Here is a 576,716-nt window from a genome sequence, read left to right on the forward strand (position 1 = left end):
TCCCAAGTGCTGGGATTAAAGGTGTGAGCCGCTAGTCCTCGCTCAAGATTATTTTTATTCCCCAGAACTATAGCCTCTCTACTACCCTCCCCTCTGGATTAGACCCATCACTGATACTACTCCTCTGTTCTAAGAGTCACCCCCACCCCCTAAACTGTCCTCTCCTCTGGATTTCTAGCATCAAGTCTGCTTCTACTTTAGTACTTAGCCCGTCTGTGGTTGCTTGTGAAGAATCAACTTTGTGTCTTACCCAACAGCACACCCAGTGATCTGTGAATCTCAACAGTAGCTTCATTGCAATGGGACCACTGTCCTTTATAGTCTGGTCCAGGCGGCTACCACACTGTTTTTCCCCTGATGTGTTTGTTGCTTTGAAAAGATTGGTCAAGGTGAGTGTTTGGCCTTCTACACTAAGTTATCAGCTCCCTAAGAACAGGGGCCCTGTCTCCTCCTTGTTTATCCCCCTTGACGACCTATGTTCCGCTCTGCTCTGTGTAAATGTTCCCTGTCCATCTTGTTGACTAAGTGTTGGGCAAGTAACTCTCCAAATGTTAAATCCTTTCAGGAATATTTGCGCTCAGCAAAATCCCTATTTTGCCATTTTCCCTCTTGTTCTGGGATGAAAGACTCCCCCAAGAGTTTCTTCTTCTATGCTGTTCACTTGCCATCGGCCCCAAATGACCTCCTCAGAGGCCCAACTTCTGTAGGTAAAAGGTATTTGTTCATCTTTATGAATGTCAGTCTCTTGACATTCATGGTAAATAGACAAGATCTCAGTCTCTTGACATTCATAGCAAACAGACAAATCCTTCAGCAAATGACAGTGGTCCCCAGCATCGCATTAAAGCTCTAGGGGATAAACACTCGAGGGAAGTTGTGGCTCAGGCTCAACTTTCAAAGGCTTTGTAATATGCTTACCTGAACACACAGAAAGCACACTGTCACCTGCTGCAGCCCGGCAGCTGCAATTTCACAGCACTCATCTATATTTAAACGTGGTCTTGCTTAGTCAGGAGCAGGGACTCTGCCGGGGAGTATTTCCAAACGGCTTCCAGACAGCTATGGAGCACAGCTCTTGGGGCTGCTCTAGTTTCCACAAGCACATTGCTCTATAGGATGGTACCACTCTTACTGTTGGAATTGCTGTTTCAATGGCTTCTTCTTCAATCCGGAACAAATTCTTAGCCCTTCCAGTGAGTTATTTTGGTAGCCTCCTGATTATTTATTCATTGAGGAATTAACAACTCCTCATTGGATGTTTACTATGACTTAAATACCCATTACTACCAGAGAAATGATTAGCTGCAGTGGTTCACATCATGGACTTGAAAACCAAATTTCCAAATATTTCATTTATTAGCCGTGGAGCTTTGAGGCAGCTTGTTTAACCTCTGCCTTTCCATATTAGCACAGCAAAAATAATGCTGCCCATCTTCTTTGTGGTAACACTTAGGAGTTCACTGCTGAACTGCTTGGAACTGGTTATCAGCAGCTCTTGTCAAAAACACTCTGTGTCTTTGGACCAGGGAAGACATAGCTATGAGTGATTTTAAAACTTACTAAGGATTTTGCTTATGGTTTAGTGAAAGATTAATAAAATAATTACACCAGATATTATATACAGCAATTACAAAGCAAAATAAGCACTATAAACTATGTAGAAAATGAGTCTGGCAAACTATTGTAAGAGAAAAAGGGAAACTCCCGACAGAATCTGTCCTATGTCTGTGTTGTGCACCATCTCTAAGTGACTAAGCAGCAGGAGAGAGGGATATCCCCAACAGAGAAACAAAGCTATGAAGAAGCTGAGTGGGCTGGGGAAAAGAGAAGTACTAGAATGTTCTTTCAAGTCTCATTAAAGAGTTTAGTCTTTGTTTATTTAGCTATGGAAATTCATTGAGTGATTTTGAAGAGGCGGGGACTGTTGTTTGGTTTGTGTCTGGAAGAAGTCCTTTGCCTACACCTGGGAAAGAACATTAGAATGATCCCAGGAAATAGATATGGTGGGTAGTAGGTGGCCACTGTAGTGATCAAAGCAATAGAGAACGTAGCTTTGCTAGCAATGGCGTCAGGAGAGGTGGAGTCACTCTAGACTCTTGTATATTACCCTGGAGCCCCCACCTTAGAATACTAGCTTTAACCTTTCTCATGGCAATGAAGTGATCTATTTTCATAAACCACATGTTCAAGCCCAGATATTACCACTCTTATTGGGAATGATAGTCTTGGATTAATATCTTAATATCAGAAATTATTTGCTAGAAACATGAAATTTTCTATTAATTAAAACATATGTCAGAAGGATTAGCAAGATGGTTCAGTAAGTAAAGGTGCTTGTCACCAATTCTAAAGACCTGTGCCATTCCCAGGGTTCATGTAGTGAAAGCTGAGACCCAACGCCTGCAGGTTGTCCTGTATGTGCTCATGTGCTCACAAGCATGCACGCATGCAACTGTGCAGGAGTATACATGCACACACACATACCTACAAAAACCACAGGAAAAATAATAAATATAACTTAAAACTTTAAAAAAAATTTTAAAAACTGATAGAGACTTGTATTCAGGACTCAAAGAAGGAAGGGAATTATTGAAAGAAATGCTAAATTCTGTTCTAACAACGTGAGAATATAAGTGATATAAGTGTGTAGACTGTGTCTTATCTAGGGATGGATGGCTGGGTTTTTATGGGCGATGCAGAGCCCTTTGGCATCCTCCGTGGAAAAGGTCATCTCTCTGAATCTGACCTAGACTTTGTTCTCGCACGAAGGCAGGTCTTGGCTAATGTTGCACAGGCCTGTGCTGACAGTTTACAGATAGGGAACTTTCAAAGACAAGCTTGGAAAATAGGTCTTGGCAAGAATGTGCAATGCAGGAAGAAAACATTTGGAATGAGATTAGAGTCTTCCTGTTTATTGCCAGGAAATGGAGATAGGATGCAAGACACTGAAATGGCAGAAAGAAGAAAAATCACCCGCATTGTGTAAGGCACTGTTTTCCTACCTCGCCAGACTCTTTACCTACCTAGAAAGTGCTTAAGTCTTCCTGGAACATTCGGTGTTTGGATGAGATGCTTATGTTTACGGAAGGAAGATTTAAAAAAAAAAAAACTAAATGACTCCTTCAAGGTAATATAGTCTGAACATTTAGAGATAAGAGTTGGGCTTGAACAGATTATAGTCTGGGCCCCAGACTTGCCCTCTTTCTATCACATGAGATCTTAATAGTTGTTGAGCTACGTTGTATCCTTGGTCTTAGCATTGGCTAAACTGGGTTCCTTTCAAGGGTCCCTCGTCACCCTCACTCCTCTCTTGTGTAGATAATCTCTTTGGGGAGTACTGAGAAAAGAAGGGCCATGGGCTGAGAAAATCAACAGCTGTCCTATTTTCCCTCTCTTCGGTGTGGGAGCTTACCCCTTCATGACAAAAGACTGGAAGGAGGCAGAAAAGACTTTTCTATGTGGAGGAACAATGAGATGAGTTTCAAACCCCAGCATCCGCAGATAATATTTCGTGTCAATGAAGCTAGAACCAGGGCCTACTTTTCAAGGGTCTAAAGGATTCATCAATGGGAACATTGTGATTGCAATGGGAGTACCATCCACTCATTTTTGATTCAGATAGTCTCTAGCTGTGTCTTCAGTATGCTCACTAGGGCCAGATCACCCTAACATTCTTCTGGATTATCAGCAGTCGTTTTCCCACTGGGGGTGTTACTTGAGGTATGTAGAGGATCGACATTCTCTGGAGGGCACTAATTGCTTGAGTTCTAGAAATACCGTAGTCAGGTATGTTGGTAGTAAATGGTTCAGACTCTGGAATGAATCATACACACACATGTGCACATGTATGTACGTGCATACACATTTGTGCACGTGCATATATGCATGCACACTTCTGTCTCTTTGATAAATCATAGCACCTTGATAGTTTTTATTTAGCTTCATCTGTATACATTAACCATGAGACTGGTAGTAGCTGTGTGTCTGCTGATACATAAATGCATCTCTGTATGCATATTACTATCAATATACAGCTGTGGTTCCTGTGTGCCTTCCAATTCAGACTTCCTTAGACCAGCGAGTTGCATATGGTGTTGGAGAAATGTTATTCGTTGGTAAGATTCTGCAGCTTGTGGGTCAAGTGACTGCAGGCTCATTCTTTCCTCCTCCTGCTGTCAGCCTTCCTATCTAAAAAATGGAAAAGAATCACAGGAGTCAGTGACAGAACCAGGAGCAGGGACAATTTGTTTAACTCCTACTGTGTGCCAGGCACCCATCCATTCCCTTGCCTGCTCTGTTTCCCTACTTAATCCCGTTGATTGACCTATGAGGAGATCAATGTATTCCTGGGTATTTTAACAATGACGCTTCTAAGGCAGAATTAGAATTTGACTTTTTCTTCTTTACTCGTAAACCCAGGCTTCTCATCTTCCTGTGTGTCAGCCCTATACCCAGCAACATGCTAACACTAACCCAGGTCAGTTGTCACAGAAATCACACATCCCACACTCTCCACTGAGGAATTTTCTAGCTGTATTCTGCTGTATACCTTCTTCAGGTGAATCAGAAAGCCCCAGATTATATTTTCATAGTGAAGTGGAGAAAGATTACATTTGTATAAACAGTGGCTGGAAGATTAAAGCCAATATTGAGCTGAGGAAAGGGCATGCTAGACAGGAGCCTTGATGCCTTCCTAATTCCATGTAGACCTCTTCCATATTCTGGTTATCTTTACTCTCTTTGACATAAATGGATATTAACCTTTTATGTTTAATGACTAACTTCGAAGATATGATGGAAGCTATTGGTCCTTTGTTTAGCAAAGTGAATTTGTGTACACACACACACACACACACACACATCTGCAAACAATTGCAAGGACTAAACAGAGCCACCTAACAGTCTATAACTATCTTCTCATTTCCTATCATAGATGGATAGCTTTCAGGGTTCTGCAGATTGGGTCAGACCTCATCTCCAGGCAACGATAGGAACTCTTTGGGGATGTCTTATGTGAGACATAAAACTACTGTTTGTTTCTTAAGAATAATAGGTTTTACAGAGCAGTCCGTGACTAAGGATGGAACTCAGAGAACATACGCCATACTCTGAGTTCCAAAATTCAGCACTACATAATATAGGTGGGGAAGAGCACACTTGGGAGGTGGCCACAGGAGTATCAGAAGTTCAAGGTCATGAGACCTCATCTTAAAAATAAAAACTAAATAGCAGTCCAAATCAAATCTTCAAATACTGATACTATTTTTGCTTCAAACAAAGTACTAATTTCCCGTCATGGTATTTAAACAAAAAATAAAGGAAAGGTAAAGTAGAGGCATATGGTATATTCATTTTTGCAATTTAACACAAAAACCTGACCATGTCAAAATAATTCTCATCTTCATATTAACTGTGATATAGAAATAATAACTATGACGAAATGTACTAAGGTTCTGTAGCTCTTACTACGTGTGGGCATTGTTCTGCATGTCTGAATGGGAATGGTTTTGTTATCCATTCTTCCATGAACACTCTCAGAAAGAGAGGGTGCTCTTCTTAGATGGATGGGCACTGCAGTACAATGGAAGTGCGAGTCGTGGCAGTGAATGAGGCATTGGAATTACTCCATGGCTCTGACAATTACTTTGGGAAACCTTCACTTTTCCAAGAGTATAAGGATCCTGTCAACTAACTGCCCACTCAGTCTGGGGATCCAATGGTCCCTAGCCCTCTAAAGTTCATCTGGTAGAAGCCAGTGGGTTAATTGCACAATGCCCAGGGTCCCCCAGAGGAGCCCAGAGAAGCTTAGTATGCCTTGTGTACCCCATTGTTCTATAGAAAAGCTCATGTTTTCCACCTCAATTGGTATGTTGCAAACACTTTATCCCAGAGACAGTGGGGGCCATGGAGGATGGAATGTTGCCCACAGCCAGATGTTTGTAAACCTTAGCTCTGAAATGTGGCACAATACCATAAACTGTCAAGTCGTGTAAAAACTACAGCGAAGACAAAAACAGAATGTAATATTTACCAGATGAGATTTCTTTATGTGTGTAATCTTGTTGGAATTTTGGGAGTATCCAGCTCTCATCCATTTCAAAATGGGGTTTGAGTCCCACCCCGTTTTACCCCCTACTCCGTACCCTAGTCTCTCCCTCCCTGCCAAATAAAGAAAACTTATTGGAAGTGAAAGGTTCTGTCCTAATAAAAAGAGAAGCTGAAATAGCCCTGGGCACTCAGCTATACATTTAAAGATTCACAGGACATTTGAGCCACCAACATAGGGGAAGAGTCCTGAAAATGGTATTTCTGGGACCTTTTCCGAATTTGCGCTAGACAATAGGATGGTGTGTGTTTTGACAATTGTAACTCTGTATGAACAGTTAAACAGTAGCAGAAGCCCTTGATCAGTCTGTGGCAAAATGAAACTTGATTCAAATGGCAATCATCAGTCACTTAAGGGAAATTATTTACTCTGTATGAGTACACATGTGATTTCATTCTGACAGAAGAAGCCAGGAGACCATACCTGCTTAAAAGACGGTGGTGGTGCACGCCTTTAATCCCAGCACTCAGGAGGCAGAGGCAGGTGGATCTCTGTGAGTTCGAGACCAGCCTGGTCTACTAGAGCTAGTTCCAGGACAGGCTCCAAAACCACAGAGAAACCCTGTCTTCAAAAACCAAAAAAAAAAAAAAAAAAAAAAAAAAAAAAAAAAAAAAAAAAAAAAAAGACTTGGTGATGAGTCAACATGAGAACAGAAGATAATATTTTAAACCTGTTTCAGATGCAATTCATATAAACAAAAAACATGTTATTCCAGTGTTTTTAATTTTTTAAAATTGTGTTTATTTTATGTATATGTGTATGTGATATGTGTATGTGTCTATGTACCACAGGCTGCAGTACCTGTAGAAGCCAGAAGAGGGTGCTGTATACTTTGGGACCAGAATTACAGATGGTTGTAAGCTACCATATGGGTGATGGAAATTGAACCTGGGTCTTCTAGACTAGCAATCAGTGCTCTTAACTGCTGAGTCATCTCTCTACTCCTGTTATTCCAGTTTTAATTTTAAAAAGCAAATAGAATGTTCATTTAGACGTGTATCACAAGGTATTAGACGTGTTTTCTAAAAAGACAAGAAATGAAACTTTTGATCCAGTGGCTTCAGTGGGATGTCTTGTGAAGCCTTGATGCAGTGGGGAGGAGCTTGGCCCTGCCTCAGCTTGATGTGCCATGCTTTCTTGATTCCTATGGAAGGCCTTACCCCATCTAAGTGGAGATGGAAGAGGAGTGGGGGGATAGAGGGAGGAGGGAGAGGGATTAGAGGAGGGAGGGGAATCTGTGGTTGGTATGTAAAATAAATAAAAAATTTAAAAACTGATTAATACAAAAAACAAATGCATCTGCGAGAGGTAAGCCTGGGTTTAGTTAACTATTTTGTTGCTGTGATAAAATACTTTCTTTTCCTGGAGCTACCTCATGTAAGACAAAAAAACACTTTGATGATAAGTGGGTCCCAGAAACTTAAAATCCAATACAAAAAATTGTGATCTTCTGCACTTGAGTTTTATAAGCGTCATATTTAAATCTTGATTTAAAGATATAGGAATATTGAAAATTATTTTTTTCCAGTTACTTTTGTACTGGGGAAGTAGCTTAGTTGGTAGACTACTTGGCTAGCATATATAAAGCTAGGAGCACAGTTCCAAGCCCTTCAGAAACCTTGCATGGTGCTGCATGCCTGTCATCTCAGCACCAGGGAAATGAAGGTAGGAGAATCAGAAGCCTAAGGTTGTCCAGAGCTACACTAAAACGTTTGAGGTAGCCTGGGCTACAAAAGACCCTATCTCAGCCCCTTCTCCCTCTAAAAATATAGAAAATAAAAATTATTGTTTTATTGTTTAGCTGTTGTTGTTTTTTTTTAACAAGACTGTTTTATGCACAACTGTAATACAGGAAATCAGAATAAGAGGTGGGTTTCCTGGGAAAACACAGCAACTGTGTGTATCATAAGGCTGTATTTAATAATTGTGTGCTGGATGGAATTTACAGCATGACACGGGGTAGGTGAGCGTAGGGTGGATTTGCAAATAAAACTGCTAATAGCCACATTCCAATTCCACCATAGATGGTTGATTTCAATTCTTTTTATCCAGCTGTGTTGAAGTAAGTGAAACTGGAAGTGTTAATAGCGAATTAAATGAAATAGATACTGTACATGTGCATTATGGGAACCATAAACTCTGTAACCTTAGCAGAAGATTCCAGAGGAGGAGAAAAGATCCCCCTGGTGTGCTGGGAGATAATTGGAAAGAAATTTCCTTTCTTTCCCGGCCCACTTGTGACTAATGGAGGCTCTGATGACAGAAGACCCAGCCTGCGCTTTGAGAGGTCAAGATGGTAGTTTCAAATTGCAATTCAAATGGATTTCTGTATCCCTCACCTTCCCCTTGAACCCCTTGCCCAGCAACTCCCCTCCCTAGCCAGGTCCCTGGGCTTCTTTCTGATGAGATCTTTCTAAACACAGAGCTGGAAAGTCATTCGTTTCTGCCAAACAGTATACATATTATCCACCAATAGCCAATGTTGATTGGCAAAGCCATTCTGGGTACTTTGATAAACACACAGACACCACACACACACACACACACACACACACACACACACACAATCGCTTCAAGAAAAGGCCTGACAGCTCTAAATGATTAACATAATTTTTAATTGTACGGTGTTTGTGTGTGTGAGGGGGGGAGGGAGGAAGGGGAAGGGAGAGAGAGCAGAGAGACAGACAGACAGAGAGAGACAGAGAGACAGAGAGAATGTGTGTGATACTCCATGAGAAGACAGATTAAATCGGTTCTCTCTTTCCACTGTATGAGTCCTAAGGATTGAGCTCAGGTGCCAGGTACCTTGACCCACCGAGCCATCTCACTACCCCTTTGGCTTTTATCTTATTGGCTGAGAACTGGATGATCCTTAAAGTCAAGTCCCTTACCCAAAGCGACCCAGCTTTCAAAGACAGAACTGGGGTTTCTCTCCCATACTGGACTCTGGGCTGTGTTATATACAACCAAGCTCTTTTAAATATTCACAGTGTGAATGTGTCTTGAACAAACCCAAGTTGAGGTTTATTTTAGACATTACATACTTTTTCAATTTAGGGGACTTTGTCCAAAAGCCCTCAGTTCCTTAATTGAGAAACCACTGAATCAGTTGCCCAGTGACTCGTGTAAGTTCTTACACTGGAAGATCTTCCATAGCCACCTTGTAAAAGTAGTATCTACAGCCCCACAGTGAGTTACCATGTAACATACATATATAACATAAATATGACTATTAAGATTATTATTCTTCACAGAAATGAATATATATATATATATATATATATTCATGTTTAAGTTTCTCTGACCCTTATGGAGACAGTGCTGTGAATTAAATTCAAGCTCACACTTATGCTAAATAGATTCTTTACCCCAAGCTAATCTTAGTTCCAACATTTTTCGTACATGGGTGCTTGGGTGCTGATACAGATGCAGGCGTGTATGTGTGTTTGCATGTGTAGGGGTGCAAGGGTGTGTATACGTGTGTGAGCATTCACGTGGAAGCCTGAAATCATAACTGCCTATCTGCCTTGATCCTTCTCCATTTTATTCCTTGAGGCAGGCTCTCTCTGTTGAACTCCGAGCCCCCTGATTCAGCGAGTCTAGCTAAGCAGTTTGCCATTGTGATCCTGCTCTTCCTCCTAAGTGCTAGATTACACATCTGCCTGACTTTTATGTGGTGGTGGCCATCACAACTCTAGTTTCCATGCCTGTATGGCAAGTGCCTCATCCACGGAACAGTGCTGCAGGCATCCCCTCCCAACATTTTTAATCTCAATATATAATACTGGGATAAAATTTAAGCTTGGAAGTGATCATGATGGGAGCAGTGGAATGGCAGAGAAAATTCTTGACTTGCTCCTGGACATTGGCCTTGGAGAAGAAGGTCAGTTGCTAGGGACACTGGCCCCTCTTCTTTTCTCTATTTCCCACCAAGATGTGTGGGCTTGCCTAACGTGTCTGAGATGACGACTATTGGTTTTGCTCCTATGCTAATAAAGAAAGGAGAGTCAGAATTATGCAAATAAGTATTTGCTTAATATAACAAATTGTTCAATTTGGGCTCCTTTAGCTGAGTTGCGTGAGTATTTTTTTTTCCTCCAGAATAAGCTGACACTGGAAATAAAGGAAGTGTGATAATCACCACAGGAAATATCGCTTGAGGGTGGTAAAGAAGCCAAAACAGCAGTTGTGGGGAACAGAATCAAAGTCGGTTGATGTTACCAAACTCTTCTACTAATGGGGCTCCACGGAGAGGAAGGACTGAGTTCCCAGAGCTATTAAGCTTCCCTGACCCTCCTCCCACTTCCACAGCCCTCCTGTGTACCTTTGATAGCCAGCACGGCTTCAAAGCAGAGAGAGCCCTTTACTTGGTAATGCTCTGGCTCAACAAAAAGAAGGATAGGGAATAGATGAACACGATGCCTCGAGATGGGAGCCACAACATGCCTCCAAGCAAGTATCCATAGCTAATTCATTTAGAATGCTCCCCAAGCACACTTAACCCCGCTGATCTCTCCTCTGTCTGCCTTTTATTTTTCCATCCACAGCTTCTTATTTTCTAAAGAGAACCCCTCATCTGATCTGGCAGAGAATGGCAAGCCTGCAGAGCAGGTATTTTGTATGCTAATGACAAATGCCATCCTAGGTCAGCCAGGGGAGTCTGGATGCACACTCTGAGAGTTATCAACTTCAGGCCGTGACAAAGCTGGTAAGGGGAGAGCTTGGGAAAGGTCAATGGGCTGGGTGCATTTCTCTCTTCTGGACTGAGCTTGAGTCTGCAGAGGGGTTCCTCTTGGTGCCCACTACAAAGGCTTAGGGCGATTGCTTAAGACTCCAGACCTCTCCCTTATCAGGGTGGCCACAGCCTAGGTAACATTAGCCTCTTCTTTGTCTTGCCACATACAAAACCCTGTCCCCAAGAAGGTGACAGGAAACCTTTGTGATTTCCTGGCTTAGATTGAGTTCAAAATGCCTCTCTGAGATTTAAAGTCCATTCCCAATTGGAACTGAGTTATTCTCTAGGCTGCCTTGTGGCCAGGTAGAATTTAGGACAGATGGAAGGAAAAGGGAGATAGGGATTTGTTGTTACTAGTCTAGCCTAGACTGCTGGGAAGGGAGACTGGGGGTTTTATTCATTTTCGGTTTTCATTTTACTTATTCAGCCATATCTAGAATGGCCTTGCAGATAGAGCACAAAGTGTGGTAAGGTCTGCAAGTTTAACGTGAAGAAAGTGAAACCTTGTAGTAGACTGACCATCAACATGTGTGCTTAGAATCATGCATAACTAGGGAAACATGCATAATACCTTGTAAGGTAGATAAAAGTGGGTGACAAATATATGTTAATGATCTCCCTTTTTTTTAAAGACCAACTGTGTGTGTATAAATGCATGGTTGGTTCTTTGAAATACAAAATGTGTTGTATTAGAATGAAGATGGTTAAACCCATATTTCTTCCTATTTATCTGAATTTGCATCTTGTGTTTTCAAGGGCATTCATATTTTATATGTCTCTACACTTTTAAAATTAAAAGCCTAAAAGACAAGGTACCAAATACATGAGTGAAAATCCAGCTTGGGGTCTGCGGTCCTGGCTTAATCTAGCTAAGGAATCTGAACAAGGTCATCACTCCTACAGCTCTCGGGTTCCCACCAAAGACTGGACAGACAGTAGCCCTACCACATAGGAAATGTATAGGCTGTATGTGGCTATGGAGCCTTCTTCACTTTACCTTTTCTAATGGAGCTGAATTCTTCCAGCAGTATTTCCTGCGACTGCGGTTGCCAGGATGGGGTGTATTTCCTCCTCAGAAATACCCACCATTGTCCATGTCCCTGGCAGAGCCCCTTGGGTTCCTTCTGAATGTCTTGTCAGAACAAATAAGACATTAAAAAAAAAAAGCTTCAAGTTAGGATTGTGTCTTCCAAATGGGTCAAACATTTTGGAATTCAAGCACCACCCAACACCGTGTTACCTAGGAGGCAAGCCATGTATCCAGCCCAAATCTCAACTTCCTCTTCAGGGAAGCAGGAGTAGTCACAGTAGCCTACTTCCTGGAGCATCAAAAGGCTTGACAGTCATTAGCACTTAGCAGAAGCCTGGCATGGAACAAGTGCCCAATGTGTGGGAGCTGCTTCTGTTGTTGATCCCTTGACAGTCCCTGCTGGTGACATTCAATGCTGCTCCATAGGCACCACCGTTACGACAAACTGTTCAGTGGGGATGGCTGTAATGTAGATCCATTGATAACAGTGTTTGGCACAGAGAAGAGATGTGTCACCCCCAACATGCTTCGGCCTTTTGATGCCTTCTCATCTTCTTGGTGTTTGAAACACAACAGTTTTGGTCCACCAGGTTGTTTCCAGGTTTTATTATACTCTCCCCAAGAGTATCATCTTTGTCTCTCCAAGAGATGAGAAAAGATCAGAGAGAGAGAGCAAAAAAGAGAGACAGCAATGAGCAAGTGAAGGCAAAGTCTGAACCCCATTCCCCTAGTGCTCAGTCCTTAGCTTTGGCTCTGATGACTCATGTCAGGGTCCCTTTCTTTTAATGGAAACTTACTAAGCACAGCAAGGTGGCACAGAAGCTGACTGGGCCCCTTCCAGAGCCAGCAGAATGAAGTGGATCATGTTTTCTCTACCAGGGAGATATGGTTTGTTGTACAACAGCCTGTATCATCTCAATCAGCAGTGCCTAAAACAAGAGAAGATACGTTGAAAGGGTTGTGCACAATTCCCAAACATAATAGGAGCTTAATATGGTTTTTATTGCTATTACTATTGCTCCTATTACCAAATAATAAACATGATGATCATTCTACAGTTTGTGCTACACAAGCTACCTCTAGTTAGACTGTGTTCTGAGCCATAGCACGAAGTATCTGCTACACTAGAAAAGACCCAGCAGATGAGGGCAGCCAGGGCTGAGTGACATTATGGATGTCTGAAACAAGAAACTGTCAGACATTTCATGAACATAAGTATTTTATAAGGAATCATCTAAATTTTGAAAAATAGCAATTAATGGGCTTGCCATAAGCTACAAGTATTGGCAAAGCTCTTGTCACACAAGCAAGAAGGCCTAAATTTGATTTCCAGAAACTGCCAGGCATGGTGGCCTTTGCTTGCCCTGGTGACATAGACACAGGTAACTTCCTAGAAGCTGCTGGCCAGGCAGCGTAGCCTAATCAGTGAGTCAGAGTCAAGAAAAAGACTATGATTTTCAAAGAGACAAGGTGGTCAACTTCTAGGGAACTAAAGCTGGGGCTAACCTCTGGTCCCCACACTCGTGCGCAATACACAGCAGAGTGAGCCCTGGTTATTATATGATATTATATGATACCGTCAATAGAAATAGTATTTCATCTAGGCCCTCTAAATGTGGGTGACAGTTGTGGGGCTTAGGTAGCCTGTGGAGCCACTGATATGGGACCAGGATTTATTCCTAGTTCTTGAACTGGCTTTTTGGAGCCCATTCTCCTTGGATGGATACTTTCCTCATCCTAGATATAGTGGGGGAGGCCATTAGATCTGCCTCAAAGTGATGTGTCAGACTATTGACTCCTTATGGGAATCCTTACCCTCTCTGAGGAATGGATGGAGGATACTGTGAGGGGTAAGGTAGGGGACAGTGGGAGAGGGGGAGGGAATGGCGACTGGAATTGGTATGTAAGATGAGAAAAGATTGTTTTAGAAAAGAAAGAAAAGAAAAAGAAAGAGAGAAAGAGGGAGGGAGGGAAGGAGCAAGGAGGGAGGAAGGATGGAGGGAAGGAAGAAAGATAGAAAGAGAGAGAAGGAAGGAAGGAAAGAGAAAGGAAGGAAGGAAGGAAGGAAGAAAGAAAGAAAGAAGGAAGGAAAGAAAGAAAGAAAGAAAGAAAGATGGTTTCATTTCAGGTGACTATTCTAGGAGCTTCCAAGATGTCCTGGGTCAGAGATATATCCTGAATCATTGACTTACCAAATGTTGATGATCTTACATCAAATATTCCACAATGTGCCAAGTGCTACACAAAGAGAATGATAATGTTCATGGCCTCAAAGAGGTAATTGCCCCACGAGGAAGTAGATGATCCTTTGATGTGGAAGGTGTGAGCAGTAACTTGGGAGCCTGACCTATTTAGCCTGGAGTGGGAGCGGGGCAACAAGGGAGCATTCAGAGAACTCTAAGCCAACGAGACTACAAATGCACAGGCCCAGAGAAAGGTACCCACACCAGGGTCTTTAATGAATCCTGTATTTGCTGACTACAGCTGGATTAGAAATTACAGTCAATAGCAGTTTTTCAAATGTGGACCTCAAGAAAACAACTGCAGCATCACTGGTAACTGATGAGAAGTGTAAAACTCTCAGGCTTTACCTTAGAATCCATGCGGCAGCCCTGAGGATGGAGACCCAGTCTTTGCTGCCTTCCATCCTCCGGATGATCAGTGACTCTGACAGGAGCCTAAGATTCTGTCCTCTCTAAAACCTGCACCCAGAGACAATGAAGCCAAAGAGCTAAATTAAACAGGCATGTCACCCTGTCACCCAAACTCTTCTCTCTCTCTCTCTTTCTCTCTCTCTCTCTCTCTCTCTCTCTCTCTCTCTCTCTCTCTCTCGTTTATTCGAATGCTCCATGGTGTGATAGAGTATCATTTCTCGGGAAAGCTGAAGCTCTTCTTCCACATCATTCCTGGCATTCTCTGGGTATACAGAAAGGTTGATGCCTGGGGAGTTTCTATCTAGTGCCATAGGCACCTTCTGAGACTGATAGCCTTCTTAAATGCACTCTGTGCGGACAGAAACCCATCAGCCCACCCCTTCCCACCTCTTATTCTCAGAGGCCAATGGCTGTCTGTGACTCCATGCTTCATTTCTCTTTGACAGTCAAAAGCAAGATCTAGGTCTGCCTAATGGGCCCCCAAGGGGACCCCAAAGATTCCAGCTGTGAGTCTCTGGACAAATAGAAGAAATAGGAAGTGAAAACAAACACGGACACTTATTTCCCTGACTTGCCAATTGCAAACAGAATTTTGTTTTATAAACCATGAAATGATTCACAGAGGTCTGTGTATTATTGCAAAGCACAGCTGGTTAATGTAAAAGAATCTTCTCCCCTGGTCCGCTGGGCCATACACAATTCCCAAGCATGCCAATTTGTATTTGTTTATTGATGAGGCCTCTCCTTGCTTTGCCAGTGGGTGGATGGGGAATCCAACTGTTGCGAGGACAGTGTGAAAAGGAAACACTGCGCAGAAACAGGTGGGCTGCTCACCCTCTCAGACCCTTCCCCTGGTCGCCACAGCCTGGCTCAGCCATCAGCTAGACCAATGGCTAGCTGCAATCGATTCTAAAGCAGCGCTCCATTGTCCATGAATCTTCTAAGTGTCTTTAGCTTCCTAGGTTTTCTCAAGATCCTCCCCTCACCTCCAGGTGCGTGTCACAATTTGGAGGAGAACATTCCTCCTCATCAGTAACATTTAAAAGTATTAACTATTGGAATATTATGCTTTCTAGAAACTTCTCCCCATACACAACCCTAATTGCAGAGGCTTTAAAGCAAGTTCTGGATGGGCTGGTGTGGGGGAACAGCACTCAGGACAAGCTATAAAGTATTTTTTTTATTAATGCTTTCTCTGTGTTTTTTTAGGAAAGTCTGGTCTCATTGTAATAATTACTTTTCTTGTTTGTTTGACATAATCCTGCCGAAAGCAACCTGAGACAAGAAAGATTCCTAGTTTGAGGGTAGAATATATCCGGAGAGGGAAAGCTTGGTGGCAGGAGTACTGGGCAGCTGGTTACATGGCATGTGCAGTCACAAAGGGGAGAGAGACGAATGCTGCTACTCATCTTGCTTTTTCCTTTTTATTTCATTGAAGACTCATGACCCAACACCATTAATGGTGCTGCCTGCATTCAGAATGGGACTGTATGCCTTCCTGAAAGCAGCTGTCACAGATGCATCCAGAAATGGGTTTCCTTTGTGACTCTAGATTCCATCACATTGACAATGGAAATCAGCCATCATGCATAGCAAGTGTGGTAAACTCCTTCTGGCAAGGAAGGAATGTGTATGTCATCTGCTTAGAAAGTCCTATGGTTGTCTTCGACTTAAACCAAAGTGTCACAACCTCTACTTCTCTCAATTGCGTAAGTATGAGTACACCACACACACACACACACACACACACACACACACACGCGCGCGCGTGCGCGCACACACACACGGGAGGGGAATGGGGAAAGGCAGACAGGCAGACAGAGAGACAGTCCATCCATAGGACCTTCTGTTTGCCCCAGAAAGTTATAAATATATACCAGACACACCCCCACAAGGAATCACTTGAAATATGTTCACCTTTAGTTCTCATTCTAGATCACTTCAATGGCAGCCAAACACCCACTGAAATGAGTGGTCTCTCTATAGGGTAAGGCATTGCTAAGTACTCTCTGTTATCGGAAAGAGAAAACATTTGTTACTGCATCCAATCAAGTATAGAATAGTCTGCCTGAATTCATAGATGAGAACCTAGGAGACAAGGGTCCACAAATAAATGGTAGGTTTTATTTTGACAAGAGTGAGCCAGGACTATGGTTCCAACTTTGGCTGCCCATTGGTGTAACAAGGATGTCTTTCTAAAAAGAAACAGATGCCCAACCCCCCTCCCCAGGATTTAGTTTGAGCTGTTCTAGAGTGGCACCCGGGAATTATCATTTCTTTTTCAGTCTTATCCCAGCTGCCCTCGCTAGGCATGATATTCAAAAACCTGTCAACCTGACAGCAAGCCCTGGCCTCGTTGTTGACTTTGAAGAGCACTCTTTCCTCAGGGTTGGTTCAAGCCCTCCCAGAGAAAGCAGAGAAAAGCTAGCTCACAACCAGGATCTGAGATACAAGTAGACCTACTCGCTGCCTTAATGTGTGTCTATCCTTGACTTTTCTCCTGGTTGTGGCTTTCCTATTTTTAATGCAATGAGAGCAAAAATGTATAAATCGTGTAAATTCTAAAGAGATCTTTTGCCAAGATGGATGGCAAAAATAACCTTCAGTATTTTCAACTGCATGCAATAAATGCAGTGACATCTACAAAGGGGGAAATCTCTTCTGTTAACTTTTTATTCACCTTCATTTAATTTTTAAATATGTAGTAAACATGATTGCGGGGCTTCTCATTAGCTAGGGTATCTTACAGTCATAATTTTTGATACAGAACATTACTTACCAATTAGCCTGTCTTGTTCTTTTAAATTTCTTTGCTCATATTTTAATGGGAGCTAATGATGCCTTTGTTGACTTATTTAATGTTATGTAAATGTGGCTATAAACTGTGAAGGGTTTAAGCAGAAGCCCCGTTTTTGCTTACTCCTCAGATTTTGGAGTGTGTAGAATCCCCAGGAAACACACACATCACCACAATGGATGGGACCTACGGAGGAGGCCAAATAATAACAATAATTCCAAAAGCAAGCAATAAGAGGTGCTTAGAGGACGAGGCATTTTCTTCTGCTCTGGGTTAATTATTTTTGTGGTATCGAAGGACTTTCAAAGTTAACTTTCTCCTATTTGCTTATCCGTTTTTGGTTTTGTTTGTCTGTTGTTATTTTAGTGGCAGCATCGTGTAGCCTAGCGCAATGCCATATTCAAAGCTCAGGCCAGCACAGTGGGGCTTCGCAGTTGCTCTCTTGCTGGCTTTTATTAGCCTTGTATTCAACAGAGCTCCATTCTCCCTTATGAGGAGCACATCAATATTTCAATAAGTGAGCGAATAAATGTGTGGCTACGGCCCGTATTATTTCAGCATGCACTTTGGAATGCTTTTCGGCCCTTGCATTTGCTCTTCTCTGATCTTCTCCACTTCCCAGCCACTCACACCCTCTCCCTGGATTTCAAAACTGGCCATAGCCAAACACTGTTTGCTTTCAGTATCAGTCAGTTCGCTGCTTTCCACACTCTCTTGTTTTTGCCTGATTTACCAGATTTCTTCCTCTAGTACCACCCTCAACTCTCTTTCTGCCACACCTTGACCCCGATCTGTTGGTCTGAAAAGTCGTATCATTTATTGCCTGCAGGTTCTCTCTTCCTTTCTTTTTTTTAATTTATTTATTTATTAAGGATTTCTGCCTCCTCCCCGCAACCGCTTCCCATTTCCCTCCCCCTCCCCCGATCAAGTCCCCCTCCCTCATCTGCTCTAAGAGCAATCAGGGTTCCCTGACCTGTGGGAAGCCCAAGGACCGCCCACCTCTATCCAGGTCTGGTAAGGTGAGCATCCAAACTGCCTAGGATCCCCCAAAGCCAGTACGTGCCGTAGGATCAAAAACCCACTGCGATTGACCGTAAAAGGCTAATCAACCCAATTAAAAAATGGGGCATTGAGCTAAACAGAGAATTCTCAACAGAAGAACTTCAAATGGCCAAAAGACACTTAAGGTCATGCTCAACTTCCTTAGCGATCAGGGAAATGCAAATCAAGACAACTTTAAGATACCATCTTACACCTGTCAGAATGGCTAAAATAAAAAACACCAATGATAGTCTCTCTTCCTTTCTACCCAATCCTAATCAGCACTCACTCCCAGGCATCCCTGCATCCTTGAATTTGGTTGAACTACAACCTCAGTTAAACAAACACCTCTTTTATCCTATACTCACATCATTGCACTGAATGCTTTCGGGTTGAATAGATATGTTTTAGAATTAGAACAGGTGTCATGTTAATCCTTTTGTTTCCAGACAAATCCCGTTCTCCTTTGACCATTTACTGTAAGTAGACGTGTCCCTTCCTCCCAAATTTGTTATTTTGAAGTCCCAACAACTGGTAACCCAGAATGTTTCTTTTTATAGGTGCAGGATCAATGATAAATGTGAATAATGATGGTAAGGTCACCACACTGACTCCTAATCCAATAAGATCAGTGTCCTTATAACAAAGGAAACCTTGCACAGCCGTGCATTCTCAGAGAATATCGTGCAAGGTTAAAGTCAGATGTGCAGGAAATGTTCCTTAAGCTAAGGAATGCAGAGGCTGTCCAGACAACCAGCAGACACTGCGAGAAAGGCCTAGAACAGATTCTTCTCACAGCCCGTAGAAGAAACCAACTGTGCCAACACCTTGAACTCTTGACTTCTGCATTCCAGAGCTGGGAGACAATCAAATTTGGTTGCTTAAGCCACCCAGATTGGGGGATGTCTTACTATACAAAAAAAAAGGCATGATTCTACTCTACATTGTTGACTTTTCTATTGGTCCTCAGCATCTCTTTTTCATGCTCTCTGTAGGGTGCTAACCAATTCCATCCATCATTGGAAAAGATGGAAAAAAAACCCAGAATTTCCCAGTTTCATACAATCAGCTGCATAGGAGCCAGAAGGACCTGTACTGCCTTCTCCAGATAACTAGCCCAGGACACAAGAAGACCCACACTGTCCTCCTCAAGGACACCAGCCCAGCTGTTCCCTCCTCATCTCTCTTTTATAATCTATTTATCCTGGCCCAGATTGGTCAAATGGGAATACAGACATTCTGTTATTTCTGGCATTTTCTGTTTAGGAAATTGGATGGGGATGGGGCAAGGGGATAGTTCAGTTGATAAAGTGTTTTCCCTGGAAATGGTGAGAACCTGAGTTCAGTTCTCATAACCCACATCAAAGAGCTGGACACAGCAGCACATTCTTGTGATCCCCATGTTCAGGCTGTGGATGCAGGTAGTCATGGGAGCTTGCTGGAGGCAGCCTAGACTACCTGCCTTGAGGTAATCTGCCAATGAGACAGAGACTTTATCTCAAAGATCAAGAAAGTTATCGCTTGGAGCATGACATCTGAGGTTGTCTTCAGGCCTCCATGTGCATATTCCATACACATGATTCTGCATGCACATGGAGACATATACACAAACAGAAAATGTTCAAGAAAATATTGAACTATCCCCTAATACCTATCTTCCCCCACCAATACTCTCTCCTTCTGTTGTTCCCCCTTTTCCACAAAGTTCCTTGAAGAAATTAGTTCTACACATTATCCTTAATGCCTTCCTCTCCTGGGTCCATTCCAGATTACCTCCAAATCAGCTCCCAAAACTTTGTGGGGTTTGTTAGTTTGATTATTTCAAATAACCAGAGATTTCCATGCTCAATCACCAGGTCCAGTATTTGAGTCCATCTTACTGGACTTAGTAATGGCCACGAGTTTCTAGGTGTTGCTGATTGATTGTTGCCTTAGATTTTCTAAAGCTGGGGTTCCCCTCCCCAAGACTGAAGTCTTTGTTTGCTTCTTGTCTCTCAACGACAGTCTCTTAAATTCCCAGCACAGGGCGGAGTGCTTTATTCCAGCGTCAAACTCCAACACTAGATTGATTCCTTGACATCTCCATTTGAATATTTGATATTTGACTCTCAATGCATGCATGCAAAATTCAATTCTTCTTTTTCCTCTTCACACCCCCTCTAGCTGTAGGATTTCCCCGTCACAGGAGACAGCAGCGCCACCCTTCCACTGCTCATCATCCTAGGAGTGATCCTTGACTCTCCTTTTTCAAATCCACATCCAATTGCTGGGGAAATCTATTGGCTTTATTTGCCCCAATCCAGAGGATTCTGGCCATTTTCTTTGCTGTTTCTCCCTTGAACTATTGTGAGAGCTTACAGCTGTGTGCCAACAGGAACGAGAGTGATTGGTTTTTAACCGAGTGGGTCATTTTTTTCAGAACCCAGTGACCATTCTTTCCTTTCTAGAAGAAATCGTGTCTCTCGGGTACCCTCTGTGTGATTCCAACTGCTCTCTCTTGTTTCCCCTGTGGTCTCCCCAAGTGTACCCCCTTGCTAATTCTTCTTTAGCCCTATTTCTCAGGAACTGCTGCTCAGTGTGCCTGCCCTACACAGGTGAATTTTGGAATGATCCTTTTAATGAGGTCCATTTTCCAAAAGTCTTCATAGCTAATCCCCATATTTTCTTCAAGTCTTTCTCCAGATTTTTCTCTTCCTAGTGAGAGTCAGCACGTGTCCCAGTGCTCCTGATAACTCTTGATAGTCTCTTCTACTTTACCCAACAGTGTTTAGGAACTGCTCACATCAGATGCACTGGGCTCCTACAACTGCCGCAACAAAATGCTTCCACAGTGCATTTATCATCTTGAAGTTATAGAGGCCGGAAGCCTGAGAGAGCTACTTAGCCACCTACTTAGCTTGTTCTGAGACTTCTCTTCTTGGTGTGTTGGTTGTCATCTTCTCACTGTCCTCACGTGTTCTTTCCCCCACACTAGCAAGCCTGCTCATTTGTGTCTGAGTTTTCAACAAGACACAATATCCATTGGGTTGGACTGAAGCCCATCTTAATGAACCCACTTGACTTAATCATCTCCTTAAAGCCTCTCTCTCCAGACAGAGGTACAAGAAACTAGGGACAGGGGCTTTAACATATGAATGCAAAAGAGGTCACAATTAACCCTGTAACACTGGTTCACTTCCTTAATTAATTTCCTCAATTCCCTAGCTCCAAATGCCCACAGGAGAGTTTATCTTTCTTGTTTATTTTATGTATCCTAAGCTTAATACTAGTGCATAATATAAGACACACCCTTAATAAATATGAATAAATCAATGACCAGATTTTTAAGCATTAAGCACAATAAAAAATAGTCTATGTGGGTCACTGGGATTTAGAAGACTGTGTTTCCTGTCTGGGATCTTAAACAAGTAGCTTATACTTGCTGAATTAACTTCCCCTGCTGCAAAAAACGAAGGTTGTCTGCCTGTCTCAGCAGATGGGTTGATGGTTCAAACATGCTGATGTATATGGATCCTGTGTTCTTGAAATGCAGGAAGGATGCAGGATTGCCCTCATGGCTAATAAAGATAATAGAAGCTACTGAGGTCTCCTAAGTCCTTGATATGTGGCAAGCTGACAGTGTATGAAGTATTTTTACATTCGTTCCCTTTATTCTTAAAATAAACATTCTGACTAGCTTCTACGTTCTCCATTTTTTTTCTACCAGAAAAAAAGCAAGATATGCTTTGTTGTCTATACATTAATATCCACACATTCATCCTAAAATATGTGGCTGATATAAATTTTACCTTCAATACTGAAAGAAACATCTGTCTGCGAGTGTGTGTGCTCGTGTATTTGACCTTAGTGTCAGATGTCTGTCCCTCAGATGATCAGCTAGGGAGAAGGGAAGATCAGTTCTCTGGGACTCTGTCTTGGGACATTGTTCTCGAAGAGGTACAGAGAATAGAGACCATTGCAAAACATGGGAAGAATTTCTTTGTAACGTAAAACTTTGGGAAGGTAGCCACCGAGCCCAACAAATAGGGCAATGTTCAGCTCTGCCCCCGGCTTAGTATAAACTCTTGTCTTTCCCCACTGTTTGTTTCTTATTTCAAAATGCTTCATCCCTCCCCCAGCCCCCACTTTGTGGAAATTGTTAAGGATCTACCAAGAGGGATTATTGCTAAGTCTTGTCACATAAAGAGCCAGAGTAATTTGTGTACAGTACAGTTAAAATTACACCATTACACTCAAAGCTAATATTACCCTAATGAGTTGAAATGGAAGGAAGGAGGTTGCTTGGAAAAGACTGTAAGTGACTTAGCATGGGTTTCTCACTTCCAATGATAATGTTCCTTGAAACTGTGTTTTGAACACATTATTATAGATTTAAATATTTTAATATTCATTTATTCTAATTTCCTTTTTGATAGGTACTATCTCCGTGCCTGCATTTCATCAACTCTGACTAGTGACACCACTCTATTTAATATCTTCCTTGGCCAAATTTCCTGTGAATTGGGAACAAGGTTTTAGCTGCTTACAGAGGCTTCAACAATTCCTTTGTGTGGTTCAACATTTAAAACTCAGATAGGGATCTCAAATCCTTTATCAAGAAATGAACTACTCAGCCTAGAGCCACTCTAAGAGTGCAGGGATACAATCTGCCGGAGATGTTGGCACTACTGGTCCTTAATCACACCCGAGCTCCATTCCTCAGCTGCATTTAGAATGGAAATAGAAATCTTTGTTCTTAAATATGTCAGTTTGGAGCATATTCCGGGCAGGCAGTTGGTGATTCCCGTATGCTGGAGCAAGCAACTCAGCAACGGGATGCCTAGCTAGCTCAATTGCTCCAAGTATTCCTGAAGCACCCCCTGCCACAATGCCCAAACCACAGTATCTCCACCACACTGCTGGAAGGAAAGGGCTTCTAGTGGGTTCCTGGGAAACACAGACGTTCCCTGAATGTAGGAATTACTGTTCTGTAGGTATATGGGTAGATATCCATTGAGGGGCAAATATGACATGTCAGACAAGTTTTGTTGGAGAAAGGGAGTCAGAGAAGCCTCAAACCCAGATGGCTTTCTGAGAAGGATGCTACAGAAAGTGGTGGTTAAATAAATCAGGTCCTTAGACTTGATGCTGTGCTTTTAGGCATGAGCGGAATATTCTTTGAGAAGAACTGATGTCCAATTTAGACTGTGCCATCATTTGAAGTGTCCATGATCAAAATTATTTTCAAACACTTATACATAAGGGTGTGAGATAAAGACCTGACTTACTGTGTGAAGTACTTTTCCATACACCCTACTTCCTCAAACACCACCTCTTTTATCCCAGATCTAATGCAGCAAGCTTTCCCCAACCTTCAGATCTTAACTGAGTAACAGCTTTCTGAGTTTACTTTAGGAAACTATATGTTGAGATTGTGTGGGTACAACTTCTCTGTCATATATAGAAGACGCCCTGGTCCACTGTTTCCTGCAGTCTTTCCTCCTCTCTTACCTGAAGTTTCCTAAGCCGCAGGTGCAGCGGCTGTGTCGTAGATGCTAACAGTTGGGGCTGAGCACCTCACAGCTGGCTGTTCTCTGCCTTTTTGAAGAGAGTGAGGAAAGGACTCAAAATAAGGAAGATCTCCAATGCTCATGGATTATGAAAATTAATACTGTGAAAAAGACAATAATGTATTTCCAAGGGATGTGGAAGTAAATACTGGCAAAGAGATTTCCTGTCATTTGTGAATCTTACATTCAGTCACTAGCATCACTATTAATTTTTAAATAATACTTTCTTAAGGCACAGATGGGGAATCCATCATTGAAAAGAAAGGTTAAACTTCATTAACAATAATCTCAAAAGAAAGTTTATTTTTTCCTCTTTGTCTTCTTTTCTTCATTTTGAAATCACAAGTTATTATACTAATTGGTAAAGCTAATTGTTATTTAAACAAAATTTCAATGAGAACGCTTCAATAAGAAATTCTATTTCAATAAGAATAGGAAATAGCACACCTCACTTTTAGTTCTCTTCCTTTGTGTTTTGAATGGTTGTTTGGATGAAATAGCACGGTTTTATAGTTAGAAAATGAGCCTACCAGTGATTAGAGCTAATTCCTAGAAGTAGTTTATTACCATTTTGTATCCATCATGTCTTCTTTAACTAAGCACCACCCCCCTAAACTTTAGACCTGAATTGATACATTGAAGTGATATAAATATTAGATATGCAAATTCTCTGGGAAGTTTATTCTCTATAATGGGACAAGAGCTCCAGGATGTCTGATAACTGTCCCCCTTTGGAGGATGAGGCTGTCATTGTGCATCTGTGAGTACCAGGGTGAAATGGGTTGGGATGAAAAGCAGAGGCAGGAGAACAGCGATGATGCAGAAGAGGAAGGCGGCTGCTTTGTAGAGTTCCACAATGGAGGATACATTGGTGATTGGGAGCCACCCTTATTTCTTTTTGCTATTTTAAAATCAGGTAGTCTTCCCAGGGTCTTCTAGAGGAGATGATACCTGGTCTGTGAACCAGAAGCTTCAGGTCAACACCTGCCTCACGCTATAGGCATTTCCTTTATTCATTGTGGAAGGTTAGGACCAAGTTCTATGACCCCAGGAGATGGTAAATGAAATGATTGTATGTGTGGTGGTGGACATTTCTTGGAAAAGCAAGTCTGTCTTTTACGTCCTCCATATTTCTACTGGAAAATCTCATGCTCAGGGTTCTTACCTGTCAACCTTAGCTTCACTCTCAAAATTTTAAAGTGTCATTCAAACTCAGTGTGTCACTTCCTCTTCATAATAGATTTCTTCTCTCAAGGACCCCACATGACGTTCCATACCTGTCTGTGTGGTTGACCAGATGGTTCAGAGGAAAGGTGAAGCAAGTACACACAGAACTGGAGAAAGCTGAATGCCAAGGTGGTACTTATACTTGTAAGTAAACCAGTTTTCATATTTGGCAGAATGGAAGAGAGAAAAGTGATGCCCTAGGTAGCCTAGCTTTGTTTTATTCTCTGGTACTTAAAAGGAGCTGTAAGTTACTTGTCTTTTGATACCTAAGTTAATATTCTATATGCATGCTTATATGAGAAGAAGAGATCCCTACTTCAAAAGAAAACTCTTAAAATAACAATTACACAGATAACTAAGATCTAGTGCCCTCCCACTGTCAGTGCCTGAGTTTCATCCCTGTCACTGTCACTCTGCAAGGATCTGCTGGCACGATTGGCAGCAGTCGTTCTTAAGTGATGATCCACCTCTTCCAAGTTCTAAGGGCAAAACCAGCATTTGAAAAGGGCTGCTGAGAAGTTCAGAGCTGTTCTGTGGAATATTTCCCGAATCACACATGGCCTGAACACGAGCAGGACCAGGACAAAGACCCACCAGAGAAAGGGGCTTCCCACTGACAGCTAAGTGTTTGTAGTGTTCATAAACCCCAAAGTACAAAGCTACTTCTGCTGTTAGGGCCATCTCATGGGAGAGGGTTTTCATAGACTTCATTGTATGTTCCAAGGTATCTTTGACACTCGAAGTTCATTAGTATGATATCTTGCTCTGAGCATCAGTCTTGGATGGTGCTAGTATGGTGGTGAGTGGGTTGGGAGTCTTGTAATCTGAAGCAAGGTGTTCATCATTGAATACCTTATGGCTCCTAAGTGAATAATTAACATAATCTAAATACTCAAAAATAAAATATTTGGGGGGCCCAACAAAATGTTTATTGGGTAAAAACCCATCAGTAGGAGGGACTAGTGTTTGTTAGTGTTTGAGAAATGAGACCAGATTCTTTGCACATTAGCATCCTAATTGGTGCCAACATAAACCTGCAAACTTCCAAGTTACTGGGGGTGTTATTTTTTTTTCATGTGTATGAATCTGGGAAGGCTGATTAGGCCTAGCCCCATTGCTCACTTAAAAAATGGGGCGCCATCTTTTTCCAGATTGATGACAGAAGTCACAGAATAGTCCTCGTTCTTCCACTTGGTACTGTCTTAGCTGTTTTCATTTTACTGAGGAGTTTGAAGGCAACAAATGGCATGAAGGATTTGCCAGTCTTGAAAGCTAAGAACGCATGGAATGCTGCTAAGAAAAATTTGAAAGAATTCTTCCCCATACAGGAAGCACAGAGCAGTACCATCAGTATATGATCTCTTAAATGACACCAGTTTAGAAGGTCTAAGATTTTGTTATTTCTTTAAACAGAGTCTGTATGGAGAGAAGTGGTAAGCTGGTATTTTACATGACCTGACACAGTAGGTCCCAGGAAAAGAGGCCTAAAGTTTCAGACATTGGTCTACCATATAGGATTTAGTGAGGTTAATAAAAACCAAAGTTTGAAGCCCATTGTTTCCACTTAACTTTACTTCAGAGCTTGTTGTGATATATTGTTTGTGTTCTGACAAATAAAGCTTGCCTGGTGATTAGAGGGCAGAGCTAACCACTAGTTAACCATAGAGGTCTGGAGGTGCTATGGGAGAATGCTCTTGTATCCTGAAAGGATTTGTCACTCATATTGGTTTAATAGAACACTGATTGGCCTATTAGCTCAGGATTATTATAACTATCTCTTATAAGTTAAATTAACCCATAATTCTTGTCTATGTTTAGCCATGTGGCTTGGTACCTTTTCTCAATGCAGCATTTTCATCTTGCTTCCTCTGTGTCTGGTGGTGACTACAGACTGAGTCTTTCCTCTTCCCAGAATTCTTCTAACTGGTTGCCCTGCCTATAGTTTCTGCCTGGTTACTGGCCAATCAGTGTTTTATTAAACTAATATGAGTGACAAATCTTTACAGTTTACAAAAGCATTATCCTATAGCATTGAGGTCTGTTACAGACAGGAGGCAGGAAGTGATAAGGCAGGGTGTAGACAGGATCTCAACTCTTTCAGCCAGAAGAGTTAGAGAGGTAAGATGTGACTGTGGCTGCCCCTTTGATTCTCTGCTCTTTCAGCTTTTATCTCAATATTTGACTCTGAGGTTTTATTATTAAGACTAATTAGGATCATGTTTCAAGAGCTGATCACCTCATTTTTTTCAAGATATTAAAAACCTCATTGATCCACCAAAGATATAATTACTCTTCAGCAAATTACTCTCTGACATAAATTGAACATCTATATCATAGCTCCTCCTGCATAGAGATCAGATGGTTGTGAGCCACCATGTGGTTGCTGGGAATTGAACTTGGGACCTTTGGAAGAGCAGGCAATGCTCTTAACCACTGAGCCATCTCTCCAGCCCCAAGTGAAATTTTAAATAAGAGCTTTGAGATGGTCTGGCATGTCCTGGAGCTGAGAAAGGTGAGTGGATCTTGGTCTGGGTTCAAGAAAGATCAATTAAAGACCAGCATTCTTTGCCATTTATGTTTTTTACTATTTTTTTGTGTTTTGTAAAGTTCCATCAATATTTTTTTCTGTGACCATTTTTTAAAATACCTGGTGTGTGTGTGTGTGTGTGTGTGTGTGTGTGTGTGTGTGTGTGTGTGTTCCTGGCTGTATGGATATGAATGATGTGCAGGTGCCTGCAGATTTCAGTCACTTTCAGATTCCCTAAAGCCAAAGTTACAGATGGTTGTAGGCAGCTATGTGGGTGCTGGGAACCAAACTTGGGTTATCAAAACAGCAACAAGTGCTTTTGAACACTAAGCCATCTCCCCAGTCCTGAAACATATCTTAATGCATCTTTGTGGGTCATATTATACGTGTGTATATCACATGATAATAAAGCCAGGTTAATGAGCATTCTCAGCCCTTCAAACATCAATTAGTTTTAGCTCTTACTGATTTCATACTCTTCTGGTCTTCTTGAAATACAGCAAATGCCTTCAGCCAAAAGTTACTGTACCGTGCTTTAAAAAGCTAAAGTAAGTCCTCCACTCTGCATTTTGGTGACCCGTATAAACTTTGCATTCCCAGCCCCTGCCCTCTTCAGTCCCTGGTGAAGAGAATGCTTTGCCAAGACTTGCTTTCTTGTTTTTACCAATGAGGTAAAAGTGGAAGAAGTGGAATTTGTCTTTCTGCTTCTGGTTTATATTGATGCAAATGACAAGATTTTCTCGTTGGAGCAGAATTGTATTCTACTGGGTAAATGTGGCACATTTTTCTTCCTGTGTTCATACATTGAAGGGCATCTGGGATGATGCCATATTTTGGCTTTTATGACTACATTTTGCTTGGAAGTCTAACTGACTTATTAGTACACTGACTTAATCTCCTTTGTATATATACAGAATCAGTAGTAAAACTGGGAATCATATAGTGTTTATTTGTTTGTTTGTTGTTTGTCTTTTCAGGTTGCTTTAGGAATCTCAGTACTGGTTTTCCATAACAGCTGTACTAATTTATAGCCTCATCAACTGTGAATAAAAATTTCCTTGGGCAAGAGAGATGACTCAGTAGTTAGGAGTTCTTATTGCTGTGTCAGAGGACCAGAATTCAGATTCCAGTACTCACATCAGTGTCGATGGTTTAACTCCAGCTTCAAAGGCTCTGATGCCATGGACACACACACACACACACACTCATACTGCAATAAAAAGAAATTTTAAAGAATTTTCTGAACTCTGCATCCTCACCAATTTAGAGTTTTTGAGGATAACATTCTAACTGGGATAAAATGGTATCTCATTGTTGGTTTTCATTCGGGTTTCCCAATGATAGAGACATGGAGCATTTTTCAGTTGCTTGTTGATCATTTCCAAACCATTTTTCAAGAACTGTCTATTTAGTTCTTTGATCCACCTTTAATTTAATTGTCTGATACGGGGTGTTCAGCTTTTTAAGTTCTAGATTCTAGATACCAATCCCTTGTTAACTTAGTATTTTTCCTAATATTTCACTGTTGCGGTGACTTGAAAAAAATGGCACCTGAAGGGATTGGCACCATTAGAAGATGTGACATTTTTCTGTAGGTGTGGCTCTGTGGAGGAAGTGTTTCACTGTGGGAGTGGGCTTTGAGGTCTCCTATGCTCAAGCATCCCTCAGTGTGACTGTCAATTTCCTGTTGCCTGAAAGATGTAGCACTCTCAGCTACTAATGCCATGTCTGCCCACATGCTGTTATGTTCCCTGTCCTGATGATAATGGACTGAACCCCTAAAACTATAAACAAGCCACCCCAATTAAATGTGTTCTTTATAAGAGATTCAGTGGTCATAGTGTCTCTTCACAGAAATAAAAACCCTAAGACAACAGTCTCTCAATTCTCTTGTCTCTTTGCAGTTCAGAAGCTTCTGTGCTTGATATAATCCCATTTTTCTATGCCCACTTTTGTTCTCTGTGGTTTGGGATCCTGTGTGAGAATTCAATGCCCTAGAGTGTTACCTTTGGGCTTCCTTGAAATGATTTCAGAGTTTCTGGTTTGACAATTATGTCTTAGATTCATTTTAAGTTGGTTTTGTATATAGTCAGAGGTAGAGATCAAATTTCTCTCTTATATGTATGATGCATATAGGTATAAATTTGCCACAACCATTTATTACAGATCATGTTTTCTCCAGTATGGTTTTCATACTTTTATAAAAATTTTTACTGTTTAAGAATTTCATGCATGTATATAATGTATTTTAATCAAATACATCCCTCATTTCACTTCTTCTAAATCCTTCTCTATGTCCCTCACTACATTTTTCTCCCTATGTCATATGTTCTTTTTTTAACCTACTGAATCCAATTAGTGCTACCTATATGTGCACAGGTATAGGGTCAGGAGCATATGGGTCTACATCTCTTTAAAAAAAACTATCTCTTCCTCCTACACAGTCACTAACTACCAAGAGCTGATCAGGTGTCAGAAGTTTTTTCCCCCATCCATATTGGGTACTGTGCTGGCTTGCCCTTGTACAAGTCTTATGCATACTTGGTGTGGGAAGTCCTTCTGTCTATGTTTTGCTTTTATCAGTTAATGAATAAAGCTGTTTAGGCCAGTGGCTTAGCAGAATAGGACAAGGTGGGAGTTCTAAGCAGACTGAGCTGGAGAGAGTAGGCAGAGTCAAGGAGAAGCCACGTAGCCGTGCCAGAGACTGAGGCCTCTGCTGGAGCCAGCCAAAACTTTGCTGGTAGGCCATGACCTTGTGGTGCACAGATTAATGGAGATGAGTTAGTTTAGGTTATAAGGACTAGCTGGAAATATGCTTAAGCTATTGATCAAACAGTATTGCAAATGACAAGGTTTCTGTGTGATTATTTCTGGTCAAGGTGGTCAGGAAATGAATGAGCAGCCTCCCCTAACACATACTGTCAAAGTTTTTATGAGTTCCTATGTGCAGTGACCCTGATGTGTCTGGCAAATATTATTTCACTGAAAATATCCATTGTTCTTCACCCCTTTGTGAGAAATCAATTGCCAGCAGAAATATGGATTGATGTTTTTTGTCTTCAGCACTGTCTAATTGTGTTATGTGTCTTTTTTTTTCTGCCAGTAGCATGCTGTGTTTGTAATTGTACCTTTATGCTGTTTTAAAGTCAGGTATTATGTTGCTTGCTGAACTGCTTTGTTCTGTTTGGATGGTTAACTGTTTGGCTACTCTGAGTCTACTCTGTTTGCAAATGTATTTTTAGATTCCCTTCTCTATGTCTGTGAAGAAAATCACACACACACACACACACACACACATAATGGAGGAAGTTCATTGGTTAATTAATAAAGAAACTGCTTGGTCTAATAGGTTAGAACATAGGTGGGTGGAGTTAACAGAACAGGATGCTGGGTAGAAGGAAGTGAGGTCAGACGCCATGCCTCTTCTCTCCAGGGCAGACTTGATGAAGCTCCGACTCAGGATGGACGTAGGCTAGAATCTTCCTTGTAAGTGAACCTCGTGGTGCTACACACATTAATAGAAATGGGCCAAGCAGTGTTTATATGAATACAGTTTATGTATTGTTATTTCGGGGCATAAGCTAGCCAGGTAGTCAGGAGCCGGGCGGCAGGAACACAGCACGCAGCTGCCACTACACATATATGTTGCTTGGGGTAATATGGTCATCTTAACAGTTTATTTCTGATTCTTGAGTATATCTTCCCGTGTTTATTTAGTTCCATCTAATCTTATAGTCACCTCAGGTTTCTGTGTAAGCAAAAAGTTAAAATTGAAACAGCCTTTTCAATAGCTGACTTAATGTTGAAGACATACTGAATATGTGTGTGTGTATGTGTGTGTGTGTGTGTGTGTGTATAAAACATGCCTCCATTCTGTTTAAGAAGAAATATATTCAATTTGCAGCTGCTTTCTAGGGTGCCTGAGCAGTGACTTCTCAGTCATGTATAGCAAAGAAGAATATTCTCATTAAACTAGCAAGGACCATCAACAATGAGTATGAGGAAGATTATGATGCCCAGAGCTGTCACAAAGCATTGTTTTAAATTTACAGCTTTCAACAAAAAAAAATTGGTCATACAAAAGAGGTAAGAAAATATGGCCCACTTTGTTGTACCATTTCTATGGCCTGTGTTACGGTTTCTTTTTTTTTTTTAATTTATTTATTTATTAAGGATTTCTGCCTCGTCCCCACAACCGCTTCCCATTTCCCTCCCCCTCCCCCGATCAAGTCCCCCCCCCCCTCATCTGCTCGAAGAGCAATCAGGGTTCCCTGACCTGTGGGAAGCCCAAGGACTGCCCACCTCTATCCAGGTCTCGTAAGGTGAGCATTCAAACTGCCTAGGCTCCCACAAAGCCAGTACGTGCAGTAGGATCAAAAACCCACTGCAATTGTTCTTGAATTCTCAGTATTCCTCATTGTCCGCTATGTTCAGCTAGTCCGGATTTATCCCATGCTTTTTCAGACCTAGGCCAGCTGGCCTTGGTGAGATCCCAATAGAACATCCCCATTGTCTTAGTGTGTGGGTGCACCCCTCGTGGTCCTGAGTTCCTTGCTCGTGCTCCGTCTCCTTCTGCTCCTGATTTGGACCTTGAGATTTCTGTCCGGTGCTCCCGTGTGGGTCTCTGTCTCTGTCTCCTTTCATCGCCTGATGAAGGTTAATATTCCTGAGGATGCCTATGTGTTTGTCTTTGGATTCACCTTATTTAGCTTCTCTATGAACATGAATTATAGGCTCAATGTCCTTTATTTATGGCTAGAAACCAAATATGAGTGAGTACATCCCATGTTCCTCTTTTTGGGTCTGGCTTACCTCACTCAGGATAGTGTTTTCTATTTCCATCCATTTGTATGCAAAATTCAAGAAGTCCTTGTTTTTTACTGCTGAGTAATACTCTAATATGTATATATTCCATACTTTCTTCATCCATTCTTCCGTTGAAGGGCATCTAGGTTGTTTCCAGGTTCTGGCTATTACAAACAATGCTGCCATGAACATAGTTGAGCATATACTTTTGTTGTATGATAGGGCCTCTCTTGGGTATATTCCCAAGAGTGGTATTGCTGGATCCAGGGGTAGGTTGATCCCGAATTTCCTGAGAAACCGAAACACTGCTTTCCAGAGTGGTTGCACAAGTTTGCATTCCCACCAGCAATGGGTGAGTGTACCCCTTTCTCCACAACCTCTCCAGCAAAGGCTATCATTGGTGTTTTTTATTTTAGCCATTCTGACAGGTGTAAGGTGGTATCTTAAAGTTGTCTTGATTTGCATTTCCCTGATCGCTAAGGAAGTTGAGCATGACCTTAAGTGTCTTTTGGCCATTTGAAGTTCTTCTGTTGAGAATTCTCTGTTCAGATCAGTGCCCCATTTTATAATTGGGTTGATTAGCCTTTTACGGTCTAGTTTCTTGAGTTCTTTATATATTTTGGAGATCAAACCTTTGTCAGTTGCAGGGTTGGTGAAGATCTTCTCCCAGTCAGTGGGTTGTCTTTTTGTCTTAGTGACAGTGTCCTTTGCTTTACAGAAGCTTCTCAGCCTCAGGAAGTCCCATTTATTCAATGATGCCCTTAGTGTCTGTGCTGCTGGGGTTATACATAGGAAGTGGTCTCCTGTGCCCATGTGCTGTAGAGTACTTCCCACTTTTTCTTCTATCAGGTTCAGTGTGTTCGGACTGATATTGAGGTCTTTAATCCATTTGGATTTGAGTTTTGTGCATGGTGATAGATATGGATCTATTTTCATTCTTCTACAGATTGACAACCAGTTTTGCCAGCACCATTTGTTGAAGATGCTCTCTTTTTTCCATTGTATACTTTTAGCTCCTTTATCGAAGATCAGGTGTTCATAGGTTTGTGGGTTAATGTCAGGGTCTTCTATTCGATTCCATTGGTCGACTTCTCTGTTTTTATGCCAATACCAAGCTGTTTTCAATATTGTAGCTCTGTAATAGAGTTTGAAGTCAGGGATGGTAATGCCTCCAGACAAACCTTTATTGTATAAGATTGTTTTGGCTATCCTGGGTTTTTTGTTTTTCCATATAAAGTTGATTATTGTCTTCTCCAGATCTGTGAAGAATTTTGATGGGATTTTGATGGGGATTGCATTGAATCTATAGATTGCTTTTGGTAGAATTGCCATTTTTACTATGTTGGTCCTCCCAATCCAAGAGCAAGGGAGGTCTTTCCATTTTCTGGTGTCTTCTTCAATTTCTTTCTTCAAAGACTTATAGTTCTTGTCAAGTAGATCTTTCTGTGAACCCAGCCTTCAGCTGGTCAGCAGAAAGACTGAGTTCAAAGCTGCCTTAGATACTTCATAAAACCCTGTATCAACTCCCTATCCTCCCTCCAAAAAAAAAAAAAAAGACCCATTCATGGGTAGAAAGAGGAGGGGGACAGAAACTGTGTCTGAAAGTGTTCATTTGTGGAATTTATTAAACTAACATTCTAACTCAACTAGTTTAAACATATTGTGAAGAAGAAATGGCCCTAAAGTGGTAATGGAAGGAATGAAAGCAGCGCTTCACCGAAGCAAGAGCTCCATCCCTGGAACTGAATTCTGTAAAAATTCTAGGATTGAAAAGTACAATAAATGAGATGAAAATTTCTCTAGTAAATTAAACAGCTGATATGATATTAAACAAAGAGTTAATTAGACCATAGGTTGGTTGAGATGACACAGTCTAAAGAACAAAAGGAAAGAATAATGAAGAGCAATAAGCAAAGTCTCAGAAGGCCATGTATGGACCAGCATCATATGAACCAACAGATAGATGATTGGAAAGTAGCTGTGATGGTTTCAATGTGCTTTGTCCCTATTGGAGAAAATACAAGCTTAATATGTCCATAGTATTTGGAGGCAGTACTCTTGTGATTGAATTCTGGGGGCAATATAGGAAGAGGGGACTCAGAGGATACACACATTGAATCTCTGGATACCCTGTACCAATCCAGAATTCTATCTAAAAAATCACCATATATATCACCTTGACTTAGTTAGGATTTCTATTGCTGTGAAGGGACGGCATGATCATCGCAACTCTTATAAAAGAAAACATTTAATTGGAGTGGCTCGCTTATGGTTTCAGGGGTTCAATCCATTATCATCATTATAGGACATGGTAGTGTGCAGGTAGACATGGTACTGAGAGTCCTACATCTTGCAGGTAATATGAAATGGTCTCTGACACTGGGTGGTACCTTGAGCTTAGGAAACCACAAAGCCCGCCCTCACAGTGACACAGTTCCTCCAACAAGGCCATACCTACTCCAACAAAGCAACTCCTCCTATTAGTGCCACTCATGTGACATTATGGTGTCAATTACGTTCAAACTACCACATATCTCAATCTTAGAACAGAGTTACAAGCCAAAGTTAATATCTAAAACAAAGAAACAATGAAACAAAAACACAGAAAAATCTTGGACTGTGGTCTTGTTATCAATAACAAAAACAGACCAACACAGTGGCAAGAATTATTTTGAAGAACTGTCTAACTTGTTCCAAATTAAATAAAAGTGATCAGTCTATGCATCCAAATAGCTCAAGAAACTCCAACAGGATGAGTCCTGAGAGCCATATACTTTCTGAACCCCATCATGATTAATCTTCAGAAAGATACAAGCAAAGAGAATCTTAGACCCAGGATGGGATGGTTCAGGGAGGTGACTCATCAGGTAAAAGCACTTCTCAAAGCCTGGCAATCTTAGTTCCTTCCCTGAAACTCATGTAAAGATGGAAGAGGTGAATCAACTCCACAGAGTTGTCTCCCCAGGAAGGCTGTGACATGCGTATGTACTACCCCACACACCACACACACACACACACACACACACACACACACACACACACGTTCATATGCTTTCTCCATATTTACAATAAATATTGGACCTCTGTTAGCTTTGCTTTGAATACTCTTTCCCAGGTTTTTCCAATGTATTTTCTCTTTTTAAACATTCATTTCATTTTTTATTATGTTTATATATATATATATATATATATATATATATATATATGTAGAGACTTTAGGGTCTTTGCACACGAATGTAAGTGTCCAGGGGGACCAGAAGAGGGGACCTGGTCTCCTAGAACCTGAGTCTCAGAAGGTTGCAAGAGCTCAGTGGATCTGCTGAGAACCAAACTCTGGTCGTTTACAAAAGCAATACTGACCCTTAGGGTCAGAGCCCATGGATGTGGGTTCATTCTACCTTGACCAAAGGTCAGAGAGTTCAGGACTAATATTGTTCCTTCAAGGTTATGACAGGAGATTTGACCTAGGGTCTGATGTCTACAGATTGATCTCTGCATGTCCTGTCTAAACAACAGAATATTTAACTCAGAATGTAGTTACTTAATGTTTCGGGTATTGAAAGGGTAATTACTTTGTTTGTTGCTTGTTTGTATCATGGTGAAACAGTCTTGATTTCTGCCCCCACCCCCTCTGGATTGGGGTATATAAAGCATATGGAAAATAAACCAGGTGAATTCAGTATTCACTGGGTTGCTCTCCTGACTCTAATCTGTGTCTCTGTTGTGCTCTTTTGTATCTTTGTTTTTTCTGCCGAACACTTCTAATTCACATGCACCAACCCTGGAATGTATGAACCCCTCAAGGCTGGACCCTGACAGATGCTTTCCTGGTGTGGGGCCCCAACACTTTAGCTACTGAAAGATTTCTCCCTCCCCTGCTTTTGGTTTTTGTTTCCTGTCTATATTTTCTCGTAACATTTTCAGAGTATAGGCCAAATTGATCATAGTGTTCCTATGACTTAAACTACTATACTTTCTGAATTAGTTTAAGTTTTTAATTGAATTCATCAACCTGTTTAAAATTCACGTTGATATAGGGCATAAGCATCTAACTTTTATTTGTTATAATTAATAACTATTTCTCTTCATTTATTGAATAATCCTTTCTATAAGAAGATGTAGGGGTTTTTTTAAGCATCAAGGAAGAGGAATTTTAAGAACACATCTCAGCAAACTCTAAAATTCAAAGAAGTAGGTCTCTCTAAAGATTTAATATTTTATTTAATATACTAGAAATAGAATTTTGCTTATCAGCATTCCAGGTTGCTTACAAAACTGTAGCCCCTCTAGTCTTTATCTGTTTAGGATGTTAACTCTTTGTTTTCTTGTGTATCCTTCAAACTACATTGCTGGCAGTATCCCTTGCCTTTCGACGCAAGCAGCAGAAATTCTGTTGTTATCTCCCTCATAAGCAGAATGCTAGTCACATGCTTCAAGTTGTGTGGGAACTGAGGACCCATGGGTAAAGAGGGCACATTTCGATCTGCCCTCCTTAGATGTGCAAACCGATGGAGAGACAGAGGGTATTCTTTTCTTAATGTCAGATCAGGCATATGAGCGGCAGATGTGCGCATGAATGTGTATGAACTACTTAGAACAAAATACACATATTTCACGGAGTGCATAACTAATAAACATGTAGCATGATGAATGTTGTTGCCCTCAAGTCTTCATCAGACCTGGGACTGTTTATTTGAGCACAACCCTAACAGTGATTATTATGTGTCCAGATTTTTTATGTTTTGCTTATAAACCTCGGTCACCAGTTCTCTGTGCTTCTCAATCATTATAACAGCTGATAGAGTTTAAAGATTCTTTATTTTTGGAGTGATTGCTGGGAAGAGGAACAGGAAGAGGAAAGGATGTAAGTGAAATCAAGAATCCCTCGTACTCAACAGACATAAACAATATACATATATTAACTAATGGCGAAGGCAAGCTCATCATAGTCCTGATTAGACAATACCAGGAGGCTACTTTGTAATTTTCAGTCCTGTTTTCCTGGCCTGTGACTGTCTTTCTGAAAACTCTCATTCTGTGGTAGTAGCTGTGTAACTACTAAAACAACGAGAGTCTTACCTCACTGTTGAGTGCCTCCACTGGAGAGATACCATTACCTCTTGTCAATATATCTAGGACATGTCCCTTGAAAGATTCTCACTGATCTAATAGCCCCAGAGACATTCCAAAACCAATCACCCTGGCTTGGAACAAAAGATGTTGCCAGTGGGAGCGTGTGTCCTGTGCTGTGGACACAGGCTGAGTGAGGAGGAAGAGGATGGACACTGTCTCTGCTGCCAATTTTATTTTTAGAAAGTGGAAAATGTTTCAGCCATAACAGATATTTGAGGAGACTAAGCTGGGACAAAGCATCTCGCTTCCCTACCCATCAGATATAGAGTACCATCTCAGCTTTAAATGAACAGAACTCTCCCAGAGAAGAGTTTTAGGAAGGGTCTTTGTCTACATGCTTTCTTGTCATTGAGAGAAGTGCCTTCCCTTCCTCAGTTACTACCAACATGGGAAAACTTGAAATATTATTTCCTTGCATTTGTTTTGCCATCTGCCATTGACTGTCACATTTCACAAGTTAAAAAACATGTTATTTCTTTGTTTATTTTGTCAGTCTTTGGTATTCTCTGGAGAGGAATTACAACTCTGTTTCAGTGGGGTAGATTTAATATGTTTGTGTCATCTCTAGACTTACCTAACTCCTTGTGGTTCACAGTCAAAGGTTTTTCACTTTACCTCAACTGGTGAATAAAGTCGATTCATTTCAGATTTTAGATAATACATATTTCTGGGTGCATTGGGTTGAGAGCCGGAAATCACAGATGCCTGAATTTAGCATGTAGAAGACTTCTCAATGTAGAATACCATTGTTCTGAAAAATGTATGTTACTCTAGTAATTTTAGATTAGTTTGTTAATATAAGTATTCATGGAACCCATGACATCATACGTTTGAGCTTTCCATGATTCTCATCACTGTCTGTAGACTGCATGTTAATTCCTTCAGACATCAAGCAACCATAGTCTTATAACAGAAGCTATATTGTACATGTGTGCATTGCACAATGTTGAGCTTGAGGCAAATCCTTAGACTATTAGCCTGATTCTTGGGCTGTTGTCTGGTCAAGAGCACAGCGTTATGGTTATGTTTTAAGAGAAGAAGCTGTGAACCAGTTTGATGCTTTGCCAGATGAGTTTGAGGCAAATTCATTACCAAGATCATTTTCTTCCTATCACATAAAGTTTAGGGAACTGTGGGTGCTGCTCACTAAGCTTGTCTAAGCTATTCATCTGGAAGCTGTCTAATTATTTTTAAGCACTGCACTCTCTTTTGTGAATTATGTTCAAGCAACTACACACCTGAACATACTGGGTACATATGCCTTAGCACAGACATTTCTCATCACTAGCAATGAATGCATTGCTAAACCCATTCGATGCCTTTACAACACTGGGGATACAAGAGTTGAGTCCTTCAGTTCATAAAATCAGAAATTATTACCAGAAATTTGTCTCTTTTTGGACCCAGTGAAATCTTTTACTCATTGTGTCATTCCCAAGGCAGAGGCAGAGGCCGCAGTATCAATTACGAAGTCTGCCACAAATATCTTAGTATTAGTCTTTCATTCACATTACTGGGTATCTGACAGCTGAGTGTTTGCACTATGTTAGGAGATGTTTACTGTTGCAAATTTGTAACTTAATACATTATGATTGAGACTACGTTCTCATACGCTCTGGGTTGAGATGGGGTTAGCAAAAGGGCAAAATATGTAAGATGTGATTCCTGGCCCTGAGAGGAAGGTAAGACTAACACAAATTAATGCTTGATATTTAAAATAGCATATTGTTAACAACCAAACTGAATGTAGAATAAGCTCTTGACATTCAATAGGGGTAGCTCTGGAGAGCAATTCAATCCCCCGGTATGTACAATTTGATCATAAAATGCAGAAGATGAGAGGGAAAACACTGACTGAAATTTGATTAGAAAGTTCAGCTCACTCAGATGTACCAGGATGGCTCACAGGGACTTGCCGAAACACGGGTCATATCCACAGCCTTGGCTAAGTAGTTCCGAATTGGACATTCTGGAAGAATATTAAATCTGTGAATGCCATTGTTAGTTCATATCACACACACAAGAGATACTAAAGGCCTGTGAGATGGCTTGGTAAGTAAAGGCACTGCGCAAGCAAGCCTGGCCACCTGATTTGCATTTCAAGAGCCCATGTAAAGGTGAAATGAAAGATCTGATTCTACAAAATTGTCCTCTGACTTCCACAGAGCTCCAAGCCATGTATGCTCACACACAATAATAATAATTTTTCAGAAATAAATATTTTAATGAGTTTAGAAAGATGCTGGTCATTCTAGGGTAGAAATAAATCTCTTAAATCATGAATACAGAAGTCAGAATGGTTACTAAAATATTAGCAGAATTAGGGAATTGGAAGAAGGATATTTCAGAAAGGTACTGAAAAGATCTGAGGTAAAACTGCTAGAGGCAGTCAGTGGGGATAATATGACAATTAACCTATATCCTCTTCCTTTGACTGCAGGCCAGTTGTACACAGTCTTCTCTTCCATGACAGCTAATGTCTGATATTTGTGTTTCATCTTCTCATTCATATTTCACCCTTGAATCCAAAGCTACCACCTATGGTTGTCTGTATTGTGTGTGTTGCCTAACAAAGTGGATGGTGTAAGTTGGTAAAATGACTATTATACCCTTTATACAAATGACATAGATTTATGCCCTGATTTCAAAATCAGTATATTATAGTACTTTATTTATCTGCGGAAATAAGACATCTTGAAATTCATAGTATCTGGGATGCTTTGAAAGAAATTGGACCCACAAACAAGTGGCACTATTAGGAGGTATGGCCTTGTTGAAGTAGGTGCATGCTGTTTTGCTCCCTGCCATGATGATAATGAACTAAAACTCTAAAAATGTAAGCCACCCCAATATAATATTTTTCCTTTATAAAAGTTGTTGTGGTCATAGTGTCTCTTCATAGCAATTGAAACACTAAGACACAAGTTGGTACCAGGGACCTGGATATTTCTGTGGTAGGACTGAACTCACTTTTGTAGGAAGGAATATGGCCCTTGGCACTGTGGATTAAGAAAGTACTGCTTTATGGGCCATACCAGTAGGAGCATGGAAGACAGTAGTGTTAAGAGTGATTTTAACTGTGGGGGCTTACTCAAGAGGTTTCAGAGGGAAAGAATTGTAGTATGTTGCCTAGAGATCATCCTTCTGATATTTTGGTATACCTGGTTTTGCCCTTGTCCAAAGAATCCACCTGAGGCTAAAGGGAAGAGTTTTGGATTAATTTTACTAGCAGAGGAAATCTCAAAACAACCCACTATAGACTCTATTGTGTAGTGACTAGTGTTCACGCTTGTAGGATTTATAATAAAGAGGAGCAAGAACAAGAAATAAAAAATGTACAATATAAAGAGAAAAGGAGAATCAAAATGTGGGATGGAGCTAGGTCCTGTGTTCAAGGGGATAACTGCATTAATTAGATTAATTACTAGAATAAATGGAATGGTGACCTCAGGACAAGATCCCACCCAGCTAAGTTTCCAATGTGTAAAAAGGAATTAAAGAAAAGCTTAGAGCTGGGTGTGTTGGTGCATGCCGTTAATCCCAGCACTTGGAAAGCAGAAGTTGGCAGATTTCTGCATTTGAAACCAGCCTCGTCTAACCATCAAAAACAGAAAATTGGTGAAGATGTAGTTGAACAAGTGGGCCATGTTCCAGTCAAAGTAAGCAGCAGAGCTTGGTATCATTGGCTACTTAGTTCTGGAGTTAAGCATAGAAGAAAGGGGTTATGGAATTTGCCTTTGCAACTAAGGAAAGACACTGAAACTAGTCATGTGTCAGGGGTTTCCCTGAATGGTGGCCTAGAGAGACCATTGCATGAAGCTGTGAGGTTGAAACCTGGATTGCCCTAGAGACCCCAAGATGTTAGAAATACAAGGGTCATGAGATACCTGCGAAAGAGAGCTGCTAAAAGTGAGTGGAGCCAGCTCCAGAGAAAGAAGTGTGTTGTGGTCAACAAAGCTGAAAGGAGTCAAAGTGAAGAGCACTTTGACTTCAGATATGGAGATGAATAGTTTGGAGTTTGCCCAACTGGCTTTTGGTCTTGATTTAGTCCAGTGTTTCTGCACTATGCTCCCTTTCCTATGTTTTGGAATGGTGATGTATGTCCTGTGCCATTATATGTTGGAAATATGTGATCTGTTTTTATTTTGATTTTATAGAGGATTAGTTATGAGATTGCATGAATCTTAGCTCCAGCACCATGTCTGCCTGCCTGATACTATGTTGCACCACGATGAAAATGGACTAAACCTCTGAAAATATAAGCCACCCCACTAAATATTTTTCCTTTATAAAAAAGTTGCCATGGCTATGATGTCCCTTCAAAGCAATGGAAACCCTAAGATAGTTACCATTTTCTGATGAAAAGTCTCCCTTCTTTCTTTACCAAGTGATCAGAAACATGGTCATGTTTAAAAGACTCATCAGACTGTTAGCTTCTACACATGGGTTGAGATCATTTTCCCAAATTTTGTTTTGTTTGCAAAAGACTTTCTAAGACTATGGTGCACCTTGAGCTTAAACTGCTTTTTTTTTTTTACTTCATGGGTGAGCAAATACATATTATCTAACTTACTAACTTTTGGTATTTTGTACAATTTATCCAAATGTGAATTTCTTCTTTGAAATAATGTGGAGGTTTTGAGACCCTTCTATTCCTTGGTATAAACTTTTATGGTGGAACTTGTTCTAAAGCTTAAAGGCTTTCTGTGATGGATATGCACCTCCCTCTCACTTCCCCCAGCTCTTTAGCTCTCTTTTATTTGTATTTAACACATAAAAGCATTCAATATGTGAATGTAAGTGTAGATTCTGTGTAATTTTCAATTCATGTACATATGTGTGTTTTAGGATGTCTATTGCTATGAAGAGACACCATGACTACAGCAACATAGAAACATTGCATAGAAAACATTTAATTGGAGCTGGCTTACAATTCAGAGGTTTAGTCCATTATCAACAGGGTGGGAAGCATGGCAGCATGCAGGCAGACTTGGTACTGGAAACGTAGCTCAGAGTTCTTCATCTTAATCAGCAGGCAGCAGTAAGAGAGAGTGACATTGGGCCTGACTTGAGCACCTGAAACCTCAAAGCCATCCCCCAGTGACACAATTCTTCTAACAATACCACACCTATTCCAGCAAGGCCACACCTCCCAATGGTACCACTTCCTATGAGCCTATGGGGGCCATTTTTATCCAAACCACCATTCTGTGTGTGTGTTTAAATCATGTTAGATATATCTAGCCCTCCTAATACCTATCAGTTTGTTATCATGAAAATGGTCAGAATCCTTCTAGCTTTCTAAAATGTACACGCTTCATAGTTGCTATCTGTAGTTACTATAGTACCACAGAACTTTTTGCTCCTATCTAACTAATTGCTCATTGATCACCTGTTCCATAGCCTCTGTCTTCAGCCTGTGGGAATAATCATTCTACCTTCAATTTCTATGAGATGAACTATTTTTCATGTGTATATGGAGGCATTCCTGTTTTGTGCTTGCATGTGGCATGAATAACTCCTACTTTTTGAGGCAGGTTATCTCACTGAACAGCCTCAAGCTCACTTTGTACCCCAGGGATTCTCTTATCTCTGTTTCTTCTCTCATTGCTAGGGTCTCTTATGTATGTGTGTGTGCTACAAAGTCTGGAATGTTTTCTCATGGGTCCCAGAGGATAAAACTCAATTCCTCATGCTTTTATGGTAAGTATTTTTACCAACTTATTCCTCTATCTTCAGGGCCCTTGAGAAACATGCTTCTAGCATCTTCCTACAGATGAGATCATATTGCAATTGCATTTCTGTGCCTCGATTATTTCATTTAACAAGGGGCCATTGGTTTCATCGATGTTGGTGCACTCTTCTATTTAGCTGATCATTATGCAGTTCTATGAAGGTATCACATTTCCTTTACATGTTCATCAGTTGTTTGGACACTTAACCTTGTTTCCATTTCTTATCTATAGTGCATGGTGCTGCAGTATACCTGGGAATGCAGACTATCTTTTACACACTGGTTTTATTTGCTTTAAATGTGTGCTCAGTAGTGAGAATTCAATATCACTTGATAATTCTATGTTTAATTTTTTGAAGAACCTCCTTATTGTTTTCCTCATTGGCTGTATTTACATTCCCATCAGTAGTGTGCAAAACCTTCCCTTTCTCCACTCCCTTGCAAGCATTTACTTCTGCTTTTTGGTTTTGTTTGATTTTTATAAAAACCATTCTTATTGAGGTGAGATGATACTCTGAGGTTTGGGGCTAGCTTTTCTTGATAATTAAAAGTATTGAGGATTTTCTCATGTGTCTGTTGGGTATTTGTATATTATTTTTTGGGACATGGCTATCTATATCTGTTTTTAGGAGCTGGAAAAGTGGATCTTTGATATCTGACTTCTTATTAGTGCTGACTGCAGGGGACCTGGGTTCAGTTCATAACACCCACAACAAGAGGCTCTCAACAACCTATAACTTTAGTTCCAGAGGATCTGATGCCTTCTTCAGACCTCCACCAGTGCCCACAAACATGTGGTGCCCATTAACTCATGTAGACATAAATACACACAAATAAAAATTATATATACTATTTGTATCAGTTTACTTATTGCTAATACACTTTTGGAATATCTGTAAACATTGTGATATTTGTCTTATGGCAGATATATTTATTATAAATGCTTACTTCATTCTACAGGAATTTACTGTTTCCTTTGCAGTATGGAAGCCTTCTTTGTTTGATGTGATCCCATTCCTATATTTCATTTTCTGAGCTTTTGGCATCTTGTCCAAAATATTCTTGTACATTATTTTGTTGGACAGCATTACCTCCATATTTTCTGGTAGGTCCAATAGCAGCAAAGTCTTCAATCCAGAGTGAAATATGTTTTGAGCTGATTTTTTGTAGTTGGTAAGACTTTGAGCTCTAGCTTCATTCTTCTGGATGTGTGTTCAGTTTGTGCCAAGCTCATTTATTGAAAACACTATCCTTTCTAATTCATTGGTACCCATCAAATTCATTTGGTTGTAAATGGGTGGATTAACTTCTATACTCTCTGTACTTTACCAATGATTGATGTGCCAACATCATTCTACATTGATTAGTACAGTGCTCTATTAGGTTTTAAAGACAAGCTGCCTAATGCTCCCTGCTTAGCTCTTTTTTACTCAAATGCTTTAGCTATTTGTAGTTGTTGGTGTTACATATTTAAAATTTAAAAATTATTATCTTTTGCTCTTTGAAGTCATGAGCCTTATAATGTGGGTTGCATTGAATCTGTTAACTGCTTTAAGTAGAATGGACATTTTAATGGTGTCAGTTATTACAGTCTGTGAACAAGGGATGATTTCCCACCTTTTTGTGTTCTCATTGGTTCATTTTGTTAATCTTTTATAGTTCTTGTTTTAGAGATATTTTGCCTCATTGGTTAAATTTATCCTAGATGTGTTAGGTCTTTTGTTCTTCATTCCTTTCCTTCTCTGTCCTTCTTTCTTATTTTAAACATTAGATTGTTTCTTGGTTTCTATTTTAGATCCTTTGCTGTTGGTTCGTGGGTATGCTTGCTAGTCTTGCTTGTTGGTTTTATATCCTGCCAGGTTGTTAAACCCACATAGTAATTGGTAGACATTTTAGGAGCTCTTATATGAGAGCATGCCATCTATAAATGGTAACCATTTTATTTTCTCTTCTTCCTATTTTAGATGCCCTTTTTTTTCTTTTGCCTGATTGATCTGGTGAAGACTTTCTTGCCATGTGTTGAAGAAACATGTTGAAAAGTGGGCAGTCCACATCATGCTCCAAATCTCAGGGAAAAAACTTTTAGCTTTTCCTCATTTGGTATAATGTCAGCTGCTGGCTTTCTATAAATGGTCTTTATTATGCTGATGTATGTTCTTTGTATGTTTAATTTGCTCCATGTTTTTTTTATCATGATGGGATATTAAATTTTGTCAAAAGCCTTTTGTGTCAATGTAGATAACCGTATGGTTTTGTTTTCTTAATCTTCATTCTAGTGATATGGTGTCCACATCCATCAATTTAGATATACTGAACTATTTTCACATTCCTGGGATAAATCCTACTTGACTATGGTGAATAACTTTTATGATGGTAGTCAGTTTAGTTTACTACTATTTTGTTGATAGCTTTTACATCTATGTTCATTAGAAATGTTGACTTTCAGCATACAAGAGATGACCCTGTTGTCAGGGATGCAGGTGAGCCTGCCCTGAGGGTGTGAGAACAGGAGAGCTGAGACCACCTCATATACCCTCTATAAGCAATTGAGAAAGGAGCCCTATATCTTACCTGGGCAAAATGTTGGAACTGGCTCTGGTTGCATGAGTGAGCTGTACCCAAGGATCTGAGAGCAGGAGAACAGGTTGTGTTTGATGTGCTGGATGAGGTAGTGTGGGGGACAGGGCATGATGGGTGGAGGCAAATATATATGTGTCTGTGTCCAGGCACTTGTCCATGTTTTCCTACATATCAAATTGGTTAGCAACTAGCTTTTCATAGTCATCTTTACTGATGTTTAAAAAGGACTTCTGTGGTGCCATTTATGATACATCCTTCACACCTTTCACTGTGAATCTTTTCTCCTTAATCTAACTAAAGACATAGCTGTTTTGGTTATACTTTTGAAAAAAATCAACTCTTTGCCTCATTAATCTTTTGTGTATCTAATCTGTATTTCACTTGTTTCTGTTTTGATCTTTAGTAACATTTTGCTTTTAATAACTTTGGGTTTAGATGTTTTTCTGGTTCATGGAGATGCCATAACAGATTGTTAATCTAGATCTTTCACTCTTTGGATGTGGACATTGACTGCTAGAAACTTTCTTTTTACTGGTGCTTTGCGTAGATCCCATAGGGTTGGTATGCTCTGTCTGCATTCCCCTTCACCCCAAGAAATTACTCTTCTTACTATTTGAAGTTCTGGATGCTCAAGATAAAATTCTTAATCTCTGGTTATTTATAGTATTCTGAGATTTTCTGCTAATCAATTTCAAGCTTTATCTTGCTATGTTCAGAAAAAGTACTTGATATAATTTCAGCTTTAAAAAATTGAGTTTTGTGTTCTGTCTTATGATCTGTCCTATAGAATGTCTCATATCCTGATGAGAACATTGTATTTGGCAGCTGTTTCATAGGATACTCTGTAGAGATCTGTTAGGTCATTTAGTCTAGGGTGCAGATTAATACTGTTGTTTTTCATGTTGGGTTTCTAGCTAAAGAATCTGTCTGCTGCTGGAAGTAGGATGCTAAAGGCTCCAACTCTTGCTAAATTGGAGGTATATATGATTTGTTCTTCATTCTATTGATATGGTGCAGCATCTCCATCATTTTGCATTATTGTCTATTCTTGCATTCTTGGAATGAAACCCACTGGAACCATGGTGAATAACTTTGATTATGCTCTTCAGTTGAGTTTGTTTCTACTCTGTTGAGGACTTTTTTCTCTTTGTTCATCAAGGATGATGCCCTGTAGGGTTTGTGTGTGTGTGTGTGTGTGTGTGTGTGTGTGTGTGTATTTAATGTCCCCTAAGAAAGCTCTAGATTAATTTTCCAACATCAATTCACTAAGTGACCAATATAGCAAGTTACCCCAATGACTAAATGTCTTAAACCAGGTCTAGAAGTATCATCTAGACCAGTTCACTATGGACAAAGCAGCCAAAGTTCCAAGTAATATATGTTCTATTCTTTGCAGCCTCTGGATTTTCAGGATGACTCCTCTTAAGTTCTTTTCAAAAACTATTTCTTTTATTTTTAGTGTATGTCGGGAGGTAAATATGACTGGAGGCTAGAGGCATTAGATCCCTCTGGAGCTAGAGTTAATAGAGAGTAGTGAGCTATCTGATATGGGTTCTGAGAACTGAAATTGAGACCTATAGAGAACAGCGAGAGCTTTTAGCCCCTGATCCATCTCTCCTGCCCCTTATATTTTTAATTACAGGTATAATGCATGCTGTAATTCCAGGTACTTATAAAGACAGCATGAGTTCTATTTTAAACCCTCTGTTTGAGTTCAGCCTACTGTGATTTGTTATGCTAACTTAATTTTTTGTCATTTAATGTATGATATTTACATTTAAAAATAATCATATATATGCATATGAATGTATCTTATAAATGGAGTTTATGCTACTTTAGATAAGCATAAAGTTTATGCTTTCATCCTTGTTTTTGCCTTCCAAATAGTGGATTGATCTGCAAGTTTGCATGTTAATTCAAACATCTCTGACAACTGAACCTAATTACTGAAACTAAAGTCTTGTGAAACCAGATACTCAAAGGCTCATACGGATACTCAATCATCTCATACAACATAAACTCGTACAGTTATAAAACTTGAAAAGTTAGTTTTTCACAACTATTTATTTGATGCCTTGACATCTTTTTATAAAACAATAGCCCAGGCCACTTTCCATCTCTCTGTCCAGAGCACATGTGATCTATTGTCCTTATGTGAAATGTAGGACCATCCTGATAAGAGCACTGCAGTATAAGACTAGAAGAAAGACATGGGTCATCCTCTCTGTGCCCCTCTACAGATGCATCCTCCATCCTTGGCACAGTCCACTTGCTTTCCTGTGCTTCCTTTCTCTACCTTACAGCATCAGCTGCAGGACTGGGTATTTCTCCTTTGTAAACCTTGATGGTCCCTGCAGCTGCTTGGGGCACCGTTATCTTAATTCCCACTGAGCCGTCTTGCCATAATGCTCTAGGATTGATCCCCTCTGAACCCTTTATTGCTGGATGGCCAAGGCTGGGTTTGCCTTTGGTCATTATTGTATTGTTGTTATCTGTATGGGGGGATTGTGGCTATCACAATGGAGGAGGCCTAGTCAGCTTGTCTGGGCAGCAACTAAAAAATTAATATGCAGTAAAGATCCTGCTGCCTGGTGGTAGTAGAGTCATGCTCACTAATCAAGAATTCTGGCCATTATAGAGTGACCATAACTATTACATATGGATTATTGCTTTTCCAAGGCGTAAAGAGATAACATATAATTTCCTGTAAAATGAGATCAAATAATTGTGGCTTTGATAGTCCAGGGTGTGCTTTAAGAATTCATGAGGCTTCAAAGTCCATTTTGCTTTCATCAATTTTGATCTTACCATAGAAGCATAGAAATTATTGGGGGGGGGGGGGGTGTACGGTAAGGAATATGACATTGGGTGTTAGAGATTTGCCAGGGGCTGATTTTCCTAAGGGAATCTGATTCTTTACAGTTGTTCGTTGATTCTGTTCACATGGTAGGGAACGACTGGGGTGGAAAGAATGACTTTCCTGATTCCTCATTACAAAAATAAACGTGCCTCCACTCCGGAGCCTTACCTCCACCTGGATCGGCTCACACTCATGAGAAGCACTTATGTCAGCGATGTGGACTTCCTCCAGATTTATTTTCAAAGGGGAAACATGGTCTTCTAAAACAGCCAGAGATGGGAATCCTAAGGTGTTCTAGAAGAGCTTAAAAGAGGGTTCTTGGCTAATTCAACCAGAAGTCAACTTTCCTTTCTTTGTTACTGAATTTCCTCAGCCATTCCCGGAAACCATGAGCGCCCCAGCCTTTGTGCGCATGTCTCCACAGAGGCCAGGGTGCCTACGCCTCCCATGTGGAAATCCAGGCTGTGTGGCTGTGAGATCCCACTGGGGGGAGGCGGGGAGAGAATGCGGGTGTGATTAGCTCTAAATGAAGTTCTAAACCACTGGTACATGAAATGAAACTATTCTTCCCCCTCTTTCTCCTTCCCTTTCCCTTAACCTGAGTTGCTCGTGCAAGTGGCTTCTCATTTGCTTTCTCTAAGAAAACAAAGCAAAATAAAACAAAGAATAGCAAACAAAACAAAACAAAATCCCTATGTGAAGACAAGTTCTGCTCTGGATAAAAGGGAGTCATTTGCTGCTTTCGCCGTGTCCATATTAATTTCCAGGCAGTCAAAGCCACCGCTAATTTATTTACAGAGCAGTCTCCCTGCCCAGGAGCCAGGCTGGGAAGGCAGTGGTTTCCAGCTTCCAGCTTTGTTTGTTGACAGCCTGATTTCCCACAAGGCCGTTTCCACCTGTGTTTCTGTTGTTTTTTCAGTGCATGCGCGCATCCCTTTCTTCTCCCTCGCCACTGCCTCCCCAATGGCTGCTGAAGGCCCTTCTCATCTCCGGCTCTCTCATCCACTTCCTCCCTCCAGGCCCGAGGACTCCTGGCAGGTCTTTCAGTCACACTGCACTTAGAGGCTCCGCAGGGAAAGTCTCAGGGGATGTCCTATGTCTTTCTTTCTTTCTTTTTTTTTTTAACCTCTCTTCTTTTTTTGTTTCAAGGACAAGATTCAAAAGAGCCTGCAACAGACAGGTTGTAGGGTGCAACGTCTGATGTGTCTTCAAATAGGGCCCGAGCAATTTGAATACTTGTACTGCTGGGAATCGGACTGTAACACTGTTCCCCAAAGCCTATTAAATCCTGCAAAATTGCTCAGCTTTGAGGGCTTCCTGATGGAGTCCAATTTGGGGCCCAGGCTGCCAGGGCATGCATCCCCCAAAGACTTCCACAATGGAAAGTGTGGAACTGCTGATTTGGCCCTGGCTGGTGGCATATCAAAAGGTAGGAGGAGCGTGGGAGGACCACAAGACCCACAGGGCAGGCTAGATGCTCCCCACACCTGCTGGAGCCAGGCAGGTAAGACGAGAGATGACGATAGCATGGTTCCCATGCATGCACATGGGCATGCCTGCCCCCTTCAAGCTCACCTGCTAGTCAGCAGGGTTAAGGCTGAGGCATGTGTTCAAACCAGTGACAAATGCCACCTCTGCATGGGAGTGAGACTGGATCTGGACCACCCATTTTCCACATTATATAATTGCTAAAACCGTAAGACAAGGAAAGACATCACTGGAGACATGTAGCCTGCACCAAATATTCAGACTGCATCTCAGATGTACTTGCTCCTGAAGAAAGGCCAGAAGTGGAACTTTTGCCAACAAAAATGTGCCTCGGGCCATTTAACTATTCAGCCTTTGCTTAATATGTACACGTTAGCCACTTAACTATTCAACCTTCGCTTAACATGTGCATGTTATTTCATCCACTTTCTCTTGCAATTTCTGTCTCGATGCCTCTGGGATAGTTATTAGTTTGTGTTTAAAGGATCTGTGTCTAAAATACTAGAGATGGCTCAGTGGGCGAACTGCTTTCTGTATAGACGTGAGGACCTGAGTTTGGCTCTACTCCTCACCACTCATATAAAAAGCTAAATACACCATCATGAACCTGTAGCTCCCGCGCTGGGGCATGGCAGTCATATGGACAGGAAGATCCCTGGGACTCACTGGCTAGGAGACCTAACTAACGATGAGGCTCCAGGCTCAGGGAGAAACAAGATGAAGAGTGGCTGAACATGTGTCAACATCTGGCCTCCATACATGTACCAGAGTATTTGTGTGCATCACCCCCCCAAAAAAGTAAATAAAACAGAAATAAATAAACACACAGACTCTGTCCATTTAGACGCCTGATTTAGTGTTGCTTGCTTACATTATGGCATAATCTGCAATTATTAGACAACACAAGGTGTGGCAAGGGGAGAATCTTTTTCTCGTTGGTGATTTGACAGAGCAGAAGTCCAAGCCACATCCTCTGGGCTCCATCTCCTGATAACTGTGTAATTAAACACACAGAGCCCCACTTCGCTAACTGATTCTGCTTTGCTTCCCTTCCCGCCCGCTCGCTCCCTGAATCTCCTTTTTCCAGTTGTTTCTGTCCCAATTTCTGAGATTCATGAGTTTAGCGAGGCTGCGAGACTCCGAGAGATTTAAGGTTCACTCACTTCTTGGTTTAGTTTCCTGAGCCCTCTGTGACCGACAGACACCTCTTCTATGTCTTTGGAAAGTGGAAGGAGTGTCATTTTCTCATCTGTGTGTATAGCTCCAAAATTCCTAAACCAATTTCTCTCAAACTTCCTCAGCAACTCACCTTTGGGCTGAGAGTAAACAGGGAAAGTTTGGGCCCCAAAGGACAGTTTTCGAGAGAAGTTTCGAGCAAGTAGAAACACAGCCGCATGATGAAACTCATCTGACAATTGTCATCCGGCCTCCTTGTATCTCCGGCCTCATTCCTCCAGCTCTCCGGGGAGTTCTGACTTTTCTTTTCTCTCTGTAATGTTAGCAGTTCCCTCCCCCCCCCCCCCCACTTGTTCGTCCTCTGGGATGAAGGAAATGCTTTAAACCTGTAAACTGCATAAATTTTCTCCCAAATCAACTTGAAGCTCGGTTTAAATTGGATGGAGGAGATTCGTTTACAGCAGCCACAGCTGTGTACCCACAGATAGAGTGGCCTGGATGGTCAGGCTGCATACTTAGGACACAGCATAGCCAGCACGAACTTCTAAAGACTGGAGTTTGTGGTATATATTTATACAAAGACAGCTTTCCTATAAAACACTGACAATGTGGGCTGGGGATTTCTTTTTTCACTCTCTTCCCAGTGTCTCCTGTAGTCTAGAGTCCTAGTTAGTAACCCGGCCTGCACACCCTGCAGGATGAGAGGTCCCAGCTAAATGCACAGCACACAGTGTAGCCTGCAGCCCACATGCTCAGAGATGCCAGAAATAACTGAAGCTCAGTTTGCTTTCCGTAGTGACTCCCTGAATGCAGGAGAAACTGGATCTATATCAGTGTGGGGTTTCCCAGCTCCTTTTCCCAAAGGGTAACTTGGAATTCCAGAAGACCAGTGGAATCTTCTTAGATGCTCAAAAGGAATATTCTTGGATGTTCTGGTGATTTCTTTGAGCTGTTTTGGTTGCAATGGCTACTGACTGCTGCTGAGAGAGTCACCCTTCATTTCTCTTCCTTTGGGTGCTCACAGTTTATCTTCGGGAATCTCTTCTGAGGGCAGGTGTGTATGGTGACGACACCTCTCACTGGGGTCTAGTTATCTAGGAGAACATCTCTGAACATGGTCTCCTTTATTCCTCACTGGTCGTGTTCTCTCTAGGGACGCCAGGGTGGCTGAGTCACAGGTCTGTGAAGCAGGGGACAGAGCCCTTCGCTGTCCTCTTCCACCTTCCAGCTATACCACCTCCTCTCTCCCATCCCTTCCTGAGCACAGAAGATCATTTGCTCTGTAGGCAAGCCCAGTTCTCCCCAAGTCTCTTTGCTCACTCCTTCCCCCAAAGATGTTGTCATTGCCTAGTTGTGTTGCTTGCCTGAAGGGTGTTGGAACACAAAAACCTACATATAGCACTTCTTATTTTCACTTTGAATCCATATATAGTGATTTTAAAAATGTGTATTAGACCACTATGGAAAAGTGGCCTGCACAAAGATAAAATCCAAAAAAAAAAAAAAAGAAGGGTACACAGCTGTAACTAAACTCAGGATGCTCTACTTGGGTGTTAGTTGCAAGACTCCAGCTTACTTAACCTTTTTTTCTGCTTAGGGGCTCTTTAAATAACTCTTCTACCAAGAGCCAATGAGAAGAGTCGGCACACTAACACAGCTAACACTAACATGGTGATTAGCCTCTTCGTACTCAGCAGTTCCCTTTAACAAACAGTCTGTAGAACTACTTCATGGCCAGTTACAACTTGAGAATTAGCAGAGCAATGAAAAATGTGAGCCTTGAAATCAGACCCCGTTCTGGGCTCAGCTAACAGCTCCATGGCCTTATGCAAATTAAAGAACTTCTCTGAGTCTCATGTGTGAACTGTTTAAGTCTTGTTAAAAGGTGTAGATGAATGCATGTGTGCAAAACACCTCACGCGTGGTAAATATTAATGCTTCCTTTACTTGTTTTATTATTCATCTTCTGTTTCCACCAGAGCTCATTTCCTCTTAGGAAAAAGGTGTGTAGAATAACTGCTCAGAAAATGAAGCAGGATGGACTGAGGTGGTAGGTCACTGAGAGGGGGTTCTGATGGCCTCACTGGAGGAGCAGAGCAATGGAAAGGAGGGACAGGAAGCTTTGAAGTTAATGCTTTTTATAATTTATGCCTGCTATATTTTTTAAACTTTAAGCCTGCTCAGAAAACTTGCATAGATAGCTAGCTAGATAGATAGATGATAGAGAGATAGATAGAGATAATAGATAGATAGATGATAAAGAGATTGATAGATAAAGATAATAGATGATAGATAGATAGATAGATAGATAGATAGATAGATAGATAGATAGGGAAGTCTTTCTGTATATGTGTTGTTTTGTTGGTTAATGAATAAAGAAGCTGGCTTGGCTTGTAATAGGGCAGAGTAGAGCTAGGCAGAGAAAACTAAACTGAATGCTGGGAGAAAGAAGGCAGAGTTGCAAGAAGCTATGGAGCCACTGCCAGGGACAGATGCGTCAGAACCTTGCAGGTAAACTATGAGTCTCATGATAAAGTATAACACAATAGAAATGGGTTAATTTAAAAGATAAGAGTAAGTTAGAAATATATATATATGCTAATAGTCCAAGCAGTATTGTAATTAATACAGTTTCTGTGTAATTGTTTCAGTTCTGGGTAGCCGGGAACAAAAACAGCTTCCTTACAACAGATAGATAGATAGATAGATAGATAGATAGATAGATAGATAGGAAGATAAGTAGGTGGGTGAAATATAGATAGATTGATAGATAGATGATATAGATAGATAGATAGATAGATAGATAGATAGACAATATGTCAGTAGGTAGATGGATGAGAGATGAAAGATATATAATAGATAAATAATAAATTAATTGATAGAGAATAGATGATATAGATGGATAGATGATTGGTGAATAATTGATTTAGGTAGACAGATGATAGATAGTTGATATATGATAGATACAGCAATAGAAGTAGATATAGATAAACATAGATAATAGATGGATAGAGAGATTGACATGATAGAGAGTTGGTAGAGGATAAACCAGTGATAGCTATAGTGATAGATACAAATCATAGACACATGAGTGCTGGAAAGAATCCTGGGTTTTTACTGCTTATTGAGGCTTTCTCATGATGCATCCAGGGAGGTCTATGCATACAACATTGGCATAATCACTATGGTTTTAGAGGTCTTTATTTCTTTATCTCTTCTCCTTATTTTTTATTGTTCTTTCTGCTGGCTGTCTCTTGGATAGTGTGACCAATGACTGAAATCCTCTTACTCTCTATATTCCCCATGCCTTCCAAATGAGAACTTACATAGACCTTCTGATACCAAAGGGCCATTTCTTTGGTATTGTTGGAGAAGAAGCCCTCAGAAACACCTGGACATTGCCTTTTTACTCACATCCCTCACTTTGAAAGTCTCTTGAACGAATCCTTCACTCAGCCAGAAGCTCTGCGAGCCCAGAGAGGGATCTGGAGGCAGCAGAGCTTGTGCTAGACTGGAAGTGACCCATTCCAACGCTGCTCTTGACAAAAGGAGGCAGGACGCTCCCGCTCCCTGTGTCTGCTGTCTCTTCCCACTATAGCATCAGAAGAATCATCTCGAATCATCTCCATCGTCCTCTCTACTCATAAGGGACTACGAGCTGTTGGTCTTGGGACAGAGCAAAGATCAAAAGCTTGACTCACTTGAAGCTGATAGGAAAGTGAATCGAGTTTGTCTTCACACTTTGGTTCCTCTACCAGAAACAATTTGAGGGCTTAGCATGTTGAAAACTTCCTTCAACCCCATACTCTTGAGCAAGTCATGGGGTTAGAGAGTGACGATGAAAGTAGGGTTATAGTCACAGCTCGGATCAAGAGACAAACTTGAGTTCAGACGCAGAGCTTGTCATGGTACTGGCTCTCAGAGACGCCCTTTCTCTATGTTTCTGGGGCTCCATTTATAGGTGTCTCCCTTCGGCCGGATGACTCTTGGATAGTGTGCTCAATGGCCAAAAGTTCTTTAACAGTCCCTACCAGCCACAAATCAAGCTCTTAATAGCCCAATAAAACCATGAGATTTGGGATTTTAAAAAGTGATTGCTTTTCCAGATGCTAATGAGACACATATATCTGAAACAACTGATAAAAAAAATCCCTGTGGAAGACAGGACCCAGCACAACACAGAGAGCGGTTAATTTACCAAGTTGTGAAGCAGTCCACAGAACAGAATGTCAGGCTCATATATTTTCCCATGAAGCACTGGGACGCGAATAATAGAGCAAGCAAAACAGGGTACTGGAGTGAATCTCCCATTAGGGTCCCTCTGTCTGCCAGGCGATCACCGACAAATGCACCAACCTGGCAGGTCAAATGCCTTCACTTTATTTCTAGAATATGCTTTGCAGTCAATAATAAATAAATCCTAAGGTGCGCAATTACATAATGATAGCCACACTCATTCACACGTCTATCAAAGAAGCCATATTTGAATTTCAGCCTCCATCCCCTGGGCCCGTGAGGTGAAGCTAGAGCGTTTGCTTGTTGTGTTTAAAATTCCTGGCAACCCTGGGCTAAGTGTGCTGGAGTGGAACTAGTCCCCATTGCTTAGTGATCCATTAGCTAATGGGCATGATCCCGTCAGTTTGCTATTTATCCCTTAAGCCATTAAGGTTCACCTGCTGTGTCTGAGGCTACACTTGACAAAAAAAGAGTGATCGTTGAAATAAAATAAATATCAGACCATGCATAATCTGATGGGTGTCATTTAAAGAATAACTGGCTTCATGGAAAGATGAAGGCAAGGCACCTGTTACGAACTGACACGTGGGATCCTGGACATCATATGCAAACCGTGCTCTGAGATGCGCCAGCAGGTAGAGGGTAACTGCTTTGAGACCCACCTTCCAAGTACCCTCAGTGTCTGCCAGTAGTGTCTGCCTGGGATGCTTGGAGGCTGATCATAACATTTCTTAATCTACTTTTCAATGGATTCTTTATTATGTTGAAATAAATTTCCCCAGTTACTGGAAGAAAGGAGAGAGGGCGGAGTGGGTAGTGGGAGGAGTAAATAGGAGCAGGGTGTGTGTATGTAAGTGCCATAATGGAACTCATTAGTGTGCGTGCTAACAACAACGAAAGGAAATGCCAGCAAGCAAACACCGGCCCACCCAGCCTACAGAAGGCTGTGCGAAGGTTTGAGTTGTGACCTCATCTTTTACCTCTGGCTCAGATATTTCAGTCACACAGGTCTTTTTCAGGTGCCTTGTATGTGATACTCATCTTCTGGCATGTTCTCTTTTCACTCAATCCATTTTTCTTGTTTAAGCTTCAATTCCATTCTTCAGATGATACCCTGCTGCTCTTCCATGCCAGGTCAGGTCTCTAGCTCAGTAGCCTTTTGACTTCCTTTCCTTAGGAATTTTGTGCATTGTCAAAGCTGCATCTGCCTCTCTGGCTAGATGGATGCTTCCTTAAAGGAAAACACCAAGTCCTGGTTAGCCCACCATTCCTCTCTCGTCAAAGTTCTTGCCGAATGGATGAAGAAAATCATTCAGTCTTGAAAGACTCTAAGACCCCAAATGTAGAAGAACAATCAAGGTGCAAAGTGTCCTGAGAAATAATGAGATATTTCTTGAATGTTATTCCTTGTAGTTGAAGAAGAGCATCAATTTCTCCATTAATTCCCATCATCTCCAAAAATCAAGATCTTCACCTATATGGGTAGCCTTAGCAACAATATAAATATTTAAGATGGCTATGTTGGCTAGGTGCTCAATAAGGAACTGTTTTCTGCAAGTGGGTCCTTAGATATAGATATTCTACAACTCCTGGCTCTTTCCTCTTGAGATCTACCTCTTTCTGTCATTCAAGGACAGAGAAAGGGTTTGACTACTTGACAGCTGAGCAACTGTTGCATCCTCTTTCTCAGCTGTGGAAACTGGGATAATTCTGACCTCATTTCTGCATCTCCAATAGCCACGGTCTCTTCTAGGCCAGGCTGGTCATATATTTGTCAACACAACTCTCTCAAAGCATACAGGGTGTGTGCATGGATCTATGGATATCATGATGCATTATATATATATATATATGTGTGTGTGTGTGTGTGTGTGTGTGTGTGTGTGTGTGTCATTAGGAAATGGTTTAACACTATGTCCATTTTATAAAGTAATAAGAGTAGCTTCTCCCTAGGGCTCATGCCATATTTCTTGACTGGTTCTTAACCCTGACCACTGTGCCAGGTATGGTTTTCAACTTATGAGCCTTCTGTGTGTTGATAAACATACTATAATTCCTTTTTAAAAACTCTTCTCTTTAGACACAATTATGATTTAAAATTTTATGACTGTGTTTGTAGGAACATATATGTACTACTGAGCATGGGCATAGGATGCCCACCTCATGGCATTCCATACTTGCTATTGCTTATTTTTTGCATAAAACAATGTCTCATTGGCTTGAAACTCACCAGGTAGGCTGGGTTAGGTGCCCAGTAATCTACCTCTCTCTGCCTTCCCATCACTGGAGTATAAGTAAGCATCATCACACCTTGCTTTTCTCTTGTGGGTTCTGGAGATCAAACTCAGTTTGCTGTGCTTGTGAGGCAAGCATCGTACTAACTGGGACTACCGTACTATCTTGCAAACCCTACCAACCGCCTTCTAACATGCCATTTCCAAACGGCCTCCACTTCCGCAGTTCCATGTTTGCTTTTCTAGATACCACAGGCAATGTGTGATAAAAGATGTCTCCTGTGCGCAATACATACCACAAATTCTTAACAATCTATTGCGACTTCTCCATCCACCACCAATCAATTTTTTTAAAAAAATCACATCAGGCCTGGGAAGATGACTCATTGGTTAAGAGTGCTTGCTTTTTCTACAGATGACCTACACTCTGTTCTCAGCCTCTGGGCCATGGTAGCTGACAGCCACCTGTAATTCTAGTCCCAGGAAGATCTGACACCCTCCGATGGCCTTGGGCAATAAAACCTTTATGTAGTGCACATTATATGCAGGCAACATTCACGCTCCTAAAACAAAACTAAGTGAATCTTTAAAATACTTTGTCACATTTTTTCCAACAACTGAGCCCACTTGTAGTTTTTTTTTTTCTCATCTCAATGGCTGTTGCTTTACAAAAATTGTTCCATAACTCAATGGCTTACTACAATATTGAGTGTTAATTCATTTACAGGGCATGAGGTCTAAGGAATCACAGATCAACAAGGGCAGTTGGGTGCCCAGTCTGAGACGTGAAGAGTTCGGCTCCTCAATGGCAATTGGTTTGGATCTGCTTCAGGGTGAGTGTTTCACGTTGAGAGAGAACTTGCAGACGCCATCTGGGAGTTGTTTTTCAAAGAGACAATTCCTCGAACGTAAGAGCCAAGACAAACTTCAAGGGTATGTCTCGGGCCTCTGCTTTCCTTGTGTCGCCTAAGCTCCGTGGATGATCTCAAGCATCGTGACCAACCCTAGCACAGCCGTCTGCCACTGCAACAAAAATCTCTGAGGCAATCAACTTACAAGGAGAAAATAAAATTTCTTCTTTTGGCTCACGATTTTGAAGGCTTCAGATAATGACTGTTTGGCCTGATGACTATTGGCATGAGATTGAAGCAGAGCATCACAGAGGGAGTGTGTGATAGAGAAAGGCTGTCCCCCCTCATGGCAACCAAGAAACGTAGAGAAGAGGGGGACGGTTCAGGGACAAAATGCATCCTTGGAAGGCATACATTTAGTGACCCGTGACCTCCAGCTAGGCCTGAGAGCTTCCTCAAACATTTGACTGCAAATGTAGAAACAGGTCGGTCTGTCCATGAGGATAGAGTAATCACAATCCAGTCACCTCCTGCTACCCATCACGGTGCGGGAATCATGCCTCCCACCCATGAGCCTTTGGGGGACATTTCCTGTCAAGCAAGAAAACATGGTGTATATTTAAATACACAGTCTCTCCAGGTTCTACCCAACCTGAAGTTCACGCATGCTTATTCATTTCTTTTGGTTTTTATATTACTTCTCCATCCATGACTGCCAACTCCTAAGATAACTGGCGTATACCAGTCATTAAAATATTTGGGTGAGTGAGCTGATAAATAACTGATAAATGATTCATTTCAAAAAATTTCTCGTCTGGAATGCAAACTACACGTCCTACCTGCCCATCTTATAAATTTATTAATCATATTCAAATTTCTTCTGAAACCATTTCACTGAATCTTGCTATATTAATATTTTTTTCAACTAGGATGGTGCTTAATAACATTATACTTCAAGAACCATTTGTCAAAGAAGTTTGTTTCTTCTTCTTCCTTGTGCTCCTGAGTTGTTTGACTCTCACCCAATTCCCCTTTCTACCCTTGACAGCAGTGACAATTCCTCACTCTATAAATGGACAGCCTGAAGTCAGCACCCCTCGGCATGTGCCAGTTCCAAAATGGTTTCCTTCACTGCCTGAATTTGATTGTCTGGTGTCTCCTCTGACACGGAGCAATGGGGCAATATCATAAGACAGGCGAGTGGTCTGGAGACTTAGCGTGGAAGAACTCTTTCCTTTTGCTTCTGATGAGCAGCAGCCACAGTTCATCTTGGGAAATCTTCCTAGACACGGTTGTGAAGATTCCTCCTGTTTTGTAAGCACTGAGCCCTGGGGATGGCCCTCTGGCCTCCAAGGGGGCTGTACTTTGGGCTTTATGCAGCAGGAAGGACATGCAAGTTTGGTGTTTTGAACTCAGGATGTGTATCATCCTGGTAGATTATAATAGCAAGCAAATAGGAAACAATCTCGTGACTGTCAGCCTGAGATCTATTATTTATGTGATGGGTTGTACACATACAAAATGGAACAAGAATGTCTAAATATGGTCAGAATGGATAATGGGTGCTAGGCTTATTGCAAACTGCTTACTATCTTGCATGTTTTTGAACATAAATGCCATTAGTTTCTTTCATGTAGCCAAGGTTTAAGAGTTTGGGTGATTTCCTGTTGAAGACACTTTTAGTATATATTTGTATATGTATGTTTAATATGATATATATATATACATATATAGGTGTGTTTGTATTTAAGGCTTCAAGTAAGAATAACAACTTGCTGTACTTATATGGGATAAGTAAACACTTCCTTTTCATCTGAAGTCACTATTGCAGCCATATAATATGGCTGCAGTGAGCAATGAACATGTATGCTTGCATAGTGAATATGTATTAGCTCATCTATAAATAGAAGATGGACAACCTGACTCTAGTGTCCCTTGACTGCCAGCTTTGCCTTTCTATCTTGCCATGCTTTCTTCATGTTTTCTCTCACATGTGACCAGAGGAGGTCATGCTCATGACTCCCTCTTCTTGTCCTTAAAGAGCAGGTCAACCTCCCAGCTCATCCAGCTCCAGCACATCCTTCTCAAGGGTCTAGCCCAGGGAGTCGGACTGACCCTCCCTTCCACGTATCCTCAGCCTTCCAGTTCTAGCCCTGGTTCTACATCTAGTGCTCTGATCTAGTCTGTGTCTCAAACAATCTCTAGACTTCTTTCAGGACCCACCCTGCCTGATCCCTTAACCCAGGCTTCTCCCATGACACACTGAACCTATCGACCCCACAAGATCTGCCCCCACACTCCAGTCTTAGACTAGGATGCTCCTTCTAAACACAACTCATTCCCCTCTGGCCACATGGCTTAATTGCACTGGAGACATCTTCAACCTCTAATCCCAGTTTGCAAACACATCCTCACTCCTGTCCCAGCCTTCTCTGTCTATATTGGACGTGAAACTATGAACTTTTCATTCCAAGATCTCATTTAAAAATGCAAATAAGGAAAATGAAGCCAGTACCTGGCTTGTCCCCTAAACCTGCAGAAATGTTTGCCAGTGAGAATTACCCAGGGGAACCTTAGGACATAGGATTTAAAGAACAATCATAAATTTCAACAATGTTGTCAAGAGCTTAAAGAAAACACAAAGAAACAGCTCAGCTGTCTTTAAGGAGAAAGAACTTAAGGAGAATAAGTGCCTGAGTGTTGGCCAGAGGCTAGAGAAACGGCTCAGTGGTTAAGAGCACTGGCTGCTCTTCCAGAGGTCCTAGGTTCAATTCCCAGCAACCACATGGTGGCTCACAACCACCCCTAATGAGATCTGGTGCCGTCTTCTGGCCCGCAGCCAGAACACTGTATACGTAACAAATAAAGATATATTTTAAAAAATTAAAAAAGAGAAATGGATGAATTTCTAGATTCAGCCAAACCACCAAAATTAAACAAAGAAAAAATTGGCAACCTAAAAAGACCCATAACACATAAGGATATTGAAATAGTAATAAAAAGCCTTCCAATTAAAAGATGGTCAGAAACAAGTCAGGGCTGTCCACTCCCCAGCTTCTTTTCAATAACGTGCTGGAAGCACTAGCTGGAGCAACAAGGCAGAAAAAGGAAATTAAAGGGTTACAAACAGGAAAAGGAGAAACCAGACTCTCCTTATTTGTAGACAACACTTTAGTGATCCCCCAAATCCTACCAGAAACATCTAGAAGTGATAAACTCAGCAATGTGCAGAATGTATAACCAACACACACAAATGAATGGCTTGTCTATTCATCAACAGCAAACACACAGAGAAAGAGATCATGGGCACACTCACATTCTTTATAACCCCAAAGAAAATCAGCCACCTAGGTGTCAGACTAATCAAGGGGGTGAAGGACCTGTGAAATAAAAATTCAAACCTCTGAAGAAAGAAATAAAGACACTAGAAAATGAGGAGTGTGGGGGGAACCCAGTCTTATGTATTGGTAGAAATAATATTATGAAAATGATCATTTGGTCAGGCAGGGGTGGTACACGCCTGTAATCCCAGCACTCAGGAGGCAGAGGCAGGCAGATCTTTGTGAAAAAAAAGATCATTTTACCAAAAGCTATTTTCAGATTCAATGCAGTCTCAATCAAAAATCCATCTTCACTCTTCACAGAAATAGAAGAAAACTATTCTAAAATTCATATGGAACCCCCAAAGACCCCAGATAATCAGAACAACAATGAGAAAAGAGGACAATGGTAGAAGGGTCACTGATTCAGATCTTGATATAGACTTCAGAGCCATAGTAATAAAAACTATATCATACTGGCACGAACATGGATGTGTAGACCAACAGAATGAAATCAAAGATCCAAATATCCATACAGACAATTTCGACCACTTAATGTTTACCAAAGATATCAATGATATGCTGGAGGAAAGATAGCAGGGTGCTGGAGAAACTGGGCATCCACATGCAAAATGATGAAATTAAACCTGTACCTGTCATCTTGCACAGAAACTAACTTCAAACGGGTGAAAAGCCTACATGTGAAGTCTGAAACACTGGAACTGCTAGAAGAAAACATAGACAGTGCCCTGGATGACAGGGTATAAGGAAGGACTTCCTGCACAGGGCTCCATTTGCCCAGAAATTAAGGCCAACAATTGACTAGCTGGACTTCATAAAGCTAAAATGCTTCTACCCAGCCAGAGGCAATAAATCAGGGAAAGCGGAAGCCCACAGAATGGGAGAGAATCTTTGCTAGCTACATAGCTGATGGGGGATTAATACCCAGAATATATAAATAACTACAAAAGCAAAAAGCAAGAAAGATGATGCATGCAAAAAAAAAAATGGGCCTGGGATCTAAACACAAAGTTCTCAAAAAGAAGAAAAAATATGGCTAAGAAATATCTCAAAAAATGCTCATCATCCCAAGCAATTAGGGACCTCTAAATCATAACAACTTTTAGATTTCATCTTACCCCAGTCCAAATGTCAAAGTTCAAGAAAACAACTGGCAACAATGCCAGAGGGAACGTAGGGAAAAGAGAATCCCCCGTTGCAAACGGGTGCAGTCTCTGTGGTGTTAGTCTCTCTGGTGATTTCTGAACAACTTAAAAATAACTCCACATGACCCCTCATGCCACGCCTTGTCATATACCCAAAGGACTCTGCATCATGTTCCCCAGAAACTTGCTCAGCCGTGTTCCCTGCTTCTCTCTCCACAGTAGCTAGGGAAAGGAAACCACCTAAATGCCCTATGGCTGATGGATGGGTAATGAGAATGAGGTGCGTGTACACTCTGAAATGTTCAGCTGTAAATAAAAATGAAACTTGCAGGTAAATGGACAGAAAGAGAGAATATCATGCTGGGTGAGGTAACTCAGACCCAGAAAAACAAACAGCACATGTCCTCGCCCATCTGAGGCTCCTAGCCCCAAGTTATCAGATGTGAATTCCAGCAACTGCAGAAAGGAGAAAACCGAAAAGGGAGAGGCAATGGAAAGGGGACTATTGGGGTGATCTGATAGGAGAAATTAGAAAAATCCAGGGAACTCTAATCAGGGAGACAGGAAGAGATAAGCACAGAAGAAGGGAGAAAGAGAAAGTAATAGCACGGAAATCTGAAAAAAATTGAAGTACAAATATTGTAATAAAAATAGTTGTAATACACTAAGTCTGTGTATAAATGAACATATATAGATTAAATAAAATTTGCCTATCTGGGCTGATAATTCTCTCTCCAAGAGCCAATGATAACCTAACAAAAATCCCAACACCAGGCTTGAGAAGCCCTCTTTTGAGTTGTTGGTCAAGAGATTCTCAGAACATTATAGGTAATTGCCATTGTCCTTGCTTTCCTTCCCAAAGGTGGATGGTAATTCCACATATCTGAAGGAACCATGCACTTCAAGGCCAGAGGTTCAAGAGCTGGAAATGACTTGAAAGCCTCCTTTCTGGGGAATAGCTTTCTTGGTCCCAGAAAGCACCATGCACGCTTCCAAAGGAGGGAGGAAACAACAGTCCTACCCAGCTATGATACCTGTGAACCACAACAACCAGCATGGCATGCTAATTCTAAGTGTGCAGTAGTGGCGCACACACCCTGGTGGTAACCAACAGCTCTCTAATTGGACTTAAGGTTCACTGAACACGAAGGAAGCTATGCCTGGAACCAGAAATTTGTCAGCTCCCTTAGGCTGGTAAAATCATGGATCTTGGAGGAGACCCTACAACCACCACTTTACTAAGCCAACACAGTCCCTAACTGTATTCTAAATATTTGTCTTCATGCACACAAGTAAATGATTCTGCACCTCTCATCGAGGAAATTTCTCATTGCAGCAGATGGAGACCATTACAGAAAACCACAACCAATGATGCTGCAGGATTGTGGAGCCCAGTCCGTAATACCATTCCTACAATGAAGGCTCAGTGATCGTTTTGGAAGAGATGACAGAAAGCTTATAAGAGCCAGAGGCTCATGGAGTTTGCTGTGAGATTATGTCTCTAGGAAAGTCAGAAGCTACACCCAGGAAGTCTCACCAGAAATGGCTGCCTAAACAGGAGCTGAGCAAATACAGCAACATGCTAACAACATAAGTCAGGGAAAGTTCCACTGCTTTACAAAGAATGATAGGCAACTAAGGAATGATGAAAATTAGAGAAATAGTTAGCCCCAGGGAAGAACACACCAGTTGGTTATCCAGTACCCAATGGTCAGCCCCTGAAAACATATTCATGCAAATAACATTATACAGACTAAGCAATTTGTTCTTATGTGTTTAGGAATGCATATGTGGAACAGCAATTAATGAAAGGAAGGGCCGTGAATTTGAACAAGAATAGGAATGTTTTTCATTCAGTATATACTAACCATCGTTTCCTCTCCCTCATCTCCTCCCAGATCCTCCTCTCTACTTCCCTGCCCATTCGTTCCCACACCTACTTTCTCTCACTTTAGGAAACAAACAGGAAAAAAAAAACAGAATAAGAAAGAAATTAATTCTCTTGTCCTTGCATACACCCACAATATTTTGCTAATAAAAAGAATCATTTGAAAAGTGATTTTACCAGCCTTGGGTACTTGATAGTTCAATATAGTTGAGTTTGGTTAGTAACTATGAGGCATGTGTGCTAAACTATGCTTCAATAACAAGATCACTGGATCAAAAAGAAAAAAAAATAGCCATCAAGTTCTGGAAAGAAAAATTTAAAGGATAAAAACCCTAAAATTAATTAATTAAAATTAAATTAATTAAAAACAGACAAAAGTGATTATTTATAGACTCTCCCCTCTGATGTGCTGCCAAAGAATATGACGTTTGATTACTGCAGTATCTCCCCTTTTCTCTGCTAAAGTGACAAGTTTTTCTTCTGGAAGAGAAGTCACAGAACTGGAGAGGGAGGAGGAGAAAAGTGGGGGAGGGGAGAGGGGTGGGAGGAGGAGGAGGAAAATGGGAGGCTGGGAGGAGGCGGAAATTTTTTTTTCTTTTCAATAAAAAATAAAAATAAATAAATAAATAAATAAATTTTAAAAAAAGAGAAGTCACAGAAAATCAAGCAATGAAAGAGACTGAAAAAGGAAGAAGTTCGCAATAAAAACCCTGAAGAACAGATGGGGGCTACGTGGAAGAAGGAAAGTAAGATGGGGAGTGAGGGGAACAATAGCAAAGAATTAATGATTAGCATTAATCAGAATTGCAATGAACTCTGGTTCTTATAATGGTCGTTGGAGGATATAAACATTAGATGGTGACTTGATTAATTTTGTCTGTTAAGCTATCGGAATCTGGGCTGCCTCAGTGTCACAGATTCCCTGACATGTTGGGTTTCACTTGTTACAAAGTGTATTGTGACTGCTTGATTCATGAGAGAAGGAAATGAGGCATTAGGACACTATCATATCCCTAGCTTCCATCATGAAGATGTGTCCAACCTGTGGCCTAGGAGCCACATGTACCCAGAATAGCAAAAATATGAACCCTTGCAAAATCATAACCTCCCTTAAAGTGTGAGTATTTTTATGATGTGTGTGTGTGTGTGCAATTCAGAGTGTGAACTGTGTAAATAACAATGTCATGTTACAACATCAAAGCACATGTCTGTAAACATGACATAAGAAGGTGAATCCAAAGACAAACACATAGGCATCCTCATGAATATTAAACTTCATCAGGCGATGAAAGGAGACAGAGACAGAGACCCACATGGGAGCACCGGACAGAAATCTCAAGGTCCAAATCAGGAGCAGAAGGAGACGGAGCACGAGCAAGGAACTCAGGACAGCGAGGGGTGCACCCACACACTAAGACAATGGGGATGTTCTATTGGGAACTCACCAAGGCCAGCTGGCCTAGGTCTGAAAAAGCATGGGATAAATCCGGACTAGCTGAACATAGCGGACAATGAGGAATACTGAGAATTCAAGAACAATTGCAGTGGGTTTTTGATCCTACTGCACGTACTGGCTTTGTGGGAGCCTAGGCAGATTGGATGCTCACCTTACGAGACCTGGATAGAGGTTGGCAGTCCTTGGGCTTCCCACAGGTCACGGAACCCTGATTGCTCTTCGAGCAGATGAGGGAGGGGGACTTGATCGGGGGAGGGGGAGGGAAATGGGAAGCGGTTGTGGGGAAGAGGCAGAAATCCTTAATAAATAAATAAATTTAAAAAAAAAAAAAAAGAAAGAAACTTCCAGTAAAGATATAGCAATCACATAAGTAAATGCTTTCAATGAGGGCTTGGATTTTGCGTAGTTTCCATTTATTCCTTCTTGCTTTTCTGTAGCAATCCATGTTACGCATCATCTTTGGTAGGACAACCTCTTCTTTATTGACAGTTCACCAACATCTTTGTGAAGTATGAAGTTTTCTTTATAGCATCATTTCTGGCACTAGATGGTTGCTCCAGAAAGCCCACTGTGATCAGGTTTGGGGTTAATTTTCAGGTCTTTTGTTCTTAATGTAGATTGTAAAAATTCTACCATCGGTGGTGAAAATGTATGCTAAATAAATGCCAGTTAGTCCTACTATATCTTAATTCTCCAGAGAAATGAGATAAATGCTTAATGCTTCATTTGAAAAAAAAATAAAAGAAACAAATATTTCTAGTTCAGGAAAGTGAACTTCATTTTTGGTGCAATGGAGAAGCCCCTGGAGGACAGTGTCATGTTTAGAGCCAGGAGAAAAGCAAAAGAAGTAAGAAGATCTAATCAGCAGTTCCTCTGTAAGGTCATAGTCTAGACAAGCCAACCTCTTCTTAAACAAAAGTTGACTTTGTCAAACACCTGAGCATCAGGTTGGGTGGGCATTGAAGCTCAATAGTAAATCCCATGCCTAGCACGTGTGAGGTTCTGGGTTCTGTTCCCAGCCCTGGAAAATACATACAGTTGATAATAACTTTAATTCGTTCTCCCTGAACTCCCATATTATATTAATCATCCAAACATGATGGTTCTCTCATGTCTCCTTAGTTCTATTTTCTCCCTTTTGTCTCCATAGTCCAAGCTGTTCATGTCTTGCCTAGACCACTACAATGGCCTCCTGATGCTCAGTTCACTCTTGGGGATACCTAGATGGCACCTCCAAGATTATAAATGAGATCTGTGCATACAATATGGAACTCTTACCATTGTTTATCAGGATAATAAATGCATGTTTTGACTTGGACAAAACAAGAAAATGTAAATAAAGGAGAGACAACATCACATACATGATGAGAGAGATAAAGAGATTTTCCTGAGAGGAGTAGAAGGTTATGGGCGGGTCAAAGGTTTAAAGCAAAATTAATTCAAATAGGTTTGAGGATTTCCCCTGCAATGGGATGGGCCGTGGGAGCTGATCAGAATGTACTGTAGTGTGGAAAAAGCAATTGATGGCATGGGAAAGGGTGGAGGTGAGCATTCAGAGTTGAGAATGTGAGCTGTCCAGAACATGGCATGTTGGAAAAAGTTTACTTCTTTGAAACTTTATGTAAAAATGAATTTATCTGTGATGGGTCTTCTGTGAGGCGAGAGGAGGCCATGGCTGGCTTTTTATTGTTTAGTGGGCTTGTGTGTTGACCAGCGACTGACTCCTATAGTCAGATTTTCACAAACACATGATTCCACTTTCCCAAGTGCCCACAGCTGCTACTTTCAATACTTGGTTTTTCACACAGTCCAGTCTCAAGGTATTGATCAGGGCGGTCTGTTACACACTTTCTCCCAACACTAAAAGAATCCCTCTTTGTCTTACAAAGCAGCACATAAACACCCCCTTTGTGCACCATTCTCTGCGCTCCAGGGATTATCCCACCATGAGGAATGTTTAAATGCCACCTTCTGCAACTTGGACTTTTGTCCAGAAGCCCCAAACTGGCACTTTAAAGGAACAAGAATGGAGATCTTTATTTGCCTAATGTTATGGGTTTTAAAAAATATTTATTCTTTTTGTTTTGTGTATATGAATGTCATATGCACATATGGTTGGGCAACCCTTGTGTGCAGTGCCAGTGGAGGCCAGAAGAGGGGATTGGATCCTGTGTTACCTACGGTTTTGATCCATCATGTGGGTGCTGGGAACAGAACCTCGGTCCTCTACAAGAGTAGTCCATGCTCCTATGTGCTGAGCCATCTCAACAGTGACTAATGCTGTGGTTTTGAATCACTGATTTTAGATTGGATCCCAACATTTATAAAATGAGAAGCCATCTCCCCCACCCCTGCCAAAAAAAAAATCTAGCAACACAGCTCAAATTCATAAATTAAACAGTGGATGTCAAGACCCCACACTCTTGCTGTGGGCATAATTTTCTGGAGTGAAGTGGGTTGGGTGTTCACTTCAGATGAAGGATGTGCTTATTGGCATCCCTAACCAACCACTTTTTGCCTGTCTGCTTAACCCCGAGGAGACGCCTCATCTTTTATCCAGCATTGCCCTTGTGAACACTCAGGGACTGTGAGTCTGTGAGCTCGTCATAGGCTGTGCATGCAGGAATTTCAGCTGACTGGATCATTAGTATCGAGCACACCAAACCCAGGCTAGATGCCCAGAATATGCAGTGAATTTGACTCGCTATGCCCCACGAGGTCACTGTGAGCATCTGTGTATTCCTGTCACACAGACTTTCGGCTCTTCGGTGCACCTTGTCCTACTGATATTTAGCCCTTACACTCCCCCTCATCCCTTCTTCCTGAGATGTTCTCTCTTTCTCCCCCAGCTCAACTGCTACTTTCTCTGGAAGCCTTTGTGAGAAAGTCCTTCGATTATGTCAACTCTCACTATGATATGCCTTCAAAACATTCTTGACTTGCTCTTCATTACCATTGTTAGGGGTTGTGTGTATGTGTGTGGGTGGGGGGGGGTGCTTTCTGCCAGTTTTTCCTATTGCGCCGTAAGCACCAAGAGCAGAAACAATGCCAGGGTCCTGACTAATGGAAACACCGCTCCTCATCTGATGTCATAGGCATGGCAAAGGCTTGAGGCTTAAAGGAACAAATGAATGAATGAGTGGATGAACGAATGCATGAATAAATGGATGGAAGCTGCCAAGAGGTAGGCCTTAACAAATGCTAAGCCAGGAATTCAGAGCGTTGTTATCCTTTTTTTTTTTAAACTCTGTGGAGTGTGCCTGCCTCTTGTTGTGTAAGCCTTGTAGACCAAGGTGACTTGGAAGCAATTTCTCCTGTCTGACATTGTGTGCAGCCAGAAGACATCCTGAACCTTTTGTTCGGTTTTTATCTTCTGCACCGGATACAGAATGTCAAAAACAGATGGTGAGTGGTCACGCTGATCAGGCAGTATTCCTGGCTGAAGACAGGCTGGTAGTTTCTCTACGTACTGCCTCACACTGGATAGCCTTTCAGGGCCTCTTTACCTTGGGCTGCATCTCAGAGCAGGGCAGCAGCAGTGTCTGCCACCAATGAATGTGCTGGTGCTTAAGGGATAGACACCCTATTAGCTCTGGCCTTGGAGTTTCTGTTGGCCGAGGCATTTTGTAAGCATCATTAACCTTATCGTGTCCTGTCACTGCAAAATTAGTAAAGATGTATAAAGTACAATGAATGACTACGATCCAGACAGGACTTAAAGTGGCACAGTCCCATACGTGGGTCCCATGCATGTGTGTACCCACTGGGTGCCCGTGAAGTCTGCACACCGACTGCATGCCTGTAAAGTTTGATTCCAGACAGATGTGGTTTTGTCCACCAGGGGGAAAAAACCTTATTATCCACACAAAGTTTAAATATATATATATATAGGTTCTCTAGTCACACATGCCTCATCAGCAAGCCGGGGCACAGAATTAATTGGCCAGAAGGCTCACTGGGATTAATTAGCAGTTGCATAGGAAGAGATCAGCTCAGACTTCCAGTGCGGAGGATGGTGTTCTAGAATGACCAGTTCCTGGAAGTCCAGTTCAGCTCCTGTCATGGGGAATCGCTCACCATTCACCGATAACAGGGCTGGGGGCCCTTGGCTCCTCAGTGGGTCAGCACGTGCACCTGCACACCTGACTCAGGCCAGCAGAGGGCAGCAATACGCTGTGTGTGCTCAATTTGCATTCCAAATTAGCAAATCCCTGAAGACCTCCAAGGAAAGAAAGTGGGTGTCCCCCAGTCTAGGCTAATTCTCTCTGGGTGTCAACACTGGCCTGAAGAACAGCAAACCCAGGCCTTCTGCAGCTCACCGAGCTTTGGTTCCTCTACCACAGAAATGAATAGACAACTAGGAACTGCCATCACAGACAGGAAGTAACTTTAATTAAATATCGTGAAAGTCGAAAAGTTTTTTACAGCTTGAGTTTTTTTTTTTTTGCAAAAAGAAAAATAAAAGGAAAGAAAAAGAAAATTATAACAATCTCTACAGTAGTTAAGTGCTCTAACAATTGAACTGTACAGTGTGTGTCTACTGAAAAAGTTTTGATAAGAAGGTGAAAGGTTAGTAGATTGACAGATGAGTTCATGAAGCTGCATCCTACATTGTGAGGCCGGGCATGGCATATGCACATCCAGTCATCCAGAGGCAGGGCTCTTCCCCCAAAACTGAAATCTGAATTGAATTCTCTACTCCATCGTCTTTTTTAAAGCCATATTCTGTATTTAGGGGGGAGGGGGGGCTGTGTCTTAAAGGAACTTGAAAACAACATTTTGAATAGAAGAAAATGGTTCCTGGAACCAGAACGCTTCTCCATCATCTAATCAAACATAAACAACAGAACACAAATGATACACATTTTCTCTTTAAAGGCTCTTTGGGCTTTCCAGTGAAGTTCTCACCATGGCACATGGCTAACAGATTGGTGGCGTCTTTTGTCAGGGTCTGAGCCGGACATCTCACCAGCTCGCCGCTTGTTCCTTTGCAGACTGGCATCTGGCTCACCAGACAAAATATGGCTTTAGACCTTAGACATCCTCAGGCCAGCGCTTACCACACGAATTCAGACAACCTTTCTGAGTACGGAGAAGCAATGCTAAACCTTGCTTATATTTTTTTTCCAGTTTCTTTTTATTATTATTATTATCAGTCATCATTATTATTATTTCTCACCATGAAAAATCAGCTTTCCTCCCTCCCCTCCCTTACCAACCTCCCCAACTCCCCTCCCCTACCCTCCCCAACCCATAAAAATCTGCACTCTTGACAGTCTAGTGAAAACCATTGAAATCCACACGGGGCATGCACAGGTTGCAGCATCCTTGTTAATGGTCGCTTGCTCTACTAGAAAAAGTAACATTGTCATTGTCTGAAAGTAACAAAACAGTTCTTTTGTGCTTTTCAATTTCTTTGTTTTTTTTTCTTCTTTTTCTTTTTTTTTTCTTAAATGTTAGTGATGACTGACAGGGTGCACAGTACAATGTACAGGTGAGATGAATATGATCTGCATTGTTAAGGCATCCAATCTGCTGGTTTATATTTATGTGAAAGACAGAGAATATACAAGCAGACTTAAGAAAGAAAGTATGTTCATTGATCTCTATGAAGTTTCTCCCCCAAATTTAATGCACAAAATGCGTCGCTCCAAAGGGAGAGATTCCATGCATATTAATAGAGTAAAACAGCATTTTTGTATGCTTCCAAAGCAAAGGATACATCATTTTTTAAATCTACAGAACTAAATGCTACAAGAATAATATGCTACTATTTTTTTGCCATATATTGGAAAAAACTTCTTAACTTACAAATAATACAAAAATAGACAATGGCTTTTGGGTGGAAATAAAAAAAATGAAGCATGGTTTGAAACAATACTAAAAATACCTATAAATGAATTGTTTAAAAATCACATTGAAACAGCCAATACAATCATAGGTGACCAAACTATACGCACTGTTCACAAAGCAAATACACACACACAAAAATAATAAACTGGGGCTTGGGGGTGAGAGGAGAGAAAAAGCAATGTACAAATTCCAAAGATAAATACATTATTTATATGGATATTTTACAAAATCCCCATTAAAACAGACAAACAAAAAGCGTTTGAGTTAACTTTGCAAGTACGTGCTAGCTAAAGGTAGTGCGCTTTTTATTTCTTTGCAAAATATGCAGGAAAATCGTTTCTTTTTCGTGAGCTTGAAAACCATCTTCAGACATTAAAATGTATAAATAAAACAACTTTGGCAAAAAAAAATCACAAAAAAATCTACAGTATTTATAACTACATACAGAAACCGAAGGGCAAAGAAAAGTCAGCCAGGCCCGTGCCCCACCTCCCCCACCCCCCCACCCCGCCCCCATCCCCCCAGAGCCTTCCTGGCTGCCTCTTTGCTAAGGATTCTTTCTTTTAAGAACACTTCCCAGTTGAAAGCAAAAATTCCCACAGAAAGCTGAGTTCAAGGCCTCCCCTTTCTCTTCCTCTTTCCCAGTTTCCTTTCATTCTGAACCCCAAAGCACTTTACCTGTTGATTGAATTTGTAACTTTACAACAACCACGCCAGGGTCCAGGCCCCTGTGTGATTCAAGAACCCGAACAGCCTGCCTACTCGCCTGCCTTTGTCAGTTTGCTTTGTCTGAGTTTTCTTTTTATCTTTTCCTTCTTTTTTTTTTATTTTTCTTTTTTTCCCCCTATTTTTTGAGCCTGGATATAGAATTAGCATTAAGGATTCTAGCAGGAGTAAGCTCGAATCTCTTGATGGCGGCGTGTGAGTGAGATTTCAGCTTGGTAACCTGGAGGGCTTATGTGGAATTCTGTGCCTGGACCCTGTTCCATGAAGTCTTAAAGGAGTCTCTCACTCGGTGTATGGGCCACTCCGCTCTGAGGCCACTGGCTTCGGAAGAAGTTGACATAAGAATGAGATCGGGTTAAAAGATGCAGGGAGGTTTTTTTTTTGTTTTGCTTTGTTTTGCGTTGCTTTTTTTTTTTCCTTTTTTTTCTTTTTTAGCAATCTGTCTAGAGGCACTGAATTTTCTGAGTACAAGGGAAAAATGTGATCATGTATGTCGCTTGGTAACTTTCCAGGCTGCGTTTATTTACACAGTTACTTAAGACAACCATACAAAAGAGAAAGAAGCTTGCAGAACTGCTAAGGGATGGCGTGTTAAGTTAGATATCGAGAATGCACTGTCCGAGCTAACTACCATTGATATGCTTTAAGGCGCAAAAGCCGACCCTTAGTTTTCTAAAAAATCTAACTGGCATTCCTATTCTGTCCCATACAAGCTTTTTTTAATTTTTTTTTTACCTTTTTTCTTTTTTTTTTCCCTTCTAGCTTTTTTTTTTTTTTTGTAAATATCTCACCACTTCATTCTCCCCTTACACAGCTTTAAAAACATCATAAATTAGAACATGGAGTCTTAGTCATCGTGGCCCTTGGGTGTAGCTTTATGGTTTATAAAAGACAAATGATTGCAGAGTTAAAGCTTAAAAAAAAAAGAAAAAGAAAAAAGAAACCGTGGTTTTGCTTTTATCAATACAGAATAAATATATCCCCCCAGATACTTGGGGGGTACAAGTTTAACCAACACCCTGCTGTAGCAGATCCCCTTTCCAATTTCAGCATTTTGCAAGGTCGGTGATTTTGTTTAAAAATCTGCAGTTATTGTGTGATTCCTCTTAAAAAGGCCTGAGTTAAAAGTTCCACTCTGGGACTCATATCAGATTACTTTCGTAGCAGAATCCAACCTCTTCATTAACAAACTTCTTCAAGGCAATTCTTTCACATGGGAGGGACAATCATGCCAGATATCGCTATGAAAAGAAAAGACAGAAGTCAGTGGCTTTGCACTCCAACAGTTTGCCAAGGACGGGGGCAACAGTAAAAACAACCCACACATGACAGTGTTGATTGACTATTAACCGGATGTCCTTGCCTCTTCCCAGGAGTGAATTTTTGTCATAAAAGACACATAAGCCTTATTGAAAATTATATCCGCCTGCATATGTCACTCTAACAGAAGAGAGTATCCTAAACATTCCCCCCCAAATCTGACTTCAATTTTAAGACAGAACTGGAAAGTTGCATAGCTTGAATACCATTGGGAAAGTTGCAGCTTCAGACTTTGCAAAATAGTGAGAATTTTCTGTTTGTCACTCTGCCTTCCCTCCCGTCACGTCCCAAATATGAAATACAGAAATGGCCTGCTGGAACAGCCAACGGTTTCTCCAGGCTCTCCGTATGTTCTGTATTAGCATGAAAATTAAGCAACAGAGTCACCATCTGAGGGCCTTCTCTTCAGCCCGCGCTGGAAAAGGGGATGCCAGCCCCGGCAGGCATTGTTCACTGGGAGAATGGAGCCTTCAGGGAACATGGAGTCGGAGGAGAGAACATATTTGCCTGAAACTGTAGAATGCCTTTTCTACTCTGGCTTCTCTCGGGATTTCTGGAATGACCATAATGACCATAAGTTCCAGAGAAAGTGGAACCTGCTAAAGGAAGACCTGTTTCAGGTCAACCCGGATTCTTTCAGAGGGTTTGGAGTGAGAAGCAGCAAGTGGTGTTTAGAAAACACTGCCTCTCACCTACTGACCTCTGAGTATGCTCCCCTGGGATGGTTAATTGTCTTCCTGACCCTCAGCCTCCTTGGCCAGGACCTGCAGTCAACTGCAGCAGTCAGGAGTTACTGGAGATTTGAACATAATTGGATGTAGAAGAAGTGTGGAGCCTGGCTCTAACTTCAGGCCCGGTCTAACCTGAGGGCAGGTTGGATCTGACCATGAACCTACCAGAGCTTTTCCCATGGTTCAGGTTCACAGACAATTCTCTGGTCTGTGTTTTCCCATATATCCAATAGACACCATTGCACAGGGCGCACTTAACATAGAGGATGTGATAAACGGGGGACCACTGTAGGAAAGTTAAGACAGGGTGACAACTTGGAAATGTCCCAAGACAAGAAAGATGCTTCCCTTGAAACCAAAGACATAGCCTCTTTGGTTCCCAATGACATCAGAGTAAAAGCCTTCCCTTCTTATTGACAAGTCTAAACTGAAGCGAATGTTCTTGTTAGCAATGATCAGTGCAGGACAAAGTGGCCTTCTTTCTCTTCCTTTATCTCAACCATCATGTCTGAGAAAAAAACGTGCCTTAAAAATAAAGGAATCCCGCTAGCACAGATGGACAGAGGGAGGCCAGGCCATGTGCCCCCCACATTATTTTTGCTTCCCTACCCCAACCCCTGACATTTTAGATTCAATTAAAAGAAAAAACCCAAAAGTATTTTGCCAAACACTTTTTCCGTTAATTTTTAAACCCATCTGTATTCGCAAGGAAATTCAATCCACATGTTTCTGATTCATTTACACGTAAATCATCCAAGTGTTGTTTTGCAAGAGCCTTTTGCAGTCCAGAAGCTCCTGGAGTCCTTTCCTGAGCCCCCATAAGCCTTTCTTTCTTAGAAACAGGAAGTCATTTTCTGCCAAATGCAGCCTGACTTAAGCCCCCCACCCCACCCCGAAGATTTGGGATCAGTTGGAAAAGCAGCCTCCTTAAGAGCTGGGTGAGCCCTAGATTTCCCTGAACTTTGGAGCTTAGCATTTAAACCCCAGCCTTGAGAGTTTCAGATGCTGCAGCCCCAGGAGCAAGGAGAGCCAGGAGCGGGGAGGGGGAGGGGGTGTCCTTCAGTCTCCTTGTGATATTGCCCCAAGTGTCTTTGCATCCAGGCTCCAGGTGGGTCCTCTACCCTTCTTTTAGGTAGCAGGAACATAAAGCCTGTGGCCAGTGAAGTTAGTCTTTCTTCTATTTTACAGAAATCCTTACTGTGTGCGAGTGTGGAAGAGCAGGCAGGCTCTGTCCTGGGACAACCCAAGCAGTGTCAGTGTGGTCTAAAGTCAGTCAGATGGTTGACAAAACTCCTGCTCTTTTATCTCAAGAACTCGGTAGACACTTATCATCTGGGTCCTGAAAATATCCTTTGGGATTTTGTAGTTGTTGATTAAAATTAATTCAGGCTATACTGAATTTAAAAAAAGAAAGAAAAAGAGAAAGAAAGAAAAAAGAAAGAAAAAATCCAAACAGTGTTTTGTTACTTAGATAATTTGTAGATTGATTAGATTAAGCTTCTTCATGGGGCCTCATTGAAAGTTCCCCTCCAAGATCACTGGTGTGCTGGCACACTTCTCTAAGTTGGTGCTTCTAAACCCCATAATTTTAAGAGCCCAGCTGTCACATCAGTGAGCAGAGTCCTCCTGAGCAGGAATGGAGAGGATATGGCAGAGGGAATGCCTTCTGCAGAGGGGCTGTGCTGTCCTGGGATGCTGGCCCAAGCAGACTTCTGAATTCTTTGAAGAGAGCTGAGAATTATAGACTTTTTCAAACATGGTCTTCTGGATATATATATATATATATATATATATATATATATATATATATATTTGGAAATAGCTGATATTAAGATCAGATACACTCGAGGGGCCCTATGGGATAGGCATGGCTTGCCACCTCTTCTAGGCCAACTCACAGAATATAAGTCTAACGCAAGCTCTCTCACCCCTCATACAAGGCCCACAAGTACTTACAATTTTTATAAAGGGGTATAGCACCCTTCATTTTCCCAGGACCTTTTATACACCAAAATGCTAGCTGTCTATGACTTGAGTCTGGGCACCACAAAAGAGGCCCTCCCTTTAAGAAACCCATTGTGTGACTACATGATAATCCTGGGTCGAAGAGTTGTCCTGCAGTCTAGAAATTAACGATGTGGGTGAGAAGGACGGGATCGGAGGCTTGGAATGTACCAGAAATGCTGATGGTATGCTTGACTTGCTCAAGTAGAGCCTGGGCAGATTCCCATGAGACTCCACATTCCCAGCATTGTGTGCCAAGACATCATCACCAGACCGCAGTGGCTCGGCCACAGTCCCCAGTGCTGGGTGGTCACGTTTTCTGGGGGGAACCCCCAAGGCCATTGCGTTGAAAGGCGATATATTTCACCTTGAAGTTTTCCCACTTTGATAAGAACTAAGAAAAAGATGGAAATCACCGCGGCACTGGGAAAGGTTAAGTGAGGAGGGAGAAGAAATCTTTCCCTGAACTATCCCAAGTATAAGAATCGTGAGCTCATCATGTGTGGGGTGGGGCAAGATCTTCCACACACTAAATATGTCTATAGAGAAAAAAAAAAACAGTTTTGTAAGGGTTGGTACTGAGGTGCATGGTACTTAGGGCCAAAAGGAGACTGACTGTCAACAAGGTATAGGGAGTGGTTTGCTCTGACTACTACTTCTACAACATGCCCTTGATCTTGTTTTAGTCAGTACACATTCTGATGGCATGTGACAGCTCTTTCCTGACTCTGAAGTCCCTGCATAGGACTTGGGCTCTGAAGGGCAACAGTTTTAGAAGAGAAAGGACATGAGTTTCTATAGAACGGGGCTGAGCAGAGCTGGTGATTTGAGCCCTTGGTCTATAGAGACAGACTTGCTTGGAAGTCTAGGGTCAAGAGTTATCAATGACTTCATCTCGGTAGTAGTGGGTGGAGCCTTTTCTACATTTTATTTGTCGATCCAGATGGAAGCAGCAGTTTCCATAGCTTTTCACATGGTACTCATTGGTCTGAGTTACACGGGAAATAACTCTGCAGGCAGATGCCTGGAACAGGCCACACCGATGGTTGGCTCTGCCTATATTCATGGACTCGGCGGCTGCACAACAGCAACGTGAGGAGGGACATATCCATGAGTAAAATGAATCGGGCACAGAAAGACAGGACACAGAGAAGCTACAGAGTTGATCTCATAGAAGCAGAGACTAGGATGCGTTTGCCAGAGCTGGAAAGTGGGCCAGAGGGCAAAAGGATAAGTAAGGGGTCCAGAGGACAGGTGAATAGGACAGGTAACTTCTCATGGCACAGGAGCCTAATGGACAGCAATCAACCAAATATTTCAAATTAGCTAGTAGAGAGAGTTCCTTTGCCTTACAAATATCCCATGTAAAAGATACACTAACATATTGCACATGGACACACGCACATACACATGACGGCCACATGTAGCTCATAAGTATGTAAAACTATTTTGCCAATTAAAGTGTGTGTGTGTGTGTGTGTGTGTGTGTGCACCAAAGGTCAATACCAAATGTATTCCTTTATTGTTTTTTTGCCACATTTTTGAGACAGGATCTCTTTCACCTGACTTGCTGTTTTAACTAGATTGGTTAGGTCAGCAAGCTGCAGGGACCCACACATCTCCTCCATTCCTCCCATGCTATACTAGAGTCACAGCTACATCCAACTACAACCAGATTATGCATGGGTTCTGGGACCTGAACTCAGGTCTTTCTGTTTGCACAGCAAGCCACTTTAGACACTGAGACATATCATCAGCCCAATTTAAAAATCCAAACAATTGCAACTATACAGAGCATATAGAAATCTTTTTATGGTTACTATTTCCTGAATTATAGCATAAGAGCTATTTGTGTGGTGTTACACTGTATTAAGTATGATAAGTAGCACAGATGATTTGAAGTTCATATACAGACACTACACCATTTATATAAGAGGCCTGAGTATCCAGGCATTTGCGTATCTATAGGAGCCTTGAAACTATGTCCCGCTGGAAACTGAGGGCTGTCTACAGTCATTTCTGTTTCTCTGCAGGATGTCTTGGAGCCTGTGATACCTTATAAAGGGCACAGCTCTCTACAATAGCAACCCAGTAAGAACTACTTTCTAAATTCGACCACAATAGTTTGACTTCTTCACCAAACCATCTCCTGAGGATCAAGGAGTATTGAAGTAAGCATTGCTTTGTCCTACAAATGTTTCTTCTCAAGTTTTCAAAAGTCTCCCTTATAGGAGAGACACAACCGACTTTGTAAACCATGAAATAGATACAAAGAGGCATACTAGGATACTAGGAGCCAAGGCCTCGAGTTTTTGCTTTCTTCCTCCTTCACACATCATCCTGGAACTTGACTGCTTACATGGGTGCTTCTCAGCTTAGAACAATGCTCTTTCTCCCTAGGCTAGAATCTGGTCACTATTCATCATGAGAAACAGTTCAAAGGCAACTTGACCATGAAATGGTCTGATTTAGCTTCATGGTCCTTGCCTCTGCAGCCCATGGCTGGGAGCCAGCCTCTCTTGGGTAGATCTGCCTCTCTAACCTGGGTATTGCATCTCCCCAAACACAGGGTCAGTTTTTGAAGTTGATAGACCTTGGTCCTTCACATAGACCTAGCCTGGCGGCTCAACCATAGCTCTGGAGACACAGCACCGTAGAGTGAATGCTTGAGGTTCAAGCCTGAGGTTTCCTTAGCTGCTAAATGAGTGACTGCAGACAAATCATCTCAGCTCCATGTCTCTGTGTCCACATCTACAAAGTGGATGGAATAAGCAGCCACCAAAAAGAGCCATAGGGAGGAAGTCTTCTGTCATTGCATAAGCCAGGCTGGAGGCAAGCCCTCCCTCACTCCTCACCACCACACTCAGCGGTGCCGCCTGTCTCCTGCTGGCAAAGGGGTAGTTGGTTAAGGAGCAGGCTTTTACAAACCAGGAGGGTGTTCAATTAATAGTGGTAGTTGGAGGTGAATAGGCCTTTAAATATGCCAACAGTCTAAATGTGTCCCAGTTAGACATTCAGATTTCCACTGGTGTCTAGTCTTCAAAGTGTGGGGTATTTGGTATATGACAGTATTGGGAGATGAAATACAGTCTGGGTTCTAGGAGAGTCTAAAAACAATGCCCCGTGAGGGGCACATCCAACTAGAAGGGAAGGTAGGGTACAGCAAGTCCAGGAAGATGAATGTGAGTGGGCCTTCTAAGTTCAACACCCCTTTACTGTTAATCGCAAGCCTCCTTGTACTTTGCTCCTGATCGCAACTCTGGGTTTGCTAGTTTTATGTCGACTTTGCACAAGTTGGAGTAATCTGACAGGAGGGAACCCCAATTGAAAAAAACATCTCCATAAGATATAGCTGCAGGCAAGCCTATAGGGCAATTTTTAAATTAATGATTGATGAGTGTGAGAGGGCCCAGCTTATTGTGATTGGTGCCACCTCAGGGCTGGTGGTCCTGGGTTCTATAAGAAAGCAGGCTGAACAAGCCATGAGGAGCAAGCCAGTAAACAACACTCTTCCATGGCCTCTGCATCAGCTCCTGCCTCCAGGTTCCTGCCCTGTTTGAGCTCCTGTCCTGACTTCCTTCAGTGATGAACAGTGCTGGGGGAGTGTGAGCCAAATGACCCCTTTCCCCCAACTTGCTTTGGTCATGGTGTTTTATCAGAGCAATATTAACCCCAACTAAGACACTAGCCAAAGTTGAGGCCGTCAGTTTAAGAATGGTAACTTTAGGGCTGGAGAGACGGCTGGGTTGTTAAAAGCCAGACTCACAACCAAAAATACAAGATTGGCGACTTTACTCTCTCCCGTATGTATCATCGTTACTTCAAACTACATGAAATTATAGTTGTTCTAGCCGGGGGTATAATGAGGGAAGGTATTTATTTTTAGCTGATAGAAAGTAAAGCTGGCATGAATATTAGGGTCAGGATATTTCTAGCTTGTCTACCTGGCCTGAGATGTAGCTCCAGAGTAAAACACTTCCCTCTTTTGTTTAAGATGATGAACAGTAAGTAGACGCATGTCCCATTAATGGCAAGTTACTCTGGGCACTAACTAACTTCCGTTATGCCTAGCAGTTTACCTCCAGGTTCTGAGGAATATTCTACAAAGTTCTGCCAGAGGGGGAGCGCCACAATGCTGTATGGTTGCTTGGGCTCTGGAGGTGTAGCATTTAGGTTCAATCTGGACTCCACCACGTCATCACTATATGTGAACTAAGCTTGAATGGACCTGTTCATGGGTGGGGGGGGGGGAGTGGTACTGAATTCTGAAGGTCTTGGGAGAACCACTGTGTGCTTACCTCAACAAAAAGTAGTCAGAACATAGCATGCGTCTATATGTTAAGTGGGCATCCACATCCACATGAGAAATGGAGCTGGGCAATCCCAGGTATGCCACTGCCCTTCTGATCATTCTCTGACCTCCACAATTACCCTCTGAGTGACATGGTGGCCACTGAACGAGGCTCTGTGGTGAGCTGTGCAGGGCAGGTATTAAGGACGGAATCCAGGTGGCTTTGATTGACCTCCACCTCCACTGTCCGCCTGCTGTCTGTGGCCAGTATCCGCCCTCCCTAAACTCCATCACCTGGTATTGTAGTGACCTCATGGCCTCTATGCTTCATCGGGACATTGTGGGGATTAAACAGATAAAGCCTGTTCCCCCCGCTTAAGAGGGCACCTGCCATACTGTTTGGTGCTTGGTAATTGATGGTTGATTATTTTATTGATCTGATTTCCCTGCAAGCTGTCTTAGGAATCTGAGACGCATTCTTGGCAAGTGTTGGACTTTGAAAAGGAGATGAAGATTGTAGCCTGAGTTTGAAGCCAGTGACGGCCATACACCAGCTGGGAGGAGTCAACGTCCCACCTTGAGGTTTCTCATCTGTAAGGTAAGGGCCATGAGCACTTGAGCCGTCATCCTGCTGTGGGGGACACATGAGGTCGCAGAGGCTAACATCACTTACAGAGCCAAGCACAGAGGAAGACGTGAGAAAAAGAGACACGTTTTAAGGCTGGATCCCTGCCTTCTCATCATGCCGTGAACAGAAAAGTCAGCTCAAGGCCTGATGGTTCCCCCACTTCCCATATTGTGTAGGGGAAGGAGAGTGACTGATTTTAATGAGAAACAGAATATCCCAGTGGTTCTTAAGAGGCCCGTGACGTTTGCTATACGAGTGCATGGTGCCTTCACCTTGGATTCTGAAGTGGCTGCAGCTGTCCCCTCCTGTCATCTCCCTACACAGCTTCACCCTGACATAAGCACCAAGAAGAGAAGGCTGAGTGACCTACTTGAGGGGAAAGCCCATCCCAGGAAAGACTGCCATGTTAAACAGGATAGTATCTCCACAGCTCTGGTCCGCTGATGGCAACACCAGAGAGTGAGCGGGGAGAAAGGAGAAGTGGTGGCATTAGCAAATGGTTATAGTGTTCCCAGGCAAGTCCTAAACCTGAGCAGAGTTCCTGGAACAGAAAGAGGATGTCTCAGACATTGCCACAGAGGAGACCTGAGCAGGGGTAGTGGCTGGGATCAAAAAGTCTGAACACAAAGGAACGGAGGAGTCAAGGTAGGCAGAGAGATGCCGGTGGGTCCAGGGCTAACAGCCAGACACCTGCTTCAGACCTCTGGAGACCAAAGTCTCCTGGCTGTGGGCCTGAAACTTACCTTGCAGGCTGTTCCCATTGGTGCTGGTGCAGGTGGGAGGCGGGGAGGTCTGGGGTCTAACCACGGGTGCAAATGCACTCTTCTGTTTCACGGCAGAGACCATGTTGGCTGGTGAGAAGGAGAAGATGCCCGAGGAGCTGCTGCAGTTGGAGGGGAGGCTTGTCGATGAGGCCATGGTGGGGCTGGATGGCACGACTGAGGGAGCAAAGAGAAGAGAGGATCACACCTAGAGATGAGGAGGCTTCGTAGATCTGACCCGGTCACTCTGCTCTGACCATTCTTAGGGAGGGCTTTCCCTAAACGCTTGGAACCCTGACCGGTTTCATTCGTCACTCGGTACTTAACATGTGCTCCCTTCAAGTGAGTGACTTCTGCGATTGTATGCCCGACAGTATGGAGTCACTAGTGTCACAGACAGCTTCTAGGGGTGTGGGGTTGATCCCTTTCATTCAGCCCAGTCGATCCCAACACATGAAGCATGCTATGGAGGAGGACACAGAGTCTCCATCCTCTGAGTTTCCCAGGCAAGAAAACAAAAGCCCAACCCCTTCTTAGGAGGGGTTGCACGGCACAAGCGGGATCAAGGTGGGTGCAGTCATCTCTCGGAAGGCAGAAGACATTAGAGAGGGCTTCACAGAGAGGTTTTAGGGGAAGCCTTCCATCCCTGGCTGAACACGGAATCTGGGGACAGATGGGACAGGGGGAGGCTAGTTTGAGAGGATGTGGTCACTGATGAAGGAATGAGGAGTCTGAGGAGGAAGGGGGACTCAAAGGTAAAACCAGCCCTGTGACTAGGTTACAGGATCTATAAGGATGGACTTGGGTCTGGATACCACATAGACTCCAGTAGGGAGAAAGCTAGGTAACGAAAACACCACCGCATGCATGCAACATTGGTGAGAAACACATAACTATAAATTCCGGTTCCAAGTTCTCCCTTCTCACGGGCATTTCCACAAATGTTTGTGAGATAAGCGGGGGGGGGGGGGGGGGGGGGGGGGGGGAGAGATCAGAGACAAATGCAAATCCTGTCGGCAATAGTGGGGGCTCAGAATATGCACTGAGAACACTTTGGCATGGTTACCTTAGGAGACAGAGACTTTCCACACAGTGCCAAGGTTAATGCTTTCACACACACCCTTTCCTTTGCCTCTATGTCCCAGATACTCTTGTATCTTAATAAACATCACATATGACTTTGTGATGCGCAAAATTCTTCACATCTTTCCATCTTGTCATTGACAGAATAATAGAAGGTCAGGGGGCTTATGACTTAAAAAAAAACACATATAAGTGATTTGGAACTCAGAAAGTAGCTGAAGTAATTGCTAGAATATACTGCTTGGCCTCATGACGTTGGAAAGTTGGAAATAGAGGGGTCGCATCATTCACAGGCAAGGGTTGCCATCAGAAGGAAATGATCCTTTGTCACCAGCCCAAGCTGGCCTGGCTCCAAATGGGCCAGATGCCTCCTGGAGGAGAATGCAGAGGCCCTGTCCACACCTCAGAGCTCTCCCCCACGTTTACTAGACTGTACTTTTTCTTTTAATGAAACCAGCATTTTTATCCATCTCTTAGGATTTGTAAATGTGGGAATGCTCTCAATAATAACACCCATTTAAATTGCAAAATTCCTGCATCGGAGGTTGGATTTTTAAATATTCTTAGACTTGAAATCCTGCTGGCTCACCACCGAAGGAAATTAATCTCGTTGGCAAATGCGATCATTATGTGTATTTAGAGGTGGGAAGTTTGGGGGGGCAGTTAACAAGAAAGGGGTGAAATATAGTGGAGTATTGCCATTTGTTACAACATTATTGGTTACTAGCTGCCATACCACAGAGTGTTCACCAGCCGAATGTCTTATTTTATTTTTTTTATTCTGTCAGAATTTTTCAACATGAGTGGTTTATGAATAATTAAATATTACAGAGACAAAAATTCAAATCAGTTGGGCTCTGTGTTTATTGTTTTATTTGCATTTATGCAGATAATATCATCCCATCTGAGGGCCTATTTGAGAATTTAACACTGTATTTGTGAGCTCTGAGGAAATCAATTAATGGAAATGAAATGTTCAAGTTTCTCAGGCTAACAGATGTGATCTTAGGCAGAAGTCACTGGACGTCCCGCTCAGGCTTGGGAGGGTGAGCAACCGGAGCCCTAAATTAAATCGCTACCATATAGCAATTAGCTTATTGATTTAATTAAGAATGCCACCTTTTAATTTTCAGGTCATGATTGAAACATTTTCTGATGGAGTAGCTGGGAGAATACAGAGGGATAGATCTTTCAATAAATCAAAACCTAATGTGAAACCAACCTCAGTGTCGGCTGGTAAACAGAACTGGAGCTCGCAGGCTAGCCGGCGGATTTTAAACATCCCACAAATGGCCGACTCTAAAGGAATAAGGCAGAAAGGAAAAGGGAGCACACTCTGAGCAGAGAATTCCCTCAGAAGTAACCCCAGGCCAGGATGACCTGTTCACCTGTGAGCTGTTAGCCACACTTGAGCGTGGAGACAGCATTGTTTTCTGTATTTTTAGATAAGATTCATGAATATTCCTTCATTTGACAACACTTCCCTATTCTTCTGCAAATGTCTCTGTAACCAGCCACATTTTCTACATCTGAAGAACTCTCCACAATGTTCCAGATGAACCTGGCTATCTACGGAAAGGTCCTCAGAGAGAGATCAAGAGGTTGTGGAGACAGAGCCTGTGACATTTTAGAGCAAGAAATGCCAGTTTGCTGAGGCTCTTTAGATGTATGTGTTTATATAGAAAGATGCCAATTTGCTGAGTTCTTTCTATACAATTGGAGGGTTGTGCTCCTCCCCCAAATTCCTTTAAGCTCAATTTCTAAATTTCTTTAGGGTAGGAACAGGGCACCTTGGAATATTCATAGTCTGTATTGGGGGTGGGGGGGTGGGGAGGGTTTATCTTGCCAGACTTTTGTGAAAAAACTTATGTTTTGATGTGTTGTTTTTCTTTCACTTTTTTTTTTTTTTTTTTTTTTTTTTTTTTTTTTTTTTTTGGTTTTTCAAGACAGGGTTTCTCTGTGGCTTTGGAGCCTGTCCTGGAACTAGCTCTTGTAGACCAGGCTGGTCTCGAACTCACAGAGATCCACCTGCCTCTGCCTCCCGAGTGCTGGGATTAAAGGCGTGCGCCAACACCGCCCGGCTTCTTTCACTTTTTAAGAGCATATTACACACAAAAAGGAAAATAGAAACACCAGAAAAGAAAATATATTATTTAATGAGGGGATCTGTTGTCACAGCATCGGGAAATGACTTAGATTTACAAATGCTCTTTCCTGTGCTAGACCTGAGGACCAGATTCTGACAAACAGAATCTCACCCATGTTCCCCAACACTGGTAGAGGTGTGGCCTAGAAGCTTCTCCTCTTAAAGATGAGAATGCTGAGGCACGAAGAGGACATGAATGTACTCAGGGGCCTTGCTTAGCAGCTACTAGAGGTGGGTGGCAACCCCATGGCCATCTGACCACAAGCGTGGGTTCTAGGAATGGCATCACGTGGCTGCATTTGTAAAAGGTGAACATACAGAGATGGCTGCTGGAGAGGACAGTGCTCAAGTTTGAGGGTTGCAGGCTGGGGAGGGGGCGTGGCTCAGACCAAGCAGCCCTGCCCAACTGGCCTTCTGCTTGATGCTGAGCTCTGCGAGGGAAACATACAGTACTCGGGACACACATCTACTTACTGGCATAGGGTGAGTTGGCAGCTGAGCCATTGAGGAAGGTTGGGGAGCCACCCAAATTGGACATGGCGGCAGAGCCGTAGCCATTCATGCTCGTGGTGACAGAGTTATAGTTGGTCTGCTGGGGGGTGGTGCTCGGCACATACCCATGCGGTGACACGCTGCTTGAGTTGCGGGTGAAACCTGAGAAATGAAGGCAAAACCCAGGGTCAGGGTAGCATTCAGGCAGTGACTTTTGTGGGAGACCTGGGGTATCAGGGAGGAACATCTCCATTACACCCGCCTCACAGCAACCAAAAGGGAAAAGACCCGGTGATTCATGTGCAGGGGTTGGTAGTGCTATCTCTGTGATTAAAATGGGAAGCTAGCAAAGACACATTTCTTAGGAGATCATAAATACTTAGCAGGGCCGTGAGAAGTGGCAATGGGCCTATAAATTATCATTTTGGAGCAGGAATAAATCCCAATCTAAGAGATGTTCTCCCGAGTTAACAGGTTCCTCTTCCCTGGACAAGAATGATGTGTTGTGGCCTATGAGAACTTTAATTCCATCCCTCTTTGTGATCTGTCATTCATGATTTATGGGGGAAAGTTGGATGTAGAAATGGCTGCATGCATGCATGCATGCATGCATTCCTTCAAGCCCCCCTACTAAGTCCCCAGATGTGAAACTAGAAACAAAATTCTACAATAATATTTGATACACACAAGTGAAGAATCTCTCTTGGAAGAAAAAAATATTATATATAATATATATAAATTTGATCTCAAGTAAATGGCAGAGGCCGGAAGGTGGGAGAATGAGTTTATCAAGGGGCAGGGGAAATGGAAGAGAGGGAAAAAGCAGCCTCCTGACCTTGATTGGTGGCTTGTGATGCCTCAGAGACATTCACAGCCAGTTGTCCACTGAAGGAGTTCACGCCCATCATCCCTGCATGAACCGAAGTGTTAGCAAGGGCTGGGAGCTGGTTGTGGTTGCGAGGGACACTGTAGAGAGCCTCTGCAATGTCGGCAGCTCTCTTCAGGATAATCTCCTGGAAAGTCAAAGGCACAGCATTGTTAGCTGCCCTGACTCATACTCCCAACAGCCCCATCCTTTTGTGCTTCCTCTCTGGCAGATTCTGTGCTCGGGGACAGCAGTGGCCAATATTTCTGTATCACCGCTGATGTACCTGTAAGGTCAGGTTTTATCATCCTGGCCACATCACAGTTGGGGAAACTGAGGCCATGAAAGGCAGAGAGCTCACTCAAGAATACTCATTTCTTTAAAGATAGAGCTGAGATCCAGAATGCCATTTGTTTCGGTCTGAAACCTATTGTTGTCAGTATATGACAGTACTGTGGGATTTCCCTTCTCCTTCATGCATGGGAACTCAAGGCCTGAGAATCATGTCCTCTGGCTGCCATTCAGGGAAGCCAAATTCTGAGGATTTTAGTACAACTGTTTTCTGGACAGTGAACTCAGGAGAGGAGGGGAAGGAGTGAAATTGGTCAGAGTCAGTTTCCCAAGAAGCTTCAGTTTTTTGCATACAATTGTTCTCTGAAGCATGAATAGTACTTCATTCTATATTTTAGGAGAAGAAATTAAACCCTTCCTCCTCCTAAATTTGCTAAACTTGAGAGAAATAAAACAAAATACAGTAGCTCTTTTTTTTTCAGTTATGAAGCACATTCCCAGTGAAGATTAATTTTTAAATGGAGCATCTTTTCCAGAAAGGGATAGGACACAATTTTAAAAAAAGATAGTGGAAAATTTGAAAAACAGGGAGGTCTGAACAGTCCTATGGCATGTCACATCTTAGACAATTAATACTTAGCTTTCATAGCATTTTTTTACTATAAGGACTCAGACATTTTTTTCAATGAATGAGGAAGCACTTCATTAATTTAGAGACCTGGACCACTTACCTGGTTGTTGTGGGGCATCCCATACAGGGCTTCAACAAGATCAGCAGCCCTTTTAAGGATCACTTCCTGTCAAGAAAAAAAAAAGATAGATGTGCGCTTCTGAATGACAGCAGGTGTCCTTATTTTTTCCCATGACAGCATCCCCATCCTTCTAGCCATCCTTTGCCAAGACACAATTGTAAAAGCAGTAGCTTGGGGGCCCCAGAATGGTGTTAAGTTACCAATTTATCCTTGTTCACATACACACTTAATTGAGTCAAAAGGTGAGCATCATTGGTACTGTAAGATAAAATACATCACTCAGTCCTCTGGCATAGGCACGATAAAGCACTCATATGTTTATTGCTGAATACAATTGCGTGGTCATTTGCTGAATTACTATAATCGATGTCATTCAGGGCATGGTATGAATCCCTAAGATGTGTTTATATTGTACTTAATTGCTTATTCCAGAAACCATGACCTTATCAGACGGGTCATTTCCAATCAATCTCCAGCCACTAAAGAAGCATGTAGCCTTAAGCTTCTTTTGTTTGTCTCTCTTGTATGGCGGAGCTATAAGGACAGGATACAGAAATCTCACACACGGAAGGAATACAGTGCTGATCAAAGGCCTTTGCACAAGGATTCTCCTCTCCTTAGAAGCCCCCACTGGGCCAATATTCATGACAAGTAGCCTTGATTTCTTATACTGCAATTCTTTGCTGTTTCTGTGGTGTTGGTGTTTCTTCTCTCTTGCTCACTTATCCTCCTCATAGATCTATGTTTATTACTCATCCGGCTTGAAGAAAAAGTAGCTCCCTCCTTTTACTAAGGTAGGCTTTCACCTTTGACTTGCATGGGTCTAATCAATGGAGGTACTCTATATAACACATTAGGACAAACATAAGCCATTCTTTCTCCATTGCACCTGATCTGTCTATAGATTCCATCTATAGAATAGATGGAATAGAACAGATAGTAGCAACATTAGGCTTGGAACTGGTAAAAATGAGGCCTAGCAAAGAGCCACATCCAATAGCGTGAGGTAGAGAGGGCACTTATAAAAGCTTTGTTTACTGTAATTCAGTGTTGATAAAGTTGTAATGGAAGTATAACTTTAAAATCGGATGCCTTGGAGTTCAGAACGGGAAAACAGTGCTGTTCCATTTTCAGATGCTGCAGACACTGATCAGAAAATAGGGCTATAATTGCGTTCATTTCGCTGTCACCATAGCCTCTTCAAAAATCCTTCAGCAAATCTTTCAATGACAAGCTTTTAGATATATATTAGCATTTTTTTCAATTCAAAATTCTCCACAATATAAGATAAAACAGTTGTCATACTGCAGTAACTACTTATCACATATATAATGTCCTAAACTCAAAGAGGAGAGAGAGGACTTTCCAGTTCTTGATAAACTGCCAGACCGCTCCCCCTTTCTAAAACAATGCAGTCATTTTTCATGTAAAGGGTAGAGAGAACACTATAATCAATGGAATCTGAACCAATATATCTACAATTATCCCTTCACTTTTAAATGCAAGCTACACAATAATTTACCACTTTTTGTTTGTATCTGACCATAATTGACCACAGCAAGGGACCACTAAACCCTATGCCCAGCTCAAATCCAGCTAGTGCCGCTTTCTTCAAAACCTTGTGGCTTTATCTGGCTCCAAGGAAAGACTAAAACAAAACAGTAGCAACTTAGTTCTTTATTAAGAGATTTGCCATCTCTGCATCTATGGTCATGTATTTCTCCAAATAAATACTTATGCCGATGTCTGGGCTCTACTGGGAAGATGTTTCTCTTCTTTTGGATTTTTGAAGAAAAAATAGCAATATACAAATCTCTTGTTTGTCAAACTTATGACGCAGTATATAGTAAAGTAGTGGATTTCAGCCTTGCAACACTGTAATTAGAGATTGTAACACCCTTCTTGTTTTCATTAATTTCACAAAATCGGGGAGTAAATAAGTTCAGAAGGAATGCCAAAGTCTTAGAAGAATTTATAAGTCTGAATGAAATATTGCATTTTTGGTGATCAAGTTTTCAGTGATATGACCAACCTGGTGGTTTATTTAGGGCCAGAAGCGGGTTGCCATTTTACCACTTGAAAATAAAGGACATGGATTCTCCCTGCCTCTCCCCACCCTTCCCCCAACACTGGATCTTTTTGATCCTCTGTATTACTGTCTTCGATTCATGATGGTGGAGCTCGTTTTTCTAACCTAGCACATGGGCACAGGCACGGCTCCGGCAGAATGTCACTCCAAACCATCATTCGAATTTCAAGGAAGATGAATCCGGATGTCTTGTCCTAGAAGCTACGGCCTTAAATGATACCTCACCCATCTGAAAATGTCCTTCACTGTAGTATCAAATGTGGGCTTTTAGGGAGAGCCATATGTAGCCCAGCCCTGCCAGTGTGAACGGGTTTCCGCTAGTTATGTGTGCAAATGGGGAGGTAGAAAGGCATGCCTGGGCCCTCGGTGAGTTAGTGCCACAGCCCTGCAAGGTGCTTGGATTTCGGTGACCAGAAAATTGCTCTCACCTCCGTGTCATTACGCTCTCGGTGAACTAGCCCCCAAGCGTGTTTGTGTTGGGGATCTAATATATTGCCTTTCAATCAGAGCTGAGAGCCACTGAACACAGAGACAGAACATGACGAGCAGGTCAGGAAAGCAATAAAGATTTTACAGAGCTGTCCAAGGTGCTAAATTTACTCAATAATGGGTTTGGCACCATAGTGTTAACCTCTCATTTACTACCAGTTTGAGGGACTAAATTGAAGTAGCTGACTTCATTTACCTTGAAATGTATATTTTATGACATTATGTAAGTAGATTGAAAGGGCACTGCAGTTTTAACAATTTAAAGGCTAAAGCATGTTTAAGACGAAACTTGAATATTTATTGTATATTGCACTTAAAGTATATAGAATGTTAAAATGTATTGATTAAATTTGTAAAAGGCATTATAAAAATGACAGGTAATATAAGAGATGTATGTCTTTTAAAATCAGATTGATAGTATATGCTATCTCTTCTGGGGCCACAAGTGTAATTTTTTTGCAGTTTTATGTGATAATTTGAAAAATCTGTAATTTCACATTAGGAAATGATTGAGCCTAAGATTTTTTTCTTAAAATAAAAGGAAAGAAATTTCCCACCTGGGGGAAAACTGGATATTTCATATAGTATTTTGTCTTGGCAATTACTCCTTAAGTCCTATTTTCGTGGCACTAGGTGGGAGTATAGTCGAAGGAACCTTCAATTCTAATATTCAGTTTCAATACTGCTGAAAAGAAAACTTACTTGACTGCTATTAAAATATAATTTTTCAAGGCATTCACTTATTAGAGAGATTTTTCTTTTCATAATGATGCACCCCTCCCCCGGTCAAATTTTTAAACACTGGGCTTGAGAGATTAGAGTCTTCCAAAACAATTAATGCTAGACTTGGATTTCAAAAGCGATTCCCATTGGAGAATAAAGAAGATATCCACAAGTATAATAAATATTGAACGTCTTAAGAGCCCCCTTTAAAGATTTAATGCTTGTCCTCTCACAAAATTCTGAGTCAGATGGTTTTGTTTTTGGTTTTGGTTTTTTTTTTGGGGGGGGTTTGGTTTTCTCTGCATGGCCCTGAAGTCTTAAAGAAACAGAAAGTATTTGCTCTTAAAAACAACCTCCATGTTGATCTCTTTCCTCACAATCACACTCTGCCTTCTCCTGTCTTTAGACAGTGTTCATGGAATAAAGATTATACGGATGGGGGCGGGGCCTGTGGGCAGGGGCTATGCTACAAAATTGGGAAACTTTGTAGAGGCTTGAGGTGAGGTTCCAGGGAAGGGTTCAAGTGTGATTGCTATTGCCTTTTCTTATGATAGGGGATCACCATAGCTGAATGGGCTACAAAGGGAAGTCCCATTTTTCCCATGTGGTCAACCAACCTAATGGTGAGTGATTTCTGAGCTGCTTGTGGCCTCGGTCGTCACCTCTGAATATCATCAGCTAGCTGCTGTAAGGACCCCTCACCCTCTCAGAACTGAGCCGCAGGGCTCCACAAGGGTTACCCCCGACCTTCATCTTCCAGTCACTCTACCCTGGCCGATCTTCTTGCCCTGTGATGCTGGAGAGCTGTTCTCAGTTCAGGTCTAGTCAATACTCCGGAAACTTGAGTCAGACTGGTGGGTTCCTTCTCTGCTGTCTCCTTACTCTATCCTTGTTGCCTTTCCTTCTTTGGAGAAACCACTTGCAATGCCTCCCACTCTCCCTGAGACTGGAGGTAGCAGCAGTCGGGTGGGAAAGGCAGAGGAAGTGAAATACAAGCTTCAGCTGGTCTTCACAGAGAACATTCGGCCAATGAAGAAATGGAGACTCAGGCAGGTCAGACAATTTTCTCTGAGTGAGCACAGCTGCAGCGTGGCTGAGCGGGGATTCAACCCCAGACCTGCCACATTTAAGAACCCTAGATCTTGATAGATCTTCTAATCCTTTAGAAATGATTTCAGCTTTTCTGCAACCCTAATCATTTATCTCTCTCTTTCCTCTCAAAAAAAACAGCATTGACCAGACCACCCAGAAATTCATAGAATACAAGCCATAAAATATTTTGCTCTGTCTGAAAGATGTAAGCCCACACTGGCCACTGCTAGATGATAGACTCGTTAAGGCCCTGGATGCATCTTATTCTCCTTCATTAAGGTCCTGGAACAATGCTCAGTGAAATCCAGCCCCTGAGAAAGTTCCTCAGGAAGAGTCCCTTCTGGGATTCCATCGCTGATCTTCTAAAAGTACATGTCTAATTCATATTACTACACCAGTGACATATTTACTGCAATTCATAAAAGCACAAGAGTGAAATTTGGTGTTCTATTTGGTTCCTTGCCTTTTAATCCAATGTGTAAATTCCCAAAGGTTAAGTTATGATCACTGAACTTTTTAACATCACTTTTTCTCCTAGGAATTTGCTCTTTCATGGCTGCCAGCTTGAACTTACATTTTTAATGTTGTGGTTAATAGAATAACTGTGTTAGGGCATTATCTCAGGTTATAGGTGTCTAGCAGCATGAGCCTGGACTTGGTAGATGTCAGCTTGTGATTAGCTACACTCTCAAGCCCTAAAAAAAAAAAAAATACACAGTTCTTTGCACATTCACAGATAGTCACCTCAGTGACCTGGAATGTCATGTCAAATATGCAGAGACAGCCAGCTCATCTTTCATTTCACGATGATAAAATCTCTAGAGATTATTCCCCCATTCATGGGAGTTTCCTCTTTATCATTTGGCTTCAGATGTACAGCTAATCACCCAAAGGGGAAGGTTGTGCAATTGCCTACACATGCACTTACTCCAGCTCAACATTTTGAGCAACACAGACACTGATGAGTGGGGAGAGGGCCAGAACCTGCTTTCTGTCACAGCTCATACAAGCCAACTCCTGCAGCTCAGGGGTAACCACTCATCAACTCAGATACTTTCAAATGTCAGATTTGGATTTGGAGACTCTGGGAACTCCTAAAGGATTCCCTGACATTGCAGAGGACAACGCATGCCACCAGGCATACCACCCCAACCAGGAGATTAATATTTTGGAGGATGCAGAAGGCAACAGAAGAGAAACATGACAGACTTGAGTGATCAAAAACAAAATGATTCACGTGATTCCCAAAGAAAAGGGCGAAAATGTCCAATAATAATGTCAATTCCTCTGACACCCATTTATCCCCCAATACCCTTTCTCTTATCAGGGAACTCAGCATGCAGTGGACCAGATCAGTAATATAAAATAAAACAGAACGGCAGAGTTATTACTGCCTTGGAAATAACCAGCCTCTATTAAGAAAATCAGCATAGGTTTCACTGGGTGCCCGCTGCAGAGTTTATTGAAGGACCCAGATTTTGCCCAGCTTGCTAGCCTTGTGGGTTCTGACTCCTTCGATTCTTGCTCCAAAAACCCTTGGTGACATTACTGATTGGAAAGCCCCAAAGCTGAAACATCTGACTAGAAGTGTTCAGGAGCCTTTCCCTGACCATGCTGGATGCATCAAGCGATACACACCAGTTGTATTGAGATGTGTTTCTTTGGACGATAGGCTTATATCCTGACTTCCTGTATGGTTATTCAGCCAAATGGAAAATTCCACAATGGGAGACTCTAAAAAGTCAGAATAATGAGGGCAGCGAGGAGCTGGGTGAGACAAATCAAAACAATGCTCGGGCACCGTTCAGTTCCCTGTCCTCTGAGACATTCTTCACATTTTTTCATTTTTCTTGTAATATGAAACTTCGTGAAAGAGAGCTTCCCACACGTCATTAGAGGCCCTTGGTGTCACACTTTAGCACCCTTTACTCAGAAGCCCTGTGACTGAGAAGAGTCGCTTACATTTAGCATGGATATAATTAAGCATGGTTCTGTTGAAAGGGGCACTCTCATTACGGCTAAGGACCACTTTAGAGTAAATTGAAATGGAAAGGAATAGCGCAGAGGAGGTGGAGGTAGCAAGTGGATATTTCCAGGGACGCATAAAATGCCAAATGTGTAACAATTAGATTTTACAGCTCTGCACTCTAAAGACTTCAAAGTGGTTTTTATTATATAAGAAGACTCAGCTGGTGCTGGGGTGCTGGCTCAGTCAGGAAAGGGCTTACTTCCCCACCTTGAGGACTTCAGTTCGATCCCCAGCTTCTTTGTAAAGGCATAGCTGTGTGTGCCTGAAACCCTAGAGTTTAGAAAGCAGAGAAGAACTGATCTCCTTGGGGCTCTCTGGCTATTTGTGGAGTCTGGAGTTCAGCGAGGGACCATCTCCAAACCCAGGGAAAGTAAACAAGATACAGCATCAACCTCTGGCCTTCACATGTGACATGTGTACGTGTAACTCTACACATTTATCAACACACACATAAAAATTTTCTTCCAGATTAGTAAATAATAATGACTCACCTGAACCTATGACTACCCTACAGAACACTCTGGTGAATAATTTGTTTATCTTTTTTTTTTTAAATCAAATTCCAAAAATCTGTGTTCATTTCAATAATAAAACCATTAAGTATTTTTATTATCATTTGTGTGTGAGTGATTGTGCATGTATGTGTGTGTTTAAGTGTATAAGTGAGAAGGAGACGGAGGGGAGAGAGAGAAGAGAGAAAGGGAAGGGAGAGGGAGAAAGAGAGAGAGAGAGACACAGAGAGAGAGAGAAACAGAGAGAGAGAGAATAAGTATATCATCTGTATGGGTGCCTGTAGAGGCCAGAAGAAGGCATCGGATCTTCTGGAGTGGGAGTTACAGGTAGATATGAGCTACCAAAGTGCTGACTTTGGGCCTCTGGAGAAGCAGTAAACATTCTTAACCATTGAACCATCTTGCCAGATCCCAAAGTTGCAAGTATTTTTTTTTAAAAAAAAAAGAGTCTTCTATAACTACTACCAGGGTCCAAGACACCCAAAGCTTCCTAGTGTAAAGAAAACTCAGGAGAGATTTGTGATTCTATCCTGACTTTCTGATTGTTTTGTGTTCAGATTAGAGGACAGCCCTTCTACTTCCCAAGTGTCTTAATATGTGTCGGAATGCAAGTTGTGCTGGGGATGTACCAGAAAGCATGCTTCTGTCATAATCGTGGTGTAGGAGCCTTCTGAACCCTGGGAGATTAAAATCTGCTGTAAGCTAACATGGCTGGATCCACGTAAGACATCCTAACTTACATGATCGACTTTTTCAGTGGGAAGAAAAAGGCTGTTTTCACGCAGCCGTTATTGCCTCAATGGAAAAAAAAAAAATCAATGAACGTGAAATGAACAAGAGATTTTGTCTGAGCTGCAGTTAATACCACTGAAGAGCTATGGATATTAAAAGGTCAACAAATAAATTAGCCAGAGTGTTATGAAATGAATGATTTGGCTTATAATTTTATTGAGTGAAAATTGTTCCCTGCCTATTAAACCAGGTAATTTTTATCTGGTGCCTCAATGACTGTTCCATAAGCAATAATACAGTTGTAAGAGCTGCTGGTTCGATCGTGTGACCTCTGAGAAGCTAGCCAGGACAGCCGCTTCCCGATGATGGATAACATAGCATAGCTTGGTCTCCAGGAGGTGCCAGGCCTCCCTTCTTGCAAGGAATCTCATAAAAGAAACATTACAAGTTGATTCATTTTACCAAAATGTTCGACTTTTCAGGTGCCAGCAGTTCTGTGTAAATTGTGAAAACGGCATTGCTGGGAAGAGTTACAATGGCTTTCCCTCCTCTCTTTTGGTCGCTGGGCTTTCTCTTCTAAATGGTGTCATGGTAATTGGTGAATGGGAGCCTGGGGTGCTTCCTGCCACACATACAGTGAAGAATGGTATCTGTGCCCTTGTGGATGTGACCTGCTCTGAGGTACAAAGATGAACCCGCCAACCCCTGGCTGCCTCTTCTCATTGCAATTCATTGTGCTGGTTTAAGACCAGCGCTCTGGGTTAGGTCCTGCCGAGTGGCCTTGGAAATCGACTTTCTGATCAGGATAAAAGGCTCTCCTGAAAGAGAAAACTCTGGACAGAGATGCCTTTTTCAGGGGTAGGTTGTAAAGTGAGCACACGAAACAAAGCTGCCTAGAGTCAAAATTACCCTTGAAAGTCTTTTAAGTCACCTTTAAGTTGCCAAGGCCGAGGCTTTTAGAGAAACACACACACAAAAAAAGCCAAATATTATTTCTGTCTCTCTTTGTCTTTGGGTCCTGGCTTCCCTTCCCTTAGGGCAAAATGAAATTAATATCTAGCTTGAGAATAAAAGGTCTTGGAATGAGCAAATGAGATGCTTGTCATATGTGCATGTGAAGTGTATGCACGTAAATGTACATATATGTATGTGTATGTGTGCAAAATGCATGTGTGTTTACATTTATGTTAAACTTAAGTGGTGGACTTAAGTTGACTTTGGCTTTGTAAAGTTACTGAACAAAATTGGCTATTGTATGTATATCTGGGTGAACCATATCTGTGAATTGTGTTTCTCAAGGTTTAAGGGATGGTCTTGGGTACATCTGCAATTAAAATCCAGTGCCTTGGGCTGGGGAATTGGATCAGTTTGTAGAGTTCTTGTCTAGCATGCAGAAAGTCCTAGGTTTGAGCCCCGACACTGCATAAAGCTGGGTGTGATAGTATACCTCTGCAATTCCAGAATTCAGAGGTAGAGACGGGAGGATCAGAAGTTAAAGACCATTCATGGTTACATAGCAAATTGGAAGCCATCCTGGGATATGTGACACCTTGTCTCCCAAGAATTACAAAAAAAAAAAAAAAAAAAAAAAAACTAAGTAAGTAAGCAAATAAATAAATAAATAGAGGAAAAAATCCAGGGCCTTGAAAAGTGGAGAAATGGCACCAAGGTTAAGCATGGGTACTGCTCTTATAAAAGACTGGATTTCAATTTTCATGTTGGGTAGCTTACAATTGCCTCAGTAACTCCAGTTCCACGGGATCCAACACCTCTAGCCTTCATGGGCATCTGCATTTACATGGACAGGGAGAGGTGTTCCCGTGCACGCACATGAGTGCACACACACATACACACACACACACACACACACACACACACAAATGCACCATTTATCAAACTCCAGGGCCTCTTGATTGCTGGGGACTCAGTAGTAGCTCCAATGCTTGACTGCTGTATTACCCAGGGCTGAAGAGAGTGAGCAGGAATTCTGCCCTTGACCCCTTGACTGTGCACCTATGAGTTTCCGTCTTGAAGACATTCTCCTGGTGGCTGGAAGATGGAATTGGCTTTGCCCCTTCCTCCTGCCATTCTTCTACAGGACGGGTATATGAAGTAGGTTAAACTGAATCTGTCTCCAGGAGCTCAGCCCTCAAAGAACATTTGGGAGAGTTCCAGAGCTCAGCTGGTGGGTAACTGTTTCTATGAGCCCTCACCACACAGGCTGAGCAGCCAAATAGAAGGCATTCTCCCCCTGGATTGCCTGTGTGGGCCTCTAATTCTTGCTACTACTTTCGCCTAGCTCAGCCATTTGTGAGCTAACTTTAGTCAATGCCACCACATCTCTCCTCCACCCAACTGAGCCTGAGGGATTTGGAGACTGGTATGCAAAACCTCCTGTCTTTAGAATTCCAATTTCCTCATTCTCAGAAGCAGTAAGTAAGTACATGGGGACTCAGGCGCTAGATCTGAAGCTCAGTGGGCTGAGCTCAAACCCACACTATGCTACTTAGTGTGAACACATGCTTTTGTTTCCTTATCTATAAAAGAGGGGTGATGCCAGTGCCTGCTCGAAGAGGTCCCCCACAGTGAGTGCTTCCCAAGCAACGGTCAACAATATCGGCGATCCCCACTTCTTTTACTGAGCTTCTTGGCAAGCTGTACTCATGCTGTACTGGATGGTGTTAGGATGGAGAAGGAATCCAGTCTGTAACACCCTGAGAGTGATTGTGAATGGAGCGCTGCTGGGACAGTATGCGAAGGTGGGAAGCCGCCACTCCTGGGCTTCATACGCTGCTCTAGAAGCCTCAGCTCTCTACTGCATAAGGACCAGCACATCGCTTTCTTCTCTGCCTCTGTCTGCTCGTCCCAAACAAGCGGAAAATTGAGTGAAAAATAAGCCATCAACAGATAAAAATCCTCTAAACGAGTGAACACTATTATTTTGTGAGGCTCATGTGACTTTTTGGTGAAAGGTGTGTTTCTTACTGCATGTATTTGTATATGCGTATATATGTATTCATATGTGTTTGGGTGTGTATGCAAGCTTTCCTATGGAGGCTAAGGGTAATGTCTGGTATCTTCCTGATTGCTCCCCACTTTACATCCTGAAGGATGCCTTGCTGAACGTGGAGCTTGCCAATTGCCTGTTCTAGCTAGCCCACTAGTCCCAGGGATCCCTTGTCTTTGTCCCCTGAGGCTGAGATTACAGGCAGGCCATCGGCCTGGCTTAAGTTTACTAACTCAGAACTCACGCTTGGACAGCAAGCCCTTTATCTACTGCGTCATCTCTGCAGCCCACTGCCACCTCTTTCTCTAGATAAAGCTGAGCGCAGGCATGTAAGTGTGTGCACATGCTCACATCTATATACTGCTTCTGCAGGGCCCAGATCTAGGCTCGACTCCCAGGATAAAAGAAGTTTAAGTGCTAAAGGAGAGCCAAGTTCCTGAGCTAGGCACATTATCAAAATGGGGAGATGGAATCTGCCTCTCTGTTTTCTGGCAGATGAAGATGAGGGAGGGGAAGTGGATGTCATTCCATAGTTTGTGTTTTCACAAGAGAATGCAGAGACAAGATGTTGGCTGAAACCAAACTCAAGGGTGCTCCCCCCACCAAGAATGAATTGGATAGACCATAAGACTGGCATTTGTTTCTGGGCTTTTGTTTGAGCAAGGTCACTCATGTTTGCCAATGTAATGTTAATAAAGTTTCCTTAAATTAGAGAAGTAAAGAGATAGAGGGGATGGGAGAGGGAATGGTGACAGAGGCAGTAGAACATGGAGACACTGGGTCTTTCTTTTACTGAATTCCTTAGTCATCCCCCTTTCCTGCTGGAAGGCAATGTGGTTATGCAAAGATTTCTTATGTGTATTTTTACTGATGCAACTGTGGGTTTTGAATTACTGATAGTCTGTGCATAAAGACTAAAACAATCAGAGCACGATTAAAATACATTGTACACAGTCAACTCGAGCTTTGTTTTGCCCCAGCTCTGTATGTATGATAAATCACTAAACATGAATACTCTTTAGGGAGGGTGATCTGGGGTCTCATCTCGCCACTAAGCAAAAACCATGCTTGCGAGTGGAATCTGAATTTCAATTTTGCAAGTGTACAGCTGAACTGAATAATCCTTGGCACAATGCAGTGCACAACTGAGCCACTAAATGGCTGATTTACTAAATTATTATTAGATGAGCCCTTGCTGTTCCAAATGAAAGTGCAGCCACCGACTTCCTCCATGGTGAGTTCAAATTGTTCTGTGTTTAAATATTCAGCATGAGGCTAATGTGAACTGATGAAATGAGACGATAAACATTCACTTTCGATACAAAGAGAGCGGCAGAGAGGCAACACATCATGAGGGCCCTTGGAAGTGAAAATGATTTACGCTTTAGAATGGAGCTGACGACTTCCATTACTTTAAGGTACTCTTAATTAGCCCAGCATTTGAAATGACTGATTCCTGTGTTCAAGTAGAGCAGCTTCACAGGGTCCGAGATTTTCAGATGGCAATGAAGGAGAGGCTCCCAGGAGGATCTGCTCCCTCCTCGATGAGTCCAAACCTAGAGTGGCATCCATGGTTGGCCGGCTCACCAGCACCAGCAGAGACAGGTATCTGAGCGACTACAGCGATTGACATTCAGGGTATGTTTTAGATTCATCCAAAGGGTCTATGACCCACGTGCCCTTTGGTCCACGCTTCTGCATGCTAACCCCGTGACAAGCCACATTTTAGTCCATGGCCCCATGGGCACAGAGCCACAGTCTCAGCAGCTTCCTTACTGACACCTGCTGGAATCAACTACCACTGCCGTGCCTTTGGACAAACCAAAGCCCTCCTGTCTCATGTCACTTTTGAGGCCAGTTATAGGCAAGCACTTAAAATATTGTGATCACTTAGAGTAGATTAGAATTTTTTATTGGCGCCATGTTGCCATAACAACGCGAAGACAGCAGATGACTTAAGCTAGGCTTGCAAAGCACAAGGCTGCTCATCTGGCAGTTAAAATGAATACAGTTCATTTCACAAGTTTCCCATATGGACTCTTAGTGTATGGTAATGAGGAGACCATATGGTGAGAGAAAATGCTCAGAGAACAATTGGGATCCAATGGCTGAGTGAGGAGAAGTTGGGAGAGACAGCCGAGTGAGAGATTCTGGTGTGCTCTTGGGAGTTCGAGGTTTGGCTGGGTTTTGAGGGGGATGACTGTTTCCCATAGGGGTTTTGAGTTTCTTAATCCATTCCTTAATATGTCGGCTGTGTGAAATGACAAACATCTTGCAAATTTTGCAATATCATCCATCACAGACTGTCAGCAGTGTTTGCAGATCTGACTCGCAAGAGCCTTTAAGTGTGCTGTGCTTAAAAGGCAACAGTACCAAGTTTTTAGACAAAGTGCAGGAGAATTTAAGCACTTCTGACAAGCTGAGACATTAGCAGTAATGATTTTAAAAACACTCACATCTTTTGCCTGCATGTTTAGCTGTAAATAATGCTAGGATGTATAAAAGCTTTAAAGGAAAAATGTAATAAATACTTTTTATTATGTTTCATAAGGGATGACAAATGCTCGCCGCCATGTCTATGGCTGTCTATCCATGCAAACATATGGAGATGGATGGCTTCTTCTCACCTCACTACCAACCAGATCCAGAACCTGGGCAGACAGCTAGAGAAGACTGTAGAGTCAATCCTGCACTATCCATGCTTCATAAAAGATGAATATAAATGCATTAGTTAGACACGGTGAGCTAAATTAGAAGGTCAGGCAGGGCTGGGAGGGCTGAAAAATCACACAACCAATGAGTGTAATTACTCTTTCTTAAGTCTATTAAGTGGTGTTGTTCTATCAAGGCTCTGGGGTATAGGACACGAAGAACAAGATAAAGTAATGTGTATTTATGACTCCCACTGGATCAATTTACCAGATATTTTCAGCTCCATAAAGCAAAATACACAAATGTGGCCTTTGTTGCTTTCCCCAAATTGCTCGATTTTCTCTAGAAGGGAGACTGGATCTCATAATCAAACAGTGGTAGCCTGGTAGAGATTTCCAAACCCGTCCTTATCCATAGAGAAAGGAGGAAAAGCTCCTGAGCATCTGCGGGGCATGGGCAGAAGATATTGCTGAGGAAGAGAAGGTAGAAAGTAATTGCCTTCAGGCAGAAGTATTTGAGTGACCAGATACGAAAAACGGTGGAAGTTTAACATAGACACGGGGAGGGTTTTGAACTCATGAACCTGAGTTCAAGTTTGAGCTTTCTCACTTCCTGGTTCTGATGTCATAGAAAGTCAGCAGACAGACCTCCTTGTGGAGGGGGGGATATGGCTCAGCCTAAATGCCTCTTCTGTGGATTATGGGATGTGTGTCATGTAGAGATTAGTGTCCCCACTTAATGGACTCTCCCCAGTTGCCTGGAACTTCTCTCTGTATGCTTCCCCTCCTTAGTTCCTAGGAGCACTGGGAAACAGCTGCTCCACAGAGGAGGAACCTGAGGCTGCAGACATGAAGTCCGTGCAAGCACCAAGTCTTCGGTGTGCTTTCCAAACTCCTCGTGTATCTGGCTTGCGCACTGGCTCGCTTGGCCGCTCTGCTCTGCAGCAGACGCCATCAAGCAGCGCTAGACATGCAATAGGCGTGAAGCAAACACAATCCTGGCTTCCCAAAATTTGCAGCCAGTGTGTATGGAATGCCGGCTAGACTCGAGCATTGAACGAAATGCTTGAACTGCCTGTGGGCTGAAGTTTAAAGGCTGTTTAGGAAGACAAGGAGCAAACTACAAAGGAAAGGAGATGATGCCTTTGGCATTCAATGCTGAGAGAATCCTTGCTCAAAGTTTCTGTGTGGCATCACCAAGGCAATTAGCATCTCAGCTTCTGATTGGCCACAGTCCTCATCCCTCTCACTTCCCATTACAAGAAGTCAACCTAGACCCCAAAGTCACATTTCTCCTGCAGGACCCAGAAAACAAAGTTCGTTTATCAGTAAAACAGGCCAGAATACTTTAAAGACCTTGGCCTGCTCAGCTCCGTGTGCTTATGGAAGAAATGAAACTCCTAAATATGGAGGGTTAGCCTAACTCTAGTGTCTCTCAGAGATGAAATAACTTACAGAGAGTCGTCTGCTCGCTCCTCCTTTCCTGTTTGGTAAATGGGGAAGATAAAGAGAAAAATGTCTATTTTCCCAACTGCTTTCAGAAGAGGGGATCCAGTAAAACAAAGCAAGTCCAGGTGCTTTGAAAAAGTGCAAGGCTGTATACAAAGGCATATTATTACGGAGAGTCGTCTGCGTGGTCTTTGGAGCAAGTTTCATTTGACAGAATATGTGGGTGGTTGTATGAATCTAGCTTTGTCTATTCCCAAACACATGGATTTAATAAAGCGGCGTTTGTTTTTTAAGGTGTGTGGTCCGCAGTTCACTGAAACACCCCTGTTTGACAAATACTGACCATGAGTCTGAGAAAGGCGGGGCCCCATGCTAAGGCCCTAACAATGGACAGTAGGGGTATAAATCTCGCTCAAGTCCACAGGAATACCTCGTGCTGGCTCCATCCGCCACTTCCTGACCCTGCCCTTGAACTCTCTTGCTCCACCTTAACGTGCAGAGCCAAGAGGACAGCCGTTCTGCTCTGAGTCCAGGGACAGCTTCCTGGGGTGGGCTCCTCTGGCCACAGTCCTTACACAGTTGAAGTGCTTGGAAGCAAGCTGCAGTGTTTCCTTAACACACACATGTCCATTGTGTCCTTGATTGCTCCTCCCGAATCCAGGAAGAAAGGGCTGAGTGGTTTACCTAAGGGCCTCCAGGGACAAAGCGACATGTGCCTGGGCTAACTATAAAACATTTTTAAATCTAACGCACAACTATAAAAATGTTTTTAGGTGTAAGTTAACAAAAACTCACTTTTATATTCTGATACCTCTGTTTTTTTTAAGAGAGAGAGAGAGAGAGAGAGAGAGAGAGAGAGAGAGAAAAGCAAAAATACTTCCTAGCTTCTTTAGACCTCAACATTTAACCAGACTTTCATCCTTATATGATTCTATTATCCCACTATTGTAGATGAAGAAACTGAGGCACAGAGGATAAAGCATAGATTCACTTTTTCAGGGAATGGGGCTTTTCTGCTCCTGCTTTTATTCAACTGACACATAACCAGGGTTACCTTCTGTCAGGAGCTAAGTAAGTAGCCAGAGTAACAACCTAGCAAAGCAGAAAGAATCACCACTCCCATTTGACAGATGGGGAAACTGAGCCAAGGAAAGGGAAGGAAGGCTTTTGACACAGGTCACTGACTAACAAGTGATGGAGGACTTAATCCTACATGGCCCAATCTGAACTTCCAGGCTGTGCTCTGAACCCCGAAGACCCCAGAGATAAAATGCTGACCTAAAATCTCAATGAAAATAAAGTCACTGCCTACATGGATTCAGCAGAAAAAGTTGTCATTGTGCCTGTGTCTCAGTTCCATCACACTAAGGCAACAACACAGCTCTCTGTGTGGGCACAGGTCAAGTCTATCATTATTTATAACTTATTGATGGGCACACATCATGTCTACCATTGTTTATAACTTATCAGTGGGCACACATCATGTCTACCATTGTTCATAACTTATCAGTGGCACACATCATGTCTACCATTGTTTATAACTTACCACTGGGCACACTTTGTGTCCACCATTGTTTAAAACTAATCGGTGGGCACACATCATGTCTACCATTGTTTATAACTTATCAGTGGGCACACTTTGTGTCCAACATTGTTTAAAACTTATCAATGGGCACACAACATGTCTGTCATTGTTCATAACTTATCAGTGGGCACACATCATGTCTACCATTGTTTATAACTTACCACTGGGCACACTTTGTGTCCACCACTGTTTAAAACTAATCGGTGGGCACACATCATGTCTACCATTGTTTATAACTTATCGGTGGGTACCCATTGTGTTTACCACTGTTTGTAACTTACCAATGGGCACACATCATGTCCACCATTGTCTATAACTTATCAGAGTATTTCACAGGAAATTCACAGACGCTACATTCCTGCTGAACAGAGGGACCTAAATTTCAACTTTTCCACAGAACACCTATGTCCTGAAAGACACAGCTGCCCATTGTTCCAATTGACTGTTTCATAGTTCACCAAGAATAAAAGAGGATAGAGGAAACAATGCAGGACCCCCTTTCAAGAGAGAAATGCAAACACAATGACACATCATATTATTCCTTCCCCAGATGAAGTGCTTTTCAGGATGGTCTATCAGTATGAACAACACTTCAGTAGAAGTAGGGCTGTTCTAAGGAACTGGAAGCTCTGTTCTTCCCTGGAGGTCAAAGTAGAAGACAGGCATGCCTGTCACAATCTATCCTCTCTTCGGCATTGGTGGGTATCACACCCACTCACCCTGTTCCTCATATCCATGCACAGGCCCAGGAGACAACAGTATGACAGATGGAACCTCCTCTGACAGGAGGATCTGCCTACAAGTACAGCCCTATACAGGAAGAATTTGACCATGTACCTGCCCCTTGAAGAGGTCCTGGGCCAAGAAGGATGCAATAGTTGTTTTTAAAATTCTTTCTTGGGGATATACAGATCTAGACACTACACATTTGGCTGTAGGGAGGAGAGGACCTCTCATCCATTCATTTAAGGTGATGCTATCAAACCATGCCATAAATTAAACAAGGTTTTCCTGTCAATTAACCATGACAGCTAACCTGACTCTGTCCTCTGAACCTATTTAATTGTTGTCTCTGCTGAGACCACACAGAACTTTGCTGAAACTTATGCTTAGTGCTCCTTCTATTTTCAGCCATGATTAGCCGTGTCTGACTCTGCATCCCATACAAACCGTGGTCTCTCACAGGAGGCATACAGCAGTCACATCAAGGCCCAATCTCCAATTTCTGCATTGACAGCAACATAATATTGTTGCCTTTATTTTTTCATTTTATTTCTCACAGCTTTGGGTTTAATTTTTCAAATAAGAAAAATGCCTTATGCAAAAAGATGTCCTATTTGACCAATCGTAGTGTCTACGTCTGTTTTCTTTCCAGCCCCTTCTACCAGATCTACCAATCCATTTCCTTTTGAGCTCCTTCTACCCTCACCAGAGGTAAGCACAGTTTTGAGCAGATAATATCTGTCATTCCTTTTCTTCTCGAGAATCAATATGACATACTGAGTGATTAGCCCAACCAAACTCCAGAGACAGGCTGAGTAGATTGAAATTTTAGCAGTGTACATGCTGTGCAGCCTTGGGCAAATTGTCTTACCTCTCTCTGCTTCATTCTTTTCTTTCCTAAACTATGAGTGGAAATAGGGACAGCATAAAGGATTACTAAAATTGCCAAGTGACATGATATAAATAGGCACAGCATCACGGACCAATCCAACGTATTTGCTACTTCTATCATGACACACAATGCACCCACGAGTTGGTTATCTATAAACTACTTTTTGTCTTAACCAAGAAGGTATTTTACATTCTCAAATCCGATTTTCTAGAAACCAAAGAGGGGGAATTCTGACCTTCGGCAAGCGTTCCGGATCACCAGGATGCCGGGGGATGACCTTCTGTAACCTCTGGAAACCATAGTCGATGGTGGGTTCATTGAGGGCTGTAAGGAAGAAGTCAGAGGATTTGAACATTTTGGGAAATACAGCGTTGTTTGCAGCACAGATGGCAGAGACATAACCCTTAGCATTTAGTTGATACTCTTGAGTCCCTCATAGAGATTTCCTCTATGTCGGGCACTTCCACCATCTATTATATTTACTGTGGAGGGGGCTGACTCTTGACAAAACATCAGTAGCGAGTGAGTCTAAGAACACAACTCCTCGGGCAGAATCTTTTACACCCTTTACATGATCCTAACTGAAAAGTAGAATGGACTTTGCTTCAAGGTTTTAGGATTCACCTCCTCATTGCAGATAAGCTGGGTAAAAAGTCAAGAGCTTGTCTAAAGGTACCTATATATTCTAAATAGCAGGGAACCACCCAGAGATCTGTTATGCCTCCTATAGAGACTCAGTAGATCCAATAGCTGAGCATTTTCTATGCAGTGAACATGCCCATGGGCAGAGCAGTGTGAGGGGCATGTCTCTGAAACCTTTGAAAGAATCTACAGAGACAAGTATTTAACGTGCTCTTGATTCAAAATCTTCCCATCTTGAATGACAGACCCACTCACAGCATTGATATTATGTGAAAGAGAGGAAAAAGAAAAAAAAAAAAAACCTCTGTGGAAAACTAGCTTAGCCCAGCTGGGTCTCTAAGAACGTTTTACTAAAAGACTCAGAGAACCAACTGCAATAATAACGTTTGGAGACAATGGACCGCATTGTGTCCTGTTGGACACATTCTCTTAAGCTCGACCAAATAGAAACTAGAATCTATGCTATCGTTTTCAGAATTCCTTCCTAGGATACAAACCATCTTGAGCCTATCTAGTCTGAGAAAGTAGGAGAGACGGCAAGACTCTCCTCCACACATACTCCTAGTATTCGGAGCAATAAGTAGGCAGTAGGATTTTATTATTTTTTGTACAATTCCTTTTCTTTTCTTTCTTTGTTTAACTAAGGTATTTCACTGCATATAAAAGACAGCCTCTCTAGCCTCTCTAGCCCTAACATTTTATCTATACATTAAAAAACAAGTTGTCTCATGCTGTACTTAAAATGCATTTCCATTAACCTAAATTTCAAAAGTAAGATTCGTACTAACTTTAAAAAACTGTATTACATTCAAATAGGTCCCAAGGCTAATGGAAGCAATTTGTATACCAACCCAAACTGACTGGCCCACTTTTCAAAATACAGGTATGATAATCTCTCGGTTTTAAAAGGACATTTAAATTGAAAGACTGTGAATTTAGAACATAATTATACCAATAGAACCCTTTAACTTGTCAACTTGTAAATCTAAAAGGCTATCAATCATTGCTAAAGAGGAAATAAACCTTAAAATTCCTTGATTGACAGTGCTTACTTTTTATGTAAGAAAAAAAAAGGGGGGAGCTGAATAAAGTGGCCAGAAATCCATTTACAAAAGTACATTGTTTTACATAGGTTAGTAAAAAGCCAGTCACTATTTCTCCCGAAGACACATAAATCAGAGGAAGTACTTTTACTTCACTTGGATGTTTTAAGTCAGAATGAACTTCAAGTAACTTTATTTAGAGTTTTTTCCCCTTCCCAAACTATAGTGCCTATCCCAGTCATTAATAGAGCTGCATTTTCATGTTGGATAATGAAATCTTTTTTTTTTCAAATATGAGATTTAGGCAGCTCTCCCCTCCCCCACTCCTTTGCCCAGGAAACCTTCCATCTGTCTCTTGTGGAAATTAGCAAAAATTACACCCAGGTATAGTGAATCTCTCTGTTCTAGTTTATGAGTTAAGGCACGATATTTATTATTTATTTTATTTTATAAATTCTTTCTAGGTCCTTGAGAAGAATTCTTCAGATTGACTTGCAGAGAAAAAAATCCATGGAGCTCTTTATGCCCATAGAATCTGTGGTATTTGATCGAGAAATGCATCAGAGAGACAGTTGGACACTGGGAGTTAAGCTATATATTGTATCTAGCACTCCACCCATAGGGCTAACTGCCAGCAAAATATTTAACCATAAACGGTAGCTTTAGACAATTAAGAGTATCACACCCAGTTCCTGAAAACATAATTCAGCATCCTAGAGTTTTACCTTTCCAGTCTAAAGCACCAATAACACGAGAGGTGCGGATCTGCCCATTTCATCATTCGTATAATGAATTCCCAGTGTGTCTAGAAACCCAGGCTGCTCATTGCAAAGCTTTTATGCTGGGGTCGGGAGAACGTGATTTTCTGGCTATCAGGTCACGGAATGACTGACACTTAATATCAGCAATTAAAAGAATCGATTCAAACATCATATGGAAGTAATAGCAAAAGAGCTGAGAAGAAGTCATTCTGTTGCCGTGAAGAGTAATTGGATTAGACATATTAAACTCATTACTCAAACAAAAATAAGCATCTACGCTATGGACATAAACTATGACAGAGGGGATATTTTAAATAGTGAGCCACGGCGAAGGCTTCTTATTTATTTCTGGTGCTTTTAGGATTTGCCTCCTACTAGCATTTTCAAGTGTGTGGACTTGCACTCCGAATCTCAGGAGCGAGCAGGACAGTGGAATGTTGCAGCACTACAGACATTATTACCATTAAGGCCCTGTAAGATGAACATGCTACCCCTTGAAACTCAAAGGAGCCTGCAAGACTTTTCTGAGCAGGGAAAAATAGTCATGAGTGAGAGGGACCATCTAATTAGGATTGGCAGTTTGGGTAGTTCTTAAAACAGACACAGCTCTCCCCATGGAAAGGAGATTAAATATCCGGGAAGAGGACATGGAACTGAGTTCACTGTAGAGAGAAGCAGAAGAGGGGCAAAGTAGTAAATAGAACTGAATAGGATCCCGGTTTCAGAATCAGTGTCATGTGACCAACCACTTACTGACTTTTCTAGTGTTAGGTTTAAAAGACTACAGGGGCGGGCGTGTATATTATGATGACTTTTCAAGATTCACGTTTGTTTATGTGTGAGTGCCTCTATATAGGTATGTGTGTTTGGTGTCCAAGGAACCCAGAAGGGGGCACTGGCTCCCCTGGTACTTGAGTTATAGGTGGCTGTGGTAAGAGCATCAAGTGCTCTTAGCCACTGAGCAGTGTCTCTGGTGACATTTTAATGAATGAATGCATCGTCAACCTACCTGCCTTCTTACCTATGTGTGTAACAAACAGCATCTAGACACAGTCGGATGAATATTAGTTGTTTCTAAAACCCATGCCTCCTAAAATGCTTCTCCCCTCTGTGCCTGGCTCATTCTCTGTTTTTAAACCTCCCACCTTCCCCTCCCCCACAAAAAGCATATATTACTTTTATAATCAGAGAAAAAGGTTAAAAGCAAGAGATTGTTGCCGAGATGGAATCTGAGCTGCTTGTATAAAGTAATGACATAAGGAACTATGCCTTAAAAGGGGGTCTGTGTACCTTTAATAACCTTGCATAGGTTATTACAAACCAGAAGAAAAATAAGTAGTATACTTTTGCCCAGTTGTATAAATATGTGACTATACATAAACTCCGAGAAAATCAACAGAGGGTAATGGGGGGAGAATCATAAAGAAGGTATATTTATTTCATCAGCAGGGGTAGTGGTACCTTAGGGACATGCATCTACCCTGCAAGAATGTAATATAAAGTTAATTCTTCAACAAAGTGACCTCATTGTACTCGAGTGCAGGGCTCAGGGGCGGCTGCAGAAAAGGACTAATCAATTCCCCCCCACACACACAAACTTGGGACAATTCCGAGAATCTGGTAGAGAAAGAAAATCCAGAGCAGGTTAACTGAGCATAATTAGCAGCATAAAGAGGCAAGAGTGACTTAAGTTCAAAGAAGAGAAACAGAGGAGGCTGTGAACCTCAGAAGGCGTGGGGTGGCAAGAGTGACCCTTTGGGCTCTGCTTCCAAGCATCTCACCTTCACCCTGAGAAGGATTTCAGATACTTTCACCCCTGAATCAGGTAAGGATGAAGAAGACTCACGGGTTTAGGGGGGAATGTTTTTTGTCCCAAAAAAGAAATAACTCAGTGCTTAAACTCTCGGGATATAATAGGACCAATTGTATGCTTTTTTTTTTTTTTTTTGAGACAAGGTTTCAGTGTGGCCTTGGTTGTCCTAGAACTCTCTCTGTAGACCAGGTTGGCCTCGAACTCAGAGATGTGCCTGCCTCTGCCTCCTGAGTGCTAGTACAAAAACGTGCGCTACAACTGCCTGGCTTAGCCTATGCGCTTTCTAAAATGCTGAAAGATAGATAGAGGTCCCGTCATCATGTGTTTGTAGCGGTGACCACATCTCTAGGTAGGAATTAGCCATTTTGTGTCACAACTTCTTAAGCTTTTAAAAATAAATTTTGTGCAAAAAGTGCTTAACCCAAAGGACAGATGAAAACACTTGAATTGTAGAGTCAGAGCCACGCTTGGTCTCTCTTGGTTAAGCTTCCCTTCTTATTCCAAAGTCCACTGCCGTGTCTGCCAGATGGAAACCGCTTTGAACAGCGTCTTGTGAAAGGTGGCAGAGAGGGAACCAGGCTCCTGAGAGCGGCTATTGAATTGAGATGTCTTCCACTGACCCTTCCAACTTATTTTCTAGTAGCCCTGCATTCCGTGGCTATAGGCGTCACAAAGCTCTGTTCAGCATGCCAAGGGCAGTCTGAAACTTTCTTGCAAACACATAAAAGGCAAGGTCAAGCGCTCTACTCAGGCGCTCCAGGTTGCAGGGCAAATGCAAGGCCTGAGGGGTCAGGGGACCCTTGCATCCCCAGCTGTGATGCGCGTGGCACTGGGAATGGACATGGGAAGGAGCACACACTCTACCACTACGGTTCTTACGTCATCTTCAGCAAAGCTATTTCTTTTGAAAGAGGAAAAAAAAAAAACCCACCCAGTTAATTAAACAGTTAAAAATACCAAGCCATTTCATCTGGCTGCATTGGGCTACTTACAAATGCCTTTAGGTTCCTCCCCCGACTCATCAGCTCAAACTCCTGCAAAGGGAACTAACTAATAACTTTCCATTCAAACTTCTTTATGAGGCCTTTCCCCTAGTGGGCATCACCACAGGTCCTGCCCTAAACAGCAAAGCTCCCATCATACAAATCTACTGCTCCAATATCCAGAGGCTTCTGCAGCATGAAACACTGTAGGTGAAGAAAATGTAGGTATGGCAACTAGATTTTATACAATAATTCTAATTATAAAATTAAAACATTTAGTAATGAGTCAACAGTATTTTCAGATTTTTTCTTTTTCCTCTCTCTCTCTCTCTCTCTCTCTCTCTCTCTCTCTCTTTAAGAAATCCACTTCACAAACAAATCAAGTAAAGACTTCTTTTCCAGAATGTTTACAGGGTACATCTATTGTAGTGAGAACTGATTTTTCCCTTCCCTTTTTTAGTTCCTTTTTAAAGAACTTATTCCTTCTCTGTCATCTTTTAGCTTCTGCAGCATCAGTCTCTGGAAACAATGGGGATGGGGATGGAGAACCTTGTCCCCTAACACACAGGGAAGGCGCTGGGTACCACTCAGACCAAAGCTTACAGAGTGAGAGGCTTTCATAGCTCAGCAACTCGCAGAGCTGCTTTCACGTATTTCTGGGGTTTTAATTTCCTTTTTTTAATGGCTGTGTGACATGATGTCATTTTGACCGAAAATAAAAAGAAATTCAGATATTAGAAAGGTAATATTTATATTCTATTGCCGTTTAATGTCCAAACAAATATGTAGACTCCATGCCAAGTAATAAATAAAAGCTCATAGCAGAGGCAGTGATCAAACTAGCACCTGGTTTCCCCAGCTTCCCTAGTGACTACTCTATATTTGAACTAAAGGAGTAACAGCCGAGCATTTCCCTTCCAGGCAGATCCATTCTGGCAGGAGACTTATTACCTATGTGCTAGGCAGAGCCTTTTTGTTCCTTAATAGCCCCATTTTTCCCTCAGTCACTAAATTAACAACCAGAGGTAAACAGTAAAACAGCAAGTTATCTTCGGGAAGCTATCTTCAAGAGTGACTCTAAAATATACTAATGGAAGAAGAAGAAAAAAAAAATCAACCCGAAACCCAAAACAAGAACCACAAAGAGTGTAATCGAAGAGACTGCTCGCACTTCCAGCCACGTGGGTGTTTCATTACCTGCCTAGATGCTGAGGGAATAAGTGCCATGCCAGGTCAGCTCATCTGTGGACCAGATACACCCTCTGAGATGCCTGAAAGCAAACCTCTTGCAAGTCAGTGCCTCTTTTGAGTAAAATAAGGTTTCCACAACCTGGTGGCCCTGCCCTGGCATCCAGGAAGGCTCAGAGGAGCTCCCAAAGCTGGCTCACTGGACCATGGAAAGCTGCGATTTCAAGCACAAAGGTGTCAAGAGAGACAGAATCGATATTGGAAGAAATGATCAATGAGAGGGCAGGCGGGGGCAGAGGAGATCCCCCAAACTACCTTGGAACATACTCTGATTTATTTGTCCTGTGTGAACCTCCTTTGTGGTAACGACTTGGAGATACAAAAACCAAGCAAAAGAATTGAGTAGTTGGCGGTGGGGGGGGGGGGGGGCAGTCATTTTTATATGGAATGGCACCAAAAGGACACGTGATGGAAACCCTGGAGAAACAGAGCCAGAAACCCAGGAAAGTGGGAGAGCTGGAGGTGACTGACCCCTCAGGAGGTTACTGAAATGCAAAGGGCTTGTGTGTGTTTGGGAATTAATAACTTATCAGGAGGAGGGAAAGGGGAGGGACGGTGACGCGCTTTTGTTTTTCCAGACGAAATAGCTTTGCTGCCTTTTTACATCTATAAGCAACACATTCCCACTCTGGGAAACTTCTTAAACCACAACAGGAGGGAGAGCTCCATGACAACCCCACCCAAAAGAAGCAATGCCCTTATCTTAGGGTTATATATGCTTTCAGATACCATCTCAAGACTGTTTTTTTGTAAATATAGATTAAATGTACCACTCTCATTCTTTTTAATGGTTGTAGCATATAATTATACATGAATGGCCATGATTTGTGTATCAAATGCCCTATGAATGACGATGTAGTGGGTTTTGTTTCCCCCCAAATGTTCATTGACTTAAGGAGAGTTGTAATGAACAACACTCGGAATAAATTCCTAGGTAAAAGGATGTGGGCCTCTCATGTCCTTGTGTGCACGTATTTCTTGATGAGCCTGTGATATATTTATACCAATTTATACTTCAGCAGGTAACTTCCAAAGGCATCTGCCAAAGAAGACTAACTTTTTAAGGTTTCCCATCCTAAACTCAATGTTTCTCTCAGCTCCAAGGGCCCCTGGAGACTTTGCAGAGATGTTAATGATTACAAACGTCCTGTACTGAGGTTCCATCTTGAATACAGCCTCAAGGGGAGGCTCTTTTCCCAGGAAGAGCAGAGCACTTTCCATCAAAGAGGATCCCATGAACTACTACAATCTCCCCTTGGCATAAAAGTTAAAAATCAGCAACCCCTTTCAAATGTGGGAAACTGAGGCATTCAGTTATATGAGATAGTCCAGCACACTTGTCAGGTGTTGTTGTTGTGCAGAGCTTGGCTTGGTGTGCTGAGATATCTAATGCTGATAATCTACCTTCAGCCTATGGAAAAGAAGTCTTATTCTCCAAACAGCCTCCTTGCCCTTCATCCCTACCTTTGATCCCAGGAGGTTTTACACCCAGAATCCCGACTTCATCCAGATGAACCAGACCTTCCTTAGTCTGATTTCTTTAAGTTTATCCCATTAGCAAACACCCTCATATCCTAAACTCGCCTCCATGTTCATCGGGAAACCTTATTCTCGGCCTCACCCAATCCCCAGCTTCCTTTCTGTTACTATAGTAACAAGCCCTGCAGAGAAAGTAGCATATGGTAGAAAAGGGTTAATTCAGTCCACAGTTCCAGGTCACAGTCCGTCACTGTGGGGGAAATCAAGGCAGGAATTTAAACTGTCACATTCACAGTCAGGAGTAGAGAGAGAAAGAGAGAGGGAGAAGATGGAGGGAGAGAGAGAGAGAGAGAGAGAGAGAGAGAGAGAGAGAGATGCCCTGATTACTTGTTCACTTGCTCTCAGCTAGCTTCCCTCACAGTTCTGGACCCAACCCAGGCCAACAATTCAGGGTAGTTCTTCCACCCCACCTCAGTTAAGCAATCAAGACAATCTGCCACATGTTAACCTGATCTAGACAATTCCTCCACTGAGAGAGACTGCCTTTCTAGGTGACTGCATGTTATATCAAGTCGACAATTTAACTAAGCAACACACCAGGTTTTCCTTATAGACCCAACTTGTAAAGACCTTCAAAGGCAAGGCGTTTGCTTAAGAAAAAGAGGTACAGAATTACGATATGTGATCTGTTATGGTATATCAGGCTGATCTATTTCATACCACAACCCCTTGGAAGTTTCTAGAAGGTCCTTGGTGAGAAGCACATCCTCACAGGCAGACCTCCATGTCTCCCTGGAGGGTCACACTCCATCTAGACCTGGAAGTGGGTAGAACCGGGGACAATGAAGAGAGACTGCTATTCTCTAATTGTCACCCTGCCATCCTCTATGGTGGGCTGCGATCTGCCTGGCTTTCCAGGGGCCTTAATTTTGATTTCCAAATTTGATTCAAGTATAAAATTAAAATTAATTCCCTCCAGAAAACTGAAGCTAAATTGTCATAGTTTTATGGATTTGTATCTCTCTCTATTTTTTTACCTTTCAATCTAATCTTTTTATTTTGGATTAGAAAAAAATCTGGATCATTTATGATTAAGTTTCAAAGACAGATTTGCTCCTTTAAGGGAAAAGAGAAGGCTGGTTTTCACTGTGTAATGGATGGCGGTGTTTAAGGATTGAAGGCCAGCATACTCCGTCTTTCTTTCTTAAGGATAAATCCATAATTCTCTCCTGGCGGATCTTCTGATATATCAAGAGTAATATTACCTCTATAATTGTTCTTCAGATTTCTTCCCAGAGAGTTTTGACAATAACTGTTATCAAGAGTGTAAAATCACCCAGCCTGTCTGATAAACATGTTTTCTTCTGTCCCCACCCCAGCGAGAGCTGTGACACCGGACTTTTATCATCCTGCGTGTGTTCGGAATGCGCTTAGGACAGCAATTGCCGGGAATAGGCAGGCGATAAACCACATTGATTTAACACATCTTGTTTTCAATCATGCTTGGATTTTCTGAGCACGCGTTTTTCCTGTACTTGGGCTTGTAGCTTTTATCTGACGAGCTGATCCCTTTTCAAAGGAAAATGAAAAGGTCGCACAATAAGACACGGTTTACTGGAACTTGAACACGCACCAGGGAAAGTATTTTAGATAAATACTGTCAGACATAGTGGAGCTGAATTCCAACAGCACAATTGCTAAACAACAATACTTATTACTCTCCTAGAACAAGCCACCAGCAATGTGTGGCTCTCAGCAGGGGACAGCTCCAAGTCAGAGGCCAGACTTTCCTCCTTTCCAAGTAACCAAGATCAACGTTTGGGACTGAGTGCTTCTGCAAGAATGTTGATATCACAATTTTCTAGACAACTCACAAACCTGCTCCACTGTTTGTAGAGCCATTTCCTCAAAACCAGTAGTCAGATGGAGACGTCCCAGTGGAGGCTGGCAAACTCATTAGGGTGGGGACAAAAGCAATCCTAGGAAAAGTGAGGGAGAGGGGACTCTAAATAGCATGACCGACCCCCTGAAGAAGCAAGGAAGGGCTCATAACTTGGAGAAGGGAGATGATAAGCGGTTGCTTGGGAACACTGAAGTGAAATTAAAGAGAATTTGTAACGTGGATGTCAGACAAAAGGCTACAAGGGCTGTGCAGAGGAGCCTAGATGTTTCTAGCCACCTCGTTTCCAACTCAGATGTCACAAAGGGAGGAAGGACGTGAAGCCAGGCTGCTTCAGCATCCACTCAGCCTGGGTGATTGCTGTCGCCAAGTGTCACCGTCCTGAAAGAGTCACAGAGCTTCCTCTGCCTGAACGTTACCTTGGACGCCTTTCTTTCAACCTTGATATCCTTACAGTGCCTGCAGGCAGTGCTGTAACCCACAGCTCCTCGGAGCCTGACTGTTCCCAACACCATGGGCAGCTTAGCAATCCTTCCAAAGCTCCCCTTAGCCAAAAGAAACGGCCATCCTGATCACTAAGCCCTGACATCTGACCGTTAATGGTTATGATCTAAACTTAGCATTCATTTGAAACACACCATTGAAAATCCACAAAGACATCGAAAAAAACCATAATAATACAGTTTCTAATAATTTGTATCTGATGCAGGTTTTCTGAAGCCAAATCTAAGTAGCCCAGACTAGCTTCAAACCTGGCCTCCTCCAGTCTCAGTTGAAACTGTGTATATTCATCACCACCTCCAGCTTGGTACATGGACTTGGCCACAGGAACCAGTGAAAACCCAAGGCTTGCAAAGCTAGAACAACCTCTCGAGGCATGCAGTGCCGTCTGGCATTGAACTCTGAGTGCCCTTGTACTGGTGACTTGTGTGATGCCTGACAAAGATCCGTCACACCAAAAGTCCACTATAACATCCCTGTGAGGGCACAGGCACACTGTAGGATGTACGATTATGAAAAAAAATAGGTCTGTACAGAATCACACAACTGTAAATGCTGACACGCTGCTAGGATCCAGGGCACTCACTGATGTGGGACCCATATTCTTTTTCTTCTTTTCTTCTTCTCCTATGATTATTATGTATTAGTAGCAACTGACATGAATTCTAAGTATGTATAGGATGGTAAGCATTTTTATGATTAATCTGTCTAACTTCCCCAACAACCTTGTAAAAGAGGCACCGCTATGCAGAAAAAAAAGATAAGGATTCGAGGATTCAGGTATCCTCAAGCCACAGAAATATGAATGAAAGGACAGAGACTGAAGCCCAGGCAGCCTTCCCTAAGCATGTTTGGTAGAGTAGCCAAGTTAGGACAAATGAGGGCTTTCCAGAACATTCTTTAATAATTCTGGCCTCTGATATCTTCCGAATAGTTTCTCCCTCTTCATTTACTCTCCCACTTGCCATCTTTTCTGCTCTTTTTCTTTGCACACATGTCCCATGATGCCCATGTCACCAGACCTCATTTGAGTAGTAACTGACACATAGCACAGTCTTCTCTTTGCCCAAAGCTTTCTGGAGCAAGACACAACTAGATTGGAGCCCAGATGTCATCCCTGACCTTCTCTGTGTTCTTTGGGCCCTTCCTGTCTATAGTGTGAAAATGGGAGGTGGACGTTGTCAGGTGTTTGATACACAATTCTCAACAGATGCTTCTTATTGCCATGAATAAAATGTTTGTGATGGCCTAGGAAGAAAGGATGGAGTGGGCAATACAGGGTTAATTGTATGTATTTACTTGCTCTTCCATTGCAATCTATCCAGAGATAAGAGAAACAAAAAGACTCAAACAAGGCTTTAAAGCAATGTAGTTAATGTAACAACCTGAGGGTGCCAGATTCTAAGAGAGCCCTGGGTATGATTTGCTTGTCCCAAAGGCTCAACCTTTCCGCCTCTGTTATACTCTCTACCACCACTGGTTCTCAGACACTTCCCTAAAGCACACTTCCATCTGGACTAAGACACAACTGTTTCAAATCTCAGAGGCTAGAGAGATGGCTCAGACGCCAAAAGCACTTACTGCTCTTGCAGAGGATATGGGTTAGTTCTTGGCACCCATATCTTAACTCACACCTATCCTTAACTCCAGTTACGTGTGTGTGTGTGTGTGTGTGTGTGTGTGTGTGTGTGTGTGTATGTGTGCACACACTACATTTGTGCTTGGTGCCTGTGAAGCCAGAAAAGATGGTGGATCCCTTGTAACTCTAGTTAAGGATAGGTGTGAGCCAACCACTTCCAATGCAAAGATCTAAACATCTCCTGTTCAACCAAAGCTTAACTAATGGGAGAAAAATGGGGGGCAGGCAGGAAGGAGAGGGACTTTATCTAAGATCAGTAATCCCAGTCCTAAGGACAAGCAAGCACAGGACTACACACTGTAAGATATAAGCTCTGGTGTCCACCCCAAAACAGCAGCGGTGCTAAGTTTAAATTCACCTTTTACATCCTGTAAATTCTCGCAGCATTGTTGTATATGGGGTAAAGACAGGGTATTCTTACCATTCTTCATTTTTTTTCTCTTCATGCTTGATTTACGTCTTTTAAGAAATTGACAGAGCCACGATGTCTACTTGGGAAATCCTGGTAAGTTCTACTCACCCTACATTGGGACTTGTGATCCATGACGGCATGGAGCATTCTTGCTATAGCATATTGACGTAAACAATGTATATGTAACCAGAATTTAATTGCCACATTGGATCTTAATATTGGTCCCTGGTGTCTGCTAATAAATAGGTGTTTAGTTAAGCAATTCACTTGTTTTGGAGTAACGGTTACTGTGTGGGCAATGGGTATGTGGCCACTTCCGCAATAACCCCTCATGAGATTCTGGAAACCAATTTTGAAAAGCAAGCAATAAAGCACCACATAAAAAATAATGGTGTAATTACTTGTTGGTCAGGTTAAAACTACTGTGGCGAGAAAAGACCAAAGGCAATGCCAAGCATCGTAAGCGGATTTGCTGTAAATTTGACATCGATCTTGACCTTCAGCAAACATGAAAGATTTGAACTCTCACACCTGAGCCAAGTAGGGAGTGCAGAAGACCATTGGTGTCCTGCCTCTATTTAAAACCAAATGAATGAACTTATCCCATTAATGCCTGTATTAAGACTCAAATGCCAGAGAATCTGGGACTATCACTAAATTCCTGTTATGAAGACTCTCATATTCTCATTAGAATTTAGACCCCAAAGAATGATTGTCCAGAAACTGCTTTGGATATATCACAGTGTGGTTATAATTTGTTCTCTAAGATGCAAGAAAAAAAAGTTGATGGAACATGCTAATTGAGCATGAACTACACTATTTAGAAAGAGGTGAAGGACGTTTGTGCTCCACTTGGTGGTCTGAGAGCAAGTGTCTTGTAATTCACGGTTAAAACCACCTAGCCCACTCCTGAGCCTCAATCCTTTTTCGGATCATCCCAGGTGCCGAAAAGACTTTTCTGTGGATGGGAGGTGTGGAGGGTGGACTGAGCTAGCAAAATCTTTTAAGCAAAAACATTTGGGCAAAAGCTTCTAAAGATGGCATGGAACAGTTCATACTCAGGGGTATCACAATTGTTTATTTAAGTTGCATGTCTTTCCTCAGCCCATGGAAGAGTTGGCAACGCACTGTGTAGCAGGGTGCCAATAGAGAGATGGCAGACCAGTTCTTACTAACAAAAGTAAATTTTCGATGATGCCAACTTGAATCTCCCTCAAATAAGAAATCTTGTACATTGAGGGCTAATTATACTGGGTATGAACTTTCCAGGAGGCAAATTACCATCTATGAATAGACAGGACGAAATGTTAAGTTTAAAGACAGAACTTCATTCAGGTCACAGGTAGGATCAGGAGTCTCCATGGCCACACAAATCATTTCTACCCATAACAATCACATCAATGTTTTCAGCCTTATTACATGCTGTCTAGACAGGAACGGTGGTGCACACCTGTATTCCCAGCATTCTGGAAGAGGAGGCGGCAGGAAGCTCACCACAAGTTTGAGGCTAGCCTAGGCTACATAGACACTTCCAGACCAGCTGGAGCTACATAAATAGATCCTGCCTAGAATACTGAAAAAGAAAGGAAAGGAAGGAGGGGGAAGGGGGTAAAGGAAAGGAAGGGTGGAAGAAGGAGAGAGGGGAGAAAGGGGGAAGAAGCAGTGTTGTTAAAAGATCTAGTTCCTCCTAAGGGTCCTCCCACTCCTTGGGTCTCATTAGTATTAGAGATGGGAAATCCCCAGCGGAGGCTCTGCCTCTCTCCATTGATGGCTGTAATGGACCTGCTTAAACTAAGTAACAACTGGAAGCAAGGGGGAGTGAGTGACCTTCCTTTCTCGTTACTGTCTGTCTACCCCTATTGGAAGGTAGGCAGCGTATAGGAAATGAAAAGTACATATTTAGCTGTATCCGTGGGACTAACTTTGCCTGAGGCCAATGTGCCAGATAGCCTTAAAGGTTTTTTTCAGAGGGCTGGGACATATCTGCCAGGACAGAGATCAGCCTGATAAACTGCTGACCTATTCCTAAGTGGATTTTTTTTTTATGATTATTTTGGGACAATGGGTACTGTGACCCTTTAAGGACAAAATCAAACATACTGGATTGCTTCCTCCCCCCACTCCCGAAAAAACTACCCAAACAACTTTTAGATACAGATGCATTCTTTTAAATCTCCCTCCAGAGTTAACCGCTTGATCTTGCTATAGTCACACAGAGCCATTCACTCAGGACTGACACGCGACAGAAAGCCTTCTGCTTAGACCAAACACAGCCACACTCGGAGAGCCCAAGTGCGAGATTGGACACCACCAGTTAACCTTCTGACCATGACCAAACTCTAAAAATGCTGGAGTCCAATCAAACCTAGCTCTCCTAAGTCAGTTCTTCACACAAACCAAGTTATAAATGAAAAAGATCATTTTTATTATATGCTGCTTGATTGTGATAATTTTTCCTTTAGTATCTTAAGAGGTAAGTGGATTGGTGGTTGTTTTCAGTTTGGCCTAAGCTAGCATAATCTGGGAAGAGGGACCTCATTTTAGAAAATTACTACCAGATTGGCCTGTAGGCAAGTCTGTGGAGCATCTTCTTGAGTATTGATTGATATGAAAGGGCTTGGGCCACTGTAGGTGGTCCTACCTATCTACAGGAAGTCCTGACTGGTATAAGAAACCAAACCAAGCCAATAAGTAGTGTCCCTCCATGGCTTCTGCTTCAGTTCATCCCTTGATCTCCTTGCCTCTTCTTCCCTGGTTTCCCCCAGAGTTGAACCCTACTTGGGAAACAAAAGCCAAATAAGACTTTCCCTCTCCAGGTCTTTTGGTCATGGTCTCTATTACAGCAATAGAGGTCATGCTAACACAGAAGCCTGTTTTACAGATGCAAAGACTGAGCACAAGCATGCTTGAGCTGTTCCCCTGCCAAAACTGAGTCTCAGTCCTGCCCTTCAGACACAGGCTCTCTCCTACAGATGTTCACACTTTCCAAATCAGATGGCCCCACCACTCTGTGGGATGAATGCACCTGCAAGGATGAACAGCAAAGGCTCCAGAGCCTAGTCAGTACCCTGGTACAGTCTCCGAAGTATTCAAGTGGTTGGGTTTTTTGTTTTGTTTTTTATAGCCTTAGCAATTGAACCCATGGCTCTGTACAAGCCAGCCTTGGAACTGATTCTGTAGCCCAGGCTAGCTCTGTGGCTCTTCTGCCTTGCCATCCTTGAGTCTCTATAATCACAGGCCTACATGACCAGGCCAGACTTTTACATTGTTCTTATCCATTGCCAACACGTCCTTTAAAGTTTATTCTTTCCCACACTGCTGATATAAGAAACATCCCTGGCTTTACCTAAATCCTTACAGGGGAAAGGGGCTAGGACTAGCAATCTCCTGCTACATACTATAGTTACTCTGAGGCCGAGACTGCATGCGCTGGAGTTAAAACTGTGGGTCCCAGGCTAGCTATGGCCAGTCTCGACTGCTGTTATCACCATTGTTCTAGGTTTAGACTCAAGAATGGCACAATGCAAATGGATCCTGGCCTTGTTTCACGACGGTAAGACCCAAATCACGATTCAAATGCGGGTAGCCTGTCTCTAGTGCTCGCCTGCTAACCCCATTCCGTTGGGCTGCCCCTGCAGAAGAATGTAGTAATACTCTGGGGTAGATAATCTTGTCTTTCCATTTAGGACAACACAGAAGAAAGCAAACAATAAAAGATGCCTCAGACAAACATAGCTGAATTCAATGAAAAAGAAAGAAATCAGTATCTCCCTGTGCTAAATAAAGATTAGCATTTAGTAAGACACTTTGAAAAGGTGCCCAAATAGGTCTGACTGAAGCACAGAAATTTTTTTCTCTGAGGTGCCTGGTGATGTCACCCATTAGAAAGACAAGGAATGTCACACACTCCTCCGTTATCACCTTCCAGCTTGCTTAATCTCACCTGGCAAGTTCTCCTTCATCAGAGTTACTTGACAATTATATGGGATCAGGGAGCCCCAGGAAACAGGGGTGGAATTCTGATATGCTTTCTTCATTAACTGCTCGTGGCCCAGAATTGAGGATAAAGCTGCCCTTCCTGGGGAGTCTTTAAGTGAAAAACTCATCTTAATTGAATGCACATATCAGTTAGCTATCTTCCGGATTCACCAACCATTAATGTCCCATTTGCACAGGAGTGCCTTCTCTTCTCAGTGGCTGGTGTAAGGGCAATGCTCTCTGGGCTGTGCTTAGAAAGGAAGATTCAGCAGGAAGGCAGACCGGATAGGAGAGGTTAGTGGGCATATTAAGCCCAAGTCTTTCCCAACCAAACTAGTACTGTGGGGCTAAGCAACAGCAAATGCAGCAAATACTGCTGTCCTTGCAAAATTGGCATCCTCCCCCCACGGCTGGGAGGCACCTGGCAGGGGAATCACAAATAACACGATCCTGCCAGTTAATCCAGCTTCCAGAGGTGCCCTCTGAGGAAAAGACCAGGCTTGCAAAAAGAGCCTTGTGGATGTGAAAGGGGAATAGAATGGGGGATGGGGTGGAGTAGGGGTGGGGGTGGGGACAAAGTGCAGAGTTCTCTCCTGAAATATCTCCCTGTTCTGAGGTTTCACTTTCCATTCTCCCCCCAGGACAGAAGGACCTGAGAGGGAATCTGAGGTGTCCACCCAGAGGAATGCTGTCAATTCCTGCCCATTGCATGGCCAGTGTCGGTGGAAGACGGCCTAGTTTAGCTGCCGGCAGGAGCAAGCGTCTGGGAGCAGAAATAAGCTAGCTGAAGCTCTCCCTGATCACACGGCCTCTGAAAGTCAGGAGGGTGTGTGGTTCGGCATCTCAGATGATGCAGACATCATGTATGATTAGACCGTGTAAAGGATAAGCGCTTATATGTGAAGCTAAGTGGCTCCCGTTGAAACATTTTAAACGTTGTCACAGAGTATTAGCAAACCCCGGGGAGGATGCACGTTTAAGTCTATGCAAGATAGCCTGACTTGTTGGAAATAAACTCAGAATTTTACTGTGTTTCCCCTTAGCCAAAACTTTAAATCCAAAACTGTCTCTAACTTCAGAAACGCAAGAGGAGAGTCCTGATTCACTATGAGCCTGACCTTGAGACATCAAGGATGAATGATCCAGACCAGGTCACTGAAACACCAGACTGACCACTCACCTTGGAAGCGGTGGTGAAATGGGACTCCAGTGAACCTACGTGCAAGGCCTTAGTGGTGACCTGAACCAATAAGCGGTCACGGATTGGGGGAAACAAATAATAATCACAGGAGGAACTTAGCTGAAGACCAAGGCTGATGAGCTCCCTTTATGTGGCAGAAATATGTTCTTGGCTGTGGGAGTTTGGGAATGCCAATTCTCTGCATTTCACTAGCCCGCTGGAATACTCTGAGCTGGGCCAGGAAACGAAGTCCCCCATGTTTGTGCTAAAGGAGCAGCCCTAGCTGTGTTCCAATTTGAGAATTAAATTATCTTTCCTCGTGATGGCACCAACTATGACACTTTATAGAGAGCTTCCTTTATTGTCAGCAATATGGGACAGTGGATTTTATTTCCCTTTGGACAATGAGATTGTGGTTAGCATAACATCAGTGAATCTAACATCAATCCGCTGTCAAAAATTCGTTTTATGAAGGCCAGAGAGAGGTTGAGTGGAAAGCAGCCACACAGAGGGGTAGATATATAAACACTGGACGAGAAACTGAAATCAATTCTGCACACAGCAGAAGCCAACGTGTCGTTGGCATCCATAAGCACCTGCCATTTTAATATTCAAACAATAGGATATTTACTGAAACAGCAGATCAATTCTTAAAGGAGAGCTATTCCCCGTGGAGTTTATTTGTGGTCCTCTGTCCAACATCCATTAGACAGGGTCCCTGTCTTTAGAAGAGTGGGTCCAAATAAATGGTAAGAGAGGAAATAGATTCTATTCTCTCTGTTTACTTTATTACTATTGATTTCTGAATTCCCTCCAATCTATTTCCTAACTGGGCAGATAATATACATTTAGTACGAAAAGTAATTATCTAAAATGAACCCAGTTTGCAGTTGTGTGATAAAAAAAGAGGGGACACTGATAGATTAAACACTTATACATTAACAAGTATGGCCAATTGTATTAATATAAATACCAGAGACTTAGCGTGCTCACTTTATGGCTAGATATAATTTTGTAGGCTAATTGTGAGTCCTTGTATATACTTGGGCATATTTTATTTCCACTATTCTATACTTTATGGCACTATTTTATAGTGCAAATACTACGATAGTAGAAAATAACATCATTTCAAATATGTTTTTTCAAAGAAATCTACCTCCCTCGAAAGAAAAAGCATCATTTAGGAAAAAAAATTAAAATGTCCAAATGCTTTAGAACAATTTTGTTGTGAGAAATTCCATTGGTTTCTAAAGCATTAAGTTAGAAAAGCGAGCACAGAGCACATCTTTATAGAGTTATATGTGAAACAAGGGCTTGAGCAGTCAGCAGTACCAAGGGGGTGAACGCAGTAAGTCCGCACTGTGGCAGATTGTCCACCCTTTCAATGCCATGCTTATGGGGAAGTCTCATTGTGAAAGGAACGGTGTATTAGGGTATGTGAAATAAATCAGGGTGTGAAACTGTGTGTGTAAACAGACTCACAGTACAGCCACAGGCAGAAGGAAATGTTTGCCTGTGTTTGTTAGACACAGAAAAATAACCACGAAGTCTAGGGAGATGTAACCAGTTGTCATTGCTGAGTGAGAGGTACTGGATGATCTTAACTTTTTATCCTCTCAGGTCTTTTTCTACATTTTCTAAAAACAGCACATGCTGTTTTGTGAATGACTGGTGCTTTAAAATATCAATGATTGTTATTTCCTTGAACAAGTTATGCAGAAATGGGTGGATGGATTATTTAGATCCACAGATCTACTAAACAGCCTTTCTTTTCTTTTTCTTTTTTCTTTCTTTTTTTTGTGGGGGGGGGTGAGACAAGGTTTCTCTCTAGCCTTAGAGTCTGTCCTGGAACTGACTCTTGTAAACCAGGCTGGCCTTGAACTCATGGAGATCCACCTCTGCCCCCCAACTCTGCTTGCCCTGGACTTCTGATAACCTAGGGGCGTTATCCACCAAGGACTCCTGGACCAGAGGTATTGTGAGAACTGCCTGTTAGTAGCCAAGGAGAATTTCTTGCACAACCCTGCCACAGACCCAATGTCAGATACGCAGGGTGACCTCCCTTTCAAAGGTGCTACGTGGTTATGTAAATCTTGAAGAAGTTGGAAATAATACAGTTCTTTAGTTTTGAGGGTAGATTCTAGAGTCACAGGGGCAGACAGTGGCTCCCACGCTCACTATTTGAATACTTGGTAAATGACTCAATCCTTTTTGCCTCAGTTTCCCTATCTGTGACGTCAGATACTTACCTCAGAGCGGTGGGTGCTGGGTTCAGCATTTGTAAACAGAACAGCACAGCACACTAAGTACGGAAACTGCTAAGCAAATGATATAAATCTGACTGTACTGGTCAGAAGAAGTTACAATGGAGAAGTGAATACGGCCAGAATCTATGTTAAACCGTTGATCTTGTCTAAGTGCTTAGATAAACTTTTCTGCAGCCCAGCTGCAACTTGCTGTTGAGCCTAAGTGGATACTTGGGACTGCAGGCACCTGCTAAGGCTCTGCCCATCCATCCCATTGCTTCAGAATGATGACAGTCACATTGAGACTCAGAGATCGTAGCATTGAAGCATAGCCGCTAGGTGTAAGTATTATTCACGGCTTTATATTTAGTACTCTATGTTTAGATTCTCACTGAGACAGAAAACCAAATAGATACTCAATAAATCGTTTCTCAGTGGGAAAAGAAGACCAATGAATGACTTTATCACAGCTGCATCAAGCATCCTACTTCTGGTCCCACTACCACAAAGGGGCCATGTTGGAGAATTTTTCCTTGTTATTAAGCACTAAGGTTGAGTCAAGTGTAGTGTTATATTTCTTTAATCCCAACACTCCAGAGTCAGAGGCAGGAGGATCTCTGTGAATTAGAGGACAGCCTGGTTTACATAACAAGTTCCAGGCCAGTCAGGGAGACTCTGTCTCAAAACAAGCAAACAACAACAACCACAACAAAAACTAGAGGTGAAACATTAACTTTTTCAGACTCAAATGTTGTACTTTGGTGAGGTGGAAACCGTGAGGTGCCCATATCAAAAGGCCAGTCAAATGTAAACATTTTTCCCTCCAAGAAGAATACAAACCCCCTCTTAAACACTGGGTGTCTTCTAAAGCTTTTCCTAGGAACAGCTGGGAGGAAGAGAGCCCTGAACTCAGGATCCAAAACAGCAGGGGCAGCAACAGCAACCAGAAACAGGCAGTTCACATAGCTGGTTCTGTGGTTTCCACGGCCAGGTAGAGCGTGACAGGAACGTTACAGTAACTGACAGCAAGTGCAGAACTTGCCGTGGAAACCGTCTATAATGGTAAATGTCACTGTAACAAAAGTCGTTACTGGATGACAAGGAAAACAATTGTTTGGACCCTGCCCATCCTTGTGTTGTGAGTATTTTGGACTACCCCTTCACATACCGTGTCTTTGAATGTATAGTGTAACTTGTAGCATTGTGTGAAGGGCTTGGCTCCAAAGCCTGGGAGTTTGGGGAGGGGGTGAAGAAAGAGAAGCCAGTGTCCCACGGTTGTAAAACCATGATAGGTTCTCCATGTCACTTTCCTCAAATGTGCCCAGCCCACGCAGATAATTATAGATGACCAGATTGCAAGGGCTTTATTGCTTCTCTTTTTCCCCATAAATTTTAATTTTGGAAAGTTAAAAGTGAAAAAAAAATGTGGTTTCAATTTCCTACAAATTGAACACAATTTGGTTTTAACAAGAAAATAGAAAGAAAGGGTATGTTCTTTAAAGTGAATTAGGAACAAGGGCTTGTTTGCACTCGCTCATTGCCGTGAGAAAAAATAAAGTACAAAACTGAGGAACGATGCCTCCCCAAAATGGGCATCATGAATCATCGCAGAGAGGCATAAAGTCTTCTTATTCCTTAAACATCCAAACAGGGTCTAACACAATCTAACAGCATAATAACACTGTTGAGCTATTCCTTGTGCCTATAGTGAAAGAAGCAAACTTTAGAAAAACCAGAAAGAAACAGGAAGGGCGAAAGAAGCAGGAGTAGACGTTGACAGCCCTCAAACATACAGAGCAGGAAGTGACTTAATAAGAAAAAGGCTGTGTGATCACATGAGTTCTCCATCGTACTCTTTCCAAGTTGCAAGCAGAGAATGCCTCTGACAATCAGAACACTGATTAAAAACAATTAAAAACAAAAGATTAAAAACAATTAACACTGAAATTATTTAAACATGCAGTTAGAAACAGAAAGAAGTAAAAGAATTGCCATATTATATGTATTTGTATATATCCAAATATATATGTACGTGCGTGCGTGCGTGCATGTGTGTGTGTGTGTGTGTGTGTGTGTGTGTGTGTGTGTATTTTAGTCTAAAGACATTGTATCCTTCTGCTGAGACCTAGCTGTCATCTTGGTGTTAGAAACTTTTTTCAAGGTAGTCATCTGCATTAACTAGCCTGTCAAAGACAGGTCTCCACCACACCAAACTCACTGGCTGGAAAGCAAACAATGAAATTGATCACCCAGGTGTTTTCTCTTGTGCGCCAAACCTTGGATTGGCTATTGTCTGTTTTTAATTTGACCTCTGCCTTGGTAGCAGTCCACTCCATATTTGGCAAATGAGATTATGCAGGTAATAAACTATGTCATCAAAATTCTTTTTCTTTAGTGATCAAATTTGGTTACTTAATTGTATGTCCAAGCTTTCTCCTGTTTCTACTTCTACAAATGTTTGCTCCTTGGCCTGCTCTAAGAATTCTTTCAAAAGTTAACATTTGTAGTTGGGGGGAAAGGAATCTCGTTACTGTAGGCTTTCATTTCTGATTGAAAATAGTAATTCCCCAGTATTTTTTTTTTCTAATCAGGGTTAAAGTTGCAAGCAGAGAATGCCTCTGACAATCAGAACACTGAGTTCTGGCTTTCAAAGTTCCAGCTATAAACTCAGACTTGGCAACCCTAACCTATTACTCATTGGCTAATAATCCCATTAGTCAAAACTGCTAACTCCTGTTCAAGTGCATATTTTGCATATTACTACATGAAACCCTAGCAGGAATTCCATGTCCCAAATGTCTTTTGAAGGCACAGGAATTAACAAGAGGCAATTTCCCTTTGTTGAAACTGAACAGCATAGCTGAATCTCCCCATGCAAATGTCAGAGAATCCGTGGTGTTGCTCAGAGACTGTGCCCTCCCTCCCTTTCATAGCCTCGTTAGCCACCCTTTCAGGTGACGACTTTCACGGAGCCCTGAACTGGCTGACTACAGCAGTCACCTGTATTTTGAAAGGGCTGCAGGCTGGTAGCCATAATGATGCAACAGAAGAGGAAGGCTTCCTCGCAAAACCCTCCGAAACGTTAAACATCTGAGCGTGTCTACTCAGCAAACTGGGAAGGAAGCAGGTGGGCAGGCTGAGTACTCTTTCTCTTTTCGTTCAATATCTTCTTTCAAAACGTGTTCCCCAGAAGCCCTCTAATATGCCACCCACTTCTACTAGGCTTATTTCCGAACCCAAATTTCAGATCAGAAATGTCAGCCCTACCTGCCAAGGAGCCTGAAATATTTGACTTGCTGCTCTAAGCACCATATTTCTCTCTACTGAAACAAACTTTGTGGATGGCACTGGATGGAGGAAGACACCGCCATTGATTTCAGGGCATGGGATCTCAACTGCAAATATTCTTTCTTATTCAAAATCGAAGCCAATGTTCCAGGGTTCCCATCTAAAGGAACAGAATGGAAAATACCCCAAACGTCCTCAAACCTCACATGGGGATTAGAAGGCAAGGGATAGAGGACTAGTAAAACATTAAGTTTGGGATTATAGCCTGTGGCTTCTGGAATCCTCAAGAACAGATTATGACAAAGAGGAAATGATAGGAGTAAATGGGTGAATGGCATCGAGAAATTTTCCCCATCATGTCTTATAGTATGAAATTTCTGTATGAACGAATGTCGTATTGGTTTGGTGGAGGTAGAAAGCCTGACTAGGGCCCATTTAAAGAAGACAGAGCTCAATAATTAGAGAGAAATTTAAAAAAATATGGGAATCGACCCAATCCTGTCTACCCTCAACTTTCAACCTGTAGGGTAAGCAGCCTTCTGTTTGTCTGGTTCCCCATTCTCTTAGGATGTGCCATCTAACTCCAGGCATCTACACAGCTTTGTACCCCAGCGTGCCGTGTCTCTGTGTTACCTTTACTGTCCCTCACACTGGGTGCCATGCTTGGCACATAGTTGGCATTCAATAAAACACGAAGAATGAAACTCAAGACAGCAACAGACTTGCTTATATTTTGCAAAGTTCAGTTCATTGGCAACACCTGTTGGGATCAGTCAACTGAATATCTAAAAGCAAAGAGCAAGGTAGGGCTCACAGAGCATTTGGAAATGCCCGATGGACTTTTCTTCTTAAGTACTGACACCTGTATAAGGGACCCATCTTGGGAAGAAACAGGTCAGATAGCTGTGCAGGCCAGATGATGGGGTGGGGCTTTGTGGAGGATGGTGGGGTAGGACCAATGAGTGAGTTTGGCACTCAGTCCATCCGCAGAAGTGAACCCTAGGACCCAGGTACTTAAATCAGGGCTTAGTGACAGATCACCTAAAGCTTTACATGTAGCTAAGTATTGACAGAAGCAAAGTGTGAAAATCAGATAGTCTTGTAAGTTTCAGCTTGGGATGAACATCTGTTGCGCTTCAGTTTATAGAGCTCAAAAACCTGCTTCAAGAGGCGTTGGAGTGAGCCCTATGTCCTCAAATACCTCTGGGATGCTGGGTTCTCAAGTGTGCACACTATCCACGCTCCCTTAAGCCTCCCAGATTCAGTCCCTCATTCTGACTGCTCCTTTCCCTGCAGCCAAATCTCAACCACAGCTCAGCTTTCCCAGCCTCTGCAGGGGGAGGACTTGGCCTGCTTTCTGACCAAGTGTGATATGTTTTGTTCTGTTTATGAGATAGGCTCCAGAGCCCTTCCCAGGATAATCAGTCATCTGGACTATGACCCCAAGCAAAACCAGATGAAACTGGGAGATCTTAGGTCAATGGATTAGTTTTGGAAACTCACTGAATCCAGATGAGACAAATTAGTTTTGATTCGGTTTTAATTTTTTCCCCTTTATTGAATGACTTATTCATTCTTCAGGAATAACTTGGAATATTATACTTGAATTTGTTTCCAATTAAAAATAATCTCTTGGAGTAAAAGTGAAATGATTTTCTACTTTTTTTATTCACATATCGATCAATCTGCCCCTTCAACATCCATTACGAGGCTTTTTTACTCTTTTCCAGAAATGTACCCATCTTGCAAATTTTGTTCTTCCAGCTGTGTCTTCTCGATCCCTCAATAAACGTTTCATAAATAAAGACACAGATGAATAAATGAATGAATGAATTAAATGATGATAAGACCGGCCCAACCAGGAGAATCAAAGTATTGCCAACTATATACTTGTGTAACTTAGGAAATCCTGCCACATACCTTAAATATGGGCACGAATTCCCAGGGACTTGAAGTGGAAACATCAGATATAAAACACAGTTAGTGCCGCTTCCCTCGAAAGCACATGACTTCTAGCCAAGATGCCGAGAAGGGAAAGTAGACCCTTTCCTGATACCCTGCTCCCCTTTGTGGCCTCGTTTCCCCCTATGTAAGTTGGTCTAAAGTTTGGAATGGAACAGAGTTTAGCTTGCCTGGACCCAGATGTCAGTGATAAAGTACAGATGGCAAGACCACACATCATCTGTTCACCAATTTTGGAAGCAGGAAGGGGCTTTGGTGGCTTCCAGGGCTACTGGAAGCATGTGGTATACACATGCACCCCATATTGACAACAGAAAAGTGAGATGGATCCTGGGTACCTTATCATAAGCAATACAACATCACCTTGTCAGTCTTTGGGCCTTTCTTAATTTCTCCTTTCAGTTAGTGCACGGAATCTCTATCTACTGAGTCAAACCAGCTTACAACTCTCTCATTGTACGAGTCATGGAAAATGTCTGGGATGAGATGACCAACAAAGCTGAGACTGTGTCTGTGCTGGCAGGGACTGTGCCCACCACGTACCACCATCATCACCAGTCAATTCACATGTGGAGGGTGATTAAGCTACATTGAATGAATGAATGAATGAATGGCTAAGGCATAGACAACATTTCTGTTACCATTGTGCGTGGTTAATGATGACCATACTATGTGCTCGAAAGCCACAATGCTAAGGCCAGCTGGCCTGTGCACAGATCCTGGTCCTGTCTGCTCCTAATTCTATGAGAATTCTGTAGTTCTTTAAAGAAAAAAAAACTCAGATTCTTAAACCTTCTCATTGATTCTGTTCCCTCATTTTTAAGGTGGATGTAGCAGCCCTTGTCCCTCAGTGTCTTGAGAGCAGATGTTTGAGGATATGCATCTGGCAGTATGTGGCACAAAGGAAATGCCTGGAAAGCCTTAGCAGTAATAATTGTCTCATTCATTAGTGAGTATTCGTACATTGCTGACTTTACGGTTCTGTGCATACACTAAGTCAGGCATTGTAAAATCCCTAGAAGAAATACGTTGATGAATCAAACAGAAAGAACACTGCTAGGGACCCACTCGGAGTGAGAATGATCCAAACCCCATTACTAATAAAACTGCCATTTCTTGAGCCCGGAAAAGTGCATTGCCTATATTATGTTAAATTCTTTTGTTAGCAAATATTCTCACTAATTCTTGGAGAATTTTTTATGAGCACACAATATCTTTCCCCTTACTTACCCTGTCCCTCCCAACTTCATGTCCTCTTTTTTTTTAAATAACATACTCAGTCCAATTAGTGCTGCATAAATGAATTAGCATGGATAGTGGGCCATCCATTGGAGAATGTCAAAGTATGAGGTACCATACAAACAAACAAACAAACGAACAAAAGTAATTCCTGCCTCCCTTTCCTCTAGCAGCCATTAATCTGTACTGCTATCTACTCCTAGTACCTATTCAATAGTTGTAGTGAATGAATGGAGAGAATACTTCTGCTTCTTCCATTGTCTAGACAAGAAAGTAGATCTTGAAAAGGTCAACTCGCCTATCCAGGAGCAGAGAGCATACACTGACTCTCACCTACTTGTTTATTCAGTGCCTATCTAGTGCAAGGCTCTGGGCTGAATATACCCCAGCAAATTACAGCAACAGCCCCCAAGTTTGCTTTTCAATAACCAGCCTGTCTCGAATTAAAAGCATCCCACCACAGACAAGGCTTCTGATATATTAACTATGATATGACAATTGTCTTCATGAATTTGAGGCAACAAAGGGAGACAACCAACAGGATGGTCAAAAGTTCATGTTGACAGTCTGTTTGCCAGAAAGGGAGAAAAACCGTATTGTAAAACAATTCACATGTATTTGCCATGCACAAAGCACCAATAGTTTAAAAAATGAGCTATTAGAAAAGCAATCTTAATGTTCTTTTTAATTCAGGCACTACAGGAGCTAAGCAACCATTGTTGCAATTAATTGCTTTCTTGTTGCTTGCCACTTTGCTTTCATTATAGGAAATGAAAAAGATAGAAACAAATTATACAATATATATTTACTCAAGCTGAGATGCCTTGACACCGGTTATTGTATTTGAACTTGCCAAACATTACGCCTGGTTATTCCTTTAGAACCCAAATTCCTCTACTTCCCAGCGGACTCAGCAGCTTCCCCGCAGTGCCACAGTCGAGAGCCATGACTCAAACAAGATTGTGGAGCTGGAAGAGGCTGAGATAATATGTTGTCACTCCCATATTTATCGCCACATTTCCTGAATCATCCGACTTGGTAATGATGATTTCTCTCCGTTCTCCACACAGTTTGGCAACGACATGTTTTGTGAATACCTAAGGATGCTTATAAATATTCTCTTGCCTTGCGGCCAATAAATCTTTAAAATTAAAAGACAAAGTTAAAATGACTCTGCACTTCACCAACGCCTCTGCTAAATGTACCATACATCACACGATTTCAGTATCCACAGTTTAGGACTCAGTGAGGACTCTCAATCTTACTATGTGGATAAGGAAGCAGGGAGTGTTTTGTACTTCATTGAGCGCTATTTGGCGAGTTAGCCCTGATGGTAAGATGTCTTATTCTCTCTGCTCTTCCATCCCTCCCTTTCCACCTACCCTTATTGACACCAGGCACCACCCTCTACTTCTCTGAACTTTAGGTCTTTTTCTCCCCCTTTCGGAGTTAGACATAGAGAAACAAATATTGTAGAAACAGTTTCGAGGATCTGGCACAAAGACATGGATCGATGCTTATTGAAATTTTAGGAAGCTTGCTCTGCAGAGAACACAGTCAGCTGGTGGGGCTCATGTTTCTAAATAATGATCGTAGAGCAGCTGGGGGATGGGACAAGGGGAATGAGGCTGCTGGGTAAATGGCATCATCGCCTCAGACTAGGGAAGAGTCCCTGCGGGCTTCGAAATAAGAGCTTGTTTACCTGGGCCATGTGATATCGGCTCAAAGTTCCAATCATATGTCTACTGCACTAGTTCTAATGTGCATCAGACTGTTAGAGGAGCCTGCCTCCCAGTGTGCCCGGAACCAGATCCACACCTCTGGACTCCAGATGACCTTCCCAAGGGGACTGTGTCCTTCTCTGCTCTTACCCCAGGCCTTCCCTTCCTTTCCTTTCTAGAACGTGGATGGCTCCAAAGCAGGAGTCTCCCCTTGCAGGGTACCTAGACAACTGTAAGACATGATAAGCACTCTGAAACTTTCTATTCAGTTGGAAATTGAATGTTATTGCACACTCTCCCTGCACAAGAACAATCAGGAATGGGAGACCCAAACACTGCTGTTTCCTTAACACTCCATGCAAGGTGATCTTAGGATCTAGAAAGAACTTGAAATTATTAAATTAGAGAATGCAGTTTGCCTCTTGGAGGGGTTACTGTCAAGACAGTACATCACCAAGCTGATTTGCCTCTCAAGGCCTTAAAAAAAAAAAGACAAATAAATTTAGAGGTGTATGGTTTCTGCAGACCACAAACTCACAATGGATGAACACGAACACATACATAAAGACTTTCTCAGAAGTATTCTCCCAGCTAGTTCAAAAAGATGTGTCTCTAAACCTATAACAATAACCCATTGAATCAAATGGCGACACTTTTCATGGCCCAGGGCAATATACATGCATTGTTTCCAGTTTAGCATCTTAACAAGAAAGACATTAGATGCGGGTTTCCTTCCTAGAGACAAGTATTCCTTCCAAACACGGGACCCCATTATAATCAGGTGCAGTTCTCCTTGGGCCCTGAATGAACTCTGCGGCCTAGAAGCTGTCATTAGCTGCTCGAGGCAAGTAAGAGTTTATACGCCCGGATCCCATGTGTTAAGACCAGGCACGGTGGCTTTAAGGCCGTATAGATTTCTTCGCTATTTATTTATTTATTTATTATTACTGCGGGCCCCACTCTCCCAGCCACAACAATTCTAGCTCTGCAGGACCCGTGTAACAAGGCGATGGTATCTGAGAAATAATGAGCGAAGGAATGCTGTTCTTTCTTTCCGTGCAATCTCAGGTGCGATCTGAGCCCGTAAAGGACTGGATCAATACTGCCAGCAGCAAGTCGCTCGATACCCCCTGAATTATTGCTTCATTTTTCTTCTTATTATAGATGAGTTGTGTTATTATTTTCCCCAAATCAATATTTTACAACCTTTTTTATCCGTTTCTCCATAAATTTTGCGATTACTTTAAACTGGGAATTCCGGTACACTAAATAAGATGCAATATCTGAGAGGAACAGAATGTCCTGACATCGGTTTTTTGTTTTGTTTTGTTTTGTTTGTTTTTGTTTTACTCTTTTAGGCACAAGACCTTGTGTAAAGGCACGTCACAATCGATAGCCAAAGCAGGGAAGAGGGTAGGTTTCACAGAGAAAAGTTTAACATAACCCTGGGCTTGCAAAACAGAAGTGCACATCCGTCCTATAAAACAGCAGCCGACCAGACAACACACAGCTGAAAACAACACAAAGAGAGGTGGGGTGACCAGCACTTTGCATCTGAGATTTCAGTCCTAACGCTTTTTTCTCCCCTCCAGTTACTGGGCCAATGCAACCCCTTTAAATCATTTCTCACAAAAGAGATCCCTCTGCGCACCTTGGAGAGATTTAATTGGCTCCTATAGCTAAGTGTTTAAACATCAGCAAATCAAGTCAGATAAGCTTGTACCCTAGTTTGCTGTTGGGTTGCTCCGAAGTTGATTATTAAGACGTGAACATCCACAGTGTCTAAGAGACGGAAATCTGCTCCCCTCCATGAGTTCCCAAATGATGATGGGACGCTATGCTTTCTATGCAATAATGTATGGTATTTGGCAGAGGAAGCTCAGTGGTAACTAAATAATCATGGTGCAGCCAGGGGCCATTACATGGTAATTCACATTAACTTCATAATAAGCACTGTACTTTTCGCTATATCCATTTGAAGATGAGGCAGAATCATAGGCTTTCATTTCTTTTTAATGCCACCCAAAATAAGAATAAAGTCAGATCATTGTAAATGCAGAAGGCTCGGGAACATAGTTCTGGTGAGTTAAGCAGCAGATTCCATTAAAGAGATGCTTAAATCCATTCTTTATAATTAGCCATGACATCCAGGAATCCACAAACAGTCGTTCTAATAAACTCATTAGGAAATTTTTGGTGGGTTCTTTAGAAAATGGGAGACTCTTATATTATAGGCTGTTATATTTAAAGCCTTATAATTTTATATGGGCTCTTCTCTTTTTACGTAAAAGCCTATGGAACTTTATAAGAACAGTTCTGCTTAAATCAATGAGTCTTAAACAACAATGTGCTTCTTGTAACATGTATTTAATAATGCAATAAACTATTCTGAGTGGTATAGAAGAAAATGACAAGGGCTTCGTTCTGATTGGCTGAGAAATCTTGGGCTATAGGGCCTCATTTTCTTATAGCATCACGGGGTGCACATTTACACTCAAATCTCCATTTCCATGCATATTATTTAATTTAGGCAATTATGAAGTCCCGAAAGCACGTTCATTACCACTTGAACCCTAGAAGGCTTCCTACTATGAATGCATCATATGTAAGTGTAGGAAGGAGGCATTCTGAGAAGAAAGCAGCAACAGCAACTTTAATTGAATACTTATATTAGTAGATTAAATTAGGTCTGTTTTAAAATGAGCTACCCTTAATTAGCTGCAGTTGGGAAATTGGAATGAATATATTTTACTTTTTAGTCATTACACTGAGCATCAGTGGACAACTGGCCATTATTTTTACTTTTACCCACAACTGAAGGCCCTTTTTAGGAATTCCCTCAAATAATATTTTCTTTAATTTGAATTCTAGTAGCAAGCCTCTAATAAAGCTTAAAGCAGAAATCTCTTGGATAACCTTGGTTATTGGTTTGTTTGTTTTAATGCATTGGGGTATGCCCCTGAGAGAGTAATGACACCCCCACTTCTAACAGCAGCAAACCCAGCTGAAACACCATGCCCCCCATTCGTGATCAGCCTGTCAGCTGGCTGCCTGGACATCCAGACATAATAAGAACAAGCCACTGAGCTCATACACATGGGAATCCCTTCTCTGGATGTTTATGGCTTGGGTCTGAACATTGCCATACTCAAATATTTTTCTTATCGCCCCTCATGACTTGGTCTCCAGGTCCATGAAGATCACTAAATACAGCAAAGGCTATGTGACTTCTTATCTAGTTGGTTCCAATGAAGAGATACAGAGTTCACAGCAAGATGGAGGGTCCCCGGAGATCCTGGTTCAATAGGAATATCCCTAGTCTGTGCGGGCATTTGATTAGGAGAGCAGAGCGGGATGGAAAGCTCAGGTAGAGCCCCCAGGACCCTGTCTGATTAGGATTTGAGAAAATGGCCCTTTAGTCCCAGTGAGATTTCCTAACAGTGTGTATGGGGCCAGACATGTATGAAGTCAGGGTAAAGGAAACAAACACCCTTGGCCCCATAAGATCAGGTTTCCCCTCACAGTGAAAATGGCACGTGGCCCTTCCACAGAATTTCGATTTACCAAAGGGTGAAGAAAAGTTCCCCTTTTTTTAGTCAGCAGAAAAAGAAGGATGGAAACGGATCGGAACAGGACAGTCTATGACCTTCTGGAAAATCCTGAAAATGTCACATGTTGCAAGGCCCAAAGAAGCCAGTATGCGTAGGACTCCAGGCTTTCCCTGAGCGTTTGCTCAAAGACTGGCATGCTTAAAATATTAAAGAGCAGCTGGTCAACAGCCACGGTGATGCTGGGTACATGAGTCTTATATGCATTCAGAAAATTGATGACTTGGACGATTCAGATATTTAGGACTCCATTGACAAAACAGCAAATCCAGTTGTATATGATTTGCTTTGCACCTGTGTGCAGATCAATTCTGTCTCAGTTTGGGAGGGGCTTTTCCCCGCCCTGAATTTCAGGTGCTTCCTTTGCTAAATACCAGGACTGGTCCAGGCAGTCTCTGGGGACCCTTCCCTCTCTAGAACTCAGATGTACTGAAGTGTGTTCTTGCATATTCTTTCTTTCTTTCTTTCTTTCTTTCTTTCTTTCTTTCTTTTTTAATGCATTGTTTTCTTTTTGGACCGTGTCATATGTTTATGTTATGAGCTCTCATCATTTTCACCCTGCAGTCCACTCCGTCATCCCTGCCTGCTCCCTTGGCACACTATACAGCAAGTTATCCTCCAATGCTCATGTTCCTCTTGGATGCGGTCACTCAGTACAGGGTAGGAGATTATTCAACAGAGCAAGGGCCACATATCAGTGATTACATCACTAAAAAAAAGAAAAAGAATAAAACACCTCCTTCCCCAACAAATGTTAATTGTCTGGAAGGGGTGGAGCTTCATGGAGCCCTCCCCCATTCTTGATGAAATGTAAATGGGCCTAATCTTAAAGAAATCTAGTGAAAATAACCACAAGTTACAGTCAGTTCATGAGTGCAATGGCTATGTTATGGCCAGAAGAAATCTTTTTGCTGCACGTCCCCCATCCTCTGGCTCTTAGATTCCTTCCACTCCCTCCCTGGTTCCCTATGGATTCATTCTTGTTAAGATTCCCCATTAAGTGAGCATTTATTATACACTGTACACCAGGCTATGCTTTCCTCCTGTCAGGCCTTATTACATCTTCACAGTCATCCCACAACAACCATCGCGTTCAAGACGTTTCCTAGGAGGAAACGGGAGTCTCGGATTGATTAGAAAAGTTTCAAGAAATTGGGCCAGTTTTTAATGAACCCAACAAGTCTAAAGGACATGCATAGTGCAGAGACAAGTTTACAAGTGACAGGCAGAAGAAAAGGGCGTGAGACAGGAAAGCCAGCTCACTTCGTGACTTCACCTAAGTCTTTCAAAAAGTCCGCGAGCCTGGTTTGTGCCATCTATCAAGTCGTCAGGCGCTCGGCTAACTGGGTCATCTGGCAGCCTTACGTCGCGTGCGTTTATGAATACAACTTGGCCTTCGCTGCCTGTCTCCATCCATTCACTGATTTGCCCAATACTTGCCGTGCCCTGTTCTGTGCTCTGTGCTAGGCACTGAGATCATGGCAGTGAGGAAGAGAGACAAGAGCCTTCCCTTCCTAGAGCTTATAATCCACTGAGAGATAGGAGCTGCCCACACGCCAAGGTCATGTTAGCTGCCGTAAGTGCGGTGGTGAATAAGTTCAAAGCACAACTTGGAGCCAAAGGGCCACTGTTCCAGGAATCTGCCTGAGAATCTAGAAGTGTCTTTCTAATTAGCGTATTGTATCCAAAGTAAAGGGTGGAACAAAAGCAGCTAAGTCCCTTGTGTGGGTGTGAATCTGAGCTGGGGAGAAGTGGGGTGGGCTTGGGAGGATAGAGATCTGATATCAGATCCCTCACTGGGTGACCTAAAACCCTGTAAAAACAAACAAACAAACAAACACTTCATTTCTTCCTAAGACTCATTTTTTAAAATATGAGGAGTGAGAAACGCTTAATTGTGACACTGTATTTAAATCTGTTTATATCTCTTTACCAACGTAAGAGGAAGAGAACTATGACATCCAGGGCTTTGGGTGGCCAGGCTTGTTTATTGGCAACTGACATTAATTCCTGACAAGTCCCAAGGCATTTTTTTTCCTCTGTTGTTGGTGATTTTTATTAAGTGAAAATTGTAAGCCTTTTGACTATCATCACCTTAGATCCTCTGAGCAGAGCAGAGTGAGACACGGTGCATGTCTGTCATCTTCAAGAATTCCGAGAGGTCCAAGACCGACCAGCATCCCTAATGCAGCTGACAACAACCCACACAAACTTCCCAGACCCTGAAGAATTCAGCCTGGCCTCCACGGCTCTTCTAAAAGTCAGTTGGAACTGAAGGAAGTAAGGTGTGTGTGTGTGTGTGTGTGTGTGTGTGTGTGTGTGTGCACGCACGCGCATGTGCACATGCTGAACAACTGCAGAGGTCATTCTCTGTACTGATATTTAAATCTGAAAGTCTTTTTGACATTAACCAAAGATCTAAATTAGCTCCATATTGCCTGGGAGTCGGTGCTTCCTGATGCTAACCGCTGGAGCTCATCCCAGGTGGCTGAGTCCAGCAGGCCAGGCCTCCCCCCGCGATGGAAAGTTAACCACAGTTGATGTACTCAGGAAGAAGATGCATGATTACATGTGCGAGGTCGAGGAGCAGGAGGTAGAAAGGGAAGTGTACGCTTCTGGTTTTGGTTCTGCCCATGATTTAGGGATTCCCAGCCCCTGTCTGCTCTCACCACCGAGAGATGTTATAGGAAATCTCGAGCTTTGTATTAGTGTGTGGTAACCATCTGCACTTTCAGTGCCCTGAATAATGAGGCCCATAGCAGAAGGAGGACAGAGCTTATTCAGGTTGAAAACACTGAAAAGATGATGTGGGTTAGAACATTCAATTCATGACCAGAATCGCATATGGCCGATGACTCAGTGAAGGGAAACAATACAAATGAGCTGCTGTTAACAAGAAGAGATGGCTCCCCATCCAAAAATAATATATTTTCTTCAATATATATTTGATGCATGCTACTCAGTTATGATGTCTTTAGCAAGGGCATGGTATGCCACACGGGTAAGACAGTAAGACATGACTTTCTAGTAAAATAGGAAATCAACATAAATGTAATAACTATTCCTATGGAACTGGCCTCTCGCTATATAAACGCCCTACAAATATTTTTTTAATTTCAGTTTGTTGGCTGGTTGGTTGATTGATTAATCGATCTGTCTTATGGTGCTGGTAATTGAACCCAGGACCTTCTGCATGCTAGGCCAGCACTCTACCACAGAGTTACTGTCACAGCCTAACAAAGCCTTTTAAAAGCTTTTGAAAACACTGCTGACAGTGTTTATGTTTAGAAATAAAAGAAAAAGTAAGAAATGGCTACATGTTGTATGATAAAGCTTCTAGAGACAATATGGTACGCAGACCCTAAAGGAGCCTTATCTCCCAGGACAGTGATGGAAGGCAAGAGAAAGAGTTACAAAGTCCAGTGGATTTACACAGCTCACTGAAGGTTTTCTTTCAACTGTGGGAAAGTTTTTAAAGATAGAAAAGTTGAAGGGGAACCATCGGGGATGAGGACCAGTATGAAGGGGGATAAATCCAGAGAGTGGTGAGATAAATATAATAGAAATAAATAATATGTGTGTATGTAGGAAGATGTCATAAGGAAACCACCCCCCTTTCTTTTACTTTCCTTTTTCTTTTCTTTTTTTTCTTTTGACAGGCTCGTGCTATGTAGCCCAGGCTGGTCTTGCAATTTGAATCTCATTGCTATAGTCTTCTGAGTCCAGAAATGACAGACATATGCTAATGTATTGGACTCTGAAAGTTGTTATTTTGGACAATGAATGGTTTTGGCTTTTATATTAAAAATACTGACGGCAAAGATCACACGGATAGATAATATGAATAAAAGCAGAAATTTTAAAATCAGAAAAAGTTATGTTCATAAACACTATACAGCATTTGATTTCTAAAGTGTACCGTAGCTAAATATGTGAGGTAGTTTAAGTAGACATTCCATCATTTCACTAGATCGTTGGAACTGGTAAATATCTTAAAATTAAATTTAAGTAGAAAACACTGTAGTCAGTACTATGCTATCATCCAGCAGATAGTATGTAAAAAGTTCTATAAAAGAAGCAAGTGTGCTGTCCAATGGTAGGGGAATGATTAAATAAATAATGCCACAGCCATACTGCTAGCTACACAGCAGCTTAAATAATTTCAAGCAAAGCTTGAACTTTGAGAAGAACTGTTTTGTCATTGAAACTACAAAGCGCCGTGCAAAACTACAAAATAAAATATTCTGATTCACTCTGATCAAACACTTATGAGTACACATAGAAAAATAATACTATTCAAAAAATACTAACAGTGGTCCTCTCCAAGGGATGGGATGAGGGGTGATGGTATTTTTGTCTGTATTTTTAAAAATATCTATGTGAGTTTATAATATAATATGTTCACAATGCTATAATTTGATTGCGGTATTTAGGGCTCATATTTCCTAGAAATGGCAATGTTCTTCCCTCATCAGCAACCTAATTTCGGGGAACTGGGAGTCTGCACATGTTAACAAGGTCTAGTAACTTCCTCGGGGGTTTCCTCAGTGCCCAGCCTGGTGTCCCTCAACAGGGTCTGAATCCTTCCTCCACCTACTAGACTGAAAGAAAAAAAAAAAAAAAACCAAGTACGACCTTGCTTTTGTCAGTTTCCTTGTCTTGTAGTGTTAAAAATGGATCCCGACTAATACTTGTTTTAGGGGGTGCAATAGGCAGGTGGGTTTTGCATCTGAGCATCATAGAGAGAAAGAAGATGTAGCTAATAAGGAACAGAGAGAGTTAGTGGGGATATATGGAACGATGATGGAACCCCAGGAGTGTGGAAGAGCCATGGAGAAGAGAAAAGAGGAATTCAAATTCCACATTCTGCCTGGGGATGGTGGGAGGGATCTCTCCCAGACTGTCCAGGGTTATAGTTCTGGACTGAAGTTGCAAGCAGATTGAGGGGCTCGGATGACTCCCATTTATTCTTAGGAAAGTATAGTCCTACTTGACAGAGCCTAGGACAGTGCCCAGGATTAACTGACCCTGGAGGTCATCCAGGTTTTACACAGAAAGCTTCCGGTTGCAACTACACGTCTTGGGGTGGTCCCAACCTCTAGGAACAGCGGATTCTTGGAGCACATAGACGCCTTGATGAATCCCAGCCATTGTGTCAGTCAGTCTCTGCATCTTGACATCCTCCCAGCCCCCCCCTCCCCCTCCCCCTACTGCCAAAGAATCCAAGGTATAGGATTATTGATCCTGTGCTGTGGCTTTTCCAAAAACAAAGAGACTAGGACACAAATGCAAGCTGTTTTCCTTAAAAGGAAGATCAGGAGGTGTCTAATAGAGATTAGGATGTGTCTTATAAAGTCCCGATGACACACGAAGTGACTACCAAAGATTAGAACTCGTTTTAAATTTCGTTCTGGTCTTCCTGATGTGTCATTAAATGACAAAATAAACAAAACAAACCTCAGTTTAATATTATATAAGGTATTTTTGGAATGAGGTAGACATACCCATAGGGGATAAAAAAAACCTATAAGATATATGTCATTAAAATAAAATTATGGGCTCACTTTTATAGAGTGTTTATGCTTAAAAGGCTGGTAGGAATGTGGTCAATTTTAATATTAGTTTACCTAATTTTAATTGGTGCTTCCTAAATTATCTGACAGGAGCATGTAGTGTTTTGCAAGAAAGAAAGAAAAACAAGTTTTAATGCCCAATGGGCGCCCTCTTGTCGTTACCTTGAACAATGGACAGAGGTTTAGCATCTGCAGCATTGCAAACATGGAAAAACAGAACAGAAAATAGCCCTCTGTAAGCAGTGGGAATAAATCTTATGAAAAGACAAAAAGTAGAGCTGCCTTTTCCTCACCCACCCCAAGATGTTAGGAGAAATTTCCAGATACATAGTTCAAAGGCAGAAGGGTAAATTTATTACGATTTGGAGTTTGGGAGAAAAAAAGAAAAGAAAAGAAAAACAAAAGTAAAAATAAATAAAGTATCTTTGAAAACTTCCAAATACTTTATTGGCTTTGAAACCAAATCATGTTATATCACACTGAAGAGATTAGCCACCCAAGACGGTCTCATATTGTAGTACCGCACCGAGAATCCATAGGAAGCTCAGGTCCTGCGTTCACTGCTAATAGCTCTCTAATCCTTCACCAGCAATTTATAGTTTAGAAATGGCAACACGTCCTAAAGATTAAAGTCATGTGACAAATAGTTCATGTCCGTTAATAACCAAATCGCATGCCTCAGATCCAGGCAGGCCTGCCTGCCTTTTCCTTCTATACGGTTTGTGGGTAGGAAATACTTCATGTCCCTATTACATGAATGATGAATGGGACCGCTGGTTATGGTCTGTTATTTGCTTGGCTATAGTCAATATGTTTTCTTTGGACAGGGATTTCTGTGATTTATCTCTCTCCTGGCCTTATCACTTATTAACTCTGAGGAGACAGGAAAAAGCCAAGGTTGTATATGAGGCCTTGTGGTCATTTAGACCTCTAATGTCAGGGAAAATATTCCTTTTAATGATCCCGTTACACTAGCTACTCATGTCCTGATTACACTCCACTCCAAATAGGAAATAAGGGTCATATTTCATGGAAAGTATATACATAAAATATGCAAAATAATATGCTTCCTTCAGACTGGCTTTATTCTTTGAAGAAACGGCTTTCATTTCGTAGATGTCACTGAGGTACAATGGTTACTTTTACAGATTGTGGTTGTTGCGCCCATTATGGTACCCACAGGGTTTAACTGTACATATGCCAGTAGATTCCAAATTACCCCTCCCATCAACACATATAAAATCAGAGAGAGGAAAATCACGTTTTGTAAAAATAAATCTTCCCCTTGGTGGAGAAGAGGGTTGGGACTTATTCTTTGCATCAAAACAAAAGAAAGGAGCATTCTTTCTGCCCTGAATTCTTTCCTTTTATGTGAACAGCTCTCTCAGGCTCATTTTTAAGGCATGTGGACAGGAGCGGTCTCTGAATTTTTCTTTTTTTATTGAGTCTTTTCCAATCAGGACAGCGCTGATACAGAACCGCAAGGCAAGGGTTCATCACATACTCTCTCCCGTAGCTGCATCTTAAAGGAAAACAATCTGACTGAGAGAGGAGGGAGGAGGAAGAGGAAGAGAAGCAGGAAGAGGAGGAAGAAGAGAAGAGGAGGAGGAGAAGCAAAGTAGGCAAGAAAACAGGCTCTTTCCTTCTGTCCTCCATACTTCATGAATGGACGCTGGGTCTGTCTATTGAACAATGAATGTGAGCAGAGAATATCGCCATTGTGTATTTTCAGACTCCGCTTGAACATTACAGGACCCTCAGGAAGCCCAGCAAACAAAGTCACAGCTCCACCATCATCAAGCTTAAGAAAGCAAAACATCTGCTCGCTTGAAATCCTCTGTCTGCCCCACTGGCCACCCGACCTATCTTTCCACTCTTTGCTCTTGAACCCTCTCTCACTGCATCCCATCCCCACTGAGTACCACCTACACCCAAGCTGCCACATAGCTTTCCTTGGTGACTTCAAAGACCTTTCAGGAAGACTTCCAACTCCCGGCTTGGTCTGCCGTCTGTCCTTCTACATGTTTGAAAAATTATAAACGTCATGGCCAACTGCCTGCCATTTCAGAGACTCTGAGATCTGCCCTCAGCTCTAAAGATAAGCATCAACTGTGTCCCATTCAGTGTTTTCTTACACACACCATCTCTGGAACTTTCTGTCTGCCCAGCAAACCTACCACCCTGCACTGATTCCTGCATAGGTTCCTAGTCATCCTTCAAATCTCAGCTCCCATCTCCTTTCCAGGTGGGAATGACCTCTGACCTGTGTGCATATCTGACACCTTGTTGTTGGATAGTTCCCAGGGTTGATGTAGCTGACTTAGGGACATCCATGTTACCTCCAAGGCCACGAGATTATTGAAAACGGGCACCATGTTTGCTTTGACTCAAGTTTCAGACATTGCCTAGAACTGGTTTAGAACATCACCTAGAACAGAACAGGGAATTTGCAAGCATTTTTCTAACAGAGAAAGAAACAATAGGAAGGGGGAAATCGGAACTGAATCCACATATTTTGAGACCAACTCCACAGCCAAGAAAGAAATAACGTTTTCTATGACAGGGAAAACTGAAATGCATGGACTGTTAATCAAAGTAGGCTCAAATGACCAGTTCTTTAGCTATATATTTTTTTTAATAGAAACAACCTTCCCACTGTTTGTTCATCACATTCTGAATTTATTTTTAGGCAGCACTCTTACCAGGCTAGGTACCATCAGAACTACATTATCTACCTGACCTATTTACTCTTTCAATACAAACACTATTAAAACGTCTCCATTTTATAGGTGAGGAAATGAAAAATATTTATACCAACAGACCTCAACCCATTTCTTCTTTATCAGAATCCCCAACTATTGTAGCCCGTGCATGCAAATGTCAAGTGCAGAGGGATAGATTCTTAATTAACAGTTTCTATTTACAGCCCATGTCATCCAGATTACAGCAATCAATGAGGAACCATTGATCCTGGGCAATATGTTAATCAATTATCAGGGCACACCTATCACAGCCTCGGGAGATGCTAAGTCAAGTTACTTCAACACAGCTTACGACGTCATGTAGGACTGAGAAAGGCTCTCTCTCTCTCTCTCTCTATCACATTAGTGGCCTATTTTGGATTCCCTCTCTGTTTTATCCACAGACAATGCAGGAAGAGAGCTCTGAACATAAAGAAGCTAATGATGAGGGGGTGGTCTAATTGTACAGGAGCAGAGAGATCCAGTGACAGAAACTCCCCTGCCGATTACAACAAATTACGGGGAATAGCAAAGCTACCTATTCGAACTAGTCCATCTTACAGAGAAAACAACGGGGGTCCGAGGCAAGTAAGAATCTATACTACATCTCTCGTCCAGGTAAGTGCAGCAGGCAGAGAACAGTCAGAGGAGCAGAGCTAGAACAGTCCCGCCTGTGCTTATGCAAAAGGCAATTGCTGTGCCCCAGGTAGTCAAATACAGAATGCATCAGAGGCATGGTGAGGAGCTGTGAAGACAGCATGGCAAAGCTGGGGGAGCTACAAATGCCAAGGCAAAGGCGCTGCCCGGCAACCTTACGTCTTGTGAGCAAACAGGGATGTTTCTCCTCAGAGCAATGATGAGATAGTGGCTTTTCAGAAAATTCAGGCAGCAAGGAGTTCACGTAAGGATAAAACTACAGAACAGGAGAGTGATTGGGTTCTAGCTCTCTGCCTCCTACTTAAAGAGAATGATTTTGTTCGCCCCAAGGTGATAGCGTTTATTCTGTGGGGGGATCCCTTCGCTGCCCTGTTTTACTGGCAGAGGGTTAAAACAACTGTGATCAGGATGGGGGGAAATGAAAACTTAGAGTCATCAAGAGCCACAGAACACATTTGCCTGTATGGCCCATCCTGTGGACAGAGGGTGTTGTTCTGCATCACCCAGGGATGAGAAACACTAACAGGAAGGATTTCAGGAAGAAGTTTCATTCCAAAATGAATACACTATTTGCACTGGCTCTTCCTCAGTAGCCACAAGTTGGGTGAATTTGGTTAAAATGGGAAAGTAGAAGGCAGAAAGATTATGAGAGGAAGCCTAACCTGAAAACAGGCAGAACTGTCGGGATGCTCACCAGTGTCCCTCACCAGCTTGGAGTGCAGCCCTGAGTTGGTCAAACATTATCCTGTGGTCCTTTTGTTATTTTTTCCCCTCATTTTCCCTGGACACAGAGGCCTTTCCCATGAAGAAGTTACTAGAATGAAAGCAAAGTGCTAACTTTAGATGTGGCCACTTGTTACTAGAAAACCCAGTTCTAAGAATTTTGAAGAAACTGCTAACAGCTACTAAGAAACTTTCAGTAGCATCCAAGTTCACTGAAGGATTAGGAGGAACTATCATACTCCTAAAGGAAATGGGTCATTTAAAGACCAAATGGCTATAAGAAAATAAGGGGTGTGAATCATGAACAAGTTGGGCAGACCTGACCTGACCAGTGAGATCTGGTCAGGAGTCCTGTGGTCTTTACCTGGTCTACCTAGACAGACTGACCAGAAACAGGATCACAGGACTCTGAAAATAATCCTGTGGCTAGATGGGGTTTTAATTTCTTCCATTTAGAAACTTTTAACATGTAAGATCAGCCTGGCCCCCACATTTGCAAATGAGTTAATGAGACACAATAAAGTTTGACCGGGCCAGTGCTATTGGGCTTCTATGTTCTATTTAAGTCAGGACCCAACTCTCTTCCATGATTCCGATTGGGAAAATTCAAGAACATCATATATCTAGAGCACAAGAATGCTCAAGTCTGAGGTCCAGCAATGGAGGGTTGTGCCCAGCAACCTTAAAAATGAGGCCGCTTTTCAGCCGATCTGTGTTTAGTCAGACCACTTCCTCCAAAACGCTGTCTTTATTTGCATCGACTAGACCAGGGTGTTCCTGTCTGATTTTACTTTCTGCCTTTGCTGAAAGTAGAATTTTAGAGCCTTCCACATTCCTATATCCAAACTCTCTTGAGTACTCAGAGAACAGCGAAAGTACCTTCATCGGAGCATTAGTTTTCAGTTCTGCGATATTTCCTTTATTCTTTTAAAGGGGAACAATACCAGTGATGTTCCATTAAGAATCAAGATTAGTTTCCCAATCAAGAAAGGTGAGCCTCACATCTTGAAGTAGTACAGATTAGAGAGCAAAGTGGGCAGTGAACTCCTGGGAGTGGGCAACAGAGGGGCTTGCACACACACACAATGACCTGTTGTGTGCACATGAAGAACAGACAGGCGTTGAGACCCCTTATCTCCACCTTCACTAGTAAGCAGTGACAAACACAGAGGTAAACGGAATAAAACACAAGAGCTGGGAGCCCAGCCAGCACTAAGGACCCTTCAAAAGGACAAGCACATGCCTGTGATTACGAGGATCAGAAGTTCCCTGGTGAAAAACATGTGATGTCACCATAACTATTAATAGCCAAGGAGTCTTTGTCCTGATTTCTTTCTACTTTTATTTTTCTAGCACATGAAGAGGTTAGATTCCTTCCTAGAGTACATTTCAAAAGGTGTCTTCTTGTCAGTTGCCCCCAGTTGAAGGCATGAATGCTTTTGTCTCTTTAAACCCACACGTGAGCATATCGACACACTTTCCTACGTAGTTACTTCCCCCAGCTTACAGAGCTGCTGTTTTTATCTCTCATTTTAATTCCAGTGTGACACAGATTTCCCAAGATGTGATTTCTTAAATTGATGGCAGGCAATTTTTGAATTTTTTTTTCAAAAAAAAAAAACTTAAATAATAGTGGGGTTGGTCAGTCCCTAAGGTTTTTTGTTTGCTTTGGATTTTGTTGTTGTTCGTGGTGGTGGTGTGTTGTTTTGTTTTGTTTTGTTTTTGTAAAGGGGGAGGTGTTTTGTTTTGTTTGAGAATTTAAGTAATGTAATGGTAGTGATTCTAAAAGACATGTATGACCAGGTAGCTCTAGGGCATATTTTGTTGAGCACTGATTAAAAATAATTTCTTCTAAATGAGACCTGACCACAAAATGGAACCATTAATGAGCAAGGACATTGTCACCAAAGAGGAAACCATGGCTGACTGCTTCTGGTGCCTCCTACCCCACAAGCATTTTCTTCTTCTTCTTTCTTTCTTTCTTTCTTTCTTTCTTGTTCTTAATGGCAGAGTAAATAAGCAACCAGCAAGGCCTAAATGTTTTTGGCCAAAAACACAGTCCAAAGTCCTCAGAGAAAACATTTGGCCTCTGTGGTTTTGTAATATGTTCCAGAACAGCAAGTTCAGCGAGGAACACTTTGAAAAACTCCCATCCCTTGGAATGACAGTGGGGAGTGTTACAGTATCAGAAATTTCAATTGGTCTTTTTTTCCTGCAAGCCCGTAATGAGGCTTATTTAAGAAAAAAGAGGAAGAAGAAAGAATGAATGAAAGAAAAAGAAAAAATACAGTGTTATGTGAAAGTTCTCATGGGAAAAATGAATGGCAAGAAATCCTAAATTTAAAAGAAACAGCTAATCTGCTATTTTGATTTTCTTCAAAACTTCTGCTGAACCAATGAGCCTAATTAAAAACACTTGGCCCACTTCTCTAAAGCATCCTAGCTTTTCTATGCTTCGCTTGTATACACCGCAAAACTCTAGATCGACTTCTTTTTTTTTTTTTCAAGCACTCACTAACGAAGTGCTGACTTTGTTGGGATGGCTGAGCTAATTTCGTGAACTCAGTGTGAAACCTGAGCTAAACAAAATTGTGGTAATTTTCCTTAATTTGTAAAAGTGATTGGAGTGCAAACAAAATTTTCCTCTTGGGTCAATCCTATAATTTTCAATTAACTAAAACTAATCGGCAGGCAGGCACCAACCCTGTATTTTGTTTAAAGGGCTGGGAGGCATTTCTGAGGGTCAAGATATATTAGCTGAGATTTTTGCTTGGTGTGTGTGTGTGTGTGTGTGTGTGTGTGTGTGTGTGTGTTGTCATTGTGAGAGAGATAGAGACTGGGTGACTATGGAGCATGCTTGGTTTAATTCACAGTATAAAATTAGAGGAGAAGACACTTTGAAGTAGAAGATTGCAACAAAGAAGAAATCTGCCCATTGAATTACAGGATTTAATTGGGCTGTACTAACCGAACCAGCTTTGCGCTCCAGACCCTTTGTGTGAAAACAACTTCCCTTCTACCTAGAAAAACCTGGCAGACCTTCAATAATAAACGGAGGGAAAAAATCATGGATGGAGCTAGTCAGGTGATGGGAAGCAAAGGGCCCTGGAATTTACCACGCCATGTGTGGTCCTTAACATCAGGCCAGGCCTCACCTTTGAGCATCGTCTCCCTTCCCCCTTCCATAGCAGATTCTGAATGGTCAAAAAGAGCCTGGGGTGTTTGCTTTGCCCATTCCATGTATTTCCAGATCCTGCCAGTCCAGATCCTGCCTGATTGGCTGTGCCTGGTGGGAGGGATTTCAGATGCACCCTGTAACCCTAGCTGCTCACCACAAGGCAGGGCCATGTGCCAGAGCTGTTGGGGAGAGTGGGGGAGTACAGTTTACTGGGGAGTGAAGAAAGCTCCAACCCAGAATAAACTATGAAAACTACCAAATGTGTTTAATTCAAATGTTGGCTTGAAGAAAGGAGCACTGTTCATTAAAGCTCAACTCAGTGCTAGAGAGCAAACTCCAACAAGCTGGCCAAGCTGGAAGGGAGACCTTGGTCCAGTCTAGTGTTTGCCTGTTCTCTTCTAGTTCTCATATTATTTTTAGTAGTTAACCAATTATTTCATCATTCAAAACCACTCCACCTACATCAGCTTTTAGGAATAATAATCATTGCAATATCTTTGGTCCTATATTTGTTGAAATGGGAAAATCTGTCTTAACAGAAACAAGTTTTTAAAAAAATACATGCATATTTATACACACACATATACATACATATATATATATATATATATACACATTCAAGTAAAACACACATCTCATGAGGCCATGCCAGCTCCAGAATGACTATCTGTAGTCCTGCTTACCTGTATAGATGAATCTGCCTGGAGTCCCTTTGCAGAACTGCTTGGACTTGTAGGACAATGTGACTTCCACAACGCCAGGGATGTGCCGAGGAGGTGTCTGCACACGGATGGCATGGGGAGTAATCAACTGCAGGAGACATGGAAGGGGGAACGGTCACTGCAACACCTAAAGCACTCGGGTCCCAGTTGCCCTACTGGCTCTCCATAAACAGCGCTCTAAAACACATCATTAACCTGTCAGTGGACACAATCTGGATGGAACCTGTAGGAAAGATGCTGACAACAACGTTTACAAGTGTTCTGTGTGCAGCCACAACAGCGTTATCTGAGTTTTCCTCCACAGAGGCCCTGAGTTTCCTGATTTGGAAAGGGAACCTGGCCGAATGAAATGGTTTATCTCCTACAGGATATCCTTTGGAAAACCTGCTTGCAACAGATGCCCAAAGCAGAACAGAGCTTTGCCATGCTTCTCCGTGTGCCTGGTGTTTGAACTGAGCTCTTCAGCACATGGAGGGCACGGAGGTAGGAAAACAGGAGGCCCGGGGACGCTAATTAGCTGCAGAACACATGTAGGAAACGCCCTGAAGACCATTTGCCACATTGACTACCAGAGGCGCAATCAAAGCACTTTAAAGGGGAGAGCAAAGATCTGCCTTCCTGGGATAGCATATGGCTCGGGCTAAACTACAGGTTCTCTATAAAAGAGAAATGGAAGGTTGGGGAGAGGGCGGTCGGATGGCCACCCTTCCACCATGCAATATCCCATGCGCACTAAGAAAGTTCATTTCTGAACTCTGTTGGCAATCCAATTATATTATGAAGCAGAATGCATTTTTTATTACTCTTATCTCAGTTTATATAAAGAAAATGTTATTAATGGTCATAAATGGGCATTATCTGGATCTTAAGGAAAAAAAATCCAGCCCTGGCATTTGACTGTTTGACCCATGATAGAGCTGCATTCTAAAAGTTCTCCCTCTGTGAGGTAGTAATGGCCCACTCGGCTCAATGCTGTGGGATAATCTGAACACACAGAGAATAGTATATCCTCTAGGGCAGTCTAGAGTGAGTCAGCTCCAGCTTTTGTTTATGTTACTGGATGGCAATGACAAAGAACGAGGTTTTATTTAAGCGTGCAAACCACCGAGTTCAAATGTTTTTGAGAATCATGGGCGAGGTGCTGAGAAATCACATTCAGGCCCTGGTTGCCACCGAGGGAAGCTGTCTTGTGTTGGGCAGAAGGACGAGAAAGTTGTCCATGCCAAAATCCACAAGTAATGTCATTAAATGTTCCAGGAACCACAGAGAAGACACCAGGGTAAAGTCATCTCAGGAATCAGAAATGCTTTAGTCTCTTCTCTAGAATACACAGCAGGTCTGAGCTGATTGGCTAGAGATTCACAAAGCGATGTTTCAAGATGACCGTGCCACAGTGGAACTCTGGAAACCAAGGGAAAAGCTAAGATTCACTCACAAAAAAAAAAAAGCAGCGACAATTTTGCCTTGAAATTTTGCCCTAGACTGGGAAGCTCATGGAAGGAAAAAAAAAAACAAACCTATTATTATTTTGCTAAATAGGCAGAGTCTCAAGCTCCCTTCTAAATACACACCTCTCTACACCCACAGGTGAGTGTGGCCCTCAGCCTTCCTTGGCAATGCACATTTGTGAAGGGGACAACAATTGATACAGAGACTCACAACTGGTCAGCAGGCAGAGAATAAATATCTATAGAGCGACTGGCCACAAATGAACCATCTGGGTCATGCCACCTCCCTCCAAAGCTCAGGAAGCGTTACATCTTCCTGTAGCTGAGGGTCTATTGGTAGCTGATGGCTGCCAGGAGAGAGGAAGACAACTTTCTTTACAGATGTGGCCCCTGATAGGCGGATCAGGCTCCAGTGGGTGGTCCTGCCTGTGGACACAGGGGCAGCACTAATTAGACTCAGGTTAAGTTTTTAAAAAGACAAAAATGAGGAAGACATGAATATGAGAGAAGGTTCTCTAAGTGTAGCTTGGTGTATGTGTGTGTGTGTTATGTGTTGTGTGGGTATGTGTGTTATGTGTTGTGTGTGTTTGTGTGTGTTATGTATTGTGTGTGTTATGTGTGTATTGTGTGACTATGAATGAATAGATGAAAAGGAAAAAGTATTCTATTCTTATTGAATTCCTTCCAAAGTGCTTTGAATGCTGCCTCGAATATGTACAGCATATGTAATGCAACTTAACCTTGATACATCAAGATCATGTTTGCATTCCCCTGTCTGATAGCTTGCTGCAATACAGAAAAACACTAAATGCCTGCTGAAGTAGAAAATGCTGTTTCCATGCCTTAAAAAGCTTCCAAACAGTCAAGCACTTGACATTATTTCTGTTTTCTTCTGTGTCTTTGTCCTCTGCACCTGCTAATCTGCACTTAGAGTTTGTAGGCATAGAAACAATGAAACTTAATTTAATACTGCGTAAGAAACAAGAGAGAAACTAGGTCCAGTTTCAGAGAGTATCCAGTGCTCAGCTAGTCTCTGAAGCCCCACCGTGTGTTCTCTCTGAGGTCAGAGAGATTTTCAAGCAAGAGTTGTAGTCTGCCTCTTCATAGGAATCCAGACAGTTGTGACCTTTATGCTACGTACAATTCTTAGAAACCTATTTACTGTTTGCCATTGAGAATTTCCTGATTGTCTTTCTCCCATTAAACAGTTTTTGAGATTAGAAGATGTTGAATTCCTATTCTGTTCGTAAAAGATATTTAATGAGGGGCTGGAGAGATGGCTCAGTGGCTAAGAATATACTATTTATTCTTGCGGAAGACCTGGATTCAGTCCCTAGTCACCAACATCCACATGGTAGCCCATGATCATATGCAATTCCAGTTCCAATACCTTTATTCCTGACCTATATAGGCACTAGGGATCCAATACCTTTATTTCTGACCTATATAGGCAGTAGGTGCACACATGATACATATGCATACATGCAGGCAAAACATTCATTCATAGAAAATAAAAATAAAAAATTTAAAATATTTTATGAAATAAATGCCTTCATACATAATTTTCCAAGGATGCATGGAATAAATTCATGTGTAAATGTTCTCATAAATCTATTAGGTATTTGACTCCAATAGGTATAAGAATCATTACATCATTTGATCCTACTGCACGTACTGGCTTTGTGGGAGCCTAGGCAGTTTGGATGCTCACCTTACGAGACCTGGATAGAGGTGGGCAGTCCTTGGGCTTCCCACAGGTCAGGGAACCCTGATTGCTCTTCGAGCAGATGAGGGAGGGGGACTTGATGGGGGAGGGGGAGGGAAATGGGAAGCGGTTGAGGGGACGAGGCAGAAATCCTTAATAAATAAATAAATTTAAATAAAAATAAAAAAAAGAATTAAAAAAAATCATTACATCACTCTATTCTTCTTAACCCAGTAATAGTTAACACATTCCTCAATTAAGTTACCTTAAAATAATGACCCGGCTAATTTTGCACTCATATCCGCACATGGATTGCTGCCTATCATGTTTCAATATGTTAAGAAAGAGGAGTAATTCTCAAAGTCTGACTCAATAAGAAATGATGAAGTAAAAATTTCAAGGTATTGAAAAGCTGGAGGGACGGCTCAGTGGTTAAACTGCTTACTGGTCTTCCAGAGAAAAAAGTCCTTGGGTAGCATACAAGTGCTTTAAATCAACCCAGCTCCAGAGGATCCAACACCCTCTTCTAATATCTTGGGGTACTGCATGCATGCACGAGCTCACACGCACACACACACACACTCATTAGTCAAAATAAAATAAATCTAAAATTAAAAGAAGTTAAGACAGTAATAATAAAAGATCTACACTAAAAGAGCATTTTATTCTTACATTAGATGTGATTTATCTTCCTTGTTATATGTGTACTCATCCCTTATACTTACACAGGAAGTAACACTGTAAATAAATTACTGTGGGAAAATATTATCAAAAACACAAAGTAGAATACTACCAGTTTGGAGTACTATGCATGTCATGTGATTACCCAAGAACTAGATGTGTAACTACACAGAGGACACCTCAAAAGGGAGGCAGTGACGTGTTCACAGAAAAGGCCTCTGGTAAAGTTGTAGGTAGCTTTCGTTTCCTCTGATTGACTCTCTAATGTCTCCACCTCTTCAACAGTAAAAATGCATGCATATTACACTCGGGGGAAACCATGAGGTGCTGTGGAAAGACGGAACACTCGTGGCCTCTTCACAGCCTGGAGAGGCTACCAGGCCACCAGTAAGCAAGAATGTGGTCTCCTCAGGCTGCCTATGTGAGTGTTTGTCTTCTCCAGACTCAGATAACAGGACCAGAAAAGCCCTATGGAGTGGAACGACAGAGGAAAACAGACTATGGAATGCAGGGGAGAGGCATGCCTCGGGGGAGCTGTCTTCTCTGAGGGGCCATTGCATGTGCTTTCTATAGCTCTCTAGTTCTCAATATGTAATGATGACAATGACCTAAGCAACAGTGACCCTTTGTGATCTTCTCACAGGGCACTCAGCCCTAGCTTGAGCTCTCTCAGTGACATATGCCCTACAGACTTCAGGAGGCAGATATGGCTATTAGCTGGCTCATAGGTAAGGACGGTGACTTTCAGGAAAGTTTAGAAACATAACCAAGGGACCTATTAGAAGCAGCAAGCTCCCCAGACTAATGGCCATCATCATAATGCCACACTGTCTCTTGACCGCTTATCATTTTTCCATAATTTCTGGTCCATGGACTTCACACCCTCTCTGCCTTTGAAAACATCAATAGCACCCCTAGTACATCCTTCACCCTCCATGTCCGGGAGCATAGGAAGCACAGAGAACAACCATTACTATCCTTGTGAAGCTAAGCTGAGAACAATTCCCCAGCAGAGCTCAGAAGTAACTCCACCATCAGCCCACACACATGTCTTCCAGCCCCTGGCATGATATGAAAGAAAAGCGACAGGAAGCTCTGAGCCGTGTGCAAACAGATTACTAGAAAACACACAAATGATTTCAAATTTTCCCTACTAACCTTACGACCCTGAACTACCTGCAACGTTAGAAAGTTGAACGATAAAAAAAGAAAAGTCTAAAACAAAGAAAAACTCAAAGGGGTAGAGAAAAGGAAAGGGCAGTTTGTTGTTCTCTGGAAAACTATCACTAATCGTCAGAAAAAAATCGGAGTGGGGTCCAGGTCTTTGACTTATGGTGCCTGCGCTCTGCTATGGTCACTATCTATGCCTCAGTTTACCAACTGAATCATAGGCTGTATGAGCTCAGATCATCTCTGTGGGAGCTGAGAATAATATTAAATATGTTTTGTGTTTGGTTAGTGCTTCTCTAGGGACCCTAAAGTGCCTTCTAGATTAATTTTTTAATTTATGTATTAATAATTCTCACAGCATCCTCCCTCCTTCTCAATTAGAATGATAATACCCATCTCTTCTGAGATAGGCAGGGGGTGCTGAGTGATGGACATGGAACAGACACTTAAATAAGGAAGTTGTAACATAACGCATAATTAAAGCTTTGAGACCGAATCTATCTTAGGAGCTCTGAAGAGAAACAGTGGCCAAAGGAACAAACTTGCTGTTCTTTCATTCTGGAGCATTCTGCTTTTTGTTAAGTAGAAACGGCATTTCAAAAATATTATTTCGGGGCAGGAGAGATGGTTCAAAGGGGTAAAGGTGCTTGTGGCTAAGCCTGGTGATCCAAGTTCAATTCTCTGGGACCCAACCAGTGGAAAGAGAAGAACCAATTCCCACAAGCTATCCTCTGACCTACACACACACACACACCCCACCACCACCACCTCTACCACCACCACCAACAACAACAACAATACTAACACCATAAACAAACAAACAAACAGAGGCCTTCATAGCAAGCTAAACTAGGAAACCTGTGCTCCCGAGAACAGCACAGCTCAGCCTCCATGTGTGCCTCCTGGGTTCACCTGTGTATTTTGACTCCTACCTAATCAGACTCCTCTGGCATTTGAAACACAGATTCCTTCATTCCAAAAGAGTGTGTGTCTGGGCATCAGCATGTGAATTCTCATGGAAAGAGAGAGTGAGCGAGCGAGCAAGCAAGCGAGCAGAGGCGTTGAATATTGCACAAACATTCTGGTTTCCTTTCATCCTTCCAAGAAATAGCTAAAAACCAATATTTAGCACAAAGGTCAGTCTAGTGAATCCCAAAAGATAAACTTGTAAGGAAGACTTTTGAAACTCAATCTCAGGAATTGAATTCCATAGGGGAGTTAAACCTAGCTTTGGAGTAGCCAGTGATGCTTTTGAATGCTGCTTGACACGTCTCTTACCAGAGAGATAGACATAGATATATATAGAGAGAAATAGATATAGACAGATATATAGAGGTGTGTGTGTGTGTGTGTGTGTGTGTGTGTGTGTGTGTGTGTACTAGAGGACTTTCCTAGGTTCTGTCTATGTTCCGTGCATAGAATCTCAGCTCCTTGAAGATATGATATGTGCTTGTTTTTTTTTTATTTTTCCTGAGACCATGGAATAAGTCAGTTCCCATAAATTACTTTTCAAAGACTGAATGAATAAATAGCAAGATGCCTTAAATACCCCCTCATAATTAAGGTAAAGACTGAATAAATTCCTCTATGAGTGTTGAGAAAATAAATAATCGGGGCTAGGGGTATAGCTTAGGGTAGAGCAATTGCCCAGCATTCTTGAGGGCCTGAGTTCAATCCCAGAACCACCAAAGGAAAACAGATGAAAGAAATGACCAATACCGTTCCGTTCGGAATTCTTTCTTTTTCTTAAAATAAATAAATAAAAATAAAAGCAAAAAGGTTTTGACTTGGCTACCACAAACCTCCTGCTATCCTCGTTAAGCGTTCCAAAAAATCCACTGCCTAGTTCTTTGGAACAGGAAGTTAACCGTGACCCTCAATCAATGCAGTTAATTGTATCAAAACAGAACAGCAACGGGACCTATTTCCAAAATAACAGATTGGGGAGAAAGAGACTAAAATAAACATGGTGGACTTCAACTGCCTCTGGTTTTGTGGGTTTATTTGTTTATTTGTTTTGTAAGTCGTTGTTTAAATAAACCTTCCCCAGCTCCCTTCCCAGGATGTAGCTCTGGGCTTCACCAAAGCCTAGATGGCATCCTGACAGTCTGGGAGTTAGCGAGGAGCTGCTGCCTGAAGCCCAGCAGAGACTCGCAGGGTAGCTCAGCCCTGGGTCTAAGCAACAAGGAGAGCACCTTCTCAGAGGGTGCCCGCCATATTCAGGCCAGACGACTACGGCTCCTGACTAGCCTGTCTCTGGTTCCATGCTCCTGCCTGTTCGTTTAGAAATTAAAGTATATGAAAAGGAAGCCTGGTGCATTTATAGAAAGGGCTGATTACTTTCTCTGAAGTTTACAGTTTACAAGTAAACTTGTGAAATGAGGAGAAGAGAGAGAGAAAAAAATAACATAGTTAAAAGCCAAAATACTGACGGAATAATCTGCCCTTCATCAAGAGGGCTTTTGGGTCCTTCAACGGTATAAAGGCTATCAAAGCAGAAAGATATAGCCCCATCTAATACCCATGTGATAGAGTCCATATTTGCATTTTGATGCACTAGTATTTACACGTGTATTCAGCGGTGTATCATTCTGCACACCCTTTTCGTAGACTCGCCTCTTCACGGCAGCCCTACACCTGCCCTGGCATGATGTCTTTCGGGGATGCATTATGCACATCCTGCTGTTTTAAGCAGAATGTATTTAAGTCTAGCTGCCAGCTCTTTCTTAGTGACTCAGAGCCAGAGCCACCATGCTTACACTTATGAACAGTCATCCATATGCAGCCCAGTAGTACAGTTCTCTGTCTGCTTTTTAGGCTTTCGAGTTCAACCCTAGATGCAAGGCTGTCTCCCTTCTGCTGTTACTGGGCCTGATCGGAACCGCCTGGCTCTGGTCTGCTACTTCTTAACTGCACCTGGGAAAGCAGACAACATGCTTTGGCTTGGTCAACCTCTATCCTGAAATTTTGTGGGGGTAACACTATTTTGACATATTTTACTAAATCATCGGTTTTGCTATATAGAAGGTTAGGAGATGGCGCAGGACTCAGGTGGACTTAAGTTCCAACCAAAGCTTGGCAAATAACCAGCTGGGAGGCCTTGGGATGCCATCTAACCTGCTGAGTTTCAGTTTCATGTAAGGGACTGGGGTAGGGAGGAGATAACTTCGAAAAACTAAATACCTGTATCAATGTCTCAAAAAGAGCTAGTTTTTCTACCTTGTAATCTTTGCTATTTCCATTCAATTTCTGCTAAGGTATTTGTGTACATATTTATCATACTATAATTATATCTAAACATCACATATATCAATGAAAATTATTATATCTATTTAGTAGTGATTGGAGAATTATCAAATTAAAAAATTGCTAGGGAATATATGAATGAATGAATGAATGAGTAACAAAGTAGGCAGAGTCATTCAACAAACATAATAGCATTGATTTTCTGGACTTTGTGTCAGGCACTAGAAGGGGTTAAGCTGAATTTTACAGGGACATCACCTTCAAGGGAGAGAGAAGATCCTTCATGTAAACCCTGAGACTATTTCTATATTTTTTAAAAAAGATGCTAGCTCTTTTAGAAATGATTCTCCATAAAATTACTAGGGCTTGAAAACTGTTCTTCAAACTCACAGCCCAAGTTTAATGTAACTGATTCAGACAGATAAAATGCATAATTCTGTGTCATGTATCTTCCAAATAATAGGTAGTTAATACATCAAATCCACGTAGACTTGGAAGCACAAATTTAGGAAAAATTAGACAGCCATCAATTAGGTTAAAATGCATACCTTATCAACTTTGAATTAAAGCTAGAAGGGCACAGGGAACATAACACGGCAGGGATAAACGCATGAAGTTAGCCATAAGAGAAAATATCCGAGGAGATGCTAACCTTTGCTTTCAGAATACTGATGGGACGAGCAGCTCATTGTCACTGCAGACTAGAAGTTCAGGTAGATTGTGGGTGCAAATGTTGAAAAGAAAGTGCCCCCAAGGTGATCTGCATGATCCCCAGAATAGAAGCTAAGGAGGAGGAACCTGGTGTAGGTAAAAAGAGGAGGAAGTCTCCACTCAGAGCATTGGAGGACGGTCCAGAAACCCTAGCACTAAAGGTCCAGGAAAGGAGCACAGTGCCACACAGATATTCCTTTCCCTTCATGAATGCTGCATGACTGTAGCCAGCGTGGATCCTCTTTGTTTAAGCACATCACATTCCCATGCTTTCTGGTTTGAAGTTATGGGGGTATACACAACACTCCTGCCGAACACACCATGAACTCGCTGAAAACGTCAGCTTGAATCTTTTTGCCAACATCACATAATTATCAATAGAGAAGGGGAAATTGCAAGCGATTTGGTCATTAAAGGTGAAAATATAGACTGGAGCACTTTTAAGGAATGGAACCACGTGACTATATTAGAACAGTCATTAGACCGTCCTAGCCTTTCTTTAAATATGCTAGCTCATTTAGAAATGATTCCCCATAAAATTACTTGAGCTTGAAAGTTGTTCTTCAAAGTCCTGAGGAGCTGTTGGCCATGCATGGGTAGTTGCTGGGAGAGGGAGAATCTGTCTTTGTTGACGGTTTGGCCACTCACAGAGTTCCCATGTTCCAGCAGATGCCCCACAATCATATACATATAGGCAGAGCGAACTAGTCTTAGTGGGTTATAAGAAGAACAGGTGGAGCTAAGAGAGGACACGTGAGGAGAGATACAGAGAGACTGGGAGTGGGGAGATGGAGGTGGGCATTCTCAAGTCTCACTTTATGCATGCATAACAGTCTCTCGAAGATAAAGAAAAATTGCGGGTCATATACAAAGTCACAGATTCTGAAAGAGCTTAAAATTTTTGTCCAGCAACTTCTGCATGTTCAATGGGTATGCATTAAAGAAATACAGATTTTTAAGCAAAAATAGAGAAGAAATTAGATGGCTACCAGTTATTTAAGACCTACAGATTAAATTAGCCTTAAATGTACCTCAGGTCTTTATACATATGACAAATGAATGTGACTATTTACATTTAACCATATGTTCATCTGCATATCCTATATTATGAAATTTAAAAGCGGTGGTAACTGAGTGATTGTTTTCTCAATATGTCTTCACTTCTTATTTTTAATTTAGTTAAATTTATTTCATGTGCCATGCGATATGGGTAGGCCTTAGAGTGTTGAGATGAAGTGCATCCAGTTTGGAAAGATCGGTGTTTATGAAAGTACACCCAAAGCCTATAGTGACATTATGAGAGGGCGATATTATGTGAAGCTGAATGGGGGTGAAGCTGGATGCCAGCGGATGTAACCCCAGCATCGAGATGCTAACATGCTCCCGAGACAGGTCATATTTCCACTCGGGAGCCTTCTGCTTCCTTTAAAAGTAAAAAGGCCACACTTTGTGTCTGAGACACATTCCTGACGGCTCCGTGACTCTACATGAAGTCCAGTAAAATCCAAGGGTGGACAAAGTGTCCTGGGAAACTTGCTGTGGCTTACTCTCATGACTCATCATCACCCATTCCTGAATATCAGTCACGGAGACGCAAACGCTGTTTACGCTCGCTCTTATGACAGCCATCCTTCTCTGCTTTGCATACAAAGGAGACCAGTCAGTACCGACAGATATAAAGTGCCAGCGTGTGTTAAATCCTCCATTTCCAGTTCGGGGTTTCAAGTTGCAGAACTACTTCCCAGGCCCTGCAAGCTGCTATGGACCCAACTCCAACCAACTAAGGTTTTCCCCCAGCAGTCTCTTCTGACTTCCTCTCCAGGAACTAGGTGCACACAATACCCTTGCTCTGGCTGAAGAGGAGAGCATGTTCCCCCGTGTAAGGCTCATTTGTTTGTATGGCTATGTTGTGCTGGCTTCTCCAGTCTGAGCTGGGGGTACTGCCAATCTTTAAATAGAGCTGTCCTACAAAATCTTATGGCATCCAATGCCAAGCGCACACTGAATAAAACCAGATGCAGTGTGTATGGAAGTCTGTTCAAGGCCTTGCCGCCCTAAGGAGTGATGGCTCTAAGCATTCCTGGTCTAATCTGGATAATATTATGCAAATATTTCAGGCGATTTTTCTCACATCTTTCCAGGCCCCATCACTTTCACCATTGAATTTCATAACTTGGCTTCATTAACATAAAATCAAAATGCATGCCATCCCTTGCAATCTCTTTCCTGTACAGTGATCAGGGATTCTGCAGCTACAGAGGTTTGCAACATGTTGAACACCAAATCCTAGGGACTCAGGGCATGATGGCGCCTCAAAAGTTACACAAGCGGAAGCTCAATGTGTTTCTCTCAAAATTTACCAAAGTCAATGGGGTTAAAAGAATTTCATTCTCTCATCTGGCGTGGGACATCTATTAATATCCCTAGAAACTAACACTGCATGGAACTATCTGGAGGATGGTGTTGTGTATACTTCCTGTTTGTAGCAAATACTAGAGCCCGAGGACCCGAGAACGAGAAAGTACTCACTGGGGACAGCAGTAGGGAGAGCCAACTTCGTGACTAATTACATTGTTTTGGTGATGGCCTAAGAATGCTTTTGTAAACCGGCTGGGTATCTGGTGGCTGCCAAGTGTGGTCCAAAGTAAAGAACAGAGGTGTGAACTTGGAGCTGCCTCCCACCGCATTCTGTCCACCTCTGCCTCTGTTGGCTGTGAGGATTCTGAGGAGAACATTCTAGAGGAAAGGAACTGTATGGTTGATTTTAAAGAAAATGCAGTGTAGATGCTTCATCTCCAAGTGGGAAAACCAAGGCCCAATCCCCGCCACTGAATAGTAGCTCTCTATTTTCTGAGTAGTTCGACTTGAGCAACTGCCCATTCTTGACTTTTTCCCACCACTAGCCCCTGTAATCTACACCATCACTTAGAATATATTCTGCTGTTACCCCCATCTCAGTGTTGTACTTTAAAAAAAAAAGGTCAATTAAATACCTTAGTATGCATCCTGTTTGCTATTTCTGTGATTAAATAAAAAGATCGTGAGAGCCTAAAATATCTACCACAGGGCCATCCAAAAATAATTGGAACTTGATTGGTTTTCTGAGCCGTCTCCCTCTGACTCCCCGTCTTCTAGAACCTTGCCATGAACTGCAAGCCACAAATTTAATACTAGATTATATAAATGTTATGCAACTCTCTAATTTGTTTCATCGGAGCAAGTTGTCTTTCCAAGTAAAACACCAGATCCCGCAAAGGCCGACTTTCATTGCCGCCGGTACCTATCCCAGTGTTAGCCAACCGGTAGGCAAGGCAGCTCCTACTCATTGTTTAGAAATGGAAGGAATTCAGAAGAGATATTGAAATGATGATGCGCTGCACAGACCAGTCGCACAGGCCCCTCCCTGCTCCACGTGCCCTGTGGGAGGTAAAGCACAGCACCCAACCACACTGCTGCTCAAGGAAAGAAAGGAAAAACCACTCACCCACACTCAAGCTTAGCTCTCATCAACCCCGGTGGCTTTCCTCCGTGGATGTATAAAACACTACAGTGCATTTTCTCCTAAGTAACTGGGGGTAAGGCAGGAAGACGGAGTTAAAAATATTATCAGTTAAAAATTGACTAACAGGGAGGATAGGAAAGAAGGCAAGAAACATCACAAAAAAAAGAACAAAAGGATGGTGAATACAATCACAGGAATCCTGTGACAGGAGCGCACACAGAGGGCGGGCGGGACCCATGGAGCATCACCTTTCCCTCTTCCAGCCCTCGGGGGACAGCAAGGGGCTAAGCAGAACTACTCATTTGCAAAAGACGACTCAGTGGGAGAGGAGCACACGGTTGAGGGTAAATTAAGCTGCTCCTATTTTCTCTGCCTTTTCTTTCTTTAAATTCTCCAGCTTAAAAAAAGGCTGCACGTAATAGCGTCAACTGCTCATCTACACCACTATCTGCTTGTCCTGGTGCACCAGCCTCGGTGCTCTGGGCTATGGAGTGACGGAGATGGAGAAAATATTAAAAAAAAAAAAAAGCCTACTTCAGATTACAGGTACTGGATCTTAGAGGTGTCATGTCCACAAATCACGTGGTTAGGAATAAAGGCATTGGATAAACAGGGACCTAATTCCAGAGAAGCGGCCCAGGCAGGTTAATTGTCTTGCTCCTTGACCACAGCATCTGTCCTTTTTCTTTACTTTGTGAGGATAACTTCTCCCTAGAACTTGGTGACTCCAACCAAAACATACACAACTGAAAAATGCAGGGTCTCCCTCGTAGATCTGTGAGACTACATGCCACTTCCACAGGCTGGTGAAGATGCCAGCACTGGTAGGAGCCCTGCCCCCAGCATGGGGGCAGTGCTAGCAAGGACGGGAACAACACCCTAACCTCAGGGGTTAAGATCTCCAGATGGGGGGCCATGGTCCAGGTTAAAGCAGGAGCTGTTGTGAGGTTGAGCTTCACAAGCAGACCTGTGAGTTCAAGTCCCACCTCTAACCTGAAAAAAACTTAGTAGCTGACCAACTACGGAGTCTCCTGCTCCTGAACAGAACAGCACTGTGTGCAATGGTTCCACGGCTTGCATGACAGCCATCATAAACACTTGGCATGCTGCCTGGCTGGAAGTAAGGTCTCCAGGAATGCCAGCTACTTAGTCAAACTGTATTTTCCTAGAGCTTTATCACAGATACCAGATCTTAAATACAATATTGAGCTATGATCCTAGCCAATCCAAGCCTTGACAAATGGCTTTGAACTTGATCGATAATTTATTTTGCCCCATAAAAAGCAAAAGACTTCTGTTTGATTTAGAATTAACCACCATTGTTACCTCACCTGTTGCTATCACTATGATGCTCTGCTTCTGTATTGCTCAGATTACTCTATGAATTCCCACTTCCTATGATTGTTCCTTTGCTCAAGATTACATTTGTTCTTATTAGTACAGTGCCTACTTCTCTGAGATTACACTGTATGGATCAGACTACTGTCTGATAGGATCTGGCTATGTGACCTTGTTAATTCTACAAGGATAACTGCTAAATTCTCTTAGAAACCACAACATGAGTTTCCACTGAGACAGAACTCCTAATTTAGGACATAGTTCCTTAGGACACTTGAAAAGAGGAGAAGAGCAAAAAGCCAGCAGGTACCCTGACCTGGAGGCCACCTCGACTCTGGGCAATGCATGGCAGTGGTATTAGGGGGCCAGGAATGGGAGAAAAGAAGATACACAGTTACTGTGAGAAATTCTCCTTTCCGTGCCTTCTCTGTTACTCACTATGTGGAAACAAATCTTTCAAAGCAGTTTGGTTGTCAGCCTTGGCAAACCTAAGGTAGACAGTGTCAACCGTGGCTACCTTTTCACCAACAAGAATTGGGAGAATAGAGATGAGTCAGGCCACCTTGCCAAACTAGCGTCAAGGTGGGGCACAGATGTGTGAGGTCTTAGTACGCCCTTTCCCACCTCCAGTAGAGCCTACTAGCCTGTAGCAGGCACACTTTCCTTCCAACTGCCCTGGATTAATCTTCTCTTGTCAATTAACTTTCTGCCCATTCTGATTTCTACCCCAGTCCACATCTGATCGCTCTGACACAGGGACCACCTTGGAGTTATTCTTTCCCCTGCCCTGCTCCCCAATAAACAGCAGAAAAAGTGACAGAAAGATTGAAGATGTGGCTCCCAAGACCTGGGAAAGACTATTCTCATATAGAACACTGTTTACCTCAGGCTGAAGACACCAGCTGGCAACAACATGAGCCATGGAGCTGATCCCTTTCATGTGTACCCTGGTGCTTCCAGCAAAAAACGCGAGACAGTTGGCAGGAGGACATTTAGTACACTTTTCTTGCCCAGAATGTTCTAGCTTAGATAACAGTTAGCTGGATGGACTGAGAAGCCTGGTTCTGATTCAACTTTCTAAGAGCTTTACTGCTTTGGGCAGAGTGCGAAGCGATCAAGGCTGTAGCAGCATGCTGGCTAGGATGACCAACAGGTCGAGTGGGTGGCTGCTGGTGCAAAGAGTATGTGGATAACTCTAAAATGGACAAGGTCCTCTTTGGTGTGTTAGTCAGGAAAACATGCCCGACTATCACAGCCAACCCTCCGCACATTCTTGCAACCCCGAAAAGAAGAAAACAAAGCTTCTAGAAGAGCTAAGTGGTGGCACCCTGCTACGACAAGCAGGATCAGGGGTCACAAAGCTTGGCTGACTCTCACTTCTTTGTATGACTACATATACATCGGTCCCCTTTCTACCCCCGAGGGCTCCGGGTCATCACTCTTAGTCAATGGCTGTTTATCTCTAAGCCTCAAGGCACAAGCTGCATCTGAGAGTGTGTGTTGGTGTGTGTCACAGAGAGAAGGATGTGACAGTATCTCAAATGCTGAACACTTGGCCTAGATCCCAAGACTCTGCAAGGCCAAGTAGGACTACTTAGAAAACAAGTGGGGTCGAGCCACCTCCGTGCTCCTGTAGTCTAGGTTCTGTATTTAATTTGTACTTTGGGGTCCATAAGGGCTTTGAATGTGTGGGCTAAGATACCTGGGCTCCAAATTCAGATAATGAAGGTGTCTATTGTGACCTCCCTGAAATGACGATGCTCGTGTTCTCAGATCTTAAATAAATGCCAGTTATTTGCTGGATACGTCAGCCAGGTCAGATGCCCAATGCTGAAAGCACTGCACACATAGAACACTCACGGTCACATGGTGGGAGTCACACTATCAAGGACCAGGGGAAGCTGAATGCTCTTTCTGTGGAAAACCCTGGGTTCTTCAGGGCCCCCCAGTGACTCATTCTGTTTGAGAGTCACTGTGTAAGTCGAGGACTCCCTGCATTATGACTGTCATCTTAATAGGAGACTCTGAATCTCAAAGTCATAGTTGACTCTGTCTATGGACTGTCCACACATAATTGACTTGCTTCCGTTTGTACATATTTTCCTATACATTTTATAACCTTGCATCTTCTTTTCACTCCCCATTATACAAAAGGACCTTCCTCCTACCAAGTCCAAAAGGACAAACCGCCAAACAGCAAGCTCTGTTGGTGTTCATGGCTTAGATGGAAATGATTCCAATAGCAAGCAGGGTCTCCTGGAAAACTGAGTTCATCTTTCCTAGTTTCCAAAGTTCTATAGACTGGAGGTGGGCCACCCAGAGTGGTACCACTATGTCCTACACATTCTATTAGAAATTCAAGTATAGACCGTGTCTTCAACTAGACCAAGCTATTAGATATTAATGTTCAGACAACACCTACCTCACTCCAGACCAGCATGGTACCGAATATGACCTGTAACCCATCAAAGAAATTGTCCCCTATGATGATCACAGTCGCGCCTCCCGTCGTCCATCCTTCACTCGGGCTGATGGCTTTGATACAGGGAGTAGCTGCTTTTCCACACACATGAAAAAGAGAAGGAGTCTGCTGTTAGAACCAAGCTTTAATGATGGGAGACTTGAGAAAAAGAAATAAAAATCTTTTATCTTTTCACTAACAGAAAGTCTCTCAAGACTTCAACATTTCCTCGCCACATCAGGACCAGAAACCCAGGGAGCCACGTTTAGTTCTTAAAGGCATCTTTTTCATTGCTCCTATTGAGATGCATCCATTTCTTTCACTAATCTCTTTATTAATCTTGAAAGCTTGTGAAATGTAACCCCAGAAGACAAACTGAGTTTATCAAATGCTAGAGATTCTAACACAGTGAAAGCGTTACAGAATCGCTTCAAAGTTGAATATAGTTGGTGAAGGGAAAATGTCTACATTCTTAAGTGAACATTCCTGCCCAATGGGAAGCTAACAAGGCAAGCGGGAGGCTGGAGCAGGAAGGATTTTTGCTCGTTGCTTTTCTCTCTGTAATAACAACACAGCAACATTCCGCAGTAAAAAATCATTCCATTTTTTTTTTCAAATACATGTCATGGCTCCCATTTTATAGATTCAAAGTTCCAGGTTACTTGGGGTGTCTTATGCAAACAAAGAGCAGTGGTCTTGCTGAAGCCCAGACCTTCTTCACGACCTGGGCTCTGTTGTATTTCCAGGGCATAAAAATGTACAGACTGGTTTCTCTTTCCATTGCAAATGACCTTCATTTGCAAAGGCTGTGACTGCAAGCACAAGTTAGGTGGTTTTCCTAATGAGCAGCTCTTCCTCTGGACAGTACTAAAAATACACGGGGTGCTAAGATTATGACTTGGAAACCTCTCTGAAGGCAGCTTGAGGCCACAGAAGGCCTTTAACCCATCAGTGCCATGCAGTTTGTCTTCTGATAGTCATCCCTTTACCAAACAGCACCCCAGAAAACCAGACAGCAAGTGAGACAGTGTGCAAGAAGAGAGAGCGAGACCATCCTCTTCCACAAGTATTCAAGACCGACTTCCCAAACACCGGTGCCAAGGAGAACACCAGCTAATTACAAATGTGAGTGGGAAGTACTGGAAAAATAATAATAATTAGGATTGGACTTGGTCAAATTTGGCAAAGTCTCCTGTTTTAACTTTTGCAAGAAGCAAAGAAAACATTTCGTTAATCCCCGTGGGACCAGTGTTCACGTGCCACCACACAAACAAGTAGGATGGTGTTGGTCCGGATTCAAATTAATCCTCCAAACCTTGCACAGAGAAGTTTGAAAACATCCAAACCAAACATTTGGTGTTGGCTGAACTCACAGGAACACATCTGCAGCTGAAACAGGGCAGCTTGGGTACTTACTTTCCTGCATTTTATCCCCAAACAAAGCAATTAATTAAGAACATATAAAGGATCCATGACTGAACTTCATTCTTGTCCAGTTTTGACCTACACAGGGCGGGGAGGGAAAAGTGTCTCAAGGGCACAGGACTTTTTATTCTACAAGAGCTTTCTTGAAAACTAAACTGTTGACCCACATGGCTACAGGCTTCTGAAGCAATGGCCTAATACAATGTAGGATTTCAAGCTGTTTATAAAATAGATAAGTAACACCCAACTACAAAAATTTCATAAAACTTAACCATTTTGGAAACATTTTGTTAGTATCACCAGATATGTTTTTTATTGATTTATAACTCCATATATTTAGGTAGCAGGATAACATACAAAAGATGTTGCTGTCTCTCTAGATGCCTTGGGAAAATATTCAATATTGGTTTAGGTGACCTGGGCATGAAAACGCCATCTAGCTGCGAAGCATGAACTGCAGTAGTGTCATTAAATGCCGAGACTGTTTATCCATGCAGATTTCAAAATGGTCTTTATGTTAACATCTATTAGCTTTGCGGTTTCTGTTTCAGTTTTTTTTATGATGCAGACACAATTGTTTTTAGATGAGCAAAGTCTCTTCTAACTTCTTAAAAAGGACACAAAAGGGCACAGCTGAGCATCTAAAAGAAATCTATGGAGAGAACTTACATGGTTAGACCTGTTGAGTTTACACTCGATTCTTTTCCTTGTTTATCTTGTTACTTACAAAGTACACATGTGTGAATGTGTGTGTGTGTGTGTGTGTGTAGGGGCTAGGTGTATGTGACTGTGTAGGTGTTTGGGGGTTTGGAGATGGGTGGGAGTGTAGAGATATATTGTTGCGTTGTATGCGCATGTGCACACGCACACAAACACACAAACCACACACACACTTGGAAATACTTGAACTAAAGGAAAGTGATACTGTTGTCAATTACTAGGAGCAACTGTTCAGAAGCCAACCTATCGGTCAACTAGCCAGGGGAAAAGAAGAGAACACTGAGCCCTAAAGGAGGAAATATCCAATGCAATACCATCTTGAGGGACGGATAAAATATGCAGACAACAATCCGAACAACGTGTTCCAGCTAATTTAAAAAATTTTATGTAAAGAGCCTTTATGTGCGTGAGTATTTGTGTGTATGTGGGATTCCAGGTGACATGTGACCAAAGTCTGGAAGACAGGATGCACAGCACTTCTCCACAGCGGGTCCTTCTGAAAAGCGAACGGGACTGGACTGGGTTTGACAGGAAAAGATGGCTATAATGTTCATTCTATTAACATTTATATGGCTTGATGTGTTTCCGCTGAGCAGATACTAAGGTAACACATGAGTAAAAACTTCAGTGGAGCAGGACATGTGGTGACATTTGTACTTTTTAGAGCAAATCAATACTAAAAAGTAGCCAGGCCAGGACCTGACATCAGCTGGGATTCTTAGCGTCCTTGGATCTCCTCTCCCCTCCTCCCTGCTGGTAAGTTGTCTAGGGATGCTGCAGAACCTTCAAAGCAGCCAGAGTCTCACTTCCACTGATGCCATCCCCTCAGAGGAGCAGGCACAGACCATTGTTTTCACAGCCCCGCTGGCCGGCTCCAGCAGAATTGGAGAGCAAAGAGATTTGCAGGAGCTGGATAATGAGCCGAGATCATCCATAGCATTCTTTCCCAAAACAAAACAAACAAATAGAAAAATCATTATGGCTTGGGAAGTGAAGGGGCAGATCTGAAAGTAGGACTGTTCTTTTTTTTTTTCCAAGCAGGAAATTCATGGTTTAATTAATGAAAGACTCCTTCCCATCAGCGTATTTTCACACTCTGTCCACAAGGGCAACAGACCCATTTCTGGCTCTAAATTGCATTAAAAATAAAAAGTTTTCCCTCTTCTTTTCTTGAATGCTTCCCCCACCCTTTACCAGCCACCAGAGTCGAGCTTTTCCTTCCTTCAAACTGTGACAATAACATGATTACCCCGCCAGTTTAGCATAATGGTTCTGAAGCGCTCCTGGCACGCTGCAGAATTAAAGTGGGAATTATTAGGTAGTGCCTCTTTGTTATAATGATCACTCCCCAAATAAAAGCTCTTCTCCCAGAGGTACTGCACGGCACAGAATGCTAATTCTGAAGATTATGTGTGCGCTTTTATTAAATATTACTATGCCCTCCCTGTTTGAGGGCTTCTCTGCTCTGATTGTTTTATGAGGCCCGTGTTAATGTCATTCCGTCTTGCTAGCAGCGGGCACACATTTTAGCGTTTGTATGAGAGTTGATCAAAGGCCACGTGCTGGGGGAATTGCTGAGAAAACACGGACAAGCGATAAAAATCTAACAGATTAATTGGTTTAAATTTCATTTCAGGGTGTTGAACTTTGGCTTGGGACTTTAATACGACACTGTGAGTCAGGGCCTAATTACCCGATTTCCAATTTGCTTTTGAACAATGGCTGCTGCGAGAAGAAAAAAAAAAAGCGAAGAATTTTAAAAAAAAAAATAGGAGAGAGCAAAATCATTCAGCCCCCAGTACATATTTAACAAGCAATGTGTGTGTGCAGACAATTGCATTGGGGACATTTCTGGATCACCTCTTCCACCACCATCACATATATATTTTCTTCAAATCACCTCAGAAGGCAAAAGAAATCACAAATGCCCTCAGTGGTTTAAAACTGTCCGGCTTACAGAACCAATGCTACCTGATTCTAGCTAGCGCTTGCACCAGAAGCACCAGGCTCTTGATTAGCAAGGTGAATTTACAAGCTCGGCCTCTGATAGAAATGACCTATTTCATTGATAGAAAGCCAGGGTCTGGAGAGCCGTGTTTACCTCAGGGTTTACTGGTGGCCTTGGGAATAAGGGTTAATTGAGCTCAGAGGTGCCTTCCCATTGAGGTGAATTAGTGGTGTGTGTGTCGATCAGCAGGGTCCTGGGGCTGCTCTTGTTTTTGCCGCTGAGATCTCTCTGGGCTCTGATCTTATTTAGGGTAGCCATAAAGATGACCCAGTTCAAGGTTTATCATAGCTCATTTCCAAAATGAGAGTCAGGTGGCCATTGTTACCTCACAACAGAAACCTCACTAAAGGTGTGTTATTTGGCTCCTTCCCTCCTTCTCTGTCTTTAAATATCCTAGGCATACAACACTCTTATCAGTTGGCCAAATGTGCAAATTGAGGAAGTATGAATCGCAGTCTGTATTTCAAGGTGGCATCCATTATGAACCGTGAAGCAGGTACAAGCTTGTTCTCCTCTCTGAATAAGCGATTCTACAAAGCAGGTACCTGAGGCTCCCAAATGAGGTGGCGTGGATGGGCACCAGCTTTTAACGCTCTCTGAGTGAACACTGTTGACATCGTTTGACATCAATTCCGACATTCCACATCTACCATTTGGTGCAGCCTCCGGTCACTTGCTCCATGAAGACTGCCAATAGCTTCCAGAGGTTGAGACTCCATAGATTTGATACAGAATACACAGAAAAATGCCTATGTGTGTCCGGTATACAGTACACTCACTTCTGCCATACCATATATTATTACTGTCATTGGCTTCCTGCTAATGAGCATTTATTTATTTCCTGAGGTGCCCTATGCACTCATCACTTAACCTTCTGAAGAGTTTTTAGTTTAGCTGTTTGGTAATACGTTCAGCTAAATGGACGGAATAGTTAGACTGAACACCAGAACATCCCAAAGTAAAGTGAGTTTTTGTTCTTGTTTTGTTTTCATTTTTAAGACTTTTTTTTTCCTGGAATTAATATTCATTGGGAAACATACCAGAACTGTTTCAGAGAAAATGGCTTCACTGTTCATTCTCCAATGTCTGAAACTTGTTAGAAAAATGCTAAACCCACCAGCTGGACTCCTTTATTTTTAATTTAATTTTAACATTTATTTGTTTGTTTGTTTGTTTGTTTATTTAGGGGGTATGCACATGCCAGGGTGTGCACACAGAGGTCAAAGCACAACTTGTGGGTGTCTGTTCTTTCCCTCTACCATGTGGGTTGCAGGGAATCAAACTCGGATTGTAAGTTTGGCAGTAAGCACCTTTACCTGATGAATCGTCTTCCCGGCCTGAGCTGGGCTCCTTCCAATGGCACCTTTGTGTGCTCATAAAACCTCACTCCTCTTTATCTGCTGGGTTTTCATAACGCTGTGTTTGGGAGTAACCCCATTCCAGAAGCTGTTGGGACATGGAGGAGCCCTAACTGAACATAGCCTCAACAATTTGCGACTTTCTTAAGTGAAATGATCATCTTTCCCAACTGCTCTATTGACTGGCTCCCAAACCAAGCAGTTAAAGAGAAGAGGACCAGCAGGGTTTGATGTTAGTTGGAAGGTTAGCCCTCTGCACCTTCACCATGCGCAAGATCTATTCTTGGTCAACTGCCCTTCAACAGTGTTGCCTGAGAAACCAGTAGCTGCTGTAACACTGGATCAGACATCTACCATCCATCGGGCTGATCCCATGTGCAGGATGCAAACACTCCCACAGATGCCCCCCCCCAATTCATAACAAACAAATTCCGTTAGTAAGTAACCAGATGTGACAGCCTTGTGGCTGAAACTGTAGCAGTGTGTAACACATGCTGTTTGAAGGAGGTACCTAAGTTCTGCTTTCTCTCACAGTCCTCTCTAACTGCACGGTGTAGCTAAGTATTTTGTCAGTTATTAGAGAAGGTTTTATTTTGCTATTGATCTGCATTTATTGCTTTGTCTAGCAAAATATCTAGGTGGTACCTTGCAAAGAATTACAGTATTTTATATACAAGAGTCTCTCGCTGTCCATCTTCTCCCCTCTCCCTTTCTCTCTCTCTCTCTCTCTCTCCCTCTCTCCCTCTCTTCTTCTCTCTCTCTGTGGTGTTTGTCACATTAATGAGAAATGTAAGCCATGATATAGAGATTTCTCAATACCAGATGCAATTAAACCTATTAAATATTAGATGAGGAAATTGAGACTTTCAAGCGCTTTGCATCCTTTATCCCAAAGTGACTTCATCTGGCAGAAAAGCCCTTTGCTCTGACAGCATTAATGGTTCTCAATGAAAAGGAGGAAAGAAGAAAAAAAAAAAAAAACCTCCCAGTCACTAGATGGAAACATTGCTCCAAAGACTGTCCCTACAGAGACAGGAGGACGGTTATCTTCCGCATCAAGAAATGACAGCTATGTTCCAAATGATGCCACCTGTCAATTACAGACCAGCCCATGGCCTATCTACTTCCTGTTTGTTTTGGTTTCCTAATTTCCTCTGAAATTTTTAAGTACCTTAGCCATTGGTGGACATGGCACCTGAGCAAGAGAAGGGAATAAATGTGGTCACAATTATATGCTGGAACATTCCAGGGCAGGTGTTTCTGGATTTCTGAGTCTGCCTCTCTGAGAACCACAACTATTCGTGTTCACTCTTCAGGGCTGTTTAACAATTTAGCTGTGGGAAAAAAAAATCTTGACATTTTGATGTGTGCCTATAACTTCTAAATTGCACTTGAAAGATTGTCGAAGGCTTTTGGATTTAATGACAGGCAACATAGCATTGTTTCATAATATACAAAAATTGTTTGTTAAATACACACAGAAGCTCCGAGTTTTGTGACTCGGGGAGGGAGGAATACACTGCATTCCAACTTGCATTTCACACGTAAGACCTGAAATTAAAATGCACAAATTCTAATTCTGAACCAGAGAAAGGCAAACGTGGCCACGAGCTTTCTCTTTCCTTCCCTTGTTCTGTGATTGTCAGCCACTCCATCACTAAGTAATAGGGGGGAATAGTCATGGAGGGGAGGCAAACCCTCCGAATGAATTATTCATGGAGCCAATTGTGGTATTTGTTGCAGAAATAGTGAAACCGCTTGCCTCTGATGACACAGTGAGTAAATAATTCTTTTTTCCCAACAAGGGGAATTATTCTGCACAAAATTAATTTCCCCCTCTTCTCCTAATTACCCTGCTGTAAGGAAAGTTGGAGAAAGCAAAGGAAGGGAAGCAAAGAAGTGGAAACCACCTCCCTCAAACCGACGCCCGACATTAAGAGAAGGGGAGACCATTTTCTGATTTAACAACAACAACAATAAAATCATGTAACTACTTCTTCAAGGGATACAGTAGTCTTTATTCCCAAGCAATCTTCCTGAGCCTGGAAAATCATAAAGTCAAATATGAACATGTCCATTGGAAAATCTGTGACATTAATCTTGGCTGGAGTCGTATTTTTAACAGGACTTGAATGTGTGTGTGGGATTATCCAGATGGCCATACAGGAATCGGCCTGATAGGATTAAACCTTTATGCTGAACTCCACTCCATCTGTTCACCAAGGCCTGCCTTTTCTTGTCTGAATATGAATTTTTAGCTTCCTGGTGTCTGGGAGCAGGACTCGGAGGGCAGGGAAAAGAGAGTTTGCATGCAGGTGATTTAACATTGGATTAGTCTGGCTCCGTTCACACTAAAAATTGTACTAAAATGTTCAAAAGTGTGTTGAATCTACTCTTTGTTTTTGTCCCAGGGTTTCTTCTTCTTACTGAATTTGAGGGTTTATTCAACGCACTGTCATCCTAGGTATGTTTGGCGACATTCGCATGAGAGCAGAAACGGGGGATAAGATGTGGCAGCCTTGCCGCAAAAATGTGACTCCGAGCGCAGAAGATATATAACATTGAATGGATGACTCAGGCAGACGACAGTCACCGGGGCTTTGTTCTCCCTCCTCCCTCATTACAAGACGGTTAGTAGTAGTCTCTCTCTCTCTCTCTCTCTCTCTCTCTCTCTCTCTCTCTCAACAAATTAGCTGCTACAATTCTTACTGTCATTTCTGTTAGGTTTTGTATGTTTCTCAGGCAACATTCTTATTGGAGTGAGGCCTGGGGGAGGCTGCAGTTTACAATTTAATCTTGAATAAAACAAGCTGGGCTCCGTTGGTGCTCCCTGCATAGAACCTCTGAAGCAGTGGCCAACGATGCTCTCAACTGGACGAGCCAGATTATGGAGGCTGCAGGGATGGAGGCCAGGGCACCGCCAAGAGGCAACACCTGGAGAGTGGCTCTGGAATTACTAGCAGTGACAAAAGACCTAGTGGAGAAGAGCTGTGACAAGCTTCCCAAGCAAAGCCTGCTGGATTCGTGGCTAAGTTGCATGAATGGGAGACCTTTCATAACCTTTCTTATCAGATGTTTATAGACACATGAGCAGTAGACGTGTGTAATGTGTTTATGATGAAAACTATGACAGACAACAACCTGTGATGGGCGTGGCCCTAAAGAGGAGGAGACTGAGTATTCTAGCACCCATCTGTGGACATCCCATTTATCCTTTTCCACAGGGACGCAACACCATCACAAATGGTGCAACTCGGCACAATATCAAATAATGTTAGCCACTCCATATATGGGCATTGCTATTGTATCTAAGTAGTTCCCTGGACTGAACAGCTGGGCAGCAGAGAGCAGTGAAACCTCCCACCCAGACTTCAGTGTGCTGGTGGGAATGTGTGGGTAAACACCTCATAAAAGACTCTTCGATTTCTTCAGTTGATAGAAGTTCTAGACTTAGAACATGGACGTGTGCACATACATAGTCCCAGAGTCTACCCTGCACGTTTTTAACTTGCTTTGCCCAAGGCAGGAGCCACTGTCCACAAACAACTTATTCAATGTTTAACAAATTAATATGGAAAATTCCTAACTTAGTTCTATTGCCAGAGGTAAGGAGCTACCAGATGGCACACTGGTAGACCCCCTTCATCTTCACAAGGCTCTACTGGACAGCATGGGTCTTGGGACCAACTTTAGATGCTTGAGCCTGTAATTGGTAATCAGAGCTGCATGATATTCCAGGAGATCTTCTGGTAGTGATGCTTTCAAATCCTACTGAGAAAGACTACAAAGCAAGCCCTCATGGGACCGGGCAGGGAGTAAATATAACATGGAAGAGACGCTGTTAGATTTGGCAAAACTGCTGTCCTTTGAGCATATGGGTCCCACACTGGCAGCTCTTTAATTTGGATCCATATTTTTATATACAATCTTATTTTTGTCAGCAACGAAATTCTACCTGAATTCTAACACAAGTTAGTAAATAAAGTAATGAGATTCCCTGGGGCATTTTCACACGCATGTGTCATTTCCCTTTGTTCTTCTCTGTGCCCCTCATCGACCACCCCTCCCACCTACTCTGCCTCCCTCTTGCTAGTTTCCAACATTATGTCAAACATAGGGCTAAAGACTAGATCCCACTCGTGATCCCCCAGTGCACAGAGCATAGAGACCCTCCCCAAGTCGGGGACCAATCCTTGGGTGTTCGTTTCTGCAGTGACTAATGCTGCCACTGACTCATCAAACAATAAATGCAAACGCTAGCCATCGCTGCTTCTGGTTCTGCTTTACATCCCCACCCACCCTCCCCAGGCACCGCGGGAGTTCCCTAGCTTGCCTTCTTTTGTAGACATACAGTTTCTGTAGAAACACTTGGGCAAAAGAATGCTGAAGGATTTCCACTGTCATCATGCAAGATAGCACAGACAGTGACTTTTTAAGGAGCCCATGTTTTGTAGGTGAGCTGCGTTTCAAAATCAACCCTGCCCAACTTTTAATAAGGCACAGGCCATGCTTTTTGCTTTTGCAAATAACTCCGTTTGTATTTCTCTCCGCAAGTACAGCTGCCGTGGCAAGCGAGTTGGAGGGAACATTCACGATGGAGAGCCTTATCATGCTGAGCCAGTTTCCTCTCCTCCCTAACATGGCCAGTGGTGCTGCGCGCCAGCATTTGTTATAACACAGATGTTTCCGTGGTGATGATCCATGACGTCACAAGCACAGAAATGTGGATCATGAAATTTATCTGTACGGGATGAGCAAAGGGGAGTGGGAATTCCACTTCTATGGAAGCTTTATGAGGTATTGACTCAATTTCCTCCATGCCTACTCATGATCTAGACTGTCCTGTTAGAACTGTGAAGAAAGCCAAGCTATTTGCCTTTTCCAATTTGTGTCTAGTGCCTGATGATTGTGTTCAAGATCCAGGTGCGTTCTAAAGCTACATGGTCCTCAGTCAGATGTCAGCTCTCACCGATTGAATCTCGCTGACTCCCCCATCCCACCCTAGAGGTAGCACAGGGCTCAGATGCAACACTGGTGTAGATCCAGAGGTCTCAGGTCCTGGGTCAGTTTTACTTTTTACCACCGGGTGGGTGCAAATCTCTTTTCCTAACTCTCAGCTTCTGCCGTTTTAATTGGGGATGATAGTTATTAAAAATCCCATTTCATGAGGCTGCGGTGAATTTAAATGAACTAATTTAGGTATAGAGTAAGGAGGGAATAGTTGTGAGATGGGATAAGAAGGATGAGGGAAAAGATTCATCTCATGAAGATGGAGGGCACGAATAAATGCAAATGCAGAGAGTGCTGACAACCCTACAAGTCCCTAGTCTTCAAATGTTCCTGGCATTTCTTCCTCAGGAAAGTGAAGCCACTTGCTTTCCCACGGTCCAACAGTTCTTCACTGAAAAGACCCACCATCTGCAAGAAGCTGATGGCTTCTAGAAGAGTCTAGAAATTTTAAGTTGTTCTCAAGTCCTTCTATTGTTTTTATTCATGTGTCACTTCTCACTCTTCTTGAATTTAAACTTGATGTCTGTGTGTACACAGCCCTGTGCACACACACGCATGTATGTATGCATGTATGCAGAGAGGAGGGAGCATATACCTAAATGTGTTAAACAGCCTGACCAGCTAACACATCTTACACAGGCAGGAACCTCGCCCATTAGCACACTGACGGACGATGACAGTAGCTGGCGCTGACTGCCTGGTGATTTGAACCCTGTTAGTGCTCCAAGGTCTCTGCCATTAATATTAACCTTGAGCAGTGGGCAAGCAGAGATTATTCTACTGTATAGATGAGGAAGCTGCAGCTCAGAGATATTCCTACTTGAGAGTTTCAAAGTCTGCTTTGGCTGATGACACCAAACATCCCTTCCAGTTTTAGTGCTTATCTGAAATATCTGTCCTGTTTGGCTAAAATAATCACTTTGATCCTATAAATACAGCCGAAGTTCCATAAAACCTTAGTTGTGTAATTCCTTGTCCCCATTACAGAGGGTGGATATTTATTAACTTTACAGAGTGTTACTACTCTCTTTCCAAGTAAAGTTATTTCCCCCTGAAGACACAGACCCACATATGAACTATAGTAAAATCTCTCTATTTCCTTTTTCTAGTTCCAAGTTCAGAAAACGACATCCTTGCATAATATCACAGGCGCCAATTTAAACACAGTAACATTGAAAATCCTGCCAAGATTCCAGGCTTAGAAACATCTCTATTGTTACAAGTTGGGCCACTAACCATTCCCTGAATTTCTACACCTAATGCAAGGGATACCAGCCCTGTGAAGAATTTACAAAGTACAGAGCAGTGTCCCTCCACCTTCATTTGAAATCTGGACAGCATGTGTTTTGATTATCTTTGTTAGAGAATTTTTCATGAAGAAAATTCTAAAACATTATTAACATAGAGATTAACCTGACACACTACCTCAAAGATAGTTCTATTTCCACCAACTTTTTTTTTTCCAACAAGGATTGAGTTCCATAGACTAACCAAATCAGAAAGGCCCACCAGGAGCTTGCCAGTGCTAAAAGGCAGAAGAACTTGAGGACCTGACTGTACAGCTTCACTACACATGACAGTTCCTGGAAGAATGCTGTGGGTTGCATGGCCCGGCCAGCATCAGGGTTTACCAAGGATGCACTTTCCTTCTCTCTCGAGAACTGAGAAAGCACAGTAAGGCTGGCTTTGTCCACCCTCCCACAAGCCATGAGCCACATGCTGCTGGTAGAGCCCAAGCAGGCTCAGTGGGCTTCGGCTTCCCCCCGCCATGCTCCAACAGAAGAAAGAATCAAAACCAAAGAGTTGGGGGTCAGGCTCAGTGGTGGGCTCAAGGCCCTGGGTTTGATCTCCAATACTGTCAAGAGAAGAGGAGGAAAAGAAGGAGAAAAAAGGGGAAAGGGGAAGAGAAAGGAATATGAGGAAGAGAAAGGGAAGAAAATTCTCAATTTATAAGACACATGTGCATCTTAATGACCTTCTAAACAATGGCCAAACTGTGTTGCTGCCCACTCATGTTTTACCAAGGCAGCTATCATGGTATCTTATTACTTTGTCCTAAGGTCAGCAGGAGAGACTGGTGCCCTGGCCTCTCAAACAGGAACCCTCCCTGTCCCCGTTCCCATGTCATTCTAGACAAGAACTGCATGCAGATAAAGAATGCGGCTTCCAACACCTGGGGTCTTGCCATTTACAACACTCAAATGAGCCAGATGCATAAGAACATGCGCTCATGTATAAAATATCGATCAATTGCACAGATTGGGATAAAGTTCTGCTTTCATGTTTAGTGATCAGAAATGTGTTCAGTGGATGCAGGTCTATTTGTGTCCTCATGGTCTAGAGAGTGTGACTTTTGTGTTTCTCTTTTTCTTCCTGCCCTGATGCCTGTCTGGTCTGGTTCCCACATCAGAGCTTCTGCTATGACTGGCCCGCACATATGTTGCAGAAGGATTTTAATGGCTGGATCATCTTCCTGCCAACCTGCATGTTGGCAGTGAAGTCACCCAGTCCTACAATCCTCCGACTGCCCCCCCTTGCCCCCCGTGCAGGGTTGCTAAAATCCTGCTGATGGCGTCATTTTTATCTGATAATGGTGATGATCACCCAAATTCTACAAAGTTTCATTTCTGTCCACTGAGTATTTCAGGTTGCGATACTGGCCCAGGGAGCAGGAGATGGGGTGCCCGATAGTGAGACGTGATACCAGGAGTTTTTATCTTAACCCAGAAAAGCGCCTTCCCAGGTATCACTCCTTGAGCCAAGTACTCACCCTTGGGATTGAGCATAGGCCTGGCTTTTCAGTTTGCCTTTGAGTAATGTCGTCAATCTGCTTCAACTGGAGCAAGTTTTATGTTACGGGCTCAAATAGCAAGAGACTCTGTCCACCTCTGAAGTAAGGTGCGTAGAGAGAGTAGCATTGACTGAACAGTGGGAAAGAACAGTAGCCATGACCCCAGTGTCAGCATCTTGGAAGTCTAACGGTTGCAGAAACAAACTCAACTCTTTGTTCAAAATCCTTTAACATTTGGCCTCAGTTTCCCTTGTTTTTAAGTGGACATAGGAACTGCACTGCCCTCCCCTGGCTGTCAGAAGTATTAATTTTTTTTTTTTTTCAAAACACTCATCACTGGACCTGATGTATCATGAGTGCTCTCTCAACAGCGAAGCCAGCATCCCTGGAGGCACAGGTCTGAATCTGTCATGTGCAATCTACCAGACTACCGGTAGCATTAATCACAAGATCAATAGGAGACAACGGACTTCTATGTTTAACCAAAAAGAGAAACTGACCCGTGTAAAAATTCCAAATTTACTCCTTAGAAACAATTCTTAGACCTAGGCTACCTTTCCATTTAACCCTACCCCCTTAAATTTCTGGGGGTCTGTCCTCAAGTGAGTGGAACACCGTATCTCTGCCTGATGTTTTTCTCTTTACTTCAATAAGGCCTGAGACTAATTTAAAATTAAAATGACTGCTCAGACTTGACTGGGTGTCCCTTGCATTAAGCCTTCTTAGGGGTCTGTATTTCTCTTTCACAGCCCCTTTCACCAATGCCATTTAAACCATTCTAGTTCCCATTATTTCCTGTCTATGAATTAGCATATGCATGGCTCTGCGTGCCTCCCAGTGTTAATGCCTGCCCCTGCTTTGTCACCGCACCGCGGCACCCCTCCAGTCTAATATAGTAGGCAGAGAACCAATAAATATTTGTTGGCCAGATAAAGGACTGGCTGAGAAGCAAAAGAGCAGTCGCCTAAGGTACTACCCTGGGGAAGAATGAAGTGGGTGGGTTAAAAGTTGAGCATTCTCCCAGCCGACATTAATAACGGCCTCTACAAAGTCAGGCAGCTCATGCCCAGGATCGCATCTAGGAGGTAAAGGCAAGAGGAACGAGGAGTTCAAGGCCAGCTTTGGCTAGGGAGTGAGTTTGAGGGCAGCCTGAACTGAGTGAGGCCTTGTCTCCAAAGGACAAAAACCAAACAAACAATTGCCACTATACCCGCAATGTGCTTCCTCCATGGATAAGAGACCGCGCGGAGTCTTGTTTCCTGGGCTGAGCCGGCCTCTATTCCGGCAGCTGGTACCCCATTCTCTTGGGAGTTAAAATTAGTATCACTAACCCCCACACAGCCTTACCCCGCCCCATGAAGAAGGCTCTAATCATGCAAGGACCCAGGTGGGTCTCGCTGACAGATGTTAAAGTTAGAAGGGAAGGTAGCAGCCAGATGAGAAAAACAGAGCCATCAGCTTCCGGAGGTCCCAGGACTTCCTGCCTTTTAGGCCTTGCTGGTTCCTGCCTTGCCTTCCCCACCCTTCCCCCAAACATCAACTTCAACAGAATTGCTGCTCTTTCTGTCATTTGAACTCAAATCCCATCTCAGAAATTGATGGGTGATGCTGCCCTTGAGGACACCATGTCAGCTCCGCGCAGTGTTCAGCTGGTTCTGGGAGCATTATCATAATGGGCTGCCTGGGCGGACCCGGCCTCTGCAGGCTCCTGACTCAGGTCCCTCTCTGCTTTCTGGCATGCAGACATTGCTTGTTTAAAAATAAAATAGACTTAACAGCTTGGGAGAAGTTTGGGATTTTTTAAAAGCTTTTTGGGACAGTAAGTCTACCGCGATGGTAAAGTCAATCTAAAGGGCTTTCTTTAAACAAACAAACAAAACCAACATCAACAAACCAGTATCTATTTAGGAAAAGGGAAAATAAATATTTCCCAGAGTCTTACATGTTTCCTGGTAAGCTGAACGAATTATTTTTTTCAATCTTTAAAGCCCTTTCTAACAGCATGATTTGAACTTAAGTCATGATTTTGTTCTGTTCTAATATCACCTAAGCAATTATTTACTTGATTTTATTTAACTGTGGTTTTTATTTGGATCATCTAACAGTTTCTGTAAGTTTGGTCTTGCCCTGCAGTAATGTCTATGAAATCATGATCTTGAAGTAATAGTTGTAATTTTTGTTTCCTTACAAATGAAGATAAGAATGTAACTCTTTTAGAATATCTTAAGACATGCATGTTGATATATACCTGTGACTCCAGAACTCAGAGGAAGGTGCCAGTGGATTATAAGTTTCAGGCTGGCCTGTGCTGTATAATGAGACCTTGGTTTCTGTTTGTGTGTGTGTGTGTGTGTGTGTGTGTGTGTGTGTGTGTACACGCATGCGTGTGCACGTTTAGATGAGCACTATGCACTCAGATATACATGCCTGTATGTATGTACATGAATGCCCAAGGAAGACATTGGTTTTTTTTTTTTCCTCTATCACTCTGCCTTATTCCCTTGAGATAGGATCTCTCACTGAGCCTAAAGCTTGTCATATCAGCCATGCCAGCTAGCCTGTAAGTCTAGCTGCAAAAGAACTGTCACCTCAGCATTTGGGTAGCCAACCCCCAAAACGGTGTGTAGTTCCTCAAGAAGTAAGAAACGTTCTCACAGGCTCATCAGAGCATGAAGGGCTCTACCAAACCTCCAGTTAAAGGTGAAGGGGACAAAGGCCCAGAGAAACCTAAGTGCATCCTTAAAGCCGTGCGTGACAGCAGCAGAGCACTTCACCTCACATATTTCTGTAAGTGTAACTGAAAAAATAAAGACAAAAAGCAGAGGCTGGAGAGACAGTTCACTTGCTCAGAGCATACACGGCTCTTGCAGAGGACCCGGGTTCAGTTCTCAGCTCTCAGCACCCACATCAGGCAGCTCACAGCTGCACAGAACTTTAGCTCCAGAGTAGCCTGGAGTCTTTGGCCTTCTCAGGCACCCAAACTCATGTGCACATACCCACATACAGAAACACATGCATTAAGAAAGCAACATAATTAAAATAAAATGAATCTAAAAAAATAACTTCAAACCCAACTACTGGTCATCTCTCCTATGTATCACGTTCTAAATAGGGGCTTAGGAAGAGAATATGATAACATAAATTTGCATATTGCCACTGACTGAATCCTTTTGAATTCTTGTGTAAGAGGAGGCTCCTGTCAAATGCAGCAGAGAGGGTCCCAGTTTTGAGCCATGACCTATACAAATGAACACAACTGGAACTGGGATACATGATTGGGCAAAGACATAGCAACAAGACAAAACAAACAAATTTTCTTCATTTCTGGCCAAAACAAAACAGAACCCTCCCCCACCCTACCCCCAATAAAAATATCACAATGAGCTTATTAAAATAAGTATGGCTTATTTATTATTAGATCCAACAACATAATAAATACTGGAAATCTCCCACAGTTGACCAGTTGGCCCAGAGACTCTGTTAAGAAAGCTTTGAGCCTATCAGTTTCCAATATTGAACCTAGCATGAAGTTTCCTAATCATACAGTTTCCTGACCATCTCATGGTTTTCTCATGGTCTCCTTTCTCCCACTTCATATGGACCACAGATGACTTAGAGACAGAGAAGTCAGAACATCTCTGTGAATAAGGTCGTGTGAACCTTCTTGTCAGCTTGCAAACAAAATGCATCAAGGGATGGAGAGGGGACTCTAGAGGACTCCAGTTCCAGTGCCAGCACTCAGTCAGGAGTTAGGTCACTACCACCTGTAAGCCCAGTTCCAAGGATTCTGATGGCCTCTTCTGGCCAGCCAAGTGACTTTGCACACATGTCCTCTGCATGGGCACATGTGCACACACATTTATACATACTAGCTTATACTACACCAGAAATCAAAACGAGTCAGTGTTTTTAAAGTTTGACTAACAGACTGTTTTCTTGCCACTGGAAAATGGAGCTATGAAGGAAAACCAACTGTAAGGCAAACTCTCTCTCTATCTGTGTGTGTGTGTGTGTGTCCTTCTCTTAAGAAATGCATGCTCTAGGCTAATTTTAGTAAAATTTAAGATACCAGCACAAAGGCCTTAAATTGAAGAAAATAAAATCGTTACAATCGAATAGGAGATTAAAAATAATTTATCATCATTACGTAGATACCAACTGAGAGCACAGACTCCAGAGTCATGGTACAGAAGATTTAAACCCTAGATCTACAACTTAGATGCTATATGACTCTGGGAAAATGTCTTATTCTTCTTCACCCTGGTTTCCTCATCTTTACAGTGGATACCTGGAGCCCTCTGCTTTTGAATAAAGGGGCTCAGCAAACAAATTCATACAGTTAGGAAAACGTAGGATCAAATCCCAGGGCCACTTCTACTTAGTCTTGTGATTTTGTATAAGTTACTGACTTGAGAGGGTATATTTTTCTCAATCATTTTACTTCATTTTTACTGATTCAAAGATTTAAGTTAGATTTAAGTTTCTTTTTCGGGGGGGGGCAGGTGGTAAGCAATATATATATCTTGTTGGTCAAAAATGCTGCAGTCCTTCCTTTGAAAGGCAAAGATCTCTAACTTCACAACGAAGTCAAGAGGAAAATTCTTTCTATGCAACTTAGGAGAAAGTAAATTCAAAAAACAAAACCATCTGGAAAAAGAACAGTCAAAATGCTGGGCTGTCTGTATCAAACACTCACACTCCTGATGGATTAAGAAGTAATCAGGGAGACAGCTCCAAGGCGCAGCCAACTCCCTGGTGAGCTCCAAAGCCAGCAGAGAAGAGAGAAGTTATAAGCAACTCTGTCCATCTTGCCTGAGGCTTTCAGGAGACAGAAAGAAGCCACATAATTGACACTGACTTCATCAAAGCCCTGTTGAACCTCCATACTGCCTCAAAATTGCCCAGGGCCAAGGCTTGACCAGCCAGTTTAGGGCTGTGTGGGTCCCTTGCAGCCCCTGGCAGCCTTCTTTCCAAGTCACCTAAGCTGAACACCTTTGCACCTACTAGTCCTTTTCTTTGTATAAGTTTCTCAAGTTTGCACATAAATGAGAAATTCCTAAAAGTGACCCCTAACAATTTTTTTGTCTAGTCTCCTATGCTCTGCTGTAATTACATAGTTGTTGATTTTGTTTCTTGTCTCTCTCATTTATATAATGACTCCATCAAGACCAGGACCATGTCTGCATATGCTGCTGTACATGGTGAAGTGGTATCCGGTAGACGTTAACAAGTAAACCATTTGAAATCCACGTCACTAGTGCCTTATATACCTTACTCATGGACATGTTAGTGGTTTTAGTTTGGAGCATCGTAGAAGTTTAAGAAATGACCCAACTAAGCTCCCTTTGGGCAAATAAGCAGCTGAAGTCCACATAAGCAAAGAGACCTACCCAAAGTCACAAGACTAGTTAAAGCTGGAGTCAGGACTAGACTCCAGTTCCCCAGCCAGATAACTGGATCTACCTAACTACTTTTCAAGGCCTGTGAATTCTCCTATACTCCCCAAGGCTCAATCACACTTTTGTTTCATTTTTTGTTTTGTTTTCTCCAATTGGGGTAACTCTCTACCCTCAAATCATCTTTTTGCACAGGGCCACAACAAATTTAAATGCAGCTGGGCAGAGGGAACTCAATGAAGCTGAACACCCTGGGGCAAGCAACATAAATAAAAACTGCCCGGCCTGAAACAAGAGACTTTAAGAAGGTCATACCCCAAGGAGCCGGAGTAATACCATATTGTCCGGAGATGGGACCAAAAGGTCAGAACTGGCTGGTGGTGGCCCACACGTACTTCCAGTCCTTCTGAAGCAAGAATTACAAATGGGGACAAAACTCAGTGAGCCTCTCTTCATTATTTGTTCTCCAAAATATTTGCAGTTTAGCTAAAGCCCACTTTTGTTTTGATTTCTTTTATTTTGGGATTCTGCCATGTTCATGTTTCATATCTTTGCAACTACTTTGAAGGGAAATTTACTTCATTCGTATCAGATGCCCACAGAAGCTAAATATTCATCACTTTCCATTCTTAAAAAGTAAGTTTTATTTTTGGTTTTGTTTTTGTTTTTAATCTCTGTTTGAGCCACAGAAGAACATAGGACCTCAGGTCATTACTCATGATCATTAAAATGTCTTTTAGGAAAAACTCAATATCTCCATATTTTTCCTCAAAAATACATATAGTGACTGCACAAAATTGTAAGAGCTGGGTTTTTATTGTTGTTGCTCTTGTAGTCTTTAAGCCCTATATGTAAAAATACCACCAGAACAGAGGCTTGACCCTACCCCTCGAAAAGACCCCACAGATAGGAGTTCTCTAATCTGTTCTGCTTTTCTCGGTTGTCACACAGGATGTAAGATCTCCAAGAGCCTCCAAAAGGAAAGGAACACAAAAAGGGAGGAAAAACATATATGCATGTCCAAATTTTATATATATATATATATATATATATATATATATATATCCTAAAAATGAGCATTTAAACTGCTTGTCAGACAGCTCCCTGACAAAGCCACTAGAGTGTATTCACAGACATTTGCATAAATGCTGCCGGTGAGTTCACCATAGCTGCTAGCGCTAATGGTACATAAAGTAATTTAGTCACTTCTCCCGGCATTCTGTGTCAGGATGATGAGCACAGGCACTCTGCCTTGTTGCATATTAGATCATTAGATAATAAAGTGTTAGCGCATGCAAGCTGACAGGGTCTCTGCACTCTAGCGTTGTGAGGACACAGCATTCTGCCACGGGGGAAAGAAATAGAGAAACTGATGCCACAATTGGCCTTAAATTCAAGTAAATAGAACCTGAAACTCGAGATGAGCCACAGTGACAATAACAGCATTCCCGAAGCCCTTTCAAGCACTCTTGTGCACGGTCCCCACAAATTTGCTTGAGTGGCTTGACTGTAAGATGAGGCACACACATATATACCAATGGTTCACATGACCACGGGTGGGCACGATTCAGGTCCCTTGGTCCCAACCCCGTGGTTCTGTAGAAATGAGAACCCCGAGAGCCATTACATGTGACGCTGCCTCCCTCCGCAACTGCACGTCTTCCATAAAGCCACTGCTTCAGGAAGCATCATCGATAAATGTGCCCATAAATATCTAGCCAACGAAAATCTTAGTATTTATGAATGGAGAGAAAAATGGGAGGGAGGGGGGCGATTACCATGAGCTACAGTGTTCCAAGTTCCAGCCCCTTTGGATCACGCAAGATTCTTGGAAATAAATCTGCCTTTGTCATCCCTCAGATTTGAAATCCAGAGACATTAATTCTGAGCCTAGGAGCTCCGAGTGCTTGGGCTGTGTGAGGAAGACGGGGCATGAATGTAAACCATGATTTCTTTTCTAGAAATGTAGAAAGACAAGCCACAAAAGGGACTTTCCTCCCAGTGTCTGACAAACAGGATATAAGTAGAGATGGGCCGAGTTACTCAAAATAATCTGGGCTACCTGTAAATGAGGAGGGAAAGGGCCTTGAATGCCGATGACTCTACAGGTCTCAAGGGGTGAAGGCATGCTGTGGGAGGTAAGGGTGGCCGTGGATAAATGGAAGCACGGGCTGACGGGGGCGGGAGCCTTAAGCAAGGCATTTTAAATAGGATTCTTCAATGAAAGAAGTATCATCTCCCAAACCAACATGAATTAGCATGTAGGTCCACACATCACCAAGAAGAGAGTTCAGTAGTCCCCCTTGGCCCAGGAGATACATAAGCATGCGTTTGAAGTGTCTAAGTGAGTGGGAGGTTATCTATGGCTACTTTGTAGAAAGTCAGATTTCTACACTGCTGCTGTGCCATTACTCAAGATCTGGACATGTCTACCCTTTCCTTCCCCTGGAAGGAAGTAAAGTAAGGGTTTGTTGAGAGTGAAGGACATAGGGCATGGTGGGCTCTGCAGTAATAGCTAACCATTGATATGCAGTGCAATGTGGACTGGTAAACAAAGCAGAAGAAAGTATTTTCCTTCTTCCTGGGGATAAGATGATGTTCCAGCTGCTACATTAATTATATTAATACGTATCCGTACTGAAGGAGCATTTGAGCTAAGAGAAGAGACCACAGTGGTTAGCATGGGCAGTACTCTTCCTCAGTGTCTTTTCCCCTTGCTCTCCTCCCTGCTCTGCTTAAATACTAATTATTAGTCATTGAATGATAAAAATTAGTTATCAGTAGGAGAGGTTTTTTGGTTTTGGGTTTTTTTTTTTTTTTTGAAACAGGGTTTCTTTATGTAACAGCATTGGCTGTCATGGAACTCACTCTGTAAACCAGGCTGGTCTTGAACTCACAGAGATCTGCCAGATTCTGCCTCTGAATGCTGGGATTAAAGGTGTACAACACCACTACCTTGCCAAAAAGTAGTAGAGTTTTAATTCTTGCCAAATTGGACCATCTGGCCCCATGCTCCCTCTAGAGATGCTGGTTAGTGCTGGGGCAGTAGGGCATACACTAAGCAGTCTTCACTACCTTCACCCAGCCCACTTCCTCCCAAAACAGAGATCTATTGTTTTATTCCTAACAGATAACCAACTTCATTTTATCACGAAGAAAACCAAGGGTCAGAGAGAGGCCAGAGTAAGATGAAGAAGTGAATTTGGGATTGCTAGTGCCTACTTCAAGACTTTGTTCTCTGCATCACCTGGCAAAACAATGTCACTGACATCCAACCTTTGGAAGCATCCTTCCTAACTGGTAACTGTTTGCTTGCTTGCTTTGGGATATTTTGTGCAGGGATAAGTAATGTGCCTGAGTTTGTTCCACTTCCATTGAAAATTTCCCTTCACTTGTACTAATTTGTGTGCACGTGTTCCTACCTGTGCTGGTGTGTGTGTAAGCGTGTATGTGAGTGCATGTGTGTGTGTCTTTACATGTGTATTTGCAGCCATAGGACAACCTGGGGTATAGTTTCACAGATGCCACCACCTTGGTTTTTGAGACAATGTCTTTTTGTTGGCCTGAAACCCACCAAGTAGGGCTAGGCTGCATGTCCAGTTGGTCCCTGAGACTTGCTCATCTCTGCTTCCCCAGAAAATGAATCATAAGTGTGTTACCAGACTAGACTTGACTTTTTCATGTGGGTGCCAAGGGCTGAAAGCAGGTTCTTTGGAGTGAATACTTTATTGACTGAGCTTTCCTGCCAGCCTCCTCCTCACTGCCTATGGGCAAAAAAAAAAAAAAAAAAAAAAAAAAAAAAAAAAAAAAGAAATAAAAGAAAAGAAGAAGCTAGACATGGGGGAGCTAGGTATGGGAAGAAGATAGGAAGTATGTATGGGAGCTGTGCTTAGAGCTTTCCCTGAAACCATCAGCTGCCGACCTCCAACTCACTGTTAAATCTGTCTGCAGATCAGATAGCTCCCATTGCAACCAACCAGTCGAGAGTCAAAGCAACAATTGTGGTCCCCACTCCAGGCTCTCCATACTGTGCCTGCTGATTATGTACCAAGTGTTCCTTCTTCCTCCCACCTAAGCACCTCTAGTCACATGGCATCTTCAGTGACTTCAAGGGTATGAAGGAGGCACCATTACGGTAAAGTGAGGATCAGAATAATTTTAAGTACAGAAATGGGGCTAGGGATGGGATCATGAGCATGTGTTTCAAATGGCCTCCTGAAAAAAGTAATATCCATCCATCTTGGCACTAATGAAACATAAAGCCTCAGCTTTTGAACGATGATGGTTTACTTTTGAAAGACTATAAAACTGGGTGTGGGGGGAAATGCCTTCTAAGAGTATAACATCGGGCTAATTAATGAAATGTACTGTTTGTGCATTCCTCAAGCACAGGTGGAAAAAAATAGGCAAAAATGATGACAAGGGTGTGTGTTTATTAAATTGGGATGCTGGCAGGGAAGGGAGGTTTTTACCTTATGAATTATGTCATGTGGCTTGTGTGCCACCGTAAAAGTCAGGCTATCACATGATAATTTGTACGGTCGTGTTCTCAAAAGAATCCTGCTGACGTGGCAAAGGAGGGGTGCTGGAGCGAGAGGAGCAGGTTGACTTTCATTTGAGATCAGAGAAAGTTCTATTGGCGGTTGGTATGTAGTAGACTCTTGGGCTGATAGAAAGGGGAATTCATTGCCTAGACACTCAAGCGAGTTATTCAGACACACACCCAAACTAATTCAGATTCCCTTTGAGTAACACACCCTTTCCTTGAACTGTTTTTGTCTGCTTGCTCTAGTTGCCTCACAGGTAACCACTGATTTCCCACAGTCTTTAGTGGTAGTGATTTCTCCCTGGCTAAACTGACCCCTGCAGAAAGCAGGCTACGTCGCATGATGATGAAGAGGGAGTTGTTAGTCTAGAGAACTAAAGGCCTGGGAGGGGCATTTGCCCTGAGTCCCACAGCAGAAGGAATAGCTTAGCTGCCCTTGACTCTGACGCAGCTCTCCAGATGAATCAACAGGTGCACTGTAAGGTTTGGATGTCTTCCCCATTCACCTACGGATTGGCCCTTTTTAATCCTGCCCTCAATTGGGAGCTCCTTGATCCAGATCTCTCTCTCTCTTGCCAAGCTGAAAGTAAGAGGTACCAGCATTCCAAGAGATAGTCAGTCACACAACCAAAAAGAATGTGCTTAAATGATAGACCCCGCCTTTAAATCCTTAGCTTCTTATTTTGCAGGGTCAAAGTGCCAAAGCGCAGCATAGGTGTTCGGAAACTCTAAGACTTAGAACAATAGGAAATGCGGTTGGAGTGGAAGGAAGAAAGCACACAAAGTCACAGTTCAAAGTAGCAATGCCAACTAATGAAAATGAGTCGCCTACCATGTTCCAGATAAGAGGGCGTACCTTCCGAGGGGTCAAGCCTCCTAGCCCTCCGCCCGTGCTTGGAATTATTGTGAACGAACATGTTATCGGAGACTGCCAGGACATGGCCGTCCACATTGACGGTGGTAGACACCACGACCTGGAGACGGGAGAGGAAAATGAATGAGCATTTTCATATAAAAGCATGGTGGGAAATAAACTCAAGTTAAATAAATAACAGCTGGGAGCTGAAGAAAATTGCATAGCTATTTCACATAATAACCGGTGCTTATGTTGTACATGTCTAACAAGAGGCGCTATTGATGAGTGGGTCTTCGGCGTGGAACGCTTTTGATGCCGTTTTAAGTAAAATTGCACAGTTTATAGTTATGCAGCAAAAGGTACCCTGTTAACCATAATTTTTACAAGGCGTTCTTTATTAGCACAGTTATATATATATATATATATATATATATATATATATATTTACACAAGGGTGGCTGTGTTTCACCTAAATTACCCTTCAGTTTAGACACTGAAGTAGATATCATAGTAGATCATGCAAATAGAAGTCTTTTAAATCTTTAAAATATCTCTTCCCTACTGAGTCAGGGTTAAGAAGATAGCGAATGAAAATGAGAGGGGTTGGAGTGGAAGCTGGGATCTGCTTGTGTCTTCCTCCCCCAAGGGTCTTATTGAAGTTTTTTTACACATTTTACTCTTTTGTCCCATGTCAGTCTGGTGAATCACATTCAAACCACCCTTAGAGCCATTATCATCATGCCACCCTCATCCCCCTCCAAAAAAAAACAAAAAACAAAACTTTGCTAATTAAGGGTCTTAGATCTGTTTCCAAAGAGTAAAAAGTAAAACATAGAACTGATTCAAAGTCAATTCGGATACCCAGGTCACATCTAAGGATGGCTCAGGCCAGCTTAGGGTCCAGGAAAACGTGTGCCTCTGAGAACTTTGACTAAAACAATGAGCAGGATTGACCTACATCTCTCCTTATATTAAAAAGGGGAGGAGGATTAAAACTGAACCCCACAGAGATATGTTTATTCATGTGACCTCTTACAACCAAATATAATAATTGCCTGTAATCGCAGCTTTGGCTCCCAACTCATGCTTTGACACGAGAAACGGCCATCAGCCAGCCCCTGTTTAATCCAGCTATTATGTTGACTAATTAACTTTGCCCGCCAGCTTATTTCTTCCTCCATTATCAGCCCCTGTCAGCTACAAGCACCCAGCAGCATAGGGGAAACCTTGGGCTCTTTGATTGATCACCAATAGATTGACATGCAGATTAATTTAATTAGAATCACCTCACTTGAGAAATGAAAGACAACGGCAAGAAGGCTAATAGATCTGCTCTTATAATGAGGCCAGCCTCCTGAGCAAAATCACAAGAGTTCTGATTTATTTTGCTCAATTCCCCAGTTGCGTGGAAAGACTCTCGGATTTAATTGTTCTCCAGTTTGAGAAGCATTAGCCTCTGAAGAAGTAAATGACTTACAAAACTTGGGATATACTGTATGCCCTTAGCTTTGAAGGCAGTTTTTTTTCTCTGAGTTAGCAAAGGGAACATTGGGGCAGTGCTGTGGTTTCTTTCACTCGTGGGCATAGGGGAAAGCACCCCACCTAGGTCCAGACCTGTCAATTCTCAACCCCCAGTGTCAAAGCACTCACCACCTTGAAGGATTAACAACGTCCCACTCCCCCTCCTTTTCACTTAAAAGCTTTCTGGCAAAATAAGTCAAATTTCCTTTTCCTGGGAGGTGGCCATAAACTACAGACTAAGAACATGGGGCTCACCGGGCTGATTTTAATATCTTATTAAAACACGCGCTTAACAATTCAGAACTTATCCCCGGACCCAGTGTGTTCTCTTCAGTCTGTCAAAATTCCATCTAGCGCAAGTCATTCACAGAGGGACCCCAGAGATTGATGCAGTGGTTGGCTGCAGGCTCTCTAGATATTCATCATTAGCTGACCAGGTGTGACAGGGACTGAAGCCAGTGTTTGTCCCTCATCAATTGTGAGTTAATTTAAAAGAAGAAAATGGGGTGCGGGGGGGGGGGGAGGATGGAGAAGTAAAGAAAAAAGTCTATTCCTTTATTTTCAAAAACTGTCACATACAGTGACAGTATCTTTAGGACAACAGAGGGGAACTTTTTAGTTAGGGAGATGGCTTCGTCAGACACCGAAAATTACATAACAGCCGGGTCTTTCAAAGAAATGTTGATTTACTACAAGACCACAATTGAGTGGTCACTGGAGTCGTTAGCTGAACAAGCTATAAAAGGAAATCCCGAACAGTATCTGTTTCCAGTGTCAGGAAATGGAAAGTGGTTACCCCAGACGTCTGTCTTCAGCGAAGAGGGCAAGGGCATCCTATGAAACACCTGGAAGACACCAGCGCTACAAACAGTAGGACTTAAAATTATCCGGTGTCTTTTTAAAAACATTGTCAACTAATTGCTGACATTAAGTAAAAGTGACCAAAAAAGAATCAACCTGTTAAGACAGAAAACTATGCAATATGCATTTCCTTTTCATTGCAAGGGAAGACCACAGAGCCACTTGTGCAAGGGCCATTGTACCGCAAGCACAGCCAGAACTAGATGCTGGTGAGTAAAGGATCCCTGTGCTGTTTATTCTAGAAACTAACTCGTAAGCATGTCCCTCAGATACTCATGGCACAACTTTTCAAGCCCAAAATAACCTCCCCCATTCCAATTTGGAAATGATTGGAATAGATTTAAATAAAGTATTACCTGAAATTAACCCACAGAGTCACTAGCAAATTAAAAGTAATTTGTAAGATGGGAAGGGTGGGGGTGGAACGTAATACTAAGCTAACCTTGAAAATTGACCCGTGGTAGACAGGCAATGAGCCTCCATGAGCCAATCAGTAGGCTGCTGGCAAGTAGAAGCAGGTAAGGGGACAGAGAGGCATGACAAGTCTTCAACATGCCCAAATTTTGTCAACAAAACATGTCTTGAATTTAGGACAAAAAAAAAAATAGAAAAGTCTTTTCCCTTTGAAATCAACCATCCTTTACCCTTTTATTTCTCCTTTCACCCCATTGCCCAGAGAAAAAGAGGACAACAACGTGAAACGGTCTACAATGTTGCTGTGTCTGTGCAACCTCTAGTTTCGATAATCTCACTGTCCAAACGTTTGACTATTGGAATTTACACTACGAAAAATATGACGTCCGATTCCTGAGTCGAAGTAGCCACATTTCAAGTAATGGTGGCCATTGGATTAGTCTGGGCAAATATAGAATTTTAAACTTTCTAGAATGTTCCACTGGATGACATTCCCCTGAAATATCTCTGTAATCATTTATGACAATTTATTCATAAAGACAAACTATAGGCTGAGTTCAATCTACAGAAATAAATAAAGGTTTAGGGCTAGATGCCTGTAGGTTCTTAATTGGTAGACTTTCCAATAAAACAGGCACAGGGGTGAGCTTTTCAGAACAGCATCTTCAGGCATGCAGATTCTATGCTGCATGGTTCTGTGGTTCTGGTCCCAACCCTCCAAGTTAGGGCATTTGATGTGAGGCTGAAGAGGGAGAGGTCTGCAGCTACCTGTTGCTCTTCTGAGAATTTACACTACGGGTTTAGTTTCTTGGTTTGTTGTCAGCGGCTTAGAAACTCCTCCAGTGCCTTCTTCCCTGGTTCTAGAAACCCCAGAGGTGATTGTTATTAGCACCCCTGTCTAGAATTTGGAAGGGTGGCACACAAACCAGCTATCTCCCTTCACTGATGTAATTTGAGCATCAGCTGAAGGTGAGCTTACCCTTTCTGCACCCCAGAGTCCCTGATGCTCTGATGACATTTGAAACTTAATTGTTAGCGCTAATTCTGTGAGGCTAAGTGGCGAGCCTGGTCCTCAATGAGCACTTGATGAGCTCAGCAGCAGGAGGAGGGGTAGTCTTCTTTTGTGGGTAACACCAAATGATGAGTTCAAAACGAGTGTTGGGCTGACAAACCTGACCCAGTGACTCCCGGTTCTCATGGAAAAAAAAAAAAAAGAAACTGGCATTTTATGTCAGAGGACAGAGGGAAGAAGCCTCCTGCCCTACAGATCTCCGAGTTTGAAAAGTCTGCCCTCACAACGTAAATTGACACAATTGAGAACTCTAAGAGAACCGTCCTTCTCACAAGATTGAGTAATTTCACTTTCAAGAAGACATCTCCATCTTAGTTGGCTACATTCTAAACTGGACACTAAATGAAACCTCACTGCTTAGAAAACAGTTTGCAAACCAGACATCTTAGTAGTCTACTTTCCCCACTGTCTTTCCTCGGGAAGGATTTCTAGAAAGTTCTGTCATTGATTAGTTCTCCCTCTCCATCATTTCTCAGGCTGTCCTTCGCTCCCTGTCACACAGGAGACCTTGTGTGTCCTTACAATATCATCTAAGATTCATGAGGCATAACCTCTGTCTCATGATCAGATTTTCAAAAAAGACACAAGCACCTAAATTCAATGGCCGGTGGCAGATCACAATAACAAAAGCGGCAGCTTGCATGGAAGAAGGGATTATGACCGATACAAGGACTGAAAATTCCTATCTCTGTGCATTTCTCAAACTGGTATAAAACTAGAGGAAACATGTGGTATCAAAACACTGTCAATGTTTATATTAATAATCTTTGGAAAATAAGTATTTTATTCTTAATAAGTTAGTCATTTTGGTGAATTAATTTTGAGAAATTACAAACCTTGGTTTTCAAAACTTCCATAAAGGGAAATGTTGAACACAGTTGGTTTAGACCATGGCATCTTTCTCTATGGTTTCAACTCACTGTATTATTGCATTAATCCATGGATCCTAACAACCAGGTATTTCTTTTTTTTTTTCATTTTTCACAGGTGTGTATGGTGTGCATGTGTGTGCAGGCACGCTTCTGTTGTAGTAGGTACTCGGCTGCATCTGGAAGACCAAGGCTGCCATTGGGACTCATCATTCGTTCTTCAACTGACTGAGAGGTAGGGTCTCTTACTCAAACCCAGAGCTTACAGAAATAGTGAGTCCTCCCAACCAGCTTACTCTGGGGATCCACCCTGTCTCTGATTTTTGTGCCTGGCATTTCAGGTAGGCCACCATGCCCACCCTACATTAACATGGGTTTCTGAAGATCCAAACTCCTAGCCTCAGGCTTGCTGGGCAAATGTTTTACCATGGAACAATCTCCCCCAGTACAATAACAAGGTATTGAAAAAAAAACTGTGACTTGAAGCACATGAATAAAAGTGACTGAGCAATATTTCATGGAATACTTCATAGGAAGAAAAAGCTTAAAACTACTGACACAGCTGGTTTAATCTCCAAAGAATTATGTACAGCAGAAAAAAAAGGCATTTCTAAGAGGAGTTAAAATTTTCATTATCATCACTACCAAATTTATGTGTTGAATCCCTAATATCCAGTGCTTTGAAATGATGGACGTTCCACATTGGGCTCTGAGACCATTAAATAAGACCATTGAGGTGGATCCTAAATCAATGAGACCACTACCCTCCAAAAACAACAACAACTAAAAAGGTAATTTAGACACCCAGAAAGAATGTGAAAATTAAGAGGAGTCATTATTTGCATTATTTGGTGATGGAGATACCTGATGTATTGGTTGTGGTGGCAGACAGGTAAACCTATATGCGTGCAATTAAATTTTATAGAACTAAAAACTATCCTGACACAAATGAGTATAGCATATTCAGCGATATTGGAGGAATATGGACAGATGCTGTCAAGATCCTTGTCTTGGCTGTAATCTTGCTCTATAACATTGCAAAAATTGAAAGGGGCTGGTCAAAGAATACATGAGAATCTTTCAGTGTTACTTATACCAATTGTGTGTGCCTCTGCAATTACATGAAAAAAAATTCAACTAAATATAAGACATCAGCAACCAAGATGTCCTTCAAAGGGTGAATGGATAAACAAACTAGTAATCCATACAATGGCATATCATTTAGTGATAAAAAGAAATGAGCTGTCAAACCACAAAAAGGCATGGAGGAATCTTAAATGCATATTACTAAATGGGGGAGAAAAGCCAATCTGAAGAGGCTATACACTGTATGATTTCAACTAAATGACATTCTGCAAAAAGCAGAGCTATGGAGACAGAAAAAAAAAGAAAGAAAAGAAAAAGAAGATCAGTGTTTGCCAGGACTGGGGGAAGGGAGGGATGAATCGGTATAGGACACAATTTAGGGCAGTGAAACTCTTTTATATAATAGTGTAATGCTGGATACCAACTTGACTATAATTGTTCTAATCTCTGAAATGTACAGTATGAAGAGAAGCCTGCTATATATAACTTTAGTTAATGGTGATGTCTTGGCATTGGCACTCCACAATAAATGTATCATACTAAATAGGCAAACTGAGGGAAAGACATGGCTGCACATAAAAACTTCCATGGAGTCAATTATCTGTATTTTCTTGCTATACAAAATAATCTCTATATTCTTCAAAACCCTGATCAAACCTCTTCCCATAGGGCCTATACTCTTATACCAATGGTTCTCAACCTGGGGATCCTGACCCTTTTGGGGGTCACATATCAGATGTCCTGCATATCAGGTATTTACATTACAATTCATAATAGTAACAACAGTATAACAATAAAGAGAGAGTTGAGGTATGCGGGTCATGTGCTGACCTTGCAGAGGACCCAAGATGGGTTCACAGCATCTGCAACTGCTTACAACTGCAGCTCCAAGGGACTCTGTTGCCTCCAGCTTCCAGAGGCACCCACACCCATGTACACAAACTGACCCCCCATCATAAATAAAATAATAATCAAAATAAGGTTGCACACGACTATGCAGTAACTTTACTTTTTCTGAGGCCATGCCAACATCCCATGGAAATGCTGCTTATGTCACGCATGTGGGCATCTCTGAAGTGGCAGTGTTATATTCGAATCCTTTGAAAATGGAGAGTATGATTCTTCCTCCAGAAATACCATTAGACTAAAAAGTAATGTCCATGTAGACGTTTCTATTTAAAAAAAAAAAATGGCAACAAATCCCCAGTAGTTACACCATTGCAAATTTAGGTAACTCTTCATTTGACAGCTTGGAAAACTGAAGCCTGGGATATTTTTAAATGTCCTCAAAGTCACAGGACGAATTAAGAGCACAGGTGAGCCAGAAACAAAGCCTCTGACTTTTCCATGCGTCTTTCACACACAGCAGAGAACAGTCCTGACGTGAGCCTACCCTGTCATTCCTGCTGGTTTCTTCCAGTACAAATGGAGGGTTTTGAGGTGTCTGATGGCAGCCTTAAATATTATTTACATAAAAATGGTCTGCATCAGTTAGGTCGTCATTAACTTTGTCCTTTAAAATATCCTTGACTGATAAGGAATGAGAAAGTCTCAGAAATGTGCCTGATTGCTGGTTCCTATCTGGTTGAAAGATCCCAAATAAGTCATTAAAAATTATGGAGGACGTGTGACCCTCCAGGGTGTAACAGAGCGGAACTGCTGGAGGCAGGGAACGCCTAACTGAGTTAAATCCACACTGGAGGCTCAGAGCAGAGTATACCCTCGCTGAAGAGGAGGACAAGAACAGATATCTCCCATGCTATACAGAAAGAGAGGGAGACCTTCAGAAACCAGATCAACTTCAGTCTTTCCTACCTCCCGAGCTATGGATGTGCTAAAGCCGGTCCCTCCCACAGAGGATGAGGAAGATGCCCCTGATGGCTTCTGGGGCTTCTATGCCACTCTGTGCTCACTAAGAGAGGAAAACATAGAGAAAGGTCCCGTGGTCTCTGGGGACTTGAACATAGCATGTCCATGGAGAAATGAGGCACAAGCAAAGGTAACTGTGGTCAACAGCTTGGCTGCCAAGTTCAGATAGATTTCTAAGCCCATCATTTACAAGTTTGTAAGAACAGACACATGCTCATAGGCATGAACTCTGAATCTACCCTATCCATGCTTCTGTCAGGCGTTATTGAATATGTGGGAGAAGTAGTGACAAACAAAATGTACAGTAAGTTCTTAACAGAATCTCAGTTCCTATTGGTTGTCTTCATGGAGTTTAGTCCCTAACATAAGTAGAGAGAGGTTAAAGGATGAATCAGGTGAGCAATAAAAGCAAATTTCAGAATGTAATAATACATGTGAGAAAAAATAAAAAGGGAGTCATATCTAATAGGAACTGGTTTTGATTGTGGTTAATGAAGTTCTCATGGGGGAAGTGACACCATTGTCTGAGTCTGAGTAGTAAGTGTCTAGCTATCCAGTGAAGCTGCAGCAGAATTTCCCAGGGAGTTCAAAGAGTGAGCGGCAAGATCCTGAGGCTGGAATGACTTTTGTGTACTTGGGGAAGACAAATGAAAGAAGGGAAGGAAGGACAACGTGCTGGAATAGTGTGAAGTGAGCAAGAGCAAGAGTGATGGCCAAGAATCTGAAGTATGGCAAGAGCCTGCTAAATTCCAAGTCAAAAAGTAGAAGAGTTTGGGCTCTAAGTGCCCACAGCTATAAGCATTCCCCCCTAACAACACGGGTCAGCAGACACAGGTCAGTCCAAACACATCACAACTATCTTTGTTTGCATGTTACAGTTTCTTCTAAGGTAGCTATACTTAATGTGGAGCTACTTCTGCTAAGTGCACATCCACCTCTCATCAAATGGCATCCCCAAGGATCGCTCCTCAGTGATGCATACTGTCTGCCGAGGCTCACAACAAGGCAAATGTCAAGATCCATATTGGCCCAGTAATGGTTTTGTAGACCAGGTTCAGGAGTCCCACATTTGACCATGTTTCATGAATTAATCCTGTTCTCTGAAGCTATCATTAGAGCTGCTTTCAGTATAAATAATCAGCAGGGCACACCTTAAAGTTTTATTCTGCATAAGAGGGTGAAGGTACCTCGGGCTCCCAGCATTCTGTTGGGAAAGAATTTAATTGAGAGATGTGTTGTTTGTCAGAGTCATGTAAGTACATCTGAGGGAGAGAGAGAGGAGGGTGGGGAGTAAAAGAGAGGAGGGGACTCTCTCTTCCCTGTGTGTCTTTAAAGAAATCTCTTTTGCCGAGGAGTTTGGGTGTATATTTTAAGAATGTTATGATCACAGAAAATAATATATTGATTTAGAGAGACCATGAATGGCTGTTTAAAGTAAATAACAAAATTCTCCAAATTTTCTTATGATTCACTTTTAAATACTTGCCCTTTCATGTCATAACCTATGTCATCAGTTTGGAAAAGAAAAACACTTCATTGTTAGAAATTTGGGATAAATAACCAAATGACTTCATTTATCTCCCATCCAAATGACGAAGCGAAAGAAGAATGTGTAGACGTGATAAATTGAGTTTGTTCTTGCAGTTCCCTCTGCGCAGGGCCCTTGTCTGGCGTTTCCAAGAGTGATGTAACACAGTCACCCCTTGGTATCTTGCTAGGGAACTGGCTCTAGCACCCTCCCCATCACACAAAAATGTTGAAATCTTTAAAATGGTATTGTTTTGCATTAGCATATACACACACCTATATATGTCCCATATAGTCTAAACAATCTCTACCTAAATGCTGAATATTATAAACAATATGTCATAAGCATATCTGAAGAACAAGGACCAAAAGTATTATATATGTATTTGGCACAGATGCAGAGTTGGTCAAATATTTTCCAGCTGCAGGTAGTTGAAGCTGCAGAAGCAGATTCCATAAATGTCAAGGGCTGGTGGTATTCCTGAGGTTCTGAGCTTAAGCAACACCATCTCCAATTACATGCTTCAAGGTAGGATGGCATCTCCAACTCCACTGGTTTTCTCGGCATTTTTCTGTCTCATTTTCCTGATTCATTTTATTTATGGAAATAAATAATAAATAAATAACCACAATTTCCAATTATTTTCAATGGTTAATCTTTGCATATCTTCATCGTGACAGCTGATGGAGACTCATTCCTTATACATGTACTTTCTCTCCTTCCTGGACCATCTCATTCCTCATTTTTGGCACACTTCCCTGTGGCTATAGTAGCTATGTGATTGGCCACTAGCCAATAGGAAGTGAGCAAGTTTAACAAGGACTATTTCTAAGCCAAGAATTTGAAGACATGTATCCTTCACTTTTCACCTCGCTCCATGAATACAGTAGGGCTCTTTGTAATTGAAAGGACATAAAATCAAGAGTTGCCAGGTTTCCAGATCATTTCAAGGGGGAAAAAAAAGTCTATTCTTCAAGGCAGGAATACTAACTTGTATGTATTGTATGTGCACCATTAGATTTTCTTTGCTCTATATGTGAGCCATTAGGTACTATTTGGTCTATGTGTTACAGCAGCTACCCTTGCCCTAAAATAACCCCCAACTGAAATATCAGTTTCACTACAGCAGAGATTCTGTCGTTTGCATTCGACATTATTGACTTACCACCGAGCCCTCTGATAAATACTGCTGAGCTCTTGCACACATGAATGAGAGAATATATCTCGCATCTATATTCATATGTACTGTTGTCACAGACCTGGCATTTATATACAGATGCAGAGTTATAGCTTATCAGAAAACTTTGCCTAGGGAAGAAGATGAATTTGTAAATTTATATGTTCCTTCAGTCTCCGGGTCTTACGGTTTCTACTAAGATGACAACTTTTGCCCAGTTCTTGCTCCTCCTTCGCTACTCTCATCTGCCAGTCCCAACAAGGAAAAGGGTGGCTAACAATTTAAATCTTAACCTTAAATTGCCTGGCTCCTGTCAGTTAAAAACCAGCCTGTGACATGGCTTTAACGTGGTCCCTTAACATTAGCATCTTTTTAGTGTCAAGAGAGAGAAATGGGCTCATTTAGTCAGACTGAATTGCTCCCTGTGTCATAGGCTGCTTCTAGCCCCAATTTGCCCCCCTCTCCTTCCCCCTTCCCCAATACCCACCACCACTAAATGAAGCCTGTATCCACTCTTGTATTGAAGCAAATATGCTACCTTAACCACAGCCGAGGGGTTCCAGAAAGAAAACATCCATTATTCAAAAAAGAAAAAAAAAGAGAGAGAATTGTACCAGATTCTCTCAAGGCTTATGCCACACTGCCTAAGCTTTTCAGAAAGTGATTAATTTTTTGAGAACACTCAGGTCACACTAATTGACATGACCTGTGTAATTAAGAAGTCTCTGTTTACACACCAGAAGCCCAGCCGCTCAGAGGCTGAGTCTGCTTGACAGAATGTCTTTACGCATCAAGAGATCAACAACCTTTCGTGTATGTCCTCCTCAGCCACCTACACAGGTCCCTGATTGCTCTTCTGAGGAGACATACGCTGGCTTGGCTGTATGAAGAGGGGGCTGACCAGGGAAATATACAAAAGAGCAAAAGAGAAGCCTCGGCAGGGGCAGCTGATGAGACTCATCTCATACACCGTGAAGGGTGAATCCATCAGCACTTTCTGGAACTTAACCTTTCAATATTACTGATATACAATGAGTGGATCACATTTTGTCTTCACCAAAAAAAGATACTTTCTCAGTCCTTCTCCTGGACAATAGGGACATGAAAAGTACATGAAACCAGAGTCTCAATTTCTGTGCTATGAATACAAAAGATGGAACTGTCCCTTGTTTCTAAGGAGGTGTCAATGTCAGGAGTGAGTGCACACACACTCCCCCGGCCTTCTCTCTTGTGTCCTAAGACTTGGCACCTTCAGTGTGATTTCTTAAGAGAGTCCAAGTTACCACTGGTAGAGAGAGTTACACTCACTGCGGCATTTCCAAATTTTCCCACAAGTAGAAACTACTCAGGGGTGTAGCTCACCTTCTAAAACACTGTTCTTTCCTTCCAGGGAAGTCCCCCAATCTGACGAACTTGGGGTTGGGGGTTTCAACTTCATGCATGAAGTCTCTTTGGGAAGTCTTTCAAACTATCCTGTGATTCAAGCATTTACTCCTGGAATACCACTGTGCATTTTGAATGATAACAGAATTTGTTGTTGCCTCACTAAGTGCCTCCCAACAGACCCTAGAGGAGTTCTTTGTTGTCCCAAAGCATCAGATAGTAATAGTATACAAGTCACAGGGTTGGACTTGAACCTTCACTAGATAGATGTGTAATTTTGAGTGAATTTCTTTACTACTCTAAGCTTACTTCCTCATTGGTAAAACTGAAATAAATCATATTTGCATGTTTTTAATAGGGATACTATGACAATCACTATCATTCATGTAAAACGCTTCATAGAATACCTCTCATGAGAAAAGCACACAGTAAATGTCAGCTTCACCACCAGCATCAGCATCTGCAACACCAATGCCCACGGATGTATATAAAGGCAGATACACAGACATAGCAACTATACATAGGAACATGGAATTCACCGAACATAGACATTATAATAAATAGTCATCTACTTGGGACTGGATGAAGTTTGCTAGAAATAAACAACTGCAGGAAAGAAAAAGGAGAAGCCACTTTGACAAGGAGAGAATAAAACAGATGAGGGGGTAAGGAATGCAGTGTGTGGTTTGGGGGCTTAGGGTTCAGTCAAGCACCTGGACAGTTAAACTGAACCTGGGTACCAGGTTTCAGGGACCTTCACTCCACAGCTCTCACTGCTGCTCAAAGTGTAGCTGATGGGAACACAGTAAGCTGACTGACAAAGACACAGCTTCTTTTAACTCAGGGTTTGACTCTTGGTGGCCACGCTAGCTATTCCTTTTGTGAAAGTTCTATTTTAGAATCTCTTTGGGTGACAACAGGTAAAAGGGCTAAATCACATCAACTTGAAGTGTTTTGGAAAGTCCATATGGACCCTTGGGTAAGAAGGCAACCATGAATAACCAAAGGATGCTGTTTCCATTGCACTAATATTGTCCCTGCAAACCTAGTCAAAAGTTATCAAGTGTAGGTCAGAATTAGTGGCTTTCTATCAGGGGCCATCTATCTCTCTCCTCCCTACCCTGGAGACTCTTCAGTGTCCATGCTAAGGGAAACTGACTCTTCTATTGCTATTTCATGTGTACAGAGACCTGTGATACAACCTGAGCATCCTACAATGCGTGTGTGTATGCACACACACACACACACACACACACACACACACAGTTATCCACCAGTCTAAAAGATTCATTGTGCCCAAGTTGAGAAGACCTAGACTAAACTAAGGGCTTAATTAAACTCATCACAAGAAGTTTCCCTGAAAGTTTAAATTTATTATGTCTATACTACTGCATAAGTAAATTGTGGCCTTTTTTCCTATGCTTAAAAGGAATGTACTGAAATGACTTCCTGTCTTGCCTGTATTTCTAAAAGCCACAACTCATGAGCAAGTCCTGTAAAACCATATATAAATGTTCTTTGAGGTCCTCAATGTCACCAAAGTCCATCCCAATTCTATTGCGCTGAGGGATATAGTGTAGTTGATGCTGGCCAAGTCAGGAAGCTTGGTTATTACACATAAAATGGTTCATGCCTACGTGTCTTTGTTCCTAACCCAAGCTTGGCCCAAACAGATATAGAGGTCATCTGAAGAACCACAGCAAGCTATCAGATAGCATGTGCTAAAAACCCACTCACACACGCTGCAAGACACTTTGAAAAAAAAAGAGGAGCATCCAAATTTGAAGGCAGGACCTTGCCAGGAAACAGTTCCTAAAAAATTAAGATTTTATTGGATTCTCCCAATTCCTCTCTATTAAGACAAAAAGTGGTAAGGCTAAAATGATGTTATATAAATTCTCTAAGATCTCTGGAGACAATACCATCCTTCCAATGGATTTGTTCTTTAACAAGACTAATAAAGCTTACTTCTTTTTTTAAAAAAAAAATATCATTTTGAAGACTCCTTGATATTGACATCCACAGTCAATGCTCAAATCTCTTTCCTTATTTCTCCTTAGAGAATGTGCAGCCAAAATTTATCAAGCACCTCTTGGAGCTCAGACACTGAAAGCTGCACTTTGAGCTGACTAAACAGGCGTAGGAGCAAACTTTCAACACCAAGCTGTCTCTCTGACAGGTTGTGCAAGCATGCTTCAACGTTGACACGGGAAATAACTTAGCCAGACAATGAGCTGGAGAGCGAGACAAGGAAGGGGCTTAACTTTACTGCCTGAGCTGTGTGCCATGGTTCTACACCACCTGGGAGCTTGTTAGAAACCTAGACTCCCAGCCCCCGCCCCCCATCTCAATCAGTACTGTAACAAGGTCCTAAGGGATTCTCAGCATGTGAAACTGCAGGCGTATTATGTCTAGAATTCCTAAAACACCTGTGTTTGAGAAGTCAACCCATTCTTTTTTAGGTTTTCAGCCCTTCTAACATATATATGATCCTATCAGGTTCGTACGTTTTAGGTGGTGGCCGACCGGAAGATCTTCGGTAATACATACATGTGGGGTACAGGGGCATCCCTGAAGCCGAACAGAGGGTACAGGCATGTTCTGCTTCTTAAGGGCCCCACTTCCAATCGGCGGTTGGTGCTAACAGCTGCTGAGATTATGAGAGAGGACAACAGACGACAAAATTGAACTTCCTGGTTTGGCTCCTCACTCGCTATCCGGTGAAGTTCTCCTTAGAACAATTTTAGAGACTAAAGCCCATCGTTTCTGCATAATTGTCTTAATCTCTGGCTGTCTCGTCACGTGAGCCCATACAGGAAGCCAAAATGAGGCTCTGAGGACACAGCTGCCTTCATCAGCGGGCGCAGGTGGCGCAGCCCCAATTCTCGTCTAACAAAAACAACTCCTAGATTGCAGATGCCTGGGGACCAGGGGCCTCACCTGCTCTTCACCTCCAGAGAAACAATTATACTCCGTGTCTCTTGCCAAAAATGTGTTCCCATCATCTCTTCACATTCAAACCGTTATTAAGATTTAAGAAAAGCAAGAGGGGACCCACCTGGAATCTCCGCATGTCACGTGGGTTTCCTGCATTCTTTAGGCAATTTTGGTTGCATTTAAGGAAAAACTTCAGGAAGAATCTGTGAAGAAACAAATGAGCATGGTTAGCGTTTCAATCCTAACAAGCGAGTCTCAGTCAGAAATCACTTCTGGGTTACTCGTTCTCTTTCCCTCACTGGTCTCCTGCAATATTCAGAGTGGCTTTAGAATTCGTATTGCGCTCAAGGCCTGGGGTCATCATATCATATCCAAGGTGGATTTTCTTTCTGAAGGGAACACTCTTGATACTGCCAACAGATCTCACAAAAGAAGTAAACCTCGAGGGAGTAGTTTTATTCAGAGAGCAAATCATCATGGAAATTCAACGTAAGTTCCAAATAGATCTAATTGAGAGTTCCCATGGTCCCCAAGCGTAACCTGTCATTTAAGTGTTGTGAATTCACAGTTGATGAATGGCAAAGTGTATACTAGATAAATACAAAGAGATGGTAAATGCTTTAAATCTCAGCGTCTCCAAATAAAATGTTTAAATTAGCAGCCCTAGGAAGAGTGGTGGGGTTCACACAATGATTAAACCCTTGCAAACTTCTCCAATACCCCAAGACCATTTCTTCTTTTTAGATGCTTGTTTAAATGCCTTAAACAAAAGCCATTTCAGATTGGGCTTGGGCTTTCCTGCCTCCCAGCCCACCTTAGCTTCTGAATAAGTTCTATAGTGAGGTCCATGGGTTCTATGTCCAAAGGTGACTACAGTCGCCAATTGACTAGAGGAATCCCACCGATGTTGGTGAATCTATTTTAACTTTCAAAAATGTCTGACGTGTGTGATACAGGACATGGTCACACCAAGTAACAACTGCAGGCAGTTGTTGGAGTTCATCACAGAAAGGCAGCAGGCATGGAGGGTTTTGTACTAGGGTATTCATGCTGCTTACCCTCAATTCAACCCCTCCTTCTGTTTTCTATTTGGGAGAAATTGAAGATGTTTATGTCCACCTATTGCTACATACTTTTGACTTTGGGGGCCTAGATAGATGTTTTGACCGAGCGTACTAAAAGACTAAAATACAGGTCAATCAATGAAATTCTAGAAATGCTCTTTTCTTCACCTTTTGGCCTACTTTCGAGCTACACCGGAATAAAACCATCAACCCAATAGAAATAACTCATGCAAAACCAGCATTCCAGGATGCCACCACCTGAATTTAGCTCCGAGTATGATGTCTGTCAACAGTGTAGCCCCTTGGTCCTCTATCATCAAAGCACTACACGAAGACACACTGCACACAGACAGCTTCTGCAGGCAGATTCCAGAACAATATCTCTTCTCCCTGGCCTCGTAGAGTCTTCCAGGGGGAAGGGGAATAAATGGGAGCATTGAAGAGCAACAACGACTTTTTCAAACAAAACGATAAGATTTTACAATGCACGAGCCTTCATAAACACAACGCTCAGAGCCTGTCAGCGAGGAGGCCTCTGATAATGGTTCACCAGGGCCTCTCCACAAAGGCCAAAGCTTATTGACCTTCTGTCTGGGATGAATGACTCACAGAACATTGCTGAGGTCCAGCTGTGTGTAACGGAATCCACCCTGGGCCTCCCCCAGGCCTGGAACAGCTCCGCTCCGGCACATATTAGCTGCCCAGCCACTCAGCCACTCAGTCCTCCTTCAACAGGGCGTTTTCATTGCCCTGTCCCTCTGCGCCTCAGAAGGTGAGGCTCAACCGGCACATGTGGCTTTCAGACATTATCAGATGTATAAAGGTAGTGGTCACGAGTCCCTCATATTGCTGGGGGCTGGGTTCTATACTTAGAAGAGGATATATGTAAACTATCCCAGGATCCAGAGAGGGTGGTTGCCCATGGTGTGGTGCCATAAAGTATAAAAACCACTACCTTAAAAAAAAATACCCAGTATGGTATTGACATCCAAACCTTAGCCACATACTACCCGTGTGCCTATGGATGAGAGGCCGGACCTCAACTTTTCTCATCCATAAAATGGGCATAATGAGACCACTGACCATACAAAGTAGTTGTGCGATCCTAACGCAGGTCAGGAGGATGGAGGTGGCAGTTGTATTTGTCTCCGAATCTGAGACATCCAACTGCTTGTCCAAAAGTGAGTAAACATGGACCTAAAACTCAACTTCTGATCGAGTGGTCCAAGAGGCAGGACTCTGAGCCAGCACACTAAGTTAGTGTCCGTCCTGATGGGAGTGCTGTGAAGATGTTAATATTCATTGTCCCACGGGTGAGAAATCGATCACGCTGTGTGAGAACAAAGGTTTTACTAGGGGAAACCACAGGGTCATTATCCCCGCCCCCCAAGGCAACACCAAGCTAGGGAGGGTTATCACCACCACTCTCCCCCCAGTGGGCCCCCCTGCCTGTCTCCCCATGGTTGATAATACTTGCCGCCTGTACGTGTTTAAGCCATTTGAGCCCAGGCCTGACAGCCAGTTTCAGGTTGTGTTAGAAGGAGCTGTCAGCACACCCTCTGGCTTCCTCAAGTCAGACAACTGCTAGCCACCGTGAGGGGTTCCATCTGGTGCCAAAATGGGCTTTGAAAGACAGGCAAACAGGACACTGGCTTGGCGAGAGAGAGAGAGAGAGAGAGAGAGAGAGAGAGAGAGAGAGAGAGAACCGAGGGAGCCAGGGATCCTGTGCCTCAGAGATGAGGAGCGCCGGGGCGCCTGTCAGCAGCTCGTCGTTAGCACAAAACCCACACCGGGCACACACCAGATCGCCTTTAAAACTATGCCGGGCACACAGCAGATCGCTGTTACCCTAAGCTGCCCTGCCACTTGGCCCGCTGGCAGAGTCCCCTGCCCTCCCCCTCGGCAGCAGCTCACTTGCTGAAATTGAAGTCTTGACCATCTGTCACGGGTAAGACAGCCGTCAACTGGTGCCTAGGGCCTCACACAAGCCCTTATGTGGCAAAGACACCATGTAGGGCCAGTTCTTCGGGGGGAAAGCCACCTACTCCAGAGCCTCGGGAATTCTCTTCAAAGTTTTCCCCTCAGTACAATCCAAGTACCTGACCCTTTTGGATCACACTTCCTTAAAGGAACTCCGAGGAGTAAAGAGAAGTTAAAAATACCCTCAGTGAGAGACTGACTCAGACATGAGACACACAAACTTGGGCAGGTGTGTGTGTGGGGGGGGGGGGGGGTTATTCAAGTAAACATATAAGGTGACTGTGAACTTGGGGACACGTGTACGTGTGTGTGTGTGTGTGTGTGTGTGTGTGCGTGTGCATGTGTGTGTGTGTAGTGTCTGCTGCCCCACAGAGAAGATCTCTGATTCTGAGAGGCTTTTGACAAAGTAGAGGCTATTGTAACACAAAACCATATGTTTGTCTAAGGAACTGCCACATTCTGTGTGTTTGATAAAATGTCAGTGGAAAGAGCATGGCTCCCCTACCCCAACGGTGGGAACCTGACCCACAGCAGGACAAAGCTGCTATTGACCCTGCAGAGTTCCGAGGAGTTCCATAAAGTCCGGGATCAAACTCTCTTTTTAACTCGGCTCTTTTTCTGGAGGGGTGGCATGGCTAGGTGGGGAGAAACCCAACACCTTTCAGCTAACTTCCGCAGGAGGAACGTCATGACTATTTAGTACATCTTTCAGTGTGTTATTATCCAAAGCATTTACGTTCCCAGGGTCTCTCTGGATCCCCAGTAAAGTCCTTTAAGGTAGGCGTGCCAGGAAAGGGCTAACTCACCCAGAACACAACACATAAAGACTCAAAAAAATAAGGGATGCAGTTATAGTTCAAAACTAGAATCCTAGTTTGCCCATAGGGATAGTCGTGGTATCCATTTTCCATGAATTATAGGACGTGTGTGTGTGTGGTTTATACACACATGTGTATGCAGGTGCCCATATCCATATATGTACATACCCAGAGTATGTCCAGTTCTACCACACTCCACCTTCCCTTGAAACGGGGTCTCTCACTGAACCTGGAACTTGCCATTTTTCCATTAGGTTGGTGGCCAGCAAGCCCCAGAGAGCCTCCTGTCTGCTCCCTGCGTAGTGCTGGAATTTCAGTTACAGAGACAGCAATACCTAAGCTTTCAAAGGGATCCAGAAGATCCGAACCCATGTCTTGGTCTTCAAGCGTGTACAGCATCAATTTCTCTTGCTCACTGAGCCATCTCTACAGCCCAAATCACAGGCGAACTTTGAAAGTGACTTTAACAACCCTTTAGTCTAACCCCCTCACTTCATGAGTGAGAAATTTGAAGATCGGGATGCAGTTCCCAGTTCCCAGTGGTTAAGAGACCAGAGTTGTCCCATGCTTGCCGGGGGTCAACCCTGTGATCTTTCCAGCATGTTCCAGCTCTTCATACACCAATCCAGCAAGAGGTCAGCACTCAAGTCTGTGAACTTTTTAGTTTAGCACTTCAATTAAGGAAAGTGACAGTCATAAAACCAGAAGTGACATCCTATTAAAAGTTGTGTTTGGGTTCATCAATCAGGCTGATGTAGTACATCAGTCCATTATTGAAGTAACTGAAACAGACACACACGTGGTAGATACATTTGCTGATTTGGTAATATACTGTATAGTATTTCCCCCAAACAAGAGAGCTTCAGTATCTGCCTTGAATCCTTATAACTAGCATAGTATTGGTGACCAAAAGTACTGGGTTGCCAAAAGAAAATCAATTAACCTCCATAACGAGGCTCCTACCCGAGAGTATGAAAGATGAAACAAAAGCAAACCCTCGTCTCCAGACACATAATGGAAGCCATGGGATGTAAAACTAGAGGCGCTTAGTATACACTGGTTTGCTAAATAGAATCTGGAGCCTGCCTGTGAATCCAAATTAGCGCTTTCCACATTAAAGACAGTAGCGGAGTACACTGGACAAGCCAGTTTTGCTAGAGATGAGATAAACATAGGTCGAATCAGCTAATTCCATGACCCTGAGTGGTGTCAACCAAACATGGGAAGAGTAAGACTTTTCTTCCCATACAACTGGGTAGCTTTCATCATACATGCAGCTTTATTGCTTAACTAGACGTGTGATCTTCACCAAATGGATGTAATCTCTCCGTACCTCAGTTTCCTCCTTTGCAAAACAGAGAAGCCCTGAGAACATGTTTTAGAAAATCAGTAAGCACTTGAAGGGTGTTGAAGCCTAGAGCAGAGGAAGCAATACTGCTCACTGCTCTCGGCTGTCTGTAGCATCGGCACAGTGCCTAGACTAAGACGGTTTCAGATAGGAAAAATACTCTTTCTCTGGCATAGTGCAGGCTCAGGAAATCAGTGAAACCCTGCATACCGGGTAAGCAGTACAGGCTTCATCAAATAAAGAGCAGAAAGAAAACAACCATGAAAGAGATAATCGTCAAGAAAAGGTAAGAGTATAGAGGCTTTGCCAAAGCAGAGCAAGGCAGGGGCTAAAATTACGGAGGACTTGGGCTAGTCAGAATTGAAGGACACACTTATTAAACTGCCTTCCAAGGGACTGCCCAGGCACCGGTAATTGTTATGCAAAGCAGATGCCCTGGCTCTGGACTGAACAGGTTGAATTTTTACCTCTCCCAACCCAAAGACTGAAAAATCACGTTTGTCTGCTTGCAGCTGTGTTCATCATGTCCAGGCTAGAAAAGAAAAGTGTCAAGGCACCAACTGAACGGAGACATAAAACCCCATCTCCTCTCCTCAGACTCTCTGGAAGGTCCCCCTGACTTATGCCCGCAGATGGTGAGGCGGCAGACGGTCCTTCCCAATGGTATTCAGTACGCAGGGATGCACTCTTGGCCTGACACAGAAAACAGCTGTGTAGAAACAAACGTGGGGACCCTTCTGGGTGAAGTTCAAGCCGCTCCCACACACGATCTGGAGGGAGGGCAGGGAACAGCCTGGTAATTAAAAGGACTTCTTGGGAGTCATCCACTGCACCGTCACCTTTGCGGTCAGGCTTCCAGCCCCGAAATTACCAAGGAAAAATTTTCCAGGAATACTAGGATTCTCCCAAATTGAAAGCATTTAACTGCATTGCACCTGCCCCTTCCCAAGACTACCTAAACTGCCAGAAGCTGGGAATCGCCCTCTTGAAAACTCAATAGCGGTCCATGGACAGGTAAGCCAGAGTCTGGCACCACCACCATAGGAAGCAGCTGCCTTGAAAACAGGGCAAGCCAAAAACAGAAAGAGAAGACTCTGTTTTCAATGTCAAAGCAAAGGGCCTGGCTTCTAATTCACAGACTAGGCTGTAGGGTACAGTTCATCCATGTGAAAACACGATACCCAGAAGTCAGCCAAGATCCCGGGGAGGCCACAAGGGCAGTCTGGGGAGGCTGAGCCGAACAAGAGCTGACCTCTTCTCCTTTTCTGGAAGGAAAAGCAACACCAACTGATGCCCTGTCTGACTTATGGCTCACAGTCCTGCCTGGGACATGCAGAGAGCAGAGAAGAAGGGAGCTGCACACACATGAAACCGTGAGGTCTTTTTTGGCTCCCCATAGTGGAAGAGAAACTGAAATTAAGCCATGACGCTATCTTGGAGCTCCCAGAGGGAGAGCACATGGTGGCCCCTATAATTGGCCACTGACTTCAAGAAGTTTACCTTCCCTGGCAGAGGCTTCCTGGATCTTGGGCATTTCTGGAAAGTGTGCACAGCCTCGAGAGATAAACACGCTCGTCTGGAATAGGATTCATTACCTCAGAGCTCAGCGTTTGGCTTTGGTGGGAGGACATAATTAGTGACAAGAACTTACCGGGGGTGCTAGAATATCATAGCAGCGGATTAAAGAATGTAAAAATAGTTTGAAGGAAAAGGACCCACTGCAAATAGGGTCCTTAGACTAGGAGTCAAATCTGACAGTTAGCAGATAGGATCAGGGCAGTCAAAGGGTGGAGAAAGAAAAAGATCCAAGGACCATGGAGGAAAGAGTGTCTCATAATTCCTCAGAAGAGATACTGAGAAGGGTGTGGGGCACCATGACTTAACACTGTCTTCTGCTGACCCAGTCCAACTGATTCTCCTGTCAATGTTTGCTGACCAGTAATTGAGAGAGGATGATAGAATCCCAAGTCTGAAAGCCTCTGGTGACAAGAAAGGAGAATAACTTTAGTGAAGCCTTGTGACACAACTCCCAAGCACCAAGGCTTTCCTGACAGACTGTATAAAGGTTCAAGTTGACACGAAGAAAGTTTGGAATCAGTGAATATGGTTCGATATGCAGAAGAAACACCTCGGATAACAAACCAAGTGTTTGTCTGACCCTTCTTGGGACTGATTGGGAGATAGACTAGGCAACATTGATTTTCAACTATTTCTGTCAGATGGAACAGGGAGTCAGTGGACATAGGACACCTGCAGACTTTGGGTAGCTCTTGGTAGTGTTGGGCCTTGGAGCTCTATGTTACCATTATAAAATACCACTGTAAAATTTTACCTAGGATGGAAAATATGTTAAGTATTGCTTACTTATTGCCTCATACACACTCAAGAGTCAGGCACACATGAGAGCCTCAATACTCCACTTTACGAGTTTTGTGGAAAACACAAGCACAATACTGTTGTAGAATATTATTTTAAGAAGTGTTGCTTTTGTTTATGCTGTATTTGTTTAACTCTATGAAGCTGTGATTCTTTGCCTGTCTCAAACACCTGATGATCTAATACAGAGCTGAACGACCAAGAGCGAGGCAGGAGAAAGGATAGGTAGGGCTGGCAGGCAGGCAGAGAATAAATAGAAGGAAAAATCTGGAAAGAAAAAGATCTAGGAGCAAGAACAAGGAGAGAAGGATTCCAGGAGCCAGCCACCCAGCCAGAGACGGAACAAGAAGGAAAGAAAAGGTATACAGAAATAGGGAAAGGTAAAAACCCGGAGGCAAAAGATAGATGAAATAATTTAAGAAAAGCTGGCTAGAAACAAGCCAAGTTAAGGCTGGGCTTTTGTAAGAAATAATAAGCCTCCGTGTGTGATTTATTTGGAAGCTGGGTGGCAGGCCCCCCAAAGAGTAAAAAACAACCAACAACAGTTTGGCATTCCAACATGGGGCTAAAGTAAAAGAAAACCTCACAACAGAAGAGCATTTGTGAGAGCTTATGTTTTCTTTTATTAGTTCCTACTCTTCCAAAGGTCTATAGAGCTCCATTCTATTCTCATTTTATAGCTACTATATCAAACATTACAGAGGTTGTTCACTAAACTATATATTCATATATATCAGAGATATATTTGTATGTAGTGAAGATGCATGTCTTATTATCTTATGGTGGGAAAGTATTCATTGGCCATATCTGGTTATATACATTACCATCGCCACATGAGCTCAAGTTAGAGCTAAAACCAGCATAAGAAATTCTAGCACTTTGAACTCAAGTAGTGCTGATTACCAATTTTGATATGCTTCAGGTTTGCTCGTGACCATTTTATGTGTGACCCCCACCTCAAACACGTTTTAACCTTGCTGAAAAGACTGGACTATTTGACTGTATCAAAATGGAGAAATAAGTCCAAAACAAAACCAAGATAGCCTGGGTCTCTTTGGGGAAAGTCAGTGAACATCACAAGACTATACATCATTGTGTGTTCACAGTCACTGCCTTTGAAAGTCTCTCATGCAGACAGAAAGCCACAGGTGGAAAATGAAAGGCTTTACTATCCCTGTTCTTCAATATCTGTTGCGTTTAAAATTGTGAAGCCCACTCATTTAGAATCTGTTGTTGGCATTTCACTTGTCCCTTTTAAAGAGTCAAAGAGTTTCAGGATGACTCTCTCTTGTGGAGGTGACAGATGCCATGGAAGGAGTAAGAAGTTCGCGTTCACAGTAACTGAGACATAGAGTCGTCCCTGGATGCTCAGCTCACTATTCCAGAGGGGGTAAAATATAAATATGTCTAAGTATTCACTCCCTCATTGACCTGACAGATCTTTCCAGAGAGCACAGGATGGTCTCCATGCCCTTGGGCGCCAGTTGCACCAAGAGTCTACTGATTTTGGTTTAAAGTTTTGTTCAAAAGAAAAATATTTAAGTTCAATTTTTCAAGAAAATATTTGACTTTTAGGACAGCGTATTAGAGTAATTACCGAACGACTTTAAATGAACAATTAATCTGTCATGATTATTGGGTAGGGGCCTGATCAGTGGATCTTAAAATGTTTCGCAGTGCCCATAATGGACATCCCAGATTTATTTCTCCTGCTTCTTCTCCTCCCATCATGCTTTGCCTCAGCCACATCACGTTGCATCCTTGCGCCTCCTTCCCACCATCACTGTTAGCTACATCCCTAGGTGGGAAGTATCTTCTCCATCCCCACACCGTCTCAGCTTCCCGTATTCCTACTTACCTTTCGGCTACCGTGTAAATGGGTTGCCTTACACACCTGCATAATTAGTCACACGGTCCTTTACTGCTACACCCTCATCACTCTTGGTCTTCCTTGCAGTCACTACAGTTATTTGCGTCATCACCTGCCCCTCCCTGACACTCCTTAACCGGCCTTTCGGTTCTCATGGCACCGAAGCCAGCTATGTACGGAAAGCATCACATGAAGGCCTGACTTGAGTTGAGCCTAAATATTAATGGCGGCTAATTTTCTATCATAACTCAGAGATATTTGTCTCCTCTTTCTCCTTCTGCATTTTCTGAATTTCCCATATATATATATATATATATATATATATATATATATATATATATATACCTTCCATGAATGAAACAGACAACTTCAGTGTTGCAAACGAGAATCCAAGTACATATCGTTCACCCCGGGCCTAGAGAAGGTTTCCCCATTGTGTAATGGGCAACTGAGGAAATGAAAATGATGAGTGGTTTTCTCGGAGCCTCTAGACGCTAAGATGTGCCGTTTAATTCAAATAAGCAGAGTTAAGAGCTATCCATCTCATGGTCTGTGACCATTCATTAGTTTCATACATGCATAATTCATGCAAGAGCTCGTTGGTGTCCTTAAATGTCCTCCTTAATACTGCCTTGACATCAGAGTTCAACGTATTATCTCTAAGTTAAGCCTGTCACTGTTCTTAAAACATTTACCTGGAACCCAAAGGGATGAAAGGCCATATTACCAATAGTCTAGAATGGATTTTCTCTCGAAGATCTACGGGCCATTCTGCTAACTTTCATGGACTCTGTGGCTTAGAGCTCTCAATGGTTTGCTGTTTCTTCACTCAGTATTCTTCCATGGGTCATTCACTTTGTCATTCATCTGGTCCTGAATTCAGTGTTTGCTAAGCACAGGTTATATGTCAAACACAATTCATGCAGTGTTGCTGTGGGAACTCACTAAAGAGGTCTTGGGCAGTTTCCCTTAGAATATCCTCGGTGATTTTAAGTATCAGTGAACATGTCAGTTCTATATGATAAGCAATATGATGGAGTTATTGAACATAAATAGGGACCAACAGAGAAATAAAAAACAGATATCTTTGTATCATTGAATTTTAGATTAAAAAAATTAAATCAAATTAAATCCCTGATTGGTAAAAAGAGGCATGTCAATCCTTTACCCCTTCCCTCTCATCTTCAGACTGTATCACAGAGGATGAAAGGGGACACAATTATCAGGGATGGAGGATATTTGGCAATTTTTTTTTTTTGGTAAGGAATGGTAACAAGCTAATTTTTTTCTACAAAGAGAAAAGAAGAGGAGGAAGAGAGGAAATTGGAGGAAATGGCTATTCCTTGGGAAAAGCTGCCAAATCTTTCTAAGGATGGAAGTTATTTAAAAATGACTGTATATCATCACCACCCTTTCAAAAATCTCTGTCATTTTCTAACTCAGTTTTCTAGGCAAACACACCCTGGTACCAATCTCAGCATCTCCATGCGCTGCCTATCATCCCTTGGGCGTATATGCATTACTGGGATAATTAATTTAATTTGAGCAATGGCTTCCATTGCGAACCATCACTGCATTCCAACATGCCACACAAGATGGGTTCAGATATGAACAAGTGACTCCTTAATTTGGATTTAAAGCTTAGGACCAGTCTTCAAATCAAAATGACCAGGGAGCATTGTGCCCGCAGAGGACTGACAATAATCTCATGAGATCCCAATTATCCCAGTTCATATTATGGACAATCCAATAAGTCTGTATGTTCTATTCCATAAAAAGTATAAAAAGAAATTTATCATATTGAAATCAGAATGCAGAATAGAGCCTGACACTTTATTAGGCTCTCCTTCTCGGGCTATCATAAGGTTGCTGATGGAAAATAAAATTAAGCCATCTCATAGATGAAGAATGACACCATTTAGACTTTCTGCAGGTGCTTTGCTGCTCACAGGTTACTAACATCCCCCCCATCTCCTCCCTATGCTATATGTCGCTCTGGAACTGCTTCAGTTTAAACTCGAGACACTGGGGAGCATGAGCTCTAAAATTCCCTCTATTTTATCACCCAAATTGATCATTATTTGCTAAAAATAAAACTTCTAAAAGAAGGGACTTAGACATAATTTACTTCCATCATCTTAATCAAGAGCCCCTGGATGGTTGGCACAATGGTCTCAGATGCCTCAATATGGGATGCAAGTGTGTGCACACATGCTTTTCTGTGCCATGGGTCTTCAAGGTTCTCAACAAGAGAGAAAGTAGGAGTATATAATGGATTGCTTGGGAACTGCCTCCTGGGTGCTGGGGTTAAAGGCATAAGCCACTATCCTGGTCTCTTTTCTCCTATTTGATAGCTGTCCCATGTTCTCCTTTTGGAGTACTCTGCCCTCACTCGGGAGTTCTTGTATTGTAAAAGCATTATTCTTTGCTTGGACCAGCGAACAAATGCCATTAGGTCAGGACATCAGAGTCTTTAGTTCTGTAACTATCTTGGGGATGGGCATGTGTTCAAGTCTGTCAGAGCCCATCTGATCATCTTCAGGTCTCAGGTAGCTGGAAAATATGACTTTCCTTTTATTGCAGTTGAACCAAAGAAGATATGAAGCTGAGCTGCTGGAAAATCCAGTGTCTTGGGGAGGATCCTAAGCGAATACAGCCTCTTATGCAACCCAACAGTGCTCACAGGGCAAAATACCATGATAGATGGGAAGGAAGGGAGCAGAGGGGGACTCTCACCCACAAATACCCTCCAAGAAAGTTGAGCTGAAGTTGGGCAGACACGTGGACGGAATGGTTACACTGAGAAGATGGCAGGACAAAGGAGAGTTGAGAACTTCCTAGGACATGTCGGAAAGACAAAGCTTCCTTTACAGAGTCCTGGGTGAGTCAGGCTCTATACCAACACACTGAAGTCATGACCATAAACATGCATATATTTATCAAAAACATATATATATATATATATATATATATATGAAGCATAGAAAGATGATAGATAGATAGAAGGTAGAAAGAAAGAAAGGTAAAAAGAGAGATAGATAGATGGATAGATAGATAGATAGATAGATAATCCTTTATACAAATGATCGAGACCCCAAACACACAATGAGAAGTCTCAGACAGAACTCAAATCTGAACAAAAAACTCATTTATATTTTATATATACCCTCTATACACAACCTGAAAGTAATTTTATACAGTATTTTAGTGCACCTATATTTTGACTGCAACCCATCACGTGAGGTCAGATGTGGCATTTTCTTCTTGTGGTTTCATGTGTTCATGCTCAAAATTTTTTTCATCTTCGAACATTTGGGATTTATGATTTTATAAATTAGAAATGCTGAACTCTCTACATTTACAAAGACTCCTCCACTTGCATACATTTTGCTTCCTCATGCAGAGTTGCTGTGCACTCTCAAATTGTGGAGGCTATTTAAATTAGGTGTTTGTGACTCATATCATATAGACTAACATCAAAGAGTCAATTAGGCTTCACAAAGACCCATGGCCAATTCTGAAACTGCATGAACTGGGGAGTAATGGCATATTAACAGGAACAGCTCAACTCTCTCCAGCTAACTGACTCCATGAGTAGTGGTGTCAAAACTTTCCCATAGAGGAGAAGCTTGGAATATCTATTGACAAATTCCAGTATAAAATTGACCATGTTCTAAACAAGTTTGGGGCCAGACTAACCCTAGGAGAGTGGTCCTACTTCAACTTCTCTAAACCATAAGAATTGAATTCTAAGGCTATGGTGGGAAGTTCTCTGTGCTCTCAAATTTTAAAGATGATAATATTAAAGGAAGGATAAGAGTCAGAGATATGGCTCATTGGTCAGGAGTAAGTACCACTCATGCAGAGGACCCAAGTTCCCTGAGAAGATATCTCCCTGTTACACCACTCTGCACCCTTTCTTAGTGACCCTTCTCTTTGTCCCCATCACTGTAATTTTACCAAGAGTGATAGCAAAATATTTACTAAAATCTAAAATACTTTATAAGAAATGAATGGCAGCCATGGGTTAATGAATTTCTCAATTGTGATTGAATGGCCGGGAAGATGATTTCATCAATAAAGTGTTTTCCCTGCAAACGTGAGGACCTGAGTTCCTATTATCGGCAGCCATATGAAAATAAACAAACAAAAACCAGGTGTGGTGGCATGTGCCTGTAATCCCAGTGCCGGGGAGGAAGAGACAGGAGGATGCCTGGGCTTGCTGACCAGTCAGTCTAGCCAAACAGTCACCTGACATTCAACACGAGACTCTGTCTTACACAAATAAGCTCAAAAGTGATTGAGGAAGACATCCAACATTTCTGACTTCCACACATACATGCACACATGGGCACATCTGCCTGTATGCATACATATGAACACATACACAAACATATCACACACACATTGATGATGGAGTAATAAAACCTAGTCCTTCAGCACTACCAACTAACCCTTTGTAGAGCAACAGATGAAAAATGAATAGGACCTCAGAAACATGGGAGGTCATGCCAGGATAGAACACCCTGCCGCATATCAGACATACACACTCTATTCTCTATGGTTCTTTTAGCGATGGTGAGAAGATTCACACAACACAGTAATGATAAGTGACACAGTTATGAGTGAGTCATATTTTCCATTAAAATGCAGTCTTTGTCCCTCATGAAGAAGGTAGAAAGAAAGGTATAGGAAACGTTGCAATAGGCCCAACTAAGTCTCTCCTTGAGTTTTCTCCCCTCTATCTGAAATGCCCCTGCTGTTGGCTCCCCTTCCTCAGACTGAGTCAACTGCTGTGACAGAGCACTGGGGTCTACCTAAAACCTACAGTTTATGTCCCCCAGGCAGTTCCCACTTACAACCACTTCCCCGAGCCCTTGGAGTCTTTCAAATATTATTTTTAATAAAGAAAACTCTTCCCATATGAAGATAACCATGTTGCCAAACTCTTCTCCAAGCAAACAGCCTGGGGAAATGTGGGTTTGCATGTATGTTTCCTTGAACTATGGGATCAAGTTTGCATGCACTCTGGAGTGATGATGGTCCTTTGCCAAGATGACTCACAGGACTGATTGCCTTCCCATGATGGTCACTTTTCTTCCTTTCCTAAGATTGCTCCAAAGTAGACTGGTAAAATACTTTACCCAAGTGTCAGCCTCTCAGAAAATGAGTCCTGGGTGAAGTCATGGCTCATGTCAGCGGAAGGTTACTACCTGAGATCCGGTATGCTAAGCGCACGCTTCATTTTAATCTCCACAACTGCTTCCCACCTTCCATCCATTCCCCCACTCTCCACCCCTGCCCCAGTGCTCAGATAAAAGCATCTGAATCACTGAGAGATTAAGTACTTTGCCTTCCCACAGAGAATTCATGGCAGAGGTAGACTTAATCTGAATGCAGAGACTCAGATGCTTGTCTATGGGCCCCGGAACTGAAGCAGGGCTCTCTGTGAACCGAGGCACTCAGTACCACAGGAAGGTCCGGCAGTCAACATGCACCGTGTTTATGGTGTTTCTCTTATTCCTTAGACATTATGCAGTGAACTTTCTACGTCTCTATCTAGTTAAAGAAAAAGAACCAAATAAAACCTTTTCCTGCCCCAAAGAGGTCATCCCTTCCCTCTGAGATGTTGACTAAAATTGACCCCATTGATTTCTCATTCCTCCCTCTGCCTCCAAGCACACAGCACCACAGTCACGCTAGTATTTGCCCCATGTGCCAGCAGCTGCTCTGTGCTTTTGCGTTTGCTGCCCAAATGCTCTTGTTGACTCTTGGTAATCTTCCATCAGACCTCAAAGGTCCCAGCATCCCCCTGCCTCTCCAAAACAGACATCCCCGATCTCTGTCCTCTGTCTCCGTCACCACCAGAATGCTGCCAACATCCCACCAAGTTCTACATCTCTGCTGCCCCTGAAATGATGTCCAAAGCCATAAATTTGGATCAGACTGAAGTCTGGAAGGCCAGTATTTCACCAACATTCCAAACACAATCTTTTCGGTGCCGTTCATCATTGGCTTGGAAGCTTGCTGGGGACTATTTATACTCTTCGACTTATTCCCAACTCTTCCCTCTGGAACTCAACAGAAGAGCTAACATAAGTGTGTCTGGACCCCAAATAAGACAGCCCATTCACCAACAGTCTCAAAGACTGTGGCAGACATCAGCTTTTTGTACTAGACAGGGATGTGGGGACTCCTAACATTGATCACTTACTTTTTGCTAGAGCGCTTTAGAAGTTGATTTTATTTTATTTTATTCCGTCTCACCTTGTCGAAGGGTCACTGTCTCTGCTGGGATTGTGACAAGCTTCTCCAGAATGAGAGCACTTTATTATCACATTAGTACCAGGGAAAGTCACATCATTAACAGAATTTATCCTCATTTACTCTGGAAAAGCACTAATATTCTAGCTCTCGGCCTCTCTCTAATTATTTTCTTTAGCACAACTTTTTTTCCCCGCCCACAAGCTGACCCTTCATAGGCTCCTCTGGAGAAATGTGTTAAGGCTCCGTTTTCCCGCCCCCTCCCCTCCCCATTTGAGTCTCCAGACTTTATCCATTCGAACAGGCACAAGAAGTGCACTGAGGTCTGTCATAGTTCACACAATGCCTTTGAATTAGCAGGTGTGACGGCAGCGTGCTTTTGCTCGGGATCCTCTGTTCCGAGGAAGTGATGACAGCCACCAGAATTACTGTTAATTGTAACGTGACGCTGGCACTTCAACGGCCCTGTGTGGTGGCGAGCTAGCGCTGGTTCGGGTGTCTGAGAAACTCAGAAGCCTAGACGCCACCGTGCTTCAAAGAGGACCGCAGGCTCGCCTGCCACATGCCATGATCTCAGGTGCTGCATCTGTTCACTCACACACTCACACACTCACACACACACACACACACACACACACACACACACACTCATCAAAATGAACCCACCCTTAGATTAGGTTACAAACACTGACGCTTTTCCCCTCACTTAAAACTGATTCATATTCTCTTTCTCTCTCTCTCTCTCTCTCTCTCTCTCTCTCTCTCTCCCTCCCTCTCTCTCTCTCATTTCCCTCCTCCTTCCTTTACTCTTTCAAATTTGTGGAACTGGAAATTGTACAAACTCATAAGTGTGCCCCCGTGTGTGTGGTGGGGCAGAGGTTTATTTCTGGTGTCTTCCTTCATCATTTTCCACCTGATTCCTCCAGAGAGTCTCTCACTGAGTCTGGAACTTGCCTGTTCAACTAGACTAGCTGGCCAGCAAGCCCCAGGTGTCCATCTGCCCATCCCTGCCTTTCCAGTGCAGGCCCACTCCATCAAGTTATAGGGATGACAAATTTCAGGCCCTCATGCTCCCATGACAAGAACTTTTATCAATGGAGCTATTTTCCTGACCCCTTTTAAACAATGCCTTTAAGGCACCTAAGTATCAAGGACAGAAAAGCTAAGGTTTAAATGACAAATATTTCGTGGAGACTGAATATCTGCCGCCCACTTTCCAAAATACAAACCAAAACAATGTGTGCCTTACTCGATATTAACATACTACACAGTCAGGAAGATGGTGGGCCAGAAGAAAGCAGTCTTTTATTTAGACACATATTTTTGTCTAGAGATAGCAGGTTCACTGATTAGGAGAGGAAAACACCTCACAGTGATGCTAGGCATGGGACCGAGGTACTGGCAGCCAGGCAGAGGCTAACACGGGAGGCTGTCCTATTTCTTTTTACTAGGAGTCTCTAAAATGAAGAGCTCATGATGCCTCTTGCCTAAGTCACATAGAGAACATAAAAGACTTTGCAGTCACCATTTCTCCTGGTTTTCTGTTACAAGGAAACTCTCCTCCACATTCGCTCCAAAGACACGGTTCATATGATGTAGAGAAAGAGTGGGTACCCATTTTACCCAGAGGACATGCAGCAAGTCTAGACATTGTTCTTCTCAACCTCCAGGTTTTAGCTCAACTGTTCTTCCTATAACTCATTGCTCTGTCTCCTGAAGTCCCTATACACCTCCGAGTCTGGCGAAGATTCATTTAGACCACCCGGACTTCTCCATTCAGAGTTAATGTTTCATTCCTCCACACATCGAAGTGTTCAAGGGAGATAAGTATCTTTCTCGTGGTATTTACCTGGGTCATTTCACATTTAGGGTATCTCTGTCCAATCTAGTTGGTCCACTCATCTGTGAACACTTACAAGGGATTTGTGGGGATCAAGATTCTGTCCAACCTCGAGCCCAACACCAACCGTCTCCAGGCTAAACTAATTCATTTTTCCTCCCAAAGCTGCCCTTCGTAGAGCCTTTCATCAAACACTTCATGGTTTGTCATTCCCCACCTCCAAGCTCCTGCATACAGTTCCCTCTGCTCAAAATGGCATCTGTCTAATAGAAGGCAATCTAGGCCAAAGCCGCCATGACCACCGTGACCAAATGACCCAAACAGCACCATCTAAATTCCCACAGGCTTCGTTCATATTCCCTTCATCCCTTGTTGCCTTGGCGCCGCTCATCTGCCCTCAAGATTGGCCCTTAGACAATCACATGTCCTCCACATTGCTTGCTTGCAGCTTCTTTGTCCATCACGGAGTAGAGAATAGACAGTGGTCAAGATTTTCTTTTATGAATTAGGGCAAATATTTGTGAATGAATTGCCAATAAATTCCATCTGCTGATAAGACTGATAATGAGATCATCGTGATTGTTATTGATCTTATTAGAGTGACTGCTAATTGGGTACTTACTAAATGCAATGTAATTTAGTAAAAATTTGACTAATATTATTTACTAATATTTACCTCATTAAATCATCATAGGAACTTTTAAAATACCATGTACTGAGGTTCATTTCTCTTTCTCTTTCCTTTTTTATCTGTATGGGGACTGAACCTAGGGCCTTGCACATGCTAGGCATAGGCCATCAAGTATTCCACCAATGAGCAACATTCCAGCCCTGTGTTCACTTTTAATTTTGAGACAGAGTCTCACTAAATTGGCCAGGCTAGCCTTAACTCATTCGGTAGCCCAGGCAGGCTGTTCTTGCTTCCAAAGTCGCTGGAACTAAGGGCAATACCTCTAGGCCTAGCTCATGATGCATGTGCCTGATGTCATCAAAATGCCATGTAAGAAATCTTGAACTGGAGTATGGACAAATCTAAGTGCTTTTTGAGCCCACTATCTCACTGACGCAGAAGGTAATTGGGATGCCTGTTAAGGACCTTGGGAAGGTTGATTTTCCCGTTTACCTACTCAGCTTGGCACAGAAATGAGGTTCTAGAGTATAAAAGTGGCCTTCACCCTGACTTCGAAAACGATGACGTGGAAAGGAGTCACTTCTCATGCTTTCTAAGGGTGACAGACTTGGCTGCCATTTTGGCATGGTACTCACTTTGCAACTGGGTCCTTTTTGATTGAGAATGATAAAAGTTTCCCAGCTTCCTCTCTCTCCCAGCTTGCTGCCTTTCCTGAGTCTACCTGATCAGATTAAACTTACAAACTTGCTTGAGGCTCTGCCAGGTAAAGAAGAGCAAGTTCTTGCTGACTCTTCTGCCCATCAGTCCCTGTCCATGATGCCCCTACCTTAGGGCACAAATCTCTACCTCCAAAGTCCTGGCCTCATTGCCCTCATTCACCTCATCTGTATCCTGCACAGATGCAAACTAGGGCCTCTCACCTCCAGCTGTTCCTCCCTGTCAGTACCACAGCAGGAGACATGAATTCCAGAGCCCGGTGGATTAACCTCCAGGTTGACATTCAGTTTTAGCTTTAGCCTCCCTAAATCCTCAACTAAAACTTTAACAGCCAACTCTGCTTTAAGATCTCAACTGTAAATCTCCTCTCATCTTAGACACTCACTAAAGAGATGGGAAGGTTCAATGCTCCCCTTTTCTGGTTGTTTGTGCCCGACTCCCTTGAGAAATGGAAGCAATGGGTAAGAACTACAGTCATCATGAGCCTCACTCAAAGACTCGCTTAGAAAAGGGAAAGAAAAGAAAAAGAAAAATGCCAACTGGAAAGGGAAGAGAGGTACTGTTAACTATTAATATCTTCTACCGGATGCAAAGCATCCGAAGAAGAGAAACTTTGGGTGGGAATTTCGGAATATATTTGAAGCAAAATCACTCACTTACAGACCTGAAGCCAAAACTTTGATGTTAAACAAAACAAAAAAACAAAACAAAAGAAACCATCTGTCTCTGATCTTCTGCTCAATTCCTAGAGCCCTCTGGATCAGTGACTGGGCCTCTCCATGAGAACACATCTCCTTCTCACTTAAGCGAGGATCTGCTGGAGTATTTTCTAAAGTAAATAAATGGCCACAAAGAACAACAACAACAAAAGACCAGTAAAGAGCCCAGTCTCTCAAGAACATCCCTGACAAAATAAACCCCATGTTTATGTGCACTCTCTTCAATTGGCCCCGGCCAGAAATCTTTCCTGCAACTTAAAACCGGCAGCTCAGGGGTTGAGAGAAATGTCCGGAATTAGCTTGGTCAAATGCTGCCCTAAATAAATGCTCCTCTGATGTCTAACAAGATCGAGGGCCAGGGCAATCTAGCTTGACTCTGGCAGTTGCTGCCACTTGTATCACATGCACATGACTTTTTTAGATGACAGACTTTAAAACAGTGTTTAGATTTTTTAATTCTAGTTGAGGGGTTAAGTGCGACTGATTGGTCAGCTACTAAAAACACCTGCCACACAAGACTGACAACTCAGGTTGACCCCCTAGGATCTACAGAAAGGTAGAGAGAGAGAAGAAACTCTGTAAAGATGTCTTTTGACCTCCATAGACACACTACTGTGGTACAGGTGCACACAGGTGGATATGTATAAGACTAATGAAAATCAAAATCAAAAGTAATAGTAAACGAAAATTCTCTCTGTATGGCATTTCTTCTGTGTTAAATGAACATACAGATTTCATGATCACATATATGTTTTACATCCTATCCATGTTATCTTCAAACTGTCATTTTGTTTTACTCTGTGACAATCCTTCATAATTAATACATAATCCCCTCATCTTCCATCCTTGATTACTTCATAGTTTTTGTTAATATAAACAGCATTTTGGTGAACATCTCTGTATGTAAAATTTTATTTGCAAATCTAGGAATTCCTTTAAAATAGTTGTCTAGAGCAAAATTTTCTGGGTCGGAGTGGCAAAATTGTTTCATCTGGAAATAGTGGCACAGGCTACAGTAATTTTAGATCCGGTCATGCTATGTTGACAAACACCGAAAGATAGCCCTTGCTGTAACCCCTAGGGCAAAGATTTTTGATAGGTTATGTTTGGGGTAAATCTAAGTTTATAATCACAGGGAAGCAAACAGCACGTATAACACACTTACTCCTATGCACAGCCTCTTACCCACAGCCATGGACCACGTAGCTATCCCTGACAGTGTACTCATCATCTCGGACTGTAATTCACAACAAACGTAGGCTGCCTGAAAGAAGCCTTTGCTATGCCAATGCTCTTCTCCATGTGCTTGCTGCACAGCTGATAGACAGACTTAACCACAGCCCAGCAAGTTGCCTCCTGGACCACACTACACCAAGACACCATGTCTAAGAATATAGTGACAGAAAGATGGTTTTGAGAGATCGCTAATCCAGAGGGGCTTATCTCATGTCTGAGAAACTCTATCTGGTATAAATCTGATTCTCCACTAGAAGTTTATGCTTGAGGGAAAATTCAACACAGAAGGCCTATGATGCGGTGATAATCATTCTCTTAAAACTCTACCTGGAAATGGTGTGATGTGAGTGCCCTTTTGGGAATGTCAGAACCTCGTCAGACTAACATTCTCGAACAATTCCATCCTAGGAAGCCTACCTTGATTCCTGTGGTATTTGGTTTTCCTGAATCAACCTCCAATAGCATCACTACTTTTAAATTTTAGATATGATTTCTTTTTGCTATCCTATGGCAGAAAAGACAACAGTTATGACTTGCACCCCAAACAAGTTAATGAGTTAAACCTATTGCCACCCAATCTATGTTTAGGGTGCTCTTTTGTGTAAAACCACTTGAGGTTCTCTACCCTCTAAACTCTTCTAGACCTCTCCAGTTTATCTAGTCCAGACCCAAAGAGGTCCTCTACAGTTCAAAAATTATTACAACCAAAACTCTCCCTCTAAGGTATTACCAAGTCCCTCCTGGCAGAGGTAGACTCTTTGTCTCAACTGCAAAGCCCCTGAATCTCGAGAGCCTCATGCAGCCCGTATCTTTGGGGAAACCTTTACACATTTCCTAATGTTTCCACTTCCAGAGCAAAGATCCTTGAAGACACAAACTGCCTTTTCATATCTGTATACACAGAACCAGATTTATATCTTCTTGGTGCTGAGAAGAACAAAGAATATGCTCTCTAAAACTCAGAGATAACAAAGGATTAAAAACAAAGAAGCCAAAAGGCACCAGAAGCCCCAAGGCAACCTAGCTGTGAGATACTGTGCCATGTATCAGGGTTTGTTGTGGAGACTCAAATTCTGGAATGCTTACAAAACCAAATCATACTCATGAAAAGCACCTGTAGCTTAATACTAAATGGATGCCATCTTGATTTCTTTTTGCATCATGAACTTGGGATATATCTGGTCTTAAGTTACTGCAGATAGTACACGCATGTTCCTGTCCTCCAGATGATACACACACTGAAATAGTGGTGATGGTCTCCTCTCTAGATCCTATCTCATTGACCCTATTTAGAACTAAAATCTTCAATAAATACTGGGCAAGGGGGAATAGGGAAGGTGGCTAAAAGTCTTCTCTAGGCCTCTAGTTTCTCATTTAATGATTAACCTAACATAGTGTTAGATCTAATAAACCCGGAAGGCACATACAGAGGCTTAGACATGGAATCTCCAAAGATTGGGGATCTTGTACAAAGCTTCAAATCTAACTTGGACCAAGGTTGGGTCTCTTAATTCCTCAGAAAGTCATCCTGAAGGAACCATTCTCAAACATGGCTCTCTTTGGTCATGTCCTCCTATTCCCCTCCAAAACCTTCTTTGCAGTAATGTCCAGGAGGCAGGTGGATGGAGCCCCAACTCCTCTGATCTCAGAACTCCCAAGGGAGATGGACCTCAACACCGGCACAGCCAAAGCTTCCTAAATCTCTCACCTCAGAAATATCATCCTGGTTTTTATTTTTGTTGTTGTTGTTGTTGTTTTGTTTTTTGGTGTTTTGGTTTTTTGGGTTTTTTTTTTTTTCTTTGTCACAAACCCTTCTAGCCTAATATTTGACAGCTCCAATCAGGTACTGTCCAAACATTTATTTAAACATTTTAAATGATGAATATATCCAATTATTACTATTAATGCAGCTAATACTGACTAATGAGGGGGAAACACGGTAGCCAATGTCCCGCAATTCATTACCCCTGCCTTGTCAACAATTCAAAGCCCGAAACCTAATCATCCATGCCGAGCCCTGTTATATTTCACACGTCACTTTTAATAAGTCACTCAGTGCCTATAAATTAATGTAACATGTCGGCGTTTATGAGTGCGGCTTTGTCGCTGTTAACAAATGATGTTCTGGCCCAGTCTACAACAGCTAGGCAGTGACAAATTATGGGAGATGATTTCTTTCCAAAGTATAAACTATACACTGGGGACTATAGTAATGTATGTGTGTGTGTGTGTGTGTATACATATATATGTGTGTGTGTGTGTGTATACACACAACTACATATTACATACATCTGAACATCCACAGGCACACTAGCAAGTAACAGAGTATGCCAATACATATGCATGAATAAATAGGAAATAAATATGCTGCTTATGGAGAAAAACTGTTTAAAAGTCCCTGTACCATCTTATCCAAAATATTACATACAGGGCTGGCAAGATGGCTGAGCAGATAACAACTCTTGTGTCAAGTCTGACAACCTGAGTTTGATTCTCAAGACCCACATGGTGGAGGAAGAGAAAAGCCTCCTGCAAGTTGTCACCTGACCTTCACATGTACAGTGCCATGTGTGCACCCCCCCCACACACACACACAATAAACCTAGAAAATTAAACTGAAGCATTAAAACAGGAGTCATGAAAATCCCCCAAATGGGGTCACTGCCAAACTCAGATTTGCTCTAAGTTCTGGTCTGTTGCTCCTGGCCGGGTTTCAGGCCAGTCCAAAAGCCCAACGAATAATGAAGGCCCAGTGGTGTGGATGGAAATTTAAGGGCACAAGTGACTGCCTGAAACTCCAGCGCTTAAAGAAAGAACCTATATTTTAATGGCAAAATTGATGGTTATTGGGCAAGGGAATGGAAGAGGGTCCATATTGATTCTAAATCAAGCTGAGTTCTTTCAATTTCTTTCTAAACCATGTCTTCCGAGTTCACCAAACCATCAGCATGTAACTGGAGACCACTCGGCCTCCATCACCTCCTAGGACTCAGTGTTCACGGAGGCCGATGGCTCTGTCTTTTAACTGTGCCCTGTTTATCTTTCTTTGTCCACATGGAAGGCAGGTCTGCTCAATGCAGCATCTTCGTACATCTGTGCTGAGTACCACACCTGGTGGCAAAGCCTCAGGGTCAGGAAGGCCAGTAATTTCTTTGGGGATCTGCCACATGGAGGGTTACAGTTTTGGAGGCTGAGCTCAAACAGGAACTCTCCTTTTATTATTATTTTCTTCTGTATACCAAAATGTCCATGTGATTAAATGTTTTACCATCTTAATTTTCTTTTCCTCAGTCATTCTGCCTTGATTTTAAAGCTACTTATTTCAATATACAAAGAAAGTAGGGAAAATTGTAAGAAGTCTTCCATAGTCTTGGAAGGTTTGGAGTAGGTCCTCCAGGGTTCCTATTATGTATACCATCATCTTTGCCAGGCTTTAAACCATGAGGCTCTGAGATCCCAATTCACCTATAGCTCTCTACTTGCATACCAACACAGCTGCCTGGGTATGCAATCTCTTATGTAAACATTACATTTTACTAGGGCTGGAGAGATGGCTCAGTGGGTAAAATATTTGTTGCACTGAGCTTGGATCTCCAACTACATGCAAAATCCAAACATCACCTATCACCACAGAGTTGAGTTGTAGAGGAAGGAGATTCTGGAGGGCGGGTCAGACAGAGAGTCTAGCCAAGGTGGAGAGCTTCGGGTTCAGTGAGAGTCCCTGTCTCAAAAAATAGGGTGGAAAAGTGTTTAAGGTATCTAAGAAAGATATCCTGATGTCAAATTCTGGCCTCCACATACGAACAGAAGCAAATGCACCCACAAATATAAAACACACATATGTATGGTGTAAGTGTATGTATATATATATATATATATATATATATATATATATATATATTCAGTATTCGATATAGCAGCCAGGATTCAAGTTAGAGTTGTCCAATAAACAAACAACAAAATGATTCATATAAGTCTTAACTGTATCTCCCAAATTAAGTTAAAATTGATAATTTCCTTGAGATATAAGGATGGAGAAATATATTTGTGTTTTATAAACCCAAGGTTAGTATTTATTTCTCTTCATATACAGCTGAGACTTTGGTATATATAAGAAATGTATCTACAAGAAACAAAGATAAGTGCTTTCTTCGTATTAAAAAATCAGTGAGATGGCCCAGTGAGTAAATGCACTTGCTCTCAAGCCTAAGTAACTGCGTTTGATGTCAGGGTCCCACATAGTGCAAGGAAAGAAATGATTCCTGCAAGCTGTCCACTGACTTCTACATATGTGCCATGACACACGCTCATGCATGCATTCACATGCATGCACCCATGCATGCAAATACACACACAATATCAACATACTAATTTTTTTAAATCATCAGATCATTAAAGGAAACCAAGATAGGAAGGCAACGGACATGCCTTTATTGCAAAATTATGAGGAAAGCCTTTGCCTTGCACTGGTTCTGCCAGGATACCTATTGCTCAATTTGTTTTTCTGGGGTCTGCAAAAGTCCGGTTCTAACCCTAAAACCACTAACAGATCAGAGAGAAGTGCTTAATGATGAAAGAGTAGTGATCTTTCTTCTTATTTGAAAATTGGGCAATGTGTCGGCTGCTCAATCAAATGGTTTCAAAGTGAAGTCCAGCGATTCATGCCAGCCGGCCATGTGTGTGGCCCCATTGGAAGGGCTAAGGGGTCTCGTTAGTTATGAGATAGCTAGGTGCCCCAGGCTTCGAGTTTGCACAGCTATGGTGAGAACACCATACAGTGGTCAGAGGTGATGAGATGATGGTGGGCTGGGGGGAGAGGGGGGGACACATGGACCATATAACCATACAGGAAGAACAGAAGCAGACAAATCGATTATAATACGGCTGAAGTTGGAAGCTGTAGCCTGTAATCTATTCCTCTTGAAAAGGTGCAAAATGCCTCCTTGAAACCCAGTAAGGACTGAAGGAGGCCTGATGGTGGTCCCTAGGTGAAGGAAGAAACTTTCCCTCTGGAGCCATAGACTGTGGGATTCAACTGCACTTCCTCCCAGGGCTGGAGTCTGCAGAAGGACAGCAGAACAGAAGGCACTGGCTTGGGCTCTGTGTGCACTGTGCCAAAATGAAGCAAAAAAAGAAAAAAAAAACACGGTAGAAAGTGGGTGCTGTGTGAAACAAAAATGCAGAACTCTGTCTGCTCTGGTGGCTCTATACTATAAAGACATCAAGCCAGGAGGAGACAGCTGGAAAGTTTTTCCCAGTAGAGAGGGCTTCACCAGGCATAGGGCTTCCCTGCTGGGAATAGGTATGATTTGCATAACAATGCGGTGTTGCTTACCTTAGACTCCAAGGTGCCAGATACCCAGAGAGAGAACACACTTGCAGCCTGGCCAAGGCAGAGAAGGTGAGAAAGCTTTGCTGTGTGCGTTTTGGGAGCAGGAAAGGAAAGGGCTCCCACGCCCTCATCATTTTACTTCACAAAACCAAGAAGGCGCTGCTAGTTTCTCTTCTAAGTACTTGAGTTCCACCAACCCTAACTTTGGCACAGGTCTCACACTTACATATACATGTGCACTGGAATCCTGTGCAAATGCAAATACACACACGCACACACACACACAGCGGTGCCGGGAGTGGGGCACACACTCCTTTATTGTTTTGTTTTGTCTACGAAAGAGCAAGTTCTGTTCCAGACGCTGTAAACCTGATGCCAACACGGGTGCCTCCGTTTGTCGTTTTGTTTTGTTCCTGCCAAAGCATGTCACCAGGGTCTAGACTAAGATCTCGGGATAGAACTCCCGATGCCCCTGACCCCCACCAAACGCAGCACAACCATTGGCACCATCACTAGGAAGAGAGTGTCCAGAACTGAGGGGACAAAAAGGCTCTGCCCTGCTTCTCAGCAGACTTGAGTCTTGTCACCTGTGGACACCACAATTCAGGACAGACATAGAAAAAAGTAAATGATAGGAAGCATTAAATGTTGCTAAAAGAAAACAATATTGTCACGTAGCATGTCCTGTGGCCACTGCATGATGTTGGGCATTTTCAGACAGGGTTTCTGTGTTCAGAATGAGAAGCCAGAGGCTCACAGCCTCACAGCAAAAGGAGAAGTACAACGGAGTCCTACCTGACGTGTGGTCGACCCAGCTCCCTTGTGCTTTGCTTATACATAAGATGCGGAGGGCTCAAGGGATCAGAATGCATGAAAAAATGTCAAAAAGGAGATGAAGAGAAGACTATTACATACAAGGAGGCCCAACACAACCTCTTCTATTTCCAAATGCTTTCTCGTTCCTCTTGGACCTAACATGAGGAAGTTTAGAAGGCAGAACTCAGATGAGAGTTTCGAGTAAACAGGCACCAATAGAGCAGAAGAGCCTGAAGGCAGAGGACAACTCTTTTTGTAAGATTTGTGTGCACGTGCCCACGCGTGTGAGGGGGTGGGGCACACTGGTGTGTGCGCACATGGAAGACAGAGGTTGAATGGGGTGTCACTTTCTAACGTCCCTCTGCCTTGTCTTTCTCAAGGGTCTCTCACCAATGCTACACTCACCCCACTGGCCAGGCAAGCCCTTGGGATGACCCTCCTGCCCCCACCTGCCCAGTACTAGAATTACAGGCTCACATCCCCCCATCTGACTTCTTATAACAGCGCTGGAGATTTGAACTCCAGCCCTCAGGATGGCACAGCTAGCACTTAACCCACTGAATTATATCTCCAGCGCAGGGACAAATCATTTCACCCTACACTCGCATCGAGCATTCTAAGCGATGATTTTTATCACCTCTCCCAGGAGACTTTACACATGAGAGAATTTGACACATCACCCAGAGGTTCAACTTCTGACATGCACAGTGCTGCAGAAAACAAATTAATATATCAAAACCAAATACCAGATACTTTTAGGGGGGAAATCTGCATAAAATGACAGTTCTCTCTGATGATCCTCCACTTTTATTGCTAACTACCATTCTAGTCACATTTTACATTTGGATGTCCTACCTTAGGAAAATGTCATATGCTTGTATTAGGACCACTGTTGTTGGAGGGATAATTACACAATAATAGCATGAAGAACAGCTACGAGAGCCAAGGAGTGACTTGCGCAGAGGCTCAAAATCTGGAGAGGAAGAAATAAAACGCTCATAACAGACTACCTTGTTGAAGTCAATACGGATCATATGTGAGCGTCATCAGGTCCCTAGCTAAGGCTGTGAAACCCATCTCTGCAGGTCCCAACAGGAAGAAATAGCCCCCCAAAAAAACATTAGAGCCAAGAACCTCCCCTCCTATGCCTTTCTGCATTCCCAGAGGAAGGAGCGGAAATGGCCAGGTGGATTTACTTGATGATCCAGCTCACAGGGGCAGGGCTGGGCCACTGCCTTGCTTCAGCTCTGTCCTCCTGGCTCGGACTCTTCCCACAGTGGTGTACCCAGTTCACCTCTCTGAAACTGAACTTCCAGAAAGCACAGACACTGGCTTGGAACACTCAGAGCGGATGGATGAGCCCGAAGGCAGACACATAGTTATCCGAGCAGGTGTCGGAGTTGCTGGGATGGAAGAACACTGGCTGAGAGAATTGAAAACAAAATGCCTCACAACCCAAAGTGCTGCCAAAACAGAGAGTAACAAGTAAGCAAGCCAGGTGGAGATGTAGTCAACCCAACCCCAAGGTGGCCTTGAACTTGCCTCTGATTTTAGACACAGCTCATCTGTCCATTCTAGCAAAATAAAGTTTCTGTTCATTCTGATTTGAGAGATAAGACAGAAGAAAATAAGAACAAATAAATTGTATGGTTGTGAATTTGAAAGCTTTAGCACACTCTCATCAAGTGAATTGTCATTAGCCCCTAAGAACTACGTATAATTTAAATAAAATAGACGCGGAATTTACTTTGTAGGAGCTACTGGTCTAATGTCAGCTTAAATCATTCTTTGGTTTTTCTGGATATGTCTTAGGATACACTATCTAAGCGGAGCTTGGTAGCTAGCATGACTTTGATCATATAATGCATGTGTTTTGAACTCCCACAACATGCAGCATGCACCCTGAGAGACCAGAGCCTCTTGGGACACACCTCCATTAGCTTTCGTGGCTAGTGTTCATTCAGTTCATAGGATGTTTTCCAAGCATGCAAGCAAGCTGTGGTTTGATCACCAGCACTACGATAAACCAGGCGTGGTAGTTCATGCCAGTAATCCCAGCAATCAGGAAGCAGAGGTAGGAAGATCAGAATTCAAGGTCATTGTGGCTCCATAGCAAGTTCAAAGGCAGCCTGGGATAGATGAGAACATATCCCAAAACCAAAATAATAAACTGTGTGTGTGTTCCCTTCTTTTAAGCCTGCATAAACTTGAGTTGAAAGGTCACCCTTTATTTCAACTATTAGTGAAAACCTCATACTGCTAGCCTGAAATGACAGGAAAAGAATATAATAAAATCCACTGAAAACAAACAAAAACAAAATTTGCTGAATTTTAACTAGATACAGTTCCTGCCACAGAAAAATGGAGTGGGAGATGAGAGCTAGCAAGATGGTCCAGCCGATAAATTTCCACCAAAGCTGAAGACCTTGCTTCAAATCCTGGAATCCCACATGGTGGAAAGAGAGAAGAATCAACTCCCGAACGTTGTCCCCTGACACTGTGGCACGTGACCACCTACATGCACAGTAAACAAATAAGTTAGTTACTTCAATGTCAGGAAAAAATAAAAAGAAAAGGAAGTGTGGAAATGTCACAGCAATGTTAAAGGTATCTGAAGGCCAGTTGCCCTTGACAACCTGAGTTTGATCCTTGAACCGAAATAGTACAAGGAGAGAATCTGACCTCCACATGAACCTCTTAGTATACACACACACACACACACACACACACACACACACACACACACACACAAGTTTTAAAACATCTTTAGATTTACAAAACCAATTTAACGCTGAACTGTGACCTTGACCTAAACAGAAGACCAAAAAGAAAAGTTTGCTTTTGTTTCCCCCACCCCTTCATTGCTCATTTCACACATATTTGAACTCACCTACAAGGACAACTGAAAACTATCTGGCCACCAGCTTACCATCACACCACATCCTGGCAGCAGCCTGCTGGGTGGTACAGGGTTCAGGAAGTACACACCTTACCCAGAGGGGAAGCCAGCCTGGGCAATGGGAAGCCAGCTAGAGGGAGAGGGAAAATTCCAATCTTTCCTGGGAGGGGAGGTGAAGAAGAGCTTTGGATTGGAAGGAGTTGGAAGGTCTTACACCATTCCAAAATGTATGGATTGCCATTTCTAGAGGAGAAAACTAAACCATATCATTGGGAGGTTCTAGATGGCATGAATTGTTCTGTTTCCTCTTTTTCAAATATGAATAATGATGACAGTGAAAAGCAGTGAAGTATACTCTGCTGTGTGTGTGTGTGTGGGGGGGAATCTGGGTTTAATATTCTTCAACATAAACATGGACTTTTGAAATTAGGAAGCCTGAAAAGAGAGAGAGGTGAGTGATACAGCAGCAAGATAGTCCTACGCGCAGATAAATCCCAACAGTAGGGTGTGTATGGAATAAAGTTGCAGGAGAGGAGCAGGGAAGAAAGGTAAAGGAGATAAAATGAATAGACACAGAGACACTCCCAGGCAACTGATGGGAGACAGGGCTCAATTAGAGATGATAAGCATGCAAGGCTCTTCAGAACATGTCCCAGGAACCAACCAGATGTTGGTTAACACTGGGTTGTACAAACTGATCAATAGAACATAACAAAAGGGCTCAGGTACTCATGTGAAGTCATGCATCATTTCAATAAATTGTGCTGTGGGTAAAGGCATGTGTGTCCCCTCCCCCCCGGAACAATCATTCTCAGATCAAAAACTAAATCATCCCAGCCACATCTTGATTTCTTGCAAAAAACTCTGCAGGAATTATGATCCTTAACAGCCGCCTGACAATTAGCATATTATAAATACCAAAATGATATATTAAAGGGAGAGGAGGAAAAAAGGCCAGCATTTTACACCTACAGTAATACAATTCCACTACTTAATGCAAAGTAACAGGCCTTGGAGTGTTTGGGATCCTCTTGTATGGCGATATCTCCTCTATCAGTAAATGAGACTATGTGAACAGTACGAGGTATAAATAATTCAAGACCTGAGATGGCAATTATAGAACCATGCACAACTAGCATGAATATTTTATGAAGGCTAAAACAGCCCTCAGAATGAATCATGGTGAGATGAACACCACACACACACACACACACACACACACACACACACCAAGGAGCTCTGGTCAAACTGTATTCTTATATATGCTTCTCTTTAACTCCTCGGACATCTTCATTTTACACACATCATGTTGATAGTTACATATTTTCCATTTGAATGTATTTCTAAATCTCCAAACACAGAAGAAAGAAGATGCTTTGCCTATAAGGTCTAAAGGCTTAAAGCAGGAAGCCGAACCATTTTTAAAGCAAACTTGTACAGAATTCCATGTGAATTTTTTTTAACCTCTCCAAATAGACTCTGCAAGAAAAAAAAAAAAAGAAGTACTGAATTCTAAAGCACCAATCGAAACTGAAACCAAGTTCTCTCAAGCAGGACCGAATCCTACTTGCAAACTTCTTTGGTATAAATCTGCATTGCGTTCTAATTACCCCCAGAGAAATACCTGTAATCCCAACTTTCACTCAGTAAATAAAGTAAAACAACTATTTCTGAGTCATAACCTAAGCATACAAGCCACTGTATTTAATGGTAAAACCCAGACATCACAGCCTACTAAGAAAAAGAGTCCTGGGTTGCTTCTGTAACCAAGACTGAGCACAGCCTGGGAAGGGAAGGAAGGAGGGATGAAAACATACAAATTCATGTCCTGATTCCTGTGTGGTGTGCTTGTGCTGTCTAAACAGGTGCTAATGGTCATTTAAATTTTACAGAGTTGTGTATCCATCTTTCTCACCTGCCCCTCTCTTATAGCCCAGGGTCATGTCCATGTGCCAAGAGAAGATGCCTTCGCTTTGAGTCCATTTTAACAAAATTCACTTCCATCACTTTAAAGTTTCTTTTTCCCAGTTCTTCATCAGAACTCATGGTCCTCTTGGTAGGATTTTATGCATTTTTTACTCAATTACAAGAGAAAGAATGACACTTAAGGAATTCTTGTTCTTAGGACAGAAAGGAAACTTACAGATCATCTGTCCCAATTACCTCATTTTGCAGACTAGATTTTTTGCAAAATATCAATAATAATAATATCACGTGGCAGATTCAGACTCACTGAACCAGGTAAAATAGTAGGTCCAATAATACTATAAAATGTAATGCCATGGGCTGGAGAGATGGCTCAGAGGTTAAGAGCATTGACTGTTTTTCCAGAGGTCCTGAGTTCAATTCCCAGCAAGCACATGGTGGCTCACAACCATCTATAGTGAGATCTAGTGCTCTTTTCTGGTGTGCAGGTAGAACACTATATACATAATAAATAAATAAATAAATAAATAAATAAATAAATAAAATATTTTTTGTTAAAAAATGTAATACCATAACAAAACAAGAAAAAAAATGGTAACAACACCAAATACATATGATGGGCTTCAAATAATTAAGGCAGGAGTGAAACTTTACAAAGCCCCACCCGCTTCAGTCCCTATACCTTCACCGGTTGGGGGCTGTGACATTTCAACATGAGGAAAGAAGTAAGGCCTAGTTAGGTCAGTGTAACTCCTGTGCTCAGTCCCAAGGTCTCTCCCTTGGGGTGGACTCCAAAAACTACATCAAAACTCTCTCCTTTGGTCTTAGCTGTTGGACCCTTTTCATGGAGAAGGACATTGGGCCCTTTTAATGGACATAAAACCATTGAGTTTTCTGGAAGGCATGGAACACACTTGAGTTTTCTGTCTCACGGCGCCCATTCCTTCACAGACTTCTGAGAAATGTGAAAAGGGAGAACTTCTCTAACCTATACCACAAAAATTTCAGGAAATAATATGTTCCTGCACCAACTACTTGGCACTGGCTTATAATTCCATTTAAAAAGTTCTAAGCCACTAAGGTACCTTCGGGACCCAAAGTTCCCAAGGCAACCAGATGAAAAGGTCCCCTACCACTGCAGCAGGTCAGTATAAAATGTCACACTCTGCCTTTCTCTGCTCATACCCAGCCCTAGATTTTCCTAACTGGACAACGACACGTGCAACCCTTTTGATTGGCAGTGCACCGGTCTCGTCTACACTAAGTCATCCTCTTTGCTAAATTTTTGTTTTAGGTGAGTACTCCAAAATGTTCATGACAGGAGAACACAGGGTCCGAAAGACACGGTTGGATGGTAGAAGCCTAAGGGACCCAAGAAACCAATGGGTTTGGGGCACGCAGCCCCTTCGAGTCTCAACCTCTACTTCAGCCTTCTGCTTCTATGCCTGTGTGTATTTCACAGCTTCCTCCTGCAGTTGCCAGCCCCAGCTCCAGAAGGCTCTGAGAAAAAGAAACTAACCCAGGTAAGCCAGCCAATAAAATCCACCCTCTGGACCGGGGTTCTTTTCTGCACGAGGACTCCAGGGAGCTAGGGCGTCATTTATTATTTACGTGCACCTGAATGGGTTAATCTTCCCCTTTCCTTATTTTGACAGCCATGTTTATCTTTTGAAAAGACTAGCAGAGGCTCAGTGTGGCACTGGAGTGCTAACTGCTAACACATGGGCTCCGCCACATCTCGGCAAAAATTTCTCTCATACTTGAACAGGCAGCCCGGCCAAGACCAACACTGTGGGTTTGATTTTCCTCATCATGAACTGACAGCTTATTTATCTCCACGGAAGAACGTTGTAAGCCCTTTAGGCACCCGGGCAACTTAGAAGGCATTCAGAGGACTGTTCAAAAAATATTATGGCTTCATAAAAAAAAAAAATAGAGAGTAAATTATTTCATTACTGTTAGGCTGTTCTCTCTTTAAAGATACATTTTAGTGACTCTAAGTTATAATAGTTTATAAATACCGTGGCGGAGAGGGTGGGACAGTGCACACAAGCATCTTTCCAATTGGCATTATATTTGGATAACCACTTTGGACCAATGCTAGGCTGTAAGTGCTAAGTTTGAGGATGGAGCACACTTCCACGGGGTTCCTTTTGCACTAATGCTTTGGATGCTTCATTAGAATAATTATGAAAGCAGTTGTTCCCGTCTGGGTAGCTTGCTTTGGACATAATGGCTTCTGATAACGTCCATAAAGCCAACATAAAGTATAATGCAAACAACAGCTCTCAAATCTCGCTGGAAAAGAACATAGAACCCAAAAGTGATCCAGTTTATGGTACCCAAATGGCACAACGTGACAAGCTGTCTCAAACACAGGAAGCTAGCCATGGCGCACCAGAGTTTTAGCTGCTTTGCAAGCAGAAGAGGACCCAGACAACGCTAGTAAATTGAGTATGCAAAAGAAGAAGCTTTTTTTTTTTTAAGTTCTTTTCAGCTAACAGCAGTGAGAACTCTGAACCTCTCTGGGGTGATGAAAGATTTTCACACACACATACACACACACACACACACACGACTCAAGGATTGGGCCAGGGTGGATGGTAGTGAGTCTGAGGCTGCCCAGTTCCAACCCTCCAAACTCACATCCATTTCTTTGAGAGCTGTCTCCAAGGAAGACACTGGTTATGGTGTTGACTTCACTTTGCACAAAGCAAACTTCTGCGCTTGCTCTTATCACAGGTCACTGGCCCCTGAAAGAACACTTTGTCTCATTTAATCTCACTGTCTCACTTTGTTCCCACACTCCCCTATGGATGTGGGTCTTGTGGGTCCCATCCCTGCCCACCCTTTCTAAGAGAGAGACACGAAGCTCACCTTTCCCCAAGAGCACACGTGTCCCCTTTTCACTAGTGTGAGCAGATTCACATATTCGTAAAGCAGGATGACTAGGAGAGGAAGTCTCCATCTCATGGCCGTGGAAAACTCAACTCCCGACTTCCTCCAGCCCAGCCACGGCTCGTTATTCACTCTTTCCTGGTCCCTGCCTACTGTCCACTCTGCCTCGTTAGCGTCAGATCTGCCCCATCGGCGGTCTGCACAGTTTGTGCATGAGTGTCTGGAGTAGGGTGCTTGGCTCTGTGACTTGGCACTTCTGTGCCGTCGGCAGTCACAGTGGAGAGGGTGTGACCTGGCGGTGCCTATGAGCCTCCAGTGTGGACAGACAAATATGCCTTGGCTTTGCATCGTGTGTCTAAGTGTGTTCGCTCCAAGAGAGTAATGCAGGTGTCAGTCACGGTTGGCAAAGAGGCTGGGTGGAAGTAAGGCAAAGTTCATGTGGAAATATGCTTGCATCTTGCATATGCAAAGGGAAAAAAAACTAGCAAATATCACAAGAGCCCACAGGAAGAGCCCACAGAATGGAATATTATACGGACTATAGAAAGAAATATTATGTGGAAGGCAACATGAAGAATCATTTCTAAAGTTCCCCTGCAGACTGTTCTAGAGGGTTCTGAACAGGTACTCGCTACCAGCTTCCTTGGGTGCTCAGAGAAAGCTAAGTGGCAGAAGGCTAGAAGAACAAACTGGACCCATATCGGGACTCCAGGTCCTTGCAGACAGATAGATATTCCACCGTGCTAGTGTCGCCATCAGAGACTTGCCCACACGGGGTATAAACAGAATCACCTAGACCCCCGCTTTGGAACCGTGGGGGAGCCTCTGAGAGATGGGTAAATGAGGGGATCTGCTGGGAAGGGGGAGGAGAAGAAATTCCAGAGGCAGCACTGTCAGTTTGCCCACAGAGATGATTAGCCCACTCTGTGTACACACGCGCTCTCTCCTGTTCCCACACTCCTGCCCAGCACGGCTTTAACATATGTACATATTTGTTCAGTGGGATCTCCTTCAAAGCCTTCCCTTTTAGAGTCATTTTCAAATATTCCTCAAACACGGCACAGATCAAAATGGAATATACAAAGTCAGGTAATGTCCCCAGCAACAAATTAAAATAGCTAACCGGCCAACAGATGGCCGCTCAGACAAATCACTTGCTGATGTAAATAAGGCCGGCGGTTGGCTCCGTGGTGCACATTTTTCTAGACAGAAGTCGACTGCTCAACGAAGTCTACTTCAGAGCCCAGTTGTTTGTACAGCAAAGGGGAAATCACAAAAATACAAAAAATGCCTCCTTTGTTCCTGGAACCCGGGGTGATTCACAAGCACGGACATCCCCAGGTCTTCTGATTTTAAATTACTAAGGTGAAAATGTCACTCACCCGGGAGGTTATTGATTAAAATACAGACCAGGAAGGCTTTTCTGCATGAACCTTTACTTCTGCCAGCCACGGTGCATCATTTAGAAACTGAAAGGAAAGAAAAGGGGGATAGGAGAGGAAAAAAAAGGCCCAGAGAAGAGGGGAAGGTTGAGATCAGTCTGGGAATAAATAACACAAAGACGCTTTCTGGCTGGAGGGCAGAGACAGAAGTTGGCATTATTTTACATTAGAAACACTTCGTATTCAAAACGGTAATTGATAGCGGTGGTGTGGTGGGGAGGGAAAGAGCCACTCACGTTCAAGCGGGCTGCCCTGCCAATCAAACTCAACCTTTCTTTGAATGAATAAAAGCTTCATTGCCCTATTATGCTGATACAGTCAGACAGGTCTAAAGTAGCCTGTTTGTCAAGTTTATGCCCATTGCCCCAAGCTACCTCGATTTTGAAGCTTAAATAATCCCTTCAAACTCGGACCTGATTTAGGCTACTGTTCTCCTTTTCACCAACACCGCATCAATTTTACCCTGGGCTGGCCCCAGATGGGGGTGGCAGGGCCCTCGCTCCTCCTCATTTTGAATACAGGAGGGAATTTGGCCTTCCTTTGTTTACCAGCCTGGGTGCTGAAATGTTTGGCCGGTTTTCTGCCTGTGCTGCTGCTGGCTGTCTGAAGCCTGCAGATGTTTGCCAGGGTCTGTGTTCCCAGCTCTGTAGGAAGTCAGTGTCAGGAGGAGTCTCCCCATTGCCTGTCTTGTCATTAGGGATTTAGGGTAAGTAGACCAAACCTGGCTTGCTAGTAAGCGATCAATGAAAACCCGAAGACCCTGGGTGGGGGGATTTTTGCTTCCTTCTTCGCAATCGTTCAAGTACCTGCAGCAGCCACAAAAATGATCTGGGCTCCCTAAGGACACGGTGGCCCCAGCATTCTCTGGTACCAGTGACAGAAGAGGACAGACTTTCAGATACTGAGGACAGCGAGCACCCAAAGCTGCAAAGGAAGCGGTTCCTCCACCTGTCTCCTCCACAGAAAAGGCTCTATGATTCCCTGGTCGCTTCTGCTTAAAAATGCACGTGACAGAACCGCTTTGTGTTTGCAAAGACAGAGTCCTGGGTAACAATGAATACGCAACTGGGCTGGGGATAGATTTATCAGGCTTCAAGGATTATTGTTTGCTGAAGGATGGTACACACATTACTATTTCACAGTTCAGCTATGACATTATTAACCTACTGTGCAAGGATTTTATTGCCAGATTGGTCCATTTATCAAAAATAAGAGAAACTCAAAACCCTATAAGGAAGTTAACATTTCAAGCAGGCTTGGCTTTCACTTGGCACCATTAATCTAGCTATTTGCACAGGAGCAAGAAATGTTCATTTAGTTATGTCTCTTCGTTGGGAGTAAAAGCCTGCGAGATGGTTCTGGATGCAGGCATGAGAATGTCATGCTCATTGTCACAGGAAAAGCCATCGTTTGCTCCTCAAAACAAGTTGCAGTCCCTAGAGCCTGCTACATATTCTGGATTGCAGTGAGCCAGGAGTTCCGGACTCGGCAGTCCACAAAGTAACTGGCTCCAAGTGTCTAAAGATTTAAATGCCCAAGCTGGGAAAGAGATGTGTGGAGCAGAGTGGGCCCCGTTTCTTTATTTTTGTGACACTACAAGATGAAAAATACATAAAGTTTTGTAGAGGAGCATGAAGAAAATCTATCTGCTCCGATGGCAGCCATGTGCCCATCTAATAAAAGGGGACAGAAATGTAATGCAAACGACTCAATAATTCATAGAGAAACGATTGATTTTGGACTACGAACATAGCGCTCTTTTGACATCGCTTCTCCACTAGGAGGTTTCACTGGCACAGGGGTATCCACGGAGTAATGCAGGTTGTTGCATTACACCCCATCAGGTGCCTGGCATGTACACACTGAACATGTACACACTCAGATGCCACACCCCCCCCACACACACACACTGCTTACGTATGGCTCTGCATGACTGTTATAAACTTATTTATCTGTGATCATGGCACAGACCCTGAAGAGAGTCCAATTCCCTCTGCCTGTTTGTGTTTTCTTCTTCCTTCTTTCTTTGTTATTGTTGCTGTTATTTATTTATGGGAGGAAGGCAGTCCTCCGTGCTCTCCCACGTCTGCAACAACTACCATGGGTTCTTACCATGTTCTCCTTCAAAGTATGTGGGTGATGTTAGAAAAAGTAAAAGAAAAGAAAAGGAAGATAAATGGACAGACTTGTTTGCAATATGCATATGTGTGAGCATGTGTATATAAACACACATATACGTGTATGTAAAAAAAGGGAAAGAGATGAGTATCCAAGGACACTCAGTTTTGGCATGTGCTATGTATGTGCACATACAAGGTCCATAAAAAAGTTGAATTCTACTTCTCTTGCCCAGCATCTCTTCAGTTTTATGCAAATTTACCTGAACCCACACACACCTTTCAGTATAAATAGGCACATGCTCAACTGATGTGGATAGTTAACAGAGCAAGGCCCGCCAAGTACTCCCAATCTAAACGGCATGGGCTGTGCTCTCTAGAATCAGAAGCATCCTTAGAAAGTTCCCTTCAGTCATTCCCAAGGGCTGGGAAGGCTACCCCATACACATGACCTGCAATCCTCTTGACAGTCCCAGAACAGTCTTGAACCCCCTTTGATGCCTGGGAAAGCAAAGGCTTTGGCAGAATGTGGGGCTTTCCTGGATAGCACAGCTGGCAAGCCAAGGAGCTTGGGATCCCTCTGAGTCCAAAGCCATTGTGTTCATCCACCGCAACAGTCAAGAGCACTCCTCTCAGACACCAGGCAAGTCCCTGGTACGGAAAAGAAAGAGCTGGCCCTTCAGTACAGATGTCCACAGACTCACACAACTGAAGAGGCACAAATATACCACCTTGCCAGAGGACAGAGTTGGAGAGCTTGGGATGCCCTCACTGATGACTTGGGAATGGCATCTTCTGACTAGCTTTACTCCCTCACTCACACACACATCCCATCTTTTTCTCTGCTGTTCAGCAGTGAGCAAGACCTCTGAGCATCTTTGAATGAGAGGACACTGTTACTTGCTAACATTTTCTCCTCCAAAAGCCTCAAACACTGCTGTTCTACTTCCAGATGCTGACTCTGCTTCAAGGGAGAGAGTAGTTCCCATGTAAGGAAACCGGAGGTGCCATCCGATGCCAGTTGCTAAGAGTCATTCCGGGGGAGTGTCTGATAGCAGAATGAGCAAGGAGTGAAAAGCCAACCAGATAACAGGCTATTCCCCTTCTACCGTGGACCTGGTCTACTTCTTTGGCAATTGAGAAATATGAGTCTAGTGAGTTCTTTAAACACTTTTAATAAACTTCTCAAATTATTTTTATCTCACTTCTCTTATCTGTCTAACGAAGATAAGGCTTTCAACAAGCACATACTTAGCACAGACTACTTGCCAAGCACTATGCTTGCTGCTGGGGATATTAATTTGGTGGGCATAGGAGGTGGAGTGGAGTGTGAGACAGTGCCTCGTGTGGTCCAGGCTGGCCTTGAACTCATGACCATCCTGCCTCCACCTTCCCAGGTGCTCAGTTGGTATATGCCTGCGTTTGTGTGCTTGTGTGCATGTGCGTGGGTGTGAAGGAAGCAAAGGTGACTCCCCTCAGGGTGGAGGAAAGACAGACAGACAGACAGCGTGCTGAGGGATAAGGCAGAACCTAAAGCGCTTACAGAAAAGACAGAATAGAGGGGAAGCGTGCCAAAGGCACACACAGCCAGCCTCCGGGGGAAAGGAGATCATACATACATCCGAGAAATAATAGATACAGTCCAATTTGGGTTAGAGCTGTGATAGAGTACTTGTCTAACATATGCAAGGCCTGGGGCTTGATCATCAACACCCCCCTCCACACACACACACACACACACACACACACACACACACACACAGAGAAAGAGAGAATCACTGAACTAAATTCTAAGATTTAACGGGAGCAACACTAGCAATCACAAATATTGCTATTACGTTGCTTAATACATATAGGAAATATTTTCAAAATTTATAACTATCCATTAATTACTGTCTATTAAAAAGAAAAATAAGTAGCCTTACTATTCATAACGTTTAGAAACTTGGTCTAAGAGATTTTAAAAAGTGTGCTGTTTTTGCAGAGAACTTGAATTTGGTTCCTAGTTGGGCAGCTCTATCTCCAGCTCCAGAAGATCCAATGCCTCTGGCTTTGGCAGGCACCTACACTCACATGCAGAAACACACACAAAGACACACACATACACAAGATGAAAACCTTGATCCCAGACTACCGAGTAGGAGAGCAGGGATTGAGATACAGCACTCTAGCCCTAATCCATCGCCTTAACAGCCAAGCTAAAGGTCTCTCTCATAAACAAAGGGTGCTTGGGGGAGAAAAGCAGGGGGTAGAGATAACCAGATAAGGCTGGCTGGGTGGCTGGAGGTCAGCTCTGTGTCTTTGAAGGAGAGGTGAGCTAGAACTGATCATGAAGGGACTCTTTTTGCATCAAAGTTCAACTAGAAAGTCATGGAAGAGTGCACACAGGAGGACACCGTCTTAGAACCAGACTCCAGCTGCCCCCATGGAGACAGATTAAAACAGGCCCACATAAAAGCAAGTGGGGACGATTGGATTAGTAGCCACCATTTAGGGGAATGAATAAGGTGGAGGATCCAAGAGAAAGAGAACTAAATCCAAAATAAGATGCCACGAGACAGCGGTACAGACAAGACAGGACAGGGTCAACGTGGGTGACCCCCGAGGGCTGAGCTGACCAAGCTGGCTGGGTACAAGAGTTGGGATCAGCTAACTCATACACCCAGCAAGGCACCGTGAAGACCAGAAATGGGAGAGGCAAGCACCACGTTCATGCAGGTGTACTGAGCCTCTGCTATAGACCAGGCTCTCAACTCACTCTTTGCCCAGCTGCTCATCAAATCTTCATACCTGCTCAGTGGAAAGATTCCGGCTTCTCTTCAGAAGCAGACACAAGGCATGAAATGGTTATCTGAATGCTGCACTTCTGCAAGGTGGAACTGGAGTAGTTCTCTAAGCCCAAGGCCTCCACCACTATTCTCTGCAGTGGTGTTGTACATCTTTATCTTTCTCTTCCCATCACAGAGAAATGTCAAGTCGCATGCCACTGAATACAGTGGCTCTCTTACCCGGAATACGATTGAAATTGCTTCTGCACCTGTACCCTCCCCAGGACTCCCCCGACCTTGCTCCAGGCACTGTTGGAAGGAGACAGTTCCTGGGGGGGGGGGGGGTGGAGGAGCCTGGCCTTGTTGGCAATGCTCCACTCCCTATGGATGTGAAGGCAATGGTTGCCTTGCCCAATTCTCCCATGCTAATCTTTAAAAGAGACCCAGCAAATGCCTGATGCCTAGATCGTTGGCAGTGGTACAGTTGTCCCCTAGGTTGACTACTAGAAGGAAAGCCATAACTTAAAGTATTTCTGTCGCCCACATGTCACAGTGGAGAAGTAGTGTGGACCAGCAGCTACACCACAAGGTTTAGAAAGCCAACAGACGTTGACTGCATTGGCAAATCAAGGGCTGGTCCAAAGCCAGCAGTGCTCAGTGTCTTCCAGCAATCTCCATCAATAACTGACAAATTCCATGCTATGTCTGAAGTCTAACGCTCCAAGATGGATGGATGGGCATTTGTTTTGCATTGCTCCATTTGGGGCCAAAAAAATTCAAGGCTACACGACTTCCATTAAAACATCTCTCTCCAAACTCATGGGTGCGGGAGAGTTTTTCATCCTGAGGAACTCAATCCCAGATTCTTTGTCTGTCTTCGCTCAATTGAAAGGAAGAGGCATTTCTGTTTCTCTTTCAAAATAAAAAAGGATTTAATCTTGGCCTAGAATTTAGGCCAATCATAACTGCTTGGAGGAAATGAAAGTGCGCAGGTAATGTGTACACACAGGGTTTTTTGTTTGTTTGTTTTTTGACAAGGCCACAGATAGATTCTAAGCTTTATCACTCTCCACATTATTCTTTTGATTCTTGGTTTCTCTGTGAACCTGGAGCTGGGTTGTGGGCTAGTAAGCTCCCATGATCCTCATGCCTCTGCTGCTGACAGCCCTGGGGACAGGAAGGCTCTCTTACCCATTGAGCCATCTCCTTAGCCCCAAGAAAGGGATTTTTAAAAATTAAAAAAAAAACACAAACAAGATAATGAACCTCTTGACAAAAAGCAAACTTGGTATTAACACAAAAGGGGTGGCAGGGGAGAGAAAGGGAGAGGTTAGGTGTGCGTTATAGGCACAGAAACCTAGATCTTTCCAAGATCCTGGTGTCGAGTATTCCATTTCTTTCTGGCACAAGAACCTCAAAAATCAGGCTGGTTCTTAATGAATTTTCTTTCAATGAATGAGCAAGTGCATGCGTCATGCAGCTGTACTTATAACTTGAGTTAGAGCTCCTTGAACATTTGTACCGTTTGAATTAGAAAAATGTCCAGCAAGGCTTAGCCTGTGCAGAGATAGCTTCAGCAACACTGTACACACTCTCTGACCCTAGAACACACACCCCAATGGACCCAGCTTAGTTAGCCCAGAGGAGAAACAAGCTCCAATATTCCTGTCACCCTCCCATTGGACCTAGGGTCTCCATGCCTGTAACACTTGCTGCACTATCCCCAGACTAGAATTAATAAACGTCATGTTAAAAGCTCCACTCTAGAATGGTCTATTTATCAAAAGTGATTGTCACCTATTTTTATATGACTCACTTTAGATCATTGTCTTTATCAATTTTTCCAGAACAATCTTAAGAAAAGCATGTGGTTAATGGATAGTTTGAATGAATGCATTCCTGGCAGATCTTACCGGTATTCCCAGAGAATTGCTCTGCACAAGGAGACTCCATTTTCACACACACACACACACACACACACACACACACACACACACACACACACTTCTATTTCTTTTCCCTCCAACTCAGCATCGTGAAGTGATTTCGACTGATTTATACATCGCCTAGTAGGATTCACTTCAGTGGGAAGCCTGGTTTTGAAACAATATAATGAAAGTGTTTCCCGTTCGTGACTCAGACAAGGAGAAGCTCCAACCTTGAGCTCTAAAAAGTTTGCCCACACATTTCCAACAGCACACGTGAGGCCTGAGGTCTGCTCTGTCTCCATCTGAATTGCAAAATTCCAACGATTAACCTGGCTGCCTGGGGAATCTGTTTCCAGGGGAAGCAAGAGAAAGGTTTTCTCTGCTTCTGTCTTTGGACCAGACCACATGGGGGAGGGCTGGCAGGTGAGGGTCGTCCTTTTGTCATCCAGATCTTACAAATTATTTATTTGATCAGGAAAGACAGAGGCCAAACACCATACGTACTGACAGGTACTGTGGTTGAGTTCTTTTCCCATTTTTCCCAGTAGGTGAAGAAATTAAGGACACTTTTATAAGTCATTCCTCCTTTGTGTGTGTGTGTGTGTGTGTGTGTGTGTGTGTGTGTGCATGTTATATGTACAGAGGGTGGAATCTATGACTGATTAAAAATATCAGAATATTGACTATGGCTGGTGTATATGCTGGATAATAAAATGTAACTGGGCCACATTATTCTCAAAGAAAGGGTGCATTCCTAAGAGAGGAGAGCATGAGCAGAGTGTATAGCCATCTTGGTCATAAATCTGCAGAACTGTAGAAAGCTTTCTCACTCAATAAACTGAAATTTGCTTGGTGAGTTGGCAAAAAAAAAAAAATTCCTAAAACTGTATCTCATCAATGTAAGCATATACTTCCATCAGATCCTAGTAAAATTGACAAATTATTTTAAAGACCGGAGAGCTGGTTCTGATATATTTTCAATTGAAAAGTCTGCAGTTGGAAAATCAATACCCAAGAGGGTGTTAATATGAGTCTCTATATGAGTTCCTTCTTGTAGGCTCCTGCTAATCCTTCTTCATGACTCCCCAAACCCCACCCCAGGAATACCCACTACCACCTCCATCTGTGGGTCTCCTCCTCCTCCTCCACTCCTGCTGGGTTTTCCTCTTACTGGGACCTTTATGAAGAAATTTATATTGTCGTTCTTGGAATTAAGTTTTTTTTAATAAAATTTACTTTTGTTATTTTTAATTATGTGTATGTAGCTGTGACTATGTGCACAGGAGTGCAGGTGCCTCTGGAGTCCAGAAGGGGGTGTCAGACCCCAGGGAATTGCAGCTACAGACAAAACTGGTTCTTCCATAAGAGCAAAATGGGTCTTAACTGGTGCGTATCTTCAGGCCCTATTGAAGCCAACATTTTAAAAATCAGTCCTTTGACCCCAACTGAGACTCCTAGAATTAGATCATCTCCTGTGATCAGGCCAGACTTCCAGTGGAGGGATTGGGACACTGACCCTGCCACAGAACCTTCAACCTACAGTCTGTCCTGCCTATGAGATGTGCTGAGATAAGGGTACTGCAGAGATTGTGGGAGTGGCCAACCGATGACTCATCTAGCCTGAGACCCCTGGCTTCATCTATTCTGGGCAAGTGCCATGCACTGAGCCACAGACCCAAGACTTTAGTTTGTTTTTAAGATCTCATTTATGCTATTCTGCCATAATACCTTCATTCAATAACCATGATTTCTTACAAGAAAAGTCAAAGATGATATACATTGATATACATCTCCTCACTCAAAAGAAGAAGAGGAAGAAGAAGAAGAAGAAGAAGAAGAAGAAGAAGAAGAAGAAGAAGAAGAAGAAGAAGAAGAAACAAAAGCCCCTTTCCTGGCAGTTAACACAACAGCCATTCAGGCCTCTCAGAGAGCCATGCTGTGCAAGCTTCTCGCCAGGCCTGTCCATCTTTCATTTCTCTTTTCTTTTCCTACCCAAACCATACCACCGTAAGTTTATTTCCCACACCCCAGTCATATCTCCCTCATTGTTACAAACGAAGATGAGATCTGAGAGGTACGGTATCGTAAGTTCCTCCAGGTTACTGTATGCTTGGGAAGTCATATAGACTTTTTGTTTTTGTCTGTAGCCTTTGTTTTCCAGCCCTCCCTGCCCCTGCTGCTGAGCCTGATATCAAATAGGCCAGAGCTGTAGATTTCGCAGCTGAGATCCCCTCACCTCCCCTCTAGCAGGAGATGGATCACTCTTCAGGGTGTAGATTTTCTATTTAACATTTTTAAATAAAACTTAGTAAGCTCCAGCAGTATGAGGTCTACCTCCCTTTTTAGCTGAATCTTGATGACACAAAGTCCTAGCTCGAGCCTGTCACTCTGGCAGTGTAGCCCCGGCTAGTGTCTATCTCATTTTGGTCCTCCAAAGTCCCATGTTTGTTCTCTTATTCCTGCCAGGAGCAGGAAAAGGGGGAAAAAACCCTATCTTGACTCTTGGGTACACACAGCGGACTTCTTGTTACTCAGGGAGCCAGTCCATGAGCCGAATGGCACTAAAGCATCCCAAAATAATCTGCAGTCAGGGGACACTCAAGCTCACAATTCCCTCCCGAGCATACTCGCTATTGAGTGGTATTTGTTTCGTCTCTGTTTGCATACAGCCGTGTTCCTGTCTGGGGTGTTGTTTTCCTGTCAGCTCTGTTTCTCTTCTATCTTCTTCCCTGTGTGGTCTTGGCTTTGAAATGTCATGTCTGTGTTCTGCCAGCAGCTGAAGTTAGGAAAGTGTGGTGGCTTCTGAGCAGCTACCTTCACTTTCGGGAGGATCCCTGTGCCTGTGGGACGGGGCCCATTGTCCTTTATCATTGATGTAATACATATGTCATCCCGCTCATCTTCAGTTCCCTGAAAGCACAAACTGACTCTCCCTGGCAGCTCTGCCTTTCTTGCTTCAGAGTGGACGGCAACTCAGTGGTTAACCCTTTCCAGTAACGGCCCTCACAGTCTCCACCTCAACTTCAGGCTAATTTTTCTCTCTCTGATTTTTTTTTTCAGCTAAACTCTGCTTATATGTGTGTATATTTGTGCATATGCATGTACGTGTGTTTATGTTGCATAGGCATATGTGATATGTGTTTATATATGTGTGCATACATTGTGTGCACAAATGGCAATTAGCCATCTCTTGGCTCAGTCAATTCTCCTTGGCAATGGTAAGAATATTTAACTCTCTTTCTGATTCCTATGGACTAGAGATTTTATTTTCCATTCTTCTGACCTCAATGAAAAACAAAGGAAGCAGAGATCAAAACTGGCTCTTTTTTAACTTTAATTAATTCATTAATGTGTTTGTTTCTGCCAACTGGTTCTGGTTCATCCACGAGCTACCGTTGTTCCATGCCTGTATTCAGCACAGGCTTCACTGACTCTATCTACGGGTACTAGAACTGGGTAACACAGAGAACCGTTACCCTCCATCTCCAGCCTCCTCTGGCCCTTCCGTGTTCTCACACACACACACATTCATAGTTCCTTTTAATCTCCCAGCATTTAGTTCTTTTACCTGCATCGGACTGAATGCAGCATCAGGAATACAGGTATGTTATTGTCCCATTTCATATGGAAGAAGAGAAAAGTAGGAGTAGAGAGATCGAAACACCACTTGGAACATAGTAGCTAGGGTTAGGGTCTGCTTATTTCCCACATAAACAAACTCTCAAAATGCACCTTTCTCGTCAGATGTGATTTTTCCCAACAAGATGCTGGAAGGGAGGGAGGAAGAGATAGCACAATAAGGGCTGGCAAGATGGTGGAGAGGGCAAAGGTGCCTGCCCCAAGTCTGGAGCTGGATCCCAAGGATACGCATGATAGGAGAGAACCCACTCCTGCAAGCTGTCCTCTGATATCCCACATATGTGCACCAGAACATACATGTGCACTTGCACACACACAACGTAATAGTTTTGTTTTAAGCACAATATAAGAAAGAAAGGAGGGGGGAGGAGGAGGATGGGGAGAAGAAACCCAGCTTCTGTTCTTATTCCTATGCCCCTCTAACATCAAGCCTTGATGATTTTTCTCCTGCAGGCATCATCCCAGTCTTCTTCGCTTCACCACACATTTCCTCCCCTCTGCTTTATATTTAAGGTACTTCCTTCGGCTTCATTTCCACCAGTCTGTCGCTTGCTTCCCTGCTGATCCTTGCTAGCCACCTTCACACACTGTGGTATTTACCCTGCCCACCCCTCAGTTGGTTTCATTAACCCTCCATAAGTCAGCTCCTACCCCAGCCCCCATCACTTCTGAACTGGAGAATGCCTGAACTTCTCTGAAAATCCACCTGTCAAAATAAAAATGTTTTCATTGTTACATTGCCTATGAGAAATGAATGGCTTGCTCAACCACCAATTCCAAATTTATATTTAATTTGGGGACTATATATTATTAAGCCGTTGCCTCCCCACTCCCGGGCTGTAAAAGTCTCGCTCTGCATCTTGCTCAGCTGAGATTAGGAGAGAAGGCATTGCTTGTAAATCAGTATAATCTTCACAACAGGACATCACAGTATTGAGAGTTCCCCTCTGCACTGTGCATTTTCAATTACATTACATGTTTCGCCTTAGTAAGCCGGCTTAATTCTACACGATGTCACAATATTAGAAGATGTCCAGGTTGGAAAAAGGGGGCAATCTCGCTTCCCTTGTAAGTTGTTTAGCTTTTGCCACTTATAAAGTCCCCTCAAACACGTGGGAAATCCCTGCTCTATGCTTTCGATACGTCTTTAGATTTATGACATGAAGAACTTGCTCACTTAATCCTTGGCTGAGGCCAAGGTTTGTCAGCCATCCAATAGAGGAGCCACAAAGGGGGGGGGGGGGCGGGGAATGAGGAAGGGATGAGAAATCACAAACTCAGGTGGCTAAAGAATGTTTCAGATTTGAAATGCTTCTGGAAGTGCCTTCTCCACAAGGAAGATGAGGGGAGGAAGGGGTTCTAAAGGACTCTGAGTAAATCCAGACCCATTTATCTTGAGCTTTATTCCGGGACAGTTGAACAAGGCCAGCAGGCAGGGCAGAGGCTGAAGGGCCCTTTGGGGACCAAATTACCGTTTCCAAATGGGTCTTGTGTTCCAGGTGTGGGCGATATTATCTGAGAAATTTCCAGAGATTCACTATTCTTCAAAGGCCTCTGCTGAAGCATTTTAAATGATGGAAGGTTGTGTCATTTCTTTAGAGAGTGGAGAGCTTAATTCTACATGTATTTTAAGTAATTTTTGGCCAAAATATACATCCTGGATATGGCTAAAGGAAAAATGGTCTCTCTGTGTGTGTGTGTGTGTGTGTGTGTGTGTCTTTCTTTCTATCTTTCTCTGTGTGTGTCACGTCTATCTCTCTCTGTTTCTCTCTCTCTCTTTGTCTCTCTCTCTCTGAGTCTTTCTATCTTTCTCTCTGTGTATGTCTCTGTCTGTCTGTCTGTCTCTGTCTCTCTCTCTCACACACACATCATTCTCTTTAAATTGCTACTCCTTAGTGTCTTTCTGTCTCTATCTCTCTGTCTCTCTGTGTGTCTCTATCTTTCTATGTCTGTCTCTCTGTCTCTGTCTGTCTCTCTCTCACACACACACACCGTTCTATTTAAATGGGTCCTCTATCTCTCTCTGTCTCTCTGTGTGTGTGTCTCTCTCACACACATCACTCTCTTTAAATTGTTACTCCTTAGTGTCTCTCTGTCTCTATCTCTCTCTGTCTCTCTGTGTCTCTCTCTGTCTCTGTCTCTGTCTCTCTCACACACATCCTTCTATTTAAATGGGTACTCCTTGGTGTCTCTCTCTTTCTCTGTCTTTCTGTGTGTGTCTCTGTCTTTCTATGTCTGTCTCTCTGTCTCTCTCTCTCTCACACACATACCCACATCGTTCTATTTAAATTGCTACTCCTTGGTGTCTCTCTGGCAAGGGTGTCACAGTCCACTCATTGCCACTGCTGTAATGGAGCCACCTTATATTCCCACTGCAAAATCAGAAGGCTGGGGGAATAAAGGACCAGGATCAAACCTGATTTCTACTTTTTCCAAGCCTGAACTAGGGGAAAAGTCAGTTAATATTTGCTTTTTCTGTTAGCGTTTAAATTCCTCTGTAATCACAAAATAAGGACATAGAAAGGAAAGAAAAAGTTGTCTCTATGCCTAAAATGTCTTCAGTATCTCTGTTCTGATAACACTTTTTCCCTTTTTCTCTCATGCATATCCTGGAAATTGTCCGGTGTTAAGTTATAGCAAGAGGCCCATTAGTCTCCATCAGTCTACAGTTCCCAAGGCCAAAGGTGCTGATGACCCCTCCCTTTCTCTGGCTGTCTGTAGCATCTGGAGACTGATCGGTCATCTAAATTGCCTCCCAGCAATCACTTCTTCCAGGGTCTTACAGCCAGGATTAGTTGTTCCTTCAACAACCCATGAACAACAGGGAAAGGGATAGAAAAACCATGGGGACTAAGCCACTTATTGGCATCTATCTCTGCTGCATGTCCATTCCCGTACATACGTAAGGGAGCTCACTCCTGCCCGCCCCATTGCAACGAACCTTTCCATCAATCCAATGGGTAGAGCATTCAAACTTACACATCTCTTCCCATCTCTAAGTCATAATTCCTTCACCGGGCCCCACTAGGGCTAGATAGGTTTCAGAAATCAGAATTCCTTAAGTCTCAGAAAGATGACACGCGATGTATTTGATGCGCATTATATTATGTAAGTTCTCATCCATAAAACACATGAATCTAAGTATTAAAAAGGACAAAGATTACAAAGAATGCCACATCTCTTTTTAACCTACCAGAAATATAGGAAAACAAGTGCAAAAACAGGCCTTCCCATAATCCACTGAGCAGTCACTGAGCAGAATATTTGACATGTACTTTGAACAAATACAAGAGTACAACAATGAAATGAATAGGAGGTAGTTAATATTAACTCCTATTTACCGAGTGTTACTATATCTCCTAAAGATTGTCGTTGTGCTGTTGTGTTTACTATCCAAGCCTTAAACATAACCTGCAGAAGAAATTCAGGGTGCTAAAGAATGCAAGTCAACTGACTGAAGGCAGTCAGTTCTCCTCCTGGGGGCAACCTCCAGGTCGGTGACTTCATAGCCACCCCTAAGCCAGTTTCTTCCTAGGTGAGAGGTTAGCCAGTTCTCATGGAGGGAGCTACCGAGCCAACTGAGATTCTGAGGACAAGTGGCCTGAAGCCCCCACCTGTGATCCCTTGAGATAGAGGTGGAAACTGTTCCTCGCTGCTGCAAACATATCCGAAGTCTGTGCTCCCTAGCCAGCTGCTGAAGGCAGCTTCCAAGTCCTAAAAATAAAAACCTCACATCAGCCAAATCCCACTTTGGGAACTACTGACACACACAAGCATTTCTTCTCCCGAAATGTGCTCTTAAGGAGGCACAGAGATTTGGTGACGGAGAGAATGAGGAGTTTACAAAAGATGGAAGAGAAATTAGGGATCTGGGTCTCATCTGTACAACAAGTAAGTGAGAGATAAACGGAGAGCAAAGGAAGATGGGAAAAGGAAACAATCTGTACACATGAAGACAGTAAGAGAAAATCATATGGATTATTAACCCTTCACAGAAGATAACTTTCCAATCACTTTCAACCAAAATAGAATCTATCTCGCCACTTGAGAAAAGAGAGCTTGCTAGGCCTTGGTATTGCCAGCGTAGACACTAGATCATAGAACTGTCCATGAATTCTCTCTGGCTCGGTGCTTGTTTCCCTTCAACTCCTGAGGATAAGAAATCCAACCCCAGGGAGCAGAAGTCCTGCCTGTTTCTTACACTGACTTCATCTTTACGTTCCTTCCCCAAAGGCTAAACACTCAACAGATAGCTCACTCAACAAAAACACAACAACTGCCATGTTTGAAGACTCAGAATGTACCATGTGTGGGCTGTTTTTCATAATTCTCTCATTTTGTCTTGTTTTGGGGGCTGGAACTGCCCACAGTTTCCTGAGGAAGAAACCAGAGCTTAAGGAGCTTAAGTAATTCACTCAAGACCACACAGCTAAGTGACAGAGGATGGGATGCCAACTGGAGGATTTTGGAGTGCTTGCTTCCCTGATGTTATGCACGTGTGTCGTGCCCATTCACACACAGGGGGGTTGATGCTCATGGGTGGTTTCTTTATGGTCTGTGATCTTGCTATCCCTTCCATAACTGTATTACCCTTGCCTCTGCACTCCAGGACTCTACCATGCTTCTTAAACCTTCAGCTGCAATCAGCACAGGCTTTCCTCATTGTTTATTTTCTTTCTCTTTACCACACCTTGTCCAAGCAGTCCATCTAACGTTACAGAGACATGTGGAGATTGCACAACTTGGAATAAATGAGGATAAAATGCAGGTCCCTGGTTAAAGCCCAAGATACTTTTAGCTCAAGAGCTACTTGGAGAGGCTGAGAAGATGGCTCAATTAGGGAAGCACTTGCCACAGAAGCACCAAGCCCGTTCAGTCTCCAGCATTCACATAAAAAGTCAGGCCTGGTGGAACATTCTTTCCGTCCCCACATTAGGGAGCACTAGAGTCACCCATGGCATCTCCTGGCACCCGCCTACCCTACGTACCCAAGTCCAGGTCAGTCAGAGATCCTGGCGCAAGAAACAGGGAGATATACCTATGGAATGACCTCTGAGGTTGACCTCTGGTCTCCCCATACATGCACATCTGCTCATGTACACACAGGCATATGTACACACAAAAAGTTGTTCTGAGCAGCCAGTTGATACTCAGGATGCATTAGATACTCAGTGTTACTGTGGGAAAACAAAAATCGTTTTCTCATCCAGCAAAAAAGAATAGCTATGAAATTAAGAGACAAATTACCCTCACACCCAAAGATGTCCACACACAATAAAATTCCAAAGAGGTCACCACCCAGTGGTGAGAAGAGCCCACAGGAGGGTCACAAGACTTAGCTTTGAGTTAAAGCTCTACCAGTACCCTGATGGTTGTTTGTCCATGTCATGGTCATGGTCTTATTATAAGCTGATTAGCATGGGGAGAGTTTAAACTCCCCACCCCAAAGGGTGGGGTTCACTTCTGCAGTGGGGATGCTCATGAGGAAGAAAGGAGATAACTCACAAAAGGTCCACGGTATGGTGTCCAGAGTGTAGGTAAGGACTTGAAAGGTCCTTGCTGGTTATAATACGGGGCAAAGGGGGACCCTTTTGCCAAGGTCCAATTCCCTAGAACACTCATCTCTTGCTCTTTAAGGACCACGACTTTTAAATTTACTCTTCACCTCTCAACCACTCTTTAAAGTATATCAAACACAGTACCACTGTGACAGAGCACATCTGAATAGCAGCTTTTCAGATTGGAGACCTCCATCTTGCAGCTAAAGAGTGCCTTCCTTTGACCAGAGGCTGACAATTGCTATTATTAAACATGTAATATCAGGCTGAAGGCTCCTGACGCTAGGACAGGAGTTCTTGCCCCTCATCAAATTTTCTGGAGTGTATCCAAGCTCCTGAGAACACCTGAGATAAGCCACGAGTCAGAAGCGGGAATCCTCAATGCCTTTGGTCCAACTGAGGAGTACCACGCGTCTTTTTGTTCTTCACCATGTTGCTTTTATTTTCTTCCAAAATATCCAACATTGGAGACTTTTTGAAACAGGGGTATTTGTCAGTCTGAAAACTATTTAAGAGGGAGAGAGAGACTCGAAGCTATAAAATTTACATCCCATCTTCATTTCTCATGCACTTCTGCTATTTCTCAAAACCTCAGTATCAGTGCCAGCTCTGTTAGACCTCCCTTAAGCATTGAGCTATCTTTTGTCCCATCTCTCAGGCACCCAGTTTCTCTATAGCAGAAGCGGCACAAACTAACAGTGAAACTTTATGGGAATCCTATGTCACAGGGCAACAAAACGCTGCCTGAGGTGGCCACCCCATCAGCACCACAGGAAGCAAATTGGATATGAAGCTTAAAGCAGCCCCCTCCCACAGTCAAGCCACAATCCGCCTACAATGAGCAGCGATAACGAGGTTTCAGCCCGACACCCCAGCCATCCCCCTAATGAAGGCAGAACTATCGTAGCCCAAGGTTTCGGAGTGCTGCGGTTTAATTTCCACAGTATTGTTGATTATAGACAATCCTCCTCTGATGCTGGAGCGATACAATAATATAGCTGAATGGTTATGTGAGACTGAAAATTACACATTAAACTATTCCAACAGGTACTACCTTAAAACGAAAGTTTCTGCTTTGCAATGCCCATAAAATGCTGCAATTATCTGTAAGTTAAACACAAGCAGGAGACTAAAAACACTACGAAGGATTCGCGCTGAAAAAGGGGGGCATGGCTGAGATGACCCTAGGTGCTCAATGGTTTAGCATGAAACACACACGGCAGCTATTTGTTTTCCACGTTGTTTGTGTAGGGTCATCTGTCAGTGAGTAATTACACGGCAGAAAAACATTCCTGAAGGGTGAGAACTGCATGAAGCGGTAATCTCGACTGGGATTTGGTCATCTTTCTCCTGGTGTGTGTATGTGAGTGTGTGTGTGTATGCATGTGAGTGTGTGTGTGTGTGTGTGTGTGTGTGTAGTTTTGATCATTTTCCTTTTACGAGCACCGTATGCACAGGCTCTTGATTGCTTCTGCAATGGAAAAAGGAGAGGTGCTCCCCTGCATCCCAATGATCTACTTTGTCCCAAAGCAGACACCAAAGCTGTTAATAGGAAGAGCACTTGCAATCCGGAAAATCCTATAAGAGAAGGACAGATGCCCTTGGTAAGGAACTCCCCATACATCCCCAAGTCTACAGAATACTGTTCTCTCTGAGTACAGTGAAGTCTTTCTGTCTACGCCCTCTACAGGAAAAGATGGGATCACTCTCTATAGGTTCTGTGTGGCCAGAGCATGTGTTTTGGGAAAGCCTTTTTCCATGCAGAAGATGTGGTGGTGGTCGGAAGTCAAACCTGGTGTCCCCTTCCTCCTCCTTCCCTCCATGTCACACAATTAAAAGCCATGGGTGGGAGGAGATGCATTGCTCATTGCCCTCCTGCTCTGTGGTCCTTTTGGATGGCATCATCAGACCCAGATGACAAGCTGGGAGGCAAGAGGCTTCCAGCATCAGCATCTGGGCCTCTGGCAGCGGGTCAGGCCCTCAGTTCCCAGCTTGGGCTGTCTCCAGATGTTTCTCATACTTCAGTTTTTGAGTCTCGTCCTACCTCTGCAGGGAAATGTTCACACAAAGACATCTCAGGCCAGAAGAACTGGCGGGTCTTTTGTTGTACCCTCTCGGGGAGTGTTTTATAAGATGCCTGAAGGAGGTATATCTGAAAGCATCATCCAAGCCATGTCTGAGGAAGATTAAGGTGATATGCTCGAGTCTGAGGGTTCCAAACAAATCACATTGTTCTTGACCCCTCTAGCACCTTCTACCACTTTTTTCTTGCCTAGTGAAATCAGATTTTTATCAATACTAAAGGTAGTGTAAGAGAGAGACAGAGAGAGAGAAGAATAAGAAGAAGGAGGAGGAGGAGGAGGAGGAGGAGGAGGAGGAGGAGGAGGAGGAGGAGGAGGAGAAGGAGAAGAAGGAGGAGGAGGAGGAGGAGGAGGAGGAGGAGGAGGAGGAGGAGGAGGAAGAAGAAGAAGAAGAAGAAGAAGAAGAAGAAGAAGAAGAAGAAGAAGAAGAAGAAGAATGGGTTTGAGAACAGCTGCTTGAATAGTTCTGGTTTGGCGATATCATGCGCATAGAGCCTGGAGGTTAGCAGTATGTGTACAAACAAGCCTTAGTTATTTTTCTGCCAGGTAGTCACCACCTGTTTCTCAGCTGGTGTCCTGTCTTGTACTCCCTAGAGCAACCTCAACGGGCAAGATCCCCTAAAGCAAGACACCCAGTCTTGGTGATGATAGCAGCCGCCATGAAAGTATGGCGTACAATAGCAACTATCATTTAATAGGAACTAGTTATGACACCAGGCGTATCATGAACTGCAGCTAATTTAATCCTCATCCCATACCCATAGGGTCTTACCATCCTTTATACAGTTAAAAGATGCGGATGTCGCATACACAATCATCAGCAGACCTAAGACATGACTTACTCAATCCCAAAGTCTCAGAGATATGTCATCTGTCACAAAGACAGTCTAGATCCCTCTTCCATACTGGAAACAATATTTGACAATCCAGGGTACCCCTGAAGATCTAACTAGACTATCCCCAGATTCTGTTTTTCCTCATATTTTTTTTAATGAGTAACTCACTGTCCCCATAAAAATCACTGCTGTTTCTAGAGTCCCAAGTTGAGAAATCTGAATTCATCAAAGCCAAGTTCAGCCTTCATATTGCCTTTGATTCTGTGGCTTGGGTTCTAGCTTGATGGTGTGACCAACCTCTTTCTCATTCAAGCATCTCACGGCTGGCTAGAACCCACACTTTGCGTCCCACAGACTCGGCTGCAGGACAGTGGCCATTTGTTTTTCTGTAACTGTCCTGTTACTCAGTTCGCACCGCTCAAAGGTTGCACCGCCTGAAAAACGGCCTTGATTATTTATTTCCCTTGCTAGCTCTGCCTGTTCCACTAGGACAGAACCCCATGAGGACAGGCAGCTCTGCTGTCTTGCTCGTGTCTCCAGCCCCAGCTGCCGCTCAGTGGGTAGTCAACAATAAACGGGTGAATATATGTGTGTGTGCTGGTGCAAGCACAAACTGTCACTCATCTACTGGGAGAGAGGAGTGCTTCTCTGTGCAATTGTGTGTTGCTGTTTAGAAAAGGACGGGGCATTCTTAGCCAGCTGACAAGAAGGTCTTAGCCACAGAACCAGAAGACGATTCACAATACAGTGGAAACTTTATCCCTAAAGGATTAAGGATACATCACAGAGAAAATACACTAGCGTTGACTCTGTCCAAATTCTGAGCTGACTTCAATAGTGGTGCTACCTCAGTAAGGTGAGGCCACTCATTTTAAAGAGAGAGGGAGAGTAGATTTTAGCCTGCCCCAAGGCCACACAGTTAGGTACAGAGAAGAGAAGGCAGGATTTAAAGTAGGGTTATCTATCCCAAAAACAAGAGACAGAGAAGTTTCTGTAGGGACTGTAGTAACATTTGGTTTGGAGAATACAGCATAGCTCTTGAGGAAAAATTTGAATGTGCACAGGTATGTGTGCATTTGTGTATGCATTTGTGTGTGTGTGTGGTGTGTATGCATTTGTGTGTGTGTGTGTGTGTGTGCATTTGTGTGTATGTGTGTGAAGGCCTGAGGTCAACCTCCAATGTCTTTCCTCAGGTACTATCCACCCTTCTTTTTTGTCTCTTAAGATTTATTTTTATTGCTTTTATTTATACATGTATGTGAATAGAGGCCACATGTGCACAGATGTCATGGGAAGCAGGAGAGAGCACTGGGTCTCCAATGGGTTGGAACTGGAGTTATAGGAGGTTGTAAGCTGCCTGCTGTGGGTGCCAGAAACTGAACCCAGGTCATGTGGAAGAGCGGCAAGCTCTCTTAACCATAGAGCTATCTCTCCAGCCCCCACTCAGCTTTTAGAGACAAGGTCTCTCACTGGCCTGGAGTAGTTTGACAAGGAGTTTAGACTGGCTAGCTAGAAAGCTATAGGAATCTGCCTGTCTATGCTTCAGAGTGATGGGAGTACGAGCACGTGCCACCACACCTGACTTTGTCACATAGGTTCTAGGGACTGCATTTGGCTCCACCTGGATGTTCTAAGAGCATCTACTTAAATTAGCTATCTTCCCAGCCTGGAAAGTTATATTCATTTCTGTTTGCTTATTCGAAAGTGCTCGGGATCAAATCCAGAGCCCTGGACATGCTAGGACAGCACTCTGAGCCACGCACCCACCTCTTCAGAAGGACATCTAGGATGCACAGAAAGAGGAGCCTGTAAATTAAAATACCTGGGCTTATCAGTGCATAGAGGCTGAGAGGGCAAATCAGAACTGGCAGGTGTGGACTCCAATAAGAAGAAACATGCTGAAAGGCTCTGTTGATGAAGGGCAAACTCTTCCAAGGAGAAGTCAGTAACACTGAATTATAATTATTATAATTCCCTAAGTCAGCTCACTCATCTATGAATACGAAGATCACTCACTGCCTCCATGCATAAACAGCTTCTCTACCACCCTTAGGGCATCCTCTTTCAACCTTCCTGGTCTCCCTCTTTTCCTCTTCCAGCGGTCACAGAGGCTGGGGCAGAAGGAGCTTCTCTCACCCACGGTCTTCAATTCAGAGGTCTAAGTCCCCAGCCCACTCTGGTCACCCTCCATGGCTTCTCAGAAGGGGAGTCCCTTGATTAGGGGGTCTGACAGCAGGGCACATTCACACTCTGTCCTCATGTCACGAGTTTGGCAGACAACAGGCGAGGTTTGGGCTATTAACTTGTGTTCAGGAGATGGATCTTTTTCTACTGCTTGCTCTTTTCCCCTTAAAATAAATGTGGTCTTTCTAACTTTCCAGCCATTAGTGGTGGCTGATTAATTTTCAAAGTGAGTTCAGTTTTAAGCCACTTCTACAAATAGACACTTGATTGAGTTGAAGAGTCGGGAAGAGATTGTTATTTAATTGTATTTGATTCAGAGACCATCAGTGGCTTCAGAGTCTCACCTCTCCGGGTACTCTGATTAATTATGAGTGATATTCCTTCCCTGTGTTGACAGAGCACTTCAGAATTTTTCCATGGTCTTCCATGCATTCCTGGAAAGGATGCCTCCCTGGGACCCGAGAGCCAGACTGATTAAAAAATATTATGACCACCCGATGAGGGGGACAGAGGAAGCTCTTCCCAGAAATGGAATTGCTAAGAGCCCCAAAGCCTATTGTCTCTGGTTGTGACTTGATTGTACTTCCTGTGTGTCATACCACGGAACCAAGGTGTGAGAGGAACCCTATTGTGAGTCCCTGAGCCCAAAGAATTAACCATCTGGGTTCGAATCCCACCTCTATTCTATGGAACACTAGTCTCCGTTTCCACCTATCTGAAACGGGAGGAAATAGTCCCTGCTCAGAGCGGCTGTTTCAGAAAAAGGCAAACCACACAGAGTCTAGGACAAGCAGCGCTGGCCACGCACACTGTGGGGCCTCAACCTCGTGAGCTACCGTGCCTTCCTATAGGACTAATGCCAGATGTTATAGCACAGTTGTTTCTCCCATTGCAGGCACAAACCCGAAGCTTACGGCCTTTGTCTCATTTGGGACTCATAGAACTGAGAGAGGGGTTATGGCCAGAATTAAAATTGGAAGATTACCCAAACAATTTCACAAACTTCTTGGAAACGAGATGTCTAGCAATGCGAGGTCCGCATTCCAGTGTGGCAACTAGTGACTGAAAACTCTCTGGACACTACCCCCTTACACAGGGCACAGGTCGCCTCAGGCTCGGCCACTCCCTAATGCCCCTGACAACTCACCTTCCCAAATCACTGCTCTTACGGCTCGCCTCAGACACCATTTCCCAATATACATCAGCAGCTACAGGGACCGAGTTAGAAAAGCTCCCGGCGCCAGCTGAAGGCCATTGAGAAAGCCTCCCGCCGGCCCCGGGAGTTCTCATCCCAACCAGGGTATTCCACAGCCCTCTCTTTCACATGGGTTTAAACCGGCAAGTCTGCATCGAGGGGAGAAATAGTATTTAACTAGTTCTGTGACTGGAAAGCTTTAACCAGAATCGAACAGGAACCAACGGAAACAAAATGAGGACGCAGATCCCGGGCTAGGGAGAGAGCTTTTGGGTGCTGCTGAAAGCCCCCACGGGTACCTATTTGCACAACTGCTGCTTCGGTGTGACTCTCAGCTGCTCTCAGAATATATTCTATTTCTCAGTAATCAGATTTGTTTATGCCTTAAAATGCCCTAGCTCCTTTGTGGATATAGTTTTTTTTTTTTTAAAAAAAGCCGGAATTGAGAGCTATAGAGTATTATTGGGAAATTAAGGGGACTTGCTCTCTCTTAATCGAAAGATGAGTTTATTAAAGGGGCAGCGTGTTTGGGAGTTTGGACCCCTGGTGTTTCAAAGCTGCTCTATAACTGGGTAAGGATTATGTCATTTCTCAGCTTTCCTTGGCAATGGCTCTTATTATTTACAATATTTACTTCAGGGAAATCTTGGCCCCGTGTCATATTTATCTTGCTGAAAAATGGACCTGTAAATGTGTATCACCCTTTGAACAAAGCCAAGTGCTGTGGTACTAATTTGGCTCATGAAGTGTGTAATTTAGCTCCTTTGCACAGGGGCAACATTTGTCTCCTGCTTTTATTAAACTACCATAAAACAATTTTTCTTGCTCATTATTGAAATATGCATCACAGAAGCGGGTGCACACTGGAGGACGGAAGTCTGATGGAGTTGCAGAGACACTCTGCTCTGTTCTTCTCCCTGCCCCCTCCCCAAATGAAAAAAAAAAAAAAACAAGGAGCCTGGGAAGAAAGCTATTTAACTTTCCGAGTTAGTGTGTAGAGGGAAGGAAATAGGGGTACAGAAGAGGTGACAAAATAAAGCAGTCCTTTCTTATAAGATCAGTTCCACACAACGCATGTGTTCATTAACAGGACTTTTATATATAAATATAAGAGCTCCTTATTTGTTTTTCATTTGATTTCAGTGTGTTTTCCATCTCTTCAAAGTTAGCAGCATATAGCAAGTTTGCCACCAACACGCCAGGGACAAAGTTTCACCCCTAGGCACAAGGAAGAGAATCATGGGAAGCAAGAATGAAAGGTAGAACTGGTAAGCATATGCTTCCCCAGCCCTGAAGCTTTCTTCTTAGCATGTTGGGCATTGCCTGGTATACACTCTGCACCAGACACTGTGACACTGTCACTCCCCACCTGTAGCAGATCAGCAAGGCACAGCGGCCTGCCTCCCATGCCAGTAACACAGAAAGGATTCGGATAGGCACAGAGGAAACTGTGAGGACCATCTTAGAAACCAGTCATGTACAGAAAACAGAACAACAACAAACAAACAAACAAAACAGATCCTTTTCAAGCAAATATTTGCCACAAAAAGAACTCCTAACTCAGTTGAATGATATGCTCTCACCTACTCAACACCCTCGGCATTTATGGGACCTTGGAGAAGGAAGAGGCAGGTGCCAGGGTACGTTTAAGACATACCGGTTCCTTCCTGTGTAGGTAGCAGAAGCTTCCAGAACCAGGAGGAAGGGATTCAGAGTATATACTACAGAGCACATTTCTATCTGGATGTATTCGGTTGGACAGTAGGCTGAAATCTATCTTGAGAGGATCCTCCAGCACTGTAGAAACTTCACAGAAAAAGAAGAGACACAGTACCCACCCTTGCAGTCTTTTGTACGGACCAGGAAAATGAGCTATCTGACAAAACGAACTTCAAGAAGAAGCCAAGTTCACTTTCCTGCCACACAGTCTGTCCCCTCGTTAAAATAAGAGGTCATTTATTCAGGACTTATCAATGACTGCCTATATGCTGAGCTTGCCTAAGGCTGGGAAACCTCTTGGGTTAGAGCCCTCACTTCTAAAACCAAGAGAGTCCTAGGCAAACTGCAACACTTGGTCACCCAAAAACTAATGTGCTCGGACCCAGGGTTGTGGGGCTCAGTGGTGAAGGGACCACCTCCCTGTCGTCACCCAGGAGTCAGTGACATACAGATGCAGGCAGAGATAGCGAGTCAACGTGACAGGAGGAGCACAGTGTGTAGCAGTATCCATGCTGTATGATGACATCAAAGGTTTCTCTGATTTCAAAAATCTAAATAAACCTAGAAATAAAAAAGTAACATTCATAAAGAATCGAAGACACCTACCTAATGAGGATTTGTAAAAGATAAGGCCTGCACGCCTTTAATCCCAGCACTCAGGAGGTAGAGGCAGCTAGATTGTTCAGAGTTCAAGGCCAACCTGGTTAATGTGGCAAGCTCCAGGCTAGCCATGGTAATAGGGATCTTGTAAAAATAAATAAATAAATAAATAGCCCCAATTGGCCATAAAGTTACAAATATGAGAATATATATATGTATCATTGACTATGATTAAATGTTCAGCTAACATTTGGAACAGCAGTTTTCAACCTGTGGGTCATGACCCCTTTGGGGTCAAACAACCCTTTCACAGGGGTCAAATATTATATATTCTGCATTACAGATTCATAACAGTAGCAAAATTGTGGTTATGAAATAGCAACAAAAATAATCTTATGGTTGGGGTCACTACAGCACATGGAACTGTATTAAAGGGTCACAACATCAGGAAGGTTGAGAGCCAATGCTCTAGGGTAATTTTGTAACATGTTAAAGTCATCTCTAAGGTGCCCTGTATAGTAATGGACACGTTGAACAAGACACATTTTCCAAACAAGGAGCATTATATACTTCAAAACCTTCTGTTTCTGATGCGTATTCTACTTTCACTAAATGGTTTCTTGTGTAATCAATAGCATTTGCTATTTTTAATGAATATGATGGGCTAGTTCTCCTCCCCCACCCTCCCTCACCTTTTGAGAAATTTTTATATTGCAAAAGTCATTAATGCCAACAACAACAACAACAAAATACTGGAAGGTGTAACCGAGACCAGTGTATGGGTTCCCAGAGTCAGCTATCTCTTTTTCATTCTCCGTGCATTTGCACGCAACAGATTCTAGAAATTACTTCAGTAGAAACCATTGCCAACAGCAATACAATGAGTTAAGTAATTGAGAAATTAGACATCATGTCGACTTTTCAAAGTTCTAACTAATAGTTACAGGGTAAAAGGGAGTACAAAAAAAAATAATAACACGAGATTGTAGTTTTCCCCCCAAGCACCGGACCACCATGTTGAGTCAGATAAAAATTATGGAGCTCAAGCTTGTCAGCGGCTGTGCAAAGCAGAAATCCTGGAGAATCCTGGCTCTGGAAGCTGTGGCTCTTTTCATTAACCCACTCTTCTAACGCTCATCAGTTTTGATTGTTTCCCAGACTATACAGCACACACACAAACACACACACACACACGATACATACATATGCACACAAACACACATACAAATACACACACATATATAAATCCAAAGACATACTACATATCTACACATGCATACACACAAGCTATGCATGGACATATACGCACATGCACATACACGGAGATACATGCAGACACGTACACACAAAGTACCTGTGTGTGTCAACACAATATATTTGACTACTTTGTCCACACTTAAGATTAGTACCAATATTGACTTTATTTGCAAAAGATACCTCACAGATATGCTAGCCCAACAAGGTATGTTGAGCTGTTGGTGTCAGAACGGTGTTGTAACTTTTTCCAAAAAAAAAAAAAAAAAAAAAAAAAGAAAAAAGATTCTTGAGCAAAGCCTCATCTCATTCCTTCATTCCTTCTGTGTTTCCTAAAGCGCCTGGAAGGCCCGGCCCAGCTAAACCCTCCTGAGAGGTTTCCCCTTTCGCCTGGCTTTGCAGCAGTCTTTTTCCGTTAGTCATTCCGGGTTCTGGACCCGGGAACGACCCCCTCCCTCCAGAATGAGCGGGTGCTTTCCCACCAGAAGCACGATGTTGCTGCGTTATCCTGGCTGCCTCATCTTAAGGATGGCTAAGAGGCTGCAAGAGATGCAGATGCAGAAGGAAGAAAAGCATATGGACCTGTAAGCACAGGTCATGTCCGCGGGGGTTCCAGAGGGCGCTGGGCGGAGCCAGAGCTGGGAGGAGGGGTGTGATTAGCCTCTGGAAACCCTCCTGATTGGCAGCCAATTCACACTGAGAATCAGAACTGGTTGGCTCTTCGGAGCCACCACGCAGCGTGCAGCCTCCCTCCCTTAAACCAAGGCGGCGGCTCCACTACATTCGTCAGGCTGTGTGTGCTTCCTGGTGCATCAATGCCGGTTTGTTCAGACTGACTGGCTCTCTTCACAGCGCCCCTCCTGCCATCTGTACCGTTTACAGGAGACTTATGGCTAGGTGTCTCCTGTTGTGGAACACGGCCTGTGACCCCCCTAGGCTGGGAAGCCAGCAGGGAAAAGCATTAATATGATGGCACAAGGGAAAATGAAGCACAGACAACAGCCAGAGAGAATGAGATGCGAAATGTGCACAAGGGCTACGAACAGCAGCGAAGTGTGGTTTCCCTTTCCCGTGGGGCCTGGATTCACACTCAGGATCGGGGGGTGGTGGTAATGGTGGGGTGCGTATACATACTCGTGTGTGTGTGTGTATGTGTTTGTATGTGTGTGTGTGTGTGGTGTTTGTATGTTTGGTGTCATGTGTATGTATGGTATGTGTATGTGTGGTATGTGTATTTGTGGTGTATGTATGTGTGTATTGTGGTGTATGTATGTGTCTGGTGTGTATGTGTTATGTATGTGTGGTGTGTTTGTGTGATGTGTGTGTATGTGTGTGTATGTGTGTGTGTATGTGTGGCGTGTGTATGTGTGGTGTGTGTGTGGTATGTATGTGTGGTGTGTGTGTGGTGTGTATGTGCTTCTAATTTTTGATAGGAGTTTTTTTTTTAAAAAACTCGGTTTAGAGAAGAGAAATGTCAAACATCAAGGACTTAGCAATAATAATAATAATAATAACAAATAATAGCCTCCCTAACTAGAGCACAGTATCATGGCTGAATGGTAAAGCAGAGCAGATAATTGTGTAACTATTAAGACCATTAGAAATTATGCATTCCAAATTAAAGGTAATCAAAACTCTTGCTCCAGGCATGGACTCTGATCGTGCGGAGGTCAGGAGGGATTCAGTCTTCTTCCGGCTTGTACTCTTTAGGACAAGTGTTACCGGCCGCAATGAGAATGTTTCCGTTTTGTCTGTTTACATTTTTTTTATTACATTTTCTTGTTTTATATCCTCCTCCGTGTGTATATGTGTGTGTCTGTGTGTGCATGCCACAGGGTACGTGTGTAAGTCAGAGGACAATTTGCTTGTGGGGATTAGTTCTCTCCACCATGCGGGTCTCAGGGATTGAACTCAGATCCTTAGCCTCGGCAGCCCATGTCTTCACCCACTGGACCATCTCAGCAGCCTCGCTGTGAGAGCTTTTAAAATTACAGTTTAGGTCAGAGACAGGGGAGGGAGAGGGGCCATACTAGAAGATGGAACGTCAGACGTGCCGTGTAATCAAACGGGCTCTCCTGCTTCCAGTCATGTGTGTCTACACTTGAGGGTTGGCAGTGGCATCTTAGCAGAGCTCTGAAGTAAAACTGATGTTTAATTACTGACTTCAACCCTACCCTGCTCCCCCTCCACCCTCCCCCTGCCCAGGTCCTCGGTGTCCTAATGGGTAAAATGGACACCGAAATTCACTGTTGCTCCCAGAAAAAAGACAGCCCCACAGAGCAAGGTCTCCTGGTGGTGAAGACAGCAGAGGGTGAACACTTCAAGTGTTGATCTGCCTCTCACAAAAGCATCATCTCCTGTTAGGATTTCTCTTCGAAAGGGGCATGAGTAATTTTCTCAGTAGTACTTAGGAATGCATGGATAGGAGCCAGTCTAAGGGTGTGCTGTGGAAGGTGGGGTACCATTAAAATCTAATGTGCCTTTCAAAATAGAGGATGCGAGCTTCTGCTGCTTCCTGTGAAAGTGATTCTATACCACAGAAACGAAGCTCAGTCTCTACAGCAAAGGCAGCTTTTAAACTACATATTTATTTAGACATTGTTTATTCAATAAAAAAGTGTGTGTGTGTGTGTGTGTGTGTGTTATGTGGTGCGTGTGTGACTTGCACAAGTTTGTGTGTGTGGTGGTGGGGTGCTTGCACCCATTCCTGAGCAGGGGGACCAGAGGCAAACAAGAGGTGTCTCATCTATCTCTCGCCATCTTATTCACTTCATGCAAGTTCTCATGGAAGCTGAAGGTTGTCATTCTAGGCTGTCATCCAGCAAGGCCCAGCAGTCCTCTGTTCCTACCCCTCACCACACTGGAGTTATATGCTGTGCTTGGCCACAACCAACTTTTTATGTGAGTGCTGGGGATTTGAACTCAAATCTTCATGGTTGTACAGAAAGCATTCTTAGCCTCTGAGCCGCCACACCCTATTCAATGAAAATTTAATTGATGTACGCTCTATAAAGGAATCTCAGAACAATGTGGTAACTGCTATCCCCCTCTCGTCCCAACAATCCTCAGAACAAATGGCCTTTTGGGGTTATAAAGACCTGGAAATTGAGACCCAGTCTAGACACATACCACAAGTAGTTAAGAGGCACTAGAATGGCCCGAAACAAGAGTCAGCCGAAGCCTACGGCAGAAATTCCAAGGGTAACCGTGAAGTCCAGTTTGTGACCCCAGACAGAAACACTGATGCCTTTGAGTCTTCCTTGGACTTCCACTTGGTGCCTGCAGACCTAGGTGCACACTCAAAAGGAAAAACTATTCCCTCTACTTAAAAGTGTACTGAGCGGCTAGCTGGGGAGAAACCATGCTTCTCCCGTGCCTGGTTGGCTCAGCCCTGGAGAGTGTTGCTTGAAGTTGGAATAATTCCCACAAAACCATCCTCAGTGAGTGCCCCAGCTGGACAGGAAATCTCCACACACCTTGTCGTGAAGCTACTGACTGCCAACACAAAATGTCACCTGAACTGGGTGCAAAATGCTGTGCCTTCTTGCCTCTTTCAACATCACTGCCTGTTCATTTATCTTTGTGTGCTTTGGGCAGAACTCAGTATAACTAACAAAAGCCATCATCTCCCTGGGGTCGGAGACCTTTAATGTGTGTCTACACAGCCTAGCAGTCCACTAGCCACAAAATGAAGGTATGTTGGATAGACCAACACACCCTCTCCTTCAGTACCCACCCTCACCAGAACTCCTGGGGTCACCGAGCACCTCAGCACAGGTTGCCCAAAGACTCCATAGCCACTCTGAGAGAACTTTTGTGTGAAACTAATATTCCGTGGGGCCACGCTGTCATTCCTCCCACCGTTACCCATTATATCATACTCCACTACAGCAGGGGGTGACTTCAGAAACAATGGCTGCTCAGTGTAGTTCTTTCCATATGCTTCCAAGAGGCAGGAATCAGGTATCTCTTTCATGGCTCTGGGATCACTTCACGAGCGGGAAAGTAAAGAGAGTTTCACCTCCAGAGTCTATGCAATGATGACAAGCACTCACGGGATAATCTAGAGGTTTGGTGAGGTACCAACTGTTGGCTTAGGCTTCATCTCACCAGTCTTGTCAATGGGGAAGCGTGTCTTCCTCTTCCTTGTGCAACCAAAGCACAGACACATGGAAATCCCACATCTGCCAAAACATAGCCAGTTTCTAACTATAGCTGAATTCTTTTCTGTCATTTTCTTTTCTTTTTTCTTCTTTCTCTCTCTCTCTCTCTCTCTCTCTCTCTCTCTTTCTTTCTTTCTTTCTTCTTCTTCTTTTTTTTTTTTTGATGAGGGATTGAACCCAGGGCATCACACCTGCTAAGTCCACTGGCAGCTGGCATATCAGTAGATCTATGACTCATCTGACTATAGCTCAAAGTCCACGGTGTGGTGGATGTTCATGAGTCCTTTAACCCAAAGCTCTACCAGTTTAAAATCTGGTGAGAAGTACAAGTTTACTCTTAACTGCTTCACAATTACTGTCCATGCAAGTCTTGCCTCCCTGAGAGACTGTATCTGGTAGGGCACTTACCACATGGTATAACAATCAATCCCTTCAAATGTGCCAGTTCACCAAAACCACTTGAGAATTTTAAGTCTCACCCCAGGTCTCGCAGTCAGAGTCTCTGTGAAAGGGCCTGGAAATACTTATTTTTAGCTAATCTCAGAGAATTCTGTGAAACAAAAATCCCACGAAGAAGGCAAGGCAATTGTGGGCTTCATTTCTGAGATATATAAAAATAGGTCACAGAGGGGTTAGCTCCATGGCTTCCTTGACCTTGGGTCCCTGTGTCCCACTTGGCTCCCTGGTGAGCACCTAGTGCTTCTTCATGGAGGTGGTATGACTGCAACTGGAAGGCCAGTTCTTGAGTCACTGTCCTCAAGATTTCTACAGGGTGTGTGTGTGTGTGTGTGTGTGTGTGTGTGTGTGTGCTTGTGCCACCATGTGCATATGGACGTCAGAGGACAATCTGTGAGAAGAACTTCTCTCCTTAGACTATATGGATCGAACTCAGGTTTTTGGGCTTGGCAGCAAGCACCGTTGCCCATTGAGCCATCTTGCCACTTCATGGTGCCCACTTTCAGTTCCTGCCACATTCTGATATAAGTACCATCCCTTCTTAGAGGGCCTCCCTCTGCTAAGGAATTCTTCAGCAGAAAGGGCTGCACATGAGGTTGTAATATACAGAATATCTGTACAATACAGCTCCTTAAGCAATTAGCCTGTACCCCTGGGTCATATTAGGCAACTTAATATTCCCCATAATGAAAGTGGAGTTATGGGATTTTTTTTTTAGTGCATGCGTTGTTAAGTTTTACTTTAATCATTTGTGGTGTTCTTTTATATTATTTTACTATTGCATGTCAGAGTAATCAGTGACAATTAAATTTTTTTAAAACTTGCATTGAAAATTAACTCTCATCAGAAATAGGATTAAGACCGAGGCTTTCATGGTTCTAAAGCTGAACGAAGTGGAGGAAAAGATGTTACACAGGGGGGAAATCTCCCTTGACTTAATACACACCAGTGGGCTCGAATGATTTCTGAGAATTTTCCATCAGTGTTTTCTAAAATAGCCTTCGGTGGTCTGTGCTCTCAGCTTTGTTCCTAGCCAATCCTAGCAGAAATGACTGTACCCCAACAAGGAAGGAGCCGGGTACTGTGTGCTCCTGTTCAGATCTGGGGAGAGGCAGGGTAAACAACCGAAGCATTAAAGCAGGTTCTACATCACTTCTGATTACGCATGCTTGGTAGGATGGAGAGCAGAGGGAAGGGCCCCCAATCCAGGTTTGGCAAGGTAGCAAGCGGCCCTCTGTCTGCCTCTGGGACACCTACCAAGGACACAGCGCCCATTCAGGATCTTGAGTTCACGGAGGCTCTTCAATCAATAACATATGGCCACGAGAGCACGAGTCTTATACAAACAGACTGGAATAAACACGCTCAGCAAACCAAAGATCTGTACGTAAGACAACAAAGCTTTGCGTTGGAACCGCAGAAAATGAAAACCCAAATCTACTTGAAACCGAGAGAAATGAGCAAGCCGTTATGTAACGTGAGTTTGGGGAGATGAATGAGCTGGCAGATGCATTCCTCAGATTGTTAAGACCACGTAGCCGTAATTTCTAAGGATTGGCCACAAAACTCACCAGAAACAACTTGAGATGGCTGGGGGGGCCAGCATCCTCTCTTTCCCTCAAAGGGCTCATGGTGATGAGGCTGGACCATATCAGCATTTTGAATAACCCGGGGTTCAGTCACACCAGCTGTTAGCCTTTCCTCTCAGGAGCAGTTTTTTTTTTTTCCTCCCTCCCAGATTCATGATCTCAGATTAGGTAGGTGGTGGGGGGCGGCTCTAAATATACCTTCCTGTTCCAGGAGATCTGGATCAGGAAAGGTGCTTATTAATATCATGGAGTGTATGATTTTTAATGATCTCTGAAAACAGCCTGTATGGGTGTGAATAATAGCACTGTCTCATCGCATGCGTGGTCTGTGCTTTTGTCTCAGACAGGTTCATTTTTCACTGGAGGGGAAAGGTTCATGCCGCACGAGGGGGGTAACCAGTTGATGTTACAAGGCTGACTATTAGGCCCCTTGCTGTTCCACATGTCACAGGGAAGGACTCCAGCCGGCAACCTTAATGCCTACTTCAGCATCTTGAAGAAATTAATGAACACAGCTTCTATGGCAAAACATTTCAATCAACCCTTACCAGCTGTGCCTACATTTAAGAAAAAGAAGGGGGGGGGGGGGGTGAAAATGCCCAGGTTTATCAAAAAAAGTTTCTTCGAGAGATCAACCGTAGTGTTGGCTGTGTGTGGCGGGGGGGGGGGGGGGGGGGGGGAGGGGGCACGGGAGGCAGGGAATGGAAAAGCAGAGGGAAGAAAGAGGGAAGGGTGCCGGTAGCCAGCGCCAAAAGATGTGCTCCGGCTCCTGTGTTTGTTGAACAAATTAACCACGTTCTGGTTTTTCACCTGCTGAAGTAGCAATAGTGCATATGGCCTAGAAGTTAAAAATAAGGAAATATGCATACATTACCATACTTAATGGACGACCCTCTCCATTTAATATGCAAATTTCCTGAAATATTACTGAATGCCGTCTGTTCTAAATGAATAAATTTGAATTGCAATTAGAATAATCCTTTATAATTAATGAAAACTGTCAATTTTAGTTCATAAGTAATTTGATTAACAGGATGATGGGACACTTATCAAGTTCACTGGACTGCGAGGCTATGGGAAAACTAACGGAAAACGGGGTGGGCCAGGCACTCAGGCTGCACCCGAGTATTATCCTAAATTATTGATAACACAAGCTAATGAACTTCAGAGAGTGAACTCTGGGGGCCTCGTTTGAAGGGACAGCCTGGGAGGGCGATGGGCAGCCTCATGTCGAGGCTCTTTTTGAACGCAGCTTTACTGGTATTTTTGGCTCACAGGAAAATAAATGTTTGGGAATGCCAGGGCAAAGGAAAACATTGGCCCCAAACACAAATTTACCGTTTCCAGCTGTTGCCTGAACAAAAGGAAACAATAGTCAGAGGATAAATGTAAGGAGAGACAATGAGAAAACATGTGGAAGAGTTTCTGGTAACGTCTCACAGGAGGAGGACGTGGCCACAGCGGCGAGGCCTACTCCTCTTCTCGTCTTTGTCTCTGCGTTTGGAGAGAACTGGAATAAAAACTTTTAACTGGCATTAATTGGACGCTTACATGAAACAATGTGGTTGGGGCAGGGGGAGGATTCCTTAGAGACACACACAGCGTTCTTAGTTAGGGCACAAACTGTAAGGCAATCTTGTGGCCCTTAAAGAAACAGATACCTGTGTATTATATTCTCATTCAGGAAGGCAAGGAAGTTGAGCAAAGGGTTAATGTTACAAGAGTGGTCTACTGTTCTTTTTCACTATTTTTCACCAGCATGAGGACAGTTAAAAAGAAAAGTTGGAAACGGTTTACAAAAGAATCTTCGGGTTTTTCTTTGTTTTCAAGATAATGATCCCAGAACTCACTCACCGCAGCCATACCAGGTGTGGTAGGATGGATTCATTCACGGCATTCTCCTTTCCCTCACGGGTGAGAAAGCCATTAGATACTTCATACGGAAGCCTCAGTGAGCCAGGATCAGGCTGCACCAGTTCAGTCTCCGAAGGACCTTGTTTTTACGTATCTGACATCTGACAAGAGTGGATGGCAACCTTATTGAGATGGAGGCTCCAAACTTAGTAGTTCAAGTCCTGTTCTTCTCTTCTCTGACATACTCAGAAGAGCTTTATGCCAAAGATGGGCATTGCTATGCCCATGGATCTCTTGCTCCTAAAGTCTTGGAAATCATGAGTCCAAAAGATGACCAAACACAGTTATCTCATGACTGCATAATAATTTCTCCTGAATACTATAGGTCCTAGTTATATGACCTCACAGAGCCACAACATGGCTCCTATAGGAAAATCTCAGTTTTAGTGATCTCAATTCTGTCTATACTGGCAACCAACATATATCTTAATTTATTGAATTCAATAGAGCTAAACAATCAAACAAAACAACCCAGGAAATATCTGATAGAGATAATTTTTAAAGAAACTATAATTTACTAAAAACAATCCATGAACAGACATTGGGCAGTTATTTAAGCCATTAACTACTAAGGGAATCTTGGAAGTATATCTTACATTGTCCGATAGAAAAATTAACCAAGGCCCAGTAAGACTGTGTCCAGGGTCCAAGGAATCATCAGAGAGGCAGACTTGGGATTTGAACTCATATCTTTCTGTCTCTGGGGGGCTGGAGAGATGGCTCAGTGGTTAAGGGCATTGCCTGCTCTTCCAAAGGTCCTGAGTTCAATTCCCGGCAACCACATGGTGGCTCACAACCATCTGTAATGAGGTCTGGTGCCCTCTTCTGGCCTGCAGACATGCACACAGACAGAATATTGTATACATAATAAATAAATATTAAAAAATAAATAAATAAACAAATCTTTCTGTCTCTGGATCCTCAGGCATAAACTGAATATGTACTCTGGGCTGATTTCCATTTTTCAAGACTCTCCGCAGAGCTGGCCATGTTTAATCATGCTATAGTTTTCCCCCTTTTCAATTACATTTTTATTTGCTTGCTCTGGACCACCATGATTGTGAGGGTGTCCTGCATTTTCCAAGCCAGCTCAGCACGTACACATTCAGAGCCACTGCCCCCACCCCCCAGGCATGAAGCAAGCAGGTCATAAACGCTGCCATTCATTCTGCCATGTGTGCTGAAGCCATCTTTTAGCGTCCTCTGCCTCCCACCATGTGTCCCTTTGGAACTCAATTTTCCAAACATGACAAGTACAGGGTTAGGCTCTTCCCTTCGTCCCTACATGAGCGTCCTGCACTGCCACTGTCCTAGCTAGCCAACTTCAGCCCTGGGAGATGGGTAATAAAAGCTGTTAGCTCTTTGACACTCAATAAAAGGAACAAACAAGAGACCAATGATGTTCTTGGTTATTAAGCTGCCTATTAGACCCAAATAAAATTAAGCAGCTGGTGGCCCTATGTCTCCACAAAATTAATATTAAGAACTCTCTTTGAGCCATTTAGATACTTTGTATATACACTCCAAGCCTCAAGTCCTCTCATTCTTCCCAGCAATGCAAGCTTTTATTTTCGTTCTCGACTCCTTCCATATGTGCATAACACCAAGGGGATTTTTTCTTCTTCTTCTCTAGGATCTATCCTCATTTCTGGTGACACCAAGAGAAATCTGCCTGGACACCAACCTCACTGAACACAGGAGCAGGGAGAGTCTGCGCAGACCATGGAGCTCACTCTCCCAAAGGTTCTAGGCACACCACTGGCTTTAGGTTTTAGATTCACTTTGGGGGATATATATATATATATATATATATATATATATATATATATATATATATAAATTTCTGTGTATTAGTTCAAAAGCAAATTTGTTAATTTCAAAGATGGCATTGTGGAGCTCAAACTCTAAGTACATATTTAGGAGAATAAGGCAAATAGATTCCTTCTATTATAGGGACAATAAATGATATGTTAGAGAAGAGATGGTTTTTGGTGAGTAGAAGTCATAGTCTGTGAGTGATAGGTCTTTTAGGAAAACTTGGGTACAGTTATATGGGATACCTAAAGTTTGGGGGTGTAACTTAGTGAGAGTTCTTAAGGTTATATGGTAAAGCTTTAGTCTCCTATCATCTAGTACGATGTTCTTTGTCCCCACACAGGACCCAGAACTTCAGCTTGGTCCATTTGTCCACTTTGCAAAGAAAGGGAGGCATGACCCCTGAAAACATTGTTTAGCACACAGGACAGGAAAGACCATAGAGCATATATAGAGAGAAGGGGACATGGATGCATGTGGCCTAGGCTCCCTTTTCTCCAGACGGAGCTCCACGTGAGGTAGGTGGGGGCTTCTCCATTTGAGTTCATCTGAAGGCTTTGGGTGAGACGCTTCCATTACAATGATAAAAAAAAAGTCTTCAAATCACCAGAAGTTCCTAGTTTTGATTATCTGTGGCCACTGAATCTTTCTTACAGAAAGGCTAGTGTTTGCTTCCTCAGACTAGCCCAGCTTCTCCCCAAACATGGCTCAAGGACCATGTATGGTAGACTACCCTGGGGTTGGGGTGGGTAGCGCAGATTCTTTTGGCTGCAACACATACTTCTTTCTTAAACTTCAAGCTGAAGGTGGGCTTCTACATTAAAAAAAAAAAAAAAAAAAAAAAAGCTGTCTCTGATCTGCTAAGTCTGGTCTTTCAGCAAGCACACTTGTTATCCGAGGAGCCATCTCAACCAACATGCCTTGGCCTAGAATTCTTTGCAAGGGTCTATTAACATTCTCATCTGGTAAAAGAACAGCATTTTCTTTCCTGGTTAATTCTGCTCTGGATGCAGACTGCATATGTTTACCACTTGTTGGGCCTGCAAGGATGAACAGACACCCTCCGAGACTGACATGGGTGGTCACCTCCCAAAGAGCAAGAACTAAGCCCGCTTTCAATAGCTGCTGGCATTTATGGAAGATCTCATAATGAAATTAGGAAAAAAAATATTTAAACAGCATTTTGGAGTAATAGCAACCTCGTGGAGGAGAGTAGGAGCACTCAAGTGACTTGGGGTGACATGTGGTCTAAGTAGCCAGAGGGAGAAACCCTGCAGTGGGTTATCTCAGAGGCAAGATCACTTGAGTATGGGAGGCTGGTGTGAAGAGCGGTGGTTTCAGCTTTAACATGGGACTTGACCGAATAACAAGCTGGAAAATAACAGAGAAGCACAAAGCCCTCCACCGGGGGCACACATCTTCCCACAGCCTTGAAGTCATCCATATTTAGGAGTGTTGTATTCCAACAATGATTTTTTTTTCTTTTTCTGGCTAAAACAACAGCTAACCAGCTTGGGAAGGCTTGAAGTGAGAACAGGTCTTCTCTTCCCCACACGCTCCCACGCAGCGTTTACAGGAATAAAGGTTAGGAGTTTCCTGGCCGCAAAGACAACTGGGCTACACTCATTCACCAAACACCTAATCAGTGCTCACTCCTGTGTGCTCGACTCCTCTCCTCTCATCTCGGCAAAGCCACCGTAAGCAGTGCTAGCCTGTTCTCATGTGGAGAATGTGAAGTTTATGGAGAGCAAGCAGATCTCAACAGAAGAATGATATCAAGACAGGACTCTGGCTGTGGGGATGTAGCTCATGTTGAGTGCTTGCTTCGTGTTCACAGACCTCTGAGCTCTGTCCCAAACACTACATGAACCTGGCATGGTAAAGCAGGACGGTAGTCACAGCACCAGAGGTAGAGACAGGAAGATGAGAACAAGACCGTTCTGGGATACCTGGAGAGTTTGAGGTCAAGTAGAGACATAGAACAGAAGCTTTTAAAAATTAAGCCCTCCAAAATATTCTCTAAATTTCCCATACTGAAAATAATATTTCTTATGACACATTATATGTAATGTGCTACATACATATTATATATGTGTATGGTGTGTATACAATGTCATTTGACCTTGTTAATAGGGTTCTTTAGCAATAGATGAAAACACTGAGGGTTGCCGGGCAGTGGTGGCTCATGCCTTTAATCCCAGCACTCAGGAGGCAGAAGCAGGCGGATCTCTGGGAGTTCAAAGCCAGCCTGGTCTACAAGAGCTAGTTCCGGGACAGGCACCAAAGCTACAGAGAAACCCTGTCTTGAAAAACCAAAAAAAAATAAATAAATAAGAAAGAAAACACTGAGGGTAGCAAGAATTAGCTGACATATTCAAGCTCATACAGCAGCAACTGAGTGACCAAACTGATGTGGCAGGTAACTCCATATACATGATGCCCCATGTATCCCACCATGCTCATCCTTCTGCAGCTAGGCACAGAACCTTCTTTTGAGAAGAGCCAATCCTTTCAACTAGAGACGCAAATCACAATGATCCTAACGTTGGGCCCTAAAGAGGCAGAGAGCATGTCACTCGCCATCCTTCAACCTTCAACATGGTCATTTTATACCATATACTCGCACGCTGGGGCTTGACAGCTGGTAGCCACTAGGAACGTGGCCACGTGAAAGCCGAGAACAGCACACCACGCCTTCTCTAACACCTGGGGCTACGGAGGGTCAGTTACACTTAATGGACGCACCGCCCCTTTGCCTCTTCATGCAGATCCTGCCTTACTAACAGAACTCTGAAACCTGAGGGGAGGAAGCCGAGACTGAACCAGAGAGAGTGCCACAGATAACCAAGGTCCTCCTATGTTAATTTGCCTAAAAACCTGTGTGTTGTTAAAACAAATGGAGAAATTAGCCATATGGGAACATGGCTTGGATACATATCTTCATCTGTCGCCCCATTTGGGGAGGAACAAAATTCACAGGATCCTTGTAGTATGTATACTCAGAGAGGAAGGAGCGGAGGCGCTTGGAAACAAGCTAACACTGAACACATGTTTATGCTTTGACCTCCCAATATGGCTAATAATGACGACTCTGTAAATAGATTCAGAAAACGGGAAGAATGACGGCAAAGGGGAGTGCCCCGGGGGGGGGGGGGGATGAAGACAGGCTTCATTTTACCCGCGTGTTAGCCCTTAATTCTTTCTTACCAGGACAGCAAGCACAAATTCCATACTGTTCGCCTAAATAAACCCAAATCAAACACCTTACTCAGAATTAAAATCTTGGGCCCGATGCATGTACCACGGTGCCTTAATAGCTTTCCAAGCTCGTGTTTGGCCCCGGTTACACAACCAGCTGACACTGAAGATAATTAATGCCCTTTAGGACTCGCATCTGCTCCCGTGGTTCCAAGTCAGGGTTTTTAATTGGGCTATTTTGGCATTTGGAGACAATGGCAAGGTGAAAGGACCTTTCTTTAATATTTTTGAGGTCAGCAGATAGTCCTGCCAAAGGTCACCCTTCAGGTTCACAAATGAGCCGTTTGTATCACCTAATGCAATCTGTGACTTGCAAATTGCGCCGGCATGTGTGAGAGCACACTCATTAGTCCACGGCATGAATACAGAAGCCATCGTTACTAGCCAGGGCTTGTAGAGTTGTGCCAATACTTGTTTTGGTGGTTTGTGGTTGCTTTTTTTTTTTTTTTAAACTTTCCATTGTACTTACAACCCAGCTTTTAGATCTTCAATACCCAGAGCCGCAGTTACTGGGATCACGGGGGTAACATTGCACGTGAACCCACCCAGTTTTACTGTTTGGGGTGTGTTTCATTATCCAAGTCACCATCCTAAGGTGGTTCCTTCTCCATTTGTGATCCATACCATTTCAAGGTGGATAGGGGAGAGAGACAGTCTGTTTCCAACACCAGTGCTGCTCTCCTGCGCTGGGCCCTCTCAGCTGCTTGGCAGCTCCTGCCTATAATGAAGGCATTATTAATTTCGGTTTCAGGGAATGGAAAAGCAGGATGTGGACACTGTATGGCTATACCATCTGTGCCGATGACATATATTGATTCATATCTTCTCCCCATCTGTCCTTGACACTCTGTAGCAACCTAGGTCATAATCTCTTTTCTGGAATTCTCTCTCCCAAAGCAACTTTCTACCCAGTAGCTTCCTCATGATTTGCTTTGGGAGCTCTCATGCCCTCCTCAGAGAAACCGGTGGCAACCTGCCTACTTCTGTCTGTCAACCGACAGGTAAGTCCCTTTGACCCAGCAGAACAATGGCAGGCCACATCAAAAGGGGAATAGGAAAACAATCGCTCTTGCACTCTGCTCTGAGACAGCGTGGGATGGGGGTGAACATTTCAAGCGAACTATCCCCATTCTCCAGAACCTTAAGCATTACAAAGAGGACAGAGGGATCACTCTACTCTAGAGATCAGTGCATTCATTTTCCGCAGAAAGATAACGACAGCCAATTAAATTAAAGGGAGCAGGTCTAAAGGCTTGGAAGGGGAGATTTAAAGTTTACAAAGCTCAGAGCCAGCGGGTGGGTGTGTCATGCTGGACATTAAGGACAAGCAAATGTTGCGCTAAGAGGATATCTGTGTGCACTTTATGTTGAATATACTTTTTTTCCAAGGAAGAAAACAATCTGTTCCCATTATTGTCACTTCAGAAGTAGTGACAATACCCAAGCCAGAATTCACAGCGATTCAATTTCAAGGACTATTATTTATTCTCCTTTCTTTCTTTCTTTTTTTTCTCTACCTCTTCTCTGTCCAGGTGAAATTGGATACACCAACGACTGAATTCACAATAGACTTTTTGAGAATTCAAGTGGCCACTTGTATCGGCAAAGAAGTAAGTGGCTAATTGCAGCCCAAGTGAAAGGCTGAGTCTGCAATTAGCCAATTAGATGGTGTTAGGGAGGGCCACATGGGGAAAGCGCCTAGTGGGGGAGGGGCTCTTCATTAAGCTACAACTAGACTGCTCAGTGCTATGGGGTACCTTTTCGCCCCTTAACTTCTAAACACTAAAATCCCCTAGGAATCGCTAACAAATGCTGTCCCTTCCTCCCGACAGGGGACAGTTTTTAAGATTTTTTTTTTAAACAGTGCCCAGAAATATTTATACTCAAGATAAAATGAATGTCCAACCTTATCTTAGTCATAAAATCTTGGCTTCTTCCTTTCTAACTTTCTCATTAAATTACCAATTAAAACTTCTCTGGCATTCTCAATTTAATGTTGAAAATAAATCCATCTCTCAGGATTTCCTGAGCTTCCTGCCGCTTCCAACTATTTTGTAAAGGAAATGTCCCTAGCTTCAGAGGGTCCTCACTGGGGTCACTCAGTGAGATTTCAGAACCTTGGTTCTGATTAAGCTTTTTGGCTCTCCAAAGGTTTTACTGTCCCGGGGGAGAATGAAAGAGTGTGTGAGTTAAAATGTGAGTTGGGAAGAGAGCCACATCATAGCATAGCCAGATGACAGTATTAGCTACCCTACCTAAGCCAAGCCTAGGTTGGAAAAAAAAAAAAACCCTCCAGTCAACAAGCAATGGCCAGCCATACCTTTACTCTATGAGTTCAACCCAAGGATGGGTTCTAGTTCACTTTACGGTTCCTGCCATAGCCAAAACTCAATGATTTGGAATCAAAAGCATTCACAGGTCATGGACGGAATGTGGACCCACCAATATGGAGTGTCAAAAGCGATTGCCCGTGAGGGCAAAAGCCAACCAGGGACTCTGTCTCCTCTCAGCTGACACTATTCTAAGATCGCCCCTGAAACTTGTTTGCACGCCATGGTGCAGTTTTAATCTCTTGCTCTTGTAAGCCCTGGGGGCCTTCCCCACAGCCCAGATGTGTCATTGACAAAGCACAGTCCTCCTGAGAATTACAAGACCAAATCTTCTGTTCCCAGGGATCTGTTTATCCTTTAACTTTCCCTTCCTGGGTTCCCTATGGGGCTCAGGCAGGCCAGTCCATCAGCGCTGCCTTGGGACAAGTGAATGAGAACAAGGTGGATCACTGGGAACCTTGGCTTTCACTTTGGCTCATCCCACCTTCCCGTCGTGAACACTCGCTATCTTTCCCACACTCCCACACAAAGGTGTTTCAGAGGGCAGGGCCACTGCAGTGTGGTCCATCGGGTGTTTCTAAAGCCACATGATAACACCCTGGCAGAGAGCACAACCCTGAACACCACTGGTAAAATCCATCACTGGTTTGACAAGGACATGAGAGAGAGAAAAAAAAAAGCAAACTGAATGGCAAGCCTACCCTTCCTCCTCAGTTTAGCTTCTGCCCCCAAATGGTTTCCACTGCCTATAGACAGAAATCCAGCTCCTTACTGTGGCCTAACTCCTGCCCGCTGCTCTAAGACTATCTCACGTCATTCTTGTCTACCTTTCATTCTGTTACTGAAATAAACTAAACCGAGTCCCATCTTGGGGTGTTTGTACATGCTGTTCCCACCTCCTGGAATGTCCCCTGTTATATCATGGCTCCCTGTATTCTTCATTCAGCTTAAAAGCAATTTTTTTTTTCCTGGAAAGGGCACTAAAATTTCCCAAAGTAACTCCTGCCCTTGGCCATGAGTCAACTCCGTACTACCCAGTAACACATGTCACTTTGTGTGTGTGTGTGTGTGTGTGTTTGTGTACCCATGCATACGGGTGCCAGAGGAGGATGTCAGATGTCAGATATCCCTGTCTATCACTTTTTCCCATATTCCTTTGAGACAGGGTTCCTCACCCTAAAGTTCAAATAGAGCTGATACCCTGCAAAGCTCCAGGATCCTCCCTGCCTCCATCTCCCACCAGGCTAGAGTTGCAGGTGTGGATGTCCACACCTGGCTTTTTAAACACAGGTACTGGAGGTTTTAACTTAGGTCTTCACGTATACACAGTAAGTTCTCTTATCTGATGAGCCATCTCCCCCAAGATCCACATGTCACTTTTATCTTGCATGTTGTCCATTTCCTCCTTGGGATGCAAGAGCAACAAGACAAGTCCCTCGCCTTCCTCGTTCACATCTCTATTGCCAGAAACAAAGTAAGCATAAAACAAAGAGGAAAAAGGTCCGTGTTGAAGGAATGGACATTAAATAATGAGATAGCCAAATGAAGGAAAGAACAAATTGCTTAATTCCTCCCCTTGTTTATTACAGCGCTGGGACTCCAGCTCAAGATCTTGCCCATCCCAGGCAAGCTCTCTACCACCGAATTACAACCCCAACCCCTAAGGTTGAATTTTTGATTTAGGGGTTTCAATTTTGGGTTCTTGAGCACATGGGCTTCACAAAGTCCTTGGATGCTCTCAAACAGCATGTAAAAGTTTACCTATGTATACTTTCAGGTGAGAGGAGTTTTAACTTTCTTAGGAGTCCTGAAGCTTCTATGACTCCTGAAGATGAGAGAGACTGTGGGAAAGTCTAGTTACAATGGTTCTCTAGATTTGTAGATAATTCCAGGTCTGGCTATATTTCTGGCTCCCTCTGTGACCCTGGGACTAATGCTAACAAATTGATGTGCAAAGCAATGAGAAGCTCTTCTTCTATGGAAAGTCTTCCCTTTCCATCCACTGAGATGTGAGGCTGGGGTCAAGATGGAGCCCCAGCAGCCATCTGTGACAGTCAAATGGCCTTGGAAACAGAAGCCAGACCCAGCAGAGTGACAAAACAGGAGACGGTGGCCCAACAACATGAAGAACCACATATCCAGGACGAGCTGAAGAAGATAACAAATGCCTACTTCCTTCTTGCTTCTGTTTCGAGGTAGCTGTGGCAGGTGGAGGGAGGGATTAGCTGCAACCTGACCTGGTGCCCACTGTGTAAAAGGTCATAAGAGACTTGATGTATTCCTACATCAGAACAGACTGCTAAAGGTGCTAATTTCCATGGCCTGTGTGGCCATGATCTGATGGGGTAGATGCAGGGAGAAATGAGAAAAGTATGAAAATAGTGCCAAAGGCATTCAGTCAGCAAATGTCAAGCTTGAAGCTCCTAAGAAGACAAAATCATAAAAGCTAGTAAGCCTCTTTGATACGTGTTATTTATGCTTCCCCCATTTAAATATGTCTTTAATGTATGATTGGATTCCCTCTCAAAAAAAAACAAGAAATAAATAAACAACAACAATAACAAACCTTTCCCAGTATGAATTGTTCTTCAAAATCTTGACACTGTGGCAGGAGAGCTGGCACAGCAGTTAAGAATGCTTGCTGCTCTTCAAAAGGACCCCAGTTCAGTTCCCAGCACCTACGGCAGGGGCTCACTGCCACCTGTAACCAAAACTCTGAGAGATCCGATGCCCTCTTCTGGCCTCCATGGGCACCTGCATATGCATGGCATTTACATACATAAACACAGGCACATTAAATGTAAAAATAATTTAGAAAAAGAACTAGCAACACACACCCATTTATAGTTCAACAATATGCCAAGTTCCTGGCTTATTTTTTTATTCATTTACTTATAAGCAAATAACAGCGTTATGTGTTGTATTAATGTATTGGATGTAGTGTTGAAATTTAATATTAATTTTTATATATTGATTTAAAAGGCAATGCTGAGAAGTAATGACATCACCATGCAAATCTGAATCATTATGTATTTAAATTTTCCAACCCACTGCAATTATTAGCAGCAGCTATCATGTTTAAATGATTTTTGACTCACAGCGATGAATGTGCCTGGGATTTACTGTACAGTATTATTTGCATGTAATAGTTTTCTTAATAAATAGTCCATAGGGACATTAGCAATTTATTAATTGTAACTCAATCAATATGACCACAAATGGAGAACATTATTATTTACATAGTGATGACCAGTGTGAAAGCCAGGCTTCCTAGCTGATACGAGAAATTACAAGAAGCCAAAGCAATCCAGCATCTCCTCAGCCCTACCCTGGCCTAATAAGACGTGGCTTCCCCTCATCTCTGCAACATGAGGCAGGAGCTGAGGGGGAGGCCACAGTGAGAGCTTTCCAGCTGTGTGCCCTTAGACAGACTACTTAACTTTGACCTTCACTTTTCCCTATAGTACACAGGGACAATACTCACTCTCACTGGCAGAGGTCCTGTGAGCATTGCATAGGATGCTGGTACCACCTTGACTGTCTTCATCCATGTCAAGGCTTTTCGCTGTGCTCTCTCCTGACCTGAGTTTACAAGTTAAGGTCTCGGGATGTCAGGTACACGGGGGCCGAAATCCCATACCTGTTACTAGTCTGATGTCTCCTAGACTCATTTTTCAGGATCCAAGAAACTTCCTGAATTGGGACCCCAAGGAGTTCCTTCATTTAACTCTTTTCCTTTGAAGAGCTGAGGTTGAGTTAGAGATAAAGCTATGGACAGCGAGGCCATGGTTTATCACTCACTGAGCTCCTATCATTATCCATTCTAATAATACAGAAATGAAAATGGCTCCAGAAAAATGCAGAAAGACTTTTTAACATCAGTGCCAGTAGGCACCACCCATATTATGCTAAATGCCACTCTGGGTCCTTCCCAGAAAACACTGGCAGCCAAGTTCCCAGAGGCAGCCTGCACCAACAGATAAGAACGGGGAGAAACATTTCTATTAGACAAGACCAATGACCCTGCTGGCTTGCGTGAATTTAGGAGCAGTAATCTCAGCTGTCACTGATCTCCATGGTCTAGACTCTGGTCTGAATACCTCACCGAAGATGCCCCACCCCGCAAACTGCTGACCATGCAAGCACAAGGGCGTATGTTTGGTCCCCAGAACCTACTTTTAAATAAAGAAATGAAAAGGAAGAAAGCTAGGCATGGCGGTGCAGCCGCAGTGACACATCTCCCAACACTGGAGAGACTCACTAACCAACCACCCCAGCCTATTTGGTAGGCTTCAGGCCAAGGAGGGACCCTTTCTTAAAAAGCAAAAGGAACGGGGCTGGAGAGATAGCTCAGCAATTAAGAACACATACTGCTCTTGCAGAGGAACTGAGTTCCATTCCCAGAACCCACATTTGGTGGCTTCAACTACCTGTAACTCTGGAGTCCACACACCTCTGCCATCTGCAGGTGAGTGCATGTACACACACACACACACACACACACACACACTAATAAAAATAGCAAACATACCCCTTTTTTTCTGGCTTTTAGAAACAGGGTTTCTCTGTAACTTTGGGGCCTGTCCTGGAACTAGCTCTTGTAGACCAGGCTAGCCTTGAACTCACAGAGATCCACCTGCCTCTGCTCCTGAGTACTAGGATTAAAGGTATGCACTACCACTGCCCTGCCAGCAAACCTTTTTTAAAAAAATACAAGGTAAACTGTGTTTCTGTGCCTGAGAAAAGAAACTTAAGGTTGATCTCTAGTTTCCACGTGTACATGTTCACACACACACACACACACACACACACACATGCACACACGCATGCGCGCCTTTTGTAATAAATTATGTAAATTATTCAAGTTAGCCACAATTATTCCTCTTTGCAACTGAAGAAATGAGCTAAGAATGCTTAAAAACTTTTAATTTATATTTAGTGTGTGTGTGTGTGCGTGTGTGTGTGTAAACGTGTGTATGCATGCACACATGTGGAGAACAGAGAACAGGGTACAGGAGTTGATTGTCTTCTGCCATCATGTGGGTCGATGGGATCAAACTCTGGACGTCAGGCTTGGTTGCACACACCCTAACCCACTGAGCCAGCTCACCAATGCCAGGGTTTAGTTCACCTGGCATCGAGTCAGACACACCAGAAGTGTGCAGGCAGAACCATCACACTCGGATGGCGTAGCTGACCTTTCCCCTCTCACTACCAGGTTGCTTATGTCCTACAAAGCTGCTTGGGACACTATGGATCATTCGTCTGCTGGCAGCCACAGCCAACAGTTCATGAGCCCAAGCTATAAGACAGTTCATTAAGACCTCAGGGTGTCGGAAACACATAGTTCCTATCCCTAGGCTGCCCGGCACGAGTCTCATCCCCTAGACTCTTTTTTCTCATCTCTGCAGTGGGGCGATGCTAGCGACTGCTTCACTTTCAGGGACGATGAAATCAAATGCTGGAGTAGTGGGCTGAGCCCCGCAAGTGCTGAGCGCCAGCAGCACACATAGTATATGCTCAATAAGTAGCCTAGTTGACTCATCATTCTCTCCCTCGCCTAGAGAAACATCATCAAAATTAAGAAAAACTCCATTACATATTACAATGGGCTTTAAAAACTAGCCCTCCACCCACATTTGGATGATACGATGTAATTCTTAGGTTAAAAAAAATGTAATTTTTCAGCATGACGTTCCCTATCTGCAATTACATCAAAATCACATTAATTGAGCTATAACACTGTCAGGCTCAGCAGCTGGGAAGCACATCCATACATCCTAAAAAGACGGCCATTAATTCAGCTCTCTACGGCACAGCAATGAAGTTGGGATGTCCGTTCTCCAGCCTGATTTACTGCCTTTCAAGCCGCTTAAGTGGGAACCTCTACAAAAAGATTTAAGTTAAGTGACTCCCGTTCGCCTCTGGAGCTCATCTATTATTGAATTGAGTTTTCATTTCGTTTAAAGGGAATAAAGAAATATTTGAAACAAGGTAAAACATTAAGAAGAAATCGGCTATTATGATCCAGGAAGCTAGTTTGTCTATCTGAAAATTATCTCTCTCTCTCTCTCTCTCTTTACGTAGCCTTTGCCACAAAGCCAAATTTCAATTCATAAATGTTAATAATTTGAATGTTCTTTTAGACTTTTCTATAGGAACTCACTCTTGCTTTTCATAACACCCACTCCTTACATGTTTTTGAATGTTTAGATTTTTTTTAATTTTATATTTATTTATTTATTTATTTATTTATTGCCTGTTGCCTTTGAAAGTTCCATAGTCCAGGCTACCATGAAACCTACTATGCAGGTGAATATAACTTGAAACTCCTGTTATTCCTGCTCTCCAAGTGCTGGGATTCCAGATTGATCCCACGATCCCTAGTTTGTGTGTTGCTGGGGATGGAACCCAGGTCTTCACACATGCCTAGGCAAACACCCCCAACTACATGCTGCAGATCTCATCTGGTTTCTTGTTTTGGTTTATTTTTGTTTGTTTTTTTTTTTCTCCTTTAGGCCAAGAAAGTAGAAAAAAATAAACTGGATTAAAAAACAGACAGAAATAAGCATTTATGTTTTAAAGTCTAATATTCCTTTGTTAACATACAGGAGCGTGTAGGGGGTGGGGCTAGGGAGGCAGAAGACCCCAAGCTACGGTAGTATGGGTCTGGACATCCAGCAGGAACAGGTTCCTAGCACTCTGACTCACAGTTGAGTCCTGTGTGTCAGGCTAACAGAGAACAATTGTTTTTCCTGGTAGATTATGAGTAACTTCGAGGCCAAATTATCAGCCTCTGGATCAGGGACCCATGACAAGGCCTCTTTGGAAGCCATGGCCCCACCTTTTCCCAGTCTAGATAAAAGAAATAACAGGACTCCATCCAATGTTTTCCCCCTCTAAGCCCCACACAAAAGGGCCAAGAGTAATAGCATTCCCTACACCAAGGAGTCCCTACAGAGCCAAGCACTCTGAACAAACTATTTTCTAAAAAATCCGTGAGGACCCCTATAATGGTGTCATTTACACCCCAGTCACACGTGTCTACAGAACAGGACCCTTCGTAATTAGGTATATACACTATACCAGTTCGCTGCCTAATTAGCAAATTATGTTGAAAATAGCATCCTGCTAATTAATGGTTATTATGGCATTTCTGAAGCTAAGGCTTTAATTACCGCCAACCTAATGCTTGTGTGCGGAGATGGAAACAAGCGTCCCCCTCCCTTCTAAATGATCAATAAGTACAAAAGATTATTATAAAGGCAAATCAGCTGACAGCTGATTAATTTGTTTGATGCAAAGCTGCTGCGTGTTTCGTATTATTTTTTATCGGAGTTGTGGGAGGAAAAAGGTACATAATTTGGTTTCATTAGCAACCCCCGTGATTTATCACCAGAAAAGGCGGCCCCCGCCCTTTTGTTGTTTGTTCAATTCCCCCTGTGTTTTTTGCCTGCACCGGCATCAAAGTCAAGAGCAGGAAGTTTTAATTAAGTGACACTAATGAGGTCGTTGAAAATGATACTTCAGCAATTCAGCATGCTGTTAAATGTGTTTACTCTATAATGTCATCAAAGGTGATTGTTTTCCCTCGTAATAGATAAAATTCATTACCATAAGCACTGTACTTTTGAGTGCCGGGAATGCAGGACCCAAGTTAGTCAGGTGTATCTGGGACGATTTCCTCTCCTTCAGCTGCCAATGCAAATGACTGGACCTAAAACAAAACTTTACCAAACAGGGCTCTCTGCCTTTTTTTTTTTTCTTTTAGTGTACCATGTTTAGTAATTAACAGTCCCTGCCAGCCAGGAATAGAACAAAAGTGTGCATTCAGATGGCTAATCAAGGGCAGCTAGACTCAATGGGCTGGGGGTGGGAAACCATCTGAGCTGGGCACTCACACTGGATTCGTTTTCTCTGCCCGTGTTGAGGGGCTACTCACCTCGCTGGAGTGCACCTGAGCATCACCCCCTCTACAGCAGAGTGTGCCTCACTATGTAAGCCAGTCACTGGCTTGCAATAGAACGAGACATATTAGGGCATTTTTTTTTCCTTTAAAAATGTCCCCGCCTCGCAAACACAATTTTGGAAACTAGTAGATATCTTGTAAATTCCCTAGGAATTTAAAAAAAAAATGCCTTTCACATTTTTAAGATGTCTAAAGGAGGACATTGCTTCTGTTTCACAGACTGGATCAAAAGAGGGAAAGCCATTTAGTCAACTCAGAGACAGAGGAGGAATCACTTGTGTTCCGTCTCGCCTACCCAAGTCTAATACCTCCAAATTTCTAAATAGTCTCCCCAGGTTTTCTGCGGCTACTCATTTCATAGCGCATTTTCTTATCTTGCACTAATAAGGCGTCCGGCAGCACTTCTGTGATAGCCTGCTTGGATCTGAGTGGGGACACGATGAGTGGAAATGCTGTGTCACGCAAACTCGTCATTCAAGTTAAGAAATCCGGGAACCTCCCTCACCTAGGTTGACCCAATGGTAGAAACCTCCCACCATGCTGCCTGCTTCTGAAAGAGCTTGTTTTGGATGGTTTCATAGCTCACTGTCCTTCAGAATGGGTTTATCTCCTTCCAGCACAGGAAGTGCCTCTTTGCCCCTTTACTGACCACCCCAGTCATAGATCAGAAAAACCGGTTTGGGGATGACTTTCTGAAGACATCTGGCCCAGCTTCTGTGAATGAAAAATATTAGTGTTTGCCTTCCCCGCTCTGATTTGGTCCTGGGACTGGGGCTTGATGAGATGACCTATGACATTCTTCCAGTTGTCCTCAAGAAACTGTCCATTAAAATTATCCTTGGAGTCTCTAAAGCCATCTCAGGAAGTTTAGACTAAAGTAGTAAGCTCGAAAGTTTCAGCTGGTTGTCTGCAGGGAAGCCCTGTTTAGCTAGCACTGTAGGAAAGGGAAAGAGGTTGACATTTTATCAGGGAACTGGGCAAGCATGTGGTAAACATTACAATGGTTCAGAAGTACTAACCAATAGGGAAAAGTCCTAAAATGCCTATTCATGTGCATTAATGCAACTCTCTCTCTCTCTCTCTCTCTCTCTCTCTCTCTCTCTCTCACACACACACACACACACACACACACACACACACGCACAATCTCAGGGACAGTTAATGGTCTAGGAGGCAGAGAACTGTTGTCAGCCTCTTTAGATAGAAGAGAGTCTCATTTACAAATTAAGGAGAGGATGCGCCAGGAAGAACCAGAGGCCTTTGTCCATTTATGTTTACTGCCTGGGATTTAAACTTCAGCCTCTCCTTGTGGATATTTTTTACTTTTATACTTTTACTTTTGGCCATCTTAACTGCGGCAGATCCTTACTAAAATGGCAAGGATGTCCACCTATGAGAAGATACAGAAGGGACGGTGAGGAGGGTCTCTGAACGAGACAATGGCTGTGGAGAGAACCCGAGCTGGAATAGCCTCTCTGGAAAGTCCTTTCATATTGCATCAAAAGTTTAAAAATCCTCACATCCTTTGCTCCTGCCAGTGTGCTTCGAGGAGAGGGCCATAGAGAAATCAGAGCTCTTCATCAAAATGTGATGGACAATGACGGAGAGCAGGTTGGTTAAACACATGATGCTATCGCCACAGCATAGAATGTTATACGACATTAAGCTCCACATGTATAAACATATATGTGTGTGTGTATCCACATATATACATATATATGTTCAGGAAGTCCACATAGAGTTTAATGCATTTTTACGCATGCCCCCAAGCAAGAAGAGAAAACAGATTCCAAAGTGTGAACAGTGACTATCTCTGAAAAATGGGATGAAAGGTAATTTTAATATTTATATATCATCAAACTATTGTACTTAAATACTAAAGGTAAAAACTAATTCAATAATGCATCTTTTAGGGGGTACTCTGAGATGTTATTGGGAATGGTACAATGCAGTTTAATTGTGCAATGATAGCATTAAAATTAATAACCATGATATAATTTATAACACCATCCAGGCAATTTTTCCTCGATGAAGCTCATCATTATTCGGGCACATGGAGCTTAGAGAATACTGACAAAGTAGGAACTGCTGAGTCCCCCAGGGTGGCATTTCCAGATCACGCCTTTAAAGACACTCCCCATATTTCATAGCCAAAGTAACCTTGACCAGTGGAAAGCCTCCTTAAGAATCACATGAGAACAAAGGAAAATTTTGAAGTCTCAAGTCATCCCAAAGCCAAGTCTGGTACATTCAGGGATGGACATGTCCCTTAAACATTCAGGTGATTTTATTTCATACAGTGATGGACACTCTGGTCACCGGGCCTTTGGAATTTCCTGAGTCATTTTTGTTTTCCAGTTAGGGGAAATGGGTTTATCTTGGGCTTAGGCCATGTGCAGCCTTGGCTTCTGTTTTGTTTTTATCCTAATGAGTGAGAAACTGTCTATAGGTGCATTTAAATTTTGTAAAATAAAAATGTTTTGACACACCGTTTTACTTTTTCACGGAGCATATTTTTCTAAAGGAACATTTGAAAATGTTTCCTATAGGGAAAAAAAAGAGGATAGGAGGAAAAGTTGGACTGTATGTGGGAAATATACCATTCTAGATAGCCATCATCCCTCTGAAGAGCTAAGATAATTACGACAAAAATGAAGGCATGGGAAAAGACACACAATACAAGCTACCCTGTCAGCTGAAGGTGAGACGATCAATATATTGTTTGCCCAACATTTCCCAATTACATTATTTTTATTTCTTTACTTAGTGTGTGTGTGTGTGTGTGAGAGAGAGAGAGAGAGAGAGAGAGAGAGAGAGAGAGAGAGAGAGATTAAGGAGTCAAGTCTCTCCTTCCACCATGAGCATCCTAGAGATAAACTCGGGCTCTCAGGCTTGGCAGCAAGCCCCTTTCTCTACTGACCACCTCATCAGTCCCCAATTATATTCTTATAGAAAATGATTCTTGAGGGATTCTGGGAAGAATAATACTTTTTCCACTGAAGGAGAGTAAATTAAGTAAACTTAAACTACTCATCAAGGGACCCATGCATTTGTTTGCCATCTTGAAAAGGAATGAGAAGGAAATAAAGATTGGAACAGACATGGGCGGGTGTAGTGGCTTGACCTTCCCTGAGCTGATGGTTCCTTTCTTATCTCCCAAAGGGTACGGAAAAGTTTAGCAGCCTACACAGAACGGTACGAAGAGTAGGGACCTAACATTGCATCATCGCATTTGAAAGCAAACGCTAGGAAACAAACAAATTGAATCTGTGCTGCTCCAAAAGCAAGAAGCCTTTGCAAGCTTCTAATGGACACGGTGCTTCCTTTGGCTTTTAGTCTACATACAGAGAGAATTTGTACTCACTACATTTTTATGACCCTCTTTTTATTTGATATTATTAAATAATGCAGAAATAGAGCCCCCCTTCCCTCAGTGTCTGTCACACTAATGAAAACAACACATCCAAATGGTAAGACAGGGTGTCGTGAAGATCTTATGACACCCAATACAGACAGGCAAAAGAGAATGCCCATGGGGGTTGGGCAGATGAACGTGTCCATGTGGTATGACTACCAAGGGATGAGGATGCAGACAGTCTGGAATGACTTCTGGAGACTGACTCACGTCTATCTAAGGAGTGGAGCTGTTCTCTCGTGAGCTCATTCATTCACTCAGCCTCAGCAACACCAGTGTAGCGTGGTGAGTTTTGCACACACTACCACACTCAGGTGACAGCAACTCCACATTGGCTAGACATGATCTCTTAAACTTGCCTGGATGCTTATACATCATGATACTTCCAGGAGATGTAAAGGAGAGACCATTGAACAGAAGGGGGAAAGGTAGGAGCTGCTTCCACTATGGAAAGCACACCCTCAGGCTGGACACAAATAACCTTTCCCTCACTCTTGGCCCAACTATGGAGTTCAAAGCTTAGCCATAGTTCCAATAAGCCATTTAAATGCCGACTATCAGACAGGCCCCAGTGTGGTGAGTGGTGAGGATTTGAAAGGAGTACCAATATGCCTCACACTGGAACTAGAACCCCGTGAGTTATTTAGTCAAATGACCACCATAGTGTTCGCGGGCTACTGTGAAGATCACACGAGAGAGTCTGTGAGCTGCTTACTAAAGTCCTTGCAAAAACGTGCAGCCCGACACTTGGCTTAATTCTTTGTAACTCTGCTTGTGACAATCTATGAGAGAGACACTATCATCCTGTGTGACAGAAAGGGATGTAGCCAGTGCTGTCTGCTTACAGAATCTAAGGTGTTAACAGCTACTCTGTAAGTTTTACATGTTTTTTTTTATTTGGAGGGAATTTCATACAATGTGTTTTAATTGACTCCTCCCATATCCTCCCTCAATCCATTCACCCACCCAACCTTGCCCTTTCTCCTAAAAACACACATCATCATCATCATCATCATCATAGTGAAACCCACACACCCCAAGCCAAAAAGCTATTTCCAATTGATAGCTACTCAAAGAGTGTCCTTCAACAGTGAGTCCCTGGGTATATCACCATACTCCAAAGCAGGTCCTATACTCTAAACACAAGTCAATGAGCTGGCCCAACAGGTAAAGGTCCTTGAATGTACTTATTGGCAACCGGAGTTCAATCCCCAGAGACCACATAAAGGTGGAAAGAGAGAACCAATGCCACAAAATACTCCTCCGGTTTCTACACACACACACACACACACACACACACACACACACACAGTAGTAATAAAGATTTATTTAAATAAAAATAAAAAGATACTGAAACTAGTATTTATTTTTGTAAAAGAATGGGCCAGAGTTATACCTGGTTTCAGAGAAGGTGCCCAGAGGCTACACACCACTGCCACCCAACTCCTTGCTCCTCCCTTGATGCCCAGCTCAACAAGGAAAGATTTGCTAGAGAATGAATACGCACTCTAACTGGTCAAAGGCTGTGCACTGAGGGTACAGTTAAGGTGAGCCCCAGAAACACAGCCCACAGGCACCAGGGTGCTGAGGGCACAGGCAAGATATCTGACACAGAGGTGCCTCCTGTAGCATTAGAAGGCTGCCCTTCCCCAGTTTGCCCCGTGGACCTTGCTGGAGTCATAGGCACAGGTGCTTCTGCCCCGCTCTCAGATACTAACATGAAAACTCAGGGCAAACCAGCTGGTAGAACTGTCTACGTACGCTACAGGCAGTCTCTTGCTGCGTGCACGCACGTCCCCTCCCCCCCAGGAATCCCTGCAGATACATGAAAATAATAAGCAGGGGGAAAACAAGATCTCTTTCCCTAAAAACCAACATTATTTCCTTTCCACCAGTGACTGTTGAAAATGTCCACAGGTCTCATCACTGCGATCATCTGCTTGGCTGGACACCGTTTATTGGAAAGACTATGTTTCCAGCTCTCAAGAGCACAAGATACAGGAGAAGAGGTGGCCATGCATTCATTTAAACAAACAAAATGATCACTTAGGCACATGCTAAGTAAAATGCCAGAGCAAAATCAAGCCCAAATGATACTGAAAGTTGCCCAAATACCCAGAGGTTTTCCAAATATGACTCATGTTTCATTTTTATGCAGCAATCTTTGCCCTGAACAACCATTCTCTGAGATATCTGCTCTCAGTACTACACTTGGGTTGTATCTTAGTCATAGAGCCCTTTTCCAAGTGTGTGAGATCCTGGGTTCAATCCCCAGGACCCCCTTCCCATACCACACACAAAGATAGACTGGTTCCATTACATGATAAATGAGAATCTTGGTTCTCCAACCTCTTCCTAATATCATATATGTAATAACACATGTCTGTGTGCATGCCCAGAAAGCCACCCAATACAAAACATGTTGCTAAGTCTATTATTGCTTTTTGTGAATCTGAACAGTGAATGCAATGTGGGTTTTAAGAAAAGCTAGCCTTTGACAGGGCACCTTGTTAACCATGTTTCTTGCCTTGGTCTTGGTTTTCCCTGTCTACTGATCTGTGGGGATGGTGCCTTAAGACAACCCGGTTAAAAATGATCCCAAGACAAGGTCTCACTCTACAGCTCCAGCTGACCAGGAACTCATTGTGTAGATCAAGCTGACCTGTCACTCACAGAGACATGCCTGCCTCTGCCTCCTAAGGTGTGTACCACCATGTCTGGCAATCCTACGTTCGCAAGCTCACAGTGAATGATGGGAATGCATATGGACTCCAATTGACTCTTGCTTCCTGACCCCACATCATTCAGTCACACTTGCGTTCTAGTGTTTATTTGCTGTCCTCCTTTGGACTAGAAACTCCAAGCCAGACAGAACTCTCTGTCTTATGATTTTAATTACATTGGTTTCTTTTCCCCAGTAGACTACTGTGGCCAGAGTGGGTTCTACATGAAGCTTCCTAAGGGGTATATGAATAAAATAGAGAACAGGAAGTGTCATAGAAGCAAGTGAAGCAAAAATACCAGGCTTATTCAGAGAGAGGTCAGGGCATTTCCATCCAGTTATACCAATTGTGGAGGAGGAGGGGTCAAAGGAAGAGTTGTTGAGGGGCGACCAGGAGTCTGGCCTTGTGGACCAGGCTGGGTGAGCGAGACTGACTGGGGAGGGCTACTCGAATCCATCTGTGCCCTAAATCCCAGCCTCCTCTGCCCTCCACAGTACAAGGGAGTACAGCTGCCTGGATATCAGAGGGCTGGGTGGTAGGACTGCAAACTCATTTCTCTCTGAAGTGCCCAGAGTTCTGATCACAGGAGTTCACATCAACTCTGTCTTTCAAAGGGATTTTTATTTTCCAGCCAACCTGCTTTATCATCATTGAGAAGATCTTCCATATAAAAGATTAATAAATAATATAGTGAGGAAGCCTAGGGTTCATTCTGGGCTCTTCAGTACCCCTGAAAGAAATAGGCAAATTGGACAGAAATCAAAGCAGGGGAGCCACGAGGATTAAAGCCAATAGCAGCAGGAGCTGCTCATAAGGGTTCCTGCAGCACAAGCCAGGAATAAGCAAGACTAGAGCGTGACAAAAAGAACGGAGGATCAAATACACTCCCCAAGCAAGGGTGTAGGCACACCGATGAAGGGAAAGAATTGTTCGGGGTCACGCAAAGGGGTAGCGCGGAGAGGGATGGGATGTAATTACAGAAAGGAAAACTTGGGCTGAATATCAGGACAACCTGCTTAGGAGCTGGTTCTATCTGAGTGCGGCACGGCTTCCCAAGGGAGGAGGTGGAAGCCCCATCGCTTGAGGTGCACAAAAGCCATGGCACAAAAAGCCGAGAAAGACTGCGAGGAATGATCTGCCTGAGCAGGGGGAGGGACAGGTGACCCCACGGGGCTGCGAGGCTGCACACTTCAATGACACATTGGGATGCATTTCATCAGGTACCCACCAGTGAGAGGCGAAAGCTTTGCCCCCAGAAGCTCCCAGGCATTGTGCTTTCTCAATATGCCACTCAAGAAACATTCCTTCTCGCTTCAAGGGACCCTCCAGGGCTCCTTGCTGTCAGTGAGGACCCCGGGAACAATGTCTCACCGTGAACCTGGCATGTTTGAGCCATACACCTGCACACAGCCTTGAAGGGGGTGTTAATCCTGACTCTAGTACCTTGGTTTTCACTCCTAAACTTGGGGTGCTTTTGTTTTGTTTGACATTTTTCTTTGCCACGAGAATCCCAGGCCGTATAAAATCATGACATCTTAATACATTCTGTGATGTAATAAGACAGCTCTATTTTACTCTCACAGAAGTGGGTCCAGCATTCTAAGACATATCTGTGAGTCCTTCAGGGTCGTGACAATCAGTTAGACGTCACACGTCATCCTCCTCACTTCCTGCACACCCAGCCAGATAAGATATGTAGGGGCGGTAAATGAGCATTTTCCTTCTTCTCTAGGACAGGGCCTTGCTGCTCCTTGTGTCCCAGACACACTCATGCTGCCCCTGTCGTTAGCACCATCTGTCTTCTCCAGCTGCCATAATGAAATACACAGTCCCACAGCCTGGATTGTTGACAGGTAACAGGGGTTGCCAAGTTTTAGAGGCTAGAGGTTTCAGCTAAAATCTCCAGCAGGGTCCAGTTCCGGTGAGGGTTCTCTACTGGTTGCAGATGGCTGCCTCCACGCTACATCCTCATCTAGCCAGAAAGCAAGCTGTGGTCTGACTTCCTTTTACAATTTTAATAACTCTGTGACGAGGGTACCACCTTCATCATCTCCTGTAAGCCTATTTACCTCCCAAAGGCCTCACCTCCTATTTTTTATCACACTGAGGGGTACCGTTTAAACATCTTTAGTCAGTAACTTTCCCAAACTCCTCTTCCTTCAGGACCTTGCTTTGAATGTCAGCTTTAGGCAATCATTCCTAGTGTGGTGTGCTAAAGATGGGACTAGGGTCTTTCCAGCGGGCATCTCCAGCATCCTGGATGTAAGTGTCAGGTCCTTGCTTATCCTGCTTTCCATCCAGTTTACAGGAGACCAGAAATTGTTCATTTATTGCCAGTTGCTACTTTGGGACCTGGCTCACAAGATTCATTATAGAAACAATCTCGAAAGTTGCACGATAAATGGGGCTCTTTGAGTGCCTCACACACCTTACATACATTCAAGTATTTACCGTGTGCAAGACAAGAGCCTGAGGCTTCACAAAATATGAAAGTGAACTGGGAACTAATCCACCACTTTTTACAGACCAGCAGGAAAGAGACAATAGACACACAAGCTCCGTGCTCCCAACAAAACCAAGAAGAATGTCAGGACACACAGTCACGTGTTAGGGAAGCTCCTGGGGGACAGGAACTTACGGCAGAACCAAGGAAGAGAGCTCTTAGAGCATGTGGAGACAATGACCAGGGAATGGGTGGATCACATCCAGAGACCAGAAAGGTTAAGGGAGCTAAAAGCCTCCAGCACCCCAGATCCATATTGAAATGAAACGGAAACTGAATTACGGAGAGGCTACATATGCTGAACATGAGGTGCACACTTTAGTTATGCCCATTAACAAAGTGCCATAATCAGACTTTCCTTCCATGCGATGTCATGGAAAGCAACTGTTGACATTGCAATTGGCAGTGGGCAGAGAGGGAAACACTGTTCTATTTAAACAGTCAATCTGGGAATAGTGGGAGCTCACTCAGGCCTGCTATCCCAACAGGGAGAACTTACTGTGAAGTAGTGGTTCTCCTCAGACATCATCCAACCAACCGCCATGGTGGACATTACATCTGTCCTTACATCTACTCATCTAGGGAGCCCAGAAGCCCGCGGAGGAATCAACACCAATCAAATGAGAACCCTATGTGGTAGGATGTGAATGTTCTCATTCAGAATCCTGATGTTGTCTCATGGGGTCATCTCGTATTTTCGTATCCCCTCTTCCTTAAGGACATCGCCCAGGTGCTTTCCCAGTCTCCTTCCAAGGGCAACTCCTTTAGGAAGGTAAGAGTTTCATTTTAGCACCTGACCTTGCCTGATGTATTCTAGGAAAAATCCCTCTCGCTTCCATTTCTATTTGGCAAAATCACTAGTTGTAGCCTGGACTGGTAAAAGAATCACAAGGCAACTGCCCCAGGACCAGTGAGGTGGTAACCGTAGCTGTAGCTGCAGAGTGCTTGCCTGAGAGAGGAGCAAACAGCATGGAGGCTGTGTCCATAATGGATTTTCAGTCCACACACCTGCTAAAACCAAAGAGTAAGATTGGATGGGGATGAGTCCAGGAAGACCCTCCAACTGCAATAGCGTCCTTTGCCATCTACCAAGCTGCAACATTCTAGGCCATTTAAAGACATTGTCTGTTTATCTCTAATGCTCTGACAATATTCAACCAGTGTGAAACCATGTGAAACATGAGGGACAGAGGTAAGAGACTGTCTCTGAGGCCAGAGAGCTAGAAACTGGGGACTCTGGGAATTTCTAACTATGCTTGTTGTCCAACTTCAGGCTCACAACCATTTCATCTTGGTATTTGGTTGCTATGGTCCTGGGAACAATCTTGGAGGGCCAAAGAAGACAGGAAGTTCCTAAGGGTTAAAAGGTCAGCCTTTTAAAAGAGGAGATGAAAACTAGTCTTCTGACCCCTACTGGCCAACTGGGGAGTAACTCCAAGAGGAAGTGAACACAGAGGACACTCTTGGAAATAAAACACTCCAGCTGCAAAGATGGCTACTTAAGGACCAAGACCTGATACTACTTATAATTATTATATATGTAACATGTGGGTAGTTCTTTCGATGTCAGTGAGAAGTCTTGTCTAATTGAACAGAGCTTAATTGAAAAGCCAATCACCTTGAAGATCATATTAAGAGAGAGAGAAAAAGAGGGAGAGACACACAGAGAGAGATTAGACTGTGCAAATGACTGACTGGAAAGAGGAATGATGACTCAAAGATAAATACAGGGCAGGTAACTGACAAATTGAATCCACCGTCTTTCAAGGGGTGACATTAATGCAAAGGGTGGCCGGAATGACACACAGAGCAGTCATCTTTCTAACTAGATGGCCTTCGGGGAACTTTCGCAAGTGACTTCAAAGGCCTAATAGAGTCTTGACGTCCATTTGCTTCCTACTTAGCAAGTTTTTACTGACTCACACCATGTGTGAGACACTGTACCAGATTCAGAGGGCACAATGTTGAGGATACAGGAACTAGTGCTCATCAATGACTTACAGTCTAACCCGGCGGAGCTATGAAATCATTACAGAAATGAGTAGTGAATTCTAGTTGTGAACTGGGTTGTAAGTCACGTCCCTGGTCAGTTCCAAATCCTTCCAGCAAAACTTGTACATAGGACAGTTCACTCATGGTTCCCACATTACAGACCTCCTACTAGAACAGCCTGTGGACTTGACCCAAGAGAAGCCATGAAGTGTTTTTTCTTTCCCCTACGTTTAGTCCAAGAACAAGCACCTTTGAACCACCCGTAACACCTCAGATGAAGTGGGAAGCAGAATGGGAGAATTGGAGAGGTCCAAGAGTTGCCCTAGAATTATGTGTATAACATATACAGTTGTTGTATGTATGTTATATCTGCCACATCAATGACACCATTGCTCTCGTGGGCTATAGGAAAACCAGATCTCAAGAAATCAACAGCAGAAAGTTCCAGATGTCACCATCACCCTCCCTCCTGAATGGAGGAGGCACGGACCTCTGTCTCTATCACCACATTCATTTTCAGGGAATCCAGACTCTGACTTCCAGAACTTCCCAGAGGAAACCACAGGTAGCCATGAGTCACTGATCTGTGTGAGCAAGAAAGAAAATTTCTCGAAATTCATCCATTATGAATCTTTGCCATGGGGATCTACAGCTCTGGTGTGGGAGGTCTTGCTTTTATTGGTTAATAAATAAAGAATTGCTTTGAGCCTATAGCAGAGCAGGGCGGGGTGGAGCAGAGCTAGGCAGGGAGGACTAGACTGAATGCTGGGAGAAAGAAGGGTGGAGTCAGAGAGAGTAACCCTGCTGGAGACAGACGCAGAACTTTACCTGGTAAGCCACAGTCATGTGACGATAAACAGATTAATAAAAATGGGTTAAATTAATGTAAGAGATAGCCAATAAAAAGCTAGAGCTAATGGGCCAAGCAGTGATTCAATTAATACAGTTTCTGTGTGATTATTTCAGGTCTAAGCTAGCCAGGTGGCCAGAAGCCAACAAGCAGCCTCTTTCCTCCAACACAGCTCTGGAGTTTAAGAAGGACACAGAGGGAGCAGTCACTAGAAAAGGGGTAACAATGAGTTCTTAGAGCAAAGGGTTGATGGAGACCCTTCATGGGCATGCACATCTGTCATCCCAACACTTTGGAGGAAGAGACATGAGGGTCAGGAGTTCTAGGTCATGACTGACTATATGGTCAGTTCAAGGCCAGCTTAGGCTTAAATGAGACCCTATCTCAAAAAGACTAACTAACTAGTTAAATCAATCTATCAATTAATAAGGAAATAAACAAATAGGCCAGGGAGGTGGGTCAATCGCTAGAGTGCATACCCTGCAAGCATGGGGAGCTGAGTTCAGATCCCCAGAACCTGTGTGAAAATCCAGATGATAACCACAGTGCTGGGGGCAGAGGGATGGAGACACACGGATCTCTGAAATCAATCAGCTAGCCAGCCTACCCGAGTCATTGAGCTCCACACTCAGGGAGAGTCCTTGTGCCAAAGAAGAAAAGTGGAGAACAGTTCTGGACAGACACCCAGCATCAACCTCAGGCCTCTATGCGCGCATGCACCTGCAGGCACCCACACTCGTAAACACACATGCCCAACACAGGCATGAGTGGGTGCCTCATAACGAAATAACTTGGATGAAAGTCATTTCTCGTCTACGTAGAAAGAGGTGAAGAGTACAGACACGGACGTGGAGCCATTAGCCTGAAAAGTCCCCTCTGTGATTAATGACCTCATCCGTGCTAACGGAAGGAAAACTCAACTTGTTTGATCATCAAGCACACTAGTTTTCAGCAGAGTGGTTTCCAGACTGGGATGTTTTTAAAAAGTAACATATTCTAAAGAACTTCTAGGGCTCCTTTAAAACACATATCCTCCATTCCTAGAGGGTGAGTGCGCTTCCTAAGAACTGGCCAGGGACCCAAAGTGACATCCAGTCTCAGGAACACACAGTCTGGTTTTTTCCTGTGCATGGGGTTAGGGAGGTGTCAAAACAGCGACATTCTCGAGGGCTGGAAAAAGAAGACCTTGTTCCCTTCTTTGCTTGGGGTGATCTGGAATCTTCTCACACAACTGCTTTGCCCGTGTGATGTCAGGAGAGGCCCGAGGGCAGGCCAATAGCGGCTTCCACCTAGCCGAAGGACGAGGAGGCAGATTTACTTAGACGTATAAATAGAACAACGAAGGCCCTGGTGGAGGGGAGGGGTACACACTGGGATGGCTTAAGGAGATGTACTGGGCAGTGACAGGGGCATTATACAAGTGTACTCTGTAAGGGCCCAAACTGCCTAAAAAGGTTCTTAGAAATAAGTCTTCCTGAGACTGTTTCTCAGGTGTGTTATTTTTAGCCACTCCACTGGGATTATGCATGGCCTAGAATCCCGGCTTGAAAGGGACGAGCGCATCTCACACTGGCTGCTATCTCTCCAAATGAATCAGTTCTCATCAGAAATCTGGACGTGGACTCTACCAACACAAAGAAAGCACAATTAAAGCCCGAGATGGGGCCACGGTGAGCCAAACAGACCCCTCCATTGTTTGCTGCAGACTCCAGCCCTGCTAGGCGGCTCTGCCTTTGACTGACATGTGACATTCTTGTCTTCATGGGCAGAGAAGCCAAGCTCATGATGGTTATCGACATCCAGCAAATGTCATGTCTGAATATGCCTCAGCCAATGCTCCTTACTCCACTGTATTCCCCGCCTCCCGCCCCTCCACTCGCTTTTAATTACACAGTGAACACTCTCAAGTGTGGAGTGGCTGCCTGCTGTATCCCACGGGCCCTTAATTGTACTCTGGCATTGGGTCGTGGCATTTTATCATCTTGCCGGGGTAAAAGGCACATTTGCAACAGGAGTCAGTCATGGGACATCTTCTGGAAATGCCAATGGATTTCTCTCTCTCTCTCTCTCTCTCTCTCTCACGCATGCACGCACGCACGCACACACACATGCACACACACGTGCGTGCACACACACACGCTTTTATATCTATCATCTGTGACTTTCTTTCATGAGGATAGAAGAATACCAACACATCATTTCTTATACACCATCTCCAACCATCTTACCAGCTGATAGAATTCCTTGACTTATTCTTTTTATTGATGACTGCTAAAGGCCCCACCCATGATCACCTGCCCCTTACCAATCCCCAAAAGCTCCTTGAGTAGGTTTGGCTCTTCTATGCCTTCATTCCCTGTGGTTTACCTACTCACCACACTGGCTCTTATGAAACAGCCAAGATAAGGGAGAAGGACAGATTACCCGCAGAGGACTATGCTGAAGACTGTTTCCAAAACAATTTCCTACCTAAGTAAAAAAAAAAAAAAAAAAAAAATAGGCGGGAGGGGAGGATAACACAGGACTGGCTGTCCAATCTATCTGAGAATAGATCCTAAGTCACACATGGTCTCCCTACCCTAATCCGAAAATCCTACATTCTACTTCTCCCAGGTTAGGCATTCATCCCCACTGTAGATTACAACAGACCCATTCCTGGCAACCCAGTCATCATTGCAATCTAAACCTGCAGGAAGAAGGAAGCGTGCTTGTGCTCAGTTGTCGGTAAGCCACTTTCCCCCACAGAAGCGTTTTCCACTTGAGAGATTCACGTTGTTCCTTGTTGCCACTTTTAAGCAATTCCCAGGGGTGCATGTGGTGCCTGGTCCCAGATGATTCCCCAAGACTGTGAAGTAACATGGAAAGTTCCAGGCTATCTTCCACAGGGTGTGAGCAAAGAAGAAATAGATTGCTGATGCTTTTTTCGCTCCTGGCCAGAAGGTCTCTAATTAAGGCTCACAAAATTGGTTTCTCTTGGAATTCCTGCCTGCTTCCCCTAGATGTCATTTACATCGGGACAGCAGAGGAAATATGGTCCTATGTATCAACGTCATCCATTCATCTTTAGTGAGACTTCTCAATGAGAGGTAAGCAGAAGAGGTTGAAAGCCCAGAGCCAGGAGTCAATGAAAAACATGAATTCACCATGCTGATATTTCTCAATAAAATTGCACTCTCAGAGATATTCTCCTATTGCAATCTAGTGCTTTCTACTGAGTCCAGCCTTGATGGAGCCAAAAAAAAAAAAAAAGTCATTTTCCCTTGATTCTTGTGGAAAGTACCTAGTGTCTTGCCCAAGCAAGGTCAGAATAAGTATTATTTTGAGATCTACAAAGAATCACAATAAGTCATATTGGTAAAATTGGCATTGATCTGAGACCCATGCACAAGACAAGGGAAATATACATACACACACACACACACACACACACACACACATATATATATATATACATACATACATACACATATGTGTGTGTGTGTATTTTGAACTGGGAGATGGCCACCTATAGGTGACATCTTTAAGTCTGAAGAGGGAAAGGTGACAGGGAGCATCTGAAATCTTCTCTTGCTCAACACCATGCAAGTGTGTGGGTTCGTTGGGTGGAGTCTGTCCACAAGGCAGTCTTCTGGGAATACTCACACTCACTTGTACCTCAAATTTCCATCTCCCAACTACAGGCACCAAGCAGGTGAAGGGCCCAACTGAAGAGTAGAGCCCTGGTACCTGCACCTGGTTGTCACTGTCAGGTTGGAATGGCAGCCTCAGGTCTTAGACCTTCCGATGTCCGTAGAGAAGGCGGGCATTGGATCCTAATAGAAACCTTTCAATTCTAAAATATTAATTCAAACTTAGAAAGAAAGTTAAGCTGTGAAAATGCATCTGTCACCTGACCCCAGTGTGTGGTTTGTCACTGCGCAGTACCAAACGCTTTGATTCACATATTGCCAGGTTAGAGCAGACTTTTTCATCCTTTTCCTTTTCGCTTAGCAAGCTGTGACTTCCCAAGTGGACTCTAAAGACACTTTTGACACTGACACACTTTTGGCCGGGACTGCCTTAGCGGTTCCATTCATTTCTCACACGGGCAGTATATTTTTACATTGCCCTGTTTAACAACAGCTACAAGCAGATGTAACACTTCCCAAATGACAGACTAGGAAGGCCAAAGGGGGTGTTTGGTGCCAACTTTAGGCAACACTCCTCTTGTTTTAATGCACTCAGGGTTTTGTTTGGTTTCGTTTGGTTTCTGGCAGGCCCATGTTCCTAATGGTGATTTCTCACTTAATTGCTCAGGAGTTCCAGGCCACAGTAAAATCCATCATGGACCAGACATGGAGCATGTTAATTCCCCGTCCCCTAATGTACAGATTCAACGGGGGGCTGCTTCCCGCCAGTGTGCACTCCTAAATGCCATTAATAGTGATGGGAGTGACATGCAAAACAGGACTGCGCAAGCAGGCCCTAGCGCATGGAATAGATTCTCACCCACAAACCGCCACACAGCTCGCCGCCTCGTACTAAATTAGGGGTCGGTGACTCTCTGGTTTGGACCGTGCTGGAGAAAACGACAAATAAGAGAAAGCGGTGTGTGGGCTGTCACATTCTCTGCTCAGCCCCTACTACCAAGACCATGCCTGGCTTGCAGAGCTGACACAATGAGGCGCCTCAAAGCCTTCAAATGCAGTGCAGTAAGATGCAAACACCAGGTCTTGGAGGGAATTAATGAAACACGACCAAGCCAGTTCAACACGCCCGCCCTTTAGCCATCCTACCCACTAAAAGACACTGTTTAAAAACCCGCCAGCCTTTATTGGAAGAAACAAACGAAGTCCACTCTGGAGCACTCGGGGAAGGTTTATTCTTTTTCTTTCTTTCTTTCTTTTCTTTTTTTTTTTCATCCTGAAAGTCCAGGATGGCTTTGGTATAATGAAGGTCATATCTTCTAACCGTGGTAATGTTCACACAGGAACCTGAGCTCCAAGCTGGGCCAGGCTGGCTTCTCAGTATCCCTCTTGCAGAAGGTGTTGCCGATTAAACTATCCTATTTCAAAGGGCTCCTTACAGTAAATAGGAAAGAAAAGAAAAAAGGGATCCAGGGCCCTTTTGTTAGTCAAAAAGCTAGGGAAAGGCGATAATTAACCCATTTTTGTAGAGAAATCATTTGGACAAAAGTCAAGGGATTTACCACCCTGTCAATTGTTAAGTCTAGATAAGGACATTATATTCGGTGGCACAAAGGGTGACGGGAGGGTGAATGGAAAGTAGGCCACTACTACTACTTTACCTCACATCTGAAAAAAAAAGTCTTTTTGTTGTTGCCCTCCCCCCCAAACACTGACGGACTAAAGAATTTCTTCCCCCCTCCCTTGCAGGAAAACATAACTTCAGAGCCTGGCTTTTTGCATTTTGTTAAATATTCAAAGGAATTGTGCAATTAGCATGTCATTAATAAATAATTAATTACAGCTAAAGCAGCCTTCAGATTTTTTTTTTTTTTTGCAGCTAAATTATTTAAACAGCAAATACAACAATACAGCGCCGTGCTGTGGCTTCGTGTTTTGTTATTGTTTTATTCGACAGGACAGTGATAGCACGCTTTTCATTAGTTGTAGGAATTATGGGCAACAAAAGCTGTTTTCATTTTTTTTCTCCCCTCCTTACCTAAAAGTTGCTTCGAGTGCCCTAAAAGGAAAAATTAATTTGGTTCAGATTTGATTTCCCAGGAATTAATTGGCCGCAAGTATCTGAACACTGTGACTGAGGATCCAAGGCTTAGATATCTGAGCTTGAAAGACTAAAGCAAACCTACCTAAGTCTGTCCTTTTAAAGTGACTTAAAACACACAAAAAAGTTCTTTTTCTTAGATATTTGGTTACCACATTTGAATGAGGAATTTCATTTAAAAAAAAACTCTTTTATTTAAAAGCCCGTGAGTCTGACATCGCTCCTCATCCAATAGGTAAGAGTTAACCAGAATATAATTTGTTGCTACTTGCAGGCGTACATCAGCAGTAAGATATGAGCTCCTATTTACAAGCTGCACATCTGGGATCAGTTGACTTATCCATCTGCTAACTACCCCAGTAAACAGTATGTCTGGGACCGTCAAACCCTTGTATCCATCACGAATTCCCGCTTTAATTGTGTGTTTACGTGGCAAACCTCTGCTTAAGTATGTTTTAATACTGTTTGAAGCCGTTGTAATTGCTCCTTTCTTCTCCATAGTAACTCCAACACGTTTTATTTACCATTCTGACAGGCTGGGATTCTGCTAGACTCTTAGACAAATAAATGACAGGAACCTTCATCCTGCACCAGAAGAAACAGCAGAAGCTCTGAGGCCAAAAGCAAGGGCTTTGACTCGCTCGTCCCCCAAGTCATGGGCCTCTTGCATGAAGTCAGTGCCTTGAGTCACAAGTTCAAATCTCTGCAAGGCCACTTCTGTCCCGTTCTATATTTCCAATTAGAGGAAAGGGACAGAGAAGGAGGGACGCTTTGGAAAGAATAGTCAAAGGAGAGTTGAGGGAAAAAAGAAGCCAACTGTAGGTTTCCTTTGCTGCCTAAAAAATGTTAGTGTTCTATGTATTAGAGATACACAGAACTTCAGAGTTTTATAAGAAGGGAGCATTTTAAGGTTCGGGGAGAGTGGATGAGGACAAAAGGAGGGGTTGGTATGTGTTTAGGATTCCCGAAGTCAAATAGTGCAGTCTTGGACCTTACTGATTTTTTTTCACCTTCTCTTTATTATGTTGGGGATGTGGGGAGCAAAGGCATGCCTGTGCCATGGCACATGCATGGTTAGACATGTGGACAGGGCCACACATGTGAGGACAACTTTTAAGAGTCACTTCTTCCCTTCTACCATGCGAATCTCAGGGAAGAAACTCAAGTCATTAGGTTTTGCAGCGAGCATTCTTCCCTGCTGCCCCACCTTGCAGGCCTCTTGGTGGATTTTAAAGCTATGGTTTCATAATTGAGTTTATTATCAACCTGAAATTAAGGAGAAGGGAAGAGAAACAGGAGTAGGAAAAGGCAGGGCAGTAAAGGGAAAGGAAAGGAAAGAAAATGGGGAGAGGAAGAAAACACAGGGAAAGGAAAGGAGAGGAGGGAGGGGCGGCCTTCCCGAATTAGGGAGACATATGCAGAGTTCTCTACATACAAGGGGATTTTACTGTGATTTTTTTTCTATGTGCCCGTACATACACACATATAGCAGGACTTCAGACTTCACACGGTGCTATTCGACCACTTCTTGGGTTTGAGGAACCGAAAACCTTGTGTGCCTGTATATTATCGTGCTGATGCAAATAGTGGACTTTTCTACTCGGTTGACCATCATTTTCTCAGGGTATTCTGTCTGCCACTTTCAGTTCCTAGCTTCTCTGTAAAGGCTCACATCCATGCGTGGCCCAGCAGGCCAGAGCCTGGGAGCTGCCAGTTAAGCAGCCTTCTCAGAGTTCAGGATTTACTCTGGTTCAATCCAGTTATAAATGACTGGATGAATACAAGCCATTCACCCAGGCCTGGGAGGCTGGCTTGTCAAAGATGTGGAGCTCCAAGAGTGTCAGCAATGATACCGGATGCCACTTTTGACCCTGGGAACACATAATCCAGACACTGAACGTGGCTGCAAACGGTTTAGAATCCATGTGCTCTTGTAAGTTGCCCCCATGAAAACAGATAAAGCACCCGTGTGTGAAGAGTTGTTCTTCAGGGTGCCCCTTATTTAGCGAAGGGGTCCTGTTTGGTAATGACTGCGAGTATCTATCTGTACAGACTACTAGCCTAATGAGAAGAAGGGATTCACTCCAGCGACCTCAATCTTCCTGTCCCCCCCCCCCCCCCAGTGGAGTCTGATGACAGCGTGGCAAGAGCAGGGATCCTATGGCCACCCTGCCTTCATGCACAGCCTCTCCGTGCCTGAGATTAGAAAGCACTGCACACTCTCTTTCTGGATGCCAACCTGGAAGTGCAGGTCCACACGGCAGGAGCAAAACAGCATGAGGCTGGAGCCCTAAAGTTCTTGTGAATTCATTTCTCAGCTCGTTTTTCTCTGGGACTTGTGGAGCCAAGCTTAGAGCCTTGAGTACACATGAAAAGGAAACTAAAATACTGTAAAAAGGGGAAATAGCCCTGAAACAACAGGGACTGGTGTGTGCCGGGTCTATTTTTATCCTGCAATCCTCAGAGGGGAGGGGGAATTGCAGAGTAGTAACTATGGAATGCACTTTTAAAAATAAACTTAAGACCTTATAGCTAGCAATCGGCAGAGGCAAGATTCAAACTCGGGACTCACTCAGCAGCATAAAACATAGCCTTCCATGTCTTGCATCACCAAGAGCCAAACTGCACTGTTTGTGTTTGTTTGTTTTTTTTTTTTTTGTTTTGTTTTTGTTTTTTCTAGAGCAGAGTAGCCAGGGTAGAACCTGAAGGAAAAATCAGTTTTCGTGCAAACAAGAACTAGGCATTCAAATGAATAAATCCGCCCTACTCTGTTCTGGTGTTTCAGAAATTGCCCCCAAACTCTCTGCTGCTTTGGAAGCTGTGCAGTACAGTGCATATCAGTCCTACCACCATTCCCTAAGAGACGCAACACTTCTGATTCAAGTTGTTTATTTAGTAGTAGGATTATTTACCACAGATCCCTGCTGGCTGTTTACGCCCTCACAGAGTGAATGCTGCAACCATCCAGGAGGGTCTTAGGTGCTGTAAGTTCGGCCAGCAACCAAAAGGAAGAGAAAGATGAAAGCTATGCTTAATTATGGGATTCTGAAGGGAAATTACTGCAACAACATCTATCTATCCATCCATTCATTTAGGCACAACAAATACTTTCTGGTTTCATTCGCTATTTATATATTGGAAACTCCTGCTTAGATATGCCTGATGCTGCTTAAAATTAACAAATCAGTGTGTAAATCTGTCTGTATGTATATTTATGTATCTGTGTATGTGTATGTCTGTGTACATATATGTATATGTCTCTGTGTGTTAGTCTATGCATATGTGTGTCCATATATGTGTAATTGTGTGTAGATACCTGTGTAGATACCTGTGTGCATGCTTGTATATGTATATATACATAGGTATATGTAGGATTTGCATTTGCACATGTGTTGAGCATGTGGGTATGTGTTTGTGTGTCTATGCGTATACTTGTTTATATGTATGTATATATTTGTGTATGTGTGTGTATAACTTGTGTGTGCGTGTGTGTGTGTGACTTAAAAACCCACTTAAGGCCAAAAAGCTAATAAATGGAAAGACCAGTTTTTGAACCTGGTCGAACCCTAGCAGTACTATCTTTTATACTCCCATGCTACTGAAGAAGCCAGTGCTTTGGAGCTGTCTCATAGGGGCATGATACAGAATTTCAGACCAATCCCAGCGATACGCTTTCCTCAGACCATGCTGATTAATGGTCTGTGTTTTATGAGTCCATACCTCTGAAAGGGGCTTGTGTTTTCAAAGAGAGCTCAAGCCAAGAGGCTTCGCAGACCATGATATTAACTGTAAATGTAACCTCAGACTCAGTTTGTAAGTCATATCCCTCCCCCAAAACACACACACTTCCAGATATTCCTTCCACAAGGAACTTTCGAGAATTTCTTTCAAATAATGACCAGGCTCATCCAATTTATCTTCAGACATCAAAATAATAATCCATCCTCTACTGCAATGCTTGCTAAAAAGAAATTTCAAAATACCATACACAAAGTCCCAATGGAATTGACTAGAAGGTTGGAGATGTCAAGCACATACACCTCTGATGCCTGTACCACTCTACTAATGGAAAAAAATGTTAGCATCTTCAGAACACTAAGAGAGTGCCCTGGGCTAACCTCTCTGCAGGAAGCACTCCGTGGTGATCATCCCATTTTACATAAGAGAAAACTGAGGCATTGCAGGTTTCAATGTTTTGAGTAGCTAATCAGATGAGGAGGAAACTACTTGATCTGTCTGTAAGATACTGCAATGCAAAGTGTTGTAGTACAAAGAAAAACTAAATAAATAAGCATAAGACTTCAAATGGCCAAGATCAAGACACAGGAGAAAACAGACGAGTAAGACATCCTACAAGAGGAAAACCACATTGATTGTGTGGCAAGTCGGGTCCAAAGGGCCCGACAAAATATTTGGTCTTTTGGACACGGTGAATAAACAATTGGTAAGAAACAGAAATAGTATGTGTTCAGTGAGGGTATTAAAACCCCTAGAACACTCGCCTCTCAAACATTAACTAACCAATGTTTAAGATAAAGAACAGCCTGAGCCTACAGGTGCCCAGGTCGGGCTTTTTCCTCATCTGAGAGGGTGGCTCAGGCCATGTTGGCAGTCCTCACTGTGGAGAGCAGCCCAGTTCAGCACCAGATTGACAGCAGGTAGCTTATTTTCACTGGGTGTGGGCACCAGCGATGGAATCGGAAAGTCCCCACAGCTCTGGGTTCACATCCTACCATCTACTGTGGATGGTTCTTCTGACAAATATTTCAGTTACCTTAAAACCAACCAGTATTTGTGGAGGGAAATGACTGGCAAAGAGCCATTACCTCGGATGTAGAAAAATACCAGCATCCTTCCCAGCCTCAAAGCCTCCAAGGAGACCCTCGAATGAAGTAGTCTTTACAACCCATATGATTTTTTTTTTTTACTCCTCTTTTGTGGAGACATCCTTTACACATGGTTTAAAGGGAAAAGGGGGGGGGGTAAAAAGGAAGAAGAAAATGTAAAGAAAAAGAAAACCTGCCTGAAACGAAAAATTCCAATCTTGTCTTTGTAAAAATCCCCCAAGCCCAGTGAGCTGCCCCTCCCCCTTGATCCAGGCCTCTGTGTTTCCAGGCAAGGGGTTGAAAAACATTGTCCTGCTGTATTGAGAATGACATCTGACAGAGCTCCACGGTGTCCTGACTTGGGTGAATTTCAATGACGAGCTTGGTTTTCTGAGTTCCGGACCCTCTTTTACAATAGAGCAGCGTGACTGCTGTTGGTTAGCGGGTAGCGGGGCAAAGGCAGAAGAATCAAAGTTTCTTCCAATCCCCAGTGGTACCCTTGACCTGTCAGAAGGTGGTGACCCACCCCTCTTAATCCATGCAAATCAGTTGCTTCCAATTTGCTGTTCTGATTGGAGTGCCACACCTTTAACTTCAGGAGGTGCCCTGAGCGCAAAGATCCTATCCAGGGACTTCAATTCACCTCTCCATTGTTTATTAAATTCTTCTTCTTCAAAGACAGGATGACAACTGACTTCCCTCCCACTCTGCCCTTGATCAGCCAGGGAGGACTGTCTGATGGTTCCCTGATTAGCATCCAGGCAAAGGAAGCATGTTTTTCGTAGACTAATGTTATTACCTAAATCATAAGCCTCTTGCTCTTGGCACACACCCCCCCTCCGCCCCAGACAGGTTAATATACACATCCTGCTGGTGTTGTCGCTTTTGCTAACAGTCACCTGTCATCTTTATGACAGAGAGGGAAAAGGCCTGGCACACCTGGCATAAGCTTCTCAAGGAGAGCCTGTTATAGGACCCGAAAACAGTTTGCAAAGCACCCCACCCTAAACCAAACACTCCCCGACGGTCAATGCCTTGTGCCATTCACATTGTGAGAAGAAACAGTCATAAGAAAAGGGCATTTTAAGGCCAGAGTTTTTAAGTATCAATTGATGATTGTCTTTCTGACACATAGAATGTCCCCAGTGTCACTTACATCTTCTATGGGACCAGAATCTTTATGCATCATATCAAGGTAAATGGAAATCTAAGAGGGAGGAGAGAAGGGTTCTGTAAACTATTTTAATAAATTGGCAATCTTTCTGAAGCTAGGAAAAACTACTGCATTAATGAACCCCTGCATACTTCACCAATCTGAACAATAAATAAGTCATTGCTAATATTTTATTAAAAATAATATTTCTAACAGCACGTAAGTAAAAGAAGAACTATAAGAAAAACCTCTTCTTGAAGGGTATCAAAGATTTAAATAAACTTTTTTTTGTCAGTTTACTATAGTATCACCCATTTTAGTCAGGGGCAGGGGTGGAGACAGAGTTCCTCTATGTAGCCCTGGCTGTCCTGAAACTCACGCTGCAGACCAGGCTGGCCTTGAACTCAGAGATTCACCTACCTCTATCTTTTCAATCCTTAACATAATTTTATTCAACATCTAGAATTCCTCCGAGACTAAAAATGGTCATATTGTCTATATGTAAGACTAAATAAGCAATTCCAGTATAAAAATGAGAGGGTGACAGAATTAGACATTAAATAGGAATTAAAATATAGCCATAGCAATTAAAGTCATACAGTAAGGGACTCTGACCAGACAAAGGGATCAATGAGTCTGTTTATTCTTGGTTGGGGACAGTTTTCAAAATAGTAGAAATGATTCCTTTCATGTCCTTGGGATACCAGCAGCAAACACACACTCTTTTTCCATGTGGCCTTTTTTTTTTAACTGATAAAAGGAGAGGTGAACCGGAGAAGAAACGGAAATTGGGGAGCTCAAGGCAGTGGTGTTTTGCCAATCAGCACAAAAGCATTTTATCGGTTGAAGAACTCTGCTAAATTTATTGATAATGAAGAAGGCATCATAATTGTCAGGAAAAGTCAAGCTGATTCAAAACTGCCACTAAAATAAATATTAACTACTTAGGGAAAAATAATTGACTGCTATTATATCATGCCACGCACTAAAAATACATTCTAGAAATAGTAGTGAGGCTACGTGGGGAAAGGGAATGCAATAGAGAATGTGTATGCATTATCTGTGCACACATACATACATAATGTCTACGGATGAATATTTATGTGACCCTGGTGAAGGGAAGACCTTACTAAGCATAAATGAAAACCGTGAGTCAAGCGCCAAGTCACCGGAGAGGCTAAGACAGGAGCACCACAGATTCAAAGCCATTTTAGGAAAGAGTGTGTGAGTTCCAGGTTAGTTTGGGCTACAGGAAGTCAAAATCTGGGTTCGGTAGATGGTTCTGCAGGTAAGGATGTTTGCCACCAAGGCTGGTAACCTCAGTTAGAGTTCCGGGACCCACATGGTTGAGGAGAAAAATTGAACTCTCTCCAATTGTCCTCTAGACTCCATTCTGGGACACTGAAGTGTATGTGTGCTTACACACACACACACACACACACACACACACACACACCAAAACAAACCCTGAAATAGACATAAAATTTTAGAGGAAATGATCAATAGAATTAATTATATTAACATTTCTTATTTTTAAATTGAAGACAAACCAGGAAAAAAAAATTTGAAAGATAGACTAGTGGGGAAGAAACAAAGTTCCCTGGTGATTTCAAAGAGTGTCCACAAATTCTTTAAGTTGTTATGCAACCTTCAGAGAGACTCAACTAGCGATGGAAGGGAGCTGGACCAGGATTCACTGTTGAGTAACAGGACTGGGGTGCAACGTGAAACCACAAGGCTGGGTCAGAAAGGCATTTGAGTTTCTTCTTCCCAGTTTGCTTCTCTAGACTCAAGCTCTCTGGAAAGCCAGTTGCCCTGTCCTGGTGACATTTGAATAGCCGGGAAAGTCCTCCTATGGGTTGACAAGCATGTGCCCACAGCCTTATGCATAAGCCACCATGTAAAGGGAACCCCCCAGTCCCAGAGAGTCCTGCCAGTAACTGTGGCCATTCAAAGACTCTGGTGACAATAAACGTGTACTATTCCATCTCTTTTGGTGTGCCCTGTTTTTATTTTTGAGATAAGGTCTCTCTGTGTGTCAGGCTCCTATTTCTCTGTCTTAGCTTCCAAAGTACTAGGATTAAAGGTGTGTGTCTCCATGCCCCATCCATTTAGCTACTTCTTTATTCTTTTTCATTATACTTTTTGTTAACCACTTATTGTTTTAAACTTAAAATGCAAGAGGAGAAGGAAATGAAGAAAATCTAATAGGTAATTCAAACAAAGAATGAAAATATATGCATGACAAACACACACACACACAGAAAATAACCAATTCTCACAGATCTCAAGATTCAAACTGCAATTGGAAGCAGAGAATGTATTTTAGTTGATTAAGCAGGCAGTTTCTTAGTGGAGTCCTTGGGTGATGCCAGTAAGCTGCATTGCTTCTGACACGTGGGAGTGTGGCAGTGTAAACGGGTGTCTGTTTCTGGAGGGAAACTCAGCCACACTGCAGCTGAAGGCCTACAATTATCCAACTCCTTTATTTCAAAGTACACTCTTCTAAAGCTGAGCCTAAAGACCAAAATTCACATCACCACCCAAAATCCCGAACACATGACACCCTATCACTCCATTTCAACAACAGCAGAAGACACACACACATGCGCACACATCACACACACACACACACACACACACACACGTACGTGAAAATGGGCTATGCCAGAGCAGAAGGGTGTTTTAAAAAGTGATGTCTATGGGCTGTAATGTCCTGCGAGTTATCTCAAGCCTTATGCAATACTTTCAAACACAGCACAGTCAGTGAGAAAACACATTGCAAAACAATGTAGTTCAGTCTTTTAAAAATACAGTGCTGATATGCTGAGAATAATCTAAAAGCAAAACTGGAAAAGTGTAAAAAGATACTTTCTCCAAGCCCAAACTTTTTTTAAAAAAGTGTTTACATTTCTATGAACTAAGAATGAAATTAAGTCATTTATATTTTTCTCTCAAATTTTTTAAAAGTTTTTTTTAGGAACATGAGATAAGGGGTATGCTTAACCCTTGCCCTCAGCATAACTCACATCTCAGAAAGTCATTTCTATATTTAAAAATTATATAGCACACATGTACATCCGTATCCGTGTATGAGCACGCGTGTGCATATATGGCTGAGTTTCAGGATGGAGAGAGTCTTTTTTTAAAGGACAAAAAAGTAAGAAACCTAAATTCTGGGAAGACTTTTCCCAGGTAAGACAGGGCACTCTGGATAGCACTCAGCCACACCTGAGCAGTTAGTGATGCAAACACGATCGTATTTGTGTCCTTTCATATCTGTGTGATGCACAGATGAATTAACCATCTTTGCACACAAAGGCTGCCCACCGTGGAAGATGTGAACTAATGCTGGTGGGGTCACAGGACTTGATTGACATGATCGGACAATGCTGATGATGGCTTGGGGAGCAGTACACTTCCAAATAAGTAAATAATATTATCAACATTTAGCTCCTCCCATAAACACAGAGCCCTTCTCACACGTCCTGGAAACAAAACAGGCATTTCCTAGTTATCTCCCTGTAAGAAAGCAAAGAAACACATGAGACTCAGTGCTTCTGACCGAAAGCCTCTGAGACCCGGCTTGTGATATAATGACATGAGCCACCAGGAACCAGAGATCGGCAGCTAAGGATGCTCAGAGGCCGTGTTCTTCCAGGTTTTTACGATGAATGTGCCAGTCTGCGGCCTTCGACTGCACACACCCCGGGGGTGCGTTTCAGAATGGGAAGACTATCTAGGCTAGGAACTAGCGGCCCTGTGGTAAACCTCTGTGTTAGCAGAATGTAACTTATTCCACCCTATTCCTAGTCTTCTGCCAACTCTAGCCACTCTTGGAGTACATACTGGGTTCTTTGTTTGTTTGTTTTAAAAGGAGCATTTTTTTTCAAAGCCATGAAGCCCATATGAAGGTTTTCAGGACAGGGTAAAGAACAATTAATAAGAGACAAAAGGACTAGCTACAAAACCCACCTGTGGGACCAGGGTCATGTCTGTGGCCTCCATTTCCTCTCCTTTAAGGGTAAGTTTGTTTGGACTGTGAGTAAGTTCTACTCTAACAAAATGTGCACCCAGGTCTATGAATGAGGAAGACGATTCAGGAGAATCAGTGCCTATGTAACCTCAGCCCAAGCTCCCACAGCACACCCCATAACCACACTGTCATTTAACAAAGACAAGGAGCCCCTTTACAAGCAAGGAGGCACAACCTTCACATGGCACCCCAATTCTCCTTTCGTGGCCCACAGACTGCGTTTTCGCTTGCAGGCTGTGGTAACCCAGCGGTGAATGCTGCGTGCTGGCCACCACTCTGCCCAAATGCCTCTTCTTTTATAGCACAATAATAACACTTCCCACCAGATCTGAAGTCCTAAAGAAAGCTTTCCTGGACATGCTCTTGAGTCTTCAAAAATGTTCAGAGGTTTACCTCAGAAAATAAATGTTTTCCCACCAGCTTGGCAGTGAAACTTTGCCATTAACTTTGAAAGAATGGCAACATGGGCTACTTTAAAAAGCTCATCTCCAATATCCGGGCACACTGCTATGGGACTTACTCCCAGACTTGTCACAATCCAGGTTTACAGAATACAGCAAAAATCCATTACAAAGCATTTCTCTCTGGTTGAAAAACAGTTTTGCTCCCTCTAGTAACCTCTGTAGACATCTACCTACATGTGAAACACACCACAGAGTGGGAGAAGGGAACGGGCGTAAGTTTTCAAAAGAGCGAGCAGAGAAGACAGTGCCAGCAATCCATCGTGTAACTTGAGGGAGAAAAAAAGAGAAGGAAAAAAAAAACACAACAAAACAAAGAGGGAGAATCAAAAAGTCTACATCGGCGATCAGGGAAAATTACGATAGGCATGAGGGTTCGTGCACTGTAAATCAAATCATTCGGGAGGCTGAGGCAGAAGGATATCAAGTTCCAGGCTGGTCTAGACTACATGGTGAGAAAGAAGGAAGCAAAGGAGAAGGGGTAGAGGGAGAAGGAGGAGGAAGAGGAGAGGGCAGTGGAGGCAGGAGGAGTGGAGATAGTATACAATGCAATATCTAACCAAGGAAATGTTAGAGCATTTTCCTCTGCACGACCTATTAGAAGCTAATCTGCTGGGATCTATTTCTTTCTTTCCTTCCCCAAATGTTTATGAATTTCCCCGTTTGAAGCAGACACAGCACTTGGAAACAACGGTAAGAAACCAATGCCAACAGCATGGTCCCTACCATACAAGAGCTCTGTTGTGGGAGGCCACAAGATAAGTTGTTACTGGGTCAAGTGGAAAACCACTATGATAAAAAGTAGGGGTGTATACTATGGGTGACAGGAGCGGGTCTGGAAAGGATGGGATGTTGTGTGAAATCCATCCTGTAGATAAGCCACAGATAGCCAAAAGTGGGGGCAAAGGAGAAGCCACAGGCAGTGGAAGAGAGGGGCAGGCAAAGAAAGCCAAGAAAGACATTGGAGTTAGAGAAATCAGATGCACAAGCAACAGTCATCCAGTTATGTCAGTATGAGATGGCCCAGCAAGAGGAGAGTACAGGGAGGGAGGGAGGGAGGGAGGGAGGGAGGGATACCACAGGCAGGGATGAGTTAGACTTTGTCTCTAAGACAACCAGGAGCCAGACTTTCTGAATGACCTGTCTTCAAGCAGGAGACTGATGTAAGAAAGATCATTCCAGGTCGAAGGGAGATGACTCACTGAGTAAAGCCAATCATTTATTCTAAAAACCTGAACGAGAGATGCTGGTGCACTTAGCCCAACAAGCAGAATCAGGTGGAAATACGAGAGGCCGCTAAGGGGGCCCAAAGGTGCCTGGAAGCTCTAGCTGACCACCTTCGCTGGCGATATAGCTCAGTTGGTAGAGGGACTGATTAGCACACATGAAGCTCTGGGTTTCATCTCAGTGCAAACACAGAAACACATCTGTGATAGCAGCCTAGCACGTCACCAATTCCAGAGGCATCCCAAGTTCATCAAAGTCCAAGGAAGGACCCAGAGTTTGACAGTACCTCCCCGACCCCAAGAACTGGTAATACAACCCTCCAAGCTCATCGGGCAGGTGGGGCCCACTTAGAAGCAGGAGCCCTTATATTCTCTGCTTCTGAAGCAGCCAGCGTGGTAGACTGTTTATTCCAGAGGGGCGGCAATACATTCTTTTACTTCACACGGGGCATAACATCTGTCTACAAGTTAAAAAGAAGAGGAAGAACATGGGGTTTCAAGTGGTGGAACTGCCACAAATCCTCAGGATGTTTAAGAAAATATTTTACATTTGTCAAACAGATCTGACTTCAGTAAACAGAGATATCTTAAAACACGATGCATCAAACAAATACTCCAGAGTGTCAAGATATCTGGTAACCAGACTACAGAGGTTGAAAACAGGACTGGACCGTGAGTCAGAAACTGTGCTGTTTAGCTCTGGCTCGTCCCTGGTTGTGTAAGAATTTTGCTCCCACGCCTTCTCATAAGAGCGACACAGTGAAAGTGCTTCCAGGTTCTTTGAAGCGCTGGAGATGTGGGTACTGGTAACGTCTTGCTTAGCACTCGTGAAGCACTACGTTGTTTTCTTTTCAATGATTTATTTATTTTTATTTAATGTGCTTTGGTGTTCTGCATACATGTATGTCTGTGTGAGAATGCCCGATCCCCTGGAACCAGAATTATAAACAGTTGTGAACTGTGGTGTGGGTGCTGAGAAATGTGCCTGGATCCCTTGGCAGAGCAGCCACTGCTCTTAACCTCTATGCCTTCCCTGGAGCCCAGAGGTCTACATTCTGTTCCTAGCATTGCAGAGATGAGTAGGGTGGGCCTTGCAGTGCATGTCTGCAGTCCCAGCACTCTAGAGGAAGACAGGAAGATCAGGAGTTCGTGGTCACCTACCAAGTTTGAGGCCAGCCTGAGCTGCATGAGACCCTGGCTTTAAAGAAAAAGAAAAATACTCTTTCACCCTGGAGTTCTGAAATCCCCCTCCATGTTGTAAGCTAGCTTGCTGATTATATGACCACCATCGTCAAAGAAAAGCGTTAGAGTGTGGGTTCAAATCACCCCGTCCCCTTTGCAGCCAGTGCAAAACCTTGCACGTTTGTCCCCGATATTATTTGTACATCTTTTCCACATTTTGTCTCTTTTCTTATATAAATGAAGGTGTGAGAGTGGGGGACAATTGTAAACTTGTACTATATGAATTTGCATGTGTCTTTAACCATCCCAGTGGCACTCCGCATCTCCGGGAAGATGAGTACCATTCCAAAGTTAAAGGGTTAGCGATGAAGAGACAGATTGCAGCATCTTGGCATTTGTTTTTGCAAGCCCTCCCAGTTAAGTCACGGTGATGCGCTCATGCAAATTCTATGTTTATCCCAACCTTCTGTGGCATTTGAGTTCAAAACAGCTTTTCTTAAATGTTGATCTAAGATTTGGGATTAAAGCAGGCACACACCACCTGTCTTTAAGTTGGCACAAACGTTATAAAACGGGATGGCATACTTTTTCTAATCCTTGTCTCCAACCAGACCCATATGTAAATTTCACACACTAGTATTTAGTAGCATAATTAATCCCTACTTTATGTTATGAGTAATATTTCCTATTCCCGACCCTGTGACGTCCTTTAAGAAGATCCATGTTCCAATTAGACTAGCCCATCGGCGCTCTTTTAATGAGCAGATTAATCATTCAGATGGGTACAACGGTGTCATCACAGGTTTTAAATATGATCATCTACATCCTAATGGTGCGGCAGAGCCTTGGCTTAGAGCAAAGAATAAAAAAGGTAGACAGAATTGGGGAAAGTTTCATTTTGTTCTCTGTCTGGACCCATTCAAGACACAGGAAACCTTGAGTGGAGCAGAGGGGCCGATTTGGGCGAGTCACCATAATTCAGTCCCCACCATTTTTTTGTCCTCCAAACGTCACATCCATTGACTCCCCGAAGGGCTTGCTGCCATGTGTGACCTGGAAGTAGAGAGATTTTTCTATTTCATATTTCCTTGGCTGTTCAGTTCTTCTTTCCCAACTTCCTGCTCACCTTCCCTTCTAGGCGAAAGGACTAGGAAAGGAATTTGCACATGACTTTATTTATTTCACAGATTTATCTATGTATTTATTTATTTTGAGGTAAGGTCTCACTATGCAGCCCTGGCTAGCGTGGAACTCAATATGCAGACCAGGCTGATGTTGAACTCACAGTGATCCCCCTGCCTCTGCTCTCAAGTGCTGGGATTAAAGTGACGTACCACCACACGCAGCATGAGAGCAGTTGTAGAAGGAAATTTTGATTTTGGGCAGGACTCACTTCTGTCACTCAACTTGTTCTCTATAGAAGTACAAAAGGACAAAGGAGAGAGAGAGAAAGAGAGAGACACAAAGGGGGGCAGAGACAGAAAGAAAAGGATAGAAACAAAGAAAGAAAGGGTGTGTTTCCAACAATGCCATGACTACCTTTTCACATGAATTAAAAAAACAACTATTTTTTGAAGTCTCTACTTCCTCTCTCTACAAAAAGCATTATAGCCAAATCTTATAATCAGTTCTCTGGCTAAAAGAACATTGAAAAATTTGTTCACAAGGAAAAGTATCAAAAACAAGAACTTGCTATAAATTATCTCCCTAACACACACACACACACACACACACACACACACACACACACACATATACATATATATATATATATATATATATATATATATATATATATATATATACAGTTAAAGAGAGAGATTCGCAGACCTAAGAACACAAACTAACACAGACTTTCTTCCCTTTATCTCTCAGGAGTTTGGTGCAATCACTGCCATAAAAGCCACCAGTTCCCTTTTTGGAGACTGCTTTTGTTTCCAGCTTCTCCACGCAGATAAGAGGGTCGCTCCAAAAACAGACACATGGCTTAGTTTTAAAAATGAGATTAAATCACCTCCTTGGTACAGCAAGTCATAGCTATATTTTTAATACCTAGGGCTCATGGCCAGTTTGTCTGCATCTACAGCCAAGTGTGCACTGCCAAGAAATCTCCGAAGAGAACCCTGACTCGAGCCGACAGCAAAGGATAGGAACTTGAGGCAGATGTCAAGTATATGATAAGGAGACCTAATGTTAACATGCTCTGGGTACCCCAGGTTCATCAGGAGCCTCTGTAATAACACCCCAAATTTCTGGGTCTGTACAGACTTAGAAGAAGAAAAGAAGCAAAAGAGGAGGAGGAAGTGGAGGAGGAGCAGAAGCGGTCTTTCAGGAAACAAGGCAGTAGGAGGAGAGCAGAAGGACTAACAACTGTTCATCCAGTCAGTTTAATTGTTCTAGGTTCTTTACACAGCTGTGTGGATGTTACATCAATCCATCCCAGTTGGTTCCTTCTCTATCTCTGCCTAATATTAAGAGAATTAAAGTATTCTTATTTTCGTAAAGCAAAATAAAGGTATGCTTCTGTCTTGAATTCTGGGGCAGATTCCCTGACTGTCCTTTTTGTGAAATACAGCCTCCTCTTAGAATATAAAAGTTAAGTCTTAGGTCCCACTGAGACCTGTGCAGGACAAGCTTCCTCTCCAGAACTCCCACACCAGCTTCCTGCTCTTTCTAGAGCTTCTCTGTCAACGTCTACTCTGGAATCTCACTAAAAGACCATTTTCATGAAAGAGTAAGTATTGCATGTCTGTTTGGAAAGAGACGAGGAATTACGAGCTATGTAGTTGCAGAGAATCAATATGCTAGGATTTCAAAAAGCAATCAGAGAGAGAAGATGGCTTTAATTGGGAAAGAATGGTATGAGGTATGCTGGAGGAATGGGGGAAGGGCTTTCCCATCCCCTGATTCCTAATTTATTATTTTCAAGACAGGTGTAACCTTGCACGTGACTTTGCCACCATGAACAAGCAAGTATGTGGCCAATATTCTCTCAGGATGACAATTCTTCAAAACCTATATAAGAAGCAGTTTCCAAAACTTGGGAGTTTTAAGAAGTTTGTGCACGAATTATACAGAGACACTATTAAAAATGCCAACTTTTCTATCTGGGGTTGGGTGTGTAAATCTAGACCGTTACCGAAATGTGAACGAAACATGCAATTTGAACATTCTTATCTTTGCTCCACTAATACCACATCATGGAAAAACACATGTCAACAACTACAAATAATTGTAAAATAATTGTAAATTAGCTCTCGACATTGAAGGCAGAACAACTCGGTTGGTGCTTCCGCTGAGGACCCAGTCCAAGAAGAGTTAATCAAGCATAGCAGTCTCCTAATCAGAACAGTGAACTAATGATCCTATTTCGGAGCAACACCAGTCAGAGCGAGCTCTCAAAAGGTAGTTAACATCACATTGGCGGAAGGGAATGACAAGCCAAGTCCTGGCTAGGGTAATGCATCATTCATGCCCCTCTCGTCCTGACATTTTAACGTTATCTTGTTTTACTGTGTCGGCCTAACACTGCCACTGCTGGCAAATTAAACTGTGAACTTACAAAGTGGGTGGCAATAAATACAAATTATGAGAGTTCAAACGATGTCCCTGGAGGTGCACGGCGAGATACAAAATGTCTCTGGCTTTTCTGTCACAGTTCTAGTCGAGAGGCAAAGTAGAACAGACAGAGTTAGAAACCAGAGAGAAATGGAGACAGAGACAGAGATGGGGTGGGGGGGAGAAAGAGTTAGAGAGGAGGAGATATGCAACTGGCTGATGAAGAAAAGATTTTGAAAGTGGAGAAGTGCTACTGATCCAAAACAATGGAAATGGACTTAGAAAAACCATGTAAAGAGCCAAGGTCTTGTAGGTATTGGTCTTCTATACAAATGGCTTCGTCAATCTATTTAGAAAGTGGGCAAGTCTTTCTATAAACTATCAAGTGTCCTGGGTAAAATTCACAGTGAGGAAAAGGGCATTGAAGCAGCTGGAATATTGGTCACCACAGAGTTTTTCTTAAGTAAGAGCTGATGCTCTGTCCCTACCTCCTCTACCAACCCAACGAAGGAAGAAAAGGCAAAAGAGGAAACTCTCTTCTTGTGTGGCTATGGATATGATACACCAGTGTGGGTGTCACCGAAAATCCACATGTCTACAGTTTCTCAGGAAGCAGGTGGAGGCTGAGAAAGGAAACTCCCAGGGTCTTCCTCTCTGTGGCCATTCCACATGCTTCCCCTGGACAGAGTGTCCTCGGGCCAGTGGGGAGAGGACAAAAACTGAAGCGTGTCTACAGTCTGCTGACTTAGAGTGCCCACAGCAAGACGTCTAAACACCCCCAAATAAAGGAAGTCTGCCATTTTTTTCTTACTAATGTGGAAAAATTTTTAATTTAAAAATCAAATTAAATAAAAAAGATAGCTAACAAGCACTAGAGACAACCATTGCATTTTTATATGGCCTAACATAGAGACTTTGGCTCTCAGTTTGGTCTGATTCCACTAATGAATCTTATAAAATGTTTTATCTGCCTGCTCCCTGGCCACAAAGCCCTCACAGGAGACTTGGGAATCATCACTTTACTTCAGAGTGCCGATATCAGTCGGGCCATATGTAACAACGGTCTGTTTATTTTTCCCATAAACCACTGGTTTCATAGAAACTCATTAGCATCACCTGTGTTAATTACACTGGCAAACCAATCAACAGCTCCTTCTTAATTAGGTTTTCTTTATTAAAGCCGGAAATTGCCAAGGAGACAAAAGTCACCTGGGGAAATTATGTGAAAAGGAGTGTTCATGCCAAGTTACACACTAAAAAATAATAATAAACTAGCCGGGTCTGTTTACAGCACAAGGAAACAATATTAATATTCAAGGTCACTGGCACACTCTTTATTAATTATTCTCTTTATATTAAATCGCCATCATTTCTTCTTCAAGAGGGTCGACTTGGAGAAAGTCTTCATACTTCACTCTGACTGGTATCCATTTTTAACATCTGGCCAGTGGTTAGGGCTTGCTCAGTTGGGAAACAGAAGCACCTCCAGGTTAAAGCAGTTGAGAGTAATTTCACAAGCATCCATGCCAACCATAACTTTAAATTCTGCGTGTTTGTAGCAAAACTACAAGACTATGAGGAAAAGGCACATGGGTGGTTCTGGGAAGCTGAATTCCATGAGAGAGACAGAGAGAGAGAGAGAGACAGAGAGAGAGAGAGAGAGAGAGAGAGAGAGAGAGAGAGAGTTCCAGTCATGTTGTTCTCACTTGCAGGAGCTTTACAGTTGCAAGTAAAGGATGAGATGGGAAGAGTCACAGCACTGAGACTGTAAAAACAGTGTGTGTGTGTGTGTGTGTGTGTGTGTGTGTGTGTGCCATAGGTATGTGTGCCCACAAAGGCCAGAGGTCAGTATTAGGTGACTCTTTCTTCCCCTTACTTTTTGAGACACTGAACAGCTAGACGAGCTGGCCACCCAGCCTCTGGGATCTCCCATCTCCACCTGCCAGCCTTGGGAATACTGCCACGTGCTGGTACTCCTGCCAGGGTATTTGTGTACTGAGGATCTGAACTCAGGGTCTCGCGCTTGTGTAGCCAGCACTTTACTACTGAGCCATTCCTCAGCCTCCAGAGATTTTTAGGAGCAGATTCCATCTCTATGGTTTCGGTCGAAGTGTTGGTGTTGGCAGGAGTTTCCTATTCTGGTCTTGTAAAGGTAGAAAGAGGGACCATGATGAGTGACCTCGCATGTCAGTTTATTACCTGTGCGTTGGGAACATCAATGCCTAAACCTGCTTCCTGTAAGAAAAAAATAAGTTCCTATCTAGAAGGTAATTGGATGAAAAAAGTCACTGAGTAACCATTTTTCCTATTTCCATAGGTCTGGGGAAATAGCCTGCTGAAGGAAGCCTGTGAATTCTGGCTCTGTGCAATCAGATTATGAGAGAAAAAGAAAGAAAGAAATTTAAAAATCAACCTGACTTGGACGCTAGGCCAACAAGAAAAGCAAAGAGCTAGCAAGCATGAAGGAAAATCACTTTGTAGCATCAAACACCACACTCCTCAGCACCTGTTCCCTGGGTTTTAACTTGGGTCACCAGACATCTCCCAGTCGTGGGTTGGAAGGAGTCCAGCTAAACAAACAAATAAAAGAGAAGGCCAGCTAGCCAGGCATTGTGACACAGTAGCAAACAACAAAAGAGACCCTGGTGGAAGGTGAAGGCTGACACCTGAGGTTATCCTCTGAACGCCCCATGCCTGCATCCACACCCACCCACCACACTTCCACAGACCCACACAGGAAGGAGGAGAAGGAAGAGGAAGAGGAGAATTGTCGTCAATTGTCTCCAAGGCCCTCTTGTCTGAAATGAATACTGTAAAAGGCGAGGAAAGGGTGGCCAAAAGATTCCTTTTAAAAGACTGCTACCTGTGACCTCAAAGCCTGCCTGAGGCATGAGCACCAGGGACAAAAACATTTGGCTTCTGAAAGCCCAGCAAGCCAACACCAGTCCATATTAGCCTCTAAGAGCTAAGCCCCAGGGATGGCTTCCCACCTCCCCCTTGGCAAAGTCAAGAAGGATCTGGACCATTTTCAAACTGCCGCTTGTGTTGAGAGGTTACTTTTAAAGCAAGAGTAGAGCTCTACAGCTCTAGAAGGAAGCAGAGGAAGCCAGCTTATATACGGGAGGCAGGACGCATGAATGTAGATATCAAAGTACGTCTGCTTCCTGATCAGTTTGCTAATTGTGACAATGATCTTTAACCTTTCTCAGAGATCCACACGGGGCTTCCCTAGTGACTGAAACTTCAGCCGACACAAAAGCCAAGGTGTGGGTGTTGTGTCTGTGTGATGGGCTGGTGACCTTTGCAGGAAAGGTGCTTATCATGACAGGCCATTGTCTTCCCTGGTCACCGGCATCTGCATCCACAGCTGCTCTCTCGCCCTCCCCAGATTTCACCTTCCCCGCTGGGCATCTTGTCACTCAAACCTCAGCTGACTTCTTTGCATTTCCCCGACCCAGGGAGAGTGTACACCATCCTGCCTATTTGAGCCCATTGTCACTTAGCTAGGAAGATAGCTAAGAGGCAGCAGAACTGTAGAAACGGCATTAGAATGGAAGACCGTTAATGAATGAAATAGTTCTATTCCGAACACACATCCTTTGGGGGTCAAGAGCAGCCTGACGTGAAGTGACCTTCCTCAGAAGCCCTTGTTCAAAAATATAAAATTGAATGGCAGTGGTTTTAGGGTTTTGCTCAACAAATTCTGACAGATCTTGGGTGTCTAGGTGAGTGACAAATGAGAAGGGTGTAGGCAATATCCTCCAACCTCAGTGGCTTCCCATCTTGCTTAGTAAAATCCTAGAGCCTTTGTATGACTCACAGGACCCAAGAAATGCATACATGATGCTTCCTTGTCTTCTTCTCTTTTGCTATTCATCTCCCTTTTCTCTCTCTTCCAAATATCCTTTTATGTCCCACCACGCTCAAAACAATATTTTCACATGTTAAAACTTCACATGTTAAAATTCCACCATTACCACCTTCTCAGAGATTTCACTGACTTCCTTTTAACCATGTCAAACTGCGAGACACAAATGCACACACACACACACACACACACACACACACACATGCGCGCGCACACACACTCACACCATTCATCAGGCTCAGAAAATCATCCTGGTATGTAGTTCCCTCCCATTTATGAGCTTATCATCTACCGGGTTTGTATTTGTGTGTGTGGTTTCATATTTAACCCCCAACTCCACTAGCTGTAAGTTTAAAAAAAAATGGCGCCTACAGTCACTAAATTCCAAGACCCTGGCACAAATAAAGGATGCAGTAAGTACTTGTCAGTCCAGTGAGGTGAAAAATGTATTCTCTGAAGCATAAATTCATTTCTATACTGTTCTAAGCTAAGTGTTTCATTAATAAAAAGCCTTAGTAATTCTTACTAGTAACTGCAGTTTTCATAACTGTGTTTATTAGCATTGTTGACATTGCCTTAAATACCATCAAGCACCCTCAAGGTCTACTACTGTCTCACACCCAAAGGAGACCTGCAAACGCACACATCTTACAAACCCTTTCCTCATCCCTAAAGCACCTAGCTGATATTCCCGTTCATTCCTGATCCCTCTCCACAATTTTCCCACATGGGTGTTTTTCAAATTTTCAGAATCTCCAAGAGCACAAATGCGGCTTATTCTCTTTCTATTCTTATCCCAGCGAGGTGATGTGTTCAATAAGTTTGAACCAACCAACCAACCAAAGACACCCTTGTCTTTCTGTCCAGTTACTCGGAAGGGATGGCAGCCTCTGGTCCAGAGAGCCCGATGAAATCAAAACCTTGTTTTTCAAGGAATGTGAACTTGAAGCCAGACATCTGGCCAAGCCACCCAAACTTATAGTGAGCAAAGTTCCAAGTCTCAAGTAAGCTTAGGCGGAATTTCTGATGTTTCACACGCTGAAATTTCTCAATTGTCACTTGACAGGCACTACCAAAATCCACAACTCAGAATGGCATCCCTTTGATGATGAACCTAAATTTCTATCATTTTGCATAATATTTTCAAGTTTATTGGTGAGAGGGAAAAAAATCCTCATTGGAAATAAACACAGCTTAGAGATTTTCTTTGTAGACAATCTCTTGAATACACACACACATTAACTCCCTGATAGGCAATAATGGCTCTTTAAGGCACTGTCATGATCAATCGTAAAAATACATATTTAGAATACGTTAAAATGTGAGCATTATAAAAATCTTTTAAATGAAAACTATTTACCCAAAAGACTATAATGGTTTTGAAGAGTATTTTGTAAATCCATACTGAGTCTTTAAGAGAAAAATAAAGGATTTCTGACCTGGGAGATCATAAAGACTTTACTGAAACCATTAATTTCTATTGTCTCTCAAGACCTAAAACATGTTGTGGGGAACATGTTTCCAGACCAGAGGAAAAGAGAACACACAGCCACCTTCTAACAAAGAGTCTTCCACATGACATTTGTCCTGTCCCAAAGGCTGACAGACACCAGTCCATTATACTAACTAATGGCACACTTAGACGAAAACGCCATCCAGAGAGGCTAGCCCGGGGACTTTGACTAATGGGTGCTGTCTAATGGTCAAAGACCCCATCAGCTCTGGTCACCGACAAGACTTGCTAAGAGTAGTGCATTAAGACATTGGTCACTGGGGGAAATCCGATAGAATGAACTGGAACGTTATCCCTTTTCATCCCAAGTCTCATTCTGGAGAAAACAAAAGATACTGACATCCTGTGAAAACCTCATCTCCTAAATGCCCGTTCCTCCTTCTGCAGTCCAGACTCAAACAAACAAACAAACAACCTGATAACACATCTGAACAAGAGACCCAGGTCTCACACTGGGTGTTGACTGGTAACTGGCTACTGTCTTTCAGGTAAGAAAAATGGGATTTGCTTTTAATATGAAAAAAAATTCCAGATCTGATGAATAGTTTTTTAAAAAATAAAACAACTGATCATCTCTAATATTTTAAATTCTGTTTAGTGACTTAATATATTTCCCAACTTTCCAAATAAAAGAGCTTTGCGGGTTTATAAGAAAAAGAAGAGTTTGGGGATAGAATAAAATAAGGGGGGGGGAGAAGAGAACAAAGACGACATCTAGAGAGGGAGAGAGAAGATAGCAGGAAGACTCTGAGAATTCAGGCACCCCTAAAACTACCTGCCACGTACCAGCCTGCAGGGAAATGTCACAGGCAACTTATAAACAGAGCTTAAAAAATGGAACCACAGTCACATGAGAAGCACGGCTGGACATAAACCCGCGGGTCTGGAATTGGAAAGGGGCGCATGCAGACACATTTTTCATAGTTTTTCTCCTCTAGAATTCACAAGTCTCAGCTGGGTTTCCTCAAAACCTTTACCTATCAGGTCCGAATGGTCAGCTGGGTTTGATTAGGACAGCCACATACCCCTGTAACTGGGAAGGGGATTCCACGTTGGTAGGACTCAGCTTCACAGCAAAGGAAGTTAGGTCCCTAATAGTTAATGAAGAGAGATTTTCTTCTCACACCTGACGCAACCTGCCTTCCTCCCAGAGCCTGTCCAATAGACTGTCTCAGACAGCTAAAAGACACAGCTAAAAGCACCCTCACAGCTAGGCTTTCATTCATTGTCGAGAACGAATCAAATGGGTCCTTTTTATGTAACACATGAGTTAGGCTGACCCAGCGATTCATACATAGCCAAGTAGTGGTTCATTGTGTTGGCTTTCCTCCCTTCCCTGTAATGTTACAGAAAAGACTCTAAATACTGGAGGGTTCCTAAGCCCCTTGATGAGGATACTTAGCTCACATCAATGGTAATGGGACTTAAACCTAGGCATTTGAGACAGAATGGATTTCTTTGTTGGGTACTTTCCTTTCCCCTACTTTATTTCACACCGGCTATGTGTGCAAACCCATAATAAATCACAGGGAATATAAAACACACTCCACTCCCTCCCCAAGTTGGCCTAGGTCATTTATCATTCTGTGGATTTCAAGAGGATGGTAGTTTTTATTGCAAAGGCCTTGTCATTACAGAAATGAGAAAAGAAATTATTGATCACAATTAGATAGTATATTAGCAAGCCCTGGTGCCTATGTTGCTGAAGGTTTCAACCTACATCATTCCTCCCTCTGTTACAATTTTGGACAACAATTTCTGTTATACTGGGATAACTAGTATTAAGTCCATAAAAATGTAACCTAAAAATGTGATTATATAATTGGTCACACCAAAACCATTCTGGTCAATATCTCTGAGACTCTAATAGTTTCAGGTACTATTAATGGTCTCATATCACAGTACTGATTAAAGAAACATTTTGTGTTTTCATCCAGATGGGATGGCCAGTGTAATCATGAAGGCATAGAAAGCTAAAATATTTATTAGTGAAATTACAATGAAACTCTCAGCTCAATTCAGTTTGGGGTTCTTTGGATGCTACTGGGGTGGTCATCCCAAGCCAAGCAGATTTTAAAATCTACTCCTCACCCCCCCACATCTTCACACATGTACACACACACACACACACACACACACACAAACAAAGTCTACTGTCGAGAAGGCCTTTTCAGGTTTCAAACCAATCATCATCATCATCATCATCATCATCATCATCATCATCATCACTACTACTACTACTACTACTACTACTACTACTACTACTACTATACTGCTTGGCCAGTCACTTAGGCATATTGCTAGCTAGTTCATATCTTAAATTAACCTACTTCTATTATTTTACCATGAGGCCCGTGATTTGCTGGCAAAGTTCCCAGGCATCTGTCTTCTTCGGCAGCTACATGGTTATTCTCCTCCTACTCTCTCTTTCTACATTTCTGTTCAGATTTTCCACCTAGCTTTACTCTGTTAAGCCATTGGCTGAAAGCAGCTTCTTCATTAGCCAATGCCAATAAAACATATTCACAGCATACAGAGGGGAATTCCACATCAAGTTACCTCACTCAGGATAGTTTTTCTAGTTCCATCCATTTGCCTGCAAATTTGAAGATGTCTTTGTTTTTTTTTTTTATGTTGAGTAGTGCTCCACTGTGTAAATGTACCACATTTTCTTTATACATTCTTTGGTTAAGGGGCATCTAGGTTGTTTCAGTTTCTGGTTATTATGAATAATGGCTGCTATGAACATAGTTGAGCAAATATTTTTGAGGTATGATTGAGCATCCTTTGAGTATATGCCCAAAAGCTGGGTCTTGAGGTAGATTGATTCCCAAGTTTGAGAAACCACCATACTGATTTCCACAGAAGCTGTGCAAGTTTGCACTTCCACCAGCAATTGTGGAGTGTTCCCCTTACTCTACATCCTCTCCAACATAAGCTGGCATCATTGTTTTTGATGTTAACCATTCTGATCCATGTAAGATGCTATCTCAGAGTTATTTTGATTTGCATTTCCCTGATCACTAACGATGTCAAACCAGTTTTAAAGTGACAATAATCATCATGGAACTAGGGTCAGTCAACAGAGATGTGCCTAAAAATGAGAACCACTAAGTGTATGTAAACTACACACCAGTGAGGTCTACCCAATAGTCAGGCTGCAAATCTACCATTTCTGCTCAGCAAACCAGTATATGAACCAAAATTGCTCCTTTTCCACACGGAACACACAGTCTCTACTTTATAACTTATAAGAGACCTAGAATTTTATTTTAATTAAATAACCAACTTAGAATTGGCAGGAACCTAGAGACGGGTTTCTTCAACTCAACCACTGAATATTACTTCTTTCACCAAACTGCAGTCTCATTTCTTTTAGTCTAGGAACCCAAAGATTATCAGAAGGTATTTTTAAATGAATAGCACATTACTGATCTTTTTTTTTTTTCTGATAATGGAAAAGGTATAGAGGCATGTTCTCTCATTGAGTTATACTGGAAGAAAAAGTAGAGACCTATCAGTCTAGATCTATAAACATAGTTGCAGACAACTGGTCTACCCTATAATGTACCATTTATTCTGGATAAACTTATATTTTCTTTGTGTGTCACAAAGCAAGATAGGAAGAGTGGTAAAGAGTGGCTTGGTTTTAAAAAAAAATCACCAGGCTGGCTTCCTAGTGGTCCCTAAAGGAACTCTTCTTTACAGGGGCCTCAGCTAGGCCTCTTTCTCCATGATGAGCATTGCCCTATATAGCACAGATGAAATGTCTGTTTATAGAACACAACGTATAACGACTTTGTGGCAGATCTGTCAGAAATCAAGATCCCTCAATGGGCACTTGCAAAATTTCCATTCACAGCATTCTGAATTTTTTGGTACACATACATATCATTCTTGGACTATCTCATTCATGTACATAATTTAATTTTATCTTATCAGACACATACTCCCCTTAGGGCTCCCCCATCACATTTATTTATGCATTTATCATATTACCAACTCTTTCTTTCTTTTTATCTATCTATCTATCTATCTATCAAGCTGATCCTAATTAGTGCTCTCCATATGAGCATAGATGTGAGGTCATTCGTTGAGGCACAGGGAACTTCCTAATAGCCAATGTCCCAAAGGAAAATGACCCTCCCTCAATTGTTCTTCCATCTCTTTAGCATGCCTCTTTTCCTACAGACAACACAATGCCTATGAACGCTAATGAATGTGTAGTTATTAGACAGAAGAGTCAAGCTGGACGTGTGTTTTGCCATACATATGTTCTGTCGCTGAGATGAAATGGCAATCAATCTTGTGCTTCCAGAACTCTGTTTTCTCATAGTGAACACTGTTAGAAACACTAAAGATGGCACATGTGTAAAACACCCAGTAGGGTAAGAGAGATGCTTGGCCTAGAAGTACTTGTCACCAAGCCTGAGTTTGATTCCCGGAACCCACATGGTAGAAGAAGAGAACTGACTCCTGAAAATTATCTTCTGACCTCAACACACACCGTGGTACACACACATGTACACGTGCATTCATAGATACACACAGAGATACATACATGTAATTAAAACAAGTTTTTAAATAAAAAAAAAAAACCAAAAATTCCCAGTAGAGAGGCTAGAGGGAACAATCCATTCTGAGCCTACTTGTTATAAACCACTAGAGTCTGAGGCCTGGTCCATTCTGCCTTGGGGAGAAAGGAGAAACAAGAGAAAGAAGTGCAGACAGAGGCTACAGGGAGGGGAAATGGGTGATTCCAGCTCCCACATCAAGTGAAACCGCCAACCTTGTCAATCCAGATGGTCAGACAAAGGGAAGAGGCCAGCCTCACGCCCTTCTGCAGTCTACCCATGGGTTAACTGGCATCTCTAATACTCTTCACCTAGTCTGACTTGACAGATGCTAACCTTAGCTACTGAGCGAAGACAGGCTGATGGGCCTTGGCCGTACAGGGAGAAAATTTTTGATGCTTCTCACTTATGACATGATTGATTTTCTTTCAGCAGCCCTTCACTTTGGGAAGTGGCGAGGGCTGGCTCACTGCGCCCCGGTGCGCCCTGACCCCCGACATGCGGCCGCTGTGAGGCTGGAAACCGATGACGGCAGAAACCTAAAAAATCAATAGGCCCTGTCAGTCAGGGGCGAGTCGGACGTCTTTTAAAAACCCAATCACGACATGCATTCGCTGCGTGGTGTAGATCCACTGCACACTTGAGAACACAATGAATTTCCCCCTTCCCTGACTTATTTATTCATTTGGTGCAGCTTTGCACTTCTTCCTCTGAGACAAGAAACCCTTCACCTTTGAGTCAGTCAGGGAATGGGGCAAGTGAGTCGTAAGGTTGGATTTTTGTGCTTTTTTTTTTTTAAACCGGAAAAATTCCCTGGAAACTATTTGAATAGCATGGAATAAATAGAGCACGTCACCACTGCCAACATAAACAATGACATCATTTTTTTCTTTTTTTACATTATCTGGAAAGAATTTAGATATGACTTTTAAGTCTAAAAAACCCATGAGGTCAAAACTGCTTAATAGCTTAATAAACTTGATTAAGAAAAAACTATTGTTTAATTTTTCTTTCGGGGCTTCTTTTAAGCTGAAAGAATTAGAGAGAAGCATGTCCCCACGCACACACATGTGCACACATGCTCACCCACAGAGGCATGCCCGCGCACACACATGTGCACACATGCTCACCCACAGAGGCATGCCCCCCCCAAAACACACATGTGTACACACGCTCACCCACAGAGTCCATGGATCTCTACCAGGGAACAAAATCGCTCAGTTACCAAGCAGGGTCAGAGGGATATTCCCCAGTCAGTGGAGAAAGAAAATCAAATCTGCATCCTTTCTCTGGGAGACAGACAATGCAAAGGATGGCATTTAGCTTCTCCATGATCTGAGCCAGGGGTGGGTAGTTGGGGTGGATGGGGGGGGGCGGTAAATATCAACTGTGACAAACCACAAAGATAAGAGAAAGACCATCAGCTCGGCTAGAAGGTTGCTGTGTCGAGAAAGAAACCAGCTCCACGCTGGCACAAACAGGAATTAAAAGGAGGAACTTGGAGCCTGGAGAAGAGCAGAAGGTGCTAAGGACCAGCTATTATCATAAGAACTATAGGAAAACATGTTTCAAAATTCCTGGCATGCTTTCTCAGAGCAACATACAGATATGTGCGCATCTGAAAACCCACCCCAGTCAAGATCCCTACATTAAAAATAAAACAAATAGGAAAAAAGAAATCTGTGTTTGAATTCCCAAACTAAGCCAATTAAAGGTTTCTTTATGGCTGGAAACCTGACAAGCTACAGTTTCCCCCTGTTGCAGTGGGTGTGTGTGTTTTAATGTAATATTAATGAGCCAGGATGGAGGGTCATAAAAAGTGATAGGTTTTTGCGATGGTAAATTATAAATCGGTATTGATTTTTCCCGGCACTAATGCAGCCAGCTTATTGTAAGACACCACAGGCAAAGTGCACTTTATCAGATTAGACTGGGGCCAGTATCAAATATACATGAGAATAAGGATGCATTTGTGAGTTCGACTAGACTTTTCTTCCCTAACAATGCATAAAATTTTTAAGGAAAAAAAAAGACCAAGGATCCCGGGAAATTCACCATTTTTTTCTCCCAATGCAAAAACTTCCAGAATTATTGCTCTTGGGACAGTTTGTTCCAAAATGAATAGATGGTGGTAATAGCACCAATTAAATTATAAATTGTTTTGGTTAAAGGCGGTTCTAAGTTTCTTGTATTAATTTGTAGCTCAGGTGGGTGCCCACATGAAAGAGGCAAGCATGCTTGGCCTTCACATTGCCCCCACTCTTCATATGTCATTGCTCTCCCAATGCCCACATTGGCGGGGGGGGGGGTGGCAAGAAAGTATGGTTTCTGAATGCCTACGGATCCCCTTCCAATGGTGAAGCATCTTGAGGACTTCGGCAGTGGTGATATTTAGCTAGAGTAAAGAAGTCCAATCAGACGGATGGAGATATTATTCTGTCTCCTCTCAAAGGTGGGCCGGCTTCTCCATCAATACAGTCCTCTCTTGAAGAAGATGTTTGCCTTTTGTTCTTTGAAGAGACCTCTCCTTGAGCTTTGTAGGGAATGCTAGCAGGGCTGCTTCCAATCACTCCCCGACTCCTTCCGAAAAGCTGCTGGCAGTCTCACTATCAAAATCTGCCCCTTTCCTCCCAGTCTCTGCAGGGACTGTGCCTGCACCACGTGGTTGCCAGCCATGCCCAGCTCCTAGGCCCAGTCAGTGCTTAGCCAAGACTCTTCTTTCTGTCTCCATAACAAGAACAGGAAACCAGCACCTTCACCCCCCACCACCACTTAAAAAAAATCGTCTTTTTAAGAAGTCAGGGAAAACATGTGTTTATTGACAGTTCATTAACAAACATCAAGCCCCCTGCAAGCTGTTTACCAAGGGATGTGGTGAAGTGAAGACGTGTGAATATAAATAACTAACAAAGGGAACCGGGGAGAAAACATCTCAGGGCAGTTGCACTTCTAACGCATTCTGAGCCTGTTTTCCTTTCTGATGGATTTTTTTTTTTTTTTGAGGGAAATACAATGTTTTAAAGGTCTACCCTTGGTATATGGGACAGTTCAAACAATAGGTGCTTGTGTGCTAACTAGCATCTAGAATATCGAAATAAAATGCTAAAAAAAAAAAAGACTGGTGATACTATCTATTTCTTCTTGCTTTTCTTCTCTATGCCTACATCAAGAAATTTAAACAAAATTTGCATAAAAGGAAAAATAAGCTTGTGATTTCTGTCATAATAAGGTGAAGGCTATAAGATTGTTGCTTCTTTTGAAAGGATGAAGGATATTCAGAACCACAGCAAAAGTTCACAAAAAAAAAAAACAGGCCCCGATCTTGAGGAGCATAAAATCTAAGTGAGGGGCAAACCAAATCAGCAAAGAACTTGCACTACTCAATAAGGTGTTTCTCATTTGTTACATCAATACTCAAAGTGGGCCATACGGAATGAGGATAGCTAACTATTTCCAAATGTTCTGAACAAAATTTACCCTACAATACCCTTGCAACGACATGACTCCAGGAATTACAAAAATGGGGGAAAACGTTTTCAGACAAGAACAAATCAGGTGAAAAAAAAAACTAATAAAGCCAAAGGAAATTACAAAAATTAAAGGCTGTTTTCATGGGAGTTTAATCTTTTCATTGAGAAGTGATCTTTATTGTATGTCAAATCAATACTTTCTTTCTTATATAAAACAAAAACATACATGTTTACCTATTCTCATCTAAATTTATTAGAGATGCCAACATTCTCATCTGCATTTTTCATAAAATTGTGCAGTGGTTCTCTCTGCTTTAGGGGTAAAGCTAATAAACAAACACATAAATTAATGTATTTTAATTAAATGCTATCCCATGTAATAATATTGTACCCTACCGCCTAAAACAAGAGCAACTTTCTTACTTAAGATCAAGTACAATATTAAAATATTAAAACTCATTAAAAATTAATTTAAAATACTTTATAAATGTTCACGTATGCTGAGTTCTGTGTTTTTTAAAGGCTTTTTTGTGGTTGTTGTACATATGATGCAATCCACAGACTCTGAGCAAACGGTCCAGGAAGGGACTTCACTGAACTATGCTCAAAGAACTGGGCCATTTGCTCGTTTTGTTTGAACTATTTCATCAAAATATCACTATTACTTTTTCCTCAGGAAAAAAAAAATCCAAAAGTGTGTAAGGTACCCATGGCATCACAGGACTGAGTGACGACTTCAAACCATCACTGTAAAAATCAGAGGTGCTTGATTCATGATATGCCTAACTCTTAAGCCGCATCCAAGCTCACTCAACCAGAAACTATCCAAGCGCCTACTATGTGCCTAAGGCGCACTGCATAAATTGTTAATTTATGGCTTAACGAAGAGGATTCAAAGCAAGTCATAACAGCCCAGATTAAATCACAAACTCAGACTTCAGAGCTAAGGTAGACAGGTTTAATAGGACCAGAAATAGCTCTGAAAAAAATCTCAACTCAAACAGTGAAGTGCATAGAGACAACCCATTAGTGAATGTAAACTGTTTAACACTTATTAAATAAATATCAACATCTACAGCTGTCATTGATAGTATAATTTACACAGACAATAAAGGCTCAAAGGGGCATAGATTGTCCAAAGTCTAGAGCAGCGGAGAGAGTACACTTGAGCAAACTTTCTGTCCACATTAACAGCGGTTTACTGAGAGAGCGCTGGAAGTATGGCAATGGGGTATTAGATTCGACAGTTAGGCTGCCCATCTGAGGATCAGAGCACTGCCTGACTTCTTGCTTGTCACGCTGAAGGTATTTGGTAAGCATTTATCAAGTGAATAAATTAATAACAAAACAAACCAACATTCTTATTGACAAGGTATTTGCAGTCTAACTTTCTATCCTTGGCATTTTCTATGACATTTCTAGCTTGCTTTTTTTTGTAAGCCCTGCAAAAAGCAACTTAAAATATACACAATCAGTAGACTTGGAGAACATAATCCCATTGGTACTTAAGGGGAAAAGAAATAGAATATGGCCTAAGAGGACCAAGCTTCCTTCTAGCAGATTATGCACTAATGAGAATCAACCTAGAAGTCAATCCGATTTAATACATGGCTAGCTACTTTGAAGTTCTTCTGGTCAAGTCTACTGGAGTCTGCTTTATCACTTTGTGGGACAAACCCCTACTCCACTGCTGCTGGTCACAAGCCCCACATCCCCACTCCATCCTTGTCATCATCTAAGAGGCCCTGAGTATCCAACTCTACAGATTTCTGCTCTACTTGGCCTCTCTGATTGGACTAAAATTCTTAGTAACCTGAAGACGTGGAAGAATAAAAGAGCAAGGGACCTCAAGGATGACTGTAGGGGTTGGTATGCACATGTGGGTTTTGAAGAGATAAATTCAGTTGGAAAGCTCTCTGAAAGTGAGGTCATTTCCAGTACAACTGCTTCCCATCACAATCTGAACCCTACTGCATCCAGGAATGGAGGCAAGAAGCATCTGTTTCCTATACTGGTAGGATGTTCTATAGAGCTATATTGATCCCATGGTGATGGGAACTACAGGACAAACTGAACTAATTACACAATAAGCCCAAAGACTGTACCTTCGACACTGTTTGAAGGTGCATTTAATTATTGTGTGGCTGCAACAACATGACAAAGAGCACACCATTTGTGTAAATGTATCCAGGGGTATTGACCGGAAGACTGAGACTCCCATAGGCTCTAATATCTTTGGGAACTGAAAGAGAATATGAAGATATTTCAATTTGGAAAGTGAATACTCCATCTTAGGAAGAGGGAGGGGAGAGTGGTAGGAACGCAGAGGCAAACCCTAAGAGTCTATGATCAACCAAAGCCTCCAGTAGATAGGCTGCAGACCCAGCCTTGAAAATAAAACTATAAGGTACTATTTCAGTACTTTATCTGAGGAAATTTATTTCTGCAAAGTAGGGGTGTGCCAGGCAGTGGTGGCACAGGCCTTTAATCCTCAGGAGGCAGAGGCAGGTAGATCTCTGTGAGTTTGAGGCCAGCCTGGTCTACAGAATGAGTTCCAGGACAGCTAGGGCTCTTAGAAACCCTGTCACAAAAAAAGCAAAGCAGGTGTGTATGTGTGTGTGGGGTGTGTGTGTGTGTGTGTGTGTGTGTGTGTGTGTGTGTGAGAGAGAGAGAGAGAGAGAGAGAGAGAGAGATAATAAAACCATGTCTCTTTCAACAAAAAAATTCAACAATAACAAGTAATATTAAAATGCTGGTTTCTTTTCTATTTTAGCTCATGAGGAACTCATTTCCCAGGAACCTCAAAAGCCACCTAATCAAACCTAGAACCCAGACGATATAATAAAAGCATCTCTCCAGCTGAGCTGAGTCTCTACTATTCCAGTAAGAACCCCCACTGCTAATGCCAGCATTTTTACCTGACTTGAAACTGATTTCGGTGATGTTGTTCATGACCACTGAAGTTCCTCGAATTTGGTCTCTTGTAGGATGCCTGACTTTAAACTTCATTCTCACTCTGATTTCTGGCCTTCTTCTTGAATCTTTGAAGCTTGGCTGTTTATAGACCGCTTTCCTTGCTATGTAACTCCCTCCATCGTTTTCGAAGGGCAAGCAAGGTAGCGTCAATGAAGTGTTCCAAAGAATTAATTTTAATGGTCCAAACACATGAACTTTAAGTAACATCACAAAGTGAGAACATTATTGTTGGTAATTTTTAGTTGTTGTTTTTCAATTTTCTTTCTTTTTAAGGAACATTTATGTTGATGTTTTTAAATTATTGGGATGTACGTGTCTTTGTGCAGATGTGTGCGTATGAGTACTGGTGACCATGAAGGCCAGAAGAGGGCATCAGAGCCCCTGGAGGTGTAATTGCCAGTGAGCCACCAGAAATGCACGCTGCGAACTGAATGTCTGGTCCTCTGAAAAAGCAGGATGGGCTCTCAAGTACTGAGCCATCTCTCCAGCCCTCCAATTTTTCCTTCATTGCTCTGATTAAGTCAACATAGGAACGTAGCAAGTTTAGCTTGGTGCTATCAGTTCTCAAACATGCCACTATGCCAATCTCAGAATACAAGCAAGTCGCATGCCCAGATACAGTACAACAGTGTTGCAGGCAATCATTAGTGCTCTCCGTTTATCCCAGTCAGAACCACCACATCCTGCAGTACTGTGGAACTTCCTCAACTCAAGGTTAAAGACCTAGTTAATATACTTGTTTTTGAAAATAGTAGGGATACGAGATCACATCTAAAACCTCAGAGGTGGGGTGGGAATTGTACTTGCACAGAAAGCCTGCACTACACAGAGCACCGAGGCTGGGAAACCTACACCTCATTTCTTGGTGGTAGCTTACCAGTAGCTAGCACCATGACTGTAAAAACTGCATCACTAGACATCACTTGCTGTCCATAAGATGACATTAGCTACATGTTCTCAACCTTGTTACATTGTAGTCACCTTAGAATCTGCCGGAAAAATGCCAGTGTCTGGGCTCTATCTCGGACTAATTACCCTCACATCTCTGAAAGCAGATATTAGACAAGAGTATTCTCAGAAAGTCTACTCAAGGGTAAGCATGGGGGGGGGGGCTCCTGGGAAATTTAATTCCCCAAGTCATTGGCTAAAAAATAATTTTAAATGCAAAAGTATGCTCATTCCTTGCTCTTAATTTTTAAACTTTTTATTACTCTTATTTTTATGTTATGAGTATGAGTATTTTGTCTGCAGGTATAACTGTGTCTCATGTATGCAGCTGGTGCCTGAGCAGGCCAAAGCAGAGCATAGGATCCCTTGGGACTGAAGTAACAGATAGTTGTGAGTAGCCATATGGGTGCTGGGAATTGAACCTAGATTCCCCTGGAAGAGCAACCAGTACTCCCAACCATCAAGCCATTTCTCCAGCCCCTGCTGTGTTATTAAGTTCTCTTCTTTTCTTTTAAACATCTGGAATCACTTATTCTTTCTGAGTTTTGCTGATGGAACAACTCTCAAGTCATTCTTATCTAGAAAAGCCATTAATGGGCTGTTTTTCTACACCTCAGACCAGTAATAAAGACACTAAAACAGAGGTACCGGGAGGCCTGGAGTAACAGCCCAGGTTGCTAACTCCTAGCTTAGTGTCTGGGAGAGTGGAGGACAGGGAAAGAACAGTTGCTTCATCTGGAAGCCACTGGGTGCTCTGAAGTTCAGTCCCTGAACCCAAGAGGGAGCAGTATCTCAAATAGTCTCAGAGATTGAGGATCCAGCAGAGGCTGGGGGCATTAACTTAAGAACTGGTGTGCACTTACCACTTAAGCCCCTTCATCAATAACGACTTACCCCAGGAATGGCCCATCAGCAAAGCCATTTCCAGCAGCCTGGCTCCTCCATCCAGCAGGCGAACTTAGGTCAGGGGGCAAAAGCCTGATAAATGCTGAGCCGCAAACCAGCGCATCTCCCCTAGCCTCTGTCTCCTCTTCCAGATTAATTAAGATATAACACATTCCCCACCCACTTCTCTCTAGGTTTCCTTTTCATCTCTTCCATCCAGGGTCAACCAGTAGGGGTAGGGGTGATGGGGGTGAGTAATGATGACCGCTGACAAGAGACCTGGACAAACTTTGTGTTAACTAAAAGGAGTCACGTCTGTCCTTTCCTCTAGCTCTCTAGATGACTGTGATGGCTCTCTGGTAGGGGTCTCAAACACAAAGCCCTGTAGAAATCCTTAAAAACAATGCCTCTCTATGTAGAGGACAGCTACAGCCAATGACAGCTGGTAGTGTCCAGTCAGGAGAATAATCTCAGGATTATCCATTTTTCAATTATGTGAGAAAAGTCAGTTCTGTAAACCTGAATGTGAAATCTGATTTTACGATATTTGATTGCTTGGTGTTTGGAAACAAGTCTTTCTCTGTGGTCTAGGCAGACCTGGGATGCACTATGTAGCCCAGACTGACCTTAAATTCCTGACTCTTCTGTTTCGTTCTGTGAGTGGCAGGATTCTAGTCTTGTACCATCATGCTCAGTTCAGTTTTAAAAGAATATACAACAGACCAAACCAGGAAGGATTTTGAGGAACAAACTCAGATATGCAGCTGTTTGGAGAGTTACCTAAGTCAGGGGTTTGAAAGAAACAGGGACAGGAATTTGTCAGATGGAGATCCCAGTTCAGCAATTCAATTATCAATCATGGAATTAATGACTCATCACCATTTCTATAACATTTCACATGCTCTCCTGTTCAACAGCCCTGAGTTGATGGTGCTATAAATTCCCTTGAGCATTTTTTTTTCACTTTTCTGGGGATCAGTTTTTTCCTCCATAAAATGGAGGTAGCATTGCTATCTCCTACAATGCTCGGAGTGGGCAATGAGTCATATGAGGTACAGCATAGAGCCTAGAGTAGAACACAAGCAGGGTTAAGTTGGATTCTTATGATTGTTTTCTAATCCTTACTAGTCATTCTCTCTTCCTGTGTTCATCCCTATACCCTACAGCCATGGAATCTTTTTCGGTTTTTATTGAGCTATATATTTTTCTCTGCTCCCCTTCCTTCTTTCCCAACACCTTCTATTCTCTCCCATGATTCTCATGCACCCAATTTACTCAGGGAATCTTGTCTTTTTAGTTCCGGGACAGGCTCCAAAGATACAGAGAAAGTCTGTTTCAAAAATAGGGGGGTGGGGGGTGGATGGAATAGTCAGTGGTAGCTTCAGAATCTTAACCTTCCTTTGCTCTTCAAAATCATGCTTAAGTTTTAAAAGGTTTTTAATGTCCTTTATTCACTTGATCCTCCCAACAACCTGATGAGGTGATGAGGTAGACAGGACAGGGAGATGAAAGACTGAAAGTCCAAAGAAGCTCAGAAGGAGTTCTGACATTACCCAGATAGGCATGGGCACTAAAATCCTGTGGCTTCTTCTTCCTAGACATAGCAAGATGGATGTGAATGGGGAAAGCCAGCGAATGGGGAACGTCCCATATGTCTAGGGAAGGCTGGAAATCTAACAGGGATCATAACACAGTTAACTGCCCAGGAAAAAGATCTATGAGCAGTTCTGAAGAAACATAAATGAGCTGGAATTAATACACTGCAGATTCTGTGGATAAATACTAGCGGGTGAAAATTATTAGAAAGTCAATTATTAGCATAACTATAGTCTGAGCTAGTGAAATAAGAACTTCCTTGTGGAGGACAATCAAGGGCTCTTTCCATGTGCATCCCAGCCTTGCTAGGACTGGGAGCAGAATCCTCTATGTCTAGAGCGTATTTTATAACATGCACAACTGAATTATTAAATACCATACTTCTAGTATCTAGCACATCATCAACCTCATTTTAGGGGAATGGAGGGATAGATGGAGGGAGAGATGGATGGATGGATGGATGGATGGATGGATGGATGGATGGATATGTTCACAAAGACAGAAGGAGCTACGAGGCAGTCTAAAGTGGGAGTAGCCCATTCCAGTGAAGCGTTCGGTGGATAGGTACAAACTTCAGCAATGTAAGAGGGTTTGCATAGAGTCCATTGTTCTTCTGAGCCAGGCTCCTAGAATATATCAATAATACAAATTATCCCAATATGATAGCTGTGACTATTGCCTCTCTGAGCAAGTGAGAGGTACTCATTTTAAATACTGTGGTCCACTCTCTTCTTCCAGCTCAGACTTGAGCAACATGTAACAAATGGAATTATCATCAAGAGAAAAAACACAATGGTTGTGAATCTTAAAAAGGAACGTTCTTTGTCTCATCAGCAGCCTCATCTGTATCCATCCCCCAGAAAATTCTGACTGCTAGGTTTCTTCTGGCAGACACTGGCCCTGCCTGTCATAGACTCAGGACAGATTCTTCGCCCTAGAGGAACATGGATAAATGTCTGGCAAACTTCACAGCCTCTCAGGAACACCCCAAGATAAGAATAGATGCCTGGCTTTCTGGTACCCAGTGAATCTTTCCAGTCACCTCTGGTGTGGGAAGTCCTTCTGTATATGTGTTGCTTTTGTTGGTTAATGAATAAAGCTGCTTTGGCCTACACACCTCTAACACTATACTGAGCTACAGACGTCAATCCCACCGCATCCAGAAAGTTGCCTGCACTCCTCTTGTTCCAGAAAGGAATGGAAAGGGCCAAAGAAGAGAGGGCTTTCTACAAGGGTCTTCTCCATCTCTGAGTCAGAGCTTGGCTTCTTGGTTCTTAATGAGATGTATAGTGGAGCCGAATGAGGATTGCCGGAGATTGCTCCTGTGCCTATGACGGGCAATCACTTGTCAGAACACAGAGCAAGTACGAACATCTTCATGTCAAATGATGGGTACAAATAGTCAGGCATGAGGTCCTTGGGAAACCTAAGACAAGTGCTTAGCCAGACAATGATCACTGTTATTCTCCACCAATTAAAATCAAGTACATGATAGAGGTGGACAGAAACCTGGACGGGCTGCAGGCTTTCTCATCAAAGTCTTTCTTCTTTTCGGTGTGAAACCCCTAATGCAGCTTGCAGTCATGAGAACAGAGGGACTGAGTGCAGACGAGAGAAAGGCAGCAGCCACTGCCTCTATCCCTCATACTTCCTTCTCAAGATGATGGAAGAGTCAGTCAGAGGTCAAGTGCCAATCACAGACATTCATTCACGTGTCCATTCATCCAAGACATCATGATTGATTATACTCACACTCAAGGCACGCTGTAACTCACTCCTTCCTTCATTCCAGACAAATCAGACTTCGCTGCTAAATATTATGGGATGCAATATTTCTACACTAAGTTCTAGATTGCACAACCCTTCACAAGCCTACAGTCTCTGCAGGAGGAAATAAATGTGCAAAAACTGCTAGAAGAGAAAAGGGGAATGATGGATGGCAGGGAGGATCCAAACAAGAAAACAACAGGACTTCAAAATGGCCATAAGGGAGGGCAATAAGGAACTTGAAACTCTAAGGTTTGAAAAAGAATAGGTATATAAAGAAACATGAACCCCCTGACACAGAGTGCGGTCAGGATGCAGAGTGCAGCTAGCATGATGCAGATTGGAAAATACAGACTTGGGCAAACACTAGCATGACACCAAGAAGGAGCAAGTTACGGGACATCCCAGGTAACCCAGGCTATACCAAAAGACTTTGAAGGCAATAATCTTGACTAGCTAAAGTTCCGTGGTTAATGAGAGGCATAGCAAAAGAGACTTGAAAGAAGACTTCTATGGCTGCACATGGTGAGTGTGACCGTTGGCAGCTATTTAGGTAGGGCAACAAGATAGAAAGAAACTCAGATAGACCTGAACTATAGGCATAGCATGAAAGGATGGGAATACAGAGAATGGCTTTCATTGTGACATTACTAGTGCAGTCCTGGAAATGCTACGCTGGACTCCGATCTGAGATATGATGTGGTTCTATACGGATCTGGGCCTCAAGTCAACAAGTCTTGTTCCTCTTATTTCTTGCTCTAACTCAAACCCAAACTTCAAGAAAGACCCTAACTCCCTGCAACTTGTCCTCCTCATTGACCACTGCCTACAGTGAATGTGGAAATTACTGGGCATTACAATGGGCAGAGAGAGGAATCTTTTTTCACGTTTAAAAGAATTCCAGCAGCATAAGCTACTAGAGTCACATTGCTTCTGCAAGGTGGCACGTCAAATATCTTTGTTGGTGTCCATGCCTGAGATAATTTAATTATACACATAGCTTAATCCCATTCAAATATCACACACACACACACACACACACACACACACACTCACACATGAACTCCACAAGTTAATCTTAGCCTCACAGAATCTGCTAGAGGTAGCAATATTCATTCTCTGTAGAAACAGTAACCTGCCATAGGGAAGGAAAGGGGTTGTGAACCCCAGTTCTGCTATTTACAATCTATGTGATCCTGTGCAATTCACTACCAAATCTCCATTTCTCCACCTATAAAATAGTATTAATAATCCCAACTTCACAGCATAAACAGAATCTTAAAGAAACATACTCCACAGAGCACAGCCTGGCACACAATAAATACTTGATTAAATCATGGCCACCATTGGCCACTATGGTTATTATTGACAGCACCATAGGCCATCGTTTCATTCATTTCAGACTATAATATTGTAGCATACCAGATGGCTGCTTAAAAATATATGAATCGCTTGTGGAAACAGCTTTAGACGTTCCACTGAAGAAACAAACTTGCTGGTTCCTTTTTTAAATTAACTAAATTTCATATTTTATGCAAGATGTGTCTTTGCAGAAAGAGCATTTTTTAAAAAACTGTTATGTGCTTTGCCACTACGTCTTGACAAAATGTTTTCCAATAAAAGAACCCCCCCCACACACACACACACACACAAACACCAACACAAAATGTTCTGGTGTCAAAAAACTACATCAAGCCTAAGATAATAATATTGCCAAAAGATGACAGTATTTGGCAAACTTAAAAATGCTTGTCATCTTGGAAGTATTTAGGCAAAAGCAAAAAAAAAATAAACTATTCAATAATCACTTTGGGTGATTAAGGCACATCGTTAGGATCCAGTTTGAAATATTTTTGGAGACCCACCCTTCCCCAGAGCAGCTGCTCCAGCCTTCTACATATCAAACTCAAAACTATTTTATAACGTGTATCTGTGTTGACATGGGCTCAGCTGTAAGGGTGGCAAAGCCCCTCCTCAGCTGCCTGAGCTAACTTTCACTAACACTTTCGCCACACTTTCAAATTGGAAGCACTTACTCTTTACAAGCCCTTCAGCAACACACTAACTTCCCCAAACCGTTTCCTTTTCTATTAAAGCAATGAGGTAGGATAGCACAGAGTGAACCCAACCTGGTTCATCACACTGGACTGAAAGAAAGGATTTGGGGCGGGTGGGGGGGGGGAAGTCTTGTTAATGTAAGGACATTTAAAGAGAAAAAAGAGGGGTGACAGTATTTAAACCCACGAAGACACCTATTATTCCTTTAAGATTTCCTCTAAGTTTCCCTCACATAATTCTTAAATAAATCCTTGTTAGGTCAAGAGAGGTACCCCATTCTGTAAATCCAAGGCCTTGATCTCACGCAGAGATAGGAGCCAAAGTGCCCATAACTGCTTTCTTTAACAATTTGATTTTCAACAGAATTTAAAAACGAGTGCCCTTTTGAAACTATTTATGAACGTGTGTCTTGTGTAGTTACTTTTGGACCCAGTCCTTTTCCCTTCTTGTAGAGACATGGATGTGTTTTTTCTGACATGCCTCATGAACTCGGTCAATCACAAGTCTTTCTTAATGGAAACCACATGTCTGCCCAGAACTATGTAATTATAATGCGAGGATTCTTGGCACTGCCAGGAAAAAGGGCATTGTCAAACCAATTAAAGTTTATTTACTTACATACCATTTCTGGATCAGAACATTCTTGCTTTTTTATGCTGATGCTGAGAAAATATATATATATCATCAAGTTGTTGTAATTGTTTTTGGTGTGTGTGTGTGTGTGTGAGAGAGAGAGAGAGAGAGAGAGAGAGAGAGAGAGAGAGAGAGAGAGACAAGTTTATGTTTATTACCAATTATTTTCCTGGTTTTCAGTTTTTTGCATGTAGCTCAACGTTTCTTTTTAGAGACATCTGGGGAGAGCATCAGAAGATGCTTTGTAAATACAGCTTTGCCTGGTTCACACTGTTATTAGTCTGCTTGTTTCTTTTGTGGTTAAAATGTAATTTTATAAGATTTACCTTCACTAGGGGCTATGTTAAGAGCTCTGCTGTTTCCTTAGACTTATTAGGGGTTGGGTGTGACCTATAAGAAAGTTCTGCTTATGGGGCTGGAGAGATGGCTCAATGGTTAAGAGCATTGCCTGCTCTTCCAAAGGTTCTGAGTTCAATTCCCAGCAACCACATGGTGGCTCACAATCATCTTTAATGAGGTCTGGTGCCCTCTTCTGGCCTACAGACAAACACACAGACAGAATATTGTATACATAATAAAGAAATAAATAAATATTTTTTAAAAAAAGAAAGTTCTGCTTGGTATCTAACTTGGCTAATAAATGGCTGGATTATAGAGGGGATTGGGTGTGGGTAGGGGAGTCTTCAAGGTTCAATGTTTTTCAGTTGAAGATGAAGATAGTATTTCTACTCACAGCCATGCAGTGATAATGGGAAATGTCATGGAAGGGGAGAAAACAGAGAAATAAAGATGTGGTGATAGACACCAAATAACCAAAGGGTTAGCTTCTGAGCCAATCTTCATTCTTTGCAAATTTGTCCTAATCACATTGGTACTAAGAGATCTAGAGATGTTCTGGGTTGGCAAATGTGAGGAGGAAACATCCCATAATGTCTAAAGTTGCCTATCATATCACTGTGTCTGATTCTAGCTGGTTGGAAGCCTAAATTGAGAGCCACGATCACAAAGCAACTAGAGGGAATGAATAACCTTTCAACTTAGACCAAGAGATTAGGAGATTAGCTGCAAAAAATCTCAAACTGTAGTCAGAGCAGGGGCAGGGGGAAGACCACAGTGATGCAGTTTCTATGGGAAACAAGCAGTAAGAAGAAATGCAGATGTGTACCTTCCCATCACCTTTATCTTTGGGAGAAAGGACCTTTGTGTCTTCTTAAGGTGCCTGGGAAGCTGAGATGAGCCACGACGTCCATGTCTCATTCTCCTGCCGCTCTCCTACCTTGGCCAAACATTCTGGCCAGTAGGGAGCAAGGAGAGAACAGACATCAGGAAGCCTCTGGAATCTACCTCAGAACAAAGAGAACACGGCCTCATCTTTACACACTGGGCCAAACTGATGAGCTTCTTCAGTTGTGTTTCCACCAAAGAAAGACCAGTAAGAAACTCAAACAGGAGGAACAGATAGATGTGTGCGCCGATTTTCTACAAGCTCAATGAGAAGGCTCACTCAAGATGTTACTTGGGTATCGTATAGAGTGGATTTGCCCAAACTCACCAAGAAAACCATCTTCAAAATTTTAATTCACAAAGTTTAGTACATACACACACACACACACACACACACACACACACACACACAATCTGAAGATGCCTTATGATTCGCTATATGAACATATCAGAGATGAGTGACTCAGCCCGGGAGAAATCCCCTGACATCAGTGTCTACTCTACCGTTCTACATTCTTTTTGAGTCATGTTCCTGGAACCCTTCGCCTTCCATTTCCTCTGACCTCAACATTTATGATCATGGGAGTTGGATGCCTCATAGCAAGAATGACTGATTCTGCATCACTGTATCATTTGAAGTTACCTTCTGGAGACATTCATTTCTATTTTATAAGTCTCAAACAAACCATTACATTAAGAGATGGCGGGGCAGGGTAGGTGCTCAAGTCAATAAGGTACAAAACATATGAGTGACGTTTCTCATTAAATGAGAATTCTTCCCTTTTGTCAGGACTGAATAATAAGAGCCCCCCTACTTCACTCTGGGATGTCAACCTAATAATACAGAAGATTCAAGGTTGCGTTTTCCCATTATGGAAAACTTCACAATTAGAAAGCATGTTCCAGTTCTTCTTTTTTTTTGTTGTTGTTGTTGTTGTTTTTCGAGACAGGGTTTCTCTGTAGCTTTGGAGCCTGTCCTGGTACTAGCTCTTGTAGAGCAGGCTGGCCTCGAACACAGAGATCCGCCTGCCTCTGCCTCCCGAGTGCTGGGATTAAAGGCATGTGCCACCACCGCCCGGCTCCAGTTCATGTTTGTTCCAGATGAACAATCTCAGAGCAGACAGGTGGTTTGAAAGGTACATGTATGGTCTGTAACGCTACACAACCATCCATCCTCTGAGAGGCCGGGATCTTCCTATTAATAACTCTCTACTTTGTCCAGTAAGACATCTTAACCCAGACCACCACTCTCCTACATCATTCCAACATCTCATTGCCCTTGGAGTCTTATGATAACACAAAACAACTAGACCCTAAATATTCATGGTATCTTTTTCCTGGAATGATATTTTACTTAAGAATGGTCACACTGAAAGAAAAGCCTTTGGGCAAAGTAGCAGTATACCCAGGGAATCCCTGGCAGTGTCTGCTTCAAAATTATGTGGACACACAACTGTCATAGGAGTCTGTGACTGTCCAACTCCCAAGTCTTCTTTGTAGCCCTGAGACTAGAAAACGAAGCAGTTTCCCGTACACAGAACCTTTTGACATCCTACTGTGTGGTGCTATGGAAAGAGCCCAGAGCAGGACACTACAGGGCTGGGATCTGACATGTGTTTCTCTCTGTGAGCTCTGCTCTATTCCTTAACCTCTCTGACTTTCTCGCAGGGGAGTTGTGAGGGTTCACTAGCCAGTTAAAGAAAGAACCCAGCACCCTTCTTGGAAAGAGACATTCAAACAATAAAACCCCGGTCCCCGTCTGTTTCCTCTCCCAGAGCGTTCTGTACTACCCCACCTAGGGGTTAGGGCAGCCTTGATCTGAAACCATGAGCTAAGAATATGATCTCATTCTTCAGTCTGAAACATCAATGCGATTTTGTAGCATGATGCATGCAGAGCACCCCCTAAACATCTTAGTCAAACCTCCTGGATCCCAGTTGTGCAGTGACAGGGCCAAATGCTGCAACTACACCAACATTTCAATTCAGCCTCTTTGCGGCTCAGCCCTGATTCTGGCAGTCTGGCATCCAGCCTTGGAGAATACAAATGGTTATAACAGATTCTGGGTACCGAATCAAACTTTAATTTACTGGTGACCTCATGGCTTTCAGGAGTATTACACAGGACTTATCTGGAATTCACTTTTTCCTACGCCCTTTCTTTTATTGGATAAATGTGATGATCCCGCTGATTTCTTGGATCTTTTTATCTAGAAAGGAATTTTTTCTGGAAGTACTTAGCCTTGTTTTAATCAGATCAAGAACTGTGTCCAAGACTTTATAAATAACTTGTAAGCATATAATTTCTTAATACGTTTCCTGGGTAAACTAGTGATGGGTCTGCTCCAATTTTTCCTAATTTTTATTAAATATTTCAATTAATCACACTCTATAGGTTAACCACAAAGATTGCTATATAGATTTGGAAAACTGTGATTTCTCCCTTTAAGTCCCCCAAATGGAGAAAGAACATGCACATTTTCTCTAAATCTTGCTTCTTTAATGGCCTGAGTAGGAGCTCACCCCAGGATTGTGGAAGTTTGCTCTGCGAGTGTATTTACAGGGCTCCAAGGACACTAAACACATGGGACGCTGGCAGAATGTGAGGCAAATCTTAACGATGCCTTGAGAAGACTTTGTGCTTATGAAAGCCCACTCTAAATAGCCTCACGGAAGCTGCGCACCTCTGCTATTATATATAGCTGCGTTTCTAGTCTGCCATCAATATGTTAAGGGCCACTGTTGTTAAAAGAAGGCTAGTGTATCAAATAGCTAAATATTTAGGATCTATAAAGTGAGCAACACACTTGAAATGAAGTTTGTTTTGGTTATTTTACCCTAACAAATATTCTCCTTTCTTTCCTTCCTAACACCTGAGAGTCCAAGTTTGATGTTTTAACTCTTGGATTTGTACACCAAATTCCACTCAAGAACTTGACGAGGCATGAATGTTAGCTTGTTTCTTCCAATTCTAAATAGTATCTAGATTTTTTTAAGAGGCGCTGAAGATCAAACCAAAAGACTCAAGCTTACTTGACAAGTGTTCTGTTATTTTGTTACATCTTTAGTCTCTGCAATTTAAACTCAAAGGAGCCTCAGTCACACACACGTAAACATACCAGGGCTCACATCCCAATGTCCTCCTCATTCTCCTTCCACAAATGACCCCTCGGCCACTTCTCACAGCTACACTTGTGCACATTGATAGCTTCCCCCATAGGAAGGAGAATTGGGCCTTCAAAATGGGATCAAAGCCCTTGGGACAACAAACTCCTTGTCCTGACAATTCTCTATGAGTGACATACCAGAAAGATCAGAGCCTAAGAGGTCCAGTCGACCTCTTGTCCAAACAGCAGGGAGATTGCTTGGAGAGACGTATATGGGGACTGGCTCGGGAGCACAGTCCCAGCAGATGGACCTCTCAGCTGGATCCATGGGTGGTACTAGACAACCATCCCTGTTCTGAGAAAACACCAACATCCCACATAGAAATTTTAGCATGAAATGCTTTGCCATTTCTGACTCTGTAAAATCTTTCTCATCTTCACACCTAGACCTGCTGAATTCCCATCTACACCTCAGTGCCTTCCAATGTAGCTCTCACCTTCTGCACTAAGGTGCTTAAATCCACGCACTGAGCCCCGGTGTGCCCAGCCTAGTGATTGGCTCTTCACAGCCAATCACTCCTTTCTGGTTCTTCCTGGATTTTCTCTCCAAGGGCCCCTTTCCAGGTTTTCCTGATCTCAACCCTTCCATACCCACTCTCAGCCCTGGTGTGCTCGCAACATCGAAGAACTTCTTCTCTGGTTCTTCCAATCAGTAGCACTTGCTGGAGACCCACTGTGGGCCACCTAGGAAGACTATGATGCTGTGTGCACTCTCAACCTTCTGAGAACCTCTTCCCCAGCTACCTCCTCCTTCTGAAGAACCCATCTTGGAAGTATCTCCTCTAAGACATTTGAGGACTCATTGCCCATCTCTTAGAACAGGCATTACCTTCTTCCTTGCCCTCAAAGTTTCCTTCTTACACTGCTGTTCTCACGTTCTGTCTCACCAAATGTTAAGACGTCTATTTCCACATTTATGAGCTTCCTCTGACAAGTTGTGCATATATCAAAGCCAAACACCCAGTGCAGGTGCACCAAGTGAACTCAATCCTACATGGCCTCTCCTCAATTATGAATGCCTTGGAAGGTTTCAGACGTCTCTAAACCAACTGCTCCCTCAAGTTCTATCCCCACCCTAATTTGTTTTCTTTTATAAACTAATTGACCTTCTATTACATACTTATTTCTTTTCCCACTAGAATGTGAGCACCACAAGGGTAAGGCATTGGCTTGTAACAGCCCTACCTTGTTTTATGTAGTAACTCAAAGGAACAGCCATTCCATAAATAACTGATAAGCAGATGAATGCGCAAGCCATACTTCAACTATTCCCACATCCTAACACTACAATTATTTGCATATCATTTTGCCAATCCACCCATTGCTCTTGTTGTTTACTTAAGGCTTTTCTTTAAACTGGTCCTAATTCAGTCAGGGAAAAGTATTTTAAAATGTAACCAGTAAATGGAAATCAATCTTAAAGGCAAGCACATAATATTAATAATTAAAATCAGGGACTGGATCTCTGTGAGTTCAAGACCAGCATGGGCTATAGAGTGAGTTCCAGGGCAGCCAGGGCTACACAGACAAACCCTGTCTTGAAAAGCCAACCAAAATCAATTAAGAGACTCGAGAGACAGATCAGCAGTCAAGAGTGCTTGCCATTTATGCAAAGGACCCAAGTTCAGCTCCCAGGATCTACGTTGAGTGGTTCACAAAAGTTTATAACTCCAGCTCCAGGGGATACAACACCCTCTTCTGGCCTTTTCTGTGAGTTATTGTTTTCTTTCAAAAAGAAGATGAAACACAAAAACTCCTGTGTGTGCACCCGTGTGCATATACCCACACAGAGATACACATATAAAGACATAGTAGAAAATAAAGTCCTTAAAAGAAAAATCAAACCATCTGTGTATTTCCTGAGATCTTGCCATGGGCCCACACTGGGGCTTCGCTGATAACTTGGGACCTAGGGAAATGCTGCCAGCTTGACCAGGACTTTGTATCCCCAGCCGTGCCAGGTCATGGAGTAACATTGCGCACGCTTTTCACCTAGTCTGAAAAATGTCCACAGCCTGAAAAATTTAGTGCCCACACCCTAAGCATTTTTTTTGTTCTGAAAGCTTCAAAGGCTCAATCCAAATGCCAATCTTCTCATGTTGCAGTGAATATCCCTCGAACACACACAGGAGTTTTTGTGTTTCATTTTCTTTTTGAAAGAAAAAAATACTCACAGAAAAGAAAACAGAGTGAAAGACCCATATTAAGGGTTTTTACTCAGAGGCTCAACACAGTTCCATTCATGTTACCATGTAATATCTTGACAACATAGTACATATAATATTTGAACAAAGTCCAATCTGCGTAATGTACCAAGAATAGGAAATATTACCAACAGTCACCCAAAACAATGGAGACATGACTTCAAAAATAATTAATATAATTAGTTTCCATAAAACTTCCAAATTTTCTGCACTTTAACCAATGCATGCCTGTTTTGTTAAGAGGCACCTCTTTTACAGTTGCCTAAGTTTAGATTTTAGGAAGATTTGATCTCATCAAACTTTCTTTTGGAGAAAGAGAAACATGAGATACTTTCAGATCCAAAAACATTTTTAAAAAGGAACTTTTCCAAAGCATTCATTAAAAGTTGGTGGGGTTTTTTTTGTTTATTTGTTTGTTTGGTTTTGTTTTTTGAGACAGGGCTTCTTGCATAACAATCCAAGCTGCCCTGGAACTAGCTCTTATAGACCAGGTTGGCCTTGAACTCATGGAGATCCACCTGTCTCTGCCACCCAAGTTCTGGGATTAAAGGTGTGTGCTACCACTGCCCACCTAAAAGTTGCTGGTTTCTTCACCTCTTAAAATGCTGTAAAAAGGGGCTGGAGAGATGGCTCAGAGGTTAAGAGCATTGCCTGTTCTTCCAAAGGTCCTAAGTTCAATTCCCAGCAACCACATGGTGGCTCACAACCATCCGTAATGGGGTCTGGTGTCCTCTTCTGGCCTTCAGGCAAAATATTGTATACATAATAAATAAATAAATTTTTTAAAAAAAATGCTGTAAAAAAATAGGGAGCTGAAGAGATTGCTCAGTGGTTAAGAATACTGACCGCTCTCCCAGAGGACCTGAGTTTAATTCCCAGCACCCATATGGTAATTCACACCCATCTGTAACTCCCGCTCCAGGGCTTCTGACAGCCTCACACAGACATAAACACAGGCAAAATATCAATGGTCATAAAAAAAGATAAATTTTTACAAAATACTGTAAATATACACAAATATTTTAAATCTATTCTAAGTAGCTAGTCTTCGGGATTGTAAAGAGATGAAACTGGTGTGCCCCAGCATTGATGCAGTAATTATGGTAACTCCGCTCAAAAACAAAACTTATGACTTCAGGAATGATGTCATCAACTGACTGAGAGCAGGCGTTTTCTGCCTTTGTACCTTAAGAAAATCTCCAAAGACCCGAAAGAGTCAAAAAACAAGGAGAGAAAGAAAGAAATGATGGAAGGAAAGAAGGGAAGGAGGGAGGGAGGGAAGGAGGAAGGGAGGAAGGGATGGAGAAAGAATGAAAAGAAAGAGAGAAAGACAAAAACAAGCAAACAAAAACCCTATTAACACTTCAAAAAAACATCCCTCTACCGTTGGAAAGACACGGGTACAAAAGTGTGCATTCTAAGAATATTAATCTCTAATTCTCCTATTGTTTGCTTTTTCTGTTAACTACAGAGTTGTACACGCAGCACTGGTGTTTTTAAAAACTCATACCCTACAAAGCAACTTTGGTGCCCTCAGAACCCTAAAGGTTTCTGAGTCTCTTTAGGGGTATGTGAGGTCTTAGCAACTTTCCAAATATCAAATCCTGGACAGACACTTGGTGCTGAAGCTTCGAGCAGACCGAGGTGAGCATACGATGCTTGCCAAGCATCAAGGCCATACTGCTAACCCACACTAATACTCAGGGTATCGTCCGCCATCTTGCAGAAAATACATGCATTAAACACAGCATAGTAAAACCAGAAATTTTACTATGCCATTTAAAAATAGCCAATTTTATTAAATCTTGACACTTTCGTATTTAATATTCTTTGGGGTGGAATGTGAAATATGAGACACAGAGAACTCTTTCTCCTGCATGCCACGGGAGAGTGGTCACTTCCAAGCAAAGCTTACGGCAACTGTTTGAGTTGTAAGTTGAACTGGTTGGATTTTTGTTGTTTGTTTTGGTTTGGGTTTTCATTGCTTTTTTTTTAATTTGTAAGTTATCCACTTTGTTTTGTTTTCCTGTTTTTCCAAACAGCATTCTACTTGAGAGAATAACTGAACAGACTGTGGGTATTCCGGCTTGGGTATTTGGCAAACTTTCAAAAAAAAAAAGGAGCAAAATATGACAGATATGACAGTCACTTCAAAGAAATGATTGACAGTGTGAATCACCAATGGCAAAACTTCAAGCTTTTGAGTAGAAATAACAATTCTGGAGCTTGTGCCCCACATGCAGAACGTAACCTGCATCGCTTCTGGCGTTGATGGAGCATGCCACATCACACAGTGAACATTAACTAGTGGACCGGCATTTCCAAACAATGACGCACAGAGTTAGAGAAGGAAGACCATTCAACCTGAGGTCCGTATCAATGGAACAGAACATACAGATTGAGTACGTGTTTCAAGCTGACTTCAGCTTCCCCGCTTCAACTCACTCCGAGGAAGCTCCCCCTTGCCAAATTTCAGAGCCGTGGCAAAGAAAAAAATAGTCATAATTGTGTGGAAAAGACTAGCAAAATGCTCCCTCTCTCAGCAGCTCATATATTTATGAAACTGAGTTCCCTGCATATACTGTCGCCACAATGTCCTACAGTGACAGAATGAAGACTCTGAGCACCTGTCTTCTGTAGTCAGACGTTACAGAGATTTGTGCAAGTGCAAAACGGTGCCACCCTTTTCCCAAAATGCTTTTGTTTGGGGAAACAGAGCTATTGCGACATTTGAAAATATATTGACGACAACATATGTTGGGTTTCCTAGTTTGCTAGTGTTATTTCAGTAAGAATGAAATACGTCTTTTTTTTTTCATCTTCACGCACAGCACTGAAAACAGAGACACAGGCTCCTTAACAAAAGGACAGAGGATCCTCAACTATTTCTAACATGGTATGCAGGTCCTAAGGCCAAAATATTTGAGAAGCACCGATAGTGTAGCTCAATGCTGACATCTGTGCTTGAGAGGGAGCCACAGAGCGTGACTTGGTCACATACAAATTGGCTGGACAAGTCATTTCATCCTCCTGAGCCCCAGGTTTCTTGTCTGTAAAAGAAACATCCCTCCCCCCCCCCCCCCCCCACACACACACCACAAGGCTATTACAAGAATCCAACGAGGTAATAGCTACTTTGTTCCTAACACATAAGGGACTCCTGGTAATTACTAACCACTGATAGTACCTTCACCTTGAACTTTTGGGTCAACTTGTCAACTTCACAATAATCAGAGTCATTCAGATTATTAAAGGGCAGAAAATAGAGATGACAGTGGTCTCTACTGGAGGGATCTATGATCCATACAGCTGTTTGGCCTGAGTGTTAGGCACAACGATTCCACAAGAGTTGAGGTCTTCCCCCAAAATTAGTGCAGAAGAGAGGAAGGAAAGTCCAATTACCCTCAATTGGCTTTATCATGATTCTCATTTTCAACTGTGGTCAATGGATAAAAATTGAGAAATTTCTTTTTATCATTATCTTTGAGCCAGACCCATACAATAAGGTAAAAAAGAAAGGGACAGAAAAAAATATCAAAGCAAAACTTTTCTCTCATTTTTTTTTTCCATTTACCCTTTAAGTCCTAAAGAGTAGGTACACAAACTACAAAAAAAAAGAATTCTTAGCTTCTCCTATTACTTTATCCTTAATCTGAAAATATAAAGCCCTTCCCACTGGCTGCCTATCTACTTCTTCTTTCTATTCTTGCTTGAGTACAAAGAGGATCTGCCAACGAAAGTGCTATCAACAGTCTTGCCCTCACTGAAAAAGGCAATATGCCGTCAGCCTGACATATACCTCGCTTTTCCGCTCATTGTCGACACGGTGATTGATGGTGTAGTTCATTAATGTGGGACGATTGTCAGCTTTTCCTGAATAAATATAAAAAGAAACAAAGAAATCTCCACCCTTTTCAACCAGGGTGAATTATTTCCTATTTTCCAGGCTTACGGATCCACGGGGCATGTAGCTGAAAGTAAATAATGAGCATTTCCACCACCTTTAACAGAAGAAAGTTTAGTTTATGTTCAGGGTTGAAATTTCAAGTATAGATGTGTATATATTATACATATATATGTACCTGTGTGTATATAGATATATACTCATATGTAATAGGAATATTATATATAGAGAGAGAGAGAAAATTAAAAATGCCATTTCGAAAAGATGTGTGATTAAGGTGCCTCTGATCATGGTTTAAAAGACTACTTCATTGTTAAGATTCATCATCATGTAAAATGAGATTATCACTTTTGGAAAGCTGTAAACCAAGAAGTCTCGGTCGCATGTTAAACTACACAGAACAAATGTCACAGGGACAGAAAGTGACAGCACGGATGGATAGTTAGAGGTCTGATGCACAGCTGGGTAGGAAAGCAGATAAACCTCATTGAAATCAGAGCAAAGTTTGGGGAAAACCAGCAAAACAGATTTCCCTTTTGATTACTCTTTGCTCATAACAGGAGCTAGGAATATGTTCACTGTTTGGTGTGTTTGCATGTATATATGCAGAAGCACTAATGTGCTGGAATATACATGTATGTTCACATGTGTAAGGTGCAGAAGCACTAAGATGCTCACATCTTGATTCTGTGTGCTGGTAACTTTTCTCTGTGCTGGGATCCTTTACCTTATTGTTGTTCTGAACCATTTGAATCGGGTCTCTGCTAACTCCCTTAGTCAAAGATAAACAAACACCACCGGGTGTGTCTTGTTTGTGACTTCGGGGTACAAAAAAAGTCGCCTCTAAAACAGAACCATCTTAGCAAAACCGGGGCTCACACACTGGTGAACAGACTGCATTCCTCTCTGGGCATTCTGTTCCTGTACTGACTTTCTTGGGTGGGAAAGTGCTAATGACAATAATAATTTATTCTGAAGATGTGCTAAATTTCTGGAGTTGAATTGTGAAGTATTTTGAATACCACTGGAAGGCACAGGAAGCTGAGAACCCCAGAGAAGCTGGCGCTCTGCCACCACTTGAAGTTCCAATCTGATTGTAATAGAAGGTGATTGCCCAGAACAAGCCAAAGGACCTTGGAGGGCTTCCTCTTAAAATGACAGGTTGCCTGTGTGGAGTGCATTCTTGGGGCCCCTATGGGATGGAATTTCTTTTTCAGGATGTGCTCCTTCTTAACAATGTGGGTAAAGGGACTCGGTGCATAACAATGGCTTAATTTACCCAGCACTGAGCATGTGCCAGCAGGCACGGTATAAGAACCGCATCTTACATACCGCCTCCTTCACTCCATCTCGAAGTCGGTTACAGGAAAACTATCTCTATTAGCATTTAAAGATGAGGACAGGAGGGTTCCGACTGCACATGTGGCTTCTTTTAGGTTCCCTGAGAACAAATACGGACTTTGTCTAACTTCAGAGCAGAATTGTGAACCACCAAGTTCTGTGGTTTCTGATTTAAACTAGAAACTCTGGAAGAGTCTCCATCAAGGTCACACACACACACACACACACACACACACATGCAAACACACACATGCAAACACACAAACACACCAATCCCTTCTTCCTGTTAAAATGTTTCTCAAAATACTGCTCACCTCGCATGCCATTTCTTCTCCTCCACTATGTCAACAGAGCTTCTCCAGAAGCGCATAGGAAAGTCTACCACAGCAAAGCTATGTCTTGAGATTCAGCAGCTCTGACTAGAAGATTGGAGACTAGAACCTGGGTCCTGCTCTCACACTATAATTTGCTATAAAGAAGCCACCCGAAAGACCACCAATCTAAGTCTATCCCGGACACCGCAGAGTGGCAGCCACATTTTATTCTGCACATTCTAAATCCCATTCTTCCCTAGTTGCTACTGAAAAGCACATTCTGACTTAGGACCCTCCAGACCCACTGTGAACTTCCAGGTCCACAGGATTCAGTGATGATACTCTGGCTTTGGCAGGATGAGAGATAGCTGAGAGACCCGAAAAATGCATTGTGGAAGCCCTACAGCTACTTGCAGTCTGCAGCCAGGTTCTACATAATGCAAAACTCTTCCAGGAAGTAGCCCGCCAGCAAACCATCCACCCCTACTGCTTAAATAGTCACAGCAACACTTCCAGCTTGTCGCAGAGTGATGACATCGGGTTGTGGGAAATGCAGAATTTTAGACAGCAAAGTATCCTCCTACCCACTCTGGGCTTTTCACAGCACAGTGGCCATGGGCTGCAGTGTGCGGGTTCCCGTAGCTTCCCAGAAAAAAAAAAATAGAATGGATATGTTTTCTGGAATCTGTCAAGGACTTGAAATTCATCCAGAATAACCCACAGAGGAGAAAACAGCCCATAAGTGCAATCAATGACCCATTCAGACCTCTAAGTGTCCCTAACTGATGACACCATTCACCTTTAGAGTTTCATGATGCCAGAAAATGGAACTTTTCTGCCTGCGTGGCCTCCTGCTCAAGGAGGAAAACCCAGTCTGAGAGCATGTCGCCTAAATATCACCGATAATGTGTAAACTCTCTGCTTACAAAAGATGTGTTGAGTTGTGTGCCAATGAAAAATACAGTGAACACTCATCATGCACGTTCAATGGATTTATTCTGTATTCTTCAGGACTCTTCCTTCCCATTGTCTCCCCAGCAAATTGGAAATTATATTTGTAACCTGATTTTAAAGCGCTCTTACAGGGTGCAGTTCTCAGAGCTATTAGGAGGGCGTTTTATATTTCTTTCCTGTGTATCTTTATTATGAGATGTCCAGGAGAGAGGTAAAAATTAAAGATCACAGCATAGAGTTGAAGAGGCATTGTCTCTTCTTCATAAAGGGTAGAGTATCAACTTTAAAATATTTTTAAAAAGGTATTGTAGAGACAAAGTAGTATAATTCCTTACTTTTTATGAGAATGGATTTGTAACAAATTTGATAAAAAGCTTCTCCTTGCAAAAATGTCTACATAATAAATTAAAGAAGAAATGGTATCTCCCAAAGTTGCACTGCCCCACCTGGAATCTCATCTTAAATCATGTACAGGTTCAATTTTCCTAAATTATGTATTTCCAACTCCAGAAAAACAAACAATTTTATCCAGCTGGCTTCTCATACACAGTGTCCTTGTCACAGGCGTAGGTGGTGTTTAATATTTCAAGCCCAGTGGCTATTGCATCTTACGGGAACCCAAACCTTGTGACACCTTCTTCTGTCACTGGATGCATGACTCAATATCAGCATGACAGTGTAGAAGAGAAGTGAATTAGGGACGGTTTAGACAGCTATGTTTATGTCTCTCTGCCACTTAAAAGGAGGACCTCAGAAAGGGGTCTCTCCATCAGGGAAACCAGTGTGTTCTCAGGGCAATCAAATTGGAAGGGTCACACGTCCAAGAGATAACTGGGACCACAAAAGAACTCACACTCTGTGGAGCTGGGGAGCACCACAGATAAGTGCAATGATTTCCACAGGGAAGTTAGGGGACTGAGGCTGTCAATCTGCCACCGTTGCCCCAGTGTGGTGGTGACTCTGTCCATTTTTTATAATCTAATTTTACAAAGGATTAACTTTTAAAAGTCTGGGCGGTGAAGAGGTTGTATGGGGTGTAAGAGCAGAACCAACCCATTTGGTGACTGGTGAATTCAGCCCATTCCCTCACTCACTTCCACGGAGAGAAGCAAGTCAAGAACCATAGTTACCAGGTGATAAAGCAGCCTGGAACTTTTCTCAGATAATTTACCTTTGTTGTTGCCCAGAGATTAAGTTTACAACTCATCAACTCACATATCCAAACATAAAGCAACTGGGAAAGGAAAAGAAGATAGAGAGAGAGAGAGAGAGAGAGAGAGAGAGAGAGAGAGAGAATGGAGTCCCAGTAAAGCAAACAATCTTATAAGACAACCAAGCAAAAAACATGCTTCCAAAATCATTGTCCATCACCCTCTTGGGCCCACTCCTAAACAACAGAAGGCATGCAAATGTCTTAGGCTCTCACTGATAGGGAGATTCAAGCACAGAATCAATGTGTCAGATTATCCTCAGCTGTGCTCAACCCATCAGAAGCTTCTGTTGCTGAAAGAAGCAGGAAAACGATGCTGGATTCTCCTCTCTGGACCAGAAGGCTGCTGTCTAACTTAGTCTCTGCCTTATGAAGCCATAGAAAGGAGTCTCTCTCACTTGGAGAATTCTATGAACTCCTGCTATTTACATACGCTTTACTTCTCAAAAGAATGTCACCTTACTATTAATGCGACGCTTAACAAAGGCAATGTCAGAAATGTGTCGCTGGTGGGGGCGGGGGGGGGGGGGCTTTGTTTCTCATGTGCCATGTTTTGATTGGGATCTGTGTTAATTCATGTGCCCTCCTTGTGAGACAACTGAAAATTATCATTGTCAATACAGTTTCCTAACAATCACGGAACTCCGGCAATTAGGTACAAATAAGTCATTGTCAGCAAAGTAAAGAATGTCATCTCACGTCTCAGAAGAATAAAAGAGCTGGAAAAGGAAAGAACAGAAAGGAGAGAGAGAGGGAGAAAGAAAGAGAGAGAAGCAGGCACATAGAATTTATGTGATTCCAGTCAAGGCAAACAAACAAACAAACAAACTTTATATTACTAAAGAAAACTCCCCAAACAAAAACAAGTTTGAAAAATTATTACCAGACATGTTTTTAAGCCAACTCCTAAATATGGCTTTTTTGAAATAGTTTTAGATGGGTGTTGATATGCTAAGATCAACATTTAAATTTTGCTACAAAGCTTATTATGAACTACATAAGCCGTTCTAAAACTCTAGAACAACACTGCTTTGGGTCTAATCCACTGAAAACACACTCTGAACATGAAAGTTGGGTTCGCTCTGGTTGGGAAAAGTGAAGAATGTGCTTGCCTCTGAGTGAGAGGAGGGTCAAGGAAGCACTTTTCAAATATATCCTTCCGTGAAGCATCAAGAAGCCAGGATGACTATCTGCACCTGAGGGATCTTCATACACGTTCATACTCAGCCCCAAATTCACCGTTCCAACTAAAAACCAAAACAAAACTGGGAGGCCAGAAATGAGAGGAGTTGGAAACACCTAAGTCTTGCCTGTTTAAACAGTAGTATTGTGCATTGCAGAGGAGAAAAAAACAGAACGGCAATAAAATTGACCCCTTAGCGATCAGATAGGGTGCAGTTATGCCACGGACATAGGCACTGATTTTCAAATTGGAAAATACCACACAACACAGACCAGGGACAATGGTCCATTTCATCATGACATGGCAGACATAGGCTGTGCTCTAACTGTAAAACGTGTCGTGTCTCTGTTCTTAAAGCATGCTATTTTACCTAATGGTGATTAACAGCTCATCAGGCTTCCATATATAGGAGAGCATTTCTATAAACAAGTGGTACCCACAAAAAGGAAATGGCAGCATTAGACACGTATGAAGTCCAGCTTTTGACTCCAGCACTCTGCACCTGGGAGTTATGCTAACATTGCCATCAGAGCCCCAGCTGAAGATTTATATTCTAGATGTTTATCATAGTGATGTTTACAGTCATTTAAAAAACTGGAAATAATCTAAATATACAATAATGGGAATGGTTAAGTGGGGATAATAAATCACCAGTAAAATATTTTCCACAGGGGGCGTAAGAAATGGCTCAGCAGAGAAAGGTGCTTGCCACCAATCCTTGTGACCTGAGTTTGGTCCCCAGAACCCACATGGTAGGAGAGACCTGATGCATGCCACTTGCCCTCTGACCTCACTAGCACAGAGGCACATGTATGTCCATAGGCATACATAAGGCAAAATAGATGTCAAAGACATAAGATTTTATAAAAATGCTTGTTGATATAGGTTATCTCATTATCCATATATCTCACTGCGTTCTACTAACTAGAAGTTATAATATATAAAGCAGTGTATATGAATAATTTGCTTGAATTTGCTTGAAATTTAAATCAGTTTTGAGACATTTGACACTCGATTCCTAAGACCTAGATAGATAGATAGATAGATAGATAGAAGATAGATAGATAGAAGATAGATAGATAGATGATAGATAGATAGATAGATAGAATGATACATATGCATATGTATATATACGTATGTATAGATATAGATATACACATATGTGCATGCTATAAACACACAGAGTTAGTAAGACATAAGAAGGACAAAGAAAATATATTCCAAATTAATATCTCTGGGCATTTAATGCTAAAGAATTATTTCAGTCTCCTCTTTCAACCTGACCATATTACTCATTGTTTCTACATATACCATTTTACCAAAACGTCTTTTGATCTCATCGTTTTAAATTCTTTTTTTAAGTTCTTATTTATCATCGAGGCGAGGCATGTGGTGGTCAGAAGACAATTCTGTGTAGTCAGTTGTCTCCTTCCACCCTTATATGGATCAAGCTCAGGTCATGAGGCTTGCACAGCAAGCATCTTTACCTGGTGAGCCACCTCATCAGTCCCTGCATTCTAATTAATGGGATCTCTTTGGGACTTAAGGACTATAATATGCTATTGTAGGGTCTATGACTTTCATACTGGGCTCCATTGATTGCCCCAGGGGATTTCAGGAATTTCATGGATAAAGGGGAGTTTAGGCCTGGGGGGTACCACCCCAGCTTTATGCTCAGTTATCTCAGCTTTGTTTTTATTTATTCTATGTATATTTATAAGTGGATGTCAAGTTGACCCCTTTTTAGTTTAGAGTTAAGGAGACTTCCTGGAAAAGTGAAAGGTCCTGCCCCAGCTCACAGGGTTGGTTGATGGGAGATCTCAGAACAGAACTCGAGTGTTTGCGCGCGAGTCACTTTGCACCCACTCTGTTCTGTCTGTACAACCCTCAGTCACTTGCTTTATGGTGGGAAGAGACCCACACGGAAAAATCCTTCTCTTGCGAAGCATTCTTTCCTGCAAAACCGCTCCCGTTCAGAGACTGCAGAACTGGACAAAGAAGCCCTGTTTGCATAGGGGCCTGAAAGCCAGTTAAAAGTGAAGTATGAGACTTCTTTCAAACACATAAAAAAAGCCATTAGTCCTTTTTTAAGGACTAATCTTAGTCTTTAAAAATATCATTGAAAGTAATCTTTCCCCTTAGTCCTCCACACAAAACTTCAAACCGTGACTATGTAAAGACGCCTGACTTCCTAAGGAGGACTTCCTGCCGTGTGCCAGATCAAGCATCGCATACAAAACCAGCAAAACATGTGAAGAGATAGCTTATGGATTAAATAGTTTATGATAGTAACTCAGCTGACACATACTGCTCCGTGCCAAGGAAGCAGGTGGAAAATCTCAAGATCATGTTGCCTCTGAAGAATTTCGGGTGGGATTTCATAAGTATATTGGAAATTATTCCCCTTTAATCTATGTTAATCTATAACTCAGACAACCCTCAAAATTATGTACCAGGATAACCAATACAGAACTCGATGATCAAATGGTAACTATGCTAGGATCCTATTTAAATGATGACGTGTAGGCAGGGGGCAAGAACATATTCTAAAAGAGTAAAGTGCTTCCTTCTCCTCCCAACACGATCTCACTATGTATTCCTAGCTGACACAGAACTTGCTATGTAGACTACGTTGGCCTCCCATTCAAACTCACAGAAATCCTCCTGCCTCTGCCTCCTCTGATAGGATCAAAAGTAGACACCGCCATTTTCAAAACAACAACAACAAAAAAGTGAAGTTCAGCCAGGCACAATATGGGCAAACTTTCAAAGATGGAAATGACCTAAAGAAAACTTGTGTATTCTTGCAGATGCGCTGGAGATGGAAGAGGTGAGGAGAGACATGAACGGAAGAATGTGGAGGCAGGATTCAAATCTGAGTACATAAAGTGGCCTGCATGTTATAAAAACTCAGTCTCAAACTCAACCCACACCCTGGAAGAAAGTATCCGTTCGCTTTTACTGACACAGACGTCCCTTCGTGTGCTCTATTGTTCTGCAACATTATCTATCTTTTTGCATGCAGAGAGGAAATGGTTTATGCTCCGTTTAAAACCCTGGAAAATACTCCCCCCAGAAGCATGACTAGTTTGCATCTTTTGGACAGCTGAGATCAAAGTGATTTAAAATGCTTATTTTTAAAGTAAACCATTTACACCAATCTTTGGGAAAAGGAAAAAAAAAACCTTCCCCTTGAAGAACTGTATTCTTCTCATAAGTCTTTTGAGAGACATGCCAACCTCACCCTGGATGTCTAAGTGCCACTATCAGGATGGTGGAGCCTGATTAACCTGACGCTGTCTCAATGGCATCTCCACAGGACATGGGACGAAGGCTGGGCAGGAAAATGCAAAAGGCTGGACCTCGAGAGCAAGATCCACCGTGAACATGGTCACCAGATGAGAGATGTCACTTGGCTCACTAGCTGGAAAAGGGGAGGAAAAAAGCCACACAGAGTGGAGAAAGATATTGCTTGGGGAATCATTTAAGAAGGTAATCTTAGTGGATCTCCAACTTCTGTCCCCAAAGAGGGAATTCCTAACTTAAAGACCAACTCTACACATTACAGGCACATGCCATACCACAGTAAGTAGGAAATTCCACAAGGCCCTGGGGGGAAAGGGGGAGCCCACTACCCTCCTTTCCCAATCTGAAGGGTGATTTGAATTACACTGGGGGTCACTTTATCTGAGGGACTGAAGGAGCTGTCCCAGCCCCCTGGCTTTATTTCACATCTCAGGCACACAAACGCCTCTTTTATGAAAACCCAGCTTAAATATTAATGTGTGTTTTCTTAAGGAAGTGGAAGGCAAATCAACTTCCTGGTAACCAGGGTATCTGATTTCTAAAATGGTCTAACACTGATTGTCACAGGTCTGCCAGATGTGAGGGCTGAACGTCTTTTAAAAAAAAAAAAAAACGGAAAAGCTGGCTTTCATGCACACTGCTGTGCAGGTCCCCACTGCTGTGCGGGTCCCACGACTCCTGGAGTTACATCCTCTGCTAGTGTGTTTTTGTTAGCTAGCTGCCGGAAGCCCTTACGGGCCAACTTGTTTTGTGATCCTATAAGGATCATCCTAGCTCTCCCTCAGCCCTGAAACTGAGAGTGTGTTTGTGTTGGTAAGTGTGGTAGACCAATTAAAATAATGAGAGTGTTATCTTGAGCAAGGACCTAACAGGGAAAGAGGTGGACCCAAAAGTTGGCTACAAAGCCTATTTTGAGTAAACCTTTGTTCTGAACACTCTTGTTACCTCCTGCATCCAGAAACAATGTCTTTTGTTACCAACTCCCCACCCACTGCCTCCCTTCTTGGAAGGCTGGGTTTGTTTACTGACATTTTCAATACCAGGCAATACAAAGGGTATTTCCTTATATTAACTCCAAATGTCACAAAAAAAAAGACCAACAAAATTCTGTTCTAAAGAAGACTGTCTCACCAGATAAGATGCCCACAGTACAGAAAAACATTTAATGAAAATAAATCCTGTTCTTTAATGTGGAGCACGTAGGTCTACCAGAACCAATGCTCCACCTTTCTTGCTATGTCATTCTGAAGCCACCCGTATGTAGCATTCCTCTGTCCAAAAGAGGGTGAACCACCATGGGTCTAGTTGCTGCTTAAAACATGCCTACAGTGTGCAATGTAAGGAACACTAGCTCTCTCTACTCAAGCCTGTGATGCCATGGCTAAACTGTGATCTGTGCCCCTTGAGCTCACATTGTTCTGATTCTTAGTGCCTTTAAATGTGAGTGTATTTATGACAGGGTGTTTAAAGACGTAATTAAGATAAAGTAAGATCAACAAAAGGGCTCTAGTCCAGTATGGCTGACTTCTTTGTACAAAGAGGCCAGCAGGTAACAAACAGCAGGAAGAGACCATAGGAAGACACAGGAAGAAGATGGCATCATTAGCCATCCTCTCTAAGATACAGGTCCTCAGAGGAAGGTAGGCCTGCTGACACCTTCATCGTGACCTCCCAGAACTGTAAGGAACTAAACTTCTGTAGTTTACATTGCTCACTCTGTGGCACTTCCTCGTGATAGAGGCAGCACTTTGGTGTTCTCACCAACTGTTGAGGTTGAAAATAAGTCAGGGCTGGAAAGATGGCTCGGCAGCGAGTGCAAATTGATCCTGTGGAAGATCTGAGTTCAGTTCCAAGCACCCTCATCCTGAGGTTCACAAGCACCTTTAACTCTATTTCCAGGGAGATCCGATACCTCTGGCCTACCCATGCACCCACAGACGTACATACATACACATCATTAAATACAATAAAAATAAATCTTTTTGAACATTTTAAAACAGACCTTGTAAGCTACCAGAGAATAATACATAGCTAATAAATCAATTTTCAAAGTGATTTATATTCATTAAACAATATAAATAGTCATTAAACACCAAGTCCTACAGGAACAGGGGCATGAGCTTCCAGACTGAAGGAAGAACCAGCTACACACACATTAACACTCACACAGTGCTCCCAGGAGAGGGACTCCAGAGAGGGAGGGATTCACAGAGGTCTCCCTAGTGGTGGGTTGGAGAGATGAAACACAGAGGGCAAGTGATGGGTGGGGGAGGTCCCCTAGGTGCTAGAATCTGACACCAGAAGAGCCCCAGGGCATGAGTGAGGGTGGATGGTCTGAATGTCAGGCCTGAGATGCAGGCTGAGACCTGAGTAGCAGGAGGACAGAAACCAGAGCCCAGTGTAACATGGGATGAAATCCAGATTGATGCAACTGCTGGAAAGACAATGGAGTACAGAACCCACATCAGCGGCAGAAAACACTTTGTATCCTAGGCATGTCTCTCCATCTCACACGTCTTCCAACTGAAGGCATTGGCTTTGAACAATACTATTCCGTGTTTAAAAAATGGGGAGAAAGGGGGAGGAGACTCTGGATGAAAAGATAAGCCTCTCAGGCCATTAACAATCTGGATGGGAGTACAGTTGGATCCAGGTTTAGAACTTCACATTGAGCCCTCTCCTTTTCAAGAGTAAGTTCTAGAATCTTCTTCAGCCAGAGTAGCATCAACATTCAGTTGTCTAAGTACAGGGTGTAAAGCATTTATGACTTCTTCTCCCAACCTTTCAGGATCCATGGTCAGTGAATCTCTGCACCTCATCCTCACAGAAACAGACTGGAAACTAAAATTACACAGTAGCCTCAGGATTCATGAGAATTGCTTCATGGGGAAATGCACATGAGTGAGAAGAGGCAACAAGGGAGTGTTTTCTCTAGTGACTGTCACCATGTACACAATTACCAGACATAAGGAAAGATTAGTCATGTTATAATTAAAAATAGCAATGATTCTTTGAATGATGCCGAACACTTTCCAAAGAGCCATAGCACCTCACAACACCCTTACTCTTAGGACAGACAGAAATCTAACTGGCTTCCCAAGACAACTACAGTGACCCAAGCCCATTTCTGGTCACAGATACCTGTTTCCTCCTTTATCCTAAAGTGATTACATCACCAATATTTATCTGAGCACATGCCTACTCACAATAAAAACTGCATATCCCAGACTCTCTTATAACTAGGTAACCATGTGGTCCAGCTCTGGCCAATGACATGAGAGTATGCTGTCTGCAGTATCCACTGTCATTAGGAGGAGGGGATCTGCCCTGTACCTCTCTTCCTCCATCCTGCCAAAAGGGATGTTGCAGTGATGGCTATGGTGCCATCCTTGATAGCAAGAATGAGACCGCTCTACTGAGATGTCAGAAGAACGTGGTACGGGCAGCCTGGCACAGCTCCATCTCAGTTGTGGGGGATTGACGGCCCAAGTTCATTTATGTAAAAGCAGTTCATTTTTGGCTTACGCAAGCCACTGTTCTGTGGTTTCTGAACAGAGGTTTTCACACTTGTAGCCAGATAGAATCATATCAGTAGTACCCATCTAAAAAAGAAAAACAGCAAGTTATAACCCTGTTCTATTTCTTTTCTCGGTCTTTAAAAGAGGATGCTCAAAACTCACCTATGAGCATGGTGTAAGTCAAATAATAGGATGCCACTGTAAAGGCTGTTACACAATAGGCCCTCAATAAACATCACCTTCAACCTACTTTATTTCTCATACAACAGAACTCACACCTGACTACCACAGCATTCAGGAGCTTTACTGATTGATCTCCATGACAACCAGCAAGCACAACATCCAAGCTGTTCTCAAAGATGACATCCACATCTGGCACTCTTAGATATTCCAGGGGGCTCATCTTGGAGCTGAGCTTGAAGCACCTTCTAAAGGCAGCACACAGTCAGAGCACCCTGCGAGAGCTAAACAATTTATGGGTCCCATGTATAGGGAGCCTGGGACAGGCTGTCTCTCCTTTCATGTTTCTTGTCTACCACCATCACCATCTCCCCTTCCAAAAAATCATCTGCTCTGGACTTAACCCACAACAAACGCCCTAACTGCAGGAAATCAGAAGCAATCAATGCGTCTGTGGGTTTTTCCCCCCACTCACAAAACTCCTCATTAAGAATAGAAGCTTGATATAAAAGCTCACACATGTAATTCCAACACTTGAAAATCTGAGGCAAGAGGATCACCAGAAGTTCAACCCCAGCCTGAACTACACAGCGAGGCTCAGACTACAGAGTAGGATCTTATCTCAACGTAACAAGGAGTCTTGTTTAGTCATCGGAGTCAGGGACTATGGGGCTTTCATCTTTGTGTTATAGTCCAAGCATGAGCAAAGAATCTTCACATGTGGAGAAGAATTACATCTTAGCTACAAAGTCAACATTCAAAGTTTTCATGAACAAAAAAAGAAAGAAAAAGAGAGGGAGGGAGGGATGGAGGGAGGGAGGGAGGGAGGAGAAAGAAAGGAAGGAAAAAAGGAAGGAAGGAAGGAAGGAAGGAAGGAAGGAAGGAAGGAAGGAAACCAAATCACATATGGTAAAAATTAACCTTGCAAGTCACTTGTATCTTTTATAAAAAAAAACACGCATATAGATTTGTATTTATGCATTGAAAATTGAGAACCACTGAGCTAGACTAATGAAAGGGAGGAACAAAGGGGCGAGTCATATGCTCTATCTGGCATGGAAGGTGCTCTGCCATAGAAAATTAAAAATCAGGTAGAAAGTCTAGAGTAGTCTTCCTTGATAAAACTGGTGCTGACAAGCTTAACAAGGCTTCCTCGATGTGCTTCATGTTGTGTTAATAAACTGGAAATAATGTCTGCGAAAAAAAATGACCAAACCTAGCACCTGGAAAGTGAATCCGTGTTTTCCTAGAACGGACTCCAGTGCTTAGATCCATGCATCATTCTCTGAAAAACTACATCAAAGCTCGGCTTGTAGGCTTCCATCTTTCCAAGGCAATATTCCCAGCTACACTTGGCTTTTATTCCCTTGTGTCTAGGAGCTGCTCTCTCCTGGAATAGTCTTTTGGATTGGCAATGGAGCCTTGTTTAGGTACTCAGTCATAGAAATCAGTTCAAATGTGGTCAGGTTAGCTCACAGCGTGGCTAAATAGAACTAGGGTGAAACTGTCAAACTTATCTCTGCCAGGGCACATTCCAAGCATTGGCTGCTTTTTTTCCCCAACATAAACACGCTTTTAAGCAAAATGATGGCAAGCAAAAGCAGCATGATTCCCAGGAGTTCACCATGGCTTCTGCAGAGTCCAGGTTCCAAAGGCTCTGTGCCCATGACTTAGATGCCAGATGTCAGGGTCATTACTACCGGGACCAAGCAAGGACAACTGGATGCACATCTTTCAGCCAACTGAAACCCATGCTCAAGGTGTGAGATCCATTTATAGCTTTACCCTTGGATCCAAACTGACCTGCCCGGAGGAGCCACCAAAAGGAAGACCTTCCTTGACCTCTTAAGTTGGTCTAAGAACTGAGAAAAGGTCAGGATTAGCAGTGGAGGCCTATCGTCACCCAATACTTCAGGAGCTCGAAGCAGGATGACTATGAGCTGGAGGCCAACCTGGGCTACACTGTAAGGCACCATCTCAAAACTTTACAAAACGACCAAGGATATTGGAGTTTTACCCACAAATGATCTCAAAGACACAGAAGATCACAGAAGAAAGACTCAGAATGAGCTCTCTAGAGATGTATGTCTACTAAAAACAGAATACTAACCACATACAAAATTTTAAATGTTCCTGGGTAGTGACATTTTTAAAAGTTATATAATACTAATAGCATTTTGTTCGCCTTGTCATATCCAAAATACAAGCATTTTAACATATAATCAATACAAATTGTTGGCATGTTTTACAATCTTCAAAATCTCCAGAGTGTATTTCGTAATTAGTAGACACCTCAATTCTAACTAGCTCCTCTCAAAGTGTTTAGCAGTCACATCTGGCCAGTGGTGACCACACCGGACACCATAGCTGTTAAAGAAAGCTGACCTACTCAACAACCCATAGACGAATTCTCTTTGGGCTTTCACAGTGATGTATGTTTTTTTAATGAGTTGCCATGATTCAAAACACTGACCTTTGGCTTCTATGGAAAAAATCATGCCTGGTTGCTGGCTTCAGCTTCACAGTATGAACATGCAGATGGCTAGAGCATGCGTCTGAAAGCCACCCTCCCCACAAGGAGCATTCTCTTCCTGTAGGCCATTCCAGTTCCTCCCTGTTTCTCAATACATCACATTTCCTGCCTGGCTATCACCCAGTAGGTATAATAAATAGCAAAGTCGCAACCTTATGGGGCTAAATAACATCAAAACTATTGGCTCGTTTAATGTGGTAAATTTTGCAAAAAGAAACTTATTTATGCGTTTGTGCTCTGTTTGTTTTCCTACCACTTACCATTTATGTTACTGTGAACTCTGAATTTCAATGGGGTCACGGCACAGAGAAGAAACAAACGCTTGCTTATTGATTCAGGAAAAGACAGGAAATCAGCCTAGGGAAGGAAGCGATCCTGGTTGTGCTGTTTTTCAAATAACTCAAGACACAAGGCTGAGAAGGCCAAGGAACACTTGAACACCTGGTTATTCAAACACACCACTAAAAGACAATCTCCAATGAGCGCAGCGCGGACACACAAGGGTTCCTGCCTGTTTATTCCCGCTATGTGACTATGGACCCAGTCCATTTCCTCTGTGTGGCTCCCATTTCTCTGAGGCTCACACCCCACCAAGACCTGTTAGTCAGAGGCATGCCTGCTCCCTGCTTGAATTCCTTTCTCTCGGCTCACATGGACACTGAAGGGCCCTCTACCCCTTTTTCCTACTGCTTTTTCATCTGAAGTCAGCTAGGTTTCGTCTATCTCGCTGCCTTGGACTCGCCAGATGCCCTGTGTCAGGCTAACGACATTATCTACCCAACAGTACACTGGTTTCAGCAGTGACGTGGGAGTCAGCACCTAATGTCACTGTTCAAGATAAAAATTACATAAAGCCAAATCAATTCTTGAAAATCCCTTAAACTTCGCACAGAGTGCAGGATGCATTCACTCTTGACCTTGTACGGTGCTGTCTATACAGAGAAGTCTGATTATAAGTAGATTGAATCTCGGGATTATGAGAGCAGAGATACATACTGAGTGCTATTCAAGGCATTATTAAAACGTTCTTTTTCTCCCAAAATCGTTTCCCCTTTGCAGTTTTTGGTTTTTTTTTTTTGTTTGTTTGTTTTTATCACTTTATATATAGCTGGGATTGGGAACACAAATACACAGTGAGAACTGACTGTGGTAGTTTTTTAAATGTATTTGTTTGTTTGTTTATTTGTGAGGGTGTTTCATCTTCATGTATGTCTGTGTACCATGCGCATGCTTGGTACATGCGGAGGCCAGAAGAGGGTGCTGGGTCTTCTGGAACTGAAAATCCAGAGGATTGTGAGCTGCCATGTAGGTGCTAGGAATTGAAGCTGGGTTTCCTGGGAAAGCAACTAAATTCTTTTAACTGCTTAGCCATCTCGCCAATCCTACCGTGTTAAGTTTTCACTAGACGGCACTCACTAAGCGTTTATCATGCTCTGAGTCCCCAAGCAAACTCTTTGCAATCATCCTATGATTTCATCAAGTCTCCACAAAGTACTGATCTTTCTTCTTGAGCCATTTTACAGAAACAATCATGGGGTGAGCGAATGGTTTGCCTCAAATCCTGCAGCGAAGAAGTAGCTGAGTTCAAACTTGAACTAAGTCTGCCAAATGGTCCTGCAGCCAAAGCCTCCAGTTTCACTCCTCGTGGCTCCTAACCGTAAACTGAAAATGAATCTATAATTGCCATCCACGGAGTCTGAGAAGGCCTCTCATCTCCTCTCAGGCAGACTCCCAGCCGCCCCAGATCTCAGAACTATCCCATATTCCCTTTCTTCCAAACACGTCTGTCTTCTCCAATCACCGAAAGTCCAGTAACTGTTTACAGACGGTCAGTGTGTTTCATACCAGAGGTTCAGAAGACACCCAGGCCAGCCATAATTCCCACGGCCGGAGGAAAGTCTTAAAATGTTTATTATTTAGAATCCACTGGGGGTAATGGCCCCCTCCTTCCCAAGGCTCCATGAGAAAGCACTTTAGGAAGCCACCACATGATTTACATTTTCTCATTTTCTTCTGTAAAAATTATAAATCTCTGCATAATTTCCCACAACATTTAACAGGAGAATATTTAAACTAAGAAGTGTCTTGTGGACATAAATGTCAGGCTCACATAACTAAGTATGTCACATTATATAACTAAGTAATCGTCTAGACTTCCTGTGTGTCTCCTCATAACAGTACTGTAAATATAAATGGGAAAAAAATAAGTAATAATTTATGAAAACTGATTTGCATTTCCAAATATAAAATGTGTAAAACCCAACTAATTAGCAAGAGTGAGGGCTGAGGTGTTTCTATAGCAACCATAAAAATGTTAAATTATTTTTTCTCCAAAGTGTTTTATATCTGCCTCATTAATGTTTGTTTTTCCCATTTGTTTTGTGGATATTTCCAAAGTGAAAGGTTTCAAAGATTGCAAAAACTCTCTGCTTTATCACAAAGTTCACAACGAGGTTTCTTGCTAAGAACTGCCATTAAGCAGAAATGCACATTAAAACTATATTCAGGAGAGAGTCTTGTTCCCACCAGAGGCTGCAGCCTTTGTTCTTAGCGTCCTCCTAAATTCTCCTTTTTCTCTTATTACCCCTGATTGTTCTGCCGCCGTCGCTGCTTCGGAGATGTGAACCTAAGTTCAGATCTTCATTCTGAACCATTTTTTGGCCACTCTGGCAGAACCTGAGAAGGTCTGATGCCAGCAGGAAGTCTCTGTTCAGCTCAGGGCCTTGAAGAGCTCCCAGGAACCTGGGAGACTGGAATACCTCTGCCCCTGGCTCCTCAGTCTGCCTGCTGTAACTGAGGTGATCAGGACATTGATGTCCATAACATTCAGCCATAGCATGTCTACAACATTCTCTAAGGGTTGTTTCAGAGGTTTCTGTTATTGTCCATGTCAATACTTTTTGTTTTGTTTTATATTTAGGGCAGTTTCTTTTGAGAAGTGGTCTCATGTAACCCAGATTAGAATAATAACCTCACTATACAGCCATAGATTATCTTGACTCTCTAATCTTCTGCGTTAGTCTTTTAAGTCTCTCCATGTTACCCCCCCCCCCCCCCCCGCAAACCCATCCGCCTAAATGTAATCGTCTATCAGTTCTAAGCGAGAGCTCTTAGCTTTGGTTCTAAGGATCAACTGAGGAGTTTCAAAAGACTACAAGCTCCCTGAGTTTGTTAAACAAACTTCATCTCAGTGGGAAAGGCCACAGGTTTGAGAATGCTCAGCCCTTCAGGTCCCTGAGGGGTAGGCATGGTTTTGTTCATGTGTAACACAAGTCTAACGTAATTCTGGACAGGAACAAGGCTACGTCTTTACCAATACGCCTCTGCAGTGCCCCCCCATCCCCCACCCTGCTCAATCCCTCCAAGCTTCACCCCAACTGAAAGGACGGGTCCTTATATTCTCTCCTGGTGACCATTCTTGTGTCTCCATGGCCAACCCAGAGTCCACTGTTCTACACCTTGCTACAAATCCTCTCACACACTCTTTATCAGAACGTTAAACTTTTCCTAATCACGGACTGCTCTTTCGGGTTAGTATATCTTACAACAATCCCATCTCAAAGTCCCCAAAGGAAAAGCTATGACTTATATTACTCTTCCCTCCCAAAGCACACAGTTCAGCAAAAGTCACAAAAATAAGTAGATGTCCAACAAATGCATCTGACCCAGCAAACCCTGGGAGCAACCAAATTACAGTTACTGAATTATCCTCATCTATACATTGAAGAAGCACACGGTATAATAATAACATGTCACATAAATATAAGCGTACTCAGGACAACAATCTGTGGTGACCTGTGACCTCCTGAGAAGACTGGTTCCCATGTGTGCTCCAATCTCTAGTGAACACCTTGACAATGTTGGGGTCGTTAATTCACCCCAAGTTCATTATTCAAATTCAAGAGCGACTTTGAATTCATTTCCCAATTTCTCCTGGCATTTTCTTTAGTAAATTGGCTCTGAGGACCTAGTGCTCAAGTATGCTCCAAAGCAGTCTCCTGTTGTTCAACTGGGCATCGGGGAACAAAAATATCTTAACATTTAACAATGTTACTAATCTTGGAAGAGATTCCGGTAATCGCCTACCAACACAAAGGGCAACCACACTCACAGGAGAGAGGGGGAGGGGATGAAATCATAGACTAATAACATTTGCTCACTTCCTAAAATGCTGTGTTTTAGAATTCTTCCAAAGAACCCAATATTAGTCACCCAGATTGTACAGAGTTCTAAAACAAACAAACAAACAAACAAACAATAGACAAGTCACTGACAGATGGGCTATCAGTACACTATCTGTACCCTTGCACCCAAGCAAGCACAAGTGCTGCATGCACAATCGCACCTGGGCATCCACAGGCATAGACACATGCGCGCTCACACACACACACACACACACACACACACACACACACAAAGCCACTTAACCCTAAACCCAGTTAAGTCCCACACTAATTCCTAGTCTTTAAGTCAGGTGTTACTCCGACTTCTAGTAGAATATGCGGGCGGCATCTGGACTGTAAACGATCCTAAACAATAAGGCTGGATACCTTTGAGGAGCTGTACTGTTGACAAAGAGCATGGACAGCCAAAGCAGCTGGAAGGGATTCGCTTATAATGCCCCCTTAGCAATAGCTATAATAATTTAATGCCATTAGTCTCCGTCTCTACTGTAAATGGCCCTAATGGACCCTGCGGTGTTCCTTCAGATTACAGACTGATATTGGGGCACGGCTCTTACGCTCACATTACCGCCGCTAATTGTAAACCGCTTATGTTGGATACACCCGAGTGTTGCAATAAGTGTCTTCAGTTAACTTCTTAAGGGCAGAGCTTTCCAAGGAGCGTTTTGTCAGCAGGACAAAAAGGCAAGGGAGCGTCTCATCTGGTTTCAACACTGAAGGGGATCCTGCAAAGACTGTGACTGCCTGCTTCCTTATTTCTTTTACAACAAGCCCTGTTGCTTCAAAATCTGTTAGCAGCCATCTCCTCAAAGGATTTATTTTGATAGTTCATGAATGTGTTGTCACACAGCATAATTAAAGCTTACAGAAGTATTTTCAAAACACAGAGGAAATATGCTCAGGGAGGCTGATGGCTACCCTGCCGCCTGTGTCTGCCGCTTCCCACAGGATGTGCCTTGACTGACCAGCTGCCTTCCAAGTCCTGACACTAGGCATATGGAGGCAAGTCAGGCCTCGGGCTAAAGTGCGCAGGCAGGCTTCAGTGAGCAATCAATTACAAGTAACAGCCAACCCCCTCTTGGTGACCGCTCGGATTCCCACCATCGCGCGCTGCCAGCTTGCGACTCTGCTTTGAATGCAATAAAACTTGTAGGGAGCCGACTCATGTGAAACTCTCCAAGATATATGGTTGGGATTAACAGTAAAAAACACTAATTAGGGATGGGCCCAGGAATTAAGGGACAGGCCGAAAGGCTTTCTGCTTTCTCATTTGTCTGTAACAAAGGAGGAAAGGGGGCTGAAAGCTGAACCTTCACTGTTTGCCGAACGCTGGTCAGCAGAGAAGGCTGCAGGCTGCTGCAGCCGTGGGGTGCCCGTCATGTGCTCCTCAAAGGGACTCCCCACCTCAGCAGCATTCAAAGACAGAAGGATGCAGAAGAGGAGAAAAGGGGAAGACATTGGGCAACTTTTATATGCAAAAGGATCGCCTTTTGTATGCGTTTTTTAAAAAGTATTTTTAGTCACCAGATAAAATGAAAAAAAAAAGAAATGAAATTAAACGATTACATTTCCACATGACCCTGATCAGTCTTCACCTTCTCAATTCTCTTTCTGATGCAGCAAAGCCCTCGGGTTTATTTATCTGCTTTGGGAATTGGGGAGGCTTGGCACCACGCACAATAATCAGAGCTGATTCACTTGCAGAAAAGAGACTTCTTAAGCAAATACTAATTTATTTTCTATATCAGGCACCAAAATGTTCTTGCTAAAACAAATACTGTCTATGCAAATCATTTACACAGATGACTTCAGACAAAATAGGGTGGCGGAGGGGAGGGGATCAAGAGCGTGTTGAGCGGTCTCTTTTAGCATGCCTTATCATGCTCACACAGAGATGCAACATGAGAAACCTTCTGAAATGAGAGCTGTGCCCATTTTACAGATAAGGAAGTGAGAGTCAGACTGGGCAAAGCACAGCTTGCCCGCTTGTAAGAGCACGCTGGAATTCAAGCCCAGTTGCATCTGATGCGCTCTCATCCACGCTTTCTTTGTCCTTGTACCTGCAAGTAGCATCCTTGAAGCCTGCTGTGCTTTGGGTACCATATTCCCACAGAATTAGGCCTTTGGAACTAAAAAGCCCTTCTTCCAACATACTAGTAAAGTTACAAGTTTATAAAGGGCAATAACTTTTTTAGTCCCTTGAAATTTTTATGCGATGTATTTTATTCCTATTCACCTCCCTTCCCCCAGCTTCTCCCAGATCCATCGCCCCTTCTTGTCTGCTTGCCCCATCTTGTGACTTTTTTGAAGCCCATTGAATACAATTTGCACTGGCCCTATATTCTTGGATGTGTAGCCCTTCCAGTAGAGCGTGGTCAACCTACACCCTTGAAGAAAACTGACTCTCCTCCTGCCAGCTCTCAATTACCAATAGCATCTCAAGTAGTGGCTTTATGGTCTCGCCCCCCTCCAGGCTGAGATTCCGTCGTCTTGAGCTTGCACCGGCCTTGTGCATGCTGTCATTGTTACTGCGAGTTCATTTGCACAACTCCCGGGCTGTGTCCAGAAGAACGGCTTTCTTGCAGTCGTGCGCAGCTTCTGACTCTTTCACACTCCCCCCCCCCCCCCCCCGAGCCTCCAGAGGAGAGGAGATGATACAGGTGTCCCTCTCAGGGCTAAGCATTCCTCAGTCTCTTATTCTCTACACCTTGGCGGGTTGTCGGTCTTCTGCTACAGGTTGATTTAATTTTTACAAATTTTATACTATTTTCCTTTTAACAGGCTTTAAGTGGCCAATGTCTATGTCACCTACTCTCTTCTATAAAAGTCAGAAACCCATCCTGAAAGAACAGTCACTAACGTGCGGCCCACTACAAAAAAATATCACATAGAGGAGAGACTGAGCCCAGTCAGTCCATTAAAAGGCAATCGGTTTTTTGGGTTTAAATAAAACTACCTTTCTGTTATGATTTTGCTTTTAACTACGTGTATGTGATGTGGAGCGGGGTACATGTGAACAGAGCCTTTATAGGGGCCAAAAAAGGGCATTGTATCATTGTATTTCCTGGTGCTAGGAACCCAACGCAGGTCCTCTGCGAGAATACTGCAAAGTCTTAGACACCTAGCCATTTCTCCAGCCCCTAAAAGCCTGTCTTCAGTTGAAGCAATGTGCTAACATGGAAGGGGGACATTTCATGGGGCCACACCCTAAGACAAAGAACCTCAGGCAACTAAGGGGTGAAGAAGAACCAGTATTCCCCAGGGATGAACCCCTGAGCTGGTTATCCAACACCAGTGGCCAGCCCTGAAAACATATACATACAAGTAACACTAAACAGACTGTGTGGGTTATATTTATATGTTTTGTATACACATAAAAAAACCAATAATTTTTTTAAAAGAAGCCATGAATTTGAGAGGGAGCAAAAGGAGACATGAGAAGGGTTTGAGGGAGAAAAGGGAAGGGAGGAAATGTTGTTCTTACATTTTAATTTTTAATAAATAAAACTATCTTAAGTTGTATGTGGAGCTGGAGGAAACAGTGGAGGGCACAGGGCCACCTAAAACCATATGCCTTCTCTCTCTCTCTCTCTCTCTCTCTCTCTCTCTCTCTCTCATCTTTTCTATTAGTATCCATATATTATACATAATGGGCATAATGGGTTTCATTTGAGTATTTCCATACAAGCGTGTGGTATTTTGATCATTTTCCTTCTCCCTGCCCTCTCCTGCCCCCTTCCCACGCCTGCCCTGTTCTCACTCCTGTCCCCTTCCCAGCCCTGCTGATCCTCTTCCCAAGCAGCTTCTCTCCACGTTGACGCGCTTTAATAGTTCACAGCTCAGTAATTTTCTCCCTTCAGAATCAAAATTCTTTCTTTCGCTTACTCCTGTCAGCACTCACTCTAGGAAACACCAACTGTGGGTGAAGAGCCGTGGGAACACAACAGGATGCAGGACAAGTTCTTCATACCTAAGGTGGCCGCGCTTGATGTTGAGGTCCCAGAACCCTTACACACACCGCAAAGCCATTTCTCCAATTCCACATCTCTACAGAGCCAAGTAAAGGAATCGCCAAGATAAAGTTCATAGTCTTCCCATTACTTGCCAGAAACATCTTTGAGAATATATACCTAGCCTTTAAAAACCTGATACCTATCTCAATGTCAAGCTGGGACTGCTTAAGCAAGGCACCTACCAAAAGTTAACCTTTGGGGAGACTATGCAGGTCTTCTAATGTTATGATTCTTGCTTTATACATATTTGAAAAGTGCTACAAAATCAAAGCAAAGCAAAAAGAAAAAAATCAGAACTCAATAAATCTAATACCACAGAGAAGAGTCCTCTAACCTGGCCATTCTGCCCATCTTCTGATGTTTAGCTGTTTACAGAAACGAAGATGAAGATGAGTCAAAAGTATGCCACGGACTAAGGGACAAAATTGGGTCTAGAGCCAGGATACAAACCCACACTTTTGGTTTACTCGTTCGTTTTGTCCTTTCGAGACAGGGTTCCACATATCCCAGTCTGACCTCAAGCGCTCTACGTGACAAGGATGACTTTGAACTTCTGATCCACCTGAGCACGGAGCACAACTGTGCTCCACCGCATCCAGTTCAGATAGCACTGGTGACCCAACCCAGAGCTTCACGCTAGCTGGGCTCGTGTTCCAATCTAATGAGCTACAGCTCATCTCAAGGCAATACTAAATTGACTGAGTATGCAGGGATGGGCTCCTTCAGAGAATAAGTATCTGACTAGGTACACATACTGTGTGGAATCCTCCTTAACTGGGAGTGGACACTAATGAGAAGCATTCGTCACAGCTACTGGATGTGGAAGCTGATATGAATCAATAGAAGCAAGGTCTCTGGGTCAGCAGGAATGGTCAACCACAAACCCCGAAGCTGAGCTGGAACACCATGCTTACAGTACTGAGGCAGGCAAGAAGGGCCATCTTCTCTGTGAGAGTCCCATGCGAAAGACTGCACTGTGGCCAGGGGCCAGGGGCCAGGGGCGTGAAGTTATTTATGCTGCAGGCTCTCAAGATGATGAGCTTGGAAGAGAGCGTGGACATGGTCAGGATAATGTGCAGAAACCTCTGGCCACCAAAGTTCTGCATTTCCTTGGTCAGGCAGGCAAAGTCAGCCCACACAGAAGGCGTCCAGCTGACCTCTCTTGCCAGGGCAGAGGTCAAAGGAGGCAGAAAGTGAATCACCTCCACCAGGCAGTGGTTTAGAGCCGCTTTTCTTTGACATCAGGTGCTATACCACTCTGCCTCTTCTTGCATTTTACATTTGCCCACTGACGTTAGAGAATTCTCCAATAAGAAAGACAACTAAATGACCGGCAGAGAGGTAAAAAGGAAGAGGTAGATGAGAGGTATATATCTAAGTGTATATAAGATGTTCAACTACATAATCTGGAGATGTTCCATCAAAAAACAATTTTTTAAACTTAGGCCCGAATATGTGAATTATGATTTTTGTTTTTCCCACACAGTGTATACACGATGTGACATGCTTTATTTATTGTCACTGATTTATCCTCACTGTTTTATTGTTGACTGGCTTTTATTTCTTCTTTAACCTTATTAACCCTTGCTGGTATTTGACAGCTTAACACCCTGCATCACTCTGCAACATTCACTCTGAGAACTGACATGGAACTAATGGCAGCCTTTTGATTTCCAATCTCTGAGGTCACCAGCAGCTGCTCGAGCCTGAACCCGGTAGAATTTTTCCATAGGTAGTTCTCTTTCAATGGGTCATCTCCTTAATGGATCTCTACAGGTCTGTCTAGATGTTTGGAATGAGATGTGATTCCTGCTAACTTTGGTCAAGGCCAGCATGCACCAAAGTATAAGAGGAATAAGTTTTACTATTAGAAAGCAAGAGGAGGGGGAAAAGACCAGAGCAATTCAAGCGAAACAACTTGGTGATTTTCTTCTTGGGCATTTTATCGCCTTTCAAGTTACATTCCGGGAGCATCCATTTGGGAACACCTTTGATTGTCTCCACAAAATTCAACAGGGAAACAAATGCCCCCAACTTCTTCTTGCCTGCTGGAAGTGTGAATGAAACAGAGCATGGTAGGCGAGGCTTCCCAGCTCGGCTTTTCAGCCTGGATTGATTAACTCTAATAAATTCAGGGAGGTGATTTCAGATGATAACTGTCAAGCGGGATCTCACAGTCTGTTGTTTATTATTTCACACGGCTCAGGGGCTCAGTCTCTGACATTTGCCACCCTAAAAGGTCATAAAGTCAAATTCTACAGGCAGATTTAGTAGGTCCTTTGGTTGAACAGTCTTCTGTGCTAATGAAAGACTAGTTTTCTTAAAAATTAGACCTTGGGAAGAAAAATATCAGATTGGATACAAATAACCCCAAATCAGAGAATGCTTGCTTTTGAAAAGCTGAGTCGATCATGACCACTTGACGTCGCGAGGGAAGAGGCTACATAGAGGAAAGCTAACCCATGCTAACAAACCAAGCAAACAGCAGTTACAAACCGTCTGGGTAAAAATAACAATTGCCACCAATAAGGGCGGGAACCCTGGTCTGATGGCTCTCAGAGTCCTAGACTGACCCCCATTGCTCTTCTTGTCCCACAATACCACCAGACTTTGCTCATCAGTACTGACGGTCAGCCCTGAAGCTGAGTGCACTGTTCTCCACTGCCCTATACAAGTCGGAACACCAGGCCCCGCATGGTCTCTGAGCAAACTTTTCTTTTCCTAAGGAATATGCAACCTTAGATAGTCGCTTCCACGCCATTATGCTAATCTGTGGTTTTTGAGAAACTGAAATCAAATGGTACCATAGACCCGCAAAGGGTTTCTTTTGCTTTATTTCTTAACTATTGTGATTTCTCCTTTCTTGCCCACCCCTCCCTGTGTCTCTCTGTATGAGAAGACAATGGATATATTTCTGTGCCCCACACGGAGTCTCACTGAGGTAATCGAACACACGGGAAAGCGAATCAAAGGAAAAGATAGAGGGCCCATCAAACATAGCGTGGGTGCTGCTTGACCAGCATTAGCCCTACCCCATTGGCGTTCCTGGCCTCGCGCATCTGTGAGGTCCATTAGTGCATATGCTCACAGCTGCCTCCTATCCAGCTGCTCCTCCACGAGGAAACAGGAAGAAGGTTTGTACGGCATTTTCACAGGGCGCCGCCGGGCAAAAGGGTCGCTGTCTATGCTGACTTTATTTCATTAGTAAGAAGTTTCTTCTCGCTACCCTAATTGCTCACGGTTGGGAGACACACGGACAACATGCTGGTTGATGCTGAAGGTTTAAATACTTTCAGAGAGGAGTTAAATTTCTCCTCTGGTTAATTTCTGCTTTATCCTAGAGCAGGCCAGGACCCCATTGTTTCCGAGGTAAAATTCACACCTCCGTCTGCGTCACCACTGCAATATCACTTACTCTGGGAGCCTTCCAGAACACAGCTCCCTGGCAAACCAGGATAGGCTTGCCCTGACATATCCTCTCCCAGCACCTCATCTAATATTCAGCACTCACTCGTGACTTCCTGTCGTTTTTTCCCCACACTTCGATGTCTGCGTTTTCCATACCTTAGAAAGAAAAGGAATCCACAGAGATCTTGCTGTACATACAAATTCCCCATCACCTGCTCCCAGAAACCACTTCTCGCTGAGGCTTGGAATTCTTCGTTTGACCAAGATGACTCACACACAGGTGATCCTCAGACCACACTGTCCCAGAACGTCAGCTCTTTGTCATGGTGATGTTCCTATAACTCAGCACTGTACCTAGCTAGCATCTGGCAGGCACTCAACAAACACTTCACGGGCTGAAAGGGATTGGTTCTAATTCTGGTCCCTGACCTTCTGTTCCCAAGCTTCCAGAGTCCACACAGCAGTTACACAGCAGTGTAAACCTCAGCCAAACGCTATGCAGGCCTCTACAGCTTCGGAGTTGTTCACAGTACACGCAAGATTGTCATGTCTGAGCTTCCCACCCCCGCTCTCTGGTTCATATGGATCTTTCATTTACTCCCTTTTGTAGGAATGAACTTTTCGCCTATTCCCTTTCCAAATAGAGCTTACAAGGGGAAAAACAATGACATGGACTTGGCAAATGAGAGTTTCTATTATTAAAAGCAGGTTGAAGTTGGGGCTTTGTGCAAACTGCTTCCGACTTTCTACAGTGTCTCTGTTTGAAGTGCGGCGATAGGGTTTGAAACCCCCAGCAGGCTCGAGTTGGGGAACCATCATCCTCGTTAACACTAATGGGAGCTGGGCCGGAGCTGTAACGGAAGAGAAGTCCTCTGGGTCAAACCTACTGAGTGGTCCAATGATTAGAAGAAGAAGACTTGGGCTGTGGATGAGGGAGAGAGGACTATCCTTAATTTCATTCTCTCCTGGAACCTGGTGACAAGGCAAAAAGAGGGGAAAAAAACAAATAACAGAGTCTGTTGGACTAAGAAAGTCTAAGGTTCTGAGTGCAGGCTACCAAGACTCCACCAAGTGTAAGGGTACTGGCCTAGAAGAGAAGGAGGCCGATTTATTCTGCATATGTTTTTGTAGTGAGGCTGGGATATGATGCTGGAGCAAGAGGTGGGCTTGCCATTCTGCAGGCAGCAGTAAGGATGCCATCAGTCAGGAAAGAAGCAAGCAAGAATTAGATCTTTCACATAAGAGCAGAGATCTTGTCCAGTTTGCTCAGCGCCATGTCTCCGCATCAAGTACAGCACCCGGGGTGGATCAGATAAACATCTGGTAAAAAATGCATAAAAGGGCTGGCTGGATGGAAGGATGGAAGATAAAGTGGGGAAGTGAACAAGAAGGGACTCTCTGGGCTGGAGAGATTGCTCAGCAAGTAAGGATGCTAGCCCAACAAATCTGGTGATCTGAGTTCAAACCCCGGGACCCATGTAAAAACGGAAGGAGGAAATCAACTCCATAGAGTCGTCCTCTGGCCGCCACATGCATGCCAAGGCACACATAAATACATGAGAGAGGGGGCAGTTTTAAAGGATTCTCCAAGAAGGTGATATTTGAATCTGTGAGGGAGTAAAGGAGGGGGGGCAAGGTGAAGCAAAATGAGCCAGTCAAGAATATCCTTTAGGGAAGATGTTCCTAAGAGTAGGAACAGAAAATCCTTGAATAGATACAGAGGCACCAAGAGGAGGTGATACTGGGACTCCTACCAGGTTAGGGGTCAGCAGTGAGGCTGGAGATAGGAATACAGATGGACTGACAGAAACATAGGCATTGGAACTTGAGGAGGACTGAGCATGGAAAACAGCAAGCAGCCATGAGAATCGCTTTCTCCACGACAGTAAAGCGCTCTCAGGGTATCTGACACATAAGAGTGGGAACACGGGGCTCTTTTGCTCCGCGGAACTCAGCCAGAGTTTTGTGAAAGGAAAATCTTAAGCAGTCTGTTTTGCCAAAAAGAAAAAAAGAAAAACCTAAGTAAATAAAGGAAAAATCGGAAGTGTGGAATAATACATCAGATACATTACCTTTGGCCACTGTTGTCTAAAGATTTAAGCTTGGCTAGAGCTGAGCATGGTTCTACAGCCTAGCGCCTGAGAGACTGAGGCAGGGTCTGAAACTTGTGACCATCCAGAGCTACACAACAAGACTGTGTCTCCCAAAACAAAAAGAACTCACCAAAGGTAGTAAAACTACTATGCTCTCAGTAGGAAAGATAGTCATCAGGAATTAAATGCAGAAGGTACCAAAAATACAATTATATAAGAAATGTACATGTAGAAAAAATGCCCAACAGCACCCATAGTAAGAGAAGTGTGGGCTTAAGTCCAACTTTAAGCTATTATGATGGGTGAAAGCCAATTCGATGCTAGCTACACGGTGCTGGCAAGGCTAGGAAGGGGCTAGTGCTCTCAAGACTAGCCAAGAGAGCTCCAGCTGTTGGAAAGCAATTTGACATTAGGCACTGAGAGACAGGAACATGTTTACAATGTCTGTAGAAGTAGTTCCTCTCTGGAGACTTGTCACAATGCTCTCAAAGAGTTTGTGTGCTGCAAAGCCCTAGGATTCGGGAGGTACCTCAAGACCTCCGGACAGCAAGTAGAATGATTATGGAAAGAGAAGAATGTGCACGGCTTTGGGTCACTGTCTTAGTTACTTTCTACAGTAGTGAGGACACCATAATTGAGGCAGCATAGAAGCTAGAGTTCACTTAGGGCTTACAGCTTAGAGAGTGAGAGTCCACGAGCATCATCATTGACAGTGTGGTGGCTAGCAAGCCAGCATGGCCCTGAAGCAGCAGCTGAGAGCTTACATCCTAAGCTGACCCACAAATACCATAACAAGGAAGAGAAAGAGAGAGAGAGAGAGAGAGAGCTATGAAATGGCATACAAAAGCCCACTTTCGGTGAAGTGACACATCCCCTTCGGCAAGGCCACACCCACTCATCCTTCCCCAACAATCCACCAAGATATGCATCTGTGAGAGCTGTTCTCATTCAGACACTGCAATTCCCTACCCTCAGAACAAGCACCACAGCTCTGTCTTATATATTCTATCTCAAACCCTCTTAGAAACCATACTGCTTGATATTTTTGAGAAACATAGTCTCATAAAGAAATGATTGAAATTACAAAAATAACTGTAAACATGAGTGGTTTCATATTTTACTATGTATGAATAATAAAATGTTTACTATCTACACATAATATTGAAAATGAAAAAGTCATTTTTAAACAATAGCAAAATAATGTACTATCCAAAGTAATATGGGCTACATAGAAAGACAGAAAAAATAAACATAAATATATGTATATATGCACATATACTACACATACATACATGCATATATACAAATATGTACAAATTTAAAACAGAGGTTATTATTATACTACCATACTGTTCTAAGTATTTTTATTTTATTTTTAATTACCTGTTTGTGAGCATAACTTTATGTGTATATAAGCAATATATACTTTTAACCACTGAGCCACACCTCCAGCCTCTTATAACTTTATTGAAGTATTAAAAATGAGCATAAATTATAAGTGCAATGTAATAAACATGGTTGGATTGTTTCTCTATTTCCATGTTTTTTGTAACATGATTTAAAAACTTATTTTTTTTAAGACTTAAAAATGACCCATAATGGCCAGAGACACAATGCATTTCCACTTATTTTTACATCTCAACATCATGCCAATAAACTGGCCTAGAGAAGATACTAACACTTTTTGAACACAAAGATATATTTTAGTTAAAATCTGGTCATAAATTAAGTCCGAGAGAGAAGATGGAAAGCCGTATCCAGATGGGTTCAGAGAGGCCTCAGGCAGTAACACACATTTGTGTGGACCTTTCAGGGGGTTCCAAATAGTACAGACAGAGGTACGAAAAACCACGAAGGTACAGGGAGACAGAACTGGAGGGACAGGTCCCAAATGTCCCTGGAAAGCGGGAAGGAGTCTGTGTGAAGAAGCACAAGGTGCAAGATGCCGAGTCCACAGGACAACTCGCTTGAGAATGAAGAAAGTCGAATGGATGCTTACGGATAGTAGCATGTTCAGAACGGAACTTTCTAGGGACTAGCGTGTCTACAATGTACATCATGAGTGTAGAGCTCTTAGCCCTGAAGAGTGGAGCCCAGGAGAAGGGGAAAGGGATAAACAAAGGTGGGAGAATGGAAGGAGGGCTGGAGCTGTAAGAATGGCTAGGAGGTGTCGCCATTACAAATGGTCTACACAGACACAGGCTTCTCCAGGGACCAACACAGAATCCACTTGGACATATATCTGTCCATAGGAAATCTGACATTAGTGAAAAGAGGTAAGAAACTCCTTCCTTCCACCCCATCTCGACTAGCATTAATGGGCTAACCACGCATGTGCAGCCAACGATTAAAGCCTGGTCGTCTCTAACATTTGTTGTCCCAAATGTTTCCTGTGCTATATAAAGTTTACCTTTGACTTCAAGCGGGGAAGTGGAGGGCGGAGCCCTGAGAAGGGGAGGAGGGAGACACAGTAGCTGCAAGCTCCATGACAAGAAAAACATCTCGTGTTTTAAAATAATGCATTCACTCCGAAGCCCAAGCCTAAAGGTCGCAAACTCGCACGAAGCACCAGTGATTTAGGGCTCAGTTCAGCAATGCGTGGAATGTAAAAATACACGGAAACCGCAACCCAGCAGGAATGGCGCTGCGCCTCTGGCAGAAATCGCCGTTTCCCACACAGGCCCTAAATCTGACCCAGCGAGGAAACTTTTAAAATTTTGTAAAAATAGAACAGTTGGGAAATCTTGGCCACTTTTAGTTAAAAGAAAAACAAAACGGCCATCTTTTCTGGGTGAAATTTGAAAATCTGCCACTGTCCTTCCCTCTAGCAAGATATGTTCATGGTAAATTGAGGGAGGGGCATTTTCAAATGTCAGATGACGTTTTCCTCTTAGGTTACCTGGCAAACACATTCTAAGATGCTTTGACGTGTGTGGCTTGTTTTCTGATTCATCAAGAGACCTTCCAAAGTGTCCAGTCAAAAAGCAACGAGTGTGGCAAACGCCACTTTCAGGAGACTACTAAACACTGCTTACTGACATAGTAATTCTGGGTCAGAATTATCTTCTGTGATCTTCATCTATGCCCACCAATGGCATTCTATTCTCTGGGATGCAACAATTTAAGGAACAGGGCAAGTTCGCTAGTTTCCCCCATGGTAGCTAGGACTCAAGTCCAAACCCTTCCAATCCCTAAGTCCAGCCTCCTTCCCTTACACTCACTTCACAGGAAGGAATTTCCCACATCACATCTATTCAAAACAATTATATTTAGAAATTAAGACATACCATTCATGTCTTGGTCAGCACTCAACTGGTTCTTCTGGACTATTAACCCAACACTGGCTCAAACCAGGGCTGTATTTCTAGTCTCTTATCTATATAGTATCATACTTATTAAGCAGAAGTAATTCCATGGCTTTGTGTCAGAGCCCAGGTTGAAATATAGATGAAGTCTATGGAAGCCCAATCCAGAGTCTCCCTCCCTCCACATCTCCCTCCCTCCCTCTTTCCTCTGACCCCCTCCTTGTAAGACATCTCACTAATATTTATTTTGGAAGTGCCATGCACGGCATTACGACACAAGCTTCTGTAAAAATGTAACTTTCACGATTAGCACTTGAAATGAGTCTATCCAGACAATGTGTTTTTGCTCGGTGCTTACAACCAAATTATCTCAAGAGGCTATCAAGAGCTCTCAAGTCGCTGTGTTAACTGTTTTATTCACTTAATCCAGCCCCACACAGGCAGAAGAAAAAAAGAAGGCATGATCTAAATATCACACACAAAGAAATGGAATTCAGTCTCTCTCTCTCTCTCTCTCTCTCTCTCTCTCTCCCTCTTCTACCTCTCCACCCTCCCAACATCCGCCCCCACTTCCAAACTAAATATAGAGGCCGAGCATCAAAACACAGGCCCGAAAAATTTCCAAAGTGGTGATCAACAAATCAGTGGCATGTGACATTCGAGACTCCAATGAAATGCCCAAACTCACATAAGCATGGAAAACGGGAAGTAGGGTGTACCTGAACACGCCTTAGGAAGCTCTGCACGCATTACCCTGCTTTATAGCCATCTCCACAAACATGCACCACAGGAAAAGCCACTGTGAGCTCAATGCCAGAACTCTGGTTTTTCCTACCCTCCATAGGAAGGCTAGATCCTGGATACAGAAATGCTAAACGATCAACAGCCTTACAAGTCAGCGCTGCACTCAAAGGCTTTTTTTTTTTTTTCTTTTTTAACGTTTCCCTTATTGGAGAGGGGAAGGGAGAAAAGGCTTCCTTTCTTGACCCTACAACAAATTCCATTAAACTTCAAAAACAATGCTCTGAGATTCTGGAGGATACAGACAGGAAACCAAAGGAAAGCTTTACAGAAAAGTTTCAAACCGTGTTTTTTTCAGAGGGAGGGTTGTATCTTGACGGTGAGAGCCCATGGCAACTGAGAACATAATTAGATTTGAATACCATGGACTGGCGACTGGGTGTATCACACATCAAAACAGATTTAGCATCCAGTCAGAGTAACGGAAGTGTGCAAACACCAGTGGCCAGGAGATAATTAATGATCGCCCCCAAAGTTTACAACTGTTTCACGGGCCCTGCACATTCAATGCCATCATATTTACAAGTTACCTGAAATTACTGTTTTGGTTTTGGCAACGTTCATGGTGAGTTTGTAATTTATCATTGAGACCAAAAGTCAACTTTCTCCTCCCCAAACCCTAGCTCTTACTTCTTTCTTAGGGTAGTTCATTTGTGAGTGTTTTTTATAGGGAGAGATAAGCCTTCCCCCCCAAATGGTGTGATACATATGGGTTCGGTGTCATCGCCAATGAGTTCATTATTATAAAATGTAGGGTTTGGAATAAAAACTGGGCTTGTGTCTTTATTCCATCAGTATCCGTAAGTCTTAGGAGAATATTTTTGAAATTTGACCCAGATGGCTACAATTCATGACTGAGAAAAACTGTTTCTAAGTGAGACTCTATGGTGATTTTTTTTTATTGCATTTATTTGGAGGAGCACTTAAGCTATATTATTTTCTCCTTTAAAAAAAAAGAAACTTGTTCCCCCCCAAATGCAAAAAGGATTAATCTTGATTGCGAAATCAAGAAACAAAGATACAGGCCTATTGTGCAATAATCAGCCCACATCTCAATGAATAAGTAATATTTCTCACAAACCCAAGTTAGATAGTGGATTTATTTAACCTCTTGGGGTCAGGTAATAAATACTAAGTGAATTATTCAGCCCAATGGCTAATCAATACAATTCCATGATATATTTTTTGTGTTTCATAAAAGGTTGTACACTAAAGGCAGTGAGCAATTATGGAAATTGGGCCGGAGCGCCTCTCAATTCCTCTCCTACTTGAAACCCCAGCAGGCCACCTTGACAGCAAATCGATTAGTGCTCCAGTGAAGCGGCTCGGTGACCCCTGACCTCCCTCTAGCAGGCCTGACAGAAGAGAGAGTATTTTATATTTATTTTATTGAATTAACTCCATCTTGCCTGTACCAACGCTTTACACATATCAGGCTGGCAAGCTACAAGCTACCTCGCCATCTCTCCATTCCCCACGGCTAAGCAAGCCCCGCCCCCCCCCACCCTGAAGATTTCTTTGTTCTGGTTTTCCTTTCACTTTTGGCCTCAATGGAGGATTCTAGTCCACCCTGAGACTCGAGGAGGAGTTCCAGGTGATGAAAATAATAATAATAATAATAATAAAAACCAGCATATAATCCTTCTGCTCCAGGTTCCTGCCTACCTGGCCCATCGGGAGAGTATGCTGACCTTATCCCACTGCCCCCATAAAGACAAGGACCACTCAGTAACAGCTGGCTCACCATGGAGCTTGTCTGGGAACATGTTAAGGGACCAGCAATAGTTGGAAACATCTGCACTGGAAAATCAAAACTAAATCAGAAGCCATCTGTAGTCTCTCTCTTATGACCTCATTCTATTAGTGCCTCTTTGAAACTATTAGAGATGGAGAAGGAGAGCGGCGAGAAAGAGCCAGCTGAGTTGCAAGCATTGTTTCTTCAAGAAACAATAAACATAAAGAAAGGCTCGCTACCAGCAACCACCACGAGCTGGTGAGCATCACCAAAAAGGGTTGCCTTCTTAACTTTGACTTGTGCTAAACAGAAGAGCACCTAGGAAGTACCAAAGGAGCCAAGAGGAGGGACCGTCCACAAATGCAACGGACAGCTCTGGAAAAGCTAACAGCAAGAAATATTCACAGACACACTGATAACTCACAGAACTGAAGGACGTTGGACTATGTCTGAAAGAGGAAGCAGAGGATAGCGACGTGTTACCTGGGTGATAGCAATCAACTAACTGCGCTCCAGTCCCCGCCTTTCTACCCACACTAGCTGCTGACTTTGAACCAGGTACTACCGCATCTCTAAGCTTCTGTTTTCCTCCGTGCATTAGGGTGACATCAACTGTCTGTGTGAAACGAGCGATGTTGGCTGCCAGTGTTCTTTCATCAGGTCCCAGAGAGTGTTCTATGGATAGAGAAGCAGTCATTTTTCATCCCTCTTTTATGAACAGAAGGACTAAAGAATTTGGGGGATCAGAGTCCGACCTTCCAATCATTGCCATTTCTGGGTTCGTGCACACATAGACTTCGATGACCTTGTAGCTTAGCATTGAGCATTCACTCCTTGACTCTATCTCCCTACAGAGCAAAAATGGAAGCCCCCTTGCCTCACTCCAGCGGTGGAGGGCATGCCATTGTTCCTGTCTATTCATTTCTTGCCCCTGTCATAAAGGGCAGGGTCCTAGGGGAGTAATTGACTTCATGGGGACAAGGTGATGCTAAATAGATATTTTGGTATAGGAAAGAAAACTGAAAGAAGGAAGTTGGCGATCAGAAGCAAATCATTCCAGAATTGTGGTCAATGGCTCATCGTGGGGGTGGGGAGAAGGCACCTGCAGATATTAGATTTCTGGTGGGAAGGTAAGGTCATTCAGAACCTCTCCAGCTTCTTCGGCAAGGAGGACCTCTGCCACCTCAGCCACATCAGCCATCCACACATCTTTTGGGGGAGCAGGACTGAGGTCTAAGCCCATTATAATCCCATTAGCCAGAATGGTTTCTGCACAAATGTCCTCACCCAGGCTTATGGCCACTACCACGTGACAGGAAATGCTGGCAGTCAAGGTTCTGGGGGCATTATGAGGGAAGAGCGTTCTGATTTTGTTTCTCGCCTTTTTTGTTTTTTGTTGTTGCAGACATTCAGGAGTTTTATGTTATCTCTGTAGTGTTTTCTCCACTGATCCACCGTTCACCACCATGGAAAATATAAGAAAACACTTCATTTCTCTCTCTCTCTCTCTCTCTCTCTCTCTCTCTCTCTCTCTCATCTTCCCTACCAAAAAAATAAATAAATAAAAACCTAAAAACCAAAGTCCAAAAAACAAAGGCCTGGGGAGCAATAGAGGAAAATGCTGATGAGGGAATCCACCATCCCCCACACCTTCTCTGCGCACATGTAGGTAACAGCTCTGAGAGCTTCTATGTCTATAGCCAATGAAAATACCTCCTCCTAGTCAATGGATTAGGTCCTAGCTGTGGGGCCTGATGAGAGGTATCAAGAACACACGGGTCCAACAAGTTAAGCACCACCTAATGCAATTGTGCCACTGCCACTTCCCTGTGAGAGGAATCTAAGGCAGGACTATCTGAAGGATATGGAGGGGAGGGAGTCAGTAAACCCACCTGTGAGCCACTGTTCCCCCGTGAGCCAGCAGTGTCTTTAGTCATTGTGGCCACTGAGAAGACCAAGACAGGAGACAGACCGTGCAACTACAGGGAGAAAGGCTTTCACCTTGTCTTGCCTTGCCTTGATGATGCCAATAAGATGATAATAATTAGGGGCTCTTCAGTGTTTGGGGGGGTGCTGCCTGATATGATAACATAGGGGCAGTTGGCAACACTTTCAAAGTTCCCTTTGATCTAGCGCCCAGGAACCCACCTGACGGTAAAAGTGTCAGGCACAAGAGAGTCTCACCAGGAGCGTAATGCCATTGGGTAGAAAGGGACCCTGGTTCAGATTCCCCTGGGGTAGCACTGTGGACAAGTTCTCTCTTCTCTGGGCTCCCATTTGTGAAACGGAAAGGCTACTTCCTACAAGATAAACATTCTGTGAGACACAGCAGTGTGTTCTCCTGGATGTGTGAGGAGCCCCACTCAGGACATTTGCTTCCTTCAAAAACCAAACTTTAACCAACAAAAGAGTCTCCTCATCCACTCCAAAGAACTAAAACAGAAGTCCATTTTCTCCATCAGCTAACCCCACAACCAAAACAGAACAAGCCCCTGGTAGAAAGGATCCGGCCTGGATGCCTGCAAACACTCACTCACACGGCAGCCCTGTTGAGTCATTTTGCAGAAGCACACAGAGCTTGCTACCTGGTCCCCCAGAAAAGGAAATCACTCACACCTTTGGCTAACTCCATGCATTAAACCATAAATTATTCTTCCTCTTTCTCCCACTTTCAGAATCTATACAAAAGTGATTACCTCAGTCGTTTTTCAATATTACTTTCATGCTCAGAAAAAGCACCTTTTTTTGCGGCATGTCAGATTGCTAGATTATACTAGTTAAAATAAAACTACTATATCAACCACTGTGTACTTCTGTGTGCATTACGTTCCCGCACAATTGCTGTGGGGGAATTTTCACAGGTCCCCGCTACAGTGTTTCAAATATTTTGTTAGACCTCATTTTTGTGCCACTTCAGACATTAAGAGAAAAATCAGAAAACTAGTTGCTAAACTAACCTAGCAACAGAATAATTTTTTTATTTGAAGTTCTCTCATTTTAGAAAAAAATTATTTAAATATTAAAAGTCATTTTTTTACCATGAAACTAAAACCCAACTCCTACTATTATATGTCATCTCAATGAGCTCTTGGAATAGCGTTAAAAGATCCTCTTGGATCTGACTTGGGCTCAGTCAAAAGCAAGAATTGGACACAGAGGGAAAAGAGAAAGCACAAAACTTTGAATGAGTGCAACCCAGCACTTCTAATCATGGAGACTGCAGATTCCTGGCATATACAGCTGAGCCTAAAATTCTTACGGGGATACCTTTAAAAGGGGGGAGCAAAACAAAAGTAAAGCTGGACATAGTCTTAATTTTATACCCCAAACTGTTTCCGGTACGCCTACAATATTAACCATTTGCCAAAGTGTGACAGATGTCTTTACATTGCCATCTCAACGAAAGCCTCACGCATCTAGGATCTTCCGTGGGCATTCGTGTTCTAAGTCACAGAGCTCGGGGCTCTGGAGGAAGGGCAGCTACCACAAGATAGCAACCAACACCAAGCTGTGCCTTGTGTGTCAACACAGGGACCCAGACTGGAGAGCTCTAGAACTAGGCTGTAAAGATGCAAACCAACTCTCTCTACAGCCCAGCGAGAGGCAGAAAGAGGAAACACTTGAATATTTCATAAACAGTTCTGCGCAGGCTTTTGAGTCCTGGCACACAGAGCTTGTGACCAGGATCTACTTTCGATCCATTCAGACCACCTCCAAAATGGCTATGCTCTCCAGATGACTAGTCTCCAGCAGCTGGTAGCCTCCTCTTTTTCTTTCTTCTCAGGCTGATTTGCCGGCATCCTATCCTGAAATCCTGCAGAACTGCTTTAATCTTTCATTTGAGTTTCACTTCAAACCACAGAGAAAGATGACCCAGCATCAGCGCCCTAGGGGTCGCCAGACAGCAAGTTTCTGAAAACAGGTAAAGCGTCCTCAGGAAATGCAAGGCACAACAGCGGAGAAAGGACAGCAAAGATACTCCACACGCGTTTTTAACATGGCCAGATTTAACTGGGAATGGGTTCCCTGGTAGTGCTTTTAACTAGCAAGCAGGCAGTATACCACACTGTAAAAATGTTCTAGTTTAATGCCTTTCAGTTTGGGGCTCTGCGACCGCTGCAGGTAGGCCATTAAAAGCAACGCAGACTGTAAATCAGATCGCCCACACCTTTCACAGCCTAGGGAGTGATTTCCCTGCTGGGGCGCACCCAGCTTTCACTGACATGGATGGCATCTACTCTTACAGTGGAGAGGAGATCCTTCGTTCCTGAATTTCTGCTTTCAGACAGGTGGTTGTATGAAGCCAAGAGACACCAACAAGCAGATGTTCGGGTAGCTGCTTAGAAACAGATTCCATGTTCCCTATCTCCAAGGGAACCGTGATCTTCTCCAAAGGAAAAGGAGGCAAAGCCTTGCCAGAGTTCTGCATCCCACAGTTCACAACACAGTATGGTACCCAGCCTTCCACATAGCCATGGTCATGGGAGCTGAGTTTGACTGATCCGCAGTGCTTGTTTGTGAAATTATGGTTATGCTGACTCTGGCTGCATTATCTCTCGTCCTTGCATCGAGACATAGTGAACGCTGTGTGGAAGAAGGTGACTGGCAATTCTTCATGCTCTGCAGTAGACATACACGGCACTGTGCAGATTCTCAGACATGTGGGATTTTTATGAAGCATAAATCTGAGAGATTACCTCCTTTTTTAAAAAAGACATTGATATACTTGCTTTAAGGGAATGTAGTAATGTCTTTTTAAAAAATAAATAAATATGAAGATCATCTGTGTCACATGTGGGCTCTGTGTGGTTATTTTTTTGAATCTCATTTTGTTGAACAATATTTCTTTTCTGAGTTTTAGTCACTTCTATGATGGGAACCCAAGAATAATGCAAGTTACAAAACAGATGGAGCGAATATTTTTTAAAGGTGCCTTAAAATTTCCATAATTTACAATAGATATTCGCACCCGTGTAGAGGTCGACGCTCTGCTTATACACCTAACTCTGTGTGGTGAACACAGCGCTTTTACCAGGGTGGGGGAAAATACCTATTTCCAAAGGAATCCATACCCCAAAAACAAATTGGCTCTCATCCTCAGCTTCTCCTGTGCCTCCTATTAAAGACGGCTTCCTAAAGATGTCCAAAGAGTTTATTCGCTTTTGGCTTGTGGCTGTCCCACTGTTGCGGAGACTTAAAGGCCAGGACAACATTTAACTTCTCACTTTTGCTGGCATGGCTGTGGCAGAGGTAACCACAGAATACCAGAATACTGATCTATCCAATGAGAGCGCCTCGGCTGCCGAGGGTCCCCATTATAGCCCTCAGCCACCACAAAACTGCTGTGCAATTGGAAAGGAACTTTTTTTTCCCATGCAAAGAAGTTTGCTGTCAGGGCCAGCATGTCAGAGACAGCACACTGTGTGAAGGGCTGAACACCTGCCGACAGCCGCTCTCCTGCCCTGGTGTCTGGACCTAGCCTAAACGGGAGGATCACAGAGCCCAGGCTGCAGCCCTGTGACCCCAGAGCTCATTCCCTCCACTCAATTCATTGTGAGACCTAGATTCACGCTGAGGCCCCAGAAGTGCAAACTAAATGCATCTCGGGTGCATAGCCTATCAAAGGAAAAACCAAACTGGAAGTTCGCCTGCCTGTGGCATCTAAACCCACAGCCACTCCTCTTCCATGTGTCTAAATGTTGACCCTATTCTAGCTTTTATTTACCAAAATCCATGATCAACCAATTCAAATAGTGTCCCAAATGTCTTTCTGGCTGGGAAACAGTCAACTTCCTCCAAACAAGTTTAGACATACCACTATTTTCCCAAAGAGGAAATTAAAAAACTACTTTCTTTCTTTGTGTGTGTGTGTGTGTGTGTGTGTGTGTGTGTACGTGTGTGTGTACATGTGTGTTTGTTTCTCAGTTTCCTGGAAACAAAAATTATATAGATGGGAGCTTAAACTACCAGTTTGGGTTTATGACTTAAAATCTATCTTCTAGACAGAATTTTGCCATCGATACTATATTTACTGGTAGCTTAAATTGTAATAAGTCCAAGTTCTTAAGGTCAATGCAGAGCTAACAGGTTCTGAGGACTTCCTAGTATGACTCATAGATAAGTTCCTATTTATCAACTTTTCAAAGTAAGAAAACAAAAGGTTAGGCGGGATGCCACACAGGGAGGGATGAAGGCCCTGCTGCAGGGTATGCTGTCTTTAAAAGCCTCTTAAGATGTTTCTGGAAGGGGTGAGGTCTATCACAAATGAAATGATAGCCATGACCTCTATGCACCTACTATCTCCTTGAAGAGGAATTTGATAAATGCACTGTTTCAGCAACACAACAGAATCCAACAGGAGGAGGGAGCGGGAGACTGCTCAGTCAGTAAAGGGCTTGCTAACGAGGAAAGAGGGGTGTGAGGGTTCAAGAGTTAGGATATCCAGGAAAGGAAAACTAGTGACAAAAAAAAAACACACTTGTAAGCCCAGAAGTGAGAGGACAGAGACTGGGCAATTCCTGGGACTTGCTGGCCAACCAGTTGATCCTAATTAAACGACTCCAAGTTCAATGAGAGACCCCATCTCATAAAATAGGGTTAAGAGCTACAGAGGGAGAAATGCAATATCAACCTCTACCCTCCACATACATGCACATACACACACACACACACACACACACACACACAGAGAGAGAGAGAGAGAGAGAGAGAGAGAGAGAGAGAGAGAGAGAGAGAGAGGGAGGGGATCCAGATAGGATAATATCACTGTCCTCTATTTGCAGATAGATTTAAGAAGAAAAAACAAGTTTCAAAATTCAGAAGACACGTGTCTAGAGGCATGTGGATACTCAGTACACCGGAAGGCAGAACTCTTCTCTGTCTGACTCTGTGGACTATGGTCATCCTACCGAGTTGCTGAATTCGCAGCAGAGACCATTAGTCCCTCAGGAATGTGTTCCCTGAGAGGGGTGAAACAGTTCTTCCCCTGGTCTAAAACCTCATAGCATCTGCCTATGCTTTCCACACAACAGCAAACACAGCTGGAATGTCACCGTTGCTTTCTCGATTCTTTTGAGGACTGTCTCCCCCACAGGAGTTCAAATCTGTGCAAGTCTCTGCTAAGTCCTCACTGTCTCTGCCCAATACATAGAAAACATTTAATGAATGAGTGACTCAGTATGTTTCAAAGATACCCCTGGTCTAATTCCACAAGGCCTGGCAACCCTAAATTGCTCTATCATCTTCGGATGTTAACCAGATCTGATAACAACCACTATTCAGATTCTCATTGTGTCTTTCATTTAAACATCTCAAAGCAAGATAAAACACAAAAAAACAAACACAAAACAAGCAGCTGGAAATAACTAAGAACCAGAGAGAGAGAGAGAGAAAGAGAGAGAGAGAGAGAGAGAGAAGTTCAGAACTCTGTCAAAGGTCTCAATGGCAGCAGCAAAGCCATTAGCATCTCAGGGCATTTCATATGCTGTGAGACCTTGCAGATGGCCGCGATATTGGCGTCCATTGCCGCTTTAGCTTTGATTCACCAAGCGAAGGCTCCAGGAAGAGGGGTGTGATTTATCCTGCGTTCTATCATCCCGAGTCTTCTATTAACCAGCACTTGTGCAGTCACGGTACGATGATAAATGATCATCATAATTATGACCCTAACTCACAGCAAGTCACCAAGGTATCCTCTGAATCACCGAAAAATGACATTAGGTGAGAAGTTCCTCGAGAGAAGGGATCACGTTAGACAATTCCCCAGGGGCTTGATACAACACATAATTGTTTAAGAAGACTATATTGATCATAAGAATGGCATTGCGTCTTGAAACGATACTCGACGTGTACCATGTGAAGAAATTATCTATTAAGCAGAATATTTAACTATATTGCAAACCCATTAGTGTTTGTTAAGAGGAATTTAGCTCACCCGAAATGGGAACTAAGGACAGTCTTGGTATAGAGGGTGCATGAGCCCATCTTCTACTTAGGAATCACCAAGAGATGACAATATTGGGAAGGATGTTGCCGGATGAAAGAACTGCCAATGAGCCCGATGCTAACTTCAAATGTCACAGGTGCTACGATTGTTCTTTTTATCTCCCAGAAATTACTATCTGGAGAGAGTAAATGTTGATACAGTCAAACACACCAAACTAGATAAAAGTTTGCCCTGTTTCCCAGGGGAATCCTGGCTGGCATGCAGAAGGGAAGTTAACAGAAGTCAAGTCACCTAGATTCGGGCTAAAAAAAAAAATCCTTGCATTTTTAACACATAAACTGTTTCTCTCTTTTTCCAGTTTAAGTAAATGGGAGGAAAATGATTTTCATTGGGATAGAGTACGCATATGATTTTTTAAATAAGCAAAAACTATGTTCCTCTACAACAATAGTTCTCAACCTCCCTAATGCTGCAACTTTTCAATACAGTCCCTCATGTTGTAGAGATGCCCAACCACAGCATTATTTTTACGCTACTTCCTAACTGTAATTTAGGCACTGTTATGAATTACAATGTAAATACCTGATATGCAGGATATCTGATATACGACCTCTGTGGGGGTTACTACCCACAGGTTAAGAAAATGCTTTAGAATATGGATCTGAGATTTTGCCTATGGGTCCAATAAGTAGCTTTATTTTTCATATTTTGTCAGTTACTTGGTAGCATTCAATGTGAACTAATAATACAATATAAATAACATAGTTATTATAAAAGTACTTTTGCATATGTGTAGTGTGTGCGTGTTTTTGTGTTTGCACGTGTGTTCTGGGTATGCACGCACATCTGTGCACGAGGAGGCAGATCTGATGTCTCTTCTGTGAATGTTCTCCGTATTATGCATTGAGGTCTCACACTTGAACCCAGAGTTCACTGATACAGCCTGTCTAGTTAGGCAGCTTCCTTCCAGGAGTCCCCCTGTCTCTACAAGCCATGCGGTAAGATTATACATGAGCCACCGTGTCCATGCAGAATTTAGGCATCTGAACCCTAGTCTTGATGCTTCTAAATACCCACCAATCCATCTTTCCCAGCCCCAAACATATTTAATTTGTGTTGCATTTATTTCTTTAGTATATGTGTGTGCCCAGGCATGAGTGTGTGCTACAGTAAAGGTGTGGCTATTAAATGACAACTTGTCAAAACTGGTTCTCTCCTTCTATCATGTGGGTCTTGGGGATCAAATTCAGACTGTCAAGCTTGGTGGCAGTCACCTTTATCCACCAAACCATCTTGCTAGCCCTCAAATTATTACTTTATCTCAGACGTACATGTCTCCTCTCCGTTCACTTGTATTTGCATATTTTTAAAGTGATTTCTTAAGGTTAGGAAAGAAATCAGCTTCTTTAAACAAAACCACAGTGGACAAAAAAAAAAGTACCAGAACTAAAAACAAAGACTCAAAAGAAAGGGGAAATATTAAATAACCTTTGAACCTTACCAAATACATTTAATCCTTTGAATAACTGTATAAATATTTGAATATGTTTTATTTATGTTTTCCTCCTTTTTATTATAGAACAAGATATGTTTTATAAAGTGGTCCTCTTAACTGGAAAATAAGGGGAGAAAGAAATTATGGCTTATTATTTAACTTCCAAAAAGTCAACATCAAAGGTTATGTTTTGGTATTCAAGACTATATCATTTGTAATTTCTTATTGTTTTTTTCTTAATGTGGAAGAAGAGTTAAGTCTCAAGAATTCTTATCTAGAAGTTTCTCTAAGCCAAGCTGAGTTTATGGGAACTACCCGCTTTTGCCAAGACCAAAAAAAGAAAAATCTATATACAGTTACTCCCACCCTTCTCCTTGCTGTTTCACATACTATTTCTAACTCAAAATGAAAATATTTTTATTGTTCTTTCTTCTTATATTTAAAAGAAAGGGGGGGGAAGATTCCTGGGTGCCTTCAAAGTGTGAGGCTGCAATTTCATTACACAAAAGAAGTGATCTGAAACTCCCCAATGTAACAAACCAAGATGTCTGTTTAGGGCTGAGGTGAGGGGCGCTGCTGATTTGCATACGCCATCCCTGCGCGTTTCCTACGTGCATAATTTTAAGGTACTTAATGAGTGACTGAAACAGAAATGGAATTAGGCTGCAGACAATGACAGTAATGAAAGTCGGGAACAATGAAATGGAAAACAAGTCCAGAGCTGTTTGGAGAAATCAAATTGTGCAGGCCACGAATGGCACCGCGGCATCATGAGATCAAGTTGTCACCAAGTCCTATCAAGATCATCAAGATTACAAGAACATCCGGGAGCATATTTAGATCACTTCACCTCTTCCATCTGCTCACCAGAAAAGGAGACAGCTGAAAAAATGACCCAGGATGTTCACCTTGACCCTCATCTCCCTTCTCTGTCTACAGCCAATCCAACTGTGCCCTAGCCACTTGCCTCTGTCTCTGTCATTACTACTAAGCAAGACACCATTATCTCTGGGTCATTGCTCTCATGTACCTCTGAACTTAGCCTCCTTGCCTTGGAGCTCTGTTCCCTATCGCTCTCCTTATATCCTTCCTAGTAGAATTCAAATGTTACTTTCCCTTTAGCTTTAGAGAGAATCAACCAGTTCCTGTCTAGGGTACCTGTGACACTCCATCCTGTCATCAAAAACATTTAATTGTTTAGATCCCTGGTTGCATAGGTCTGCATGCACAAGGCAAGAAATGCCTCTGCCACCCAGGAATATGAGCTATAAATCCCCTCACCAAAGGTTTTCAGGGATCTATTAAACTCGCCGGCATTATTATGGGATTGTATTGTTAAATTAAACATATCAATTTATCCACAATGACAAATGTGCTCTCTAATGGTACAATGTGTAGAAGTGTGGGGTGGGGAGATATCTCCGTTGATAAATGGCTTGCCGTGCAATTATGAAGACCTGAGTTAGAACCCCAGGTCAGAAGCAGGGCACAGCAAAGTGTGCTGTAATCTTGGTGTCGAGAGGTAGAAACAGATACCTGGAGCTCACTCACCAGCCAACCTACCCTGATGAGCAAGCCCTGGAGGGGCTGAATCTCAAAAAAAAAAAAAAAAAAAAAAAAAACAAGGTGGTTGGCTTCTAAGGAACCACATCCAAGGTTGACATCTGAGAGCACGCACACATGTACACACACACACACACACAAATAAATAAATAGACCATATTAAGAGAACAGGACAGGTAGTAGTTGTGCACACCTTTAATCTCAGCACTTGAGAGGCAGAGGCAGATGGATCTCTATGAGTTCCAGGACGGTCAGGGCTGCTACACAGAGAAAACCTGTTCTGGAAAGAGAAAGAGATTACACAGCATCATTGGAGATCCAGATATTGGTTGACATCTGTGTTTTTCTAGAATAAATCCTTACTGAATTTCATGTCCTGATTCAGGATAATAACTCAGAGCCTAAACAAAATGGAGTCTCTGACGGTAAAAAGCCCAATGGCGAAGATGTCTGTGACAGGAAAGTCTGAGGAGCTTAGGCTCTGATAGGGACCCCTACCCACAAATCCGGCTCTTCTGGCAAAGTGTGAGGAGGGAGCTCTGCTTTGTAGGGTTTCCCAGTTTTCATGGTATGAATTCTTACATCGTGGCTCAGTTCAACCTTCCGGTGTTGTATCACTTGGCCAGAGCTGGGAAGAGACTCAGTTGGTTCTCAAGAATCTACATGGGGTGGGAGTCTATTACAACACGCCATAGCATGGGACATGAAGCCCCTGCAACCGCAAGCCGCATCCTCTTTCACAGATCATTTGGTCCGTAGGTATTGTTTGGGTGTCTGTCGTTGTGTTGGCCAGGGAACTAACATCCACAGCCCCTTGCTACAGGAGCTCCTAGCATCCTCTGATGAAACCATACCCAGATGGGACTAACAAGGAAGGAATGGCTAAGAAGTTGAAGGAGCGAGCTAAACTCTGATTGAATGGATGAAGTGTACTAATGAAAGACAGGATGGGTGTCCCTGGCAGAAGCAATGGGAACTGTGTGAGAACTTGGCTCTCATCCGAAGAAGAAGAAGAATAACAATCCTTTTGTTGTGGTTTAAATGTAAAGTGTCTCCCAAAATGGCTCACTCTTTGAAAGCTTGGTTGTTCCCCAGCTGGTGAGTGTCACCAAAATAGAGTATTCTGTTAAAGGCTAGAAACTTTAGCTGCCCCAGCTGGAAAATGTAGGGCACTGGGGAAGCAGATTGTTGGGGATACCTCTTTCTCCCTCCTGCTGGCCCTCTTCCTCTGGCTTCCCCAATCTCCTTCTTGAATGTCACGAGGTCACGTTATTCTGACTCATCATAGGCCCAGAAAATAAGAACCAAGGTACTATAAGCTAAAATCCCTGAAACTCTGAGTTAACATAGGTCCCTCAGGTTGTCTTTCTTAGGTATTCAATCGTAGCAAGGAGTGACTAGCAACCCGTGGCAGATGTTAGCCTGGAGAAAATGTGGTCAGATGAGAATCTGAGTAGCTCACTCTGACTCCTGGAATACAGAGTGGGTGTGGAGTGCCTGAGTGATGGCAGAAGCCAGGTGGTAGAAGTGAGGCAGGTGCACAGAACAGGGTGGAAAGGCACCTGATGGGGCTCGAGCTGAGGAATGAGGGGCGGCAGTAGCAGGGGCTCCCTCGGGCTTTTACAACCAAAGGGGCAGAGAAAGCTGTCACACAGACATATGAGGAAGACGCCCAAGTCTGGGAAGATGAAATGAGAGCTTGTGTTTCATCACTGAGTTCATTAATATGGATCTTTTAGGGACCCACATTCATGAAAATTACTTGCTAGAAAAGAAAACTCTAAACCTCTTGCCACAACTGTCGGGTCTCTCACACACTGGCCTAAAGTTTTCCCCACCAGGTGCCATATATCCAGGTACCATTAGGTCCTCCCTCTGTTGGATGCCCTTTCCAAAGCTTTCAGGAAACTCACAGCACCTCACCTGTACATTTCCCTCAAATCCCCCATCAAAAGCTGATTTCCCGTCCTTGCTTCTTGGTGAGGGATAAATGTTCCGCAGTTAACAGAGCCCTGCTCACCAGAACTCTCCACATTCCAGGCTGAAGACCTGACTCATATCCTGTCTCACTCACCTTTGTATCTCTGGTTGTGTCAGGAGATAGGTCCCATGTTTTCTACATGTTGGTACTGTATCTACCAGCACAAAGTCACAATAAGCCGTCTGACAACAAGAACACACTTTGAAAAAGATAGAGCGCTCTCAAGGAATTGAGCTGCCACCCCAACATTCGCCATACAGGAGTGTGTACACTCCTTCACAGACTTGACAGAGAACCGAGCAATATCTCATCCAAGGGCACAATAGTCTCTCCATTTAAAACAAAGGATGGGTTATCAGGCTTCAGTTGCTTCTCCTTCCTCTGGCCCTCACAGTCCGTTTCTGAAAGAGATGTCTCTGGAACTGCCTCACGACCAGGACACACCTTCTTCGATGTTAGTCACATCCCACCACAGGAAGGCTTCCTTCTGGGCTGTGCCAACTCTGAAGGACTTGCCAGGTCTGGGTCAGCATACCCAGAGATAACCCTCAAGCAATAGAGGGCAGGAACCAGGAAATAAATATCTAGCTTCCTGCCCTTCAGGAACATGAGTCTGAGGGCTGTCTAGATGGCTCAGTCAGTAAAATTCTTACTGTGGAAACGTGAGGGTGTGAGTTCAACGCTCAGCACTCACGTTTTTAAAAAGTCAGGCGTGGTAACCTGTGACCCTAATCCTAGCTAGAGTCATCATTCTGGAAGGCATGTATCAATCTACTCTTGCGGGATCCTGATGGGACCCAACATCCACTGCCTCAATAATACCATCAAGAACAACGCACCTCATTGTCTTTTCCCTCTACCTCTCAGCACCCTATGCCCTCTCATCTTCCCACCCTCTCCTTCCTCTCTCCTTCTCTGCTTCTCTGCCCACATAGACTTCTTGCGCCTCAGTCCATACAGAAGGGCTCCTTGGGAAGAACTTTGAATTGATATAGACTCATCCCGCTGGGACCACCCATTTCAGAATCTGCAGAGCAATTTTTCTAAAGAACTCTCACAGAAAACAGCTGTAAGACTCCAGGGTAAGAGGCACTGCAGTTCTGCTCTCTGAGAACATCTGGGGAGTGCCTGCCGCGCCAGGAGGGTTTAAGCACTTACTATACACCTTCTCCATGAAATCCAGGTAAAAATCCCCCTTCTTCACAGGTAGTAAAAAGGAGCTGATGTATATGGCTTTTCAAATTACTCACCTCCCCACACCCTCCTCTTGCATTCTTTCCACTTCGATTTGGCTCCTGCTCCCAGGCATAGCCCATTATGCAAGAACACATCTATCAATATATTCAGTGCTACTAAAATCTTCCTAAACTGGTCTCGGAACAGAAAAGAGAAAGAAATCTTCCGACTTAACATTAAATATACTCTGTCATCCATTAGCATGACAAAGTCTATTTTATTTAGACATTGCCATTAATAATGAAATGATGTATGATTTCCACTCCTGCAGCTCTTCCTTCCTTACACAATCAATTATACATTTAAGAAAATACTTAGTGGATAGAAGACCTCTAATTAGGCCGCACTTGAGGTAGCCTATGAGAGCCTCGAAACTGAGAGAAAGATCTCTCAGATACATAAGAAGGTGGAGTCCGGAGGGGGGGAAGTCCTCTCAAGATGCTTGTGGTGTTGTGATGAGAAAAACATACTTTCACGTCCTGTGAACTGAAAAATAAGGAAAAGCTCACACACACACCAAGTGTTTAACCCAATGAAGACTCCAAAGTGAATGAATCATTGTGCGAATTATGAATGCTTTCTGTCCTCATCCCAGCCAAAAGGACGGAACTAAGCTGAAATCAGACATTAGAAACGCAGGCCTCCAAGTTGCTGTCCCTTAGACAAAATAGTCTTCTCTGTCAAAAAAGAAAAAAAGATGAAGAAGATTTAAGGTAGTTGGTTCTTGAGAACTCTGGAAATTGTCCAAACGTCAGAGTTGAACAGAAATAGCTAGCAGTAGATTTCCCAGAAGGCAAAATGAAGCTGGCTTTTCTCACTGAAATCACTGCATATTGCATCCTGTTGTTAGAAGGGACGCTTATCTGGGGTAATCGCCAATATGCCTTGACATCCTGGTTATCCTGAAAACTAACTTTCTCCCATAGAGCCCAGCAGACTTCCCCAGTTTGGCAAGTCCTCATGCTTTCTCTTTCTCTCCCTCTAGAGGCAGAAAGAACATGAAGCAATAAATAAGGCTTAATATCTAGGCATTAAAAATAAAGCCAGGGGTGAAGCCACTATGACAGGAACAGAAAACAGGCCTGGGAAGAAGGCCCGGAGTTTGTCAAGAAAACGGATACAGGAGAAAAGGGAGTGGTGGTGGTGGTAGGGTTACATAAAAATACTCTCCAACCCTTCAGGGTCTGCAAGTTCTCTTCTATCCTTCTCTCCATGTCTCCCTATGGCTCTGACTCTCCGTGGCTCTGTATCTGTATGTCTCTCTTTCCTCCTCTGGGTCTCCCTACTGCCACCATCCACCCCTCCATGGCACTCTCTGGGTCCCCTCCCCCCTTCTTCTGCCTGGGATCTCAATGGGTCCCTCCTCCCCAGGTGGGGAACTGGTCCCCCCTTCTCAAGTGGTTCATCCCTTAACAAAAGGGACCAATGAGTCTTCCAGAAGCAGTCCTGCATATGGTGTGGATGTAAGGAGACCCTGTCACCAGAGACACCAGATGTCCCCTGACTTCTGCAGTGTGTCTTCAGAAAGCCTCCTCTCTCTCTATCTCCCCTTGGCCTAATGAGCCTCAATTACAGCTTCTCGGACCCTTGGACAACAGAGGCAGGGTAAAAGAGATTCCTCACAAGGAGCCCGAGCATAATTTTAACTGGCTTGTTTGTGTGTGTGAACTCACTTCTAACTAGTGAGATCTTCCGGCCATCAGGTCTGGCCCTGGGTTAGGGGTCAGGAGCCCTCCTTCCTTGCTGGGGCCCAGAAACCTTGGAAGGAAAGTCAGCAAGCAAGAGGCGGGTCCCAAGAGGGCACAGAGGCCAGGGAGCTGGGTTGTCTGTGCTCTTTTTAATACCACATCCTAGCAAAAAGAAAAACCTGAGGTCTGACTTTAGAGCCTTTGACACATAATTGGTAGCCAATTTTCCTAAGTGGTGAGTCAATTTTCTGCTTGTGAAATGTAACTTTACCCTGGTGAACACCAGGCCCCAGGGTTTTCAATGTGGCTTAACAGCAATTATATGAATGTTAGGAAGGGGGAAGTGTTAAAGTCTCTGCATTTACATTTGTACATGTTTTTACCTCTTAAAGGGATAGGAGATAGCTCCTAACCAACTCACCCACGGAAAAACCCACCCTAGACAGGCTCAGGATATCCTGGGAAAGAAAACCATTTATACGCCACACTACAAAGGGTACTTTTTTTTTTTAATTCTCTCAAATATTCCAAGCAGTAGTGAGATGTAATTGGTAGGGGGTGACATCTAGGAGGTCAGTCAGAGCATGCGTTTCCTAGCTCCCCTCCAGCTGTTTTCTTTGCATGCACCCTAACCCCTTTCCTCTGCCCATCCCTGCCTCCAAACAAATCCCCGGTGGCGCTGCCGCCGCCTCCCCCCCCCATTTGCAAGCGAGTCCCCCACCCCCAGGCGGCTAGGCTCAGCCACATGTGCTGTGCGACTCGGCTTTCACTGGCGACAAACTGGAGCCGGGGCCTTTCCGTTCAGGAGGAACGCGCTACGTGTCGCTAACAACAGCACAAACACCGCCTGCCTGGCTCTGGGCTCCACTGCCCACAGCGCACTCCGCACCAAAGAGCCCTAACTGTAAGAAGTAATTCATGAGGTCCCACAAAGCCACTACTGAGAGGCATGGAGCAGGGGGGTGAGAAAAGGGGTGTTCCTGCTCCCGGGGCCTCCATCCCAGCAGATCTAAGCGGCAGAAGTGCAGTAGTCACATCCACAGCCCAACACATGAAGCTTGTCCACGTTTGTTTGTATCTTACCCTTTATTCTTTTTCTCTAAGGAGAAAAGCCATCTCTATCTTCCATTAATCGTGCTTCTAAATTTTCATTTAGTTTATTAATTGACACATATGGTCTTATACATACGGTTTATGTATTTTTGAATATGCATTCTCAGTTTTTAGCTTCATTTATTCTTGAACACTTTCATACATGTATCTAACATGTTCTGGTCATAGGCGTCCCTCTGCCTCTGATTATCCTCCACCCATTCCTCTCCTTGCATTAAACGCCCCTCCAACCTTCATGGGTCTTCTTGTTTGTTTGTTTGTTTGTTTGTTTTGTATCCCGCCAGCTATAACCTCACCCACCCACCCCCAACAAAAAGCCCTAAAATACAGTCTTTAGTTTAGCTGCGGTAAGAGAAGTCATGTTCCAATCACCTATGTCCACAAATGTGAATGGTATCTCCCCACACAGGCTAGTGCTATACCTACTCAAAAAAAGGTACATCACTGCTGTGAAAACAAGCTATTTTTCGTTTGTTTCAAAAAGACATAATTATAAAAAACTAAACAAAAAAGTTAATTTGGAAAAATATTTACTAGGAATAAAGTTTAGAGAAAATGGACCAGGAAACTAAACAACAAAGTAAATTATATTTATAGATCACTAAACCGAGACCACATAATCTAAGAAAACGCCCCCACACACACACCCCGAAAAGACAGTGTGCTAATACAGACATTCATTCAGTGCCTCTCCCGATTTGGAAGTGGAGGGGGGTGGGGAGACTATGTGTGGAAAGGAAGCTGAGACTGTAGGGCTCTTAGCTCCAGTTCTGAAGGACAGAGGAAAACAACCAGTGTAGAAAGGCACACGTGAAACTTGGTAACAAAGCCTGTATTAAAAGCAGGTTTGTCCCATCGCATGAGTCCCCGGGAGACTGAGCCTGGGGCTCCTGGGTATTGTGTTCAGTGTTGAACAATGGGCTTCCCTAAATCCCAGCCACAGTGAGATGTTTTTTTAAAACACCTTTATCTTTCTCCCCTAATTCTCCAGCAGATTTCTTCGAGCTCCCACCTCTGCCAGGGATGCTGGAATTATGATCCTAACACATCCTTCTCCCTAGGAGGTTTAAAGGGGCAAGACTTTAGGAGAGGCCTAAGGGAGAGGTAATTGTGGGTGGCTAGCTGTCTCCTCCGGCTGAAAAGGCTGTTTACCTTTGACAGCAGCCCAGGGCAGGTTTAGGGAACCGGGTTTCATGTTCCTGCCCATAGCTTTGTGTCCGTGAAGGTTGGTACATCTCTTTTTGTGGTTGTAATTTAAATGAGACAACCCACTGCACAGCTGTCTCAGTCAAATTATGCAGGGCCATGTGGCCTTTCTTCAATCTTTAAAAAGTCTGGGGTACCTCTGACCATGTTTGAGAGAAACCCAGGGGAGCAATGACCAACAAAAGGAATAGCAATTATGCCAGCAAAGGGTAGAAATTTGCCTAAATGAATGTATTCAAGGCCGCACTCCCAAAAATGGAAATGTTAGTTTTTATAGTGAGGCAGAAGAGTGTCACAATCAAGATCCTGATCTTTAGGGTTGGACACAGCGGGGTTGGCATTCTGGTTCCCATATCTAACAGTGGCACTGAACCTGAACATGTTATTTAACCCATAGTGCCGAGGTTGCCTTCCTTATAAAACAGAGAAGGAGAACACTTACTAAGCAGGGTTGCAAGGTCTAAAAGAGAGAAGGCAAAGCAGACATGTAGCTTAAGAGATGCTGGCTATTGCATCATCATCCCACAAACAATAATTACCATAATAGCACATAGACATGTTGCCGTGAATGCCAGTGGTCACCTGACACAGGTTATCTATAACCCAGGGAATGACCAAGCTGACACTGTCTCTAACCCCTTAGTTTACAGACCACAGAATTACATTCATTCTCTATCTACAGCAGAATTGTAGGCACAAAGTAAGTAATGAATCCCAGAATGAAAATAAAGTAACTATCAACTTTGACAATTTCCAGCTGATGATACCCAATTATGTATTGCTTGTCAAAAATAAAAGATATCAAAGGCACAATCCATTGTCTCTTTGCTCCTACAGGCCTTTTCAAATCAGAGGTTAAATTACAGTCAGATGGCAAGAGGGGAGGACCCCACCTTGGGGCACTTCCTTGGGATAAACGGCCAGTTCATGCCCACTGGAAGAGGTTTTGGCCAAAGCACCATGGGGCTGGTGACCCCTTGCTGGTTGCTAATTGTTACTGGATCAAGGTCATTATTGCTAATATAAATTCACAACAAAATTACAGAGGCATATAGATTCCTTGTAAGAATAGGTCTTCTTTCTTTGCGGTTTTTATACGGCATTTCTATTGAACTTATTTTCTATGTAGTAACTCTGTAGCTGTTTTGTCTTCACACTTGATCCTGCTTGCAGTCAAAGTTTACCAGACATAAAATAAGAAGCAAAGGAAAGGAAATGAGAAACAGGAAATCCTGGGAGGGTTTCTTCTGCCCTGAGAAGTCTCCAGAATCATTATCCATGGGGCTTAAGATGTTGTTTCTTTGGGGAATCTGTCAAAACATTACAATGTTTATTTGTGGAGCTTCCAAGACGAGGGGGAAAGGGAGGAAGAGATGGAGGGGGAAAGAGGCAGGGAGGTAGAGAAAGAGGGAGGAAGAAGTGAGACCTTCTTCTGATCTAAGACAAAGTATGGCATGTGGACCAATATGTCTAATCATATATATGTGTGTATATACATATATGATTATATAATATATATACTATGTATATATGTGTATATACATTGTGTATATATATATATTTGTGTGTATAAAATTTCATCTCTGCAAATTTCCAAAAAGAAACAATTTTTAAACTTTTTCTGAAATTATCATTTCTTTAAGCTCAAGGCCCATGCACACACTATTGCTGTATGTCAGCACAGGAAACTCTCAGAACGTGTACCTTCATCGCTTCATCATTAACATGTCCCTACTTTGGGAACCTTACAGGGAATTTTCCACCTTAAAAGTAGACGTGGGAAATAGGTATGCTGGGTAAATAGCCCCTTAATGAGCAAATATCATGTGCAATTTGGCATACATTTCTCATGTATCATCTTTAGGTCACTTTACCCAGAAGTCTAAGCCAGAGGAATTCAGTAAGACAGCTGTGGGACGTGGCATCTCTCGGTCCCCTCTACAGATGGCCTCTCAGAGCTACTATTTCAGGTAGATAAACACGTTGGGCCACACTCCTCACGTTTTACAAGCCTACAGTTTCGTTTTTACTAGATCTCTTCCCCAACTCATGCTACCAATAAATTAAGTATACCAACTCAATTAGCTCGGTAAAGACGCCCATCTAATGATCTCCCTCAGTAACCTTGTGCCTTAAGATGGATCCCGGCAGCGGATGGGGACTGTGCTTCTCGCTTTATCTGTATTACCTAGCTGGGTACCTTGGACATAATGAAGGAGAAGAAAGCCAGTTGAGCCTACTACTGGGTGTGCAGTCTTGACTGGGAAGTTACTCTGTATGCCTCACATGATGTTCACACAGTGTAACCACAGGCTATCCTCCAACACCGGATACAAGATTGACCATATTTTTAGGAGCACACAGGAGAAAACCCATAAGAGAAAAGAGGACACTTAAAGATCTAAAGTGTCCAGTTCTCTTTTTTTTTTTTTTTTTTTTTGATTTTTTTCGAAACAGGGTTTCTCCGTAGCTTTTTGGTTCCTGTCCTGGAACTAGCTCTTGTAGACCAGGCTGGTCTCGAACTCACAGAGATCCGCCTGTCTCTGCCTCCTGAGTGCTGGGATTAAAGGCGTGCGCCACCACTGCCCGGCTTCTCTTATTTTATAAATGAGAAAACAGAAGCCCAGAGAAGGTCCTGCTGGGACCCACATTTCTAAGGAACACAGAGACAGTCCTGAACCCCAGCGCCTGCCCCATGCCCTGACTCAGACTTCTACCCCAGGAACTTCCCAGTGTCAATGGGAAATGGAAAACTCAGCTACAGAAGGAGCAGCTGAGCTTGTCGAATCTGTGACAGAACCAAGATGTGCTTGTACCTTAGGAGAAAATGATACCTGAATTTGACTCATAATTGGAAAAATGAGTTGACAACGATTCAAATTGAGAATCGGAGGAGATTCACCTACACTAAATCCGGTTAAGTAATTGAGTCACTTTGAGCCTAACATTTACACCTGGCCAGTGGCCTGGCAAGGGCTATGTGGCTGGTAGAAGCAAGAAGGATGGATTCGGGGGTGATCTGGAAGAGACAAGTGTACCCCAAATATAATTTCTCTCATGTATCAGCTCCCTGGATGTTCTACAAAGTGTCTCTGATGGAGTCCCCAAGCCAAGTGCTCCTATTTCCTTCACACAGTGGGCGCAGCAGGAACACTCATTGAGTAAATATTCACACTGTTACACTGCCTGTTTTTCCTATCCGGGGCCCCGTTTTCTCAACTAGTAAGTGTCTGCCATCTCTGAATGTAAGCAAGGGCTCTCAAACCCAGGGAACACTCCATCATGAAATGATTTTTGGTAAGTTGAACAGATTTGGTCTGTCTGCTTTCAGATATTAGAATATTTGGAAGCACAAAGGCCTTTAGCTTGTGGAACCATTGGTAATAATTTGGGAAAGGAAAAACAAAGATCCATAAATGCATAATCAGACCTGCTAACATTAAGCCCATTGGTCCAAAATGACCAGACAGAGTTGGAGGTAGACAGAAAGACACAGTTGTCGACCACAGTTTAATTCCATCTTGGAAGCAAGATGAAAATATGAGTTCCCTAAGTCAAGCTAGACATTTTAGGCAGGTCTCATGGGCTCATCACTCACAAGCTGAAATAACCATGGCTCCCTCCTTTTTGAAGAGGTGGACATCCCCAACTTGCAAGGTCACTGCCTGTGTCCTTTGGAATTGTCTGTCTGTGGTTCAGATTTAAATGATGCTAAGAGCTAGAAATTTCTCTCTACACCTTCCTCATGATTTCTGCCCTCCTGTTGGTCATTCAGTAATGTGCCAAGCCTGCAGGGTTAGACAAAGTCATATGCCAAAGTGGTTTTGCGTAGGTGGGAGTACAGTGCCCCATTTCTTTCTTTTCTGTATGATATTTTTTCCAGAACTATATTCTGCAACAATACCTCATTTCCTTTAGTGTTAGTTTTGGAAAGGGCCATTTATTAAGTTTGTTTAGGCTTAGCCATAAGATAATTTTTAAAACAAGGACTATACTCTGACAATTGCCAAGTTCAATATTTATCGCTGTCAGAACCTTCCAGAGAAAGATAATGACCAGAGACAAACTGTTGCTCAGGAGATGTCTAAAGTTGAAAGACTCTTCTTAAAAGTCCTACTGGGAAATGATTGTTGATGAAATACCTCTGACAATAGAAACACAAATTCCCTTTTTCCACAGTGTTGTGACATAGTATGAACAACATGGCCACAAACAAGTGAGGTGTGTGAGCTTGTACAGGGTCAAGCACAATTTTAGGCTGAGATATTATAGAGCCTCCCTCCTCCCCCTTCCCAGTGGCTGTCATAACTTCTTACAAACAACTTAACTAGCGTTTGATGCCTTGTTAGAGACATGGAACACAGAGCTTTTCTTGGGCCCAGACCTTGCCTGGGGCTGATCTCACAGAAGGTGAAACAGATAGCAGAGTGAGGCACAGATGGCCCAGAAGAACAGCAAAAAAGTCTCTGGAAGCTGAGCTAGGGACTGGGCTTATGGTCCTGGTTTTAGGGCTACTTAGAACAAGATTGTTGTATTCCTCTTGACCTTGGGTTTGCCCGTCTTTAAAATCAAGGGACTGGGCTGTAATCTCTGAGAGTCCATGCCACTCCAGTGGAAACAAATGTTTGCACCCTCTTTGCTTTGGAAAGCATTTCACACTTTACTAGATGACGGGTTTGCTTATCTGAGCTAAACTGTGCATTCTCCATCCACGATATGGGTGTGCAACACAAAACAACAACAGCAACAAAAGGCGGATGTTGTAGAAGCTAAAGTGATGTAATTGAGAGAGCAAGCACGCACTCTGTATTTCATTGTCTGTGAAGGGTGTGCTAGGGACCAGCTAAGGTGTTGTCCTTTCCTTACTCACTGTGTCTATGTAAAGATCAAAGGTTCTTTGCTAAAGACATGAGAGTCTAGCTGTAGAAATCTCTGCATCAGCCAGAAATGAATGGGAAAACCTTGTCTGTATTCTTATTGGTCATTGCTTTTTGACCTGGCTGTTTTTTAAAAATTGTTTTTGTTGAGCTATATATTTTTCTCCGCTCCCCTCCCATCCTCTTTCCTCCCCTTCTATGTTCTCCCATGATCCGCATGCTCCCAATTTACTCAGGAGATCTTGTCTTTTTCTACTTCCCATGTAGATTAGATCCATGTATGTCTCTCTTAGGATCTTCTTTCTTGTCTATAACCTGGCTGTTAAATCAGGCCTTAGAGAGATTTCTCTAGAAATACAGTTTTTTTCTAACTTATAAAAGAAGCCTCTATCATGGATGTAGGGTTTGTCTATGAGCAAATGCTTCATAAATGAACGAAGAGTTTATCCTCCCTCCTATTATCCCCCATGTTGTATAAGTCTTTCTGCAGAAGCAAAAAGGCAAAACAAATTATAAAATGTGAAAACTTCCCTGCGATAGGGAGTACCTGAAAAAAACTCCTGCCTCAAAGGATCTCCAAGAAGCTTCCAGTCTACTTGCAATCCTGCTAGGGAACAACACTAATGAAGCAGCCTGCTAGAGAATCTAGAAGTTTCTCTTTTACCACAATGACAGTGGTGTAAGAGGCAGTCCCTAAGAGGTCTTTATAACAGAGAAAACGGGAAATCCTCTTCATATTCTACTTTCCACAGGCCTGAAAAAGATCTTTCCAGAAGCCCACTGCAGCAGCAGCATTGCTATCCCCAGAGAATATTTAAAACAGACCAAGCCAACCCAGCCCAAGTGGAGAAAGGGGTCACACAGAGCTCAAGCTGATTTCTTAGTACTATTTGGCCATGGCTAGAATTTTCCTTCTGGGTGATTTCCACACACTTTAAACCTTAATTCATACTCTGTTCAACACCCCTCACCCTGAGAAGAACTCAGGGAATACTGACACGCTGGTGTCAGCTGCAGGAAACAGAATGAGGGAGAAGCCTTTCCCACTCTGAGGGTCTGTATACCTAGTTGATGTGAGTCACTGTTCTTATGACGGCCAACCCCCTGACAGATGTCCTGGGGATGTGGCCTCTCTCATCAGGGTCTCAGCCATTTCAGTCAGGCCCCCTTCAGACAACAGATTCCTAGTTTCCACAATTTCTAGGTGGTAATTGTAGTCCAGCGGTGCCCACATAGAAATAAATGACAGAGTGCGTGCTGAAACCCTTCTGAGAAGCTGACAGATTCCCCAGCAAGCTAACCCAGGGCAGCAGACAGAAATGCGGGTTTAAGATGAGGATGAAATCTGTAATGGAACACAGAAATTCATTAGCCTGAGCTTCCGAAATAGTTCAAGGAATCAGACCTAATTCTGCCCTTGTTGTTTGGGGAATGTCGTTACTAATGTTGCAGAAACACTTTGAGCCGCCATCTATCAGAAGTCTGATGAAAGAGAAGAAGCTAACATTTCACAATTAATGTTGAAAGTGCACTGATTTGAGAGGCCCTGCCCTTCAGAAGCCAAACAGCGTTCTACATAAAGAAAATCACTGCTTCTAAGTCACCCGGTTCTCAGAATTATCCAGAACTCCACAATGCTAACCCTGCAGTCTATAAGAAATTATTCAAGTATGTATCTGAGTAGTTCTGCATTTTAATTTAACCCTTTGAAACATTAATCAAACCGTGGCTAATTATAGAAATTAAGGAATTAAACGATGGAATCTTCTAAAAGATATTATTTAAAAGGCAGTTTATACAATTACTTGTATAGATGTTTGCTTTAAAGAGGAAAAACAGTTCTACTGTAATGAAAAGGGTCTTAGAAAATTAAATTAACAAGGGGGGACCAGGCTGATATGAAACTAAATTAGCATCAAATGCAAATTACAGGGTACTTAATGGTAGAAACAGGTGCAGAGAAGAACTCTAAATGAGATAAATGAATAAAACATCCTTCTCCACAAATGTGGAAGCTGACACAAAGTCAATGACATGAATAATTCAGCAGCCTCCACACTGCTGTTGAGGTCAGCCTGCCTTGACCTTTGAAACAGGAAGTAAAATTCAGTTCAAATTTGACTGACTGGAAATATAACAGTTATTTGGGGTTTTTTTATATATTAAAAAACCCACAGGATTTTTTTTTTCAAAAGACAGACACAGGAAATAGACAATAGGATTTGAATTTGATCTAAAGTCATTGGTTAAACACACACACATACATACACAAAACTCATTAGATAAGATTTTACCCAAATCATGTTTCAATATGGAAATCCTAAGAATAAAAATAATTAGAAGAGCATAGAGCAGATCGTCGGTGTATTGATCAAACTCCCTATGGGAATAAATCTAGATCTTTGCCCTTTCTTCATATTATTTTGTTGTGTTGATGTCAGTATTGTATGAAAGAAGCATGCCAGGATTTCGTTAAGAGATATATTCTTATTCGTGATGCAAAGTTATCTCTTATATTTGTAAGATTAAAATTTAGCTGAGCTGGATTTGAACTGTGTGAACACGCTTCTTTTAACATCTTCATTCTGACTTAATAGATGCTGCACCCCGCCCCAACTCATTTATCTTCTAAAAATGCAAGCTGTGTTCTCAAAACAAATTATTTTCCTCGCCAAGTGGCTCCTGCAGTCCTATGTCATGGGAGCTTCTTTCTCTCCTCCACACACTTCAGAAGTATTTGGCAAACTGGCCAGAGGCCTCTTCTCATCTCTGATCAAATCTAGTGTAGTAGACATGAGCAAGTATGACAACAAAGCACTTCCTACAAGCTGGAAAGACAGAAGAGCATATGAGGGATATCATCTCAGTCTTTATTTCACAAGCCGGCAGAAAAGATGGTAGAAAATAGCAGTGATCGCTGCCTTCTAGTTGGTTCTATTAATGCGACCAACAACGTGGCTATCTGCTTTCTTCTGCCCAGTCTGCTTGTCATATAAAAGACTATGCTGAAAAATGAGCTTCATTTGACTCTTTAGACTTAAAGAGAGTTAGAGTTACCCACAGACACCTTAACTATTTACAAAAACACACTAGAAAACTAAGCTTATAACTTTAATTTTCATAGGAATGATGTCTTTTCCAAACCCAGGCACTTAGCTGAGACAGAACTAAATATGTTGGGTGTGCTGATTTACCATTATATTATTATTATTATTATTATTATTATTATTATTATTATTATTATTAATCATCACACCTCACTGGACAGTTTCTAAAGAGAGATAAACCAAACCCTGCTGATTTGGGGTTTGCCCATAACAACTGACCTGAGCAAAGGCTTTGTATACAGAATGGCTCCCTGCTAAATGAGGGCTCTGTAGAGCCAGCTGGTTCTCATTTGGAAACAAGCAGCTTCTCTATCCCCAAGTGCTAAAGAAAATAATCCCAGCGATCTATGACTACACACTTGCACAGAGGCAGCAATGAGAATTTGATTGTGGAGATAATTAAAATCATTCCTGGAACTTCCAAGAAAAAAAAATCATAGGAAAAGAGTGGGAAGAGATGAGGGAACAAGATAGTCAATGATAGTACTTAAAATTATACTAGGACTAACCGTTGTGAGAGGAGAGAAGAGGGGACAAGCACCCCAAAAGGAACTTGCTGAAGCAGCTCCAGTCTCCCCTCTTCTCTGTCACTTCCATGCAGTCCTCAGCCTCCAGTGTCCACTTCAGATACCAAAGAAACTACAGAAGCTACGTGGACTAGCGGCACACCACAGTCAGATGTTTTGTGGGATGTTTTAAGTTTCAATCTTATATAAAATACCCATGGAGGCTCCTGGCTGCCCTCCCCCCACTGTCTGACTTGGCTGATCTGAAATGTTGAGATTAATGTTAATGAACAAGGGCAGAAGCAGACATCTGAAGGCACGCCATCTCTCAGTCTTCAGGAGGGTTGTTACTTCTTTAAGGTTATGCTGTCCTACGAAAAGAGTCTGTGTACGCAGAGCTCAAACAGCATTCACGCTGCTGAGCCTCCATTCTTTGCCCGCCTACAGATCTTAGAAGCTATGGGGAAAGCAAGGATCCTGTAAGCCCTCTGTCTGCGCTATCTGCCTTGAACAGGAAGGAAAGATAGATTCAATGAGGATTCCGGGCCTCTCAATTAACCTGATTAGTTCAGCACATTGCTTTCATGAATGACACCTTATCTTGGAAATAAGGGAGAACTTCCTTCAGTGGGAGTCTCCTAAAGCCACAGAGAGGCATCCCATTAGATATGAGAGATGTCTGTCTCCCCTCCTCACCAGCTCCCGGGTCAGAGGAGCTAGGCTGCTGGACCTGGTGTCTGGCTTCATTTTAAGGACTAAGGACAGAAGGCAAGCTCCCATCTGCCCAGGAGACCTCGGAGGAGGCTGAGAAAAGGGATGCCCCATGGGCAACGTCAAGCCTTCTTTCAGCGCCAACCAGGCACATGATAGGATTGAGTCGGGGGCAGGAGGATCTTGAGGGTGGGGGTAGAGAAAGAGAGAAGAAGGGAGAATTTAATAACCCTTCCATCAAAAAAGTACCATGTTACTATGCTTAAACACCGACCACTGTAACACTGATTTCTTATTCGATAGTCCTGGTACATAGTTAAGTTGACCCTATGAAAACAAAAACAAAACCTTGTCCTGGAAATTCTGAGGCATACTGCTTTCCTCAAGGTGGGTCAGACACGCATTATTTCCTTAGCACATGTTAGTGTGTGCACTAGACAAACCGCTTAAGAGAATATATTCCTGGAAATGGGCTTTGTGCGAGCACCGACAGCAGGGGTTCTCACTTCCCTGTCAACTCTGTGATTTACTCCATCAATTAAACAGTTAGACAACGAGGAGATTTGCATGGTAATCGCGTGAAGATTAACATTTTTAACTGAAACAAATTTAATATTTTATCTTGCATTTTCTGTTTCTTGTCAGTCTTTAATAGCAGCCCCGCTTGGCTTTATTGTGTGGCTGTAACAAGCCTGTCTTCAGGCAGAGACGAGACCCTCACGTTCAACAACTGTGCTTCTCACCCCTCTCCTTTCCCCCACAGCGCCCTCTAAGCATCTATGGCACAGGAGCGAGGTATTATGCTGGGGGCCAAGGTTAGGCAGCAACCAGCAGCGGTGTCAACTACCCCAGAAGCGTGTTGGCATCATTCTCTGAAGTCCATCTGCCCTACCATGTTTGGCGATATCACAAAACGCTGGAGTCTGAATTCCACAGCAAAGGGTCTTGGCAGTCTTTTCGTTCCAGCCTGGATTTTTAAGATGACAGCAACGTTATTCTCCGTCTGTATTGTGTGCCAGGAACTCTGCTGACACAGCTTATCGATGAAGAAATGGGTGCTAAGAGCAGTTGAACTGCCCAGGGTCCTATGGTGATAGCTGAGCTGGGATTCGATCTGACTCCATGGCATACAGTCTTAATCAACATGTAGACTATATCAGAGGAGTGTAATAAAACCATGGGTTTTGCCTGCCACGTGTGAGCTGCCTTCAGCCTGAGGGGATCTTTCTTGTACATCTTGATTCAATCTTGTATTGCGCTCTTCTATTTTAAAGAAGTCAACATAGTTGGATATGGCAGCATGTGCCTATAATCCCAATACTTGGGAGAAAGGCTGAATAGTCACGAGTTCAAGGCCAGCCTAGCCTATAAAAGACACTGTCTCAAAAGTAAAACCATAATATTTACTTACTATTTCAACATACCACCCCCATAAAATTCTAAGACACTGAGAAAGCTCCAGGATTCCAGGAGCTCCGTGGGGTCACAAGGCATTTGCTGTCTGTCTGTGCCCCTTCTTGTAGCTTTTCTGGACAATCATGGACATGGTGTGCGACAAAAATAGAAGACCAATAAACAAGTTGTGGAAGGAAAAAGAAATGAGTGATGTCCAAGAAGGTACAACCACCATGATTAACTCAGCAAGGTAACTCATCTTGTAAAAAAAAAAAGTTCCATAGTGTTTCTCGAATCAGGCGTACTAACCCACATAAAAATATATTAGGCTCGGTTTTCAAAATCTGTTTTAAGGCCTTGGACTATCTCAAGCCTAGTGTTTAGTAGGTGTTGTAAACCTTGTTAAGTTTCTTGTAATAAAAATATAATTGTGTATATGTATATGTGTGTGTGTGCGCGCATGCGTGCGTATGAATGTATGATACTGGGGACGGAATTCAGAGTTTTTGCACACGTTAGACACGCACGCTATATCCACTGAATATATCCCTAAAGCAGTGAGGCTTGAAGCTGTAATCCACACTAGAGATGAATGCTCCCATTTTGAAGATTTGAGCACTGAGGTGCTTGAGGCAAAAATACTAAGTAGTCATGAAGAATTTGGCCCAGCAGCAAGGGGCTTCAAAGTCTTCGTCTTTGTCATTGTACTCTGCCTTCAGTAGATTTCTCTCTGGATCGCTACTTTCATTTTTAGTCCCACAAGTTAAATGTGTAAGTAAGTAATAAGAAACTGGGAAGGGACTGTGTTTAGAGAAACACATGAGGAGATGAGATGTGGCTATCAAGAAAGGTGACATAACAGGCATGCCATGAGGTCCTGCAAGCCGCATCACTAAGTGATGAAGGGGAGAAGAGGAAAATCAAGCTGAGAACTGGAGGTGTGGAGTTTCTCGTCACTTCCTCAGGGGCTAGCACCTCAGGCTCATGCCCCACCAGACTGAGGTCACTGGTGGGAAGGGCAGCCTCTGAAAAAACACATTTTACAGTGTCCAAAATCTGCTCGCATTATGCCACGACTCTGTATGGAACAATTACATTTATAGTGATCAGATACTGTGTTCACTTTGTTTGATTATGCTCAGGGGTTGATCTTTATAAGAACACACGGATATCCCAAGCGGGGCAGCCTTTTCCTGTAATTGCAGGAAGATGGTATCAGGTGGTTTGAAGATGTTCTGCGGTGTATACAGCATGCAGTAAAGGTTAGGGTCCGAATTTAAGAAAGTATCACAACCACTTAGGAAAACAGAGGCTTCTGACACTTTTGGCAATGGTTTCAAAGAGCAGAGTGAACATTTTACCACCTTCCTTTTCCAAAGGACTTCCTAACAGTTAAAAGAAACTGCTCACTTTCGGTTTTCTGTCTTCATAGTGTGTGTGTGAGGGGGGGGGGGGGAGGAGAGGCAGGGAGAGGATCAAACCTAAAGGTAATCCTAGAGTTCTTTAAACTAACTTTTATTTTCCATTTTGGGGGAAGTTTTCAGCCAAGACTGCACCCAAAACTATTTTTTTTAATTATGAGGTATTAATGACAGATCAGAACCTTAATAAATGGGAAACACAATTTTTAAAGGGGAGAACTCCTCAATAGTTAAGTACTGGACAATAATAAATTGTTGGGTCCTATCTGCAAAGGGAGTAAAAGAGAGAAAAAAGACTGTTGGTCAACCATGATTGCTCAGGAAAGACAGAGAAAAGCATGTATCTCCAGGAATAACTCCTCCTCCATGAGTCCCCAGGGTCTGATCCAGTGTGGGCCCCCCAGCCCACCTAAGGATTCGCAGCTCCAGCAGGAGCAGTTCCATATGCAAATACAGAAGCTGCTGCCAGGGAACAAGATATTCTAACACTCTACTTCGATCACTTTCAAATCATGGATTACCAGAAGGACTTCAACGCTGACTGTCCAGCATCACGAGCCCCCAGTGTCTACACCCTACAGAGAACGGCTCGTTCACACAATACTCGTCCTGAACATAGCATCAATGTTGGTCAGCTGAACAGAGAATGAGTTTAAAAGGGGAGGGGGGTGCTTGAGAAATTGTTGATAGTGATTACAAGGGCTTTTCTTTTTCACCATCACGACGAAGTCTGAATGAAAACGTGACAATCCCGCCCAAGCCCTGTACAATATATACAGTGACCACGTCCAGATAAAAAGCCGGGACATGCTTCATTTAACCCTCCTCCCTTTTCCCCTTGCCCTGGCACTTAAAGTGTTAAAGAAAACAATGAGCGAAGGAGTGAGTGTACAGAGGAGGATTTACTGGCATTTACTTTTAATCTATGGTCCTTCACTCCGTAGCTTATCGGGCCTCCGTCAATCCTTTTCCTCCTTTAGTTTTCATGAGGAACCCCCCATGCTGTTCCTGTGAAACAGAGCCCAAGTGTCCATAAGCTTTTTGTCAGGTAAAAGGAGAAGAAAAAGGAAGGGAACAAGAGCTAACGCAAAGCTAAGAGGCATCTATTAGATGTCACCAGGCTTTTGTATTCATGTCAATGATTCGGGATTAGAGTATTTGAAATAATCTTATTGAGAGGAATCAAAAGCCCGCCGAGTGAGAGGCAGCTCCTGTCGCACATGGCAAAGGCGCAAATAATATCTTATTAAAAACGTGTTGACTAACACCGTTACTTTTTATTATATTATGAAACTATTGTGCTTCAAACAGTCAGGGCGACGCTGTAGTCATCGAGGAGCATTTTGGAAGTTATTAAGTGGACTCAGGCTAGCTAATTTGCCAGCTTGCCTACTGAAGTTGTTATATGTGAGTTGTGTATGGGGGGGGGGATGTTCACAACTGGAACCAAGCATTTTACCTTTAAAATTAAAAATTACCAAAGCACGTCACTGTGTTTCCACTGAAGGTGAAGTCTGTCTGAGAAGAATGAAATGGCAAGGGATTGTTTCCACCTAAACAATTTCACATCTTTTTTATAAGTGACCCCCTTCAAAGGAAAAATGTGGTAGGGTTTTCTGTTGTTTTGTTTGGGAGCTTGGCTTCTCTCTCCATTAAGAATGTTCTCTCTCTCTCTCTCTCTCTCTCTCTCTCTCTCTCTCTCTCTGCATGTGTGTGTCATACTCTACCAGGATTAAGGCAATTAAAATTCTATTATAACAAGTACTGTAACATTAAAACCCTCATTTGCTTCTGGACAAAGGCTTGTAACTGGAGAAATAGTTTGCAAGGGAGATTTATCTTCATCTACCCACACTCCTAAAGACAGCGCGCAACCAAAGACAGACCTGTACTGTTCACCATATTTCATTGGTTGCAATAGGAGTCACTTTTACACTGTCCTGAACAGTATATAGTTACAGGGCTTGTAAAGAGATGGAGAGGGGAGGTGGGAAGGGGATAGGAGGGAAGGAGGAGAAAGAATTGGTAGCCTATTTTAGATAACATCTCATGCAAATTAAAATGATCAAAATACCATCTCTTTAGGCTGGAACTCCTGAGTGGGGCTTTTTATATCTGGCCAATTTTTTTTTTTTTAATTAGAGAGTTTGGCCAGGCACTGACGGTAGTGGGGAATGAGAATTCCTATCAATGGAGTACCACACTTGTAGGGGTTGCTTGGCTTGTTTTCAACGCTAAACAACTTATTTGAAAGTAAAAGCATGTTTATTATACTGATGAATTAGAATCGTCAAGTAGCTGTGCAAAGTCACTGACACCGAGGAGCCGGCAATGCTTTCCTGCGTCTCCCCAAACTGTCACAGAAACAAACTTATGGTGACGTGAGACACAAAGCCACGCTGTGAGCCCACACACGGGCCCTGTTCCGCACACACACTTGCCGATGCCCTGAAGCTCTGTTAAACACATTTCTTGGAAATTGTGCCATAACTCCCTTTACAGGAAGACCACCATTGCTTATTATACAGCGTCTGCTCTAGGGTAACACCCTGCAAAAGTACTTTGCATCATGATCTATCGTAGGCATATTTGAAATGCATTTTAATGTATCCTGGCCGTGTATTTGAGAAGAGCTGATAGCAAATGGAATCTAGACCGCTATTAGCTAATTGTATTAGTAATTTTTTTTTTATCACAGGAGCAAGCCGTACTCAAGTGTTCAAGAGCTCCACTCGTGCTCAGAACGGTACCATGTGATACTTGTAAAACTGAGAATGATACTGGCTCACATAAGTCTCATTACTAATAATCACATGTGAATTCCCACTGAGAAAACAAATGTTTAAATGCACTAGGGCTAGAAAGCAACTGCAAATTCATGCTCTGTGTTGATGCTGACTCTCCCCTGTTGAAAAGATAGAAGCCTCTCAGAGCAGCCAGAAGGACAGCAATTATCCGACCTGGGGCAGCTTTAGGGAGGAGATTTCTCCTCCTTTGGTTTTAACTGAACAGTCAGAGTTAGGAAATGAGGTGGGAAGGTTTATCAGAGCGCTAAGAAACGCATTTGCACCTCTGGTTCTTGGTGACCCATACAGCAGCTTGCGTGCTGGGCCAAACAGTTCTCTGCTCACTGATTGGCCCTTCTGAATGACGATGAGGAGGAAGATAAGAACTGAATGAGCAATCAACTGAAGTCATGAACCTGGCTAAGGCTTTTATTTGCAAGGCTTAGGAAGCATATCTTCATGCTCATCTAAGGCAGAAGCTCTCAACCCTGCTGGTTGCTCATGTTGCAGTGTTGCAGTGACCCACACACACACACCATAAAATTATTTCATTGCTATATTGAACTGCAGTTTTGCTACTGTTATGAATCGTAATGTAAATGATCTATGGTATGTGACCCTTGTGGAGGTCATCACTGACAGATTGAAAACCCCTGAGACACAAAGACAGAAAATCATTTTGTGTGGATTTGGGGGTTTATCATTGATAATAAAAGACAGAGATGTTACTCGCTAAAGGACCCCAATGCCTTCAGAAACTCAGTGTAATACATTTGCTTATCCATGCCCAATGGTTAAAAATCACCTATGAGCATCCTGAGTTTACATGTGACTGTTGTTTCCCATCATGCTGATGGTCACAGTAACGTAAAAACATGGGCAACAACTTTGTCAAGAAAGTTAACGTGATAATGAGATAAAACTGTACTTGTCTACAAAGTCTTGCCTCTCCGCCTGACCTCTTAGATTCAAGTTTGGGCCTTCAATCAAAGTTTCTATCTGAACAACCCCAGCGTGGCCAAGGCTTTCTAGTCAACTGGCCTGTGGAGGGTAAAATGAACATTCTAGCTATTTCCTAACTGACAATCCCATGTGCATCATAACCATGGAAAAGCCAATTGCTAATATTTAAATGACCTAGATGTAGAACTTTAAATTGGTCTGGAAAACAAATCTTGGTTCTTTTTCTCTTCTCCGTTTGGTTTGTTTGTCATTGTTCTCTCTCTCTCTCTCTCTCTCTCTCTCTCTCTCTCTCTCTCTCTCTGTGTGTGTGTGTGTGTGTGTGTGTGTTGGTTTTTATTTTAGGAGAGTTTTGCATAAGTGTTACCTGAACTAATTCCAAAGAAGCTGAGGGTTTTGTGCCACAAAAGCTGGGTCATTTCTTAATGTTATACATGGTGCTCCCTAGCTCAAAGTATCAGTGAAGACAGAGTCTTACAATGAAAAAAAAAAAAAAAAACAAGGCAAGATTGTGGCAATCAGCAAGCCCAACCATTAAACCAGTATATGTGGATTTGTTTTAAACAACTAAGTTTTAAATGCTGGTTTTGGGAGACCCAAAATTCGCAGGCTGCCTGAACCACATTATGCATAATCCTAATAGAATTGGGTTTTTACAGACACATGTTACGAGTTTATCCTGCATTCTTTCTGTCCCTTAAAAACAAATTCTGTGTGTGGGCAGCTAAAGATCTCTAGTTTTAAGAACGTATGCCTTCATTTGCTTAGTTGATCTAACTATTTTATCCATCACACTGATGCCAAATTAAAGAACAATGTAGAACATCCCAGTCCCACATATTCTAGTCAGAGACAGTGCTTCCCGTGGAAGGAACCGTATGGTAGAATTTGAAGAAAGAGGTGTTTTTGTAAGGCCATCTGCGTTCATCTATCTCACCACTCCAAGATAAAGCTAGGAAAATAAAGTTGTTATTTTTTTTTTCAACCAAGCTAGGATCCTAATTGTAGCTAACTAAATACAGACTAAAAGTCTTTACTTTTAATCCTCACAGTCAAAGCGTGTATCACAAAGTTTCCGTCGAGAGACAGAAGTTGCATGGATTCTAAAAAAGTGGGTTCCCAATTCAGAGGACCCTATGCGGCTTTTTGTCATTATCCTCTTTCCTATTCCTACAAAGGGAAGCTAATTAAGAACCTCCGTCATTAGTCTTCCAGAAAAATTAGCACAGCTTATGCTAATTACTCCTGCAAAATTTAATAAACTCGTTGAAATGGGAATAACCTAATGAGGTTTTATTTATTGAACTAAGATCACTCCAAGGGAAAAGGTTAGGACACAAGGATATTCACTGTAGTAATGGAACTACAACATACTCAATTTCTAAACAGGAATTTCACTGCGAACCTTTGAAATCCAGATCTGAGTTAGTGTGCGGATGTTAAGTCAGCCCCCCCCCCACACACACACACACCTTCATTCAGGAACTGGAAAGTCAGTTTTTGCTTTTTACTTTAACACCGATGACCACACATAGCCCTTTAGTTCAATGATAATGAAATTTGCTGTTGTTAGTTCCTGTTCATCAGCTATTAAACCTAACACATTTGACTTTTCCCATGTCTGCACAGCCCAAATAGCTGGATCATTGGGCACAGGCTGGGGTTTTATGATTCTTAATCAAGCTCTTTGGCGTTGAGCAGACACGTAACCCAGCAGCTGGCTCCAGATGCACCCTTCCTATACCACATAGCAATTTTCCAATAAGCATTTTGACAAATTGTCCTGACTGAAAAGAAGTCATTTGGGTAATATTTTCTTACTTTGTTGCTTGCCACTGGAAGGAAATAGAAACTTGTCTGTACAACTGCTGATTTGGTTAATTCCATTTTACATATACATACAATTTGCCAAACTGGCCTCCAAATCACTGGCAAGAGATAATGTACCCAAGTTTTAACACAGAAACGGCTGGCCCTGCACCAGTGCTGTGTGACCAAAAAGCCTCTTCCATTCTTCACTATAAATAGCCTTCCTGAATAATCACTGCTAAAAGTCCTTTGACTGAAAAAAATAGCAGTGTTCTTCCAAATTCTGAAGGTCAAGCAAAAGGAGCTAGAAACTATTAGCTTTCAAAAAGAGGTGGCTGTGTGTTAAAGCTACGCTAACTTCTAAGGCCACAAGAGCCCACGCCCTCGGCCTTATGTTGAATACAGTATGCATAGTATAAGAACGGGCTGTTGCTATTGAGGGCAGCAGGCTCAGGGATTCAGATCCATAAATCTGAAAGCAAAGCAAACCCTAAGCATGGAGTTATGCAATCTGTAACATGCAACGAAATTGGAACCTGAAATTCAAACACCGTTGCCGTCATATTTTTGCCCTTTGCAGCAATTCTGTGCACTTGAAAAATATTTTGTTTTGTCCGTCCTTGCCTGAGCTCTTGTGATTTCCATCCCTCGCCAATAGAAAGAGAAGTTTCACGTATCGGCAGAGACCCGACTGGAGGTTTGTTCTTTTTTTTTTTTTTTTTTTTTTTTACATCTTTGGCAAACTGAAGGAGCGAAGAACTTTGAAAACTCACATGCAAATAAAAATAGCCCACTGGGAGCTACGCCTATCAACTGGTCTCATTGCCTGAAAAGGTAGCTCCATGTCAGACAGTGGCGAACACCAGCAAATAAATAGATATTGGGATTGAACACATCCAGGATGTCTCAGACTGTTTTAAAATGCCCCTACCTTAAAAGAAATCAACCTAGCTATACAAGGTTTTCTACTTTGTCTAATCGAAAGAAGGGAGGAGGAGTGGGGTTGGGTGGAAGGAAAAGGATAGATGTCAGGAATAATATCGCTAAAGCACCCACCGCCTAAAGTGTAGACTTATTTTGCCTAAACTGTTTGAACTCCCCCAGCCAAGAAAGGGTTTTAAGTACCCTACTGGGACAGATGCAAGGCGGCGACAATAGAAGCCACACTAATGCAATCCAGGTAACACAATCCTGTTTCAAAAACACGGGGCGGGCTAATTACAGCTCCGCTGAGTCAAGTTTCTCCTGCCATCGCAACCCACAGGAACAGGTCAAAATCAGATGGGATTCAAACCACAGTCCTATCAGCCTTCTGCATCGGAGTCCAGCTTAAACCCAATGAAGAACTTTAAAGCCTAACCCTTTCACAAGCAAAAGAGAGGGGGAAAAAGTGTTTTCATTGCGGGTGGCACGGTAGGTCCTCGTCACCACGTAAACCTAAAAGGACCAGGAGGCACCACAGAATGCTTATGGTTTCAAAGTTTGCCGAGTATGTGGGCTGGCTCTTTGATGAGATGCTTTCTTTTTAATGCAAGAATAGGAAACACTTGCTTAAAAAAGGAAGCAGCGCTCTGAGAGGGATACACAAATGACACCAGCCGCAGGGAGGTAGGCCTCTGACCTTATTCTTTGGGAGATTTTTATCTTCCAGGTCAGAAAATACAGTCTTATGAATGATATATCTGAGAAGCACGCCATTCTCATTCAATGGACACCAGACAAAATCACCGTACAGTGAACCTTCGCCTCATAACAGGGAATTAAGATGCTATTATGCATATCAAATATAATATATATATATTCATGACTATTAGCATGAGATCTCTGACTACAATACTCAGTTAAAGTGAAAGTTTTACAGAGCTACTTGGTGATCAGGGCTGAGCTAAGATCCTGAAGACTCACAGAGGTCATAACCAACAATCTTTGGACAGAAACTAGAATGAACAAAATAGACACCTAGGTTTCTTTACCTGAAAAATGATAAAGCAAAATTCACAAACACAAGGAATTTAACAAATTGTTCTCGTTGCATCTTTGTCTTGCTGTTGTCTAAGACGATATTATCAAAGCCCAAAATGGGACATGCCCTTGGCTGTTGATTTCCTCAATGAAGGAATCTGCCTCATTTGAATGAAGATTCTTTTTTCTTTTCCTAGCTGACAATTGACAGTCTCCATAATCCTTCCAGGCCATTTAATTCTCAATGAGTAGTGCCATGTAACGAATGGTTTATCATACATGTTTCCATACAATGAATTCCAATAATTAAAATGTAAAATGAATATTTGGGATGCCATCCTGCGCAATGTGTGCACACTGACTCAAAACTGCACAGGCGAACTGAAACAGATGTATTGTTCTACAGTGATTTACTTGGTCATGTCAGATTAGTAATATGGATCTGTTTAAAAACACAATAATTAAGACAAGGAGGATAAATTAATCAACGCACAATGCTGTGCGAGCTGAAATCAAGCCCGGAAATAACAGGAGAAAAATCTTGGTTCACAGATCTCTTTAAACTGCTTTTATGCATAAATAAAACCTTAAAATGTAGATGGATTACGTCCAACAGAACTACTGTAGCTAAAAGTGATAATGATTCAAACATTTTTCAAATAAAAGTTAAATATTTATAAGCACCCAACCACATTTCATAAATCACAAAAACTATTATTATTTTATTTCTGAAGCTTCCTGATACACCATGGGGACTGAACCACAGAGCGTGAGGAATGAACATACACATATATATTACTTTATGTGCATTAATCAGGCTCGAAACCAGAGCCATCCAAGAAACAGGCCTCCAAAGAACATTCCATATGGCTCTCCCAGAAATCACAATAACTCGGCGCAGTCTAAGTCAGGACCAACAGGCAAACTTCAGCCGCATGCATCCCTAACCCGCGCCGATGAGCGACACAAAGCAGGTGTTGCATATAATGAGGACTAAGAATCCAGTGAAAGAAGAGTGGTCCCTACCTGTCAATTATCACTGGATCTGAGGGAGTCTCATTTCGGTTGCCACAGCTTTTCTTGTCACAACAGCGGCTGCGGAGCAAAAGCGAGAGGATTTAGTACCAACCATTACCATGTAAAATCATCATTTAAGCAGACAGAAGGTTCAAATTGCTGGGTGGCAAATGCTAGAATTACCACAAAGCTATACCTGGCAATCAACGGATCCCAGGAACAGAAAACTCTACTTGGGTCACTTATGGGTTAATGGCCAGGCTTAACCTCTCCGTGCTCAGAGAACAGGAGAGGGAGAGGGCCCTCGCAGAGCCAGGAATGCAGCCCTAAGCTGGGGTCTCTCCTTCACTACGCGGGTATTGGCAGGGTTCACTGTGAAGTACTGTGTTCTCACATCTACCCAATGAGAATATGCAGGGTTGTGGGTGGATCAAACACCCTTCCCTCAAGAACACACTAATTGTGTGGAAGGCATCAATAATGAGGATGAGTGATTGCTCTCCCTCTAGTCGTTCTGTGTTAAGTGGATTCTTTTTTTCTCCTCTTTTTGATGGGTGGCACTTCCTTCAACCACAGCCTTCTCAAAAAATCCCTGAGCAATGACAGTTTGCATTTGAATGTCTTCTTGAGAATAAAGGCCACACATACTGATCCACATAAGGAGAAGGTGAGACAGGAGAAAGCCCAAAGCTTAGCCTCAGTCCTCTTGGCTTTGATGGCCAGCACTGGCCACCACTTTAGTTTCCTGAGAAAACTGGGGACAATGGATCCATTGGCCAGCACAACCCTGTTTGTATACATGAGAACACAAGAAGAACAGCCATAAGCGAAGAAAGCCCTGCTAGGCAGATCCTACTTTGTTGTATGCTTGAGACTGCCGGGTCAAAATAAATAAATAAATAAATAAATAACCAAAATTTTAACAGCCCAAAGGAATGAATAAAAGATCATGTATTTCTTTTCTCTTTCAGGACAAGGTCTTAGGCGTCCAAGACTGGCTTCAAGCTTGCTATGCAGGTAAGATTAATCTTGAACTGCCGGGCCTCCTCCCACCACCTCCTCAGTATTGGCTAGGATTATTGGTAGATACCCACTTTATGCAATGGTGTTGGGGATTGAATTTAGGACTTCCAACATGCACTCTACCATCTGAGATATACAACCCTCAGCTGAAAAATGTCATGTTTCTGAAAAATATCCACCCTCAGCAGAAAACTATCCATCTGAAATACGTTTGTAAGTAACAAGCTGTCCCCTGGCTAGTCTCCACTCAGGACTACACTGTAAAGGAACATGCTTGATCAGCGAAGAAGGCTGGAAGGTTCCTCAGGAGCTGGATTCTATTGCATACCATAAGTAAAATACGCACTTTTCTCCATCCCTCTTATACATTCTAATGTGTGCAAATACATACATACGCTTACACAAATACACACACTCACACATATACTCATATAAACATACAAATATACACACACATGCAAACACACAATCGCACACACATACTTACACAGTCTTCACATACACACACTCACACACACACATATTCACACAAACATGCTCATAGACACACACATACAGAAACACACACTCACAAAAACACAAACATACACCCATTCACACACACAAACTCACACAAACATACACATGCACACATTCAGCACACACACAAACACACATATATACACAGTCTAAATTTAGGTATCTGCAGGATACTACCATTGAATTTCACTTTTCAAGACCCAGGAATATTTCCAAACATAGGAAGTGTTTCACCAAAATTGAGACATCTTTTTCTCTTTCACTGAATTCCTGAGAAATGAATCAGTTTGGTGCTTGCCTGTGTCTATATTTGCAGAAGGCAATAGAAAGAATTGTATCTCACTTCTCTTCCCAGAGCCCCAGCTGGAAAACACCCCCTCCACACATAATCTAGTCACTTTCTGATTTGGAGGAAAATTTTCTAGTAAGTCGGGCTATGCAGTGGTAGGCCCCAGGTATCCTACCTCGGAAACCAATAAAGACATAGGGGAGAAGAACTGTTAGGGGTTGGCATGTGTACAAAATAAATAGCTTAAAACTCAACTCCAGGGGTCAGCAAGACGGCTCAGCAAGTAAAGGTGCTTGCCACCAAGTCTGAAGACCTGAGCCTGATCGTGATCCACAGGTGGAAGGAGAGAAGCTATTCTCTCAAGCTGTCCTCTGACCTCTATAGACGCACCATGATATGCAAACCCACAAGTATATACGCATGCGTGCACAAAAAGTATAAAATAGTATTTGAAAACCTAATTTCATTATTTCTGAGAACTGGTCCCCTCCATCAGTGTTCTCTCTATTTGTCAGGTTAGCATCATCATCAAGAATGGCTGGTCCAATTAAGACCCCAAAATGGGGCAGTATCAGGATCACCCTTGGGTTTATACCCTGTTTATACTTCAAGTCTGAGAAGCCTGAGCTGTGTAGACAGAGTGATTGCCAAAAGCAGTCCACTGACATAGCCATGTGCCCTTTATCCAGGGAGGAAAGCAGATGCTGAGAAAGCAGAGGGTGTCCGTCTTTCCTTCTCCTTCTCTAAACAAGTGGGCCCTGGGTAGCTCTACCCTCACCACCATCCTTCCTCGATGAAACATCCTCAAGGAACTCTTCTAGCTTGCTTGGATTGTAACTATGGGTTACCACACATGCACACACACATTAAAGTCCAAGACTTCTCTCCCTACCCACCATCACTGTCTTCAGCCCAGTCACTTGTATTTATCACTGGGAGTTTTACAAAACCTCCCCCTTGGCTTTGCTGTCTCCACTTTGACTCCATCTACTAGGTCTGCCCCATCCAGCAGATCTTTGTGAAATGGCCAGGGGACTGTTCCATTTCGTGGGCTAAGACCTTTGAACAGCTTCCCGTTGTACTTTGAATAAATCCATGGTGTGGCAGAAAGCCAGGCCACTGACCTGCCTGCCACCCTTTTCTTTCCAGCTTGCCAACCTCCAGCCTCCTGGGCCAGTTGCGATTCCTCCAACGTGACATGCTCCATCATACCTCAGATACAAGCTGGGCAAGTTTCTGTTCTGCAGCTCCCCCTGCCCTTCTGCCCTCAACTACTTTTCCCTGGTCCTTAGAAGTTACCTGACACATCACCTTTAATCTTAACTGAGCTGTTTTTCTCTGGAGCAGCTCCTATAATGCAGTTCAACCTGTTATTTACATATTAGGGCATTTTTGTTGGGAATTTTTTCCCATTCCATCCTCCCTTTCTACTACTTCCTATGTGACATGAAGGTAGAAATTGGCCATATCAATTCCCTCATGCATAGAGCTTAAGATAGAATATCAGAGCTCAGCTATTAAATGACTCAATGAATAAATGATTGGGTGAATATTAATCAACAACGTTATGAATAAGTATGGTGGCCTGTAAGGGACATGGCAGACAGAAATACAAAGCTGACTTCCTAGGCAAGCATTGCATACTCTACCCATCCGGACCACCAAACCACCTCCTCCAAATCAATGTCACTCTTAGCCCCAGAGATGTTCTTCATCTCGTGGACAGTCCTCATCTCCACAACACACAGAACCCCGGATAACAGATGAATTATGCCAGATCTCTAAGCTCTGACTCTAAGGGACCCAAAGGCACACACATATGAAAAGGACAGGATAGAAACTAAATAGTGAGAATCCAGAAAACAGAAAAAGGAAGTAATGGAAGTCACTACACACTTAGGAAGAAAATGCGGAGCTAGCTTAGATGGGTTACTGTTTCTTGGGTCACACTGCTGTATCATACAGCCAACATTCCCCGCAACATCTCAGCCACCACAGAAGTGCATACAATATCACTCATAAGATACAAAGACAGGTAAGATAGGATCATGCAATGCCCCTCACAGGCTCCTATCAAGACTAAGTCCTAGCTAGTTTCACTATTTTTGGAGGTTCTGGAAACTTTAGTGGCACTGACTGAAGGAAGTAGGTCTCTGGGAACATATCCTTGTGGGCTGTACCTTGCCCTGGGCCATTGCTAGATCCCTGTCTCTGCTTCTTGGCCATCAGCTTTTCTCCACCAGGTCCTTCTGCCATGATGTTCTGCCCCATCATGGTCCCAGAAATACAAAGCAACCATCGATGGAACCCTTTGAAAAATGAGCCAAAAGAAACCCTTCCTCTCTTAATTAGTTTCCAACAGACATTTTATCATATCGGCGAAAAACTGACAAAGATGTTCACAGGCATGTATGTACATGTAATACATGTGTGTATGTACCTTGAAGTACGTGTGTGTGTGTGTGTGTGTGTGTGTGTGTGTGTGTGTGTGCAAGTCTGTATCCATGGAACTCTATACACTAAAAAGAAAAAAGGTAGGGTCGACACACTACCAAGGAAGATAGTCAGAACTGACCCATTTCTTTCTACTAAAGTCAAAGAAAGCAAAATGGGCACTGATCTCCACTCGAGGCAGGGCAGGCATCAACCAGGAGGGTCAAGCTAGAGAGCAAAATTCACTAACGTTTAGGCAGAAGAGGGATTATACTGGAGCAATCCGGTAAATGACACAGTTGAAGAAGCTCTTACAGGGAAAAGTAAGCACATTGATCAAAGCAAACAGAATGAGCATGCCTGAGGCCCCCATTCGCTCACACAGCGTCACTGAGCCTCCTGCCATCTGTGCGTGCACAGGCTGGGCACACGCTCCCTGCAACGGGCATCTAGTGAGCGGACTTGGGCTTGCCTAACTTGATTTGCCCAAGATCAGGGTCCCAAAAAAGCAGGCCAGTGCCACTGCTCTTTGCGTGCCTTTTTAATCTGCAACCCAAATGACAGGACTGCCATGTGGCCAGTCACAGCAGTCGGTCCCCCACACCTGGCGTGGGCTACATGCCCTGGAGACTCAGAACAGCAGCCTCTTGCTCAGCATGACCGTGTCTTTCCCAGCCAGTTCTGCACACTTAGAGAAAAAGCAGACATGGGAGCCCCTGCCTTAGCGGCCTAACACAGGTGGCGGATTTCCAGTGAGCTGACTCCCTGGTTCATAAATCAGGGCAGGAAACATCTGAAGGCTCCCTAGGCTTGGTGCCTGCGGATTGTCGTCTCAAGCACATAACTTCTTTCTGGAAGAAGAGCCTCTTGCCACTGGAGAGATGAGCCATTTGGGTAGCGGGTGGGGACAATTAAGATCCGAGTCTTGCTACGCAGAGCTGACGGGAGGGGAGGGGGGACAGAACTCACCATCCAGCACAGGCTAGCCTCAGCTCGGCAGCAATCCTCTGCCTCGGCCTCCCAAGTGCAGGGATTACAGACAGGTGCAACGGCTCCTTGCTAAAGGAGTCATTTCAAACTGAGCGTCTCAATAAAAATGAAGAATCCTACCCTCCTCGGTCAAAGTGGCTGGAGAAGGGGCTTTGTGAATTACTGGATAGCCTGGTTAATACTTACAAAGGGGATGAGCTCAGGCGGGATCTAATCCATTGACTCTTCTGTCCTTCATCAGCCTGCCACCCCTAAAAGTTGTCTGTTTCCAGAAGACTTAATCTTCGAGCAGGCAACCTTGCCGTCTCCACTCAGTCTGTCCTACCGGGGCACTCTCGGCCCTGTGAATTAATGGGGTTCATATCTGGAACTCTTCTCTCCCGATTGATTTTTTTCCATGTTTGCTAACATTGTCTAGTCCTCCTTCATTTCTCTAGAGTTCGTTTGTCCACTGATCAGCATTCTCCTGTAAGAGTGGCCAGCACTTCTTGCCAGTTGGGTTCATTCAAAACTGTGGCCAGCCCCAGGGTATCTACTTCCTGAGTCACCAGCGACCTGGGGGTTTTCGCTCCTTGTACCCATGTACATCTCATCAGCACTAGGATACCCTCAGGGCTGATTTCCATACCTTGCTACCCCCTTTTTCATTCTTGAGCCCCGTACGCGCAAGATACTTCCTAATTCTACAGTGTGACCTTCTTACTCAATGTGACTCTTCCTCTCAAGAATGGAGCCATTCTCTCCTTTATTCCTCTTCTTCCACACTTCCCAACCCTGCCTTCCATGCCACTTTGGTTCTCGCCTTTGAAAAGCATAGTCTGAAGTTGATTATCTTTAATCAAGTCCCTCTGGCCAGCTCCAGGCCGCAGGTCTGCCCAGCTATAAACTTCCACACAACAATTCTGCCTGGACCACAAACTCTCCTTAACACAGCCTCGAAAATCCCTCTCCCATCTCATCGCTCTCCATTCCCACTCCCATGACCCAGCTACAACTCTTCCATCTTCCTCTCAAACACAGTCCTTTGCCTCATCGTGCCGTCACATGAGCCCCTTTGCCTAGTAAAGTCGGATTGGCTACAAAAAGCTTCCAACTTGAAAGCTCTCCTGCCTCTTGCAACAAGCCCTTGCACGTAGTAGGCACTAAGAAATAAAGACACATAGCCCCGACAACTGTAATAGAACAGGTATATTCAGATTCTGATAGACACTAAACTTCTTTTCAATATTTTCTTACCATCAGTTACTTTGAGCAACTAAGCACCCACAGGCACAAATGATGCCTCTACTACTGCTTCTATTAATATTGTTTCGAATCATAACAGGCTTTCAGTTCTGACTCTGCCTAGCATTGTGGAGTTTATAGGAACGAATAGCATTTAATCTTAATTATTATTCTATGAGACAGTATTAACATCCCATTTCACAAATGGGACAACTGAAGCGTGGAGGAAAACTGAGTCACTTCCGGGCCTTTGAGGGGCATGGCCGAATAAAGACAGACAGTTAGGTGTCATTTGCAAGGGCACAGAGTGCTATAAAGTTAAAAGCACCTGCTACACTGGACTGCTTACAAGGGAATACAACTTGGGCCAAGGGCCAGAGGTGCTTCCCTGGAGAAGCCCTGCTTAAGCTGGTGTCTGAAGGAGGAAGTTAGCCTAAACCTGGAAAAGAAGAAGGAAAAAAGAAAATGCCTAATAAGGATGCAAAAGAGGAAATAGGCTAGTCTGAGATTCATGATTCTTCTGCAAAAGAAAAGAAAACAAGCAAGAATTCTCCCTTAGTGTGCCTAAAACCTGTCCTCTTCCTGGGCACTGAAAACGAACCCCTGCTGTACTCGGCATCTCTGCAGAGCAGGATTCCAAGTCCCCCAACCAAGCTGGGTTCCATTAAACACAGAAGTTAGGGTGCTCACATAAGCAAACCCCTTACAGAATCCAACTCGTTAAGAAAAAAAAGTATTCAGGAAAATGTGGTACGTTTATACAATGGAGTACTACACAGTGGGAAAAAATATGATATCTTGACATTTGCGGGCAAATGGATGGATCTAGAAAACATATTGAGTGAAGTAACTCAGACCCGGAAAGACAAATATAATATGTATTCACTCATAAGTGGCATTTAGACATAAGCAAAGAAAACCAGCCTACAAATTCACAATCCCAGAGAACCTAGACAACAAAGAGGACCCTAAGAGAGACCTACATGAGAAGTAGAAAAAGATAAGATCTCCTGAGTAAATTGGGAACACGGGGATCATGGGAGAGGGTAGAAGGGGAGGGGAGAGGAAGGGAGGAGATTGGAGAAAAATATATAGCTCAATAAAAACAAATTTTAAAAAATCCAAGGAACCATGTTATCTTAAGAACTTCACCACCATGATTGGTGTGATAGATTCCAAATCACCAAAAGGCAGAAGCGCTCTTATGTTTTGGAAGTGCTCCGCATCATCCAATCAAAGAGGTTGTCCTCAGCAGTCAATAACTATAAACTCATGAAGTCAGTTCCTTTAGCCATCCCACACAATGGGATCACCTTCTCCACAAAACACAATGCTTTGTTTTGTTTTGTTTTGTTTGTTTTCCCTAATTTACAACACGTGAGACACGTGTGTGTCTTGCTTATCTTTTCCTTTTCCCTTCCATTTGCCTGTGATGAACAGAATGCACCAAACCCTTTCTTGTGGAACGAAATTCTCTGTCTCCTCCATCACAGCCAGCACACTATAAACACACAGCTTTTGTGACATCCACGCAAAGTTTTATTGTGCCGTTAGCTTTGATAGAAAGCACTGCAGAAAGTTGTTTAGAAATTAAATATCTAAAACAAGCTATTTTAAAATCCAGGGCCTTCACTATTTCATGTCTGCAATGAAGAAATTTCATCTTGGGGAGAGCAAGCTGTCTTTCACACCATATGGCTAATGGTGGTGCATAGCAATTAGCCAGGCTGATTAATGGTGAACAGATTCTAATTTTATGCTTATAATTGAGGCTGCATTTGCACCCCTGGTGCAAATTCAGCACAACCCAACTTCCACTTACAAGAGGCAAGAAATCAAGAGAAATAGGATGATATGGAAAGTGAGAATTTTCTTCCTGGAGCCCCCTAAAGAGTATCAGATTTGCAATTTAAAAGACTGTTAGCCACACAATAGATGACAGGTTTGTGTAATGGGGTCATGGCAGCCTGGTAAACAAACAGTACCCCTTCTGCATCTATAGGCAGCCAGCAAAGCCGTAATCTGTAACATTAGCAAGATGACATTTGGAATATGGCTTTTCCCTCTTAGCCAGGCGGTACACACAGCATCATTTGCCTTCAGTGGCTTGAGAATTTTATTTTTGCTATTTTTATGTTGCTGAGAAATAGAGGCACCGTCAGCAGTAAAGCACACCAACCAGCATCATAAAGCACTTTGGACCAATGAATTTTAAAAACAAGGAAAATATAAACTGCATTAATCGAGGGGAGGCCTGTGCGTGAGAGGCATAATATATCTCTAAGTAGTTCAAGAATAGAATTCTCTCCGGCATAATCCAAACATATGCAGATACAAAATGCAAATAGGCAATGTATAGATAGCGCCTGGCCTGTTGGTTGAAATCTGTCTTCCTGTTTCCTGTTTTGCTCCAATCCTGAGCAGCTCCACTTGGAGGGTTCCCTCTAATGGTATGCTAATTGTAGAAGGCTAAAGTCAGAGAGAAACGCTTGGGGAAGTAGTAATATAGACAAGGTCATGTTTTACTGCTTTTCAAAATGGATTTTTCTCCTTTAATTCCGAAAGGTACCACTCACCTAGATGATATTTACACACAGGGTAAAACTAATTTTCCCCACTAATGGAAGAAATCCCACATCATTTGGGAGCGTTCGGCTACTGTTGTCTTAAATCTGAGTGAAAGCAACCTAGCTTTAAGAATAATTAACAAGTTTTACAAATCACTGAAATAAAATGTGTGAAACTCTTCTACATCTTCAAGCTATAAATCAGAACTATATTTTTTAAAAGAATAATAAAAAAAGGAAACAGGGAATTTTTAGAGACCCAAATGTTAGTATTTGGGATTTCATTCAGGAAACACATGAAGCCCTTTTGATTCTACTTCCACCTGTAGAGTTTTGGGGTTGTTTTCCAGAAGAGTCCATGAACAGCAGAGGAGAGCTGCCCATGCTGAAACAGCAGCTGAAGACTCAGATGGATTGGTCAATGACATTTAGCAGCCCAGTGCACACTGGGCCAGGGAGCCCTGCTCCTAACAAAGCAATTAGGAGCCTTTCTCTGATGCAGAGTGGCATCTTCCTGCTTTATCCAATTCCTTGAGAGCTATAGGGAACAAAATACTGGATTGTTTTTACAAGGAATAGGAGCACAAGTTAAAAGGCTATCCCTTGCTCTTGCCCCTCTCCTGTGCAGGCCTGGCTGAGGCCATGGAGGTGACGGTGGTCTCAGATACCACATCAGCATGATTACAGCCCAATGTGAGAAGACTCCTATGGGAGGAGCATAGAGACTCCTTTTCACTATCCTGCCCCAATCTCAAAGCTCACTACCTCCAAGAAATATTAGCTTCATGTTCAGATATGAATAGGGTAAGTCAAAGACCAAATGCAAGGAGAAAAGAAAAAAAAAAGAGATCAGTTTAAGGAGAAATGAGGCTTGGGTATGGGGGTTATATTAAGTAGAAGAACTCAAAACGAGGAACTATAACTTTCAAGTTGACCCAAACAGAAGCCTCCGTGGACTTCAAGAGAACTCTCATTTTACTAAGCATGAGGCTGAGTTCAAATGTCACCACTGAGCAGGCTGTACTGGATTTGACTCCACTGTAAAGGTTGATGGAGGGCACTGCTCTGTGGCCATTATCTGTGAGGAATCAAAATGCAAGCCGATGTCTTCCGAGATGAAATGTAATAAATAATTGAGAACCGTCGTGATCCCTGACACTGCCAAATGTGTCTAAGAATTCTTTCTTCCAGATTATTTACTAAAAGCAAAATAAACAGATAGTCAACCAATGGAACTGACTTTGCCTAGGCGTGAGATCCAAAGTCATCTTTACTTTGCAGAAAGAGTGGGAGAGAGAAAGAGAGAGAGAGAGAGAGAGAGAGAGAGAGAGAGCAATTCCTTACCTGCACATGATCTCGTGCGTGAGCAACACTCGGCACATTTCTGGGTTCTTGTCTTGGCCTTCGTACACTATGGCCTGAAAGTAAAGGCATGTCTTTAGCTAAAAATAGAAGCAAGAGCAGAGCATTGCCTATAACAATCTTGTTCTTCACCGCCTCGCCCCTGCTGGGGGCCAATTAACTTTTAGGAGCAAAAAGCAAATCAGCCAGGCTGATTATTTCAGGACACATTGCTCAGTATCAACCCAAATTGAGTGGAATAGGATGCGATGCTCTCTGCTCTCTCAACCACCTCATTACGCACATCTTCGGACCAGTGCATGTGATGGGCATCTGTTGTCACGACAACCATAAGTCTCTTTCAATACAGAATAAAAATAAGTCTAATCAATAAAGAGGGAAGCTTCAGAAGGCTGAAGAGGCTACAGTGTTTTGTATTTCAAATATAGAAAAGCATGTGGGTTTGATCACCCACTAGAACACATTTGCCTCTCCGCTCTTCCCAGACCCCACAGTTAGTGTTCTACTGGCAAGCGACAGAAAACAAGTTTGGGAAAAGGCTCGAGCAGTCTGTGCACCGACTATGTCATTTCTGAAGTGAGGCAGCCAGGGAAAACCCCTCTTCCTACCAAGAGGCTGAAAACATGTGTTGGTGCAGGGTGTACGCCCACCCAAACAGGAACACTTGCCAGCATGTTCTGTGTGGGGAATGAAGTCACAGTCAGCTCCCTAAATAAAGAGTTCTGTCTCATTCTCAAAATCAAGCGTCCTAAACCACCAGCCTCAACGCTTTGCGCTCTCTCTCTCTCTCTCTCTCTTTCTCTTTCCTTTCTTTTATTTTTGTAACACAATCACATTTTTCTTCAGGACACCCACCAAGTTCCCCAGAACCTCCAGCTTGAACGTGGATCTACAGGTTACTACCCAAGCCAAAAGAAATCACAGTGCTATTAGTAAAACAGGATTCTGCACCAGCATGCATTTAACTCACTTAACACTGTATCACTGCATAATACTAATATAACACAGCTTCAAATTGTTAATAAAATTACTTTCACACATTCACAGGACCCTCAGTTTCTCAGTGACAAAACTATTTAAATTAACCAAAGATTATTCTTGTTCTTAAGTGGCACACAAAAGTACTTCTGCGCCTAACTTGTCATCTCTCTCACGCACTTCGGTTTTGAACTTGGAGACAGAGCGTCCACAACTTAAGACCCAGTGCAGACAGATCCATGGGCCATGACCTGGTTACAGTATCTGAACACAAAGCAAAGCAAACTGTAACAGATCAAAAATTAAGGGAAAAAGCCTTGGATGAAAAAAAAAAGCACATTTCTTTACCATTGGCCTATCAAAACTATTTTTTATGGCTAGCTCATCATAACCTTGTACTAAAAAAAATAAAATGTTTTTACTTTAGCTGTAAACATCTAGAAAGGTTGAAAGAATATATTTAGAAGTCCATGGCAGGATAGTCCATTACCCAGATTCCTCAAATGTTTGCATTTTACTAAATTTGCTTCCTATTTTTCTCTTTTTCCCTAAATCACTTTTTAGCAAATTGCAGATATGGCCTCAATATATCAGCATGCATTTCCTGAAAACAAGGCATTTTCATGCATAATCACAGCACAATTATCTAAATCAGAAAATTAGCATTGATACAATAGAATAATCTAATATCCAGACCTTATTGAGATTTACCAATTACCTAATAATGTCCTTTACAGCAAAAGAAAATCCAGTACTAATCACTGCACTCAGCTGTCATGTCTCCTTTCATTCTGAATATCCTCCAGTCATTGTAGTTCATGGCATTAACGTTGTTGAAAATATAGGCCAGTTACTTTGTAAAATATTCTTCTATTCGGGTTTGTCGGGATTCCTCAAGATCATATTAAAGTCTTAGACTTCAAGGCAGGACAACAGTAGAGGGTGATGCTGAATCCTCTCTGAACTAGGTTCTACTATGTACAAGTTTATTAGCAGCATAAACTCTGACCATTTGGTTAGGGTGATGCTCGCCATCACTAGGGACCACAGGTCAGAGTTTCACACTATAATATTACATTTCACCCTTTCTGTATTTTGGGGCAATAACTTGTATTATGTTAATGTCCTATTAAGCTTCATATCTTTAGTGACTAGTTTCAGCATGCATACATAATCCTTCCTTTATTCTTATTATATTTATTTATTTACTATATTGAGGGAGCATGTGCCAGTGTGTGTGTGTGTGTGTGTGTGTGTGTGTGTGTGTGTGTGTGTAGGTCAGAGGACAAATTGCAGGGGTTGGTTCTCTCTTTCCGTCATGTGGGGATCAAGAATTGAACTCAGGAATCCAGGTTTACTCAGCAAACACATTTATTTTATGGGCCTTTTCACTAGACATCTTTCCTATGTTTCTAAATGACCTTTCTAAATTACCAAGAAGTTTTTTGTTTTACTCTAAAAAATGGAGTTTCTGAATCCAAAGCCAGACTGGTCTGTAGAGGGAGTTCCAGCGCAGCCAGAACTATGCAGAGAAACTTTGTCGAAGAAGAAGAGGAAGAGAAGGGGGAGGAGGAAGAGGAAGAAGAGGAAGAAGAAGAAGAGAAGAAGAGGAAGAAGAAGAGAAGGAAAGAAAGAAAGAAGAAAGAAAGAAAGAAAGAAAGAGGAAAGACGAGAGAAAGAAAGAAAGAAAATCATTGAATATTCTGAAAACCAAAAAATTGAGGCCAGTGAGACTGCTCACCAGGTAAGGTGTTAGCCAACAAGCCTGGCAGCCTAAGTTAAATCCTGGGGATTCACAGGACAGAAGGAAAGAACTGACAGTTGTCCCTTGGCCTCTACACATGCACTGTGGATCTCATGAGCTTCCACACATACATGAGGGTGTGTGCACTTAAGCACACAAACTAAATAATAAATACATGTAAATTTTTTGAAAACTTATATGTGTCTGCTTTATTTTCTGCAATCCCTTTTTTTTAATGAAAAAAAAAGGAGAAAAAACACAGTGAATTACTGAACAGATCCTTAAGTATGGTGCTAAAAAATTCTAATGGCGAAATTCTACTAAATCCTATTATCACTAAATTATTTGTATGTTCTCCTAAGACACTCCATAAGCTCTGCCTCAACTTCAGTGTTTGCCTTGATAAACAAGTAACCCGGTAAGTCAGTGTGCAGGTACTAGTAATGTTTTCCATACTGGAGCAAGAGGGGTAGGAGAAGGGAGAAGAAATTGTGTTATTTTTTTCGAGGAGAGGGTGGTGGCAGGCATATACGTTATATAAGAATCGTTTTTGCATCTTTCTAGATGAGATAAACACTGTTGTTACTAAGGCAACTAGTTGAAATGAGTGGGGCCATAATAACATATCTGGTTAATAGCAAGCTGCAAGGCAAATCCACTGAGGACTCCCCAGGCGATGGAGGACAGGGACTCCCAGAAGTCCCACGTTTATTTCCCTGGCTACTCAGCATTGCTCGTTAACAGGCCCACTCCCTCTGTAACTCATCTCTTTACCAAATATCAAGCAAGCTACCACTCCACTTCTACCAGTGGATTCCGAACAGAGACTCTTTCTCCAAATCAAGCATAGAAAAACGAAACCGAGAGTTTGGATTTGCTCAGAAATAATTAAGAACTCTGGGGAGATGTGGAATCTGCAGTTTCTGTCTTCCCTCTCCCTGGGTCTGGATAGAATAAGAAGAGTTCTCAATGCACAGGGGCAGAACTACTGCTTCTGGGAAATCCACAATAAAAGAGAGTGGAAGTCTACCATGGGCCAGGAAGGACAAAATTCCTCTCTCTAGAGTAAACTATGCTGTTGCATTAAGGGAGCAAGTTTTCCTGTGCAATTCAAAGGCAGAACTCCCCTAACACTGTAGATAAAAATAATAATAATAATAAAACTAGAATATTTTTCAAACACTGAAAAGACTTTTGAAAACACCCTTGCATGCATATACATATAAAACACACAGAAAATAAGGGCTTCAGAAATGAGCATTTGGATGGGACCTGGTATAGGAAGGCATGATAGGTCTATTTGGAGAGCTCAATGTCCGAGTAACATCAAGCAGACTTCAGCCTTCCTTTTTTTTTATTCATTGCCTTCAAGTTCTCCCTCCAGCTTGCTCCTCGACTAAAAGCATCTTCACTGTGTACATTTAGCACACACAGCAAGACTGGTTCACACTTGAGCACAGCTAGATGATAACACGGCTCCCCCTCCCCAAGAGTAGGCATCTTCTAACACCAATTTGGGAAAAAGGGAGCTGGGGGTTTCAGCCTCTCTTCCGAATTTAAATGTATGCCTCTGTGGGGTTTGAGGCAAGCTGGCTGAGGATGGATCAGCTGGGAGATCCCAGGGGCATATAAACAGCATTGACTATTTTAAGTGAAACCATTTTAACAGACAGCTGGTTTAGGACCCAGACAATGGAACACTGAGAAGAAGGCTCGTTGTCATACTCCATAGTAAATCATGCGTCTGCTCATTGGGGGGGGAAGGTGGTGTGCTGAGAGAGGGACAAAGGCAACACTGGCTTAAAATAAATCAATGTGTTTATCAGAAGTGAGGATGGGGGGGCACTAAGATGGGAAGGAGAGCAAGAGAAATTATGGAAATGCATTATTTAAATAAATCGTTGAGGATGAATCCAGTTGAGGCTTACAACCATAGAAAGAAAAGACATAGTATCAAGTGGAAAATAATGTTTACGTTAATCCTGCCAAGGGCAAACAAATCCCTCAAGGCAGTAGGGATGCTTGGACAGGAAGCAACATGAAATAGTAAATGGCAATAACTTCTCCCCGACTTTCAAAACTTGGCGCTCCTCTGAGATAAACCTGTCATTGGGAGACCTGATTTTCTACTGAAACAGTAGTCTCTCCTCTCTAAATGTCAACCTCTACCAGAAAATAACAAGCAGGCAGGAACAAACGCAAGCTCTTGCTAATCCTCTCCTCATTTTCAGATGGTCTTTTGAACCGTATTTTTTTTATAAGTAACGAAAGAAGAAGAAAACCATTGTTAAAGCCTCTCCACACCCTCCCAAAACAACAGCAGTGGCTGTCTGAAAAGAAAACAGCACTCATTTCGAATGCTTAATTATAAGTCGATGTGTGACGTCTCTGGAAACCAGGCCTTCTCTGTCCCATGCTTGCCTACGCTGCCTCTCTTGAAAAAGGCGTCTTTAGAGTAGAGTTCATCCCTGGCTTTTCCAAAATATTGCTGAGGCTTAAAAGTTCACAGGAACTTACTACGGATAAAGACCACACAGAAGAAGGGAAAACGACACGGTGAGAATACCCGGGGATCATACTTCAATAGGAAGCCCAGAGAAGTTCAGAGAATTGAGCTTGGTTTTCTTTGTTTACTTTGCTAATAGTTTTAACTCTTTGTGTCCCCCATCAGAATCAAGGGAGCAGTTCGAACGCGCATTTTTCTCATTAGGAATTTTTCTTGGTTTGCAAAAAAGGAGGGAGCAAGAGGGGGAGGGAGGAGAGGTAACAAAAACTTGAATTTCCCACATAAATCAAAATAATAACCTTGAAAATGATACTTCTATTTCTGAATACAAAAAACAAAAAGCAAAATCTATTTGTCTCCTTAGAGAAAGGATCATAAATATAAGAACTGCTTTCTTCAAACTAAAGAGACATACCTCCTAAACATAAGCTATCAATAACAGCAAACTACCTAGAACTGAGCTAATCAAAAAGCAATCATGATGCCTTCAGTATCAACACACTGCACAACAATTATTACATTTTGCCACCAGCAGTCTTTCATTTAAAAAAAAAAATACTAGCTAATACAGTCCCACTTCTAGTAGGTAGAAGAGCCATAGTTAAAGATTAAGCTATGCCAAAGAAAACACCACAAATCTGACATTTCATAAACAATTGTATCAAACAGAAATCTAACATTAATAGTAGAGTAAAATAAAAACTGGTTTTGCCTCAAGTAGCAGCTTGGCTACTGGCAAACAAATTGCGAAGATGTAATTCCAGCTCAGCAGCTAAGCAGGCCCGTTTGCAGAAGTGAGTTAGGCATGATATCATATTCACTATGCTGTTCGGTTACATCACAGCCCAGACTAAAAGGCAAGCACGTCCCCAGTGCAGGGACTTTCTGATGCATCCCTTCTGTCTCAAAGAACTAAAAGCCCTTACACTATTCAAATGCCTTGTGTTTTTTTTTTTAAAAAAAGCAAAAACAAAAAACAAACTTAATTTTCAAATAATCCCATATGACTTTTTTTCTAGACGTAATAAATGATATTCTACTCAGATAGTCACTGCATTTACAACATTAGTAGACACAATTGACTTTGTCAACTCAGTCAAGCAATAATAATAAAATCATAAGAACAGCTAATTTATTATATACTTAATATATGTCAGTCACTGTACTAAGCCCTTTGCAGATATGGATCCACTTCATTTTCACAGCAGAACTTTGAGTTGGGTGCAACCATTCTTCCCACTAGCTTGATTCTAAAAGCATATATATTTTAATTCCTGTCTAAAACCAAATCTTCCCTGCTCCAAAACCTATGTCAACAATTCACGCATGTCACATCCAAACAGTCCTCATCCCCAGTAAGACCCCCACACAGACAACAGGCTGTCTGTACAGCCATATGAGTTCGATAAATGCATCCCGACTAATATGTTCGTTTTTAATGCTGTTCAAACATTCACATGGAAACAGCTCTAGCGTAAATATCCCCGAACAAATGGCTGTATATTATCCAGGAGGGAGCAGTTGGGCCGCCAGACTGGGGAAGTACTAGGCCATCTGGCTCCGGCAATCTCTCCAAAACCATCAGCTTTGTTTTCACCCCCAGACTCCAAACAACACATTTTCCACTGTGATGAGTTTACATTTTCCCAAACACAGGTCCTGATCATGCATAAAAATTCCAAACTTCTTCATTCCTCTATGTGCAAGGAAATTTAAATCACCTGCGTTTTTGACATGTTACCAAAGGAGACAGAAAGCTGTTGAAATATGGCCCCTGACATAAACCTGCTCTGTCCTCTCTTGTTTGTTCCCCTGGATCTATGAAAGGGCCTCTTTGCTGGCCTGCTAAATTCCTTGGGAACTTATAGATATGCCCTCCCCCTGCCCCAAAAGTGTTTCTCTACCAATGAACTGAAAGAGTGGTTAATCAAATCTATGTAGCCATGGTAGAACATGATGAAACAATCAATGGGAGGGAAATACAGTGGAATCAACAACTTTAGGTGCTGGGAACATCAAAACAAATATATAAAGAAATCTAGCTCGGGAGCAAATCTCACAAGCTTCCCATTTACTGTGCCTGCACTTTCTTTGCACCAACAGTGTCTGGAGTGCCCTCTCCACATACCCCACCTTTAAACCAGCCCTTGCAAAGATAATGTGACGGCTGTTGGCCTTCCTCAAAAAGAAATAAATAAATAAAACCACTTTTGTTTGAAATTGGTTCCCCTTTATTTAAGTATCACTTGAAAAACTCACTCTTTGAGTAACATGGTAGAAGAAATGAGCTTAGTTTTGTGTTTATTGACCACTTAAAGATAAATACCTCACTGAAGGAACCATGGCACACAATCGTATCTCAAATGATACATGGAAATCGGAATTGAGGCAAGTTAAACCTCGGGCCTCCCCAACTGGGTGCAGGAGAATTTCTACAGTTGACACTGTTTCTGGAGGCATCAGCCATAAACTTCTGGATCCTGAGGGCTTTTGCATGCTCACTAATAGAATACCAAAAACAGCCACGACACAAAAACAATCTATTTTTAGGCCAGCTAAACTTGGTTTTGAACAACCCTTCCCAAAAGCAAGACATTTCTTTTTTAATTGAACAGGTTTGGTTTGGTTTGCTGTTGCTGTTGTTCAAGTTTTCACGTTTTATACTCTATGTTTTACAAAGGAGGTATAAGAAGATGGGACCCCGGAGCCACAGTCACTCCTAGCAAGGCTTCATCATTCCTGGTAGAGTGCAGAATTAGGAATCATTCCTCCAAATAGTCTAATGAGACACTTCAGGAAGGTGTGAGACACTGTGTCGTGTTCATACATCTCGGTTGATGGAGACCATTTCTGGCTCACCTCAGTGCTGCTATGTCTACTCAGAATGAGGAACAACCTCTGCAACTGAAGCATGCATAGCAACTTCTGCATGCTGCTGGCAGACGATGCCATCTGAATGTCAACCCCAGCCTGCCAGTCACGGATGTGACCTCACGCGCACAAAGGCACACCTCTGATATGAAAAGGGGTAGGGTCACCGAGCAAGGGAGAGAAGGCTTCGCAGTGGCCAGGTGTTCCCTCCACCAGGGCTAGTGTTCTGAGAGCTCATCACATTGACGACTGTATTCTGCCCCACACTCTAAACATCAAAATCTGGAGTGCCTCAGAAAGGTATCACAGAGGGCCAATGCTACCACTTAGTCACTCAGCCTCTGCCAATCCGTACTTTTTGTTAAAGAGGCCATGGTGTGTTTACGTAGCATGGACACTGTTAGCAAATTTAAATCAAACTTAAGCATTTAATTATCATGGTGAATTTTTGAACTACAGGAAGGTCCACTGTTTTACTCCTGAAGCAGAATATGAACATGATTCTGCAGCTAAGAAAGGCCTCTGGTATTCCCTCTGCTATTTTTTTTTTCTTGAGTATATGATGCTAACTGAGTGCATAAGAAGGTAACTTCCAAAACTCTTGCTGCATGTAATCGAAGAACAAGCAACTGGATAACTGGATAATGAGCTCGGATTGCCTTTCAAAGTGAAAGTTATAGAAAGGGCGGTTACTCAATTATTAGGAAAGCAAATAGGCTCATCTAAAAATGGCATTTGTCTTAATACTTTCATACCAACTTAGATAACTATTAAACCTTTTTGTCAAAGGTAGCTGCTGATGAGATATATAACTACATGTATTTATAATTTAAACCTTTAGTAATATATAGCAAATGACTTTCTTATATCTGTTATTTTTTTCAATGAAGCATTTCCCACTTTCACTCTTCATAGTACTTATGATGCTATCAAATGGCAAAGATATCTCCAGCTGTAGATTTTTTTTTAAAGCTCCGTGGCCTTGTTAGTAAAATATTTGGTGTATTGCTTTATATTTTTAAAAATCCTTCCGCTGTTCTCATATGAGAGAATATGTCGATAAAATGAATTCTTGGTAGCACTATATGTTTAGGGAGATCAGAATTGAGGTTATGGGGAGATATGAAATGGATAGAAACAATCTTCTCTAACATGACCTAATTCTATGTTCCTTGGAACAGTCCTGGTCATAGTGTGGCCTGCAGTTTCAGTGGTCAGTGTTCCATGAACACATCGGCCTTATCCTGTTGTTTGTGTGAATGCATTTATCTTAAAAAGTAAGTCCTAATAAATACAAGTGGAGTATGGGGCAGAGTTCAGTCTTTTTCCCCTGCCCCCCTCTTTCCACTCTTCTCTGATGAGGAGGACAAGAAAAGATTCCCATCATATCAAAAACAATTTTTGAAAAACAGAACTTCACATGATATATTTTTGTTTTGACATCAAATTAAAAGTTACTAAAATCAAGTGTGTGTGTGTGTGTGTGTGTGTGTGTGTGTGTTTCTTTTCAGCAGGGGAAAAAAAACCTAAAAATTCAGAGTTCAAAGGAAAGACAATTATCCTATATAGCCATTTATGCATTTAAGAAAATAACTACGATTAAAACAATAAGTGAAAATTTACTCTGAGCTGTCAACTAAGAAATGAACATAGTCTTCCAGGAGAGGAAAATACTTAAGGGAAATAAAATGACATCAATTTTTTCAAATACTTATTAACTTTAAAATATACTTCATACTCATAGTTCCATATATTTTACTTGAGTCACAATAAAAATATAAACATGTTAATCAACATGAGCTGTTATTAAATGCTTTCGGTTAAGATTTCAAACTTCCCAACAGCTTATTAATGTGGATTTTGCACATTATAGCCAGGCAGATCTAAAGCTATTTTTAATTATGCAAGCACGCCCTAATTCCAAACTTTCCAAACCAGTGAAGGAAGTGCGCCCCTCCTTATTTTAAAGGGAATATTTTTAAATGACAATCAAGTAAACACATTTTAACCCTGGTACTAAAATGCTATTTACTGTGCAATAGATGGCTTTTCTTTTTATTCTGAATTCTGTCTTTCTCTTAATAAAGCTCTCTCTTTTTTCTGTTACTTCAACTAACTAACCAGCTACTTCATTCTGAAACTATACTTTTTCTTAAAATTAAGAAGAGGGAAGTTTAAAAAAAAAAAAACTGTGCCTCATTAAAATGTCAAGCCTCGCTTCTACCTTGGCTCATAACTGTATCTTTTAAAACATAACTCAACCTTAATGTATACTGCTTGACACCAAGTGTTGGCAGGCTTAAGAAAATGTCGTCCCTGTGCCTTTAAGATGGAAAGCTAGCTAGCTCTTGTTGCCTGGCTCCCAGCCAAACTTGGAGGCCAAAGCAGGAGGGTTTTTGCAAGATACCCTCAAACAATTGTAGGCTCCCACTTCCAACACTACTTTCCAATACCACCGCCTTTAAAAAATAAAATAAAAATCTATAGAGAAGTCATTTGCAAACTTCACCCTGCTCCACACTCCCGCAGAGGCCAGCATTGCCCTCCTAAACACCCCCTCTAAGTTCCTCAGGCCTGGGCCTTGTATAAAGCCTGGCTAGATTGTGTTTCAGAAGTTCTGAACCCCGGGGGATGGGGTTTCTCTAGGGCTCCTTCTGCACCCCCTAGGGCTCCCAGAGGAAGTCCAGTCCTTACTCCTTCACTCAGCATCCCAGGTCTTAATCACCAGGCCTGGCTTTCTCAGGGAGGGAAATGAGCCTCTAGCGATTCCCCAGGCGGAGGTGCTACGACGGGAATGGTCCCGGAAACCTGCGCTGCCACCACTTTGCCAGGGCCCCCCTGGCTTTGAGAGTCTGGATCCCAGTCATCTCTCAGTGGTGGCACAACCAGCTTTTGAACCGCAGCAAATTCTGTGAGCTGAGAATCGTCCCCACAATGTGGAATTCTGAGAAACTTACTTGCTTTGTCATGGAGTCGATGAGGCGCACGTAAAAATCCTGTTCCGTCCTTATTCCTGGGGGTGGAGGAAGGAAGAAGGAAAATTAAGAGAGGGGATAAGCCCCGAAGGAAAAAAAAGAACCCCGCAATATAAATAACAAGGGCAACAAACAAAACCTGCGCACAAAGGGGGCCAAGGCCAAGAGGAACTCCTGCTGTCCGGAAAAGGGAGAGCTAGGATGCCCCCCCCCAATCTAGAGAGGATCTTAGGCCTAGTTCAAATGCCCCCTCCCCCTGGAAGCCAGACTCCTCGAAGCACTGGAGCTAGATATGGGGTGGGAATCACCCAGCCTGGCCACTCTCCCTCCCCTCTAGAGCCCCTCTGCAGTCCCCTGGATCCATCAGGACCACCACCATTCCAAGCTCCCCAGAACCAAGGAGCCCTGCGACCTGGGAATTTGGGTTGTGCAAAACAGGCTTCAAGAAGGGGGTGGGGGGTGGGGAAGAAGCCAACCGAGTGGTCAAGTTAGGGGTAAGTGGCCTCCAGTCAGCCCTAGGCTGACCAAGCCGCCCTCCGCCTCCTCAGGTGAGAAACTTCCTAGGATGAAATTTCGGAGAGGCCTGTTCACCTGGAGGGTGGCTGACGACTGAGCTTCGCTGGGGGGCTTTCGTCCACCTGGAGCTCCGTGAGCCCCCTGCCCTGACCCGGAGCCCCAGGGTGCTGGCACCGACCCGACAGGAGCCTCACCATTGCTGTAGAGGAGCTGGAGCCGGTAGTGGATCCCATTATTGGTCTTTTCGCTGTTGGCTTCCTGGTTTGCCGCAGGGCCCAAAGACACAAGAGATGAGGACAAGAAGTCTCCATGAGCGAGTGCGCTAACTTCGAGGCAACTTTTCCCAAATGGGACCCCCCCACACACACACACACTAACCTGTGAAGTCAGCCAGCCCAGATAGCAACAGTAATTGTGGCAACAATTAATACCTTCTCCACCCTCATTTCAAATTGTTCTCTCTCTCTCTCTCTCTCTCTCTCTCTCTCTCTCTCTCTCTCCTACTCTCATTCCAGAAAATTCTGTGAGGTGTACTGAATATGGGTGAGACTCTACCTTGAACCTTGGGACTGCAGCCTGGGCCATCTGAGGCAAGCAAGGCAAGGTCTCTTAGTTCAGACCTAGCACATCCCAGGTTCCCAAGGATAGATAGGCTGAAGTCGGGTTCGTTTTGCCTGGGTTCTCTCCAGTTCTGGAGGCTCCATATTAACTTTCTGGAGCAGGACCTTGTGTCTCAGGAGCCTGAATTCGTCCAGGACGGGAAGTTACGGGGGCGGGGGCGCTCACAGGAGTGTGAGGTTAGCTTTGCATGCCCGGAGGCGGCTCTTAAGGCGCCTGGGCCTGCTCCCTGAGCCTGGGACTACTGGGGACAGCGCTGCGCCCACTTACTTTTTCCTTCTCCACGAACCCCACAAAGGCAGTCCTCTCAATTTCCACGGGCTGGCCCTGTCTGTCGTAGAGGGCCAGGACGAAGTGGAAGAAGTTGGATTTCCGCAGATTAGAAGGCGGCTGCTTCTCAAAGTGAGCCCGGGCCAGACCCACCCCGCTGCGACCAAAGACGCAGAGTTAGATTGCTAAGTCAAACCGTGTCCCATACTCCCATTGTCACCCCCCAACACCCACCTCCTCTGTTCCCAAAACATCCCCAGGGCGCCTTCCATGACCCATCAGGAGCCCAAGCGCGGCTGAAGAACCGCACACACGCCAGTCATGTTCCTGGGCTCCCGGTTCAGAGACAGCGGGTCCTCAGAATCCAGAGGTGTGAAAGTTTTGTTTGGGTTTTGGGCGCGAGATGAAACGCTACAATCTTTACTCCACTTGAACCGCGCTGCGTGCAGAGGAAACGTGGCCGTGGGTGAGGTGAAAGGAGGTTAGACAGAAAGTACGCAGTTTACAACTTCGAAGGATAAGGCGTGGGAATGGGCTCCAACTGCGCCTCCAAATCTCACGAGTGAGGGGGCAGGTGGAAACGAATGCAGGCACGCTAGGCTACTTGCTGCTGCAGCCACCCTCCAGGAAACCTCCCCAGCTTTGGCTAGCTGCCGGTGCCCGGCCTCAGCACGCTAATTTTCTACGCAAACACAAGCAAGGGGAGAAGGGTCCCATATTGGGGCTCGCGGCTATGAGAAATGATTGATCGCTATGGGAAAGGGAACCGGGATGTTTTGTTTTTTTGTTGTGTTTGTTGATGTTGTTTGGTTTTGTTTTTAAATAAAAGACCTATCTTGACAAAGTTTTGCCCTTCTGAGAAATTCATCCTCACACATTCCTGAAACTCAAAGAGCCAGAGCTTCTGACTGAGCAGCTCCGCCAGGTACTAGAGATTGGGGTGCCCGGGGGTACCGCACTGACATCCCAAAGTGCCCGACAAAACCGGGCAACACACACACACACTTTCGCTTCCAGCCTAGTTACCCAATTCACTCTCACTACCAACCACTCCTAACCCTATGCTCAGCGGGGATGGAAATAGTACAGGGACAGTTGTCCCTAGTCCCCCTCACCCCAAAACTAGAATGATGGAATTACTCTTCCTTCTCCTTCTGCACCCTTTAAATCTAATGGGGCTTGGGGCTACCAAGTTTTCCATTCCCATAAGCCCAGCGGGTGGCCAGGAATGAAAAGGATAGGGTACCATTTCTCACTTGGGACCAAGAGCCCCAGGGCAGGACTCTGGCTGTGCTCAGGAAAGTTCCTCAAGTTGGCCTCCAAGGGCATGGCCTCCAAGCCACTCAGTGTAGACTCTGAAGAGTAAGAGAGGGACTGGAGGTGGCCAAGGTGACAGGGGCCGAGGAAGGCTTTTAAGGAACGTGAGAATTAAAGTTGTTCTGCAGGCTGAGTGAGAAAAACTGAAGGCTAGGGAGTAGAGAAAGGGCAAGTGGAGAACCAGATAGCAGAAGTAAGGGAAGACTCCAGGGAGAGAAATGGGAAGACAGAGCAGGAGAGACTGCGGGGTGAGGAAAGAAAGAGCGAAGCTGAGAAAGAAGGGGGAGGAAAGACTGGGAACGCAAGGGTGTAAGAAGAAGAAGAACAAGAAGAAAAAAAATGAAAGAAGGTAGAAAAAAGAAAAGAAAATGGGGAGAAAGAAAAGAAATATGGGACGTAAGGGAAAGGAAGGAAGAAGGGAGGAGAAGAAAATTAAGTAAGAAAGGAGAAAAGGAAAGAAGGAAAAAAGAGAAAGGAAAAAAATCGAAGAGAAATAAAGGGGGAAAGGAAGCAAAGGGAAGGGGAGGAAAAGGAAAAAATATAACCACCCAGAAAAGAAAACAAGCAGTCAGAAAAGCGCAGTTATCCAACACCGTGCTGGTGAGACGCCTCTTCTGGGTTAAAACAAAATGAAAACAGTCGCAGATGAGGCTGCGGAAAGTGCCGGCAAAGCTTGGGCTCGGCTCCCTCCAGCAGCTCCGCCGCTCGCAGTTCTCTGGCCGCCGGCGCCAAGTGCTACGCAGCCGGGGAGCGCGGAGCCCGAGCGGCGAGCGCAGCACAGCGGCAGACGCACTCGCGTGGCCGGGCCCCGGGTAGCCGCGCTGCCGCCTCCAGGCTCTCCCGCTAGCCCGCGGCCTTTCCGCCGCGGTCCCCGAGCGGTACCCACCTCTGCGCCGCTGTGTTGGCGTCCAGCACCCCGGCGCCCTGCATCCACGTCCGCACCGCGTTCATGCCGCTGCCCAGCGGCTCTTCCTTCATACTGCTTCCACTCCGTTGGATGCTTTCCTGGATCCCAAACATGAAAACAACCTTTTCTTGTGGAAAATCTCCTCCCCTTTGAAAATATTGAAAAAAAAAAAAAGGAAGAAAAACGCCAACCACAGATTTTTTTTTTTTTTTTGAGTCGATGAAACTCGCGCTACATCAAGGCGGCGGGCTGAAAAGCAAAATTTTTAAAAATGTAAACCTTCGCTCAAAACTGAGCGATAACAAGGGGGGGTTGTTGAAGAAAAAAAGAAAGGGAAAATCCAACGAAAAGACCAAAATTAAGAAAAAAAAATAGAGATGTATGCTTGGCTGTTGGGGGTTGTTTGGTTGGTTGATTTTGAGTTTGGGTGCTTTTTTTTCCTTTTTTTTTTTTGCTTTTTTTTTTGTAGTATTCACAGGCCGTTGGAGTACAGGAGGGGCTGGAGTTTCCTTTTGTAGAGGTACCTTCACTTGAAGAAGCAGGAAGAAAAAAAAAACCACCCTGATGACAATTTAAGAAACAATAGATAGGACTCTCGAAGCCGGCTTGGCTACTTGAAGTGTCATTTTCCACAATCAGGCAAGTTTTTTTTCCTCCTCTCTCAACCAAAGATGTTTCTTTCCTTTCCGTGCTTGTAGATGAGGACGCTGGTTGCTGTAGACAGATACACCGGAGAGGGTGGGGGGAAGGGGAGAGAGAGGGAAAGAGGAAGGGGGGGAGGGAAAGAGATAGAAAGAGAGAGGAGAGGGAGAAAGAGAGGGGTGGACCCTGCTGGATGGAGATTCTGTTTTCTCCTTGCTAAAATAGAAGTGATTTGCAGGCTCTCCCTGTGGAATCCAGTTTGACTCTCCCCAGAGCTAAACACAGGCACACTAACCCCAAAGGGAAAGAGGCGGGGCCCTCGCAGTCTGGCCACGCCCCTTCTTTGCATAACGTCATCCTTCCGCCTTACCGCAGCCAATCGTAGCTCCCGAGCTGCTTGTTCACAGAGCCAGGCCACACTCCCTCATTAACATCCTTCTCCGGGTGGCGCAGGGGAGTCGCCAAAGTTCCCGGCAAAGTGGCGAGCGAGGGAGCACTGAGCACCGGCTTCTAGGCTGGGAAGGAGCGGGGCCGGGACCCTGAGGAGCGAGAAAGTGGGCAGAGGGAAGGAGATGGAGATATCCTTCTCAGGGATCTGGGCTGAGAGGGTCTGCACCACGGCGGTCTGCGTTTCCCTGGGCAGACACCTGGTCCCTTGCTGCTCCGCTGTCCTGCTCCGGGGGCAAAAGTGAAGGAAAAGGACTGACAAGGCAGAAAAGGCAGGATGCGCATCCCAGGTGCCCAGTTCTTCACTTTGAAGCAATGGAGGGATGGAATTTGTGTTCGCGAGATTGAGGCTTGAGGGCCCGCGGAAGGACACTGTCTCCGTATCAGGAGCGGTAGAGGAGCCCAAAGCCCCAACAAATGAGGCATTAGCAGATCTCTAGGGAGTGGGGAATCCCGACTCTATCTTCAGCCTGCCTCTGAAATGACTCTGGTTCTGGTGCTGGGCTATGTTCTTACTCTCGGGTCTCTGCAGTAGCACCTCACCCCCGAGATGAGCGAATGGTAGAAAGAATGGGACGCTGGGGTTGTGCCAGAGCGTGGCTTTAAATATCCTCATATTCAATCTTTTTCTTTATCAAAGCAGCAAGGATGTTGCCTCCTCTGATTAGTTGGTTACTGGGCACACGGGGTTCTTTCTGTGAAAAGGGAAGGCAGCTTGAGTCAATTTTAGTCACAACCACAAGAAGAAGGACTAAGAAATAGAGGAGAGAGGTGGGGGTGGGGGAAGAGAAGGAGGAAGTGGAGTCGGTAGAAGAATACAAGGGGAGGAAAGGAAGGAAACAAAAAAGAAGAGAAAGAGGAAGGAAAGGTTAACTTGCCTTCCACCTCGGGCCTTTTGGCCTTTGTGTTGTGGCTGGGGAGGAAATAGATAGACGGTTATGGGTAATGTGCCTGCCCCATCTTTTTTTTTTTCTCTCAAGATTGCAAAGTCGAATAAGCTCCTGGTAAACTGTATCATTAGCCTCAGAGGACATCTCTGGGTGCAGCCAAATCTGCTAAGGGCTGCTTGGGGAAATTCTTTGCCCGAAATCCAGGTTCCCTTTCTGCTGGCCTTCCTGGGCCATCTGATTTAGAAAATGTATTGGGGTCAGCGATGGAAAAGTACACGTCTCTGTTGAATGAAAGCATTAAGACAGGCAAGGGTTGGGCTTTGTGGTTATGGCGGCGGAGGAGAGTGGAGCCCTTTCGTGATGAAAGAGTGAGTTTAGTCCAAGCCTACAGGTACACGCATGGCCACTGTCCTCAGACCCAACTTTATCTCCCATCTAGCTCTCAGAGGATTTGTCTGGACCATACATGTGCTGGGACAGTTCTTTCTGGGACCATAATTAATGTATCTCCTCCAAGCTACCCCTGCAGAAATCATCTGACCCATCAAGGATCCCCATAGCATCTGCCAGAGTTTCTGGGACACAGCTGGTGCTGAGTGTGTGTGTGTGTGTGTGTGTGTGTGTGTGTGTGTGTAAAAAGATGGAAAGGGCTACATGGCTGTAGACACTCGTACCTTCTCCATCTCTATAGAATTTAGATGCACAATTGAATCTGGGCCTATTAAACTTTTTCCCAAGTTGCAAGCCCAAGATCCTGTTTGCTTAGAGTCCACAGAACCAGTCCCTTTCCTTCTCTAAGTTGGGGAGGGGGGGTCTTACTTCAAGGTAGGGGCTTCACAAAGCAGGAGCCACCCACCAACAATGGGACCCAGGAAGTCCTAACCTAAGACTCAGGCCTTTCTTTAACAGATCCCCGTTTCTCTTCAGTAATTAAACCATTTAAAGTTGTTTGTAACACAGTCCGGAAAGGCTCACTGCCTAGAAAGGAGAAAGGCAGTCACCCTTTGTGATTAGTAGAAGTCACAGAGAACACAGACCTCTGGGGGTCATCTGCAAAGGACTCTGGTGTGAGTAAGCACTCACCACCCACTGTCCCCAAAGCCAGAATGGCGCAGAGAATTGTATCTTTAGCATCTCTATTATCTGGGAACTAACTACAAAAGAAGCAATGTTCACATCCGTCCACTGAGCCAGAGAAGAAGAAGAAGGCAAAGAGAGGGGCTCAAGAATCTCTTCCCCTTTGGCAGGCACAGACATCAGGCACCTCACCTGGGGTGATGGGCATTCTTTATTTTCATTAAGCCAGACAGAGTACATGTGTAGGTGTTTATCTGGATGTCTTGCACTTTTAACATGCCTTTTGCATCTGGTAGTAAATGCTTAAGAATGAGCAGGCTAGAGAGAAAGTGGAACAGAGAGGGTGGCAGAAAACTAAGAATGACACCCAGGACCACAGAGTGTGTCATAGACCGCGCGACCGCGCGCGTGTGCGCGTGCGTGCGTGCGTGCGTGCGCACGTGTGTGTGTGTGTGTGTGTGTGTGTGTGTGTGTGTGTGTGTGTGTGTTGAAGGAGAGGCGTACTTGTTGAGCATTGAAATTCCCAGGCCTCATCCACAGCGGCACAGTCAGAGCCCCTGGCTTTGGTACCTAGGAATTTATATGAAAAGATGGTGGTAATTCTTTGCTGCTCTCTCTCATCTCTGAGAGAAAAACCAAAGGAGAGGGAAGCGGTGAGAGGGGAAAGACTGAAAGAGGAGAGAACACAATCGGTTTCTCAGAAGGAGTCACTACAGAGGAGTGTGCTTCTTCTGGTTCCTCGTTGAACTTTGGGCAGTTTCTCCAGTCTTCTTCAGGACGGTCAGAGTCATGGACAGCCCCTAGAGGGTCTTCATTGCCAGGCAGGGCTGCCCAGCTTTGGGGGTTCTCGGGGGTGTCAGAGGAAGTTGAGGCCAGGTCACAAGAAGTTCCTCCCCCTGCACCCGTCAAGCACGACTTCTCACATCCCAGCCGTTCCAAACGTCTGTAAACTCAGATTCTCTCTCTTGGGGCGCATCAAATGACAGAATAGCTTCTAGGGGCTCCGGTAGAAATCAGCTCCCCTGCTCGCCCTTGAGTAAAAAGAAAGACCCCCTCCTTGAATTCATTGAAACTGGGGCCAGGGAGGAACGTGAAGGGGGGGGGGGGGGCGGGGAGAGGGGATGGCTTTTGCTCGCCTGCCCCCAGGAGGCCAGGCTGGGGACTTGTCTCTAAGGGGTTCTACTGTCCTCTTTCTAAAGACTCCCGCCCCCAGGACCAACAGTCCAGGAGAAGTAACCCCTCACCTTTCTTAGTTTCCTGGCCAGAGGCAGCTTCGACCTCCAGTGGGAGGACAGGCGCTTCCTTCAAAGCCGGGAGGAACGGAAAGTGGGGAAGCAGGCGACAAAGCAGCGAGGCTCAAAGGCCCTCTTTCCAGCTGCATGCTCCTGGGGAGTCGCGGGATCACTAGGCTTCGGAGACGGGTGACAGGGATGGGCAGAGGTCAGAGCGTCATAAGGAGTGGGGGACACCCGACGGAGTTGGTAGAGACCTTGAGCCCTGGGAAAGTGAGGTGAGGCCGAGGGAAAGGAGGATGCAGGTGAAGGCGGCCGGACACTGAGACACACGCACCCACTAAAGCCTGGCCTGTCCCCGGGTGGCATTTATCCACCGCTATGGGGAGCGTGAGAGCCTAGGCCAGAGCGCCACCGGAAATCCGGACTCTGATCCGGGCTTGCGACCTCGTAGCGCTCCGGAAAAGTCCCCCCTTGCTCATCCAGTCCCTGTCCCTGGGATCACCTTTCTCCTCTTGGTACCAACTAGAACACTGAGGGAAAGAATGATAGCTGCTCGCGGGAGGCTAGACTCTGATAGGATCAGGAGTGGCGGAGCTCCTAGAAACTGTCCTCTCCCCGACCGATCTGCGGCCTCTCTCGGGTTTCCCCCGGGATCGTCCCAGACAATAAATAGATCCAATTTGTTGTTGGATTTACCGGGCATGAGATTATTGAATTTTCACCACAGGCCACTCCCATTGTACAGGTGAGGAAACTGAGGGTTTGTGAGGGAAGTGAAAAAAAAAAAAACTTGTGCCACCTCCCCCGATCCTCACCCCCATCACACCGGTAATAAAGCTACTAGGTCACTGTCCCCTGGCCTGGTGCTGGTGCTGTTAATCTTGAAGCCAAACCTCTACCAGGCAGAGGCATAGACCATCTACCTACCACCACCCAAACTCTCTAGTGCGTTAGGTCCCAGTTGCATATAGCAGGGCGAAAAAAGAGAGGGGGCACATGTCAGCTTGAGGGCAAACCGCACAAATTGTTGTGCAAAAATCCTAATGAATATGAATATTTGAAAACACGTCTGCGCTATAATGTGTAAGTGCGCTCCCAGCCCTACCCGGACAGGGCTCCCCAGGGAACACCAACCCCAGCCCTTCCTGGGTCACATCGTCTCATCCTGCCCCAGCTGAGGTCTAAACTCTGGCAAGCTTGTTTGACAGAAACAGCTTAAGTACAGGACTTGGCCTCAACATCCAACGTCGGATGTCCACAATGCCCATCACAGGACAGACGTCTGGACCCCTGCCTGAACTTTCATGGGGGAAAAGATGCTTCTGTCTCGGCCCGAATATAGACGCCTAAAACCACAGGTCATCCTGAGTTGGTGAAGTTCCAGAAAAAGAACCCTGGTCTGCGCTGCCTTCAAAGCTGGTACCCTGCCTTAAGAATTTTCCCTATCAGCCCGAGAGACTAGACCCGGCTCTTTCCACACTCCGGGCGGGGTACAACGGTGTTAGAAAGGAGCTCTCCAGCAGTTTATAATTTAACATTGCTTAACGTTTAAAATACAAACTGAGGTGGAAGAGGGGAAGGGGGGGGGCTGTAAGATTTAAGAGAGAGATGGGCCTGTTTCAAACCCTAAAAGAAAGCTGAGAAAGGAAAAACGCGTTTGGCAAATGAGCTCAAAAAGTTTGTGCGCTCGTTTCTTTGATGACTTTCTTGTGTTCTTCCTTGTCCTCGTTGCTACCTTTGTTTAAGATGCCCGTGATGCAAATGTACAGACAGGTTTCCATCAGCGACCGACGGCTGCGTATTTGTGGTCCTATACAGTGCGCATAGGTGCTGAGTTGTGACAGGGCACTGCTGGCTCCCTGTGAGCACTTCCGCTCTACTGCGGTGCCACGGGAATGAGTACAAGTGCATCTCTATCAAGAGTGTGTATGAGTGTCATGTGTAGATACATTTTATGTGAGTATGGTGTGCAAGTCCGTGTGTACGAGCACGAATTCACACGTGTTTCATGTGTGCACTTGTGTGTGTTAAATACAGTAAAGACATCCTAAAAATCTAAGTCCCGCTGTGGGAAATCACCAAGCTGGGTGGAAACCAAGGTGTCAAGGGAAGTGGTGAGACTGAAGGTCTCTTGGCCTTACCGGTAGGAAGGAACCTGCTGAATGAGTGCAGGGCATGGCCACAGGCCGGGAATGAGCGCCCAGCTCAGCTCCCTGCAGACCAGATGTAATTTCCACCCACAAATTACACAAACTGAGAGCGCAAAGATCCCTGCTGGACAGTTCCGCGCTCCTAATGGTTCCTCGCGGACAGTTTCTGATTATTGATGCGGCGTCCAAAAAGAGACCGCTTCCGGGAGATTTGCTTGTGTGTCCATTCTCTTTATCGCTGTTGATTCGCTTGGCTGCCACAAAGACTCAGCCAAACCTATCAACAGGACCCTGCCCTGGATCCTCTAAGCGGATCCGGGCTTGCAGGCTACTTGCGAGCCAGAATCTTCTAAGGTGGAGTCACAGCGCCACCTCGTGATCGTTGAGCTTCTTCGCGACACTGACGCTCGAGACAGCCTATTTCCCAGCTCCCGTTGGGGGTTCACATTGACCATTTCTTTACTCGATTAATAAGTTCCTCGTCTTCCCAGGAACACATTGAGCATCTCTACACTCTACATCTCTCCACCCGCCACGGATCAATTTCCAAAGTTACCTAAATGAATCTTTAAGTTAGCCCATGGATATCTTTCCATGGTTTCCCCTCAGGTTCATCTCACACTGCTCCCCCTCCAATCAAGGAACTACTGAATAATGTGGAGGACTGTTTTTTCAACATCTACCCAATCTGCAGTTTATTGAGTGTGTGTGATGGAGTATCTGATACAATGTACTATGCTAAGTATACCACAGTCTCGCTCAATCTTCCCAGCAAAGTCACACAGCAAAACCCAATGTTTCTTCTTACTTTGCACGTGAAGAAACCAACGTTGAAGGGGGAGGAAAGTGCCCAGGCAAGGTCACCTTGCAAAGTCGAGCCCAGGTCAGTCTATCTAATGCCAGAACAACACACATTTAGCTTCTGTGTCTTGCAGACTCCATCAGCACTGTGTGACCAGACAAGGCACAGAATGGGCACTCATGTTCACGGAAACCCATTTCCCCAAAGAACTGAGCCAGGAAGAGAACTGCTGGTTTCAAGCACCTTGACCAACATACCAGCACAAGGGTTGATCACAAATGTATTACACCACTGTCTACCTAAGGGACCCTGGCCAAGACAATCATTCCTCAACCTCCTTATTCTTTAGTTAAAGGTATTTTGCTATTTATTTTTAACTTATGAGTATACGTGTTTCCCTGAATGTATGTATGTACACCATGTCCATGCCTCCTGCCACTGAGGGCCAGAAGACAGAGTCAGATATCCTGGAACTAGAGTTACAGATAGTTGTGAGCTGTGATGTGGATGCTGGGAAATTACCTTGCGGTTATAGCTTCATTTTCATTTCGGACATGAATTACGTGATGGAACATGTTTACTTCGTGGTGGTTTGAGGGTTTATGTTAACCCTGATATGTTAAAAAACATTTAAAGGGTGGAAGGGGGAAGAATATAACTAAACAGTAAATCAGCAGGCTTGGCCTCTCGCCCTTACCTCCTCTGTAGACTTTTGCCAAGTAAGATTTAAAGGGAGACTATAAATGTGTTTCTTACCCTGGAAAGTACAAACCTCTATTTTTTTTTAATTAGGGGAGATTCTGAACTAGTCTGAGTGTTTCCCCAATCAAAAAAAAAAACGTTATTTCAACTAGCACATTGAAAGCTTTGAAATTAAACTAAGCAAATGTCTGTATGCAAATAACTGCGCCCAAATAAGAGAAACAAATTAGGGTTGCTGGAGCCGAGTCCAGGCCTTCAGACACTTCCCTAAAAGACGACATTTTTCAAGTTGAGTGTCTCTTTCTGGAATGACTCGTTGAGGCACTACTCTGTGGTTTTGCTGAAAATGAACTTTCCGGCTTGCTCAGGTCTGGAAAGGTAAATGAACAGGGCTCATGTCCTAGGCCCGCATAACTTCTCCTCCTCAGAGAAGGGAAGCAGGAAATCCACGGAAAACAGAAACATGCCCCCCCTTCCATTCCCAGAGACCCCATTGCATGCTGGGTCTAGTTTAATCCATCTGCACTTGTTTCTTGTTTCACGAGATGCTCTTATATGGCAAGGAAGAGATTTGGGGAACTTTATCTTCATCAAAGTAATGTGTTCAGGAGTTGAGTTGTATGACTGATGAAGTTTCATTGTCCTTAGATGGGAATTTGGTTCACACTGATACTGTGGCATGCTGGTTTTTGACAAATTGGGATCTCTTCTATTTCCTCCACCACCTCCTCCTCTTCCTCCTCCACCACCACCACCACCACCACTTTCTCATCCTCCTCTTCCCCAAATGCCATCACCTCCTCTTTCTCTTCCTCCCTACCCCACTACCTCCTCCTCTTCCTCTTCTTTGTCTTTCTCACCATCGTAGTCATTAGGGAAATCCACCGAAATTCTGGGTCTTTTCTTCTTGCAGGATGTTTCTTCTGTTATATCCAGGTTGGGGTATTCTGGGTCCTCTTCATATACAGAATCCCTGTGATTTGCCTTGGCCAATGAGGAATTAGCAGGGATGACATGTCACTCACGGGCAGAAGTAAGAGTCAGTGTGCAGTTTGCCAAGTTCTCTTCCCTAACCGCGGGATCAGATGGATCCCCAAATGGATTTTACACTAACCTGCTGCTCTTTGTAAAGACCATGTATGGTGGAGCTCCTTGTACTCATAGGGGCATTTAGAATGAGGGGGAAATTATCCTGTTACTATAAAGCACAGGGAAGTCTTTGATTGCAGTGTAGCCTGGCCTTCCTGATGAATGCACTTAAGAAAGCAACATCTTTTCTTCTGGGAGATACTAAGAAAATTCTTCCCTTCCACTGCAAAAAAAAAGGGGGGGGTAGATTTCTACATCCAATGAAAAGAATAACCAGAAATCTGAATGCCATCATTTTAGTCACGTTATTCCTGGGGTTCACAACATCATTTGGAAAACCTTGCAAAGAGAAAAAGAAGTGAATTGTAGAGACCATTCAAAAGGAACCTTAAAGTTCTTGCTAGAGCCCCACAGGACTTTCCAAGAGCGTTTTTCCCACTTGCAGACACGCTATAAAGTGAGCTCCTTACGGTTTAACTGGGAAAGACTTTCTTAGCAATTCCACAGGGTAATAAAGAAACATTTCTCTGGCCTGGAAAGATGGCTTGGCTGCTAAGATTGCTTGCTGCTCTTGCTGAGGACCAGAGTTGGGTTCTCAGCACCCACATTGGGCTGCTCACAACCACCTGTAACTCCAGCTCCAGGGGTTTGGATACCTTTTTATGACCTCTATGAGTACCTACATACAGGTGACAGATGCTCACACAGACACACACACACACACACACACACACACATAAAACAATTTTTTTTAAAAAAAAGCAAGAAATATATCTTTCCCCATTACGTTCACTTCTATAATTTCAAGTTGACAAAAGTAAGAATACTTGGCTAGTCAAGTCTTTAAGAAGCATTATCTTGAGAAAGTTCACCCTTCCAGAATCTAGTTCCTCATCTTGTATTATGGACTAAATGTTTGTGGTCCATTCACCAATCATATGTTAAAACTTTGCAACCTTCCTTCCCCATCATATGCTGGTACTACCTCTACAGCAAACATAGCAAACAGGAAGTCATCCATATGCAGGCCAGGAAGAGTTTCACAGTGAAGAGACCAAGTCTGAGATTCACCAGCCATGACCAATCAGCAAGTTCAACTATAACCCAGAATCACAGTAGAACCTAACCAATCTCGCATTGATCTCAGACTCCTAAACCTCCAGCCTGAGAGTACTAAATGTCTGTTGGTTAAAGTACCTGCTCTCTGTTGTTCTGTTATAGCATCCTGTGCAGATGACAGTAGCTAGGATAACTAAAAACAATTAGATTAAATGATCTGCAGGCTAGCATCACTCTCTAGCAAGCTGCCATCAGAAGTATTTGAGTGACAGCATTTCCAGGAGCTGTACCTATGGGTATAGCTCATCCAGAATGTCCTTGTGTTTCCAAACACAATGCTGCTTTGTATGGTGCTCTTTGGATTTTTGTATACTCGCCCAGCATTGACTGTTTCCAGGATAAGCAAGCGCTTCTCCTCTTCAGCCTCAGATTAGTCTAAAGGTAGGCTATTAGAAAACAGACAGGATAGATGTGGAACACATAAAAGGCTCTCTATTTCTAACTTCTATACCAGCTATATTTAAAGACGCTTTTCAGGTTTTCATGAACTGCTTGCCTAAGGAAACTGCCAGGAAACTTTTGTGAGAAGCAGTGGCTGTGTGACTTGTGCCCTAGACAGAGCCACTGAGGTTTTTTCCTTCGTCTTTGGAGTAGCGTGGCTGATTGCCAACAATGCGGCTCCTTTCACTTAGATAATAATTGAAAATTCGCAGTGAGGTATTATTGCCTCGACACGTCAGCAGGGGAAGAAGCAAGGTGAAGTTTCACTTGTATTACGTGGCTGCTGAGCTGCAGTTTGGCCACAGCTACCTGTAAAATTAAGAAAGCTGTCTGCAACTTTAGCAGAGGATAGGAAATATCCTACCATGGTTGAATTTGGTGATACACGCCCTTAATCTCAGTACCGAAAAGGCAGAGGCAGGAGGTTATCTGAATTTGAGGCTAGCCTGATCTATGTAGCAAGTTCCAGGCCTGCCAAGGCTATATAAGGAGACCCTATCTCAAATAAAAATGGATGGGTGAAGGGAGGGAAGAAAGGATGGAACCGACTTCATAGAGCCCTCCTGTATAGATAAATGTATGATGTTTCTGTTGTCAGATAGTTAAATAGATACCTGGCTTCACTCTCCTGAGTGTCCAAGAAGGACACTATTGTCCTTGAAGTTTGAAGCAGACATATTATTTACTTGATACACAACACTTAGAGAGAGTTAAGAGGACCCCCAAATCACCCCTTCCATAAACAGAGGCATATGCATCAGTTTGTCTTCTGCTGTGATAAGCACCTGTCCTCCAACAGTAAAGCAATGGGTTGAAGGTCAGCAAGTGCTGAAGCCCCAGAGAACCTGGGCCTGTTTGTTGATGCATCTCACATCAACCAATGCTGACTGCAAACTGCTATAGCTTCCTAATTCAAATGCAAATATCTTTCAGAAAAAAACTCCCCCTGCTGGGTGGACATTTTAACTTAGCCATAGGCAGATTTTTTTTTATAAAAATTCTGTAAATCAATTTTGGTTCTTTTTAAATATTTTTTTAAATTTTTGACAGGCAAGTGAGGCTGACCAGGAATTTCAGCTCGGCCTCTGGAATATTGGAAATTCAATCTGCCTACGCCACTATACACAGCATTTTGGTGGTGCTGTTGTTGCTGTAGCTGTTATTTATGCATATATGTTTGTGTGTATATTCTATGTGTAGGGACACTCTGGGAGGCCAAAAGATAGTACTGGATCCCCTGGAGTTACAAACAGTTGTGAGCCACCCCATGTGGGTGCTGAGAACCAAACTCTCAGGTTCTCTAAAGGAACAGGAAGCATGTTTCATCTTTCACACACATGAGCACATACGTGTGCCATAGCACATGCGTGTGCTTGTGCATGCATGTGTGTGCACGTGTGCACACACACACACACTGCAGTCAGAAGACATCTTGCAGGAGTTGGTTCTCTCCTTCCACCATATGTATCCCAGGCATTGAACTAGGTAGTCAGGCTTGGTGGCTTTACTTAATGAGGCCATCTTAGCTGCCCAATTTTGTTCTGGGGTTTTGTTTTTGTTCCGCTTGATTTTGGAAATTTTTTAAAAACAAGTTCTACAAGTTTTCCTGGTAAGCACCAGGTCTAGCAGTTTGTCCTTCCTTTATTTTGACATGTTTTTCTTTAATAGGTTTTGCTTTTGGGGACGGGGTTTCATGTAACCCAGATTGTCCTAAAACTTGCTATATCCTAAAGCTGACAATGACCTTAGACTTTTGATCCTATTGCCTGCACCTCCAGAATTCTGTACAGGTGTGTGCCAGCATGGGTCAGAGGTCTGTTTCTACCAGGCAAGGAAGGGCTCTACCAGCTGAATTACATCTGCAGCCCGCTACACACACACCTCTAAAGGAAAAGTGTACGTAGAGCACACAGATTTCAACTTATATTAGTTTAGACATGTTAAAACTTAAGACTATGAATAAATTCTTGCAAAACTAATGAACACCTGGGTAGGCTGGGTGTGGTGGCGCACACCTTTAATCCCAGCACTCAGGAAACAGAGGCAGAAGCAGAAGCAGGCAGATCTCTATAACTTCAAAGCAAGCTTGGTCTACATAGCAAGTTCCAGGCCATCTGGGTGGACAAATGATACCGTGTCTCATAATTTAAATAAATAAATACAATCATGGAAATAAAATTCTAAAATTAATAAGAAACACACAATCAAAGCTTTAAAATTAAACAACAAAAATATGTTGGATACTATGTTATTTTCTGAAAATGAAATTGTCACCACCAAAATGTCAACATAGTTCCAATGTCAATTAAATAGGTTTGGTATTTGGGGTGTGGTATATTTATATAATGTCTTCTGTAATGACCCATTTTTCTGCTGCTTTTCTCGTTTTTCTGAACTACCACAAAATATTTCTTAATTTCTGTTGCATGGGAGAAGTTTAAAGGAATCATTTCAGCATAAAAACAAACTATGAGAATTATGGATCACCATCAATACCAATAAGCAGAAGAATCTAGCTATGATTAACTTTTTAAGATTATGATCAAAATGAAAATACCATCTTAAAATTTTTACTCAACCAAGGGCTGAGGATGTAACCACACGGCTGTAGGCCAGCATACCCCAAGGCCCTAAGTTGGGTCCGCAGCCCACAAACAAACAAGAAAATACCCACCCACCTAGGAGCATCCCACTCTCAAAACGTATTTCAGACACCACTGAAGTAGACAGTTATAAACATTAAAAACCAGTTATCCATATTTTATCACTACTGGAAAATATTTTGTTCAGGGGACTGGAAAGATGGCTTAACAGTTAAGAACATGTACTACTCTTACAGAGGACCCTAGTCTGGTTTACGGCTGCCTATGACTGCAGCTCCAGAGAAATCTAATATCTCTGGACTCCAGGAACCTGCCCTCAGAAGCACACACCATAATTTATATATATTATATAATATATATAAATATTATATATATATATAAATATATATATATTATATACACACACACACACACACACACACACACACACACACATATTCCTTCACTCCCTTCCAGCCAGTCTTGTAATCCTAAAGAAAGAGGAGAATAAGAGGAGAAAGGAACAGGAGGAGGATTGAGACCTGGGCTATGAAGTACATTCAAAACTAGCCTAGGCAGTTTAGTGAAACCCAGTCTAAAAAAAAAAAAAAAAAAAAAAAAAAAAAAAAAGCTAAAAGGGGGCTGGGATACTGCTCAGTGATAGAATAAGCTAAGCCCTGTGTTCAATCCCTAATAACTCTCATCCCCAAGTAAAAATTTAGAAGGAATTAGACTGGTATCCTAAGACGACCTTCCTACTGTTTTGAAATGGGATGGCCTTGAAGTAAGTCTGCAACTTTTCCGAGCCTCAAGTATCTCGTTGGCAGTTCACACTGAGTGAATGGGTGAGTATAGACAGCCCCCTTCTACAGACAACTGCTAAGTTCCTTCTGGACCACGGCTAGTCAGAATTTCCCAGCAGCCCCTGGTGAAAGCCACTCCCAGATGTAGTTCATCAAGCTACCCTCACAATCTTCAATCTGTGCACTTCCCCTTGTGCGGCCTCAGTCAGAAGGTCCACATTCGATTTCCGTCTCCATCTTATATGGGCAAGCTCTCCCTGGAAATAGGAAGCCCACTGTAAGGTCAGCTCTGGAACTGGCTCAGCAACTACCCACCACCTGATACCAATGCTGGAGACTGGTATAGTTCATCCCAAATTTCAGCTTAGGAAGTCTGAAAGCCAGAGGGGTTAAAGAGCTTGCCTGAGCCCTAGGCATCACTGCTACCCAGCTGGGGAGGATAAGATCTCTAGCGTCCTACCCACTTTCCCTATTTGAAACCTGTTTGTTGGGGGGAAAAAATTGACCTCACCAGAGTGAGTTTCACATTTTCCCATTACAAAAGGAAAATGAGAAAAAGATGTCCTAGATAGCACAGAGAAAAATACTTCCTTGTGTTAATTGCCTTTCTATTTCAATCGAGCGAGGCACTTAATTATTTCTGAACTACATTCAAAACTCTCTCTTCCTCAAGACTAGCCCTCTCCCTAGGTGAGTTAACACAGCCTGCGCCTACTGTTTCCAAAGACGGAGTCATAACAGCAGGCATTTGCTGGGCACCTTGTTTGCACCATTGATCCACAGTCTCAGTAATGGCCCCTCTTACTCCCCACAGCAGGGACCTGGCATGGGTACCGTTGTTATTGCCCTCTAACAGCTGAGAAAACCAAGGTACAGACTCCATCCCTATTACCCCGCCACTAGACAGAGACTTGGGGCTCTCCTCTGTGGTACCCACTGCTGGCTCTGTGCACAAACGCTATGTGGAGGAACCGTTCAAGAGGACTGGGTGTGGATGCTTCTGAGTCAGTCAAGGATCTTAAACTTCTGGAGACTGAGAGAGGTGGTGTAGTGGCCAAAGGGACAACAGGGACAGGGTGCTTCTGGCTTTTTAGACATCCAAGGAAAGAAGGCCTTACTGCTGACTTCATCGGGGCTGTGAAATGGGGAGAAGAAACAACCTTCCGTGGCTTTTTCAGACTCAAGTCCGGTGGGCCTGGTCCTCCTACCTTCAGCTCACTTGATCTGGGAAGGTTGCGTTTCAAGAAGCCCTTTGGAGGCCTGAAGCCATGGGTGACGCTGAACTCTGTGTTTCCCAGGTTTGTTCCCTATACACACGTACCTACGATAAAGTTAAATCCGTTCATTAGAAGCAATAAGATAGTGGCAATAACTAATGATAGAAGAATAGATAATAACACTAGACTGTAATTAAACTGCCAGCATCAGTGTTCTGGCACTCTGAGGCCATGATTATGTAAAACAAGGGCCGAACGAACATCGGCATGGTGAAGCTGTGACAGGCAGCTGGGTTAACTGGGGTGGTTGCTATGAGACCAAAGGGCGGATGCCACAGACAGCGCGGATGTGTGGATAAACGCATGAGTCATGTCCAGTTTAAGAGCAAACAGGGCGGCATGAAGTGTGCTCTTACCACTCACAACAGTGTGCAACTTAACACCCAGGAATTGTTTAGTTCTAGAATTTTCCGTTTATTATTTTCAGCTGACCACAAGTAACTGAAACCATGGAAGAGGAATGGTGGGAAAGAAGGGACAGTTCTAAACTCCGTCGGCATGACACATGTGTTATACACGGAGTAACGAAGTATCTTCCTGAGTGATGGACTGGACGGTCCAAACCACCTTGTGTCAAACAGAGCGAAAGTGTGTCATGTGTGGGCTCCATTCATAGAAAACAGATTCTCTAAATTGTTCACAAGTTCCTTGAACTTAACAATCAGCAGAGTGTGGAGTATTATTTTATATATTTAAGCCAAAGGGTTTTATAACTTAAGTTAGCAGTATTTTATGCTTTAAGGGCCTCTTGATTCTAACAGTACAATCACTCTTAAATATTTTGATAGAAATATTCTATTTTTGTTAACTCTGTATGTGTGAGAAACATTGTTCCCTTAAAAAAGTTGTCATCCTCATGAATATATACACATACTACATGTCAATCAAAAAGCTAATAATAAATTTGTAGATCAAAAAATATTGCCTCTCTCCCTAATAAAGCAGAGAAATCATTGAATCTTTATTCCTCTTTGAAAGCTTCTATTGCCTAAGCTAAGCACTTGCTTGAAACAATTTATTTCTAATAGACATGTTAACATATTTTAAAAACTGCATGGGGCTGGGGAGGTGGTTTAGTGGCTAAGAGCCCTGGTTACTCTCCAGAAGAGAGCATTGGTTCCAATCACTCACCCAGCTCACAACTATCTGAAACCCAGGGAATCCAATGCTCTCTTCTGGCCTCTGCCCGAACTACATGTATGTGGTGTCCAGGCAAACATGCAGGCAAAAGACCCATACACATAAAAAAAAAATAAATGTTGTTTTTTAAAAAAATAAAATAAAATCTTTAAAATGGAAAACTGCATAAACCCAGTGTGTGTGTATGTGTGTGAATGTGATGTGTGGTATTTGGTATGACTGTGTGCTTATGTGTATTGTATGTGGTATGTGGCATGAACATGTCTATGTACATATATGTGTGAATACGTGTTTGTATATGAGTGTGTTTGAGTATGCTTGTGTACATGTTTGTGTGTATGGTATGCAGTATGTAGTGTGAGTGTGTGTTTAAGTATGTATAGTAGAGAGAGACACACAGAAAGAGGGAGGGAGGGGCAAGGGAGGGAGGAAAGGAAGGAGGGAGGAGAAGGAGAGAGAGAATATGGTGATGGAATTGTATGACCATTTTGAAGGCACCTTATGGCAAGGTATGTGTTCTTCACCAACCTACACCCCTTAGACCCAACATCAATTTTTTATGTGAAGACTTGTGGGACCCACTGAGCTTTAAACATGGAAGCAGATGTTACTTGCTGAAGGAAGGATTTGGACTATGTTCTTAACAAGAATTAAGCAAAAAAACCCAAACAGAATTTTCTCTTCATCTCCTTTGTGCTAGTTCACAGTCTCGTGCACGGTGCTTCGAAAGCATCTAAGCACCCCAGTTCCACTACATTCTGGGGATGCTGTGACAACTAGATGCCTTCAAGCATGAAGGAGAAGAAAATGGGCTTCCAGTTTCCAGTCCTGACGGGTACTGCACACATTCAAATCTCTGAGGAATGCCCAGGCCAAATTTGGGGTAAAGACACATAGCCAGGGAAATGGCTGGAATAGGGGGTTCACTTGAGCTCCTGACAAAGGGAAAGTCAGGGCTCTAAGGCATCCAAGGGGGAAGCTTGCAGGTGACCTTTCCACACTGAGCTGGCATTTCAAAGAGCTACCTTTTCAATATCAGAACAAAATTGACCTAATTATATCCTTTCTTCCCCGGCTCTGTGAAGAACTTTGGGTTCTCCTTGGCTCTGTGGAGGATTCACAGCCCAGGTCCTCAGAGACTGAGCTGATCAGTGAGCTTCAGTCCCTACAGAGGGCTTATGGTGGTACCCACTCCACATGCCCAGAAGTTTCCTAGGGAGAGGGCGTGACTATGCTAGACCTTAATCTTCCCTAAAAATAGCCATGCAAGGATAAAGGGAGCAAACAAGCAGTCCAGGCCAGCGACGACACCGGGAAAGCATGCAAGAGAGCCAATGAGTGAACAGAGGGAACACAGCGGCAAATGGAGGCATTGCGAGCATCAGACCTACTTGGTTGACATATCTAAGGAAGTAAGTGGCAAATTCGCTAATGTCTGCAGGGCGGGTGGTCCAACTCACTCTAACAGACTTGAAAAGAAACAAGCAGAACCTTAAAAAGTAAAAAAAAAAAAAAAAGACTCTGTGTGTGTGTGTGTATGTGTTTGTATGTGTGTGTGTGTGAACATGTGTATGTGTGTACTCTCAAAGAGTTGGTCACCCCAGCAGGCCGACTCTCACTGCAGGAAGCCATTGGTGTGCTTCAGGCAGCAAGAGATAGATGGAAACCATAGAGATCGCAGACACTGTAACGTTCGTGGATGAAGAAAGCAGAGAGCATGGGCATAAAATAAGCCTGACCACAAACAATATTGATGATTTCCAGACCGTGAAGTGCCGCTCAGAATACAGCGTGGTCTCCACGTGTGAAGAAATAACAGACAAAGCTAGCAGGACTCGGTGGAAAAAAAATCAGAGTAACAGATGCGAAGTGGGAATTAGAGAAGAGATCCCAGGTTCTGGCTTAGGGTCCCTTGTGTCCCCTTTTCAATCCACAAGACAATAGAAGTTACGAATATCTATCGTCTTGGCTAGGTTAGTTATGGAGTTTGAAATAATGTCCTGGGGCTGCCATAACAGTGTAACACACCAGAGAGGCTTAGAAAACAAAACGCATCCTCCCACCATCCTGGAGGTTAGAAACTCAAGGCATCAATGGAGCCATGTTCTTTGTGGGTTCTCAGGGAGATTTCCCTGCCTCCTCTAGTCTCTGGCAAACCCTTGAACGCTCCTTGGCTTGTAGCAGCAGCAGCAGCATCTGGTCCCTGGCTGTCCCATGGGTCTCTTCTTTTGAGGGGTAGGTTATATTGGTGTTAAACTCGTATGCGCTCTAAGCAGGCTTTCTTTCTCTTAAAACAATGTAATAAAATCACACAACATAAAATATGGTATCACAGCCACTTTGAGTGTGAAACGACGGAGCATTTAGTTCATTCACTCCATCTTGCAACCAATCTCCAGATATTTTTTCATGCAGCACAACCAACAGTTTCTGTCCCTAAAACACAGCACCTCCACATCTCCCCCGCCCCTCCCCGTAGCCTCGGCAATCACCATCCTCCTTCCTGTGGCTCTCAATCGATTGCTCTAGGCACCTAATATCAGTGGAAGCATACAGTACCTGCCTTTTCGTCAGGTGGCTTCATGTGCCTAACGATCATTCATGTGAAGCAGATATTGCAAAGTTGTTGCTTTTCCGTTTTCTTTTAAAGGTTAAATAATGTTCCTTTTCATACAAATTCCAGTTCGTTTATGCACTCCTCAGTGATCGCATGGGTTGTCCTGTGTTACGACAACTGTAAACAATTCTGCTCTGAGCACAGGAGCCCAATGTCTTTCCGTCTTAGACACTATTCTTCATTGGTTTCTTTTTCATCCAGTAAAGTGTGTCTTTCTGAAAGTGTGTTCCCTTAATATATGTTCCCTAACAAATTGGCACAATGTTATTGCCAGGCACAGTAGTGCACACCTTTAATCCCAGTACTTGGGAGGCAGAGGCAGGTGGATCTCTGTGAGTTTGAGGCCAGCCTGGTCTATACAGTGAGACCCTGTTTCAAAACAACAAAAGTTACTTATAATTTTTAGGTCTATGGGGTTGGTAGTGATGTTGATGCTTTCTTTTATTTGTGTTTTAGTTTGTTGTTGTTTTGTTTTGTCTTTTTTTTTTTTTGAAAAAGGGTTTCTCTGTGTAACGGTCCTAGCTGTTCTGGAGCTAGCTCTTGTAGATCAGGCTGGCCTTGAACTCACGGAGAAGATCTGCCTGCCTCTGCCTCCCGAGTGCTGGGATTAAAGGCGTGTGCCACCACTACCCAGCTTGTTTTGTTTTAATTACATTTATTTATTTACTTACTTACTTATTTGTAATGAGGGGGGCACTGTGATGAGAATAACAAACTAAGAACAATGTTCTCTCCTTCTACCAGGTGTGTCCCAGGGAGACACACTGTCAGGCTTAGCTGCAAGAGCCTTGGCTTAGCTGCACCAGCTCGCTGATCCTTACTCCTAATTTTTGACCATTTGTCTCTTGTCTTATTTCTTCATCAGCCTAAGCAAGGATTTAGCCAGTTTGCTAATGTTTTCAAAGAAAGAGCCTTGGGTTGTATGGACTTTCTCTGTGTGATGGAAAGGTTATTCCCTTGATCTCTGCTCCGACATTTTTATTATTTGCCTCCCAATGATCACATCCTAGAGGGAAAAGCTATTGATTTCAGACCTTTCTTCTCTGATAAACAGAAAGTAAACCCTTGTTTGTGGTTATCCGTTGTATCCTGTGAACTCTGATGTGTTCTTCTTCTTGTTGTTGTTCTCATTCATTTCAAAATACAGTTTTGAATTTCCCCTGAGAATTCTTTGCCTCATGAGTTATTCGGGGGTGGAACTCAATTTCCAAATATTTGAGGTTTTCCCAGAATCCTTACTGTTGCGGACTCCTAATTTAATTTTGTTGTGGTGAGAGAGCCAACTTCGTCTGACTGAAATCTTAAATGTATGGAGAACTGGGTTTTGGATGATCTGTCTTGGACAATGTCCCATGGGAATGGGAAACTTGAAACTTCTTTATTTTTTTTTAATGTTTTACAACATTAGTTAAGTCATGTTGATTAGTTTTGTTGTTTAGCTCTTTCGTGTTCTATTTCATCTTCTGCCGAGTTGTTCTATCAGGTAAGTGTGGTGCATCGAGATCTCAACATATTCTTGCTGATCATTTATTTCTTTGTTTATTTGGGTTTTTTTTTTTGCTTGTTTTTCAAGAAATGTTTTTCTGTAGTTTTGGATCCAGTCCTGGAACTAGCTCTTGTAGACCAAGCTGGCCTCACACTCACAGAGATCCGTCTGCCTCTGCCTCTGGGATTAAAGGTGTGCGCCACCACCGCCCAGCAATCATCTATTTCTTTTAATGTTTTCAGATTCTCTTTGTGTATTTTAAGGCTCCACTTTGGGAACATTCTTTGAGAATGTTTTATTTAATATTAAAATGGGGGCACCTGTTTCAGTGTGCATGCGGAGGACAGGAGACAACTTTATGGAGTTTGTTTTCTCTTTCCACTTTTGCGTGTGTTCCAAAAATTAAACTTAGGTCTTTAAGCTTGGGAGCAAGAACCTTTATTTGGGGGCTGGAGAGATGGCTCAGTGGTAAAGAGCATCGCCTGATCTTCCAAAGGTCCTGAGTTCAATTCCCAGCAACCACATGGTGGCTCACAACCATCTGTAATGAGGTCTGGTGCCCTCTTCTGGCCTGCAGACATACACACAGACAGAATATTGTATACATAATAAATAAATATTTAAAAAAAAAAGAACCTTTATTTGCTGAGCCACCTCCCTGACCCCTTTGTTTCTTTTCTTTTTTACTGCATTTTGTTTAGATTTCCCTAGTGGCGGCTTTAGAAATTTCAGTATCTTCTTCAACTCATCACAATCTGCTTCAGAATAATATTAACTTAATCTGGTAAAATAGCAAACATTACTCCACCAATTCCCCATAACCTCTCTTTTTGCTATTGAATGCATTTAGAGTGGCATGCTCATTATAAACTCTGTAATATGGTGCTGTAAGAGCTGTCTCGTACCGTCTTAGATCTTTCAAGGAAACTAAAGGCAAGGTGAGAGACGTCTATTTTGTATTTTCTTCTGTGTTTACATCTCTGGTTCTCACCATTCAGCCTGGATTAGAGTTATCATCTGGGGTCACTTTCTTTCGAGTGGAGAACTCTCCTCTTGTGTGCCCATGTCAGGTGAGTAGCATTGTCTATTGTTCATCTTTGCTAATCTGTGGGACATCTTAATGTTCGCTTTTAAATGATTTCTACTTTCTATGTTGACAGGGTTGTTTCTTTCCCTCAGTATTGTTTTGTTGTTGCTGCTGTTGTTCCTTTGGGTTGTTCTTGATGCTTTTGACGGTTTTTTCTTTCTTACTGTATTTTCAACAGGTTGATTCTGATATTGATTGATTTTATGTGTATGTGTGTGGTTGCGTATGCACCACTTGAGCGCTTGACTTCACAGAAGCCAGAAGAGGTCATCAGAGTTCCTGGAGCTAACGTTAACAGGTGGTTATGCCTGATTGGGTGCTGGGACCAGAATCCAGGTCCTCTGCAAGAGCAGCAAGTGCCCTTAAACACTGAGGATTCTACCTCCCATAAAAGGATCTTTGTTATGTTTATCTATGTGGTTTGGATCCTTGGAGCTGTCTGCGTAGGTAGATATTAATACATCTTTATGAATTTTGAGATGCTTGGGGACAACAGAGTCATTATTTCCTCAAAAGTTCCCCACCCACTTTCTCCTGTCCAGCTCCACCCAAGACTTCCACCACAGGTCTGTTTGTCCTTCTGCGTTCACCCCATGGATTGCTAAGGATGATCCATTTTTCTTTCATCTTTCTTCTTCTCATCCTTTAGATGGGGTGATTGTGTTAGTTCTCTTTAGTTCTTTCTTCTGTCACTTTGAAACCGTTGCTAGTTCTCCGTGTTTATCTTTCAACTTTAGGATTTCCATTTGGTTTACCGTTTCTACCCCTTTACCAGGCAGAGGTCCATATTCAAAGCTCAGGACAATTGACCTCTACTCCTATTCCTGCTGGATTTCTCAGGTTTCTTCTTTTAGCTGGAAATGTGTGAGGCGCTTAGGGTCAACCTCACCTCTGCTGCACTTGAACACAAGTCTCCAGTCAAGACTGAAGAACTGTTGAGAAGTGGTCAAGGCCATTTGTGATCTCACATCTAAGCATCCCTTAGCTAGTCTGTTGCTTCAACTAAACAGAACTCTAAGTTTAAGCTAGTGGCTTGTTAGTTGTCCCTATGCATTTGTCACCAAGATTCCCACTTACCCAGTGACATTCCCAGTCAAGGATCTCATCTGGACAGCAGCAACAAGAGTTGGTGTTCACGACCTTGCTCACCTCATTGACTGCTATCCCCAGAACCAGTGGTCAGGAAGGGGAGGGAGGCCCCCAGACAACAGAGCCACAGGCTCATATTACTCTTACTTGAAGTTCAGATTTCTTTAAATTTTACCATGAGTTTTGTCAGTTTCCAAACTACTGAAACTGTTAGTTTTCAGGTTCTGAGCAGCTTTATAGTTACTCAACTGTTAGGTTGTTTGTAACAACCCTGTTGAGTCTGAGGGGCTTTAACTGTGTAGCCCATGCCACTGTTAAACTCATGACCCTCTTGCTTCAACCTCCCAAGCACTGGGACTGCGGTCTACACCATCAGACCTGATTGACTAGTCTGTTCCTTTCTGAGGAAATTATTTATCAGTATTTTTATTGCAGCATGCTGGCAGAAAAACAAAACCTACAATCAAAATTAATCTCAAGTGAAATATTAAGGTGTAGAAAAACACACTGAATAATCTCATTTGTATCTGGTTCTAAGGACAGGAAAAACTAAACCCTGCGGTTTGAAGATGAGTAAATCCGTGGTAATATGAGCAAAACAAGCTGGTAAATATTCCATAACGGAAGACAGCAATTACAGCTGCAGAAAAGATCATGTCCGGAAACCAAAGCCTAAAAGGCAAGGTCAGGGTCTGGGATTCCATTGCTATCCGATGTCTTGCCTTGGGTGGCCATTAGCAAATGTTCATCTCAGGACTATTTAAGAAGAAAAACAGCACACACAGAATCTGGCATAATGGTTTGTGACTATCACGCCAGCAATGTGGATGCTGAAGAAAGAGAATCACCTACAAGTTGAAGGTCAGCCTCTCCTACATGGTGAGTTCCAGGCAAATCTGGGCTACAGAGTGAGACCCCACTCAACAATTACATGTTTATGTCCCTGCATGTATATTGTAGATTGCAATAAAATGTCTGGTGAAACATACTACTCAGTTGTTTTCTTAGTACATATTTACTGAATGAACCTAGCTAGAGCGAAGTGCACAATTGAGACAACTGTCCAAAGAATTGAGAAGTCAGAGGTTTCTGTTGTCATTTATAGTGGATAGATACCCCAAAAGTAAGCACCCTACAATAAAAGAGTACTAGAGTATTTTTCTTTTCATTTTTTAGTTGTGTGAGTATAGAGACCAGAGATGGATAGCTTCCGCATTGTGCACTGAGTTAGAGTTTCCTTCTGAACCCAGAGTTCTAGTTTCTGCTAGTCTGGCTAACCAGTTTGCTCTCAAGATGCTCAGCTCATCATATGTAAAGATTCGGGTGAGAGCATCCTGGGGAGAGTAAATGGTGAATTAGAACTTGGAGCACCTGGAGGAGAAAAAGACTCCATTGAGATTTGCAAGCTGACCTCAAACCTCCAAAGGATCCTCTTGTAATGCCCTCATGCGTGTAGAGCAAGGACCAACCAGCAGAGGAAAGACACCAGAAGCGAAATTCTCCTTGGGGAAAGATGACTTTGCCACCATCAGAACTTGTCAAGAAGCCCTGATGCGTGAGCAGAGTCCATGCCACTGGAGTTGCCATCTGCTCATATTAATCTTTACTGTCAGTTTGACTGGCCGTTAACTCATCCAAGAGGTATGCTTCTGGATTGGTCTGTGCACATGCTCCCAGCATTCTGTACCCTACTCTGAATGCAGGCAGCACAAACCCATGGACTGGAGTGAGTGAAAAGAGGGGCAGGGTGTAGCATGATTAATAAAAACCCAGAGACAGAAGTTGGGGTTCACCCTGAAGGCAGAAAAGCAAAACAGCCAGCCACTGGCTCTTATCTCTACCTCAGTCTGAAATGGTGATCCTGCCTCCAGGAATCTCAGAATGAGACTGTGTCTGTGAGCTGTCTCCTTCTGTCTTATATTCCTCTCTAGTGCTGGGATTAAAGGCATGCACTGCCCAGTTTCTATGGCAACTAGTGTGTCTACTGGGATTAAAGGTGTGTGTCAACACTGCCTGGTCTGTAAAGCTGACCAGTGGGGCTGTTTTACTCTCTGATCTTCGGGTAAGCTTTATTTATTAAAATACAAATTTAATGTCACTCCAGCAGGGAGAAAGCAAGCTAAACACAGCATTCATTGTCCTCTGATCCATGACAGTGGACAAGGTGACCTGCCACCTCATGTCCTGCTACCATGCTCCCCATGTATCCTAAGTGACTGCTATCATATGTATCACAGTAGTGAGAAAGTAATGTATTTTGTGAGGCAAGTTCCCATGGTTTTAGGCCATTCCCTCTTCCTTCAGGAACAGAACCCAGTTTCCCACACGGAGAATTACCTCTTGTGCTAGTCATTGTCCGGTACTGTAACAAATGTTCCACGTCACCATCACTTTCTAAAGAGAAAAGGTATTCTGACTCATTGTTTTGGGGGTTTCTCCCCATGGTTTCTCCCAATGCTTGGCTGTAGGGTGACAGCCCATCATTTGGGGATCACGTGATAATCCAAAATGAACAAGAAAAATAAAGAAGCATGTCATTTCCCTTGAGGGTAAGTTTTCAATGACCAGAAGACCCCTGACCAGCTCCCACCTCTTAGGGTTTCTACCCTCTTCCAATTGTACCAGCTGGGGACTAAGCCTTTAAGCAAATGAACCTTTGCCTAATATGCGGATGTACGCTATAGCTTCCTAGGACAGCCTTGGCTTAAGTAGTACCTCTGCCTGAAAACACTGTGACCTAAGACTAGCCACATGGATGCTCCCCCACCCCTAAGGCACGTCTCTCTGCAGCAGGATGGGGTTGGGGAGACTGCGCAAAGCTGACCCTTCACACCAGGTGTTTCTATGGCAACCTTATTATTTCTACAGAGGAAGGGCTAGAGGGGGTAATATGGCTGACAGTAGGATTTAAGGGACCCTTTCACGCCCAGTGTAGTATCTTGCCTGAGGGTAAGAAATGTTGACTCACTGCACAAAGAATTACGGTGTTGAGTTTAAAGCCATAAATGTCCTCTTGGAGGGCTGACAACTACCTTCTCAATAATAATAATAATAATAATAATAATAATAACACCCTTCTGATCTCACTGGCCCAAGGCTGGTTTCTGTTCCTTTCACCATCGCTGGCTGATCCAGCTGGGAACCTGGGAACCGGGCTCACAATGAGACGGATGGGCCATTAGGGCCTCCATCAATGAATGCAGTGGTTCTTAGATGAGGACTACGCACTCTCCATCAGAATGTGTAGATACAGGTGCACCGCAGAGACCACTGGGCTCCACAGTTGAGGCAGGCAGGCTGGCTTCTAGCCACTTGAGCACAACAGGATGAAGTATGATCTGCAGCCCAGAGACAGGGTTCTAAAAGGAAACTCAACGGAGCTTCCACTGATGTTCAGGAGACCTCGGAAGAGGGCCCCCTGCCAGGAAGGTTGTCACCTCTTAAGACATTGTCAATCCATAAAGAAGTACTGGGGCCAATGTGTTGGGGAGGGGAAGGAATCAGTAACATAAGGGGAATCAGGACGTCTTAAAGATGGCTTTTCCTCAGGAATAAACCGGGCTCAAGGAAGCCTGAAGAATTCTTCAGAAAATCTTACATACATTTCCCACTAGAAAACACTCTTTTGTGTGTGTGTGGGGGGGGGAGCAGGGGTTAAAGACTTATTTTATTATTCAGTCACATGTCTGTATATATGCTCACACCTGTGTGTCCGAGTGCCTACAGAAGTGGACATCAGATCCCCTGGCCTTGGGAGGATAATGACAGTGGTTGGGAGCCACTGTGCCAGTGCCGGGAAGAGAATTCTGCTCTCTACAAGAGCAGCCAGCGCTCTTAGCTGACGAGCAGACATCTCCCAGGCCTGTTTTTGTTGTCGTTATGAGACATGGTCTCACTGGACGCCCCAAGGGTGATCTGTTGCTCAGTATGTAGCCCAGGATGGCTTTGAACTCACAGAAACCCTCCTGCTTCAGCCCCCCCTAGTGATGGGCAGTAGAAATGAAAATGCAAGCCCAAATCAGGTTAAGGGTCTCTCATGAATCCTCCTATCTGCTCACTCACACGTAGATATGGTGATGGACCAGAAGAGAACATGGACTTGGGGTTCTTAACCTGATTTGGGAATATGAAGGAGAACAGGTCCCGTGTTGTATGAAATTGAATGTAGAAAATGAGTTCTTACTGATTCACAACCAACCTCCTTGAAGAAAATTTCTGCCAAGGAGCTCCCATTTCTGGAGAGGCTATGCCTCCCACTAGGGAAGTGGTTCTCAACCTTCCTAATGCTGCGATCCTTTAGTACAGCTCCTCATGTGGTGGTGACCCCAACCATAAGATTATTTCATTGCTTCTTCATAACTGTAATTTTGCTACTGTTATGAATCATAATGTTATGAATCATAACCTGATACGCGACCCCAAAACGGTCATGACCCATAGGTTGAGAACCACTGTGCTAGAGACACAGCATGCTGTTTTGTGGACTAGGGTAACCCTCCTCTCAGCTTTATTAAACCCACCTGGCTAAGAAAAGAAAACTATGAAAAGAATCACTTTTATAACATGGGAAATCACTAGCGTATTGTTCTTACAAATGTCCTGATTTCTTGCCTTATAATCATATATCTTAATGGGTGACAAAGACAGTTAAAAAAAACAAAGCATATTTGATAGGAATTCATTGTCTTCCCCTCTTTAAATTATTTAGCAATCCGGGGTAGCTAAGAAATTGTCTCTGCTTCGATAAAATGTCCTATGCTAATTGTGGCCAGCAAATGAGTAATTATAACAGATTACACCAGGCAGGAAAGGGCTGAGCAAAGAGCAATTAGACGGCTCAGCCTCCCCAATCTTCACTCAGAAGCCCTCTGAAGGCTGAAGAAGAAAAGCTTTGCAACCGGAATCGAAGGGGACCGCTTTTTCTGATGGTGTCCTCGGGGATTCGGATGAAACTCAAGCAATTTGAAGAATCCCCTCAGGTTGTACTCAGAGGAATTCCTGACCTCTGCCACGTCCTATCTATCATAAGCCTTTAGCAGGCGGAGATGCCAAATCACGAGCCATTTGGTGGCGTATAATTGCTTGACACTGACAGCGAGGGCTATATATCTTCTCTGCTGTCAAGGGGGAGTGGGCGCCTTCAACAGAGGAAGGAGAACGACAGAAGCAGTTCTCCATAAACATGAAAGGGAAATCAAACCAATGCAAAACTCGAAACTGAGATGGACACCAAACTAAAGTGAAATATAGATTACGTATAGACGGGGGAGCACGGTTAATAATGGATGGCTTCTAATCACATCCTCTCGTATCCACCAGAAATAGTGGAGAATCAAGAGGCGAGGAGTGGACGGGAGGGGAGAAAGGAGTGATATGGGGAAAAAGGAAGAGATGGAGAGGGAAGGAAGGAGGAGGGGAAGAAGGGAGGGAGGGAGGGAGGGAGGGAGGGAGGGAGGGAGGAAGGGAAGCAAAGAGGTAGGACTGGGGAAGACTGGTTACTCAGCAAAAAACTGGTGCTGTCTTAGGCAGTGTATAAAGCACAGCTTATGAAACACTGATTGGCATATGTACGCCCATGCATACATGCATCTGTGATCAGTGTGTGAAGTGCTGTGATTGGTGTGGGAAGCGGTACAGCGATCCATGTATGAGGCCCTGAGATTGGTGTAAGAAGCATTGCAATTAGTGAATGGAACCCCGGGATCTACTTTCTGGCTACAATACTCAGTGATCCTGAGTGAAAGTTTTGTACAGTCTCTACTGTCTTGCCTATTGTCTGAGGAAAGGCTCAGGGTTAGTCTGTCTGCAAGTACTCTTTAATACGCCAGAACTCAAAGCACAGAAGAGACACACAGCAGGGTGCCAGGCCCTGGCCTTTGAAAGGTAGCATCTAGCTTGGGTTTAATGGCCCTACTTTAAAATATATTTTTTCATTTTTTTCTTTTGAGTATGTTTGTGTATGTGGGTATGTGTGTGCATGTGTGTGTGTGTGTTTTCATGGCCACATACGTATGGCTGCATATTTGTGAAGGTGCATGTATGCATGTGTGTAGATATGAATGTGACAGCCCAGAGTTGAAGGTAGGCGCCCTTATCAGTTGAAAGGCGGTCTCTCCTTAAACCCGAAGATCATCAATTCTGGCTATTCTAGTTAACCAACTTGCCCTGGGTAGCTTTGGTCTTTGCCTCCTGAGTTCGGGGATCACTGGCAGTCAGGGTGCTTGCCACGCTGATACGCAGATATGGTTGTAGGGATCGGAATTCTTGCTCCCATGCCTGCACGCTGATAACTTTATCCGCTAAACCATACCCGCAATCTCTACATTGTTTTTTACTATATTTTATTTTCTCTGGGTAGCTTATGTTTATGCAAGGGAACTGGTTTGCATTTGTGATTGTAACATTGATAACGTCTTTTCTTCCATTTACATAAACGGAGAAGATAGCTTAAACACAGTCTTGAGACAAATAAGACGGCCGACCGAGTGAGAGAGAAGAAAAATAAAATCAGAATAAACAGTAGTGGGTCCAGAGTAGTTAAGAAAAGTTCTCATAAGAACGCTGAAAAAAAAAAAATGTCAGAAAACATCAACTTAAAGACAATTCTAGCAAAAACCAGGGGTCTACATGTAAGGAAAACATATAAGAAAGCAGGGATTTCCTAGTCCATAGTGTGAAATGGTATACACAAGTTTAATCTAAATCTCCATTACCTTTACCCTTAATTTGTAGTTTTCTCCAAAGCTCTCTCTCTCTCTCTCTCTCTCTCTCTCTCTCTCTCTCTCTCTCTCTCTCTCTCTCTCTCTCTCTGTGTGTGTGTGTGTGTGTGTGTGTGTGTGTTGGAAATGCCTGAATGTATCTGCTTTAGAAGCCCAAGAAAGGATGCTGCCACAAAAGCCGTGGGAAAACTGGACAACCTACAGGACCATGGCGACATCTAGTGATCATCTTTGGTAATGCAGCTATTTCAGCGACCTTCGATTTAATCAGGCTTGCCATGAAAACAGAAATATTCACTTGTGCACTGCTCCCCAGTTTGAGTTTTTCTCTGTCTGGTAATGAGATATATTTGAACATTAATGCCACCTACAGGAAGTGGTGGCCTTAGGACATCACAAAAAAGGGCATATGACAAAGCTTGTCACTTGTTCCACCAAGTGCTTGGTTACAGTGGTCCCCACCAAGATTCCAAGCGGCGGTGAATACTTTTTTAGTTAGTAAAGGATTTGTGGGATAATATTGTGAGGGGGCGAAAAAAGGATGTTCTTGCTTAAAACCTCAATGAAGCAATAGTTGCAAAATTCTGTCATTTTTCTCTGTATTCCCTCGGTAGGATTTTAACATAAAGGGGAGCCTTCCTTATGCTCCCAATTTTTTTGATTCGTGTAGACTAAGGGATTCTTACATCATCTACGGCCTGAGTCTACCATTCATGGGCTGACTCAGGTATGGATTACATCATCTGTGTACGATGTGTCTGACATAGGTTGTATTCCCACATTAATCAGAGTCTATCTAATTCTCTCTGTTTGCTGCAGTGGAGATAGAACCTGGGGTGCCATGCAGATGAAGTTACTGCTCTGCCACTGAGCTCCAGCTCCAGCCCACCCCACCTTTACACAACCTAAATCCACCTTGAGCCCTCACCTTGACCCCAAACAATCTCCCTTCATTTTGAATAGGGGAAGCACGGTGCGAGCCAAAAAAGTGCCCTGAAATATAACCTTGACTATCCAAAATGAATGAAAATGGAGTTTCATTTAGGAAATGGTCTACTGCTACTGAGATTTTTTTTTCTCTTCAGATATAAACACTATAAATGTCAGAAAAGCATGAGAGAGTATTCTGAGCAAAGAAAATCACAGACTACGACAGTTCTGTAAAATAAATGGGGATCCTAAGGGGTGCATGGGGTCTTATGCAATGCACACTGACATATTAGGGGCAAAGGGGCATTATGCCTGCACTCATTTTCCAGTGGTTCTCTGTGTTGTGCTAAGACAGAAAGCAAGCATGGGGGCTGAAGAGACGGCTCTGCGGTTGAGAGCACTGGCTGCTCTTGCAGAGGACCTAGGGTTGATTCCCCAGTACCCACATGGGGGTTCACAAGCATCTGGAACTCCAGTTCTAGGGGCTCTGGTACCCTCTTCTGCTATCTGTAGGTACCAGTCTCTCCCCCCCCCACCCTCTCTGATGTGGGATTCCCTGCTGTATGCTGTGAATACTATTGGTTAATGGTATTCTGTCTTAGGCCTGTGCAGGGCAGATTATAGGTGGTGGGGCTAACTAAACTGAATGCTGGGAGAAAGAAGGCAGAGTCAGGAGAAGCCATGTAGCCCTGGCGGAGACAGACGCTGGAATTTTACCCAGTAAGTCACAGCCTCTTGGCGATGCACAGATTAATGTAGATGGGTTAATTTAAGATATGAGTTAGCCAGAAATACGCTTAAGCTATTGGCCAAACTATATTAAGTATTGCAAATTATATAGTGTCTGTGTGGTTATTTCAAGGCTGAGCAGCCAGGAACAAACAAGCAGGTTCCTACAATCTCTCTCTCTCTCTCTCTCTCTCTCTCTCACACACACACACACACACACACACACAGAGAGAGAGAGAGAGAGAGAGAGAGAGAGATACAGAGACAGAGACAAAGACAGACAGACAGAGAAGCAGAGGAGACAGAGGCACAGACATACATACAATATACTCAGACACATAAAATTTTTTAAAAAGAATTATTTTAAAGAAAGAAAGCAGATATGGCTAAATGTCAATCGTGGATGAAGGGTGAGTGAGGAGTTAGCAACTTGTCTGTAAGTTTGGAACTATATAATAAAAGTTATCCAGAGAAAATGCGATTTTAGGAAATTATAAAACACTTTATTTCTTAGGGAAAAAAAGCCAAAATAAGACGGCAAAAACTACACTAGAGGCTTGAGACTTTCAAAGCCCCAGATCTTCAATTTCTTTTCATGGCCCTGAGTACTTTGAGATAAAGTGTGGCTCTTTTCATTAGGGAATTAGCCTGCTAGTCAAGGAAATCTATTATACATTATTAGTTTAAATTCCCCGGCTGGCTGAAAATCCCTCAAAGGCACACACGCGTGGATGAAAACTCACACAGATAATATCATGAGGTTCGGGAGACATATCTAAGTGGAGACCTAGTCGTGAACCCAACCAACCACCTTCCATTTGATTAAGGGGAGCTGGGTGTGAACCAAAAATAAGCTCTGGAATATGATCCTTGCTGCCTTAAAAGAAAATGGAATGCTAGTTAGGAATGTGATTTATTGGATATGGCAATATAGGATGGCGACCCAAAAGGGAATTAATTTGGTCACCAAACACTGATAAGTGACTTACATTACATTCTCTTAACTGGGTATACCCTTCAGTAAGTCCAAAGTATCAACAGGCATTTAAAATCAAAACCCTAAAGAAACCCAAGAGCAGGTGCGTTGGCTGGCCAGTCACCAGGCCAGACATGCATTTAGGGTGGTTTGGGGCCAGTACATGATTGGTTCAATTGTTCTTCCCTACAGGGATTGGCCTGCATGCCACCCCATACTTCCGGGAAAGGAACTGCACATTCCTCTACACCCTACACCACTGCACTCCACACCCCACACCTCCACACCCCACATCTCGGCACCCCACGCCCCACACTTCCATATCCCACACCCCACACCTCCACACAGAGACCTTCCATTTCTTTGTTCTTGTTCTTCCATGGAGTATTGTTTAAGAGAAATAAATAAATAAAAAGTTGTTCTGGAACTTGGAATGAAATAGTCAGAGTTAACCTTGCCATCTAGGGTCTGAGGAAATGGCTTAGTGGGTAAATCACTGCAGCGCAAGCATGAGGAGGATGTGGGAGGTGATGCATGCTGTTACTATGCTTTATTGCCATTGGTTAATAAAGAAGCTGCTTTCGGCCAAGGGCTTAACAGAGGAAAGCCAGGCTGAAAGAGATAGAGAGAGAGAGTAGGTGGAGTCAGAGAGACGCCATGTAGCCACCAGAGGAGAAAGATGCAAGTCCTCAGTCAGAACCTTGCCCGTAGGCTACAAGCCTCGTGGTAAAATATAAAATAATAGAAATGGATTAATTTAAGATATAAAAGCTAGCTAAAAAGACATAAGCTATTGGCAAAACAGTATTGCAAATAATATAGTTTCTGTGTGGCTATTTCAGATCTAAGCAGCCGGGAAACAAACAAGCAGCCTCTGCCAACATGAGGACGTGAGTTCAGATCCCCAGAACCATGTAAAGCTTGGAGTACTAGTCTAACCCTAGATGGAACATAGAGGCAAGAAAATCTCTGGAAGCTTGCAAGCCACGTATCCCAGTGTATGCCGCAGGACACCCTGTCTCAAACAAGGTGGGAGGTGAGAATCGACCTCCACATGTGGGCCATGGCAGACCTGTACTCAGATACACTAATGCATGCACACACATGCACACACAGACATGTGTGCATGCACACACATGCACACACAGACATATGTGCATGCACACACATGTACTTACACACACATACACACACACAAAGGTATTTTTAAAATTTCAATCTCCCAGCTGTGGTCTATGAGGTTATTTATTTATTTAACCACTGTGAAACTCGGCTTCTCTGGCTTCAGAAATGGGGCTATTCCAGGCAGCTGATCTGTAGGTGACGCTATTACACAGGATGGTATTCCAGTCCCTAGAAAAGTATTGTGGGTTCCTGAACCCCAGGGCACCTCTCATTTAGACTGCCAGGGCTCTTCAGCAGTCTCTAGCTTCCAATCGATTGGATGGTCTCTGGGCCTCACACAGCACCCCAGTTCCCCCATGACCTGTCTGAAATCCCTGATTGCTTTAATAAGGATCTGAACAGCCAATAGCAAGGCAGAAGAAAGAATAGGTGGAGCTGGCAGACAGAGAGAATAAATAGGAGAAATCTGGGAGGAAGGGATTATGGAGCAAGAAAAGGAAGAGGACAGCCAGTCACCCAGATACACAACAAGCCACGGAGTAAGAAGTAAAGAAAGGTATACAGAAATAGGAAAAATTAAAGTCCAGAGGCAAAAGGTAGATGGGGTGATTTAAGTTAAGAAAAGCTAGCTAGCAACAGCCAAGCTAAGACTGGGCATTTATAAGTAATAATAAGACTCTGGGTATTTACTTGGAAACTGGATGGTGGGACCCCAAAAGAGCAAAGAGCCAAAGAGTAAAAAACAACTACAGGCTCTGGATGAGGTGAATGCGGGATGGGGGCCACTGGACGCTATGCTTCTCCAGCACTTTACAATGGGGCTAACACAGGTGTCCGTACCATGGAACCAGATGGGATTTGACAGAGGCCACTCCAGTGTGACTTACTGATGGATGTGCACGAGGCACTCTGCTCCAAGGACATGCTATCCTTTGCCTACTGTCTCTACTAGATCTAAGAATGAACAAGTCTGAGAAATACATCTAATAACAGGCACGAAAATATAATGTTAAGAGGTCTCTGAATTCAGACCGTTGAGGTCCAAACACTGACCACTTCATATTTTGAACAAGCCATTGCATTCTTCCGTGCCTCCATTTCCCCAATGGCAATGCCTACCTTCATGGGTAGTTTTCAGGAGTTTATGAGTAACGCACAAAGATACTAGTTTGAACTCTCATGCTCTTAGGGAATGTCAGAAAAAAAGAATGCATGATTTAGACATGCCCGCCAAAGGTTCGGAAAGCACGGACCATTAGCTTGGTTGACCAGAGGATGGGTTAATAAGGAAAGCCTGCAGAAGAGGGGGAGGGGAAAACCAGGGAACTCAGCTCTCTTTAAACCCACAATAGTAGTAGCTAGAAAGACAAGGTGATACCGTGAAAACAACTAGGTGCTTGGTGACCCTGAAGTAGTTACTTTTCTTTTGCCATGATAAATACCATGAGGAAAATCAACTTAAAGAAGGAAGGGTTTGTGGTGGTTTATAGTTCCAGAGGAGAAGTCCATAATGACCAGGAAGGCATGGCAGAGGAGAGTCCTGAGCAAGTAACTAGCTGACCACGTCTTGATGCACTCAGGAAACAGAGGGGTTTAACTAAAGGTGGGATTAAACTATAAATTCTCAAAGCCCACCTCCATTAACTTACTTCCTCCAACAAAGCTTCCAACCTAAAAGTTCCATAACCTCCACAGAAAGCACCACCAACTGGGCACCAAGTGTTTAAACACATGAGCCTATGGGGGACATTTCTCATTCAAAGAACCACAGATCCACATCCCATATGCTATACAGAGCATCTTAAAGTCCATGTCCCATAGTAGTATATTACTAATTGTACTTTCACATGTAGAATGCTGAGTGGCACTTGGGTTTACTGAACCCAATCAACCACTCTCCTTAAAGCAGGCTTTATATGCACAATTGTGACAAAATAGGATATTTGGTTTATTTTAAGAAGGACATGTCTATGCCAAGCAGTAGTGACACACACCTTTAGTCTCAGCATTTGGGAGGCAGAGGCAAGTGATCTCTGTGAGTTCAAGATCAGTTTGGTCTACAGAGGGAACTCTAGGACAGTAAGGGCAACACAAAGAAACCCTGTCTCAAAAAAAAAAAAAGAAAGAAAGAAGGAAAGAAGGAAGGAAGGAAGAAAGGAAAGAAAGAAAGAAAGAAAGAAAGAAAGAGAAGAAAGAAAGAAAGAAAGAAAGAAAGGAGGACATCTCTGTGCCATTAAAATAGTTGAGTCCTTATTCTCACCAGTTAAGACTGCTTCCCATCCTTTTTTATTTATATAAAAGGTTTTATTGTTGTTGTTGTTATTTTGTTCAACATTTTCTCTTCTACCCAAAGAACCAACAGTACATCGATTAAATGTTAGTTATAATTTCTTCCAGCTTAATATTTCCTTGTTTTCTTCACACTACAAAAAAACCAAACCAAACTAAACCAAAACAATAACAAACAGTATCCTAGAAGTTAAGCTCATAAAATACACACTGAATTTTAAATAACCAAGTAGAAGTTTGGAAGTTTGGCCAGCTGGTCGACCTCCTTCCTTTGTCAACACACTTCTTAGCACATGTGGGCTTTTAGATGTCAGGCTCCCACCTGCACCAGCACCAACGGCAACTTCACTGCCGTTTGAACTGCATCATAACAAACCAAAACTGCAAGCACCCCTTACCTTTCAACTGTGTTTTCTTTGCTGCTGTTGTTAGAGAAGACTTCCAGGGTAACTTAGGAAAGATTTGCAGCTTAAGAAAAATGTTATTCAACAATAGGAGAGGAAAGAGGAATTCATGTTTGTTGGTAGCTTCGTGATACATCATCTTAGATTGATTGATTGATTTATCCTGAGAAGGAAGCAGTCTTCTATTTTTAAGATTCTTCAACACAGCCTGGACTCCTGGGCTCAAATACTTCCCCTGTTCCTATATTCACACAGTGTGATCTCCTGGTCTCCACTGTACTATGACTCCCACAGATATACAGCAACCTGCCTACAGCTCCTAACTTCCTATTTGCTAAGCTATGGCTTGCTGTGTATTGAAGTTGATTCTCTACCCAAGCTTTTCTTTACTTCCTGTTTCTTTTCCATTGATACACAATTCACCAAAAACATGGTCTCAAATTGATAATTATGAATATTATGATATTCCAGAAATTCCACTTGATCTTTTCACTAAAGTTCACATATAACACCTATAGATTTAATAAAAATTTTCATATTATTTGAAACGGGTCTCATGTGGCCCAGGCTGGCCTTGAACTTGCTATGTACCTGAGAATGACCTTGACCTCCTGATCTTCTTACCTCCACTTTCTAAATGCTGTAATTATAGGCATGCACTCACACAACTGCTGTCACCACATGGCTTTGTGAACACGAGGCACGCACTATGGCCAACAGATGCTCTGAACATGAGGCAATGTTCATGGGCTGGTTTGCTTGTGGAATGATAGCCATAGCAGAAGGAACACTGGCTTTGAACTCAGGAAGGCTGAGATCCACTTTCTATCCACTGTGCAGCCTTGCACAAGTCCATACTTGGCTCTCTTATGACACGGGACTATGACCCTTCATCTCTAAAAGCTGTTCAGTGTTCTTTAGTTCAGTATGATTAGGAATAAGGGATCTGTCTTAGTTAGAGCTTCCTTCAACTGCTTCGATGAAACACTACGACCAAAAACCAAACTGGGGAAGAAAGGCTTTATTTGTCTTCCACTTCCATATTACAGTTCATCATCGAAGGGAGTCCTGACAGGAACCCAAACAGGGCAAGAACCTGGAGGTGGAGCTGATGCAGGCACCACAGAGAGGTACTGCTTACTGGATTGCTCTGCTTGCTTTCTTATAGAACTCAGGACCACAAGCCTAGGGTGGCACCACCCATAATGGGCTGGACCCTCCTTCATCAATCCTTAATTAAGAAAATGCCTTATGGGGGCTGAAGAGATGGCTCAGAGGTTGAGAGTATTGACTGTTCTTCCGGAAGGCCTGAGTTCTATTCTCAACAACCACATGGTGGCTCATAACCATCCGTAGTGAGATCTGGTACCCTCTTCTGTTCTGTAGGCATACAAGCACGCAGAACACTGTACATAATAAATAAATCTTTAAAAAGGTAGCCAGGTGGTAGTGGCACATGCCTTTATTTAGAAAGAAAGAAAAAGAAAGAAAGAAAGAAAGAAAGAAAGAATTAAGCTGGAGTTTTTATGGCGGCATTTTCTCACTTGACCTCCCCTCCTTTCAGATAACTCTAGTTTGTGTGTCAAGCTGACATAAGATCAGCCAGCACAGGGGCTGACAGCAATTTGTCTTCAAATATAGTTTCAGATTTTTCTTGGCATTCAAGCGACCTGAATGGTTGGTAGACTAAGCTGGACCTCACTGTGCTCACAGGCCGGTCAGGGTGTGCTCCTCCATTAGTGAACCCTATCCGCCATAATATGCATCAAAATCCTTAGCCAGAAATGCTCCTCAAAAACAAATGCCCTCAGGTGTGTCTCTTCTCTAAGTACCATCTTTCATAAAAAGCCATAGAGATATGGAGAGAGCATCTACTCAGTACCCACTGGTAGGAAACCAACCCTCACTCACCTAAGCTTAAGCCCTGGAGATGCAAAAAGAACTGGTGGGGCCCCTTGGGAAGCCTGAGCACTGCTATAAACCAACGTTCTCACATTTCCAGAGGGTAGGACCTGGTTACATCCCAAACCTACCAAGTGAGAATGATGGGACCAGGCCCAGATCTGAAAGCCTCATGAGATTGTCAGCTTCCTTCCAACACTCACCAACCACTGAGAAACACTGGTCTGGAACCATGGAATAACTTGGTTTTAACAGTGTCATGGCTAATTTTGCTTTTCAATAAACTTCTGAGTGTGTCTGTGAGCGCGTTTCCAGTGAGGTTTCCGAGAGAGAATACCCACCTGGAAGGTGGATGGATCCATTCTGAAGCCTGAATAGAGAGAGAAAAGCAAGCTGAGCACCAGCATCCGCAGCCCTCTGCCTCCGGACTGTGGGTGCAGGGGCCAGATCCTTCACGCCCCTGCCACCCTGCTTCTCCACCATGATGGACGCCATCTTTTGATGGTACCTCAAAACAGATCCTTCCTTCCTTTAAGAGAAATAACTAAGATACATCAATCATTTGGCCCTATGTGACCATTCCTAACAGCCTCCATATTCTTTGGCTTGACATCTGTGGATTTGAGAATCAAAAACAGGGGGAAAAATGATGACTATACTGAACATGGACAGACTTTCCCCTCCTCCCTAACCAGAAAGCATAACAACCCTCCCCATAGGATGTCTACAGTATCAGGTATGTATAAGTAATCTAGTGAGGGGTATGCCCCTCTTCCTGGAGGCTATGAGTACACAGGTTCCAGATCACTTCATATGAGAGACTTGTTACGATTTTAGTGTTTAAGCATGTCCTGGAACCAATCTCTCAGATACCCAGGGAAGACTGTATTTTCAATCGACACACCTGACCACTGGCCGGTCATTTTATTTTCTGAAGTACCATGAGTGAAGGCAAAAAGGACACACACAGATCTCACACTTTTGTAAATGAACATCACATTTCTCCACATTGCTTCTATGTTTTTAAATCCCACCCATATTTTGATGAATAAGACTCTCCTGGATCTGGAGAGCCAGTTCAATAGCTTGCCATACAAGCATGAGGTTCTGAGTTGAATAACTAGGTAGAAATGTCAGGTGCTCCTAGAAACCCAGGCTGGGAGGGGCAGTGGAAACAATCATATATCTGGGACTTGCTGGCCAGCCACCATAGCATCATCAGCAAGTTCAATGCCAGCAAGAGACTACCAAAGCAAGCAAACACGATGGGGCTAAAGAAATGGCCCCATGAGTAAAGGCACCTGTCTCCAAGCCTGAGTTTAGTCCCCGAGACCCACAAAATTGTGAAATCTGTATATATCCATCTTTCTTCCATTACAGTAGTTCAGAAAGAAACTCCCACCACCTCTCATGCTATGTGCCTACACACACACAAATAAGTTGATAAAGTTCTTTAAATAATTTAAGAGCAATGGATATCCCAAGACAAAAAAGCACCTAAGGTTGACCTTTGGTATACACACACACACACACACACACACACACACACACACTCGCCACTCACAAACATTTGGAGCATACCTATTCTAAATTTTAACATGGGTACTGGGGACCTTCAGAACTCAGACTTACACAACAAGCACATTGCCTACTGAGCCATTTCCCAGCCCCACTGCTGTAAGATCTATCACTGACTGAGATGCTGACCTGGCCCAGTGTGGTGGTTTGAAAGAAAATGGCCCCCATAAGGAGTGGCACTATTAGGAAGTGAGGCTTTGTTGGAGGAAGTGTGTATTGTTGTTGTTTATTTAAAAACAGGAAAGGAGTCACACCATACAACAGGGCTCACATGGGAAATTTATTGGATGAGGAGAGAGAAGAGGGCAGGGAACGGGGCAGAGAAGGGGGCAGAGAGGAGTCCCTGGGGATACGAGTAACAGAAGAGAAAGAGAGAGGTGACAAGAGTAAGGGGAGAAAGAAAAAGAAAAAAGAGGGAGAGGAAGTGGGAGAGAAAGGGAGGGACAGGAGGGGGAGAGGGAGAGAAGGAAAGAGAGAGGGAGAGGGGTAAAAAGGGAGGGGAAGGGAGAGAAGGAAAGAAAGAGGGAGAAGAATGAAGGCGTAAGTCACAAACAATGCCACACCAATTTGGGGTTATGATTATTAGGGTGGTATTTATTTAAAGGGGAAAAACTTACAAATCACTGTCCCAGGCAACAGCCCTCTACGCAACCAGGAAAGGAGTCTAGTCCCCAGTGGAGCAGGAAGTGAAGACAGAGAGGAGAGGGAAGTGGCCGCTTTTTTAAAGGGAGAGAGACCACGCCCCAATGGGCTGGTATCTCAGCGGTGATAGGCTGGAGGAGTGGGAGGACCTCCCGCAACAGAAGAAGAGAGGGAGGGAGGGAGGGAGGGAGGGAGGGAGGGAGAGGAGGGGGAGGGAGAGAAGGAAAGAGAGAAGGGGAAGGAGAGAGAGGAGAGAAGGGAAGAGGAAGAGGAAGGGAGAGAGGGAGAGAAAGAGAAGGAGAGGAAGGAAGAGGGGGGAAGTGCAAAGCCCACCTTTTAAAGGAGCATACTGAATATGCACAGGAAGTACCCTTAGTTGTCCAATAGTTGTTCAGTCCACAAGGCTGGCTGTCTCAGCTGTCTTCGGTAGCTGCCGGAATCCCAAGGAAGTAGGCTCCGATGTGGTGAAGGAATGAGCTTGCCGGAGAGAGTGAAGGTGAAAGACCCCCACTCACTAAGCAGCAGTAATGCCATTTTGCAAGGCTTAAACTTTGGAGCAACGCAAGTAATTAGAGCAGGGAAGTTCGACTTGAAAACAAGGGCGGAGAAGCCAGGCGAGATATCTGCGGTCAGCCGGTCAGCCACCTGGCCCCAAGCGATAAGGAACCCGCAGCTGGCCTGCTCTAATGAGAACCTCCCGTTTGCATAGTCAGCACATGTGCCCAACTTAGAATGTCAGTAATTCACAGAAGAAGACAACTCCCCCTATGAAAGATCCCAGCTTATCTGCTGTAACGTCATTTCACAAAGCTTTTGACGAACGACTGTAAGTGCAGAGTAAGGTCAGGGTCCCTGGCTGCAAAACAGGATATTTATATCCATAGATTCGGACAGGACATCAATTAACAGGATGTCTGTTCCCATACATCTGTGCTGGGAAAAGGAAAAACCCCCTGTGCCCCTTGCCCCATTCCAACTGACCACTAACGATGCATTTGCTTCTGTAATCTGCTTCTGCTGCCCTCTTTCCTATAAAAAGACCTTCCCCCAGTCTGCAGGCGCGCTTGTCTTCCGAAAGACTAAGTCGCCCCAGGTACCTGTGTACTTAAGTACTTAATAAAGCCTCTTGCTATTTGCATCCGAAGAGTGACTCGCTGCTCCTTGGGAGGGTCTCCTCAGCCTGAAAGACTGCCCAGCACTGGGGTCTTTCAAAGGCAAACGAAGGGTAAAATACTCCTTCCATGACCTTTCTGTAGGCTGCCAGGAGGAGGCATGGCCCATGTTAAAGGTGGGTCTTCCCTGTCTTGAAAGATCCAGATTGAGGGTGGGTCTTCCCTGTCTCGAAAGATCCAGATTGAAGGAAAATCTCCTACAGGTGTACCCAGCTGCTTGAGTTTTGGTTAATTCCAGGTGTAGTTAAATTAACAACCAAGAATTATATCCACCACAAGTTTCTGCCATTTTTTTCATACAAAGATCAAAATCAAGTTTATGTGATATACAATCTTGCGATATTTTAAATGGTTGGCACTTTTTTTCTCAATGTTTGGGATCAGGTCCATGGCCTTGTCCATTCTAGACAAGCATTCTATCACTGAACTACATTCAAAACCCTCAAATGTCTGTTTGTTTGGCTGGTTTAATATCTTAAAATGGGAGCTGGTGAGATGGCTCAATGTTAAGAGAACATTCTGCTCTTTTTTTTTTTTTTTTTTTTTTTGGTTTTTCGAGACAGGGTTTCTCTGTGGTTTTGGAGCCTGTCCTGGAACTAGCTCTTGTAGACCTGGCTGGTCTCGAACTCCCAGAGATCCACCTGCCTCTGCCTCCCGAGTGCTGGGATTAAAGGCATGCGCCACCACCGCCCGGCCACATACTGCTCTTGTAGAGGGCCAGAAGTTGCTCCCCAATACTCAGGATGCTCACTTCTGTTTGTAACTCCAGCTCTATACCTCTAGTACACACACACACACACACACACACACACACACACGCAAGAGAGAGAGAGAGAGAGAGAGAGAGAAAGAGAGAGAGAGAGAAACACAAACACACAATTCAAAAGAAACACACAATTAAAAAATAACTTAAAATGCCCTATTGAAACCAACAAAGGAGAGCAGAATTCACCAGCTGATGCTGACCTCAAGTCCTACACTGAGTTTAGAAGCTGAAATCAGTTAAGACATCAAAAATCACCCACAGGAACAAGCCCTTCTAGTTGACATGCAATGATATACTCTGTAGAACACACGTGTTAAGTTCGTTGGCTCCCTCAGTTGACGGTGCAGAGCTTAGACCCTTAGCTCATGTTTGACACAGCGCATTAAAAATTCACGAAGCTCATTAGTCACCGGTGAAGAGTTAAAATGCAAATGGACAAAAGCCAAATGCTGCCTCATTGACTTTTTTCCTAGCAAGCCGAAGTCCAGAAAAACAAGTTTCAAGGACCTCGCAGAGGAGACACAGGGAAAGGCAGGCTCTTGCCTCTCCGCAGGTGCCTCAACTTGCCCAGGTAGTCTCCCACAGTCTGGGAGCAGTAAGGAGCAGCAAAAAGAACCATCAGGCCCCACGCCACTCAGAGCTCTCAGAGCCAACTCTGGCTTGGCATGTTTTCATCTGCAAAGTAACAGGGTCTCGAAGAACCTTAATAGGTTCCCCAACTTTTTCTTTTCTTACCTAAGAATATACAAAATAGAAGAGAGAAGTGGGCATTACTTATACTAATTAACAATAGAAACACAATGGGCCAGCCAAGGTTCACCAGAACTAGACCAGAACACCTGTGACCTGAATGGAGGAAGATGGGGGAGGAGAGGGGAATCATACCTGTATTGTTGAGTGTACAAGTCTGACGGGTTCAAATGCCATGATGGCGGAGAGCTGGAATGTTGCAGATGCGTAGGCAAAATTATCTCAGGCTATGTGGTCCACTCAGTGGTCTTATTGCCCACTTGTGTCTGACCTCACAGCCTCCTAGCAGGTGAAATCTCTAGAAGGTAATCTCAGCAGACCACCATCTTCTACCACCCTCAAAGTTACAGATATCATCAATGCCTAAACCTGCAACAGGGATCACCCTGCTTTGCTGCAAACCACCCACCCAAATGATGTTCCTACCATTGTAGTTGGGAAATGGCTTGGTTGTGCCTTTCCTTTGTTCTGGGGCTATAAAGAGCTCATGTGGCCACTTCCATGATGGAACATGTCATTTCAATGGTGGACATGTGGCCTGAACCCACATTCCAAGGCTACCCTCACTCCTGTTTGGCTCCAGGTAAAGTCTGAATTTTTAAAATTTTCACTAATTTCAAATTTCTATGTACTTGGTCTTACTCATATCCTCTTGCCCAGTTCTACTTCCACCCCCTACTGTTCCCCCAATTTCATGTCTTTAAAAAATTAATAGTGAGGTCCCTCTGCTGGAGCATGACATACTGGGGCCACACTCTTTAAAAGCAAACTGACTTTCCCACCAGCCCTCAGAAACTCCCAGCTTCCTATAACAAATCAACTATGGGTCAGGGTTTGAGAATTCTTCCCCCTCTGCTGGAATGGTGACTGGCTCGATCTTGTGCATGTCATGACCAGAAGGAAGTGTTTCACTCCGATTCAAAAACGAACTCATTTTCTTAGCATAAGAGCTGCATTTTGCACCCACACCCCGGGAGGAAAACAAACAGGACTGTGATATGCTGTGCCCGCCAAGATTTACTATCCCCACCAAAAGGCCAACTTTCTAAAATGGTACCTTGTACACATTGTGCAGCCAAACGCAGAATGCACTGTAGGAGAGAGATAAAACAATGCTGAGTGGCCGAGGGACTAAAAGAAGTTCCATAATTTGCATTAGGTATTTATAGCTGCGTTCTAACCAAGTCTTACCCATAAACATGTAAACCTGGTTCTGATGTGCCGTGCTCCGTCTCTAAGGACAAAGCAGGGAAGAAACAGCTCAGCCCTAACTGATGCATCACGAAAGTGTGTGGCATGTATTTCAATTCCGGAAGCCCAGGAAGGGTAAACTTCTTAAAACAGAGGATCACCCTTGGGTGGGGAGGCATGCTTATTGGTAGGGGTGTTCAGACATGAAATGAATCCGGAGAATTCCTAAATGAGGCGATGTGTGAGCTTTATTCTATTAATACGCTACTTTCCAAACAAGCAGTATGTAAAAGCAGGAAAATGTTTATAATGCAACACAGAATGTGTCTTTAAAAACATGCCCTGCTCCAGCGGAAGACCACACATTCAAGAATATATAGAATATATGGGTGGCAAGATTGATCTTGAAGGATTTCCTTTGGGGGGTGCAAAAATTTGGGTAGATAGAGGAGGCTTGGATCTGGGAAGAGTTGGGGGGAAAGTGCATATGATCAAAATACACTGTATGAAGCTGAAACTCCCGAAGAGCACATACATATACATATAATCGCCAAACCATGTGGTGGGGGTGAGGAGGAGAAATCCAAATCAAACCAGGGGCTTCAGGAGCTCTGCACTCAGTACAGGGGCTGGAAGCCGGACCCTGCAGTTCCTGCCCTGACTTTGTGACTTTAAAACAATTTTTAGAAAATGAAAATCAGCACAAAGTAAAATACATGCTGGGAACTAGCATAAGAATTTATAACAGTGAGCTATGAATTTAAGGTCCAGCTTCATAATTTGATGAAAAAAATAAGTTTGTGAGCATACTTATGCTCACAAAACATAGAACACCGCATTACCAGGGACATTGATTAAGTATAACTAAAGGTAAATTTTATTTTCTCATTTTCCTCCCTTAACTAGATGGTTAAATTTTAGTAGGTCTTCATCCTGAGTCAAGTGTGCTGTGATATGGGAAGTATTACCAAAAATGACTAGGGGACTGGCAAGATGACTGCCGTGGGGAGCCACACTTGCCACTAAGTCAGCCAACTTGAGTTCAGTTTCTGAGTCCCACCTGGTAAGAGAGAACTGACTCCCACAAGTTGTCCTCTGAATCCCCACATTTGGGCTGGGTGCACGCGCGCACACACACAAATGTAAGTAACTTTAAAAACAAGGGAGGGTAAGAGGGTTCAATAGGTGACGTCATTTGCAGCCATGCCTAACAACCTGAGCTCAGTCCCCATAACCTACAAGGTGGAGATGGCTGGCAGCGTTGAGTTCTCTAAGATACTACCCCAGTGTATCAGAACAGAGAGCGCTAAGTCGAGGTTCCCAATGGTCTGAAGGAGTCAGAAGGAAACACCAAACTTTTGAAAATCATGTACTGTGTGTGGTCTGTAATTGACAAGGATGTTTGTGTTCTTTCTGGCTGGTGGGTCTCCACAGAAGTAGAGGTATAAAAGGTTGCTGGGCAAAATAAAGGTTGCTGTTCTTCTTGCACCTGAAAAGGAGCCTCCGTGTCTCAATCCCGGCACCCCCTGCCAGTCTCGGCTATCCAGGCTGCGCTGACCGCAGCAATGTACTAATACAATTAGTTGTCCCACTTGAGTGCTGGCAAGTGAGAGCATCTCTGTCCAGGCCTTGGAAGACAACTTTAGGATGTCACAGCCACTGCTGTGTAACAGGTTTTGGCAAGTTGTCAAAAAAAAAAAAAAAAAAACCAAAAAAAAAAAAAAAAACAACAACAACAACAAAAAACACCTACCTACTTCTTCAACATTAACTTCACTGCCACTAGGGGGAGCCATCTGCTTCGCTTTCTAACAGGCTCTATAAAGATGGGAGAAACTCTAAATGTGTCTGCCGAGAAAGACCTGGGAAATCTTGAGTTCATTTCCTGACTCCACAGCTGACTCGGTAGTTCTGGAGCCATGACGGGAAAGGGTGTCTTTTGTGGGGGTTGTCAGGTTTTCTTGTTTTTGCAAAAGCTCCCAGGCATTTCTGGGATGCTACCACCAGGGTTCAAGAATCCCATCACTGAAGAGGGGGCAGGAAGCAGGTGTGCACCCAAGGGTGAGGAGTCTTGGGAAATGCAGTCTGCTGGATGTGATGTGGTCGCTGTACTCATGAACCTCACTATGGTTCTAGTCACCTGCACAAGATGAAGCCAGCAAAATCAGCCGCCACTCCAACAGGCAGGGCTGATGAGACTCAGTGGGTTACAGGGACCAAGAGAAAGAGAACATGAAGCTGGGGCATGCTGGGAGTGCTGGGGAGGTGGGAGGTGGGGTGCGTATGAACAAGGTACACTGTCTGAATGTATGGAATTCAAAGAATAATTAAAAATGTGATATTAAAACTATGTCACTGGTCACAGCTTTAACCCCGGCACTCGGATCTTTCTGCGCCCAAGGGCAGACGGCTCTAAACGTCAAGGCCTAGGCCGCCAAGGACACACACCAGCTGTCTGAAGTCAGCCAACCAACTGTGCCTCCTCAAGGCCAGCGCACTGTGGTGAAGGAGTTCAGAGGAGAAACCCATGGAAGGGATAGCACAACACAGCACAGGAACACAACACCATTATCTTCAAATTTAAATTTATTAAGACATTCAGCTATGTCTGTCAGTTTACATCCAAATTTGCTACTAAAAAAAAGAAAAAGAAAACCACATCCCACAGTAGGAATACCAAGTCTGAAATACACTTTTTTTGAGCCAAGCTTATTGTATAAATAAATGACTAGTTTTCTTTTCATATCAAAATCCCATAAAAAAATGACATCCCCCCCTCCCCAGTTCTACCTGTAGCCATGATGAATGTAAAAATTTAAATATGACACATCCTTGTCAAAGAAAGGGTGCAAAGTCTATTCACAGCTTCAAAAGTGGCATTTGCAGGGTGGGATCATACAGTTAGGTACTCATTCCCCAAGTGCAAACGTTGCCAGAATTTAACACTGCTTTTGATTCAGTTGCGAGAATGAAACATTACACAGGATTGAACAGTACACCAGGGCCTTCATCAGTGCCCTAAAGCTCCTCCCACTTTGGCCTCCCTTTTAAAAGTGGACTCCAAAGTGTTCATTAGAGTTTTAGTTTACCTCACACAGCCAACAAAGTATACAACATATTAACAAAAGGTCCATATACATCAAAATATGAAGACTCCAGCATCAAGTCCAAGGGTCTCAGGTGACATGAATGTCCCCCAAACGGCCCAGTGCCCACCCACCCCTTCTCTGAAGCACATGGTGATGGGTGTGTGCCTCCATCTTAGATTGCAGTCAATGCTTCTACATCTTTGATTCCATTTGTGGTGCTGTAGAAAACGACAAAATCACCTGGTGGTTCCAATCAACTGAGGGGAAGGGGAGCGGAGAAAAGGGCTAGTTGTTACCCATACTTTATAATCAGAGTGATCCTGTCCCATGGGAAAGGAAAAGCCAGTTCCACCTCTGCCTGCATCTTCCCATGCTGACCTCCAGATCTTTGTCCTCTTGGCCCCTTCCAAAAACTCAAACCTGATTTCATTATCCCTTGCAAATCAGGGGCCACTCCTGAAGTTGCTGAGATTGAATTTTCTTGGCAAACCTCCACAAAACATCAGCATAGAACATATAAATACATTTTGATTAGTGTACATTGCAAAATTTCTTCTACAACACGAAGTGGGCTGGAAAGCAGGTGGTGTCCACCGAGTACCCCTGGAACAGATCCTTGGAATGTCAGCAGGGCCCTGCCTCATCCTCTCCTACATCCACTCCTCGGATCTGAGCGTGAGCTCCACCTTGGGCGGCCCTTCTCCATGGTGCAGAGCTCCAAGCCTGCTGCTTCTCCTCTAGGCGGACTCAGCAGGACACGCTCCACCTTCTGTACTCTGAGGATCCTCTCTGGGGTCAACAGCCTCTTCCTGACTAGCCGAGCTTCTGCTGTGTTCACTACTGTCCCCAGAACCTTCCTGTGCTCCAGTCCCTGGTGGACGCTCATGGTCAGGGGGTTCGGGCCCTTCCTGAAGTACAATGTTCTGCTCAGCCTCTGCAGGAGGCTGTGGAGCCGGTTCCGTCCCCAGTCCTGGGAGCTGGGAGGAGTGTTTGAGGTGGCAGTGACACAGAGGGCAGGTGTCCTGGACATACAGCCATTTCTTAAGACATCCTGCGTGGAAGAAATGGCTGCAAGGCGTGATCACGGCCGATTTCATGTCCTGAAAGAGAAGTTGAAAGAGGCACCTCAGAAAAGCCAACCATTTAACCTTAGGATGCTACCCCAAGGGCCCTGACTCCAGCATCTCTTTGAAGTGCAAACAGAAACCCTGCAGCCCAGGCCTTGGAGCCATCTGACATCACTAATAAAGCTGCTGCCCTTGTCCAGAGTGTAAGAGCCACTGTGGACACTACATCAAAAGGGAGCACCACCCAAAGTGAAGAAGAAGCTGTCTTCTAAACGGGAAACACGAGGTTACACTACACAGTACAGAGATGCGAGCCACTGGGGTAAGACAAGTAATTATAGCCTCGGAAAAAACCTAACACAGACAGGACTTTTTCCACGACTATGCGCCAATGCAGCTAGAGACTAGTCCATGACTATATGCAAGGAGACAAAATTCAGCCATGGAACACCAGAGAGTTGGCAAGGAAGTGGCAACTGTGTTAGGGCCAATGCACAGACATTTTAAAATCACTTTGTGTAAACCAGCACTCCTCAAGAATTCCAACCTATTCTTGGGCTATACCAGACCTACTAAGTTAGAAAATCTGAACCAGGATCCATAAATCTATACTTAGAACAAGGCCCTCATATGACTTACAGATACTCAAGATTAACGATCATAGAAACCAATGAACGGTGACACCCTCTTTTGATATTAATATTCTTTAGGAACAGAGGGCCTGACAGGAATTTAAAATCTGAGGATTTCTTTTTCAGGTACTGTTTAATATCCTTAAACAAGGAAGTGTGAACACCCCAAAATTCCTTGCCAAGAGTTGGTAACACCCTGGAGACTTTGAAGCAGGGAGCCGGGAAGCTAAGCAACTTAACTCTCGTGTTCCATGTGTGAGCGGCAGGTAGTTCCAGCACCTCAAAAAAAGTGGTGACAACAGGGGACACAAAAAGAGGACTCTTGGACCCCAACACAGGAGATTTAGACACTGGCTGCCGAAGCTGAGTGTGCCAAACTTATTCTTTCTGTGCTTTGCTCTGAGGGTAATGAGGCTAAAAAAGACATGGAGTCCACTTCAGAAACAAAGAGAATATTGGACCATGACCAGACTCAGGACCACAATCCTCAGTGCATCAAATGCTGGCAAGAAAACAAAAAGATGTTCTCGGTACACTTTTAACAAGTGGAAGCTTTATATTACTATGATAAAAATTCCTGCCATTGGTAGTTTTATAAACACACACACACACACACACACACACACACCTACAGCATCTGAACTACAAGGAGCTCTGGAGGAAAATCATTACTTCACACACAGCAACACTATCTATAGCTGTCTGCCACCAGCCTACACGCCCAGTGATGTTACATGGAGCCTGGTTGCAGCTGTTGCCAGGTAATTTTGTCCACACCTCCAGCTTAATTCTAAATGCTGCTACTCAGTCCTCCCACAGGAGGACCAAACTCTAGGCTTTACAAATATCTAAGATGACTTAAAATTATCTTTCATTTGTACTAGAGGGCAACCATCATCTTGACATGAGGCCGTCTGTCCATCCATCCTCAACAGTACTCTTGTATTCTGCCTCTACCAATGCTCCAAACCCCACAGGACTGGAATTCTCTGAGAGAACAACATTCACTCTTCAGCAGCTTTAAGTCCAGACACTGCTCCCAACCCCCCAGAAGACACAAGGAAAAGTCAAAATTTTGGCACACCACTTTTCAGAAGTTGCTGACTCCTGGTTGCTAGGATATATTTAACCATACATATATGTGAACACTGTGTCTCTGTGTGTATTCAGTAGTAAATATAAAATACACTTAACCTGTTTCTCCTTTATTTATGGGTGAGCAATAATATTGAAAACAATAATAATTAGAACTTGAAAGACTATATTAAAACTGAATTTAGAAGTAAAATGGATATATTTTATCAGGTCTTTAAGAATCTAATCTATGAACCCCATTATTTTTTCCAAATCCAGAAGTTAATTGTGTCTGGACATTTACGTTGAAACCGGTTCATGCTGTCGTCCCCAAGGGCCACCCCACCTGATCCACCCAAACAGACGGCCCCTGAGCGGGTCACCTGGTAACAGATGGCACAGATATCATTGTGCTTCTCCAGCTGCTCTTTCGTAGCGATGGGGAGAGACTTAATCTTATTCACAGCATCCCTGCGGAGTAGGAAGCTCTTCCATCCCAGCTGGGCACGAAGCCACACGTTGTAATAGGAATGGATGAAGATGATCATGGAGCCCATCACGGTCCACTCTCCAAAGATGGTCTCTGAGACGCCGTAGGCCACCACACAAAGGGCCACAAGAAACTCTAGTAGGCGGTAAGTACCGTTCACATAGTAGATGACATCGTCCATGTTTTCCACGGGCTCTTTGCGGAATTCCTCAACCATAAATAAGACATAAATAAAAAGTGTTCCCAGAACCTGGAAAAATGTATATTTATTATTAGAATTGATCATAAGAAAGCATTTCTCCCTAAGTCTAAAGAAATAACACACTCTTGGTTCTTTTAGGGTACCATATTTAAAATCTCAAGCATACCCAGGGAAGACTGAAATATAAAAATACGCTCTAAAGAGCCAAAGGTGATGCACGTGGGTGATGGTGGCCAGCTACTGAGATGGCAGACACCATAGTCGGAGCAGCATTCAACAAGTAACCAGTGTCCTCAGGGTCACCCACGCCCATCAGCTCTCCGCTGACCTTCCTCAGCCCTCTGCTCTCCACAACAGGTCTGAGAGTGTCACTTCCAGGACGTTTCCTTTAACTGCTTACTGAAAAGGCAGCAAAGTCCTCCAAAGTCACAATAAGCTTGCCGTGTCTGAACAATGTTGTTCACATGTATGAACATGTGTGTTTATGTGTGTGATAATATGTTAGCTATGAATGTTTATAGTATATATCATATGTGTACAAACATAAGTTGTATAGATATATATTATAAGGGTATTTTTGAGTAGACATATACTTTGAAAAGCCCACCCTAAACAAGCTCCAAGATATTTTAGTGTTATAGTTTCTTATCAATTTAAGGATTATAAGACAACTCTGCATTGTATAATTTTGCAAAGATAAACTGAAAGGTTTAAATTGTTTTTTTTTAAAAAAAAAAATATATATATATATACTTTTGTCAAGATGGCACCAAAAACAAAGGAGGCCTCCAGCCCCTCCCAAAGCCAAAAGGAAGGCCCTGAAGGCCAAGAAAGTAGACAGTGATAGAAGGCAACCCCAACGCCTTCAAAAAGAGCTCGTCCAGGAGAAATTAGCTTGAACACTATGCCACTGTCAAATTCTCCTGACCACCTAGTCAGTCATGAAGAAGATCGAAGGCAAACATGGTGGTGCACTTGTATTCCTGTAGATGACAAGGACAACAGGCACCAGAGAAAACCGGCTGTGTAAAAACTCCATGACATCGATGGCCAAAGTCAACAGCCTGTTCAGACTGGACCGAGAGCAGGCTTGTGTTCGGCTGGCTCATGATTATGATGATTCAGATACTGCCAACAAAATTGGGATCACCTAAACTTGGTCCAGATGGCTAATTCTAAATATAATCTTATTTTCACCATAAAAAAAAAACAAAGCAAAATGTTTATATCATTACCACAAATGGAAAACCACATGGTCTAGGTAACATGCATGAAAGCAGTGTCTTCATGACATGTAAGTGTCATGCTTCTAATCATAAAGGAATTTCTGCCCCCTCCCAAAAAGACCCCAGAGATATTCAGCTGCGCCTATCTAGCATTTTCATAACCAGCTGTGCTCACATAAATGGAAACGCTCTAGTAAAGAGTGCACAGGGACCGCCAGGAGTCTGACTCCTCTGCTGGGAAGGACTGTGAGCAACCAGGCAGTGCGGAGTCAATCTGAGGCTCACCTGGAGAGAGGTCAGAATGCTGCTGGAAATGATGATGAGAAGCCAAAAGTCCATGTGGAAGAACTGGCAAATCATGTAGGCCATGTACGCTGGGAATACGAGGAGGAACAAGCAGAGGCTCACAGCACGGAAGTGTTTCCACAAGCTCCTGGACAGACACAAGAGTCTCTTAGCATCAAGGCAGTCACTATCGGCTTCCTCCCCAGAACAGTGAGGCAAGGTGGCCCGCTCCTTAGCTCTGCAGGCACTCTTGGTGGGTGATGGTTTTCTCACAGCTTTTCCCATTCACGGTAGCTACTGGGGTCCCCTTACTACCGTGGACCACTGGGGAATGGGGGTGGGAGGCCCAGACCCTTAGGCAAGGCTTCCCCACTAAGTTTCCTTTGCATTTGGTTCTGATAGAGAAGAAACAAACAGGAGACTGGATTCACATCTTGAAGGGATGAAGAACCTCACCTGCTAATTAGTTTTTATTGGAGTGCAATTTGGGGTTTTTCTGTCCTTTACAAACTTTCTATAGTATTCTAGCATTTCCACTAATATGCAAAATTAATTAATGTATCTTAAAAAGACACTCAAAAAACAACAGAATAGTGACTGTAGCTAGGTCAGAGCACCCCAATTTTTAGTCCCATGCAATACCCTTTCAACTGAACCTACCCTTAAATATATGACATGCTTTATGGAGAAACCTTGAACTCCAAGATCAAATCTCCAGTAGCTGTAATTGACAACCATCACTAGGATTAACTGAGACACAGCTGAGAAGGCGAGCACCAGCAAAATGACTTTTGCAGCCACAGTACCTTTTAAAAGAATTTTATAAAACGTTTGCCCACGGAGATGATGGAGCACTTGAGCGAAGCTGACAAACTGTAATTAAAATGCTAATTTCAATTATTTTATAAATCTGCTCTCACAATTCTACCTCCCAAGAGACTGCTTTCTCCAAGCAATAATTCAAACGTAGTTCCAGAACCAAGCATCAAAACGTGGATGGAACATGGATGGAGAGAATAGTGACTTACTTTTAACCAGTCTTTTATGGAATTCCTTTGAATGAACTACAAACCATAATAGTATCATTAGTTTTGTACATTTGTTTTAATTAAAGTTCCAAACATTCTAAGCAAGCCCCCTGCCACTAAGCCAATATTCCCAGTATGCAAGATAGTATCTTTGAAGAAAGAATGGTTTGGGTTTTAGGTCTTTAATGCATTCCATGGCTGCAGCCACGGCTTCATCAGCTCAGTTAGTGTGCTAGGCCACATGTCTATAATCTCAGCAGCAGAAGTGGAGGCAAGAGGGCCCTGGGGACTAGACAGCCAGGCAGTCTAGCCAATCAGTGAGCTCCAGGATCAGTAAGAGAGCCTGACCCAACATTGACCTCTGTCGTTCGCTCTCTGTCTATGCGAGAAGAGACTCTGATTTGACATCAACCTCTGGTCTCTACACAAGTGAATGCATACCTGCATACACTCCACATAATAATAAACAATAATTTTAAAAAATAAAAATAAACATAATTTAAAATTGTTCTTAATACTAGATGCACACAGATCCAGCTACTAATTTTATTTGGTCCCATATGGCATCAAAAGCCTTCATTAGGCCATCCCTCCATATGTTGCAACTTCTTAAAAGACCATCAAAGAAGGTTGCAATTCTGTAGGTACCTATGTTTCTTATCCTTTCTTCCTCACTTGCATTTCCCCCTAATACTTTGTCTCCTTTAACTATCATTACATAGGATAAAATCGTACCTCATCTCATACACTTACAGGGCGCTCTTACACACAGGCTGGGGATAGAACACTGGCCGTGTAAGTTTGAGAACTAGAGTTCTGATTCCCCAGGGAGGCAACTGCCTAATCACAGTGCTCAGGAGACGGAAACCAGATTCCCCATGGCAAGCTGGCTGACTAGACTAACTCAGTCATCAAATCTCATGTATAAATCAGGGGTACAGGAATCTAGGAAAACACCCAGAATCCATCTCTGGCCTCGACATGTACATATACACACACAGGCAAATACAACACATGAATGACATACAAAGACACAGCGTCAAAAACTTCCTATAAGGAAGTAAACAGCCAAGGGAACAGCACATTTCCAGCCATCTCCCCTCTCCAAAACTCTCCTTCAACCTACAGGCGGGATGTGGGAAAAGATACAGCAATAGGATCAAAGAGGATGAGGGTGCTCCTTACTTGTCTCTGGAAGCTCCCAGCGCCAAAACAATGGGATCCGCAATCTCTAGCATGGACTGCAGGATGGAGGCAACGACGATGAAGAGGATGATGCTGAGCAGGAACGCACGGTGGACCACCTGAAGTTCTATGAGGCCGGTCTGCACTGCCAGGATCAGCAGAGTGACTCCTTCTGTCATCCCCCTGACAGCCAGACAGTGCACAAGTCAGTTCATGTTCCAAAGGCCATGGAGTTCCAAGAAGGCACTTCAGAGGCTTTGACTGCTGACTCACAGTTTTACAGCTATGCTGACATTTCAGGCTAAAACCTATCTGTAGGCAAAGTGACTGCGTGTCCCATTGCATCAGTGTGACACAACATACTGATGTACACAGATCCTTACATGTTCAAAAGCATGCAGTGAGTTTACCATACAACAAAAGAAAGAAAAAAGAAGCTTGTCAAATGAACAATTCCTACGCAGACTGCCACTGAGACAGAGCCTTCTGCTGCCAGACAGCCAATGGAACGTGCAGACTCACAGCGTCATCTATACACAGATCTCACTGATCTATCTCTCCCTCCCCCTCCCCCACCTCTCTCTCTCTCACACACACACACACACACACACACACGTGCGCACACGCGCAAGCTAAACACAAAAGTATTTATTTAAAAAACATACTTGCTTCTTGGAAAAGAAAATATCCTTTTTAAAAAGATAAGAAGTAGGCAGGCACACGCCTTTAACCTCAGCACTCAGGAGGCAGAGGCAGGCGGATCTCTGTGAGTTCGAGGCCAGTCTGGTCTACAAGAGCTAGTGCCAGGATAGGCTCCAAGGCTACACAGAGAAATCCTGTCTTGAAAAACAACAACAACAACAACAACAAAAAAAAAAAGGATAAGAAGCACTAAACAGCATAAACAAAGACAAATCTTTTTGTAATTAATTTCCATATGGAATAATATATATACCCAAAAAGTCTCATGACTTTATAATATTCTATTGGTTTGGTTCATGAAAACAAAACAAAACAAAAAAGCCTCAGGTGAGAAATAATAGGCATCATTTAAAACAATGTTAGAAAATATTTAAAAGCGTGACGATACTGCATAGTACACTGGAATGTGTGGGACGGGGGAACACACCAATTTTGACAATATCCACAGGTAAAATAATAATGGAGAAAACTTGCTAATCAATCAATCAATTGAATACTGGAGTATATTGAACAAACCTGCCAACTCAACAATCCTCCTGGTAATAACTGACTTTGCAGATGGGCTGCACAAAAATGAAAACCTGTGCTAAGAGAAAACAGCGAAGTGGGGCATGCTCTCTAACACCACAGAAGCACCAGGGGGCAATGACCTGCTGTCTTCAACAAGAAAACATCAGGAATCTAAATATTATATTAAGCGAGCTTAAAATATGGATCAGGAAAGTGCAACAGAGGTCTTATTCAGATCTTAACTGAGCAAAGTATTAAAAATATCAGTAGAGGAATCTGAGTAACTGGTTATGATATCAAAGGTTCTTGTACTAGGAATGGTGATTTGATCCTAGCTATTCCTCTGTGAAGACATTTACAGATGGGGCTAAAAAGATGGCTCAATGGTTAGGAACACTATCTGTTCATCTAGAGGACCTGGGCTCAGTTCCCAGGACCTACAGGGCAGCTCACAGCTTTCTATTATTCCAGTCCTAGAGGATCAGATACCCTCTTCTGCCCTTTCAGACATTTCATGGTACATGCATGCATGCAGGCAAACCATACACACACACACACACACACACACACACACACACAATAGAAATATGATTTTAACAGGACATGTGATTCAAATGGGAAAAAGCAAGCTTTCTGATATCTCAAAATCTAGAAAATGCAATGAAATATCCAATATTCATCAGAATATACATATAACTAAAATATATTCTTCATATTGAAATTTAGTTGTTTTTCACAGTTCTTCAATCTCAATATTGCAACCAGCTAGTCAAGACAAAGAATCCTAAAAACTCCATTTTCTCTAAAACTCATCAAAGACATCCATAAAGACCACATCAGTACTCAGACTATACATGACCAGTTTACCTATTCATGGCAGGATCGTTCATGAAGGCGCGATATCCCTGCAGGTAGAACTTGCAGAGTGTCAGAACACCCAAGGCGACAAAGGACACCGTGAAGACCAAGCCCAGAAGGGAGTAGGGTGTGCTGCAGCACTCCGCGATGCTGGAAAATGAGAGGTGGGCAGCTGAGTTCTCAATCTGCAGTAAGAGCATCTTAAGCCTTTGAGTCGCCAGCAATCACTCAGGACCCAATCTGAGGCGGCGGCACCCATCATTCCATAGAGAAGCTAGGTTTTCATTTTGCTCTTTTATTTATTGGGACAGGGTCTGGCTCTGTAGACCAGGCTGGCCTCAAACTCAGAGAGATCCGCCTGCTTTGCCTACGAGTCTGAGATTAAAGGAGTGTACCACCACCCCGGGCCACCATAAGCAATTTAAGCCACTTCACCACCTGCTGTTCTAGACAGCAGCGAATACCCAGCACACAGTAACACATCTCAGCAAGGTCCTTAATTTTTTTTTGAACTTTATTTAATTTTCCGTACAAGTGTTCTGTGTGTACACCTATGTGCCAGAAGAAGGCATCAGATCCCATTGTAGATGGTCATGAGCCACCATGTGGTTGCTGAGAATTGAACTCAGGACCTCTGGAAGGGTAGCCAGTGCTCTTAATCGCTGAGGCATCTCTCCAGCCCAGGTCCTTACTTTTTATTATGTACCACCATCAAATGCAGAAATTCCAGTGAGTTTAAACCTTGCTCATGCCTCCAAAACCATGTAATTCAGATGATGGTAAATATTCCACAGTAACCTATGCTACATGCATGTTGTTATGACAACTATTAGCTGTTCAAAAGCTCAGATTGTACCTACTGATCACATGGGTACTTGTCAGCACTCCCCCCACGTGACCAGTCAGTAGCAAGGACCTCCTCACTACCCAGGAGGCCCCTAAGTTCAGCAGTATTAACCACACTGCCATTGCCTCAAATTTTAATTTTATTTGGTTATATAAAATAATTTTATTTTATTTATTTATTTAGTTAGTTAGTTAATTAGTTTTTCGAGACAGGGTTTCTCTGTGGCCTTGGAGCCTGTCCTGGCACTAGCTCTTGTAGACCAGGCTGGCCTAGAACTCACAGAGATCCGCCTGCCTCTGCCTCCTGAGTGCTAGGATTAAAGGCGTGCGCCACCACCGCCTGGCAAAATAATTTAATTTTAAACAACTACTTTACAACCATACCCAGGTATGGACAGAGAGAACTGAGCATTTCCAATACAGTCCCAGTGGAAATGACAAATGTGGACCCAACGTAAGCTCACAATAGTCACTACAGTGGCTGCGGGCGCAAAATGACACACAGGACCTAAAACAAAAGAGAAAGCCTCATGCAGGGCCAGAGAGACAGTTCAGTGAATGAGCTTTGCTGCACACACACAAGGACCCAAGTTCGGATCCCAGCACCCATCTAAAACGCTGTGTGGCTTTGTGCACTGAAGGGGAGGGGCAGGAGGATGATCACTAGGTCTTGCTAGCAACTAGCCTGGCTCTAAGTTCAGCGAGAGACCCAGTCTCGAGGTAATAAGGCAGGGACTAATGGGTCCGGACACCCAGCACCCTCCTCTGCACCTACACACCGACACACATATGCACACACCCCCATTCCCCCACAAACAACCTTAAATCCTGAGAACCAAGTGTTTGAATCCTTTGGGGCTGAACAGAGAAGTGCTAGGATACATCCATTTACCAATTATTTTACTATCTCAGCACAGAAGCAAAACATGGATATGAGGATATGGTCCAAGCACAGAATAGCCCAGAGATAGGGCTTGAGTGGCAGCTGTGCCTCTTGTCACCAGGGAGACTTCTGGAATCTCCCCGCTGTAAATAGGAAATGGTGACAAAGGTCCCTGTCTCTCAAGGTTGCTGGAAAGGTAAAGGGGAAGGGAGGGGCTTAGCAGTGGCAGGTGAGAGGCTCAACATGACCACCATCTTAGTAACATGTTCACAAATCCCTCGCTGAACCCTGGTCCCCACGGCAGCCAAACACATCACCACACGTCAGTCCACATAGCCTTTCGCTGCCAGACAGGGCCCCCACAGCTGAAGAGCTATCATGATTAAACACAATCCTGTGATACTGCGAAGAGGGACCCGCACACCTGACGTCCCAGATCCAAGTTCTCTCTTCCGAGGGTGAATTACCTTGTCAGGAAAAGGAAGAGAAGCCTCTCTCGGGATGCAGGCTGATCTCGGGTGCTGAAGTAGGAGTAGATCTGAAGAGCGAATAAAACAAGCCAGAAGACCATGAAAAGCACAGGGACGACCAGCTGGTTCCACAGGGACATTCCCAAGGCCAGGAGGCCGTACACCTCCACTACCTGAAGAGAGAGACAAAGCTGCCTTAGAGCTCAAGTACTTCAAGATTAGCCAGCTCTTCTCTCTGCAGGATTGCGCCCACTAAACGTTGTCAAAGGCAGATGGATACACAGTACGCAGCACAGTTTCGCATGTCTGAATTTCCCACTCCTATTCACACATGACGTGTGCACGGGCTGGCAATGGTACACTGCCCCAGTAATTCAGAGAGAAGGTCGGATTCACAGCACAATGACCTCCATATGGTTTTGAGGACACCTGTTTGACATTCATGTCTAATCAAGACAATCAGAATAAGCACGAAAACCATATTGATTAAGGAAATGGGGGTTGAGGTGGGGCTGGAGAGATGGCTCCAAGGTTAAAAGCACTGGCTGCTCTTCCAGAGGAGCCAGGTTCAATTCCTGGAACCACACGAGTTCACAACTATGTAACTCCAATTCTGAGGATCTGGCACCCTCTTCTGCTCTCCAAGGGCACGGAACAAACAGGTGGTGCACAACATACACATAGGCAAACACTCATAAAATAAAATTATTGGTATTTCAAGACAGGGTTTCTTTGTGTAGCCTTGGTTGTCCTGGAACCGGTTCTGTAGGTCAAACTGGCCTCAAACTCATAGGGACCCACCTGCCTCTGCCTCCTGGGTGCTAGGTTTAATAAAGGCATGTGCCGCCACCACCCAGAAATAAAAAAATTATAAAAAGAAATTGCTTAGTGATTCCTCATGACTGCTACATTTACAACAGAGTACCTCATCTCCACTGTCCTCCTCACGGAGGAGCGAAGAGAACTTGTCAGCATGCCTTTCCCACAAACAAACGGACTCCTCCTGCTCCTCCCACACGCTCATCAAGCACCATTCTCAATTTATTTGGTGTGCCAAATGCATTGCCTCCAGGAAAAGGATATACCTTCAAAAGCTACTAACCTCACAACCCACAGTTCCTCAGTTTGTAAACATCTCTCATAAACCCCACTAACATGTATTAATATTGAATAAATTATCGACTATTAAATCTGAGATGACACACATAATCCAGCTTCTAGAGCTCCTAAATCAGGCACCAGACCCAGGTAAGTAAGTAGCATTCTGACAGGTGGCCTACAAATCCTTAACCCAGCAGCCAAAGGAATCTCTCCATGTCTCAATAAAATATAAAGAGTTTGAGGTATGATATTAAATACACTCATTTGCGCTTATTTTTTTTCAGATTTTTTTAAAAAAAAATTTATGTGGATGTGTGTGAGCTTGCATTAAGTGTTTGTGTACAATGTACATGCATGTCCCCTCGGAGGCCACAGGAGGGCATCAGATTCCCTGAGCCACCATGAGGGTGCTGGATCAGGACCCAGGTCTTTCGCGAGGGCGGTAAGCTCTGTTAACCAGAGTTATTGCTCCAATCTCACATTGTGAGTTTTCTAAATTTAAATTTCTCATCAGTAAAGCAAATGCTTTTTCTACAACCTAGTCAAAATTAATTTCTATTTTTCCCATTTAGAAAATATATGGTGGTGTATACCTTTAATCCTTTAAACTGGGGAGGCAGAGGCAGGTGGATCTCTTGTGAGTTCAAGGCTAGTCTTACCTACAGAGCAAGTTCCAGTGTAGCCAAGGCTACACACACACACACACACACACAAAACCTATCTTAAAAAAACCAATACAGCCCGGGCGATGGTGGCGCACGCCTTTAATCCCAGCACTCGGGAGGCAGAGGTAGGCGGATCTCTGTGAGTTCGAGACCAGCCTGGTCTAGAGAGCTAGTTCCAGGACAGGCTCCAAAGCCACAGAGAAACCCTGTCTCGAAAAAACAAAAAAAAAAAAAACAAAAAACAAAAAAACCAATACAAACCAACCAACCAACAAACGAAAAAACAAAAAAGATAAGATTTAAGCAAATTCCTTAACTAGCTGTCATGGTCAAAAGTAGACAGTAGGCTGCCTCTTTTCCATTCAAGAACAGAACACCTGGACATTTTCCATTTCTTACTTATGTAATTCTCAAGTCATAACCTGTAATTTATGTTTACCCCTCTTACCCTAGTGACTTGAGAACCACACAGCAACCAGTGGGGTGACCATGACATTGAGAAAGAGACCCTGTCTTATGGCCATTAAATATTTGATGTACATAAATGTTTATAAAATGGCCGCCATCTATTATATGTTAAACTTGTTCCATGCCACAATGATCTAAAGATAAAAATGCAGGTCTTGAGTTGAACTCGCCCTTCTCATCCTAAATACAAACACAATCTCCCACACGAGACAGTTCTACACTGTGTGCAAATCTCTCTTTGAAAGTTCTACTTCTGGGAGGCCACTCAGGTTAATCACAGTGCATAAGGAAAGACGTTAGGATGAAGCTAAGGTCCAGGGCGTAGAGACGAGTACTCAAAGAAAGACCTGCTGGCAGAGCACAGAAGAACAGCTCTCCAGAGGGGTAGATACCAGGCCCATCTGAGGGTTTCTGTATGAGACAGTCCTGCACACAGCAAGAGGTGGAAGAGAAAGCACATCAACACTGCTCATTTACAACACTGCTCGTCAGTTACATCAAACAGAAGCCCTCCTCTTCTAATGTCAAATCTGGGACTCACCAGTCCCAGAGCACAGCTAAGGAAGAGGAGAAAGACAACTACAAGCAGTTCGTTCCGGCACTGCTTCTAATTGAGACCCAGCACATTGCAATCCCAACCCACTTAGCTTCCCGGTTTGAAAAGGTCAGGTAAACAAAAGGAAGAAACTGTATACAGAGAAGGAAAATCAAGGACTGCCTGCCAAGTACTTGACTTTTCTTATTTTCGTCATCTTTGGTATAATAGCTAAGACAATATATATCACCCAGAGCTCATCTGAATCTCACAGCTACCCTATGAAGAGAACATAGTGTTACAATGCCAAGGTCATTTAGGTATCCAAGAGCAGCCTTGGGGTGTGAACTCAAACACTCAGCACCCAGAGTTGCTCCTTTCCTGCCCTCTCCACAGAAGAACTTCTAGGACAAACTGGATGCCCCTAACAGGGCTGAGAAGAGGGGCTTCTTCTAAGCTGTGAGGAAGTGTCACCATGGCCAGAGCTTACATGAAAATGAACTATTCTCCATACAGAAACATACCAACCTGCAGGTGCCCAGCACTCTTACCTGAACTAACTCCCTGTATGCAGACTTAGCGAGGTTATATGGTACTAAAAGATTAGATCCTAGAAAATACAGGACTTCCAGTCCTGTAAAAATCATAGCGAATTTGTTGATGATGACGATGGTCTCCAGAGGGACGAGGCAGAGGCGTGCCAGCAGAGGGAGCATGTGCGCCGAAAAGAGCCAGATCTGTTTCGTTTTCATGACACAGGAACATAGGGTACACACCACTAGCTGACCTGAAACGGAAGACAGATGGCATTAACCCTGAGCATTCGGATCCACAGACAGAAACAATTGATGATGACGGCACTGTAAGGCCAGCCTTGCTGTCTAGCTTGATGACCAAGTTGGAGGGACCATCATGGTAGAATGAGAGAACACCCAGAGAGAACTGCCCTATGACATCAATGTGCCCATGGACAACCCCCCCAATCTCTCTCTCTGCCCCACAGACCCCTCTCTCTCCCTCCCAAGCCTCACACACACATACACACACACACATACATACACACACACACACACACACACACACACAGAAAGAGAGAGTGTAAAAAAAATTAAGAGTAGTTTTTGAAAAATATTTTTGTGGTTGTTTTTGTTTTTCAAACATGTTTCTCTGTGTGTAGCCTTGGCTGTCCTGGAACTCGACCTGCAGACCAGGCTGGCCTTCAGACTAGCCTTGAACTCAGAGATCCACCCATCTCAACCTCCTGAATGTTGGGATTAAGGGTATGGGCCACCATCGCCCAGCTCTTGAACAGTATTTTAAATCAGATTCTATTTCATCTGGATGTAATCACATACTTGAATATCCTGTGAGTTCTGAGTGCTTATTTCCTAAGGCTAATTTTTTGGGGAAAAAAAAGAAACCAACTTTCTATAGTTCTTGGTAACATCTGTGATGGCTTGAGCAACAGAGGAAAACTTTTTTTTCTTTTGGTTACTTGAAACAGGGTTCTTCTGTATAGCCCTGGCTGGCCTTGAACTCAGAGATCAACCTACCTCTGCCTCTTGAGTGCTGAGATTAAAGGGGTGTGCCACCAACACAGAGAAAGAAAAAGGATTTTTAAATGTCTATTTCAAAGTCACAATAATTCAGCCACTGCTTTTCATGCTGCTTCTTTTTCAAAGGTAATTCAATATTGAGTATTCTGCACTATACACAAAGCCGGAGATGAAGGCTGCCTGCCCATCACCGGACTGTGCCAAGACACCATCTGTTCTGAGGCTCCTAATCTCTAACTGAACCACATAAGCCCCCCAGTGACTCAATCCTAAGAGTGAAGGCTGAAAAGTCTGCACCGATTGTCCTCAGAAGGGCTGAAGTTCACCTCAATCGGGACAGAGAGAAGTGCAGAGACACAGGGTGAGGATCTTGGGTCTCTTCTGCTCCCCAGCCACACACACAAGGTCAATGTGAAGCCCACTGTGTGACAGCTGTTCGCGTCACTCATTCATTGCCCATGCAGATTTATTCTGTACATGAGTAGATACTAATATTTGGGAGGTTCTGTTTTAAAAATATTTTTATTATACTTTATTATTTATGTGTAATGCATGTGTCTGCATGTAAACATACATGTATGTGCCTGAGAGGGCCAGAAAAGGGAGTCAGAACCCCTACCACTGGATCTGTACCTAAAAGACAATAGTAAACAGCAAGATGTGGGTGCCGGGAATTGAACCTGGGTCCTCTGCAAGAGCAGCAGGTGTTCTTAACCACTGAACCATCACCTCTCCCGACCCTGATTATACAACACTATTTTATATAATGATCAGTGTACAGTCTACACTACTGCAGTTATTGTTATTATTTGTGAGGTACATTATGTTGAATGTATTTAACAAGACATTAGCAGTTAGCCTTTTTCAGAATCACATAATTATACAGTACTTGCATGAACAAGCATACACACATTTGTGATAACCTTGCACTTTTATGATATAATGAGCAACTTAAAATTGGACATGTTTCCTAATATTTGCTTAGGTTATATGCTCAAGGTGAATCAGACAATCTCACTGCCACCCAGGCTGGCCTCCATTTCCCCAGCTGCTCTAGGACTATGGGTGTATGCTAGAAGTCTGGTAGAGGTAAAACATTAGGGACTTTGACAGACACCTTCAGATAAACCTTTAGAACCAAGCCTTCCTCCAAAAAGATGGATGATGCATCTGAGCAACACGCGAAAAGAAATAATAAGGGAAACAGCCAATAAAACATCTCATATAGGAAGAACACAGAACAAAAACTTAAAATACAAAACATGTTAGAGACAGAGCTGATAAATCAGAGAGTAAAACAAAAGCAAGGATGAGGAGATACAAAGAGGGCAGGCAGAAAAGGAGGACAGAAGCAGAGAAGCTGGACTTCAGCAGGCAGAGCACACAGCAGGGAAGGGAAGGAGGGGCAGCAGGAACTGAGAGGATGCAGGAGGAAGTTCCTCATCATCATAAAATCAGCCTGTCTGATGGTGGAAATACAGGGTTTCCTTTACTAAAGCATGAAGTCACAAAGTGAAAGCAGAAAAACAAAGACTGGGAGGAAGTGCTTTGGTGGCAGCGATGAGACAACTTCACCATTTGTCTTCAGGGTGCTCAGCTTTGTGAAGCCTCCATCTCCCTGGTCAGCATGATGCACGCTCCCCCTCACCCCCAGCTCTGAAGTTCCCCTATGTCCAGGCCAGCACAGGCAGAGCCCTGGAGATACTTCTCCTATCTTCTCTGAGAGATCCTGACTCAGAAGGCATTTTCTCTTTGAGACTATTTGCCCTGCTTCTGTGAGGAAGTCACAGTGGGAACCCCCTGAAGCTCCAGGGATGAGCTGTTTGCCCTGTGAGATGCCTACTCCGATGGGTAAGGCTGAGTAGAGCAAAATCACCTTGTACTGAACTCTACAGATCCTGGGCTCCACAATTAGAAGTAACTCCAGGAAGGTTGCAGCCTCTATGAAATCATGTCACATTTAAAGGATTTGTTTCTCTTTAACAGCACACCACTACTGCTTTTCTGTATATTTGTTAGTTCTTTTTTTGCCGTGCTGGGAATGGAGTTCTACCACAGAGCTACATCTCCAATCCAAAAGCTTATTATTACTGAAACAGGAGTGGGAATTTACTTTAAAACCAATGTGAGAAGAAAAATACTCTTTAATATCATGGACATCATTTTATTCCCTTATCAACCTTAGTTAAGCTACCAATACTAAGACTATAAGGCAGCCAAGGCAGCCTGGATCAGACTACAGTCTGCTTCAAATAACCAAACAAACGAAACAGAAAAAGGAAGAAGAGGAGAAGAGTAAAAGATGGGGTAAGAAGATGAGAAAGTGGGGTAAGGAGGGGGTGATAAGGGGGCAGCACTTCTGAGGCCTCCCCTCCTTTGCTAAGACAGATAACCTAGGATTGGCAGAGCAAGGAGAACGGTGGTGACTTCTCCCTCCCCCTTGACTCAGCAGGCTGGTGGGGGAAGTGGGTCAATTCCTGCTTGGCTGAACTCATGATGTTGTGTTTTGGTGCCCTTTGGACTGGACAAGCCAAGCTGGTCTTCCTCCTAGGGGCAAATATGTGTGCCTCAAAGATGGCCCCCATCTCTGGGAGCCCCCTCAAGCACCCCTGCTGCCTGAAAAAGACGAGCCACTGGTCAATTTCAACGTTGAGAATCTCAAGTTCAAGAAAAAATCCTGTATAGGTTTTCGACACCCTTTCCTAGGCTTCATTCTTCACCTTCACATTTCAGAAGATGCAGGGGAAGTCCTGCAAGAAATTTTCACTCCACTCTCAAAAGCTAACAGGCCCACCCACATCCCTGGACATCACATCAGAAGGAGGAGAAAAGCTACCTACAGAGCTCCTCTCCAGAGCTTTTCCAAAAGGAGTCTCTTTTCCTATGAGTCTCATTTCAAAAAACAAAGGCGGTAAAACCAAGGAACAGTGCACTTTATAAAACCAAATATACCAAGTCTTATCAGCATGTAAGGGAGATTAAAAGGCATTTTATACCCTTTTCACAAAGTAAAACTTGAGCGTGTGTTCTGCACATTCTACACATTATAATGTGGAAGAGTGGTATTTCAAGTGTGTGACAGCCACATGTGGCTGAGTTCTGGACAACACAGCTCTCATCTGTATGGCCTCGACCAGTCCCCAGACACAGGATTCCTCCTGATCCACCGGAGTCTTCTTTGTATAAAGGTCTGGGCGAGCATCTCAGAAGCCCTCGCAGTTGATCCCTAAGTCTTCTCTGTAGGAAGGTCTGGGCGAGCATTTCAGATGTGAGCTGCTTTCAGGACATTTTCCTTCTCTTTAAGGCTGTCTCTGGAGGCGGAGCTAGGGATGGTCCCCTCACTTCCTGTCTGGGGTCTCCAGCCTGGCAGGGGCAGGTGGCTCACTTTGTACTGTATCTGTTTGCTTTTAAGCCAGGACTTTCTATTTTTAACATTGTGCTTCAATCAAGTACAGGACTTATTTCTGACCATAGGATGCTCACTTTCAACAGCCTTAAGTGAATCTGAGACATTACCTAACTCACTTTAGCCTTTCAAAGTAATGACTAGCTGTTTAAAAATTAATCTTCCTAGATATTTTAAAAACCCTTTAAGAACCACAGGTCTCTGAACTATTTTTGATATGATTATAAACACAAAAAATAAGAAAGGCTATGGGATTCTCAGGACCCACATCACAGAAGGAGAAACCAACTCCTGCAAGCTGTCCCCTAATGTTCACACACACACCGAGGCATGAAAGAAAGCACAGCACACATGTGCGCACGGGCGTGAAATAGATGGAGAAAGGAAGGGGGGTGGAGGGAGGAAGGAAAGGGGGGAGGAAGGAAGGAAGTGAAAGAAAGGGAGGGGAAAGACAGGAAGGGTCGGGAAGATAAGGAGGGAGGGAGGAAGGAGGTGGGAAGAAGGAGGGAAGTGTGTGTGTAGGCTGAGAGAGGAAAGGTGGGCTGAGAGTAGCTTGGTTGGTAGAGCGCCCGACTGCTAGCGTGAGGGGTGAAGGGTTTTGTTTTCTATAAAAGTAGTTTGCCCAATAAGGCCCTAAATTCCAGGAATTTCTTATCTATTATCCTAACCTTTTGATCTCTCCACATGATAAAATTTTTGTTTACTGAAAGGGCCTGATGGCATTCCCATAACTTGAAACACTGACTCGTGACCCTCACCCTTGTTATACTTCCCTTGCACTGATCCTTTTAAAACTAGTCAATTTCCAAGGCTGGCGATGGGTCAGCAGCTCCCAGCCAATGGGGAGAAGACAGTCAACACCTGAGTTAGAATAAAATCCAGGTGGACTTTCTGTCCCAGTGTGCTCATGCTTGCTAGCCAGGTCTGGCTCCTGTCCCACCCTTTTTGCAAAAAGAACTGCTTGTCCAGCTTCTTTTATTTTGTTCATATGTTCCTTTGTGCAATACAATTATTCTTTGTTTCTAACATAAGCACATATAAATCCCTGGGTCCAATTTCCAGCACTGCAGAAAACCCCAGCCCTCAGGAGGGGAAGCAGCAGTTCAAAGTCATTCTTGGCTACATGATGAGTTCAAAGTCAGTCTGATTCATATGAGGTGTCCTCAGAAATAAGTTGGGATTGGGGAAAGGAAGGGAGTGAAGAAAGGAGGGGAAGAAAGAAGGTAGGAAGCCGGGCGGTGCTGGCACACACCCAGCACTCAGGGAGGCAGAGGCAAGTGGATCTCTGTAAGTTCGAGCCTGGTCTACAGAGTGAGTTCCAGGACAGCCTGAGATACACAGAGAAACCCAGTCTCGAAGAAACAAAAAAAAGGAAGGGGGTAGAAAAGGAAGAGAGGGGGAAGAGAAAGTCAAAGTACAAAGATCCAGTCAAAGTGGGATGTGGCCCCACTTTCCCTGGGGAAAGAGCATCAGGGAAGCTACAGGCCCGAGTCTGAGGGGAGAGGAGAGAGAAGTCTGACTAAGGGCAATGGAAGGGGAAGTTTAAAGCCCCCTGGGTTACACAGCAAGACACAGCAAAAATCCCCTAAATACAAACAAACGAAAATCCCAAACAAAACAGTAAGCTTTAACGGGAGAGCGATAAACAAACTTGAATTTTTAAATTATGTTTTAATGACTGTGAATCAATATTTTCTCATGGTGAAACCAATCAATCCCTACCTATACCTTTAACTCTTAACAATACTTACCTATTAAGGCGGTGGTAAAGCGATTCAGGGAGAGAGGTTCTAAGTACATTGGTCCTTCATAGGCTGACTCCAGTTCACTCCTAACATAGTCCCTAAAAAGAAACAGTAAGAAGAACACACTGCATGAGGAAGGGCAGCTCAGTCACCTGCTCTTAGAAGAAATCATGTTACCATTCCTCTTTCAAATCTACAGATTTACACCCAGGGGTAGCCTTTATCTCATCTTTCATACAACAGGCACAGGTACAGTTTCCCAGCACTGTATCTGACTCTGCAGAGATGGCTCCGCAAGATGTATTTTGGGGAGTTTCCTTTTTCCCATCACCTTACTCAATATTTGACACCCAGTAAAAAACCAGTGGAGGCATCATTTCTCAAAAGTAAGGAAAAGAAAATGTCTAATGATGAACAGTACAGTAAATTCCTCATTTGGTTTGCTTCCTCCAAGGTCTGTTCCCAACTATTCCATTAGCTATCCAGAAAACAACACACTAGCTAGAGGGCTACTCCCCAGCAGAAAAATCCTTCTTCACAGCCATCCTGTCAAATCTACAAGGGACCTACGATAAGAACTGTAATGCCAAGAACAGCATCTAAGAAGAGCAAGGTGTAATACTTCTGCTTTAAAGGGCTTTGTTTTGTGTTTTCAGTCTATGTGTACACCTGTGTGCAGGTTTGTACACACGAGTGCAATGCCTATGGAGGCCAGAAGATGGCATTAGATCACCTGGAGCTGGAGTTACAGGTGGGGTAAGACAGCCATCGTGGCTGTAAGGAACCAAAGGGGTCCTCAGCAAGAGGCCCAATCTTAACCACTGAGCCATCTCTCCAGCCCCAGAACCCACATTTCTAAGGAAGTACCACATCACATCAAATGGCCCTGTCCAAATGAAATTCTTTCGGTCCGGGACAAACAACAAGTTTTCCACACTCATGGAAGAACTGTTTACATCTGGAAAACCAAGCTGGAAGCACAGAAGAGGAGGATCTTAACTATCCGGGAAGTTGAGGCAGTAATGCGACAAGCTAGACACCCAGAATTTTTATACTGAAGAAGGGAAGCTTGTGGAAAATAATTCTCCCCGGTTTCCCTCAACTGATGAACGCTTTATTCACTTTACTTTAAAATACTTTCAATGCTTCTAATATTTTTGAACAAACTCAAATTCTGTATTTACTTTTCCCATGGAATTACTTCCTGTTAGGCAATCGGGTTGAATTCCTTCAGCACAGCAGAGTCAGCTCAGAATGAGCTTTACAAAGCCAAGTAGTAAAGAGCTGCCAAAAATTCAAAATTTAAAACTATTTTTTTAAGGATAGGAACAATTTAGAGATTGTTTAAGAAAACAGCAACTCAGTCTGTGGGGCCATGAAGCAATGGTCCATCATCACCTTCTGATGACTATCTCTCTCAACATCACTCACATTTGTACCCAAAGAAAAAAGTCAGAGCCTCAAGAGGGAAGAATTCAGTCAGTGTTTGTCAACCAGGAACAATTCACACTGGCTTTTTCACCTGGGGAGGGGAGCACATGACTGGCATGCGCCTGTTAAGTAGGTTAAAGGTTAAGTAGCCTTCTACAGTGTGAGCGAGCGCCAGTCCCCAAAAACATCAGTTTTGATGTAAAAAGGCACAAATGTGATCTCAGGTAATAACAAATAAAGTTCTAATTGCTATGGCTAACCATCAAGTATATAGTTCTGGGGTCGTCGAGAAACAACAGGCATACAGCATAGAGACACCATTAATAACCACAGTGCCTCTGAAATGAGAATAAAGCAACACATTCTCTTGTTGCTGTTGCTTGTTTGTTTCATGATAAGAGTTTTTCTGTGTAGCTTTGGAGGCTGTCCTGGAACTCATTCTGTAGACCAAGCTGGCCTCAAACTCACGGAGATCAGCTTGCTTCTGCCTCCTAAGTGCTAGGATCAAAGGCGTATGCCACCACCGCCCAGCTAAAGCAACAAATTCTATATAAAATGGCTGAGCCTCGGTACTACCAGGTCCTCCAAAGCCCAACTCTTTCCTTGTGGCCACAGCATATTCTGTACACAGGTCTGGTTTAAATTTAAACAGGGGCAAGGAACACCCACAGACAGAACACAGACTACAAGTTGCCAGGCAGGGTTCAGAAGTGTGGGGGAGTGAGGGTATAAACATAACTGCCCATTGTTTAAAATGCCAATTTGCCACCTCCTAGAATCACCTAAAAACGCAGTCTCAATCAAGGACTTGTCTAGAACAGACTGTCCTGACTGATGGCTGGCAAGACCCACCGTGAATGAGGCAGCACCTTTTCAGAGGTGGGACCCTGAGCTGTCAACTGTTGTGAGCAGAGAAAGCTGGCTGGGACTAAGGAAGCGAGCCAGGATCACACGTTTATCCTCCCTGCTCTTGAGGGGGATGCAGTGCTCTGCACCGCTGTCCCGACTTCCCCACAACAAGACTACAGGCCAGCGAAACAACTCCTTCCCTCCCGGTTGCTTTTTATCAGGGTACAGTTAACACAGCAAGGAAAATGGAAGTGGGGCGCTGCTCGAGGAGCCCCAGGCTTTTCTCAGGTAATGAAAATGTCTGGGGATTATGTAAAGGCAATGAGTACACAGATGCATTCTGCCACGTGAGTGTCACATCAAGAGAAAAGCAACGTCAGCACACACGGCTGACAGGGCCTGGGTCCAGGAGCTCAAGACGAGTAGGCTATGGAGACTACAGAGCAGAGAGCCGGCTGGATTTGTCGATGTTATCATCCACAACACTGCTTCTAGAGCATCCGATGCACTGTCCTGGAATGTCAGGGGCTCAGAACTACTTGAAAGCTTTCTTCAGTTCGCCTTCTTAAAAGCTCCGCTTTGTCTCTGACTTTTATCTTAAATTCTAATACAACAAACTTCTAAGGGGACATAACTCAGTAGTAGAACGCTTGTCTGGTGCTTGTCTGGCCAGGACCAAACAAACTGCAACCCAAACAGAAACCATTATACACGTACTTAGCCAGCACCCAGCTGGGCTATAAGCAACACTATTCTCAGAATGAGTTACAACTGTACGAAATGCTGTAAATAACAATACAAATGCGGTGACTATTTCAAACTTTTGAAGAACTTAAGTCTTAAGTTGCATAGCTCTAACAGATGACCTCTTTCCCCTCAGCACCACCAGGTCCCTTCTCATCTGACCAGTTCTGTTTGCCTGTGCTTTAGCATAAGTAGCCCAGTTTTTCTCCACTCCTTATGTTACTAAAGAATCCAAGTCTACACTACACTCCTTTGATCAGAAAGTCTTTTCTTCTAGACCTTTTCACCAGTTCCGTTTTTTTAATGTTGTGTATATGCACAGCTAAGGCCACCAAGGAAGGGCTATCTCCCAGTAGATTATCCGCCTTACAGTCATAACAACACCGAGTCCCTCCTGCTGGTGCCTGCACTGCCACCTTCTAGGACCCTGGACATGGCTCTCTCCAAATGCTGTTATCTTCACTGCTCCAGGCCACCCTAATCTCTCCCTATCAGCTACTTGACTCCAACCACCCAGCATCTTCCCTAGGCCCTTTCTCTCCTTTCACCTTCATTGCTCTACCCTCAGGATAGACCTTCAGAAAACAGCTGGCTGCCCAGCAAGCCCACCTCAGGGCAACAGCCAGGCCCAGAAGCGGACAGACACCCTCGTTGAACCGGCTGAGCTAAGCCGAGCCCATCAGAAGGGAGACTGATTGTGGTGAGAGGGCTCAGATCAGAGGAAACCACCATGCAGACGCTCTTCGGGAGAGATTAGACCTGCACCCAGTGTGCAAAACTGAAAGGAGCATTCCGGCCAACAAACATCTCCAAGTCCAACTTACATGTGCCTTCAGTGCATCCCAGACTGATAACAAGAACACTCTGGGCAGGCAGTGGTGGCGCATGCCTTTAATCCCAGCACTTGGGAGGCAGGGGGAGATGGATCTCTATGAGTTCGAGGCCAGCCTGATCTACAAGAGCTAGTTCCAGGACAGACTCCAAAGCTACAGAGAAACACTGTCTCAAAAAAAAAACATAAAAAAAAAAAAAATCACTCCGGCTTCCAGTAGCTTCTAATTTACAACATAAAGAGAAAAATGGGGGAGGGAGAATGAGGGAGAAGGGGGATGAGAGAGAGGGAGGATGAAGGGGGAAGAGGGAGAAGGGGGTCGAGGAAAGAAGGGCATGAGAGAGGAGGGGGAGGAGAGGGAAAGAAGAGGGAAGATAAAAAGGGGCTAAGGAAGGGGAAATTGGGCAAGAGAGTTGGGGAGATGGTGAGGAACGGGGGTGACATAAAGGCGGGACAGTTAGGGGATCAACTGTAACTCCAAGCAGAGAGGGTTGGGGGAGAACTTGCTAACTAGAATGGCCACAAATGGAGACTTGATTCTGACTTGGTGAATGAAGGCAAAAAAAAAAAAAAAAAATTGGAGGAAGATACCTGGTGTCAACACACTTGCCTGAATGTGCATCCCAACCACACACATGCGAAGCGGCAACATACACACCACACACGTAACACAACACACATACACAAACCCAAATCACAAGTCACTTTAGGACAAAAGCAAATTCATGGCACAAGCCAAGGAGCTCTAATTTACACTTTGTGCCCAGTGGAAGATGATCAGATGAGCTGGTCAGGGGGACATCACCACTCTTCAATCTGGAAGGTGTAAGCCAGCCAGGTGCAAGCACCCCTGCCATCCTCCCCGGAACTGAAGCCTTTTCCTCCACGGACATTTTATATTTCTGTAATGTGTGGAATGCTGACAGTGAACCTCTAAGCACTACAAAACCAAACACTGGGAAAATGTTCTCTAGTCCTCTGTGGGAGTCTCTTCACTTTCAACTGGAACATGTGTGTGTGTGTGTGTGTCTCTGTGTGTATGTGTTGGGGTGAGGGGGATAAAAAATGTGTGAGACACACAAAGAAATTAGAAAAAAACTGCTATAAAGTAGTATGTAAGCCATTAAAAATAAATGAACAGCAGCAACCAAAAACAACAAACCCAGGGAGCTTACCATTCTGGCTAGTGACTGAATTTTTATGCAACAGCCTCTTAAGCAGTCTGACGTGGTCCTTGAACATCGTGGGAACAGTCTGTACATTCTGGCCACTTACAGGAAGCTTTCAAAAGATGCTAATTTCATAGAAATCTAATCTACTTTCAGACAGAACAAAAAAGGAAGCTCCAAGTCCTTGCAATATGAACAAATACAAAGTTCCATATAAGAGCCACCACTTAGGGATTCAAGCACCTAATATGCATACACGTACGTGCATACACACACACACACACACACACACACGCACACACGCACGCACACGCTTACTGCAGCCTCAGCACTGGGCTAGTGACTGAGCTGTTCGTGTACACAAGTGAATTTTAATTGTTTTAATCCCTGCTTTTCTCCCCGCTCCTTTCTGGCCTCCTAGGTAGATATTTAGTGCCTGGGTTCAGTAATGAGGGAGGAAACATCAAAACTGGTCAAGTTTATTCTTGTCAAAACTTCTTTGGTGCATATACTTAGCAATCCCTTGACAGAACAACTCTCAGGTAAGGAAGCTCAGGATCCAGGGGGCTCAGGTGACGTCCAGAGACACATTTTGGCTGTGAGAGTGCGGAGGAGGTGCTGCTTGCATCCAGTGGGTAGAGACCCAGGACAGTCTCCACAACAGAGACTGAACACATCTAAAACACTGTTATTTCCAGGACAGACACACCCTGACTACCCTTCCAATTGGAGAGCTTTTCGTAGAGTGTTTGTATTTTACATATATGTGTTTGTATCCTACATGTACATTCTTGGGGATGTTTTATATTGGAAAGCAAACCTCTCCATCTATCCAGCAGGATGCATATCAAATGCTTTTCATCTTCTGAAACCCCTTTCCTGTGGGGATTTAATTAACATCATATGTGAAATCAGTCTGTTAATTCAAAACCTAACAAAAAAACCTGGAATTAAGAATACTAAAGTTTAACATTTTTTTAGAAGAACACATAATGGTAGCTGTGAGTCATGACCACGAGCTTACAGGAACACAGTTCTGGACTGTCTCTATTGTAAAGTAGTAACCATTCTGGCATATATAATAACCACATTGTTGCATGTGAAAGACAGAGTTCAGCAATTTTTAAAGTTAAGGAAGACAGTATTTAAATTTTTAAATCAAGTTCAATTATAATACTACTAATATTTTCATTACACTCGGGACTGCTGAGATGACTTGGCAATTTGAGGTCAACCCAGATGGTAAAAGGAGAGACCCAACTCCCAAAGTTATCTGACCTCTACATGTATATCATCGTGCATCTCTCTCTCTCTCACACACAGTAAATAATTAAAAGTTTAATTATTTGTACTGCACTGAGTGACATCATGGAGCTTTGAATATTTAATTCTTCTGTACTACAATCAAATTTCAATACTTCTTTTTTGTTTGTTTGAGACAAGGTTTCTCTGTAGCTTTTGGAGCCTGTCCTGGAACTAGCTCTTGTCCTGGAACTAGTCCAGCTGGTCTCGAACTCACAGAGATCCACCTACCTCTGCCACCCCGAGTGCTGGGATTAAAGGCTCGCGCCACCACCGCCCAGCTCAAATCCCAAACAAGTTTTTATGCAGATACTCATCAGCATGATATAAATAATTAAGAAAAAACAGAAACCCAGCCTTCCAAGTGTCTAAAATTTTCAATTTAGAAAATTAATATCGGTAAATACCTTCTACAGCTGGTTTCTGAAGAAGCAATTTAATTATTGAGAGTGTCCGAATACTGAATCTCCCAGGAGCAAACTACACAGTGTTGTCCTTCTGGTTGGCTGCCTTAGCCTTGAGCCCAGACACTGTGTCTTACACAGCAGTGAAGAAGATAAGTTATCTACCAAAATGTCTAATAAGGAACCTGTACCCAGAATATATACAGACTTCCCGCAACTTAGTAACAATAAAGACAATCAAATCAAACAATTGGCAAAGAGTCTGAGTAAACATTTTTCCAGACAAGATTTATAGTGTTTAATGAGAAGGCGCTCAACATCACTAGCCAAGAGAGAAATGAAAACTCCAAATAATGAACTGTCACCTCACATGCATGGCGGAAGCCCCACAATGAAGCGTTTGTTGGCAAGGGTGTGAAGAAACTGAGACTCATGTACTGCTGACAGAAATGCAGAATAGTGCAGCCACTTGAACAGAACAGCCCTGCGGTCCTCAAAAAGGCTAAACTGGGAGACTGTACAGTCTAGCAATCTGACTCCAAGGTATCTGCCTAAGAGAAATAAAAATGTGTATCTACATAACAACCAGCACACAGATGTTCACAGTGGAAACGATCTAATGTCTGTCTATGCATGGTGGTGACAGATAGCAATGAAGCTGCACAGCGGAATACTACTGGACAGAACTGGGGCTACAGTTCATCGTAGAGGGTGCATCCAAAGTCTTGGGCTAGATGCACATCACAACCCCTCCACTTGCACCCCCCCCCCCAAAGGAGAGGAAGAAGGAAGAGACAGGCAAGGAGGAGGAAAGGAAGGTGGTAAAATACTGCAGTATGAATCAACCTGCTAAATCAAAGAAAACTTGGCACCAAAGACCATGCTTCTACAGTTCAGGATAAATGAATTAAGAGACAAAACAAGGGCTAGGAAGATAAGATCACTTGCAGCGAAAGCCTGGGGATCAGAACTGGAATCTCCAGGAGCCACATTCAAATGAAGACGCAGCCACGAATGTATGAATGCAGGGATAAAGATAGGCTGTTCCCAGCTCACTGACAGCCAACCTAGCTGAGCCTGTGTCAAGGCAGAGTGCTAGACCAGAATACATAGTGCCATGGTCTCTGCTCACAGTCATGCATACACATACACACACGAGAGAGAGAGAGAGAGAGAGAGAGAGAGAGAGAGAGAGAGAGAGAGAGAAAACGAACAATAAGGCTGATGGTAGCCTAGGGATGAAGATCCAGGGGTTTGTGGGAAATAAGGAGTACCGAGATCTCTTAGGGGGACATCAAAAGTCTGACATTCATTGTGGCCACAGTTTGCATAACTCTGCAAAAGCATCAAGAACCACTGAACTGAGCTTCAGATTTTAAAGGGATGTGTGAACCCTGTGTGGGGACAGATGAACCAATAATGCAAAAACATTTTTTAATTTGGTTATTAAGTTGACATAATAACATTGGGAAGTAGTGAATTAATTAAGTAACCTGTAATTCTAATGTCACTATTTTTAAAGTAGAGACATGAACATTGTATCTTAAACTACAGTAGACTCAAACATCAGTATTTAAGTGTGACATGTCACAGATAATTCAAGGACAGCGCAATCTTTGCTGCTAACCTTTTATGAGAAAAGAACAGACAGTGAATTACACTGATGCAAACACTAGAATATGTCCTAGCTTCAAAGTCATTCAACATCACAAACAAAAGACAAAAATAAGACAGGTATTGTCTGTTGCTTTAAAGCATCAGCTTGCCACAGCAGCACACTCACTGAGCCAACGAACTTGACTCTACTATAATTCTCTTTCCAAGACAAGTCTGGACCACCCCTCCCTGAGGTCTGCCTGCCCCAGATTCCATCTGCAGGTCTCCAAGTGACCCAGGAAGCTGAACTGTTCTTGCCCACTATAAAATATTCAAAATTCTTTCTAGTATCTGGTATGTTTTAACTTTCTAACGATGAAAACAAACATTAAATATTTAGAATAATAAGACATTATGTTAAAACTAAACAGTTACAATTGTACATCCTAAAAAGGCTTTTATCTTTGTACCCTTGAATCTGTTTTGGTCCCCCTACCCCACCCCCATTTTCATTACATAAGAGGATTTTGCCCCATTTAGAAAGGGATGGATTGGTAATACTGAAGATAAAAACAGAATCACATGTTTTGGGCCATTATTGCACCAGTAAACCATGTGTAAATGCTCATGAGATTCACCCAGGACTACAAATTGAACAAAAACAACAGTTTTGAAACTCTGCCTTGAATTTTGAGATCTTCTTGTCTGCCCCTTCCAAAAGGCTAGAATGTGCCACAGAATGCTTTACCATTCAACAAGGAACTTTAAAAGACCAATAGCACAAGGAAACCCTCACAAAACACAACATAAAAGAACGTTAGCTGAGCTTCAGTGAACCTTCACTGTCTGCCAGAGTTGTTCTAAGAAATGCAGATGCCTTATTTGACCCTTATCACTGTCCCTTAAGATTGTCATCACCATTCCTCAGGTGTGGAAACTAAGGTTTATCTTTCTGGTGACACACCAGTTGCAAAATAGTGAATTAAGTAACCTGCAATTTAAATATATCTATGCATCTAGCTACGCAGCCTTCCATCGAAGAAAGAACTACCGGGCTCCTACGCATCTGGGCACTCATTTGTACACCGAGATGGTGGCTCCAGAGCCATGGTCCTAAACAGACAGTGTATTCCATGGATGGGATTTTGTTTCTTAAAATTCTTTGCTTAGTATTGTACTGTTTAGAATGAGTAATGAAGTATCTCCACACTGAGCATGAAGCAGCCAACGCAATGGAACAGGGTGTAGCTTGAGGTTGACAGTGCTCTGTGAGATCATCATGCTCTATTTCTGCTACACAAAATCACTGGCAGCTGTTCCCACAGAATGACTGCGGACATGATGCAGGACACAGTGACCAAGGGGGCTGTCTCCACTTGATTATGAAGTTAAGTTTCCTCAAAATTTGCTTTAGGTTCGACCACATTTTAACATGTTTCTCCCAAAGGCAGGAAGCTCATATGCTATAGCAGATGTCAGCTTTAACTTTAGCTCTGACCAAGCTTGATTTGAACACTGAGGACTCTAAGAAAGTTGGGACCAGAGTTTAAGTTCAGACGGAAGGGTCTGACATCACAGAGCAGGCAGGGTGGCAGAAGTTAGCTGTGTGCAGTCCCTCCGGGTACCACTCTTTCTAACCAGGGAGGAAGAGGAGCATGAGAACACGACCAGGGACGTTCTGACCGGGGCGGCACCAGCAGGAGGGCCAGAAGCAAGGGCAGCCCAGGTGCTTACTACTCTCACTCTCGCATCCAGAGAGCCACAGAAAAAGCTGGGCGAGACTGACAGGGCTGTGTCATTTCCAGTAACTGTCACTGCCTTAAACTTTCCGGAATTTCCATAAAACTTGTCCACAGGGAGCACTCCAATTTCATAACCAGAAAGTCACTATTTTTATTATTTATTAGGCGGTTTGAGACAGGATGCTGTGTCCTGTCCTATAACTCACTCTGTAGACCTGGCTGGTCTTGAACTCACAGAGATCTGTCTGCCTCTGCCTCCCAAGTGCTGGAATTAAAGTTGTGTGCCACTGTAGTAAATAGGGGCGGCGGGGCTGCATCCCCAGCACCCCGGCAGCCTGGCTAGCTTATGCTCCGAAATAACAACACATAAACTGTATTCATTTAAACACTGCTTGGCCCTTTAGCTCTAGCCCTTACAGGCTAATTCTCACATCCCGATCAACCCCTCTCTAATAATCTGTGAGTACCGGTCTTACCAGGAAAGGTTCAGCATATCTAACCTGGCGGCTTGCTTCATCGCGTGCGTCTGCCCGGGAGAGCGGAGCATGGCATCTCTCTGAGGTGTCTGCTCCCGAGAGGAGAGCTGTGGAGTCTAAACTCACTTCCTCTTCCTCTGTTCTGTTCTGTTTACTCCTCCCACCTATCGTCTAACCAATGAGGGCCAAGCAGTTTCTTTTTATTTAATCAATGACCTTCCTCCATCATGCCACCGCAGCCCAGCTTATAATTTTTATTATTTATAAAAATCAATTTAATTTTAGTAGTATACCATGACATTTCTAGATTCAAATTCAAGTCTGCATGAAAATGTGTAGGGCCTATATTGCACTCAAGGTCACTGCCAAATCTCCTTAGAATTCAGAGTATATTTCATCACAGTAAGTACATGTCAATCAAAAACTATGAAATTTAAGTTTAAAAATATGCTTTAGGTTCAAAATATGCTTTATCCCAAAGGCAGGAAGCTCATATACCACAGCAGACTTCAGACTTAACATTTTGGTCTAAAGACACAATTAGTCCACCAAAAAACTGATGGAGTCACCATCTACACTCCTGCAACTTAGTGCTGACTGTCATGAAGACAGGGCTGGGGAGAGTTCAGCTGGTTCTCAGTCTCCTGTTCTCCGGAAATACAGACAAGCTCATCTTTAAATTTAACCATAAGGCCTGTTTCTGTTGTTTTCTAAAAACCAGAATCCCAATATAATTCCAGCTATTAATCTTGAGTAGTAATAAACATCAATCTGTCTTTGAAACCAACTGTGATGGTTATCTAGACTGTCTATTGCTTTCTTGATCAGATTATTGCAGGTGGAAAGAGCCACCCTAAAAGTGGGCCATACCTTCTGTGAGCCCAGACCCAAGTCAGGGAGGAAAGAAATGTTGCCCATTTCCCCTCATGCTCACAAGTCCATCCATCCTGCTGCCCCAGCACCCTCCACAGACATTAGAGCCAACTTCTTTGGGCTTTCGATGTAGATGCAAATCAGCAGCCACACTGGACCACCTCTACTGCGCCCTGTGCAAGCCAATCTCTTAAACCCCTCTGGTACAAACATTCATTCTCTCAGCTCTGTTCCTTTAGCAGGTCTTGACTAGTAACCTAATTAAGCCATAGCTTTGTAACAATATTCATGAGAAACATTGTACTGACATTTAAAAGAAGAAAATGCAATTTTTAACTCAATCTCATGTTCCAAAACTGGGGTTGCAGCCTTACCTGGATATCTGATGTCCAGCATAGAGGAGCAGGGCAGTCAAAAAATATAAATAAAGCTGAACCAGATGCTGCCTGGGCAAAGTGAGGAGCACGACACTTAAGACGTATCCTGCAGCAGAGACAAGAATACAAATGATTGCACTTTCGTCTCCCAGTTAGTTATACACCAAAGACAAGCGGAAATAAACTACTTTCCAGGCAGCTATCAGCAAATCCAGGTTTTCTTTTTAATTTCACTATCAAGTATCATTCAATTCAAAAATATCTCTACAGATTTTTAAAACTGGAAATAGCAACTGCCACTTTTCTTTTCTTGTTTTTTTTAGCCATAAGTATTAAAAGAGAGAGAGAGAGAAGAAAGGGGGGGAGAGGGAGGGGAAAGAGGAGGAGGGGAGGAGGAGGAGGGAGGCAAAGCCCTGTGTGTACACCGGCAACTGTCACTTTTCATGTCTCAGTGGTGTGAGAGAATTGTCTGTATTCTGTCAATGTGTTATAAATAAACGCTGATTGGCCAGGCAGGAAATATAGGCGGGAATAGGAGAATTCTGGGAAGGAGGAAGCTGATTCCTCCCACTCCTGCCCAGACCACCGAAGCAGCAGGATGTGATCTGCCCCACTGAAAAAAGGTACTGAGCCACATGGCTAACATAGATCAGAAAAATGGGTTAATCAAGATGTGAGAGTTAGCCAGTGAGAGGCTAGAGCTAATGGGCCAATCAGCCTTATAATTTATGGAGACCTATGTGTGATTTTCTTTGGGGCTAAACAGTTGTGGAGTACCGGGTGGGACAGAAAACCCCAACAACAAACAAGCCAGCCCCCTCCTCATGTTACACTTTCTACCTTGTAATTAGATGCAGCACACGAAGGTACAAAGTGACCTCATCACCCCTTTCCTCAATGCCTTCCCTAGTTCACCTCAACTCTCATCATCTCTCTGGACTCCCAGGAGCTGCCCCCTCAGACTTTTCTTTTTTTTTTTTTTAAGATTTATTTATTTATTATGTATACAACATTCCTGCAATGTATGTTTGTATGCCAGAAGAGGGCACCAGATCTCATTATAGATGGTTGTGAGCCACCATGTGGTTGCTGGGAATCGAACTCAGGACCTCTGGAAGAGCAATCAGTGCTCTTAACCTCTGAGCCATCTCTCCAGCCCCCCCTCAGACTTTTCTATCTCCAAATAGAGCCCCGGTCTCTCCAACATCTTCCCATCCATCATTCCACCTACGTGACAAAGGTCCTCAAAGCTCATTCAGAGACTCCTTCCCACTGCGAGGGGAAAACCCATGTTTCTCCTCACAGCAATTTCTGTTGCAGAATATTCCTTTACACTACGTGAAGCTTTGTCACTGTGACTGATTTAATAAAGAGCTGAATGACTGACAGCTCGGCAGAAAGAGGTTGGGTGGGACTTCTGGAAACAGAGAGGTCTTGGGGAAGAAGTAAAGTGGAGTCACCAGCGGATACAGAGGAGGCAGGATGTGCAGGAGGAGAGGTAAAAGCCAGGAGCCACGTGACAGCACGTTGATTTTTATAAATGGGCTAATTTAAGTTATAAAGGCTAGCTAGTTAGAAACAAACCTAAGCTAAAGCTGAGCTTTCATAATTAATAAGTCTCTGTGTCATGATCTGGGGGCTGGAGGTTCAAAAAAGCCTGCTACAAATTTCCCCTAACTTTTCACTCCATTTGTACCCAATGCTTTTATTTTTCTAGTCATCTATTTAACCCTTTCTCTGCTGTAAAGACATTTTTACCTTTCTACTCTATAACCCCGAAGCCAAGTATATCCCGTTGAAGCCAGTATCTGAGACAGCACCCTTGCTATGCTGTTACACTTTCATCTGAGACACTCATCTCTTGACCTCTCATTTCCCCCTTCTCTTTCTTCTTTCACCTTCTTAAGTGAGTGTTGGAAATGTGGTCCCTAAACAACTGCTCCCCCCTCCATGGAGCTATGAAGGATCTGGCATAAAGCACTCTCGCTTTGAGAACTGGTACCCCTTTCCAGACACAATACCCACAAGTCCTCCTGCATACGGAAACAAGCAAAACCACTTCTTACTCCAAGTGGACCCATCCATGTGTTCACATAATCAAGAGGTACCAACAGTTCTTCGCCTACCCCTGACCAGGTAGCACAGCCTCTTCCAACCCAGCCACTCATGCATGAACATGCATCACCACTACTTCTCTGTAAAATTAACAAACAGCCTCAACTATCGGTGGCAACGATGAAGCTAAAGCCCATAAGAATTTATCATTAAGTAAACTGGCAACATTTAAAAATGATGACCCGCTTAAAACCTCAGTGACTGGGGTTGGAGAGATGGTTCGGCGGCTGAGAGCACTTGTTCTTGCAGGGGACCCAGGTTTGATTCCCAGCACACAACTGTCTGTAATTTCAATTCCAGGGGATCAGATGCCCTCCCTCTTCTGGCCTCCATGGGCACCAAGCATGTGCAGGGTGCACACACATACATGCAGACAAAATACTCATATACATAAAATAGGATTAAACACAAAATATTAAAAACCACGTTATTGATGAACCTGTTGATTTATTATTAGAGAGATGGTGGGACTGGGAAAGAACTGGGGGCCTGATCAAAGCAGCAGCTTGGGGTACTGACTTGGCAATCAAGCGTGAGATACATATTTAAACAGATCTAAGTGTTGCTCTCTGCCTGAGTGGTTGAAAACAAGGAAGTGGAAGTGGCTGTGAACTTTCCAGCTTGGGTAATCAGGAAGATGGTTCTGCTATTGAAACAGTAAACAGAGGAGAAGCAGAAGTCTGCCTAGGTCAAGGCGCTGAGTGCAGTGACTGATGGCAAGGGAAGTGTCCAGGCAGTTCAAGGGAAGACATCTAGCAGGTGGCTAGGGACGCTGTCCCTGAAGATTAAGAACCAATTACAAACAGGGATAACAGCCTGCTGACAAGAAAGGCAAGGCTCTATGGAACAGAGACTGACCTTCACAAAGCAGCAAAGCACCTTGGCAGAGTCTGAACAGAGCATCATTGACACCACACGAAGGAGACAAAGGTAGAGGACAACTCACACACGTTTGCTGCTAAAACTCTGGGAGACACCCAGACGACCAAAGGTAGAAATGGACAGATTCTGAACAACACCAAAGAATCTGATTTCTGAGCTTGGTGGTGCAAGCCTACAGAGCTGAGGACTCAGGGGTCAAGGCCAAGAGGGCTACCCACCTGTATCAAAATCCTGCCTGATTCAAAGGGAGGGAACAAGGATTGAGGGAGAGAGGGAGAAGGGAGAGAAGGAGGGAAGAAGGGAGGAGGGAGAGGAAGAAGGAAGGAAAAAAGTAGCAGAGGATGAAGGAGGAAGAGTCATAAGTGATAAAGGAATAAGTTAGACAAAGAACGGGGGTGGGGCACTTATCGGCTTTTATTGTCAACTTGACATAACCCAGAGTCATTTGGGAAGATGGAACCTCATCTGAGGAAGAACCTGGATCCACTTAGCCCATGGCCATATCTGTGAGACAGTCTTGACTGAAGGTTGATGTGCAAGGCCCAGCCCACTAGCAGTGACACTGTCCCTGGGCAGGTGAGCCTGGGCTGTCTAAGAAAGCTAGCTGAGCAGATGCCAGTGGGCAAGGCAGCAAGCAGAATCCCTCCATGGTCTGAACTCCAGCTCCACTCTGACTTGCTTCAGTGATGGGCTGTGATCTGAGGTATCTGCTGAAACAAACACTTTCGTCCTCCAAGCTGCTTTTGGTCAGTGTTCCATCAAAACAACAGAAAGCAGCCTAGAGCAAAAAGAAGACAGCTGCCCTGCAGGCAGGGTGACCTGAGTTCTCAGATCCCTGGGCCCGATGCAGAACTAACAGCTGGGCATGGTGGTGCCAGGGAGACAGAAACAAGGAGACCCCTGGGGTTCATTGACCAGCCAGTCTATCCTATTACTAGTTTGAGGCTACTGAGAGACCCTGTTTTTCGAAACCCAAACAAACTTGAATAGACAAGCTGCCTAGGGTTTCACAGAAAAGAACATCCTATGCTACCATTTCACACAAACAATACAAGTGCAGTAAAATTTCAACAGGGTGTTTTGTCTGAGGAATGAAGCTGCATAGTTAAACTCACAGAGCAAACTAATGAAATCTATGTAATTTTGAATCTTGATGAGAACAGGATTGATGATTACTTCAAACTGGGTCCTGCTTTTTGGGAAAAATCATTTTATAAAATTAATTTTTAAAAGGTTTCCTATCCTCATGAAGAAAGGAAGGAAGGGAGGGAGGAACGGGGGGGCGGAAGGGAAAGTAATAATAAAGTCCTAAAAGAAAGGAACTAACTATAGCAAACAATAAAATATCATCTAAGCTCCCAGCAAATAAAAACAGGACACAAGTACACAAGACTAAAAGAACTGGGGATGTTGGAATGGACCAAAGCATACACACTTAGGAAAAGATGAACTAAATTAATACACGGGCATTAGAATTGTCTAGGAGAAATTATTCAACATACCGTGACCTGCATATGCAGATAAATTCCAATCAGAGAAAAGAGTTCAACGTAATAGCAAAACCACAAAATTAATAAAACAAAACACAACTCTTATTTTTATCTCTCTCTCAGTTTGTCTGAGATGGGGGTCTCATTAAGTAGCTTGGGCTGGCATCAAACTCAGGCTCCTCCCTCCTCAGCCCACCAAGGACTGGGATTGTAGACACACACCGTCACCCAGCTCCAAACTCCTGAGAGTGAAACTAACCATAAGGAACCCTAACACTGGGGGTGCGGCTGTGGGGCTGGGGAGCATTTAAGTAAACTCTTACAATTTGGCAGTCTAGAGAATATGTCAACATTAAAAAAAAAAAGGCACAAAACTTTATATTCCTGGGTGAGGTAGACACCTATACACCTGTAAGGAGATCATTTGGGAGGTTGAGACAGGGGGATAGCAGCTTTGATAGTGTAGCTTGGGATAAACTGGACTACACAGTATAACCATGTCTCAACAGTAGTGATGTTTCCACATAAACAAGTAAAAGCCAAGGCTTCAGAGCCAGGCCCGCCATGCCACATCCATCAGAGAACAGGGGACCACATGATTCCCACTGACTTCAGTCACAGACCAGGGGGAAACCAGAGCTACTCTGAGGACTTCTGAGAATTGTGATAAAGAACAGGCAGGGGAAACACTTTAACATACACTTTAATGTTCTGATTTCTCTGCATAAAGGCGATACTTTGACACTTGAGAATTTTTATAATGTATCTAGGAGTAAATTCTGTAAATGAAAGCATTAGATTATATAATACTCTGACAGAACCCCTTCCCCAAACAGACACCAGTTCACACTATGGCTGTGCTCACCTCTCCATGGACCTACCTAGTCACTGTGTTTGAGAAGCTCAACTGAGCCGGGTCGTGGTGGTACATGTCTGTAATCCCAGCATTTGGGAGGCAGAGGCAGGCAGATCTCTGTGAGTTTGAGGTCAACCTGGTCTACAAGGCAAGTTCCAGAACAGTCAGGGCTACACACAGAGTAACCCTGTCTCAAAAAGCTCCCCCCAGTAACCCCCCCCCCCAAAAAAAGAAAGCTAAACTGAGTTGCCAAAGTTATAAGCCAGAGCTGGTTCCAATTGTATCAGAACCTATTCAATTTCTAAAACTGATGCTTCTATTTATTAGGCAACTGTTTTATAATAACTTCCAAATTGTTTAGAAATAATATTATAATAAAAAGCACTTTTTCCAAACCACAGTGTGAAATACTTATTAGATTAAGCTAGAAAATCTATGCCTAGTCACTGTCAACAGCTGACTGGAACCATTTTCCATAAACCAGTTAGCACAGAAAGGCTAAAGCTGAGAATTCCAGTGTCTGCGGCATAAAGGAAGCCCCTCATGTCACACAATTTCCCAGGGCAGTGTCATACGGGAAAGATGAGTTCACTGAACCCATCTGCCTCACTTCTCACAACAACAGATCTGGGACACTCTTACAGGCTTCTAAGGGCTAAGTGCTGGAAAAAAAAACACTTCTACAGACATGTCATAAAGATAGGTCAATTGTCTGTAAGTTTATAAAGATACACATTGTTGCTTTACAAATCTAATAACGGGAATTGTTTTTAAGTATAAGAAGGCACCATGGAATCTGTATCTGGAGCAGACAATAGAGATAGTGAAAAGCATGTCATTTGTTGCCAAGCTAAAAGTTAATTTGAATAAATTTTGTTTCATGCCTGAGTATCCTAACTTTCTTTAACCTCAAAGCATACTAAGTCTGTTGTAGAATTATCTTTTCCAAGGAAGAAATTATTACACTACAAAATTTTACTTTGTTGAAAGAAATACTATATTTGTAAGTGTTATTAATGCTTAATTTGACTCAAAAGTAGTAAGAAAGGCTAGAGAGATGGCCCAGCAGTTAAGAACATTGTCTCCTCTTCCAGAAGATCCTGGTTTGGTTCCAAGACCAGCATGGCTGCTGTAGGCACTTCATGAATGTGCTACACAAACATACCAGCAAACAAACCTTCATACACATATAAAAGAAAAATATTTCTCTAATAAGAAGAAATATTGCATTTTCTAAAGCTTACTTTGGCAATTACTACTTAACCCCAAATTAGAAGGGGCCAAATTCCAGGAAAAATATCTCTCCTTATTCACACTTCTTCATACTAAAAGCAAAAATGTTTACCCATGTCTTTCAATTTTATTCTAGAAAAATTAATCCTGTTCTCCTCTGGCTCTAGTAATTCCTATACCAGGGTAAAACAAAACTAGAAACAAAACTCACAAACACATCCACTGTCAACTCCATATCCTGGACGCTCATTTTATCCAAAATAAAAAAATGGATATAAGGGCAATTAATGAAAAAAATGCTGTGAATATGAAAGAGAATAAGGAGGACATGGGAGGGTTGGAGGGAGGAAGGAGAAAGGGGGAAATGATATAAGTGTAGCATAATTAAAAGAAATAATTTTTAAATAGAAATGGAAACAAATTCATCACAAAGCCAGGAAACGCACGCAGACACTTACCTACATAATGCATATTAAGAGCCAAATACTTATACTGGAAAAGAGGGTTGTTGTTGAGGCTACTTCTTTGGATCTGCTGGAAAAAGGAGCTGACATCCCATCTGTACAGGACATCCAGCAGCATGATGCTCGGCACCCTCAAGGCCACGTTCAACACTGCCTCCAGTTTCTCCTTTGCAGCCATGTTTTTGTTTTTGATTGGTTTCTTGGGGCCGACCTAAAAGTCAGAAGACACCATATGCAAAGAGAAGTCAACACAGACCACCTTTCGAGAACCTCCCAAGAATCTAATGGGTTGTTCTGGAAACATCTCTGTTTCCATATTTATGTTACATCAAAATGCTCTCGCTTTCAGATATGCCCCAACATGACTCAGAATAAACATTTACACCTCAAAACTTAAAGAAGCCGCTACCTCCAAATCTCCTAACTTAGTCACAAAAGCTCCCCATGAGAATGCTCTAATTTGAAGAAAATACCCTCCCCCTATGTTGGTATTTGAGACTGACTAACCACTCTAAGAGGAGGGAAGATGTTAAAAATATTTACTAACTGAAAAAGCCTAAAGTACTAATGAAAGCGGCAGGTTCGGTTCTCTGCATTTTACACACGTCTTTATCCTTAATGTTTATAACCAAAACTGAAAAACTAAGTATCATTTTTGTTTCTTTTTACAGTACTGGAGACCAAACCCAGGGCCTTGTACCTGTGAAGCAAGCCTGTATCAACTAACAGTCCAAGCTACATAGGGAACATACAACACAGAGAAATTTCAGGAAAGAAACAAAGAAACATAACATGATATTGTTTCCTTTTCCCACACTTATCTGGAATCTCATAGTCGCTGTAAAGAGAAGGAAGATGAGGCTCATGGAGTGAGTGGTAACAGTGGGCGTGGGAGATGCCAGGCATCGAGTCTGTAAGGTCTTTGCTTACACAATGATAAGCACAAAGAGAATGGAAAGAAAAAGCAGGAAAGGAAGGAACTGGATGGCAGTTAGCAGGATCTCAAAAGAACAATTTGATGAAACAGCTACAGATTAATGTAAGGAATGCGCAGAGGGCAAACCCAAGTGGGTAAAGGACAGCTTCAAGAGTAAGGAGAATTCTGGACTCTTGGCTCTGACGATATCCTTTTAAGAATTTTGCTGAGAAAGCGAAACACATTTCTAGCGTTGGCAGTCATTTCAGACATTAGCAGAGAGACGAAAACATTTATTTTTGACGGGGATTACAGTGACAGATGCTGTGCTATAGTCAAGTGTTTGTCAATGTTCCCGCTGTCCTCGGGGACCGCTGCGAACTCCTTAGCTCTGGCACTCTCAACTCAAAGGAACTAAGCTTAGCACACCATCCAGAAACTTCTCACAGCCCTACGTCAGTCATTCCCATAGCAGGAATGTTCTCACACATGTGAACACGCTGACAATCATGTTATCCCTGTTTTATAGATAAACTATAATTCTGGTGACTTTAAATGAGTAAGAGCTGTTAATCATTTTCCTATATGCAAAAATAAACCGTGGGACTCAAACAAAGTAACTCTGTCCTAGGAAGAAAACTATCACAAAAACAAAAAACAAAAAAAAACTACAATCAGTCCTAACTGTGAACCACACTGCTGAGAAACTCAACTCAAGGCAGCTGTTCTCAACCTCCCTAATGCTGCGACCCTTCAATACAGTTCTCATGCTGTGGTGACCTCCAACTATACAATTACTTTGTTACTTCATAACTGTAATTTTGTTATGAATACTGTTATGAATCGTAATATAAATACCAGATAGCAGTGTTTCATATCCAAAGGGGCCGTGAACCGCGCGTTGAGAACCACTTACTTTAACGGAAGCTCTTGCTCCTATCTATAGTCAACCCCACATATCCACAGATTCTGTATCTGTGCAGTAAATGATCTCAGCTTCAAAATATTGAATGTTTGTTCTGAATATGGTCAGACCCTTTCTCATCACTGTCCCTCAAGGAGTAGGATATAAAAGCCACCTACCTAGTTCATACACTGTATTAGACATTGTAAGTAATCTAGATGGTTTGAACGCGGCATGGGTGCAGCTGAGTCATCGACTCAGCAAGTAGAGCGCTTGCTGCCAAGGCTGACAACCTGAGTTCGATCCCTGGACACTACATGATGAGAGGAAAGCACCAAGCCCAACAAGTGGTCCTAGGACCCGTTCCGAGACTACTCCCTGGATAAAGATGAGTACAACTTAAAAGCATCCAGGAGGATGTTCCTAAGCTGTATTTATGAAAGGGACTTCAGCTCATGCAGGCTTGGGTATCTAAGGGGTATCCTACAACCTAAAGGTAAATGGAAGAAGCACTATATGACGGCGACCTTAATATTATACTGGAAAAGTGACTGTTTCTGTACATTCTAGAATTCAGTGTAAATCACTGCTGCTGTCTGTGTAACAAACAGAAGTAGGCATTATTGAGTTGATATTTATGGTCAGTATTCATTTAATCTAGTGCCTTCCTCTGTGTTTAATGTTACTTTTAAATTGATCATATTTCCCATAACTCTAAAAGAGAAAATTAAGCACATACTCCCCTGTTGTAAAAATCTCGATCTGAATGTGGAAAGAAAAAAAAAAGTGCTGCCTAATCCATACATGTATCACAAAAGAAATCCATTAGCCAAAAGGTGCATGTCCCTGGAAATGCCCTGTCTTCCAAATACAACAAACAAAAACAAACCTTGGGTCCCAAAGGCTACCAATTCAGAAAATTATCCAAGAAACAAAAATCAGCACAATTAACTCAAAAGCCAAACACCGGAAGAAAGTGGAGTAGCTAAAGTCAGCCCACCTGAGAACAAACATATTCAGTGTTTCCTTCATTTCTGGACCCGCTTGAAGTTATTAATAAGATGCCCCATAGACGGACATGGGAGAAACACAAAAAACACAAAAGACCAACCACATCTCTCAGAACTTTGCAGTTCTGAATCTTCCTGAGGTAGGCATACATAGGAACAGGTAGGAACCATCAGAAATAAATCAACGATCTACAGTCTAGCCCCATGCTCTAACTCAGTAGTTCTCAACCTTCCCCATGCTGCGACCCTTTAATTCAGCTTCTCATGTTGAGGTGACCCCCAACCACAAAATTATTTTCGTTGCTACTTCATAACTGTAATTTTGTCACTGTTATGAATCATAATGTAAATATTTTTTGGAGGTAGAGGGTTGCCAAAGGGGCCACATCCACAGGTTGAGAAACACTGGACTAAACCAACATCTAGACAAAATTCAGAGATATCTGCCATGTTTGTAGACGCTTACACTTCCAAGCAAAACTCCAGCCTTCTGGGCCAACAACATGGCTCAGTGCCTCAGACATTTTTTTTTTTTTTTTTGGTTTTTCGAGACAGGGTTTCTCTGTGGTTTTGGAGCCTGTCCTGGAACTAGCTCTTGTAGACCAAGCTGGCCTCGAACTCACAGAGATCTGCCTGCCTCTGCCTCCCAAGTGCTGAGCCTCAGACATTTTCAAGCCTGAGGGCCTGAGTTCAGTCCCTGGGACTCCCTGGGCTGAAGGAGCCAAGCCCTCGGGGCTGAAGGTGGGAACTGACTCTTGAGGTGTCCTCTGACCTCCATACCAGCACTGAGATACTGCACACCTGACCACACAGAAACACAAGGTAAACAAGAGAAATTGTATATCCTTAATGATTGGTTCAAAGAATGTATTTTCCTGGGTCTAGTGTCAAACAGAGCTAATTAGTGTTTCTCTTTTTTTTTTTTTTTTTTTTTTTTTTTGGTTTTTCGAGACAGGGTTTCTCTGTGGCTTTGGAGCCTGTCCTGGAACTAGCTCTGTAGACCAGGCTGGTCTCGAACTCACAGAGATCCGCCTGCCTCTGCCTCCCGAGAGCTGGGATTAAAGCCACCACCGCCCGGCTGCTCACACTTCTCTTAAAACAGAAACACTAAAACGAAAAAGTTTGACATACCCAAGTCCAAATATATAAACTTTCTGCACTATCTTCTGACCTTTCCTGCAAGATCCTAAAACTTCCTTGAGTTATGGAAAGAACTGGAAATGAATTCTGCATCATGTTTCTGCAAACGTCGCAAACTAAAGATGACTCAAACCTACTTTATACAGCACAGCAGCTAAAAAATAAATTTCTTTTTCTTCCCAGAAACCAAACCTTTCTTCCCAGAAACAGAAAGGACGGTTCAACAAATGCTCACCCAAAAACAAATCCTAGTAGTTTCAGGGAATGCCTTCCCATACCTGGAAACAGCAATGTCTTGTATAACGTGCACAAGTTATCACTGGATTTGTGGGTTAGGAAAAACAGGGGCCTCATTCTGCATTTTCCTAAATCTACCACATTTACTTTTAAATAGGAAGAAATCAAATAAAGCATCCTTAACTAAAAAAAAAAAATGTAAAGGCTAAGCGCTGCTGAAAAATTACCTTGCATTTTTAAAAAGTGTGGTATTACGATAAAATAATAAGGGAATCCCACAACTCCTTAACTCCCCTTTTAAAAAGACAAAGCAAAAATAAGGACGCATGACTCAATGTAAAATTACTGATGGTTTAAATTGATAATATAGATAATTTAGGGCTGATAGTTACACCTCTTTTCTCACCAGAAGGAGAGTAAACAAAACCATCACCATCAACCTTCTTTCTTTGCCCTCCGCAATTAAAGAAAAATTTTGTATCAACTAAACCTAATGGTAAGCAGATGGGGGACAGGAGGCTGTCCATCTGTTGGGATGCTAAGACCTTAAAAAAAAAAAGTGAAAGGGCAAAGCTGGGCCCTAATAGCCGAAAGGAAAAACCAGGAAAGAGAACTTCCTTACATAAGTGTTGGCACACGTTTTAAATATAGCTAGTCCTCCCCACTCCCACTGCGTTGCTAGCTAACTTTGTATGTACTTGGTTTCCACAGAAACTACTAGCAATCCTGTGATTCCACATCATCCCCGAAACCACATCGATAAGAGTTCACTCAAGTGCAAAAGACATCGTCCAAAGTAAGGGATGTACAGAGGGAAAGGGAAACAAAGCTACCTCTGCCATTGGCCGCTCAGCCTGGGTCACGACTGCAGCACCAACAGACAGCTCATCCTTTTGGGCCTCGTTCAAGATTCACAGAGCTGCACACTCAGTATTTTATAAAATAAAGACGCACACAGTCCCCCTCCTTTCCTTTCAGACTAGTTTCCTGTTTACTGCAGACAGCGATGCAAAGCCGTCCATTAATCTTTGATGCCTACCCACTGCAAAGGCCCCTTCCCCCGCCCCATCTCTCTCGCTCCCTCCCCGCACCCCCGCCCCACGCCTGCTTTTCTCAGATACATTTGAACTGTAGTAACCCCAAGCCAACTCGCGGCAAGCAGGCAGCACAGCACAGCAGCAGCGCGGCGGGGACGCAGCAGCCCCAAGGCTAAGGGATTACGTGGAGCAGAAACTCTGCCAGGGAGAGGCCCGGGTGCTCCCCTGTCTCGCCAAGGGTGCTGGTTCTGCCGCGCCACACACCGAAAGGTGTGCTTAGAAGAGTCCAGCCAAGTTCCTAACCCTCAGATAGAATGGGAAGCCCATTCCACAAGGGAGAGCAAGACTCGAAGGGTGGGAAAGCAGAGCTGGAAAGAGCGAACCCAGGGATGGCAAGCGGGAAAAAGAACCAGGACACACACACACAGAGAGACAGAAAGATGAGCAGCTCGTGACTGTGAAGTGTGTGACGTGACACACTGCACACTGAGTCCAGGGGTCCCCCACTCAATGGGCTTAGCAGGTCTTTTTGAACCCCGCAACCTCGCACATCCTGCACAAGGTTAGGCTGAGTTTAGGAGCTACAAGGAGGGGACGTCAGGAAAGTGGCAGGGAACCTTGGAAGCAAAGTGGACTTTAAAAAGGCAAAAGAGGGAAAGTTGCAAATGCAAACCTGGGCAAAGGAGCCCGAACCGGGCACCTCTGCGAGACAGACCGGGAAAGGCCTTGCAACCGGGGTACTGGAAAGAAGAGAGGGGTGAGCCCGAGTGAGGGCATCTCAGGAATGTGAGGGTTCTCTCCCTCTCCAGGCGCGGGAGAGGAGGGATGGTGGGTAGGAAGGAAGAAGCCGAGGCCCCGGGAGCTAGTACGGGGCTCGGCGAGGAGGTAACAGGAGACCGAGCGCAGCTCGGGGGGTGGGCGGGAGGGCGCGGTGCGGAGGGGGACGAGGCCCCAGCCAAGATCCGGAGGAGGAGGGGGGCGCGACTGGGAGGAGCGAGGATGGGGGAGGGGAGGCGCAGTGGGCAGCAGGCCTGCGGGATGCTCTGAGCTGACCGCAGTCACCTGGGGCCGCAGCCTCCCTGCCTGCGGGGCGGCACTGAGGATGGCGGTGTCCGCTGCTGCCCGGTTCCGTCGCCCGCCCCTCCGGTGAGATCTTCGGCTGAGACGGCGGGGGGCCCGGTATGCGCGGCTCACAGCGGCGGCTCTTCAGCGTCCGGCCTCGGCTGCGGCGTCTCGGGAGGCGGAGGCAGCGGCAGCGGCCCGAGCCGCGAGGTCACCATCGTCCGTGGCGACAAAGGCACTCCCGGGCCGAGCGCCAGCACCAGCGCCCGGCGGCCGCCATGGCCTGGTCCCCGCGCTCCGGCTCCGCCCCCCACGCTCTGCGGCGACCGCCGGTTCGCGCGCTCTGCGCCTGCGCGCGAGCTTGCCATCGCCCGGCCCCAGTGCGCCCACGCTCACTCACAATCGCTCACGGCGGGATCTTCTCGCACCGCCTCCGGTGAGTGGGCCCCAGATGCCGGCTTCTCTCTGGTGCTGGCCCGGGAGACTCTGCCTAGGCAGGGCGAGGCTACACCTGGACAAGCACTGTGACCCCAGCCATTCTGACACGTGTTCGCGCTCACTCCGCCGACACCACGAGCGGCACGCGCCCACACCCACACTCACCTGCTGGGACCACGTGGGACAATGTGAAAGGCTGGTCCCTGCCGCGTGCAAACGCTAGAGCAATTTTTAACTCTCCTCGACTGGACTAAGACGGTCGCCTCCAGGGTATCAGGGACTACGTGCAGGAAAAAGGTTGGATGCTGGATGAGTGAACGGTTTGGAATTGCTCCCAAGGACTATTCTGACTCCTTGGTTTGGTGCAAATAATTAACTACCTATGAAAATAAATGCTCTTAATGGGTTTGTCGTTCCTTTTGGTTCAAGGTTCAAAACACGTTACAGTGCACACACCCTCTCCCCGACGCCCAGGAAGCTCTTTTGTTCTGCTGTAGTCTCCTAATACTGTGACTTATTCCTACCTTATTTTAAATGTCAAAGCTTTTAGAGCAGGAACTGTTCCCGTGGCATAAGGCCCCAGGCTCGCTGTGGGTATTACTCTTCCCTGGACTTCAGCAGGATTTTGCAGAGATCTATTACTGTGTTTGTCTATATTAACTTGCCTTGCCATTACCTTCTGCAATTTGCCCTTGTTCCTTGATTCGATTCAGTCTCTAGAGAACCAGTTGCCACTAGAAACTAGTGTGGCCTTTCATTAGACAGTGCCTAGGTAACAGAAGATGAACAGCAAATAATCCGTAAGGTGTTGCACCATGCTGGCGCATTCTGAACTTGCCAAGAGCCTCCACAAAGTGTACTTGAAGTTTGTGTCCACTCTGTCCGCTGCTTAAGACACACAGACAAAAGATTCAGAACCTCTGGGTCCCCCTTACCATTCTGCATTTAAGCAATGCCATCAGAACTGGAGAGATGGCTCAGCTGTTAAGAGTACTTTCTCTTCTCCAGAGAACACTCCTATATCACCCCCCAACTCCCTGGTTCAATTCCCAGCACCCAGGTGGCTCTAACTCCAGTCTCAGGGGATCTGACGCCCTCTTCTGGTCTCCATGGGCACTACAAACATGTTTTGCGCAGACAGACATGCAGATGAAACATCCATACACATAAAATTTATATGGAAACAATGCCATCTTGGAGACATCAGTAAAATTCACAGTAGCTTATCTTCCCTTCCGTTGTGTCTTAGCTTATTTTCCTGTGGCTGCAATAAAACCCAAATGGAATTTTTGGGAGAATGGATTTACTTCAGCTCACTGTTTGATGCATGGTCCATTATGGGAGAAGTTAAGGCAAGAGGAACTTGAAGCAGCTGGTCATTCTGTATCCCTAGTCGAGAAGCAAGCAAAGAGGGATGTCAAAGCATGCATGTTAGTGCTTAGTGCCTCCCTTTCTCACTCTTACGCAGTCCATGATGCTCTACCCAAGGCTTGGTATCACAATAATCAAGATAACACCTTCTGGGGCTGGAGAGATGGCTCGGTGATTAAGAGCACTGACTGCTCTACCAGAGGACCCAGGTTCAATTCCCAGCACCCACACAGCAGCTAACAACTATCTGTAACTGCTATATCTGACACCCTCACATGAACATACATGTAGGCAAAACACTAATGTACATAAAATAAGAATAAATAAATTACGTTTTAAAAAAGATAACACATTCCACAGACGTGTTTCCATGTGACTGATTTTGTCAAACCAATGATGAGCAGCAATTATCACATATACTGACTTCACGGCACGGTTTAAACGTGTCTGGGAATTCTGTTCATAGTTCCTATAACCACTTCTGTTGAGGTTCCTTAGGCCACTCTGGAATAAACAACCCTGTCACATGGCAGAACAGTGGGTTCATGCGTCTCTGCCTGTAGCCTACTAAGCTAAGCGTGAAACTGTTCTGGTTAATGGTTGCAGTAGGAAGCTGCCTGTGCTAGCAAGACATTCTCTTGGCTTTCACTCTCAGAGTTTCCCTCCTGACTGAGTCAAGAAAGCACGAGGCCAAAAACATATAACAAAGAAGTGAAAATACATATATTAATCTGAATGGTTGCCTTGATTCTCAGATAAACAGCAGAATCTTGACAATACTCTAGTTTCGTGAGATTTTTGCTTTGTCTAGGTGGAAGGGAGGCCTGCCCCAGCCCTTGCCTTTCTTTGTCTTTCTAAAGAATAAAGAGAATGACTTCAAAGCTCAAGAATTTCACCATGAGTTCACCGGACATGTAAAAGCAAGGGCAAGTCACATGACCTTTTATCTTTGAGTTTTACAGGAGTGGCCTGTAAATGCTGAAGTTCAAAACAACATGTGAAGAAAATTACTCTGGTAATGAAAGGGTTACTGCCGGAACCTAGCTGCTAATCCAGTTTGGGGAAGGCTCCAGAAGCTGGTTAGTAAATCAAACTGAAAAGAAAAACCCAGGGGGTGGAAAAAGAACCCAACTGGGACTGGAGAGAGGGTCACTCCAATAAAAGAGAAGGGTCACAATGTAAGTACTTCCTGGAAAGAGACATTCAGCCACCCAAAGCAGGAAGAACCAGCAACTGCATTTATTGGAACAGACTTAGGGAAATGCCCAGATGCCACAGCTTGATCATAAAAGGAACCAACCTGGGAGCTAAAAGGGCAAAGGTGATGGAGTATGACTGGGGGCTGGCAGACAGGGTTCTGGAGTAAACTCCCTTTCGTCACAGCTGCTTCCAGTGGCCTGGCAAAAGTCAGTGCAGCACTGCGGAACAAGGCCTGCTTGTTGCGGTTCTAGTTGTTCTAAACGACCAGCTCCCAGGTTCCTTATAAAGCCAACTGTTGCTGCTAACCAAACAGAAACAGGCTCCCGTGGGAAATCTGCATGGGACTGATGGTCAGTTCCGTAGACACTGCCTACTCAGGCCAGAATTGAGGTATCTTAGCCTCGATTTCACAGGCTCAACCTCCAAAGACCTGGAGTAGCCAACATTGAGAACTTAAGGAGAGGGGAGAATTTTTATGTGTTCATTTATTCTTTATGCTATTATTCTGAGTATTCAGAAATATTTTTTCTGTCCAATTAAAAATATTAGACAGTCAACATTGAGAATTTGGGGTGCCTGAGGAGATAACTCAGTGAGTAAGAGGCCTGTTCTGCAAGTATGGGGATCTGCATTTGAATTCTCTAGCACCCACATAAAAAGCCAGGTCTAGCTGAACATGCATGCCTGTATCCTAGTATTGAGGGGTAGTGATGTGGAATTTCCTTCTATGCTATGAATATGTTTTATTACCATTGGTTAATAAAGAAGCTGCTTTATTATATTCTGGCAAGGCAGAATATAGGTAAACTACAGGGAGAAAGAAGGTATAGTCAGACAGATGCCATGTAACTGCCAAAGGAGTGACATACCAGCACCGGGAAGTCACAGCCTAGCAGGAATACACAGATTAATAGAAATTGGTTAATTTAAGATGTAAGAACTAACTAGAAATACGCCTGAGTCATCAGTCAAATAGTGTCATTAATATAGTTTCTGTGTGATTATTTGGGTCTGGGTGGCCCGAGGAGAATAGTCCCTGTTTACAGGATGGAGAGATGTGAATGCCAAGAGCTTGCTGCTCTCCCTGCCTAGACAAATGGCTAGCTTCTGATTAAATGAGACACCCTTTCTCAACAATAAGACAGAGGGATAGAGGAGGACTCCTCACAACCTGCTTTGATGTCTGCATGCTCAGTCCCATGTGCTCAGACAAGCATATTCACAAGAATACAGCACACATATTTTTTTTTTTTTTTTTGGTTTTTCGAGACAGGGTTTCTCTGTGGCTTTGGAGCCTGTCCTGGAACTAGCTCTGTAGACCAGGCTGGTCTCAAACTCACAGAGATCCGCCTGCCTCTGCCTCCCAAGTGCTGGGATTAAAGGCGTGCACCACCACCGCCTGGCCTACAGCACACATACGTGCACATGCACACACACACACATACACATATGTGCATATACATGCCCATTCAATAATCATCTGCCTAAATAAGAAGAGTCTACAGGAATCTCATTTCAACTAACTTTCCTCATGGTTTCATTCTGAAAGTTAATTCTATAAAGACAATGGTAGTGTCATTAGGCCACATGGTCCAGTAAGGAGAGTGTGAAGGCTTGAATGAGAGTCCCCTCCCACCCCCCACAGGCTTGGTCATCAGGGAGTGGCACTATTTGAAAGGATTAGGAGGTGTGGCCTTGTTGGAGGAAGTGTGTCAGTGAGGTTGGGCTTTGAAGTTTCGAAAGCCCGTGCCTCAGTGTCTTCTTTCCGCCTAAGAATCAATGTATAAAAAGCTCTCAGCTACTGCCCCAGCATTTGCCTGTGTGCTGCCATACTCCCTGCCATGATGAATATGGACTAAACCTCTAAAACTGTAAGCAAACCCCCAGTTAAATGTTTTCTTTTGGAAGAGCTGCGTTGGTCATGCTGTCTCTTCCCAGCACTAGAACGCTAAAACAGGGAGATTATTTCCTTTTTTCTTAGGCATGTAACAGCTGGATTCACACACCATTGAATCTACCTGAATACTCCCATTCAGTGCTTTCAAAATTATCCTGAGCTATACAACCATCACCATGATCAGTTTTAGAACGTTTAATCATAACCTCAGGGGAGGCGCGTCATTAACAATCACTCGAAAGCCTTCTCAACTCTGAGCAGCCAGGAATCCTCAGTCTTCACCTGTTCTCTGCACTGCACAGCAGTGATGTCATATGCTATATAATGGGGGAAAGTATTTGGTGAGGCACGCTGCTTGCTTCTTTCATTTAGCACAGTATTTTCAAAGGAACATACGGTACACTAAGTGGAATCAGCAGGTCACATCTGTGTATTTATGCACTTGTATCTATGTAACAATACTGATTAAAGAAAAAGAGGCCGTGAACTCGAGGGAGATGGAATATGCAAGGGGTTGGGAGGGAGAAAGGGAAGGGCGCAAACAATGTAACTATGCTTTAATTTTTAAATAATAAAGAAGTAAACAACAAAGAGCAGCTGGGCGTGGTGGCATATGCCCATAACCACAGCACTGTGGAGGCAGAGAGTCAAATCCCAGGGACCCACTGGTCAGTGATCCTAGCCTACGTGGAGAATTCTATGCCAAATGAATAAGTAGGAATGGCATATTAGGAATAGCACCTGGGATTGTTCTCTGGTCTAGACACGTGTGTGCTCCTAGATTGCCTCAATTACCATCAGAATGTCAGCATTTTTTCCAGTGTGGGTCCCACAAAGTTGAACTCATTAACTTTGATTCTTAGAAAAGACAAGCCAGATTTACTTTTTCCTTGGTTAACAAAGCTTTTGACTTACTTACTTACTGTGCTGGAGATCAAAACCTGGCCTGTACATGTTAAACAAGTCATCTACCACCAAGTAGAATCCACTCCTCTACTCCCAACCTTGCTTTTAATCAACCTGAACTTAAGTTGCTAATGGCAGCAGAAAAATATTTTTTGTTGTTGCTGTTGCTTTCAAACCTAAGCTTAGCTGGTGTACCCCATCTACCCAGCTATTTTCTCTCTGTTCTGATTCCATCTGCAGTAGGGGGTGGTATGAACGTGTGGGCCATTTCCAAGCATGGTAAGTTTAGCCAGATAGGATGGATACCAATGGTCCTTCCTGTCTTGTGTTAGCTGCTTCCCCACTAGCATCCTCCTTTCTCTTATTCCAGTACCACCTTGAACTAGACTAATCATGTGGTCTGTCGGCCATTTGCCATGGATGGAAGAATTGAGAGAATATTTATCTTCGGTTGTAATGAATAATTCAAGGAAAGATCCATGGCCCACGAGGTTAATCAGGATGGAGGTGATAAACACTAAGGCTTTGACTGGATTGTTGGAAGGGAAAACTTCCTATTGAACTTGAGGAAGGAAGCCTGTTACAAATGTCCCTCATCTTACAATGGGGTTGTGTGCTGATAAATCCTGAATTGAAAATGTTGCTGTTGAAAGTTCATTCAATGCATTTGACCTGCCAATCATCTCAGCTTAACAACACAGTGCACTGGAGTGTTGGTTGTTCACTCAAGAAAGGATCGGGCTGGCCGGGCAGTGGTGGCACACGCCTTTAATCCCAGCACTTGGGAGGCAGAGGCAGGCGGATCTCTGTGAGTCTGAGACCAGCCTGGTCTACAAGAGCTAGTTCCAGGACAGGCTTCAAAACCACAGAGAAACCCTGTCTCAAAAAACAAAACAAACAAATAAATAAATAAATAAGAAAGGATCGGGCTGGTGGCTGCCCAGCTACTTGAAAGCATCGTGTGACATACCACTATTTCAAGAAAAAAATAAAAGTTAAAAACTAGCCAAGCATGGTAATGCACTTTAACTCTGGCAGTCAGGAGGCAGAGGCAACAGGATCTCTGTGAGTTTGAGGCCAGTCTGATTGACAGAGCAAGTTCCAGGACAGCCAGGGCTGCATAGAGAGACCATGTCTCAAACCAAGTTAAAAACTAGAGGCATGGTTTCTTCTCATAATTGCTACCACACCCCTGTAAAATAAAACTTAAAACATCTAGCCATGGTGATGCATGCCTGCAAGCCCAGAACCTAGAAGGCAGAGGCAGGAGTATTAAGAGGTCAAAATCATACTCAGCTATAAAGCAAATTCTAATTCAGGCATGAACTACTTGCAACCTTGTCTCAAATAAAAGTACCCCAACAGGGAGCTGGAGAGAGGGATTGGTGGTAAAAAGCGCATATGGCTTGCTCTTGTAGATGACTCCAGTTCAGTTCTGTTCCCAGAACCCACTTTGGACAGCTCTCACCACCTACAACTGCACCTTCATGGAGATTCAACACCCCTGGCCTCTGAGACTACCTGCACTCACGTGCCCATGCACACACAGATGCACAGGCATGCACACACACACATTAAAATAAAGAGTAAAAATGTTAAAAGTACCGCAGCAAAAAAACAACTACATACATGAAACCATTGTAACTCTGAGATTGCCACTAACGCTGAGATATAAAAATTAACCAAGACCAATCTCAGTGTATGAGATCTAGTTAAGCTTGTCTAACGACATGCCTGTCCCGACTCTCCTCCTGAATTTGCCAATAAAGCACCTTGTTTGCTTTTGGCCATCTAGGTGGTACTCTCTGTTATATGCAGCTAAGAGTCCTGAGCCGTTTGACCTTTTAATTTGACACTCCCTCTTGAATATGATCTGTGTTAAGACAAAGGAGCAACACCGCACAGGAAAGAGCCATAGCTTCAGGTGTCTGGGGGCCTGTACGATAGAGGTAAATAGGCAGGCAGAGGGACCCAGCAGTAAGAAACTGGAGGTAAAAGTGGGTGACATGTGGCAAATTGGGACAGATGAATCCTCCCACATTGCAGCTACTAGTGCTAAGAATCATCAGACAATCCACAGAGAGCCACCCACTTCTTGCCATGGTTGATTAGTTATTATTAAAAAAAAAACACCCATTGAGCTGTCAAGAACAGTTCCAGTTCTGTGAAATATATGTTATGTATTACATGTTCTACAGTGTGGAGGCAAGCGGAGGGACTGGTCCCTCTCGATGCATAGAAACAGTTCCACAAAGCAATGAGAGATCCTGTGACCTTGTGGGCTCTCTTTTCCCAGTGAGGTGACTTTAAGCTGTATATCTGTATATCCTTTTCAATCAATTGCTACTAAAAAAGTAATGATGTTAAGTGAGAAAGAAAGAGGCAAGGTTAGCTACCTGTTGAAACTGGAGAACTTGAAGGCACTGATTCCACAAACTTCCACCCACCCATGGAGTCTGAGACGTAAACTGAGAAGCATAAGGAAGACACCCAGTTGTGGAGAGAGCAGAAGTCAGCCAGAAATAACATGTGTTTTTTTTATGTTCCCTTTTGAGACAGGGTCCTACTGTTTAGCCCTGGTTGACCTGGAAACTCCTGTTTTGGGAATAAAGACTGAGCATTTAATTAAACATTTTGACTATGTAGTATATTCTAATCACTAATCAAGATGGGGGTTTACATCTCCAAGTCTATCCATGACATTTCCTTTGCCCTGTCCCAATAATCAAATAACCCCAAATGAGTGTCTAGTAGTTATTCATGGGAATTTAGGATCCCATCGCTAAGTTTTGCAATATTCATCTGCTATCAGAGGTTGACTGCTGGGCAATAACTACCCAGGACAATCCATCCATCAAAAGGACCAGAGTTGATGCTAGGATCCTCTCTGTTAGCTTTCTCTATTACTTTCGCATATGTGGGACCAAGGATGGCTTAAAGGGAAGGCATTACTTATTTTGGTTCATCTTCTCAAAGGTGTCTATGCATCATGGTGGGTGGGGAGATATAGTAGAACACAGTGATTTGTCTCACTGTGAGCCAGAAAACACGGTGGGGGCATACAGCAAGATGCCAAAGACATGTCCCTTCCCAATGACCACCTCCTACCTCCTACCATCTTAAAACAATGCTATCATAATGATGAATCTATCAAGGATCTGCCAACTCATCTTAACAGTGCCCTCATGACTTAAGTGTCTGTTAGACATCCTCACAGACACACCCGAGGTGTGCTTTATTAATTTCCTAGACAGTTCTTAAATGAGCCCACACACCATCTCTGAAATAATGCTAAACTTTCCTCAGACCCTGCTGGAACTTTCTAGATGGTGTCATAGTTTATATGCAGTCCAACACACCTTTTCATGCCTTCTAAGGAGCAGCTTATCATGTGGTCTCCCGGGTTCACTTCTCTGCTAAAGACAGGCAGGCTGCTGGGTGGGGCCCTGCAGCTGGGGATATTGATTAGGCTGCCAAGCTGCCCAACCGTTGGCAAAGGCTCCTGCCTCAGCCCTGATAATGGTGCTCTTCTTCTTGGGTATAGTAAGTGAATAGAATCACGTGACACCCTCCTGAGTCTGCTCAAAGGAAGAGCAGAGCCTGACATAAAGCCAGCCTGGGTGACAATTCATGAGAGCTGCATTTCTGGGGCTCCAACATGCAGGCAACTCCACTAGGTCTTCTCCCCAAGGAGCAGCTGCTGCTGACATAACCCTGCAGGTGGAGCTTGTGACTCTTGCAACTGTCTGACTTTCATGGCCCTTGTAAATTTCGTGAGCGTCTTCAGGGCCACTAGCCTCTTCCTTCCCTCAAGAGTTGTCCAGTGTGTTAAATTTACTCACATCTCAGAGACTGGAAAGGAGAAGGGAAATAAATAAAGCAGTTATCACTAAGAGACTCATCTTACGACCACATTCCAGGGACCCAGGAGCTCTGTCCATATTCCAGGTACCCAGGGGCTCCATCCATATTCCAGCGATCCAGAGGCTCCATCCATACTCCAGGGACCCAGCGGCTCCATCTGTATTCCAGGGACTCAGGGTCTTCCACCCACATTCCAGGTACCCAGGGGCTCTATCCATATTCCAGGGACCCAGCAGCTCCGTCCATATTCCAGGGACCCAGGGGCTCCATCCATATTTCTGGGACCAGGGGCTCCATCCACATTTCCAGGGACCTAGGGGCTCCATCCATATTCCTGGGACCAGGGGCTCCATCCATATTCCTGGGACCCAGGGGCTCCATCCATATTCCAGGGACCCAGGGGCTCTATCAGTTGTTTCTGCAACCAGGTGTCCCCAATGCCAAAGAACAGCAGCAATATGCCTGATAAGACCTTCAGAACAGGAGGCCATTTTCTTTTTTTAAGGGCGGGATGAGCATTGAGCTTTGGACAATGACCAACTATGAAGTTTTCTGTAGTGGGGTAATGGAGACCTCTGGGGAAGACATCAGGAAAGTAGTAGAAGCAAAATGGCTCCTGTTTTTGCTTCTTGGCATAGACTGAAGAAACGAGAGAATTGACTGAGCAAGGAGGAACTTGAAGACATTTTGCTCAGAGACAAATAGAATGAGCAGCTGAATCCATTGCAGAGGATGTCAGAGTATAGAATGTCAAGGTGGGCAGATGAGTCGATAGTTAAGAGCACTTGTTGGACAATCAGGAGGACCAGATTTCGGATCCCAGCACCCACGTAACAAGCCAGGTGTCTCGTAAATGCCTGTAACAGCTCAGAGGATTCATTGCCGTCTTTTTGGGCTCCACGTGCACACAGTCACATGCATCTGCACACATGTGTGTATGTATTCAGACACAAATACATGGAATACATATTTTTTAAATAATTTCGTGAATGAGTCCTCGGAACCCTGAAATGATTGAGAAGTTGCCACAAGAAGCAAGTTGCAGCAGACACTACAAGCAGGTTGCTAATGGGTGAGGATGTGGGCAGCATCTATAAAGGTGAAAGAAGAGTTGGGGTGCATGAGGTCCTGCCTTCCTTTCCCAGTGACTGGGAAGGAACCTAACCATCCCGGAATCCCTGCTGCTTGTGGGGTCCATGGCTGCTAGAGCCTAGGAACTGCTGCAGTGCTTAGCATTTGTAGGACCCTGTTTCTGAGCTTTGGCCAAAGAGCACTCGGTCCCTGACCCATCAGGAACAGAGTACAGCTGCTCGTAGTCTTCCTTTCTCCATGACTATCCTATCAGCCTCAGTGGTCCCTAAGAGGTATCTGAGATGGTATAGAGCATCTTTCTCCCTAGGCTAATGGAGGGGTCCAACCAGACACATGGGGGAAGGGATTCATTAGAGATGCACTGGGCCTCCCAGGCTGTTGCTCTCTGTGAACATCATGCCCGATGCTGTCCAAGAGCACAGCCCACACCTTTGCAGGATCCACAATCCAGGCAGGGTGGGGTCACATAGTAGAGGATAGAGTCAGAGAATGGCTCCATACATTGAGAAAGAAACACAGGGGTCTGGAGAGATGGCTTAACGGTAAAAAGCACTAACTGCTGCTCTTTCAGAAGACCTGGGTTCTGTTCCCAGCACCCATATGGCAGCTAACAGCTGTCTCTGACTCCACACACAGATAGACATGCAGGGAAAAATACCAATGCAGATAAAATAAAAATAAATTATTAAAAAAAGAGAAAGAAACATAATAGAACTCTGATGTTTTTTAAAAATCAGCTAATGGGTAAAAGGGAGATTTGGATCTGGAACCATAAATTCAAGCACGTTGGGAGGAGCCACAGGGATGGAGTACGATGGTTTTCTCTGTGCCTATGTTGTTGGATGGAATATCAGCAGAAGGACCTAAAGCCACTCTTTCCTGCTCTGTGAACCACATGCTCTTTCGTGGGAATCTTCAGGGGTGGTTGAGCACCCTAATCTCGTTTTATTGCTCTACCCCAAGTCCACAGAACGACAGCACATTGGCTCCAGTCTGAGAAAGGAGACGACTGACCAATTCCTTGTAACTTCCTGGCTAGGCTGCCAATGATGTTGCCTGTAGCACGAATAATAAAAACCCAAAGACAGAAATTGGGATTCAAATGAAGGTCAGAAAAGCAAAGCACTGACTGTTACTTCTACCTCTGTCCGAAATGATGATCCTGCTTCCAGGAATCTCAGAATGAGACTGTATCTGTGAGCTGTCTCCTCCCATTTTATAATCCTCTCTAGGGCTGGGATTAAAGGCATGCATGGCCCAGTTTCTATGGCAAACTAGTGTAGTTACTGTAATTAAAGGTGTATGTAACGGTAGTGGCATACTCTTTAATCCCAGCACTCGGGAGGCAGAGGCAGGTGGATCTCTGTGAGTTCAAGGCCAGCCGGGTCTACAAGAGGCTCTAAAGCTACGGAGAAACCCTGTCTCAGTTAAAGAAAAAAAAAAAAGTGTGTGTGTGTGTTATCACTGCTCTGTAAGGCTGACCAGTGGGGCTGTTTTACTCTCTAATCTTCGGGCAAGCTTTATTCATTAAAATACAAACGAAACATCACTACAGTTACCAAACAGCGAGGAGCTGCAGAGGACTTAGGGACCAAGAGAGACTTCACATCGAATGCTCCCAGCTTCGTGTCAGCCCCAGAGAAAGAATTTGGAAACAAGATAAAGAAAGGGATTTTAGGAGAAAACTTTTCTTGCAAAGCCAAAGTAGGCACTCAGGGGTACATGTGGGTGACCTGGAGGTGAGTCCCATGTGCACAGAGTAGACGATACTCATGGGGAAATCTAATGGAGGAGGAGAATAACTCATGCACGAAGGCAGGGAAAGGTGGGGGAATTCCCAGGATGGGTAGGGATTTTTTCCCAAACACAGAGCTTACTGCCCCTTTCTGTCATATGGGATTTCCGACGTGATGTTATATCATATGCATGATGGACACAAAGTTGTGATGCTAGAAATATGGAAATGCAGTTGCAGAGCAGAGGAAGGCCTTTGGCATCCTCTTGGTGGGTCATACGGTCTGCAGCTTAAGGCCGCTTTGCCCTTGCATGTCTTAGGCACCATGCAAACCGCCTCAATTAGACCCAAAGGCTGGAGCTGTTCTTAGTCTTCATCAGATAAACTTTTTTTTTTCCTGTAGGTGGCTGTTAATAGTGCAGAGGGGACGTGATTGTGGAGTGCGCAGGCCCTAAGCTGGACATTCTGTCACCAGCTCAGGGGACACAATGGAAGAGGGAGGGGAAAGAATGTAAGAGCCAGAGGTCGGAGAGAAGTTCTGTGGCACATTGTCTTCTGAACACAATGAAGCCATTGCCTTCTGCACTCGTGAATTCATACAGCTATCATTACCTGTAAAAACAAAACAAAACACCTCTTCATATGATTGGCCCACTACCAATTCAATCTACATGGGGGCGGGGGTGGGGTTCACGAGGCCCCGCCTCTCAGTGAGGGTTTACCAGTAAAACAAAGAGGAGGACTGTTGGGAGGAGAAAGGGTTTCAGTGGGGCCGGAGGGTGCAAATCTCCCAAACTCAGTATATACACATAGGAAAAGTAAGCCAAAGACCGACATAAAAAATAGATAAATAAATCTTTCCCCAGACAGGAGGTTTTGGAACATTTACCAGTACATCAGTACTCCCAGCTCTTTTGGAAATTTCAACATATGAATACTATTTAAAGAAACCCTGCATGGAGCTTGGTATGACGGCGCGGAACGCTCACTGTTAAAATTAACACGAGCGGAGAGGGACAGTTGTGAGAAGCCCCGGAAGCCCGGGCGGGGCCTCAGAAACGGGAGCGACAGGCATGGAGGAGCAGACTGTATTCCCCCCCCCCCCCACACACACACCTACCCACCCCCCCCCCCCCTTCCGGGGAACAGGAGTCAGTTTTCAGCACACCTTTAACGATCCCGGAGAACGTTTCAATTTGGTTCCCTGTCGCGTCTATTTCAGATGTCTCCGCTTCAGCTGTCAAGGACTTGGAGTGCCTTCACAAATCTTTCCCATTTTACTGTAGCTCGGGTTTCTGAATCCTGCCACTATTTACTGGCGAAGCTACATGAATGGAATGATAATTGAAACCTGAACTCTGTCACTATCTTGGTGAAACAAGGGCTCAGGGGAGATTTGCAGAAAACGCATTATTGAGACCTCAGACTTGCCTTCCGTCCTATGAATGTGGCAGGATGTGGGTCTCGATGTGGAGACTGATGCAGCATTAAAAGACATGTGGAAAGTTTGCAGGAGGGCACCAGGTCAGACATGGAAAGAGACGCTGAGGGCGCGCTCCAAAAACTTCTTCATGCAACTAAGTGATTGTGAAATTTAAAGTTTATGCCCCACACAACACAATTCTGTCATCAAATCATAGTGTTGGGACAAACGCAGATGTCCTCTGATTTAAAAGACCTGGTCTTCATAGCGGTGAGACATGATACACATTCAAAAGAAATAACATTTTAATTTTTGAACTTCAGTTCCTTTCTGGGCTTATGCTATATGTTGAGGTCCTCATCTGTGATGGTGGGCAGCGACAATGAGCTGCGATTTCTAACCAGGGCTAACATTCTATGAGATTCTGTGGCTAACACAGGATGTTCAGTAGGTTAAATGGGTTCAACACATTTTGGAGATACTGTTTTTAACTTCAATAGGGTTTACAGGATGTAATTGTACCGTAAGTCTAGGGCAAATTATGTTTTCCGGAGATCATGGGATATGAATGTGAGAAAGACCACTGTGAACACAGTCATCGGGAGTGAAAGCCACACAGAGAATGGAGAGTACAATGTGGTCAACGCAGGACTTCTAGACTCAGCTTTGGGTAGGGAGTTTCCCGAGGAGAGGCTGTATTTCAGTGGAATCTTAAAGAGGTCAACCAAATGAAGTGGGCGAATAGGGTAGGAAGAACGCAAGTTACAGGGGAAAACTATTAGACTGGAGAAGACATAGCAGTCAGAAATCACAGTCATTTGGCTTTGGACTCTTGCCTGAATGAGCCAAAGAGATGAGTCTGGAGGATGTCTATTTTTTTTTCGATGTTGTATGAAAGAAGTAGGCAGCAGAAGAGGACTGCCTTGGTACAAGCAAAAGAAGGATACATTGTCTGTAGAGTATAAGGAAACAGTAAAAACGACTAGGTTGTTAGCAAGTCTACAGACCCACAGATACACCACCATATGCCTTTCTCGGAGGCTGTGGATAAGAAAGTAGCAGCAATGAGAAGTCTCATAGGCTCTGCTAGGGTCACTATTACTGTGATGAAACAGCATGATCAAAGCAGCATGGGGAGGAAAGAGTTTAGTTTTCCTACACTTCCATATCACTGTTCATTATTGAAGGAAGTCAGGACAGGAACCTGGAGGCAGGAGGCTGATGCAGAGGCCATGGAGACCTGCTGCTTACTGGCTTGCTCCCATGGCTTGCTTAGCCTGCTTTCTTATAGAACTCAGGACCACTGGCCCCTGGGATGCCTCCCCTACAATGGGCTGGACCCTCCCACATCAATCACAAACTAAGAAAACGCCTACAGGCTTGCCTGCAGATCTTGTGGAGGCATTCTCTCAATTAAGGTTCCCATTTCTCAAATATCAAGTTGATTTAGCTAGCACAGGTCACAAATAGGCTCATGCATTTAAATACTTGGTCTTCAGTTGGTGACTCTGTTTGGGGATGTTATGAGACTTTTAGTGGGTGCAGATTTGCTGGAGGAAGAAAGTACATCACTGGGGCAAAGTTTGAGGGCTTATTATCTTTGCTTCCTGATTGAAAATGAAAATATGACCTCTCAGCTTCCTGCCCCTGTTGTCCTGCTGGGCCATCCCCACCACAGACTCAGTTCACTCTAGAACAACGTGTTGGCTAGTTTTCTGCCAACATAACACAAGCTAAAGTCATCTGAGAGGAAGGAACCTCAATTGAGAAGATGCCTCCATAAGATCAGGTTGTAGCAGCTCCAAGAGACAGAGATAACACAGGAGAAAGGATGATCACAAAGCTTATAGATTTGGAAGCAAGGTAGGTTTTTATTGTGTTTACAGGAGATTTACAGCAACTGGGAAATGGTTTTTATTGGAATTATAGATTCCTAAGTATAGAAAAGGGGGTTCATTCTTTGGAAGCAGAAGAGTTAACTTGGGAAAGTAGACAGAGGGCCAAAGATAAGATGCTGAATTTCTATTGGAGGTGTTCACAAATCTTTGTCTTAATGGATATGTGTGTGGTATGCATGCATGCATCTATCCTTGTTAAGGTGTTGGTTATTATGTCTGCAAATGTGTATGCACACACGCGCATGTGGACATGGAGACCAGAACTGATGTCCGGTGGCTTCCTTGATCACTCACCACTTTATATTCTGAGGCAGGGTCTCCCACTTGAATCCACAGCTTCCTGACTACAGCTACTCTAGCTTGCCAGCTTGTCCAGGGGTCCCTCTATCCGGGATTGCATTGTGCAGGCTGGATGCTGAAGATCTGTGCTCCAGTCTTCAGGGTTGCACAGCAAGAGCTGGGCCATCTTCCCAGACCATCCACTGCCAAGTCTCTTTAAAAGAACTCTGCTCATGTGGTTCAGAAATACTCCTCTAGTGCCCTCTGCTCTCAGCCGCAGTCCTCTCAAAGCCCAGACTGTTCTGGAGCCTGTTCTTCACCACTGCGCCTCCTCAGAAGTTTTTCCTTTAGAACATTCACTGATATTTTGTTTTCTAGATTCTTTCATCCTTTTATTGCAATTCTTTTAAAAAAAAGTAGATTTTTCTTTCCTCCTCTACTGCTCTCTCTCCACCTACTCTCCACCTACTTACTCTCTCTCTCTCTCTCTCTCTCTCTCTCTCTCTCTGTGTGTGTGTGTGTGTGTGTGTGTGTTTCTCTCTGTCTTATTGCTGTCCTTCCTTGGTATTGTGAAACCAAGTAGACAGCCTTTCTGAGGGAATAAAGAAAGGTGGAAAATAAGAACAGGTTAATTTTAAATCACATTTCTTAAGTAAATATGAAGGATTAAAGAGATGGCTCAGAGCTTAAAGGTTACCTCATTTCCAACCCCTGTGTTGGCTGGTCATAGGCACCTGTAACTCTAGCTCTAAGAGATCTGATGTCCTATTCTGGCCCTCACCAGCACACATGTGGCATATACTCACACATGCATACACTTAAAAATAAGTTTAAGATAAGGTAAATCTTAAAAAAAACCATCAATGAACAAAAAAGAAGAAAAGGGAAGTTGCCAGAAAATCTATCATTGTAAATTAATTTACTTTCAGGTATTTCCTATGCTTTTATAACACACATAAACACGAATTATGAAATTCTCTCAGGGGCTGAAGAGATGGTTCAGCACTTCAGAGCATGCGTCTTGCAATGGTCTTGAGTGCTCATGTCCACACCCCCCCCCCACATGGACACATACACATTGTTAGGAATATTTCTTAGAATGAGCTTCTCCACCGATGCAAATAATTCCAATCAGACCAAATTAGACCGAATAAAAGACATCCATGTTTAATGCAGTTCTCCTGGGTAGCACCAGGAAAGCATGGCAAGGGGAGAAGAGAGACGAAAAGACCACACAAAACCCAGAGACCATGTGTTCATTCTCTGGGGGGCAGTTTAAGTAGCCTGTGGGAGTGGTCTTGACCTTCCCTGGGGAGGGCTTACCGTTTGGCAGGCTTTCTTGACCCTCCCTGGAGAGGGGTCACTGTTTGGTGGGCTTTCTTTGAGGTAGAGTTTGAACTAAGGCAACTCTCAGGGGAGGGGGTTTGAAATGGAGTTCCAGCCCAGTATTCCAAAGATAGGTGCCAGGGGCTGGGATGAGGCCCCTGACTATAATATTCCAGACTCTTTGTAGAAAGGGGTGTTAGGGAGCTGGGGTGATACTTTTGACCAAACACACATACGTATATACACTTATTATCTTATAAAAATAACAAAACACATATTATTCTTTCATGGTTTCTTTCTTCCTTTTCTTTCTTTCTTTCTTTCTTTCGTTTTCTTTTTTTGGTTTTGGTTTTGGTTTTTAGACACAGAGTTTCTCTGTGTAGCCTTGGCAGTCCTGGGACTTGCTCTACAAACTAAGCTGGCCTCAGACTCAGAGCTCAGCCTGCCTCTGCCTCCCAAGTGCTAAGACTAAAGGCATGTACCACCACTGCCCTGTTCATTGTTTCTTTTAACTAATTTTATATCATTGCCAAGTCTCCAGAAGGTATCTTTTAGAAATGGAAGCAAGTAGCTGGGTGGTGGTGGCACACGCCTTTAATCCCAACACTCAGGAGACAGAGGCCAGCGGATCTCTGTGAGTTCAAAGCTAGCCTGGTCTACAGACCGAGTTCCAGAACAGCCTGATCTACAAGTCATGGAAGCAAGCAGTATTGATGAATGAGTCACAGTAATGACTGATTATAATTGTGAAGAGACCAGAGGAAAGCAGTATCAGTGAGTGGTTTCAAAGTATTGGCCACAGGCAACTAAGGAGCATCCAGGAACTGTTGGGTGTGGAGTGGGGAGGTGACGGGTAACGTGTGAGACTTGCTGACACTGAAGCCCCGTGGGACACAGCATTCATCTGATCCGTAGCTACGTGTGTGGGCCTGGAGTTTAGAAAAGGCACAAAACCGTGAGTCATCATCACTTAAGTGGAAGCTGAGACTCATGGGATGGATGAAATCACCCAGTCACATGAGCTATAAAAGACACCTTATATAAATTCCTAGGAACCCCAATACTTAGAGGGAGCCAGAGGGCATGAGCTCACGGGAGTGACATAATTAGGCCTGGGACTCAGAAAGATGGCTCTGGCAGCAATGTTATGAAATACCTGGAACTGGAAAGAAAGAGGAAACATGTCTCATGTGCCCCCGGGGAGGGGGGAGAGGAGAGAGGGAGAGAGAGAGAGAGAGAGAGAGAGAGAGAGATCCTCAGGAGCTCTGAACGAGCCTGTGTGTTTATTTTTTTCCTCATGCCCCCCCCCTCTCTACACACACACTCTCTCGCTCCCTGTGTGGGCATGGTAAGCAGACATGTTTGGGCCCCATCCTTTCTCAGCCTTGGGAGTGCTATGTGTCCTCCTTATGATGTGTCCCAGCCCAAAGACCCTCACATTAGATTTTCCAGCCTCCAGAGCTGTGAGGCAGATAGGCCTGTGTTGTTTGTCAAGCACCCGGTCTGTGCTATTATCAAACAGCGGTAGGAAACAACTACCCTGCTCAGTAGGTCAAGGGAGCACACAGCAATTTCATTCCCAAAGAAAAAAAAAAAACTTGTTTTTGCTCGTGTTCAGCCCTAGATACTTGTAAGCAGCTCATTATGCCATGGCCTGTAACAGTTCCAAAGAGGACCAGAAAGTGGCACAAAAGAAAGTTCTGTTATTGTTACAGAAGGAGATTCTAAACCCGTGACCTCTCCGTACACAGATCTTTATAGCTTGGTGAAACATACACACACACACACACACACACACACACACACACACGCACGCACACAACTTCACAGACAAGTGGATGCCCCAGACCGTGAAGGAAAGCCGTAGAAAGCCACACCTGACATGATGTAACTGTAGTCTTTTTCTTTCTTAAGACAAAAACCAAACTACATATAGTTTGGAACTATGACCCATGTGGTGGGAGCCCGAGAAAACAAGGGCTGACTTGACCCCAAGGTAGGGATAATGGCTACCTCTGGAGAAAGACAGGCATATAATTACAGACCATCAGGAGGCTTTGAAGGAAAGAGCTGGGCTTCCTTGGAGCTCACAATTAAGGGCTTGCCTTGAGGTATCCTGAGCAGAGGGCACTCTGCCTGATGTGTGCAGCCTAAGCGAATGGACTATAGCCAGGTTTCTTGAACTCTAGATACCACTAAGTGCTTTGGACACATGGGGTGCTCCGTCATCCTGCGGTATCTCCCAAACACAAGACTTACAAGACTGGACGTTGAAGTTGCTGCCTTCCTAGAAGAAAAGAAAGAAAAACATATTGTTTTTACAAAGCTCATTCAGACATCATCAGAAGATTTCAGGGTGGGGTGTGTGTGTGTGTGTGTTTGAGTGTGTACACAGGTGTGCACCCTTTTATGTCCTTGGAAGATGCTAGGCACCCTTGATCTGCTATCCCCTGCTTTATTCTCTCGAGACAGGATTTCTCATTGAACTGGGGGCTAGTCATTTTTCAGTTAGGCTTAATCAGTTAGCCCTGGTTCCCAGTGCTGTTCCAGACATCAGAGTCCACACACAGCTTTTACTTGGGTGTTGGGGATCTGAACTCAGGTCCTCGTGCTTGCTCAGCAAGCACTTGTAACCACTGAGCCATCTCCTCCCCCCCAATGTCAATCTTCTTTTAGAAAGACAGCCTGAGATTAAATTATCTTAAATACAAAAATAGATGGCTATTAACAGTAATCTGAAAATATCCCACTCTATACCATGGGGTGAAATGACATAATTTTTTTTAATTTAATTTTTTTGAGAATTTCATACATGCATACTTATAGCATCTCCACCAGCCCCTCTTGCCCCTCCAACTCCTCCCATACCTCACTCCCTCTCAAACGAATGTCTTCTTTTTTCATTATTACTGTTCCGTGTACACACATAAACATACACGTAACCCACTGTGTCCGTTTAGCATTGCTTATATGAATATGTGTTAAGAGCTGAGCACTTGGGATTGAATAATTTATTAGAAAGCTTGTTCCTGGAGAAGACGGACCTTTTCCTCCTCAGGAGCCCCTCGTTTTCCTGTGGTTTACCAGATAGACCTTTAGGAGAAATCTGAGTGTTCAGGACCAAAGGGGCTAAGAGTGAGAGAAAAGGAGAGCTTGGGTCGTTGGAAAATGCAGGGGGAAATACGAGTACAAGAAGCTGCAGCTGAAATAGCCCTAAATAGACAAACCGGGCAACCGCACAGTGGCCGTAAAGGGGGCTCGGGTAAGAGCCTGCCTTTGGAAAAGCGCAACTCTGCACTTACAGGAACAGGAAGGAAAGGGAGAGAATGGATGGATGGACGGAAGAGGTTAAAGCTTCCAGGGAGCTGGAGATTAGGCTGCTGCTCTTGGCTAACAGATCTGCAAACAGGATCTCACTTGCTTAGCAGATAGGGACGATGTCCCGGGAGACTAATAGAATGGAGGCTTTTATTGAGGTCAAATTCATGAAACACAAATTCATCATTTTCTTTTAAAAAGTATTTAAGCTGGTGCCTTGATGTATGTCCACCCTGTCGTACAGCCACTGCGATTCTGATTTCAGACAATTTTTGCCAATTCAAAAGCAACTTATTTTTGGAGAGCCTGGGTTACTGACATTCTGTTCAGGGCACTGGGCAGCCCTGCCAATTCTTTCTCTAAGTGTCTGCAAAAAAAAAATGATAAAGGCATCAGGCTTCCTAAGTCATGAAAAGACAGCCTGGTTTTCTGCTCCCTTAGTTCTGGTCTCTCGGGGTCCCTCTCCCCAGGGTCCTTCTTCTTTATTTCTCAAGCATTGGAGAGCATTGAAAGGCATGCCCATGAGTGATAAGACATAAGTAAACTGGGACCTCAAGGGGTTTGGTGTTCACAGGTAGTTCTCAGACAACTGACCCCTGCCAGGACTCCTTGATGAGGTCTATGTAATTGAGAGACAAACTGGTTCTGACTTTTTTCATGAACAATGCTGACTTCTAGAAGGGCCTGGGAGTTGACTCCTGCCAAGGCTATTCCCTCAGGAGGTATGTGTAGATCACTGAGAGCCAAGCTGCCAATTTGTTCTTGGGGAAAGTTCTGGAGTTTGAGGATCAGCAGCATGGCACTGGAGACCAACGAAGTCTTTAGGTAAGGATCCAAGAAGAGGCCCTGTCCAGGCCTTGGGGAAGGAATAGCCTCCTCAGCTCAACACCCGGAGATGGTTTTCCTGAGAATCCACCATCACTACTACCACTATTAGTTCAAGCACCACAACCAGCACCAGCACCGCCAACACCATCACCTCCATCAGCCCCCTCCACCAGCACCATCAGCCCCCTCCACTGGCACCACCAGCAACAAGACCATCACCACCAGCACTACTAAATCACCACTTTCAGAAAATGTAGTTGCCTTCTCCATCCTACATGGTAGATTAACTGAGGAAGGTGCATGTGTCGTGTTGACAAACGAATTTAACACAAAGCTAAAAGCAGGAAGCCACGTGTCCTGGCTTTCGCCCGTTTCTTGCCTGTCCTACCGTCTGTTTCCCCTTTTCCTCCACTCGAATTCTGTCTCCAGTGGATGGGGTTTAGCTGCATTCTACCCACAGTTGTGGAAAGAAAGGTGCTTGTCCTAATTTGCGTATCAATACCTACAAGTGTTTGTAGTTTTTGAACTGTAAGCACTCTATATTCTTTAGGTCTTCAGGGGTGTTGGTTGAACTTCCTGCATTACCTTGTAGGAAACCTCAGTTTGGCCAAATTCTTAAGCAGACTTGAAATTCTTTTAACATTGGCCCCTGGGAAAGAAAAAAAAAACAACAAAGAATCTCTCCACACTGTAAATAGTTGCTTCGCGTTCCTGCCTCACATACCTTAAACATGACATGTAAACTGACTCACACTCTATGGTGAGGCCCGAACCCACGCACCGCAGGCACTAAGGGGAAGGACCCACAGTGAGAGCTGCTCTCTTACTCACATACCTCACAGGTTAAACACGGCTGAGGTTGAGAGGAAGATTGAGGTTTAAAATGGCAGAGTCAGAAGCACTAAGGTAGGCATAAGAGGCTGTAGCTGGCATGAGGCGGCCACTCCAGGCAGGTAGGAGGAGGGTTATTGCTCGGGGTCGATGATAACAGGCTGATGTTTCCACTACTGGAAATCCTAGACTCTAGGACCTGGAAAAGCATAACAAGGCACTACTGGCCTTTCCCACACCCTCCCTTCTAATTGTAACAGAGTTAATAGAAAGAAAGGAAGGAAGGCTCCTAAAACCAAGCTTCTGCTTAGGAGCCCAGCCCAGCCCACTCTATAGGCAAGAAACTAAAGATGAGGGAACCAGCATGTCAACAGCTATTTTTTGGAGGCTGTGACAGCTACCTCTGCCATGGTAAACCTATAGTTGATCGTGTAAATGTGAGAACACACAGAACTTAGTATAACTGACAGCATTCGATATATACATTAAATAATGGCAGCTAATAGTCCAGGTCAAGACTACCATAGCCAGAATCAGAGCTGGGGGTGGGGTGGGGGGCTTCTACCCCTTCTAACTTGGGGGCAGCAGATGAACAGTGTATGGGCCAACTCTGATTGGGCCAGGGGGACAGGCACAAAGTATGTGGGCTCTTCGTTGGCTCCAACCACCACAGCCCAAAGAATTAGCCAATCTCTGTAGTGGCTATGTCAGCCTTTGCGCTCCTTCTGCCGTTGAGTTGTAAAGCTCTTAGACAAAGAGAATGCAAGAGTTTCTTCCTCCCCTGGGGACCCCTTCCTCCTTCGAGAATTTTCCCTCTCTCTTTCTCTCAATTTCTCACATTCTGAAATCATTAAGAAAGCCTGGTTCTGCTTTGCACAACTCCCACGAGAGTCCACATCATTAATCTTTGGTGTGAGTCAAGAAACTTCAAGTCCCTGTCCCCAGTCAATCATCCATGACCATAGGTGTCTGAACTTGGCAGCTTAGGTCCCTGGGCCTTGTCTAGCAGGCGATGAAAGGTGCTGTTGTGCTGAAGAATTCTCATTGTGCGGCTTTTCTTTTCCAAGTTCAGGCGTTGTGTGCAGTAAGTCTGATTCTCCCTTCCACTCATGGCCGCGTAACATTGCATTGTACATATCTACTGTGTATTTTTCCTCCATGGTCCTTCATGCATGGGCATCGGGCTTGTTTCAACTTATTGCCTATTGAAATAACACTTTTTTGAGCTGGACGGTGGTGATGCATGCCTTTAATCACAGCACTCAGGAGGCAGAGGCAGGCCGATCTCTGCAAGTTCGAGACCACCCTGATCTAAAAGAGCTAGTTCCAGGACAGGCTCCAAGGTTACAGAGAAACCCTGTCTTGAAAAAACAAATAACACTTTTTGAACCATCAAGTGTAGTTTTGCTTGAAGATGCTTCCAGTCCTCTTGGGTACAACCTTAGGAGTGGAATTATTGAGTCCCACGGCAGCTCCGTCTTCAACATTCTGAGAATACAACATTGAGGACACAACTCCTTTACACAATTGTAATAGAAGTCTGCTTGTTCATTCCCGGTTACCCAGACCATGAAATAATTACTCAAAAACTATATTATTTGCAATACTGTTTGTCAAGTAGCTTAAGTGTATTTCTGGCTAACTCTTATATCCTAAACTAACCCATCTCCATTAATCTGTGTATAGCCACGAGGCTGTGGCTTACCTGGTAAAGTTCCATCTGGCGTCTGTCTCTGGTGGGGCTACATGGCTTTTTTGGGGGGTGGGGGGATTTGAGACAGGGCTCTTCTAGAACTCACTTTATAGACCAGGCTGGCCTTGAACTCAGAGATCCACCTGACTCTGCCTCCTAAGTATTAATATAAAAGGTGTGCACTACCAACCTCCCCCCCCCAAAAAAAAACCAAAAGAACAATAACAACAACAAAATCCCAAGCTGATCCAGTCTTTGGTGTGTCCATTTCTGAAGATCAGAGCATGTTTCTTTCCTTCTAATGTAATTCTGACATTCTGTCTTAGTTTCATTGTCATGAAGTGAGCACTCCATGCTTAAAATGAAATGTAGATGCAATAGAAATTCTGAAGACACTGCTTTGTAAATGATCAATTACTTCAGTGTAAAATGTCCAGAGAAAATTGTTACATTTCATTCCACTGACTATTATAACACTTTTTTTTTATTGCTGTTGAAAACAACAAAACAGCTTAATGTGTTCACTAAAATAATCTAGAAGCAAGACATTTTTGCCTTCCTAAATAAATGTCAATATTTTCTCCTGGCTTCACTGCATCTCCCAAGTGATCAGGCAAGGGCCCTGATGGAAACACAACAGAGTGAATTGTAGTTATAGACCTCAGGGGAGAGTTTCACAAACACACGCTTTATAAGTGAGGCTTTTTATCAGTAGATTGATTCCATTTTATCTCATCTCTACACAAAATGTAGTATTTTGATGCTGCTGCTTAACAAGACTCTTCTATTGTATTGATTCAGAAAATGGCAATCATTT

General features: G+C 43.3%; 2 protein-coding genes across 5 annotated transcripts; both read right to left on the minus strand.

Annotated features, from left to right (window-relative positions):
- Window positions 1-73,246: 73,246 nt before the first annotated feature.
- On the minus strand, window positions 73,247-459,531 carry Ebf1 (EBF transcription factor 1). 4 transcript variants are annotated; one of them, XM_041676119.1, is made up of 16 exons: window positions 458,768-459,531; window positions 456,565-456,721; window positions 455,871-455,934; window positions 455,143-455,198; window positions 444,069-444,142; window positions 433,689-433,757; window positions 206,958-207,039; window positions 192,120-192,237; window positions 167,971-168,101; window positions 151,709-151,835; window positions 106,746-106,834; window positions 88,517-88,582; window positions 87,465-87,642; window positions 86,612-86,791; window positions 82,891-83,085; window positions 73,247-74,414 (listed from the first exon to the last, which is right to left on the minus strand). In XM_041676119.1, the coding sequence occupies exons 1-16, from the start codon at window positions 458,899-458,901 to the stop codon at window positions 74,383-74,385; spliced, it is 1,752 nt and encodes a 583-aa protein (XP_041532053.1). In that variant the 5' UTR covers window positions 458,902-459,531; the 3' UTR covers window positions 73,247-74,382. The 4 variants fall into 4 exon arrangements, with proteins under 4 accessions (XP_041532053.1, XP_041532052.1, XP_041532051.1 ...); XM_041676118.1 differs by having other exon boundaries at window positions 167,971-168,104; XM_041676117.1 differs by having other exon boundaries at window positions 192,096-192,237.
- Window positions 459,532-505,210: 45,679 nt separating this feature from the next.
- Window positions 505,211-551,931, minus strand: Rnf145 (ring finger protein 145). The gene is made up of 11 exons (XM_041676291.1): window positions 551,801-551,931; window positions 545,489-545,705; window positions 538,452-538,560; window positions 526,666-526,757; window positions 520,504-520,739; window positions 517,181-517,356; window positions 514,994-515,134; window positions 512,915-513,097; window positions 510,702-510,849; window positions 508,882-509,238; window positions 505,211-506,825 (listed from the first exon to the last, which is right to left on the minus strand). The coding sequence occupies exons 2-11, from the start codon at window positions 545,670-545,672 to the stop codon at window positions 506,463-506,465; spliced, it is 1,989 nt and encodes a 662-aa protein (XP_041532225.1). The 5' UTR covers window positions 545,673-545,705; window positions 551,801-551,931; the 3' UTR covers window positions 505,211-506,462.
- Window positions 551,932-576,716: the final 24,785 nt, after the last annotated feature.

Source organism: Microtus oregoni, unplaced genomic scaffold (genome assembly GCF_018167655.1).
Source record: "Microtus oregoni isolate MIOR12 unplaced genomic scaffold, Mior012 000027F_ref0000203, whole genome shotgun sequence".
NCBI classification, from domain to species: Eukaryota; Metazoa; Chordata; class Mammalia; order Rodentia; family Cricetidae; genus Microtus; species Microtus oregoni.

Excerpts from the sequence above, each read along its gene's own strand:
- Rnf145 (XM_041676291.1), bottom strand. The coding sequence starts at position 545,672 with ATGGCTGCAAAGGAGAAACTGGAGGCAGTGTTGAACGTGGCCTTGAGG. Across the intron at positions 515,135-517,180 it reads CTCTTCCTTTTCCTGACAAG|CATCGCGGAGTGCTGCAGCA; the intron begins GTAATTCACCCT and ends CTCATTTTCCAG. Across the intron at positions 513,098-514,993 it reads AACGATCCTGCCATGAATAG|GGGGATGACAGAAGGAGTCA; the intron begins GTAAACTGGTCA and ends TCTGGCTGTCAG.
- Ebf1 (XM_041676116.1), bottom strand. The coding sequence starts at position 458,901 with ATGTTTGGGATCCAGGAAAGCATCCAACGGAGTGGAAGCAGTATGAAG. Across the intron at positions 207,040-433,688 it reads GATCCAGTGATAATTGACAG|ATTCTTCCTGAAGTTTTTCC; the intron begins GTAGGGACCACT and ends GTTTCTTCACAG. Across the intron at positions 192,238-206,957 it reads GTGACATGCGGAGATTCCAG|GTCGTGGTGTCTACCACCGT; the intron begins GTGGGTCCCCTC and ends TCCCGTCTCCAG.